Here is a 555706-nt window from a genome sequence, read left to right as displayed (position 1 = left end):
CACTGCCCACAATCCCCTCCGCTTACAATGGCGATTTTATATGTCAACAGGTCACGCTGTAATTGCACCCCTCCACCTGCGGCAGCGCTCTCGCGCTTCCTGTTGCCACTGAATGTGCATTTCAATGGCGCCTTTCCCGCCATTTCATTACATTTGGGTTTATTGTCATGTGTACAGAGGTACAGTGAGGAGCATTGTTCCACATACAGTCCAGACAGATCGTCCCATGCACAACAAACATAGAACGTGCATAAATACATAATGCAAATACAGATACACAGACATCAGGTGAAATACACCAATATAAATACATATACACACAAACATCAGGCAAAATACACAATGTAAATACATATACACAAAGATATCAGGGGAAATATACAATGTAAATACATAGACACAGACATCGGGTGAAATACACAATATAATACATATATATATAAACATCAGGTGAAATACACAATGTAAATACATAGACGCAGACATCGTGTGAAATACACAATGTAAATACATATACACAGACATCGGGTGAAATACACAATGTAAATACATATACACAGACATCGGGTGAAATACACAATGTAAATACATATACACAGACATCGGGTGAAATACACAATGTAAATACATATACACAGACATCGGGTGAAATACACAATGTAAATACATATACACAGACATCGGGTGAAATACACAATGTAAATACATATACACAGACATCGGGTGAAATACACAATGTAAATACATATACACACAAACATCAGGTGAAATACACAATGTAAATACATACACAGAGATATAACAATAAAAATAATAATCACTTATTGTCACAAGTAGGCTTCAATGAAGTTACTGTGAAAAGCCCCTAGCCGCCACATTCCAGCACCTGTTCAGAGAGGCTGGTACGGGAATTGAACCCGCGCTGCTGGCTTGCTTTGCATTACAAGCCAGCTGTTTAGCCCACTGTGCTAAACCAGCCCCAGTTATCTGGGGAAATACACAATGTAAATACGTATACACAGGCATCGGGTGAAATACACAATGTAAATACATATACACAGACATCTGATGAAATACACAATGTAAATACGTATACACAGGCATCGGGTGAAATACACAATGTAAATACATAGACACACAAACATCAGGTGAAATACACAATGTAAATACAGATACACAGGCATCGGGTGAAATACACAATGTAAATACATATACACACAGACATCAGGTGAAATACACAATGTAAATACATATACACAGAGATATCTGTTGAAATACACAATGTAAATACGTATACACATGCATCGGGTGAAATACACAATGTAAATACGTATACACAGGCATCGGGTGAAATACACAATGTAAATACATATACACAGACATCTGATGAAATACACAATGTAAATACGTATACACAGGCATCGGGTGAAATACACAATGTAAATACATAGACACACAAACATCAGGTGAAATACACAATGTAAATACAGATACACAGGCATCGGGTGAAATACACAATGTAAATACATATACACACAGACATCAGGTGAAATACACAATGTAAATACATATACACAGAGATATCTGTTGAAATACACAATGTAAATACGTATACACATGCATCGGGTGAAATACACAATGTAAATACGTATACACAGGCATCGGGTGAAGCATACGGAGTGTCGTACTTCTCAGTAGAGAAGATGTGTGAAGAGATCAGTTCAGTCCATAAGTGGGCCATTCAGGAGTTTGGTAACAGTGGGGAAGAAGCTGTTTTTGAGTCTGTTTGTGCGTGTTCTCAGACGTTTGTATCTCCTGCCCGATAGAAGAAGTTGTAACAGAGAATAACCCGGGTGGGAGGGGTCTTTCCCAAGGCATTCTTAGTGATGGTGTGGTTATGTGGTTGGCAGCTCATGTTGGGACCAGATGTGACAGCAAGGTTGTGAACAGTCTGCTTCAGCCTCAAAGAGTTGTCACTGATGAAGATGGAGGTGGCTAAGGAACAGAAACAACAATTTCAATCTTCTCAGAGATTTATCAAGTTCCGGATGTTGGATTAGCAGTCTGATAATTCAGCAACAGAAGGGAGAGGTGGTGCACCATAGAAAGCATCATATCTGGCTGCAATATAGCCTTAGATAGCAACTGCTCAGTCCAAGACCGCAAGAAACTTCAGAGAGTCGTGAACATAGCCCAGTCCATTATACAAACCTGCCTCCCATCCATTGACTCTATCTACACCTCCTGCTGCCTGGGGAAAGCGGGCAGCATAATCAAAGACCCCTCCCACCCGGCTTACTCACTCTTCCAACTTCTTCCATCGGGCAGGAGATACAAAAGTCTGAGGACACACACTAACAGATTCTGAAACAGCTTCTTCCCCGCTGTTGCCAGACTCCTAAATGATCATCTTACGGGCTGACCTGATTAATACTACACTCCTGTATGTTTCACCTGATGCCGGTGTCTATGTATTTACATTGTGTACCTTGTGTTGCACTATTATGTATTTTCTTTTAATTTTCTTTTCTTTTCATGTACTAAATGATCTGTTTGAGCTACTCGCAGAAAAATACTTTTCCCTGTACCTCGGTACACGTGACAATAAATAAATCCAAATCCAAATCCAACATGAGTTGTTCAGGTTACCCAAATCTTGAAAATACCTCATCAAGCCTTTCTATGCTCTGTTCTGTAGATGATGATTTCACGATGCCAACATCTGGCCACTTCAAATCCATCTCAATGTTGACCAAAAACATGTGTCCTTCGACTGGCCTCTTTGCCATGGCCTGATAGGCCATTCCCATGCATGCAAAGATTGTAGTGGAGGTACATTTCTCAACACAGCACAGGATTAGCATAACCCCACCTTCTCCCCTATTTGGGAATCCAACCTGGGCCATCAGAGGTAACAGCTCGCCAGCTTCATTCTAACTATACCGGGGTGACCCCCGTGCAGCTGTTCCAGGATTCTACTTCTTAGACACGGAGGAATGATTACTCTAATACCCCACAATAGTCCATTTTATACTGTCAACTCAAGGTGCCTGGGGGTGGCACAGGGGCGCAGTGGTTCGATCCCGGCCCCGGCTCACTGTCCGTGTGGAGTTTGCACATTCTCCCCGTATCTGCGTGGGTCTCACCCCCACAACCCAAAGATGTGCAGGGTAGGTGGACTGGCCACGCTAAATTGCCCCTCAACTGGAAAAAAATAATTGGGTATTCTAAATTTATTTCAAAAATGTGTCTGTAATATAACAATGTTAGTTATGGCATAATGTGTTTAAAAAAAACCTCAAGGTGCCGGGTAAGATAGGGTTTAAACTCTGGATTCTTTTTGTGTACTTGTGTTACAGTGCCTTTTTGAATCGTGTCCAACACCTTCCCCATCCCTGGATCTGTTTTGGTAAATGCCTGTTCCTGAGAAGACATTACCACATGAAACAGATAGAATATGTTACGTTATGTACTCTGGGGTAACACAGGCTGCAACTCGAAGCAGCTTTGACCAAAAGATACTCCAGACTTTGAAGTAAGTTCAATGTGATTTATTGAACCATTAGCACAGTTCTCTCTGAGTTCGACTCTCCTGCTAATCTTACTATAGTAACTCAGTCTAACTAACCAGTCTGCTCTAAGCCACGTGGTGGGTGTGATGCTTCTGATCTGCCCCTGTCCTACTCTCTAAGTGTCGCCTGTGGAAAGAGACAGAGCATGTGTGCCCTGTCCTTATATATGGGTTGTGTAATGCCCCCTTGTGGTAGTTTCACCTCTGGGGGTCCTGATTACCCATTGGTTGTGTCCTGTTGTAATGACCCATAGGCTGTATGACTGCATGTCATGACATCTCTAGTGCTCCCTCTAATGTTAACTTAGTCATAGTGTATTTACATTAACCCCTTGTGTATTTACAGTGATGCATTTCACCACAGAATATGTCGTTGAATTGTTCATCTTATTCATGCTTATCTTTTGGTCTTGTTGATCTTGATGGCATCATTGAGTAACACTTGACATCTCACCAGCCAATGGTGTACATTACAGAACATTAGCGAAAGAACAAAATCGACTCCGGTAAATCATTAAACTGCACCCACTTTATTTTTCTATTGTAATCAGTGCAGAGTGGCTGACAGTGCAATACCAGAAATGCTTGCATTTATGGACCACTTTTTGAAAAAGAAATTTAGAGTACCCAATTATTTTTTTTCCAATTAAGGGGCAATTTAGCGTGGCCAATCCACCTAACCTGCACATCTTTGCTTTGTCTTTGCAGACACGGGGAGAATGTGCAAACTCCACATGGACAGCGACCCAAGGCCCGGATTCGAACCAGGGTCCTCAGTGCCATGAGGCAGTAGTGCTAACCACTGTGTCACGTGTCGCCTATTATATATCACTTTTAATAAACCACAGAACATAAGACCATAAAAATAGGAACAGGAGGAGGCCATTCAGCCCCTCGATCCTGCTCCACCATTCAATAGGATCAAGGCTGATCCGACATTCCTCACGCCCACTTTCTTGCCCTTTCCCCATTACAACCCTTGATTCCCTCACTGATCAAGAATCTACACACCTCCGCCTTAAATACTCTGTCCCCACAGCTCTCTGTGGCAAGGTGCTCCAAAGACTCATACTCCTCTGAGAGAAGAAATTCCTCCTCATCTCAGCCTTAAATTGGCTTCCCTTTATTCTGAGACCATACCCTCTGGTCCTAGACTCTCCCATGAGGGGGAACATCCTCTCAGCATTTACCAAGTCAAAGCCCTGAAGCATCCTGCATGTTTCAATGAGATCACCTCTCATTCTTCTAAATTCCAGCGAGTATAGTCCCAACCTGTTTAACCTTTGGCCATAAGACAATCCCTCCATACTCATCCCAGAGAACCTTCTCCAAACTCAAAAGACAATAAATTACTCTTGAAGTGTGGCTTGTTTTAATGTAGGAACCACGGCAGCCAATTTGTGCACAGCAGACTCCGACAAACAGCAATGTGATAATGTATATGGGCAGAGGGACCTGGGTGTCTTTGTTCATGAATCGCAGAAAGTCAGTGTGCAGGTACAGCCTGTAATTAAAAAGGCAAATGGAATGTTAGCATTTATTGCAAAAGGACTGGAGTATAAAAGTAGAGAAGTGTTGTTGCAATTGTATAGGGTTTTGGTGAGACCACATCTGGAGTATTGTGTCCAGTTTTGCTCTCCTTATTTGAGGACGGATGTGGGACACTGGAGACAGTTCAGGGGAGGGTCACCAGATTGATTCCGGGGATGAAAGGGTTGACGTACGAGGAAAGATTAAACAGTTTGGACTTATACTCGCTGGAGTTTAGAAGGATGAGAGGGGATCTGATCGAGGTGTATAAAATACTAAAAGGGATTGATAAAGGAAACGTGGACCGAATGTTCCCCAATGTGGGGCAGTCCAGAACGAAATGTCACAGATAGAGGTTGAGAGGCGGTAGATTTAGAACTGAGATGAGGAGGAACTACTTCTCGCAGAGGGTGGTGAATTTGTGGAATTCGCTGCCCCATAGTGCGGCAGTCATAGTCTGAGTCATTAAATGGTTTCAAGCGGGAGATAGATACATTTCTGATTTTAAAAATGGATTAAAGGTATATGGGGAAAAGGCAGGGAGGTGGATTTGACACCAGGAAGAGATCAGACGTGATCTGATTGAATGGCGGAGCAGGTTCGAGGGGCTGAATGGCCGACTTTCGCTCCAATATCCAGATCATCTGTTCTTTTGCGATGTTAACTGAGGAATAAATATTGGCCACGGCACTGGGGATAACTCCCCTGATCTTCAATTAAGTGCCATGTTGGATCTTTTACAGCTACCTGAGGTGACAGATTGGGCCTTGGTATAGTGTCTCATCTGAAAGGAGGCGCATCCGATAGTGCAGTGTTTCCGAAGTATGGGGAGGTCAGCCCAGAGTTTTGTACTCGAATCCTGGAGTGGAACTTGAACCCAGTGATTCACGGGCAGGCGTGCTACCACCTGAGTCGGTGAGGTTATAAAATTGAAAAGGGAGTGGCACAGTCTCCTGACTTGGAACTATATCACCTCTGCCTCTGGCGTGGCTCGACCCAAGAGCAGCAGGAGGCAGCTCACCATTTTCTCAAAGGCAGCTGAGAAATGCTGGGCTCGCCAGCATATAAAATGGATATTTTAAAAGCATAAATAACCCTAATCAGAACTGGAAACTCCGACATTCCCCACAACCCCCTGGAATTAAAGCAGCCAGATGTTTTGTTTGGTTTTGCTGATTGTGGTTCCTGTTCCTGCTCAGACTGCTTTCCCCCAAGGCGACCCAAAATGTCTCGCTCATTGGCCACGGGAAGGTTATTCTGCGTGCGGGGGCGGGGGGAGGTGACGGGCGCCTGCCAAATGCAGCTCGTCCCCCGGAACAAGCGAGTGAGGCTGCCCCAGAGTTTGAAGAGGGGGAAGTGCAGCCAGTCCTCCCGCCCAGCCGGAGGAAGCTTTAAAGGAGGCACTGGAGCTAAAGGAAATCGAAAGAGAAAGGCACCGGCGTGGGTTTCGTTTCCTGTTTTAGGGGCGACAAGTCTCGTCCCTGCCGCATTGGCCCTCGGTGCCAAACTTTGTGCAATTTCCTTCTCCCCCCCTCCTCCTCCAGCAGCACCCTGACCAGCAGCCCCACCCTGAACACCCACCCTGAGCAGCAGCACCCTGAGCAGCAGCGCCACCCTGAGCACCCACACCCTGAGCAGCAGCACCCTGAGCAGCAGCGCCACCCTGAGCACCCACACCCTGAGCAGCAGCACCCTGAGCAGCAGCGCCACCCTGAGCACCCACACCCTGAGCAGCAGCGCCACCCTGAGCACCCACCCTGACCAGCAGTACCCTGAGCATCCACCCTCCTCCTCCAGCAGCACCCACCCTCCTCCTCCAGCAGCACCCTGAGCACCCACCCTCCTCCTCCAGCAGCACCCTGACCAGCCCTCCAGCAGCACCCACCCTGAGCAGAGGCTATCAGGAGCAGCCTGTGGCTCACTGTTAGTTCTCTGCCCGGCGCTCACTCACATTGGGAGATGTCAGATGATTATGACTCCACTTGGGCTGAGAGTGAAGAGGAGCCAGAGTCAGCAACACCCTCGAAACCCAGAGAAATGGGACTGCAATTGTGGAATGCGGTAAGAGGTGGAGGGGGAGGGAGGGGGTATTGATGAGATCTGGGATGGGGGGATTGTGTCAGATGAGGTTGCATTCAGAGACCCCCCAGCCTCCCCACCCCTTGTGCCTGGCTGCAATGATAATCCCTGCAGTTTACCGAAACCAGCAGAGTGACATTAGAGCTGGGGTCTGACTCTGTCTTCCCCCCCCCCCCCCCAATATGGCTGCAAAGTCAACACCGAACTCTTGCCTCTGATCTGTCTCCGAATTGTGAAGTTCAGCAGCTGAATCATTGCAGGGCAGTGTGTGTGTTGTAGTTGCAGTTTAACATGCCAGGCACAATGCCCTGTGTCCCCCGCCCCCCCCCCCCCTCCTCCTCCCCCCCCCTCCCCCTCCTTCTCAGCTGGAGCCCAGGTTTGGGAGCGCCTGAAGATGTTGCACTGCACATGAATCTCTCACTCATCAGATCTCAGAAATGTTTGAGACGGGTGCGGGTGAGTGTGTTACACACGTTACACCCACATCCCACCCACCGCCTGACCAATCCTCAACCCGTCCATGCCAACAATCGAGGATTGAGTGGCTCCCACTGGGTTCTGAAATGGCTGATAATTGTGCAATTTGCAGACTCTGCCACGTGTGGGGTAGGTGGCACTGGCAGGGTGGGTAGGTGCCACTGGCAGGGTGGGTAGGTGCCACTGGCAGGGTGGGTAGGTGCCACTGGCAGGGTGGGTAGGTGCCACTGGCAGGGTGGGTAGGTGCCACTGGCAGGGTGGGTAGGTGCCACTGGCAGGGCGGGTAGGTGCCACTGGCAGGGTGGGTAGGTGGCACTGGCAGGGTGGGTAGGTGCCACTGGCAGGGTGGGTAGGTGCCACTGGCAGGGTGGGTAGGTGCCACTGGCAGGGTGGGTAGGTGGCACTGGCAGGGTGGGTAGGTGGCACTGGCAGGGTGGGTAGGTGCCACTGGCAGGGTTGTGCACTCCCTCCGATGCCTCGAATTGTCTCTGTGCCTCCGACAAAGTCGCTCATGTGTTTGGTGTCTTTCCGAATAGGATCATAGAATCCCTACTGTGCAGCAGGAGCCCATTCAGCCCATCGAGTCTGTACCGGCCCTTGAAAAGAGCACCCTACTCAAGCCCACGCCTCCGCCCCATCCCTGTAACCACACCTAACCTTTTTGGACACTAAGGTGCAACTTAGCACGGCCAATCCACCTAACCTGCACATCTTTGGACTGTGGGAGGAAACCCATGCAGACACGGGAAGAACGTGCAGACTCCACCCAGTCACCCGAGGCCGGAATTAAACCCGGGTCAGTGGGGCTGTGAGGCTGAATAAACATTCTCCATTTTAGTTGGTCAGAAGTTGGGTCTCCCAGGAGTTTGCAGCTGTGTTTGACCTCTTAAAGGATGCTTGGGGAACATTCCCAAAGCAAGACTATTCCCCTGGGAGCCTCCTGTCGTGACTGAGTTCTGAGTGGAGTGGTTGCTTCAGGACTCTGGTGTCAGGCATTTGAAACACGTAACAGGTGTTTTGAGTGACCAGCGCCTTGATGCTGGGCATGTTGACTTGAACGAGTTCATTGTTGTTAGACAACCTTTCTCTGGATTTGGAGGGTCTTGTGACCCCCAAACTCCCCATTACAGTTCCTGACACACACTCACTGCCTGACGCACACTCACTGCCTGACGCACACTCACTGCCTGACGCGCACTCACTGCCTGACGCGCACTCACTGCCTGACGCGCACTCACTGCCTGACGCGCACTCACTGCCTGACGCGCACTCACTGCCTGACGCGCACTCACTGCCTGACGCGCACTCACTGCCTGACGCGCACTCACTGCCTGACGCGCACTCACTGCCTGACGCGCACTCACTGCCTGACGCGCACTCACTGCCTGACGCGCACTCACTGCCTGACGCGCACTCACTGCCTGACGCGCACTCACTGCCTGATGCGCACACACACTGCCTGACACACACACACTGCCTGACACACACACACTGCCTGACACACACACTGCCTGACACACACACACTGCCTGACACACACACACTGCCTGACACACACACTGCCTGACACACACACACTGCCTGACACACACACACTGCCTGACACACACACACTGCCTGACACACACACACTGCCTGACACACACACACTGCCTGACACACACACACACTGCCTGACACACACACACACTGCCTGACACACACACACCCTGCCTGACACACACACACCCTGCCTGACACACACACACACTGCCTGACACACACACACCGCCTGACACACACACACCGCCTGACACACACACACCGCCTGACACACACACACCGCCTGACACACACACACCGCCTGACACACACACCCCGCCTGACACACACACCCCGCCTGACACACACACCCCGCCTGACACACACACCCCGCCTGACACACACACCCCGCCTGACACACACACCCCGCCTGACACACACACCCCGCCTGACACACACACCCCGCCTGACACACACACACCGCCTGACACACACACACCGCCTGACACACACACCGCCTGACACACACACCGCCTGACACACACACACCGCCTGACACACACACACCGCCTGACACACACACACCGCCTGACACACACACACACACCGCCTGACACACACACACACACCGCCTGACACACACACCGCCTGACACACACACACACACACCGCCTGACACACACACACACACCGCCTGACACACACACACACACCGCCTGACACACACACACACACCGCCTGACACACACACACACACACACCGCCTGACACACACACACACAGTGCCTGACACACACACACACACACACTGCCTGACACACACACACACTGCCTGACACACACACACACACTGCCTGACACACACACACACACACACTGCCTGACACACACACACACACTGCCTGACACACACAGCCTGACACACACACAGTGCCTGATTCACACACACTGCCTGACACACACACACTGCCTGACACACACACACACACACACTGCCTGACACACACACACTGCCTGACACACACACACTGCCTGACACACACACACTGCCTGACACACACACACTGCCTGACACACACACACTGCCTGACACACACACACTGCCTGACACACACACACAGCCTGACACACACACAGTGCCTGATTCACACACAGTGCCTGATTCACACACAGTGCCTGTCACACACACACAGTGCCTGTCACACACACACAGTGCCTGTCACACACACACAGTGCCTGTCACACACACACAGTGCCTGTCACACACACACAGTGCCTGTCACACACACAGTGCCTGTCACACACACAGTGCCTGTCACACACACAGTGCCTGTCACACACACAGTGCCTGTCACACACACAGTGCCTGTCACACACACACAGCCTGTTACACACACACAGCATGACACACACACACAGTGCCTGTCACACACAGTGCTTGTCACACACAGTGCCTGTCACACACACAGCATGACACACGCACACAGCCTGAATCACAGTCCGAATAAATGGTTCCAGTGTTTAATTTTAATATCTCCTCACTGAGGCCCCACCTGCATATTTTCTTTGTTCCTTCTCTCAGTTTAAAAAGGTCCCTAATTCCAGATTGTTACACCGACTGTGCCGAATGTACATGAATAGCGGCTTAAATGAGTTGAAACCTTAACTTTCCGGCTGAAGTCGGGAATATCAAGTTGTGAGTTTGGTACGTTTTCTGGGCTCTAATTGTTTACACTGATTCCGCCCATTTTCATTTTGGTAAAATCCGTCGGAGGTTTGAGCAGAACCTGACATTGGCTGGGTGGACGCAATTTGTCGGTCTAAATTCTGGGTGGCACCCAGGGAGGGAATTCCAGGTTTAAAAAGTTAACAAGGATTTGAGTTTAACTTGACATATTTCATAATATTTAAATTAATGCCAGATAGGTTTTAAGAAAGTGGCAACGCTGCTCAATATAAAGCTCCCCCAAGGGCAGCACGGTGGTTAGCATTGCTGCCTGCGGCACTGAGGACCTGGGTTCGAATCCCGGCTCTGGGTCACTGTCCGTGTGGAGTTTGCACATTCTCCCCGTGTCTGCGTGAGTTTCGCCCCCACAGCCCAAAAGATGTGCAGGGTAGGTGGATTGGCCACGCTAAATTGCCCCTTAATTGGAAAACAAAAAAATAATTGGGTACTCTAAATTTTTTTTAAAATATTAAGCTCCCCGAATATTTTATGAACCAGGTTTGATTGTGGCACTCGAGTTAAACTGGGACAGATGGGTGGGGGCTGATTTGATTCAGAATTCTTCAATCTGAAGGTTTTAGACTTGGTACAAGTGTTTCTTACCAAACTTTTATTACCAATGGAATGTCTGTAATGAACCCCTGGTTTGTGCTCTTACTGATAAAAGGTTTGAGCCACTGTCGAGCAAACAGTCCTCGACCTGATGAGGTAAGTGAAGTGGGGGGGAGGAGGGAGGGGCATTCAGCACCCCCTCCCCGGTTGGAGCCCTGCGCCTGTTGCACGGGAACAGGAGGAGGCTGTTCAGCCCCTCGAGTCTGTTACCTGCTATCAGAGATTGTTCCCATTGGTGGAAGGGTGAAGAACCAGGTAACACAGCTTGAGGTGAGCGGCGAAGGAACGAAAGGCTTCGTTCGGGTGCAGATTCAACTGTGGCTTTCAAAACGTTGATAGGCGGCTGAAAAGAGGAGGTTTGTGGGGCCACAGGAAGGGAGGTGGATTGGGGCTTGTTAAATTGCTCTTGACGAGTGCAAAAAGGGACTCGAAATGCCGCCAACGTTGAAACCATTTTATGATTCTCAGACCCTAGCAGGGGGAGGCCATTCAGACCCTGAACCTGTTGTGTAGAAACAGGAGGAGCATCAATTAAAAAATAATATATAATATATATTGGGGTGTGGGATCGCTGGCAAGTCTGGCATTTATTGGCCACGCCGAGTTTCGGTGAGAAGCTGGTCATTGTGATGGTCCACCATCTTGAATTGTTGTTGGTGGTTTGATGCAATTGATTAGCTTACCGAGGCAGTTAGGAGTTGACCATGATGGTACCAGAGTCACGTATAACTGCAGACTGGGAAATAATAACAGGTTTCCTTCCCTAGAAGAGAGTCTGACTAATCCACCGGCTACACGGTCACTTTTACTAAAGACCACCTTTATTCCAGATTAATTTTGTTAAACTGGATTTCTCAACCTGCAACATGATCCAAAAACAAACTCGCATTCAAGGACCCACAGCTGACTATTTCAGATGGAGTGTCTTCACGTGTCGCACCTTTGCTGATGGCTGAAGAGGCCAGGTTCTGTCACAGGTGCGGCACATGAAGCTGCCAGTTGCTGTGAGTTGTTTTCAGCGTTGGGGCGTGTTGCCAAGTTGCTGTAGCCCACTGGTCATCATGCATGCTGGTCCACAGGAGGTTCTTGGAAGGGAAGCGGAAGTGAGGGTCAAGGTGGTGAGTGAGATGTTAATGGCGTTGTTGGAGCCATCCGCCATGCCTCTTCTGCTATTTCAGGAGTGTATGTCTGTGACCGCAATAATCCCACTAAATATATTGGCCATGAGTTTCCACTGGGCTTTCAGTGTAATTCTTTCGCCAGACCAGAGCAAAGAAAATCACAACATTTCAAACGCAAATTATGTCAAGCACAAGTCCAGCTTCTACAATCTTTTGCGCCAGTTTTTAAAAAGTGTTTCTGGATTATCGGTCCAGTAACAACTTCACTCCATCACTATGCTCATCAGCAAGCAATAGTTATTCTCATTCATACAATACAAATGATTTGCTCTGTAGACTTTCTCAATCTTTATCTATTTTTACCTCCATGCTACATCTGACCTTTGCGGAAGATAGAGACAGGACAGCAGTGGAGCATTTGTCCCCTCAAACCTGTTATGTAGGACTAGGAGGAGGCACTCGGCCCCCTGTAGTTGTTGTGCAGGAATAGGAGGATGCCATTCAGCCCCTCGAGTCTGCTTGGAATTATCTTGCAACACCTTATTGATGTCTTTTGGAAATCCAAGAGCAACACATTTACCCGTTTCCCCTTTATTCACCTTGAATATTACTTTGGGTTAACACTGCTGTCTCACAGCGCCTGGGAACCGGGTTAGCACTGCTGTCTCACAGTGCCAGGAACCCGGGTTAACACTGCTGTCTCACAGCGCCAGGGACCCGGGTTAACACTGCTGTCTCACAGCACCAGGAACCCGGGTTAACACTGCTGTCTCACAGTGCCAGGAACCCGGGTTAACAATGCTGTCTCACAGCGCCAGGGACCCGGGTTAACACTGCTGTCTCACAGCGCCAGGGACCCGGGTTAGCACTGCTGTCTCACAGCGCCAGGGACCCGGGTTAACACTGCTGTCTCACAGCGCCAGGGACCCGGGTTAACACTGCTGTCTCACAGCGCCAGGGACCCGGGTTAACACTGCTGCCTCACAGAGCCAGGGACCCGGGTTAGCACTGCTGTCTCACAGTGCCCGGGACCCGGGTTAACACTGCTGTCTCACAGTGCCCGGGACTCAGGTTAACACTGCTGTCTCACAGTGCCAGGGACCCGGGTTAACACTGCTCTGACACTGTGCCAGGGACCCGGATTAACACTGCTGTCTCACAGTACCAGGGACCCGGATGAGCACTGCTGTCTCACAGTACCAGGGATCCGGGTTAATACTGCTGCCTTACAGTGCCAGGGATCCGGGTTAACACTGCTGTCTCACAGTGCCAGGGATCCGTTTAACACTGCTGTCTCACAGTGCCAGGGACCCGGGTTAACACTGCTGTCTCACAGTGCCAGGCACCCTGATGTCTGGCTCACCGGCCTATAATTTGCTGGATTCTCCCTGCAGTTTTCTTAAACAAGGGAATAACATTGGCTATTGAAGGCCATCCTTGGTCACCTTGGATCCATATCTCTGTGCTCCCAACTATATCATATCCCTTTACTTCTATTTCATCCATTTTCATTTGAATGCTCCGCGCGATCAGGTACAAAACTTGAAGGCGAGTCCTTTTTTAAAATTATTATGACAAGTAGGTTAGGCGGATTGGGCAAGATCAATGTGTGGGGTTACGAGGTTACGGCGGAGTGTGGGCCTAGGTTAGTTGCTCTTTCGGAAGGTTGGCGCAGTCTTGATGGGCCGAATGGCCTCCTTTTGCACTGTAGGGATTCTACGGATTGTCAAAAAACTCGAATAAATGAGCCGAACACGATTTCCCTTTCACAGAAACCATGTTGACTCTGCCTGGTCACGTCACGATTTTCGAAGTAAATCTCCTTCATACTGGACTCTGGACTCTATCACTTTTCCTCTGATGGAGATGTGAGGGTAACTGACCTGTAGTTTCTTCCTTTCTGTTTCCCTCCTTTCTTGAATAAAGGTGTTACGTTCGCTATTTTCCAATCCGCTGGGATCCTTCCAGAACCTAAGGAAGTTTGGAAGATGAAAACCAATGGGGTTACTGTCTCTGCAGTCACTTCTTTTCAGACCCTAGGTAGCAGCTTTGATGTCTTGTCAGCCTTCAGGTCGAATAGGTTTTCCCCACACCTTTTCGCTGGTGACTGAGGTTGTGTGAAGTTCACCCCTCTCACATTTTGATTTTCAATTATCTTTTAGGAAGTCTTCTACATCAAGACAGGCGCGGAATACCCATTCCCCTGCCTCTGCTGTTGTTTTCCAGGCCACTCTTTGGAGGGCCAATGCTAGCTTTAGTTACCCTTTTCCCCAGAGTAGCTCTCACTCTCTGTTTTTAGATTACCAGCCAGTTTTCTCTCAGACTCTGCTTTCCGCTTCTTTATCACCTCTTTAGCCATTCCTTGCTGGTTCTTAAAATCTTCCCAATCCACTGAATGACCCCTAACCTTTGCAGATGTGTCCAGTATTTCTTTCAATAGAGTACAATCCTTGACTTCCTTATTTAGCCACGGAAGATGTATTATTCTCAAAGATCCTTTCTTTCTCCCTGGGGTAAGTCTTTGCTGAGAATGATTAAATTTCTCCTGAAAAGCCTCCTCCTGTCCTACCTGCCAACCTAATGACCCAGTTCACCTTCGTCAGTTCTGCCTCCATAGTTACCTTTATTTAGGTTTAAAAGACTGGGAATGGACTCTCATTTCTCGCTTTCAAACTGAGCATGACATTCTATCATGTGATTGCTGTCACTTAGAGGTTCCTTTAGTGCCTAGGCCCAACCATCTTCAGCTGCTTCATCAATGACCTTCCTTCCATTATAAAGTCAGAAGTGGGGATGTTTGCGGGTGACTGCACAATGTTCAGCACCATTCGCCACTCCTCAGGCACTGAAACAGTCCAAATGCAGCAAAACCTGGACAATATCCAGGCTCGGGCTGACGGGTGACAAGTTACATTCACACCACACAAGATCCAGGCAATGACCATCTCCTACAAGAGAGAATCAAACAATCGCCCCATGACATTCAGTGGCATCACCATCGCTGATTCATCCACTATCAACATCCTGGGGGTTTCCATTGATGAGGAAATAAACCAGACTATCTATCTTAATACTGTGGCTACCAGAGCAGGTCAGAGGCTGGGAATCCTGCGGAGAGTAACTCACCTCCTGACCCCCCCCCCCAAAAGCCTGTCCACCATCGCCACGGCACAAGTCAGGGTGTGATGGAATACTCTCCACTTGCCCGAATGAGTCCAGCCCCAACAACCCTCCAGAAGCTCAACGCCATCCAGAACAAAGCAACCCGTTTCATTGGCACTCCGTCCATCCATCACCGTAAATATTCACTTCCTCCACCACTGATGCAGCAGTGCGTACCATCTGCAACTGCGCCAAACACCTTCCAAACCCACACACTTCACTGGAAGGACAAGGCCGGCAGATACCGGGGAACCCCACCACCAGGAGGTTCCCCTCCAAGTCACTCACCACCCTGACTTGGAAATATATCGTCGTTCCTTCACTGTCGCTGGGTCACAATTCTGGAACTCCCGCCCGAACAGCACTGTGGATGGACCTACGCAATAGGGTCTGCTGCAGTTCATGAAGGCAGCTCACTACCAACTTCTCGAGGGCGATTAGAAATGGGAAATAAATGCTGGTCTAGCCAGTGATGCCCCCATCCCATAAATTAATTTTTTTTAAAACATGAGGTTTTTGAACAATCTGCCGCTTGAGCATTTTTTTTTTACTGGAAGCATTACTCAATGGGTAGCACAGTGGTTAGCACTGTGGCTCCACAGATCCAGGGTTCCAGGTTCGATTCCGGCTTGGGTCACTGTCTGTGCGGAGTCTGCACGTTCTCCCCGTGTCTGCGTGGGTTTCCTCCGGGTGCTCCGGTTTCCTCCCACAGAACAAAGATGTGCAGGTTAGGTGGATTTACCATGATAAATTGCCCTTAGTGTCCAAAAGGATTAGGAGAGGTTATGGGGATAAGGTGGAAGTGTGGGCTTAAGTGTGATGGTCTTTCCAAGGGTCGATACTGACTCAATGGGCCGAATGGCCTCATTCTGCACTGTAGATTCTATGTTCTATGTATCCAATTGACCAATGTTGCCCCTGTTGTGATTAATGCATACTTGCTGAATTGATGGTTCAGTTGATGAATGCACTCCTGAGTTTATACTGAGCCTGACAGAGCAGGGAGCCCTTGAGTATGTTTAGTGTGGTCAGCACTGTGTTGCTTGGGGACAGTTGGGGTGATGGCAAAATGAACCTGTTGCTATTTCAGTGAATCCTACAGGAAAATACACCCATGTGAATGTTGAGTGATGAACCACCTGGTCAAATAGTCTGCAGGTATTCACTGACAGGCTTTCACATAAGGTATGACCACCTAGGTGGGCTTCAGAGAGAGACTGACCGCTTTCACATTGAACCTGTCGTGGTCAGCATGTTCAGGAGCAGAGTGGTGAATACTAAAGAGAAGAGAATAAGAATTGAAGATAATTGACAGCAGAATCAGAGGAGCTGAGGAGAAATGTATTTTTACTCCGCAAATTATTACAATAGCCAATGCGCTACCTGAACAGGCCGTGGAAACAGATTTAATACATTAAGTCCTCACTAAAGCCATGGATGTGTTCATAAAAATTTCCACTTTAAGTGAATCTTCGGCAGTCCTTGAGGATCGCGGGTGGCTTGCTTCCACTCGGTTTGTGTTCTGAGGTGGCTGCTATGTCCAATCTCTGATCTGTAGGATATTCCTCATGGAGCCGGCGTGGGTCAGTTAGATGAGTTGTTCGGAGGTTTTTTTTGCACCCTCTCCGCCTCCTTGACTTCGCCTCGGCATGTTCCCGATGAAGTCTGTTTGGTACCTTGATGAGTGAACCCTCTCGGTGACCATGAGATGTTTGATCTCGTCAGTGGTGCCTTGAGGGCATCCCTCAAGCGTGTCAGTGAAGTTGGTTTTGACTGATTAGCACCTTTAACGTTGGGCCCTCACACCGGCTTTCAAGTGGTAAGTGCCTTACCCAGTGTGATGCTGAACATGCAGCAGGCACGCTGGGGGCCCCAAAGCTAAACTCAGCCTTGCTTAGTCAGGAAATGGGCCTTTTCGACATTCGGTGGGGACATGTTGGGGGCAGTCGCACACCCGGTGGCCCCGCCGGGATACTTTGTTTTCTGGCCCTTTTCACCCAGTTGCTGGGAGGTGTTTGGGGGAAACTTGAGTAGTTTGACGGGATAAGGTTTCCACGTAGATGTAATACCCTAAATGGGCAAAACAAGGCAGCAGATGGGCAAAGACCCGGAAGCATCTCGAGCTCTGTCGATGGAGGAAAATGGCAGAGGCGCCTGTTGCGACTCTGGCCACGCCGTGGACGGCAAAGATGCTCACAAGCCTCTTGGTGGAGGAATTTCAGAAGCAGTGTCAGGCGGCCTCTGAGGACTTTGAAAAGACGATGGAAGGGGCCCCGAGCCTCCATTCATGCAAGATGGACGAGAAGATAAAGGAGCAAGGCGTGCTGATACAAGGAGGTGGCTCCCTCGAGGCAGAGTGGCCAGATTACCTCCTTGGCAGTGGACGTGGCCCTGCTGGCTGGCAGTAATAAAGTGTTCAAGGCCAAGGTGGACAATCTGGAAGACTGCTCCAGAAGGCAATATTGGGCTGCCAGAGGGTCTGGAGAGCCGTAATCCTACGGACTATATGTCCAAGATGTTTGGGGAGATGGGGGAGGGGGTCAGGCAGAAGTCCCGATCTGGGAATCCACCACGGGTGATCATTCTCAGATTCCACAGCTACCAGGAGAAGGGATAAGCCCTGAGGTGGGCGAAGGACCATGGGGATTGTAGATGGGAGGATCACACCCGACAGGATATATCAAGACGTGGGAGCAGAAGGCGTGCGGTGTTCAACAAGGCCAAGTCCGCGTTGTACAGAAGCAGTGTTCGATTTGGGGTGCGGATACCCTCCACAACCTCGAGTGACTTACAAGGAGAAGGACTATTATTTTGAGGCGCTGGAGGACGCGGACGAGTTTGTAAAGAAGCATGGGTTGGGGGCGAACTAATTGTTAACTGTTGTGTACATTTGTATCTGTATTTATGATGAGATCTTTGTATTGTGGGTAGGGCATGTGATTATGAGGATTTGCTGGGGGGGTCTCTGGCAAGTTTGGAGTCTGTATTTTGTTGTCTGTGAGACGGATGTTTTTTTTCCTCTTTGTGTATTGAAGTTGGATGTGGGCGGGTGGCTGGCTTAACCCCGAGCAGGGGTCATGCTACGAGCTGTAAAGTTAGTGAACTGGGGCGGAGGAGGACCAGTGGGTGTATCTGCAGCTCATTATTCTAGGCTAGCTTTAAGTAAGGAGCTTTGGATTTTTCTTCTAGTTCTGTTTGGAGTTAGGCGGGCGGGGGGGGGGAGAAAGAGGTTAAGGGTCTGTGTTCTCCATTTGGCTGTTTGTTTGCTTATTGGGGTATGGTGTTGCTGGAAGCGGTGGTGATCGAGGGAAAGGATGGGGGGGGGGGGTGGTTAGATTGATGACGGTGACTACATCCTTTTCTTTGTCCTGATCTGATGGAGGGTTTGGTGGCCAGCTCGGGTGGCCCTGGTGTGGGCAATCTCTGAGCTGCTGTTGGATTACCCCACATGAGGGGGAATGGCTGACTCTGGGTCGGGAGGTGGGGGGAATGGCCCCCTGTCCAGCTGATCATTAGGAATGTAAGGGGATTAAACGGCCCAGTAAAAAGATCAAGGCTCTTTGCTCACCCGAGAAGTTTGAAGGCTGATGTGGTGTTTTTGCAGAAGTCCCATTTGCGGATCAAAGAGCAAAGAAGGTTACGGAAGGGCTGGGTGGGACATGTATACCATTCGGGTTTCGATGGTAGGACCCAGCGCGTTCTTCCCATATTCATAAAAGGTCCCCTCAAGCTGAGGTGAGAGACTGCGTCCCGGGAGACAGCACAGATCAGGGACTCGGGAGCTGTGTTATTTCCCACCCCAGTGAAGGTTAATGCTCTGTTTGAGGCCTTTTATTGAGACGTATGTAAATCACAGCCCCCAGAGGCGAGATTGCCAATGGTGTAATTTGTGGATAGGTTGTCCCTCCCGGTGGTGGGGAAGGGGAGAGGGAGAAGCTGCAGTAAATACTGGGTCTGGCGGAAGTTCTGTATTGAGTTAATGCAGTCGGGTAAAGATCAGGGTCAGGGTGGGTCCCCTGTCGAATTCTACAAAACATTTGCGGGTCCGTTGATCCCACTGTTGTTGGACATGTTCAATGATTCCTTGTCGCCAGGGGACAAGTTTTGGCCTCTTTGTTGCAGGTATCGATTTTCCTCATCTTGAAGAAGGACAAGGATCCCACAAGGTGTGGGTTGTACAGACCCCTAGTGTTGCTGAACGCTGATACTAAACTGTCGGCGAAGGTGCCAGCCATTATACAATTGTTAAATGTCGTTCTGTTCCTGAGCCAGTGGGGATTATTTCAATGGGTGCTGAAAAAGCGTCTGATAGGGTGGGGTGGGGCTACCTATTTGAATTTCTTCGAAGGTTTGGCCAAAATTTATATCATGGGTTCAGTTTTTGTACAGGCCCCCCACCCTACATGTGCACACGGATGCCCTGAGGTCAGGTTACTTCCAGTTGAACAGGGTTGTCCGTTATCCCCACTTTTGTTTGCCTTGGCAATCGAGCCTTTGGCCCATTGCGTTGAGGTCGTCCACTGGGTGGACGGGGATAGAACGGGGCGGGGGGGGAGCATGGAGTGTCTTTAGATGCGGACGATCTGCTTCTGTAAATCATAGCCCCGCTCTCCAATGTAGAGGAGATAATGAAGCTACTCCGGGAGTTCTGGCTCCTTACCGGGTATAAGCTGAATCTGGACAAAAGTGAATATTTTCCGGTGAATCCCCCAGGGTGGGGAGCAGATCTGGGGGAGTTGCTGTTCCGCCTGGCCAGGCCTAGCCTCCGTTATCTGGGAATCCGGGTGGCCCATGATTGGGCCACGCTCCACAAACTAAAACTTTGCTAGTCTGGTGAATGGGGGTTAAGTCCGACTTGCTGAAGGGATCGCCCTCCCTCTGCCCTTGGCGGGCAGGGTGCAGAATGTAAAAATGATCGTCCTCCCGAGGTTTTGGTTTTTGTTTCAGCGTCTCCCAATTTTTCTACCCAAATCTTTCTTTCCGGTCAACGGAATGGTATCTTCAACCAAAAGAGAAAATGCAGGAAAATCTCAGCAGGTCTGGCAGCATCTGTTGGGAGAGAGAAGAGCTAACGTTTCGAGTCCAGATGACCCTTTGTCAAAGCTGGTATCAAAAAAGCTGGTAGCAAAAATGGTATCTTCCTTTATTTGGGCAGGCAAGACCCCCCGGATTAGTGGGACATTTCTACAGAGAGCGAGAGAGAGAGGCAGTTGGGGAACTTGGCGCTACCTAATACGTTATTGAATTATTGGATTGTAAATGTTGAAAAGGTACGGGCGTGGCTTAAAATCCAGTTTCTATATGTGGGTGGATGGAGGTGGGCTCTTGTAGAGGTTCGGGTTTGAAGACCCTGGCCACCGTCCCGCTTCCGATTTCTCCTGCAGAATATACCTGAGTCCGGTAGTGGTAGCTGCTCTTGAGGACCTAGAGGCAGTTTAGGCAGCATTCTAAGCTGATCCCCCATGTCGATGTTGGCTCCTATTTGCAGGAATCTTCTCTTTGTGCCGGTGAGCTTGGACTCTTCATTCGGGGCATGCGGGAGGGAGTGGGGTGCTGGAGAGGTTTGGGGACATGTTTTTGGAAGGGAGGTTCACCGTATGGAGGAGTTACTGGATAGGTTCCAGCTCCCAAGAACTATATGTATTTGAGGGTTTGTAGCTTTTTGTCATTTCCCCTGGCACTGTCGCCCTGGCTCTTGGACGTGGTCTTGTCTCTGGCCGAGTTGGGTGAGGGGAGGATTTCAAATCTTTACGCCCGGATCCTGTCGACGGAGCAGGCTTCGCTGGAGGAGGTGAAGAGAGAGTGCGAGGGGGAACTGGGCCTGGTTTTCGATTGGTGGGGGTGTGTGAAGTGAGGCTCTTGACGGTTAACTCCACCTCCTCGTGTGCTAGGCTCAGCTCGATGCAGTTCAAGATGGTGACCAGGGTGCACTTGACCAGGATGTGGATGAGTAGTTTCTTCTTGGGGTTGGAGGATTGGTGCGAGCACTGTTCCCGGGGGGCCAGCGAATCATGCGCACGTGTTTTAGTCTTGCCCTAAACTTGCAAGCTTCATCTTCAGCCCCATGTCAGGGATTCTGGGTATTCGGCTAGAGAATTGCCCGCTGGTGGCCATTTTTGGTGTTTCGGACTCGCCGGTGCTACAGACGGGGGTGAAGGCCTCATTGATAGCCCGGAGGCGGGATCTGCTTGGGTGGATGTCCCCGGTATCGCCAGTGCCTCAGCCTGGTTGAGTGATTGAGACGGTCAAGTTCCCCATGAGGGGGTTGGGAGAAGGGTTCTACTCGAGGTGACAGCCTTTCATTTCCCTTTTCCGGGAATTAGTCACCGTCAGTTGTCGGGGGGCGGGGGGGGGGAGGGGGGGGGGGGGCGGTGGTGTTTGGTTTCTGTTTGTTTGTTCTTGCGGGGGGGGGGTGTGGGGGGGGTTATTTTGAAATGGTATTTGTTGCATGTTACTGTTTTTTTGACATGTTACATTAAAACTTCTCTTTAATAAAGATACTTTTTTTTTAATGGGCCTTTTCTGCCCCGCATCGAGCCACCAACGGCTTCAACTTCTTCCTTGCGAAAGGAAATCCTGTTTGCTCAGATATTCTTCTTGGAAAAGCTTGTTTCGGATGTTTTTCAAAAAAAATCCCGATTCCCTCTGATGCAATCGAACACCTCTCCTCACATTCAATTGAGAATGTCGCCAATTGTGCCATGGGATCGAATGTCACCCCCAGCCTGAAGCAGCGATGGGTAACGCCACCGGGCGGTGATACGCGACAACAGTGTGAAACGCCCGAAAGTCGGAACTGAAGACAAAAATCAAGAAATCTGGCCCACTTCAAAATTGAACAATTCAAAGTGAGGCGACCTACAGCAGGGAATTATTGTCGTGAAAAGGAGACATCTGCAGAGTTATGGGGAGGGAGCGGGGTAGCCGGAGTCATTGAACTGGCTGCTTTGAAAGAATCCAGAACGGCGGACGCTGAATGAGTGTTCGGATTGTAGCAAAAGCCCAAGAACTGGTGTCCTGTGCCCAAAGTGCACCAACCACTTCCAAACAAAGAAAAAGATTGAATCTGTTTTTATAATCGTTGGGAATGTGGCAGATGTTAAGTGGTCAACGTTCAGTGCTTTTTGTAAGCGTTCGTAAGGAACCCTACCTTTCCCCACTCAATCGGGTTGGCAGCAGAGTTCCCCGTGTCCATCGCCGTTAAAACTGGAAGTGTATCTAAGCCATTTGGTTCAATGTAACATCCAGGCAGCTCGTAGTTTCAAAATTCATTCTCAACCTTTGGATTTCGTCCTCTGCGTAACGTGTTTCCCTTGGTACATTCCTCATCGAAACATGTGAGGGCAAATTTCCTTGCAGTTTACCTCGCGAAGCAGGATGTTCTCTGAAACAGGGGGAGTGTAAGGAAACTCGCCCTGGTTTCGGTTAGGCGCTGTTGTATTTAGTTTCCTGTAATTGTTTATTGAAGTACTTGTTCGACAACTAGAATGTAAAAAGAAATGTTTAAACTTCGGTTGCATCCACTAGTCCGTTCAGCCTGCCCACAGCAGGACGTGATGGAATGGAACTTTCTGGAGAGAGCTCTGATGTAGCCGCTTCCCTTTGTGACTTGCATTTCTTTGTAAATAGGGACAAAAGATTTTGACACTAACCTTGTAGTTCTGTTCATTCCTACTTGGTGCCATGGCTCTATCTTACAGTCTCTCAATTTACTATCCCTCAGATTTATTTCCTTCAGTGGTTGTGGGGCCTAATCCTCTCCATATTTCCGAATTGGACCCAGGTGAGTTTTTCTCTTTCACTATCTGTTTTTTTGAAGCACAGACGCAAACCTCAGGACTGGATCAGAACCTTTAACGATGCTCCATACTCGGTCACCACCTGCACCTGCGGGTCCTGGGTGTGGGCATTAGTTGCATTTCGATCGCACCTCTCACCAGTTGAGGGTGTCCCCAAAGTACTTCACAGACAGTTATCTACTTCTTGAAGTGGAGATGCCGGCTTTGGACTGGGGTGGGCACAGTACGAAGTCTTACAACACCAGGTTAAAGTCCAACAGGTTTGTTTCGATGTCACTAGCTTTCGGAGCGCTGCTCCTTCTGCTCACCTGAGGAAGGAGCAGCGCTCCGAAAGCTAGTGACATCGAAACAAACCTGTTGGACTTTAACCTGGTGTCGTAGTACTTCTTGAAGTCACTGTTGCAGTTTGGGAAATGTGGCAACCAATTTACACAAAGCAATATCCCACAAACAACACTCTGATCTTTACAGATAATGTGTTCTTTTAGTGATGTTGATTGCCAGATTTACACTGACCAGGACCCCGGGGATGATTCCCCAGCTCTCCTCGAAATCAGTGGCATCATATCTTTTATATGCACCTGAGAGGGTTGGTTTAATGTGTGCTGTGAAAGACGGCACATCCGACAGTGCGGCACTCCCTCAGTACTGACCCTCTGACAGTGCGGCACTCCCTCAGTACTGACCCTCTGACAGTGCAGCACTCCCTCAGTACTGACCCTCTGACAGTGCAGCACTCCCTCAGCACTGACCCTCTGACAGTGCGGCACTCCCACAGTACTGACCCTCCCATCGGTGCGCACTCCCTCAGTACTGACCCTCCCATCGGTGCGCACTCCCTCAGTACTGACCCTCTGACAGCGCAGCACTCCCTCAGTACTGACCCTCTGACAGTGCGGCACTCCCTCAGTACTGACCCTCTGACAGTGCAGCACTCCCTCAGCACTGACCCTCTGACAGTGCGGCACTCCCTCAGCACTGACCCTCTGACAGTGCGGCACTCCCTCAGTACTGACCCTCTGACAGTGCGGCACTCCCTCAGTACTGACCCTCTGACAGTGCAGCACTCCCTCAGCACTGACCCTCTGACAGTGCAGCACTCCCTCAGTACTGACCCTCTGACAGTGCAGCACTCCCTCAGCACTGACCCTCTGACAGTGCGGCACTCCCTCAGTACTGACCCTCCCATCGGTGCGCACTCCCTCAGTACTGACCCTCTGACAGTGCGGCACTCCCTCAGTACTGACCCTCTGACAGTGCTGCACCCCCTCAGTACTGACACTCTGACTGTGCGGCACTCCCTCAGTACTGACCCTCTGACAGTGCAGCACTCCCTCAGTACTGACCCTCTGACAGTGCAGCACTCCCTCAGCACTGACCCTCTGACAGTGCAGCACTCCCTCAGTACTGACCCTCTGACAGTGCAGCACACCCTCAGTACTGACCCTCTGACAGTGCTGCACCCCCTCAGTACTGACACTCTGACTGTGCGGCACTCCCTCAGTACTGACCCTCTGACAGTGCAGCACTCCCTCAGTACTGACCCTCTGACAGTGCAGCACTCCCTCAGCACTGACCCTCTGACAGTGCGGCACTCCCTCAGTACTGACCCTCTGACAGTGCGGCACTCCCTCAGTACTGACCCTCTGACAGTGCGGCACTCCCTCAGTACTGCACTGGAGAGTTAGGCTGGATTATGTCCTCGTGCCTCTGGAGTGTGAATTGAACCCATAATGTTCTGAATACTAGCAGCTACTCAACCAAGCCTGAGAGCTAACAAGGCTGAGACACAAAGGGTAGCAGTTGGATTCAGGTACCAGAGTGCATCCAGTACAATCTAACCCACGAAGAGAGGGAGGTGGAAAGTGACTTGTGATTAAGCCTCAGCGATTTACAATCCACTTCGGTGAGGGGGCCGGGTGCAAGTTTGCTGATGAGACCAAGCTGGCTGGTGAAGTGTGGGGAAGGAAGGTCAGGTTGGGCTGAGCGAGAGAAGATGGAAATGGAGTACGATGGGGTGAAATGTGAAATCATCCATTTTGGTGTAATCTGGATAGATTCTTGGGATGAAAGGATTGTGCTGTGAGGGGAGCCTGTATTCGCTGGAGCTTCGAAGAATGAAAGGTGATCTCATTGGAACATAAAAGAGTCTCTGAGGGCTTGGCAGGAGAGACGCTGAGAGGCTGTGTTCACCGGCTGGAGTGTCTGAGATCGAGGGGACATAGTCTCCAGATAATGGGCTGACCATTGAGGGCCTGTGATGACGAGAAACCTCTTCGGTCAGTTGTGAATCTTTGAAATTCTCCACCATTTAGACGTGTGGATGGTCAGTTTTGGAGATATTCGGGACTGAGAGCGATAGATTGTCGGCTACTTAGGGAATTAAGGAAAATAAGAAAGAATTGAATTTCTGTAGCACGCTTCACAAGCTCGAGATGTCGTAAACCGGTGTACAGCCAGTGAAGTACTTTAGTAATCTATTCACAGATATCGGGTACCTGGCAGCCAAGAGCTCACAATCCGAAAAATGATAACAGCCAAATAATCTTTTTGTGATGTTAATTGGGGGATAAATGTTGAATCGTTGAATCATGGAAATGGTTTCAGCACAAAACGAGGCCATTTGACCCATCCTGTCTGTGCTAGCTCTGTCAGAACAACCCAACATACGCCCTGCTCTGCCACTTCCCCGTACAACCCACCGTACACCCTGCTCTGCCTCTTCCTCGTACAACCCACCGTACACCCTGCTCTGCCTCTTCCCCGTACAACCCAACATACGCCCTGCTCTGCCTCTTCCCCGTACAACCCAACATACACCCTGCTCTGCCTCTTCCTCGTACAACCCACCGTACACCCTGCTCTGCCTCTTCCTCGTACAACCCAACGTACACCCTGCTCTGCCTCTTCCCCGTACAACCCACCGTACACCCTGCTCTGCCTCTTCCCCGTACAACCCAACGTACACCCTGCTCTGCCTCTTCCCCGTAGCCCTTAAGGTTTTGTCCATTCATATCATTACCCAATTCCTATTTGAAGGTCACAAATGACCCTCCTCCAAGTTAAGGTGGTTTTGATCTGGAATATACTCTCGAAGAGTATATTAGGGAGTATATTCCAGATCAAAACCACCTTAACTTGGTGTCCTCTGATTCTCCGCCAATAGCGCAGCAAAGTTCGCAGTCGATGTTTGTTAAATATAAATGTGAAAACCCAGTTTAACCTCCTGTGGTTAAATTGCTATCACTGTAGTCAAGTCTGAGGCGCGTCAGAAACTTCTATTGGAAAGCATTGGACCAAAGTATCTTTGCATTACTTTACAGAAGAATCATCAGGAGACTGAGCCGAGACCTTCTGATAATAGGAGCCATTCGAAACATGTAGGTACCTCGCTAGTGTTCTGTAAGATAGTTGTGAGTGTGTGTATGTCTTTCCTAAAATCATTCACGGAAAGTGGACGTCGCTGGTTAGGCCAACATTTATTGCCCATCCCTAATTGTTCCTGGAAAGGTGGTGGTGAGCTACCTTATTGAACCACTGCAGTCCACATGGTGTAGGTAGACCCACAGTGCTGTTAGGAAGGGAGTTTCCAGGATTTTAGCCCAGCGACAGGGAAGGAACGACGATAGATTTCCAAGTCAGGCTGGTGAGTGACTTGGAGGGGTTCCCAGGTATCTGCTGCCCTTGTCCTTCACAGTAGTAGGGGTTGAGGGTTTAACATATGACCCATATGACTGTATGGAGCTAAAATCTGATAATGGAAATAATTTTGGTTTCAAAGAAACAGGAACATTTGAAAGGATGAGGAAAGTTTTAAAAAAAAAAAAATACATTTAAAGTACCCAATTGTGTTTTTTTTTCCAATTAAGGGGCAATTTAGCGTGGCCAATCCACCTATCCTGCACATCTTTGGGTTGTGTGGGTGAAACCCACGCAAACACGGGGAGAATGTGCAAACTCCACACGGACAGTGACCCAGAGCCGGGATCGAACCTGGGACCTCAGCGCCGTGAGGCAGCAGTGCTAACCCACTGCGCCTCCGTGCACCCCTGAAGGGATGGGAATGTTAGGTGCCGAAAACTTTATTTAGCCTTTGCTTACTGCCGAGTCTCAAAATACAGGGCACCTGTTGTTAGACTGGTGTTTAACACGGTAGCACAGTGGTTAGCTCTGTTGCTTCACAGTGCCAGGGACCCAGGTTCGATTCCCGGCTCGGGTCACTGTCTGCGCGGAGTCTGCACGTTCTCCCCGTGTCTGCGTGGGTTTCCTCCGGGTGCTCCAGTTTCCTCCCACAAGTCCCGAAACAGTTAGGTTAATAGGACATTCTGAATTCTCCCTCTGCGTACCCGAACAGGCACCAGAATGTGGTGACTAGGGGCTTTTCACAGTAACATCATTGCAGTGTTAATGCAAGACTACTTGTGACACTAATAAAGATTATTATTAACTCCAGGGCTTGGGTTCCCATCCTGAGCTTTGTTTAACTCCAGGTTGGGGCCTGAACCTGGCCTCTTTCATTCCAAAGCTCCTGTTAAACCACGGTAGCACAAGTGATTAGCACTGTGGCTTCACAGCGCCAGGGTCCCAGGTTCGATTCCCCGCTGGGTCACTGTCTGTGCGGAGTTTGCACGTTCTCCCCGTGTCCGCGTGGGTTTCCTCCGGGTGCTCCGGTTTCCTCCCACAGTCCAAAGACGTGCAGGTTAGGTGGATTGGCCATGCTAAATTACCCGTAGTGTCCATAAGGGTTGGGAGGGGTTATTGGGTGGAAGTGAGGGATTAATGTGGGTCGGTGCAGACTCGATGGGCCGAATGGCCTCCTTCTGCACTGTATGTTCTATGTAATCTATGTAAACCTGCTGTTTGAACAGCAAATGTGTGGTGGAAATGGTAAATTTCAAGTTTGCTTATTTCAGGAGATGTCGTATCGTATGCGAAACTGGAGAGCAGCGAAGGACCTCCAGCGGTATCGGCATGGTTACCCGGTGAGTGTGCGAGAGAGCTGCAGATAACTGTACCTGACAGTTTGTGCCATTAGTTGATTTTTCCCTCACGGTGTGATATTAAACACTTCTGAATCGGATTTGGCTTTGAGCTGTTAGTTAGGCTGACACTCCCTGGCAGTACTGAGGGAGTGCCACCCTTCAGTCGCAGCAGGCCAAGGCTCAATCTTGTTTAATTTTACTGAGAATTTGCGGCACAGAAACAGGCCATTCGGCCCAACAAGACTATGCCGGTGTATATGCTCCAGACGAGGACCCCCCCCCCCCACCACCCCACCGCGTCACGTATCTTCTCTATCTAAAAGCAAAACTGTGGAAGTTGGAAATCTGACATAAAAACAAGAAATGTGGGAACTGCACGACAGACTTGACAGGGGGGACTTCCGGTGATGGCGGGCGGGAGGCGGCCGCACAATGGAGGGCTCCCGTTCGGGAACGGCATTTTCGGGGCTTTAAGCCCGGTCCCAGGGTCCACGGAGGCGGCAAAAGCAGGAAGAAACAGTGAAGGCATAGTGAAGAAAAATGTCGGGGGTAAGCAAAAAATTGTCCGTAAAGAAAACAGCTGAAGGTCCGTCGGGGAGTGGAAAGGTCACCGCGGGGTCACCAAGGAAACTGGAGGCTGGAGCACCAGGGAAGGCCGCACTGCTTACGGCTGAAGAAATAACTACGGTGATGGCTGTGGAATTCGAAAGGCAGTTTACAAAATACATGGAGACAATGAGGAAGGAGATGAGGGAGGTTTTGAGTGTGCTGGTGGAGGAGGCGGTTTCCCCGGTGAGGACGGCGGTGGCGAGCGCAGTGGCGGAGGTGCGAGAGCAAGGGGAGGCGCTGAAGGAAGTGGAGGAGACGTTATTGCAGCACGGTGATCAACTTGCCTTGATGGGGAAAGAGATGCGGAAGGTGATGGATACTAACAAGGATCTGCGAGGAAAAATGGAAGACCTGGAAAACAGATCCAGGCGACAGAATTTGAGGATTGTGGGGCTGCCCGAAGGAGTTGAAGGACCGAGGCCGATTGAGTATTTTGCCGCGTTGCTGGCGAAACTATTGGGGGAGGGGGAGAATCCCTCCCGATATGAACTGGATCGGGCTCATCGGTCGTGGAGGCCTGTACCAAAGGCGAGTGAGCCACCAAGGGTAGTGACTCTGTGCTTCCGTAGGTACAGTATGAAGGAGAAGGTCCTGAGCTGGGCCAAGCAGAAGCGGGTGGTGCAGTGGCTGGAGCTGGTATACGTGTATACCGGGACTTTACGGTGGAGCTGGCGAGGAGGCGGGCTGCCCTCAACCGGGTGAAGAGGGCACTGTACATTAGCAAGGTGCGGTGCGGCATTGTATATCCAGCGAAGCTGAGGGTGACTTACAAGCTCAGGGACTTTTATTTTGGAACGGCGGAAGCAGCGGAGGAGTTTGCGAAGGCAGAAGGACTGTGGCAGAACTGACAAATTGAGGAATGGCCATGTGCCAATGTAACCTCATGACTGTATTTTCTTCTTTTTTTGTTTCACTGCGTGCAGGTGTAGGGGCTAAAGGAGCCAATGTTGTATATATTTGGACAAGGGACTTTCACTCGAAATGAGGGTCTTTGGGGTGTAGGTGGATATGTGGGGTTTGTGTGCCAAAAGGGGATTTCTGGGCTTTCCTAGGGCCGGGCAAGTGGGAAAGGGACCCGGGTGGGGGCCTCCACGCTGGCCGGTTTAAGCCGGCCAGTGAACGGGAGTGAGGTGGGGGGAGGGGCTGCGGCCATCGGAGCCTGACAGAACAGGGTCCGAGTGGTCTAGCCGGGGTGGAAAGTTGGGGGGAAGGAACAGAGGTTGGGGGGAGGAGTTGGAGACTGGGGGTTGGGGGGGGAGGTGGGGGTACAACTCTTGGGTATCATGTACGGTACTCTTTCAGAGGTTGGATGGCGTTGAGTGGGGGGAGTGGACTCTATAGGTCAATGGTGACCATGGGCGGGCCCGGACTCCTTTTTCTTTTTCTCCTTTGTTTTTTGTTGCCACCGTGGGAGGGTTTGTTTTCTTGGATGCATATATTGACAGGTGGGGTGTTGTTTGGGGTGGTGGGAGGATGGGATCGTCGGTATTGTTAAGGGGATTGATTTTGTATTTGTTACCGTTTACTGTTTGTGGGTGGGGTGTAAATTTTGAAGGAAAATGTGAAAATGGAGAATAAAAACATTTTAAATAAAACAAAAACAGACTTGACAGCATCCATAAGTTAATGTCTCAGGTCGTGACCCACAAACTGAAACGCTGACCCAGATTTTTACTGAGTGGAAAACAGCTTCAAAGAAACAGCCGATTATTACAAGGTAACAGACATGTCCATCAAACCGAGCTTTCTGTCCCCACTGCAGCTGTATAAACATTGCTTGCTGAAATCCAAAGTGCATTCACTATTCTCGGAGCTCAGCCAGGCTCTCATTATGAGGCCACCTGTTCAGCCGGCTTTTGTTAATCAAGTTGTCAGAGGGTGTCATTATGAATGAGTGGCTGAGCTCCAAGAATGACTTTGTGACAATCTGCTTTTTCTTTGAGTCAAGTTTCCCAAACCAACCTCATTGAATCATAGAATTTGCAGTGCTGATGGAGGCCATTCGGCCCATCGAGTCTGCACCGGCTCTTGGAAAGAGCTCCCCACTTAAGCGCATGCCTTCACCCCATCTCCATAGCCCAGTAACTCCGCCCAACCTTTTTGGACACTCAGGGCAATTTATCATGGCCAATCCACCTAACCTGCACATCTTTGGACTGTGGGAGGAAACCGGAGCACCCGGAGGAAACCCACGCAGACACCGGGAGGACGTGCAGACACCGCACAGACAGTGACCCAAGCCGGGAATTGAACCTGGTACCCTGGAGCTGTGAAGCAACTGTGTTAACCACTGTGCTACCGTGCTGCCCCTCCTCTATTGTTTTCCCCATCTTGTGTTTATCCGGCTTCCCCCTTTTCATGTATCTCTGTGATTTGCCTACACCACTCCTTGTGGTAGCGGCTTTCACATTCTCACCAGTCACTTGGTGAAGAGATTTCTCCTGCGTGCCCGACTGGGATTGTAAATGAGGCAGCTTCGATGTTAAAGCCAGCTGTTTCTCCACATTGATCAACCTTCTATTCTCAACAGGATTTAGACAATAAAGTAAGGAATCCCGACAACATCAACTACAAGTTCTACATGAATGAAAAGGCCTCTCAGCCAGACGGTAAGTCCTTGCCAGATGATTCGTTTTGTTCATTGCCATTCATCCCGTGCACCAGAACTCCACAGCTGTAATTCGTGGACACTTTTCTGTTCGCCTGGGAGGGCAGACGGGACCTCCGTTTAATATCTCACCTGGAAGACTGCACCTCGAACAATGCAGCACACCCTCAATACTACGCTGGAGGTGTCAACCCCAACTCTGTGACGTGAACCCAGGGTGCGAGGCACTGAGCCAAGCTAATAATAATAATCTTTAGTGTCACAAGTAGGCTTACATTAACACTGCAATGAAGTTACTGTGAAAATCCCCTAGTCGCCACATTCCGGCGCCTGTTCGGGTTCACAGAGGGAGAATTCAGAATGTCCAATTCACCTAACTGTTTCGGGACTTGTGGGAGGAAACCGGAGGAAACCCACGCAGACACGGGGAATACGTGCAAACTCCGCACAGACAGTGACTCAAGCCGGGAATTGAACTTGGGACCCTGGAGCTGTGAAACAACAGTGCTAACCACTGTGCTACCGCGCCACCCTTCTAAAGTTAAAGTCTCAGAGGCCATTTCAATCTCGCATCAAGTTGTTGTCCTTCTGTGGACTTTAAATGTTGAACATAGAACATACAGTGCAGAAGGCGGCCATTCGGCCCATCAAGTCTGCACCGACCCACTTAAGCCCTCACTTCCACCCTATCCCCGTTACCCAATAACCCCACCTAACCTTTTTTGGACACTAGGGGCAATTTATCATGGCCAATCCACCTAACCTGCACATCTTTGGACTGTGGGAGGAAACCGGAGCACCCGGAGGAAACCCACGCAGACACGGGGAGAACGTGCAGACTCCGCACAGACAGTGACCCAGCGGGGAATTGAACCTGGGACCCTGGCGCTGTGAAGCCACAGTGCTATCCACTTGTGCTACCGCGTTGTTCCCAGTAGATACAGGTTGTCACACTCGCCTCATTTAAGGCTTTTGCAGATGATGAGAGGAGATTTCCAACACCATTGTGATTTACATTTTGACCTGTATCCAGAGGTTTACGATGGGGAAAGGACGGCATTACCCAACCTCCTGGTACCTGCACACAGTCCGACTGAACCTGTTCTACATTTCAAACAGTTTAGCTGCTACTTTGCTTTCTTTTTAACTCCCAGGTGACCAACAGAGGATTAAATTTAATTTATTTTCCTCTTCCAGATTGGACAATAGAGGAAATGATTACAAATTGGAAAGGAAAATATGAACAATTGGAGAGGAATCATTCATACATCCAATGGTACATTTCTCTCGATCTCTGCGTATTTGACTGGTTTATAAACGGTTAAAGAAAAGGTTTCAAAGCTGGGTGCGGAATTCCGTTTTTTTTTTTTTCAACTCTGCTTTTTTTAAGAAACAGATATTTCCACGGATTCCGCTGATGGGGCAGGTGACCTGTCTCAGCTCCCACTGAGACCTCTCCGCTCCGTACTGTTACCAGATCGCACTAGGTTAACGAAGTGGTTAAGCAAGTGTATGGGTACTTTACTTTGTAAATCGGGGCATTTGAAGACAAAAAAAAAGGAAATTGTGTTAAATTTCACCAAGCTATGATTTAAGCCTCCGGCGGTGTACACCGGACTTTAGAAAGGGCATCGAGGTCCTGAGACGGCATAGAGGAGGCTTCCCAGGATTAGATTGTGTCTGAGAGGTTTCAGTCGTGGAGAGAGAATAGAGACCGGGATTGTTCTCCCTTCAGCAGAGACGCTTAAAAGGAGACATAAAACATGCGTTTAGATTCCGGGGGGGTTTATAGAATCATATCATAGAACCATAGAATTTGCAGTGCAGAAGGAGGCCATTCAGCCCATCGAGTCTGCACAGGCCTTTGGAAAGAGCGCCTTACCTAAGCCCACCTCCCCACCCTATCCCTGTAATCCCACCCAAACATTTTTGTGGACACGAAGGGCAATTTATCACGGCCAATCCACCTAACCTGCACATCTTTCGACTGTGGGAGGAAACCGGAGCACCCGGAGGAAACCCACGCACACACGAGGAGAACGTGCAGACTCCACACAGACAGTGACCCAGCGGGGAATCGAACCCGGGACCCTGGAGCTCTGAAGCAGCAGTGCTAATCACTATGTTACCGTGCCCCCCCCCCCCCCCCCCCCCCCAACCCGACAGGGAAAGTAAGGAGAAAGCGTCTTGCTGCAAGTGAGTCAGCGACCAGGTCACATCAAAACTCACGCGGAAATGAGAAATGCCTTCACCCACAGGGTTGTTTTGGTCTGTGTATCATTATGTGAAAGGTGGAATCAGATTCTATAAGAACTCTCAAAAGGAAATCGGACATCTGACCTGAAGAGAAGTAATTTGCAGGGTTAAGGGAAAAGGCTACATTTTGATATCTCTTTCCAAGAACCAGAGCAAGCGGAGGCTCATTGCGCTGAATGGTCTCTCCTTCTGTGCTGGAAGACTCTATGATCTACAGGATGACCTGGAATGAATGCCAGTCCTAATCGCTCCCTCGCCACCACCAATCTGATGGAATGGGTCATTGATCCTGCATGCCACCATTGTCATAGCCATACATTGTTGGGTATTTTTATTACTCCTTCTTGGGATGTGAGTTGGCTGGGCTAACATTCATTGCCCATCCCTAATGCCCCTAATGCCCGTGAGAAGGTGGTCGTGAACCGCCTTCTTGAACACCCAGAGTGCTGTTCGGGAGGGAATTCCAGGGCTTTGCCCCAGTGACAGTGAGGGAACAGCCGATATAATTTCGAGCCAGGATGATGAATGACTTGGAGGAGAATCTCCAAGCGCTGGTGTTTCCTTGTGTCTACTGCCCTTGTGCATTGGTGGTAGGGGAATGAATGTTTGATATGGTGAATGAAGTGGCAATCATGTGGACTCTATTGCCCTGGATGATGTCGAGCTTCTGAAGTGTTGTTGGAGCTGCACTCATCCATGCAAGTGGAGAGTATTCCATCACATTCCCTGACCTGGGCCTTGTAGATGGTGGACAGGCTTTGGGGAATGGGGAAGTGAACTACTGTCTGCAGAATTCCCAGCCTCATGGCTCATTCTTGTAGCCACAGTATTTCTATGGCTAGTCCAGCTGGTCAATGATAACCCCCAGGGTGTTGACAGTGAGGGAATTCAGAGATGCCATTGAATGCCAAAGGTAGATGGTTAAATTCACTTTTGTTGAAGATGATCATTGCCTGGCACTTGGTAACTTTGAGGTGGTATGAGCAAGTGCGACTGAAGTATAATGAATATTTTCTGAATTGAAAGCATTGTTTAAAGATTTCCTGACAATTTGGGAGCTGCCCTCGTTTCTGACCATTTGGATTGTGTTTCAGGCTCTTTCCGTTGCGAGAACCAGGAATGAATTGGTTTGCCAAGGAACTTACTAAATGCGAAATTAAGGTACGTGCCAGGGAGAGGAAATGCTCAGTGCGTTGCTCTCTGTGTGACCCAAAGCACAAAATGTTCCTGATCTTTGGAAAGACAATTCTGTGGTGTGCCCCACCCTCCACTCCTAGTCTTACTCCCGTACACCAGCTTGCTCAGTAGTGTAGCCGCTCCCCACAGAACCAGGTTCTATTGTAACCCACCACCCACTCCATCTCCCCAAGAACAGTTATCCCTTCCCCCCCCATTGTCCCTCACTATTTCCCAAACTCTTTTTTACGGACAAACTTGTTTGCCTCCTCCGGGAGTCAAGAGTCTGGCAGGTACAGCATCCCAAACCACACCTTACTCTTGAACAGCATGGTTTAGTCTCCGTTAAGTTCTGCCCAGCCCTTGGCCAGGTCCCCTCCAATGTTCCCGTACCAGCCTCCCCGAACAGGCGCCGGAATGTGGCGACTAGGGGCTTTTCACAGCAACTTCATTTGAAGCCTACTTGTGACAATAAGCGATTTTCATTTTCATTTCATGTCTTGGTACAAGTGGGATGTGAGCTGGCTGGGCTTCCCAACTTGTTCCTTGCCCACCTCCGACCCGTTGTTTGTCTTGGGACCTATCAAGCCTCGCTATCATTGCCCACGGAGGTTCACCCGACTTGGGTCTCTGTCAGAGTGGCCTGTGTGGGCCCGGTCCACCTTTGGGGGCTTGGCGAAGCCCTCCTCCCTGTCCAGCTTTCCGAGCACGATGCTACGAACACTGCTGGGCTCCTCCCCTCCGTGCCTTCCGGTAACCCGACAATCTGTAGGTTCTGCCGGCGGTTCCTGTTTTCCTAGTCATTTACCTTTACCCTCCCGTGCCGTCTGGGTCGTGACCAATCTTGCCACCTCGCCTTTGAGCGAAGCGAAACACTCGCCCTGCCCCATGGCAACCTCTGGAGTTCCGTTGGGATGAACTCCATCAGCTTCTCCACCATTGCCTGGGTGGGCGTTGACGAGGCTGCTGGGTCGGCCATGCTGGGTTCTGGGGCCCCCACGCGGGTCTCCCTGTTCAGGGGTCGAGGCTTTCCTCTCCCCGTTCTTGCCGTTTTTCCGGCCTGAATGCTGGTTTGTCTGCATCCTGGTGGATGGCAGGGGGCGAGGGGGTTAAGCTGGGGACCGTTTTGCAATTTATGTGCTCGTCTGGCGGGGTTTGAAGGTCTAATCAGAGGTTTCCAAAAATGAGAGAGACCTTTCGTGTGGCCGCTCAGTTCATGGCTGCCTCAAGAAGTCCAAACATTATCCTACTTTTATGACAGCTTATTTGCATCTTTTCCAGTCCCACCACCTGCCTGTACGTTAAACCAGCATTGTAATAACATTATTCTCAACAGAGGTATATAATACAATCTATATAAACGTTCCTAAATTCATCAGACTCTAAGCAATTGATCTGATGTTGACCGTTGACAGTCAATGAAAAGTATGTCAGGAGTTAAGACAAGGTAGCTCTTTTGCGTTTGATGAAATGGAGTTACCAGCGCAGGTCAGGTGGCCCGTTTGCCCTGGATGGTGGCTAGTTTCTTCACCTTTGTTTAGGCTGCAGACAATTTCATTAAACGCAAAAGAGCTACCTTGTCTTAATGAAATTGTGGGATATGGGCGTCACTGGCGATGTAATCAATTAATAACCATCCCTAATTGCCCGTTGAGAAGGTGACGGTGGGCTGCCTTCTTAAACGACAGGTCGTGTGGTGTAGGTACACCACAGTGCTGTTAGTGAGAGAGTTCCAGGACATTGGCCCAGTGACAGTGAAGGAATGGCCGGTATATTTCCAGGTCAGGATGGTGTGTGGCCTGAGAGGAACTGGCAGGTGGTGGTTCCCTGTGCTTCTGCTGCCCTTGGCCAAGTTTCGAACGTGCTGTCGAAGGGTCTTTGCCGCAGTGTATTGTGAAGGGTCTTTGCCGCAGTGTATTGTGAAGATGGCGTACACCGCTGGCACTGTACATCAGTGGTGGAAGGAGTGAATGTTCACGGTTATGGACGGGGTGCTGGTCAGGTGGGCTGTTTGCCCTGGATGATGTCGAGTTTCTTCACCTTTGTTGGGGCTGCAGGCAAGTGGAGAGTATTCCACCACAATGTTAAGTGTCTCTCGTCTGTTATTTCCTGAGATGATCAAATAGATTTTTGAAAAAAGAACTACATTTTTATGCACGATGCATTGATTATTTTGTCATCAACAGTTATTCAAAGAATCTGATGATGCAAAAAGGAGGTTGATTGAAGCATACAAGATGATGCTGGATTTTTATGGCATTAAACTGGTAAACCGCGAAACTGGTGCAGTAAAGCGAGCCCATCACTGGAGAAAACGTTTCAACAACCTCAACCTGTGAGTGTAATCAGAATTGTGTATTCATATAGCACCTATCAAAATCTTGGACTTGCCAAAGAGCTTTTTAAAAAAACAAATTTGGAGTACCCAATTCATTTGTTTCCAATTAAGGAGCAATTTAGCGCGGCCAATCCACCTGCCCGGCACATCTTTGGGTTGTGGGGGTGAGACCCACGCAGTCACGGGGAGAATGTGCAAACTCCACACGGACAGTGACCCGGAGCCGGGATTGATCGCGGGACCTCGGTGCCGTGAGGCAGCAGAGGCCAAAGAGCTTTATAGCAAATGAAATGTTTCCTTTTGAACAGGAGTCACTTTGTTTAAATGTAGGAAATGCACCAGCCAATTGCCACACAGTAACATCCTACAGTGCATTGCCATAAAAGATCAGCTTGCTTCAGATGATGGCACTCCTTCAGTACTGTCCCCTCCCACAGGGCGACACTCCCTCAGTACTGTCCCCTCCCACAGGGCGACACTCCCTCAGTACTGTCCCCTCCCACAGGGCCACACTCCTTCAGTACTGTCCCCTCCCACAGGGCGACACTCCCTCAGTACTGTCCCCTCCCACAGGGCGACACTCCCTCAGTACTGTCCCCTCCCACAGGGCGACACTCCCTCAGCACTGTCCCCTCCCACAGGGCGGCACTCCCTCGGTACTGTCCCCTCCCACAGGTCGACACTCCCTCAGTACTGTCCCCTCCCACAGGGCGACACTCCCTCAGTACTGTCCCCTCTCACAGGGCGACACTCCCTCAGCACTGACCCCTCCCACAGGGCGACACTCCTTCAGTACTGTCGCCTCTCACAGGGCGACACTCCCTCAGTACTGTCCCCTCCCACAGGGCGACACTCCCTCAGTACTGTCCCCTCCCACAGGGCGACACTCCCTCAGTACTGTCCCCTTCCACAGGACGACACTCCCTCAGTACTGACCCCTCCCACAGGGCGACACTCCCTCAGTACTGACCCCTCCCACAGGGCGACACTCCCTCAGTACTGACCCCTCCCACAGGGCGACACTCCCTCAGTACTGTCCCCTCTCACAGGGCGACACTCCCTCAGTACTGTCCCCTCTCACAGGGCGACACTCCCTCAGTACTGACCCCTCTCACAGGGCGACACTCCCTCAGTACTGTCCCCTCACAAAGGGCGACACTCCCTCAGTACTGTCCCCTCCCACAGGGCGACACTCCCTCAGTACTGTCCCCTTCCACAGGACGACACTCCCTCAGTACTGTCCCCTCTCACAGGGCGACACTCCCTCAGTACTGACCCCTCCCACAGGGCGACACTCCCTCAGTACTGACCCCTCCCACAGGGCCACACTCCCTCAGTACTGTCCCCTCCCACAGGGCGACACTCCTTCAGTACTGTCCCCTCCCACAGGACGGCGCTCCCTCAGTACTGTCCCCTCGCACAGGGCGACACTCCCTCAGGACTGACCCCTTCCACAGGGCGACACTCCCTCAGTACTGACCCCTCCCACAGGGCGACACTCCCTCAGTACTGACCCCTCCCACAGGGCGACACTCCCTCAGTACTGACCCCTCCCACAGGGCGACACTCCCTCAGTACTGTCCCCTCGCACAGGGCGACACTCCCTCAGTACTGTCCCCTCCCACAGGACGGCGCTCCCTCGGTACTGTCCCCTCGCACAGGGCCACACTCCCACAGTACTGACCCCTCCCACAGGGCGACACTCCCTCAGTACTGACCCCTCCCACAGGGCGACACTCCCTCAGTACTGTCCCCTCGCACAGGGCGACACTCCCTCAGCCCTGACCCCTCCCACAGGGCGACACTCCCTCAGTACAGACCCCTCCCACAGGGCGACACTCCCTCAGCACTGACCCCTCCCACAGGGCGACACTCCCTCAGTACTGACCCCTCCCACAGGGCGACACTCCCTCGGTACTGACCCCTCCCACAGGGCAGAGCTCCCTCAGTACTGACCCCTCCCACAGGGCGACACTCCCTCGGTACTGACCCCTCCCACAGGGCAGAGCTCCCTCAGTACTGTCCCCTCCCACAGGGCGACACTCCCTCAGTACTGACCCCTCCCACAGGGCGACACTCCCTCAGTACTGACCCCTCCCACAGGACGACACTCCCTCAGTACTGACCCCTCCCACAGGACGACACTCCCTCAGTACTGTCCCCTCCCACAGTGCGACACGCCCTAAGTATTGACCCCTCCCACAGGGCGACACTCCCTCAGTACTGACCCCTCCCACAGGGCGACACTCCCTCGGTACTGACCCCTCCCACAGGGCAGAGCTCCCTCAGTACTGTCCCCTCCCACAGGGCGACACTCCCTCAGTACTGACCCCTCCCACAGGGCGACACTCCCTCAGTACTGTCCCCTCCCAAAGGCGACACTCCCTCAGTACTGACTCCTCCCACAGGGCGACACTCCCTCAGTACTGACCCCTCCCACAGGACGACACTCCCTCAGTACTGTCCCCTCCCACAGTGCGACACGCCCTCAGTATTGACCCCTCCCACAGGGCGACACTCCCTCAGTACTGACCGCTCCCACAGGGCGACACTCCCTCGGTACTGACCCCTCCCACAGGGCAGAGCTCCCTCAGTACTGTCCCCTCCCACAGGGCGACACTCCCTCAGTACTGACCCCTCCCACAGGACGACACTCCCTCAGTACTGACCCCTCCCACAGGACGACACTCCCTCAGTACTGTCCCCTCCCACAGTGCGACACGCCCTCAGTATTGACCCCTCCCACAGGGCGACACTCCCTCAGTACCGACCCCTCCCACAGGGCGACACTCCCTCGGTACTGACCCCGCCCACAGGGCAGAGCTCCCTCAGTACTGTCCCCTCCCACAGGGCGACACTCCCTCAGTACTGACCCCTCCCACAGGGCGACACTCCCTCAGTACTGTCCCCTCCCACAGGGCGACACTCCCTCAGTACTGACTCCTCCCACAGGGCGACACTCCCTCAGTACTGACCCCTCCCACAGGGCGACACTCCCTCAGTACTGACCCCTCCCACAGGGGAGAGCTCCCTCAGTACTGACCCCTCCCACAGGGCGACACTCCCTCAGTACTGACCCCTTGCACAGGGCGACACTCCCTCAGTACTGACCCCTCCCACAGGGCGACACTCCCTCAGTATTGACCCCTCCCACATGGCGACACTCCCTCAGTACTGTCCCCTCGCACAGGGCGACACTCCCTCAGTACTGTCCCCTCTCACAGGGCGACACTCCCTCAGTACTGACCCCTCCCACAGGGCGACACTCTCTCAGTACTGTCCCCTCCCACAGGGCGACACTTCCTCAGTACTGACCCCTCCCACAGGGCGACACTCCCTCAGTACTGTCCCCTCCCACAGGACGACACTCCCTCAGTACTGACCCCTCACCCAGGGCGACACTCCCTCAGTACTGACCCCTCCCACAGGGCGACACTCCCTCAGTATTGACCCTTCCCACAGTGCGACACTACCTCAGTACTGACCCCTCCCACAGGGCGACACTCCCTCAGTATTGACCCCTCCCACAGTGCGACACTCCCTCAGTACTGACCCCTCCCACAGGGGAGAGCTCCCTCAGTACTGACCCCTCCCACAGGGCGACACTCCCTCAGTACTGACCCCTTGCACAGGGCGACACTCCCTCAGTACTGACCCCTCCCACAGGGCGACACTCCCTCAGTATTGACCCCTCCCACAGGGCGACACTCCCTCAGTACTGTCCCCTCGCACAGGGCGACACTCCCTCAGTACTGTCCCCTCTCACAGGGCGACACTCCCTCAGTACTGACCCCTCCCACAGGGCGACACTCTCTCAGTACTGTCCCCTCCCACAGGGCGACACTCCCTCAATACTGACCCCTCCCACAGGGCGACACTCCCTCGGTACTGACCCCTCCCACAGGGCGACACTCCCTCAGTACTGACCCCTCCCACAGGGCGACACTCCCTCAGTACTTTCCCCTCCCACAGGGCGACACTCCCTCAGTACTGTGCCCTCCCACAGGGCGACACTCCCTCAGTACTGTCCCCTCCCACAGGGCGACACTCCCTCAGTACTGACCCCTCCCACAGGGCGACACTCCCTCAGTACTGACCCCTCCCACAGGGCGACACTCCCTCAGTACTGTCCCCTCCCACACGGCGACACTCCCTCAGTACTGTCCCCTCCCACAGGGCGACACTCCCTCAGTACTGACTCCTCCCACAGGGCAACACTCCCTTAGTACTGTCCACTCCCACAGGGCGACACTCCCTCAGTACTGACCCCTCCCACAGTGCGACACTCCCTCAGTACTGACCCCTCCCACAGGGCGACACTCCCTCAGTATTGACCCCTCCCACAGGGCGACACTCCCTCAGTACTGACCCCTCGCACAGGGCGACACTCCCTCAGTACTGTCCCCTCCCACAGGACGACACTCCCTCAGTACTGACCCCTCCCCCAGGGCGACACTCCCTCAGTACTGACCCCTCCCACAGGGCGACACTCCCTCAGTATTGACCCCTCCCACAGTGCGACACTCCCTCAGTACTGACCCCTCCCACAGGGCGACACACCCTCAGTATTGACCCCTCCCACAGGGCGACACTCCCTCAGTACTGACCCCTCCCACAGTGCGACACTCCCTCAGTACTGACCCCTCCCACAGGGCGACACTCCCTCAGTACTGACCCCTCCCACAGGGCGACACTCCCTCAGTACTGTCCCCTCCCACAGGGCGACACTCCCTCAGTACTGACCCCTCCCACAGGGCGACACTCCTTCAGTACTGACCCCTCCCACAGGGCGACACTCCCTCAGTACTGTCCCCTCCCACAGGGCGACACTCCCTCAGTACTGACCCCTCCCACAGGGCGACACTCCCTCAGTACTGACCCCTCCCACAGGGCGACACTCCCTCAGTACTGTCCCCTCCCACAGGGCGACACTCCTTCAGTACTGACCCCTCCCACAGGGCGACAGTCCCTCAGTACTGACCCCTCCCACAGTGCGACACTCCCTCAGTACTGACCCCTCCCACAGGGCGACACTCCCTCAGTACTGACCCCTCCCACAGGGCGACACTCCCTCAGTACTGTCCCCTCCCACAGGGCGACACTCCCTCAGTACTGACCCCTCCCACAGGGCGACACTCCCTCAGTACTGTCCCCTCCCACACGGCGACACTCCCTCAGTACTGTCCCCTCCCACAGGGCGACACTCCCTCAGTACTGACTCCTCCCACAGGGCAACACTCCCTTAGTACTGTCCACTCCCACAGGGCGACACTCCCTCAGTACTGACCCCTCGCACAGGGCGACACTCCCTCAGTACTGTCCCCTCCCACAGGACGACACTCCCTCAGTACTGACCCCTCCCACAGGGCGACACTCCCTCAGTATTGTCCCCTCTCCCAGGGCGACACTCCCTCAGTACTGACCCCTCCCACAGGGCGACACTCCCTCAGTATTGACCCCTCCCACAGTGCGACACTCCCTCAGTACTGACCCCTCCCACAGGGCGACACACCCTCAGTACTGACCCCTCCCACAGGGCGACACTCCCTCAGTATTGTCCCCTCCCCCAGGGCGACACTCCCTCAGTACTGACCCCTCCCACAGGGCGACACTCCCTCAGTATTGACCCCTCCCACAGGGCGACACTCCCTCAGTACTGACCCCTCCCACAGTGCGACACTCCCTCAGTACTGACTCCTCCCACAGGGCGACACGCCCTCAGTACTGACCCCTCCCACAGGGTGACACTCCCTCAGTACTGACCCCTCCCACAGGGCGACACTCCCTCAGTACTGTCCCCTCCCACAGGGCGACACTCCCTCAGTACTGACCCCTCCCACAGGGCGACACTCCTTCAGTACTGACCCCTCCCACAGGGCGACACTCCCTCAGTACTGACCCCTCCCACAGGGCGACACTCCCTCAGTACTGTCCCCTCCCACAGGGCGACACTCCCTCAGTACTGACCCCTCCCACAGGGCGACACTCCCTCAGTACTGACCCCTCCCACAGGGCGACACTCCCTCAGTACTGTCCCCTCCCACAGGGCGACACTCCTTTAGTACTGACCCCTCCCACAGGGCGACACTCCCTCAGTACTGACCCCTCCCACAGGGCGACACTCCCTCAGTACTGACCCCTCCCACAGGGCGACACTCCCTCAGTACTGTCCCCTCCCACAGGACGACACTCCCTCAGTACTGACCCCTCCCACAGGGCGACACTCCCTCAGTACTGTCCCCTCGCACAGGGCGACACTCCCTCAGTACTGACTCCTCCCACAGGGCGACACTCCCTCAGTACTGACCCCTCCCACAGGGCGACACTCCCTCAGTACTGACCCCTCCCACAGGACGACACTCCCTCAGTACTGACCCCTCCCACAGGGCGACACTCCCTCAGTACTGTCCCCTCGCACAGGGCGACACTCCCTCAGTACTGACTCCTCCCACAGGGCGACACTCCCTCAGTACTGACCCCTCCCACAGGGCGACACTCCCTCAGTACTGACCCCTCCCACAGGGCGACACTCCCTCAGTACTGTCCCCTCCCACAGGACGACACTCCCTCGGTACTGACCCCTCCCACAGGGCGACACTCCCTCAGTACTGACCCCTCCCACAGGGCGACACTCCCTCAGCACTGACCCCTCCCACAGGGCGACACTCCCTCAGTACTGACCCCTCCCACAGGGTGACACTCCCTCAGTACTGACCCCTTGCACAGGGCGACACTCCCTCAGTACTGTCCCCTCGCACAGGGCGACACTCCCTCAGTACTGTCCCCTCCCACAGGGCGACACGCCCTCAGCTCTGACCCCTCCCACAGGGCGACACTCCCTCAGTACTGACCCCTCCCACAGGGCGACACTCCCTCAGCACTGACCCCTCCCACAGGGCGACACTCCCTCAGTATTGACCCCTCCCACAGGGCGACACTCCCTCAGAACTGTCCCCTCCCACAGGGCGACACTCCCTCAGTACTGACTCCTCCCACAGGGCGACACTCCCTCAGTACTGTCCCCTCCCACAGGGCAACACTCCCTCAGTACTGACCCCTCCCACAGGGCGACACTCCCTCAGTACTGTCCCCTCGCACAGGGCGACAGTCCCTCAGTACTGACCCTTCCCACAGGGCGACACTCCCTCAGTACTGTCCCCTCTCACAGGGCGACACTCCCTCAGTACTGTCCCCTCTCACAGGGCGACACTCCTTCAGTACTGACCCCTCCCACAGGGCGACACTCCCTCAGTACTGTCCCCTCCCACAGGGCGACACTCCCTCAGTACTGACCCCTCCCACAGGGCGACACTCCCTCAGTACTGACCCCTCGCACAGGGCGTCACTCCCTCAGTACTGTCCCCTCGCACAGGGCGACACTCCCTCAGTACTGTCCCCTCCCACAGGGCGACACTCCCTCAGTACTGTCCCCTCCCACAGGGCGACACTCCCTCAGTACTGTCCCCTCGCACAGGGCGACACTCCCTCAGTACTGTCCCCTCCCACAGGGCGACACTCCCTCAGTACTGTCCCCTCCCACAGGGCGACACTCCCTCAGTACTGTCCCCTCCCACAGGGCGACACTCCCTCAGTACTGTCCCCTCCCACAGGACGTCACTCCCTCAGTACTGTCCCCTCCCACAGGGCGACACTCCCTCAGTACTGACCCCTCCCACAGGGCGACACTCCCTCGGTACTGACCCCTCCCACAGGGCGACACTCCCTCAGCACTGACCCCTCCCACAGGACGTCGCTCCCTCAGTACTGTCCCCTCCCACAGGGCGACACTCCCTCGGTAATGACCCCTCCCACAGGGCAACACTCCCTCAGTACTGTCCCCTCCCACAGGGCGACACTCCCTCGGTACTGTCCCCTCCCACAGGGCGACACTCCCTCAGTACTGTCCCCTCGCACAGGGCGACACTCCCTCAGTACTGTCCCCTTGCACAGGGCAACACTCCCTCAGTACTGTCCCCTCGCACAGGGCAACACTCCCTCAGTACTGTCCCCTCGCACAGGGCAACACTCCCTCAGTACTGTCCCCTCCCACAGGGCGACACTCCCTCAGTACTGTCCCCTCGCACAGGGCAACACTCCCTCAGTACTGTCCCCTCCCACAGGGCGACACTCCCTCAGTAGTGACTCCTCCCACAGGGCGACACTCCCTCAGTACTGACCCCTCCCACAGGGCAGAGCTCCTTCAGTACTGTCCCCTCCCACAGGGCGACACTCCCTCAGTACTGACCCCTCCCACAGGGCAACACTCCCTCAGTAGTGACCCCTCCCACAGGGCGACACTCCCTCAGTACTGACACCTCCCACAGGGCGACACTCCCTCAGTACTGTCCCCTCCCACAGGGCGACACTCCCTCAGGACTGACTCCTCCCACAGGGCAACACTCCCTCGGTACTGACCCCTCCCACAGGGCGACACTCCCTCAGTACTGTCCCCTCCCACAGGACGACACTCCCTCAGTACTGTCCCCTCCCACACGGCGACACTCCCTCAGTACTGTCCCCTCCCACAGGGCGACACTCCCTCAGTACTGACCCCTCCCACAGGGCGACACTCCCTCAGTCCTGTCCCCTCCCACAGGGCGACACACCCTCAGCACTGACCCCTCCCACAGGGGAGAGCTCCCTCAGTACTGTCCCCTCCCACAGGGCGACACTCCCTCAGTACTGTCCCCTCCCACAGGATGACACTCCCTCAGTACTGACCCCTCCCACAGGGCGACACTCCCTCAGTACTGTCCCCTCCCACAGGGCGACACTCCCTCAGTACTGACCCCTCCCACAGGGCGACACTCCCTCAGTCCTGTCCCCTCCCACAGGGCGACACTCCCTCAGCACTGACCCCTCCCACAGGGCGACACACCCTCAGCACTGACCCCTCCCACAGGGCGACACTCCCTCAGTACTGACCCCTCCCACAGGGCGACACTCCCTCAGTACTGTCCCCTCCCACAGGGCAGAGCTCCCTCAGTACTGTCCCCTCGCACAGGGCGACACTCCCTCAGTACTGACCCCTCCCACAGGGCGACACTCCCTCAGTACTGTCCCCTCGCACAGGGCGACACTCCCTCAGTACTGACCCCTCCCACAGGGCGACACTCCCTCAGCACTGACCCCTCCCACAGGGCGACACTCCCTCAGTATTGACCCCTCCCACAGGACGACACTCCCTCAGTACTGACCCCTCCCACAGGGCGACACTCCCTCAGTACTGTCCCCTCCCACAGGGCAGAGCTCCCTCAGTACTGTCCCCTCGCACAGGGCGACACTCCCTCAGTACTGACCCCTCCCACAGGGCGACACTCCCTCAGTACTGTCCCCTCGCACAGGGCGACACTCCCTCAGTACTGACCCCTCCCACAGGGCGACACACCCTCAGTACTGACCCCTCCCACAGGGCAGAGCTCCCTCAGTACTGACCCCTCCCACAGGACGACACTCCCTCAGTACTGTCCCCTCCCACAGGGCAGAGCTCCCTCAGTACTGACCCCTCCCACAGGACGGAGCTCCCTCAGTACTGACCCCTCCCACAGGGCGACACTCCCTCAGTACTGACCCCTCTCACAGGGCGACACTCCCTCAGTACTGACCCCTCCCACAGGGCGACACTCCCTCAGCACTGACCCCTCCCACAGGGCGACACTCCCTCAGCACTGACCCCTCCCACAGGGCGACACTCCCTCAGTACTGACCCCTCCCACAGGGCAGAGCTCCCTCAGTACTGACCCCTCCCACAGGGCGACACTCCCTCAGTACTGACTCCTCCCACAGGGCGACACTCCCTCAGTGCTGACCCCTCCCACAGGGCGACACTCCCTCAGTACTGACCCCTCCCACAGGGCAGAGCTCCCTCAGTACTGACCCCTCCCAAAGGGCAACACTCCCTCAGTACTGACCCCTCCCACAGGGCAACACTCCCTCAGTACTGACCCCTCCCACAGGGCGACACTGCCTCAGTACTGACCCCTCCCACAGGACGGAGCACCCTCAGTACTGACCCCTCCCACAGGGCAACACTCCGTCAGTACTGACCCCTCTCACAGGGCGACACTCCCTCAGTACTGACCCCTCCCACAGGACGACACTCCCTCAGTACTGACCCCTCTCACAGGGCGACACTCCCTCAGTACTGACCCCTCCCACAGGACGACACTCCCTCAGTACTGACCCCTCCCACAGGGCGACACTCCCTCAGTATTGACCCCTCCCACAGGGCGACACTCCCTCAGTACTGTCCCCTCCCACAGGGCAACACTCCCTCAGTACTGTCCCCTCCCACAGGGCAGAGCTCCCTCAGTACTGACCCCTCCCACAGGGTGACACTCCCTCAGTACTGACCCCTCCCACAGGGCAGAGCTCCCTCAGTACTGACCCCTCCCACAGGGCGACACTCCCTCAGTACTGACCCCTCCCACAGGGCGACACTCCCTCAGTACTGACCCCTCCCACAGGGCGACACTCCCTCAGTACTGACCCCTCCCACAGGGCGACACTCCCTCAGTACTGTCCCCTCCCACAGGGCGACACTCCTTCAGTACTGTCCCCTCGCACAGGGCGACACTCCCTCAGTACTGACTCCTCCCACAGGGCGACACTCCCTCAGTACTGTCCCCTCCCACAGGGCGACACTCCCTCAGTACTGACTCCTCCCACAGGGCGACACTCCCTCAGTACTGACCCCTCCCACAGGGCGACACTCCCTCAGTACTGTCCCCTCCCACAGGACGACACTCCCTCAGTACTGTCCCCTCCCACAGGGCGACACTCCCTCAGCACTGACCCCTCCCACAGGACGACACTCCCTCGGTACTGACCCCTCCCACAGGGCGACACTCCCTCAGTACTGACCCCTTCCACAGTGCAGAGCTCCCTCAGTATTGACCCCTCCCACAGGGCGACATTCCCTCGGTACTGTCCCCTCCCACAGGGCAGAGCTCCCTCAGTACTGACCCCTCCCACAGGGCAGAGCTCCTTCAGTACTGACCCCTCCCACAGGGCAGAGCTCCTTCAGTACTGACCCCTCCCACAGGGCTGAGCTCCCTCAGTACTGACCCCTCCCACAGGGCAGAGCTCCCTCAGTACTGACCCCTCCCACAGGGCAGAGCTCCTTCAGTACTGACCCCTCCCACAGGGCTGAGCTCCCTCAGTACTGACCCCTCCCACAGGGCTGAGCTCCCTCATTACTGACCCCTCCCACAGGGCAGAGCTCCCTCAGTACTGACTCCTCCCACAGGGCAGAGCTCCTTCAGTACTGACCCGTACCACAGGACAACACTGTCCACGGTGGGTGGGTGGGGGGGGGGGGTAGGCGGGGGGCCTGGGGGGGGGGTAGGCGGAGGGCCGGGGGGGGGGGAGGGTAGGCGGGGGGCCTGGGGGGGGGGTAGGCGGGGGGCCTGGGGGGGGGGTAGGCGGAGGGCCTGGGGGGGGGGGGTAGGCGGAGGTCCTGGGGGGGGAGCGTGGCGGGGAGGCAGAGAGAGTGGCGGAGAGAGTGGCGGGGAGGCAGAGAGAGTGGCGGAGAGAATGGTGGGGTGGGGGGGGGGTGGCGGATTGGTTTTGGAAAATAGCTCTATATCTTCAACATTGAATTTTTAAAAAAGATTGTCCTCTAACGTCTGACTTTCAGGGGTTTGTCCCCTCATTTGGATCACCAGTGGGGCTGTAATGGCCTCCTGATTGGGATCTCTGCTGCAATAAGTTATTGTTCACTATCTGATTTTTGTTTTGTTCCAATTGCAGACGCATGCACAATAATCTGCGCATCACTCGGATGCTGAAATGCCTCGGAGAGATGGGCTTCGAACATTATCAGCCACCATTGGTGAAGTTTTTCCTCACCGAAAGTCTGATCCGTAACCAGTTGCCCAATGTTAAAGAGAGTGTCCTGGACTACTTCCTTTACACCATTCGAAGTAAATCTGAGAGAAGAAAGTTGATACTCTTTGCACAGATGCACTACAAACCATCTTCAGAGTTCGTCTGGGGTCCGCCCAAGGCAATGGAAAGTCGATTCAGCCATATCCTTCAAGAACTAAATAAGGAAGAGGAAACAGCGAGCGAGGAATCTTCAGATGAAGACACACCGGCTAAAGCTGAAGAGAGTAGTTTGCTACAGGAGGCAGGTGAAGAACGCAGTTCAAAACAGAGACGCCTAACAAAGCAAAGGTCCTCCGACACCAGGGTGAAGAGTACAAACGATGTGAAAGACACGAAGGAAGGATCTGAGGATCGTATGGAAGCTAAAAATCTGGATGAAGCCACAAGTTGTGAGGAACGCATTGCCGAAGAAAAAAGCGACGTTGACGAGAAGTCTCCAGTGCCAGAAAATAAGTCTAACCTAAAAGAAAATCTTGAAGAACAACCTGTGCAGGTGGAAGATGTGGTCACGGAAGGTCAAAACATGGAGGAACGAGCGCAAGGTAATGACGTACCTACGTGCCCAACCAAGCATGAGAAAGTTGAAGATGACCTGAAGATTCAAGGAGATGAGAGTGATGCTCCCCGTCAAAAAGAAAAGGAATCGAAGAAAAACGAGCTGTCTTCACGAGAAGCTGAGCCATTTACCATTGAAGAGGATGAGCCTGTAAGAGAAGGGAGAGCTGTGAATAAACCAACAGAAGAAGACAAAGAGCCAGAACCGGTGATCACTGAAGTAGATAGTCCAGCAACAGAAGGAAGCCTCACTGGGAAACCAGCAGCAAGAGAGCCCGAGAAGACAACTCAACCACAGCCACTCATCGCAGAGGAAGATAAACACGTCAAGGGAGAAAGTGAGGCTCGGAATATAACTGAGGAAGGACCGGATGAGGAAGGACCGGATGAGGACGCTAAGTCAGAATTAGTTCCCACAGAAAAGAATAAATCTCCGAAAGAAGAAGGAAAAGTCGGGTTTATGGAAATAGAACGGAGTAATGTGTCAACTGAACTCGAAATTGATGAAGGACAAAGTAAATCTGTCTCCGAAAGTAAGATTCAGAGTTCCACTGAAGATGAAAGCGAGTGCATGGAAGAAATGGAAACTCAAGAGGCGGCACTGGGACATCCAGTGAAAGATGTAAAATATCCTGGCGGGAGCGGTGTGGTAATGGAGACTGAAGCTAGTAAACCTCATGGGGAGGAAGAAGATGTAGAAATGGAAGATGGGCAATAAATACCTCCGCATTAGTAGTGTAACGGCTCGCTGGTTCACCATTTTGCTGTGTTGTTAAGCATTCGGATACTACTCTGAACAAAAGCTCCAAGTGTGCCATCAGCAGCAGGGTCCCAAAGCTTGTGGCTAAACTTCTCCAAAGGATTGGGGACTGGGAGGGTGAATCACCTCGTGGCTACCATGGACTTTTGACTGCCACGCACAACATGGTATTGAAAGGCTGATGTGTGCATGTGTATATACAATACATGACTTTTTAATTAAAGCTCCGATGGTGGATGAAGTTAAATAATAAATATTTTGTGCCACGTTCTAGCCCAGTCTGTCATGTGACCCCGTAATGGGAGTGTGTCTGAGACGAGCATTTTATTGTCTATTTGCTTCTTGCCCATCTCTCCTGAGGTCCAGTTCGGCGGGGGGGGGGCTGCAGGGCAGGAGTTGTTACAAACAAAATAGGAGCAGCAGGAGGCCATTCGGCCCTTCGCTCCTGCACCGCCATTCATTATGATCATGGCTGCGCAACCGACTCAATAGCCTAATCCTGCTCCCCCCACCCCCCCCCCCCCCCCCCTTGCCCTTCAGATCCCCTTCGCCTTAAGTGCTGTACCTAACTGCTTCCTGAAAACACACACGGTGGGATTCTCCTTCAGGCAGCGCCAAAATCAGGAAGGGCGATTGGGTGGAGACTCTGTTTTTAAGCTGAAATTGTGGCGACCCCAGGTTTACACCAAATCGCGATTCCCCGGCGCCTCGACAGCGGCGTCAGTGCGTTCCACTCTGTGCATACAGTAAACGCCATTGGCATATCATTCACGGGCCTGACCCGGTATTCTCCTGGTTCTCCATGATTCTCCGCCTCTCCGGGGGCGAATTCCTGACGGCGAGGTTCACTTGTGTTTTGGAAAATCGGGAAACTGGCGCCATGGCTGATGAGAGAGAGGAGGTAGGAGATGCAGAGACGCGACCGTGGGCCGCCAGTCCTGACACTGGCCGGGCTGGCTGAGGGAAGGGGGTGTGATGGGGTGTGGGGTTGAGGTAACCCCCCCCCCCCTACAGGACTGGGGCAGTGCCCAGATAACGCAGCCACCTTGCTGCGCACGTCACTGATCACCCACTGTGGCCCATGGTCCTGCAGAGTGTCACAGGCTGTAGGGGTGCCACCGCCCCTGCACCCCAGCCGCCACACCCCCCACCGGCCACCACCTACCAGTGGGGCTTCACATGGCCCACCCAAGGGCAATGCCCACAATAGCCCCTGCAGGGGGGCACCAGACAGGGGCCGTGGAGCATATCGCTGGCAAGGGTCTCGCCAGCTGATAGTACCCTTGGCAGCAGAGACGGGCACCAGGGCTAGAGGCCTTCAGGAAGCCGGACAACGACGGAGACAGGTGTGCGGGGGACATGCGATGGCCGGGTCCGCAATGCCAACCAGGGTCACAGTGTAGCCTGTTGGACCTGGCTGGGCATGGGGATACGCACCGTGCTAACATGTCTGACTTTCACCCCCTGCAGACAATGGACGTTGGAATACAACCAGCAATGGTGGCCTTCCTGCGAGTCGCTGCAGCCCTGGGGGATGCCCTGAGGCTGTGAGAGCTGGAGGTGCTCAGTGAGGACACTGCAGCAGCGAAGCCTGTATTGGAGAGCCGGCCGCCCAACAGGCCGAGGAGGAGGTGCCAAGGGGGCGCCGCATGAGATCTCGCAAGTATTGGCCACGCCCATCATTCAAGGACCTGCCGTACTGGCAAGCCGTCGGAAACTCCGGCTGAGCAGGGGGACAGTACGACATATCTGCCAGATGATAGCACACCTGGGACCATGGGGGAATGAGGGAGGACACCTGCTCCACGTGGCCTTTGCCCTGAACATCTGCACCACGGTATCCTTCCAGGCGCCAAGGGGGGCCTGTCTGGGATCTCTCCGACCTCGGTACACAGGAAACGTCTGGCCCTCCGACCACGTCCAGTGCCCTCTTCTGCTGCGGTGGGGGGGCCGCAGGTCCAGCGGTCCCCTCCAGTCTTCTCCCGCTCCCAGCGGTTATGAGTGGCCTTCTGGGGGGGGGGGGGGGGGGGGCGGAGACAGAAAATGCGCAAGTGTTATACAATCCAAAGCATGCGGCCTAGAGGGAGGGTAGCTGGTGGCTTCAGGGGTCAGGGCAGCCGGTTTGTGGTGCCGAGTGGGGATTTGGCCTCCCTCTGGGTAGGACGGGTTACGGGTGTGTGGGACGGGGTTGGTGCCAGGGGCCTACTCACCCTGGTCACCCTGAGGAGTGAAGTTTTTTCCTGCACTGCTGGCTAGTTCGGACAGTGATGCCCACTGCGCTGACCGCCTCTGCCACCTACGTCCAGGCCTGGCGAACGGCCTTCCCACCCCAGGGTCCATATTCGCCAGCCTCTCCTCCACGGCGTCGAGCAGGCTCTCCAGTTCGCAGTGAAGTTCGGTGCTGCGGGTCGTGCTGCCAGCTTGTTGGTTGGGGGGGTGTGTGTGGGGAGTGAAGTGTGTATATGCGGCTGCAGCTTGTCAGCCTCCTGCCAATCCCAGACCTGGCGAATCCCGCACCGTTTCTTATTGGAATCAATTGTGTTCCATACAACGCTGGTGCTAGCCCTTTAACGGTCATGGAATCAATCCAGGTGCAGTGCCAGTTTTGCTGTCGTGGAACTCCACGAATCCTGTCCCGGCGTCAACACTTAGTCTTCGGAACGGGGAATCCTGCCGACAATGTTTTTGCCTCAACTGTTTTCTGTGGTAACGAATTCCACAGGCCGACCACTCTCTGGGTGAAGAAATTTCCCCTCATTTCTGTCCTAAATGGTTTACCCTGTATCCTCAGACTGTGACCCCTGGTTCTGGACATCCCCACCATCGGGAACATCCTTCCTGCATCTACCCTGTCCAGTCCTGTTAGAATTTTATAAGTCTCTATGAGATCCCCCCTCATTCTTCTGAACTCCAGCGAGAACAACCCTAACCGATTCAATCTCTCCTCGTACGTCAGTCCCGCCATCCCTGGAATCGGTCTGGTAAACCTTCGCTGCACTCCCTCGAGAGCAAGAACATCCTTCCTCAGAGAAGGAGACCCAAACTGCACACAGTATTCCTGGTGTGGCCTCACCAAGACCCTGTATAATTGCAGCAACACATTCCTGCTCCTTACTCGAATCCTCTCGCAATGAAGGCCAGCGTACCATGTGCCTTCTTTACCGCCTGCTGCACCTGCATGCTTACCTTCAGTAAGTTCACCTGCTTGTATTGAAACACTGCCACTAATCTAATAAACTTTGCCAGACATTTCATTTGAGAATCATCAAACAATTTCACACTGAAATACGGGAGGAATGTTAGAGTAGCTGACCGGAGGCTTGGTCTGTGGCAGGTTTTATGGAACATCTAGAAGGAGGAGAAAGTTGGAGAGGTTCAAAACTACCTCAAGGTCTCGAAGACAGGATATATTCTGCTCCATTGGATCTGAAATGCCCATCCTCCAAATCCAGATTCTTGATCAGCCAATTCTCAAACATCACTCGACGATCCTTCCACCGCCTCGCATCGAGGACTGGGATCAGTGGTGTACCCCTCCCAGTCCTCCTCTCCCTCTCCCGAATCCATCAGGATGGGTGACAGGCCATGCAGCAGGACCTCAGCATGCGGGGGGAGGCCCTCACCAGGGACCGTGCTCCCTCCATCCCAAGAACCTCTGAGCGCCTCAGTCATCTCCACAAAGGTACCCCACAACTCTTGGGATTGAACCCTGACGACCTGTACCGAAAAGTCAGGATTTTCAGCCACACCCACATCACGTGACCAAACCCCCCACCCCGAGTTTTGACAATCACATAATTTGATGATTCTTCTGCTAGAGTCAGGATCCATAGCGTGCCCAAGAGAAACACTCTGTAAAATGAGAGTCTCTTAATCCAAATTCACAATGTTTCATTTATTTTTCTGTCTCAAGCTGCTCCATCAGCGACTGAAATCTAGCCAGCTCAACTGAACTGCTATCTGGATTCACCTTTCCTTCTTCGAATTTCTATTACCTCAAGTATTTCAGCTTTCTAAGCCCCTGCTTTTAACTCTTCATTTCAACTTTTCTGCAAATGAGTTTAAACCCAACCTTGGTTATTTGTTGCGAATCAGTCGGAAAACTCACAGCAACTGGAAAATCCATTCTTCTTTTCAATAAGTGTCCCGGGATTTGGACGAGCCTGCAATTTACATAACGATCCAGTTAGGGGTCAGTTTGTTTAAAGAAGATACAGTTTGGAATCCCAGTTACCTGCTGGGAGAGTAAAGCCACAAGGTTGCACCAGAGGAAGGACTGGAAAATCCTGCCCCATGTCTCCAGTTAAGTAATCTGCTGTCTGATGTTCCAAACTTTCTAATTATTAAGTCCTCAAGTTGATATGGTGTGGTAAACCATTGTGTTCTGATATTAGAGGTTGTACGGTAGTACCTGAGCTACAGGTTCACCTGTGGCCCCTGCATGCTAGCTCCGCCCAGGAGCCGGGTTATAAATATGCGTGGCCTCCAGCTCGCAGCCATTTCGTCAGCTGCTGTGGGAGGCCACACTTCAGAGACTAATAAAGCCTCAGTTTGGATTCAACTTCGTCTCCGGTCAAATTGATCGTGCCTCAATTTATTAGTATCAGATTCAGAAGATGGACCTCCAGATTAAACCAGATCGCCTGCAGCTGGATCCACACTCAAGCGACGCCAGAAAGGACTTCCAGCACTGGCTAGCTTGTTTTGAAGCATATACCAACGCGGCGCCGACCCCTGTTCCAGAGGCTCAGAAGATTCAAATCTTGTACTCCAGACGCAGCTCCAAAGTCTTCCCACTGATCCAGGATGCGCCCAATTACGCTGATGCCATGACTCGACTCAAAGAAAATTCTGAACAGGAGACGAACACGCTCTTCGCCAGACACGTGCTCGCAACGCGTACTCAACTACCTGGTGAGTCAATCGAGGACTTCTGGAGGGCCCTGATCCCACTAGTTCGGGACTGTGACTGCCAGGACGTTACAGCTAAGGAACACTCAGATCTCCTTATGCAGGACGCTTTTGTGACTGGGACTGGGTTCGATGTTATCAGGCAGCGGCTCCTAGAAGGGGCCACACGCGACCTCGCAGAGACTAAAACACTAGCGCTCTCCGTGACGGTCGCCCTGCGCAATGTCCAGTCCTACGTCCCCAACCGCACGGCCTACTCCTCCTACGCTTCATGAGCCCCGCACGCAGCCACCCCAGCGGGGGCGCTACCCACCCAATACGCCTGCGTACGCGCCAGACAGTGATCTCCGGGGGGGCCCGATGCTATTTTTGCGGCCAGCTAAAACACCCCCGACAACGCTGCCCGGCCCGCGCTGCCCTCTGTAAAGTCTGCGGGAAGAAGGGCCACTTCACTGCGGTGTACCAGGCCCGCTCAGCAGCCACGGTCGCCCCCCCCCACCCCCCCGGTCACGGACAATGGGCGCCGCAATCCTCCTCTCCTCCCCAGGCCATGGGCGCCGCCATCTTCTCCCCTGCACAACACGTGCGTTCCATGGGCGCCGCCATTTTGTAATCCCCAGGACCTCCGGGCGCCGCCACCTTGTCCACCCCGCAGCACATGTTCACCAACGGCGTTCCAGGACCTCAACTCATCGGCCGCCTCACTACCCGATGATCAACCAAAGCTCGCCTCCATGGCAATCGACCAGTCCCGACCACATAATCTGACAAACGCATCCACCAGCGTAAAAGTCAACGGCCACGTGACCTCCTGCCTACTGAACTCCATGAGCACCGAGAGCTTTGTACACCCAAATACGGGTAAGGCGCTGCTCCTTTAAGGAACACCCTTCCAATCAAAGTATCTCCCTGGCCTTCGGATCCCATCGCGTAGCGATCCGGGGGTACTGCACGGTCACGCTCACAGTCCAAGGCGTAGAGTTCCACGGCTCTCGCCTCTACGTCCTCCCTAACCTCTGCGCTGCACTTATCCTCGGCCTGGACTTCCAGTACAACCTCCAGAGCCTGACCCTTAAATTCGGCGGACCCTTACCACCCCTCACTGTGTGCAGCCTCGCGACTCTAAAGGTCGATCCTCCTTCCCTCTTTGCCAATCTAACTCCAGATTGCAAACCCGTCGCCACCAGGAGCAGACGGTACAGCACCCAGGATAAGACCTTCATCAGGTCCGAGGTCCAGTGGTTGCTTCGGGAATGCGTCATCGAGGCCAGCAACAGCCCCTGGAGAGCTCAAGTGGTAGTGGTTAAGTCTGGGGAGAAAAACCGAATGGTCATGGACTACAGCCAGACAATCAACAGGTACACACAGCTCGACGCGTACCCCCTCCCACGCATACCTGACATGGTTAACCAGATTGCACAGTACCGGGTCTTCTCAACGGTGGACCTGAAATCCGCTTCCCACCAGCTCCCCATCCGTAAATCGGACCGCCATACACCGCCTTCAAGGCAGACGGCCGTCTATATCACTTCCTTAGGGTCCCCTTCGGCGTCACCAACGGGGTTTTGGTCTTCCAAAGGGACATGGACTGAATGGTCGACCGGTACGATTTGCGAGCCATGTTTCCGTACCTAGACAATGTGACCATCTGCGGCCATGACCAGCAGGACCACGATGCTACCCTCGCTAAATTTCTCCGCACCGCCACTCTCCTCAACTGCACGTATAACAAGGAGAAGTGTGTGTTCCGCACAAACCGCCTAGCTATCCTCGGCTACGTGGTCCAGAACAGAGTTCTGGGGCCCGATCCCGACCGCATGTGCCCCCTCATGGAGCTCCCACTGCCCCAAGGCCCACAAACGTTGCCTGGGGTTCTTCTCATATTACGCGCAGTGGGTCCCAAACTATGCGGACAAGGCCCGCCCACTCATAAAGTCCACTCATTTCCCCCTGACTGCCGAGGCCCAACAGGCTTTCGCCCGGATCAGAGCTGATATTGCCAAAGCTGGAATGCACGCTGTAGACAAAACACTTCCGTTCCAAGTAGAAAGCGACGCATCGGACGTCGCCCTTGTCGCCACCCTCAACCTGGCAGGCAGGCCAGTGGCATTCTTTTCCCGCACCCTCCAAGCCTCTGAAATTCGGCACTCATCCGTCGAAAAAGAGGCCCAAGCTATCGTTGAGGCTGTGCGACATTGGAGGCATTACCTGGCCGGCAGGAGATTCACTCTCCTCACTGACCAACGGTCGGTTGCCTTCATGTTCAACAACACACAGCGGGGCAAGATCAAAAATGATAAAATCTTGCGGTGGAGAATCGAGCTCTCCACCTATAATTACGAGATTAAGTATCGCCCTGGCAAACTCAACGAGCCCCCAGACGCCCTATCCCGAGGTACATGGGCGAGCGCACAATAAACCGACTCCGGACCCTGCACGACAGCCTTTGTCACCCAGGGGTCACTCGGTTGTACCATTTCATTAAGGCACGAAGTTTGCCCTACTCCGTCAAGGATGAACAATCGCCAGGGACTGCCAGGTCTGTGCGGAGTGCAAGCCGCACTGCTACCGGCCGGACCGCGCGCACCTGGTGAAGGCCTCCCGCCCCTTTTAACGCCTCAGCCTGGATTTCAAAGGCCCCCTCCCCTCCTCCGACCGACACACATATTTCCTCAGTGTGATCGATGAATACCCCGGTTTCAAAGAACAAAGAACAAAGAAATGTACAGCACAGGAACAGGCCCTTCGGCCCTCCAAGCCCGTGCCGACCATGCTGCCCGACTAAACTACAATCTTCTACACTTCCTGGGTCCATATCACTCTATTCCCATCCTATTCATGTATTTGTCAAGATGCCCCTTAAATGTCACTATCGTCCCTGCTTCCACCACCTCCTCCGGTAGCGAGTTCCAGGCACCCACTACCCTCTGTGTAAAAAACTTGCCTCGTACATCTACTCTAAACCTTGCCCCTCGCACCTTAAATCTATGCCCTCTAGTAATTTACCCCTCTACCCTGGGGAAAGGCCTCTGACTATCCACTCTGTCTATGCCACTCATAATTTTGTAGACCTCTATCAGGTCGCCCCTCAACCTCCGTCGTTCCAGTGAGAACAAACCGAGTTTATTCAACCGCTCCTCATAGCTAATGCCCTCCATACCAGGCAACATTCTGGTAAATCTCTTCTGCACCCTCTCTAAAGCCTCCACATCCTTCTGGTAGTGTGGCGACCAGAATTGAACACTATACTCCAAGTGTGGCCTCACTAAGGTTCTATACAGCTGCAACATGACTTGCCAATTCTTATACTCAATGCCCCGGCCAATGAAGGCAAGCATGCCGTATGCTTCTTGACTACCTTCTCCACCTGTGTTGCCCCTTTCAGTGACCTGTGGACCTGTACACCTAGATCTCTCTGACTTTCAATACTCTTGAGGGTTCTACCATTCACTGTATATTCCCTACCTGCATTAGCCCTTCCAAAATGCATTACCTCACATTTGTCCGGATTAAACTCCATCTGCCATCTCTCCGCCCAAGTCTCCAAACAATCTAAATCCTGCTGTATCCTCTGACAGTCCTCATCGCTATCCGCAATTCCACCAACCTTTGTGTCGTCTGCAAACTTACTAATCAGACCAGTTACATTTTCCTCCAAATCATTTATATATACTACAAACAGCAAAGGTCCCAGCACTGATCCCTGCGGAACACCACTGGTCACAGCCCTCCAATTAGAAAAGCATCCTTCCATTGCTACTCTCTGCCTTCGATGACCTAGCCAGTTCTGTATCCACCTTGCCAGCTCACCCCTGATGCCGTGTGACTTCACCTTTGGTACTAGTCTACCATGAGGGACTTGTCAAAGGCCTTACTGAAGTCCATATAGACAACATGTAATAAACCCCCAACATTGTGACTGCACCCTTCTTATTCCTGATCTCTACCCATATAGCCTCACTGCCCTCTGAGGTGTCCTCCTGTAGTACAGCTGTGATATTCTCCCTAACCAGTAGCGCAACTCCGCCACCCCTTTTACATCCCCCTCTATCCCGCCTGAAACATCTAAATCCTGGAACATTTAGCTGCCAATCCTGCCCTTCCCTCAACCAGGTCTCTGTAATGGCAACAACATCATAGTTCCAAGTACTAATCCAAGCTCTAAGTTCATCTGCCTTACCCGTAATGCTTCTTGCATTAAAACATATGCACTTCAGGCCACCAGACCCGCTGTGTTCAGCAACTTCTCCCTGTCTGCTCTGCCTCAGGGCCACACTGTCCCTATTCCCTAGTTCTCCCTCAATGCTCTCACCTTCTGACCTATTGCTCCCGTGCCCACACCCCTGCCATACTAGTTTAAACCCTCCCGTGTGACACTAGCAAACCTCGCGGCCAGGATATTTATGCCTCTCCAGTTCAGATGCAACCCGTCCCTCTTATACAGGTCACACCTGCCCCGGAAGAGCTCCCAGTGGTCCAAATAACGGAAACCCTCCCTCCTACACCAGCTGTTTAGCCACGTGTTTAGCTGCTCTATCTTCCTATTTCTAGCCTCACTGGCACGTGGCACAGGAAGTAATCCCGAGATTACAACCCTAGAGGTCCTGTCTTTTAACTTTCTGCCTAGCTCCCTGAACTCCTGCTGCAGGACCTCATGCCCCTTCCTGCCTATGTCGTTAGTACCAATATGTACAACGACCTCTGCCTGTTTGCCCTCCCCCTTCAGGATGCCCTCTACCCGTTCGGAGACATCCTGGACCCTGGCACCAGGGAGGCAACATACCATCCTGGAGTCTCTTTCACGTCCACAGAAGGGCCTATCTGTGCCCCTGACTATAGAGTCCCCTATTACTATTGCTCTTCTGCGCTTTGACCCTCCCTTCTGAACATCAGAGCCAGCCATGGTGCCACTGCTCTGGCTGCTACTGTTTTCCCCTGATAGGCTATCCCCCCCGATAGTATCCAAAGGGGTATACCTGTTCGAGAAGGGGACAACCACAGGGGATTCCTCAACTGACTGCCTGCCCTTTCTGGTGGTCACCCATTTCTCTGCCTGCACCTTGGGTGTGACCACATTTATATAACTGCGATCTATGACGCTTTCCGCCACCTGCATGCTCCTTAGTGCATCCAACTGCCGCTCCAACCAAACCATGCGGTCTGTGAGGAGCTCCACTTGGGTGCACTTTCTGCAGATGAAGCCACCTGGGACGCTGGAAGCCTCCCGGACCTGCCACATCTCACAGCCAGAGCACTGCACCCCTCTCACTGACATTGCGTCAATTAATTAGTAAATTAAAATTAAAAAAAATTTTTTTTAATGTTTTTTAATTACTGTTAACTATCTGTTTCCTCGCACTAAATTTCTACTATAAATGTGAAAGCTAAATATAGTACTCTCCGATCTCTGGCTTAGATACCCCTCCAAATTATAATTAAGTAATTATGTTTAATTAGTTACCAATGCTTAATTATTTTAATTTAGTGTAGATTCCCAACCAGTCACTCAGGTCACAGCTTTTCTGTGATGTCACTTCAGTTTCCCCCCCCCACACACACACACAATTTGAAAAGGTAATAAAAGTAAAAATGAGTAAAAATCACTTACTTACCTTCTGAGGGTCTTAGATGTTCTCAGGTTCTCTCCCTGACAGAGACTGCTCCTCCTCCGAACGGCTCCCGAAACTAGGCCGCGATCTTTTTAAATCTCCGCTCCGACTCACAGCTCCGGCTCTTTTTAAATCTCCGCTCCGACTCGCAGCTCCCGCTCTTTTTAAATCTTTCCCTTCGCCAGCCCATGCCCTGACATGACGTCTGCCACCGTCATTAAAGCCCTTAATTCTATTGTCACTCTGTTCGGCTTCCCCATCTACATCCACAGTGACAGGGGATCCCCATTCATGAGTGATGAGCTACACCAGTTCCTGCTCAGCAGGGGTATCGCCTCCAGCAGAACGACGAGCTACAACCCCTGGGGAAACGGACAGGTAGAAAGGGAGAATGGGACGGTATGGAGGGCCGTCCAGCTGGCCCTGCGGTCCAGGAATCTCCCGGCCTCCCGCTGGCAAGAGGTCCTCCCTGATGCACTACATTCCATTCGCTCATTACTCTGCACTGCCACTAACAGTACACCGCATGAACATCTTTTTGCCTTCCCCAGGAAGTCCACATCCGAGGTATCGCTCCCAACTTGGCTCACAGCTCCGGGAACCGTGCTTCTCCGTAAACATGTGCGGCTCCACATGGCGGATCCGTTGGTGGAGAGGGTGCACCTGCTCCACGCAAACCCCCAGCATTCCTATGTGGCGTTCCCCGACGGCTGCCAGGATACTGTCTCCCTCAGGGACCTGGCACCAGCAGGTTCAACCCCCACACCACCCCCGTCGCCATCCTCCCCTCCCCTGCCGCCCCCATCACCCCCCCCCCTTGAACCGTCCGTCCTCCCCCTGCCCACCCCCGTTGATGAAGAGGATTTCGGCATGCTCCCGGAGTCAACTTCGACCACAACAGCACCAACATCGCCGTCATCGCTTTGTCAATCTCAAAGAACCATCAAGGCGCCGGACCGGCTGAACCTCTGACCAGCATGCTGGATGACCAGAGACATTTTTTTACTGCTCTGTAAATATTCAATATTGCTAATTGTATATAGTTATCCACCCCTCCCGCCGGACTCAATTTTAACAGGGGGTGAATGTGGTAATCCACTGTGTTCTGATATTAGAGGTTGTACGGTAGAACCTGCACTACAGGTTCACCTGGGCCCCTGCATTCTAGCTCCACCCAGGAAGCGGGGTATAAATATGCGTGGCCTCCAGCTCGCAGCCATTTCGCCAGCTGCTGTGGGAGGCCACACATCTGATACTAATAAAGTTCAACTTGGTATCCAGTCAAATTGATCGTGCCTCATATGGACTGAATGTTTTAAGCGTCATAGACTCCAAGCTGCTTTACTTGCATTTCTCCCATTTTCTATAGTTAAACTTCAATCTTCCCAGAACTAAAAATTACTTCTAAAATATGAAAATGAGCCATGAACTAGATGCTCATCGCAGAGTGCACCATTCAAAGAGATCTTGGCTGATTATGATCTAACTCCATACACCCATCTTTGTCCCTTGTTCCTAAACGCTTTTTCAGAACACAAACCGATCGACTTGGGATTTAAATTAACAGCCAATCTAGAACCAATTGTTATTTGCGGAAGAGACTTCCAGATTTCTGCTAACTTCAACCCTGAAGGATCTGGCTCTAATTTTCTGTTCCCTGAACAACATAAAAACTTTGATCAAATTTTCTAAATGTTCGGTTTACTGTGGACAGCCTCTCATCTCACCTTGTGAAAATCAGCCTCACATAAATCGAGAATCTGAGGTTAGGTTTCTCCCTTTCAATCAATGCACTGAACTTGATCATTATTATATAATGTTCACCCACTATTAGGCTGTTTTACGATCCCAGACCAGACCCTAACAGTGACTCGGATATGGGACAGAAAGCCCAATATTTTATTTTAATTATGTAAGACTGTGAGGAAAGGATACCTCATTCCAGGAGAGAGTTCAAGAGGGATATGGTAAATTAAAATTAAAACAAACTTTATTACTAACACAGTATTAAAATATCTTTAACATCGCACCACAAAATTACTTACAATTGCCCCTTAAACAATGCTACTCAATACCCTTAGCTGCCATCTTTATTCCCACTTAAACAACAAAACAAAACCTCATCTCATCTCTCAATCCACTTTAGTTATCAATGGCACAGAGTAATACTTGCTTTACAGAAATGTTCTTTGAGAAAGAGAGATCTTTTGACACTGCTTTGAAGATTAGATCTGACTCCTGTCAGACCCGTGCAGAAACTCTGGCTGCATTTCTTCAGAAGCTGTTTTGATTGGATTGGATTTTGTTTATTGTCACATGTACCAAGGTACAGTGAAAAGTATTTTTCTGCGAGCAGCTCAACAGATCATTAAGTACGTGAAAATAAAAGGAAATGAAAGAAAATACATAATAGGGCAACACAAGGTACACAATGTAACTAGATAACACTGGCATCGGGTGAAGCATACAGGGGTGTAGTGTTAATGAGATCAGTCCATAAGAGGGGCATTTAGGAGTCTGGTAACAGCGGGGAAGAAGCTGTTTTTGAGTCCGTTCGTGCGTGTTCTCAGACTTTTGTACCTCCTGCCTGATGGAAGAAGTTGGAAGAGTGAGTAAGCCGGATGGGAGGGGTCTTTGGTATGCTTCCCGCTTTCCCCAGGCAGCGGGAGATGTAGATGGAGTCAATGGATGGGAGGCAGGTTCGTGTGATGGACTGGGCTGTGTTCACGACTCTCTGAAGTTTCTTGCGGTCTTGGGCCGAGCAGTTGCCATATTAGGCTGTGAGCAGCCAGATAGGATGCTTTCTATGGTGCATCTGTAAAAGTTGGTAAGAGTTAATGTGGACATCCTGAATTTCCTTAGTTTCCTTCATTTCCTGAGGAAGTATTGGCGGTTAGTTTGTTCACCTTTCAAACCACACTGCTCTTCTTTCTGCAGACATATCTTTTAACTGAATTGCAAACTGCTTGATTCTGGTCACAGCTTCAGCTGGAATTCTGGTTTAGCACAGGGTTAAATCACTGGTTTTGAAAGCAGACCAAGGCAGGCCAGCAGCTCAGTTCAATTCCCGTAGCAGCCTCCCTGAACAGGCGCCGGAATGTGGCGACTAGGGGCTTTTCACAGTAACTTCATTTGAAGCCTACTTGTGACAATAAGCGATTTTCATTTCATTTCAATTCCATTGATCTGCTTTCCCTGTAAAATGCCTGATAACTTAGCTCCAACCAGCAATGATGTCAACTTACCAAACTGAAATCTAATTAACTCCACAGGGAATCCCAGTAATCAGAACAACATTCCATTAGCCCAAGCTTTTTTTTTTAACGATACTTTAATTGCACCCCAATACTTGCTTTTCAAACTAGGGTTTATTTTAAACATGGTTTAGTGAAAGGGAAATGATGGGCGGGATTTTGCGTCTCGCCAACCGGTCAAGGGGGTTTCCATGCCATCGGGAAATCCCCTAACTCCCAGTGAAATGGAGAATCCCGACAGTGGAGAATCCAGCCCCGTCTTTAACCAATTTATTGGAGTTCTATGAAGAAGTCACATGTGCTGTGGATAAAGGGGAACTGGTGGATGTGCTATACTTACTGTTCCAGAAGGCATTTGATAAGGTGCCCTATCAATGGTTATTGCAGAAAATAAAAGCTCATGGGGTTAACATTTTTCCCCTCTTTTTTTCCAATTGAGGGGCAATTTAGCGAGGCCAATCCACCTACCCTGCACATCTTTGGGTTGTGGGGATGAGACCCAATTATACAATATGCAAACTCCACTTGGACAGTGACCCGGGGCCTGGATTGAACTCGGGTCCTCGGCACCATGAGGTAGCAGTGCTAACCACTGCACCACCATGCCACCCTCTGTAGGGAGTAGCATATTGGCATGGATTGAAGTCTGGCTAGCTAACAGCAAACAGAGAGTTGGCATAGAATCATCATAGAATTATAGAATTTACAGTGCAGAAGGAGGCCATTCGGCCCATCGAGTCTGCACCGGCTCTTGGAAAGAGCACCCTACCCAAGCCCACACCTCCACCCTAGCCCCAAAACCCAGTAACTCCACCCAACACTAAGGGCAATTTTGGACACTAAGGACAATTTAGCATGGCCAATTCACCTAACCCGCACATCTTTGGACTGTGGGAGGAAACCGGAGCACCTAGAGGAAACCCACGCACACACGGGGAGTACGTGCAGACTCCGCACAGACTGTGACCTAAGCTGGGAATCGAACCTGGGAACCTGGACTTGTGAAGCAATTGTGCTAACCACTATGCTATCGTGCTGCCCTACCACTATGCTAACATGCTGGCCCGTCTTTGTCTTTGTCCTGTTGGCAGGATTGGTCGAGTGGTGTACCACGGGAATCAGTGCAGGAACCTCAACATTGACCTGGATAAAGGGGTTGAAGGGACGGTTGTGAAATTTGCTGTCAATGCAAAGAAAGGTAGGAAAGTAAATTGTGAAGTGGACATTGGAGGATACAAAGGGACATCGACAGGTTAAGAGAGTGGACAATGATCTGGCAAATGGAGTATAATGTGGAAAAATGCGAAATGCCCATTTTGGCAGGAAGAATAAAAATGTATTATCTAAATGGTGGGAGATATGCAGGGTTCTGAGGTGCAGAGGGATCTGGGTGGCCTAGTGCATGAATCACAAAAGGCTGGTATATAGGTACAACAATTAATTCGGAAGGATAATCGGATGTTGTTGTTTATTGCGAGGGGAATTGAACACAAATGTGGGGAGGTTATGCTTCAGTTGTACCGGGTACTGGTGTGACCACATCTGGAGTACGGTACTGGTCTCCTTATTTAAGGAAAGATGTAAATGTGATAGAAGCAGTTCATAATATACCAGGAATGGGTGGTCTGTCTTATGAGGAATGGTTGGACAGTTTGGTTTGTATTCGCTGGAGTTTAACAGAGTAAGAGGCAACTTGATTGAAACCTTTAGGATCCTGAGGGGTGTTTACAGGGTGGGTGTGGAGAGGATGTTTCCTCTTGTGGGAGAATCTAGAACTCGGGGTCACTGTTTAAAAATAAGGGTTCGCCCATTTGTGATAGAGATGAGGAGGATTTTTTTTCTCAGAGGGTCGCGAGTCTCCGGAACTTTCTTCCTCAAAAGGCAATGGAAGCAGAGACTTTGAATATTCCTCAGTCAGAGGTCAATGGACTTTTGATTGACAAGGGGGTGAAAGGTCATCATGGATAGACAGGAATTGGAGTTGACGTTACAATCAGATTAACTGTGATCTTATTGAATGGTGGAACAGGCTGGAGGGGCTGAATGGCCTATTCCTGCTCCTAACCTGCTCCACATGTTCCTGTGTTATATACTCTGTGTGTTTTTATAAGTAAGAAGTCTTACAACACCAGGTTAAAGTCCAACAGGTTTGTTTCGATGTCACTAGCTTTCGGAGCGCTGCTACTTCCTCAGGTGAATGAAGAGGTCTGTTCCAGAAACATATATATAGACAGATTCAAAGATGCCAGACAATGCTTGCAATACGAGCATTAGCAGGTAATTAAATCTTTACAGATCCAGAGATGGGGTAACCCCAGGTTAAAGAGGTGTGAATTGTGTCAAGCCAGGACAGTTGGTAGGATTTCGCAGGCCAGATGGTGGGGGATGAATGTAATGCGACATGAATCCCAGGTCCCGGTTGAGGCCGCACTCATGTGTGCGGAACTTGGCTATCATGTTTTTATAAGGAATGCTTATTTGTGACACACCTGTCCCTCAGCTCTAATATGATTCATAATTTCTCCTCCCTGGTTTAATAACTTCACATCTTTTAGGGTTTTTTTTCCCTGTGACGCCGAAAGCACAATTTCTGACTGTTATTCGACTCTCCTCTCCAATCGCCAGTTGAAAGGTTTTGTGATCCCTGTGTTATCCTATCTGCTGAGACCCTGTTACACCCAGCCCAATGGGTCACTTCTGTCCCATCCCAATATCGGTGCATCAATGATGGCTGAGTTCCATTCACTATTCCCCCTTTGGAGCATTCTCTCCAGCCCTCCATTAGCAACCATTGGGCTGATGATCAGCCGTGATCAGAATGAATGGCAGAGCAGGCTCAAAGGGCCGAATGGCCTCCTCCTGCTCCTATTTCTTATGTTTCTAACCCTGCTTTCAGTCACCTGTGCCCTGGAATGGGCTCACTGTGACTGGGTCAAATTCCTGCAACTCCCTCCCTGACAGCATTGTGGGTGTACCTACACCTCAGCGGTTCAAGAAGCTCACCACCACCTTGTCAAGGGGCAATGAAGGAATGGACAATAAATGCTGGTCTCCTCAGCGATGCCCACATCCCGTGAAGGAATGAATAAAAACTCCATCCCTGCTTTCAAACCACCTCTTTCTCCTCTTTATATTTGCTCCGGGGACTCTGTTGGATCCTGTCTAACTGGGACACCTTACCAAGTTCAGTGCAGGCAGTCTGCCGTTTGCTGTTGCTGCTCTCTGCGCTGAAACCCTCGCTGATCCTCTCCAGCAGCCGGGATCTGCTGCCTCCCAGCCAAGACAGCCCCCGCCCCTCGCCTCTGCCCCAGCCTCTCCTGGGGAGCTGTCAATCAGGGAGAGAGAGAGAGGGAGGGGGGGGGGGGAGAGACTGGCTGCCTCTGGAGCCTCTGGCTTGTGTGTGGAGCCAGAGTGCAACGCATTAACCAGGAGCTGAGAGAAAGGTCGACAAGGGGACCATGGCCGCGACCTCGGCACTAGTGGGGCTGCTCTTACTGTCCCCCCTCCTCTCATCCTCCCGAGCCCAGGTAAGAGAGAGCTGCTCCACTCTGAGGGGGCAGCCCCATCCTCTTGCATTGGGGAGCTAACCCTGAGCCAACCGCTGGGGGGGATATTGGAGCATCAGATAATCTTTGACATCGATAGTCGGGAGATAAGTCTTCCCCATGAAGGGCGTCTGATCATCCTGTGCAGGTGTGATAATAGCAAATTCCCTTTGAATTGAGGAGATGGGTTGATTGACCGGGACACAGAGGAAGGAGTGGGAGGCAGGAAAGGGAGTGGGAGACAGGGAAAGGAGAGGGACACAGGGGAAGGAGAGGGACACAGGGGAAGGAGTGGGATAAAGGGGAAGGAGAGGGACACAGGGGAAGGAGAGGGACACAGGGGAGGGAGAGGGACACAGGGGAAGGAGAGGGACACAGGGGAAGGAGAGGGACACAGGGGAAGGAGAGGGACACAGGGGAAGGAGAGGGACACAGGGGAGGGACACAGCTGGACAGTTGTGTCGGGTTTGAAGGTTATTCGGGATGTGTCAGTGACTTTAGGAATCTAAGGGTTACAATCCCAGTCTTTACTGAGCCGGGTCCAGTTGATGGTGAGAGGTTTGACCAGGTTGAGGGTTTATTTATGAAGCCTTTCCCAGTTATTCCCATTCAGTTATTGCTGGGGATTTTGTTTGTAACGAGTTGTATTGGAAGGCGAGGATAATTGAGCCGCTGTCTCCCTCTCCATTTCCTCCCAGCCTTCGGAGTGTTGTCAGCCTGGCTTCCCGCTCACCTCTGCCACACTCAGACCTTTGTTCCCGGCCTCCTTCCCTCTCCCTCAGGATGTGGGAATGGGAATCATTCGCAGGTTCAAGCTGGGCAAAGGAGAGTGGAATAGCCCAGGCTGTGTGCACAGGGGGGCCCCCAGCCCTGGACCAGGACCTCATTAACAGCGGGGGATAGGACCAGGCAGCGCCTGAGGGCCATTCTGCCCATCGCGAGCGTGCTGACCCGCCTGCTCCTCTCCTCACACACTCCCGCAAAACCGTCTCCCTTTCATTATTTATCCAATTTTCTTTTGGAAGGTACCGTTGGGTCTGCCCCCCTGGATCCCTCCCCGTGACACCTCTTACACCCCATTCCGTGCAAAGACTATTAATAATAATAATCGCTTATTGTCACAAGGAGGCTTCAATGAAGTTACTGTGACAATCCCCTAGTCACCACATTCCGGCGCCTGTTCGGGGAGGCCAGTAGGGGAACCCAAATGTCTGGTGAGGACCTGTGTCCCCACGGGGTTCAGACATCTGAATGTTCACAGGAGAAACCTGTGGGGGTGGGGGGGGGGGGGGGAGTGAGACCCCCTGTCTGTCTGCACCCTGCCCCCTGGCCGGAGGGACCAGTCCCTCTGTCTCTGTCGCTTCTTTTACTTTCTGATGTTGGGACCTAATTCGCTGTTTCTAAACTTTCAATAAAAACTGGAATCATTTTTGTAAAAATTAATTCCAGGAGTTTCTCCATTAATATTAAATCTGGATCGTGGTCTGAACTCTGTCCGATACCAGACCAGAGAGTCACCGATACTGAATCCAATACATCTCCGATACCCAGCCCAGGGCCCCACGATACCCTGTTCGATACATCTCCGATACCCAGCCCAGGGCCCCATGATACCCTGTTCGATACTTCCCCGATACCCAGCCCAGAGCCCCGCGATATCTGTTCGATACATCACCGATACCCAGCCCAGAGCCCCGCGATACCTGTTCGATACATCACCGATACCCAGCCCAGAGCCCCGCGATATCTGTTCGATACATCACCGATACCCAGCCCAGAGCCCCGCCATACCTGTTCGATACTTCCCCGATACCCAGCCCAGAGCCCCGCGATACCCTGTTCGATACTTCCCCGATACCCAGCCCAGAGCCCCGCGATACCTGTTCGATACTTCCCCGATGCGGAGCCCCGAGCCCCGCGATACCTGTTCGACAATTCTCCTTTTCCCAGCTCAGAACCCCGCGATACTTGTTAGATACTTCTCCGATACCCAGCCCAGAGCCCCCCACTGTTCGATACTTCTTCGACACCAGCTTAGAGCCCCGCAATACCCTGTTCGATACTTTCCCGATACCCAGCCCAGAGCCCCGCGATACCTGTTCGATACTTCGCCGACAGCGAGTGCACAAGCTCCCGATACATCGCAATAACATCCCAGGAGCCCCCTGATAGCCACCTCCCGCTTGAACCCCCGATACCCAACTCGATTTCCCCCCAAAATCGAGCCTGGGAAACCCGCGATGCGAAGGTCGATACCCCGCCTGGAATCCCGATATCCGCCCCCCTGAGTTTCCAAACCCAGCCGGGGAAACATCGATACCCAGTCCGATACCCAGCCCGATTGGTGCCCGATTCCCATCGCCGGGAGCCCCCTGGAACAGCTGGTGACTAATTCCTCCGACTTGGCGGATGACCCCCCCCCCCCCCCCCCGGGTTTGGGATCATTGGTGTCCCAGCAGTGGGATCTTTCTGTGTATTTAATGCCAAGCTTTGATCTGCTGGGACTAATCAGCGACCGGCTCCTCTCCTCGGCTTTCCCCAGGTGCCGATTATCGATGTGGCTTCAGAACCTCTCGGCCCAAATGGACCTACGGGACCCCCGGGCAAGGACGGCATCGATGTGAGTAACTTCAATGTGGAGGCACCGGGAGGTGGGATTTAACAAGACACCCGGGGGGGGGGGGGCTGCAGCCTCAGTCCAACAGCAATTCGAATTCTCAAATTAAATGGGAACAATTGAATAGTACAACCTGTGATACCCCCCCCCCCACACACACACACACACACACACACCCCCCCACACCCACACACACACACACACCCGCACCCCCCCCCACACACACACACACCCACACACACACCCCACACCCCCCCACACACACCCCACACACACCCACACACACAACCATACCCACACACACACCCACACACACACCCACACACACACATACCCACCCCCACCCCCACACCCACACCCACACACACACCCACACACACACTCACCCCCCCCACCCCCCACCCCCACACACCCACACACACACCCACACACAAACACACCCACACACAAACACACCCACACCCACCCCACACCCACAGACCCACAGAGAAGGTGTATTTCATTTCACACTCAGTCCTCCGTTGCCTCGGGCTCAAGGTCCATTAACCTGTTTGTTTTCAGGAGTTATTCAGTTTTGACTGAATGGTTGTGGGTTTGGGGTCAGGTGGCAGAAGGGGGTGAGATGCTATTCCAATGGTGCACCTACAGGAGGGGCTGTTCGCCAGAGGAGTAAACCCCACCCCATAGCCAACCCCCTCCTGACATCACATGGGTTTGAGGAACTAACTCAGATTCACCCTAAATGTTGCCCCTAAAGCAGGAGGCAGTTATTCAGCTCGGTCGCATTAAGAGTGCACGGTGACCGTGAGAGCTCACCCCTGGACCCCCTGCTTTACCATTCAGTGTGACCATGGCTGAAATCTTACCTCAACCCCACCTTCCCCGTGCCTCTCAACTCACTTTTACTACCCAAAGTCCTATCCATCCCAGTCTTGCTTGTTCTGGCGGACTGAGCACCCCCAGATCTCTGGGGTAGATTGCAAAGGTTCATAACCCTCTATGTCAAGACATCTCTCCCCATCTCCACCCAAAATGGGCAATCTCTTTTTCTGAATCTATGACCCTAGATTCCCCACCAATGGGACACAGCCTCGCAGCATCTACCCTGTCAAACAAGAATTTCAACGAGATTATCTCTCAATCCACTCACCTCCAGAGAATATAGGCTTAGACTATTCAATATTAAAACACAATTATGCAACATTGGTCCCAGTTCTTTATTTAACAAAACTCTCACCATAAAGTGAGTAGAGATCAATGCTGAAAACACAAAACATGATAATTTCTCAAAATGTATATTCATTCCAATGAAGTTTGGTATCTTTCCTATTTAAATGCTTTCATCCTAATACAGTCTTTAACCCACTGATAACCCATTCTCCAACACAAACAGGGCCCCACAGTCAAAATCCCAATCATTCGCTTCGGACCCCAGGGCTCTTCCAATTCCAAGTTGATGGTGTACAATGGAAAATAAATATCAAAACTCCCTTCAAAACTCAAAAGTATTGTAGCTAAACCTGTCAGTTATAATGAGATTCTTCTCATTAAGTAATAACTTGATCCCTTCAGAATTGAACCATTTACTTCATATTGCCTCACCTTACATTTTCACAATGCTTAACGGGTTTCTGGCTAAACAGCATAACCACAGGACAGGCTGTTTAACCTTGATGGTGGGAAATCTGTAGAAATGACAACCCAGGACAAAATTAACTGTCGGACAAATGTGGATTACCGAAAGCCAGCATGAGTATGTTTAAGGGAAATTGTGTTTCACTTAACTTGATTGATTTTCTTGATGAGATAACAGAGAGGGTCGATGAGGGTAACGTGGTTAACATGGTGTATATGGAATTTGAAAAGAAGCTTGATAAAGTGGCACACAGCGACATGTCAGCAAAGCCCATGAAATAGGTAGTGGCAGCGAGGGTATGAGGTTGGTTGAGTGACAGAAAATGGATCTTTTTCAGAATGAGAGAAGAGGTATAGTGGAGTTCCTTAGGGGTCAGTGTTCGGACCACTGCTTTTCTTGATCTATAATAATGATCTAGACTTAGGTGTGCTGGGCACAGTTTCACAATTTGCCACAAATCTTGGAAATATTGTGGACTGTAAGGAGATTGGTGAAGGATTGCAAGAGGACATAGACAGGCTGGTGGAATGGGGAGACAAGTGGTAGATGACACTTAATGCAGAGAAATGTGATACATTTTGGCAGGAGGAATGAGCAGAGACAATATAAAATAAAGGGATCATTTTAAAGGGATCTGGGTATAGGTGCACAAATTGTTGGAGACTGTAGGGCAGAATGAGAACGTGTTCGAGAAGATATACAGGTACCTGGGGCAGGATTCTCCAGTCGACAACGCCAAAATCGCATTCGGCGATCGGCCGGAGAATCAACGTTCGCACCAAAATCGGGGGCGGCGCCGCTTTCACGATGCTCCGCCCCTCCAAAGTGGCATACTCTAGGAGTACGCCGCACGCTGTATCGACGGCCTCAGGACGTTACCTGAAGCCCTCCCCCCCGATGCTCAGCCCCCGACCGGCCGAGTTCCCGGCGGCGTGGGTCTCTCATGCTGTTATTTGTCGGGAACTTGGCGTGGCGCCTGTGGACTGAGTCCAGCCGGTACCGCCACAGTCGGGAGAGGGCCAATCCACGGCAGGGGGGACTTTGGCAGGGGCAATGTTGGCGGGTGGTCCAGGGCTCGCGAGCCGGCCAAACGTGGGAGACATGGGAGGGGAAGAACACCCCCCCACCTCATTTCAATAATGCTGTGGGATCTTTTATCTCCAACCGAAAGGCCAGATTGTATAACATCTCACTTAAAAAATATTTCAAACCCTCGGAGAAAGATTATCAGATATTTTCCGTTACGTTGGTGAATTTCCAGGACCACTGTTCATGAATGAGGGTTATTCTATTAGAATGACCTGCTTCCATTTATGATTCCAGTTATTAATCTTGGGTCTTGCGTCACATGTAAAGAAGGGGGCCAGTGTTTTCAAAATAATTTGCATCCCATTTCCACAAGAGGGATCAGGGGGCAACAGGAGAAGCAAGTGAACAATTTTTTAGGCAAGACAGTAGTTATCATAGAATCCTACAGTGCAGAAGGAGGCCATTTGGCCCATCGAGTCCGCACCAACACTTGAAAAGAACACCCGACCTCGGACCATACCCATCCCTATCCCTGTAACTCCAACTAACCTTTTGGACACTAAGGGGTAATTTGGCGTGACCAATCCACCTAATCCTGCACAACTTTGGACTGTGGGAGGAAACCGGAGCACCCGGAGGAAACCCACGCAGACACGGGGAGAACGTGCAGACTCCGCACAGACAGTCACCCAACGCCAATGTTGAACCCAGGTCCCTGACGCTGTGAGGCAGCAGTGCTAACCACTGTGCCACCCTGCCGCCATTCATCAATTAGTCAAAGAATGAAATTGGAATTGAAGCAAATAGGAAGAGAGATCATTGCAAACAAGATGGGCTGCAGTGAACAGTAGGATGGCCAGGAAGATGGGTGCTTACTCGATTCACCAACACTGAAAGGGTTAAATCTGCCCATAGTTTTAAGGTAAACATGTATTGCACCAAGATCGAGCTGTAATATGTCGCAACTCCACTGGGCTCCCACAGTGCAGTCTGTGTCACAATGGCAGCAGTCCAACACACACCCCTGTCCAAAGTTACAGACATAAACTGCAAACTTGGCTCCTGCATAGGACATTACACAGGTGATAGCGGAGAGGGGTGGGATGGGGTATTATTCAGGATATTCAAAGTCCTTCTACATTGTTTTTAAATGGACAATTATTCATTGGGAAAGAAGGTGCCATCATCTGTCGATAGACCATCGCAGCTGGTCAGGTCTGCCCCTGGACCAGTGAATACTGATGAATTAATTTTGCTCTTCTGAATGCTCACCGATTTATTGAAGTGACCAGTGGCCGGGCTATTGATAGACTAACAACACAGAACCAACATTTGCATTTCAAGCTTTGGAATTGTTTTTCTGCTTTTTATTTTGCAGAGTTAGGGTAATGGAAGTTATAACGTTTCTGTTTGAATCTTACTGTGAAATTCCTGGTTGCAAAATAGACCTTTTGAAGTGGTTTTGTTTATTCTGGCAAGCATATTCAACACCCCCCCTCCCCTCCCCCACCTCCCAGGGAAATCGTACCAGAATTTGGCAAAGAGTCAGGTTCAGGCGGAAACCGGGCGTGTGAATCTCCAGCTGCACAGACCACTTTTCACTTCAGATCTTGGGCCTCTTGGCTTCGCACCGTCATTCTGGCAGCACCATAACCACTGACATCAGGGGGCCATCCTTAAAGGGCACCCAATCATCTCTCAGACTTAATGGCCCACAGCCCCCACCACGGAGGTATGGGGGGGGGGGGGCTTCTCTCCCCCCACCGTCACCCCCAAAACCAACACCAGAATTGCCTCCCCCCCAACAATTACCGCCGGCAATCCTCCCCCCGCCAACAATATTCACTGGCATTACCCCCCCCGCAACAATTACCGCCGGCAACCCCCCCGCCAACAATATTCACTGGCATTCCTCCCCCCGCAACAATTACCGCTGGCATTCCCCCCCGCCAACAATATTCACTGGCATTCCCCCCCCTGCAACAATTACCACTGGCATTCCCCCCCCGCCAACAATATTCACTGGCATTCCTCCCCCTGCAACAATTACCGCTGGCAATCCCCCCCCCGCCAACAATATTCACTGGCATTCCCCCCCCGCAACAATTACCGCTGGCATTCCCCCCCCGCCAACAATATTCACTGGCATTCCCCCCCCCCGCAACAATTACCGCTGGCATTCCCCCCCCCGCCAACAATATTCACTGTCATTCCACCCCACACCCCCAACACTTATCACTGGCATTTCCCCCCTGCCATCCACAACAATCACACCAGCATTCTTGCCCCCACCAACAATCATCGCCGGGATTCCCCCCCCCCCCACCCAAATCATTGCTGGAATTCCCCTCCCACCCCCCACCCAAATCATTGCTGGCATATCCCTCTCCAACCCAAATCCATCGCTAGAACTCCCCCCCCGCTCCAAAGTATTCGCCGGAATTCACCCCCACCAAAATCTCCGCTGGCATTGGCCTCCCCAACAAGCAGATCTGGCATCCACTCGCCCACCCCCAAATCATCGTTGGAAACCCACCACCCCAAATCGTTGCCGACATTTCCCTCGACAATCGGCTCCACGGAAATCATTGTCGGTACACCCCAGCGCTAGTCCCCCCCCCATTCCCCACTGCTATTCCCCCCCTCCCCCCATCGTCAAAATCATCTCTGGCATTCCCCCTCCATACAAGACCATCAGCTCTACCCCACCTCGACCCATTTGCTTTCATCCCATTTCATATTAACTTTTACCATTTCTTTCTTTCTTGTCTTTCTTTATATAGATTTACCACTCCCCCCACCATCTTATCCACCTTTCCTTACCCTTTCTCCCCTTTGCTCCCCCTCCCCCACATCTACATCTGTCACAATTTACCCTCTGGTGTGAGTTTCTCTGCAGTTTGGCCTTTCACACCTTTTGTTCTGTCTGGGGACTGCCATAAGCACTCTTTCCCCTTGATTTCTGTGGCTATTAGCACCCGGTTTCCCCTGGGTTTCTGTGGCTATGACTCATCTTTCATTCTCACACCACAGTCTAAATATTTCCCACTTTCTCTGTCTTTAGCTGTGACAAAGGGTCATCTGGACTCGAATCTGGATTCTTTTCGCTCCCTACAGATGCTGCCAGACCTGCTGAGATTTTCCAGCATTTTCTCTTTGGTCATTGTCTGGATCTTGTGTGGTGTGAATGTAACTTGTCACTTGTCAGCCCAAGCCTGGATATTGTCCAGGTTTTGCTGCATTTGGACATGGACTGTTTCAGTGTCTGAGGAGTCACGAATGGTGTTGAACATTGTGCAGTCATCCACAAACATCCCCACTTCTGACCTTATGTTGGAAGGGAGGTCATTGGTGAAGCAGCTGAAGATGGTTGGGCCGAGGACACTACCCTGAGGAACTCCTGCAGTGATGTCCTGGAGTTGAGATGATTGACCTCCAAACTCCACAATCATCTTTTTTGAGCCAGGTATGACTCCAACCAGTGGAAGTTTCCCCAGCCCGAATCCCATTAGCTCCAGTTTAGCTCGGGCTCATTGATGCGAGGGCAGCACGGTAGCATTGTGGATAACACAATTGCTTCACAGCTCCAGGGTCCCAGGTTCGATTCCGGCTTGGGTCACTGTCTGTGCGGTCCAGCACTGGACCGCTCCAGATCAAGGACTGGAAAGAGGCTGGCGGCGGCCAAGGTACTTAGGGGGTTTATGGATCAGATGGGGGGAGTGGACCCATGGCGGTTTGCAAGGCCGCAGGCCAGGGAATTTTCTTTCTTCTCCCAGGTACACAAAGCCTACTCCCGGATAGATTTTTTTGTTCTGGGCAGGGCGCTCATCCCGAGGGTGGAGGGGACGGAGTATTCGGCTATAGCCGTTTCGGACCATGCCCCGCACTGGGTGGAACTGGAGCTGGGAGAGGAGAGGGACCAACGCCCGTTGTGGCGGCTGGATGTGGGACTGCTGGCGGACGAGGTGGTGTGTGGGAAGGTGAGGGGGTGTATCGAAAGGTACTTGGAGGCCAACGACAACGGGGAGGTGCGGGTGGGGGTGGTATGGGAGGCGTTGAAGGCGGTGATCAGGGAAGAGCTAATTTCCATTAGGGCTCATAGGGAGAAGACAGAGGGTATGGAAAGGGAGAGGTTAGTGGGGGAGATTTTGAGAGTGGACAGGAGATACGCAGAGGCCCCGGAGGAAAGATTACTTGGGGAAAGACGACGGCTCCAGACGGAGTTCGACCTGTTGACCACAGGGAAGGCGGAGTCACAGTGGAGGAAAGCGCAGGGGCCGACCTACGAGTATGGGGAAAAGGCTAGGCGGGTGCTGGCACACCAGCTCCGTAAGAGGGTGGCAGCGAGGGAAATAGGGGGAGTCAAAGATGGAAGGGGAGCCACGGTTCGGAGTGCGACGAAAATAAACAAGGTATTCAAGGCCTTTTATGAAGAGCTGTACAGATCCCAGCCCGCAGCGGGGGAAGAGGGGATGAGACGATTCCTAGATCAGCTGAGATTCCCGAGGGTGGAGGAGCAAGAGGTGGTTGGTTTGAGGGCACCAATTGGGTTGGAGGAGCTGAGCAAGGGTTTGGGGAGCATGCAGGCGGGGAAGGCCCCGGGACCGGACGGATTCCCGGTGGAGTTCTACAGGAAGTACGCAGACCTGTTGGCCCCACTACTGGTGAGGACCTTTAATGAGGCAAGAGAGGAGGGGACCCTGCCCCCGACAATGTCGGAAGCGACAATTTCTTTGATCCTAAAGCGGGACAAGGACCCACTGCAATGTGGATCGTACAGGCCGATCTCGCTCCTCAATGTGGATGCAAAGTTGCTGGCAAAAGTGCTGGCCACGAGGATCGAGGACTGTGTCCCGGGGGTAATCCACGAGGACCAGACGGGATTTTTTTTTTTTTTAATTAAATATTTTATTGAAAATTTTTGGTCAACCAACACAGTACATTGTGCATCCTTTACACAATATTATAACAACACAAATAACAATGACCTATTTTATAAACAAAAAATGAATAAATAATAAATAACAAAAATGAAAACTAGCCCTAATTGGCAACTTATATAATTATCTGTAGCAACGACCTATACATACTATACAGTATATATTAACAACCCTGAGAGTCCTTCTGGTTCCTCCTCCCCCCCCCCCCCCGATCCTGGGCTGCTGCTGCTGCCTTCTTTTTCCCATTCCGTCTATCTTTCTGCGGGGTATTCGACGAACGGTTGCCACCGCCTGGTGAACCCTTGAGCCGACCCCCTTAGGACGAACTTAATCCGCTCTAGCTTTATAAACCCCGCCATGTCATTTATCCAGGTCTCCACCCCCGGGGGCTTGGCTTCTTTCCACATTAGCAATATCCTGCGCTGGGCTACTAGGGACGCAAAGGCCAAAACATCGGCCTCTCTCGCCTCCTGCACTCCCGGCTCTTGTGCAACCCCAAATATAGCCAACCCCCAGCTTGGTTCGACCCGGACTCCTACTACTTTTGAAAGCACCTTTGTCACCCCCATCCAAAACCCCTGTAGTGCCGGGCATGACCAAAACATATGGGTATGATTCGCTGGGCTTCTCGAGCACCTCGCACACCTATCCTCCACCCCAAAAAATTTACTGAGCCGTGCTCCAGTCATATGTGCCCTGTGTAATACCTTAAACTGAATCAGGCTTAGCCTGGCACACGAGGACGACGAGTTTACCCTGCTTAGGGCATCTGCCCACAGCCCCTCCTCGATCTCCTCCCCCAGCTCTTCTTCCCATTTCCCTTTTAGTTCATCTACCATAGTCTCCCCTTCGTCCCTCATTTCCCTATATATATCTGACACCTTACCATCCCCCACCCATGTCTTTGAGATCACTCTGTCCTGCACCTCTTGTGTCGGGAGCTGCGGGAATTCCCTCACCTGTTGCCTCGCAAAAGCCCTCAGTTGCATATACCTGAATGCATTCCCTTGGGGCAACCCATATTTCTCGGTCAGCGCTCCCAGACTCGCGAACTTCCCATCCACAAACAGATCTTTCAGTTGCGTTATTCCTGCTCTTTGCCACATTCCATATCCCCCATCCATTCCCCCCGGGGCAAACCTATGGTTGTTTCTTATCGGGGACCCCCCCAAGGCTCCAGTCTTTCCCCTATGCCGTCTCCACTGTCCCCAAATCTTCAGTGTAGCCACCACCACCGGGCTTGTGGTGTAGTTCCTCGGTGAGAACGGCAATGGGGCTGTCACCATAGCCTGTAGGCTGGTCCCCCTACAGGACGCCCTCTCTAATCTCTTCCACGCCGCTCCCTCCTCCTCTCCCATCCACTTACTCACCATTGAAATATTAGCGGCCCAATAATACTCACTTTGGCTCTGTAGTGCCAGCCCCCCCCCTATCCCTGCTACGCTGTAAGAATCCCTTCCTCACTCTCGGGGTCTTCCCGGCCCACACAAAACCCATGATGCTCTTTTCAATCCTTTTAAAAAAAGCCTTCGTGATCACCACCGGGAGGCTCTGAAACACAAAGAGGAATCTCGGGAGGACCACCATCTTAACCGCCTGCACCCTCCCTGCCATTGACAGGGATACCATATCCCATCTCTTGAAATCCTCCTCCATCTGTTCCACCAACCGCGTTAAATTTAACCTATGCAATGTGCCCCAATTCTTAGCTATCTGGATCCCCAGGTAACGAAAGTCCCTTGTTACCTTCCTCAACGGTAGGTCCTCTATTTCTCTACTCTGCTCCCCTGGATGCACCACAAACAACTCACTTTTCCCCATGTTCAATTTATACCCTGAAAAATCCCCAAACTCCCCAAGTATCCGCATTATTTCTGGCATCCCATCCGCCGGGTCCGCCACGTATAGTAGCAAATCGTCCGCATACAAAGATACCCGGTGCTCTTCTCCTCCCCTAAGTACTCCCCTCCACTTCTTGGAACCCCTCAACGCTATCGCCAGGGGCTCAATCGCCAGTGCAAACAATAATGGGGACAGAGGGCATCCCTGCCTTGTCCCTCTATGGAGCCAAAAATATGCAGATCCCCGTCCATTCGTGACCACGCTCGCCACTGGGGCCCTATACAACAGCTGCACCCATCTAACATACCCCTCTCCAAAACCAAATCTCCTCAACACCTCCCACAAATAATCCCACTCCACTCTATCAAATGCTTTCTCGGCATCCGTCGCCACTACTATCTCCGTTTCTCCCTCTGGTGGGGCCATCATCATTACCCCTAACAACCTCCGTATATTCGTGTTCAGCTGTCTCCCCTTCACAAACCCAGTTTGGTCCTCGTGGACCACCCCCGGGACACATTCCTCTATTCTCATTGCCATTACCTTGGCCAGGACCTTGGCATCTACATTTAGGAGGGAAATAGGTCTATAGGACCCGCATTGTAGCGGGTCCTTTTCCTTCTTTAAGAGAAGCGATATCGTTGCTTCAGACATAGTCGGGGGCAGTTGTCCCCTTTCCTTTGCCCCATTAAAGGTCCTCGCCAGTACCGGGGCGAGCAAGTCCACATATTTTCTATAGAATTCGACTGGGAATCCATCCGGTCCCGGGGCCTTTCCCGCCTGCATGCTCCTAATTCCTTTCACCACTTCTTCTACCTCGATCTGTGCTCCCAGTCCCACCCTTTCCTGCTCTTCCACCTTGGGAAATTCCAGCCGATCCAAGAAGCCCATCATTCTCTCCCTCCCATCCGGGGGTTGAGCTTCATATAATTTTTTATAAAATGTCTTGAACACTCCATTCACTCTCTCCGCTCCCCGCTCCATCTCTCCTTCCTCATCCCTCACTCCCCCTATTTCCCTCGCTGCTCCCCTTTTCCTCAATTGGTGTGCCAGCAACCTGCTCGCCTTCTCCCCATATTCGTACTGTACACCCTGTGCCTTCCTCCATTGTGCCTCTGCAGTGCCTGTAGTCAGCAAGTCAAATTCTACATGTAGCCTTTGCCTTTCCCTGTACAGTCCCTCCTCCGGTGCTTCCGCATATTGTCTGTCCACCCTCAAAAGTTCTTGCAGCAACCGCTCCCGTTCCTTACTCTCCTGCTTCCCTTTATGTGCCCTTATTGATATCAGCTCCCCTCTAACCACCGCCTTCAACGCCTCCCAGACCACTCCCACCTGGACCTCCCCATTATCATTGAGTTCCAAGTACTTTTCAATGCACCCCCTCACCCTTAGACACACACCCTCGTCTGCCATTAGTCCCATGTCCATTCTCCAGGGTGGGCGCCCTCCTGTTTCCTCCCCTATCTCCAAGTCCACCCAGTGTGGAGCGTGATCCGAAATGGCTATAGCCGTATACTCCGTTCCCCTCACCTTCGGGATCAATGCCCTACCCAGCACAAAAAAGTCTATTTGCGAGTAGACTTTATGGACATAGGAGAAAAACGAGAACTCCTTACTCCTAGGTCTGCTAAATCTCCACGGGTCTACACCTCCCATCTGCTCCATAAAATCTTTAAGTACCTTGGCTGCTGCCGGCCTCCTTCCAGTCCTGGACTTCGACCTATCCAGCCCTGGTTCCAACACCGTATTAAAATCTCCCCCCATTATCAGCTTTCCCATCTCTAGGTCCGGAATGCGTCCTAGCATCCGCCTCATAAAATTGGCATCATCCCAGTTCGGGGCATATACATTTACCAAAACCACCGTCTCCCCCTGTAGTTTGCCACTCACCATCACGTATCTGCCCCCGTTATCCGCCACTATAGTCTTTGCCTCGAACATTACCCGCTTCCCCACTAATATAGCCACCCCCCTGTTTTTCGCATCTAGCCTCGAATGGAACACCTGCCCCACCCATCCTTTGCGTAGCCTAACCTGGTCTATCAGTTTCAGGTGCGTTTCCTGTAACATAACCACATCTGCCTTAAGTTTCTTAAGGTGTGCGAGTACCTGTGCCCTCTTTATCGGCCCGTTCAGCCCTCTCACGTTCCACGTGATCAGCCGAGTTGGGGGGCTTCCTACCCCCCCCCCCCCCCCCCCCCCCCCCCTTGTCGATTAGCCATCACCTTTTTCCAGCTCCTCACCCGGTTCCCACGCAGCTGTATCTCCCCCAGGCGGTGGCCCCCGCCCATCCTCTCCCATACCAGCTCCCCCCTCTCCCCAGCAGCAGCAACCCAGTAATTCCCCCCTCCCACCCCCCCCCGCTAGATCCCCCGCTAGCGTAATTACTCCCCCCATGTTGCTCCCAGAAGTCAGCAAACTCTGGCTGACCTCGGCTTCCCCCCGTGATCTCGGCTCGCACCGTGCGACGCCCCCTCCTTCCTGCTTCTCTATTCCCGCCATGATTATCATAGCGCGGGAACCAAGCCCGCGCTTCTCCCTTGGCCCCGCCCCCAATGGCCAACGCCCCATCTCCTCCACCTCCCCTCCTCCCCCCATCACCACCTGTGGGAGAGAGAAAAGTTACCACATCGCAGGATTAGTACATAAAACCCCTCTTTGCCCCCCACATTCGCCCCACCACTTTGTTCGAACGTTCTTTTTAATAACCCGCTCATTCCAGTTTTTCTTCCACAATAAAAGTCCACGCTTCATCCGCCGTCTCAAAGTAGTGGTGCCTCCCTCGATATGTGACCCACAGTCTTGCCGGTTGCAGCATTCCAAATTTTATCTTCTTTTTATGAAGCACCGCCTTGGCCCGATTAAAGCTCGCCCTCCTTCTCGCCACCTCCGCACTCCAGTCTTGATAAACGCGGATCACCGCGTTCTCCCATTTACTGCTCCGAGTTTTCTTCACCCATCTAAGGACCATTTCTCTATCCTTAAACCGGAGGAATCTCACCACTATGGCTCTGGAAATTTCTCCTGCTCTCGGTCCTCGCGCCATCACTCGGTATGCTCCCTCCACCTCCAACGGACCCGCCGGGGCCTCCGCTCCCATTAACGAGTGCAGCATCGTGCTCACATATGCCCCGACGTCCGCTCCCTCCACACCTTCAGGAAGACCAAGAATCCTCAGGTTGTTCCTCCTTGCGTTGTTTTCCAGTGCCTCCAACCTTTCCACACATTGTTTCTGATGTGCCTCCTGCGTCTCCGTCTTCACCACCAGGCCCTGTATATCGTCCTCATTCTCGGCTGCCTTTGCCTTCACGACCCGAAGCTCCCGCTCCTGGGTCTTTTGTTCCTCCTTTAGCCCTTCGATCGCCTGTAGTATCGGGGCCAACAGCTCTTTCTTCATTTCCTTTTTGATCTCTTCCACACAGCATTTCAAGAACTCTTGTTGTTCAGGGCCCCATGTTAAAGTGCCACCTTCCGACGCCATCTTGGTTTTTGCTTGCCTTCCTTGCCGCTGTTCTAAAGGATCCACTGCAATCTGGCCACTCTCTCCTCCTTTTTCCATCCGTATCCAGGGGGGATTCCCTTCTGGTTTACCGCACAGTGTTTTTAGCCGTCAAAATTGCCGTTGGGGCTCCTATCAAGAGCCCAAAAGTCCATTTCACAGGGAGCTGCCGAAACGTGCGACTCAGCTGGTCATCACCGCACCCGGAAGTCTCCCAGACGGGATTTGTAAAGGGCAGGCAACTAAACGCCAATGTGCGGCGGCTCTTAAACATGATAGTGATGCCATCGGAGGAGGGAGAGGCGGAGATAGTGGCAGCTATGGACGCGGAGAAGGCCTTTGACCGAGTAGAGTGGGAGTACCTCTGGGAAGTGCTGCGTAGGTTTGGGTTCGGGGTAGGGTTTATCAATTGGGTTAAGCTCCTGTACAGAGCCCCGATGGCGAGTGTAGTGACGAACCGGCGGAGGTCGGATTACTTTCGACTGTACCGAGGGACGAGGCAGGGGTGCCCACTGTCCCCCCTGTTGTTCGCATTGGCGATCGAACCATTGGCCATGTCATTGAGGGAGTCTAATAAATGGAGGGGGGTGGTCCGAGATGGAGAAGAGCATCGGGTGTCGCTATCTGCGGATGACCTGTTGCTGTATGTGGCGGATCCAATGGAGAGGATGGTGGAGGTCATGCAGACTCTAAGGGAGTTTGGGGAGTTTTCGGGCTATAAGCTCAATGTAGGGAAGAGTGAGCTCTTTGTATTACAGGCGGGGGACCAAGAAAGAGGGATAGGGGACCTACCGCTGAGGAGGGCGGAGGGGAGCTTTCGGTATCTGGGGATCCAGATAGCCAGGAGTTGGGGGGCCCTACATAAACTGAATCTGACGAGGTTGGTGGAGCAAATGGAGAAGGATTTCAAAAGATGGGACATGTTACCGCTCTTGCTGGTGGGTAGAGTGCAGTCGGTCAAAATGGTGGTCCTTCCGAGGTTTCTGTTTGTGTTTCAGTGCCTTCCCATCGTGATCACTAAGGCCTTTTTTAAGAGAGTAGGCAGGAGTATTATGGGGTTTGTGTGGGCGAATAAGACCCCGAGAGTAAGGAGAGGGTTCCTGGAACGCAGTAGGGACCGAGGAGGGTTACCTGGGGAGCTACTACTGGGCAGCAAATATGGCGATGATCCGCAAGTGGGTTATGGAGGGAGAGGGGGCGGCATGGAAGAGGATGGAGATGGCGTCCTGTAAAGGAACGAGCCTGGGGGCGTTGGTGACGGCACCGCTGCCGCTCTCGCCGACAAAGTATACCACGAGCCCGGTGGTGGCAGCAACGCTAAGGATCTGGGGCCAGTGGAGACGGCACCAGGGTGCAATAGGAGCATCGGTGTGGTCCCCGATCAGGGGTAACCACCGGTTTGTCCCGGGGAAGATGGACGGGGGGTTCCAGAGCTGGCATCGGGCGGGGATTAGAAGAATGGGGGACCTGTTCATCGACGCGACTTTTGCGAGCCTAGGGGCACTGGAGGAGAAGTTCGAGTTACCCCCGGGAAATGCCTTTAGATATATGCAGGTGAGGGCTTTTGTGAGGCGACAGATGAGGGAATTCCCGTTGCTTCCGGCACAAGAAGTTCAAGATAGGGTGATCTCGGGTGTTTGGGTAGGGGAGGGCAAGGTGTCGGAAATACACCAGGAGTTGAAAGAAGAGGGGGAAGCGCTAGTAGAAGAATTTAAAGGTAAATGGGAGGAGGAGCTGGGGGAGGAGATTGAGGAAGGTCTGTGGGCTGATGCCCTAGGTAGGGTTAATTCCTCCTCTTTGTGTGCCAGGCTCAGCCTGATCCAATTTAAGGTGGTCCACAGAGCGCACTTGACGGGGGCGAGGTTGAGCAGGTTCTTTGGGGTGGAGGACAGATGTGGAAGGTGCTCAGGGAGCCCGGCCAACCATGTCCATATGTTTTGGTCATGCCCGGTACTGGAGGGGTTCTGGAGAGGAGTGGCGGGAGCAATATCTCAGGTGGTGCAAGTTCGGGTCAAGCCAAGCTGGGGGCTAGCACTATTCGGAGTAGTGGACGAGCCGGGAGTGCAGGAGGCGAAAGAGGCCGGCATTCTGGCCTTTGCGTCCCTAGTAGCCCGGCGAAGGATCTTGCTAATGTGGAAGGAGGCGAAGCCCCCCCAGCCTGGAGGCCTGGATAAATGATATGGCTGGGTTCATAAAGTTGGAGAGGATTAAGTTCGCCTTGAGAGGGTCTGCGCAGGGGTTCTACAGGCGGTGGCAACCGTTACTAGACTATCTCGCGGAGCGTTAGAGGAAGGTCGGTCAGCAGCAGCAACCTTGCGGGGGGGGGGGGGGGGGGCGTCCTGGGAGGGGGGGGGGGGAGGGGGGGGGAAAGGGGGGACTGCCTGGGAGGGTGGATGAGCAAGTGATAACATGAAGGGTTGGGGAAATTGGCACGTACGGGTGAGGGCCAGTGTACAAAGCTGTGTAAATATATCATTTTGCCATGTATATATCTTGCTCTGCGCAATTTCTCGTTTTTTTTTGTTACGAGGGGGGGGGGTTATCGTTTGTAAGGGAGAAAAATTGTGTTAAAAAACTTTAATAAATATATATTTTTTAAACAACAGTTGTGCCGCTGGGCGGAGGGGCTTCTGCCAAGACTGGGGGGGGGGGGGAGGAATAGCAGGGGGGTGGCCAGGAGGTGGTCTGTGCGGTCAGGGTGAATGGACACCATTGCCGCAGCCTGCCAGGCAGCCATGTGGCTACGCACGCAGCTGACTGCCCACTGTGAACTTAACGCCACGTATGGGTGCCCCCCCCAGACCACCCTCTAGGTGCCCTCTGGCCCCAGCCGACCCATCAATGGGGTGGGCGTCTTGTTGGCTGGGACGTGTGTGTGTGGGGAGCGGTGCTCATATGTCGCTGCAGCTTGTCAGCCTCTTGAGTGCCAATCCCAACATTGGCAAAACCGAAACCATATTTCATTGGAATCGATCGGGTTCCACATGGCACCGGTGCTGCCCCCTCACCGCTCGGTGAATTTGTCCAGGCGCGGCGCCAGTTTTGCTGTGGTAGAACTCCACCAATCCTGCCCTGGCATCAACACTTAGTCTGAGGGACGGAGTATCCGGCCCATGGCAGATATATTTACCTTTTCACGCCTCTGTCATGTGACAAGGAATTGAACATACAATCAGCCACTTTTTGAAAGGAACTCACTTTGACTTTGTTAAGTTAGTTCTTGAACATTCTAATTCTTCTTCAAGTGAAACTATAGGCAGAGCGAGTGGTGGGAATGGGCTGTGGGCCAAGGCAGAGCGGACACTGGGGGAGGACAATGTTAGACCAGTCAGAGGTCAGGAGGTGAAGAGGAAAAATGACTTCTCGGCGGACAACCAATAATGATCAAGAAGGTTTGAAACTTTGTGTACTGAAGTTTTTGTGCAGGGCAGATTTGAGATAGTAAAGGGTGCAGGCTCGGAAGGTGCTGTCGCAGGAGCCTTGGTTAGTTGTAGCAGTGCATCTTGGTAGATAGGGGAGGTGCAGCTTCACGAGATTGAGTCCAGGGGTGGGATTTAAAGGCCTCATCGTGCCCAACTCGCGATGTGACAAGGCTGGCCTTGAGCGAGATTTCCGAAGCTCGGTATGCTTTGCGAGATCTAACGGGATCTTGTGAGGCGTCACAATCTGGATCCCCCCACAATGGGCAGGATCCAGATTTCCATATTTAAGTGTGCAGTTAAACTCACTTATTTATGTTCACGCTGGAGTTACTCAAGGAGCTGGGTCTAATGCCCCCGCCACGAAGACCCCGAGCGGGCGCTGTTTAACACTGGTTTCCACAAACTTGGACCAGTCGTACCCGCACTTCAGGTTCTCCAAGGTGATCGGGGGCCCCTGGGTGGTAGGGCTCTGGGCAGGGTGGTTCCACCCAGGCACCATGGCATTGCCAGACTGGAACCCTGGAGGGAGCACTGCCAGAATGCCAGGCTGGCATTGCCAAGGTGCCCAGGTGGCATCTTGCCCATGCCAGGGATTGGGCCTGGGGGTGCCCTGCCCTTATGAGGTGGAGTGCAGGGGTATTTCTGGTATGCAATTTGGGTCTTCCCAAAAATAGACAAAAAATATTTGTTCAATGTCTCTGCTCTTCCCTCATTCCCCAGGATAATATCTCCTGTCGCTGCTTCTAAGGGGCCAATGTTTACTTTAGCTGCTCTCTCCCTTTTTATATACTTATAAAAGCTTCTAAAATCTGTTTTTATATGTGGCTAGTTTGCTCTTTTTCCCTTTTCTATCAACTCCTTGGTTACCGTCGTCTGATTTCTAAAACATTCCCAATCCTCAGACATGCTACTGGACTTGCACTATTGTAAGCCTATTCTGTTAACTTAATACTATCTTTAACATCCAGGGTGAGCCAGGGATGACTCTTTCTCACTGAGTTTTTGTTTTCCAATGGAATGCAGTTTGTTTTTGAAGATTTTGAATTGTTTTTTTTAAATGTTTCCCACTGTCCATTTACCCACACACCTCTTAGTCTACTTGCCCAATTAATCTTTGCCAGTTCTCCACTCACACCTATGTAATTGGGTTTAAGATTCGTGTTTGTGATTTGAATATGTCACTTGTAAACTTAACATGGACTTCAATAGTATTATGATTACTATTTCCCAGAGGAACTTTTACCAGGACGCTACTAATGAATCCTGCTTCGTTACACAATATTAAATCTCTACTCGGTTCCACAACATATCGCTCCATGAAACGTTCACAAAACCATTTTACAAGCTCATCTTCTAGACCACCCTTGCCAGTTTGGTTGTCCCAGTCTGCATGAAGATTTAATTCCCCACAATTATCACATTGCCTTTGTTACAAGCTCCAATAAATAGCCAATAATTACTGTTGGGGGCCTATAATTATTCCCACCAGTGTTTTCAGGCTTCTGCTATTCTTAATTTCCACCCATACAGATTCTACTTCATGATCTTCTGAGGCCAGATCATTTCTCACTCACACCCTTCTGTCATTTTTGTACTTCCTGGGCTGCCCCTCCTGCTTTGTCTTTCTGTCTGCCTACTGTACACCCTAGAATATCTATTTCCCACCTTGATCACCTTGCAAACCTGTCTCTGTATTCGCAACTAAGTCCAAATCAGTTATCACTATTTGTTCATCTGTCACTGGTTCATCTATCTCATTGTGGATGCTTCACACGTTCAGCTAAAGAGATTTGCATTCAATATTTTACTTTTATTTCCGCAATGTCCTTATTCACCAATGTCCACATTGTGTTAAGCTCTCTGTCCCTCCCTGACCTACTCTGTTTGTCTTTACCTACAATGTTATATTGTTCTGTTGCCGCAACCTTTCTCTTTGGAGTTCTGAAATTCCTGTCATCCAAGCTGTTATTCCTTCCCTTACCTTCCCCCCCAGCACCTATTGAGAGGACAGAGAGCCAATGCTGTGCTATAAATGGTCACTGTTTATTTTGTCTAAGAACTTTATTTGCAGAGTTTTAAAATGCCTGCTCCATGCTTCAGTTTGGGTTTTCAGGTCTTTCTACAATTTGTTTGCTTTTCCCTGAGTCCGCACCCAGGCTTAATTAATCAAGCACAGTGAGCATCAATAGTAATCAGACTCCCATAATCAAACACAATTGAACACCACACTGCCCCTCCCCTTACCCCACCCTCAATTTCCCAATGAAATATCCTGACTCTATTGCCCCCTGTGTTCGTTGACCTACATTGTCTCCTGGCCAGGCAACACCTTCATTTAAAAATTCTCATCCTCATTTTCAAATGCCTCCGTGGTCTCGTCCCTACCTATCTCTGTTATCGCTTCAAGCCCTAAAAATTTTCCATGGTCTCTGCATTTCTCTACTTCTGTCCTCTTGAGAATTCCTGATTTTAATCACGTCTTCATCATCCGGGTCGGCACAGTGGCACAATGGTTAGCACTGCTGCCTCACGGCGTCAAGGACCCGGGTTCGATCCCAGACCTGGGTCACTGTCCGTGTGGAGTTTGCACATTCTCCCAGTGTCTGCATGGGTTTCACCCCCACAACCCAAAGGTGTGCAGGGTAGATGGATTGGCCACGCTAAACTGCCCCTTAATTGGAGAAATGAAAAAAAAGTCTCCATTGTCCTCTGAGAAAAGGCGTTGCAGATTTGCCCAACCATTTGTGTGAAACTGGCCTTGGTCACGGTGATCAACCATCAACAGCGGGGTCATCATGTGGGGAGACACATTGGGAGCTCAACTGAGAATCCTAAATATTGCAAAATCTATAGATCCCTGTTGAAAAATCTGCATTCTATTTTACAAAATTATTAATAAATCCACCAGGAAAGTAAGGAGAAACATCTTTACCCAGAGAGCCATTGGAATGTGGGACTCGCTTCCACAAGAATTGGTTGAGACAGATAACTTTATGACTTTGATGCTTTCAGAAGGGAACTAGATAAGTACATGAGAGAAAAGGGTAATAGAAAGATTCACTGAGATGTGGTAGATTGAACAGGAGGAGACCGGTGTGGAGTATTGATAGTAGTACAAAGTAGTTGGGCGAATGGCCTGTTTCTGTACAGTCCATATCATCCCAGGCAACAAACATTACCCTCGGTATTCACTATCTGTACACTCAAAGAACAAAGAGAACAAAGAAAATTACAGCACAGGAACAGGCCCTTCGGCCCTCCCAGCCTGCGTCGATCCAGATCCTTTATCTAAACCTGTCACCTATTTTCCAAGGATCTACTTCCCTCTGTTCCCCGCCCGTTCATATATCTGTCTAGATGCATCTTAAATGATGCTATTGTGCCCGCCTCTACCACCTCCGCTGGCAAGGCGTTCCAGGCACCCACCACCCTCTGCGTAAAAAACTTTCCACGCACATCTCCCTTAAACTTTCCCCCTCTCACCTTGAAATCGTGACCCCTTGTAATTGACACCCCCACTCTTGGAAAAAGCTTGTTGCTATCAACCCTGTCCATACCTCTCATAATTTTGTAGACTTCAATCAGGTCCCCCCTCAACCTCCATCTTTCCAACGAAAACAATCCTAATATACTCAACCTTTCTTCATAGCTAGCACCCTCCATACCAGGCAACATTCTGGTGAACCTCCTCTGCACCCTCTCTAAAGCATCCACATCCTTCTGGTAATGTGGCGACCAGAACTGCACGCAGTATTCCAAATGTGGCCTAACCAAAGTCCTATACAACTGTAACGTGACCTGCCGACTCTTGTACTCAATACTCCGTCCGATGAAGGCAAGCATGCTGTATGCCTTCTTGACCACTCTATCGACCTGCGTTGCCACCTTCAGGGTACAATGGACCTGAACTCCCAGATCTCTCTGGACATCAATTTTCCCCAGGACTCTTCCATTGACCGTATAGTCTGCTCTTGAATTAGATCTTCCAAAATGCATCACCTCGCATTTGCCTGGATTGAACTCCATCTGCCATTTCTCTGCCCAACTCTCCAATCTATTTATATTTTGCTGTATTCTGCAACTCCACCAATCTTAGTATCATCTGCAAACTTGCTAATCAGACCACCTATACCTTCGTCCAGATCATTTATGTATATCACAAACAACAGTGGTCCGAGCACGGATCCCTGTGGAACACCACTAGTCACCTTTCTCCATTTTGAGACACTCCCTTCCACCACTACTCTCTGTCTCCTGTTGCCCTGCCAGTTCTTTATCCATCTAGCTAGTACACCCTGAACCCCATACGACTTCACTTTTTCCATCAACCTGCCATGGGAAACTTTATCAAACGCCTTACTGAAGTCCATGTATATGGCATCTACAGCCCTTCCCTCATCAAGTAACTTTGTCACTTTCTCAAAGAATTCTATTAGGTTTGTAAGACATGACCTTCCCTGCACAAAACCATGCTGCCTATCACTGATAAGTCTATTTTCTTCCAACTGTGAATAGATCCTATCCCTCAGTATCTTCTCCAACAGTTTGCCTACCACTGACGTCAAGCTCACAGGTCTATAATTACCTGGATTATCCCTGCTACCCTTCTGAAACAAAGGGACAACATTAGCAATTCTCCAGTCCTCCGGGACCTCACCCGTGCTCAAGGATGCTGCAAAGATATCTGTTAAGGCCCCAGCTATTTCTTCCCTCGCTTCCCTCAGTAACCTGGGATAGATCCCATCCTGACCTGGGGACTTGTCCGCCTTAATGCCTTTTAGAATACCCAAAACTTCCCCCTTCCTTATGCCGACTTGACCTAGAGTATTTAAACATCCAACCCTAGCCTCAACATCCGTCATGTCCCTCTTCTTGGTGAATACCGATGCAAAGTACTCATTAAGAATCTCACCCATTTCCTCTGACTCCACGCATAAATTCCCTCTTTTGTCTTTGAGTGGGCTAATCCATATCTAGTTACCCCCTTCTTATATACGAATAAAAGGCTTTGGGATTTTCCTTAACCCTGTCAGCCAAAGATATTTCATGACCCCTTTTAGCCCTCTTTATTGCGCGTTTGAGATTTGTCCTACTTTCCCGATATTCCTCCAAGGCTTCATCAGATTTAAGTCGCCTAGATCTTATGTATGATTCCTTTTTTGTCTTAGCTAGTCTCACAACTCCACCCGTCATCCATGGTTCCCTAATCTTGCCATTTCTATCCCTCATTTTCACAGGGACATGTCTGTCCTGCACTCTAATCAACCTTTCCTTAAAAGACTCCCACATTTCAAATGTGGATTTACCCTTAAAGAGCTGCTCCCAATCCACATTCCCTAGCTCCTGCCGAATTCTGTTACACTTGGCCTTTCCCCAATTTAGCTCTCTTTCTTTAGGACCACTCTCGTCTTTGTCCATGAGTATTCTAAAACTTATGGAATTGTGATCGCTATTCCCAAAGTAATCATCGACTGAAACTTCAACCACCTGGCCGGGATCATTCCCCAATACCAGGTCCAGTATGGCCCCTTCCCGAATTGGACTATTTATATACTGCTCTAAAACACTCTCCTGGATGTTCCTTACAAATTCCGCTCCATCTACGCCTCCAACACTACATGAGTCCTATTCAATGTTGGGGAAGTTAAAATCTCCCATCACGACCACCCTATTGCTCCTACATTTTTCTATAATCTGTCTACATATTTGTACCTCTACTTCACGTTCGCTTTTGGGAGGCCTGTAGTAAAGTCCCAACAATGTTACTGCACCCTTCCTATTTCTTAGCTCTACCCATATTGCCTCAGTGCTCGAATCCTCCATCGTGCCCTCCTTAATCATAGCTGCGATATCATCTCTGCCCAGTAATGCAACTCCTCCACCCATTTTGCCTCCCTCTCTATCCCTCCTGAAGCATCTATACCCAGGGATATTTAGTTGCCAGACTTGCCCTTCCCTCAACCAAGTCTCCGTAATACCAATAACATCATATTCCCAGGTACTAATCCAAGCCCTAAATTCTTCTGCCTTACCTGCTACACTTCTCGCATTGAAACAAATGTACCTCACACCACCTGTCCCTTTGCGTTCATCATCTCTTCCCTGTCTACTCTTCCCCTTAGTCACATTGAGTTTATTATCTAGTACCTTACTGGCTTTAGTTGCTGCCTCTTTACTGACCTCCAACTTCCTAATCTGGTTCCCATCCCCCTGCCACATTAGTTTAAAACCTCCCCAACAGTGTTAGCAAAAGCACCCCCTAGGACATTGGTTCCAGTCCTGCCCAGGTGTAGATCATCCGATTTGTAATGATCCCACCGCCCCCAGAACCGGTTCCAATGTCCCAAAAATCTGAATCACTCCCTCCTGCACCATCTCTCAAGCCACGTATTTATTCTGCCTATTCTTGAATTTCTACTCTGACTGTCTCATGGCACTGGTAGCAATCCTGAGATTACTACCTTTGAGGTCCTACTTTTTAACTTATCTCCTAACTCCCTAAATTCTGTTTGTAGGACCTCATCCCATTTTTTACCTATATCGTTGGTGCCTATATGCACCACGACAACTGGCTGTTCACCCTCCCTATTCAGTATGTCCTGCAGCCGATCTGAGACATCTCAGACCCGTGCACCCGGGAGGCAACATACCATTCGGATTCTCGTTTTCGACCACAGAAACGCCTGCCTACTCCGCTTACGATTGAATCCCCTATGACTATAGCCCTGCCAGTCTTTTTCCCACCCTTCTGTGCAGCAGAGCCAGCCACAGTGCCATGAGCCTGGCTACTACTGCCTTCCTCTGGTGAGTCATCTCCCCCAACAGTATCCAAAACGGTATACCTGTTTTGGAGGGAGATGACTGCTGGAGATACCTGCACTGCCTTCCTGCTCTTTCTCTGCATTTTGGTCACCCATTCCCTGTCTCCCTCACCAACCCTAATCTGCAGTGTGACCAACTCACTGAACGTGCTATCCACGACCTCCTCAGCATCGCAGATGCTCCAAAGTGAGTCCATCCGCAGCTCCAGAGCCGTCATGCGGTCTAACAGGAGCTGCAGCTGGACACACTTCCCGCACATGAAAGAGGGGCATCGGCCGCGTCCCTGAGCTCCCACATTGAGCACGAGGAGCATAACACAGGTCTGGGATCTCCTGCCATTTTTACACTTTACCTTAACTGATTACAAATATAATATCAAATAATGAATAAGTGAAAGGAATAAGGATTTTATTTATCAATCACAATACTTACCAATCCAGGAAGAGATAAATTTCTCCCAGCACCTTACCTTCCCGACAGACCCCTGGCCACTGCTCCCGCCGAAAATCTGAAGGCCGCTACTCCTGCAAGGTAAGTTTTTAAAGGGTAAACTTACCTTCCCGACAGACCCCTGGCCACTGCTCCCGCCGAAAATCTGAAGCTATAACTTGCGGATAAAAGAAAAAGAAAAGAGAGAGCTTAACTGATATTCACTCACCCCTTTAGGTTAGAGGAGGTGGAAGGGTGGGAGACACTACAAGTGTAGTGTCTCGGGTTTAGCAACCGCCCAACTTAAATAGAGGTAAAAATCAACCACTTAAGCACCTACCTGATTCCCAAGCTGCACTCCGGCTCCCTCTCTCTCTCCCGCTCCCGGAAATGACGGCCGCTGGAACCTGGGGGCAAGTTTAAACACGTACCTGAATCCCAAGCTGCACTCGCTGCGCTCCGGCTCCCTCTCTCTCTCCCGCTCCGAAAAATGAAGGCTGCTGGAACCTGGGGGCAAGTTTAAACACCTACCTGGATCCCAAGCTGCACTTGCTGCGCTCCGGCTCCCTCTCTCTCTCCCGCTCCCGGAAATGAAGGCCGCTGGAACCTGGGGGCAAGGTTAAACACCTACCTGAATCCCAAGCTGCACTCGCTGCGCTCCGGTGCCCTCGCTCTCTCCCGCTCCCGGAAATGAAGGCCGCTGGAACCTGGGAGCAAGTTTAAACACCTACCTGAATCCCAAGCTGCACTCGCTGCGCTCCGGCTCCCTCTCTCTCTCCCGCTCCCGGAAAAAAAAAAGAAAAAAATGTACTCCTATTGTAGAATGCAATTAAATATTTCAAGTATAACTGATGCTTGTTTCTTTTCTCTTTAACAGGGTGAGCCCGGCCGAGCTGGTTTGCCAGGCCCAGCGGTAAGTACAAATTTGGAGTAATGTTCCATTGAGATGTGCACAATGCCATTGTTAGTTTCTCCAGAGTTTTATGAGATTCTTATTTTGCCGTTATTTAGGGTGTGCCAGGTGAACCAGGAGATCCCGGGAGTTTCGGAGTTCCCGGCCTAGCAGGGCTTCCGGGGGTAGATGTAAGTAAAGCTTCACAAGGTTTACCTATTACAGATTCTAAATGAACGGACCTGTGTTCAATGTTCATTTCCTCTAAATTTCCTAAACAGCAAGAAGCACATTTAAAGCGTATTCCTTGTGCAGGGTCAGGAAACATGGTCGCAGCTTTGCGCATAGCAAGATTCCAGAAACAAATTATTTTTGCGTGTTGTTGGTTGAAGGGTATCATACGGGAAGAAATCCCAAGATTTTTGCCACACTGTGCCTTGGACCGGCACCACACATGCCTCGGGTTAGTGGGTCATCCAAAAGACGGCACCTCCCACACTGCAGCATTTCCTCAGTAAAGCACTGCAGTATCAGCCTGGGTTTTGTGTTCAAATTTCTGGAATAGGGTTTGAAGGCACAACCTTCTGGCAGATTTCCCTACAAGCCCAACTGGTTCATAAATGTCCATCAGGGAATGAAATCTGCCACCCTTACTCAGTCTGGGCTTAGATGTGACTTCAGACCCACAGTCCAAAGTTGTGCAGGTTAGGTGGGGTTAAGGGGGTTACGGGGATGTGGGAGGGGGGGGAAGTGGGGGGGAGTGGGCCCAGCTGGGGTGTTGTTTCAGAGGGTTGCCGCAGACACGATGGACCAACGCAGGTCCCTGGCTCTGTGAGACAGCAGTGTTAACCTGGGTCCCTGGCACAGTGAGAGAGCAGTGTTAACCCGGGACCCTGGCACTGTGAGACAGCAGTGTTAACCCTGTTCCCTGGCACTGTGAGACAGCAGTGTTAACCAGGGCCCCTGGCACAGTGAGAGAGCAGTGTTAACCCGGGACCCTGGCACTGTGAGACAGCAGTGTTAACCCTGTTCCCTGGCACTGTGAGACAGCATTGCTAACCCGGGTCCCTGGCTCTGTGAGGCTGTAGTGCTAACCCGGGTCCCTGGCTCTGTGAGACACCGGTGTTAACCCGGGTCCCTGGCTCTGTGAGACAGCAGTGTTAACCCGGGTCCCTGGCTCTGTGAGACAACCGTGTTAACCCGGGTCCCTGGCTCTGTGAGACACCGGTGTTAACCCGGGTCCCTGGCACTGTGAGACAGCAGTGTTAACCCGGGCCCCTGGCTCTGTGAGGCAGCAGTGTTAACCCGGGCCCCTGGCACTGTGAGACAGCATTGTTAACCCTGTTCCCTGGCACTGTGAGACAGCATTGCTAACCCGGGTCCCTGGCTCTGTGAGGCAGCAGTGTTAACCCGGGTCACTGGCACTCTGAGACAGCAGTGTTAACCCGGGTCCCTGGCACTATGAGACAGCAGTGTTAACCCGGGTCCCTGGCTCTGTGAGACAGCAGTGTTAACCCGGGTCCCTGGCACTGTGAGGTAGCAGTGTTAACCCGGGTCCCTGGCACTGTGAGGTAGCAGTGTTAACCCGGGTCCCTGGCACTGTGAGGCAGCAGTGTTAACCCGGGCCCCTGGCACTGTGAGGTAGCAGTGTTAACCCGGATCCCTGGCACTGTGAGGCAGCAGTGTTAACCCTGGCACTGTGAGGTAGAAGTGTTAACCCGGGTCCCTGGCACTGTGAGGCAGCAGTGTTAACCCGGGTCCCTGGCTCTGTGAGACAGCAGTGTTTACCCGGGTCCCTGGCACTGTGAGGCAGCAGTGTTAACCCGGGCCCCTGGCACTGTGAGGCAGCAGTGTTAACCCGGGTCCCTGGCACTGTGAGGCAGCAGTGTTAACCCGGGTCCCTGGCACTGTGAGGCAGCAGTGTTAACCCGGGTCCCTGGCACTATGAGACAGCAGTGTTAACCCGGGTCCCTGGCTCTGTGAGACAGCAGTGTTAACCCGGGTCCCTGGCACTGTGAGGTAGCAGTGTTAACCCGGGTCCCTGGCACTGTGAGGTAGCAGTGTTAACCCGGGTCCCCGGCACTGTGAGGCAGCAGTGTTAACCCGGGCCCCTGGCACTGTGAGGTAGCAGTGTTAACCCGGATCCCTGGCACTGTGAGGCAGCAGTGTTAACCCGGGCCCCTGGCACTGTGAGGTAGCAGTGTTAACCCGGGTCCCTGGCACTGTGAGGCAGCAGTGTTAACCCGGGTCCCTGGCTCTGTGAGACAGCAGTGTTTACCCGGGTCCCTGGCACTGTGAGGCAGCAGTGTTAACCCGGGTCCCTGGCACTGTGAGGCAGCAGTGTTAACCCGGGTCCCTGGCTCTGTGAGGCAGCAATGTTAACCCGGGCCCCTGGTGGGTCAGTGAATTACAACACATCCATGATATTACTGCAACTGGGACACGTAATGAAAGGCCAAATGACCTTGTATGCTGTAATCTCTCTGAGTTTGTATCATGTCGCTTACTCGGACATGCCTCTTGCTGTCCCCACATATTTCTTGGTGAAGGCAGGACCTTGTTAACCTGAGTGTCAAAATTTAAATGAGCAGAGACATTTTACAGCTGTTTAAGGTTGGACATTCGGGATAGCCAATAACAGTTGTACTTGTCTCAAATCCCACTGCAAGATATAAAGTGAAAAGTGAACGTGGTTAGAGAAGGGGGGCTGTCATTGTTATTCCCTCTCTATTCCATGCCAAACACCACAGGACAGCAACTTCCTTCCAATGTTGAACATCCAGCAGATTGCGCTCCAAGTCTTTTTGTAACAAAGACTATTATTATGTGGACAGGTCCTTAGTTGGATTCTCAGGTGCTCTCCCACCTTACCAAGAGGGCCAGCTGGATGGCATAGCGCTGAAGTAGCCATGTAACTCCTACTGAACTTAAGGAAGATATGGAAGAGGAGCAGGAGTCAGCCATCTGGCCCATCAAGCCTGCTCCATTAATCAATAAGATCATGGCCTCAACTCCAACTTCCTGTTCTCCATAACCCCGTGACTCCCTTATAGATCCAAACCCTGTCCAACTCTGCCTGGAATATATCCAATGACCCAGCCGCATGGCTGGAAAATTCCAAAGATTCACAGGAGATTTCTCCTCATCTCCATCTTAAATGACAGATCCCTTGTATTCAGAAACTATTCTCTCAAGTTCCAGATTTCCCCACCAGGGGGACATCCTCTCAGCGTCTCCCCTGTCACTCCCCCTCAGAATCCTATCTGTGCCACAAGATCATCGCCCATACTTCTAAACTCCAATGAATACGGATCCCACCTGCTTAATCTTTCCTCAGAGGACAATCCCCTCTTCCTAGGAATCTGCCTAATGAACGACCTCTGGTTCCCAAAGCAAACAGACATTGGCATCCTTCTGCTTGTCAACCCAGTGTTCACACCGAGGTTGCAATGGAAGCCCATGAAATTCTGATTCAGAGGCTAGCCTGCTGCCATTGAGCCAAGGCAAACTCCAAGGGAGGCCTTTAGAGGAAGACTTGCATTAATATCACGTCTTCCACAATCTCAGGTCACCTCAAAGAGCTTCACAAGCCAATGAATGGCCAAGGTGATTAAGAAGGCCTTCATCAGCCAGGGCAGTGAGTACAGGAGTTGGGGAATCATGTTGCAGTGTATAAAACCTTGGTTAGGCCGCATTTGGAGTATTGCGGGCAGTTCTGGTCAGCACATTATCAGAAGGACGTGGAAGCTTTGGGGAGAGTGCAAAGAAGGTTCACCAGGATGTTGCCTGGTCTCGAGGGTGTTGGCTATGAGGAGAGGTTGAATAAACTAGGATTGTTTTCACTGGAAAGACGGAGGCTGAGGGGGGAGCTGATAGAGGTTTACAAAATTATGAGAGGCATAGACAGGGTGAATAGTCAGAGGCTTTTTCCAAGGGTGGAAATGTCAATTACAAGGGGGCACAGGTTCAAGAAGAAAGTGGGAAAGTTTAAGGGAGATGTGCGGGGTAACAATTTCGCACAGAGAGTGGCGGGTGCCTGGAACGCGCTGCCAGAGGATGTGGTGGAAGTAGCACATTAGCAACATTTAAGAGGCCCCTGGATGGGTCCATGAATAGGGCAGAAATAAAGGGATGGGGACCGAGTGAGGGCAGAAGGGTTTGTTTTTAGTTAGGGCAGCATGATCGGCACAGGCTTGGAGGGCCGAAGGGCCTGTTCCTATGCTGTAGCTTTCTTTGTTCTTTATTCTTGTTCTTTGAAGTACTTTTTAAGTTTGGTCACTGTTACAGTGCATGGGATAATTTTGCCCAGCAAGATCTCACAAACAGCAATGTGATAATGAAATGGGAATGAAAAGCAGGCAGAAAGGTGGATCTGAGGTAGAAGATCAGCTATGGTCTTATTGAGCAGCAGGGCAGGCTCGATGGGGCCTGCTCCTGTTCCTAATTAATTTATTCTTATGTCTGAATGCACATTGTGAGTGAATCATTTAGCTGGAAGTGGCAGGTAACTGGGGGCAACATGTGCACCTTGATCTCTGACAAGAATCGCACAAAGTTACTAGGAAGATTAAAATGAAAATAATAGCAGGAAACAGCTCATTAAGTATAATGAGAAAGTCTTTTCAAAGCCTGGGATTGTACAATTAGAGAGTGATGAAGGAACTTGTTACTGTCTGTGCCCTGTTCAGTCACTGTGAATTGTTTAATGACTGATCCTGCTGACGAAGGCTCATTAATGAAATGAATGCAGACATTTTTTTGTGTTTTAAATTTAGAGTACCCAATTATTCCTATTTCCAATTAAGGGGCAATTTAGCGTGGCCAATCCACCTAAGCTGCACATCTTTGGGTTGTGGGGGTGAAATCCACGCAAACACGGGGAGAATGTGCAAACTCCACACGGACAGTGACCCAGGGCCGGGATTCGAACCCGGGTCCTCAGTGCCATAGGCAGCAATGCTAACCACTGTGCCACCCCTATGCAGCCATTTCTTACTCAGATCAGAGTGCAGATTGGTCCAAACCAACAGGTTTTCCTTGGCAGGGAATGTGTCAAAGGCAGAATATATTGGAAATAAACATGTCTGTGTGAAAAACGTGTTAATATTTTAAGCCCTGCCGTAAAATGTTTCAGGGAAGCCCTCTTAGCCCATTGGACAGAGAATAGCAGCAGAGAAGACATAGGCTGGGATTCTCCGTTGCAAGACGACACCGCCACCGTTCCCCGCGAGGACGGAGAATTCGGCGCTCAGTCAAATCTCCCATTCACAGCAGCGGGACGGACGGTGAATCCCGCTGCCGGGAACGGACGGAGAATCCCGCTTTCGGGAATGGATGGAGAATCCCGCTGCCGGGAAAGGACGGAGAATCCCGCTGCCAGGAACGGATGGAGAATCCTGCTGGTGTGAGCGGACGGAGAATCCCGCTGGTGTGAGCGGACGGAGAATCCCGCTGCCGCTGGGATTCCCGCACTTGTGAACACAGTTCTGTTGTCCGAGACAGTTCCTTCAGATACGCCGTGGGTGGTGTCACAACGGCACAGCTCCTCTGCTGTGGCGAATGAAGTTATGGACTTCATTTCAAATGCCTTCATCCATTGTGAATGAACGTCCACTAGAAAAAGGAACATAAAGCCCATGAATGGGCGAACATAATCTATGTGCACTCTCACCCATGGTTGACCCAGCCATTCCCAGGGGTGTAAGGGAGCTGCCGCTCATAACTTCTGGTATAACTAGCACACTGTTTCACAATCCTCTCATTCACTCTTACCAATTTTTACAGATGCACCATAGAAAGCATCCTATTGGGCTGCATCACAGCCTGGTATGGCAACTGCTCGGCCCAGGACCGCAAGAAACTTCAGAGAGTCGTGAACACCGCCCAGTCCATCACACAAACCTGCCTCCCATCCATTGACTCCATCTACACCCCCTGCTGCCTGGGGAAAGCGGGCAGTATAATCAAAGATCCCTCCCACCCGGCTTACTCACTCTTCCAACTTCTTCCATCGGGCAGGAGATACAAAAGTATCATGCACAAACATGCATGAACAGACTCAAAAACAACTTCTTCCCCGCTGTTACCAGACTCCTAAACGACCCTCTTATGGACTGACCTGATCTCTTCACACAACTTCTCCACTGAGTAGTACGACACTCCTGTATGCTTCACCCGATGACTGTGTCTATGAATTTACATTGTGTATTTTATGCTTGCCCTATGTATTTTCTTTTCATATATGGCGGCACGGTGGCACAGTGGTTAGCACTGCTGCCTCACAGCTCCAGCATCCTGGGTTCAATTCCGGCATCGGGTGACTGTCTGGAGCTTGCACATCCTCCCCGTGTGTGCGTGGGTTCCTCCGGGTGCTCCGGTTTCCTCCCACAGTCCAAAGGTGTGCAGGTTAGGTGGATTGGCCACGCTAAATTGCGCCTTAGTGTCCAAAACGTTAGGTGGGGTTACTGGGTTACGGGGATAGGGTGGAGGTGTGGGCTTAAGTAGGGTGCTCTTTCCAAGGGCCAGTGCAGACTTGATGGGCCGAATGGCCTCCTTCTGTACTGTAAATTCTCTGATTCTATGAATGATCTGTCTGGACTGTACGCAGAACAATACTTTTCGCTGTACCTTGGTACACGGGACAATAAACAAATCCAATCCAATCAATATCATCATCGATTCCAGGCCACCAAACATCTGTGTTATTTGCTCTACTTAAACTAATGTTATCATTCCAGGTGCCACTGATGCTTGCTGCCTCCTGTCCTAACATAACAGATTTATGGGCAGCACGGTAGCACAAGTGATTATCACTGTGGCTTCACAGCGCCAGGGTCCCAGGTTCGATTCCCCGCTGGGTCACTGTCTGTGCGGAGTTTGCACGTTCTCCCCGTGTCCGCGTGGGTTTCCTCCGGGTGCTCCGGTTTCCTCCTACAGTCCAAAGACGTGCAGGTTAGGTGGATTGGCCATGCTAAATTACCCGTAGTGTCCATAAAGGTTAGGAGGAGTTATTGGGTTACGGGGATAGGGTGGAAGTGAGGGCTTAAGTGGTCGGTGCAGACTCGATGGGCCGAATGGCCTCCTTCTGCACTGTATGTTCTATGTAATCTATGTAACTGGTAGACCTCATCCCTCTACGGACTTTGCAGTTCCTGGGCACCCTAGTCAGTTCCCTCTATCATTATTGACATTATTCTAGTACCTTTTTCAAAGTTAACTCCAATTTAGCTAACAATTTTCTCTGTATAAATGCATTTGTTTACACCGCACACCAATCAGTCTCTTAACATGTCATTCAAAGCTGACCCAAAATGGTAATTCTCCGCGATTTGTCTTAGCCTTGCTACAAAGGCTGCAGTGGTTACTCTGGGCTTCTCCCAGTGGAGTTCAATTCGTATCTTTGTAATATTACTGAGGGCTAAGGTTGATAATGCCCCTTTGCTAGCTCAATGAGCTCTGCAAACGTATTTGCGTCGGGAGCAACCAGGGCTGTTAATCTTCGAATCAAGTTGTACATCTGGGTCCCACATGGAGCTTCTGATGGAGATACCCCCCCCCACCCCCCCCACCCCCCCACCCCCAGAGACGTATGTTTTGTTATTTTTCTGTTTCAACCCGGCCAACTCGCCCGCCAACCCAAAAATTGAGGCAGAGGGGGAAAGGCCCTTAAATAGTGGCCACTTACAGGCCTAAATTGAGGAAAGGGCAGCCTTCTCTCCTGAGACCCTGCTTACCCTACTGTAAACTCACTTTTTATTGAACTATAAACTCACTTTTTATTAAATTGAGAAAAGTTAATGAAAAGCCAGGGCCCATGGGGCTGGACCAAGGATAGACGATGAGATTAATCCAGATCTCTATTGGATGCATTGTTACCTACTCTTCCATTGGGAAAGTCCAGGTCAGGGAGGTTAACCTTAAAATTAATAATAATAATAATAATCTTCAGTGTCACAAGTAGGCTTACATTAACACTGCAATGAAGTTACTGTGAAAAGCCCCTAGTCGCCACATTCCGGCACCTGTTCGGGTACACGGAGGGAGAATTCAGAATGTCCAATTCGCCTAACAAGCCTGACTTCCGGGACTTGCGGGAGGAAACCGGAGCACCCGGAGGAAACCCACGCAGACACGGGGGGGGGGGGGGCGGGGAGGAGGAGGCAGGTGGTGGGCGGGGGGGGGGGGAGGGGGTGCATGGTGGGATGTCAATCTAACGCTTCAGAAATGAGGTTGATACATTTTTTTTTAGGTTAAGGGTATGAAGGGATTATGGAACCATGGAGGGCAGATGGAGCTGAGATACAGATCAGTCATGATCTGATGGAACGGCGGCAGAAGAGGCTGGAGGGGCAGAATGGTCTTGTCCTGTTCCTGTATTCACAGGCAGCTGATGTTAACTTGAGCCCAACTGACAGCTTGTTTTATGTCAATAGGGTTTACCAGGCCCAGACGGTCCAGCTGGCTCTCCTGGAGCATCGGGTGAAAGGGTAAGTTCATTTTAAGGTGATTAAGTCGAACAGCGTGTTCAGATTTGACGACATCTCTTAATGTTCATGCACCGCGTTCTCTACAACAAATGGTTTTGCCGAGGGGGGAAAGCGGAAAAGATTTTGGTGGGTGGGGAAGATATTCAGAATGTCTTTAATTTCATTTTGGAGGTGCTCAGCCTCACTCTGACTGAAATGTTCACACAAGCAGCCCGAGAATGATGAGTTTAGTGAGAGTGTTTGAATTGCATTGCCTCCCTCCTGGGTCATTGCACAGTCTGTAATGAACTCTGTGCGAGGTCCGAGCTACATTCTCCTTCCAGAGCCATTTGTCACTGAGTTGTGGTTGAGGAGGGACAGATTAAACAAGAGGATTTGTTTAAATCTACGACACGGGGGTGGCGGGGTGGCCCAGTGGTTAGCACTGCTGCTTCACGGCGCCGAGGTCCCAGGTTCGATCCCGGCCCCGGGTCACTGTCCGTGTGGAGTTTGCACATTCTCCCCGCGGGTCTCACGCCCACAACCCAAAGATGTGCAGGGTAGGTGGATTGGCCACGCTAAATTGCCCCTTAATTGGAAAAAAAGAATTGGCTACTCTAAATTTATAGCACGATTTAACAGGGAACAAGAGTCCCGTTTTGAGTGTGGGTGTTTCTCGGTGCCTGTCGCCGCCCTGCTGAGGCCGTCCCGATCTCTCAACCCCCCCCTCGGACTGCCCACCCCAGCCTGCAGAAACCCCCAATGCTCCAACTCAGGGGGGTCCTCGAGCCCCCCCCTCTTCCCACCTCATAAGGGCAGGGCAACCCCGGGCCCGATCCCTGACACGGCCAGCCCGACACCCGGCACCTTGGTGCTTCCAGCCTGGCACCCCGGCAGTGCCCGTGCCAGCTGGGCAGTGCTGCCCAGGCCTGGACAGAGTGGTACTCTGGGAGTGCCAGGGTACCACCCTGCCCAGAGCCCGACTACCTGGGGCCTCCGATGGCCTGGGACAAACCCCCAGGTGCCATCACCCTGGTCCACATTTGTTTGAGCCAGTGCTCAATGTGCCATGGCGAGGTCCCACAGGCACGAGCGTTCGTTCCTGGGCGCTGGGAGAATCCGGCGCAGACATATTTAATTTAGCCTAAATGCTCACTTAAATATGTAAATCTGGATGCCGCCCAGTGACAACTTAACAGTGGGAAACTCGATGAGAGCTACAGTATAATCCTCATGCAATTTTCAACCCTATCTCATTGGCAGCAGGATATTTTCAGGGGTGGGGAGGTGTAGAAGTTCGAGCTGGGTGAGGAAAAGCTGCAGGAGGGCCGTGTCTGCGTGGGTTTCCTCCGGGTGCTCTGGTATCCTCCAACAGCCCAAAGATGTGCAGGTTTGGTGGACTTATGGGAATAGGCTGGGTGAGTGTGCCTAGGTAGGGTGCTGTTTCAGAGGGTCGGAGCAGACTCGATGGGTTGAATGGCCGCCTTCTACGCTGTATGAACTCGATGGGAAGGGTGTGGAAATGGCTGGGGTTGGGGGAAAGGGTGGGATAGAGTTGGGAATGAATAGGACTGGGCTGGAGGTTATGGAGAAGGGTGACAGGTGGAATCAGCTCACTGCATCTGGACGCAGATCGGAGACCAAGTCTTGAGATGGGCTGGTTATAAACCCACCATTGGTCCCAGTTGTTTTATTAAATATTGGGCCCTCACCCCTCACATCCCGGCCCATCCAAACCAACTTATGCCAACTCCTACCCCAGCCACCCTGATGGCCTCTCATTGCCCCTATGCCAACTTAGTGATAATTCATGACTCCCCATCCATTCCCAAAGCCCCTTATAGCCCACAGACCAACTTTATGCCATCTCATGCCAATCCATGCACCATCCATGCACCATGCCCTAGGAATTCTGGCCTTCCCACTTGACAACCAATTTTAAAAAAATATAAATTTAGAGTACCAATTCATTTTTTCCAATTAAGGGGCAATTTAGCGTGGCCAATCCACCTAGCCCGCACATCTTTGGGTTGTGGGGGCAAAATCCACGCAAACACGGGGAGAATGTGCAAACTCCACACGGACAGTGACCCAGAGCTGGGATCGAACCTGGGACCTCGGTGCCGTGAGGCAGTAGGGCTAACTCACTGCGCGACCGTGCTGCCATCCAATTTTTTGGGGGGGGGTCCTAACCCCATTTGGTCAAAACTGGGACCATAAAAATCCAGCCCCCTTTTCTTGAAGGCAGCGAGTAAAGTTTAGATGTTGTCCTGACACAGGGAGAACCCCTCAGCTCATCCTTAAATAGTTTTATTGGATGTTCCTACATTGGAGAAGGTTGGAAAAAATTCATAAGAATGTCTCCAGGGATGAGGAACGTCAGTGACGGAGACAGTTTGGAGAAGCTTGTCTTGCAGAAGAGAAGGTTGAGAGGAGATTTGATAGAGGTGTTCAGAATCGTGGGCGGGGAGGGGTGGGGGGGCGGATAATATAGGCAGAGAGAAACTGTTCCCATTGGTGGAAGGTCTAAGAACCGGGGAACACTAATTTAAAGCAATTGGCGGATTTATCATTGGCGACCTGAGGATTTTTGTTTACATAGGAAATCTTTAGGGCCTGGAATGGACGGCCTGTGAGTGTGGTGGAGGCAGGTTCTACTGACGCTTGGAGAATTCTCTAAAGAGAAAGAATTTGCAGGGTTGCAGGGAAGAGGTGGGGGTGTGGGATCAGGTGAGTCACTCTTGCAGAGGACTGACATGGACATGATGGGCCGAGAGGCCATGTTCTCTGAATCCATCTGAGGGTGCAGACATGTTAAGGTCAATAATCACACATCAAGGAAATATTCAATGAATGGCCTGACACTGGTAAATCCTGAGGAACAAAGAGACCTTGGTGTGTTTGTCCATAGATCTCTGAAGGCAGAAGGGCAGGTTAACAGGGTGGTGAAAAAGGCACACGGGACACTTGCCTTTATCAATCGAGGCATAGATTACAAAAGCAGGGAGGTCATGTTGGAGTTGTATAGAAGATTGGTGAGGCCACAGCGGGAGCACTGTGTGCAATTCTGGTTGCCACATTATAAGGATGTGATTACTGGAGGGGGTGCAGAGGAGATTCACCAGGATGGTGCCTGGGATGGAACTTAAATTATGAAGAGAGGTTGGACAGGCTTGGGTTGTTTTTGTTGGAGCAGAGAAGACTGAGGGGCGACCTGATCGAGGTGGGCAAGATTATGAGGGACATGAACAGGGTGGGTAGGGAACAGCTGTTCCCCTTAGTTGAAGGGTCAGTTACGAGTTCAAGGTGAGGGGCAGGAGGTTTAGAGGGATTTGAGAATTTTACTCAGAGTGTGTTTACGCTCTGGAATGCGCTGCCTGGGAGGGTGTGAGAGGCGAGTTGCCTCACATCCTTTAAAAAGTACCTGGATGAGCACTTGGCACGTCTTAACATTCAACGTTATGGGCCAAGTGCTGGCCAATGGGATTAGGTAGGCAGGTCAGGTGTCTTTCATGTGCTGGTGCAGACTCGATGGGCCGAAGGGCCTGTTCTGCACAGTATTATTTCTGTGATTCTGTATATCATGGAGGAATAATACAACAGTTTGTCTTTTACTTGAGTAAGTTTATTCTTCATCCAGCTCAGTAGATGTTGGAAACTTATAATGGTCCCTCCAACCGTAACTGTACCAGCTGTGTCCGTTTACACTCTTTGAGCCATTAATTATCACCTGTCTATAACACTACAATTGGCTCAATACTGTCATTGCCAAAGGATGCATTTGCTGAAATATCGACAAGAAAGAGCCTCAGTTTAATGTTTCATCTGAGAATCAGCAAACCTGACAGTGTGGCACTCCCTCAGTACTGACCCTCTGACAGTGCAGCATTCCCTCAGTACTGACCCTCTGACAGTGCAGCACTCCCTCAGTACTGACCCTCTGACAGTGCAGCATTCCCTCAGTACTGACCCTCTGACAGTGCAGCACTCCCTCAGTACTGACCCTCTGACAGTGCAGCATTCCCTCAGTACTGACCCTCTGACAGTGCAGCATTCCCTCAGTACTGACGCTCTGACAGTGCAGCACTCCCTCAGTACTGACCCTCTGACAGTGCAGCATTCCCTCAGTACTGACCCTCTGACAGTGTGGCACTCCCTCAGTACTGACCCTCTGACAGTGCGGCACTCCCTCAGTACTGACCCTCTGACAGTGTGGCACTCCCTCAGTACTGACCCTCTGACAGTGCAGCATTCCCTCAGTACTGACCCTCTGACAGTGTGGCACTCCCTCAGTACTGACCCTCTGACAGTGCAGCATTCCCTCAGTACTGACCCTCTGACAGTGCGGCACTCCCTCAGTACTGACCCTCTGACAGTGCAGCACTCCCTCAGTACTGATCCTCTGACAATGCGGCACTCCCTCAGTATTGATCCTCTGACAGTGCAGCACTCCCTCAGTACTGATCCTCTGACAGTGCAGCACTCCCTCCGTACTGACCCTCTGACAGTGTAGCACTCCGTCAGTACTGACCCTCTGACAGTGCAGCACTCGCTCAGTACTGACCCTCTGACAGTGCAGCACTCCCTCAGTATTGACCCACTGACAGTGCAGCGCTCCCTCAGTACTGACCCTCTGACAGTGCAGCACTCCCTCAGTACTGACCCTCTGACAGTGCAGCACTCCCTCAGTACTGACCCTCTGACAGTGCAGCACTCCCTCAGTACTGACCCTCTGACAGTGCAGCACTCCCTCAGCACTGACCCTCTGACAGTGCAGCACGCCCTCAGTACTGACCCTCGGACAGTGCGACACTCCCTCAGTACTGACCCTCTGACAGTGCAGCACTCCCTCAGTACTGACCATCTGACAGTGCAGCACTCCCTCAGTACTGACCCTCTGATAGTGCAGCACTCCCTCAGCACTGACCCTCTGACAGTGCAGCACTCCCTCAGTACCGACCCTCTGACAGTGCAGCACTCCCTCAGTACTGACCCTCTGACAGTGCAGCACTCCCACAGTACTGACCCTCTGACAGTGCAGCACTCCCTCAGTACTGACCCTCTGACAGTGTGGCACTCCCTCAGTACTGACCCTCTGACAGTGCAGCATTCCCTCAGTACTGACCCTCTGACAGTGTGGCACTCCCTCAGTACTGATCCTCTGACAGTGCAGCACTCCCTCAGTACTGATCCTCTGACAATGCGGCACTCCCTCAGTATTGATCCTCTGACAGTGCAGCACTCCCTCAGTACTGATCCTCTGACAGTGCAGCACTCCCTCCGTACTGACCCTCTGACAGTGTAGCACTCCGTCAGTACTGACCCTCTGACAGTGCAGCACTCGCTCAGTACTGACCCTCTGACAGTGCAGCACTCCCTCAGTATTGACCCACTGACAGTGCAGCGCTCCCTCAGTACTGACCCTCTGACAGTGCAGCACTCCCTCAGTACTGACCCTCTGACAGTGCAGCACTCCCTCAGTACTGACCCTCTGACAGTGCAGCACTCCCTCAGTACTGACCCTCTGACAGTGCAGCACTCCCTCAGCACTGACCCTCTGACAGTGCAGCACGCCCTCAGTACTGACCCTCGGACAGTGCGACACTCCCTCAGTACTGACCCTCTGACAGTGCAGCACTCCCTCAGTACTGACCATCTGACAGTGCAGCACTCCCTCAGTACTGACCCTCTGATAGTGCAGCACTCCCTCAGCACTGACCCTCTGACAGTGCAGCACTCCCTCAGTACCGACCCTCTGACAGTGCAGCACTCCATCAGTACTGACCCTCTGACAGTGCAGCACTCCCACAGTACTGACCCTCTGACAGTGCAGCACTCCCTCAGTACTGACCCTCTGACAGTGCAGCACTCCATCAGTACTGCACTTGGAGTGTTGGTCTGATTTGTTGGCTCAACTCCCATGAATATGACTTGAATCCTTTGACCTGCGGCCCTGTGGATTGTTGTGTTATGTATTCTGGGATAACACGGGCTGCAACTGGATGCAGCTTTAACCAAAAGATACTCCAGACCTTGAAGTTAGTTCAATCTGATTTATTGAACCAGGTGCACAGTTAGCGCAGTTCTCTATGAGTTCGACTCTCTGCTAACCTAAGTGTGGTTACTCTGTCTGACTGAACCAGACTAGCTCTTAGCCACGTGCTGGAGGTGTGATACTGTACATACACCCTGACTCACTCTGTAGATGTTCATCAGTGGAAAGAGGCGGAGTGTGAGTGCCTCGTGCCTCTTATAGTGAGATACCACCCCTGAGTGTCCTGCCTGCTCATTGGTCATGTCCTGTTCTCTGTGTTCATTAGCTGCCTGTCTGTGCATGTCTGCATATCATTATCTGCATGTCTGCATATCATGACATCTCCCTTTTTAAAAATGTTTTGTTGGCACATGGGAACATACTTACATGTGGGGGCATATATTAACATATTTACAAGCGGTGGCGTATGTGAACGTATTTACATGTGAAGACAGCTGTCTAATGTGAGAAAACAGAACAGAGCAAACAAAACAAATGTCCGGTCTCTGGGGCTTGCGTCTGATCCTGGTCGACCGCCGGAGAGGTGGCGGTGGGGACGACGGCGCCTTGACAGGCGGGACGGAAGCCTGACTGGTGGCCTCGTAGTTCGAGGTATCAGGAGGTGGCAAAACAACGGACAGAATCGGAGAAGATAGCGCTTGCGGGCAGGCAGCTTTGCATAGTGCCGTCTGTTTCGCCGCACAGCAGAACCATCAGCCACATGTACAACATACGAGCGCGGCGCAGCCTGTCGAACAACGACAGCTGGAGCAGACCAGCCACCATCCGGTATCTTGACCCTGACAGTGTCTGCCGGGGATAACACGGGCAAATCGGTGGCATGAGCACCATAGTCCTGCTTTTGCTGGTTTCGGAGCTGCTGCACCTTCTGCAGCACCGGGAGGTGATCCCGGTTGGGCAAGTGTATGGCTGGAAGTGTCGTCCGCAGGTCCCTGTTCATCAGGAGTTGAGCCGGCGACATGCCAGTGGACAGTGGGGTCGCCCTGTACGCAAGCAGCGCGAGGTAGATGTCAGAAGCAGAATCCGCGGCCTTGCAGATGAGCTGTTTCACAACGTGCACCCCTTTCTCAACCTTCCCATTGGACTGCGGATAGTGTGGGCTGAAAGTGACATGTTTGAAATGGGATGACTTGGCAAACACAGACCACTCGTGGCTGTTGAAGCACGGGCCGCTGTCACACATGACAGTGAGTGGGATACCATGCCTGGAGAACGTCTCCTTTCAGGCCTTGATGATGGTCCGAGATGTGAGGTCTGAGAGCTTCACAACTTCAGGGTAATTGGAGAAATAGTCAATAATCAACACGTAGTCACGACCATTCGCACAAAAGAGGTTGATGCCAACCTTGGACCACGGGGAGGTCTCGATTTCATGCTGCTGGAGCGTCTCCTTGCTCTGCGCTGGCTGGAAGCGTTGACAGGTCGCACAGTTGAGGACCATGTTCACGATGTCCTGGCTAATACCGGGCCAGTAGACAGCCTGCCTGGCTCTGCGTCTGCACTTCTCGATGCCCAGGTGTCCCTCATGGATTTGGCGGACACCAAGCTCTGGAGACTGAGTGGAATGACAATCCGGTCCAGCTTGAGGAGGATACCATCAATCACCGCCAGGTCGTCCTTTACATTGTAAAATTGAGGGCACTGCCCTTTCTGCCAGCCATTGGCGAGGTGGTGCATGACACGCTGCAAGAGGGGGTCTTTGGCTGTCTCCTCGTGGATACGAACCACCTTCTCATCAGACGCCAGGAGGGTGCTAGCACACAGCTGCACCTGTGGTTCAATCTGCCGGATGATTTCCAGCGGTTCTCTAGGCACTGTGATGGAGCGGGACAATGCACCAGCAATGATGAGCTCCTTGCCAGGCGTGTACACTTAAGTCAAAGTTGTACCTTCTGAGTTTGAGGAGGATGCGCTGCAACCGAGGCGTCATGTCGTTCAGGTCCTTGTGGATAATGTGGACCAGAGGCCTATGGTCCGTCTCGACAGTGAATGTCGGCAGGCCGCAGACATAGTCGTGAAACTTGAGAATGAGAAGACCCAGGCATTCCTTCTCTATTTGCGCATACCTTGTTTCGGTGGGCGTCATGGCCCTCGATGTGTAGGCTACCGGTGCCCAGGATGAAGTGTCATCGCGTTGAAGCAGCACTGTAATGATGCCATCCTGGCTCGCATCTGTCGAGATCTTCATCTCCCTGTCTGGGTCGAAAAATGCCAAGACGGGTGCAGTGGTGAGCTTGGCTTTCAGCTCCAACCATTCTGCCTGATGGGCCGCCTTCCACTCAAAGGCAGTGGACTTTTTCACCAGGTTTCGTAGGGCCGTGGTGTGTGAGGCCAGGTTTGGGATGAACTTGCCCAGAAAATTGACCATGCCCAGGAAGCGCAACACCGCCTTCTTGTCTTGAGGGACCTTCATGGCTTTGATGGCCTTGACCTTGTCTGTGTCCGGGCGCACGCCCTGCTGAGAGATCTGGTCACCTGGGAACTTGAGTGTTGACATGCCAAAGCAACATTTGGACCTGTTCAGCTTCAGGCCATTGGCGTGGACACGGCGGAATACCTGCTGGAGACGGAAAGCATGTTCTTCAGGGGTCGTGGACCATATGATGATGTCGTCCACGTACACACGAACCCCTTCAGTGCCCTCCATCATCTGCTCCATGATGCAATGGAAGATCTCCGATGCCAAGGCAATGCCAAACGACATGCGATTATAGCAGTATCTGCCAAACGGTGTGTTGAGGGTGCAGAACCTTCTGCTGGACTCATCCAGCTGGATTTGCCAAAATCCATGTGATGCATCTAACTTGGTGAAAAACCGTGTGTGTGCCATCTCACTGGTGAGTTCCTCCCACTTCGGGATGGGGTAGTGTTCACGCATTATATTCTTATTGAGATTATTGGGATCAATGCAGATGCGCAGGTTTCCCGAAGGCTTTCTAACACATACCATCGAGCTGACCCAGTCAGTCGGTTCGGTTACCTTGGAAATGATGCCCTGTTGCTGAAGATCCTTGAGCTGTGCCTTCAGGAGCTCCCTCAGCGGAGCCGGGACCCAGCGTGGTGCGTGGACCACTGGCTTGGCATCAGGTCGTAGCAGAATCTTGTATCGATATGGCAGCGTGCCCATCCCGTCGAACACATCCGAATACTGAGCGAGGATGTTGTCAATGCCGGCCTGTAGATCCACATTGGAGGATGTCGTTGTGTAAACCCGCTGCACGAGGTTCAGCTGCTCGCAGGCCTGCGCGCCAAGTAGGGATACCCTGTCTGGCTTGACAATTTCAAAACGTAGCCGTGCATGGGTGCTCCGGTTGGAGACGAGTAGATGGCAGGACCCCAGTGCCGTGGTAGCATTTCGGTTGTAGTCCAGGAGCCTGCAGGCTGCTGGCAGGGCCTTGGGGGGCTTCTTGATGCGTTTGAAATCTGCCTGTGAGAGGAGGTTGGCAGAAGCACCTGTGTCCAGCTTAAACTGGATGGAGCAGTGGTTGACCTGCATCACCGCACGCCATTCGTCCGCAGAATCCACAGCGAGGATGGATTGACTTTGTGATGAGTTGGATGTGGCATGTTCACATTTGATAATGATGCCCACACAGGAGGCGGAGTCCAGGCATTCTTCCTCTGGATCCGTTGTGCTGCCAGGATCAGAATCCTGTAATCGTTGTTGCACACTCTGAACGCGCCGTCGTCGGAATTGGGAGCGCTGGCCCCTGACTGGTGGTGCAGACCTGCCCAAGGCAGCATAGTGTCCGGGCTTCCCGCAGTTTAAACATCACCTGCCTCTTGCAGGGCAGTGTTTCTTTAAGTGGGCGTTGCCGCAGTTCGAGCACGTCATGACGTTGGCGTCCTGACGCTCCGCGCGTCATCGCACATGCGCAGTGTGGGTGTCGGCCGCTTCGGTATCCCGTTCGCATCGTGTGTGGGGCTCCGGGAAAAGCACGCGAAATGGCCGCTTTCATTAATGCTGAGGCGCTGCATCCGGGAGATGGCCTGCACACTCTCTGCCTCGTGGGAGGCAAGGTTCTCATTTTCAGCCGATTTGTACTGGGCATAGCGATTTTTGGTGCGATCATGCACTGTGCATGTTTCAATCACGACTGGCAGGGTCATATGCTTGATTTTCAGTCGCTGCTCTCTCACAGGATCAGAGTGAACTCCAAACACGATTTGGTCTCTGATCATGGAGTCAGCAATATCACCAAAGTTGCAGGACAGCAATAGCAGGCGGAGGTTAGTTAAGAAGGAGTTGAAAGATTCTTCTTTACCTTGTAGACGCTGTTTGAATATGTAGCGCTCGAAGATTTCATTGGTGTCCACTTCACAGTGACTGTCAAACTTGTCCAGGATGGTCTGAAACTTTGTCTTGTTCTGGCCTTCGGTGAAGTGAAAAGAGTTGAAGCGTTCGATGGCTTGATCACCCGCTGTTGAGAGGAGAAGCGCGATCTCCCTCACATCAGACGCACCCACGAGGTCCGAAGCCTCGATGTACAGCAGAAAGTTTTGCTTGAATGTCCGCCAGTTGGCACTGAGATTGCCGGAGGTCCTGAGCTGGTGAGCAGCCTGAATCTTCTCCATGGTGCTGGGATACATTCGCTGGTCATCACGGAACGGACTGAGGTAAACCACCTAGATTAAGCAGTCTCCTGGTGGCATGATGTGTTATGTATTCTGGGATAACACAGGCTGCAACTGGATGCAGCTTTAACCAAAAGATACTCCAGACATTGAAGTTAGTTCAATCTGATTTATTGAACCAGTAGCACAGTTAGCACAGTTCTCTATAAGTTCGACTCTCTGCTAACCTAAGTGTGGTTACTCTGCCTGACTGAACCAGACTAGCTCTTAGCCACGTGCTGGAGGTGTGATACTGTACATACACCCTGACTCACTCTGTAGATGTTCATCAGTGGAAAGAGGCGGAGTGTGAGTGCCTCGTGCCTTTTATAGTGAGATACCACCCCTGAGTGTCCTGTCTGCTCATTGGTCATGTCCTGTTCTCTGTGTTCATTAGCTGCCTGTCTGTGCCTGTCTGTATATCATGACATGGATTTTGACTGAGTCACAGATTCTATGTCCAGACACTTTGTTGTGCTATCAAGCTGTAAGTTGGTGACTATATTTTATTTCTTCCACAGGGGGACCCTGGACCACCAGGACCACCCGGAGTATCCAGACTCACAGTGAGTAAACATCACATTAGAAGCAGGTTCCAGTCTCCATTTTGCATTGCTCCAGAATGATATTTACTCAGCAGGTTGTAAATTCCAATCGTGAAGTGTTAGCAACGTGTGTTTGTATAAATTGTGACAAAGGCATTCATGTTAAATCCCTCTGGCCCAACGAGACTGAAGTTGGAATCTGAAACTTAAAATTGAACCAAAACAGTGTCAGATTCCATGTTTCTGACCATCCACCTTCCAGCAAACACTGGTCATCACCTTGTGTCTCTCTTTCAGAAACTCTGCAATGCTGCTGACCTGTCACACACACACTTTAACTGCTCATGTGTGAAGCTCTCCCTCAGTACTGACCCTCTGACAGTGCAGCGCTCCCTCAGTACTGACCCTCTGACAGTGCGGCGCTCCCTCAGTACTGACCCTCTGATAGTGCAGCACTCCCTCAGTACTGACCCTCTGACAGTGCAGCACTCCCTCAGTACTGACCCTCTGACAGTGCAGCACTCCCTCAGAACTGACCCTCTGACAGTGCAGCACTCCCTCAGAACTGACCCTCTGACAGTGCAGCACTCCCTCAGAACTGACCCTCTGACAGTGCGACGCCCCCTCAGTACTGACCCTCTGACAGTGCAGCACTCCCTCAGTACTGACCCTCTGACAGTGCGGCACTCCCTCAGTACTGATCCTCTGACAGTGCGGCACTCCCTCAGTACTGACCCTCTGACAGTGCGGCACTCCCTCAGTACTGACCCTCTGACAGTGCAGCGCTCCCTCAGTACTGACCCTCTGACAGTGCGGCGCTCCCTCAGTACTGACCCTCTGACAGTGCAGCACTCCCTCAGTACTGACCCTCTGACAGTGCAGCACTCCCTCAGTACTGACCCTCTGACAGTGCAGCACTCCCTCAGAACTGACCCTCTGACAGTGCAGCACTCCCTCAGAACTGACCCTCTGACAGTGCAGCACTCCCTCAGAACTGACCCTCTGACAGTGCGGCGCCCCCTCAGTACTGACCCTCTGACAGTGCAGCACTCCCTCAGTACTGACCCTCTGACAGTGCGGCACTCCCTCAGTACTGATCCTCTGACAGTGCGGCGCCCCCTCAGTACTGACCCTCTGACAGTGCAGCTCTCCCTCAGTACTGACCCTCTGACAGTGCGGCGCCCCCTCAGTACTGACCCTCTGACAGTGCAGCACTCCCTCAGTACTGACCCTCTGACAGTGCAGCACTCCCTCAGAACTGATTTTCTGATAGTGCAGTACTTTTTCAGAATTGATCCTCTGACAGTGCAGCGCTCCCTCAGTACTGACCCTCTGACAGTGCAGCACTCCCTCAGTACTGACCCTCTGACAGTGCAGCACTCCCTCAGAACTGACCCTCTGACAGTGCAGCTCTCCCTCAGTACTGACCCTCTGACAGTGCAGCTCTCCCTCAGTACTGACCCTCTGACAGTGCAGCACTCCCTCAGTACTGACCCTCTGACAGTGCAGCACTCCCTCAGTACTGACCCTCTGACAGTGCAGCGCTCCCTCAGTACTGACCCTCTGACAGTGCAGCACTCCCTCAGAACTGATTTTCTGATAGTGCAGTATTTTTTCAGAATTGATCCTCTGACAGTGCGGCGCCCCCTCAGTACTGACCCTCTGACAGTGCAGCTCTCCCTCAGTACTGACCCTCTGACAGTGCAGCTCTCCCTCAGTACTGACCCTCTGACAGTGCAGCACTCCCTCAGTACTGACCCTCTGACAGTGCGGCACTCCCTCAGTACTGACCCTCTGACAGTGCGGCACTCCCTCAGTACTGACCCTCTGACAGAACAGCACTCCCTCAGTACTAACCCTCTGACAGTGCAGCACTCCCTCAGTACTGACCCTCTGACAGTGCAGCTCTCCCTCAGTACTGACCCTCTGATAGTGCAGCACTCCCTCAGTACTGACCCTCTGACAGTGCGGCACTCCCTCAGTACTGACCCTCTGACAGTGCGGCACTCCCTCAGTACTGACCCTCTGACAGAACAGCACTCCCTCAGTACTAACCCTCTGACAGTGCAGCACTCCCTCAGTACTGACCCTCTGACAGTGCAGCTCTCCCTCAGTACTGACCCTCTGACAGTGCAGCACTCCCTCAGTACTGACCCACTGACAGTGCAGCACTCCCTCAGTACTGACCCTCTGACAGTGCAGCGCTCCCCCAGTACTGACCCTCTGACAGTGCAACACTCCCTCAGTACTGACCCTCTGACAGTGCAGCACTCCCTCAGTACTGACCCTCTGACAGTGCGGCACTCCCTCAGTACTGACCCACTGACAGTGCAGCACTCCCTCAGTACTGACCCTCTGACAGTGCGGCACTCCCTCAGTACTGACCCTCTGACAGAGCAGCACTCCCTCAGTACTGACCCTCTGACAGTGCGGCACTCCCTCAGTACTGACCCTCTGACAGTGCAGCTCTCCCTCAGTACTGACCCTCTGACAGTGCAGCTCTCCCTCAGTACTGACCCACTGACAGTGCAGTTTGAGCTCATGACCTTAGAGTAAGGGTGGCAGTGCCTCTGTCCAGCCATGTGGTGACAGTGCTTAACGATGGGCTGATGTTGAATCAGACAAGATCCCAGCGTGCGATTTAACGGGAAAGGTTCTCAGTGTCATATTGAGCGTGGCTTCCCGAGTGCTTCCCGATAGCCGAGCCGGCGAGACCGCGGCCCGTATTTAACGGCACTTAGTGCCAAAAATAATCTCCCGCGAGCTACACAGCAGAAGTGGCTGCCCTGCCAGCTGATCTGTCAGAACACACCCAGGAGCTTCCCGCTAAAACTGGGGAGCTATTCATAAACACTCGCTGGATGCCAAGGAGGTGAGACGGGCACCCTGTTCCCCTGACAGGGTTGGTGGACCAGCAACAAGGTGGGAGGACCAGTGACAGGGTGGGAGGACCAGCGACAGGGTGCGAGGACCAGCGACATGGTGGGAGGACCAGCGACAGGGTGGGAGGACCAGCGACATGGTGGGAGGACCAGCGACTGGGTGGGAGGATCAGCAGCAGGGTGGGAAAGGGCCCAGGCAGGAATGGGCCCAGGCGGGCCCAGGCGGGAATGGGCCCAGGGAGGACCAGCGACAGGGTGGGAGGACAAGCGACAGGGTGGGAGGACCAGCGACAGGGTGGGAAGACCAGCGACAGGGTGGGAGGACCAGCGACAGGGTGGGAGGACCAGCGACAGGGTGGGAGGACCAGCGACAGGGTGGGAAGACAAGCGACAGGGTGGGAGGACCAGCGACAGGGTGGGAAGACCAGCGACAGGGTGGGTGGACCAGTGACAGGGTGGGAGGACCAGCAACAAGGTGGGAGGACCAGCAACAAGGTGGGAGGACCAGCGACAGGGTGGGAAGACCAGCGACAGGGTGGGAGGACCAGCGACAGGGTGGGAGGACCAGCGACAGGGTGGGAGGACCAGCGACAGGGTGGGAGGACCAGCGACAGGGTGGGAGGACCAGCGACAGGTGGGAGGACCAGCGACAGGGTGGGAGGACCAGCGACAGGTGGGAGGACCAGCGACAGGGTGGGAAGACAAGCGACAGGGTGGGAGGACCAGCGACAGGTGGGAGGACCAGCGACAGGGTGGGAAGACAAGCGACAGGGTGGGAAGACCAGCGACAGGTGGGAGGACCAGCGACTGGGTGGGAGGATCAGCAGCAGGGTGGGAAAGGGCCCAGGCAGGAATGGGCCCAGGCGGGAATGGGCCCAGGCAGGAATGGGCCCATGCGGGAATGGGCCCAGGTGGGAATGGGCCCAGACAGGTGGAGGGGTTCCAGACATCAGAGTCATCACTTTCTGTAAGGAACGGGCCCTGGAGATCACGGGGTTGTCAGAAGATCGAGCCGTCACTGACAACTAGGTTGGCCTGAACCGCAGGGGTGAGGATCCACTGCCCCTTCACCCAGGTGACCTGTCTCAAGTGAGTTGTTCATGTCGGACAAAATGATCTTTCCCTCTCACTGACCACATGTCCATTGTTGCACAGGATTTCCATCTGATGGGGCCGGCCATCCGGAGTCGTGTTACCCGTGAGATTCAGGGTTAGAGTGTCAAGAGTAGTGGTGTCCAAGGCGTGGCTCAGTCAGTGTCGACCATGGCTGAGGGCCTCAACATCATATCCCAGTTGCTGAGGGACATGTTCCAGATGCCGGTGGACATTGCCGAGGCACTGCAGAGCACGCCCCTCCCCCCCCCCCCCCCCCCCACCCCGGCACAGTGGCTGCAAAGCAAACGCTCCCGATGCAGACCCCCATGCAGGCGGTGGGTGTGAGAAACATGCCGCACCCTCGCGGCCGTCTGTCTTCGATCCTCCAGCTGTTCCCGTGGGTCCTCCCCAGGCCCGTCTTCCAGCCCCTCCTGATCCGGCCCCTCCTCATCCTCCTCAAACCAGACAGCATGTCCCTCCTCCTTCGGCATGTCGCCCAGCTGCTGTGCCAGGTTGTGGAGGGCACAGCAGACCACCACAAAGCGGGAGACCCTCTGGGGGGTGTACTGCAGTAAACCACCAGAGCGGCCCAAGCATCAGACCCACATTTTCAGCAGTTCGATACCCCGCTCAATGACAGCACAGGTGGCAGCCTGGGCCTTGTTATATCGGCTCTCTGCCTCGGCTCCGATCTCTGCACTGACATCATCAGCCAAGACCTCAGGGGGTATCCCTTATCCCCAAGAGCCAACCCGTCATCCTGGGGTGGTCCTTGAAGTCGCCCGGGATCTCCGAGTGTCCCAGGATGTCGTTGTCATTCACAGTCCCTGGGAAGCGGGCATACACATGCATGGTCTGGAGGTGGTGGTCACACACAAGTTGAACATTCAGGGAGTGGAACCCCTTCCTGTTAACGAAGGGCACTCCCTGATGCCCTGGTTTGCGCAAGGCAACATGCGTGCCATCCATTACGCCCAGGTCCTGGGACATCCCGGCGATGGCGGAGAGTCCTGCTGCCTGGGCATCTTGATGGACCTGGTCCAGCTCAAAGTTAATATAGTCAGCTGCCTGGACAAACAGGGCATCTGTGATCTCACAGTTGCACCCATGGGCTGTATATTGGGGAATTCCGCACAAGTCCCTATCGAGCCCTGGAATGAACCTGTTGCATAAAGGTTCGAGGCTGTGATGACCTTCACAGTTACCGGCAGAGGGTGTCCTCCTCCTCCACGGGGTGCCAAGTCTGCAAGGACGTGGCACAGGTGCCTCACCATCTCCTTATTGGGATGGAGCCTCCTGCTGCGTCACGGTGCCGAGGTCCCGGGTTCCATCCCGGCCCCGGGCCACTGTCCATGTGGAGTTTGCACTTTCTGTCTGTGCCTGCGTGGGTCTCACCCCCACAACCCAAAACGATGTGCAGGCTAGGTGGATTGGCCACACTAAATTGTCCCTTAGTTTGAAAAAAAGAATTGGGTACTGTAAATTTATATTTTAAATGTTGCTCATTCGGATCAATGTGCCTCTCTCTCTCCCTCCCACAGCTCCCACCAGTAAACTCCTCAACAGTAGAAAATCACACCAGCCCAGAGCAGAGAAGAGAGAAAGAGCTCCCCTTCCCCTTCTCCAGCCCAGGCAGCTGGTCATCTTCCCATCCTCCCTTTCCTTACTCCAGGCTACAGAAAGAAGGAGACAGCAGCATCAGCCTCCAGGGATCTGCAGCTACAAACACAACCCACACCACCACTTGAGAATATTTAGTTTATTAAATGGTCAACAGTACAAAAGATTCAAAAATCATCTACGTAACATTCCACATCTCACACTAACAATTAAACAACAAGGAAATGTCTCCGTTCCAGATTGCTACCAATACAAAGCTACATCAGCTCATTGTCACAAAAATCCAAACACACGGTATCGCCCCTCGTAGGTTCCTCACTAGACACGGAGGATAAGCCTGAGAATGTGTTATCATGTCCAGAACTTTGTCGCAGAAATTATCTGTCCATCAATGTGTTGCTTGTTCCACGTATCAGAGCCATTCTCCATCCAGGAGCTGTATCTGTGCAGGTCCCTCCCACACGGCCCAATCTCACCGCAACCAAATCCCGGCATCCACATATTCCACTGGCGCTCAAGGTGTAGTTGAACAGCCTTGACTTCCAGCATGTTTAACCCATGGTGACGTGCTCCCTTCCCTGGGAGACTTGACAGCGATCCTAGCCAGGTCCAGGAACAGGTCCACGAGGAGTGTGAACTCGAACGTGGGGCAGGCGAGGTTGGGAACATTTTCAAAGAGTTGAAAATCATTGGATCATCACGATGATGCTGATTGGTGTGTTTCTTCTTTGATTGACAGGAACCGGGGTCGATTGGAGAGGCGGTAAGAAACTCAATCTGTAACTGAAAATCTGATTGGGAGGAAATTTCAGCTGGTGGATATCATGCAAATTACGGGGAACTGGTTAAGTCTTTTCACCTTAGTGCCAGACTTGTAGAATAACTAGGCCTGTGTTACACAGGAATACATTACACTAACAGCAAGAAGCTGAGTTAAATTGGCAAGCAATGGGGAGTTCATAGAATCACAGAATGTCCACAGTGCAGAAGGAGGCAGACTGGCTACCCAGTCTGGGTTTAGTCTTCCCAGTGTGGAGGAGACTACATTGGGAGCAGCCAATACAACAAACCGAATTGGAGGAGGTGCAGGTGAAATGCTGCTTCACTTGAAAGGAGTGTCTGGGTCCTTGGGCAGTGAGGAGGTAAAGGGGCAGGTGTGGATGGAGTGGTCCTTGTGGAGTGCCGATGGGGGCGGGGGTGGGGGGTTGTAAGGGTAAGATGTGTTTAGTGGTGGCATCATGCTGGACTTGGTGGAAATGGTGAAGGATGACCGTTTCAATGCGGAGACTGGTGGGGTGAAAAGTGAGGACAAGGCGGATCCTTCCTTGTCCTGGTTCTGGGAGGGAGAGGAGGGGGGGAGGGCAGAGGTGCGGGAATGGGTCGGACACGGGCTGAGAGCCCTGGCGACCACTATGGGAGGGAACCTCGGTTGGGGAAGAAGGCGGACATGTTGAGTGCACTGTTTTCGCAGGTGGCATCATCGGAACAGATGGGGTGGAGACGGGGAAACTGAGAGAGAATGGGATGGAGTCCTCACAGGGAGCGGGGTGTGAGGAGCAGCTGTCGTCGAGGTTAGCTGTGGGATTGTAATGATTATCGGTGGTCAGTCTATCACTCGAAATAGAGACTTCTTTTCCTTCCTCGCTCATATGTTTATCCAGCTTCCAGCTGGGGCTGGTTTAGCACAGTGGGCTAAACAGCTGACTTGTAATGCAGGACAAGACCAGCAGCGCGGATTCAATCCCTGTACCGGCCTCCCCGAACAGTTGCCGGACTGTGGTGACTAGGGGCTTTTGACAGTAACTTCACTGACGCCTACTTGTGACAATAAGCGATTTTCATTTCATTTTCATTTCATGTTCCATGACACACTGGGCTAAATAGCTGGCTTGTAATGCAGAACAAGGCAGCAGTGTGGGTTCAATTCCCATACCGGCCTCCCCGAACAGGCGCCGGAATATGGCGGCTAGGGGCTTTTCATAATAACTTCATTGAAGCCGACTTGTGACAATAAGCGGTTATTATTATTATGAAGCCAGGACTTTATCACATGACATGGCCATTGTGTCATGTGATCCACGTTGGAGAACATTATCAGAGTATTTTTATAAATTTGTTTAACCAACAAACATAATGGAAAAACGTTATCATTAGCAGATTGTGGATGTCTGTTTCACGATGATTACATTATTCAAATCAGTTCTGCCCAATTAGATATAATTCTCAGCAGTTTTTAAAAAATGAAGTTGACTAGTCGGGCTGGTTTCCACTGGGGGCGTGTTGAGGTTAAGGGTTGGGGGGGTGGCGGGCAGGGGGAGGGGGTGGACACAGGTGGTGGAGGCTGGTGAAGGGTTCGAATGGAGTTGGGAGTTTTACCATCTGGTGAACATCCTTCGCAGTGAGTGAGACACTCCAACAGAAGCAAAATGGTGCAGATAAAAGAACAAAGAACAAAGAAAAGTACAGCACAGGAACAGGCCCTTCGGCCCTCCAAGCCCGTGCCGACCATGCTGCCCGTCTAAACTAAAATCTTCTACACTTCCTGGGTCCCTATCCCTTTATTCCCATCCTATTCATCCCTGCTTCCACCACCTCCCCGGCAGCGAGTTCCAGGCACCCACTACCCTCTGTGTAAAAAACTTGCCTCGTACATCTCCTCTAAACCTTGCCCCTCGCACCTTAAACCTATGCCCCCTAGTAATTGACCCCTCTACCCTGGGGAAAAGTCTCTGACTATCCACTCTGTCTATGCCCCTCATAATCTTGTAGACTTCTATCGGGTCGCCCCTCAACCTCCTTCGTTCCAGTGAGAACAAACCAAGTTTATTCAACCTCTCCTCATAGCTAATGCCCCCCACGGTAGCATTGTAGATAGCACAATTGCTTCACAGCTCCAGGGTCCCAGGTTCGATTCCGGCTTGGGTCACTGTCTGTGTAGAGTGTGCACTTTCTCCCTGTGTCTGCGTGGGTTTCCTCCGGGTGCTCCGGTTTCCTCCCACAGTCCAAAGATGTGCAGATTAGGTGGATTGGCCATGCTAAATTGCCCTTAGTGTCCAAAATTGCCCTTAGTGTTGGGTGGGGTTACTGGGTTATGGGGTGGAGGTGTTGACCTTGGGTAGGGTGCTCTTTCCAAGAGCCGGTGCAGACTTGATGGGCCGAATGGCCTCCTTCTGCACTGTAGATTCTATGATATTCTATGATACCAGGCAACATCCTGGTAAATCTCTTCGGCACCCTCTCTAAAGCCTCTACATCCTTCTGGTAGTGTGGCGACTAGAATTGAACACTATACTCCAAGTGTGGCCTAACTAAGGTTCTATACAGCTGCAACATGACTTGCCAATTCTTATACTCAATGCCCCAGCCAATGAAGGCAAGAATGCCGTATGCCTTCTTGGCTACCTTCTCCACCTGTGTTGCCCCTTTCAGTGACCTGTGGACCTGTACACCTAGATCTCTCTGACTTTCAATACTCTTGAGGGTTCTACCATTCACTGTATATTCCCTACCTGCATTAGGCCTTCCAAAATACATTACCTCACATTTGTCCGGATTAAACTCCATCTGCCATCTCTCCGCCCAAGTCTCCAAACAATCTAAATCATGCTGTATCCTCTGACAGTCCTCATCGCTATCCGCAATTCCACCAACCTTTGTGTCATCTGCAAACTTACTAATCAGACCAGTTACATTTTCCTCCAAATCATTTATATATGCTACGAACAGCAAAGGTCCCAGCATTGGTCCCTGCGGAACACCTCTAGCCACAGCTCTCCAATCAGAAAAGCACCCTTCCATTGCTACTCTCTGCCTTCTATGACCTAGCCAGTCTGTATCCACCTTGCCAGCTCACCTCTGATCCCGTGTGACTTCACCTTTTATGCCAGTCTGCCATGAGGGACCTTGGCCTTACTGAAGTCCATATAGACAACATCCACTGCCCTACCTGCATCAATCATCTTTGTGACCTCCTCGAAAAACTCTATCAAGTTAGTGAGACACGACCTCCCCTTCACAAAACCGTGCTGCCTCTCGCTAATACGACTACTTGCTTCCAAATGGGAGTAGATCCTGTCTCGGAGAATTCTCTCCAGTAATTTCCCTGCCACTGAAGTAAGGCTCACTGGCCTGTAGTTCCCTGGATTATCCTTGCTACCCTTCTTAAACAGAGGAACAACATTGGCTATTCTCCAGTCCTCCGGGACATCACCTGAAGACAGTGAGGATCCAAAGATGCTGAAAACTTGGTAGAAAACCAGAAAATGCTGGAAATACTCAGCAAGTCAGGCAACCACTGTGAAGATAAATAAATGTAATGGTCAGAATCTGTGCTGCTGCTAGGAGCAGGAAGCCAGACGGGTACTTAACTCAGCAGGGGGCCCAAACCAGGCTCCTGACTGCAGGATGAATTTTTGTATCGGGGTGCATGTTTGCATTTGAAGGCAGCGTCGTAGTGGTGATGTTACTGGACTAGTTATCCAGAGACCCAGGGTGACACTCTGGGGACCTGGGTTCAAATCCCACCACAGCAGATGGTGAAATTTGAATTCCATAAGAATCTGTAGTTAAAAGTTACATGAAACCATTGTTGATTGTTGCAACAAGAATGTGGGTCCAGTAATGTCCCTTGGGGAAGGAAATCTGCCATACTTACCCTGGTCTGGCCTACATGTGACTGCAGACCCACTGTTACTTCTGTGTGAACTCATAGAATTTCATAGAATTTACAGTGCAGGAGGAGGCCATTCGGCCCATCGAGTCTACACTGGCTCTTGGAAAGAGCACCCTACCCAAGCCCACACCTCCACCCTTTCCCCATAACCCAGTAACCCAGTAACTCCACCCAACACTAAGGGCAATTTTGGACACTAAGGGCAATTTATCATGGCCGATCCACCTAAACTGCACATCTTTGGGCTGTGGGAGGAAACCGGAGCACCCGGAGGAAACCCAAGCACACACGGGGAGAACGTGCAGGCTCCGCTCAGACAGTGACCCAAGCCGGGAATCGAACCTGGGACCCTGGAGCTGTGAAGCAATTGTGCTAACCACTGTGCTACCGTGCTGCCCGACTGCAATGTGGTTGCGTCTTCAAAATGCCCTCTGAAATGGCCAGTCAGTTCAAGGGCAATTAGGGAGGGGCACCAAATGCTGGCTCAGTCAGCAATGCCCATGTTGAATAAACACCTGCAAGTCACGCATGCTGGTCAGAGTTAAGGGGGAACTCTCCCAATTTGTGATGAAGTGCAGTGGCGGGCGGCTCCGGTGGTCACTGGGCAGAATGGTGAATTCCTGTCCCAAATTCAGTGCTTGGAAGCTCACTGATTATGCACAAGTGAGTTGCTGCTTCCAGCACGTATTTGTCTACCGGCCTCAGCTGCTGGGCTTCACGCCCCGGAGCCATGTTTAAAGACCAGTCCACACACTCCTGTTAATCTCTCCAGCCACCTGTCTTCGGCAGACTGTACAGAATTTCCGGAGCCCAGAGGAGAAAGGCTCAGAGCCTCAAGGAGAAGGTGGCACCGGCTTTCAGCGAAAGGCCCCTTGAGGCCGTTATTCAGGGAGCGTGGGGCCCATCCGCAAGTCCTCTTCCACAAAGAAGCACATCAGCCACACCTCTCCGGCCTGGGAGGCCATTGCCCAGGAGGTCAACACAGCTGTCACCCACCCAGGAAGCACCATCCAGTGTCGGAAGAGGATGAATGATCTCATTCACTATTCCGGGGAACGTCCTCTCTCAGCTCGCTCCAGTACCAAACTCTCATCAGGCTATCCTGCATTCAAACGGCTACCCTCTTCACACATCTCACACATTCAGTTACGGGCGACACACATCAACACTCACTCTCTCAACAAGATTTTCACAACACCACCTTGTTACTCCAACTCCAACCTCTGTCCCTTCCGGGGACAAGGAACATGCATTTCACCCAACATCTGCTCCATCGCCTCTGGTGTCCCCGTACAGGCCAATCGTATGCACAGCAAGTGAGAGCGAGCCCAGACCCGGGGAGGGCAGCAGAGACGCCCTCAATGAGTTCGAGAAGACAGCTGCAGAGCTCACTGCTGAGGACCAGGATCAGTCCTGTGGTGTTGCAGAGATTGGTGTCTTACAGACCCCAGCTCCATCACCTCAGCCTATCCTCAATTCACACTGAGTGCCACGTGCTCTGAATTAGCGTCAGCTCCTCCACTAAACTCTCCTTTTGCCTTTTGCAGGTACCAGCAGACCGTGGGCAGCTGACCAGACCAGAAGTATGTCTGGGGATGAAGGAGCTCAGGACAAACAGTCGCAGCGCTGACCCACACCTCCACCGGCTCAGAGACACACACCTCGGTGGGGAATGGTTCTAGGTTAGACTCGGGGTTACATTCTGGAGAAAAGCTCACAGGCACATCCCCACCAGCAGTCAGAGGCAGTGATAGTCCAGCTCCCCGGCACTCGCAGGGCTGCTGGAGACTAGCCACCCACTCAGTCCCAGTCAGACGATGAGCCTCTGGAAGCAGCTGTCAGTTCAATCAATGGTGGAGCTGTAATGGCCGACAGCGAGCGGAGCAATGGGCTGAGCTTCGATAGTCACTCACAGGAGTGACCGCACAATGTAGGAGACCGTCCGTGATCTGTCTGAAGTCATGGCTGTAACATGCGAGCACCTAAGGCTACTTTGGGAAAGTTGACAATCACCATAGAGACCTTGATCGAGCAGGCCTTGCCGGATTTGTGCTCGGCCTTGCACTCCGTGGCCATACACCATGGTGGGCACCACCAGCACGTTGGCCATGTAGGAATGAGGCACCTTGACCTCCCTCCAGATACTCCATCTCCTGAAAGAGTCATGCTGCGGCCTACAGGCAGGATGAGCTTTGGCAAGGCACCCCGGGGGCCTCCACTCTGGGCACGCCAAGGTTGTACAGTCACTCACAGTTCCCCCTGGCTGTGCCCGCAGCCACTGCAGCAGCGCACGGCACCGAGGGCGTTTCTGCCCCTGAGCAGGAGGCTCTTTTTGAAGCTGCCCCCCCCTCCAGGGATTGGGCTACTAGAGGACGTTTGCCAAGGTTATCACAGGCAGCAGCATGTTAGCTGTCCGCAGGCTGCCTCCGCCCATGCTGCAGAGTTCGGGGCTACACCAGAGTGCGGTGGTGGTGGTGAGGAAAGTTTAAAAGGTTTTGGGGTCACCTCAGAGTCACAGGTGCTCTGGCATTCTGAATAAATTGCACTTTTTGACAATCATTCCATTAAAGTATGTTTGTTTGGATCTTTGAAATCCTCTCATTCTGAGGTTCAGCCTTCCTCATGCTCACTGTCCCCTTTTAAGGGAATAATTCTGGTGACGCCAACCTCAGTGACACTTGGTACTGGAGCCTTTTGTGTTGTCAGAGTGCATGATGGGTATGTTCACAACCCTTAGTCCTTAAGGGTTAGCAATGGCTCAGGAGGGCCCATCAGAAACGTGACTCCCTGTGCATCTGGGTTTCCGGACTGATAGTGTCCCAAACCAGGACATGCTCTTCAGACTGAGAGCCCTATTTTAGTCCGCACTTCCTTCGTGGAAGTGGTTACCTCCTTGCATTGTGCGGGGAACGTCCAGCCTCATTGACATGGCTGTTCTTCCTGGCTGGGCTTAACGTTGACAGAGTGATCACATTACCAGGACACCGATGACCGTAGCTCAGATCTGACCCGAGTGAGTTGTGAGCTCTTCAGGCCCAAATATGAATGAAGGCCCGTCCTCCCAGCGATGGTTCAGCTACTCAGAAGTCAAGAGATGGCTGACGAGCTCAAGGAGATGCCTCCTGATGATCGGACTTCAGGTTTTACTCCTCAGTGGGTTGCCTTCAACCTCTCCCCTCCTCCTCCATGGCACTTATGCTGTTCCTCAGCATCCCCCGGTGCTTCCTGCACCTCCTCGTCTTCATCTTCCGAGGAGGGCTCCCCCCCCCCCCCCCCCCCCCCCCCCCCCCCCCCCCAGTCACCCTGTGCACAACCACATTGTGAGGGGCGCAGCGAACTGTGATCATGCAGCGAACCCCCTCAGCAGAGAGCCAGCTGAATGGCCCAGGCACCTGAACCATAGCTTCAGATATCCCATGGTGTGGTCCCTCATGGTGAGGGAGTGTGTGGTGCTGGGAGCCGCGTTGTACCTTTCCTGAGCTGGAGTCTGAGGGCGATGCACAAGAGTCATCAGCCAGTGTTTAAATGGCCTTTATTCCCAGAAACCCTGCAGACATTCTGTCCCCTCGAAGATTCCCAGGCGCCTGGGGAGCGGCTCAGGATGTATGAGTCATGGAAACTCCCAGGGATCCATGCGCACATGTGCAGTATGTGCTTATGATAATCAGGCACCCACTGCACATTGACGGAATGGAAGCTCTTACATTTAATGCACTTCAAGGGCTGCTGTCAGTGAGTTGGTAAAACCACAAGGGTGCAACCTATTGTTCCCACGGAACCCAGAGCAAAATTCACATAACCAAACATGATTTCCCTTTTATTAAACCATGTTGACTCTACCTGGCTGCATTTCGATTTTCGGAGTGCTCTGCTAAAACCTCCTGAATAATAGATTCCAGCAATTTAATCTATGGCAGAACTCCAGCTAATTTCCTGCATTCTGTCCCTCCCCCTTTATGAATTGGGGAGTCACATTCACTATTTTTCAATCTGATGGCACCTTTCCAGAAACTGGGAAACTTTGGAAAATTAAAACCTACTGCATCTATTATCTCAGCAGTCACCTTTGGATTGGATTGGATTTGTTTATTGTCACATGTACCGAGGTACAGTGAAAAGTATTGTTCTGCGTGCAGCTCAAACAGATCATTTTGTACATGGAAAGAAAATACATAATAGGGCAAACATAAAATACACCTGCGCATAGGTCCATCCCTGGAGGAAAGACACAGGAAACAGAGGATGAGAATGATTTGAACTGCAGAGTAAAACAAGCTGAATTACTGTTACATTGAATCAGAGCGAAAATAAATCAGCTCTGGATTGCTGTCCAATCAGGGTGGAGTTTCAGTCTCTGTGTTAAAACTCTGCTAAGATCACCAGTAAAGAAAGAGTCAGTGGGCGGGATTCTCTGGTCCGCCAGCCGTGTGTTTCCCAGCCGCGCGGCGTGCGCTGACGGCAGGATTCTCTCTTCCCGTCGATTGTCAATGGGATTTCTCATTGTATCCCCCCTTCCCCCCCACCCCACCCCCCACCGCCGTGAGCTCCGCTGGGCTGCGCTGTTGGCTGCAAAAGTGAATCGCAACGACCAGAGAATTGCGGCCAAAGTTTTCATTACACTGCCATCTGATTTTTGAGAGATATTGGCCGGAATTCTCTGTCCGTTCACACCGGCGGTATCTTCCAGTTCTGCTGCAGCGAATGGAGTTTTGGTTGAGCTCGGGATGGAGAATCCTGGCCTTGTATTTACTGAACTAAAATTTCAACCGAAAGTAATCACCAAAATCCCAAACAGCACAGGCTGAATTTTACAGGGCACCATATTACACACACGCATGCACAAACACACACACACACAAACACGCACACACACACATGCATGCACAAACTCACACACACATATGCACAAACACACGCACACACATGCACAAATATACACACATGCACGCATGCACAAACACGCAGGCACAAACGCACACACCCACACAAACACACACATGCATGCACAAACGCACACACACATGCACAAACACATGCATGCACAAACACGCACACACAAACATACGCGCATGTACAAACATGCACACGCAAACACACATGCATGCACAAACACATACACACATGCATAAACACACACACATACATAAATGCACACACATGTACAAACATGCACACATATGCACAAACACACACCAGATGCACACACACACATGCACAAATGTGAACATACATGCATAAATGCACACACATGCGCAAACATATGCACATGCACACACATGCACAAACACACGCATGCACAAATGCACACATGCACAAACATACACACATGCACATGCATGCACAAACACACAAAAACACACATGCATGCACAAACACACACATATGCACAATCACACACACACATGCACAAACACACACATGCACAATCACACACACATGCACAAACACACACACATGCACAAGCGTGCTCACACAAACATGCACAAATGTGCACATACATGCACAAACACACACATGCATGCACAAACACACACACACATGCACTAACACACTCATACACATTCACAAATGCACCCATGCACAAACACACACATGCATGCCCAAACACATACACACACACATGCACATGCAAGCACACACACACTCACACAAACACACACTCACACAAACACACACAAGCACAAGCACAATCATACACACACAAACACACACTCCCACACAAACAGATGCACACGCACAAACACATGCACAAACAAACACACACAAACAACGACTAAAAAAATCAAGTGGGTGATCACCCACAGGAAACCTGGCTGCCCGACGGCCATCTTACCCTGGACAGGGTGCTAACTGACTCAGAACCATCAACTGGGGAGGAAGCCTTGTTTCAGAGAGCTGCTGGCCAATTGGATTGTAACTCCAGCAGGCTGGAGCGATGGCCACTGCTGGGACTACAGGCAGCCCTGACAAAGTGGAGGTTGTGGAGGTCGGACTCACGTTAAGTTTATCGCCAGGGCTAGGGGGGGGGGAGGCCCCAGTGAGAGGTCGGGGGGGGTTGGTGGGGTGGGGGGGGGGAGTGCGGTGTGTGAGAAACATGGGGAAGGGTTCAAGGGTGGGTATTACTTTGGGAGGGTGTTCCTGAATGGCATGGGGTCCTCAAAAGCAGGTCCCAGTCCTTGCCCAACATCAACCCGTGTGGCAAAGGCTGCCGGACCACCCGTGTGGCTGGGTAGTGGAGACAGGAGGAGGCCTCAATAGGCCCGAAGATGCCTGACGCTTCCACCCACCCCCACCCCCACCCTGTACAATGGGAAAAGGTTGGGGGTGGGCAGACATGTGCTGCGTTTCTCTAGCGCCCTCGACTTTCAAACCCACCAGTGGGGCAGCATAAAATCCAGCCCCGCTTTACAATCAGCAGCTGCATCTGTATGACCACTGGAACAGGAGGAGGCCATTCATCCTCGTTCATTCTACCTATCCCTGTTTACTGCCCTTGCGCCATATCCCTGAAATTTGCAATTGTCCAGCATCCACTTCCTTCTGTGGGGGGGGCAGGGTGGAGGGGGCGTGGGGGGGCAGGGGGGAGGGGGCGGGGGGCAGGGGGAGGGGGTGGTGGGGGCAGGGGGGAGGGGGCGTGGGGGGGCAGGGGGAGGGGGTGTGGGGGGGGCAGGGGGGAGAGGGCGTGGGGGGGCAGGAGGGAGGGGGTGTGGGGGGGCAGGGGGGAGGGGGCAGGGGGGCAGGGGGAGGGGGCATGGGGGGGCAGGGGGTGGGGGTGTGGGGGGGCAGGGGGGAGTGGGTGTGGGGGGGCAGGGGGGAGGGGGCGTGGGGGGGGCAGGAGGGAGGGGGCCGGGGGGGGCAGGGGGAGGGGGCAGGGGGCGGGGGGGCAGGGGAGGGGGCGGGGGGTCAGGGGGGAGGGGGCGTGGGGGGGGGGGGAGTTCCAAATTTCCGTTCTGCTTTATCTGCAAAAGTGTCTCCCGAGTAGAGACTATTCAACTTGACCTTGAACATCCCAGCTCCACCTCTACAAGGTGTAATTCTGACTGGAATTCAGAGTTACATGTAGCTGCTGCAATGAGTGATTAACGTTGTGTTCGGCAGCCGTGAGCCTCGGTCAAAAACATCCACATTCACCAAATACGATGGTGTTTTTGCAGAAACAGGATGCTGAGGTGAAAGGTCAGTGACTCGCTCTGTGCCCAATCCACTGCTGCTGTGCAGTTGCTGACTGACCAATGACCTCACATTGCCAAATCGCTGGCAAGGGCCCCTCCCCACAATCACTGGCAAGGCCCCACCCCCCACCTCTTCGCTGGCAATGCCCCCCCCCCCCCGACTGAACCGCTGGCAAGTATCCCTCCCCTAGAAGGAGCAGGGGAGGGGGCAGCAGTCAGACAGAGCAGCTGCTCTTTCTAGAAAGCTCTTCAGAACAATGAGACGGACTCTTGTTTCAAAAACTTCGTCAGAAAGAACATCTCCTCAAAACAGGAAGTACTTCAGAGGTAATGGACCCCTGCAGAGCTATAAACACAAACAACCAGCCCTTCTTTGAACTTGCCTGGACCTGTCAATCAAGAGGCTTGTAAAAAGTAATGGACCATGAAATTGAATACAAACAATGCAGTTCAAAACTTTTAGGCTTTTCAGCTTACCCAGAGGCTTGAAAAGGTTAAAGGGGAATTAAATTGACTGTGATAAAAACACTTCAAAGGTTTTCAATACATTAAAAGGAAGACTTTTTCATCTTTTGACAGATAGAGTAGTAGAACCATACAGCACAGAAAAGGCCATTCGGCCCATCGCCAGTCAAAAAACATTCTAATCCAATTTTCCAACGCTTGGTCCATAGCCTTGTCTGCCCTGGGATCGCAAATGCACATCTAAATACTTCTTAAATGTTATGAAGGACTCTGCCTCCACCACCCCTTTAGGCAGCGAGTTCCAGACCCCCACCATTCTCTGGGTAGAAAGGCTTTTCCTCATTGATATTGACATGCTGGGTGAGGCAGCAAAGGTTTCAAACAAATCAGATGAAAGATTTTACACTGAACCGTGACATGTTGAAAGGCAGTTTGATGACTTCCAAGGCTACTGATGGGAAGATTTGCTAAACGGCCCCCATCCCGGAAAAGACCCCAACCTGAGCCCCTCCAACGAGCCCGATTCAGCGAGCTACCATGATTCCTGCCTGGGGCTAGCGGCCCTGGAGAATCATTAAAATAATGCAGCCAACAAACCCCTGTTTTTATTCAGCATGGCCGTCAGGATTGGGAATGGATTAGAAAGAGGCAGCAGGCCGAGACTGGACTCGGTGAAGGGATGGATGTGGATTGAGTGTTTTGGACGGGAGAGCCGGTGAGAATAACACTGGGTGATTTGGGTCAGCAGGTTGAGCTGAGCTGATTTTGAAGGTGAATCATGAAAAGATATCCCAGAGAAAAATGAGTTTTGGCAAACTCTGGAAAATAATTGCATTGAGTGTTATCATTGACACACCTGAATGTGCCGCCCTCACAATGAGCCGTTTCCATGAACTCTCCACAGGGACCTCAAGGAGATGTTGGACTTTCTGGTTCCCAGGGCCCTCAAGGACAGCGGGTAAGTAACGATATCACAGCACGTATTGTGACAGTTCTACACACTGTCATATTCACCAAAATATTCTTTGTCTTGTTTGAAGGTCGGGTGCAGCCAGAACTTGTGACTAATATTTAATTCAACGGAATTACGTTTTAACTGCCAGCATTGCCACAGATATTTTTCTTATCATTCTCAAGATGAGGGTGTCTCTGGTAAGGCCAATGTTCCTCATCCTTAGTTGCCCTTGAGAAGGTGAGTCACCTTCTTGAGCCGCTGTAGTCCCCGAGGTGTAGGTGCACCCACAGTGCTGTTAGGGAGGGAGCTCCGCGATTTTGCCTCAGCGACAGCGAAGGAACAGCCAAAATCTTTCCAAGTCAGGGTGGTGAGTGACAGGAGGGGAACCTGTAGGTGGTAACATTCCCAAGTACCTGCTTCCCAAATCCTTCATTGTAGTGAACCCCCTTACTAACAAGCTAACGCCCTGGACTGCAGAGGGCCAGCTAGTGAGGACACTGCCAGGTCCCAACACAACACAATGCTAAGACCGGCATCCTTTTAGTCCATGTTAATGTTGTCTGTATTCCTCAGGGTGAAGATGGCTTGCCCGGACTTCCAGGACCACCTGGTCCTCCCGGATCCCAGGTATGTATGATATCAATTCAGCAGGTCAAATGTCCTGTTCAAATCCAGCTGCAGTCATGAAGAAGTTGGAACAGGACCACCGTCTCATTTTGCGAGGGCAGATTTATTAACGGTGGGGGGGGGGGGGGGGGGCTAAGATAGAATTTAGTGATCTGATGCTGCATCAACCAAGATACTTTGTCCTCATCAATCCTCAGTTCTGCCTCCTGCTTGGCAACTGTCGAGCCTTCAAATCATAGTCAGGGAAGGAGACTGCTCAGCCCATTGTACCTTGTGCTGGTTCTTTGGTGGAACTAATGATCACTCTGTCTCCCCTGCCCTTTCCACGTAGCCCGGCAAAAGTTTCCTTCCCAAGGTTTTGCCCAAGCCCATTTTGAAAGTTGCTGTTGTATCTGATATCACCCTCTCGGCATTGAGTGAGGCGAGGGTCGGTTTTAACTGTGATGCCACCCAGGGTGTGATAGCTCCCTGAGATACCCAGGGGGGAGGATCAGAACTCAGGAAGAGCCATTATCTTCAGGGAGAAGGGGAAAAATTGGGGGACCGTCTCCGAGGGGGGAAATTGGACTTTGTCAGTAGTTGTCCCAACTGAAGCCAAGGGAACAGACGATTGGAGAAGTTGTAAAAGGTGTTGTTACTTCCCCACCTCCGAAATACGGGAAACGATCAGTATTCAGCAATTAATCTTACTTTATGCAATTACGTCGTAATTTACCCCTAAAAGTATTTATCCGCTATCTTTCAGGGTCTCCCAGGGCTTTTCACAGGCGAAGGAAGTGGTGACTTTTCGGTAAGTGTCCCAGCTCCTCTTCCTGTTCAATGGGTGTGTGTGGTCATCATGAGTAAGTGTATTATACTGGTTAAATAGCGGAAGATGTTAAAAAGCTGCTGAGGAAATAGTCTTTAGTAGTCTTTAGCATTGAAAAGAAGGGAAGTGTGTGTTTAATTGTACACATTCTCAGGATCGCCAGAAAGGATTCACAACCAGTGAAGTATTTTTGAATTAAGGTCAATCAATTTGCCCACATCGAACTCCCACATAAGCTGTGGCATAATTGAGCAGATATTCTGGGCCTCTGACTGTGATTGAGGGACAAAGATTGACCAGGTTACTGGGGGAAATCTCCTGCCCTTCTCCAAATGGTGCAGTGGGCCTCTGGATTACTAGCCTGGTGATATCACCGCTCACCACCATTGCTCTTGATTTAAGCTCTCCTCTTAAAGACAGAGAGAGTCAGCCTGGGTTGTGTACTCAACTTCTGTCTCGAGTCAGACTCGGGTCCACAATCTTCAGCCTCAAAAGGTGTCCCACTGGGACATGGTGTAGCAGATTGCACGGAGCAAAAGTTGACACTAGGCAGGTAGACACATCTGTATCCCTCGAGGCCATTAAAGATCGCCACATAACTGGAGACTCCCTCACTAAACATCCAGAATTATTTTGCATCCATCTTGGAGGTGTTTATGGCGTGTGATGCAATATCAGCCACATACACATTGCAGAGTGAAGTGCTGGCATTGGGCCAGAATGGTTCTGAATAGGCCGAAAATCACTAAATCACTGGGAAGGTCAGAGAAGCCAGGAGGGCTAACGCAGCTACGTCAAGGCAATGGAAGCCATTCTGAATGAATCAATGAGCACTGGGATGATGCCAGTGAATTAGAAACTGATTAATGTGGTGTCAAAATGAGAGGAGGCGGAAGGCTGTAGCGGGGGGGCAGAGGGGGTGTGTAGCGGTGGGGTGGGAAGGTGGTGTAGCAGCGGGGTGGGAGGGGGGTGTAGCAGCGGGGTGGGGGATAGCTACTCAAGCAAAATACTGCAGAAATTGAAATCTGAAATAAAGCTGTAAACGAAGGAATGACTCAGCAGGTCTGGCTGTGGTGATACACCACTGTACTTCCCTAGCATTGTACATAGTTATATAATAGTTGTGTGTAACGTGGCCCTGTAATCCTGGGTATTGTACTGTGCATTGTACTGTAGCTCTGTAGAGGTTCGGTCACCTGTATGTAACCTGACCTGGCCACGGAGAGCTCCGCCTTGGCCACTTCCCCGGGAGTAGGTATAAGACCCCGCTTCTGAGACCTGACCCATTTTGTCTGGGGTCGTCGGTGTCGGGTAAGCTTCCTATGTAGTGTATTAAAGCCTTGGTTAAAGTCTCACATGCCTTTGTGGTTCTTGACGCTTAGTGCATCGGCAACATCTGCAGAGAGAGAGAAACAGAGTTCATGTTTCAGGGTGATGGATTTTGATGCAAGGTCCAGAGCTGAAACATTGGACCTGGAATTCCCCTCCCAGGTCAGGAGACCAGAGTAGGGACATCTCCAGACTTCGCAAACCTGACCCGGGAGAAAGCAGCCCCAAAGATTGGATTTTCGTTCTGGGGTGGCTGTCTCAATGGAATAGTCACAGGCAGGGAGGCAGCCTGTCCATAGTGAAAAGGTGATAAACGTGAGGGGGGGATACTTAAAGCTTTCTTTGTGGGGTAGGGGTGGGAGGTGTATCTCTAATTGTGAGCATGCAGACGGCCTCAAGGTGGTGGGGGCTGAGGTCCAGGTGGAGCCTGCGGAGATCCACAGTGCTGGGTTCAGGGGCTACGGCAGGAATGTTACTATAATCACTGTGTGCTCCAGGGTTATTGGGGGAGGCTGAAGAGTGATCAGAAGGGGATCTGCCTGCACATTATGGGGTTCCAGGATGGTTGGAGGGACATGAACAGTGACAGGGGGATGGTCAAAGCTGGGCTGGGAGTCAAAGTTCAGCACCACCATCCTGAGAACACAAATCTAATCGAATTTCAACATTTGAAACACATTCGAGGATACGGCAAGAAGTGCTGGTGAAAAGGATTTGCGTGTGTTTTGGGGTAGTCATTGTCGGTTCTGACTTGACGGGCAAAAAGGCAGTTTCTGTGCTGTATGACTCTATGACTTTATGTCGATGAAGACTTAGCTGAGAAAACTCATGCAGGTTCCACTGAAAAGTTTCGAGTTGGAACTAGTAAGTCATGGCGCGCTTTTACACGAGACTACACTGGGCATTAGAGGTTGCTCTTTGTACATTTAACCATCAGAAGAATGTGAGATGGAAAGAGACAGCCAGCCATTAAGCACAGCTGCTGGATATCTGCAGAAAGCTCGATTAAACCCTATTACAGCATCCAATCCTTCCTCAAGTTCAAGGCAGGGGTAATGTTGAATCTGAATGAACTGTGCTCAACCCTCTTCCATCCTCTATGTTATTGCGATGCAAATTGTCAGGGTGGTTTCCCACGATCTGTGAGGGGGTGCCTCAGCTACAGGGAGAGACACAAAGCACAGCCCAGGGGCATGACGGTGGCCTTCTGGCAGATTGGGAGGGTGAGGTACATTCCTCACATGGCCATTGCTGCAAAGGCCAACGCTTAATGCCCATCCCTAATTATCCTTTAACTATGATGTGGAGATGCCGGCGTTGGACTGGGGTGAGCACAGTAAGAAGTCTCACACCAGGTTAAAGTCCAACATGTTTGTTTCAAACACTAGCTTTCGGAGCACTGCTCCTTCCTCAGGATACCAATGGTTTGCTCAACGATGGACCTTGTCACAGAATGCACTGTGTGGGATCTCTCGTCCGAGGCACTTTGAGGACAGCGCAGGGTGTAATCAGCCATCTCTTCAGCGGGTACGTCTTGTCACCCAGCAGCCAACCCTGCGACCTGAGGAAGGCGCACTGCTCCGAAAGCTAGTGTTTGAAACAATCATGTTGGACTTTAACCTGGTGTTGTAAGACCTTTAACTGACTGGCTCACTGGGCCATTTATTTATTTTTTTAAATTTAGACTACCCAATTCATTTTTTCCGATTAAGGGGCAATTTAGCGTGGCCAATCCACCCACCCTGCACATCTTTGGGTTGTGGGAGCGAAACCCACGCAAACACGGGGAGAATGTGCAAACTCCACACGGACAATGACCCAGAGCCGGGATCGAACCTGTGACCTCAGCGCCGTGAGGCAGCAGGGCTAACCCACTGCACCACCGTGCTGCCTTGCTGGGCCATTTATAATAATAATAATCTTTATTATTGTCACAGGTAGGCTTACATTAACACTGCAATGAAGTTACTGTGAAAAGCCGCTAGTTGCCACATTCCAGCTCCTGTTCAGGCACACTGAGGGAGAATTCAGAATGTCCAAATGACCTAAAACATAGAACATACAGTGCAGAAGGAGGCCATTCGGCCTATTGAGTCTGCACTGACCCACTTAAGCTCTCACTTCCAGCCTATCCCCGTAACGCAATAACCCCTCCTAACCTTTTTGGTCACTAAGGGCAATTTATCATGGCCAATCCAGCTAACCTGCATGTGTTTGGACTGTGGGAGGAAACCGGAGCATCCGGAGGAAACCCACGCACACACGGGGAGAACGTGCAGACTCCGCACAGACAGTGACCCAGTGGGGAATCGAACCTGGGACCCTGGAGCTGTGAAGCCGCAGTGCTAACCACTGTGCTGCCATGCCAAGAGTAAACCAAAGGACATTAGTGACCCAGACAGGTTTGTAACTACAATCCATAATGGTTTTGTGGTTATCATTAGACTTTTAATTCCAGATTTATATAGAATTCAAATTTTAGCATCTGCCATGGTGAGATTTGAACCCAGGAACCCAGAGCATGACCGTGGGTCTCTGGATTATTAGTCCAATGTCAATACCACTACGCCACGGCCTTCCCTGTCTGTCCACAGGAAGATGGAAGATTGCAGAATTGAGGCTGTGGCCAATGGCAGTGTCCAAATGGGAAGGGTGGGGAGCTGGCACCATCTACCACAACTTAGAGAGGACCCTCAGACTGAGGTACATGACCCAGGGGAGCCACAGGAAGACCCCGAGGCTGAGGCCAGACCCATCATGTCTGCCTCAGTCTGGGGTCTACCGATGAAGCCTCCCATTGGGAGCTGAGTGATGTCGGTGCTGCACAGGCCTGTGATTGTCAAGATTGGCAGCTCATATCTGCCACATTCAGCGAGAGGCTCTAATACCACATGGACTGGAAGGCCATCCTCCGCCAGTGCCCCTTAAGGTCACCACCACACTCATCCCAGGGACCCACGGGGACCTTAGCGGCATCTCAGACCACCACACAGAAATGTATAAAGGAGGTGACGACTGCCCTCTGCAGTAATTCTTACATCCTGAGTAGGTGCTTCAGAAAGATGGAGGGTCGCAGGGTTGGCTGCAGGGTGACAAGACGTACCCGCTGAAGAGATGGCTGATTACACCCTGCGCTGTCCTCAAAGTGCCTCGGACGAGAGATCCCACACGGTGCATTCTGTGACAAGGTCCATCGTTGAGAAAAACCATTGGTATCCATTGTTGGGACTATTCAAGTGGGGCCCGACCGACATCATCTTGGTCTGTTGCGCCCTTCACAACGTGTCGATTGAAAGGGGATCACTTGCCACAGGGAGAAATGGAGGATGCCGATAACTCCTCGGACGATGAAGACCTGGAACGTCAGGAAGCTGAGGAGGGTGATGATGCTCAGCTTCCATATAAGGATGCCCTTACAACAGTACGACATGGAAGACGTTCCTGTGACACACTGATAGCCACAGGGTTCCAGCAGGAACGGTGCATTTCTCCAGTCCCTTCGCACTGTGCCAGTGATCGGAAAAGCCTCGACAAGCAGAGATCAAAAGTAAGGTCAGCATTCAGCGTTGGATATGTAACCCTCAAGGAGCATAAAGCCCTCCTTCTTGGAAGAGTGAGCACCGAAAGCTGCAATGTGTAAGGTAGACGGCAGCACACCAATGCGCACTAATGCACCCCAACACACACTAATGCACACCAACATGCATCAACGCACACCAACACACACCAAACGCACTAACACACACCAATGTACACGAGCGCACACCAATGCACACCAACGTGCATCAACACACACCAACATGCACTAATGCACACCAATGTACACCAATGCGCACCAACACACGCCAACACACACCAACGTAAACCCTGCTTTAACTGCACAATATGAAGTAACTGCCCCTGAAGGAGACTCTTTGAGTGGCCACAGAGATGGGAGTAGAGTTCGCAATGGTTCCAGGTCATGTGCTTTCACACTCACAATGAACACGCTTATATGACACAAGGGGTGAGTGATTAACATCAGTGTGCTAAAGTACACATAACATGAGGCACATACGGGGAGGTAATCACAGAGCAGAAGCTTGCGTCACCCTCACTAAGCAGGCAGGTGCAGCAGGCGGTAAAGAAGGCTAATGGTATGTTGGCCTTCATTGCGAGAGGTTTCGAGTATCGAAGCAGTGATGCATTGCTGTAATTGTACAGGGCCTTGGTGAGGCCACACTTGGAGTATTTTGTGCAGTTTTGGTCTCCTTCTCGGAGGGAGGATGTTCTTGCTCTCGAGGGAGAGCAGCGAAGGTTTACCAGACTGATTCCAGGGATGGCGGGACTGTCATATGAGGAGAGGTTGACTAGGTTGGGATTGTTCTCGCTGGAGTTCAGAAGAATGAGGGGGGATCTCATAGAGACTTATAAAATTCTAACAGGACTAGACAGGGTAGATGCAGGGAAGATGTTACCAATGATGGGTGTGTCCAGAACCAGGGGTCACAGTCTGAGGATTCAGGGTAAACCATTTCGGACAGAGATAAGGAGATATTTCTTCACACAAAGAGTGGTGAGCCTGTGGAATTCATTACCACAGGAAGTAGTTGATGCTAAAACTTTGAATATATTCAAGAGGCGGCTGGATATAGCACTTGGGGCGACTTGGGGCGAATGGGATCAAAGGCTATGGGGAGAAAGCAGGATTAGACTATTGAGTTGGATGATCAGCCATGATGGTGATGAATGGTGGAGCAGGCTCGAAGGGCCAAAAGGCCTCCTCCTGCTCCTATCTTCCATGTATCTATGTATCTATGTATGAAGGCCCATAGATTCATATATCAGGAACATTCGCAAGATGAGACCATCATGAACTCAAAATGTATTTACAAAGGTGCCTGATATATACAGTGAGTGAACACGTGTACCGCCATTGTGCTCGGAACATTTCTTACTTTTTCTTAGCCTGCCATTGTGGCTGGGGACATCCCTGACATCTGCAGCACAGGTGGAGGCAGCTTGCTGACTGCTTTGGTGCCTCTGATGATCTTGGTGGGTTTCCTCAGCTTGGGGTCTCCTGCTGCGGGACAGGTGCACACTCCTTCACCTGGAGCTGGAGCTGATGGGGTCACAGGCAGAGGGCATTGGGCACAGCTGGACAGTCTTGGAGTCTCCAGGGTAGATTGCACTGTGTAGTTCTGCTGATGGCCCTCCTCCCTGTGGGTGACTGAGGGCCTCTCACTGACTCATTGAGAAGGGGCACGTGGAGGAAGGCCGAGGTGCCCCTTGCTCCTCACGCCTAGCCACTGATGGGGTGCAGGACAGAGCACAAATTCACCAGAACCTGCTCAATGTGCTTGTCACAGCCAAGACATAAGACAGAACATGAACGGACTCCTCAATCCTTTGCTCTGGTCTTTGACTGCCACTCACGACTCTGCCTGATGTTCCACCGCCTGTGATTGTATCTCCAGCATGTGTGAGTCGGCCCTTTCCATTGGGCTCAGACTCAGCAGAACCCCATTCTCCAGCAATCCTCCATGTGTCAGAGACCTGGGCTGTCACCGCCTCTGACTGTCCGTGAGGTAGTCTCCAGAATGCGTGTCCAGGCCTAATCTAGATGTTGCACCCAGCGAGGAGCGTGTCTCTGTGCTGGTGGAGGATGCGGATAAACACAGTGACGAGTCTTCATCAAATGGATCCTCGCCTGTTCTGGACCTGTCACTGGGCATGCTGGTTCCTGTCAGAGAGAGGAGATAGAGCAGTTAGTGAGCAGGCTGCACACAACATTGCACGTCACTCGTTGTGAACGTCGGGAGGTGACCAACTCATGGAGGATTAACCCGGATCGGATTGCTGGGGGAGGACGATCTCGCCTTCACCACAGGAACCACCTCTATCCTCCCCCGCCAACTCAGCTGCCTCTTCCTCGACAGGAGTGAGCTCCAGGATGTCAGCCGTCCCTCCTGCAGTCTGGAATCTCTCCCTCCTGTTGGGGGTCTCCATAGAGACAAGTGGATGGAAGCACACATGTGTCCGTGTGTGCTGGGGCCTGCCCGGTAAAGGATGAAGGTAGTGTTTGTGCTGGATGATAGATGAGATGATGGTGATGTTAAAGTGTGAATGAGACAGTGCTGGTGTCTCCTCTGCTAATAGCATGGGAGATCTCTGTGGAGGGTAACCATTTGAATGCCTGCTTGCATTATGAGAGTGTGATTTTGAAGTGAGCAGTAAGTGGACCTACCTTGGTTGATCAGATTGGATCATTCATCTTCTTCCTGCAGTGCAGGGCATTTCTTTCTTGGGTTCCAGTGGCACAAACCTCTGCTGCACCCCCCTCCCAGGCCGGCGAGGTCACGTCGGTGGACCTCCTTGTTCCGTTCGTTGGGAAGGCGGCATCGCAACGTTTGTGGACAGCATTCAGGAGAACATAGATGAGATTCTGTGCAGACAACTGGACATGAGAACCCACCCTATCCCCCAACGGGAATCACCTCGCTTATCCCACCCACCACCACACCGGAGTCCAGACCGGAATATTCCATCCTGAGAGTTGATTGATTGGACCATTACTGACTCTAATTTACAATAGAAACTCATTGCAAAGTGGTCAGGTTTGTAAATGATACGAAGTGAGGAAGACCGGTGAAGACCAGTGGAGGAAGTTTAGAGATTCAAGAAGGAGTTAGAGAAAATTCTGTAGGTGGGAAGAACAATGACGGTGGCATTTACTACAGACAACTGTTAAGTGGTCCGAGGAATAGGTCCCCCATGATTCGTGCTGAGAAAGCTACAGGTGAAACTAAAGCATCTTGGATTAGACAATATGAGGCAAATGTTTCAAGGTTGTCCAAATCCGTCTTCTGTTGGACAGTTGAGTGTGAAGAGGATCATTCTGTGAGCCTGGGCTGATTCAAACCCACTCTCCAGAGGCAGGAGGCGACTGTGTATCCATCGTTTCTGAAAATATTCAGAATCAGTAATTTAGTAGAAAATAAGGACACACACTATTGGTGACAGATATCTCTCGGCAAAGATATGAATTGACAGGTGACATTGACAGTTCATAGTGATTGATCAATCAATGATATTTATTTTCACTGATTTGGTTTCATCCTCTGATATTGATTGATCTTGGTTACCGATCGCTAATTCATTTTGACTGATAGTTGACATTAATTGATCGCTGATTTGATTGACCTCTGATATTGATTGACGTTGAATTGTGATTAATATTGATTGATAACTAATATATTTTTTCACAAACATTTTATTAAGGCATTTATGTTTTTATAACATCAAAAGATACAAATACAAATGTAAACATAATTCAGTGCGTAACACCCCCCTCCATCTCTCACGATTTATCACTAATATTGATGAGAGCTGATATGAATATTGATTGTTCTCCGATATTCTTCTCTAATGTCTTCTTTTGGCTTGTTTCTCCCTAGTGCCCAGCTATCTGCCCCCCTGGTCCTGCAGGTCCCCCGGGAATACCTGGATTCAAGGTATGATCGTGTAATCAATGTATTGATCCAGAACCACACTGCTGTCAGTGTGTGTAAGTGTGTGTGTGATGGCATGTGTGAGGGTGTGTGTGAGGGTGTGTAAGTGTGTGTGTGTCAGGATAGGTGTGTGAGGGTGCCTGTGTGTGAGAACATAGAACATAGATCAGCACAGAACAGGCCCTTCGGCCCACGATGTTGTGCCAAACTTTTGTCCTAAATTAAGAACAAATCAATCTCCACCCCAGCATTTAACCGTAATCCATGTACCTATCCAATAGCCACTTGAAGGTCCCTAATGTTTCCAACTCAACTACTTCCACAGGCAGTGCATTCCATGCCCCCACTACTCTCTGGGTAAAGAACCTACCTCTGACATCCCCCCTATATCTTCCACCATTCAACTTAAATTTATGTCCCCTTGTAATGGTTTGTTCCACCCAGGGAAAAAGTCTCATTGTCTACTCTATCTATTCCCCTGATCATCTTATAAACCTCTATCATGTCGCCCCTCATCCTTCTCCGTTCTAATGAGAAAAGGCCTAGCACCCTCAACCTTTCCTCGTAAGACCTACTCTCCATTCCAGGCAACATCCTGGTAAATCTCCTTTGCACCTTTTCCAAAGCTTCCACATCCTTCCTAAAATGAGGCGACCAGAACTGTACACAGTACTCCAAATGTAGCCTTACCAAGATTTTGTACAGCTGCATCATCACCTCACGGCTCTTAAATTCAATCCCTCTGTAATGAACGTGTGGTAGTACCAGGTATTGCGGTACCTAAGAGGTGGATGACCATTGGTTAGACCCAGAGAGGCGGAGTATAAGAACCGGTGCCGTCCCAGCAGCCTTCACTTTCTGTATCGAAGCTGCTGGGGAAGAGTTCTAGCAGATTAAAGCCGTCAGTTCTGGAATCACTTCGTCTTGAGAGTAATTGATTGCGCATCAGAACGCGAGCACACCATAGGCCTTCTTCACAGCTTTATCCACTTGAGTGGCAACTTTCAGAGATCTATGAACATAGACCCCAAGATCTCTCTGCTCCTCCACATTGCCAAGAACTCTACCGTTAACCCTGTATTCCGCATTCATATTTGTCCTTCCAAAATGGACAACCTCACACTTTTCAGGGTTAAACTCCATCTGCCACTTCTCTGCCCAGATCTGCATCCTATCTATGTCTCTTTGCAGCCGACAACAGCCCTCCTTACTATCCACAACTCCACCAATCTTCGTATCGTCTGCAAACTTACTGACCCACCCTTCAACTCCCTCATCCAAGTCATTAATGAAAATCACAAACAGCAGAGGACCCAGAACTGATCCCTGCAGTACGCCACTGGTAACTGGGATCCAGGCTGAATATTTGCCATCCACCACCACTCTCTGACTTCTATCGGTTAGCCAGTTCGTTATCCAACTGGCCAAATTTCCCACTATCCCATACCTCCTTACTTTCTGCATAAGCCTACCATAGGGAACCTTATCAAATGCCTTACTAAAATCCATGTACACTACATCCACTGCTTTACCTTCATCCATGTGCTTGGTCACCTCCTCAAAGAATTCAATAAGACTTGTGAGGCAAGACCTACCCCTCACAAATCCGTGCTGACTATCCCTAATCAAGCAGTGTCTTTCCAGATGCTCAGAAATCCTATCCCTCAGTATAATTTCCATTACTTTGCCTACCACTGAAGTAAGACTAACTGGCCTGTAATTCCCAGGGTTATCCCTATTGCTTTATTGAACAGGGGCACGACATTCGCCACTCTCCAATCCCCTGGTACCACCCCTGTTGACAGTGAGGACGAAAAGATCATTGCCAACGGCTCTGCAATTTCATCTCTTGCTTCCCATAGAATCCTTGGATATATCCCGTCAGGCCCGGGGGACTTGTCTGTCCTCAAGTTTTTCAAAATGCCCAACACATCTTCCTTCCGAATAAGTATTGCCTCGAGCTTACCAATCTGTTTCACACTGTCCTCTACAACAATATGGGCCCTCTCATTCGTAAATACTGCAGAAAAGGACTCGTTCAAGACCTCTCCTATCTCTTCAGACTCAATACACAATCTCCCGCTACTGTCCTTGATCGGACCTACCCTCGCTCTAGTCATTCTCATATTTCTCACATATGTGTAAAAAGCCTTGGGGTTTTCCTTGATCCTACCCGCCAAAGATTTTTCATGCCCTCTCTTAGCTCTCCTAATCCCTTTTTTCACTTCCCTCCTGGCTATCTTGTATCTCTCCAGCGCCCTGTCTGAACCTTGTTTCCTCAGCCTTACATAAGTATCCTTCTTCCTCTTAACAAGACATTCAACCTCTCTTGTCAACCATGGTTCCCTCACTCGACCATCTCTTCTCTGCCTGACAGGGACATACATATCAAGGACACGTAGTATCTGTTCCTTGAACAAGTTCCACATTTCAATTGTGTCCTTGTGAGGATGTGTGTGTGGGTGTATGTGGGTGTGTGAGGGGTATCTGTGTCTAAGATCTGTGTGTGGGTGTGTGAGAGCGTGCGATGGTGTGTGTGTGTGAGGATGGGTGTGTGTGAGGGTGTGTGTGTGAGTGTATGCGAGGGTGTGTGTGTGAGGATGGGTGTGTGAGGGTGTGTGTGAGGGTGTGTGTGTGTATGGGTGAGTGAGGGGGCGTGTGTGATGGTGTGTATGTGAGGGTGGGTATGTGAGGGTGGGTATGTGAGGGTGAGTGTGAGGGTGTGTGTGAGAGTCTGTGAGGGGGGGTGTGGGAGGGTGTGTATATGAGGGTGTGTGTGAAGGTGTGTGTGAGGGTGTTTGTGATGATGTATGTGATGGTGTGCATGTGAGGGTGTGTGTGAGGGTGTGTGTATGGGTGTGTGAGGGGGCACTTGTAAGGGTGTGCGTGAGGGTGCATGTGTGAGGGAGCGTGGGTGAGGGTGCGTATGTGAGGGTGTGAATTTGAGGGTGTGTGAGGGTGTGCATGTGAGGGTGTGTGTGAGGGTGTTTGTGAGGATGTGTGTGAGGGTGTGTATGTGAGGGTGTGTGTGAGGATGTTTTTGAGGGTGTGTTTGAGGGCGTGTGTGATGGTGCGTATGTGAGGGTATACATGTGAGGGTGTGTATCTGAGGGTGTGTATGTGAGGGTGTGTGTGAAGGTGTGTGAGAGGATGTTTGTCAGGGTGTGTGTGATGGTGTGTGAGAAGGTGTATATGAAGGTGTTTGTGAGGGCGTGTAAGTGAGGGTGTGTGTGTGTGTGTGAGGGTGTGTGCATGTGTGAGGATGTTTGTGTGAGGGCGTGTGTGAGGGTGCGTATGTAAGGGTGTGTGTGAGGGTGTGTGTGCAGGTGTGTGTGAGGATGTTTGTCAGGGTATGTGTGAGGGTGTGTGTGAAAGTGTGTGTGAGGGTGTGTATGTGAGTGTGTGTGAGGGTGTGTGTGCGTGTGTGAGTGTGTGTGTGGGAGTGTGTGTGGGAGTGTGTGTGAGGTTGTGTGTGTGAGGGTGTGTGTGTGAGGGTGTGTGTATGTGAGGGTGCGTGTGTTTGTGTGTGTGTGAGGGTGTGTGTGAGGGGGTGTGTTTGTTTGAGGGTGTGAGGATGAGTGTGTGAGGGTGTGTGTGAGGGTGTGTGTGAGGGTGTGTGTGTGTGTTTGCGTGTGAGGGTGTTTGAGGTTGTGTGCGTGTGTGAGGGTATGTGTGTGTGTTTGAGGATATGTGTGTATGTGTGAGGGTGTGTGAGGGGGTGTGTTGTGTGTTTGTGTGTGTGAGGGTGTATGTGTGTGAGGGTGTGTGTGAGGGTGTGTGTGTGAGGGTGCCTGTGTAAGCGTGTGTGCGAGGGTGTGTGTGTGTGAGGGTGTGTTTTGTGAATGTGAGGGCGTGTGTGTATTTGAGGGCGCGTGTATATGTGAGGACGTGTGTGAGGGTGTGTGTGTGAGTGAGGGTGTGTGTGAGTGCGTGTAAGGGTGTGTGTGAGTGTGTGTGAGGGTGTGTGTGATGATGGGTGTGTGTATGTGAGGGTGTGTGTGAGGGTGTGTATGTGAGAGTGTGTGTGTGAGAATGTGGGGGTGTGAGGGTGTGTGTATGTTAGGGTTATATTTGGGGCGTGAGGGTGTCTGTGAGGGTGTGTGTGAGGGTGTGTGTGTGTGAAGGTGTGTGTGTTTGTGTGTGTGAGGGTGTGTGTGTGTGAGGGTGTGTGTGTGAGGGTGTGAGGGTGTGTGTGTTTGTGTGTGTTTGTGTGTGTGAGGGTGTGTGTGTAACGGTGTGAGTGTATGTGAGGGTTATATGTGTGTGTGAGGGTGTCTGTGAGGGTGTGTGTGTGTCTTTGTGTGTGAGTGTGTGTGTGAGTGTATGTGTGTGGGAGTGTGTGTGAGGTTGTGTGTGTGAGGGTGCGTGTGTTTGAGGGTGGGTGTGAGGGTGTGTGTTTGTGTGTGTTTGAGGGTATGTGTTTGAGGGTGTGCGTGAGGGTGTGTGTGTTTGAGGGTGTGCGTGTGTGAGGGTGTGTGAGGTTGTGTGCGTGTGTGAGGGTATGTGTGAGGGTGTGTGTTGTGCATGTTTGTGTGTGTGAGGGTGTGTGTGTAAGGGTGTGAGTGTATGTGAGGTTATATGTGAGTTTGAGAGTATCTGTGAGGGTGTGTGTGTGTCTTTGTGTGTGAGGGTGTGTGTGTGTGTGAGTGTGTGTGCGTGTGGGAGTGTGTGACAGGTTGTGTGTGTGACGGTGTGTGTGTGAGGGTGTGTGTGTGTGAGGGTGCGTGTGTTTGTGTGTGTTCTAGGATGTGTGTGAGGGTGTGTGTGTTTGAGGGTGTGCGTGTGTGAGGTTGTGTGCGTGTGTGAGGGTGTGTGTGAGGGTGTGTGTTGTGCATGTTTGTGTGTGTGAGGGTGTGTGTGAGTGACGCGGTGGGTGAGGGTGTGTGTGTGTGTGAGGGTGCCTTTGTAAGTGTGTGTGCGGGGATGTGTGAGGGTGTGTGTGAGGATGTGTGTGTGTGTGAGGGTGTGTGTTTGTGAATGTGATGGTGTGTGTGTATTTGAGGGCGTGTGTTTTTGAGTGTGTATGTGAGGGTGTGTGTGTATGAGTGCGTGTGAATATGTGAGGATGTGTGTGAGGATGTGTGTGTGAGGGAGGTGTCTGTGATGGCGTGTAAGAGTGTGTGAGAGGGTGTGTGTGAGGGTGGGTGTGTGTATGTGATGGTGTGTGTGTGTGTAAGTGAGGGTGTGTGTGTGTGAGGGTGTGTGTGTGTGTGAGGGTGTGAGGGTGTGTGTGAGGGTGTGAAGGTGTGTGTGAGGGTGTGAAGGTGTGTGTGAGGTGTATGAGGGTGTGTGTGAATGTGTGTGAGGGTGTGTGTTTGTGTGTGTGTGAGGGTGTGTGTGAGGGTGTGTGAGGGTGTGTGTGAGGGTGTATGTGAGGGTGTGAGGGTATGTGTGAGTGTGTGTGAGGGTGTATGTGTATGTGAGGGTGTGTATGAATGTGTGAGGGTGTGTGCGAGGGCGTGTGTGAGTGTGTGTGTGAATGTGTGTGAGGGTGTGTGTTTGTGTGTGTGTGAGGGTGTGTGTGAGGGTGTGTGAGGGTGTGTGAGGGTGTGTGTGAGGGTGTATGTGAGGGTGTGAAGGTGTTTGTGAGGGTGTGTGTGTATGTAAGGGTGTGTATGAATGTGTGAGGGTGAGTGAGGGTGTGTGTGAGGGTGTGTGTGAGTGTGTGTGAGGGTGTGTGTGTGAGTGTGAGTGAGGGTGTGGTTGTGTATGTGAGGATGTGTATGAATGTGTGTGAGGGTGTTTGTGAGGGTGTGTCTGAGGGGGGTGTGAGGGTGTTTGTGAGGGTCTGTGTGTATGTGAGAGTGTGTGAGGGTGTGTGTGTATGTGAGGGTGTGTGTATATGTGAGGGTGTATGTGAGGGTGTGTGTGAGGGTGTGTGAGGGTGTGTGTGAGTGTGTGTGTGAGGGTGTGTGTGTGTGAGGGTGTGAGCGTGTGGGTGAGCGTGTGTGAGCATGTGGGGGTGTGTGTGAGGGGGTGTATGAGTGTGTGTGTGAAGGTGTGAGGGTGTGTGTGAGGGTGTGTGTGAGGGTGTGAGGATGTGTGTGAGTGTGAGTGAGGGTGTGTGTGAGTGTGTGTGAGAGTGTGTGTGAGGGTGTGTGAGAGTGTGTGTGAGGGTGGGTGTGAGGGTGTGTGAGTGTTTGTGAGGGTATGTGTGAGTGTGTGTGAGGGTGTCCGTGAAGGTGTGAGGGCGTGTGTGAGGGTGTGTGTGAAAGTGTGAGGGTGTGTGTGAGTGTGTGAGGGTGTGTGTGAGTATGTGTGAGGGTGTGTGTGAAGGTGGTGGGTGTGTGTGAGGGTGTGTGTGAAGGTGTGAGGGTGTGTATGAGTGTGTGTGAGGATGTGCGTGAGGGTGTGTGAGGGTGTGTGTGAAGGTGTGAGGGTGTGTGTGAGGGTTTGAGTGTGTGTGTGAGTGTGTGTGAGGGTGTGTGTGAGTGTGTGTGAGTGTGTGTGTGAGTGTGTGTGAGGGTGTGTGTGAGGGTGAGAGGTTGTGTGTGAGTGTGTGTCAGGGTGTGTGTGAAGGTGTGAGGGTGTGTGTGAGGGTGTGTGTGAGTGTGTGTGAGGGTGTGTGTGAGGGTTTGAGGGTGTGTGTGAGTGTGTGTGAAGTTGTGTGTGAGGGTTTGAGGGTGTGTGTGAGGTGTGTGAGTGTATGTGAGGAAGTGTATGAGTGTGTGTGAGGATGTGTTTGAGGGTGTGAGGGTGTGTGTGAGGGTGTGTGTGAGTGTGTGTGAGGATGTGTGAGGGTGTGTGTGAGTGTATGTGAGGGTGTATGTGAGGGTGTGTGTGTGAGGGTGTGAGGATGAGTGTGTGAGGGTGTGTGTGAGGGTGTGTGTATGTGTGTGTGTGTGTTTGCGTGTGAGGGTGTTTGAGGTTGTGTGCGTGTGTGAGGGTATGTGTGTGTGTTTGAGGATATGTGTGTATGTGTGAGGGTGTGTGAGGGGTTGTGTTGTGTGTTTGTGTGTGTGAGGGTGTATGTGTGTGAGGGTGTGTGTGAGGGTGTGTGTGTGAGGGTGCCTGTGTAAGCGTGTGTGCGAGGGTGTGTGTGTGTGAGGGTGTGTGTTTGTGAATGTGAGGGCGTGTGTGTATTTGAGGGCGCGTGTATATGTGAGGATGTGTGTGAGGGTGTGTGTGTGAGTGAGGGTGTGTGTGAGTGCGTGTAAGGATGTGTGTGAGTGTGTGTGAGGGTGTGTGTGATGATGGGTGTGTGTATGTGAGGGTGTGTGTGTATGTGAGGGTGTGTGTGAGGGTGTGTATGTGAGAGTGTGTGTGTGAGAATGTGGGGGTGTGAGGGTGTGTGTATGTTAGGGTTATATTTGGGGCGTGAGGGTGTCTGTGCGGGTGTGTGTGAGGGTGTGTGTGAGGGTGTGTGTGTGTGTGAAGGTGTGTGTGTTTGTGTGTGTGAGGGTGTGTGTGTGTGAGGGTGTGTGTGTGAGGGTGTGAGGGTGTGTGTGTTTGTGTGTGTTTGTGTGTGTGAGGGTGTGTGTGTAACGGTGTGAGTGTATGTGAGGGTTATATGTGTGTGTGAGGGTGTCTGTGAGGGTGTGTGTGTGTCTTTGTGTGTGAGTGTGTGTGTGAGTGTGTGTGTGGGAGTGTGTGTGAGGGTGTGTGTGTGAGGGTGTGTGTGTGAGGGTGCGTGTGTTTGAGGGTGGGTGTGAGGGTATGTGTTTGTGTCTGTTTGAGGGTATGTGTTTGAGGGTGTGCGTGTGTGAGGGTGTGTGAGGTTGTGTGTGTGTGTGAGGGTATGTGTGAGGGTGTGTGTTGTGCATGTTTGTGTGTGTGAGGGTGTGTGTGTAAGGGTGTAAGTGTATGTGAGGTTATATGTGAGTTTGAGAGTATCTGTGAGGGTGTGTGTGTGTCTTTGTGTGTGAGGGTGTGTGTGTGTGTGAGTGTGTGTGCGTGTGGGAGTGTGTGACAGGTTGTGTGTGAGACGGTGTGTGTGTGAGGGTGTGTGTGTGTGAGGGTGCGTGTGTTTGTGTGTGTTCTAGGGTGTGTGTGAGGGTGTGTGTGTTTGAGGGTGTGTGTGTGTGAGGATGCGTGTGTTTGTGTGTGTTCTAGGGTGTGTGTGAGGGGGTGTGTGTTTGACGGTGTGCGTGTGTGAGGGTGTGTGAGGATGTGTGCGTGTGTGAGGGTGTGTGTGAGGGTGCGTGTTGTGCATGTTTGTGTGTGTGAGGGTGTGTGTGTGTGACGCGGTGAGTGAGGGTGTGTGTGTGTGTGAGGGTGCCTTTGTAAGTGTGTGTGCAGGGATGTGTGAGGGTGTGTGTGAGGATGTGTGTGCTTGTGAATGTGATGGTGTGTGTGTATTTGAGGGCGTGTGTTTTTGAGTGTGTATGTGAGGGTGTGTGTGTATATGAGTGCGTGTGAATATGTGAGGATGTGTGTGAGGGTGTGTGTGTGAGGGAGGTGTCTGTGATGGCGTGTAAGAGTGTGTGAGAGGGTGGGTGTGTGTATGTGATGGTGTGTGTGTGTAAGTGAGGGTGTGTGTGTGAGGGTGTGTGTGTGCGTGAGGGTGTGAGGGTGTGTGTGAGGGTGTGAAGGTGTGTGTGAGGGTGTGAAGGTGTGTGTGAGTGTACGTCAGGGTGTGAGGGTGTGTGTAAGGTGTATGTGAGGGTGTGTGTGAATGTGTGTGAGGGTGTGTGTGACGGTGTGACGGTGTTTGTGAGTGTGTGTGAGGGTGTGTGTGTATGTGAGGGTGTGTATGAATGTGTGAGGGTGTGTGCGCGGGTGTGTGTGAGGGTGTATGTGAGGATGTGTATGAGTGTATGTGAGGATGTGTATGAGTGTGTGTGAGGATGTGTATGAGGGTGTGAGGGTGTGTGCGAGGGTGTGTGTGAGTGTGTGTGAGGATGTGTGAGGGTGTGTGTGAGTGTGTGTGAGGGTGTGTGTGTGAGGGTGTGTGTGTGAGGGTGTGTGAGAGGGTGTGTGTGAGGGTGTGTGTGAGTGTGTGTGTGAGGGTGTGTGAGAAGGTGTGAGGGTGTGTGTGAGTGTGTGAGGGTGTGTGTGAGGGTGTGTGTGAGTGTGTGTGAGGGTGTGTGTGAAGGTGTGAAGGTATGTGTGAGTGTGTGTGAGGGTGTGTGTGAGGGTATGTGTGAAGGTGTGAGGGTGTGTGAGGGTGTGTGTGTGTGTGAGGGTGTGTGAGGGTGTGTGTGAGTGAGTGTGTGTGAGGGTGTGTGTGAGGGTGTGTGAGGGTGTGTGTGAGGGTGTGAAGGTGTTTGTGAATGTGTGTAAGGGTGTGTGTATGTGAGGGTGTGTATGAATGTGTGAGGGTGTGTGAGGGTGTGTGTGAGGGTGTGTGTGAGTGGGGGTGTGTGTGTGAGGGTGTGTGTGTTTGTGTGTGAGTGTGTGTGAGGGTGTGTGAGGGTGTGTGAGGGTGTGTGGGTGTGTTTGAGGGTGTGAGGGTGGGTGTGAGTGTGTGTGAGGGTGTGTGTGAGGTTGTGGTTGTGTATGTGAGGATGTGTATGAATGTGTGTGAGGGTGTTTGTGAAGGTGTGTGTGAGGGGGGTGTGAGGGTGTGTGTGAGGGTCTGTGTGTATGTGAGAGTGTGTGAGGGTGTGTGTGTATGTGAGGGTGTGTGTATATGTGAGGGTGTATGTGAGGGTGTGTGTGAGGGTGTGTGTGAGTGTGTGTGATGGTGTGTGTGTGAGGGTGTGTGTGTGAGGGTGTGAGGGTGTGGGTGAACGTGTGTGAGCATGTGGGGGCGTGTGTGAGGGGGTGTATGAGTGTGTGTGTGAAGGTGTGAGGGTGTGTGTGAGGGTGTGTGAGAGTGTGTGAGGATGTGTGTGAGTGTGAGTGAGGGTGTGTGGGAGTGTGTGTGAGGGTGTGTGAGAGTGTGTGTGAGGGTGGTGTGTGAGTGTTTGTGAGGGTATGTGTGAGTGTGTGTGAGGGTGTGTGTGAAGGTGGTGGGTGTGTGTGAGGGTGTGTACAAAGGTGTGAGGGTGTGTGTGAGGGTGTGTGTGAAGGTGTGAGGGTGTGTGTGAGTGTGTGAGGGTGTGTGTGAGTGTGTGTGAGGGTGTGTATGAAGGTGGTGGGTGGGTGTGAGGGTGTGTGTGAAGGTGTGAGGGTGTGTATGAGTGTGTGTGAGGATGTGCGTGAGTGTGTGTCAGGGTGTGTGTGAAGGTGTGAGGGTGTGTGTGAGGGTTTGAGTGTGTGTGTGTGTGTGTGAGGGTGTGAGTGAGTGTGTGTGAGGGTGTGTGTGAGGGTGTGTGAGGGTGTGTGTGAGGGTGAGAGGATGTGTGTGTGAGGGTGTGTGTGAAGGTGTGAGGATGTGTGTGAGGGTGTGTGTGAGTGTGTGTGAGGGTGTGTGTGAGGGTTTGAGGGTGTGTGTGAGTGTGTGTGAAGTTGTGTGTGAGGGTTTGAGCGTGTGTGTGAGTGTGTGTGAGGGTGTGTGTGAGGGTGTGTGTGGGTTTGTGTGAGAAGGTGTGAGGGTGTGTGTGAGGGTGTGTGTGAGGGTGTGTGTGAGGGTGTGTGTGAGTGTGTGTGAGGATGTGTGAGGGTGTGTGTGAGGGTGTGTGTGAGGGTGTGTGTGTGAGGGTGTGTGTGAGGGTGTGTGTGGGGTTGTGTGAGAAGGTGTGAGGGTGTGTGTGAGTGCGTGTGTGAGGGTGTGTGTGAGGTGTGTGAAGGTGTGAAGGTATGTGTGAGTGTGTGTGAGTGTGTGTGAGGGTGTGTGTGAGGGTGTGTGAGGGTGTGTGTGAGGATGTGTGTGAGTGTGAGTGAGTGTGTGTGAGGGTGTGCGTGAGTGTGTGTGAGGGTGTGTGTCAGGGTGTGTGAGGGTGTGTGTGAGTGTGTAATGGTGTGTGTGAGGGTGTGTGTGAGGGTGTGTGTGAGGGTGTGTGAAGGTGTGAGGGCGTATGTGAGGGTGTGTGTGAAGGTTTGAGGGAGTGAGGATGTGTGTGAGGATGTGTGTGAGTGTGTGTGAGGTTGTGTGTGAGTGTGTGTGAGGGTGTGTGTGAAGGTGTGAGGGTGTGTGTGAGGATGTGTGTGTGTGTATGAGGGGGTGTGTGAGAGTGTGTGAGGGTGCGTGTGAGGGTGTGAGGGTGTGTGAGGGTGTGTGTGAGTTTGTGTGAGGATGTGTGAGGGTGTGTGTGAGTGCGTGTGTGTGAGGGTATGTGAGGGTGTGTGTGAGGGTGTGTGTGTGAGGGTGTGTGTGAGGGTGAGTGTGAAGGTGTGAGGGTGTGTGAGGGTGTGTGTGAGTGTGTGTGAGTGTGTGTGAGGGTGTGAGTGAGTGTGTGTGAGGGTGTGTGTGAGTGGGTGTGAGGGTGTGTGTGAAGGTGTGAGGGTGTGTGTGAGTGTGTGTGAGGGTGTGCGGGAAGGTGTGCGTGAGGGTGTGTGAGGGTGTGTGTGAGTGTGTGTGTGAAGGTGTGATGGTGTGTGTGAGGGTGTGTGTGAAGGTGTGTGTGAGGGTGTGTGTGAAGGTGTGAGGGTGTGTGTGAGGGTGTGTGTGAGTGTGTGTGTGAAGGTGTGAGGGTGTGTGTGAGTGTGTGTGAGGGTGTGTGTGAAGGTTTGAGGGTGTGTGAGGGTGTGTGTGAGGGTGTGTGTGAGTGTGTGTGAGGGTGTGTGTGAAGGTGTGAAGGTGTGAGGGTGTGTGTGAATGTGTGTGAGGGTGTGAGGGTGTGTGTGAGTGTGTGTGAGGGTGTGTGTGAAGGTGTGAGGGTGTGTGTGAGGGGGTGTGAGGGTGTGAGTGTGTGTGTGAGTGTGGGTGAGGGTGTGTGTGAGGGTGGTGGGTGTGTGTGAGGGTGTGTACGAAGGTGTGAGGGTGTGTGTGAGGGCGTGTGTGAAGGTGTGAGGGTGGGTATGAGTGTGTGTGAGGATGTGCGTGAGGGTGTGTGTGAAGGTGTGAGGGTGTGTGTGCGGGTTTGAGTGTGTGTGTGAGGGTGTGTGTGAGTGTGTGTGTGAGTGTGTGTGAGGGTGTGTGTGAGGGTGAGAGGGTGTGTGTGAGTGTGTGAGGGTGTGTGTGAAGGTGTGGAGGGTGTGTGTGAGGGTGTGTGTGAGTGTGTGTGAGGGTGTGTGTGAGGGTTTGAGGGTGTGTGTGAGGGTGTGTGTGAGGGTCTGTGTGTGAGTGTGTGTGTGAGTGTGTGTGAGGGTGTGTGTGAGGGTGAGAGGGTGTGTGTGAGTGTGTGAGGGTGTGTGTGAAGGTGTGAGGGTGTGTGTGAGTGTGTGTGAGGGTGTGTATGAGGGTTTGAGGGTGTGCGTGAGTGTGTGTGAAGTTGTGTGTGAGTGTATGTGAGGGTGTGTGTGAGGGTGTGTGTGAGGATGTGTATGAGGGTGTGAGGGTGTGTGTGAGGGTGTGTGTGAGTGTATGTGAGGATGTGTGAGGGTGTGTGTGAGTGTGTGTGAGGGTGTGTGTAAGGGTGTGTGTGTGAGGGTGTTTGTGAGGGTGTGTGTGAGGGTGTGTGTGAGTGTGTGTGAGGGTGTGTGAGAAGGTGTGAGGGTGTTTGTGAGTGCGTGTGAGGGTGTGTGTGAGGGTTTGTGTGAGGGTGTGTGTGAGGGTGTGTGAGGGTGTGTGTGACGGTGTGAAGGTATGTGTGAGTGTGTGTGAGTGTGTGTGAGGGTGTGTGCGAGGGTGTGTGTGAAGGTGTGAGGGTGTGTGTGTGTATGAGGCTGTGTGTGAGTGTGAGTGAGTGTGTGTGAGGGTGTGTGTGAGTGTGTGTGAGGGTGTGTGTGATGGTGTGTGAGGGAGTGTGTGAGGATGTATGTGAGAGTGTGAGGGTATGTGTGAGTGCGTGTGAGGGTGTGTGTGAGGGTGTGAAGGTGTTTGTGAATGTGTGTGAGGGTGTGTATGAATGTGTGAGGGTGTGTGAGGGTGTGTGTGAAGGTGTGAGGGTGTGTGTGAGGGTGTGTGTGAGTGTGTGTGAGGGTGTGTATGAAGGTGGTGGGTGTGTGTGAGGGTGTGTGTGAAGGTGTGAGGGTGTGTATGAGTGTGTGTGAGGATGTGCGTGAGTGTGTGTCAGGGTGTGTGTGAAGGTGTGAGGGTGTGTGTGAGGGTTTGAGTGTGTGTGTGTGTGTGTGAGGGTGTGTGTGAGTGTGTGTGAGGGTGTGTGTGAGGGTGTGTGAGGGTGTGTGTGAGGGTGAGAGGATGTGTGTGTGAGGGTGTGTGTGAAGGTGTGAGGATGTGTGTGAGGGTGTGTGTGAGTGTGTGTGAGGGTGTGTGTGAGGGTTTGAGGGTGTGTGTGAGTGTGTGTGAAGTTGTGTGTGAGGGTTTGAGCGTGTGTGTGAGTGTGTGTGAGGGTGTGTGTGAGGGTGAGTGTGGGGTTGTGTGAGAAGGTGTGAGGGTGTGTGTGAGGGTGTGTGTGAGGGTGTGTGTGAGTGTGTGTGAGGATGTGTGAGGGTGTGTGTGAGGGTGTGTGTGAGGGTGTGTGTGTGAGGGTGTGTGTGAGGGTGTGTGTGGGGTTGTGTGAGAAGGTGTGAGGGTGTGTGTGAGTGCGTGTGTGAGGGTGTGTGTGAGGTGTGTGAAGGTGTGAAGGTATGTGTGAGTGTGTGTGAGTGTGTGTGAGGGTGTGTGTGAGGGTGTGTGAGGGTGTGTGTGAGGGTGTGTGTGAGTGTGAGTGAGTGTGTGTGAGGGTGTGCGTGAGTGTGTGTGAGGGTGTGTGTCAGGGTGTGTGAGGGTGTGTGTGAGTGTGTAATGGTGTGTGTCAGGGTGTGTGTGAGGGTGTGTGTGAGGGTGTGTGAAGGTGTGAGGGTGTATGTGAGGGTGTGTGTGAAGGTTTGAGGGAGTGAGGATGTGTGTGAGGATGTGTGTGAGTGTGTGTGAGGTTGTGTGTGAGTGTGTGTGAGGGTGTGTGTGAAGGTGTGAGGGTGTGTGTGAGGATGTGTGTGTGTGTATGAGGGGGTGTGTGAGTGTGTGTGAGGGTGCGTGTGAGGGTGTGAGGGTGTGTGAGGGTGTGTGTGAGTGTGTGTGAGGATGTGTGAGGGTGTGTGTGAGTGCGTGTGTGTGAGGGTATGTGAGGGTGTGTGTGAGGGTGTGTGTGTGAGGGTGTGTGTGAGGGTGAGTGTGAAGGTGTGAGGGTGTGTGAGGGTGTGTGTGAGTGTGTGTGAGTGTGTGTGAGGGTGTGAGTGAGTGTGTGTGAGGGTGTGTGTGAGTGGGTGTGAGGGTGTGTGTGAAGGTGTGAGGGTGTGTGTGAGTGTGTGTGAGGGTGTGCGGGAAGGTGTGCGTGAGGGTGTGTGAGGGTGTGTGTGAGTGTGTGTGTGAAGGTGTGATGGTGTGTGTGAGGGTGTGTGTGAAGGTGTGTGTGAGGGTGTGTGTGAAGGTGTGAGGGTGTGTGTGAGGGTGTGTGTGAGTGTGTGTGTGAAGGTGTGAGGGTGTGTGTGAGTGTGTGTGAGGGTGTGTGTGAAGGTTTGAGGGTGTGTGAGGGTGTGTGTGAGGGTGTGTGTGAGTGTGTGTGAGGGTGTGTGTGAAGGTGTGAAGGTGTGAGGGTGTGTGTGAATGTGTGTGAGGGTGTGAGGGTGTGTGTGAGTGTGTGTGAGGGTGTGTGTGAAGGTGTGAGGGTGTGTGTGAGGGGGTGTGAGGGTGTGAGTGTGTGTGTGAGTGTGGGTGAGGGTGTGTGTGAGGGTGGTGGGTGTGTGTGAGGGTGTGTACGAAGGTGTGAGGGTGTGTGTGAGGGCGTGTGTGAAGGTGTGAGGGTGGGTATGAGTGTGTGTGAGGATGTGCGTGAGGGTGTGTGTGAAGGTGTGAGGGTGTGTGTGCGGGTTTGAGTGTGTGTGTGAGGGTGTGTGTGAGTGTGTGTGTGAGTGTGTGTGAGGGTGTGTGTGAGGGTGAGAGGGTGTGTGTGAGTGTGTGAGGGTGTGTGTGAAGGTGTGAGGGTGTGTGTGAGGGTGTGTGTGAGTGTGTGTGAGGGTGTGTGTGAGGGTTTGAGGGTGTGTGTGAGGGTGTGTGTGAGGGTCTGTGTGTGAGTGTGTGTGTGAGTGTGTGTGAGGGTGTGTGTGAGGGTGAGAGGGTGTGTGTGAGTGTGTGAGGGTGTGTGTGAAGGTGTGAGGGTGTGTGTGAGTGTGTGTGAGGGTGTGTATGAGGGTTTGAGGGTGTGCGTGAGTGTGTGTGAAGTTGTGTGTGAGTGTATGTGAGGGTGTGTGTGAGGGTGTGTGTGAGGATGTGTATGAGGGTGTGAGGGTGTGTGTGAGGGTGTGTGTGAGTGTATGTGAGGATGTGTGAGGGTGTGTGTGAGTGTGTGTGAGGGTGTGTGTAAGGGTGTGTGTGTGAGGGTGTGTGTGAGGGTGTGTGTGAGGGTGTGTGTGAGTGTGTGTGAGGGTGTGTGAGAAGGTGTGAGGGTGTTTGTGAGTGCGTGTGAGGGTGTGTGTGAGGGTTTGTGTGAGGGTGTGTGTGAGGGTGTGTGAGGGTGTGTGTGACGGTGTGAAGGTATGTGTGAGTGTGTGTGAGTGTGTGTGAGGGTGTGTGCGAGGGTGTGTGTGAAGGTGTGAGGGTGTGTGTGTGTATGAGGCTGTGTGTGAGTGTGAGTGAGTGTGTGTGAGGGTGTGTGTGAGTGTGTGTGAGGGTGTGTGTGATGGTGTGTGAGGGAGTGTGTGAGGATGTATGTGAGAGTGTGAGGGTATGTGTGAGTGCGTGTGAGGGTGTGTGTGAGGGTGTGAAGGTGTTTGTGAATGTGTGTGAGGGTGTGTATGAATGTGTGAGGGTGTGTGAGGGTGTGTGTGAGGGTGTGTGTGAGTGTGTGTGAGGGTGTGTGTGTGAGGGTGTGTGTGTGAGTGTGTGAGTGTGAGGGTGTGTGAGGGTGTGTGTGTGAAGGTGTGTGTGTGTGTTAGGGTGTGTGGGTGTGTTTGAGCGTGTGAGGGTGGGTTTAAGTGTGTGTGAGGATGTGAGGGTGTGTGTGAGGTTGTGGTTGTGATTGTGAGGATGTGTATGAATGTGTGTGAGGGTGTTTGTGAGGGTGTGTGTGAGGGGGGTGTGAGGGTGTGTGTCAGGGTGTGTGTGTATGTGAGAGTGTGTGAGGGTGTGTGTGTATGTGAGGGTGTGTGTATATGTGAGGGTGTATGTGAGGGTGTGTGTGAGGGTGTGTGTGAGTGTGTGTGATGGTGTGTGTGTGTGTGTGAGGGTGTGTGTGAGGGTGTGTGTGAGGTTGTGAGGATGTGTGTGAGTGTGAGTGATGGTGTGTGTGAGGGTGTGTGTGAGGGTGTGTGTGAGGGTGTGTGAGAGTGTGTGTGAGGGTGGGTGTGTGTGTTTGTGAGGGTATGTGTGAGTGTATGTGAGGGTGTGTGTGAAGGTGGTGGGTGTGTGTGAGGGTGTGTACGAAGGTGTGAGGGTGTGTGTGAGGGTGTGTGTGAAGGTGTGAGGGTGTGTGTGAGGGTGTGTGAGGGTGTGTGTGAGGGTGAGAGGGTGTGTGTGTGAGGGTGTGTGTGAGGGTTTGAGGGTGTGTGTGAGTGTGTGTGAGGGTTTGAGAGTGTGTGTGAGGTGTGTGAGGATGTGTGTGAGGATGTGTGTGAGGGTGTGTGTGAGTGTGTGTGAGGATGTGTGAGGGTGTGTGTGAGTGTGTGTGAGGGTGTGTGTGAGGGTGTGTGTGTGAGGGTGTGTGTGAGGGTGTGTGTGGGGTTGTGTGAGAAGGTGTGAGGGTGTGTGTGAGTGCGTGTGAGGGTGTGTGTGAGGGTGTGTGTGAGTGTGTGTGAGGGTGTGTGTGAAGGTGTGAAGGTATGTGTGAGTGTGTGTGAGTGTGTGTGAAGGTGTGTGTGAGGGTGTGAGGGTGTGTGTGTGTGTGTGAGGGTGTGTGTGAGGGTGTGTGTGAGTGTGAGTGAGTGTGTGTGAGGGTGTGCGTGAGTGTGTGTGAGGGTGTGTGTGAGGGTGTGTGAGGGTGTGTGTGTGTGTAATGGTGTGTGTGAGGGTGTGTGTGAGTGTGTGTGAGGGTATATGAAGGTGTGCGGGAGTGTGTGTGGGTGTGTGGGTGTGAAGGTGTGAGGGTGTGTGTGAGTGTGTGTGAGGGTGTGTGTGAACGTTTGAGGGTGTGAGGGTGTGTGTGAGGGTGTGTGTGAGGTTGTGTGTGAGTGTGTGTGAGGTTGTGTGTGAGTGTGTGTGAAGGTGTGAGGGTGTGTGTGAGTGTGTGTGAGGGTGTGTGTGTGTGTGTGTGTGAGGGTGTGTGTGAGTGTGTGTGAGGGTGTGTGTGAGTGTGTGTGAGGGAGTGTGTGAGGGTGTGAGGGTGTGTGAGTCTGTGTGAGGATGTGTGAGGGTGTGTGTGAGTGTGTGTGAGGGCGTGTGTGTGAGGGTATGTGAGGGTGTGTGTGAGGGTGTGTGTGTGAGGGTGTGTGTGAGGGTGTTTGAGGGTGTTTGTGAAGGTGTGAGGGTGTGTGAGGGTATGTGAGGGTGTGTGTGAGGGTGTGTGTGTGAGGGTGTGTGTGAGGGTGTGTGTGAGGGTGTGTATGAAGGTGTGAGGGTGTGTGAGGGTGTGTGTGAGTGTGTGTGAGGGTGTGTGAGGGTGTGAGTGAGTGTGAGTGAGTGTGTGAGTGAGTGGGTGTGAGGGTGTGTGTGAAGGTGTGAGGGTATGTGTGAGTGTGTGTGTGTGTGAGGGTGTGTGTGAAGGTGTGTGTGAGGGTGAGTGTGAGGGTGTGTGTGAGTGTGTGTGTGAAGGTGTGAGGGTTTGTGTGAGTGTGTGAGGGTGTGTGTGAGGGTGTGTGTGAGGGTATGTGTGAGGGTGTGTGTGAAGGTGTGAGGGTGTGTGTGAGGGTGTGTGTGAGTGTGTGTGAAGGTGTGAGGGTGTGTGTGAAGGTTTGAGGGTGTGTGAGGGTGTGTGTGAGGGTGTGTGTGAGTGTGTGTGAGGGTGTGTGTGAAGGTGTGAGCATGTGTGTGAAGGTGTGAGGTGGTGTGTGAGGGTGTGTGTGAAGGTGTGAGCGTGTGTGTGAAGGTGTGAGGGGGGTGTGAATGTGTGTGAGGGTGTGTGTGAAGGTGTGAGGGTGTGTGTGAAGGTGTGAGTGTGTGTGAGGGTGTGTGTGAGTGTGTGTGAGGGTGTGTGTGAAGGTGTGAGGGTGTGTGTGAAGGTGTGAGGGGGTGTGAGGGGGTGTGTGAGGGGGTGTGTGAAGGTGTGAGGGTGTGTGTGAAGGTGTGAGGTGGTGTGTGAATGTGTGTGAGGGTGTGTGTGAGGGTATGCGTGAAGGTGTGAAGGTATGTGTGAGTGTGTGAGGGTGTGTGTGAGGGTGTGTGTGTGTGTGTGAGGGTGTGTGTGAGGGTATGCGTGAAGGTGTGAAGGTATGTGTGAGTGTGTGAGGGTGTGTGTGAGGGTGTGTGTGTGTGTGTGAGGGTGTGTGTGAGGGTGTGTTTGAGTGAGTGTGTGTGAGGTTGTGCGTGAGTGTGTGTGAGGGTGTGTGAGGGTGTGTGTGTGTGAGGGTGTATGAAGGTGTGAGGGTGTGTGTGTGGGTGTGTGTGTGTGACGGTGTGAGGGTGTGTGTGAGTGTGTGTGAGGGTGTGTGTGAAGGTTTGAGGGTTTGAGGGTATGTGTGAGGGTGTGTGTGAGGTTGTGTGTGAGTGTGTGTGAGGTTGTGTGTGTGTGTGTGAGGGTGTGGGTGAAGGTGTGAGGGTGTGTGTGAGTGTGTGTGAGGGTGTGTGAGGGCGTGTGTGTGAGGGTATGTGTGAGTGTGTGTGAGGGTGTGTGTGAGTGTGTGTGAGGGTGTGTGTGAGGGTGTGAGGATGTGTGAGGGTGTGTGTGAGTGTGTGTGAGGGTGTGTGTGTGAGGGTATGTGAGGGTGTGTGAAGGTGTGAGGGTGTGTGTGAGTGTGTGTGAGGGTGTGTGTGAGGGTGTGTGTGAGTGAGTGTGTGTGAGGGTTTGAGTGAGTGTGTGTGAGGGTGTGTGTGAGTGGGTGTGAGGTTGTGTGTGAAGGTGTGAGGGTGTGTGTGAGTGTATGAGAGTGTGTGAAGGTGTGTGTGAAGGTGTGTGTGAGGGTGTGCGTGAGGGTGTGTGTGTGTGATGGTGTGAGGGTGTGTGTGAGTGTGTGTGAGTGTGTGTTAAGGGTGTGTGTGAGGGTGTGTGTGAGGGTGTGTGTGAGGGTGTGTGTGAAGGTGTGAGGGTGTGTGTGAGGGTGTGTGTGAGTGTGTGTGTGAAAGTGTGAGGGTGTGTGTGAGGGTGTGTGTGAAGGTTTGAGGGTGTGTGAGGGTGTGTGTGAGGGTGTGTGTGAGTGAGTGTGAGGGTGTTTGTGAAGGTGTGAGGGTGTGTGTGAAGGTGTGAGGGGGTGTGAGGGGGTGTGTGAGGGTGTGTGTGAGGGTGTGTGTGAGTGAGTGTGAGGGTGTTTGTGAAGGTGTGAGGGTGTGTGTGAGTGTGTGTGAGGGTGTGTGAGGGCGTGTGTGTGAGGGTATGTGTGAGTGTGTGTGAGGGTGTGTGTGAGTGTGTGTGAGGGTGTGTGTGAGGGTGTGAGGATGTGTGAGGGTGTGTGTGAGTGTGTGTGAGGGTGTGTGTGTGAGGGTATGTGAGGGTGTGTGAAGGTGTGAGGGTGTGTGTGAGTGTGTGTGAGGGTGTGTGTGAGGGTGTGTGTGAGTGAGTGTGTGTGAGGGTTTGAGTGAGTGTGTGTGAGGGTGTGTGTGAGTGGGTGTGAGGGTGTGTGTGAAGGTGTGAGGGTGTGTGTGAGTGTATGAGAGTGTGTGAAGGTGTGTGTGAAGGTGTGTGTGAGGGTGTGCGTGAGGGTGTGTGTGTGTGATGTTGTGAGGGTGTGTGTGAGTGTGTGTGAGTGTGTGTTAAGGGTGTGTGTGAGGGTGTGTGTGAGGGTGTGTGTGAGGGTGTGTGTGAAGGTGTGAGGGTGTGTGTGAGGGTGTGTGTGAGTGTGTGTGTGAAAGTGTGAGGGTGTGTGTGAAGGTTTGAGGGTGTGTGAGGGTGTGTGTGAGGGTGTGTGTGAGTGAGTGTGAGGGTGTTTGTGAAGGTGTGAGGGTGTGTGTGAAGGTGTGAGGGGGTGTGAGGGGGTGTGTGAGGGTGTGTGTGAGGGTGTGTGTGAGTGAGTGTGAGGGTGTTTGTGAAGGTGTGAGGGTGTGTGTGAAGGTGTGTGTGAGTGTGTAATGGTATGTGTGAGGGTGTGTGTGTGTGAGGGTGTATGAAGGTGTGAGGGTGTGTGTGTGGGTGTGTGTGTGTGACGGTGTGAGGGTGTGTGTGAGTGTGTGTGAGGGTGTGTGTGAAGGTTTGAGGGTGTGAGGGTATGTGTGAGGGTGTGTGTGAGGTTGTGTGTGAGTGTGTGTGAGGTTGTGTGTGTGTGTGAGGGTGTGTGTGAAGGTGTGAGGGTGTGTGTGAGTGTGTGTGAGGGTGTGTGAGGGCGTGTGTGTGAGGGTATGTGTGAGTGTGTGTGAGGGTGTGTGTGAGTGTGTGTGAGGGTGTGTGTGAGGGTGTGAGGATGTGTGAGGGTGTGTGTGAGTGTGTGTGAGGGTGTGTGTGTGAGGGTATGTGAGGGTGTGTGTGAGTGTGTGTGTGTGAGGGTCTGTGTGAGGGTGTGTGAAGGTGTGAGGGTGTGTGTGAGTGTGTGTGAGGGTGTGTGTGAGGGTGTGTGTGAGTGAGTGTGTGTGAGGGTTTGAGTGAGTGTGTGTGAGGGTGTGTGTGAGTGGGTGTGAGGGTGTGTGTGAAGGTGTGAGGGTGTGTGTGAGTGTATGAGAGTGTGTGAAGGTGTGTGTGAAGGTGTGTGTGAGGGTGTGCGTGAGGGTGTGTGTGTGTGAAGGTGTGAGGGTGTGTGTGAGTGTGTGTTAAGGGTGTGTGTGAGGGTGTGTGTGAGGGTGTGTGTGAGGGTGTGTGTGAAGGTGTGAGGGTGTGTGTGAAAGTGTGAGGGTGTGTGTGAGGGTGTGTGTGAAGGTTTGAGGGTGTGTGAGGGTGTGTGTGAGTGAGTGTGAGGGTGTTTGTGAAGGTGTGAGGGTGTGTGTGAAGGTGTGAGGGGGTGTGAGGGGGTGTGTGAGGGTGTGTGTGAAGGTGTGAGGGTGTGTGTGAAGGTGTGAGGGTGTGTGTGAATGTGTGTGAGGGTGTGTGAGGGTGTGTGTGAAGGTGTGAGGGTGTGTGTGAAGGTGTGAGGGTGTGTGTGAAGGTGTGAGTGTGTGTGAGGGTGTGTGTGAGTGTGTGTGAGGGTGTGTGTGAAGGTGTGAGGGTGTGTGTGAAGGTGTGAGGGTGTGTGTGAATGTGTGTGAGGGTGTGTGTGAGTGTGTGTGAGGGTGTGTGAGTGTGTGTGAGGGTGTGTGTGAAGGTGTGAGGGTGTGTGTGAATGTGTGTGAGGGTGTGTGTGAATATGTGTGAGGGTGTGAGGGTGTGTGTGAGTGTGTGTGAGGGTGTGTGTGAAGGTGTGAGGGTGTGTGTGAAGGTTTGAGTGGGTGTGTGAATGTGTGTGAGGGTGTGTGTGAATGTGTGTGAGGGTGTGAGGGTGTGTGTGAGTGTGTGTGAGGGTGTGTGTGAAGGTGTGAGGGTGTGTGTGAAGGTGTGAGGGTGTGTGTGAATGTGTGTGAGGGTGCGTGTGAATGTGTGTGAGGGTGTGAGGGTGTGTGTGAGTGTGTGTGAGGGTGTGTGTGAAGGTGTGAGGGTGTGTGTGAAGATATGAGGGTGTGTGTGAATGTGTGTGAGGGTGTGTGTGAGTGTGTGTGAGGGTGTGTGGGTGTGTGTGAGGGTGTGTGTGAATGTGTATGAGTGTGTGTGAGGGTGTGTGTGAAGGTTTGAGGGTGTGTGAGGGTGTGAGTGTGTGTGTGTGTGAGGGTGTGTGAAGGTGTGAGGGGGTGTGTGAATGTGTGTGAGGGTGTGTGTGAGTGTGTGTGAGGGTGTGTGGGTGTGTGTGAGGGTGTGTGGGTTACACTGTGGGGATTCTGTGTCAGTTTACATGTCCTGTTCCTGTTCTTATTGTTAATTTTCCTGTGGTGGGTTCGAGCTGTCAGCCAGTCACAGGTCAGTGCAACACTCTGCTGTCAGTTAGATTCAGCTAAATGGAGAGTCAATCCAGAGTCAGGTGTGCGGTTTGGGAAGTCTCAATGTGGGATGAAGGGAAAGTTGGGATGAGGAATCACATCCTGTGAACGAATCAGTTTAGGGGGAAACTTAGTGTCCTGATTCTGACTGAGTGAGGGTTCCGGGCAGGAAAAGGCAGTGACAGTGGCTGAAGCTCTCCGGATGTTCCAGCTGGCAAAATCTTCCGGTCCTGCCGACGATGACCCCCCCCCCCCCACCTGCCCCCACACCGGGGGGTGCAAACAATGCAAAACTCAGGGCAGCACGGTGGCGCAGTGGTTAGCACTGCAGTCTCATGAGGTCCCAGGTTCGATCCCGGCCCTGGGTCACTGTCCGTGTGGAGTTTGCACATTCTCCCCGTGTCTGCGTGGGTTTCGCCCCCACAGCCCAAAGATGTGCAAGGTAGGTGGATTGGCCACGCTAAATTGCCCCTTAATTGGAAAAAATGAATTGGGTTCTCTGAATTATTTTTTTTTAAACCAATGCGAAACCCCATTGCCAGCGGCCACCCAGTGTGCGCGGACAGCTCCGAACTGCGGGGCACAAATATATGATAATCATAAATAAATCCAATAGGGAACTTCTTGAGCCATAGATTGTTCAGAATGCAGAACCTGAGGTAGTTATGGCCCCTACCTCCTGGTTCGATAACTGGGTGAAGGTACCTCTGTTCCTAAGGGGTGACACCCCAGCGGGAGTTGCCAAGTTTGGGTTGTGACAGATGGGGAGCAATGACCACAGGTGGATGGGTCTATTTCCAGTTGTGGTGAATGTATTCACCTAATGCATGCATGATACTATAACCTATGACCTATGACCTGGAAGTGGTAATACGAGCTGCTTCCAGGTACTGTACTGTAACCCCGGTGGGCTCTGCCTCTGGCTCCGCCCTCACCGGGGCCATATATAGACCAGCCGCCTGTGGGCGGCATTCATCTGTACAACCGACTCTGGCTAGGCAAGTTCATGACTAAGTTCCACACACATGAATGCGGCCTCAACCGGGACCTGGGATTCATGTCACATTACATTCATCCCCCACCATCTGGCCTGCGAAATTCTACCAACTGTCCTGGCTTGACACAATTCACACCTCTTTAACCTGGGGTTACCCCATCTCTGGATCTGTAAAGATTTAATCACCTGCTAATGCTCGCATTCCAAGCATTGTCTGGCATCTTTGAATATGTCTATATATATGTTTCTGGAACATACCTCTTCATTCACCTGAGGAAGGAGCCGCGCTCCGAAAGCTAGTGACATCGAAACAAACCTGTTGGACTTTAACCTGGTGTAAGACTTCTTACTGTGCCCACCCCAGTCCAACGCCGGCATCTCCACATCATGACTAATAAAGCCTAATGTTCACTCGCTCTCTCTGCCTCTCGGTGAATTGAAGGTATATCACCAGTGTTTATGGTGCCCAAGCGAGCGCTGATTATTGTTTTGGTCTTTTGTTCCAGGGTCACACGGGGCACAAGGGTGAACGGGGAGAACCCGGAAAAAGAGGCTCCAAGGTAATTCACCAATGGTTTCCATCAGAGAGAGTTGCAGATCAGAGCTCGAGGCAGGCACAATCTGAAGATTGTGTTGGATGTTTAACGTGCATTATTTACTAGGTGCAATGTCTGTTCACTGTGAACTTACCCATCCTAATGAATAATTGTTTGTTTGGAATTCCAGGGTGATTCCGGACCCCCAGGTGTGTCAGGTATACCTGGAGCAATCGGATTACAGGTAAGGGGAGCTCGGGATGAAAGAGTGGGCAGATGGATGGGTGGGGAGCATTTTGTTATCGCATTTACAACCAAACTCAAAACTGCACAAAGATATTGGATAGCCACTAGAAATAAGAATCTGATTTGCAGCCTCTACTCGATATTTGGCAGTTTAATTTTCCTGGTCCAGGTAGGCATGAGAATTCCTGACCTTGGACATGTAAATCCTGAATCCTGATGATTGCCAAGTGGGGAAAATAATGCCACGTCGCTGCCTTCAATAGGATTGCAACGGGATCTTGATCAATTAGGCCAGTGGGCCGACGAATGGCAGATGGAGTTTAATTTAGATAAATGTGAGGTGATGCATTTTGGCAGATCGAATCAGGCCAGGACCTACTCAGTTAATGGTATGGCGTTGGGGAGAGTTATAGAACAAAGAGATCTAGGAGTACAGGTTCATAGCTCCTTGAAGGTGGAGTTGCAGGTGGACAGGGTGGTGAAGAAGGCATTCGGCATGCTTGGTTTCATTGGTCAGAACATTGAATACAGGAGTTGGGACGTTTTGTTGAAGTTGTACAAGACATTGGTACGGCCACACTTGGAATACTGTGTGCAGTTCTGGTCACCCTATTATAGAAAGGATATTATTAAACTGGAAAGAGTGCAGAAAAGATTTACTAGGATGTTGCCGGGACTTGATGGTTTGAGTTATAAGGAGCGGCTGGATAGACTGGGACTTTTTTCCCTGGAGCGTAGGAGGCATGGGGTGATCTTATAGAGGTCTATAAAATAATGAGGGGCATAGATAAGGTAGATAGTCAACATCTTTTCCCAAAGGTAGGGGAGTCTAAAACTAGAGGGCATAGGTTTAAGGTGAGAGGGGAGAGATTCAGAAGGGCCCAGAGGGGCAATTTCTTCACTCAGAGGGTAGTGAGTGTCTGGAATGGGCTGCCAGAGGTAGTAGTAGAGGCGGGTACAATTGTGTCTTTTAAAAAGCATTTAGATAGTTACATGGGTAAGATGGGTATAGAGGGTTATGGGCCAAGTGCGGGCAACTGGGACTAGCTTAATGGTAAAAACTGGGCGGCATGGACTGGTTGGGCCGAAGGGCCTGTTTCCATGCTGTAAACTTCTATGATTCTATGATTCTATGATTCTTTAGTGGGCTTGCTCCCTGGAAATCTCCAGAGGTGCACGGGCCCCGTGGTCAGATACTTTTTGAGGTTACTCCACAAGCAGGCAATGAGGGAAGCTCGGTGCAAAGGATTGAGGGCTGGACTGAGATGGGAGGATTGGCCTCCGATGGAACGCTGAGTTGATTGAGTCTATATTCTCTGTCAGGTACACCCCACACTTCCCTCATTCGAAGAAAGAGAGGTGATCCTATTGGAACATGGGATTATGAAGTGATTTGACAGGGACAGAGAGCTGTGAGTGTTTGGAATTGTCATATCACAGAGATATGAAGGCAGAGTTCCACGGGTATGACAATTTAAAATCTAGGAGATTCCAAACTGGGAGCTAATAAACCTCAGTGAGCTGCACGTATTAACCCCCTCATGCCCAGAATAGGAAGCCAGCAACAGCATCTTGGGCATGGAGACTTGTATGGAGTCACTCAGCCAAATATCGACTCAACAGTTTTGAGGGTTGACTAGTTATCGCGGGCAGAGGGGTATCATTGGGTGATGGTTTACGGTATGATGCTGATTACAGCTGAGGCTGACTGAAACGTTTCCTGTCCAGGGCTTTGCCTTCTCCTGGCTCAACCTCCCGTGCCAGTCACGTTGCTGTTTCTTGATTGCCCCCAAAGTAGTGAAAGCTGACCTGCGTCACATCACAACCTTCAGTTCCTCTGCCAGACAAAGAAATACCTTGCATTCATATAGCGCCTTTCATGACCTTGGGATGGCCAAAAGAGCTTTTCAGCCAATTATGTTCTTGTTCAGTTGCTGTTCTAAGGCGGTCAATTTATACACAGCATGTTTCTACAACCAGCAAAGTGACCTGTTTCAGTGACATTGGCTGAGATTATTAAAAACATATTCTTTCACGGGCTGGGGGTGTTGCTGGCTGGGCTGGCATTTGTGCTGGCATCTACTCACCCGTTCAGCGTAGGACAATCCTATCATCCCCTGAGCCAATCAAATAAACCATCTTCTGTACTTCAATGCATCCTTCCTTTAAATATAGAAACCAAAAGGGCACACACTACTCCAGGTGTGGTCGCACCAAAATCCTGCACAATTGGACTAAGATTTCCTCACTCCTACACTATATTTTTTGGCAATAAAGGCCAACATGCCATTTTCTTTCCTATTTGCTTTCTTTTCTAGCATGTTAACTTCCTGGGTTGCATCTATTCAAATGCCCAGGTCTCTCTGGGCACCGACTTGAAAACGTGTAATTCCTTTCAAAAAATATCCTGATTTCCTAATCTTATTACCAAAGTGAATAACGCCACACTTTCCAAAATTATACTGCATCTGCCACCTTGCTGCCCACGCACTTTCTGTACCTCTTCAGCCTCTTTGTATCTATCTCATAGATTACAATCCCATAACTTAGGTAACTTTGTATCGTTCTATAACTTAAATGCTTTACTCTCTGTTGCTTTAACATAGATTGTAAAAAGCTGAGATTTCAGCGCTGACCCCTATGGCACTCCACTAGTCACAGCCTGTCTAATTGAAAATTCTCCGTTTCTCCCTACTTCTTGCTTCCTGTCCACTCAGCCATTCTAATATATTGCTCCCTACTCCATGAGCCCTTATCTTACTCTTTAACATTTTATGTGGCACCTGATTGAATTCTCTTTGGAAACCTATATATACAACATCTACCGGCTCTCCGTTATCTACCCTACTAGTTACATTCTCAAAAAGCTGAAATAAATGTGATTTGGTGGCAGAGGGCAGAAGACAGACTCTCTTTTAATGTGTCCTCCACAAGATAGCAGAACTTTTAACAGTGCAGTGATCCCTCGCTATTACACAGGGAGTGTCAGCATTTATTTTTCTATTCAAGTTGCTGGAGTGGGATTGAACTCCCAACTTCATGAGAGTGCTGTCCACTGAGCCACGGTTGTCCCAGCAGCGTCAGCTTGCTTCAGCCAAGGCCGCATTTTACACCAGCAGGAAGGGCCACCCACACCCATCAGACATGAGGCCTCCCTCGCAGAACAGGAAGCCCCTCTTCGAAGCCAGTGCTCCGCACTCTCCAGGGTTGAACGGAGTCTGGCTCAAACCAAACCCAGAGTCTGTGGTCACTCTGCCTGGACCCCTGCCTGATGGTAGCTCAGTATTTAGAGACCCGATTCTGGTCTCCGGCCACTGGAGTTCAAACCCTTTACATCCTGATTCAGAGACAGGAGCCGCTGTCGCTACTTAGTACAAATTGCAGTGGGACAAATAGAGTGATAAATAAGAATGCTACAGAAAGAAATGACATAATCCTGAGAACTGTTCACGTTGTTAAGGAGGATCAGTGTGAGGCACAGAATTCTGATGATGTGACAATGCTTGAATCTATCTGGTTGGATTTTGTGGAGTGGGTTTTATATCCGACTATTCCATTCACTCTGCAGGGTCCGCGAGGTTTGAGGGGTCTGCCTGGTAAACCTGGTCTCTCCGGGAACAGAGTAAGTGAACGACGGGATTTAACATTTTTGTTCTACATTGAAGCCTCACCTTGGGAAAGTTGTTAACTTCATCAGCATTGCACCAGTCATTGAGCAACTTGCATTTACATGGAGGCGATATTTTAGTCTTCTAATATCCCAACACGCTTCAAAAGAGCGTCAATCAGACTAAGCCTTGACACTGAGCTAAAGGAGGGGATATTCATACAGGTGAGCAAACACTTGGTGAAAGAGGTCGGTTTTAAGGAATGTGTTAAAGGAAGAGAGAGAGACGAGGAGGGTTGTGGGGTGGGGAGTGCAAAGAACAAAGAACAAAGAAATGCACTGCACAAGAACAGGCCCTTCGGCCCTCCAAGCCCGTGCCGACCATGCTGCCCGACTAAACCTCAATCTTCTACACTTCCTGGGTCCGTAACCCTCTATTCCCATCCTATTCATGTATTTGTCAAGATGCCCCTTAAATGTCACTATCGTCCCTGCTTCCACCACCTCCTCCGGTAGCGAGTTCCAGGCACCCACTACCCTCTGTGTAAAAAACTTGCCTCGTACATCTACTCTAAACCTTGCCCCTCTCACCTTAAACCTATGCCCCCTAGTAATTGACCCCTCTACCCTGGGGAAAAGCCTCTGACTATCCACTCTGTCTATGCCCCTCATAATTTTGTAGACCTCTATCAGGTCGCAGTTCAAGAGTTTGTAACCAAGGCAGCTGAGAGCACTCTTGGAGCAGCAACATGAGGCTGTTTTGGTAGCTCTGATTGTAAACGTGTCATGGTAGACAAGGAACTCTGAGGTCACTCAGCGTTTCCTGATCTGGAGGTCATAGATGGTGAGCAAATATCAAAAACCAGTGCCATTATTGTCGTTTCCCATGACTGTTCTAATCTACACCATTTTGTTAAAGGTTGGCCGTAACCTTTATTTCAGTTAATTGTCCTGTTCTTCTGCAGGGTTCCACGGGATTCCATGGACCAGTTGGTCCTCCCGGACGCCCAGGCAAAGTTGTAAGTATTAAATCACTGCTGGATATCGGAACTGAATTTTCTAGCTTCCCTTTAGTTGAAGAACTATTGAATCAATTTTGAGAGATTGGACTGTAGCACAGTGGAGCTTCTCATTATGTTGTTTTAGAGTTCCTGAATTCATAGAGTGCATATGGGCTAATTACTTAGAACAATTTGTTATGGGACTAATCAGGTTGCAGGCTATGCTAGACATGGTAACAGGTAAAGAGACAAGTTCTTTAATGACTTCTTCATAAAGGATCTTCTAGGATCCCTACAGTGTAGAAAGAGGCCATTCAGCCCATCAGGTCTGCACTGACCCCCCCCAAAAGAGCACCCTAAATAGGCCCACTGCCCAGCCCTATCCCCGTAACCTGCACATCTTTGGACTGTGTGAGGAAACCGGAGGAAACCCAAACAGACACGGGGAGAATGCGCAAACTCCGCACAGTCACCCAAGGCCGGAATCAAACTCTGGTCCCTGGCGCTGTGGGGCACCATTGTGCCACCATGCCGTCCCATCGAGCATAACGTGGCAGAGTTCCTCATTCAGTTTGATTGTGAGAAATGTGGGCCTAAAACTAGTGTTTTAAACTTAAATAAAGACAATTAGAGTATGAAGGCAGAGTTAGCTACCGGGAAGATAGATGAAATGGTGCAACTGTAGAGAAGCAATGGCAGATATTTAAGGAGACAATTCATAAGACTCAACAAAGATATATTCCACTGGGAAAGAATGGCTCAACCCACAGGATGCAAGATTTGTGAGTAACTCAGAAAGTTAAGGGTGGTATCAAATTGAAAGAAAAGGCTTACAATCCTGCAAGTTGAGTGTATGCCAGAAGATTGGATATTTTTTAGAAACCAGCAAGGAATGAATAAAAAAGGGGGACAAATTAGAGTATGAGGGGGAAAAACTAGCAAGAAAGCTAAAAACAGACAGTAAAAGCCTCTTCAAGTATATAAAAATGAAAAGAGTAGCTAACGCATTGAGGATGAGACTGGGGAATTAATAATGGGATACAAGGAAAAGGCAGAAACTTTGGGCAAGTATTTTGTATCTGTTTTCACAGTGGAAGACACAAAAATGATCCCAAGAATAATGGAAAATCAAGAGCAAAATTGAGGGTGGAGCTTAGAATAATTACCATCATTAGAGGAAAAAGGCAGACAAGGCCCTGGACCTGATGGCCTGAATCTCAGGGTCTTAAAAGAAGTGACTACAGAGTTAGTGGATCTATTGGTGGCTATATTCCAAAATTTCCTAGATGCTGGAAGATCCCAGTGGATTAGAAAACTGCAAATTCAAGAAAGGGAGAAAGAAGGCCAGTTCACCTAACATCTGTCATTGGGAACATGCATTTGGAAAATGGGCAACATGGTGGCACAGTGGTTAGCACTGTTGTCTCAGCACCAGGGACCCAGGTTCCTTTCCGGCCTCGGGTCACTGTCTGTGTCGAGTTTGCACTTTCTCCCCGTATCTGCGTGGGTTTCCTCCGGGTGCTCCGGTTTCCTCCCACAGTCCAAAGACGAGCAGGTTCGGTGGATTGGCCGTGATAAAATTGCCCTTAGTGTCCAGGGATGTGCAGGTTTGGTGGGGTTAAGGGGATAGTGTGGGGAGTGGGATTAGGTGAGGTGTTCTTTCAGAGGGTCAGTGCAGACTCAATGGGCCGAACAGACTCCTTCGGCACTGTACAGATTCTGTGGTTCTATAATAAAATCAGGCAGAGTCAACTTGGTTTTGTGAAAGAGAAATAACATTTGACAAATTTATCAGAGTTCTTTGAGTTGTTAACAAGTAGGGTGGATAAACATGAACCAGTCGATGGAATGTATTTGGATTTCCAAAAGACATTTGATAAGGTGCCACATGAAAGGCTACTGCACAAAATAAATGTTTGTAGTATTGGGGGTGATATATTAGTACGGATAGAAGATTGACTAACTAACAGGGAATGGAGTGCTGGGATAAATAGATCATTTTCAGGATGGTAAACTGTAACAAGTGGAGTGCCACAGTGATCATTGTTGGCACCTCAACTATTTAAAATCTATATTAATGACTTGAATGAAGGAACCAGCTATATTGTAGCCAAATTTGCTGACAGTACGAAAGTATCTAGGAAAGCAAGTCACGAGGAAAATCCTGGTCATGCGGGCTGCAAAGAGGTACAGATATAGCTTAAGCGAAGTGGGCCAAAATTTGGCAAATGCAGTATAATTTGAAAAAATGTGAGTCTGTCAACTTTGACAGGAAGAATAGAAAAGCAGAATGTTCTTTAAGTGAGGAGCAACTGCAGAGTTGTGCAGTGCAGAGGGATCTGGGTGTCCTTGCATAAAAGGTAGCATGCAGGTACAGCAAGTAATCAGGACGACAAATAGAATGTTGCCCTTTATTACTAAAGTAGCGGTAAATGCCACCACTGCCCACCTGTTAGACTAGTTTCTGTATGCAGTGAACAATTCACAAAGAGGATCAATACCCACCTGATACTTCATTGGCCTGGACTATTGCTAGACAAGGCCTGTGGAACTCAACCTTGTCCAACATTTAGTGCAAATGACATTCTTACGCTGAATGTTAAATGGGTTGGTGACTGCACCTCAATAGCAGTTTGAGCCCTCTAACTCCTGGAGATATGAATTGCAGCCAATATCCCCCAAAAATCCATGAATTCAACCTCTGGTAATAGAGTTATCCCTTCATTCTGTCCATTCAATCTGTTCCTTTTTTATTTGCACCTTTTTATTTCCGATTCTTACTGAGATGCGTGTTGGTTTGCAGTTCTGATGGGAGCTTTATTCTCAATATTAACTTGTCCTCTCTCCTTCAACACCACAATCACCACATTTCCAGTTTTATTTTAGATTCAGAGCTATTTTATTCATTAATCTCTTTGTAAACGGAACATTGCTGTCCAAATAAATCACTATTCAACTCCACTGTATACTTATAAATACCTTCAATTACCTTCGACTTTAACCCCAAAATGGGTGAGTTGGGGTTTGTGATGGGTGAAGGTTTTAAAACCCCCAATTCTCGATTTCCCATCTGAAACTGTGCTGGGTAAAGCTGGCCAGGTCAGTATCGGAGACAGAATCACAGCCGTAAATATTCAAAGAGGAGACATTGGCATTTGAAGGAATTGTTGAGTGTGTCAAAGCAGAAAGCACAATGGAGTGTTTGCAGTGAGAGTGCTGGGATTGGTCGTTTTATTCTCAGATGTTTATTGAAATGTTTGGTATTGATTACAGGGAGATAAAGGTCCAAAAGGACATTTTGGATTCCAAGGAACAAAAGGAGACCCGGTAGGTGACGGTCAGATATTTTCAGATAATTTCTGTCATGATCCTTTTTTAGACGTTGTTTTGTAATTCTTTGAATTCCATACATATCCATTGTGTTTATTAGCAACGTACAAACAACGTACATACTTTCCGAGATCAGTGTCTTGCTTTTGGCCTCATAGCCTCAGAATATCAATCAACAACAAGTTATATTTGCATTGCATCTTTTAACATCAGGAAACACCCCAAAGTGCCTTAAAGAAACACTATAAAACAGATTATTACACAAGGGAGTGATCCACCAGCCACATTGCGCCCGAACAGAGGCGCAAGGCGGCTAGTAGATGCCGGGAGATATCTCTTCCGGGATCTATCCGATTCGCCACACCTCGCGAGATCTAACGGGATTTTGCGAGATGTCGCAATCTGAATGCCTCCCGTTGTGGGCTGGATCAGAAGTTTCCAAATCTGCTTATTAGAGTGAGACAGTTACTCTACCTTGGCCCTGGGATCCAACCCTTCGCCTCGGAGACCTTGGGGGCGATTCTCCGAGTCCCGCGCCGCGTTTGGCGCAGCGCCGGCCGCGGGCCGCTGACTTTCCGGCCCGGATGGGCCGAGCGGCCGCTCCGACATGACAGAGCCCCAACGGCGCCGTTCGCCCCTGCCCGCTGCCGGCGGGAACTGTGCGAAAACGCTCGGGGGGCGGCCTGTGGGGGGAGGGGGGGCTACCTCACCGGGGGTGGCCTCCAATGGTGTCTGGCCTGCGATCGGGGCCCACCGATCGGCGGGCCGGCCTCCCCGTCGGCGGGCCTCCTTTCCTCCGCCGGCAATGTTATATCCCTGCGCCAATTTTATGCGGGGCAGGCTGGCGGAGGACAGCCACTGCGCATATGCTAGTTGGCGCCTGCCTAACTGCGCATACGCGGGACCCAAGGCGCCGCGTCTTGTACGGAGGCCCCAGAATGGGGTCTGGGAACGGGCACCGACGCTGGAGTAAAACACTCCGGTTTTTACTCCGGCGTCAGCACTTAGACTCCCGTTGGGAGAATCCCGCCCCTTAGGTGAGCGTCATTCAATGCTGGTCCCCACAAACAGGGACTGGAGAGAATGAAACTCGGGGGGGATCTCCCAGGGGATTGGAGGCCCCCAGGTGGTTGCCCTATGGGCAGGGTGGCACCCTGGCATGGCTGGTGCCACCTGGGTACCTTGGCACTGCCAGTCTGGCACCCTGGCACTGCCAGCCTTCCACCATTTCCAAGTGGTTGTGTTTCCATATAACTTCTACCCGCCCCTTCTAGATGGCAGTGGCCGTGGGTTTGGAAGGTGTTGTCTAAGGAACCTTGGTGAGTTACTGCAGTGCATCTTGTAGATGGTGCACACGGCTGCTACTGTGTGTCAGTGGTGGAGGAATTGAATGTTTGTGGAAGGGGGAGCAATCAAGCGGACTGCTTTGCCCTGGATTGTGTCGAGCTTCTTGAGCGTTATTGGAGCTGCACTCATCCAGGCAAGTGGAGAGTATTCCATCACACTCCTGACTTGTGCCTTGTAGATGGCGGACAGGCTTTGGGGGGTCAGGAGATGAGTTACTCTCCGCAGGATTCCGAACCTTTGACCTGCTCCTGCAGTCACAGTATTTTTATGCCTAGTCCAGTTCAGTTTCTGGCCAATGATAACCTCCAAGATGTTGATAGTGGGGGATTCTGTGATGTGAATGCCATTGAATGTCAAGGGGCGGTGGTTAAATCCTCTCTTGTTGGAGATGGTCATTGCCTGGAACTTGTGTGGAGCGAATGTAACTTGCCGCTTGTCAGCTACTTGCTTTGCCCATGGATTGCCAATTATGGAGTAATTCTGATTGGGGATGCACAAGAGGCCAGAATTAGAGGAACACCGATATATCGGAGACCTGTCGGGCTGGAGGAGATTACAAAGATAGGGAGGGTCGAGGTTATGGTGGGATTTGGAAGCAAGGCAACATGAGATTCCTGAGAAAGGCAGCTCCATGTAAAGGTTCTTCGCAAAAGAGACTTGCTAGATATTTATTTTAGTTGGAGCCGCAAGGGTACTCGCTGGTTAGTCAGTGAACCCTGTTTTGAAGGTACTGGAATATCCTCAGAATTCCACAATGATTCACTGCGTTCAGGTGAGTTTTCCGAGGGGCTGTGACTCTCCACCTTCCCACTTTGTCTTATTAATTACTTCTAACTGTAATCCTGACCCTCACCCGGACCCTGTGCCAGGGTTTGATATCAACACTCTGCTCTTGTTATAGGGGAAGATAGGCCCCAGAGGCCTGCCTGGTGTTTCGGGACACAAGGGCGAGTTGGTAAGTCTCTCACTGCGGTACATTTGCTGAGCGCTGCCACTGATTGAGTTTCTTTTTCTGACACAGTCACCGGAGGTTACGGACAGGTTATTGATCGATTGATTGATTGTCACATGTCCCGAAGTACAGTGAAAAGTATTTTTCTGCAGCAAAGGGAACGTACACAGTACGTACACTGCAGAGAAAAAAAATAATCGACAGAGTTCCACATTTAAACGCCAACTGATTTTCTGCTCTGAACTTGGAGGGGTAGGTGGCATTGAGTAAGGACTGGTGGGGGGCCGTTCAGGTGGAGGTTTGGAGCCAGAGTTGGGGGGAGCTAAGGTTGGGAGGAAGGAAGGAAGGAAGCCTGCGATTGAGCCGGAGGCTGGATACCATCTGACTCTCATTAAGCTTTTAAAAAAATAAATTTAGAGTGCCCAATTATTTTTTTTCCAATTAAGCGGCAATTTAGCGTGGCCAATCCACCTAGCCTGCACATCTTTGGGTTGTGGGGGGCGACACCCACGCCGACACGGGGAGAATGTGCAAACTCCACACGGACAGTGACCCAGGGCCGGGATTCGAACCCGAGTCCTCAGCGCCGTAGGCAGCACGGCTAACCACTGTGCCATGTGCCGTCCAGACTCCCGTTAACCTTTATTGGAAGCCTGCCTCTTTTTGAAGGAAAAGCTGGATTAAAATCCTCTCCTCGGACACCATTATTTTCCCTTTGCTCAATAAAGAAATATATTTTTAGTAAATGAATATATTTTGTTTATCTGTACCAGCAGAAAAAGTACAAAACACCCACCCAGAGAAAAGACCTCGAGTAAATATTCCTCAAAAGTTGTAAACTTAATAGGTGAGGGAAGGCTTGTTTGGACAATGGGGTGAGAGAGTAACAGACTGGGCCTGGGAGTCAGTGTAAGTCAATGGAAATAACAGGAGAATGGGATAGAATACAGAGATGACAAAGTAATTCACGGCATTAGAGAAATTGGCCCAAAGGTGTATCACTTCCACCCAAGCCTCCTCCCACCCCGACCTCACCTCACCTCTATTCCTCAATCAAGTGTTTGTTTTTCTCTTTAAACTTCAATATATAATAATAATATTCCCCCCAGCCACAAGCTGTGTGAGTGAGCTCCACATTCTGACCACTCTCTGGGTGAAGAAGTTTCTCCTGAATTTCCTGATGGGGTTATTAGTAACTATGGCCCCCTCCTTCTTCTTCCAGTCTCTCACAAGTGGGAAAATGAAGATTGGAATGAACTGATCCCGGGATTTAAACAGTGACCCTGTATTCGGTGCGGTATGGCATTGAGGGAGAATGGCACTGGTGGTTTTAGTGATTTAAAATGTTATCATACATGGAAAGAACAAGAATTTGTTCAGCACAAGCCCCAAGCTTCCCATTGCTACCGAATCTCATTCCGCTTTTTGCTGTAATAAATTAAAAGAAACATTTAAATATAGTCACTGCTAACTATTTTGTTTTGCTTCCTATTGCAACCTGGTCCCCCTTCTTAAGTGACTGGGCAGTGTCATGTGAGAGTACCTTAAGAAATGGGTGTTTATAAATGGGTGTGTATATAAATATCTGTAGTGAGAGTACCTTTAAGAAATGGGCGTTTATTACTGCAGTGATGTCAGAGAGTGGGTGGAACTGGGCTGTCTGTCAGCTTTTTAGGCTGTTTGCTGCAGGGTGTGTTTTAATTTTGTTTTCAGGGTTGGAGCTGAAGCCAGACAGAGCAGGTGTACTGTTGATCTCTCTGCCATGAAAAGACTATCTCTTGGTCATTTAGTGAATTCAGAATTATAAATGTTTTGGGCACAACATCGAGGGCCGAAGGGCCTGTACTGCACTGTAATGTTCTATGTTCTATGTTCAGTAGTGAATGTAAACCTAATGTGCTTCTGTTAAAAGGTGTTTCTTTTGTCTTCTGGATGTTGTTTGGGAAGTTATTAAGGATTACTTAGTGTTGTATTCTAAACATTGTTTTGCTTTTAAAAAACACTTTTCCATTTCTGATGTACCACACCTGTAGAGTGGGCCGTGTGCTCCCCATACCACAATCTAGTAAAGTTGTGGGTCAGGTGAACTCCATGATACACTTGGAGGTTCTCTAAACCCTGGCCCATAACAGCAGTCTGGTGGTAATGTTAGATCAGCCATCTAGTGCCTTTACAATATCATAACAAAAGGGCGCACGGTGACATATATAACATTAACCCCCTGGATATTCAGGTACTAAAGCCATCTATACGTTCATCGACCTTGGAGTCATCAAGGGCTCACTGATTGCAAATCTTGAATTGAGATGGTTCTGGATTTTTAAAACATTTGCTGACATATTTCAGGGAATTCCAGGCCGGGATGGACGAGACGGAAATCCAGGAATCAACGGGGGAAAGGTGAGTGGACAGATTTCAGGTTCAAAAATCAGCATTCTCATCGTTAAATGTCACTTAGACACAACGCAGAAATTTAAAATACGACAAGAATCAACAAAGTTAGTTCGCTGAGTTATGTTTCTTCCCCTTGGTGATGGTGTTTGTTGTGTTTCAGGGTGAGCCCGGGCGACATGGAGCCCCTGGAGAGAAGGGTCCAGTCGGGCAGCCTGTAAGTATTCTCCTCCTCCAAACAAAAACCGCAATCAATGGTGGAGTGCACACGTTTTGTTTTTTTATTCATGGGATGTGGGGAAGGTCGGGAGGCACAGGGGTCGTGCCCACACTGCCGGATCCAAAGCTGCGGGTTCAGATCCAACATCGCGACTTGTTGGCCATGGAGAGAGTGTTTGTGACACGGTTCAATGGGCTGATAGTCAGCTCGGAAATCCTACCGCCGCTCCCCCCACTATTCCCCAAAGGGTAAAAAAGTATGGGTGTGAAGATATGCTTCAACAAAAATGGGTGGTCACAGCCTTTTCCGAGACAATGTCCAAGGTTGTGGGGGTGAGGGTGGAGCTGTGCCGGAGAGTGGCAATCTTCGGGGTATCGGAACAGCCAGAACTACACGTGGGGAAGAGGGCCGACGCCCTTTCTTTCGCTTCCCGATTCGCAAGCCGGTGAATCCTGCTCGGATGGCGATCAGCAGCACCACCCCCAGCTGCAGACTGGCTGGCAGACGTATCAGAATTTCTCCTCCTGGAGAAGATCAAATACACCATCCGAGGGTCGGCAGACGGCTTCCTTGAAGCGCGGGGGCAGTTCCCCGGCCTGTTCCAAGATCTGTTCGAAGTCAACAGCGATTAGGAAAAGACGGGAGAAAACAGACAGGGACGCACAACTCTAAGGGGAAGTGGGGTAGAAGCAAGGAAGAACCTCCGGGGAACTACAGGGAGATGCATAGCGGGGGAGGGGGCAAGAAGGCCACCCCACCCCCCCCCCCTCCCTTTCCGAACCCACAAGGCCGGCAACAGAAAACACAAGGGGAGGGGGGAGAATAGGAGCGAGGGGACAGAACACCCAGAACGAAAGTGGGGGGGGGGGCAAGGAGGGGTCAGGGAGGGGAGAAGGGGGGGGGGGAATATCGAGAACGATTGTATATACATAAGAACTGCACAAACTGTAAATATTGGATGCAAAGTTTTACTTTGTATAATTGAAAAATATTCCTCCCAAAAATGGGATGCGGACTTCGCTGGCTAAGCTAGCATTTACAGCTCACCCCCAGCTAGCCTTCAGGAGGTGCTGCTGAACCATCGTTTTGAGCCACTGAGTCGATGTGGGGTAGGTACATCCATAGTGCTGTTAGGGAGGGAGTTCCAGGATTTTACTCCAGTGGCAATGAAGGAACGATGATAGTGTTCCAAATCAGAACGGTGTGTGGCTTGGGGGGAATTTGCAGGTCGTGGCATTTCTATGCTTTTGTTGCCCTTGTCCTTCTAAGTGGTAGAGTTTGCGGGTTTGGAAGGTGCTGTCTAAGGAGCCTTGGTGAGTTCCTTAAGATCAACTTGTAGATGGCACACACTGCAGAAAGACAAGTTGAAAGAGCAACTGGAGCACAAGGTTAACCACGGAAAGGATGTAAATACAGCTAGAGCATGTGTTTAACAGAGGTTTAAGACTAGGCCCCTCAACGCATCATCATCCCCCCCCGCCATGCCCAACCTGGAACACACCATTGACTTGTGGTGACTGATTACTCAAGGTGAACGCAGAGCCTTGTATTAAATGGAGCAGACCCGCTCATTAATTAGCTGGATGCCAGAGAGGTGTATATTGTTGTGGAAGGTTTGATATGTGACTGGAAAGTTAATCATTTGAATTTGTTCAAACTGAGTAAATTTAACATTTCTTTGGTGTGAGGTCCTTATAGGGAGATGATCTTTATGATCTCCAGAGTCTCTTGGTGTGCAGTTAATTGAAGGGAGAGAGAGAGAAATAGTCTCCTCCACAATCCAATCTAATATTGGGCAGTGCCAATTCATCCCCGCAGGAGATGGTGGAATTCCGCTCCCTTTCCCGCACCTCCACCCACCCGCCCACCCACCCCCCCACCTCTCCTGCCCAAGCCCCCCCACCTCCCCCCCGACCTCTCCCCCCCAGCCCCCCAGCCCCCCCACCTCCCCCCCAGCCCCCCCACCTCTCCCCCCCCTCTCGCCCCCCATCTCTCCCCCCCATCTCTCCCCCCCATCTCGCCCCCCCAGCCCCCCCACCTCTCCCCCCCAGCCCCCCCACCTCTCTCCCCCCCCAGCCCCCCACCTCTCTCCCCCCCCAGCCCCCCCCACCTCTCTCCCCCCCCAGCCTCCCCACCTCTCTCCCCCCCCCCAGCCTCCCCCCCACCTCTCCCCCCCCAGCCTCCCCCCCCACCTCTCCCCCCCCCAGCCTCCCCCGCACCTCTCTCCCCCCAGCCCCCCCACCTCTCCCCCCCCCCAGCCCCCCCCACCTCTCCCCCCCCAGCCCCCCCCACCTCTCCCCCCCCAGCCCCCCCCACCTCTCCCCCCCCAGCCCCCCCCACCTCTCCCCCCCCACCTCTCCCCCCCCAGCCCCCCCTCACCTCTCCCCCCCCAGCCCCCCCCACCTCTCCCCCCCCAGCCCCCCCCCACCTCTCCCCCCCCAGCCCCCCCCCACCTCTCCCCCCCCCAGCCCCCCCCACCTCTCCCCCCCCAGCCCCCCCACCTCTCCCCCCCCAGCCCCCCCACCTCTCCCCCCCCCAGCCCCCCCACCTCTCCCCCCCCAGCCCCCCCACCTCTCCCCCCCCAGCCCCCCCACCTCTCCCCCCCCAGCCCCCCCCACCTCTCCCCCCCAGCCCCCCCACCTCTCCCCCCCCCAGCCCCCCCAGCCCCCCCACCTCTCCCCCCCCAGCCCCCCCACCTCTCCCCCCCCAGCCCCCCACCTCTTCCCCCCCCAGCCCCCCCACCTCTCCCCCCCCAGCCCCCCCACCTCTCCCCCCCACCCCCCCCCACCTCTCCCACCTCTCCCCCCCAGCCCCCCACCTCTCCCCCCCCAGCCCCCCCACCTCTCCCCCCCCAGGCCCCCCACCTCTCCCCCCCCAGCCCCCCCAGCCCCCCCACCTCCCCCCCCAGCCCCCCCACCTCCCCCCCCCAGCCCCCCCACCTCCCCCCCCCCAGCCCCCCCACCTCTCCCCCCCAGCCCCCCCCAGCCCCCCCACCTCTCCCCCCCAGCCCCCCCACCTCTCCCCCCCAGCCCCCCCACCTCTCCCCCCCCCAGCCCCCCCCCCCACCTCTCCCCCCAGGCCCCCCCCCACCTCTCCCCCCCCAGGCCCCCCCCCACCTCTCCCCCCCCAGGCCCCCCCCACCTCTCCCCCCCAGCCCCCCCCACCTCTCCCCCCCCAGCCCCCCCCACCTCTCCCCCCCCAGCCCCCCCCCCACCTCTCCCCCCCCAGCCCCCCCCCCACCTCTCCCCCCCCAGCCCCCCCCCACCTCTCCCCCCCCAGCCCCCCCACCTCTCCCCCCCAGCCCCTCCACCTCTCCCCCCCAGCCCCCTCCAGCCCCCCCTCCTCCCCCCAGTCCCCCCCCCCCAGTCCCCCCTCCACTCCCCCCTCCACTCCCCCCAGTCCCCCCTCCACTCCCCCCCAGTCCCCCCACCTCCCCCCCAGCCCCCTCCACCTCCCCACCAGCCCCCCCACCCCTCCACCTCCCCCTCCCCCCCCACCCCCCCCCCCACCAGCCCCCCACCCCTCCCCCTCCCCCTCCCCCACCACCCCCCCCCACCAGCCCCCCCCACCTCCCCCCCCCACCTCCCCCCCACACCTCCCCCCCACCTCCCCCCCCACCACCTCCTCCCCCCCCACCACCTCCTCCCCCCCCACCACCTCCTCCCCCCCCACCACCTCCTCCCCCCCCCCACCACCTCCTCCCCCCCCCCACCACCTCCTCCCCCCCCACCACCTCCTCCCCCCCCACCACCTCCTCCCCCCCCACCACCTCCTCCTCCCCCCCCACCACCTCCTCCCCCCCCCCACCACCTCCACCCCCCCCCCACCTCCCCCCCCCCACCCCCCCCCCCCCACCTCCCCCCCCACCCCACCCCCCCCCCACCCCACCCCCCCCCACCACCCCACCCCACCCCCTCACCTCCCCCCCCACCGCTCCCCCCCCCACCTCCCCCCACCTCCCCCCACACCTCTCCCTCCCCCCCACACACCCCCTCCCCCCCCACACCTCCCCCCCCTCCCCCCCACACCTCCCCCCCTCCCCCCCACACCCCCCCCCCCACACCTCCCCCCACACCTCCCCCCCCCCACACCTCCCCCCCCCCCACACCTCCCCCCCCCACACCTCCCCCCCCACACCTCCCCCCACCTCCCCCCCCCCACACCTCCCCCCCACACCTCCCCCCCACACCTCCCCCCCCCACACCTCCCCCCCCACACCTCCCCCCCCCACACCTCCCCCCCCACACCTCCCCCCCCCACACCTCCCCCCCCCCCCACACCTCCCCCCCCCCCACACCTCCCCCCCACACCTCCTCCCCCACACCTCCCCCCCACACCTCCCCCCCCCACACCTCCCCCCCCACACCTCCCCCCCCACACCTCCCCCCCCCACACCTCCCCCCCCCACACCTCCCCCCCACACCTCCTCCTCCCCCCACACCTCCCCCCCCACACCTCCTCCTCCCCCCACACCTCCTCCTCCCCCCACACCTCCTCCTCCCCCCACACTCCCCCCCACCTCCCCACCTCCCCCCACCTCCCCCCCACCTCCCCCCCCACCTCCCCCCCCCACCCTCCCCCCCCACACCTCCCCCCCCACACCTCCCCCCACCTCCCCCCCACACCTCCCCCCCCCACCTCCCCCCCACCTCCCCCCCCACACCTCCCCCCCCACCTCCCCACCTCCCCCCCACCTCCCCCCCACCCTCCCCACCTCCCCCCCACCTCCCCCCCACCTCCCCCCCCACCTCCCCCCCACCTCCCCCCCCACCTCCCCCACACCTCCCCCCACACCTCCCCCCCACACCTCCCCCCCACACCTCCCCCTCTCTCCCTCCCCCACCAGCCCCCCACCAGCCCCCCACCTGCCCCCCACCTGCCCCCCACCTGCCCCCCACCAGCCCCCCACCAGCCCCCCACCTGCCCCCCACCAGCCCCCATCCCAGATCTCAGTCAAATATCATGTGGTCAGCACACTGCTGATGCAGCAGAGTTCCTTTCTATTTAATATTGCCTCAGCAAAAAATATGACAAAGTATATCCAGGACAGAAATAGGCCGAGGTTGGTGTTTCCTCTCCAAATGAGTCTCCTCCGCACTTGACCTCAGACCCGTTCAACATCTCACGCCACAAATGAATCATTTATATCTATCACCAAACAAGTATTACCAACAAGTTTTAGATCAATAGCTGATCATCAACACTCTGGGACAATTAGGAATTGATCTATTAGTGAGATTGAGGAATTGATTAGGTTGTGAATTGGACAAGGATCAATGCTTCAGGAAAGGAGTGTCCGTTATGTGTCCCTGATGAGAAGGTGATTGGTGATGATTGTAAAGGCCAGGGGTTAAAGTACCTAGTATGTGGCAGTTTCAAGGGATTGTGTTGTCCAATGGGTAACTGTAGTTCCTAACCAACTCTCAGTAAAATTATACAGGGAGAGGCAGACTGTTGGCGAGCTGTCCCACAGTTACTGAAACAGACTCCTTAATGACACCATAACTTAAACTAGTCAAACCAACTGAGCTTTTAATGTTGGGCATTACAGATGTGAAGGTGAACAAGTACAGAACTAGAAATTGTAACTATTCCTTCATCATCTTCTGAACAAAGATATGGCTTCACCTCCCGTCAAATTCCCTGCGGGAGACACCAACCACACGGGAACCAGCAAGACAAACTCAGCGACCTGTGAACTCAGCCCCATAAACGTAATTGAAGGGTAAAAGGAATTTGTGAAACTTCTTCAAGATTTTTTGGTGCCTATTGGAAGCTCTAGTTTGATCGCATGTTCCTGGGTCCTAGTGTAGCGTGCGTTAGGTGAGCGCAGGTCTGCCTTTGCAGTGATCTCAACCACGATGAAATGGCCTCACCTGGAAATGTATCGGCCGTTCCTTCACTGTCGTGTCAAATCCTAGAACTTCCTCCCTAACAGCACTGTGGGTGTACCTACACCACATGGACTGCAGCGGCTCAAGAAGGCGGCTCACCCCCACCTTCTCAAGGGCAATTAGGGATGGGCAATAAATGCTGAGCCTAGCCATAGATGATCAAATTGGGCAGCAGGGTGGCGCAGTGGGTTAGCACTGCTGCCTCACGGCGCCGAGGTCCCAGGTTCGATCCCGGCTCTGGGTCACTGTCCGTGTGGAGTTTGCACATTCTCCCCGTGTCTGCGTGGGTCTCGCCCCCACAACCCAAAGATGTGCAGGCTAGGTGGATTGGCCACGCCAAATTGCCCCTTAATTGGAAAAAATGAATTGGGTACTCTAAATTTTTTTTTTAAATAGATGATCAAATTGCAGATTTTCAAAAGTGGAGCTGTCTCATCTCAAATGTATTTCTTTAAAAGTGGGACTGTTGTGTTAGGCGAGTCACTGTGCTGCACACCCCAAGGAAAATGCATCAATATCTTGGACTAAAATGTGTAACTAGAAAACCGGCAGGTGAGGAATTTTTCAAAATGCAATCAAGCAAAACAAATCAGGTTGTTCAACTTCGAGGTGAAGTATCCAAAGGCATTGAACACAAAGTCAGGACTGTTTCACCCAGACAGTCTCTGCATTCTGTATTCATTGAATTTATTAGTAGGCTGCCTGGGAATATGTTCAATTTAATGAACTGCTTTCCTCCCGTGTTTGATTTTAGGGATTGTCTGGAAAGCCAGGACCAGGAGGAGTCAATGGTGCACAGGTAAACAATCTCTGGGAGCACAGTCACTGGTCTGATACAGCACAGCTACCCATCCCCGTGTAGTGTTGTCATCAGACCACACGCACAATGTGGAGGTAACCAAGCAATATGCAGAGTACTAAATGCCTGGGTTAACGCTCAACTTGAGGGAGTGAACTGAGACTTTGGATTTTCCAAATGTACTCTAGTCATCTAGATATAAAGGCCACCATTCAGGCCATCAGAGGCTGGTTTAGCACAGCAGCTGGCTTGCAATGTAGAACAATGCCAGCAGCGCGGGTTCAAATCCCGTACCGGCCTCCCCGAACAGGCGCCGGAATGTGGCAACTAGGGGCTTTTCACAGTAACTTCATTGAAGCCTACTCGTGACCCCCCCAACCCTCAAATTTCTTTGGATTTCTCCTTTTTTTAGCTTTTCAACATTCGGTGGAGGAAGGTGGTGGCATGGCGATAATGTCGCCGAATTAGGAATCCAAAGGCCAAGGCTCTGGTGACATGGGTTCAAATCCTAGCATGGCCGCTGGCGAAATCTAAGTTCAATTAATCTGGAATTTCAAGCAAGTCTCAGTGATGATGACCATGAAACCATTGTCGATTGTTGTAAAAGCCCATCTGGTTCACTAATGTCCTTTAGGACAGGAAATCTGCCGTCCTTACCCGGTCTGGCCTACATGTGACTTCAGACCCACAGCAATGTGGTTGACCTTTAACTGACCTCTGAAATGGCCGAGAGCGCCAATCAGTTCAAAGCAATTAAGGATGGGAAACACATGTAGGCGTTGCCAGTAATTCCCAGATCCCATGAAAGGATCAATTTTTTAAAAATGTCCAAAGAGGATGACTTCATATTTTCCTACATTGAAATCCATTTGTCACAGTTTTGCCCGTTCACTTTATCTATCAATGCTCCTGTAATTTGATGGTGCCATCTTCGCCGCGTATAATGCTGCCTTTCCTTGTGTAGGCGGCAAATTTGAATTAGTGGCTTTCCATCCCATCATCTGGGCGGCATGGTGGCACTATGGTTAGCACTATTGCTCCACGGCTCCAGGGTCCCGGGTTCAAGTCCCGGCTTGGGTCACTGTCTGTGCGGAGTCTGCACGTTCTCCCTGTGTCTGCGTGGGTTTCCTCCGGGTGCTCCAGTTTCCTCCCACAAGTCCCGAAAGACGTGCTGTTAAGTAATTTGGACATTCTGAATTCCCCCTCTGTGTACCCGAACAGGCGCCGGAATGTGGCGACTAGGGGCTTTTCACAGTAACTTCATTGCAGTGTTAATGTTAGCCTACTTGTGACAATAAAGATTATTGTTATAAGTTGTTAATAAATCGGTGAATATTTGAGGCCCCAATTCGGATCGTTGCAAGACACAAAATACACATCCCATCATTATCCCTATTCCGGCTGAGCAACAATAGACAATTTCCTCACCATGTCAATAATTTGCCTTAAATTCTTTGGGCTTTAGATCGGAGTCTCTGCAGAAGGACTTTACCAAATGTCTTCTGCGCAAATAAATAATCTCCACAGAAATTCCCCTGCCTTCTACTTGTCAAACATTTATGAACTCAGCAACCTCGTGCTGAGATAATTGTAGCTTTTGAAACTCTGCCAAACATTCATAATGACAACATACTAACCCGAGTGTTGCTGAAAAAAGGGACTCTTTTTTTCCAAAGGTTTTTACCTTGCACTCATCAGCATATTTCACAAGAATGCACATGCAAAGGAGACAACAAATTTATACCTTATGAGAAGCGAGTGCTGATTGGTTAGCCAGTGAACTCTGATTGATAGAGACGTTGCCATGGAGATTGCACTAGTTGACGATGACTGACAGTTAACTGCCAAGCAATGTTTGAAATTTAAACCAGGCAGCTTGACTCTGATTAATCAAGATGTTGTCCTGGGGAATGAACCAGCAAATGGCTGTCACTTAGTTTGTTTAGCTAAAATAAAAATGTACACACATTGTGCCTGCTACAGCTAAACAAAATAAGCAACAGTCATTTGCTGGTTCATTCCTCAGGGCAATGCCTTGACCAGTCAGAATCAAGCCAAAAAAATCTATGTTTTCAGCAACTTAATAGCCCTTGAGAAATGTCAACAAAGAACTCTATTGAAACTACATGACCAGGTGCTACTCTTTTTTCCCTAACCTGCAGCAGATGGCCTGTCAATCAAAACAATCCAGCAGGGGTTTTTCACTCTCAGTGACAGAGCGGGATTTCTGCATTCTTCCCTCGTGTACCTCCTTTAGAATTACATCCTGTATTTTATACTGTCTCTCCTTGCTCTTCCTACCAGAATGTATTCATGCTTCTTTGCATTGAAATTAATCTGCCGTGTGGCCACCCATTCCACCAGCCAGGCTATGTCCTCTTGACGTTTATCACTATTCTCCTCACAGTTCACAATACTTCCAAATTTCAGATCATTTGTGCCCTGCATACCTGAGTCAACATCAATATAGATCAAGAAAAGCAATAGTCCTAATACCAACCAAAGGGAACCCAAACTTACATAATGCCTTAATGTGGTGAAGTATCCCAAGGCACTTCTGAAAATCAACCATTCATCGCTACTCTCTGCTTCCTGTCACTCAACCAATGAAGCATCTGTGCTGGTACTGCCATGGGCGTCAACCTTGCTGACAAGCCTATTGTGTGGCATTTTGTCAAATGCCTTTTAGAAATCCATTGTCTACCGCATTTCCCTCATCAATCCTCACTGGTACCTCAAAAAAGTCAGGCAAGTTTTTTAAACATAATTTACCCTCAACAACTCCATTCCAGCTTCCCTAAGTTACTCTAAGTTTGTCCTAGTCGCTGTTAATTTTGTCCTGAATTATCGTTTCTAAGCATTATCCCACCACCCAGGTTAAAGTGACTGGCCTGTAGTTGCTGGCCTGATCCTTCCAACCTATTTTGAACAAGAGTATAACATTCCCAATTCTCAGTCCTCCGTCATCAACCCTGTATCTAAGGAGGATTGGGAGACTGTAGCCAGGGCCTCCACAATTTCCACCCTTGCTTCCCTCAGGATACTCACATCCATCTGATCTTTGAGTCACACCTGAAGTACCTAGTAACTGTTCCTTGGGCATTCCTGGGGCTCGTTCACTGATGGTTGGTATTCCAATTCTGTTTTCCGCTGTAACAGTCAGACATGCCGAGGGTGTTCCCGTCCTCACTCTGCCTGTCGTTAGTCCTCCTGTTGCATGGATGCCTGTGTCCAGTATCCAGATTATTTTGAAATCTGGCAATCATTGAGTTCTTCATTCTTTGAGTCTCACTTGCTCGATAAAGAATGATCATTTCCCCAAGAATTGTCCTGACGGATAAGGCATCCAATCTAACAGCGTCTCCCTCTCAAAGTGCTGGGAAGGTGGCATTGAAAGGACGGCATGGTGGCACGATGGTTAGCACGATGGTTAGCACCACGGATCTGGGTTAGATACCAACCTCGGGTGATTGTGTGGGGTTTACACATTCTCCCCACGTCCGCCTGGGTTTCCTCCAGGTGTCCAAAGATGTGCAGGTGAGATGGATTGGCCAGGCTAAATTGCCACTTATGGTGGGGTTACAGGACTCGGGCTGCGGATTGGGCCTAGGTAGGGTGCTCTTTCGAAGGGTCAGTGCACGCCCGATGGGCCGAATTGCCTCTTTCTGCACTTATTATTCTGTAAAGCCGCCCGCCTCAACTGCAACTTTCTCCCCTGTATTGCTTAATGCATAAACTTTGAAGGGGTGGGTCCCACGTCATCATGCTGGCAGAGTGGAGGAACCCGCCCAGCTGGCAGCTTCATTTCCCATAAAGATCAGGGCACCATTTTTAAAGGCCACTCTGATGCACAAAAGATAAAGTGGAATCCAACTCCCTCCTCCCACATCCCTAACACAGCTTCAGACTCTTCCTGGTGATGGGGGCATGTTAATGCCCACCGACTGCATATAATTAATACAATTAACATTGTGTACTCTCCAAATGGAACCTCTTGCCTACTCTTCTCAATGTTGTTCGTTCCAACATGAACCACAACGAGTGTATCCTGCCCTTCCCTCTCCAATATCTTTTCACACCAGCTTGTGATGTTCCTCACCTTGGTACCAGGCAGGTAACATAACATGTGGGACTCTCAATCCTGCTCACTAGTCTGTAAGCCTAATTGTTCAATCTTCTATAGCTGCCTACATACCATTCCCTCTCCTCTTCTTCCTCCCTCTTTGAACAACCTCCTTCACCTTGGTTCCATGGTCCACACTCTGGCTGTATTTATCTTTATCCCCACAAATAGCAAGTACACTGTCGCTGTGAATAGCAGTTTCTACAGGTCCTCACTCTCTGAGATTCCCCTTATACCGCTGACGATTGATCACCTCGGCCGCCTTCTGAGCCTAACCTCTCTACGAGGTGCGGCCGCATTTCGTAGCAAAACTGTTCAGATACTACGCCCGCTCGCTGGTCTGCAGGAGTCTCTCCAACGTGCAATCCAGGTCAATGAGACGGAGAGATTTGAGATGGAGATATCTCCGGACAGTCTCGTACTCCCACACCCTGCAGTTCAGATCCAAACTGTTCTGCCTTGTCTCAATCACTTTGATCAGGTTGTTTCAGTCATTCCCCACATTAACTTGCACTAAGCACTAAAACATGGGAAATAATTTGAAATACTTTACATGAACCACAACAAATGGAGGCAAATATAAGCACCTCCTTTTCCCTCTGTACAGAATTCGCACTCTTGCCAAGATCCCAACTTTTGCGCTCTGTTAACAATGCGGTACATCACCCACTGTCTGAAGGAGAAATCCGGCTGCATGTTTTGGGTGGAATCCTTTGAGCCTTGCATTGTATGCTCATGCTATTTACTTGCCTTGCAGGGAGGTCAAGGACCAATGGGAGGTGCAGGACCCCGAGGACCACCTGGGAGTGCGGTAAGACTCGCCAAACTCACCAATCCCTTGCTAAGGATTGGCCCCCTCACTCAGAAATCAGACAATGCAATTTTGCTCATGATCTCTCGCAAAACACAGGGCTGGCAAACAACATCCCAATATTCTTTAACGGACTTGGATATTCTGGGTGCACCTACACTGAGTCACTACCTGGTTTACCTGTACTGATTCACAGTTGGGCTTACCTGTACTGATTCACAGCTGGGTTTACCTGTACAGATCCACAGCTGGGTTTACCTGTACTGAATCACAGCTGGGTTTACTTGTACTGATTCACAGCTGGGTTTACCTGTACAGATCCACAGCTGGGTTTACCTGTACTGAATCACAGCTGGGTTTACCTGTACAGATCCACAGCTGGATTTACTTGTACTGATTCACAGCTGGGTTTACTTGTACTGATTCACAGCTGGGTTTACCTGTACAGATCCACAGCTGGGCTTACCTGTACTGATTCACAGCTGGGTTTACAAGTACAGATTCACAGCTGGGTTTACCTGTACTGATTCACAGCTGGGTTTACCTGTACTAATTCACAGCTGTTTTTACCTGTATTGGTTCACAGCTGTTTTTACCTGTATTGATTGACTGCTGGTTTACGTGTACAGGTCCACAGCTGTTTTTACCTATACAGTTTCACAGCTGTTTTACCTGTAATGATTCACTGCCGGTTTACCTGTACTGATTCACAACTGGGTTTACCTGTAGAGATTCACCTGTATTGATTCACTGCTGGTTTACCTGTATTGACTCACTGCTGGTTTACCTGTATTGATTCACAGTTGGGTTTACCTGTACAGATTCACAGCTGGGTTTACCTGTACTGATTCACTGCTTGTTTACCTGTACAGATTCACAGCTGGGTTTACCTGTACTGATTCACTGCTGGTTTACCAGTACAGATTCACAGCTGGGTTTACCTGTATTGATTCACTGCTGGCTTACCTGTGCAGATTCACAGCTGGTTTACCTGTACTGATTCACTGCTGGTTTACTTGTGCAGATTCACAGCTGGGTTTACTTGTACAGATTCACTGCTGGTTTACCTGTGCAGATTCACAGCTGGGTTTACCTGTAGAGATCCACAGCTGGGTTTACCTGTACAGATTCACTAATGGGTTTACCTGTATTGATTCACTGCTGGTTTACCTGTATTGATTTACCGCTGGTTTACCTGTATTGATTCACTAATGGGTTTGCCTGTGCTGATTCACAGCTGGGTTTACCTGTATTGATTCACTAATGGGTCTACCTGTACAGATTCACAGCTGGGTTTACCTGTATTGATTCACTAATGGATTTACCTGTGCTGATTCACAGCTGGTTTACCTGTATTGATTCACTGCTGGTTTACCTGTGCTGATTCACAGCATTTTTACCTGTGCTGATTCACAGTTGGTGTACCTGTACTGATTCACAGCTGGGTTTACCTGACTGATTCACAGTTGGGTTTACCTGTACAGATTCACTAATGGGTCTACCTGTACAGATTCACAGCTGGGTTTACCTGTATTGATTCACTAATGGGTTTACCTCTACTGATTCACAGCTGGGTTTACCTGTATTGATTCACTAATGGGTTTACCTCTACTGATTCACAGCTGGGTTTACCTGTAGAGATTTACAGCTGGTTTACCTTTATTGATTTACCGCTGGTTTATCTGTACTATTCCACAGCTGGGTTTACCTGTATTGATTTACCGCTGGTTTACCTGTACAGATTCACTAATGGGTTTACCTGTACAGATCCACAGCTGGGTTTACCTGTACAGATCCACAGCTGGGTTTACCTGTACAGATCCACAGCTGGGTTTACCTGTACTGAATCACAGCTGGGTTTACCTGTACAGATCCACAGCTGGGTTTACCTGTCCAGATCCACAGCTGGGTTTACCTGTACTGATTCACTAATGGGTTTACCTGTACTGATTCACAGCTGGGTTTACATGTACTGATTCACAGCTGGGTTTACCTGTATTGATTCACTAATGGGTTTTCCTGTACTGATTCACAGCTGGGTTTACCTGTATTGATTCACTAATGGGTTTACCTGTACTGATTCACAGTTGGGTTTACCTGTACAGATTCACTAATGGGTTTACCTGTACAGATTCACAGCTGGGTTTACCTGTACAGATCCACAGCTGGGTTTACCTGTACAGATCCACAGCTGGGTTTACCTGTATAGATCCACAGCTGGGTTTACCTGTGCTGATTCACAGCTGGGTTTACCTGTACAGATCCACAGCTGGGTTTACCTGTACAGATCCACAGCTGGGTTTACCTGTACTGAATCACAGCTGGATTTACCTGTACAGGTCCACAGCTGGGTTTACCTGTACAGATCCACAGCTGGGTTTACCTGTACAGATCCACAGCTGGGTTTACCTGTCCAGATCCACAGCTGGGTTTACCTGTACAGATCCACAGCTGGGTTTACCTGTCCAGATCCACAGCTGGGTTTACCTGTCCAGATCCACAGCTGGGTTTACCTGTCCAGATCCACGGCTGGGTTTACCTGTACTAATTCACAGCTGGGTTTACCTGTCCAGATCCACGGCTGGGTTTACCTGTACTAATTCACAGCTGGGTTTACCTGTACTGATTCACTAATGGGTTTATCTGTTTTGATTCCCATCCTGTTTTCCCTGTATTGTTTCTTTGTCTGTATGGTCTAATTGTCTGATATTCATTTCACAGGGACCTATGGGAGACTCTGGAGTGATGGGAGAACGTGGACCTAGAGGAGTTGATGTAAGTGAATGTAAAATACGTTCTCTCAGTGCTGAAACAGCCCCTATCCATCTTACTGTCGATGGGGCTAGAATACAAGAACAGGGATGTACTTTGAGGTTGTACAAGGCTCTGGTCAGACCCCATTTGGAGTATTGTGAGCAGATTTGGGTCCTGTATCTAAGGAAGGATGTGCTGGCCTTGGAAAGGGTCCAGAGGAGGTTCGCAAGAATGATCCCTGGACTGAAGAGCTTGAAATATAAGGAGCGGTTGAGGACTTTGGGTTTGTACTCGATGAAGTTTGGAAGGATGAGGGGGGATCCTTATTGAAAATTACAGAATACTGAGAGGCCAAGATTGAGAAGTTGTTTCCACTAGTAGGAGAAATTAGAACCCGAGGGCACAGCCTCAGACTGAAGGGACGATCCTTTAAAACTGAGTTGAGTAGAAATTTCTTCAACCAAAGGGTGGTGAATCTGTGGAACTCTTTCCTGCATAAGGCTGTGGCGGACAAGTCGTTAAGATAGAGGTAGATAGATTCTTGATTAATAAGGGGATATGGGGAGAAGGCAAGAGAAACACGGAAAGGAACGGGTCCTGACCGGGTCCCTGGCCGTGCACTCAGAGCCTGCTCAGACCAACTGGCGGGTGTGTTCGCGGACACCTTCAACCTGTCCCTACTCTGTTCCGAGGTTCCCACCTGCTTCAAGAAGACCACCATTATACCGGTGCCAAAGAAGAACCAGGCAACGCGCCTCAATGACCACCGTCCGGTGGCCTTGACATCGATCATTATGAAGTACTTCGAGAAGTTGGCCACGGGACACATCAATTCCATACTCCCAGAATGCCTTGATCCACTGCAATGCGTATACCGCGACAACCGGTCCACAGCAGGCGCCATCTCCCTAACCCTACAGTCACCCGTGAGGCAGTTCAACAACAAGGAGTCCTACGTCAGATTTCTATTCATTTACTACAGCTCCGCCTTCAACACCATAATCCCAGCCAAGCTCATATCAAAGCTCCAAAACCTAGGACTTGGCTCCTCCCTCTGGATTCTTGACTTCCTGACCCATAGACTCCAATCAGTAAGGTTAAACAACAACACCTCCTCCACGATAGTCCTCAATACCGGGGCCCCGCAAGGCTGCGTACTTAGCCCCTACTATACTCCTTAGACACACACGACTGTGTGGCAAAATTCGACTCAAACTCAATCTACGAGTTTGCTGATGACACGACTGTAGTGGATCTTGAACAACGATGAATCAGAGTGCAGGAGGGAGATAGAGAACCTAGTGGCATGGTGTAACGACAATAATCTCTCCCTCAACATCAGCAAAACTAAGGAACTGATCATTCACCACACTACAGCAAAGTATCATTCACACCCATGTCTGCATTAATGGTTAACCGCTTCAAATTCCTAGGGGTGCAAACCACCAACAACCCACGTCGATGCTACCACCAAAAAAGCACACCATCGCCTATACTTCCTCAGAGAACTAAGGAAATTCACCATGTCCACATTGACTCTTACCAACTTTTACAGATGCACCATAGAAAGCATCCTATCAGGCTGCATCACAGCCTGGTATGGCAACTGCCCGGCCCAGGACCGCAAGAAACTTCAGAGAGTCGTGAACACCGCCCAGTCCATCACACGAACCTGCCTCCCATCCATTGACTCCATCTACACCCCCCGCTGCCTGGGGAAAGCGGGCAATATAATCAAAGATCCCTCCCACCCGGCTTACTCACTCTTCCAACTTCTTCCATCGGGCAGGAGATACAGAAGTCTGAGAACACACACGAACAGACTCAAAAACAGCTTCTTCCCCACTGTCACCAGACTCCTAAACAACCCTCTTAAGGACTGAACTGATCTCTCGTACCTGTTATCATCTTATATACCTGAATTGGAGCTCCTGTCATTCTTCTAAACTCTGGAGAGTATGGGCCTAAACTGCTCAATCTCTCTTCATAAGACAAACCCCTTGGCCAGGATTTTCTGAGCCTCTGCACCGAAATTGCGCTCGGCGCGGGGGCGAAAATGGGAATTCAGACCCGCGATCGGTTCTGACGCCGGGACATGAACCTCTGGCGAACGGAGAATCGCCGCCAGCTGCGCGTGCGCGGTCGACATGGCGCCGGTCGGGGGCCGTTGAAAAAGGCCCCTGCGGCAATTCTCCGTGGTCGACCGGCCGAATTCCCGCCGAGTTCCGCCGGCGTGGATCCAACATGGTTCCACGAGGCGGGAGCTCGGCATCGCAGCTGCGGTGGCCGTCCTGGTGGGGGGCGGGGGGATCAGTCACCGGGGGGGGGGGGGGGGGGCCTCCAAGATGGCCAGGCCCACGACTGGGGACCACCGATCGGCGGGCAGCGCGATCCAGGGCGGGCCTACTTTCTTCCGTGCCGGCCTGCTGTGTCCTCCTCCATGTTGCGCGTGCCCAGCGCGGAGGCGGCTGCCGCGCGCATGCGCGGACCCATGGCCGGCAGTTCAGGTCCGCGTATCGGTGCCGGAGCTGCGTGGACCACTCCGCGCCATGCTGGCCCCCTCTGGCCCACAGAATCACTGGGCCAAGAGGCCCGTTGATGCCGGCGTGAAACACTCCAGTGTTAACGCCGCAGTCAACACTTAGCCGCGTTTTGGGAGAATCCCGGCCCTCATCTCTGGAATCAACCTAGTGAACCTTCTCTGAACTGCCTCCAATTCCACTACATCATTCCTCAAATAAGGGCACCAAAACTGTGCACAATACTTCAGGTGCGGCCTCACTGATGCCTTGTATAGTTACAACAACACTTCCTTACTTTTATATTGAATTCCCTTAGCTATAAATACCAACATTCTGCTTTCTTTATTATCTACTGCACCTGCAATGCTAGTTTCCTGTGACTCATGCACAAGGACACCCAGATCCCTCTGCAACGGAGCACCATGTGTGTAAGTGTAAGTGTGTGTGGGTGTGTCAGTGTGAGTGTGTGTGTGGCAGTGTGAATGTGTGTGTCGGTGTGAGTGTGTGTCAGTGTGAGTGTGTGTGTGTCGGTGTGTGTGTCAGTGTGTGTGTGTGTCGGTGTGAGTGTGTATCAGTGTGAGTGTGTCGGTGTGAGTGTGTGTCAGTGTGAGTGTGTGTGTGTGTCGGTGTGAGTGTGTGTCAGTGTGAGTGTGTGTGTGTCGATGTGAGTGTGTGTGAGTGTGTGTGTGTCGGTGTGCGTGTGTGTCATTGTGAGTGTGTCAGTGTGAGTGTGTGTCAGCGTGTGTGTCGGTGTGAGTGTGTGTCAGTGTGTGTGTGTGTGTCGGTGTGAGTGTGTGTGTCAGTGTGAGTGTGTGTCAGTGTGAGTGTGTGTGTCAGTGTCAGTGTGTCGGTGTGAGTGTGTGTCAGCGTGAGTGTGTCAGTGTGAGTGTGTGTCAGTGTGAGTGTGTGTCAGTGTGAGTGTGTTGGTGTGAGTGTGTGTCTGTGAGTGTGCGTGTGGGTGTGAGTGTGTGTGTCTGTGTGAGTGTGGGTCTGTGTGAGTGTGTGTCAGTGTGAGTGTGTGTGTCTGTGTGAGTGTGGGTCTGTGTGAGTGTGTGTCAGTGTGAGTGTGTGTCAGCGTGAGTGTGTGTGTCTGTGTTAGTGTGTGTCAGTGTGAGTGTGTCAGTGTGAGTGTGTGTGAGTGTGTGTCAGTGTGAGTGTGTTGGTGTGAGTGTGTGTCTGTGAGTGTGCGTGTGGGTGTCAGTGTGAGTGTGTGTCAGCATGAGTGTGTGTGTGTGAGTGTGTGTCAGTGTGAGTTTGTGTCAGTGTGAGTGTGTGTGTGTCAGTGTGAGTGTGTCGGTGTGAGTGTGTGTCAGTGTGAGTGTGTGTGTCGGTGTTAGTGTGTGTCAGTGTGAGTGTGTCGGTGTGAGTGTGTGTCAGTGTGAGTGTGTGTGTCTGTGTTAATGTGTGTCAGTGTGAGTGTGTGTGTCAGTGTGAGTGTGTGTGTCTGTGTTAGTGTGTGTCAGTGTGAGTGTGTGTGTCAGTGTTAGTGTGTGTCAGTGTGAGTGTGTCGGTGTGAGTGTGTGTCTGTGAGTGTGCGTGTGTGTGTCAGTGTGAGTGTGTGTCAGCATGAGTGTGTGTGTGAGTGTGTGTCAGTGTGAGTGTGTGTCAGTGTGAGTGTGTGTGCCGGTGTGAGTGTGTTGGTGTGAGTGTGTGTCAGTGTGAGTGTGTGTCGGTGTGAGTGTGTGTCCGCGTGAGTGTGTGTCAGTGTGAGTGTGTGTGTCAGTGTGAGTGTGTGTCAATGTGAGTGTGTCCGTGTGAGTGTGTGTCCGTGTGAGTGTGTGTCAGTGTGAATGTGTGTCAGTGTGAATGTGTGTCCGTGTGAGTTTGTGTCAGTGTGAGTGTGTGTGTGTGTGGGTGTGAGTATGTGTCAGTGTGAGTGTGTTGGTGTGAGTGTGTGTCTGTGAGTGTGCGTGTGGGTGTCAGTGTGAGTGTGTGTCAGCATGAGTGTGTGTGTGTGAGTGTGTGTCAGTGTGAGTTTGTGTCAGTGTGAGTGTGTGTGTGTCAGTGTGAGTGTGTCGGTGTGAGTGTGTGTCAGTGTGAGTGTGTGTGTCGGTGTTAGTGTGTGTCAGTGTGAGTGTGTCGGTGTGAGTGTGTGTCAGTGTGAGTGTGTGTGTCTGTGTTAATGTGTGTCAGTGTGAGTGTGTGTGTCAGTGTGAGTGTGTGTGTCTGTGTTAGTGTGTCAGTGTGAGTGTGTGTGTCAGTGTTAGTGTGTGTCAGTGTGAGTGTGTCGGTGTGAGTGTGTGTCTGTGAGTGTGCGTGTGTGTGTCAGTGTGAGTGTGTGTCAGCATGAGTGTGTGTGTCCGTGTGTGTCAGTGTGAGTGTGTGTCAGTGTGAGTGTGTGTGCCGGTGTGAGTGTGTTGGTGTGAGTGTGTGTCAGTGTGAGTGTGTGTTGGTGTGAGTGTGTGTCCGCGTGAGTGTGTGTCAGTGTGAGTGTGTGTGTCAGTGTGAGTGTGTGTCAATGTGAGTGTGTCCGTGTGAGTGTGTGTCAGTGTGAATGTGTGTCAGTGTGAATGTGTGTCCGTGTGAGTGTGTGTCAGTGTGAGTGTGTGTGTGTGGGTGTGAGTATGTGTCAGTGTGAGTGTGTGTCAGTGTGAGTGTGTCGATGTGAGTGTGTGTCAGTGTGAGTGTGTGTGCCTGTGTTAGTGTGTGCCAGTGTGAGTGTGTGTGTCAGTGTTAGTGTGTGTCAGTGTGAGTGTGTCGGTGTGAGTGTGTGTCTGTGAGTGTGCGTGTGTGTGTCAGTGTGAGTGTGTGTCAGCATGAGTGTGTGTCAGTGTGAGTGTGTGTCAGTGTGAGTGTGAGTGTGTCGGTGTGAGTGTGTCGGTGTGAGTGTGTTGGTGTGAGTGTGTGTCAGTGTGAGTGTGTGTCCGTGTGAGTGTGTGTCGGTGTGAGTGTGTGTCAGTGTGAGTGTGTGTCAATGTGAGTGTGTGTCAGTGTGAGTGTGTGTCAGTGTCAGTGTGAGTATGCGTGTGTCGGTGTGAGTGTGTGTTGGTGTGAGTGTGTGTGTGTCAATGTGAGTGTGTGTCCGTGTGAGAGTGTGTCAGTGTGAGTGTGTGTGTCGGTGTGAGTGTGTGTCAGTGTGAGTGTGTCGGTGTGAGTGTGTGTGCCTGTGTTAGTGTGTACCAGTGTGCGTGTGTGTGTCAGTGTGAGTGTGTGTCAGCATGAGTGTGTGTCAGTGTGAGTGTGTGTCAGTGTGAGTGTGAGTGTGTTGGTGTGAGTGTGTCGGTGTGAGTGTGTGTCTGGGTGAGTGTGTGTCAGTGTGAGTGTGTGTCAGTGTGAGTGTGTGTCAATGTGAGTGTGTGTCGGTGTGAGTGTGTGTCGGTGTGAGTGTGTGTCAATGTGAGTGTGTATCCGTGTGAGTGTGTGTGTCAGTGTGAGTGTGTGTCAGTGTCAGTGTGAGTATGCGTGTGTCGGTGTGAGTGTGTGTTGGTGTGAGTGTGTGTGTCAATGTGAGTGTGTGTCCGTGTGAGAGTGTGTCAGTGTGAGTGTGTGTGTGTCGGTGTGAGTGTGTGTCAGTGTGATTGTGTGTGTGTCGGTGTGAGTGTGTGTCAGTGTGAGTGTGTGTGTTGGTGTTATTGTGTGTCAGTGTGAATGTGTCAGTGTGAATGTGTGTCAGCATGAGTGTGTGTGTGTGTGTCAGTGTGAGTGTGTGTAAGTGTGAGTGTGTGTCAGTGTGAGTGTGTGTGTGTCAGTGTGAGTGTGTCGGTGTGAGTGTGTGTCAGTGTGAGTGTGTCGGGCTGAGCATGAGTGTGTGTCAGTGTGAGTGTGTCCATGTGAGTGTGTGTCAGTGTGAGTGTCCACCCGTGTGAGTGTGTGTCAGTGTGAGTGTGTGTGTGTTGTGTGAGTGTGTGTCGGTGTGAGTGGGTGTCAGTGTGAGTGTGTGTCGGTGTGAGTGTGTGTGTCAGTATCAGTGTGTGTCAATGTGAGTGTGTGTCAGTGAGTGTGTGTGCCGGTGTGAGTGTGTTGGTGTGAGTGTGTGTCAGTGTGAGTGTGTGTCGGTGTGAGTGTGTGTCCGCGTGAGTGTGTGTCAGTGTGAGTGTGTGTGTCAGTGTGAGTGTGTGTCAATGTGAGTGTGTCCGTGTGAGTGTGTGTCCGTGTGAGTGTGTGTCAGTGTGAATGTGTGTCAGTGTGAATGTGTGTCCGTGTGAGTTTGTGTCAGTGTGAGTGTGTGTGTGTGTGGGTGTGAGTATGTGTCAGTGTGAGTGTGTTGGTGTGAGTGTGTGTCTGTGAGTGTGCGTGTGGGTGTCAGTGTGAGTGTGTGTCAGCATGAGTGTGTGTGTGTGAGTGTGTGTCAGTGTGAGTTTGTGTCAGTGTGAGTGTGTGTGTGTCAGTGTGAGTGTGTCGGTGTGAGTGTGTGTCAGTGTGAGTGTGTGTGTCGGTGTTAGTGTGTGTCAGTGTGAGTGTGTCGGTGTGAGTGTGTGTCAGTGTGAGTGTGTGTGTCTGTGTTAATGTGTGTCAGTGTGAGTGTGTGTGTCAGTGTGAGTGTGTGTGTCTGTGTTAGTGTGTCAGTGTGAGTGTGTGTGTCAGTGTTAGTGTGTGTCAGTGTGAGTGTGTCGGTGTGAGTGTGTGTCTGTGAGTGTGCGTGTGTGTGTCAGTGTGAGTGTGTGTCAGCATGAGTGTGTGTGTCCGTGTGTGTCAGTGTGAGTGTGTGTCAGTGTGAGTGTGTGTGCCGGTGTGAGTGTGTTGGTGTGAGTGTGTGTCAGTGTGAGTGTGTGTTGGTGTGAGTGTGTGTCCGCGTGAGTGTGTGTCAGTGTGAGTGTGTGTGTCAGTGTGAGTGTGTGTCAATGTGAGTGTGTCCGTGTGAGTGTGTGTCAGTGTGAATGTGTGTCAGTGTGAATGTGTGTCCGTGTGAGTGTGTGTCAGTGTGAGTGTGTGTGTGTGGGTGTGAGTATGTGTCAGTGTGAGTGTGTGTCAGTGTGAGTGTGTCGATGTGAGTGTGTGTCAGTGTGAGTGTGTGTGCCTGTGTTAGTGTGTGCCAGTGTGAGTGTGTGTGTCAGTGTTAGTGTGTGTCAGTGTGAGTGTGTCGGTGTGAGTGTGTGTCTGTGAGTGTGCGTGTGTGTGTCAGTGTGAGTGTGTGTCAGCATGAGTGTGTGTCAGTGTGAGTGTGTGTCAGTGTGAGTGTGAGTGTGTCGGTGTGAGTGTGTTGGTGTGAGTGTGTGTCAGTGTGAGTGTGTGTCCGTGTGAGTGTGTGTCGGTGTGAGTGTGTGTCAGTGTGAGTGTGTGTCAATGTGAGTGTGTGTCAGTGTGAGTGTGTGTCAGTGTCAGTGTGAGTATGCGTGTGTCGGTGTGAGTGTGTGTTGGTGTGAGTGTGTGTGTGTCAATGTGAGTGTGTGTCCGTGTGAGAGTGTGTCAGTGTGAGTGTGTGTGTCGGTGTGAGTGTGTGTCAGTGTGAGTGTGTCGGTGTGAGTGTGTGTGCCTGTGTTAGTGTGTACCAGTGTGCGTGTGTGTGTCAGTGTGAGTGTGTGTCAGCATGAGTGTGTGTCAGTGTGAGTGTGTGTCAGTGTGAGTGTGAGTGTGTCGGTGTGAGTGTGTCGGTGTGAGTGTGTGTCTGGGTGAGTGTGTGTCAGTGTGAGTGTGTGTCAGTGTGAGTGTGTGTCAATGTGAGTGTGTGTCGGTGTGAGTGTGTGTCGGTGTGAGTGTGTGTCAATGTGAGTGTGTATCCGTGTGAGTGTGTGTGTCAGTGTGAGTGTGTGTCAGTGTCAGTGTGAGTATGCGTGTGTCGGTGTGAGTGTGTGTTGGTGTGAGTGTGTGTGTCAATGTGAGTGTGTGTCCGTGTGAGAGTGTGTCAGTGTGAGTGTGTGTGTGTCGGTGTGAGTGTGTGTCAGTGTGATTGTGTGTGTGTCGGTGTGAGTGTGTGTCAGTGTGAGTGTGTGTGTTGGTGTTATTGTGTGTCAGTGTGAATGTGTCAGTGTGAATGTGTGTCAGCATGAGTGTGTGTGTGTGTGTCAGTGTGAGTGTGTGTAAGTGTGAGTGTGTGTCAGTGTGAGTGTGTGTGTGTCAGTGTGAGTGTGTCGGTGTGAGTGTGTGTCAGTGTGAGTGTGTCGGGCTGAGCATGAGTGTGTGTCAGTGTGAGTGTGTCCATGTGAGTGTGTGTCAGTGTGAGTGTCCACCCGTGTGAGTGTGTGTCAGTGTGAGTGTGTGTGTGTTGTGTGAGTGTGTGTCGGTGTGAGTGGGTGTCAGTGTGAGTGTGTGTCGGTGTGAGTGTGTGTGTCAGTATCAGTGTGTGTCAATGTGAGTGTGTGTCGGTGTGAGTGTGTGTCAGTGTGTGTGTGTCGGTGTGAGTGTGTGTGGCAGTGTGAGTGTGTGTGTCGGTGTGAATGTGTGTGTCGGTGTGGGTGTGTGTCAGTGTGAGTGTGTGTGTGTCGGTGTGTGAGAGTGTGTGTGTCAGTGTGAGTGTGTGTGACAGTGTTAGTGTGTGTCAGTGTGAGTGTGTGTCAGTGTGAGTGTGTGTGTGTCGGTGTGAGTGTGTCAGTGTGAGTGTGTGTCAGTATGAGTGTGTTGGTGTGAGTGTGTGTCAGTGTGAGTGTGTCCATGTGAGTGTGTGTCAGTGTGAGTGTGTGTCGGTGTGAGTGTGTTTCAGTGTGAGAGTGTGTGTGTCGGTGTGAGTGGGTGTCAGTGTGAGTGTGTGTGTGAGTGTGTGTCGGTGTGAGTGTGTGTCAGTGTGAGTGTGTGTGTGTCGGTGTGAGTGTGTGTCGGTGTGAGTGTGTGTCAGTGTGAGTGTGCGTGTGTCGGTGTGTGTGTGTCGGTGTGAGTGCGTGTGTGTCAATGTGAGTGTGTGTCCGTGTGCGTGTGTGTCAGTGTGAGTGTGTGTGTGTCCATGTGAGTGTGTGTCGGTGTGAGTGTGTGTCACTGTGAGTGTGTGTGTGTCGGTGTTAGTGTGTGTCAGTGTGAGTGTGTGTGCCGGTGTTAGTGTGTGGCAGTGTGAGTGTGTGTGTCAGTGTGAGTGTGTGTCAATGTGAGTGTGTCTCCGTGTGGGCGTGTGTCGGTGTAAGTGTGTGTGTCAGTGTGAGTATGTGTCAGTGTGAGGGTGTGTGTGTCGGTGTGAGTGTTTGTCAGTGTGAGTGTGTGTCATTGTGAGTGTGTGTCAGTTTGAGTGTGTGTCGGTGTGAGTGTGTGTGTGTCAGTGTGTGTCAATGTGAGTGTGTGTCCGTGTGAGTGTGTGTCAGTGTGAGTGTCTGTGTATCGGTGTCAGTGTGTGTCAGTGTGAGTGTGTGTGTCGGTGTGAGTGTGTGTTGGTGTGAGTGTGTTTCGGTGTGAGTGTGTGTCAGTGTGAGTGTGTGTCAGTGTGAGTGTGTGTTGGTGTGAGTGTGTGTGTGTCAGTGTGAGTGTGTGTCAGTGCGTGTGTCGGTGTGAGTGTGCGTGTGTCGGTGTGAGTGTGTGTCGGTGTGAGTGTGTGTGTGTCAATGTGAGTGTGTGTCCGTGTGAGTGTGTGTCAGTGTGAGTGTGTGTGTCGGTGTGAGTGTGTGTCAGTGTGAGTGTGTGTGTGTCGGTGTGGGTGGGTGTCGGCGTGAGTTTGTGTCAGTGTGAGTGTGTGTCGGTGTGAGTGTGTGTCCGTGTGAGTGTGTGTGTCGGTGTGAGTGTGTGTCAGTGTGAGTGTGTGTGTGTCGGTGTGAGTTTGTGTCAGTGTGAGTGTGTGTCGGTGTGAGTGTGTGTCGGTGTGAGTGTGTGTCGGTGTGAGTGTGTGTCCGTGTGAGTGTGTGTGTCGGTGTGAGTGTGTGTCAGTGTGAGTGTGTGTGTGTCGGTGTGAGTGTGTGTCGGTGTGAGTGTGTGTCGGTGTGAGTGTGTGTCGGTGTGAGTGTGTGTCGGTGTGAGTGTGTGTCAGTGTGAGTGTGTGTCGGTGTGAGTGTGTGTCGGTGTGAGTGTGTCAGTGTGAGTGTGTGTCAGTGTGAGTGTGTGTGTGTCCATGTGAGTGTGTGTCGGTGTGAGTGTGTGTCGGTGTGAGTGTGTGTCGGTGTGAGTGTGTGTCAGTGCCTGTACAGATTTATTTTTCATTCACAGAATGTGGACATTACTGACAAACGCAGCATTTAAGCCAATCCCTATTTGTCCTCGAGATACAATTGAGTGTCTTGCTCGGCCATTTTAGAGATACGTTAAGAGTCAACTACATTGCTGTGGGCCTGGAATCACATGTAGGTCAGACCAGGTAAGGACGGCAGATTTCCTTCCCTAAAGGACATTAGTGAACCAGATGGGTTTTTACAACAATCAGGTAGTTTTATGGTCACCGTTATTGATAATCGTTTTATTCCGAGTTTATTTAATCTAAAATGCCCAGCTGTCATGTTGGAGTTTGCCTTCAATTCTCTGAATTATTAGTCCATTGTGTTACTTGTCCACTATCAATGCTACCATATCCCTGAACTTTACAGTCAATCAAACACCTTTGCGGTGTAGCCACTCTTGCAATTTAGACAATGTGGCACCCTGTTTAACAGGTCAGCTGCAAGGCAGCACCCCCAACAATGCAGCACTCTCTCAGTATCACATTGGGAGTGTCAGCCTGGATTCTGTGTTCAGGTCTTTGGAGCAGGACTTGAACTCACAACCTCCTGGCTCAGAGACAAGAGTACCGTGCACTAAGCCATGACTGACAGATACTAATTAACAAATTCCCCAAGGTTGGAACCATTTCACACAACAGACACGAGGAATCAGCACCACCCTGCTGACCTGCAAATGTTCCGTATAATCAGGTCACTGCTGCTTACTGTCCCGGCACTGAGCCTGACTGGGATTGAAATGTTTTTGTGTTTGATGAGGAATGTCCATCTCTCTTCCCCTGTCTAACCCTCTCTCTCCATCGCTCCCCCTCTCATCATCAATCTTTTCCTCCCACTTTTTCTTTCTATTGCTTCCTTCCATTTCACACATCTCCTCTTCCATAACCTCTTCCTAATCTTCCCTCCCTCTTTTCCTCCCTCCTTTCCTTTTTTTCTCTTTTCTTCTATTTTCTCTGTCACATCTTTCTCACGTTCCCTCGTTCTCACAATGCACCCTCCAAAACCATCCTGTTCACCTCCTTTTCCTTTCTCTAGTCCTGCTTTCTTTTTCACATCTCTCCTTTATTTGCTCTTCTTTTCCCTCTCTCTCACGCTCTCTCAATCTCTCCCCTCCTCTATCCACGTTTCTCCCCGTTCTCCTCTCTTGCACTCTCATCCTATTCACTCTTTCTCCCTTCCCTCCCTCCCTCCTTCGCCCTCTCTTACTTGTGCCACCATCTCTTCCTTTCTATCTTTCCACCTTTTCCCATTCTCCTGTGCTCCTTCTTCTAACTCCATCCCCCTTTGCTTTCCCTCTCGTCCTCCTCTCTTGTCCACATCCCTCTATCCCGTTCTCCCTTTCTCAACCCTCTGGGCTGCCTCTTCCACTGTCTCTTATCCACTCACACTATCCTTCTTTGCCTCTTCCCCTCTCCTCAGTGTCTTCTCTCCTCCGAACCCTCTCGACTCTCTTTCCCATTCTCTCGCCATCATTCATTCGCTTCGCTTTCTTTTCTCTCTCTTTCCCTCTCCCTATTTCCCAATTCTTTCCCATCCTCGTTTCTCCCCTTCCCATCCTCTCTCTCATTCCTTGTTTCACTTCCGTTAAATATTACAGAGGGAGGCCAATCAGCCGATCCGGCCTGTGTCCGCTCTTTAAAACTGCTGTCCAATTAGTCCCATTCCCTCACTCGTTCCCGGTATCCCGGCAATTCTTTTCGGTTTCATGCATTTGTCCAACTCTCCTTTAAAAGTCACTTTGAATCTGCCTCCATCACCCTTTCAGGCAGGGCATTCCCGATCGTAACCCATACCAGCCCCCCCCCCCCCCCGAACAGGCGCCGGAATGTGGCGACTAGGGGCTTTTCACAGTAACTTCATTGAAGCCTACTCGTGACAATAAGCGATTTTCATTCATTTCATTTCATTTCTGGGGCTGGTTTAGCACAGGGCTAAATAGCTGGCTTTGAAAGCAGACCAAGGCAGGCCAGCAGCACGGTTCAATTCCCGTACCAGCCTCCCCGAACAGGCGGCGAAATGTGGTGACTAGGGGCTTTTCATTTGAAGCCTACTTCTGACAATAAGCGATTTTCATTTCATTTCATTTCTATCTTTCCTTTAATCTCTTTCTTTCTCTCCACACCCTGTACAGTGAGATCGAGCCAGGATTGCGATCCCAGGGCATGCGTTTGTAGTGAATAAGCTGCACGCAGAAACTGGGGCCCTCACCTGAAAGATGTTCGACGACATTTTGCAGGAAGGGTTTTAAGTTCATGCAGGAGGCTAGACCAGCTAACCTTTCAGTCCGAGTTGCTCCCTCGCTTGTGCTCTCAAAGGCTCTTTGTTTGCCTTGTGTACACAAGACTTGGTGGTTCTCTGGAAAATCCGGGGACTGACAGTTGGACAGCTCCGGAGTGTGGGGCCTGGTTTCTTGCCCGAACACAAGGATCACAGTCAGCAATGAATGACACAGGCTCCATTCAGTGCCTGAGATCCTGCTGGATTCGACTGGGAAAGCAGCCTGGGAGGTGGAGCAGATGAAGGCTCCTTGTAGAATATGCAGCACTGGGACTAACACCAGAAACCCAGTCACTATTCATACAAACCAGACAGCTGACCTTTATGACAGGCCCATCCTGAGGGACAAACCCGATTTGCATTTCGATGGCACCTTTAGTGTAGTCAAATGTCTGAGGTATTTCACGCGAGAGTTTTCAAACAAAATTTCACACCAAGGCGCAGAGGGAGATCTTAATTCAGTCAAGGAGGTCAGCTTTAAAGAGGGTCTCAATGGAGGGGAAAGCCGGAGAGGGTTAGGGAGGGAATTCCAGGCCTCGGGACCCAGACTGCTGCAGGCCAATGAGGGAGCGATTTTTTTTAAAAAGGGAGGGACAACAGGCCGGGACTGAAGGAAAGCTGAGATCCCAGAGGGTGTACTTATGCTTCTTTTTTCCGGATCTTTGCAGGGGGAGATGGGGCCGGCAGGGGAACGTGGAATCCGGGGGCGTGGAGGCTTCCAGGTAAGGAGCAATCTTCTTGCATTTACACAGGAGTAATCAAACCACCACCAGTCAATGGACTGTTTCTGAATTATAGTCAATTCTGTAATGCGGGAAACATGGCAGCCAATCTACGCACAGCAAGATCCCACACACAATAATGTGATAAATGTTCAGTTTTTCTGCTTTTAGTGATATTATCTGAGTGTACGTATTGGTCGGGGACACCGGGGCAAACTCTCCTGCTTTTCTGTGGAATAGTGCATCGTGGGATCTTTTATGTCCACTTGACAGGGCAGATGTGGCATTGGTTCATCTGAAAGGCAGTGCTTCGGGCAGTGTGGCACTCCCACAGGACTGCTCTGGGAGTGGATGCCTGGATTATGTACCAAAATCCTGGATCTCTTATCCTGAGGATCGCCCCCTCATCCCAGAATAGGGCTTGAGCCAGGCTCCTGACTTGTGTGAGTGAGCTGCCTGGAGGTCAGGCTAACAGCTCCTGTGACAGTCCTCACCTGGGCCTCTGACAAGATATCTGTCTCCACACAGGGCCCTGGGACTGGGTATTCTCAGCAACCAGTTCAATGGTAATGGCCCTCCCATCTGAGCCGGGCCTCATCTTATCTGATACCAGCTACCATTGGGTAATAATTCATAATGGGAATGTTGGTGATTTGTTTTTACTTCATTGCAGTGTTAATGTAAGCCTACTTGTGACAATAAGGATTATTATTATAAGAAACGGATGATGCAAATATAGTCGTCCAAGAAGAACGTTGAGATATTGGATGGGATAATCATAAAGAGAGAGGAAGTACTCAAAGGATTGAAATCCTTGAAAGTTGATAAGTCGCCTGGGCCAGATGGATTATTTCCGAGGTTACTGAAGGAGGTCAGGGAGGAGATAGCAGATGCTCTGAGGATAATTTTCCAATCCTCACTAGATACAGGGGAGGTACCGGAGGACTGGGGAAATGCAAATGTGGTTCCATTGTTTAAAAAAGGATCAAAAGAAATGGGAAACAATTATAGGCCAGCTAGTCTTTCATCAATGGTGGGCAAATTAGTAGAATCAATACTGAAAGATAGGATTAACTGACACATAGAAAGCCACGCACTAGTCAGAGTTAGTCAGCATGGATTTGTTAACGGAAGGTCTTGCCTCACAAATTTGAGTGAATTCTTTGAGGAAGTGACAAGAAGGGTTGATGAAGGTAGTGCAGTGGATGCTGTGTACTTGGATTTTAGCATGACGTTTGACAAGGTCCCACATGGCAAATTGGTCAAAAATGTAAAAGGTCATGGGATACAGGGCAATGTGGCAAACTGGATAAAAAGTTGGCTTAGTAACAGAAAACAAAGGGTAATGGTTGATGGCTGCCCTTGTAAATGGAAAGTTGTTTCATGTGGTCTTCCACAGGTCTTGTGTTGGGACCCTTACTGTTTGTGTTATATATTAGCGATTTGGATGTGAATGGAGGGGGGGAAGGACACACACGATTGGGAAATTTGCAGACGACACAAAAATTGGCTGAGTGGTAGACAGTGTAGAGGATTTCACGGTTTTCACCCAGTGACAGTGAAGGAATGGTGATTATATTTCCAAGTCAGGGTGGTGAGTGACTTGGAGGAAAACCTCCAGGTGGTGGGGTTCCCAGGTACCTGCTGCCCTTGTCCTTCTCGATGGACTGGGCACGGGTTTAGAAGGTGCTGTCTGAGGAACCTTGGTGAGTTGCTGCAGTGCATCTTGTAGACGGTACACACGGCTGCCACTGTTCGTCGGTGGTGGAGGGAGTGAACGTTTGTGGCTGGGGTGCCAATCAGGTTTTGTCCTGGATAGTGTCGAGCTTCTCGAGTGTTGTTAGAGCTGCACTCATCCGGCAAGTGGAGAGTATTCCATCACACTCCTGACTTGTGCCTTGGAGATGGAGAACAGTCTTTGGGGAGTCTGGAGGTGAGTTACTCACTGCAGGATTCCCAGCCTCTGACCCGCTCCTGCAGCCACAGTATTTATATCACAGAATCACAGATAATACAGTGCATAGGAGGCCCTTCGGCCCATCGACTCTGACCTACCCACCTAACCCTATTTGGCAGCACTTGGCCTTGAATGTAATGACGTGCCAAGTGCCAGGTACTTTCTAAAGGATGTGAGGCAACCCGCCTCCACCACCCTCCCAGACAGTGGGTTCCAGACCCCCACCACCCTCCCAGGCAGTGGGTTCCAGACCCTCACCACCCTCCCAGGCAGTGGGTTCCAGACCCTCACCACCCTCCCAGGCAGTGGGTTCCAGACCCTCACCACCCTCCCGGGCAGTGGGTTCCAGACCCCCACCACCCTCCCAGGCAGTGGGTTCCAGACCCCCACCACCCTCCCAGGCAGCGCGTTCCAGACCCCCACCACCCTCCCAGGCAGTGGGTTCCAGACCCTCACCACCCTCCCAGGCAGTGGGTTCCAGACCCCCACCACCCTCCCAGGCAGCGCGTTCCAGACCCCCACCACCCTCCCAGGCAGTGGGTTCCAGACCCCCACCACCCTCCCAGACAGCGGGTTCCAGACCCCCACCACCCTCCCAGGCAGTGGGTTCCAGACCCTCGCCACCCTCCCAGGCAGTGGGTTCCAGACCCTCACCACCCTCCCAGGCAGCGAGTTCCATACCCTCACCACCCTCCCAGGCAGTGGGTTCCAGACCCCCACCACCCTCCCAGGCAGTGGGTTCCAGACCCTCACCACCCTCCCAGGCAGTGGGTTCCAGACCCCCACCACCCTCCCAGGCAGTGGGTTCCAGACCCTCGCCACCCTCCCAGGCAGTGGGTTCCAGACCCCCACCACCCTCCCAGGCAGTGGGTTCCAGACCCTCACCACCCTCCCAGGCAGTGGGTTCCAGACCCTCGCCACCCTCTGGGTGATCCCCCTAAACCTCCCGCCCCTCACCTTGAACTTGTGTCCCCTCGTAACTGACCCTTCAACTCAGGGAACAGCTGTTCCCTACCCGCCCTCTCCATGCCCCTCATCATCTTGTCCACCTCGATCAGGTCGTCCCTCAGTCTTCTCTGCTCCAACGAAAACAACCCAAGCCTATCCAACCTCTCTTCATAACTGAAATGTTCCATCCCAGGCACCGTCCTGGTGAATCTCCTCTGCACCCCCTCCAGTGCAATCACATCCTTCCTATAATGTGGCGACCAGAATTGCACACAGTGCTCCAGCTGTGGCCTCACCAAAGTTCTGTGCAATCGAATATGACCTCCCTGCTTTTGTAATCTATGCCTCGATTGATAAAGGCAAGTGTCCCATATGCCCTTTTCACCACCCGATTAACCTGTCCTTCTGTCTTCCGAGATCTATGGACAAACACCCCAAGGTCCCTTTGTTCCTCGGAACTTCCCAGTGTGGTGCCATTAATTTCCTTGTCACATTGCTCCTTCCAAAGTGTATCACCTCTCACTTTTCAGGGTGAAATTCCATCTGCCACTTTTCTGCCCATTTGACCATCCCGTCTACATCTTCCTGTAACTCAAGACACTCAACCTCACTGTTAACCACCCAGCCAATCTTTGTGTCATCCGCAAACTTACTGATCCTACCCCCCACATAGTCACCTATGTTGTTTATATAAATTCTGAATAATAGGGGGCCCAGCACAGATCCCTGTGGTACGCCACTGCTCACTGGCTTCCCCTCACTAAAGCAGCCGTCTGGCATCACCCTCTGTCTCCTACAACTGAGCCAATTTTGAATCCACCTTATCAAATCCCCCTGTGTCCCACGTGCATTTGCCTTCTTGATAAGTCTCCCGTGTGGGACCTTGTCAAAGACTGTTGATATCCAGGTAAACTGCATCAACTGTACTACCCTAATCTACACACCTGGCCACCTCCTCAAAAAATGCAGTCAAATTTGTTAGGCATGAGCTCCCTCTGACAAAGCCACGCTGACCATTCCTGATCAAACCTTACCTCTCCAAGTTGAGACACATTCTCCTTCAGAATTTTCTCCAATATTTTCCCAACCACTGACGTGAGACTCTCTGGTCTGTAGTTCCCTGGCTTGTCTCTACAACCTTTCTTAAATAGTGGGACCACATTAGCTGTTCTCCAGTCCCTCTAGCACCTCCCCTGTGGCCAGAGAGGGATTAAAAATTTGGGTCAGAGCCCCTGCAATCTCCTCGCTCACATCCCACAGCTTCCTGGGACACAATTCATCCGGACCTGGAGATTTGCCTGGTCATTGTGTGGTCATGAATGTAACTTGCCACTTGTCATCCCAAGCCCGGGCATTGTCCAGATCTTGCTGCATTTGGACATGGACTGCTTCAGGAGTCGTGAATGGTGTTGAACATTTTGCAATCATCAGTGAACAAGACCACCTCTGACCTTTTGATGGAAGGAAGATCATTGATGAAGATTGGGCCGAGGACACCACCCTGAGGAACCTCTGGAGTGATGTCCTATAGCTGAGATGATTAACCTCCAACTACCACAACCACCCTCCTTTGTGCCAAACTCCAGGTTTTCCCCTTGATTTCCATTGGCTCCAGTTTAGCTCGGGCTTCTTGATGCCGTACTCATCAAAGTGACCCTGGCAGAACCCAAACTGAGCATCAGTGAGCAGGTATTGCTGGGTAAGTGCCACTTGATAGCACTGTTGATGACTCGTGCCATCACTTTGCTGATGACCGAGAATAGGCTGCTGGGGTGTTGTTCGGGGTGGATTTGTCCAGTTTTTGGTGGACAGGACATACTTGGGCAATTTTCCACATTGAGTAGTCAAATCTAGAGGTAATAAAGGCACAGGTGATGGTTTCAGCAGTAGATAAGCTGAGACGGGGTAAAGCCGGGCGATGTTACGGGAGTGGCAATCGAAACAGTCATGATGGTGAAGAGATGTATTCAGAAGCTCCTACAGGGTAAAACACAACACAAAGTTTTGTGAGGGCCACGAAGAATCCAGCACGAGTTTTAAGGATACAAAGTAATAACATTTATTTACAATAACATATATATATAACAGCAGCAGCAACTTCCCTTGCTGCACACTCCTTCCTGCTGGTTCCTAAACTGGCCAGCTTTATTTATACTAGGAGTTTACTAGTGGTTTCTCCGCCCGCCCCCGCCCCCCCTCCTCATTGGGGAAGCTCATACTCCCACAGGATTGTGGGATTGTCATTAGTCCCCAGCCAATGGTAAGTAGGCAGGTTATAACACAACGTTTGTGAATGGACTGTTTTAGTTTCAAACTGTTACCCAGAGAGAGATGGTGTCGGTAACCAGAGAACAAACTACAATGGCTTCAGTCTTCCCAACATTTAATTGCAGGAATTTTCTGGTCACCCAGCACTCTATGTCAGAGGAGCAGTCTGATGATTTAGCCAGACTGGAGAATTTGGGAGAGGTAGCGATGAGATCGAGCTGGGTATTGGCAGCATTCATATGAAAAGCAATCCTGTTCTTTCGGATGGTGTTGCCAATGTAATAATAATAATAATAAGTAGATGAGAAAGAGGAAGTAACAGAAGATTGATCCTTGGAGGGGACGCCAGGGGTAACGGTGCAGAAAGAGGAACCATTGCAAGTGATTCTCTGGCTACAAGTAGGTGGATGAGATTGGAACCAGCTGAGAGCAGACCCACCCAGCTGGATGATGGTGCTGAGGCTTTGGGTGAGGAAGACTGGAGCAAGCATTTAAAAAGGATATGGACATGTAGAGGAGGGTGAGGAGGGAAGGTTACCTTTTGTCACCCTCACCTGGATGTCATTTGGGACTTTAATGAGAGCTGTTTTGATACTGCGGCAGGGGCAGAGACCTGACGAGAGATATTCAAACACAGGGTTCCAGGAAAGATGAGCATGGATATTGGAGGTGACAACATATTCTCGGACTTTGGAGAGGAAAAGGAGTTTGGATGTGGGATGGAGGTTTGCAAGAATGGTGGGGTCAAGGGTTGGTCTTTTGAGCAGAGGGCTGCTGACAACAGGTTTAAAGGAGAGAAGGACATCGTCTGAAAAGAGAGGATTGTTTGCAATATTGGCTATAGCGGGGGTTAGGATCAGCAATTTAGTGAGAATAGAGTTGAGGTTACAGGAAGTGGGTCTGATGGACAAGATGAACTCAGGCAGCGCATATGGGGAGATAGGAGAGAGGGCAAGGGAGCGAATCTTTAGGGGAGGTTTGGCCAAGTGGGCGACATGGTAGCACAGTGGTTAGCACTGTTGGTTCACAGCGCCAGGGTCCCGGGTTCGATTCCCGGCTTGGGTCACTGTCTGTGCGGAGTCTGCACGTTCTCCCCGTGTCTGCGTGGGTTTCCTCCGGGTGCTCCGGTTTCCTCCCACAAGTCCCGAAAGACGTGCTGTTAGGTGAATTGGACATTCTGAATTCTCCCTCCGTGTACCTGAACAGGCGCCGGAATGTGGCGGCTAGGGACTTTTCACAGTAACTTCATTGCAGTGTTAATGTAAGCCTACTTGTGACACTAATAAAGATTATTATTATTAGTGAAAGGAGGGCCTCAGCAGAGAAAACTGATTGGATTGTCTCAATCAAATGACAAGACGTCCGTGAGCTCCTCACAGTCGTTGTTGGAGGTGAGAGTGAAGGGGACTTGGGGGAGAGGTTTATGGTGACGGTTTGCTGTCGAGTAAGGAAGCCAGGCATTATCTTTGCGTTACAGAATGATCCTGGGCAGCTTCAGCAGATGTGAGCAGGAACCAATGTGGTTCAGGCATGGAGATGAGGGCCATAGCAAGGGGAATGGCCTGGGTGAGAAAGAGTATTGGCTTGATTGGCTTGATTGGGGAATTAGGCATTACACCTGGAGGTGGTGAGGGTATGCACATGCAGGAATGTTGTGGGGAACAAGCGGTCAAGGGCTAGATAGTTGGGATTTTGGAAGTGCAGATGTGATTGAATTGTGGGATAGGTTTTCCCGGGGATTGGGGCTGGGCCATGCCCAAAGCTGCATTGCTGTGGTGTACAGACAGGGGGCGCTCCTCATCACGTCTGTTCCTGTGGTGTTGGTTCTTTCCCATGATTCCCTCCTAGAAACCCCGTCAATCCCAGAGAGCTCACAGTTTATTGAAAAGGTGTTTGAATGCTCACAGTAATCACACGGTTGTCATTCAAATGTTATTGCAACTCATTATTTGTTGAGATTTAAGGATTTCAACAGAGATTTAAACAGTTTTCAAGAGCTTTGAAAAATCATCTTTCCCACAGCCTTGAAACCTTGTCTCGCACTCATTCCTAATATTTTCTTCCATTTCTTCTGCTCCTCTTAGTTCCCTGGATCTTTTCCCTCTTTCCTGTACTTCTCTCTCAATTTCAATTCGCCTCACTTCACCCCTTCATTTTACCCTCTTCACCTCCTCCCTCTTCCCCATATCCAACTCTGCCATCCATCAACATCCTTTCACCGCACCTCTCTCCTTCCTTCCATCTCTGTCTCTCCAATCATTTCCTTTGCCATCCTTCCCCCTGCTCCTTCCAATCTCCTCTCACTATTCCTCCTGTCACCTCACTCGTACCCTCCTTATCATTGGCTGCTTCCTCTCCTCCTCCACGCCACTCTCCTTCAAATTATTCTCTCCTTCCTCTTCCTTTCCTCGTGGTAAGGATCCTCCAGGGAACTACAGGCCGGTGAGCCTTACGTCAGTGGTCGGGAAATTACTGGAGAGAATTCTTTGAGACAGGATCTACTCCCATTTGGAAGCAATTGGTCGTATTAGTGGGAGGCAGCATGGTTTTGTGAAGGGGAGGTCGTGTCTCACTAACTTGATAGAGTTTTTCGAAGAGGTCACAAAGATGATCGATGGAGGTAGGGCAGTGGATGTTGTCTATATGGACTTCAGTAAGGCCTTTGACAAGGTCCCTCATGGCAGACTGGTACAAAATGTGAAGTCACATGGGATCAGAGGTGAGCTGGCAAGGTGGATACAGAACTGGCTAGGTCATAGAAGGCAGACAGTAGCAATGGAAGGGTGCTTTTCTGATTGGAGGGCTGTGACCAGTGGTGTTCTGCAGGCATCAGTGCTGGGACCTTTGCTGTTCGTAGTATATATAAATGATTTGGAGGAAAATGTAACTGGTCTGATTAGTAAGTTTGCGGACGACACAAAGGTTGGTGGAATTGCGGATAGCGATGAGGACTGTCAGAGGATACAGCAGGATTTAGATTGTTTGGAGACTTGGGTGGAGAGATGGCAGATGGAGTTTAATCCGGACAAATGTGAGGTAATGCATTTTGGAAGGTCTAATGCAGGTAGGGAATATACAGTGAATGGTAGAACCCTCAAGAGTATTGAAAGTCAAAGAGATCTAGGAGTACAGGTCCACAGGTCACTGAAAGGGGCAACACAGGTGGAGAAGGTAGTCAAGAAGGCATATGGCATGCTTGCCTTCATTGGTCAGGGCATTGAGTATAAAAATTGGCAAGTCATGTTGCAGCTGTATAGAACCTTAGTTCGACCACACTTGGAGTATAGTGTTCAATTCTGGTCGCCACACTACCAGAGGATGTGGAGGCTTTAGAGAGGGTGCAGAAGAGATTTACCAGGATGTTGCCTGGTATGGAGGGCATTAGCTATGAGAAGAGGAACGAAGGAGGTTGAGGGGCGACCTGATAGAGGTCTACAAAATTATGAGCGGCATAGACAGAGTGGATAGTCAGAAACTTTTTCCCAGGGTAGAGGGGTCAATTACTAGGGGGCATAGGTTTAAGGTGCGAGGGGCAAGGTTTAGAATAGATGTACGAGGCAAGTTTTTTACACAGAGGGTAGTGGGTGCCTGGAACTCGCTGCCGGAGGAGGTGGTGGAAGCAGGGACGATAGTGACGTTTAAGGGGCATCTTGACAAATACATGAATAGGATGGGAATAGAGGGATACGGACCCCGGAGGTTTAGAAGATTTTAGTTTAGACGGGCAGCATGGTCGGCGCAGGCTTGGAGGGCCTGTTCCTGTGCTGCACGTTTCTTTGTTCTTTGCTCCTGTTTGTCCCTTGTTTATTCTCTTTATATTCTTCTGTTTTGGCTTTTGTACCTGAACAAACATTTGCCTATGCCTTTAAGGTGGACTTCACCTTTAATTAAAAACAAAGGAATCCAGCAGTATCTGCTGACATTGGTGATGACTCATCTTGATGGACTTGGCTGTTAGCCAATGAGCTGTTTACTTTGCCGGACTCTATGATGATAGTCTATGCTGATTTGTGCTGACTGTGCTGGAGCTTTCTGCCAGGCACAGGAAGATTTCATCTGGTTTGATCAAGAAGCTGGAGGATTAAAGCCTGATCTTTCTCTCTTACCTGATGGACTCTATCTAAAAGTTCAAAGTAAAGACCTTTCTCTCTATACAGTCAGATTGAACTACAGGGAAGTTCAGTCTAGCAACAGCTGCAGTTGTTTAAAGAACCCTCTTTGAAATCTCATGAGGGGAATTCTGTTTTTCCTCTGTAAAGATAGGGGTGATTCTGGTGGAGTTGGAAACAAATAAGAATTACACAGGCCTGAGGCGGATCTTCTGAGTGAAGGCCCAGGTTAATAAAAATGAAAGTGACTTCCCAGAGGGAATCCTACAGCTGAAGGGTACTGACTGAACGATCCTGCCAGGATAATCTCCAATCATACATTGGTGGCTTTGATCGTTATGTATCCTGGAGAAGAACCTGCTACAATGACCTCAGCATCCGATGCAAGGACACTCATCTTCCATTTCATATTAATCCTTTATAATTTTACCTCCCCCTCCCTCTGTGTGTGTCTGTCTTATGTTTGTATGGATAGAGGGTGGGACGCTAAGCTGACTGTTATTCTATTTTAATTATTGCATGTCTTATCTCTATTTTGGTTATAATGTTTGTACCTGGACAAAAATTTGTCTATGCCTTTAAGGTAGATGTCACCTTTAATTAAAAACAAAGGATTCCAGCAGGATGTGCTGACATTGGTGACGACTCATCTTGATGGACTTGGCTGTCAGCCAATGAGCTGTTTACTTTGCCGGGCTCTTTGATGATAGTCTATGCTGATTTGTTTCACTTACAGATCTGGTGCCTGTAAGTCATTGGAGCCGTCATGGGCCGAAGATCTGATAAAATATATACAAATTATTGGTTAATTCACTTGTGTGGTACTTCGGGGCCAGTGGGGCTGGAATTGACCGTGCACTCACCTGGGGTGTTGGAGCATCGTCCTTCTCTTTCTCCCCTATATCTGTTTCTACTCTTCCCTTATCATTTCCCCTCCTTTTCTCTGACCCACTTTCTTTCTTGTCTTCTTTCTTCCTTCATCATCATTCCCCATCGTCCCTTCTTCTTATCCCTGTTACACCTCATGCTCTGTTGTCCACCCTGCTCTATCTTTCCCTCTACCTCTCATCTACTGCTTTTCCTACTTACTCGTCCACCCTGTTCTCTCTCACCTTCCTCCTAATCATCCCTTTCTCTCCTTCTTCCTTCCTCCCCTAATTCTTCTTCTACTTCTCTCTTCCTTCACCTCTTTCCTGTCGCCTTCCGTCCCGTCTCCACATTAAGATAACTCTGCTGTGTCATTTTTTGCCTCCAGGGTCGGAAAGGCGAGAGCGGTGAGCCAGGTGTCCCAGGGCCTACGGGAATCCGTGGGGATTTTGGGGAAAGGGTGAGTGTTGTTGTTATCATGTTAACGAAGAAATTAAATTAGCCGTTGAGATGGTTGTCTATGTCAAATGATCCCGATATCCATTCACTCTGTAAATTATGGCTCTGTCAATGATTGGCTACATTGAGCCTATTAGGATTGCTATATTTTGTTCATCTTCACCTTTGACTACTCAACACCATTTAAGTACATAGACTATCACAACACAAAAGGAGGATTTCGGCCTATTATGTCTGTGTCAGCTCTATGAAAGAGCTAATCTATTGGTCCCTCCTCCTGGTTCTGCCCTACATGTCACTCCAGAACCACAGCAATGTGGTTGAAGATTAGCACCCCCCCCCCGGCCACCAAACCAAAATGGCCGAGTAAGTCTCCTGAAAGGCAATTAGGATGGGAAACAAATTCTGCCCTTGACAGTGATATTTACCCCCCCCCCCCCAAAGAATGAATTTTAAAAAACGTTATCGAAAGGCTCTGTGGATTGCAATCCCAAGCCCAGGGATACTGAGGCTCATTGGAAACCGCTGAGGTCGCACGCCACCACGGACCAGGGTTTATATGACTCAGCTCTTCACTGCTTCCAATCCTGAGCTACTCATGGGAACGTTACAAATTTCCTGTCTGAAGATTACAAACCCTGGGCGAAATTCTCCGGTATCGGCGCGATGTTCGCCGACTGGCGCCCAAAACGGCGCAAATCAGTCGGGCATCGTGCCGCCCCAAAGGTGCGGAATGCTCCGCATCTTGGGGGACCGAGCCCCAACCTTAAGGGGCTAGGCCCGCGCTGGACGAATTTCCGCCCTGCCAGCTGGCGCGGAAATGACATCTCCGGACGACGCATGCGCGGTAGCGTCAGCGGCCGCTGACGGCATCCCCGCGCATGCACAGTGGATGGCGTCTCTTCCGCCTCCGCCATGGTGGAGACCGTGGCGAAGGCGGAAGGAAAAGAGTGCCCCCACGGCACAGGCCCGCCCGCGGATCGGTGGGCCCCGATCGCGGGCCAGGCCACCGTGGGGGCACCCCCTGGGGCCAGATCGCCCCGCGCCCCCCCCCCAGGATCCCGGAGCCCGCCCGTGCTGCCTTGTCCCGCCGGTAAGGTAGGTGGTTTAATCTACGCCGGCGGGACAGGCATTCTAGCAGCGGGACTTCGGCCCATCCGGGCCAGAGAATCACGGGGGGAGGGACCCGCCAACCGGCGCGATTCCCGCCCCCGCCGAATCTCCGGTGACGGAGAATTCGGCAACCGGCAGGGGCGGGATTCACGCCAGCCCCCGGCGATTCTCCGACCCGGCGGGGGTTGGGAGAATCTCGCCCCCTATGTTTGACTGTTGCCAGATTCCAAGTGATGAAGGAAGTTCTGGATTGAAGCTGCAACATTTTGTTTCCCAGCCTTTATTCATGGAGCCAGCTTGTATCTAACAGGCGTGTGCCCGCTCTCTCCTGCAGTGAAACTTCAGGGATTGGGGATCCCACCATCCTCCCTTGTATTCCATTCAATACAGTCCCTCAGTGAGGCCAGAGGTTAAAATATACCTGTCCCCTTAAAGTGAAAGTGGCGGCACGGTGGTGCAGTGGTTAGCACTGCTGCCTCACAGCGCCAGTGTCCCAGGTTCGATTCCCAGCTTGGGTGACTGTGCAGAGTCTGTACGTTCGCCCCGTGTCTGCGTGGGTTTCCTCCGGGGGCGCCGGTGTCCGCAGTCGAAAGATGTGCAGGTTTGGTGAATTGGCCGTGATAAACTGCTCCTGTGTTGCAGCGGGATCACTTTATCTGTTTCCTGATTATAAAAAACAGCTGTAAACATCTGCAATGGGAGAATCGCGTTCTCGCAGTCTCACAATATTTTGCGCCCGCGATGTGGCAATTGTTTTTGATCTAATGAAGTCTGACGCATTCCTGGCGTGCGAGAGATGCCTTGAGGTGCGTCTCCAAGAGCATTTTATGGGGCGGAGGTGCTTGACGAGGCAAAGGTGAGATCAGGATGTCAAGAACCCGGGAAGGTGCGGACAAGATTTACTGGAATACCGGGATTGAGGAACTTCATACTGAGAGACGACAGAAACTGGGGTAGCTCTCCTTCGAAAAAATTTAATCAGGGTGTTCAAAATTATAAATGGTGTTGTAAAACTTCTTACTGTGCTCACCCCAGTCCAACGCCGGCATCTCCACATCAAAATTATAAAGGTATTAGATCGAGGAAATAAGGAGAAACTGTCTCCACCGGCAGGAGGGTCATCCATCGGCCAAGACAATTTGAAGTCAGGCAAAAGAGTCGGAAATGAGGAGAATTTCTGTTACAGGGAGTGGGACTAATTGGATAGTCTTTCAAAGAGCCAACACAGGCCAAGGTGGGTTGAGTGGGCTCTGTCTATGTTGTAAGATTCTATGAAGGGAGTGTCTTTCTGAACACTGGGCCTGAAGATAGAGGGTTAGTTGACTATTTGGGCAGTGTTGTCCCGCGTGTCTTGGTCACCATCAATCGCACACTGACAGTCAGTTTTCTCACCCTCGCTGGTGATTGGAAGATTGGGCAATGCTTTCGCTGCTTTTCTGTTCAGTTGAAGAATCTTCGCAGCCGCTTAATTATTTGTTTTCTTCCTTCCTTAGGGTCCCGTTGGAGCTTCTGGACCCAAAGGGAATCAGGTGAGAAAAGTATTGCATCCTTTGCAATCCCTACTTGGAGGCATTTTCTTTCAACCATTGAGTCAAAAGTATTTTTGTCAACTCTGATTGGATGTATTCCTGGAGAATTCAACACATGGAGCTCAATCCCCCCCCCCCCCCCCCCCCCCCCCGCCCACCCAGGAGGCGGGGGTAGAATTAGATTGACTGGATGGGATTCCTCCGGGAACTCACCCGCCCAAACCCAGAGGCAATTTGACACTTGGGCAGATAGGGCCTGAGGTGGGAATCCGCCCTGTCACCTATTAAGGCCCTTGAGGGTCCACTTAATGGTCTTTTCCCATCCAGCCTCAATTTTTAGGCAGGTTGGCTGTGGGAGCAGGGAGGGTGTGGAAAGTGACAAAAATATTTTCTCCATCTTGGGTGGGAAGGGAGGGCCCACTCAGGGTTGGGGGGCCCTCCCCTCCTGGGTGGTGAAGCTCCGGGATGTTGGAGGCCCGGGGCTCCCTCTGTACCTACCCGCAACACTGCAATCGACCCTCTCCTGGCCACACACCCCTCCCACTATTGGCCCCGGACCCCTGGGACTTGCCTGTCCAATGGACCTGGGACTTGGTTCCAGGCAAAGGGCTGCAGTACCGCTTCTGGCCACTGAAACGCTGTGCCCGGCCGGGTTGCAGAGCTGCCAGCCAATCAGATTGGCCGACAGCTCTCGCAGGCGGAACTTCCTTCTAAGGGCAGATAGAAATCCTGCCCAGTGCTAATCAATGCTGGGGGGAATGTTACATGGCGCTGGCAGTAGCACACTAGGTGCCGAGTCTCAGGGTGGTAAGCGCCAATCGCTCGCCACCCTTTAAATCCTACCCATGATTTCCAAACCCCCCCATACTCACACCCAGCGTGACCACCCCACCAGCATCCAGCCTACCAAGGACATTTCAGTCAAACTGTCTTTTATTTCTCAACTCCCAACAGTTTTATATTTAATAAGCTAAAGTGTTGAACGAAGAATTATTTTTCATTTGATTATTTTGCTGGGCTGTTCTCAACAGTATCCTCATTTCCTGGAAATTCCAGAACAATCCTCAAGGATTGGCAACCTCAGATTCAGGACTTCAATCTCCGACTGCTCTCAGGGATATTTGGGTCAATTTTAAATCTCGGCTTGGTAGATATTTTTCAATTCAGCGATATGGAGGTGATGCGACCATCCATTCACACGAGACGATTAGTAGAAGTGAACAGTGGTTTTAATAAGCTACATCTGTGCCTGCCTGCGACTGCTCTGTACTGAGTACCGCCTACAGGCTGCAGGTTTATATACCACCCCCGAGGGGGCGGAACCACAGGCGGAGCCCACAGGGGCATCAACATAGTACAGTACAATACAATGGTGAATTGCAGTAGCAATACGTTCACAGGAAGCAAAGGTGAGTTTATGGAGTTAGGTTGTCGAGCAGCCATGGTTTCAGTGAAGGGTGATGGACAGGCTTGAGGAGCTAAATGGTCTCCTCCTCTTCCTCTGTGGATTAATATGCAGCCTCCTGTTCACATCAGCTCTGTTCGAGCAGTGACAGGTGCTGCAGATTGGTAAACTTTCCTGTTGGAAGTCATGGATTTAGGAACCGTTGTCCAATTCCACTGTTAGACCAATTTCTTGTGGTCTTTGCTCGTACTTAGCCAACAGTAACAAACTCTGTTACTGATGATCCTCACGATTATTAATAGAATTAGGTTTTTGATTCACACTTTTCGGGGAGTCCCAGATATTGAACTTGCATCTGGGACCACAAAATATGTTTAGATTAGTTTAGGCTGTGTGGGTTAATGCAGCTGGTGGATTGTTGCATTGTGGACTGTTCTTTATCATTAGTTATTTTGGTATAGTTGGTAAATCCAGTATTTATTGCTCATTCCCTCATGCCCCTTCATGTCACTTCAGAAGATGAAGCCTAACCATGTTGTGTTTGGAGCTGGTGTAACGTGTTGGCATAGACCAGGGTCTCGATTCTCCGCCGGCGGGATGCTCCGTTTTGCCGGCAGCCCAGGGGTTTCCCGACGGCGTGGGGCTGCCCCCACAATGGGAAACCCCATTGACCAGCCGGCGAAACGGAGCATCCCGCCGGCGGGGTGAACCAGGAATCTGGCGGGGCGGAGCGGAGCGGAGCGGGGCGGGGTGGGGTGGGGCGGAGAATCCCGCCAGCGGGGTGAAACAGAAATGTGGCGGGGTGGAGCGGGGCGGGGCAGGGCGGAGAATCCCGCCGGTGGGGTGAAACAGAAATGTGGCACGCCGGGGCGGGGCGGGGCGGAGAATCCCGCCGGCGGGGTGAAACAGAAATGTGGCGCGGCGGGGCGGAGTGGAGTGGAGCGGGGCGGGGTGGGGCGGGGCGGAGAATCCCGCCGGCGGGGTGAAACAGAAATGTGGCGCGGCGGGGCGGAGTGGAGTGGAGCGGGGCGGGGTGGGCGGGGCGGAGAATCCCGCCGGCGGGGTGAAACAGAAATGTGGCGGGGCGGAGCGGGGCGGGGCAGGGCGGAGAATCCCGCCGGCGGGGTGAAACAGAAATGTGGCGGGGCGGGGCGGGGCGGAGAATCCCGCCGGCGGGGTGAAACAGAAATGTGGCGCGGCGGGGCGGAGTGGAGTGGAGCGGGGCGGGGTGGGCGGGGCGGAGAATCCCGCCGGCGGGGTGAAACAGAAATGTGGCACGCCGGGGCGGGGCGGGGCGGAGAATACCGCCGCCGGGGTGAAACAGAAATGTGGCGGGGCGGGGCGGAGAATCCTGCCGGCGGGGTGAAACAGAAATGTGGCGCGGCGGGGCGGAGAATCCCGCCGGCGGGGTGAAACAGAAATGTGGCGGGGCGGAGCGGGGCGGGGCAGGGCGGAGAATCCCGCCGGCGGGGTGAAACAGAAATGTGGCGGGGCGGGGCGGGGCGGAGAATCCCGCCGGCGGGGTGAAACAGAAATGTGGCGGGGCGGGGCGGGGCGGAGAATCCCGCCGGCGGGGTGAAACAGAAATGTGGCGGGGCGGAGCATCCCGCCGGCTGGGCGGAGAATGCAGCCCCAGATTTAGGGCACCAGCTCCCCTTCCCTGAAATAGATGTGTTTTTTTTCAATCCAGCAGCATTTGTAATTATTTATTTTCTGCTGCTGGCCTGCTAATCTCCAGGTTTATTGAGGTTGATGTAACTCACTGACTTGACCTGATTCCAGCATCACATATTGGCCATTCATTGTACAAACTGCACAATTCGCGTTGACATAATTCGGGCAGCACGGTGACACAGTGGTTAGCACTGCTGCCTCACAGCGCCAGGGACCGGGCTCAATTCCGGCCTTGGGTGACTGTCTGTGCGGAGTCTGCACATCCTCCCCGTGTGTGCGTGGGTTTCCTCCGGGTGCTCCGGTTTCCTCCCACAGTCCACAGATGCGCAGATTGTTGGTTGGCCGTGCTACATTGCCCCTTACTGTCCAAAGAAGGTGAAAGTTGACCCTAATGAATTTGGCAATGCTGGCAGGACCAAGACTGAATGCAAAGCCAGTGGGAACGTGATCCGGTCTGGAGGAGGATTCGACAAGGTGGGTGGGAAGGTGCAGAGGATTCAGCAACCGCAAGGTGAGGGAGTTTAACAGTGAGGTAGACGGGACAAGCAAAAATCTGCGTAACGGTTAAAGAGGTAAGCGTGCCTGCTCTAAGTAATGAAACATCACTGTCTGGGAGCATGTGACCGTCAGAAGTAGAGATGAAAACAGAAGTGGAGATCGTGCATGAAAATTATCTCCCTAATGTGGCAAAGGTCAACATCCGATTTGTAGGAAAATCTCCACCTGAGTGAGGGAATTTCCAAGATAGCATCCCGGTCTGCCTCTGAGCCCAGGAATTGCCTTCGGACCCATTAGCTTAACATTAGAGCCAAGGTTCAAGAAGGTTGTACAACACACAAGCTGCAGGAGTTCAAGAAGGTGACTCACCATCACCCTGTCAAGAGCAACGAAGGATGGCCAATAAATACCCAGTCCCGTGAACAAATACATAAAAAAGAAACGGCCACGTATTGTGAATGAAACACACTTTCTGTTGTTCAAGTATATGTTAACTCCGATTGTATTTACTCTTTTGTAGGGACTCGCAGGGTCTGATGGGCTCCCGGGAGAAAAAGGTGACATGGTGAGTTGGAATCTACTGCGAGTCCGGTATCACCCAGCCACTGATGTAGCAATCACTGTTACCCACAGCTATTGATCACAACTAACTGCGCAAGGCATATTCGTCAATCAAACTATGAATAACAATCGTCAGTCATGTCAATCACACCAAAATCTTGTAGATTGACCTACCTGTCCCCTCTTAATGAAAGGTTCACGTGAGGAAGGAGCTGTGCTCCGAAAGCTAGTGATTCGAAACAAACCTGTTGGACTTTAACCTGGTGTTGTAAGACTTCGTACTGTGCCCACCCCAGTCCAACGGCAGCATCTCCACATCAATGAAAGATTGATTATTATATGAGCTGTTGCTTGAAACACACGGCTGAGGAAATGGGGAACCTCTCACGTTGATTGCAATATAATGATGAGCTACTTGTAGTAAGGAGCTGCTGAGTGTAATATGATCGTAATATGCTGCTTGTGTTATGATAATACGATGTTGATTGTGATATGGTAATGAGCTACTGGTTGTAATAGTAAAGGTCACTTTAGAGGGCAGTTAAGAGTTGATCACGTTGCTGGGGGTCTGGACTCATATGTAAGTCAGACCAGGTAAGGGCGGAAGATTTCCTTCCTTAAAGGGCATGAGTGAACCAGGAGGGTTTTTGTGATTGTTTCACCATTACTAAGGCTGACTATACATTCCAGATTTATTAATTGAGTTTAAAATTCTACCAGCTATCTGATAATTAGGTGTTAGAAATAATGAGGAATAGTTGTGAAATGACAATGAGCTATTGCTATAAAAAGCCAATTCGCTGCTGTTGGAATATGGTAATGAGGTGCTGAGGGCAGTGGCTGGGACGTTGGTGTAAACAATACGAAACAGACCCTGTTCAAAACGGAGAGTGTGAGTGAAGTGCGGACCTGCCTTAAAGTTACACAGATCTGAAGACCCTAATTTCGGAAGAGGTTTTGTGCAGAGGATTCCCAATGGCGGCTTTTCAGAAATCTACGTGGGAACGAGATCACAGTTTGTCCTTATTTCTGTGCCCTCATTTCGAAAAGCACCAGCCCAGGAATCCCACTGTTCCCTGGAGGTGGGGAGGTCAGTTTGTGTTGCTGGGTGCTTTACTATTACCTCCTGGCACCTCCAAGCGAATGGGCCAGTGTACTGAGAGGCTGGGCTTGAGGAGATGGGCAGCGGCTGTGTTGTGTTGCATGCGGACATCCCACTGCCAGCAGAGGTGACCATTCAGGTGGTCCAGTTACCGACTCCACGACATTGTCAAGCAATTGGGATGTCTGGGACAATCTGTGTAGGGACAGCGGGAGGAAACTGAGAGAGCCAGCATGCTCAGCCGCATGGCCAGCAATTGCTGATATGATTCTGGGCATCTCCTGGGCACGTGGGTCGTTATTATGTGAACGTAACTATCAGGCGCGTAAGCAGGGGACTAGCCAGCATGTGGAATCTGATCATCCTCACCCACAGACAATGAAGAACTAAAAGAACAGAGGAATTAAGAGCTGGGGTAGACCTTTTGGCCCTTCAAGCCTGCTCCACCAATAATGGAGCATTCATAGCTCTCTGGGGTAGAGAATTCCAAAGATTCACAACCCTTCGAATGAAAACATTTCTCGACAACTCAATCCTAAATGATCAACACCTTAGTCTGCGACTCGTGTTCCCGTGTTCTCTAGCCAGGGAACACATTTTCGCAGCTCCTACCCTGTCACGTCCCTTAGCAATTTTATATGGTTCACTGAGGTCACTTCTCATTCGTCTGATTTTCCGGAAAGTAGGTGGAGTCAATGTTTCCCCCAGGACAATTGCCCAATCCCAGGAACCAGTCTAGTGAACCTGCTTTGCACTCCTACCATGCAAATCAGCATTTGGCAGGAGCAAGCTCATACTGAGAGCTTCTAGCACAGAGTGGGACTCTCTCTGGCTCATGGATGGTACTTGATGTTCTTTTTTGTGCCTGCCTCATGCCTCTCTGAAGATTTTGGGATTTGGTTGCCTGAACGTTTGGTTGGTATTGCATTGTGGTACGTGTTACCCTTTCTGCCTTGGGTAGTCAATGTTATCTGTGCTACTGAACTCACAGAGAAGATTGCAACTTTGGGCACCAGCATAGTGATGTAAGGCTTGCCCTGAATAAATCTTTAATCACCTTTGTTTTGTCTCCATTAGGGCCAGCCAGGACCGCAGGGGCAGAAGGGAGAGGTAGGTGTTCCCAGAGAAACATAATTGATTGAGGGCTTTGTGAAGCATCAGTTCGTTATTCACCTTTCTCCTTCTGAGGGTCACGACGTTAGCCACATGTGTCTCGACAGATTTAGAACTGTATCCCAAGAAATCTTGGACAGGATTCTCCGTTGCCCGACGGCGATACCGTAATCTGCGATCGGGCGGTTAATCGACTTCAACGCCCAAATCGGGGCAGGCACCAGTTTGACACGGGTCAATCATGCTCTGCCCCCTTTGAAATGATGTCATCGCGTTGCGCGCTGCGTGCCGATACACCGGCATTGCCGGCCCGTTGGCAGGCCCTCCCGCGATGCTCCACCCCCAATGAGCCGAGTTCCTGACTGCGTGGGACACGAGTGGTCTCAGCGGACGTGACCCCGGCGTGGCGGCTGCGGACTGTGTCCAGTGCCACCACACTCGGCTGGGATCCGTGCCACTGGCCAGGGGGGCCTCCGTGGGGGCTGGGTGGGGGACTGGTGGGGCGTAGCCAGGGGGTGGCCTGTTGAGTCGCGGATGGCGGGTCGGATCCGCGCACAGTCGTTGCCATGTTGTCTGGCGCGACCGCTGCATGATCATTTCATCGTAAAACGCCCGGGAACTCTCAGTTCGAGCCGGCACTTAGCCGCTGAAACGGAGAATCCAGCTCCTTATATTTGGAATGAAGTATTAGGTGATTGAGCTCCTTGCACAATAAAACCAACCCACCAGTTGCACTGAGCTGCTCTTGAGTGGCAGTGGAAGGACCAAGTTGCCTCTGTTCTCCCCAACCCCAGTGTCATTGACATTTTTCTCAGCTTGGAATGGTAACAACCACGGCAACCAGTGGCTTTGTGCAAGAACCTGTGACATGGCGGCGTTCTGTGAGGGAGGAGGGAGAGAGAGAGACAGGAAAAGGAAAGAATGAATCCATTGCCTTTGCTTCACTGAAGTCTTTATTATTATATCTCCTGTAAAATAATTCCGTTTTTGGCTGCAAGTTATTTTCACTGCCTCAATTTCTGAATTAACACGAGGTTGGGGAATGTTAGTTGATCTGCTATGAATTCTCTTTTACCTTTCTGATGTTTTCAGGCAGGAGGTCGCGGTGAGGTGGGACCCAAAGGTAACCCAGGTCCAGCTGGTGGTCCCGGAACAGATGGCGTTCCTGGTCCTTCTGGGTCGATGGGTGTGGCCGGAGAGCGGGGAGTCCCTGGGGTTACTGGAAAAACAGGTCCTCCTGTGAGTAACTTGTTCAAAGATACTGTGGACGGGGGAGGGACTGTTTTACTTAAACCTTCTGTTTTGGACAACAAACCTGAGCCATTTCATGCAGGAGGTTTTCCAATAACTCTCAGGACCATGCTTGCCTGGCATGAAGCAGATTCAGAACAACAGATCCCTTAGGCATGGACATTATTAATCCCCCCATAAAATCGTACAGCATCAAAGGAGGCCATTCAACCCATCGTGACATTGTGACTGGCTCTTTGAAAGAGACATTCAATTAGTCCTGCTCTCCCTAATTTTTCCCAGAGTCTTGCACATTTCTCCTTTTCACTTTTCCTCTAAATTTCTCATCCATTGTTTCCAAATTCTACTCTTGTGTTCCAACCCTCTGAAATCTCTGTGTTCCTCCAATTCCAGCCTCTTGTACATCTTTGACTTTAATCACTTTGTCATTGACAGCCGTGCCTTCAGCTGCTGAGACTCTTGAGTCCCCTCCAATTCTCTAACTCTGCCCCCTCGCGTCGCTTTTTAAACACTTGCCTCTTGTCACCTTTTCTAGTTTCTCCACATGTGGTTAGGTGCCAAATTTCTTTTTTGATAGTGCTCCAAGTGTTTATCCACCTCCTTTTTTTTTCTTGGGCAATTTAGCATGGCCAATGCAGCTACTCTGCACATCTTTTTGGGTTGTGGTGGTGAGACCCACGCAGACATAGGGAGAATGTGCAAACTCCTCAAGGACAGCGACCCGGAGCCGGGATCGAACCCAGGACCTCGGTGCCATGAGGCAGCGGTGCTAGCCACTGCACTACCGTGGCGCCCCATCCAATTCACTTTTAAAAGCTAGTATTGAAAGGACATCCAGCACTCGTTCAATCAGTCAATTCCAGATCACATCTCCCTATGTAAAGATTTCCCCTCTGGTTTATTTCCTAGTTATTGTAGAGGACCACATCGAGGAACAGTATATACGCAATATCGAATGACTTGCTCTAATAAATTCTGAGATTGTCTCATGTGTCAGACGCTTCCACCCCAGGAGATGCCAATATCGCAGACTACATCCCAACTGAATTTAGGTGGTCTCGTAAAATTAAGACGATTTTGCATGCTCTTTCCAGGTTAATAGGCAGCTAACGCTAACAAGTTCTCTCAAAACTAGACCATTATCTTTACACACAGATCCTTTGGTGCTTCTTCAATTGTATTAACCTGACAATGTACTCTGCACGTTTTGCTTCACAGGAGAATCCTCATGGCCTGATCTAAAGCTGTACAATACACAGATGTATCTTTTCATTCATTCATGCTGACTAAGCCAGTATTCATTGTCCATCCCTAATTGCCCCTTACAATATAGAAGGACATTAATATGTGTGTCTGTATTGTCAAACTACTTACTTATTATTTCTGACCAGATGTTAATATCGCATCACATCCACTCTACGTTGCTTGTTTATCCGGTTCCACCTTAGCCCTGTGTACTATCAATTCCACGTACATATTATTTACATCCACTGATTGAATTAGACACATTTTTCTCACTAATCCACAGGGAAAACTGGCGAGTGAGCAGCGAATCCGGGATCTCTGCCAAAACCTGATCAACGGTGAGTTTAATCTTTCACAATGAACGTTCATCATTCTTTATTCCGTTCCAATACATTAATTAATGTTTCACCAAAAGCTGCATCAACTCAAGACTTCTAAAAGGGTGTAAATAAAATGGGGTAACCCATTACCTGAGGTGTGAGAGAAACCTCTTTACATAGAGAGTGGTTGGAATGTGGAACTCTAATGGCCTGTTTCCATCCTGTAAATTCAATGTCATATGTAAGAGTTATCCTCTTAAGCTGTTTATTAATCATCTTATCCTTAGCCGGATAATTGCATAGGAACACTTACTAGAATACAATGGGCGAGGGGGGTTGGGGGGGCGGGACGGTGAAATTGATCTCCATCAGTGACCAGGAAATGAATTTCTCTGCCAATTTGGGTGGAATTCTCCGATTTTGAGACTGAGTGGTGGGGGCGGTTCCAGTTGTGCTTTTCGCGCTGGCCAGCATGGCAGGATCCCACGCCAGACACTGCACTTCGAACCTCATTAATTAGGCACTGGCGAGTTTCCCTCTGAGTCACCTGGTGGCCTGACAGCTGACTCGTCTGCCTGCCATCAGCTGGTGGGTTCACAGGTCCTGGCACCATATTTAAAACCATCCAGCTCAATCATATCCCTCTCTCCAGCCCACCTGTCTTCACCAGACTGTGCAGAATGTCAGCAACTCAGAGGAAAAAGACTAGCAACCTCAAGAAGAAGTCTGTTCCTCGAATCAAATCAACCGCCCTCCTCCTGAGCCCATCATCTGCAAGGTGCCCATTCCCCACTTGGACCCCTGTCCACCACATCTGGACCCTTAAAACATCCCCTTCCAGTAAACTATGCTATTAGCTAGGGGAACAGACAGGTGTTTCTGTGGCCATAGACATGACTCCAGGATGGTGTGTTGCCTCCCTGGTGCCAGGGTCAAGGATGTGCAGCTGCAAGACATTCCTCTGAGGGAGGGTAAGCAGCCAGAGGTCGTGGTCAACATTGGTATCAATGCCTTAGACAGGAAGATGGTTGAGGCCCTACAACCAGATTTATGGAGCCAGGTAGAAAAATAGCAAACAAATCTGTGGCTGGAACGATGGTACAGGAGGGAGGGGGGTTACAATCCTGGTACGCTGAGTCAGGCTCTGGGGAATGACACCTGTGTAAACCGGAGGAGTTGTTCCTGAACAGAGCTGGGACTGGGTTCCTTCTGGGGCGTTTTGCTAATGCTGTTGGGAGGGTTTTGAACTAACTCGACAGGGGTGTGGGAACCAAGAGGAATTATTAAAGAGGAATACCAGGATGCACAAAATACTGGGAGGGTCAGAAAGCACGAGTACAGAGAATAATAAGTTAAGAGGTGAAGTTGGAATAAGGGAGATAGCAGTGACGTACCGATCAGAGTTACAGTGCAGGTATGCGAAAACACAAAGTACCATAAATAAGATTGGGCAGTTGCAGATTGCAGTGTGGAAATATGATGTTGTGGCGATAACAGAGACCTGACTTCAGGAAGGACAGGGCTGGGTGTTAAATATTCCCAGGTGTAAGGTGTTCAGAAAAGATAGGAAAGGAAGAAAAGGAGGAGGGTGGGTTAGGGATGGTGCTACAGTGCAGGGGAAAGAGGATGTCCCAGAGGGTTCAAGGACACAATCAATTTGGCTGGAGCTAAGGAATAAAATGGGTACGATTATATTGTCCGATGTCGTCTAGAGACCACCAATCAGTGAGAAGGATGTAGAAGAACAAATGTGCAGGGAAGTTACAGAGAGTTGGGAACATTATAGAGTAGTTAGAATGGGGGACTTTAGTTACCCAGATGTAGACAGGGACAGTGGTAGTGCAAAGGGCGGGAGGGGCAAAAGTTCCTTGATTGTGTCAGGAAAATTTTCAACAGCGGTATGTGTCCTGGGACATCATTACAGAGGGTAATGTCCCAGGCGCAACCATCTTCAGCTGCTTCAATGATCTCCCTTCCATCATAAAGTCAGATGTTGGGTGTTCACTGATGATTGCACAATGTTCAGCACCATTCGCAACTCCTCAGGTACTGAAGCAGTCCATGTGCAAATGCAGGAGGACCTAGACAATATGCAGGCTCAGGCTGACATGTGGCAAGTAACATGCAAGGGCCAGGCAGTGACCATCTCCAATAAGAGAGCGATTCAACGACATTGCCATCACCGAATCCCCCACTATCAACATCCTGGGGGTTGCCATTGACCAGACTCTGATCTGGACTAGCCACATTAATACTGTGGCTACAAGAACAGGTCAAAGGCTAGGAATCCTGCGGCGAGTAACTCACTTCCTGATTTCCCAAATCCTGTCCACCACCTACAAGGCACAAGTTAGGGGTACGATGGAATACTCTCCACTTGCCTGGATGAGTGCAGCTCCAACAACACTCAAGAAGCTCAACACCATCCAGGACAAAGCAGCCCCGCTTGATTGGCACTCTTTCCACAAACATTCACTCTCTCCACTACCGACGCACACAGTGGCATCCGTGTGTGCCATCTACAAAATGCACGGCAGCAACTCGCCAAGGCTCCTTCGGCATCACCTTCGAAATCCATGACCTCTACCATCTAGAAGGACAAGGGCAGCAGATACCTGGGAACCCCACCACCTGGAGGTGCCCCTCCGAGTCACTTACCATCCTAACTCGGAAGTATATCGCCATTCCTTCACTGTCACTGCGTCAAAGTTCGAGAACTCCCTCTCTAACAGCACAGTGGGTGTACCTACACTACATACACTGCAGCAGTTCAAGAAAGCAACTCACCACCACCTTCTCAAAGGCAATTAGGAATGGGCAATAAATGCCGGCCCAGCCAGCAACGCCCCCATCCCGTAAAAGTGAATTTAAAAAAGAATATATCCAATCCAACTCGAAAGGACTTGATTTCTTGGAAATGAGGTGGGCCAAGCAGATCAAATGTCAGTGGGGGGCCATTTAGGAGACGGAGACCATTGTATCGGAGAGGTTAAGATGATGATAGAAAAGGAAAATAGGCAATCTAGAGAGAGGATAATTAACTGGGGAAGAGTTGACTTCAATGGGGCAGGAACAGAGTTGGACTGACTAGACTGGAATGAAAGGTTGGTGGGAAAATCTGTAACTGAACAATGGGCTACCTTCAAAACAGAAATGCTCTGGACACAGTCCAGCTATATTCCCTTAAAAGGGAAAGCTCGGGCGAACAAATCAGAGCTCACAGGATGAAAAAGGAGATGGAAGGAGGATTGGGGCCGATTAGGACCAAAAAGGGAATTTACACATGGAGATAGGGAGCATGGCTGAGGTATTAAATCAATACTTTGCATTTGTCTTTACCAAGGAGGTAGATGCTACCCAGGACATAGTCACAAAGGAGGGAATTCTGCCCCTAGAAGAGTTCAAACTTGATGAGGAGGACTAGCCTGTCGGTGCTGAAGGTTCACAAGTCACAGGGACTGGATGAGATGCATCCGAGGATATTAAAGAGAGTGAGAATGGAAATTCCTGGGACCCTGGCCATAATCTTCCAGTCTTCTCTAGACTCAGGGGAGGTACCAGAGGACTGGACAATTACAAATGTTAAGCCCTTGTTCAAAAAAGGTTGTGAGGATAACTCCAGCAATTAAAGACCAGTCAGTTTAACAACAGTGGTGGGAAAGCGTCCGGGAGCAATGATACAGGATAGAATTCGTAGTCAGATGGAAAAATGTGGGTTGTTTAGGAAGAGCCAGCATGGATTTGTAACGGGGAAATCGTGTCTAACTAACTTGCTGGAGGTTTTTGAGAAGGTAACAGAAAGGGTAGATGAGGGTAATGTTATTGATGTGGTGCACATGGGGGGCGATTCTCCAAAATGGTGACTAAGTTTTTGCACCGTCGTGAACGCCGTCGCGTTTCACGATGGCGCGAAACGGGCATGGGGATGAGCGATTCTGTCCCCCACAGGGGGCCAGCACGGTGCTGGAGCGGTTCACGCTGCTCCAGCCTCCCTCCCTGGCGCCAAATGGGAGCCGCGCCAACCCACGCATGTGCAGTTTGGCCGCGCTAACCCGCGCATGCGCGGGGAACTTCTTCAACGCTCCGGCCCCAACGGAACATGGCGCGGGGGTTCTGGGGCCGGAAGCGGAACATAGTAGGCCCGGGGGGGGGGGGGGGGGGGGGGGGAGAGGCCGGCCCGCTGATCGGTGAGCTCCGATCGTGGGCCAGATCCCATCGGAGGCCCCCCCCCCCCTCCCCCGGTGAAGGAGCTCTTCCCCCCGCCCCACAGGCCGCCCCCCGATCCTTCACGTAGAGTTCCCGCCGGCAGCGACCAGGGGCGAACGGCGCCGGCGGGACGCTGCCATTTCCGCACGGCCGCTCGGCCCATCCGGGCCGGAGAATCGGCGGCCCGGCCGCGGACAGTGACCCGCGACCGGCACCGCGGCAAACACGCCGGCGCAAATGGCGCTGATTCTCCGCACCTCGGAGAATTGCGCGCCGGCGTCGGGGCGGCGTGGCGTGGTTGCAGCGATTCTCCGTCCGGGCGCGGGGCTCGGAGAATCGTGCCCATGGTCTTTCAGAAAGCATTCGGTACAGTGCCACACAATAGACTTGTGAGAAATGTGATAGTTCACAGAATAAAAGGGAAGGTAGCAACGTGGACCCAAAATTGGCTGAATAATAGGAAGCAGAGAGTTATGGTGATTGGTATTTTTCAGGCTGGAGGAAGGTTTGTAGGGGCGTTCCCCAGGGGTCAGTATTGGGACCCTTGCTTTTCCTGCAATATATTAATGATCTAGACCTTGTTGTGCAGGGGACACTTTCAAAGGTTGTGGATGATACAAAACTTGGAAGTGTTGTAAACTGAAGAAGACTGTGGAGAACTTCAAAAGACACAGACAAGTTGGTGGAGTGGGCAGACAGGGGGCAGATGAATTTCAATGTGTAGAAGTGGGAGGTGATGCATTTTGGTAGCAATAACATGGACAAACAATACAAAATAAGGGGTAGTATTCTTAAGGAGGTGCAGGAGCAGAGGGAGCTGGGCGTATATGTGTAGCAGGAAAAGAAGAGAGAACAGTTAATATTCTCGGCAGTATCCTGGGCTTTATTAAGAGGGCATAGAGTATAAGAGCAAGGAGGTTATGCTGAACTCATACAAAACCTCAGCTGAACTACTCTGTACATTTTGGACACCACCCCATAGGGGGGATGTGACCACACTGGAGAGAGTGCAGAAGCGGTTTACAGGAATGGTTCCAGGGATGTGTAACTTCAGTTATGAGGATAGATCGGAGAGGTTGCGACTGTTCTCCTTGGCGAGAGGAAAGTTGAGAGGAGATTTGAAGGAGTGTGCAAAACCTTAAGGGAGCTGGACAGATTCGATAGAGAGGAACGTTTCCGGCTCGTAAAAGTATCGAGAACGAGTGGACCTAGATTTAAAGTGATTTGCAAAAGAAGCAAATGTAATGCTCCCCCCGCCACCTCCCCCCCCCCCCCCCCCCCCCCCAGCCCCCTGACTGTGGCGGCACTGAACACCGTCCGCAGCTGACACGCGAGGTCCCCGAACGTTGTAAGGACATGTGTCCCACGCCGTCGGGGTCTTGCCGCATTGGGGGCGGAGCATCGGGGGAGGGCCTCAGTGAGTGGTTTGGGTTTGGAATTCATGACCTGGGAGTGTGGCGGAGGCAGCATCAATCGAGCCATTGAAGAGAGCATTAAATGATTATTGAATAGAAACAATGTGCTGGGCTGCGAGGAAATGGCAGGGAAATGGCGCTGAGTTATCATGGCCGTATGGAGAGCTGGTGCAGACATGATGGGCCGAAAGGCCTCCTTCGTCGCCATAACAACTCTGTGATTCTATGATTCATTTGAGGGGGAAACGCATAGAGAGTCACAATGGTAGGTATAGATGGGGAAAGATGGGAGGAAGCTCGAAAGGAGCATAAACGCCAGCATAGGCAGCTCCTCCCGCCGGAGCTCCACAGTGTAGCGAGAGATTGGGACGGCAATTTGAAAATGGCATCTCAATCTCTGGAGCCCCCGAAGTGACTAGCTGTCTCTCTTTATTTTGCAGATTGCTAAACGGTGATCCCGTCCTCAATGGACGGGGATTTACCTCGCAACGTCTCACGAGATCGTATTGGATAATGCGAGGTGTTGCCAGCCGGGTAGATCCCAGGAGTGGGGTTCTCCCGGCTTCTATTGGCCACATTACGCAGTGGCAAGCTGGTTTTCAGGAGCATCGTGGCCATGAAATCGCGCCCAATGTCACTCAGTGAATTTGAAAAACTATTCTCCAATATTTGGGGATTTCAAAGTTAAACCAATGAGAAACCTCGGGTATATAGTTTGCTTCTAATTTAGAACTAAAAATGTATTTAAAACTATTTGCTAAACTTATTTTACAAAAACATTAAATTTGATTGGCAAATTTACATAATTCTGAGTTTTTATCACTGAACTAAATTCTTGTGTTGCAGTGATATCCAACATGAGAGTGAAATGACACAATAATTAATAATCTTTATTATTGTCACAAGTAGGCCTACATGAACACTGCAATGAAGTTACTGTGAAAATCCCCTGGTCGCCACATTCCGGCGCCTGTTCGGGTACACGGAGGGAGAATTCAGAATGTCCAATTCACCTAACAACCCATTGCTTGTGGTTCCAAGAGAAACGTGCTTTGCTGACCTTTCGTGACACTTCAGTTGTTCTTAACTCTTAAAAGCCCAAGACCTGAAAACTATGTCCATATCGAGGATGATGCTGCAATACTTCTCCCATATTCCAAGGCAGAAGTGAGGAGAAAGGGTATCCAGCCTCCAGCCTTACAGCTCCAACAATCTTCAATGTCACTCTTGGTGCTCCTGAAACCGTGGTCCTCTTCTGAAAATTTTCTTTCTGTTTCTCCTATAATTGAAATATACACATATCTTTTACTCATTGAATACGTAACACCCTGAGATCAAGGATTGACCCATCACCTCCTAATATAAAGTATTAATCGCCAGAACATCAAAACTGGGTTCCCTTGCCTCTCTTGGTCCTTATTCCTCCTACAATCTTTAAACCGTACGTTTGGGGCCATCTAAGCAATCTTGGGTGATTCCATCTTCTCTGCTACTCTTCTCCACCTTGGTGCTGTCCACCTTTGGCCTTTCAGCCAGAATTTCTAAAGTAACCAAAACACCAGATTAGAATGGACTCAGGAATATAAAGAGCTGTGGGGCAGGACAGGTCCCGGGGACATATAACGGTGCAGTACTAAAGGAGTGCCCATCTTTCCTCTCACATGGTGCTATTTGAAGAAGGGCAGGGCTGTCCGCCTGGTACCTTGCCCAATATTTATTCCCCAGTCAACAACATCTGATTCCTTTTTGATGGCATGTTGTGTGATGCTGAATTGGAAAATGTAGCAGAACAGGGACTAAGCTGCATTGGCTGTGAAGCATTTAAGACATTCTGAGGATGTGAAAGGTGCTGTATAAATGCAAGTTTTCCATCTTGCATTGTAACAGAGGTGAAGGGTCCAAATACTATAAAATGCCTGTAGTGTACCAATGCCTGTAGTGTACCAATGCCTGTAGTGTACCAATGCCTGTAGTGTACCAATGCCTGAGATCACACGGTAATAGAATCTCCAACAAAAATAAACATATCATAGCAAGCTGAATTTTCTTGTTTTTACTTCTTCTTCTAGATCAAATTGCATTGTTGGCAAATAATCTGAGGAGGCCAATGGCCCCTGGGATGATAGGACGACGTGGCCTCCCTGGGCCTCCAGGCCCATCAGGGTCAAAGGGTGGAGTTGGCCACCCGGGCATGCGAGGCCCGCCAGGATTGCATGGACCCTCAGGAGATCTTGGCGACACAGGCCCACGAGGTAAGAGTGGGTTTGAAGGGTTTAACGTGACATCGGATTTGACCCATGAGTTCAGACCTAACCACTTGAGAGTACTCTGAACCTTTATGTGGAAGAGTTAAAACACGTTTTTTTTCTTAAAATTGACATGGCTATTGTGCTGTAGTTACTGTGTTTTACTATGGATTTGTTTTGGGGATGCAATGTATATAACCCAGCCCTTGTCATCTGTCGAAGGACCTGGTGAGCTGCCTTTTTAAACCACAGCAGTTCTTGTAGTGACAGTGCTCCAGAATACATATAGATACATAGAACATACAGTGCAGAAGGAGGCCATTCGGCCCATCGGGCCTGCACCGACCCACTTAAGCCCTCACTTAAACCCTATGCCTATAACCCAATAACCCCTCCTAACCTTTTTGGACACTAAGTGGAATTTAGCATGGCCAATCCACTTAACCTGCACATCTTTGGACTGTGGGAGGAAACCAGAGCACCCGGAAGAAACCCACGCAGACACGGGGAGAACGTGCAGACTCCGCACAGACAGCGACCCAGCGGGGAATCGAACCTGGGACCCTAGAGCTGTGAAGCCACAGTGCTATCCACTTGTGCTACCGTGCTGCCCGTCAAGAGTTCTCAATACCGGGGCCCTGCAAGGCTGCGTACTTAGCCCCCTACTATACTCCCTATACACAAATAGTCAGAGTCATAGCTAGTGGCCAGGGTATTAATTTCCAGGATTTGAAGGAACAGTGGTTTCTGTCTGATTCCGGATGGTCTGCGGTTTAGGTGGTGACGGTGATCTCAAGACAGCGCTGCTCTTGAAAAACAATAAGAGCATAAGAAATAGGATGGGGGTAGACCATTCAGCCTGCCCCATCATTCAATACCATCACCGGTAATCTTCGGAATCTACTCCCCTTGATTCCCTGACAAACCAAAATCTGTCTATCCCAGCCTTAAATACATTCAATGATGGAGAATCCACAGCCCTCCGGGGTAGGGAATTCTAAAGACTCGCAATCTGATGAGTGAAGAAATTTCTCCTCATCTCAGTCCTGAATGATTATCCCGAGACAGGATTGGATTGGATTTGTTTATTGTCACCTGTACCGAGGTGCAGTGAAAAGTATTGTTCTGCGTACAGTTCAGACAGATCGTTCCATACATGAAAAAAAACCAGATGGGAAACATAAGTACACAATGTACATACATAGACACAGGCATCGGGTGAAGCATACAGGAGTGTCGTACTACTCAGTGGAGAAGATGTGTGATGGGGTCAGATCAATCCATAAGAGGGTCATTTAGGAGTCTGGTGACAGTGGGGAAGAAGCTGTTTTTGAGTCTGTTCGTGCGTGTTCTCAGACTTCTGTATCTCCTGCCCGATGGAAGAAGTTGGAAGGGTGAGTAAGCCGGGTTGGAGGGGTTTTGATTATGCTGCCCGCTTTCCCAAGGCAGCGGGAGTTGTAGACAGAATCAATGGATGGGAGGCAGGTTTGTGTGATGGACTGGGCTGTGTTCACGACTCTCTGAAGTTTCTTATGGTCTTGGGCCGAGCAGTTGCCATACCAGGCTGTGATGCAGCCCGATAGGATGCTTTCTATGGTACATGTGTAAAAATTGGTAAGAGTCAATGTGGACATGCCAAATTTCCTTAGTTCTCTGAGGAAGTATAGGTTGTGCTTACTTAGTCGTAGCGTCAACATGGGTGGACCAGGACAGATTGTGACGTGCACCCCTAGGAATTTGAGCTGTCAACCATCTCCACCTCGGCCCCGTTGATGCAGACAGAGGTGTGTACAGTACTTTGCTCCCTGAAGTCAATGACCAGCTCTAGTTTTTCTGACGTTGAGGAAGAGATTATTGTCATTACACCACTCCACTAGGTTCTCTATCTCCCTCCTGTATTCTGACTAATTGTTATTCGAGATCCAACATCCTACAGTCGTGTCATCAGCAACCTTGTAGATGGTGTTGGAGCCAAATTTTGCCACATACTCGTGTGTGTATAGGGAGTAAAGTAGGGTGCTAAGTATGCAGCCTTGCGGGGCCCCGGTATTGAGGGCTATTGTGGAGGAGGTGTTGTTGTTTATCCGTACTGATTGTGGTCTATGAGTCAGAAAGCTGAGGATCCAGTTGCAGAGGGAGGAGCCAGGTCCTAGATTTTGGAGCTTTGATATGAGCACGGCTGGGATTATGGTGCTAAAGACGGAGCTGTAGTCTATGGCTAGGAGTTTGACGTAGGAGCTTTTATTGTCGAGATGCTCCAGAGATGAGTGTAGGGCCAGGGAGATGGCTTCTGCTGTGGACCGGTTGCGGCACTACGCAAATGGCAGTGGATCTAGGCATTCTGGGTGTATGGGATTGATGTGCCTCATGATCAACCTCTCGAAGCACTTCATTACGATTGCTGTCAGGGCCACTGGACGGTGGTCATTGAGGCACGTTGCCTGGTTCTTCTTTGGCACTGGTATGATGGTGGTCTTCTTGAAGCAGGTGGGGACCTCAGACTAGATTCTCCAGCCAGTGGAAACAACCTCTCTGTGCTTACACTGTCAATCATACAGGTTTGTTGGTGACAAAGGTTGTAGGGCGTGGAGGTGCTGTGGAGGAAATCATTTTTAAAAATAAATTTAGAATACCCAATTCATTTTTTCCAATTAAGGGGCAGTTTTAGTGTGGCCAATCCACCTACCCGGCACATCTTTTTGGGTTGCGTGGGCGAAACCCACGCAAACACAGAGAGAATGTGCAAACTCCACACGGACAGTGACCCAGAGCCGGGATTCGAACCTGGGACCTTGGCGCAGTGAGGCAGCAGTGCTAACCACTGCGCCACCGTGCTGCCCCTGTGGAGGAAGTCCGATGAGTTACTGCAGTGCACCCGCTAGCACAGGAGGAGGGCGGATATTGAGTTCAATTAAATCAGCTGCTTTCCACCATCCAGAGGCTCGGAGCTTAAATTCTGAGGTTGCTCACCAGTGAGGAATTAAGATCCATTGTTCAACTCAGCCTGTTGAGTTTGGAAGTGGTAGAGAACTACCCGTGATTGGTTATGTTGATGGCCAAATGGATCAGAGATATATAATGATTTTTCCCAATGTTTACTGTGCGCACCTCAGGCCAGCAAGTTGTTAAGGAAACGCCAAAGGAAATCAGGAAAGGTTTGGCCGCGTTGAATGTCTTGACGACAGACGCATTCTTAATGAATCCAACTTTAAGCATCCGTGCAGCCTGTCTCTAAGTTGGTTTGTTTGAGCTGATGCTGATGAAGGTTTTGATTTACCATATAAAGGATGGTTATTTGGGCCAATGTTCGCTGGGCAGCTCTTTGTTGGAGCTGCTCAATTGATCCCTCTCCTCTGCCCTTTCCTTGATTAATTTTCTCTTCAAGAATTTATCCAATTTGCTGCTGAAAGTTGCTGTTGAACCTGTTCCAACTGCCCTTGCAGATCATAACACAGCCTTGTTTTTATTTCCTATGGTTACTTCCTGTTCAAAGTGATCGTGGCTACTACTTTCACTTTCTTTTATGGAGTTTATAAACAGTGTTACGACACCCTGGTCAAGAGCATGACCAATTCCAGCCCCACTTGTACCGGAGTCACAACACGAGTGAATTAACCAATAATTCTTCTAAAAATTCCCAAAGTCTTTGGCCCTTAGCTGCCCAATATTTACAGTCACGGTTTGTAAATGTAAACACAATTACTGTTTATTCATAACAAGAACTATCATGAAATATGCAGTCAATACAGCTGGTTAACGACCAGCTAATACCTAATTCCCCCCCCCCCACTCCTCCTTTAACTGTCCCACCCTCCACCCACATACACAAGACAGACATGGGTTGGTGCAGATTCGATGGGCCGAATGCCTCCTTCTGCACTGTAAATTCTATGATTCTATGAAACACAAAGGGGTGTAAAGGGGTATAAATAAAAGGATGAAGGTCAAAAGATAAGAGTCTTTGCTTCAGATGGTGGTTCTTTAGCACACTTTCCTCACGCTGGTTGATCAAAGTCTCTGGTTTACAGCTGGTCTTCTTTGCTGAATTTATTCATTCAGGTTCCCCACAGGTTAGAAAACGCATTACTCACAGGCAGCAGGCTCTTTGTACAGACACTTTATTTCAAACCAGCTGGTGGTTTGACTTCAGGCCTCTGAAATCTCAAGACAACGGCACCCAGACTTGCTGGAGAGAGAGTCATCCCTCACAGTGGCCTTCTGAAGAGAATTAGTTAGAACGCTTTGGAGCGAGTTAGGTATAACCCTCCAGCAGGCTGCAGGAATCAAAACTGAAATGAAACTGGAACCTTAGGATTCTGAAAAACCTTCCAAGTGGAATAATATCCAATCACCACCTGTTACCAGGCAGATCACAGCTTTTTGGGCCAATTCAGCCAAATTAATCTCTGCCATTGGTGCCGGACAGCCCACTGCTCCAGTTTGAACCAGCACAGACTAACACAGTAGTTTCTCCTGCTGTTAAAATCCTCGGCTTAAATTAAAGGTAGAGAACACTGCGTCTTAAAGACACGTCCATAAATAATCATTGATCAAAAATGTAACGGCAAAGAAAGGGGAAATCAGGTTACAAGAGAAAAAAAATATCTGTTTTTGAGAGAATGGCGAGAGCATTGGTTTGCATGTTGCAAAGTTATCTAGAGCCAGGTGAGACGTTCTCCAGTGACAGATCCACCAGGTTCCATAAGTGAGCCAGGTTGACCATCAGTGAGCCCAAAGAGGCTCTGTATATAATTTATAAAGATCATTGTAGATGTCAGCCTTGGGTCAGCGGCAGTGAACATTCAGCGCTGGTCTGCAATGGTGTTTATGCTCCCAACCCCCACTTCATCGCCCCCGATCATATCCTACTTCCTTCTCCCTCATGTACTTGTCCACTTTCCCCTTAAGTACATTTATGTGATTTGCTTCAACCTCTCTATGTGGTAGCATGGAGCAGCATTTTCTTCTAAATTTTTTATTGGATTTAATAGTAACTGTCTATCTATGGCCTCCAGTTTTAGTCTCCCCCAAAAAGTGGAAATAATTCTCGATGTTTATCTTATTAAACCCCTTCATATTTTAAAGATCTCTATCAGGTCACCCCCTCAGCCTGCTGGGTCAAGTAGAAAACATGTGCAGGATGGAATATTCTGCTGGAGTTGCACCTTCTGGTCATTAACCTTACATGAGTTTTGAGAGCAGACAGAGAACTCCACAATTTGCCGAACATTGGCCATTTCCACTGTAGTGTGAAATGAGCAAAATATTATTATTTCACAATCAAGGACCCCTCCCACCCGGCTTACTCACTCTTCCAACTTCTTCCATCAGGCAGGAGATACAAAAGTCTGAGAACACACACAAAAACAGATTCAAAAACAGCTACTTCCCCGCTGTTACCAGACTCCTAAATGACCCGCTTATGGACTGATCTGATGTCATACTCCTGTATGCTTTACCCGATGCTGGTGTCTGGGTATTTACATTGTGTACCTTGTGTTGCCTTATGTATTTTCTTTTCTTTTCATGTACTAAATCATCTGTTTGAGCTGCACGCAGAAAAATACTTTTCATTGTACCTTGTACATGTGTCAATAAACAAATCCAATCCAATCCAACAGACTCCTAGCAAATTGGTGAAAATGCTAGGGCTGAAAACTATTATTTAGTTCAGATTATCTGCATTGTATGTTGAAAAGGAAGTTGGCTACAGTGTGGGTCGTACAGGCCAATCTGTCTCCTCAACGTGGACGCAAAGCTGTTAGCGAAGGTGTTGGCTACCAGAATTGAGGACTGTGGCCCGGGGGTGATTCATGAGATCCAGATGGGTTTTGTTAAGGGAAGGCAGCTGAATACCAATGTGCGGAGGCTCCTTAATGTAATCATGAGGCCTGCAGTGGAGGGGGAAGCGGAGATAGTGGCGGCGATGGACGCGGAGAAGGCCTTCGATAGGGTGGAGTGGGGGTACCTTTGGGAAGTGTTGAGGAGGTTTGGGTTCGGGGAGGGGTTCATTAGTTGGGTTAGGCTACTTTACGAAACCCCGGTGGCGAGTGTGGCCACGAATCGGAGGAGGTCGGAATACTTTCGGCTGTACCGGGGGATGAGGCAGGGGTGCCCTCTATCCCCCTTGCTATTTGCATTGGCAATTGAGCCTTTGGCTATGGCTCTAAGGGAGTCCAGGACCTGGAGGGGGCTGGTCCGTGGGGGGGTGGGGGGACACCGGGTTTTGTTGTATGCCGATGCCCTGTTACTGTATGTGGCGGACCCAATGGGGGGGATGCCGGACGTGATGCGGATCTTTAGGGGCTGTTTAGCACAGGGCTAAATCGCTGGCTTTGAAAGCAGACCAAGGCAGGCCAGCAGCATGGTTCAATTCCCGTAACAGCCTCCCCGAACAGGCGCCGGAATGTGGTGACTAAGGGCTTTTCACAGTAACTTCATTGAAGCCTACTTGTGACAATAAGCGATTTTCATTTCATTTTCATTTTTCATTTCTTCAGGGAGTTTGGGGACTTTTCCCGGTATAAGCTCAACGTGGGGAAGAGTGAGTTATTCGTGGTACACTCAGGGGACCCGGGAAGGGGAATAGACGAGCTTCCATTTAAGAGGGTGGAAAGGAGTTTTCGGTACTTGGGGATCCAGGTGGCCAGTAGCTGGGGGGCCCTACACAAGCTCAACTTGACGCGACTGGTAGAGCAGATGGAGGAGGAGTTTAAAAGGTGGGATATGCTGCCACTCTCCCTGGCGGGTAGGGTGCAGTCGGTGAAAATGATGGTGCTCCCAAAGTTCCTTTTTGTATTCCAGTGCCTCCCTATCCTGATCCCTAAGGCCTTTTTTAAGCGTGTCAGCAGGAGTATCAGGGGATTTGTGTGGGCGAAAAAGACCCCGAGGGTGAGAAGGGTATTTCTGGAGTGGAGTAGGGACAGAGGAGGGTTAGCGTTACTTAATCTGTGTGGGTAATATTGGGCTGCCAATGTGGCGATGATACGCAAGTGGGTAATGGAGGGGGAGGGGGTGGAGTGGAAGAGGCTGGAGATGGCGTCCTGTGTGGGCACGAGTCTGGGAGCGCTGGTGACAGCACTGCTGCCGCTCCCGCCGACTAGGTACACCACGAGTCCGGTGGTGGCAGCAACTTTGAAAATTTTGGGGCAGTGGAGACGCCACAGGGGTGAGGTAGAGGCTTCGGTTTGGTCCCCGATCTGGGAGAACCATTGGTTTGTTCCAGGGAGAATGGATGGAGGGTTCCTGAGCTGGCACAGGGCAGGAATTAGAAGGATGGGGGACCTGTTTTTAGATGGGACGTTTGCGAGCCTTGGGGAGCTGGAGGAAAAATTTGGGCTTCCCCCCCGGAAATGCCTTCAGGTACATGCAGGTAAGGGCGTTTGTATGACGGCAGGTGAGGGAGTTCCCGCTGCTTCCAGCACGCAGGATCCAGGATAGGGTGCTCTCGGAGGTGTGGGTTGGAGAGGGCAGGGTCTCGGCGATCTACCAGGAGATGCAGGAGGAGGAGGAGACCTCGGTGGAGGAGCTAAAGGGTAAATGGGAGGAGGAGCTTGGGGAGGAGATAGATGAGGGTGCGTGGGCGGACGCCCTGGGTAGGGTTAATTCTTCCTCCTCTTGCACCAGGCTTAGCCTGATACAATTTAAGGTTCTTCACAGAGCGCATATGACAGGGGCGAGGCTGAGCAGGTTCTTTGGGGTGGAAGACAGGCGTGTGAGGTGCTCGGGGAGCCCAGCAAATCACGTCCATATGTTCTGGGCGTGCCTGGCGCTGGATGGGTTCTGGAGGGGTGTTGCGAGGGCGGTGACTAAGGTGGTGAACACCTGGGTTAAGCCGAGCTGGGGGGTTAGCACTATTTAGGGTATCGGATGAGCCGGGAGTGCAGGAGGCGAAAGAGGCCGGTATTCTGGCCTTTGCGTCCCTGGTAGCCCGGCGGAGGATTCAGCTACAGTGGAAAGATGCGAGGCCCCCGAGCGTGGAAGCCTGGATCAGCGACGTGGCAGGATTCATTAAATTGGAGAGGGTAAAGTTTGCCTTGAGAGGGTCTGTGCAAGGGCTCTTCAGGCGGTGGCAACCGTTCCTAGACTTTCTAGCGGAGCGTTAGGAGGTGGTCAGCAGCAGCAGCAACCCGGGGGGGGCGGGTGTACTTTGTGTTTTCTACTGTGTTTATTATTGCTTAACTGGGGGTTTGTATATTGGGGGAATTCGTGATGTAGTTGTAAGATGTTTATTTATGTGTTCTTTGTTTTTCTTTTTTCTGGAAGGGGGGGGGGGGGGGGTTTGTTGAAAATATGTAAAAATCTGAATGAAAATATTTCTTAAAAAAAAGAAAAGGAAGTTGGCAGAGATTGAATAAACGTAAATTACTGAAGACTAATTGACAGAAGGTTTTGTAGGTTAATATGAAAATTAAGAGCATATTACTGAAAGCTGCTGACATTGTCTCCAGCATTTCCATGCTGTGTTGGATAATGCTGTACTCACTTTCCCTTTGCTCAACTCAAGGTGATCCTGGTGTTAAAGGAGACAAAGGCATTGTTGGCAAAACAATTGATGGTTTAGTCGGACCTCAAGGGCCTCAAGGTATGATCCTAAATACTAGGGATACTAATTTTACAAACTTCTAATCTCACTGAGGCACTTTGCCCTCCTTGAAACACAGGTTTGGAGTTTTACATCTGGAGCCTCTGTGTTTTGTGTTCATTTACTGTTTGAAATTTTGCATCAAAGAATGTTACACATTAATCGTTCTGCTCCAGAGTAATTTTTAAAATGTGTCCCTGTGATATGAAATGTGCAATTTATTATATTTTAAGTTTAGATAAATGTTACTGCCCTTGTATTGTCCCCCAGCCCTACAAACCTCAAATATCTCTGTGATCCTCCCAAACTGGCCTCTTATCCCAATTTCCTTCTCTGCACCATTGGCTGTTTGTGCCTTCAGCTGTGTGGGTCCTAAGCTCTTATCTGTAATAATGATCCTTTAACATTTGTCAAACATTAATGTCCCACTGTCAACAAACTCATTTAGCAGCTGCCTGGAAAGCTCTAAGGGGATCAGATTAAATAATTTCTCATAAGGCAACATCAAAGTATCCAAACTGCGGCACTACTTAATAGTGCGGACAGAGAAACACAGAATATATTTGCGAATCTTAGACGAAAAGCTGATTTTGAGCTTCTTTGCAAGATGGAGCCATTTGCATCAGTCTTTTCTGTAGACAGAGTTGGTTCTCAGTTACATTTGGGTGAGAATTAGCTGGTTATTTTTGGAGTGGGGAAAAGAGAGGCAAGACTGAAAGCTGTTTAGGTCTATGGACTGTATCAGTGGGAACAGATCCAATCACCACCTGTTTCTGGGCAGAGTACTGCCTTTTAGGCCAATTCATTGGCCACCAGCCAAAGCAGTCAAACCGAGTCATCACTGATCGCTCCTGCTACTGAAATCCTCTGCTTGCACTCAAGGCCACGGCTTTCTTCTGCTTGAACTAAAATAGCAGGCTGCCTTAAGGACACATGACCATAAATCATCCATGGATCAAAAATGTAATGACAAAAATTAAGAAGGGAAATAAGGGAATAAACAGAAACAACCAGGAAGGACCCTTACATACTTACCCCTCACCCCTGCCGCAAAAATAAAGAACTTTCATTATGAGGTATGCAAGACATAAATCACAAACCTATCTATATTCTGAATATCATAACCAATGCATTCACTATCTCCGCTGCCAGCTCCCTTAATACCCTCGGGTACAGGCCATCTGGTCCCGGAGACTTTTCTGCCCTTAATCCCATCGGTTTATTCAATACTGTCTCTCTAGTGATGGCTATTGCACCACGTTCCTCTGCATTATCTATAGTTTTTGGAAATTTTAAATTATCTTCTACTGTGAAGACAGAGACAAAATATTAGTTCAATGCCTCTCCCATCTCTGTGTTCCCCATTATTACCTCACCAGTATCATCCTCTAAACAGTCAATATTTACTTTAGCAATTCTCTTCCTCTTTGTACACTTATAGAAGTTTTGATATCAGTGTTTATGTTTTCTGCTAGTTTCCTTTCCTAGTTCTTCTTAGCTCTGTTGATTGTATTTTTAGTAGCCTTTTGCTGAACCTTAAAGTTCTCCCAATCCTCCATCTTACCACTAGCTTTTTCAGTATGGTATGTCCTAACTTTTTGCCTTTATGCCTTCCTTGATTAGCCATGAAACCCTTTTCTCCCTTTTACAATTCTGCTTCCTCTCAGGAATTTACTTTGATTGAGTGGTATTTATTATCTCCCTGAACACCCACCATTGTTCCTCAACTGTCTTACCCTTAATTATCTGTCCCCAGTCTAATTGGGCCAACTCTTTCCTCAGGTCTGTATAATTACCTCTGCCCAATGCCAAAAATCTAGTATGGCACTCTGTCTTCTCTCGCTTTAAAAAAAAAAATTTAGAGTACCCAATTCATTTTTTTTCCCCAATTAAGGGACAATTTAGCATGTTCAATCCACCTACTTTGCACATATTTGGGTTGTGGGGGCGAAACCCACGCAAACACGGGGAGAATGTGCAAACTCCACACGGACAGTGACCCAGAGCCGGGATCGAACCTGGGACCTCGGCACCGTGAGACTGCAGTGCTACCACTGCGCCACCGTGCTGCCCCTTGTCTTCTCTCGCTTAATCTGAATTTGAAATTCTAGCATGCTGTGATCACTCCTTCCAAGAGGATCCTTAACAACAAGACTATTTATCAAACCTTCTTCGTAACATAATACTAAATCTAAAATCGCCTGCTCCCTGGTTAGCTCCATAGCAAAAAATCCCTCATACACTCTATGAAATCTCCCTCAAGGCTACCCTTGTCAATTTGACTAATCCAGTCAATATGCATATTAAAATCACCCATGATTATCGTTGTGACCTTTTCACAAGCCCTCATTTCTTCTTGGTTTATACTGTGCTCCACTTTGGAAGTATAGGTCTGGGGCCTGTAAATTACTCCTACAAAGGGTTTTTTCTCTTGTTTTTTATTTCTACCCAGATCGATTCAACATTTTGGGCCTTAGTGCCAATATCATTTCTTAATACAGCCTTGATGGAATCTTTAACCAATAAAGCAACTCCACCTCCTGTTCCATCCTTTTGGAATACTGAGTATCCTTGGATACCCACTTCCGGTCCTCCTGCAACCATATTTCAGTAATCCCCACCAAATCATACCCATTTGTCTCTATTTGTGCCGTCAGCTCATTGACCTTATTCCGAATACTCCGTGCATTTAGGGACAAGGTTTTTAAATATGCCCTCCTGATTTGTCTGTCCCTTGTAGGATTTACTTATGCACTATGCTTTTCAGACGTACTGACCTCCTTTATTAATCTCTGATAACACTCAGCCTCATCCCCAACTTTCACTCTCACAGCCTCCTTACACTCCTCTCTGTAGCCTGTTCATTCTATTAACCTCTACCTTCTCTTCACATGCCAACCTGCTGCTTTGGTGCCTAATAACCATTACACTTCTGGTAGCTTTACCCTTCCCTTCCCCCCCATTTGCTAGATTAAAGTCCTTGTTCTGCTGATAAAAATCCAATTTTTCCACTTAGTGTCATTTTCATAAATCCATGCTGCACATATTACATAATTATTCCATTTTATACATACCAAAATTTACTCTAGTTCTAGTCTAACTAAGGTACCAGGTGAACATCTTTTTTGCTTTCATATTCTACATCCCTAATTACAAAGCCAGGAACTTTGCTTGTCTTTTTCTCACGGTTTTGCAGGATATTGTCAGATTATTTGGCAAGGATCCACTCTCAAATAAGTCATAATTTGCTCCAGCTAAATCTTGAAAAGACTGAAGACATTGGGTAAATTTTATGGGGGGGGATGGGATGGATTATCTACCCCCCCCCCCCCCCCCCCCCCCGGCATCAGACCGAAAAGTCCATCAGCACCTAGATGACAAAGGCTGGCTGCCCTGAAGTGTTAATACTCTGGGAGTGGCCTCAATTACTTGATAGTAAGAGTTCTGCCCCTCAGGGACAGGAAGCATCACCCAAGAGAACCACTGACTGATTAGCTGGCAGCTCTGTAGTATCAGTAGTGCCAGGCCACCATGTTGGCCACCCCTGGGACTACAAGGAGTCCCGAGAGGAAATTAAGGTGTCGCCCAGGGCAGCATGGTGGCGCAGTGGGTTAGCCCTGTTGCCTCACGGCGCCGAGGTGCCAGGTTCGATCCTGGCTCTGGGTCACTATGCGTGTGGAGTTTGCACATTTTCCCCGTGTTTGTGTGGGTTTTGCCCCCACAACCCTAAGATGTGCAGGCTAGGTGGATTGGCCTGGCTAAATTGCCCCTTAATTGGAAAAAATGAATTGGGTACTCTAAATTTATATTTAAAAAATATTTTAAAATTAAGGTGTCGCCTGGAATTCAGGCAAGTCTGAGGATTTGGGGCAAGCACATTTGTGGACACTAGCAAGGGTGGGGGAGTGAGTGGTCATTTTAGAAAGGCCACAGGAGGCACAAAGAGGGGATAACATCTTGTGCCCTCAATGGGCAAGGGAACACCCCCTCACCCACAAAAGGAAGTATCCCCCATCCCACCTGCTATTAGCCTGAGCTGTCAAAGTTGACTGGCTGGCCATCTTCCCCGGCCCAACGTAATATAATTTTGATATGTGCCAAAATTAGGATTTACCAAAGGGCCAGAATGTGTATCAATAGCAAAGGAAATTTGACTCCCTTAAGTGGTTAATTGGCCGCTTAGGGCCTTAACATGATTAACCGGTGGCAGCATGGGGAGAAGGCAAGACTCTTTCATGCCTTTTCTGCACCCCCATAATATGATGTCAGGTTGAGGGAGTTCGGAAAGGCAGTGAGTTAGCCACCCACTTTATTTAGGTGCTCCCCTGCCTTCGATTATGCCTGTGGAGGTGTAAAATTCACCCCATTGTCTTTGGCACCTGTCACAAACTCCATTTCCTTGGTACTGATTCCAATCCCCCTCCCTGGCCATTATTCCGGCCTGAACCACACTGCGTTTCCAGTTACCAATAATCTCTTCACTGATAGCCTGCTCGCTTTCACCTCACATAGCCTGCTTCAACCTATCTGCTGACTTATATCATGATCATCTCCAGATATGGTTATTCCAATGCTTTCCTGGCCTCCTTCAAATCCCCATAAACTTCAGTGTAAACTAGGGAGGTGGTGGCATAATGGTATTGTCAATGGACTAGTAATCCAGAGACCCAGGTGAGATTTGAGGACCTGGTTCAAATCCCACTATGGCAAATGGTGAAATTTTATCTCAATAAAAATCTGGGGCGTCATTCTCCGACCTCCCAGCGGGTCGGAGAATGGCCGTTGGCCGCCATGAATCCCACCCCCGCCGGTTGCCGAAGTCTCCGGTACCGGATATTCGGTGGGGGCGGGAATCGGGCCGCGCCGGCTGGCGGGCCCCCCTGCTCGATTCTCCGTCGGATGGGCCAAAGTCCCGCCGGCGTAGAGTACCTATTTACCGCCGGGACAAGGCGGTGCGGGCAGGCTCCGGGGTCCTGGGGGGGGGGGGGGGTGCGGGGCGATCTGACCCCAGGGGTGCCCCCACGGTGGCCTGGCCCGCGATCGGGGCCCACTGATCCGCGGGCGGGCCTGTGCCATGGGGGCACTCTTTCCCTTCCGCCTCCGCAACTGTCTCCACCATGGCGGAGGCGGAAGAGACTCTCCCCACTGCGCATGAAACTGTCAGTGGCCGCTGACGCTCCCGCGCATGCGCCGCCCTGACATGTCATTTCTGCGCCAGCTGGCGGGGCAACAAAGGCCGTTTCCACCAGCTGGCGGGGCGGAAATCCCTCCGGCGTCGGCCTAGCCCCTCAATGTTGGGGCTCGGCCCCCAAAGATGCGGAGCATTCCGCACCTTTGGGGCGGCGCGATGCCCATCTGATTGGCGCCGTTTTGGGCGCCAGTCGGCGGACATCGCGCCGTTTCGGGAGAATTTCGCCCCTGAATTGAAAGTCTAATAATGACCATGAAATCATTGTTGATATCTTTAGGAAAGGAAATCTGCCATCCTTACCTGGTCTGGCCTACATGTGATTCCAAACGTTGACTCTCAAATATCCTCTGAAATGGAGGGAAGTGAGGGGCTCGCACTAAGGACCGGGGTTTGATCCCAGCCCCGGGTCACTGTCCGTGTGGAGTTTGCACATTCTCCCCGTGTCTGTGTGGGCCTCACCCCCACAATGCAAAGATGTGTAGCGTTGGTGGATTGGCCATGCTAAATTGCCCTTAATTGGGAAAAACAATAATTGGGTACTTTAAATTTTATTTTTTAAAGAAATGGAGGGAAAATAGGGATGGGCAATAAGCCAGTAATGGCCACATTGCATTAATGATTTTTTTTCTTTAAACACTGCTGCCTCTAATCCCACTCAAAGTCCTGCTCACTTTTCACTTCCACACCCTGACTGGCTTACATTTGATCCCTGTCACCAAAACACCTCAAATTTAAAATTTGCATCCTTGGCTTTATACCCTTTTAGTGGCCTTGCCTCTTTACTGTTTTCTAGTCTTATTAACCATCCCTCCTCAACATAACATTGTTCCTTTGACTCTTGCATCAATGATGGCCATGCCTACAAATATCTAAATCTCACATTCTGGATACCGTCCACAAATCCCTTCTCCCTAACGCATTACCCACCGTTTAAGATTGTCCTCCTTCATGAAGCCGTTTGTCACCTGTGCTAAAATTGTCTTTGTCTCAGATGTCCCATTTTTGGTTGATTTTGACTTTGTGAAGTGCCTTGGGGTATTTCCTAAATGTATGCTGTTATTACCTATTTGCGTCACTATCTTCTTAGCTTGTAAATCTGAATACAATAGTCCCTCTATTCTATTGTCTGGCACAAGGTTTTAATTGCCAGTCTCTTTCTCTGTCACTTTCCGTATGTCTCCTGTCTGTAGGGCCTCCAGGAGCCATGGGACTTGGTAAGAATGGACGAGATGGAGCACAAGGAGACCCAGGCCCTCCAGGAGAGCTAGGACGAGCTGGAAGAAATGGCGCTATGGGCACACCAGGAATCTGCGACACCTCTGCGTGCCAGGGAGCTGTTGCAGCAGTAAAGTCAGGGAGTCCCAAAAAGTCGTGAAGGGTGTGATCACAGAAACAAATAAGAAAATAACTTGAAGCACAGCCCAGTTCCTCCCGAGATTGAGTGAATAAAAAGAGACAACAAAAACAAGGACAGCTGATTAATGTTTTGGATCCTGGTACCAAAGTATCTTAAATATATGTTCAAGTGAATGTGCTAAAAACAGACACTATGCTTTTAATCTTGTTTCTTCATCATTTTTCAATTCTGTTGAGATGTATAAAGATTATCTGCACTTAGTCTTGTCTGATTAGAATGTTCCATTTTTTAAAAACACATTTCTTTAGTTTTTCTACTCCATTCCTTCTCATTGCCTCTTAAGCAATACTATCAATTATTAATACTTACCTCAATAAGAAGCACCCTATTGTAATTATTGATTTTACAGTATCTGAACTGTGAGGGGCAACACTGTACATATGATATAAATTTAAGTCATAATGTTTTGTATAGTACCCTAAATTCAGAAACATCAACAACTCACAATTTCAGACCAATGGTTACAAGCAAAGGAAAATAACACTATGTGGTGTATTTTTCCCCCCTCTGAATGTGTTTCTCCTAATTTAACACGTTTTGTGTGGAAATTGCAAGTTTTTGTGAATTCTCAGTAACAATTTGTGGCTTGTTGTTACCATGTTCCGTCCCATTTTGTAACATTTTCCATAAATTAATAAATCCCTGTCAAACTCCTGCATCCACTACAAACTGTAACCAGTCAGTATCCTTGACTTAAAAGTATTTATTTGTGGGTGCCTGTTGTCTGTAAAATAAAGCTGTTGCCACCATCTGTTGTAAGATAATGAATAAAGCCACTTTTCAGAAAAAAAGGAACCCTTAACTCAGTCCTGGCAATTGCCAATCTGAATTTAAATTCCAGCCCAGACAAGAAGCCAGTGCTCTGTAAACACAAGCATCAGCGGTGTCGTATGCGAAGGGCAAGATGAATGTTTTTTAAAATGTAGCGAGTTATGATCTGGAATGTGTAGTACTGTGGGGCAAAAGGCAGGGGAACGGGATTAATTAGATAACTTTTTCAAAGAGCCAGTACAGGCAGTGGGCCAAATGGCCTTCTTCCGTGCTGTGATTTTAAAACTGGAAAAAGCCATATAAACATTTTCCATTTCTGTGAAGGAATACTAGCACGAAACATAGTTGGTGTCTGGAGACTGGCTAAGAAAAAAGCCACCGACATCGAGTATTGTTTCGTACAGCTACTGCATGTCTTATTGTTGGCTCCTGCATACACTTTCAGAAAGGTGGATTTTTTGCATATACATCCACGAGACTGATCTTTGACAGCAAGGTGGCAGGTAGTGGGGAAACCTATCTCCCCCCAAAAACTCCGTCACTGTGACGTCTAAACCAGGCTTGAGTTTTCAATGTACTCTCTGTGGGTGCCATCAAACAGATTACTTGGTTGGCTAAACTGGTACAACGCTTCCTGAATTAGAGGGTTATAGCTTCAAGATTCACTTTTGGTCTTGATTTTAGCTCTGGGCAGAAAAGTGAATTGGAAACTAATACAAATGCAAAATGCTGCAAATGCTGGGAACATGAAATAAAAACATAAAATGCTAGGAATACACAGCAGGTGTGGTATTTGTGGAATTAACGTTTCAGGTCTAGGACCTTTCACTGGAAACCAACCAACTACTGCAGATATCAAACCTGGGCTATTTTAATTCTCAGTCCTCAACAACATACCGCTGGTCCACTCTCTGCTGAGAATTGGGGGGATTGGGGGGCGGAATTCCAGGACAGAGGAGGTCTAAATGTGGGAATTAGAGAAGCCACCCTGCCCCATCTGAAAACTTACTTCCCAGAGTCACCTCACATCCCATCCATGATTTTGATCGGATTTAGACTGGCTGAAAAGTTGCAGTGACTTTCCCACTCAGACCAGAGTTAAAATTGTAATTGGGGCCCCGATCACATGAGCAGGTGATAAACTATCATCACCAGATCTGGGTATTTAAAGACCCTGCTGGATTTGGGCATCTGGCATATCTGTCCATTCAGAAGCCTAACTAAAAGTTATGCTCAGAGATCCAAGTAGCTTGAGAGCAGGTGTGGGCGATTTCAGCTGCCCACTCACCTACTTGTTGCCACATAGGTATGTTTAAATTCACCCCCATAAGACTTCAATGCCAGTCTGCCACAAAGTAGACAACTGAGGCAGAAATTACAATGAAGATGATAGGGTACTGGTTATATTAGCACATCATCCGCCTTAAAACATTAATTCCTTTCACCGACACATGGTGGCAGCAATGTGCATACATGGTGCACTACAGGAATTCACCAAGTCTCCTTCGACAGTACCGTCCAAACTTGCGACCTCTACCACCTAGGACAAGGGCAGCAGATGCATGGGAACACCATTGCCAGCATTTTCTGCTCCAAGCCACGCACCTTCCTGACTTGCAACTAAATCGTCATTCCTTCACTATCGCTGGATCAAAATCCCGGAACTCCCTTCCAAACTGCACTGTGGGTGTACCTACACCACATGGACTGCAGCTGCGCCAGAAGGCAGCTCACCGCCACCTTCTCAAGGACCACCACCGTCTCAAGGGCAAAACCTAGCCAGCGACTCCCACATCCCATAAAATAATAAATCAAATATATGTAATTCAGAGAATGAAAATTCAAATCACATCAAGTCTGTTTTGAGTATTTGAATTATTTTTTAAATCTAGTAACCGTAAATGTGACTTTGAAGTTGTCAAATTATCATCAGATCCAAGTGGTTCACGTTAAGGAAGGAAACCTGGCATTACTAGGTCTGGGCCTATGTATATGGCCCTCGTTTCTCACTAACATAGATGACTTTTAACTATCCTCTGAAGTGGATTGCACAATTGTATCAGCACCTTTCACAGGCAACCAGAGGTGGGCATTAAATGCCTGCCTAAATAGTGTACACTTTCCAAGAACTAATTACAAAAATGGTACTACATACAAATCAGATTACAATAGTACAGTAGATCTAAACCAGATTAGAATAGGGATTATGCTGCATATACAAGCAAACTGCAGTGAAGTGCATAGGAGACAGGAAAAACATTCGTACAAATACAATCTAATTTATATATCAACATTGTTTTTGTCATTGAAAAATACAAATGACGGCAGCATGGTGGCAGTGGTTAGCATTGCTGCTTACGGCGCTGAGGACCCGGGTTCGAATCCCGGCCCTGGGTCACTGTGTGGAGTTTGCACATTCTCCCCTGGGGTTTGCCCCCACAACCCAAAAGATGTGCAGGAAATGAAATGAAATGAAAATCGCTTATTGTCACAAGTAGACTTCAAATGAAGTTACTGTGAAAAGCCCCTAGTCGTCACATTCCGGCGCCAGTTCGGGGAGGCTGGTATGGGAATTGAACCGTGCTGCTGGCCTGCTTTCAAAGCCAGCGATTTAGCCCTATGCTAAACCAGCCCCACGATAGGTGGATTGGCCACGCTAAATTGCCCCTTAATTGGACAAAAAATAAATAAAAATAAAATAATTGGCTACTCTAAATTTATATTTTAAAAAAAGAAAAATACAAATGTTCTAATCGTTTGTGATGAAAATAATTTAGGAAAGTAAGAATTTCGTATTTTTAAAAATCTAATATTTCAACAAAACAAGTTTGAATTAGGAATAGACTACACCAACCAAGCTATAGCTACAGGAGACAGCAAAATTAAGTTTATTCCAGGAGACAAACTCCGCAATAGTATTCTGTTATGTACACAGATTAGCACAGTTCTGCTTTGTGCTTGAGCTGAGTTAAGTATTATGTGTAAAATGAGTTACTATTGCTTTATGCCCAGGGGAAACTGGACAGACTGATTTGAGTACTTTTTATTCCGCCCTCACATCTAAGTTGTCTAATTGAGTCACGCCATGGTGCAATCCCTTTCCAGGTGGGCAGAAAGGTCTTGGCTATCCACATCTAGTCAGTATGCTGTCTGTAATAGATCATCATGGTCAACCTAAATTGGAATACCTCACCTCATTACATCAGATGGTTGGCTGAGGAGCAACTGCCTTTATTTGTTGGAGGAAGAGGATACAGGAAAATCTACATAATTATCTGTTGGCTAATTGCTTTCAGGATTATCATAGAATCATAGAACATTGAAGGTGGCCATTCTGTTCATCAGGCCTTTGCTTGTTCTTTGAAAGAGCTACTCAATTTGTCCCAATCCTCTTCTCTTTGTCATAGTGCTGCACCATCACCTTCAGGTATTTAAGATCTTCAAGATTTCCTTCCCTAAAAGGCAATAGTTACGTTTTTATGACAATCCAGTCGTTTGAGGTAATCGTTACTGATAATAAGTCTATTCCAGATTTAATTAACCAAATTTAAATTTCTCAATTGCCGTGATTGGATCTGAGCTCAGGCCTATTATGTTGTTAGTTGAGGCCCCTAGATTTAGTCCACAAACACGATGGCCGGAACTTTCCGACCGTTCACGCTGGCAGGATCTTCTGGTCCTGCTGACGATGCATCCCTGCCACAGGTTTCACGGCAGCGAAGGGTGCATTCAACAGGAACTCCATTAACAATGGCAGGACCAGAAGATCCTACTGCCGGCAATGGCAGGCTGCCTCCCGCTGCCACGAAACACAGTGGGTTGCACAGTAAATCCCATCCTATGTTACCGGACCTGACATTAGTACCGACCAGGCTTTCTTTCTTTCATATGGATTGAATGGTGTACATTCTCAGCTGAAGTATGGCTTTGACAGAATCAAATTTAACACAATGTATAAAACATGTCTTTCTGATCTATTTTTCTGGACTAGTTCTAAAGTCTCCACCCAGTAAAATCTGTATTTGTGAAAGTTTGTTATTTACAGAGGTTAACAGGCTCATTTCCTGCTCATTAAGGTGCGAACTGTGGCCTGCTGTGATTGATTCAAAACTATCTGCTATAGCTGAAGAAGAGTAGGCAACATAGAATGCTGAAAAAATATAACATTTTACACAAGTACCCTAATTAAAGTTTGTATAGACCGTGGGATAACATCATTTTACATAATTATTACACAGAGAATGTCTGATGTATTTTGAGATCACTTTAGAATGTAGCAACATACATTTCAGGGAGGAAGTAAATACAATACATTTAATGCAGCTTTTTACAAGTTACACCCTTTCTATGAAGATTAAAACTAATAATGATTGTTATTTTTCACCTATCCGATAATTATAGTGTGTCTTAAATCTACTTTAATAATACAATAAGAATTAGAACAATTTATTTTTTGACACCAATAAACATTGCTCAACAAGTGTGTGAAATCTTTAAAACCTTGTTTCACATTTGCCTATATTACATTAGTTAAATGACAAACTCAATAAATAACAAAAGATTTGATGAATACCTTTATTCGCTCAAAAAGATAAAATACAATAATTTGATTTAAAACTTAATGTAAATGATAGAGCTTCTGTATATCTGAATTTAATATACTGTGAAACATCCCATTAATACATTTGCTTTGTTATTTACACACTATTTAAGTTGACAGAAAACCCTTCAAGGGTTTACTGTTTATATTTATTTTGAACATATTAACTAAAAGCTATGCAGTATAACCTAAATAAATATTAAATATACTTAAATGATATAGCAGTGTACATTGTATGGTTTAGTTTAGGAAACAAGTTTATTTTAAATGATTTGGTCATCCTTTATTTTACAGATCAATAGTACCTCCAACAATTAACTGGTCATTGAAATAAAACTGCAAACAGATTTCACTTAATGAATAAAACTTCTTTATAGAGTAAGGAATCATTTGTGTTGTGGTTAAAGTTTATAAATATCTTGTACTTTAAATATATTGCATAAATTTTAAAGCCTATATAGAAGTTAACTATCAGTTCCCACCAAAAGTACAGATCCTTTTGATTTTTTTGCCGTTTAAAATGGCAAAACTTAACAACCCTCTTAGCATGCTTTATTAAAGTGCTTCAGTCTTGTGAAAAAGTGTTTTATATTTTTCCCCCAAACTACTGTTTCATATATTGATATGAAATCTTTTGGTATAGTAAAACATGCACATTTCTGCACTTCTGCTATTAGTCTTACTAGTTTTCACCAAGTAACTTTATAGTTCCGTATATCTGATTGTTTATTGCTCAACTGATACGGTCTCTAACTGTGCCTTCGCTTTAATAGCAGCATTTAGGTGTGGAGTTTTCAGTGTTAGTTACTATTGGCAACAGTTTCCAGCTAACAAGCCAAAAATCTCTTTACACAAAGTTCAGGCACCATACCATTGCTGAGATTATCCAACTCCTCTGCTCCAATTGCATTCAATTTAAATGCCAAAGATAGATAGGGAAAATATGATCTGTGATTTTTACAAACGTATATTAAAACATTTATATATTATGTGTAATGTGCATTAAAACATTTTGAATGGTTTTAGATGGTGGCTTAGTTGGGGTGATAATGGTGTTGGACCTTCAACTAAGCCAACCTTAAAACGTTGTTGATGATTGACATTCACATTTGGGATTTCTCTTGTGGGCATCCTTGTCAGATTCCACCAGAAAAGCTGGAAATCTGAGCATGGGAGACATACCTTTCCACCACAAGCATACATTGTCTTGTCTTTTCCCTCCAACAGAAAAATTGAAGGAGGTAAAATAAAGTATAAATAAAAGATTACAGACGACAAAATAAGACAGATTTTCTTTCAGGGATTTGGGGAAGCACAAACCGATATATGGCATAAATCATAGTGGATTCAACTTTTCTGCCACATCTTTGATTTTACAGTGCAAGTTTATAGTTCTGAACATTGTTAGAGATAAATACCACCTAGCCATTAAGCTGGGATAACCATGGGTTTATAGTTCTGTGCTTGGCTACACTTTTCCATTCCTTGACCCTGGGTTTTGGTACGGTGAATCGGGCAGTTATATCTAACCTGTGCCTCTTGGAGCTGCAAATTCACTCACACTGGAGTTCATTTCCCTTCCATCACACCATGATTGTGTAGACTGGTAGTTACTGAGTGATCTACTGGTGCTTCTACTCTTGGTTGTTTCAGTCGTCTGCCAGTTTTTCCACAGAAAACACTCTCAAATTCCTTGAAGATAAAGAATATTCAACTATTTGCCATTTACTCTATCAACATTACTTGTAATATATATATATATGTAACTTGCGACTAAAATGAATTAAGTCTTATTTAATACTCATGATCCTAAAGTCCTAATTCCTTGTAAATCATACACATCTTTAATGAGTCTGGCTGATCTACCTCATTTGTGGAAATCCCAGGATACCACAATTAGCCCTGTAGCCAGACATTATGAGGCACTAAGACAAGGGGCGGGATTTTCCACTCCCACGCCGAAGTGGCCGCGCCGTCGTGAACGCCGTCGAGATTCACGACGGCGCGGAACGGCCCCGGTCGATTCAGGCCCTGACAATGGGCTAGTATCGGGGCCGCGTCATCTACACACGCCAGGCCTTGTCGCCCGCGTAAAAGCGGCGCCGCACAGATGACGCGGCCGGCGCCGCATAACGGACGTCATCCGCGCATGCGTGGTTGCCGTCCTCTCTAAGTCCGCCCCGAAAGCAGATGGGGGACGGATCTTGCGGGGACGTGGAAGGAAGGAGGTCCTCCTTCAGAGAGGACGGCCCGACGATCGGTGGGCACCGATCGCGGGCCACCCCACATTCCAGGTGAAGCCCGGTGCAGGATCCCCCCTCGCCCCCCCCCCGCAAGCATTCACGCACCGCCCACGACTGCAGCGACCAGGTGTGGATGGCGCCGGGGGAACCCGCCGTTTTGGCCTGGCCGCTCGGCCCATCCGGGCCTGAGAATAGCGGGGGTGCTGGAGAATCGCCATTTTCGGTATCTCTGGCGATTCTCCGGCCCGTGAAACTCGACCGGGCCGTTCCCGCCGCTTGGGAGAATCGCGGGAGGGCGTCGGACCGGCGTCCCCGGAAATTTTGGCGGCCCAGGCGATTCTCCCAACCGGCGTGGGAGTGGAGAATCGCGCCCAAGGTGTGCACCTTTCACAAAGAAAAGAAGCATTTCAACCTTTGCTTGAAGGTTTTCTTCTTTGCGTGGCACAGGTTGTGAAGTAATCAAATTTATACTTGCTCCTCTTTTCTACGTTGTTGAGGCTAGGGCTGGATTCTTAATCTTTTGAACCTTGCTGATAATGAGCATCTGGACCCGTAGCTGGGATATTGTGGACAATGATATTGCTACTATACCCTTCTTAGAAATTCAGGTAAGAACCAGTCTGGTACAGGCTTCATACATACCTCTCTCACGTGGTTGAGCAGCTTGTATTATGCATGATGCTGTGTGAAAATAAAGTGCATTGAAATGGATACATGAAGCTGTGGGGATATAGATCAGGAAAATAGCTACCACTGGTTTTGAATGAAAGTTCTCTTAGAAGGTCACATGTCCTAGTGATTTTTCCTAATAAATTTATTTTCTATCGCCGAGACTTTCCGGCCCCACTGTGCCGGGTTTTCCTGTGGCGGATGTGGCAATCCATTGAAATCCCTGTTGACTTATACGGGGCTGGAAGATCCCACAAGTGGGAGGGGCCAGAAAATCCCACCCTATGGTTTGTGGACCGTAACCTAATAAAACATTAATTTTCTCTTCAATGACAAAGTGACCACTGGATAACAAGTTTTACATTCAAGTATATAAATTATTTTACAAAATAGTAGACAAAGGATGATTTCAACAAGTAAAGTAATATTTTTTAAATGAAAAATTATGGACTTTATATCGGAATTACACAGCCTGCCGATTGACTCTTCAACACTGATTCCCTAACTAGGGGAAATAATCATTCCTAATTAATTCTATCCATAAGTTTTAATTTGGAGAACCTTTATTCAATATTCTCTTAAGCTGCTCTTTTCCAGTGGACATAATGGCAGTATCTCAAACTCCCTCTCACATCATATATGATGGTAAACTACATTTATTTATTTTTAAAAAAAATTTAAAATACCCAATTCATTTTTTCCAATTAAGGGTCATTTTAGCATGGCCAATCCACCTAGTCTGCACATCTTTGGGTTGTGGGGGTGAAACCCACGCAAACACAGGGAGAATGTGCAAACTCCACACAGACAGTGACCCAGAGCCGGGATCGAACCTGGGACCTCGACGACGTGAGGCTGCAGGGCTAACCCACTGCATCACCGTGCTGCTCATAAACTACAATTATGATCCTTGATGATAGTTTGCATGTCAAAAATAACTTCCCTACATCTAGGAATTAAAGATGCAAATACAATAGGACGGTGGCTGGCAGGGTTATAGGAATCTCCTTTCTTCAGGATTATAAGACCACAAGAATAGGAGCAGAATTAGGCCACTCGGCCCATTGAGTCTGCTCCACCATTCAATCATGGCTGATATTTTCTCAGCCCCATTCTCCTGCCTTCTCCCCATAACCCCTGATCCCCTTATTAATCAAGAACCTCTGTCATAAAGACACTCAGTGAATTGACCTCCACAGCCTTCTGCGGCGAAGAGTTCCATAGATTCACCACCCTCCGGCTGAAGAAATTCCTCCTCATCTCTGTTTTAAAGGTTCGTCCCTTTAGTCTGAGATGGTGTCCTCTGGTTCTAGTTTTTCCTACAAGTGGAAACATCCTCTCCACGTCCACTCTATCCAGGCCTCGCAATAACCTGTAAGTTTCAATAAGATCCCCTCTCATCCTTCTAAACTCCAACGAGTACAGACCCAGAGTCCTCAAACGTTCCTCATACGACAAGTTCTTCATTCCAAGGATCATTCTTATGAACCTCCTCTGGACCCTTTCCAAGGCCAGCACATCCTTCCTTAGCTACATAGAACATACAGTGCAGAAGGGAGCCATTCGGCCCATCGAGTCTGCACCGACCCACTTAAGCCCTCACTTCCATCCTGTCCCCGTAACCGACCCACTTAGGCCCTCACTTCCACCCTATCCCAATAACCCCATCTCACCTTTTTGGTCACTAATGGCAATTTATCATGGCCAATCAACCGAACCTGCACGTCTTTGGACTGTGGGAGGAAACTGGCGCACCCGGAGGAAACCCACGCAGACACAGGAAGAGCGTGCAGACTCCGTACAGACAGTGACCCAGCAAGGAATCAAACCTGGGACCCTGGCGCTGTGAAGCCACAGTGCTATCCACTTGTGCTACAGTGCTGCCTCCCTTGGCCCCACAACCCAAAGATGTGCAGGGTAGGTGGATTGGCCATGCTAAATTGCTCCTTAATTGGAAAATAAGAATTGGGTACTCTAAATTTATTTTAAAAAGATTAGAGTCAGAAGAGAAAAGTGTGCCAAACAAAGTTAGCAGACGAGCTAGAAACTATTCAGTATTCCTCATTGAATGAGGTTTAAAATATTGATTTTGTTGATGAGCTGATGGTGCCGAATGAATATAAATGAGGATGGGCTGGACTGAAGATTTCTGTGAGGACTGCAGGAGCACTACTGCTTCTCATGGGTCCACAGATAGCTCTCTTACATTTTGGTGAAGTCTCTTCAGGATTGCTGGTTAGGGCTTTCAACGCCAGGAGAACCAGGACCTGCACCATGTACCTCTGCCATTTTGTTAAAATTGCAATCATACAACAGGTGTATGTGCTCGATTTATTTAATTGTCCAGCCTACCATTTGTTCTGGTCCCATTTAAAGGCGTGCCTGAAAGTTGATTCACGAATGGGGGCACAAGGTCCACACTAGATTATCAACTGCTTTTTATTTATTTTTCAGGCAGGAGAACGTCTCCCCCAACATTTCTAATACTTGTCTATATTAACTTGATGCAAGTAAACTTGTTCTTGCCTCCTTAAACCCTTTCAGCATGTTACATGATGTGTCATAGTGCACTGACTATTCTAGTTCTATAAGTGCAAAGTGTAAACTACACAAAGCATTTCTTTCAGGCACAACGGGGTGGACTCTCGGATTTGAAGACTAAGTGCTGAAGCCGGCGTGGGAACAGTGGCGATTTATGCCAGAAAAAACGGTGCAAAAGCTGCACCGATCCTCTGTCCGGTGGGGGGCTAGCAGGCACGCAGCGTAAAGCCCCCGGCTCCCCCCGGACTATGGCGGTGCTGGACTCAGTCTGGCGTTGCCACGCGAGGTTCCCGGAAAAAAACATAAGTGTTCCATGCCGTTGGGAACTTGGCCCATCGGGGGAGGGCCTCAGGTGATGTCCTGAGGCCATCCCGCCGGCATTCGTTTTTGAGGGGGCGGAGCATCGCACAAGTGCGCCGCCCCCCGATTTCGGCGCAATATGGGATTCTCTGGCCGATCGCGGATTCAGAGTCGCGACCGGAGAACCCGCCCAACAGGTTTTGAATACTCCCCAGCATAAGAGTAAATTGCTTTCCTACACCCACAAAAAGGAGGACAAATCCAAACCGGCTAATTACTGACCTAACAGCCATTTCTCAGTCACCAGCAAAGTGATGGAATGAGTCACTGACAGTGCTATCAAAATTACACTTAGTCAATAACAACCTGTTCACTTATGCCCAGTTTGGGCACGACCAGGCTCATTTAGCTCCAGACCTCATTAAAGACTGGGTCCAAACATGGACAGAAGAGCTGAATTCCGAAGTGAGGTGAGAGTGACTGCCCTTAATATCAAGGCAGCATTAACCGATTGTGGCATTAAGGAGCCCGAGCAAAACTAGAGTCAATGGGAATCAGGGAAAGACTTTCCACTGGTTGGAGCCATACTTAGCACAAAGGACAATGCTTCTTGTTGTTAGCGGTCAATCATCTCAGTCACAGGGTATCACAGTAGGCGTCTCCATCTACAACTGCTTCATCATGATCTTCCCTCCAACATAAGGTCAGAAGTGGGGATGCTCACTGTCAATTGTATGGTGTTCAGTATCATTCGCAGTTCCACAGATACTGAAGCAGTCCACGAGATTTTTTTTAATTCGCTCATGGGATGTGGGCATCACTGGCTGGGCAAGCGATTTATTGCCCATTACTAATTGTCCTTGAATGGAGTAGTTTGCTGGGCCATTTCAGAGGGTGTTTTTAAGAGTCAACCACATAGCCACATTGATATGGTTCTGGAGCCAAATGTAGGCCAGGCCAGGTAAAGATGACAGATTTCCTTCCCTAAAGAACATTTACCGTCAAACCGATGGGTTTTTAATGACAATCGGCAATGATTTGAAATGAAATGAAAATCGTTTGTCACAATTAAGCTTCAAATGAAGTTACTGTGAAAAGCCCCTAGTCGCTACATTCCGGCGCCTGTTCGGGGAGACTGGTGCGGGAATTGAACCGTGCTGCTGGCCTGCCTGGTCTGCTTTAAAAGCCAGTTATTTAGCCCTGTGCTAAACCTGCCTCTGATTTCATGGTCATCATTAGACGTTTAATTCCAGATTTTTAATTGAATTCAAATTTCAACATCTGCCATAGTGGGATTTGACCCAGAGTCCCCAGAGCTTTAGGCTAGGTTTCTAGTTAAGCGTTGTCAGTTTCTAGCTGACCACTTCAAAGTTACTCAACCTTGAAGGTAGGTGATTGGAAACACTTCTGTTGAAGTGTTCCAGGAGCAGTCAATCAAAGCTTGATGTTTAGAAACATTGGTTAGCCCACTTCAGAGTTACTCAACCGTGAAGGAGATGAATGGAACAATGCTGACAGCCGGGGTGTGTGGAAACTGTCAATCCCAGTTTAGTAAAATCAATATCAAAGAAAAATGAATGAAGGCTTGCAGATCAAAGATCTGAGGGGGTTTAAACTCAGCTGACAGATTTTCTCTTTGCAGGAATTGACAGGCTGTTTCCTGTGTCTGGGCCAGGCAGGTATATTGCCCAGGTGAGTGTTAACGCAGTGATTTTTTTTCACTGCCTCTATCTGGATGCTCTCTAGCTTCCAGACAGGGGTCTCTCTTCTGAGGGGAGGAGGGGGGCCTTCCTGGCAAGGGTCTCTGTTATAACCTGCCTGTTTACCACTGGCTGGGGACTAATGACAATCCCACAATCCTTTGGGAGTATGAGCTTCCCCAATGAGGGGGGTGGAGAAATCATTAGCAGATTCCCTGCATAAATAAAGCTGCCAGTTTGGAATCGGCTAGAGGAGAGTGAGCAGCAAGGGAGTTGCTGCTGTATATATACGTTATTGTAAATAAATGTTATTTCTTTCTATCCTTCAACTCGTGCTGGATTCTTTGTGGCCCTCACAAAACTGGTGACGAGGGTTAAAGTGAATAGCTGTCTACACTGCTGAAACCACCTCCCTGGATTTTTGTTGGATACAGGTTGGAAATTGTTTTCTATTACACCATGCCTCTGTATGGACGTTTGGATGTTTTTGACGCTGCGCTGGAAAGCTGGAACCAGTGTGCACAATGGATGCATTACTATTTCCGGGCAAACAACATCACCGAAAACGAGCGTCAGGTGGTCATATTGCTCACTGCCTGCGGCCTGCATACTTTGGGGTGATTAGGAGCCTTACGTACCCAGCTGCGCCGGACACCAAAACGTTTGATGAACTTGTGAACGTAGTGGGGCAACATTTTAACCCAACCCCGTCCACGATAGTCCAGCGTTACCGGTTTAATACCGCTGAGAGGACACCAGGAGAATCCCTTGCCGAGTTTCCATCCAGGCTACGCAGGATTGCGGAGCACTGTGACTATGGTGAGACCTTGTCAGAAATGTTACGCAACCGTTTGGTTTGCGGTATTAACAATGCGGCCCCAGAGAAAGTTGTTAGCTGAGCCAACATTGACTTTTCAACAGGCCATTCAAATAGTATTGTCCCGAGAGAGCGCAGAACGGGGAGTGCAGGAGCTACAGGGAATGGAGGTGCATGCCTTGGGGCGCAACCCCTTCCGTCCGAAAATGTCCCCCCGCACTCCTGCGGTACCTTGGGCGAGGCGAAGTCTGGATCGACGCCAGTGGCTGTTGGACATTCCTCCCCGAAGGGAGCCTTCTCCAGAACCAATGGATGAGGAGGCATGTCCGTGTCAGACTTGTGGGCCCTGACCCCGTCGCGGACACCGGTCCTGGGGGCGCCAGAGGCGCCGTTGTTCTGACAGAAACTGGGGCCAGCCCAGGGGCCGTACCTTCCATTTGGATGAACCTGCTGCGACTACTCCCGAGGACGTGGAGACGGAGGACAACTGCCTGCAGCTGCATTGTGTGGCAGCTCCCCGTGTGGCCCCCATTAAGGTGACCGTACGGGTCAATGGTCATCCGCTTGAGATGGAGTTGGACACTGGCGCAGCGGTCTCCATGATCGCCCAGAGGACATTCAACCGCATCAAGCAGGGTATGCAGACCTTACATTAACCGACACACAGGCCAGGTTGGCCACCTATACGGGGGAACCATTGGACATTGCAGGAACTACAATGACCCCTGTTGTTTATGGACGCCAGGAGGGGCGTTTCCCACTTATCGTGGTGCGCGGCCACGGGCCCAGCCTGTTGGGTCGGGACTGGTTGCGCCATTTGCGGTTGCAATGGCAGCACATCCTCCAAACAGTTTCTGGAGGGTTGACAGAGGTGCTAGGACGGTACCCAGATGTATTCCAGCCCAGTTTGGGGAAAATAAAAGGGGCCGTAGCCCATATCCAAGTCGAACCAGGAGCCACGCCGCGCTATTTCCGGGTGCGCCCAGTGCCTTACGCCTTGCTCGAGAAGGTAAAAAGGGGAACTCACTCGTTTGGAGACTTTGGGAACTATCAGGCCCATCCGTTTTGCTGACTGGGCAGCACCAACTGTACCTGCAATGAAGCCAGATGCCACAGTCCGCTTGTGCGGCGACTATAAACAGTGAATACGGCTTCCCGGCTTGACCGATATCCAATGCCTCGCAAAGAGGATCTCTACGTGAAGTTTGCAGGCGGACTCTCGTTCACGAAATTAGATATGAGTCATGCCTACCTACAGTTGGAGCTGGACCCTGCCTCCCGGCCATATGTAATGATTAATACACACCAGGGCCTGTATGAATATACAAGGTTGCCCTTTGGGATATTCTCTGCCTACGCTATTTTTCAACGCGTCGTGGAGGGCATTTTGAGAGGTTAACCGCTTGTCGCTGTCTATTTAGACGACGTTTTGATTACGGGGACGTCGGAGCAGGAACATTTGGAAAATTTGAAGGCTGTTCTTAGATGCTTTTCGGAGGCTGGAGTCGCACAAAGTGCGTCTTTCAAGCGAAGGAAGTAGTCTACCTGGGTTATTGGGTGGACCGCAAAGTTTTGCACCCTGTCGCAGAGAAGGTGCGCGCAATTCAACAGGCCCCCGCCCCGACTGACACTTTGCATCTTCGTTCTTTTCTCGGCCTCGTAAACTATTACGGGAAGTTCCTCCCTAATCTGGCAACTACGCTGGCTCCGTTGCACCTTCTGCTAAAGAAGAATCACACCTAGGTTTGGGGTCAGCCGCAAGAATCCGCTTTCCGGCGGGTAAAACAACAATTGTCGTCGTCTGGGTTACTAACCCACTATGATCCTGGAAAGCCTTTGCTCATCACATGTGATGCATCCCCGTATGGTATTGGGGCCGTCCTGTCCCACAAGATGGAGAACGGGACCGAGCGGCCGATAGCTTTCGCCTCCCGCACATTGACTGCAGCGGAAAAGAGGTACGCGCAGATCGAGAAGGAGGGCCTGGCAGTTGTCTTTGCGGTGAAACGCTTCCACCAGTACGTGTATGGCCGCCACTTCACTATCGTGACTAATCATAAGGCTCTGCTGGGACTTTTCTGAGAGGATAAGCCAATACCGTCCATTGCTTCTGCACGGATCCAGCACTGGGCTTTGTTGCTCGCTGCCTACTAGTATTCTCTGGAGCACAAACCAGGAACCCAGATAACGAATGCCGACGCATTGAGCCGATTGCCTTTATCGACCGGCCCATGTCGACCCCCACGACCGGTGAGGTGGTTGCAACCCTAAATTTTATGGACACCTTGCCTGTCACGGCATCACAGATCCGTGAGTGGACCCAGACGGAGCCAGTTCTGTCAAAGGTTCGGTAGTCCTGTATGGGAAGCAGCATGGACAGCTCCCAGGCGAGTTGCGGGCATTTTCCTCCAAGCTGTCAGAATTTAGCGTGGAAGATGGTATCCTCTTGTGGGGGACGCGTGTGATTGTCCCGGAAAAAGGAAATGAAAATGGCTTATTGTCACAAGTAGGCTTCAATGAAGTTACTGTGAAAAGCCCCTAGTCGCCACATTCCGGCGCCTGTTCGGGGAGGCTGGTACGGGAATTGAACCGTGAGGGTGGCCTGCCTTGGTCTGCTTTAAAAGCCAGCTCTTTAGCCCAGTGTGCTAAACAAGCCCCTGGTGAAGGAGGGTGTCAGACTCGTTTAAACAAGGACATGAGCTAATACTGAGAGACTTGCACAATGGGCATCCGGGTGTGACCAAAATGAAAATGTTGGCCCAGAGTTATGTCTGGTGGCCAGGCCTCGACACCGGCATTGAGAAGGTGGCCCAAAACGGCTCCATTTGCCAGGAGCATCAGAAGCTTCCGCCGGCTGAGCCCCCTCATCACTGGGAATGGCCAGGGCGACCTTGGGCGCGCTTGCATGCGGATTTCGACGGCACTTTTTCAGAATCCATGTTCCTCCTATTAATCGATGCCCAGTCTAAATGGTTAGAGGTGCATAAGATGGTAGGCGTAACGTCCTGTGCAACAATCGAGACGATGCGTTTGTCTTTCAGTATGCATGGCCTCCTCGAGGTGCTGGTCACGGACAACGATACTCCGTTCACAAGTGAGGAGTTTGCGAGGTTTATGAAGATGAACGGCATACGTCATATCGGCACCGCCTCATACCACCCGGCTAAAAATGGGTTGGCGGAGCGCACAGTGCAGACATTCAAACGAGGCCTAAAGAAGCAGTCTTCCGGGTCGATGGACACGAGACTGGCTCGTTTTTTGTTTTCATATAGGATCACCCGCATGCGGTGACTGGGGTAGCTCCCGCGGAACTCCTAATGGGCTGGAGACTTCACACCCACCTTAGCATGGTTTTCCCGGACATTTGCGCAAAAGTACGGCAGGGACAGGGTTTTCTCGCCATCAGCCGATTCGGCAGTTTGCGCCCGGTGACTCAGTGTTCGTTCGGAATTTTGCTGGTGGTGCCCAGTGGGTCCCTGGCGTATTCTTTCGCCAACCAAGCCCTATCTCTTACCAGGTGTAAGCCCAGGGTCGTCTCCAGCGCAAGCATGTAGACCACGTTCGGTCCAGAAGACCATCCCTTCCAAAGATTCCCCGCCCCCGGAGCTCATTGCAGAACCATGTGGAGATGGGGACGCCAAGATGACGGAGGTAGCGGACTCCGACTCCGAGATGGAGACACAGGACGCCTCAGAGGGGGAATCCTCGGGCCATGGATGTACAACCGTTACGCCGTTCATCACGGAAGCGCCGTTCTCCATCTTGTTACACGCCGCCTGATCCAGCGCCTCGCGCAAATGGTGCCCAGCCTGCGGCAAAACGAGTCCGACGCCCTCCTTCGCCAGGGTCTTCGATGGATTCCTTGGACTTTGGGGGGGGAGGGATGTTATAACCTGCCTGCTTACCACTGGCTGGGGACTAATGGCAATCCCACAATCCTTTGGGAGTATGAGCTTCCCCAATGAGGGGGGGGGGGGGGGTGGGGGGGGGGGGCGGAGAAATCATTAGCAGATTCCCTGCATAAATAAAGCTGGCCAGTTTGGAACCGGCTCGAGGAGAGTGACCACCAAGGGAGATGCTGCTGCTGTTGTGTATATATACGTTATTGTAAATAAATGTTATTTCTTCCTATCCTTCAACTCGTGCTGGATTCTTCGTGGCCCTCACAAAGGTCTCTCATCTTGGAGGGGGGCTTCCTGATAGGGGTCTCTCTTCTGGAGGGGGGGGGATTACTGTTAGGGATCTCTCTTCTGGATGGGGTCTCCTTAATTTGAGGGTCTCTGTTGGGGGTCACTACATTTATGGCGTTTCTGAATGGGATTCGCTTCTTTAGGTGTTCTATCTGGGGTTTCTTTATTTCGGGGGTCCCTGTGAGGGAGGTGGGGCGGGTCGAGTAATCCCGTACTGGGGAAAGGAGAGGAGGGGACCCAGAAGATCTGGGTGGGGGTTGCTAAATTTTGCTGAGGGGGGTGAATTGTTATGCAGTGGAAGGAATGGACCTTGCTATCAAGCCGCCCGCTCAAAATGCAAACCGAAAGCGGGATTCACTTGGGAATCCCTCGCAATCCTCGTCGTGCATAAATCTGCATGGTTAAGGATTGGGATTTGCTTCCTGGTCAGTTGCAATTCAGCTCTGGCGGGAGAACATAGGGCTGGATTCTCTGATTTGAGGCTATGTCCGGAGGAAGCGTCAAGTTTTACATGAAAAAGTCGGTGCCGCCCCCACACCGATGCTCCGCCTGGTGGGAGGTTGTTAGCTGCGCCATGTAAAAGCCAGTTCTCAACAGTAACTCTGCTACCAGCGGCGCTAGCAGAGAATTCGGCCATTTTATTCTAAAGGCTTAACCTTTAGAAACACCCTGGAAGGTGTATTACTATCTTTTATCATGGGTTTACAACTTTCTGATGTAACTGCCAATACTCTGGGGTCTACCCTCTTCACATAAAAAGAGCCGGGAATTCGAAAGAGCGCGCAAGGAACCAGGAGTTCGAAAAGAGCGAGCGAGATGCCAGGAATCTCAAGATCGCGAGAGGAGCCAGGAGTCTAAAGAATGCGTGAGGAGCTGGGGAATCTAAGAGTGCGAGAGGAGCCGGGATTCTAAAAAAGCACGGAGAGGAGTATTTTGAAGGGGCGCGTAGAGGAGCCGTGGGGCTTGAAAGAGCGCGAGAGGAGCCTGGAGTTTGAAAAGAGCGCGAGAGGAGCCTGGAGTTTGAAAGTGCGCGAGAGGTAGCCGTGGGATTGAAAAGAGCAAGAGAGGAGCTGTGAAGCGCGAGAGGAGCCTGGAGTTTGAAAAGTTGTTGCGAGGAGCCGGGGTGTTTTAAAAGAGCAAGAGAGGAGCGTGAGCTTGAAAGAATGAGACAAGCCAGGAGACTAAAGAGCGTGAGACAAGCTGGGAGTTGAAAAGAGCACGAGAGGGTGGCACGCGGCACAGTGGTTAGTACTGCAGCCTATGGCGCTGAGGACCTGGGTTTGAATCCCGGCTCTGGGTCACTGTCCGTGTGGAGTTTGCACATTCTCCCACGTGTCTGCGTGGGTTTCACCTCCACAACCCAAAGATGTGTGCCAGGTTGGGTGGATGACCACGCTAAATTGCCCCTTAATTGGAAAAAAAAACCATTTGGGTACTCTAAATTTATTTTTAAAAGGAATAGAGCACGAGAGGAGCCGTGAGTCTGAAATAGGTCGAGAAAGAGGGCAGGAGTTTGAAAGACCACGAGAGGAGTCGGTTGTATGAAAAGAGCACGAGAGGAGCCGGGAGTTTGAAAAGTGCGCGATAGCAGCCGGGAGTCCGCGAGAAAACGTGGGAGACTAAATGAGTGCGAGAGGTGCTGAGAGACTAAATGAGTGTGAGAGGAGCTGGAATCTAAAAGTGCAAGAAGAGCGTTTGAAAAGTGCACGAGAGGAGCTGGGAATTGAAAAGAGTGCAAGAGAAGCCGGGCGTTTGAGAAGAGCATGAGTGAGAGGAGCCGTGAGCTTGAAAAGAGCGTGAGAGGAGCCGGGAAGACTAATGAGTATGAGACAAGCGGGAGTTTGAAAGAGCACGAGAGGAGCCGGGAGGTTTGACAAGAGCAAGAGCAGAGGCTAGGAGTCTAAAAGAGTGTTTGAAAAGAGCAGGAGAGGAGCCGGGAGTTTGAAAAGAGCTAGAGCGGAGCTATGAGTCTAAAAGAGTGTTTGAAAAGAGCGTGAGAGGAGCTGAGAGACTAAGAGTGCAAGAGGTGCCGGGAATCTAAAAAAGCGCAAGAGGAGCATTTGAAAAGGGCGCGAGCGGAGCCGTTTATTGACAGCAGCTTTCCGTGCTTGGAGGAGGAGTTTGAGCTGCCCGGGAGGAATGGGTTCCGCTACCTGCAGGTGAGGGACTTTGCGCGGAGGCAGGTTCGACCTTTTCGCACCTACTGCCCCAGGGAATACAGGACAAGGGTAGTGTTGAAAACAGGAGTGGGGGAAGGGAAGGACTCAGAAATTTACAAAGAACTCATGGAATGGGAGAGAACCAGGATTGGTGAGATGAAGTGAAAATGGGATGAAGAATTGGGCAAGGAATTAGAGGCGGGATTGTGGGAGGATGTGCCGGCTTAGTCTGATACAATTCAAGGTGTTTAACAGGGGCGCATATGATTGTGAAATGAAATGAAAATGAAAATCGCTTATTGTCACAAGTAGACTTCAAATGAAGTTACTGTGAAAAGCCCCTAGTCGCCACATTCCAACGCCTGTTCGGGGAGGCTGGTACAGGAATTGAACCGTGCTGCTGGCCTGTCTTGGTCTGCTTTAAAAGCCAGCTCTTTAGCCCTGTGCTAACCAGCCCCACGGGGAGAATATGGCCCATATGAGCAGGTTCTTTGAAGGGCTGGAAGCTAGGTATGGGCGGTGTGCGGGAGGGCCCACAATCCATGTCCACATGGTTTGGCATGTCCGAAGCTTAGAGGATTCTGGCAAGGATTTGCCGATGTCATGTCTACGGTATTGAAGGTACAGGTGGTTCTGAGTCCAGAGGTGGCTATCTTTGGTGTGTCAGAAGACCCGGGCGGGATGCAGGGGGCGAGAGAGGCTGATGTTTTGGCGTTTGCCTCCCTGGTAGCCCGGAGATGGATCTTATTGGCGTGGAGGGACTCAAAACTCCCAAAATCGGGAGTATAGAGGTTAGTGACATGGCCGGGTTTCTCAGGCTTGAAAAGATCAAGTTCGCCTGAGAGGATCGATGCTAGGGTTTGCCTGGAGGCAGCCGTTTATCGACTTCTTTGGGAAAAATTAAGCTGTCAGCAGATATAAGGGGGGGGGGGGGGGGGGGGGGGGGGGTGATAAAGAGAAAGAGGGAGGCATTGAGGGATGGTTGAGGTGGGAAATAGTTAGTGGGAAAGGGGGGACTGGGGAACTGTGTATGTAAGCCACGTTGCCTGGGTTTGGTTGTTGGTTGGGTGGGTGTTATTTGTTCTGTTGTTTTTTTACTCTTGAAATTTTTTTTTTTTTTTTAATTTAGTGTACCCAATTCATTGTTTTCCAATTAAGGGACAATCCCTGCACATCTTTGGGTGGTGGGGGTGAAACCCACGCAAACACGGGGAGAATATGCAAATTCCACATGGACAGTGACCCAGAGCCGGGATCGGAACCTGGGACCTCGGCGCCGTGAGGCAACAGGGCTATTGAAAATTGGTGTTAAAATTATATATGCCTTGATAAAATATTTTCAAAAAATAAAATAAAAATGGCAGATGGAATTTAGCAGAGAAGTGTGAGGCCATGCATTTAGGGAGGTCAAAAAGTTATAGGGAGTACACAATAAATGGGAATATACGAAGAGGAAATGAGAGATCTTCGCATACAAGTACACAGGTACCTAAAGGCAGCAGTTGAAGTAGATAAGGTTGTAAAGCAGATGGAATGTTCTCCTTCATTGGCAGAGGTATAGAATATAAAGTACGGATATAATGTTGGAATGGTATAAAACACTGGTGAGGCCAAAACTGGAGTTTTTTGTGCAGTTCTGGTCGCCACATTACAGGAAGGCGTTATTCCTCTGGAGAGATTGCAGACGAGGTTTACTATAATGTTGCCAGGGCTAGAAAAGTGCAGTTACCGAAGAGATTGGATAGGTTGGGATTAGTTTCTTTGGAACAAAGAGGATGAGGATGACTTAATTGGGGTGTACAAAATTTTGAGTGGAAATGATAGAGTGAACAGGATAAAATTGTTTCCCTTGGTGGAGAGTTCTAGAACCAGGGGACATAAATTCAAGATAAGTAAGAAGGGACATGAACATAGAACATTACAGCGCAGTACAGGCCCTTCGGCCCACGATGTTGCGCCGACCTCTGAAACCACTCTAAAGCCCATCTACACTATTTCCTTATCGTCCATATGTCTATCCAATGACCATTTGAATGCCCTTAGTGTTGGCAAGTCCACTACTGTTGCAGGCAGGGCATTCCACGTCCTTACTACTCTCTGAGTAAAGAGCCTACCTCTGACATCTGTCTTATATCTATCTCCCCTCAATTTAAAGCTATGTCCCCTCATGCTAGACATCACCATCCGAGGAAGAAGGCTCTCACTGTCCACCCTATCCAATCCTCTGATCATCTTGTATGCCTCAATTAAGTCACCTCTTAACCTTCTTCTCTCTAGCGAAAACAGCCTCAAGTCACTCAGCCTTTCCTCATAAGATCTTCCCTCCATACCAGGCAACATACTGGTAAATCTCTGCGCCCTTTCCAATGCTTCCACATCCTTCCTATAATGCGGCGACCAGAATTGCACGCAATACTCCAAATGCTGGCCGCACCAGAGTTTTGTACAGCTGCAACATGACCTCATGGCTCTGAAACTCAATCCCTTTACCAATAAAAGCTAACACACCGTACGCCTTCTTAACAACCCTCTCAACCTGGGTGGCAACTTTCAGGGATCTATGTACATGGACACCGGAGGAAGAACCTTTTTAACGCAGAGGGTAGTGGGAGTCTGGAATTCACTGTCTGGGTTGGTGGGTGAAGGAAGAGACCCTAAACTCTTTTAAAAAGTACCTGGATCTGCACTTTAAGTGCTGTAAGCTCCAGGGCTATGGATCAGGTGAAGGTGGGATTAGACAGGGCACCTGGGTGTCCTTCTGTGCTTGTAACTGTTCTATAGTTCGATATGGGTACATATTTGTCAGGTTATATGCTACAAATGACTTTAATACAGAAGAATATGGATTTTTACTCTATTTTTTGAAAATATGTTTATTAAGAATTTTTAACAGAATTTTTCAACCATATAAACAACCCCCCCCCCCCGTTACAAAAAAGAAGAAAAAACTCGCATAGCAAGACATAAACATGGCAAATCAATATGATACACAACTTTGTACATTGGATTCCTCCTGTACACATCAGTTTTCCGGATCGTCTATGTATTTTCTTGCTCAGATGCTCCCCCGAAGAACCCCCCTTCGCTATCCCTCCCTCTCCCCCCCCCCCCCCCCCCCGGAAAGAGATATCCCCCCCCCTCCCTCTGGGTTGCTGCTGCTGTCGACCGAACTCCATCTAACGCTCCGCGAGATGGTCTAGGAACGGTTGCCACCGCCTGGAGAACCCCTGCACAGATCCTCTCAAGGCAAACTTTATCCTTTCCAACTTAAGAAACCCTGCCATATCATTTATCCAGGCTTCCACACAGGGGGGCTTCGCATCATTCCACACTAACAAGATCCTTCGCCGGGCTACCAGGGACGCAAAGGCCAGAATGCCGGCCTCTTTCGCCTCCTGCACTCCCGGCTCGTCCGCTACTCCAAATAGTGCTAGCCCCCAACTTGGCTTGACCTGGACTTTCACTACCTTAGATACTGTTCTCGCCACTCCCCTCCAGAACCCATCCAGTGCCGGGCATGACCAAAACATATGGACATGGTTCGCCGGGCTTCCTGAGCACCTCCCACATCTGTCCTCCACCCAAAGAACCTGCTCAGCCTCGCCCCCGTCATATACGCTCTGTGAACAACCTTAAATTGTATCAGGCTAAGCCTGGCACACGAGGAAGAGGAATTAACCCTACTTAGGGCACCAGCCCATAGACCCTCCTCAATCTCCTCCCCTAGCTCCTCTTCCCATTTACCCTTCAGCTCCTCTACCAGACCCTCCCCCTCTTCTTTCATCTCCTGGTATATTGCCAACACCTTGCCCTCTCCGACCCATACGCCCGAAATCACCCTGTCTTGAATCCCCTGTGCCGGGAGCAGCGGGAATTCCCTCACCTGCCGCCTCACAAACGCCCTCACTTGCATGTACTTGAAGGCATTTCCTGGGGGTAGTCCAAATTTCTCCTCCAGCGCCCCTAAGCTCGCAAACGTCCCATCGATGAACAGGTCCCCCATTCTTCTAATCCCTGCCCAATGACAGCTCTGAAACCCCCCGTCCATCCTTCCTGGGACAAACCGGTGGTTATCTCTGATCGGGGACCACACCGAGGCTCCCATCGCAGCCCTGTGTCGTCTCCACTGCCCCCAGATCTTTAGCGTTGCCAACACCACCGGACTCGTGGTGTACCTTGTCGGCAAGAGCGGCAGCGGTGCCGTCACCAGCGCCCCCAGGCTCGTTCCTTTGCAGGACGCCATCTCCAGTCTCTTCCATGCCGCCCCCTCTCCCTCCATCACCCAATTACGGATCATCGCCATATTGGCTGCCCAATAGTAGCCACTCAGATTCGGCAATGCCAGCCCTCCTCTATCTCTGCTACGCTCCAGGAACCCTTTCCTTACCCTCGGGGTCTTACTCGCCCACACAAATCCTAATGCTCCTGCTAACCCTCTTAAAGAAAGCCTTGGTAATCACAATTCGGAGGCATTGGAATACAAAAAGAAATCGCGGGAGGACCACCATTTTAATCGACTGTACCCTACCCGCTAGCGAGAGTGGCAACATGTCCCACCTTTTAAAGTCCTCCTCCATCTGTTCCACCAGCCGCATCAAATTAAGTTTGTGCAGTGCCCCCCAGCTCCTAGATCCCCAAGTATCAAAAGCTCCTTTCCACTCTCCTCAGAGGTATGTCGTCTATCCCTCTTCCCTGATCCCCCGGATGCACCACAAAGAGCGCGCTCTTTCCCACATTGAGCTTATAGCCCGAGAAGTTTCCAAACTCCCTTAGGATCTGCATGACCTCACCCATCCCCTCCACTGGATCCGCCACATACAGCAACAGGTCGTCTGCGTACAGCGATACTCGATGCTCCTCTCCCCCTCGGACCACCCCCCTCCATTTCCCCGACACCCTTAACGCCATGGCCAGGGGTTCAATTGCCAATGCAAACAGCAGGGGGGACAGGGGGCACCCCTGCCTCGTCCCTCGGTACAGCCGGAAATACTCCGACCTCCGCCGGTTCGTGACCACACTCGCCACCGGGGCTTTATACAGGAGCTTAACCCAACTAATAAACCCTCCCCCTCCCCCGAACCTCTTCAACACTTTCCAGAAATACTCCCACTCTACCCGGTCAAAGGCCTTCTCCGCGTCCATGGCTGCCACTAACTCCGCCTCTCCCTCCACCGATGGCATCATAATCACATTCAGCAGCCTCCGCACATTGGTATTTAGCTGCCTGCCCTTTACAAACCCCGTCTGGTCCTCGTGAATCACCCCCGGGACACAGTCCTCAATCCTCGTAGCTAACACTTTTGCCAGCAACTTGGCATCTACGTTGAGGAGCGAGATCGGCCTATACGACCCACATTGCAGCGGGTCCTTATCCCGCTTCAGGATCAAAGAGGTCGTCGCCTCCGACATTGTCGGGGGCAGGGTCCCCCCCTCCCTTGCCTCATTGAAAGTCCTTACCAGCAATGGGGCTAACAGGTCTACATACTTTCTATAGAACTCCACCGGGAACCCATCCGGTCCCGGAGCCTTCCCTGCCTGCATGCTCCCCTGTCCTGTAACCAGCTCCTCTACCCCAATTGGCGCCCCCAAACCAGCCACCTCCTGCTCCTCCACCCTCGGGAACCTCAGTTGGTCCAAGAATCGTCGCATCCCCTCTTTTCCCCCTGGGGGCTGGGACCTATACAGCTCCTCGTAGAAGGCCTTGAATGCCTCATTCACTTTCACCGCACCGTAGTTCCCCTTCCATCCTTGACTCCACCTATTTCCCTCTCTGTCATCCTCTTACGGAGCTGATGTGCCAGCATCCGGCTCGCCTTCTCCCCATATTCGTACATCGCCCCCTGTGCCTTTCTCCACTGTGTCTCTGCCTTCCCTGTGGTCAACAGGTCGAACTCCGTCTGGAGACTTCGCCTCTCCCTGAGTAGTCCCTCATCAGGGGCCTCTGCATATCACCCCCCCCATTATCAAGCTTCCTACCTCCAAGTCCGGGATGCGCCCCAACATACGTTTCATGAATCCAGCGTCGTCCCAGTTCGGGGCGTATACATTCACCAATACCACCCCCATCCCCTGCAACCTACCACTCACCATCACGTATCGGCCTCCGTTATCCACCACTATGTTCTCGGACTCAAACGACACCCGCTTCCCCACCAGTATTGCCACCCCTCTATTCTTCGCATCCAGCCCCGAATGTAACACCTGTCATACCCATCCCTTTCTTAACCTGACCTGATCTGCCACCTTCAGATGTGTCTCCTGAAGCATGACCACGTCTGCCTTCAGTCCCTTTAAGTGCGCGAACACTCGGGCCCTCTTAATCGGCCCATTTAGGCCTCTCACATTCCACGTGATCATCCAGATTGGGGGGCTACCCACCCCACCCCCCTGCTGACTAGCCATCTCCTATTTTAGGCCAGTCCCGTGCCCGGGTCTCCCGCACCCTCCAGTCCCCCAGACGGGGAACCCCCGCCCCGACCACCTCTTCCATTTTCAGTTCCCCCTCGGCCATTGCAGCAGCAACCCAATTGTCCCCCCCTCCCTCCCCGCTAGATCCAAATCTAGGTCTTTTGCTCCACCCATAATACTTCCGTAAGTCAGCTGACTCCTGCTGACCCTGGCCCCCCGTGTGGAAATCCCTCCTCATCCTTGCGCTCCTCCCTCCCCCCCCATCCCTAGCGCGGGAAAAAGCCTGCGCTTTCCCAAGCCAGCCCCGCCCCCTGTGGCACAGCTCCTGTTGCGGCCTTATCCTAATTCCCCCATCCCCGAGTCTCACCTCCCTCCAGTACCGACGCCCACATTTCCCACTGTCCCCCCATCAAAAACTCTGCCCCCATCCCCATTCATCGTCCCATCCGTGAAACATTCTTTACCCATATTTACAACCCCGTATACAATCATAGAATTTACAGTGCAGAAGGAGGCCATTCGGCCCATTGAGTCTGCACCGGCTCTTGGAAAGAGCACCCTACCCAAGGTCAACACCTCCACCCTATCCCCATAACCCAGTAACCCCACCCAACACTAAGGGCAATTTTGGACACTAAGGGCAATTTATCATGGCCAATCCACCTAACCTGCACATCTTTGGACTGTGGGAGGAAACCGGAGCACCCGGAGGAAACCCACGCACACACGGGGAGGATGTGCAGACACCGCACATACAGTGACCCAAGCCGGAATCGAACCTGGGACCAACATCTCCCCCACTACCACAGCCCCTCAGTTCGAGTCCAATTTTTCCGTTTGGATAAAGGTCCAAGCCTCATCTGGCGTTTCGAAATAGTGGTGTCGGTCCTGGAACGTGACCCACAGTCACGCTGGCTGCAGCATTCCAAATCTCACCCTTTTTTTATGCAGCACCACCTTGGCCCGATTGAAGCCAGCTCTCCTTTTTGCCACCTCCGCACTCCAGTCCTGATAAACTCGGATCACCGCATTCTCCCATCTACTGCTCCGCTCTTTCTTGGCCCATCTCAGGACACTCTCTCTGTCCGCGAAACGATGGAACCTCGCCACAATCGCCCTTGGCGGCTCACCAGCCTTGGGTCTCCTCGCCAGGACCCGGTGAGCCCCTTCTAGCTTCAGGGGGCTCGGAGAGGCCTCCGCACCCATCAGCGAATGGAGCATCGTGCTCACATACGCCCCAGCATCAGCCCCCTCCACTCCTTCGGGGAGACCTAGAATCCGGAGGTTCTTCCTCCGCGACCTGTTCTCCAGGACTTCGAATCTCTGCCCACCGCTTGTGCAGCGCCTCGTGCGCCTCCATCTTCACCGCCAGACCCAAGATCTTGTCCTCGTTCTCATTGGTTTTTTCCTTCACCTCTCGGAGCTCTACCGCCTGGGCCTTCTGGGTCGCCTTCAGCCCCTCGATCGCCAACAGCATTGGCGCCAGCACCTCCTTTTTAAGCTCCTCCATGCAGCGACTGAGAAACTCCTGCTGGTCCGGCCCCCATGCTGCTCGATCTCCGCCTTCCGCCATCTTGTTTTCTCCCCCTCGTTTCTGCCGCTGCTCCAAAGCTTCTTTTTTTGTCCCTCCACTTCTAGTCCCCTCCATACACTATGGAAGGGGGACCTTACTTCACCTTCCCACACGGGATTAGATCAAAAAAGTTCCGTTGGGGCTCCTCCGGAGAGCCCAAAAGTCCGTTCTAGCGGGAGCTGCCGAAATGTGCGGCATAGCTCCGCATCGCCGCAACCGGAAGTCACTCTTCTTCACTGTTGATGGAAGCATGCCTTCAATGGGTTTTGAAATGTTTCTATGGAAACCGTGTATGTCTGAATGACAAGCAACTTCAAAATTTACTTCGTCACTCACTTCCTCCAGAACACATTTTGGCATTATTGTTTTGTTCAACAGCAAATGAATCCACCTGCACCACGGGAATTTTTATCCCTTTACTCAAGTCAATTTCTAGTTCAGCCAAGGGATGAGCCAGAGCCTTCTGCACATGTTGGTGTTCCTCTCACTGACGCTTGAAAACTGCAACTCCATTTCCATTTTTTTGTAATTTCCTCCAAATATTTGTTTATTCTTTTATTTTCCAATGTTATTAATATTTTCATTCATTTTGGCAAATCCTCCAATGTTTCAGTTACCTTTCTTTCAGAGTGATCTGCAGAACCCTGAAGCAAGCTTAACAACTTCACATGGGAATTCCGTTAATTTTGGAATCTTTATTCCATGGCTGCTTATTGCTCCTTAGACTCGCAATCTGTTTCTTCAAATTTTCCTCATCTGCTTTTCAAAGTCTAGATCTGTTCTTCCATACCATGTTTTGCCTTTCTTGCACTCCAGGTTGCTTGGAGTTCAAGAATTTCTTTGCTGTTTTCACAATGAAGTTCCAAAAGTTTAGCGGTTTTGGTTTTTGACCCTGCATTCAACCAACTGTTCTGATTCAACAACAATTTATTTGCCTGTTCCAAGGTTTATTTTTACAATACTTAGAGACTTTTGACACATGAAATTCATCAAGTTTTAGATGGAGATATATCTTTGTTGAATTTTGTTTCTACAAGGTTATCGTTGAGATGTTTCAAGTCTTCATTGAAGTGTTCTACTTCCTTTGACTAACACTGAAGTGTTCTCACCAGTTCTCATTTTTATTAGCAAACTCATCTTCTGGGCGTGAAAGTGCGTTCTCTATACTGGTCAGTTTTTCCTTATTAGATCTTAATTCCTCACACAGTCTTTGACATTCCTGCATTTCTGATACCAATCTTTCTTGGTCTTGGTCTAGTGGCTTTGCATTTCATTCTGTACAGCTTTACAAGCTCGGTACCGCTCAACGGAGGAACAGCCCATGATGTTCCTCCTGAAAAATCTCTGTTTCTCTCATCTCAACTGGCTCTCTTAAAGCCCTCAGATATGGTAAGAATTTCAAAGCTGTCAAATCATTAGTCAGTATAAAATCTAACTCTTCCATGGGTAAGCTAGGAACAATTCTCGCTGTAACTATTCTGTTTACTAAGACATTTACAACAAGGGGACGGTTATCATAAATACCATGAATGCCCTCTATTAACACTTTCTCTTTCATCAAACAATCTCAAATGCAAATTGCATCCTCCGCTACCATCAATGAGTCTGAGGATTCTAAATTCCACCAGAACGCCCAATTTAGAACAAAGAAATGTACAGCACAGGAACAGGCCCTTCGGCCCTCCAAGCCCGTGCCGACCATGCTGCCCGACTAAACTACAATCTTCTACACTCCTGGGTCCGTATCCTTCTATTCCCATCCTATTCATGTATTTGTCAAGATGCCCCTTAAATGTCACTATCGTCCCTGCTTCCACCACCTCCTCCGGTAGCGAGTTCCAGGCACCCACTACCCTCTGCGTAAAAAACTTGCCTCGTACATCTACTCTAAACCATGCCCCTCTCACCTTAAACCTATGCCCCCTAGTAATTGACCACTCTACCCTGGGGAAAAGCCTCTGACTATCCACTCTGTCTATGCCCCTCAATTTTGTATTAGGTTATGATCCTGGATCGGGCACTCAAGTTCTTGGTACAATCCAGTTGAGAACCAATAATGATCCTATGGTGGAGATGCAGACACAAGCCAGAATTTACAGGAGGGGCTGTCAGCAACTTTAATGCGCCTGCAGGTGCATCTGGAGGAGTCCAACCGTCTTCAAGCACAGTAGATGGTGCTGACAATGTGTGGCACCCAGGCCAACACTGAATGGGTGGCGTCTGCGGTGAAAGCCTTGGGTGAGAAAAATCACAGCCATGAGGTCCAAAGCTTGGGGCAATCTGCGTGGTCAATTATTTTTTAAATTAATTCACGGGATCTGGCCATCGCTGGTTAGGCCAGCATTTATTGCCCATCCCTAGTTGCCCTTCAGAAGGTGGTGAGTTGCCTTCTTGAACCGCTGCAGTCCTTCAGGTGTAGGTATGCCCACAGTGCAGGGGAATTTGGCAGGGGAATGGGAACCGGATTTGTAGTCCAGCAACTAAGGTAGCCGATATTCAGGCCACATCATAGTACCGATCCATGCCTTAAGTTCACCCACCTTATTCCTGATGCTTCTTGCGTTGAAGTATACACACTTCAACCCATCTCGGTGCCTGCAAGTACTCTCCTTTGTCAATGTTCCCTTCCCCACTGCCTCATTACACGCTTTGGCGTCCTGAATATTGGCTACCTTAGTTGCTGGACTACAAATCCAGTTCCCATTCCCCTGCCAAATTAGTTTAAACCCTCCCGAAGAGTACTTGAAAATCTCCCTCCCAGGATATTGGTGCCCCTCTGGTTCAGATGCAACCCGTCCTGCTTGTACAGGTCCCACCTTCCCCAGAATGCGCTCCAATTATCCAAATACCTGAAGCCCTCCCTCCTACACCATTCCTGCAGCCACGTGTTCAGCTGTAACCATGGCCAGGTACATAGCAGGGGGAGAAAAGACATGTTAGCAGGGTGAGTATTCCCTTGCCCATCCAAATCTAACAGACCCTGAATTTCACTTCAGCTCCACCCTCCACGTTCTCACTAAACCCACCCCCACCGCTCAGCCGATATGCTCTCTTCCAAACTGCACCCCTGTCCCAACAGTGAGTGACACCGGGGAATCACTATCCTCACCACCCATCCCTGTCAACAGGGGTACCAGTGGCTGCCGCAACCCATGTCAGTGATAGGCTCTGAGGCCCATGCCCTGCTTCCATGGTTGGGTTTACTGCGGGTGTCCTCATGTGCTATCCCACCAGTAGGGTGGCACCTGGTTGTGTGGTGGGGAGGGTCACCATGTGCCACCAATCATCTCCATGCTAAGAGGCTGGTTTGTAGGCAGGTCCTACTGATAGGAGTGAAGCAGGGAAATGTGTGTTTTCTGGGAACATAGCTGCAGTGTGATGTGGGCCCTGGGTGTGACACATAGGTTGTGACAACCTGTCCGGGAGCAAGATGGATGGCAACAGGGGCTCAGTGGGCAGGCAGGACTTGGAGACAGCTGATGGTCCTACGGATTGGGCGAGCTGATGTTGAAGCCTCGACCCTGATAGGAACAGAGTGCCAGGGAGGGTGCTAACGGCCACGGTGCATGTATACATTATTTGGGGGGAGATCTGCTATTCCCCTGCAGTGGGGCAGCGCTTCTGAGGAGTGCACTGAGGAATGGCAGCATCTGGTGTGCCACTGATTGAGCTTGGCCACACCCATCAGTGGCACACCAGATGCTGCCATGAGCATACAAGGTAGAAAGGCAGAAAAAGGGAAGTTACAAATGATGAGTTACTTTTAAAAAATTATCAAGAAGGTAATAATAATAATCTTTATTGTCACAAGTAGACTTACATTAACACTGCAATGAAGTTACTGTGAAAAGCCCTTAGTTGCCACATTCCGACGCCTGTTCGGGTACACGGAGGGAGAATTCAGAATGTCCAATTCACCTAACAAGCACATCTTTTGGGACTTGTGGTAGGAACCGGAGCACCCGGAGGAAACCCGTGCAGACAGGGGGAGAACGTGCAGACTCCGCACTGACAATGACCCAAGCCGGGAATCGAACCTGGATCCTGGCGCTGTGAAGCAACAGTGCTAGGTATTGCAGAATAGAGTAACTCAATGTCCAATGAAGATTCCAACAGGTGGCTTTGTCTGGCAGAATTCCTGGTCTTGGTCCTTGGAACACGGTTGCAGGTTGAGCCCGATGCAGCAAATGTATTCTTGTATTCTGGGAATTAAGTCACTTCGCATGCAAAAAAGTGTTCTTTCTGGAGATCAGACTTTGAAATAGATGGAGGTCGGGGGCAGGCAGCTGGCCTGGACTCTGGTTTTCACTTCTGAGGTTTAGCTGCAACTGAAGGCAAAATTCAAAAGCTGTATGATTAGAGCAATTCAAACAGCTCAAGTGTTGGTCATGTGACAGGGTGGCTTCGGGTTGAGCCATTCAGTTAATGATACACATTCAGGACCCTCATTAAAATCCACTGTATTTTGAGCAGATAACTGTGGAACTATTAGCACAACGTTGGAGATGAGGAGTCACAAATAGCTCTGCCTTTGTCTGGAGCTAGTTGGGCAGATGTCTCATCTATTAGTCCTTTGTGTTGGCTTGATTGGAATGTTCACACAATGCAAAGGACCGCTACATTTCAGGAGGATGATGTGTTTTTTTTAAACAGAACTTAAACAATAGAATATGGAGGAGAAACGCCTTTTAAAGTTCATGCCTTCTCACATGACACAGGGTTTCAATCTTGTCTCCAGAGTCTCCTTCTGTAGGATTCCCAAGACTGTGCTCCAGCATCAACTATTTTTAATTAATTCATTCAAGGGCTTTGCTGGCTAGATCAGCATTTATTGCCATCCCTTGATGCCCTTGAGAAAGTGGTGATGGGGTAGCTGCCTTCTTGAACTGCTGAAATCCATGTGATGTAGATACACCCACAGTGCTGTTCGGGCGGGAGTGCCAGGATTTTGATCCAGTGAAGGAACGGCGATATATTTCCAAGTTAGGATGGTGAGTGGCTTGGAGTGGAACTTCCAGGCTGTGTTCCCATTTATTTGCTGCCTTTGTCCTTCTAGGGTTTGCATGGTGCTGCAAAGGGACATGATGAGTTCCTGCAGTGCATCTTGTGGATGGTACACACTGCTGCTACTGCGGTGGAGGGTGTGAATGTTTGTGGAAGGGGTGCCAATCAGTTGGGCTACTTTGCTCTGGATGGTGTCAAGCACAATTTCAGTTCTTTGGCCATGCCGAGCAGAACATTACTGCTCCAATGCCAATGTAGCGTCTTTCTCCTCAAAGGCCTGCAGCATGGAATCACCAATATTCCGCTACCTTCTTCAATCGCTAGGGCTTCTCCTGAGTCCTCACTACTTAAAGGTCTGCCAATCTTAACCTTTTTTCTGCCTGGAGCCTCTTTTTCTGTTCCTTTCTTTCTTCTTAACTGGGACCTCTCCCTGTCTGCTGCTGCGGACATCCTTTGGGACCTCTACCTGTCCCTCTCTCTAACCTGTACTTAGTCTCGATTATAGCACCCCATTCCTGGGACACATGACCATGTTATTATACCATTTGATTTTTCTTCATGCAGCATCCTGAGAACCCCAAATGTTAGGTTACTAACAAATGAGTTAGGAGCAAGAGTAGGCCACTCGCTCCTTTGAGTCTGCTACCACTCAATAAGATCATGGCTGATCTGACTGTAACCTGCTGCCTATCCCCGATAACTTTTCACTCCCTTGATAATCAAGAATCTATCTCCCTTGAAAATATTCAGACTCTGGTTCCACTGCGTTTGGAGGAAGTGTAAAGGTCCTACCAGTTGATTCCCTTATTTCCCATTTCTTTTACTTTGTTATCATTTCGGTCCATGGATCTTTAATGGAGACATCCCTTTAATTTGAGCACAGGAAGTGAGGAACTTAAAAGTTGCAAAATAGTACACTGTGTTCTGAAGATTTAGATTTTGAAAAGAACTCACGACTTTATTGCGCCCGAGAGATTGGCAGGATTTGGTTTGATTGGTTGACGGCTGGCCAATGGATTCACCAAGGACTGGATTCTGCCTGGCAACAGACAGCAGTTTGATCCTGCCAGGTAGGGTGTTTTCAGAGAACCCAGAGGAAAGCTCCTGGACCGAGGAGAGGCTGTGTATTGCTCTCTCTCTCTCCCCCAATTGTTTCCTGCTTGGCATTTGAGTCTGTAGAGAAGTCTCGAGACCCTGATGAATCTACAATGAAAATGATTACAAACTGAAAGCAGAAACCTCATCCAACTGGAGGCCTAGACTGGAAGAATCTAACTCGAAGACGTCCATCTGAAACAGAGACTTTTATCCTTTTACTTTTATTATTTTTACACCCCCCCCCCTTTATGTTTGGCTGTCTTGTGAATGTGTAGAGGGCGGGGTGAGTTAAGGGGGGGGAGGGGGTTAGAAATTAGATAGTAGTTAACCAGTTGTATTTGTCGCCTATTTAATTATTGTTTTTTCTAAAAGTTAGTTGTGTTTAAATTTACCACCCTGTTGACGAGTTATTGGGCAGCCAAAGACCAAAGACATTTTTTAAATTAAAAGTTAACTTCAATTATGTTGCGACTCTGGGTCAAGTGGGGCACTAGACCAAGATGTTGTGACAGAAGGAGTTCCAAAGACTTCAGTACCCTCAGAAAAAATGTCATCTCATCTGTCTTAAATGGCCCTTATTTTTGAACAGTGACCTCTACTTCGAGATTTTCCCTCAAGAGGAAACATCGGGCTGGATTCTCCGATTTCCAGACTAAGTGCTGACCCCGGCGCGGGAACAGTGGCGTTTTAGGCCAGAAACAATGATGCAAGAGCAGCATCAATCCTCCATCCGGTGGGGGGGGCTAGCAGCCATACAGCGTAAGGCCCTGGCTTTACCTGCGGATATGGCAGGAAAATGGCCAGGTCCGTGGCCGCTCATGCACACGGCGGCAGCCACGCCGTGCAACATGGCGAAGGCCGCATGCGGACCCAGCCTGCCAAATAATGTCTGCCGATGCCCTCCCTCGCCACTCCCCACCAAAGCCCCCTCCCCGACCAGCGTCACGGTTCGCCCCCGACTGTGGTGGTGCTGGACACAGTCCGCAGCCGCCAGGTAGAATCCAAGAAAAAAAACATAAGTGTTCCGCGCTGTCGGGAACTCAGCCCATCGAGGGCAGAGCATTGGGGGAGGGTCTCAGGTGACATCCTGAGGCCGTCCCGACGGCATCTCGTTTTTGAGGGGGCGGAGCATCGCAAAAGCGGCGTCACCCCCGATATCGGCGCAAACGGAGATTCTCCGGCCCATCGCCGAACGCGATTTTGGCGTCGCAGATCGGAGAATCCCGCCCATCCTCTCCACATCCACTCTGTCAAATGCCCTCAGGATCACATATGTTTCAATCAAGTCGTCTCTTACTCTTCTAAACTCCAGCAGGTTCAATCTTTCCTCAAGAGAACTCGCACGTTCCTGGTATTAGTTTACTGAACTTTATCTGAACTGTTTCTAATACATTTACATCTTCCTTATATAGATGTACACAGTACTCCAGATGTGGTCTCACCAATGTTCTTTACAATAATAGCCTCATCACTCATATTCTATTCCGCTCGCAATAAACAATAACATTCTATTAGCTTTTCTAATTATTTAACTTGTATACTAGTTTTATATAAAATTCATGCACTTGGACTCTGATCTCAGATCCCTCTCACCTCAGAGCTTTACAATCTCTCACCATTTAGATAATTTGCTTAATTTTTATTCTTCCAAAATGAACAATTTCATGTTTTCCTAAGTATGCTCCATTTGACAAATCTTTGCCCACTCGGTTAACCTATTTATATTCTCATGCAGCCTCCTAATGTCCTCTTCAAAATTTGCTTTCCTACCTATCTTTGCAGCAGGAAATTTAGCAATCATACCTTCAGTCCCTTCATCAGTCATTTATATACGGCGCAATCGAACGGAAACGTTTCTAAGTATCATCTGTGGCGAGTTTTGCAAGGAGTTTCCCGTCGGCTCTGTAGGTGAGTACCCCAACACTATCTAACCACACTTAGTCATTTTTTGGGGTCCTGGGGAGTTAGCCCACACTTAGAATCACTGGGGAGTTGAACTCACTGGCCAGACCTGCTCCTCAGAGATCAGGCTGCCATTTTGAATGAGATTGGGACACCCTTCGCACCCCCCCCCCCCCCCACGGGCAATGCCACACCACCACATTTATGGGCTTAACTGCACATCCCCCCCCAGTGGTGACACCTTGCTATGGGGTCGCTGAGTGCCCCACCTTTTTAGGCCTTCCCACGCCTCCTTTTCGGCCTCCCCCATTACAGGACTCCTCCTTCAACCTTCCAGAGGCCCCTTCATACCCTCCTCCACACTCCTTTCTTGGGCATGGCTCCCTCAGGCCATGAACCTTTCCAGTGCCACCTGGGCACCTTGGCAGTGCCAGGGTGGGAGTGCCAAGGTGCCCATGTTCTAAGGAGAGGGCCGGGAGCAACCCTGCACTGTCCCCGACCACACAGGGACCTCCGATGTCCTGGGAGACCCCCCCATACATGGACCTCCAATGTCCTGGGAGACCCCCCCCTGCTGTTCTGCCTGGTCCACATTTGTGTGGACTAGTTCTGAACAGCACCCGGCTAGGGACACCCCAGGGAGACCATTCGGTCCCGGGTGAGTACGTCATAGCAGGTTTAAAACCTACTTAGGTGTGTATGGCTTGATCATACCCACTGTAGGGGGACGTAGAACTCGTAAGGCGTACTGGCTGCCGGGAAGCCCGCGGGAGGCTTCTGCTGGCATCGTTGCGCTCCCTTTCGGGCACAACAAAGCCAGAAGCCTCCCGGAAAGTCCGCCAGGAAAATGGTAGATCCCACCCATAAATTTTGAAAAGTTCAGACCCCTGCATTGGTCACTGTTGCACACCACTCGTTATATCCCGCCAAGCAGAAAAAGACCCATTCATGGCTACCCTCTATTTCCTGTTAGTTAGCCAATCTTCTATCCATGTGTGTACGTTACATGAGCTTTTATTTTCCACAATAACCTTTGACCTGGGTTCCCTATGCACACCTGCTCCTGTCCTCATATGTGCAGAAACTCCCAAAGGATGATGGGAGTTGTAGATCCCAGCCTTCCGACAAGCTAAGTCCAGATTTCATGGCACCATCTTTGGCCACAAGCTGAAGTGACACTTTAGTCTGTGTTTTACAAAGTTCAATTTGGGTTTCCAACCAGTGAATTTGAAATCATTATTTGATATAAAGATGTTTTCATGACAATTCTAGTAAACATAGTCACAGTCTGACTGATATGCGACTCTGTCTAACAGCAACATAGAATCACTATAGTGCAGGAGGCCATTTGGCCCATCGAGTCTACACCGACCCTCCAAAAGAGCACCATATCTAGGTCCACTCCCCCACCCTATTCCCGTAGCCCGACCAAACCATTTTTTTGGACACTTAACAGGCAATTTAGCATGGCCAAACTACCTAACCTGCACATCTTTGGACTGGGAGTAAACCCACAGACACGTGGGGAGAACGTGCAAACTCCACACGACAGTTACCAAAGTCTGTCACCCCACTGTGCCGCCCGTTTTTCTTCCTTGCTCAATTAAAACTGGACGTCAAATAGCAATCTAATGAGTAACACCCATACTCATGCCCAGCTCTGCAACTTTAACACAACGCAGTATTGTGCTAAACATTAAACAACATCAATTCATCATGTGGTACATGTATTGGACAATGTTGAACTAGAAGAGTGAGGACAGCAGATGCATGGGAACACCATCTCGCGCAAGTTCCTCTTTAAGTCACCCATCAACCTGATAAGGAATCATATCACCATTCCGTCATCATAGTTGGGTCAAACATCTGGTACTCCCTCCTGAACAGCATTGTGGTTGTAACTAAGTAAAAGTGCTAGAGAAATTCCATCAATAATGACTCTGCCGCTTGCTTCAGATTCAATGGGAAGACTGTTGAACGAATGCTAGTGTCTTTCTTGAAGCCAGCTCCACAAGTATTCTGGCACAACTCCTGCAAAATCTACTTTGATGGATTGAAATGTCCATATGGCCAAAAAGCGTCTTCTCACCAGATCCTGTTTCCTCATCTCTGAAATTTTCCAGGGGTCGACAAAGAAAATGGAGACAAACTCCTCTTGAGGCACAACAACATTGCCATTAATGATTGGAAGGAGCTTGCTGCCAATTGTTTGAAATGGTGACATCTGCACCATGTTTGAGTCACAATGTATAAATGATGAGGTAGAGTAGTGGCAAAAAAAGGAAAGAAAAGAAAGCCAATCCTACTACTACCGATTATTACTCATTTACAAGATGTGGGAGTCACTGGCTTTGCCAGCATTTATTGCCCATCCCTAGTTGCCCTTGAGAAGATGATGGTGAGCTACCTTCTTGAAATGCTGCAGTACCTAAGGTGTGTATACACCCAGTGGTGTTAGGGAAGGAACTCCCGGATTTTGACCCAGTGACAGTGAAAGGAAACCTCCATGTGGTGGTGTTCCCAGGTAACTGATGCCTTTGTCCTTCTGGATGATAACGGATGTGGGTTTTGAAGGTGCTGTTGAAGGAGCCTAGGTGAGTTCCTGCAATGCATCTTGAAGATGGTACACATTGGTACACTATTCGTCAGCGGTAGAGCGACTGAATGTTTGTTGAAGGGGTACCAATCAAGTGGGCTGCTTTGTCCTGGATGGTGTCAAGCTTTTTGAGTGTTGTTGGAGCTGCACTCATCCAGACAAGTGGAGAGCATTCGAATACACTCCTGACTTGGGCATTGTAGATTGTGGACAGGTTTTGGGGAGTCAGAAGTAGAGTTACTCGCCACAGGATTCCTAGCCTCTGATCTGCTTCTGCAGCCACAGCATTTGTATGGCTAGTCCAGTTCAGTTTCTGGCCAATGGTAACCCCCAAGATATTGATAGTGGGGGATTCAGCAATGGTAATGCCATTGAATGTCAAGGGACCTCCAGTCCCATGTTCCCAAAGATCTGTTGGCTGAGCATCGGCTCTTCACCATCTTTTCAAGGACAATTAGGCAATAAATGCCAGCGATGCCACGTCCCAAGACGGAATAAATAAATAATCATGCAATATAGATGAGCACAATGTGTTCTGGGTAATAGAATTCCCCAGTACCAAGGCAATGATAACATGCATGAAGCACCTCTCTCTCATTCTGTAAACCTCTCTAACCACAGTGCCTGGATATCGCCAGAATCCAGTGCTCAGGTAACATTTTCAACTCTGCAACTGAATACAAGCTTCTGAAAACCAGTGGCATTCCATCAGTGAGGAAATCAAATAGGCAATTGTACAAACAAAATTGAGAATGATAACATTTTAATGGGTTTATTATCTTTTAATTAACTACATATTCATGTGAGTTGCAATAATGAACACCTTTTGAAAACATTGAGAAATATAAAAGTAACAATGTGATTATGAAACATCGGATGGGACTTTCTAGCTCCGACACCGCTGGGTATAGTCGCGGATGGGACAGTAAATTTGGAGCGGCATCACAAGTCAAATTTCCAAATTTTCCAGTCCTGCCCTAAAATGTCTGCCGGTGGTGGGCTGGAAAGTCCCAGCCATCAACCTTTCTTCAAGTAGTTGCTTTTCTGTGGGATCTTCGCTGATCTATATTTCAATAAATCAGTATTCAATAATTCAGTTGTATATTTGAATTAACAAGAGGAATGTGCCATTTAATTTATTTTGCTAAGGACAAATGTGATGAATCAACTGAATATTTAATGCATGAAGCACTAAGCACAATACTTTCTTATCGTACAGAATAATACGAAAAGTTGACTTTTGAGATCTTCAATTTAATAGACTTAGAACCATAGAACGGTTACAGCACAGGAGGCCATTCGGCCCACGTTGTCCATGCCGCCCGAGGACACCCTTTCTAATCCCACCTTCCTGCACCCATCGCCCTATAGTTTACAGCACTTAAGGTGCAGGTCCAGGTGCTTTTTCGAAGGGTTTAGGGTCTCCGTATCCAGCACAAATTCAAGCAGCGAATTCTAGACTCCCACTACCATCTGCATTAAAAAAGTTCTTCCTCATATCCCCTCTACACCTTCTGCCACATACATTGAAATTATGTTCCCTTGTTCTAGAATTCTCCATCAAGGGAAACAATTTTATCCTGTCCACTCTATCATTTCCACTCATAATTTTGTACACCTCAATTAAGTCACCCTCACCTTCTTTGCTCCAAAGAAAATAACCCCAACCTATCCAAACGCGTCTTGTAACTGCACTTTCCCAGCCCTGGCAACATTATAGTAAACCTCGTCTGCACTCGCTCCAGAGCAATAACGTCCTTTCTATAATGTGACCAGAACTGCACAAGAAACTCCAGTTTTGGCCTCACCAGTGTTTTATACATTCCATTGTATTATATTCTGTATCTCTGCCAATGAAGCAGAACATTCCATCTGCTTTCTTAACAACCTTATCTACTTGAACTGCTGCCTTTAGGGACCTGTGTACTTGTACGCCAAGATCTCTCACAGATACATAGAAGATACTGCACAGAAAACTCCAGTTTTGGCCTCACCAGTGTTTCATATCATTCCAACATTATATCCTTACATTTATATTCTGTATCTCTGTCGGGGAAACATGGTTAGTACTATTGCCTCACAGCGCTGAAGTCCCAGGTTCGATCCTGGCTCTGGGTCACTGTCCATATGGAGTTTGCACATTCTCCCCATGTTTGCGTGGGTTGTGCCCCACAACCCAAAGATTTGCAGGTTCGGGGATTGGAAAAAAATGAATTGGGCACTCTAAATTTATTTTTTTTAAATGATTTTATACCTCTGCCAATGAAGGAGCGCATTCCATCTGCTTTCGTTACAACCTTGTCTACTTGCACTTCTGCCTTTAGGAACCTGTGTACTTGTATGCCGAGATCCCTCATTTCATCTACCCCTCTTACTATAATCCCATTTATTGTGTACTCCATATAACTGTTTGACCTTCCTCAATGCATGACCTCACACTTCATGGTGTTAAATTCCATCTGCCACTTTATCGACCATCTATTTGAGATTATAGCTATCCTCTACACTGTCTACCACTCAGCCAATTTTTGTGTCGTCTGCAAATTTCCCAATCGTGTGTGTCCTTCCCCCCCTCCATTCACATCCAAATCACTAATATATAACACAAACAGTAAGGGTCCCAACACGAGACCTGTGGAAGACCACATGAAACAACTTTCCATTTACAAGGGCAGCCATCAACCATTACCCTTTGTTTTCTGTTACTAAGCCAACTTTTTATCCAGTTTGCCACATTGCCCTGTATCCCATGACCTTTTACTTTTTTGACCAATTTGCCATGTGATACCTTGTCAAACGTCATGCTAAAATCCAAGTACACAGCATCCACTGCACTACCTTCATCAACCCTTCTTGTCACTTCCTCAAAGAATTCACTCAAATTTGTGAGGCAAGACCTTCCGTTAACAAATCCATGCTGACTAACTCTGACTAGTGCGTGGCTTTCTATGTGTCAGTTAATCCTATCTTTCAGTATTGATTCTACTAATTTGCCCACCATTGATGAAAGACTAACTGGCCTATAATTGTTTCCCATTTCTTTTGATCCTTTTTTAAACAATGGAACCACATTTGCATTTCCCCAGTCCTCCGGTGCCTCCCCTGTATCTAGTGAGGATTGGAAAATTATCCTCAGAGCATCTGCTATCTCCTCCCTGACCTCCTTCAGTAGCCTCGGAAATAATCCATGTGGCCCTGGCGACTTATCAACTTTCAAGGATTTCAATCCTTTGAGTACTTCCTCTCTCTTTATGATTATCCCATCCAATATCTCAATGTTCTTCTTGGACGACTATATTTGCATCATCCGTTTCTTGTCACAAGTAGGCTTACATTAATACTGCAATGAAGTTACTGCGGACTTTTGTAAACACGGAAACACAATATTCATTTAAAACCTTTCTCGCAGCCTCTGCATCTACACGCAAGTTTCCTACTTCATCTCTGATAGGTCCCATTTTTTCCTCAACTAACCGTTTACCATTAATATATTGGTAAAACATCTTTGCCTTTTTATTTTTAAAAAAATAATTTTTATTTAAGGTTTTCATAAAATATCAATAACAAAATGAGAAAGAAAAAAGAACCCAACAGGGTTAAGTACAAAACACAATCTAAAAAAGCAACCCCCCAAACCCCTCCCCCCCCTGTACATAAATAATAAATTAACATTAACACCCCGACTTAACACAACAGGTGTATACACCCCATGAGACCCTCCAGTGTAAATAACATAAACAAAAATAAAGTAACCCCCCCCCCCCCACCCCCGAGCTGCTGCTGCCATTGACCAATGTCTATCGTTCTGCCAGAAAGTCTAAGAACGGTTGCCACCGCCTAAAGAACCCTTGCACCGAACCTCTCAAGGCGAATTTCACCCTCTCCAATTTAATGAACCCTGCCATATCGCTGATCCAGGATTCCATGCTTGGGGGCCTTGCATCTTTCCACTGAAGGAGAATCCTTCACCGGGCTACCAGGGACGCAAAGGCCAGAATTCCGGCCTCTTTCGCCTCCTGCACTCCCGGCTCCTCTGCCACCCCAAATATTGCGAGCCCCCAGCCCGGTCTGACCCTGGATCCTACCACCCTTGCCACCGTCCTCGCTACGCCCTTCCAAAATTCCTCCAGCGCTGGGCATGCCCAGAACATATGGGTGTGATTTGCTGGGCTCCCTGAGCACCTAACACACCTGTCCTCGCCCCCAAAGAACCGGCTCATCCTTGTCCCGGTCATGTGTGCCCTGTGCAGTACCTTAAACTGTATGAGGCTGAGCCTCGCGCACGAAGAGGAAGAATTCACCCTCCCTAGGGCATCTGCCCACGTCCCCTCTTCGATCTCCTCTCCCAACTCCTCCTCCCACTTACCTTTCAACTCCACCACCGAGGCCTCCTCCTCCTGCATCACCTGGTAAGTTTCCGAGATCTTCCCCACTCCCACCCACCCCTCCGAGAGCACCCTGTCCTGTACTGTGTGTGGCAGTAGCTGCGGGAATTCCACCACCTGCCGTCTGGCAAACGCCCTTACCTGTAAGTACCAGAAGGTGTTCCCCAGGGTGAGCCCGTACTTCTCCTCCAGCTCACCCAAGCTCGCGAACTTCCCGTCCACAAACAGGTCCCCCAACTTTTGTATCCCTGCCCTGTGCCACCCCGAAAACCCTCCACCTGTTCTTCCTGGGGCGAACCGGTGGTTCCCCCGTAATGGGGTCCACGCCGAGGCCCCAACTTCCCCCCTATGCCGCCTCCACTGCCCCCAAATTTTGAGGGCCGCCACCACCACCAGGCTCGTGGTATACCTCCTTGGAGGGAGCGGCAGCGGCGCCGTTGCCAGCGCCCCCAGACTCGTACCCACACAGGACGCCGTCTCCAGCCTCTTCCATGCAGCCCCCTCCATCACCCACTTGCGCACCATCGTCGCATTGGCGGCCCAGTAGTACCCACAGAGGTTGGGCAGCGCCAGCCCCCCCCTATCTCTATTCCGTTCCAGGAACACCCTCTGAGTCCCTCGCGCCCACACAAACCCCATTATACTCCTGTTAACCCGCCTGAAAAAAGCCTTCGGGATAAACACGGGGAGGCACTGGAACAGGAACAAAAACCTTGGGAGCACCGTCATTTTGATTGACTGCACCCTACCCGCCAAGGACAGCGGCAACGCGTCACACCTCTTGAACTCCGCCTCCATTTGCTCCACCAGCCTTGTAAAGTTAAGCCTATGCAGGGCCCCCCAGCTCCTGGCCACCTGGACCCCCAAATATCTGAAGCTCCTCTCCGCCCTTTTTAGTGGGAGCTCGCCAATCCCCCTCTCCTGGTCCCCTAGCTTAACTATGAACAGCTCGCTCTTCCCCATATTGAGCTTGTACCCCGAAAAGTCCCTGAATTCCCTAAGGATCCTCATTACCTCTGGCATTCCTCCCACCGGGTCCGCCACATACAGCAGCAGGTCGTCCGCATAAAGCGACACCCTATGCACCTCCCCACCCCGCACCAACCCCCTCCAGATCCTCAACTCTCTCAGTGCCATAGCCAGGGGTTCAATCGCCAGTGCGAAGAGCAGGGGGGACAGGGAACACCCCTGTCTCGTCCCTCGGTGCAACCGAAAGTACTCGGACCTCCTCCTATTTGTGGCCACACTCGCCATCGGGACCTCATACAACAGCCTAACCCACCTGACAAACCCCTCCCCAAACCCGAACCTCTTCAGCACCTCCCACAGGTATCCCCACTCTACCCTATCGAAGGCTTTCTCAGCTTCCATGGCCACCATTATCTCCGCCTCCCCCTCCCTCGCCAACATCATGATAACGTTCAAAATCCTCCGCACATTCGCGTTCAACTGTCTCCCTTCACAAACCCCGTCTGGTCTTCATGGATGATCTGCGGCACACAATCCTCAATCCTCGTGGCTAAGACCTTCGCCAGCACCTTGGCATCTACATTTAGCAAGGAAATCGGTCTGTAAGACCCACATTGCAGGGGATCCTTGTCCCACTTCAGGATCAAGGAGATCAGTGCCCGGGACATTGTCGGGGGTAAAGCCCCCCCCCTCCCTTGCCTCATTAAAGGTCCTAACTAACAGCGGGCCCAACAGGTCCATATATTTTTTGTAGAATTCGACCGGGAAACCGTCCGGCCCCGGTGCCTTCCCCGCCTGCATGCTTCCTATCCCTTTGATCAGCTCCTCCAGCCCAATCGGGACCCCCAGTCCCGCCACCAGTCCCTCTTCCACCTTTGGAAACCTCAATTGGTCCAGGAAACGGCCCATCCCTCCCTCCTCCCGTGGGGGCTCGGATCGGTATAATTCCTCATAGAAGTCCCTGAAGACACCATTGATGCCAACCCCACTCCGCACCACGCTCCCTCCCCTGTCCTTAGCTCCCCCGATCTCCCTAGCTGCGTCCCACTTCCGAAGCTGATGCCCCCACGGCACAGGCCCGCCCGCGGATCGGTGGGCCCCGATCGCGGGCCAGGCCACCGGGGGGGCACCCCCCGGTGGCCAGATCGCCCCGCGCCCCCCCCCAGGACCCCGGAGCCCGCCCGCGCCGCCTTGTCCCGGCGGTAAGGTAGGTGGTTTAATCTACGCCGGCGGGACACGCATTTTAGCGGCGGGACATCGGCCCATCCAGGCCGGAGAATCGCACGGGGGAGCCCGCCAACCGGCGCGGCCCGATTCCCGCCCCCGCCGAATATCCGGTGCCGGAGAATTCGGCAACCGGCGGGGTTCACGCCAGCCCCCGGCGATTCTCTGACCCGGCGGGGGGTCGGAGAATCTCGCCCCAGCTCTCCCCTCACCACTGTCTTCAGTGCCTTCCATACCATCCCCACTCGGACCTCCCCGTTGTCGTTGGTCTCCAAGTACCTCTCTATACTTCCTCGGACCCGCTCGCTCACCTCCTCGTCTGCCAACAGCCCCACCTCTAAGCGCCACAGCGGACGCTGGTCCCTCTCCTCCCCATCTCCAAGTCCACCCAATGCGGGGCGTGGTCCGAAATGGCTATTGCCGAATACTCGGTATCCTCTACTCTCGCTATCAGCGCCCTACTCAAAATGAAAAAGTCGATTCGAGAATAAGCCTTATGGACATGTGAGAAGAATGAAAATTCCCTAGCCCCCGGCCTTGCAAATCTCCAAGGGTCCACCCCTCCCATTTGGTCCATAAATCCCCTCAACACTCTAGCCGCCGCCGGCTTCCTACCCGTCCTAGACCTGGAGCGATCCAGTGCCGGATCCAACACCGTGTTAAAGTCTCCCCCCATTATCAGGCCCCCCACTTCCAAGTCTGGGATCCGACCCAACATACGCCGCATAAAACCCGCATCGTCCCAGTTCGGAGCATACACATTGACCAGTACCACCCTCTCTCCCTGCAACTTACCACTTACCATTATGTACCTTCCGCCATTATCTGCCACAATGCTCGACGCCTCAAATGACACCTTCTTTCCCACCAAAATCGCCACCCCTCGATTTTTGGCATCTAGCCCCGAGTGAAACACCTGCTTTGCGTTTTCTTTAACTTTACTTGCTAATCCTTTTTCATGGCCTCGCTTTGATTTCCTTAGTTACTTTGTCCCTGCACTTCCTATACTCATCTAGGCTATTTGCAGTGCTTAGTTCTTTGTGCTGATTGTATGCTTTCTTTTTCTGTTTGATCTTCCCCTGTATTCCTCTGGACAACCAGATGATCTAGATTTGGCAGTACCACTCTTATTCTTGCAGGGGAAAAGTCTACTTTGTACATTTAGGATCTCACTTTTTAGTGCTTCCCACTGGTTCTCCACAGATATATCCTCTAGCAGTGCTGGCCAGTCCACCTCAGGCAAGTCCCTTCTCATTTCTGCAAAATATGCCTTCCCCAAATTCAAAACCTTTACTCCTGCTTTATCTCTGTCCTTTTCCATGGTAATGCTGAATCTAACTGAATTGCGATCACTATCCCCGATATGGTCACCAACTGTCACTTCACCCACTTAACCTTCTTTGTTCCCCAAGACTAGGTCTAGAATTGCATCTCCTTTCGTTGGATTGGTCACTAATTGGTTGAAAGAATTTTCCTGGACACACTGTATGGATTTTTTCTCCCTCAGTTCCCCTTATATTGTTTGAATCCCGTTGATATTGGAATAGTTAAAGTCTCCGACTATTATTGCCCTCTTGTTCTTACAGGTAGAAATTTGCCTATATATTTGATCTTCTATCTCCCTTTCACTATTTGGGAGTCTATAGTATATTTCTAGTCGAGTACCTGTCCCTTTTTAATTCTAAGCTCAACCCATAAAGCCTTGTTTGTTGACCCGTTTAGTATATCATCCCTTCTTACAACTGGAACTGTTTCTTTAACCATTAGTGTTGCTCCACCTCCTTTTTTATCTCCCACTCCAACGTGTCTGAAGACTCTATAACCATGGATATTGAGCTGCCAATTTTGCCCCTCCTTAGCCGGGTTTCTGTTATAGCAATGACATCCTGCTGCCATGTGTCTACCTCTGCCTTTAATTCATCTACTGTTTGTAATACTCTCTGCATTGAGCATAAACCCCACCATTTTCCCTTGTTGGATACCTTTTAAACTCTGGTTCTTCTGTAATTCCAAGTCTATCAGTACGTGTTCTACATCACTAGCTAATGTTCCACCTCAATTTTCCTGATCTGAATTTGAGCTATCTGATCGGACTCCTGGGCTCCCATTCTCCTGCCACACTAGTTTAAATACTCCCAAACAGAACTAGTGAAAGCCCCCGCAAGGACATTGGTCTCAGGTCTGCCTGGGTGCAACCCATCCGGTTTGTACCAGTCCCACCTTCCACTAAATTGCCCCGTAATTAGAAAAAATGAAATGGGCACTCTAAATTTAAAAAAAAAAAATATTGGTCGAGGAAACCATTCCTTATCATTCCAGGAAATCCTCTTCCACCGCATTGCTACCAGTTTGATTAGCCCAATCAATATGCAGATTGAAGTCTCCCATAATAACTGCTGCACCCCAACTGCATGCATCTCTAATTTCCTGTTTGATGCCATCCCAAACCTCACAACTACTGTTTAATGGTTTGTACACAACTCCCACTAACATTTTTTGACCTTTCATGTTCCACAGCTCCACCCATACAGATTCCACATCGTTCAGCCTATTGTCCTTTCTTACTAACGCACTAATCTCCTCTTTATCCAGCAACGCTAGCCCACCTCCTTTTCCTCTATCTTTCCTGGCTGAATATCCCTGGCTGTTGAGTTCCCATCCTTGATCACCCTGGAGCCAGAACTCCGTGATCCCAATTACATCATGTCGTTAATGATTATCAGCGCAGTTAATTCATCAACCTTATTACAAATGCTCCTCGCATTGAGACACTGAGCTATCAGGCCTGTTTTTTTGGTATTAATAGCCCTTTTAGAATTATGATGTAATGTGGCCCTTTTTGTCTTTGGTTTCTCTGCCTTCTACTTTTCCCTTTACTGCCTTTTGTTTCTGTCCCCAACTTACTTCCCTCTGACTTTCTGCATCGGTTCCCATCCCCCTGCCACATTATGTTCTGTGTAATTGCAATTTCACAGATCATTGTAATTGGAACAGTTTATTTTGTAAATCTTCTAACAAACCAGCTATCAAAATGACTTCCCAATGTGTAGAGTAAACTAAGTACAGCACAATCCCAAGTTTTCCTGTCAAAGAAGATAGGACTAACTTGTCCTTTAAAGAAAAGCTTGAGATTGCATCTTATCTTATGAAAAACAAAATCAAGGGGAGGGCTAGCCCTCCCAAACCTACAATTCTACCACTGGGCGGCGACAGCCGAGCGAATAAGGGGATGGATCAAGGAGCCAGAAGCCGAATGGGTGCGCGCAGAAGAGGCCTCCTGTAAGGGGACCTCCCTCCGGGCCCTCGCCATGGCGGCACTCCCATCCCCACCCAAAAAACACTCCAGCAGCCCGGTGGTGATAGCCACACTCCAGTCCTGGAACCAACTACGGCAGCAATTTGGCTTGACCAAAATGTCGGACAAAGCTCCCATCTGCAACAACCATAGGTTAACACCAGTACTGACTGACGCCACCTTCAAAAGGTGGAGACAGGACGGGGGGACACTGACAGTCAGGGACCTATACACCGACGGCAGGGTCGCAACACTGGACGAACTGACAGAGAAATTCCAGCTAGCCAGGGGGAACGAGCTAAGATACCTGCAACTCAAAAACTTCCTACGGAAGGAGACAAGGACTTACCCGCAACCGCCACGCCAGACATTACTGGAAGAGTTACTGGATGCAAGCATATTAGAGAAAGGAAATTGTAGCGACATGTATGACCGACTGGTAGAAGGGGCCGACACCGTACTGGACGCAACAAGAATGAAATGGGAGGAGGACCTGGGGATCGAAATAGGGTGGGGACTCTGGAGCGAAGGACTGCATAGGGTCAACTCCACCTCCATGTGTGCAAGGCTCAGCCTGACGCAACTAAAAGTGGTACATAGAGCCCACTTAACAAGAACTCGTATAAGTAGGTTCTTCCTGGAGGTGGAGGATAGATGTGAACGGTGCCAAGGAGGCCTGGCCAACCACGCCCACATGTTCTGGTCTTGCCCCAGACTTGTGGAGTATTGGACTGCCTTCTTCGAGGCAATGTCCAAAGTGGTGGGGGTGAGGGTGGAGCCATGCCTGAAAGTGGCAGTCTTCGATGTTTCAGACCAGCCAGATCTATTTCTGGGGAGGAGGGCAGACGCCCTTGCCTTTGCCTCCCTGATCGCCCGCCGTAGAATCCTTTTCGGCTGGCGGTCAGCAGCATCACCCAAAGCTGCAGACTGGCTGTCCGACCTCTCGGAATCTCTCCAAATGGAGAAAATCAAATTCGCCATCCGAGGGTCAGACGACGGCTCCACAGAATGTGGGAGCCATTCACCCAATTGTTCCGGAACTTGTCTGTGGCCAACAAACAAGCAGAAGAATAGCCAGGTAGCCAAGAACCAGGAGAAAGCAGCCAAAACATGAGAGGGAGAGATCGACCGGGAAGGGGGGTGGAGAAACAGCTCAATCTAAGAAGAAGGAAAGGCGAACCACAGGGGGGGGGGGGGGGGGGGGGGGGGGGGGGAGTGAAAAGAAACAGGGAACAATAGAGGAGAGCCGGGGGGGGGGGGGGGGCAGGGAAACGTTAACTAACTTGACATCCACAGGAACAGAGGAAAAGGAGAATACAGGCGGAGGATGGGAGGGCCCACGAGAAGACAACGGCGGTGAAATCCGTCCGGGAGGAGCAAGGAGCAACACCGGCACCAGACCCATTCGAGGATTGACCTCCGGAATTGTCTCTCCGGCACAAACAGATGCCTACTTATATATATATCATATCCTGTGTACATAACAGCAAATATACTCTGTTCAAAAATCCAATAAAAAACATTTATTAAAAAAAAGATTGCACCTTAGTAGATTTCAACTCTTAAGATTTAGTAGGAATCCAATATTCTAAACACTCCATCTGGCTGCTGGATTAAGCACAACCTGACCAACACCCTTGACACCTCAGCAATTAGACAGCCTGTGGCACAGCACTGAGCCATACAAACCAGGGAATTCCAGAATTGAACCACGCTTGGTACTGAAAATGTATTATGAAGGCGAGGACAGGATCATTTGTGACGCAATGCTTGCTACCAAAGCTCAAAACGTGAACAATAGTCATATGGATGATTGTGGTTCTGTTACTGCCCTACTGTGAGGCACTGTCTTCAGAAGATGGACGAATACTTGGAAAAATGTAACCTACCTTTTTTAGTGTATCACCGTGTTTTTCCTGAATATATTTGAGAAAGGCAGTGGTCCACTGTAAAGTTGTAGCTTTATCAGTCTCAGAATTGCAGAATGGAACAAGATAATTCAACTCATCACAGCAAATACGGATTCTACGCCTGCAAATATATGAACATTTCAGTAAATCTTTACTTTAATTACAAAAAAATACAAGTATCATGTATTTGATGCATCTCATCTGTCCTCTATTCATTCAATATACTGCTTTTTGCGAGAACTAATTATTTACTATGAGAATCATATTTCAAAGCTATCATTTGCTGAGTTTAGAAGAATAAGAAGCAACCTCATTGAGACATATCAGATTCTCAGGGGGCTTGACAGGGTAGTGCTGAGAGGTTGTTTCCCCTTGTGGGAGGGTCCCGAACGAAAGGGCATAATCTCAGAGTAAGGGGTCGCCCATTTAAGGCAGAGATGAGGAGGAATTTCTTCTCAGAGGGTACTGAGTCTGTGGAATTCTTTACCATAGAGGGATGGAGAAGCTGGGTTGCTAAGTATGTTCAAGGCTGAGATAGACAGGTTTTACCAGTAAGAAAATCAAATTTAATACTGATATGGCGGGAAAGTGGAGTTTAGGATCATCATATCAGATCCATTATGATCTCATTGAATGGCGGAGCAGATCTGATGGGCCAAACAGCCTACTCCTGCATCTCATGATCAAAATACTGAGCATTCCAATCAATCAACAATACTTAGGATACTAAAATTTTAACTGAATCAAAACCAACTCACTTCAATGCAATCACGTTTTCTCAATGATCTATTCATACTCTTTGTAAGTTTATAAGATGTAGGAGCAGAATTAGGCCATTCGGCCCATCGAGTCTGCTCTGCCATCCTATCATGGCTAATATGTTCCTCATCTGCGACCTACTATGGTACAGACCAAGAGCTGGATTGCAAAATCAGCCAGAGCATCTCCTCCCTAAAACCCATGACCTAGAAGCAGGAGAAGGCAATTTAGCCTCCCAGCCTAACACCCTCAATGTGATCATGGCTGTTCCCATCATGGCCTCAACTTCACTGTCCTGCCCATTCTCCATAACCCTTCAACCCATTACCATTTAAAAATCTGTCTAACTCCTCCTCAAATTTCCTCACTGTCCCAGCATCCACCGCACTCTGGGGTAGCGAATTCCAGATTCACAAACATTTGGGAGCAGTAGTTTTTCCTCAAATCTCTTTTAAATTTGCTACGTCTATTCTAAGATTATGACCTCTCATTTTAGAATGCCCCACAAGAGGAAGCATCAGCTCCATGTCTACTCTGTACATACCTTTTAGCATCTTGTATACCTCAATTAAATCTCCGTTCATTCTTCTAAACTCTAGAGAGTATAGGCCTAAACTGTTCAATGTCGCCTCATACAACAAACCCTACATCTCTGGAATCAATCTAGTGAACCTCCTCTGGACTGCCTCCAATTCCACTACATCTTTCCTCAAATAAGGGGACCAAAACTGTGCACAATACTCCAGGTGCAGTCTTACCAATGCCTTGTAAAGTACCCTTAATAGATCACTGAAGGCTTCTGGTGGCGGCCATGGAGGAGTAGATCGCGCATTCGGCAGCTCCCGTCTGGAACCGACTCTCAGACCTTTTTCAGGAGTTTCCATAGACTTTTTGGGGCAGACTGGTGAAGCAAACACTGCCAACTTGTATGAAACGGACCAGAAGTGTAACGGCCAAAGGAGCGGCACTGGAGCAACGGGAGAAGCGAGGGAAAGAAAACAAAATGGCGGCAGCCAGGGACAAAGGGGAGCTGCAGGAGTTCATCAAGCGCTGCTTCGAGGAGCAGCGCGAGAAGATGCGCAATGAGATGTTGGCGCCTATGCTTTCTGCAATTGAAGGACTCGGGATCATCCAGATGGTCCACGAAGCTAAGATCCAGGAGGTACAGAAAAGAGTCAGTCAGAATGAGGATGAGCTCGTGGGCCTGGCGGTGAGAGTGGAGCAGAACGAGGCGCGACACAAGAGGTGGGCGGGAAGACTCAAAGACCTGGAGAACAGGTCGAGGAGAAAGAATCTGCGAATCCTGGGTCTCCCTGAGGGAGTGGAGGGGGCTGATGCTGGGGCATACGCGAGCACGATGCTCGAGACGATGATGGGCACGAAGGCCCCTTCGAGGCCGCTGGAGTTGGACGGGGCACATCGGGTGCTGGCGAAGAAGCCCCAGGCAAATGAGCCGCCAAGGGCGATGGTGGTGAGGTTCCACCGGTTCACGGACAGAGAGTGGGTCCTGAGATGGGCCAAGAAGGAGCGGAGCAGTAAGTGGGACAATGCAGAGATCCGAATATACCCGGACTGGAGCACGGAGGTTGCAAAGCGGAGAGCGGGTTTCAACCGGGCCAAAGCGGCGTTGTACCGGAAAGAAGTGAAATTCGGAATGCTGCAGCCAGCGCGACTGTGGGTCACATACAAGGGCCAACGCTATTACTTTGAAACGCCTGAGGAGGCGTGGACCTTTGTACAAGCCGAAAAGTTGGACTCTAACTGAGGGTTTGTGAGGGTGGGGGGGATGTTTTGGGGTTTGATGTGTGATGGTTGTTGTATATAGGGGGTCAATTACACGCAGGAAATGTTACATGGGCTGGGGGAGAGAGACAGGGCCGCGACAGGAGCTGCGCCAGAGGGGGCGGAGCGGGCTTTGGAAAGCACAGGGTTTTTTTCCGCGCGCGGGAAGAAAGGCGGGAAGGGGAACGAAGAAATGCATATGGATTGGGAGACCCCCACGCGGGGAGGTCAATGGGACGGCGGGGGAAGCTGGGGTCAGCTGACTTACGGGAGTGACATGGGGGAGCAAAAAAGCTAGACAGGGGTCTAGCGGGGGTGAGGGGAGGGGGGAAAAAGGGTTGCTGCTGCACTGGCCGAAAGGGAATGGGACACAGAAGAGGTGGTCGGGGGTCCCCCCTCTGGGGGACTAGAGGGTGAGGGAGGCGTGGACACGGGACTGGCCCAGAAAAGGAGATGGCTAGTCGGCGGGGCGTGGGGGGGGTGAGAGCCCCTCCAATCCGGCTGATAACGTGGAATGTGAGGGGCCTGAATGGGCCGGTGAAGAGTGCTCGAGTGTTCGCGCACTTAAAGGGACTGAAGGCGGACGTGGCCATGCTCCAAGAGACACATCTGAAGGTGGCGGACCAGGTCAGGTTAAGAAAGGGATGGGTAGGACAGGTATTCCATTCGGGACTGGACGCGAAGAATAGAGGGGTGGCAATATTGGTGGGAAAGCGGGTGTCATTTGAGGCCAAGACTATTGTAGCGGACAATGGAGGACGATATGTCATGGTGAGCGGTAGGCTGCAAGGGACGTGGGTGGTGTTGGTAAACGTATACGCCCCGAACTGGGATGATGCAGGATTCATGAAGCGCATGTTGGGGCGCATTGCGGACCTGGAGATAGGAGGCCTGATAATGGGAGGGGACTTCAATACAGTGTTGGATCCAGCACTGGACCGCTCCAAATCAAGGACTGGAAAGAGGCCGGCGGCGGCCAAGGTACTTAGGGGGTTTATGGATCAGATGGGGGGAGTGGACCCATGGCGGTTTGCAAGGCCGCAGGCCAGGGAATTTTCTTTCTTCTCCCATGTACACAAAGCCTACTCCCGGATAGATTTCTTTGTTCTGGGTAGGGCGCTCATCCCGAGGGTGGAGGGGACGGAGTATTCGGCTATAGCCGTTTCGGACCATGCCCCGCACTGGGTGGAACTGGAGCTGGGAGAGGAGAGGGGCCAACGCCCGTTGTGGCGGCTGGATGTGCGAGTGCTGGCGGACGAGGTGGTGTGTGGGAAGGTGAGGGGGTGTATCGAAAGGTACTTGGAGGCCAACGACAACGGGGAGGTGCGGGTGGGGGTGGTATGGGAGGCGTTGAAGGCGGTGATCAGGGGAGAGCTCATTTCCATTAGGGCTCATAGGGAGAAGACAGAGGGTATGGAAAGGGAGAGGTGAGTGGGGGAGATTTTGAGAGTGGACAAGAGATACGCAGAGGCCCTGGAGGAAAGATTACTTGGGGAAAGACGACGGCTCCAGACGGAGTTTGACCTGTTGACCACAGGGAAGGCGGAGGCACAGTGGAGGAAAGCGCAGGGGGCGACCTACGAGTATGGGGAAAAGGCTAGTCGGATGCTGGCACACCAGCTCCGTAAGAGGGTGGCAGAGGGAAATAGGGGGAGTCAAAGATGGAAGGGGAGCCACGGTTCGGAGTGCGACGAAAATAAACGAGGTATTCAAGGCCTTTTATGAAGAGCTGTACAGGTCCCAGCCCCCAGCGGGGGAAGAGGGGATGAGACGATTCCTAGATCAGCTGAGATTCCCGAGGGTGGAGGAGCAAGAGGTGGCTGGTTTGGGGGCACCAATTGGGTTGGAGGAGCTGAGCAAGGGTTTGGGGAGCATGCAGGCGGGGAAGGCCCCGGGACCGGACGGATTCCCGGTGGAGTTCTACAGGAAGTATGCAGACCTGTTGGCCCCTCTACTGGTGAGGACCTTTAATGAGGCAAGAGAGGAGGGGACCCTGCCCCCGACAATGTCGCAAGCGACAATTTCTTTGATCCTAAAGCGGGACAAGGACCCACTGCAATGTGGATCGTACAGGCCGATCTCGGTCCTCAATGTGAATGCAAAGTTGCTGGCAAAAGTGCTGGCCACGAGGATCGAGGACTGTGTCCCGGGGGTAATCCACGAGGCCCAGACGGGATTTGTAAAGGGCAGGCAACTAAACACCAATGTGCGGCGGCTCTTAAACGTGATAATGATGCTTTCGGAGGAGGGAGAGGCGGAGATAGTGGCAGCTATGGACGCGGAGAAGGCCTTTGACCGGGTAGAGTGGGAGTACCTCTGGGAGGTGCTGCGTAGGTTTGGGTTCGGGGTAGGGTTTATCAATTGGGTTAAGCTCCTTTACAGAGCCCCGATGGCGAGTGTAGTGACGAACCGGCGGAGGTCGGAGTACTTTCGATCGTACCGAGGGACAAGGCAGGGGTGCCCCCTGTTGTTCGCATTGGCGATCGAACCATTGGCCATGTCATTGAGGGAGTCTAATAAATGGAGGGGGGTGGTCCGAGGGGGAGAAGAGCATCGGGTGTCGCTATATGCGGATGACCTGTTGCTGTACATGGCGGATCCAATGGAGGGGATGGTGGAGGTCATGCAGACTCTAAGGGAGTTTGGGGAGTTTTCGGGCTATAAGCTCAATGTAGGGAAGAGTGAGCTCTTTGTATTACAGGCGGGGGACCAAGAAAGAGGGATAGGGGACCTACCGCTGAGGAGAGCGGAGGGGAGCTTTCGGTATCTGGGGATCCAGATAGCCAGGAGTTGGGGGACCCTACATAAACTGAATCTGACGAGGTTGGTGGAGCAAATGGAGGAGGATTTCAAAAGATGGGACATGTTACCGCTCTCGCTGGCGGGTAGAGTGCAGTCGGTCAAAATGGTGGTCCTTCCGAGGTTTCTGTTTGTGTTTCAGTGCTTTCCCATCGTGATCACGAAGGCCTTTTTTAAGAGAGTAGGCAGGAGTATTATGGGGTTTGTGTGGGCGAATAAGACCCTGAGAGTAAGGAGAGGGTTCCTGGAACGGAGTAGGGACCGAGTAGGGTTGGCGCTGCCAAACCTGGGGAGCTACTACTGGGCAGCAAACGTGGCGATGATCCGCAAGTGAGTTATGGAGGGAGAGGGGGCGGCATGGAAGAGGATGGAGATGGCGTCCTGTAAAGGAACAAGCCTGGGGCGTTGGTGACGGCACCGCTGCCGCTCTCGCTGACAAAGTATACCACCAGCCTGATGGTGGCGGCAACGCTAAGGATCTGGGGCCAGTGGAGACGGCACCGGGGTGCAATGGGGCATCGGTGTGGTCCCCGATCAGGGGTAACCACCGGTTTGTCCCGGGGAAGATGGACGGGGGGTTCCAGAGCTGGCATCGGGCGGGGATTGGAAGAATGGGGGACCTGGTCATCAACGGGACGTTTTGCGAGCCTAGGGGCACTGGAGGAGAAGTTTGAGTTACCCCCGGGAAATGCCTTTAGATATATGCAGGTGAGGGCTTTTGTGAGGCGACAGGTGAGGGAATTCCCATTGCTCCCGGCACAAGAAGTTCAAGATAGGGTGATCTCGGGTGTATGGGTCGGGGAGGGCAAGGTGTCGGAAATACACCAGGAGTTGAAAGAAGCGGGAGAAGCGCTGGTAGAAGAGTTGAAGGGTAAATGGGAGGAGGAGCTGGGGGAGGAGATCGAGGAAGGTCTGTGGGCTGATGCCCTAGGTAGGGTTAATTCCTCCTCCTCATGTGCCAGGCTCAGCCTGATACAATTTAAGGTGGTCCGCACTTGACGGGGGTGAGGTTGAGTAGGTTTTTTGGGGTAGAGGTCAGATGTGGAAGGTGCTCAGGGAGCCCGGCGAACCATGTCCTTATGTTTTGGTCATGCCCGGCACTGGAGGGGTTCTGGAGAGGAGTGGCGGGAGCAATATCTCAGGTGGTGAAAGTCCGGGTCAAGCCAAGCTGGGGGCTAGCAATATTTGGAGTAGTGGACGAACCGGGAGTGCAGGAGGCGAAAGAGGCCGGCATTCTGGCCTTTGCATCCCTAGTAGCCCGGCGAAGGATCTTGCTAATGTGGAAGGAGGCGAAGCCCCCCAGCCTGGAGGCCCGGATAAATGATATGGCTGGGTTCATAAAGTTGGAGAGGATTAAGTTCGCCTTGAGAGGGTCTGCGCAGGGGTTCTACAGGATTGGTTAGTGCTGCTGCCTCATGGCGCCGAGGTCCCAGGTTCGATCCTGGCTCTGGGTCACTGTCCGTGTGGAGTTTGCACATTCTCGTGTTTGCGTGGGTTTCGCCCCCACAACCCAAAGATGTGCAGATTAGGTGGACTGGCCATGCTAAATTGCCTCTTAATTGGAAAAAACGAATTGGGCACTCTAAAATTATTATTTTTAAAAAAAAATACAATGGGTGGAATTCTGGCACAAATACTTTTTGTGAATCTCCTTAAGCAAGGAAAGAATAAGTCATGTTGGACCCTTCAGTGTCTATTTATACCCGAAACGTTTACGCACTGCCAGCTCCAATTTCTAGTTTAATTTCAATTTTTTTCATTAATAAGCCTCCTTAAGGGCAGCAGGTGGTGCAGTGGTTAGCACTGCTGCTTCACGGCACCGAGGACCCGGGTTCGATCCCAGCCCGGTCACTATCCATGTGGAATTTCCCGAGCACATGCGTAAGTGGAGCAAATATGTGAGGATAAGTGGAATGATCACGCTGAATTGCCCCTTAATTGGAAAAAAAACAATTGGATACTCTAAATTTATAAAAAAACAATAAAAATCAGCCTCCTTAGCCTAGTTTAAATAACAGTTGTAATTTTTTGCATGAAATTTCAAAGTTGCACTGAGCACCAATTAACTTAAATGTTGTGACACTGAGTGACATGTAACAATACAAACAATTAATTCTTCCTTCAGCTTGTCAAATTTTCTGGTTGGAATAAATGTACAAAGCAAAAGGCAGGATTAAGCTAAAGGTTTGCAGGATTCAGACTAAAGTAGACAACCGGGCAGACAAATGGCAAATTAATTTTCGTACTGAGAAAAATCACAGATTTTGGCAAGCAAAAAAAGTATAATGGGTGCTATGATATACATTCAGGGTTATAGTCGTACATAGTGGGGGCGGCACGGTGGCCCTGTGGTTAGCACTGCTGCCTCACGGCGCCAAGGACCCGGGTTCGATTCTCACCCCGGGTCACTGTCTGTGTAGAGTTTGCACATTCTCCCCGTGTCTGTGTGGGTTTCACCCCCACAACCCAAAGATGTGCAGGGAAGGCGGATTGGCCACACTAAACTGCCCCTTAAAAAAAAGCATATAGAGGTTATACTGGGAATCTACAATGCACTGGACAGTTCACAATGGTAGGCATCTAAATACAATAAACAGTATGAAGTAAAAGCATTCACATCCTAATGGCAGTTTAAAAGCAGTTTGAAGTTGGTAAACAGGCTGATTTAAATCCTTTTGCCTTTTCCCTCCAGGTTTTTCATTACTTATATGGAGACTGAGACATGAAACAAAGATTAAATGCAAATGCTTGTTGATTCAGAACATCATTTGGTCAATAAAATGTAGTCTGGATTTTAAATTAAACATCTATCAAAACTGCTATTCCTCCTAGCCCATTCGAGACTCACCGGCGGTCTCTCTCCATTCGGTTGTGTCTTTCTCTTCGCTGGCAGTTCAGTTCCTGTTGGTTCCCATGTGTAGGGCCAGGAGGAGTTGGATGTGTTGGTTGCCATTGTCCACCTGGAGCAACATTTGCATTTTGACTCTCTGTCATGTTAGTAAGATCACTAAGAACTTTGTGCTCTGTTTCTATGCTGGCTTGCCGTGAGCGACTGCGACAGCGTTTGTTTGCTACCTGCTTGCGTAAAGTTTCATCTGTGAGGGGAAAAAAACAATATGGATCATTTTTTTCCTTTCGTACAAATATCAGTAAACTGGTGATGATTTAAAATTGATGGAAATTACACATTTCTGATGTTGAATCCCAAAGTAAAACTACATTGTTCTTATACAAATATATTGTCCAGGGAAAAAAATTGTAGGGTTTTCTATTATTCTCCTTTGTGAGAATGGGTCAAATTAAAAAGTTCACACTGACTGCATGACTACCAGTTGTTCATTTTTGGTGAATACAAAGTCACCACATAGAAATACATTCTTTAGGGTGGCACGGTGGCGCAGTGGTTAGCACTGCTGTCTCACTGTGCTGAGGACCCGGGTTCGATCCCGGCCCCGGGTAACTATCTGTGTGGAGTTTGCACATTCTCCCCGTATCTGTGTGAGTTTCACCCCACATAACCCAAAGATGTGCAGGTTAGGTGGATTGGCCATGCTAAATTGCCCCTTAATTGTAAAAGAAATAATTGGGTACTCTAAAATTAAAAAAAGAAATACATTCTTTAACCTAGATGTTCTGAGCACGACTGCCTGGTTTGTCAGTGCAAATCGTGTAATTTTGATCAGAAAAGTGGTTTCACACCTTGGAGATGGTTCTAGGGTTAAGTACGTAGAAGGTGGTTGAATGGGCACAGTGATATTGCATCATTCTATTTCATCATTCCTTAGTTATTAATTGAACCATAAACTGTACAATTATTAGAGAACAAAAAGTGCCAGACTGGAACCACTGGGAATAGGCCTCTTATCAGGGTTCTGTAGGATGAAATGGATGACTAGAGGAGAACTACTGGACTAAACTCAGGCAATTCAATTTACTTACCTGCATCTGTGGTCGGGATAAAATACCTTACTTTGGTAACTATTTAGTAAATGTTAAAACTCTTACTCTTAAAGATAGCCAAGACAGTAGATAAATACCTGGCTAACTGTATTGGACTACTGGGGGCTTGTTTAGCTCAGTGTGCTAGACAGCTGGTTTGTGATAGTTTGTCAATTTCCATACCAACTGAGGTTATTCATGAAGGCCCTGCCTTCTCAACCTTGCCCTTCGTCTGAGGTGTGGTGATCCTCAGGTTAAACCACCATCAGTCAGCTCTCTCCCCCAAAGGGGAAAGCAGCCTATGGTCATTTGGGACTATAGCAACTTTACCTTTACTTTGAAAGTGCAGCATGTCTTGTTTTCCAAGTTATTGTTTAAAGAAAGCATGGCAGACTGATCAAGTCAGTGCATCTAGACTGACATCATCCATTAAGTTACACCATCCAGGTATGTAGATTTCTGCAGACCTACCTGACAAAAGTGTTCACAGGATCTGTGTCATAAGAGAACGAGATATTGAGTTCTCCCATCTAAAACAAGCATACTTGCAGCTACCATGCAGCTTTAAATTGGCACCTCCAGTGACAAATGTAGCCACGTAAAATGGCTGCTTCCCTATTAATTTGGCCAAAACCCGATTTAAAATGGCTAACCGAAAAGGCTGATGGGAAAAGCAGGCAACAGGACACAAACGGACAGCTGCAGGCAGAATATCATATTCGGCTCTGGGGAAGTCGGCCCAGATCGATACTCAGGACTATTAACAGCCCATCAACCCAGACATCTGCAGTTATACTCAGGACTATTAGCAGCCCATCAACCCAGACATCTGCAGTTTAATCGGCTATCCCCGGGAACAATTGCAACATATTAGCAATTGAATACCGGGCCAGACCTGTCGGCGCCTGCAGTGACCGAAACAAAGGCAGGTGAACGACCACCCCCCGATCGGGGAATCGCCACGCAATTGGACGTATCAAACCCAGTGATTGGGAACAAGTCCAATCACTTGGGACTCAGGGTCAAGGGCCGCCCCGAGAGGCGGGAAGCCCCTGGGCCCTATAAAGTGAGGGGCCAAGTTCAGATCTCTCTCTCTCTCCTTTCTTCACCTGCTCGAGACCTTCGCAAGAACATCAACCAGCAACTGTAAGTTTGAATCCAGCGATTGCTATCCGATAAAGACTCCTAGCCATCGACCTGTATCAGCCTTTTGAATCCCGCGGGCCAGATCCGATTCGATAAGCCATTCGTTTCCCTGACCTGGTGGGCTCTTCCTAAAGTTAAGTATTGGCCAGTAGTGATAGGTTTCTATACCCTTGCAGAAATGCATACCGCGATCCTGGATGCGATTGGGTACAACCGGGGCGACCCCGTAGACGGTCTAAATAAATGCAGACAGAAAAAGTCTGAACACCCCACAGCGTTCGCAGGACGCTTGTGGATTCACTTTGAAGCCGTTTTCGGCAACGTAGACCGTGCCAATTTGTCCGCAGATAATATGGCCAAATGGACCCGCACCCTTATCTCCCATGCCACGGAAGCAGGACAGAATGCCTGTAGTAATTATGACCCCTCGGAGGAGGCTCATAATGAGAAGTGGGTGGTCAAAAGATTGTCCCGCATTTGGGAACAAGCGGCTCACGGTAAACCCGCAGCTAGAACCCCTGAGGAAAACCAAGCCACCGCAGACGTGCAGGCAGTAAGAACCACTCTCCACAACCCCACCTGGGTAAACGAGGGAAAGAGCAGCCCCCCTGCAAAACCGCAAGAATGCTACAATTGCGGACAGTTGGGACATTTTGCCAAAGAATGCAAGGCCCCTAAAAAGCCACAGAGAGCCCATCAGACCGGCACTCTCAATAAGAAAAAGGCAGAGCCCATACATAGCGTTAGCGCCCAGTCCGATCAGACAGACTTGACCGGAACGGACTGACGGTGTACAGGCTCCCCCAGCTGGGTCTGCGATACCCTTTGGGATAGGTCAGGACGACCCGTAGTCGCAGCAAAGGTTAGGGGACAGCCGATCGAGCTTCTCTGGGACACAGGAGGGTCCCGCACAACCTTAAATTCCTCCACCCTTGGTAAGGACACGTGGCCCACCACAGCCACTATCACCCTCAGCGGCTTCACAGGCCACTCACAACAGGGACATATCACAACCCCTGTACCCATCCAGATCGGAACCATTAATACAAAGCACCCCGTAGTGTTAGTCGACCTGCCCCCAACAGCAGAGCACATTTTAGGGATCGACTTCATGAATTCTCATCACCTCTCTTTCGATCCAGTCAACCAGTGTGTCTGGAAGATGGCGAAATCCGCTAGAGCGCCCGCAACGCTCAATATAGGGAATTATTTGAACAAAATTAGCGCAGTAGGCGAGTTTTGGTTCAACCCCACCACACTCAGCACAGACCGCCAGGTTAGGGCAGTCCTGCAAAAGAACAGGGCAGCATTCGCAACCCACAAACACGACTGTGGACGGATTACCGGTTCCGTACAAATAACCGGACCGGACCCAAGACCCCCAAAACAGTACGGATTTCCCCTAGAAGCAGAGGGAGAAATCCTAAAGGTCATAGAAAGCTTATTAGAGCAGGGCGTCCTAAGATCGGTAGCCTCAACTAATAATGCCCCGATTTGGCCAGTAAGGAAACCCGACGGATCATGGCGCTTGACCATTGATTATCGGGAACTCAATAAAGTCACCCCCGCAGCAGCCCCCACCGTTGCAACAAGTCCCGAGACCATGCTCAAACAGGGACTCCATGCCCGATATTTCACGGTTTTGGACGTCAGTATGGGTTCTGGTCCATTCCATTGGCAAAGGCGTGCCAGTATAAATTTGCCTTCACTTTCAGAGCGCAGCAGTACACGTGGACATGCCTGCCACAAGGCTTCCACAACTCCCCCTCCATTTTCCACCGACAGCTGGCAAATGGACTAGCAAATTTTCTCGCCCCGAATGTCTGGTACAGTATGTAGACGACCTACTACTGCAGACAGACACAAAGGAAGAGCACATTGAGCTTCTGTCCGAACTCCTGGAATTACTACATTCCATTGGCTGTAAAGTAAACCTCAAAAAGGCCCAGATATTGGAAGAAAAAGTGGTATATTTGGGTACAATTATCACAGACGGCAAACACGAGATCGAGCACAAAAGAATTGACTCGATCGCTAAATTGCCCCTTCCCCAACACGTTTCAGCCCTCCGGTCGTTTTTAGGACTGGTTGGCTACTGCCGAAACCACATTGACGGTTTCGCCAGCAAGGCAGCGCCCCTCTCAGACCTCCTAAAGAAAGGAACTCCCTGGGAATGGCTTCTGCAGCATACGGATGCTGTGGAATCATTAAAACAGGCGCTCATAGCCGCCCCCGCACTACATGTTCCCGACCCGCTTTCCCCTTACGCCATAGAGGTAGCGACCACAGACCGCACCCTTTCAGCCGTGCTCCTACAGGAACGGCACGACCAGCTAAGACCCGTAGCTTATGCCTCCCGGATTTTAGATGCTGTGGAGCAGGGATTCTCAGCCTGTGAGAGGCACCTGCTCGCAGTTTTCTGGGCAGTCCAGTACTTCTCATACATTACCGGACTGAACCCCATCACCATTTTGACCGAGCACACCCCCACCCAACTTTTACTAGACGGACGACTTAAAGACGGTACCGTCAGCCAAATCCGCGCTGCTAGGTGGACCCTTCTCTTACAAGGACGGGACATCACAGTCAACGGACCAAGACTCACACATACTTAGCGGACAATCTACAGTACCCCGGAACCCCCCATAAGTGTGAAATCATCTCGCCCCACCATAATACAGGCCCCATTATAGCTAAAACGCCCCCCAGAAAACTAGCCACTCTATCTCAGAACCCCCCTCACCCGGACACGCGTGACCCCATTAGGATTTATGTGGATGGATCTTCCACGATCCTGGATGGGCAACGCATAATAGGTTGTGGGATTTATGTGGAGGACGCACATTGCCCCCTTGCAGGAATGGCTATAAATATGTTCTGGTGGTCATAGACACTTTTACAAAGTGGGTGGAAGCATTTCCAGCCTGCACCAACACCGCGAAAACCACAGCCAAAATCCTAACCCACCACATTTTTACAAGATGGGGACTCCCCCGCAGTATTGAGTCGGACCAAGGTTCTCACTTTACGGGACGGGTCATGCAGAACGTCCTCACGATATTTGGCATAACCCAAAAATTTTACATTGCGTACCACCCTCAGTCGAGTGGTATAGTGGAGCGCATGAATCGGACCCTAAAAACCACCCTGAGAAAAATGGTCCAGCAGAACAACACCACCTGGGATTCGGTCCTCCCCTTTGCGCTGATGTTTTTGCGTAACACTGTTTCCACCTCCGCAGGTTTTACCCCACACACCCTCATGACCGGACGCCCCATGAAAGGGACAGAGTACTTGTTGGGTTTAGACCTGACCAGCCCTGAAGTTACGGCCCTCACCCATGAGAAAGCCGTTGAACAATTACTCGCAAATGTAAAAACGGCTCAGTTAGCAGCCACTGTTAAACTGGGCACTAAAGGAAAACAGAGCAAAGCCTGTTTTGATAAGGCAGTGCATGCGACGGAGTATAATATAGGACAACAAGTGATGTTGTCTGTGTATAACCCCAGCACATTTCTGTCTCCGAAATACTCGGGTCCGTATTCCATTACGGATAAAGTAAGCCCATCGGTATATAAAATCAAATACCAAAATGGTAAGACTGCATGGTTTCACATAAACCAGCTCAAGGTTTATGGAGCACTGTCAAACCACGCCCACCACGTCATGCTTGACGCAGCAGACCAAACCCTGCCCACAGCCAACATAACCACACCCACCCCTTCCACATCCAGCCCAGACACGGACTCGCCCCCGACTCCACCCACAAACTTTACGCTCCGCCCCGGAACGCCCACAGACTGCAGGAGCACAGACAGCGACTGTGACGACAGCCACAGCACGCCTCCCTACTATCCTGGTCCCACACCCAGCAACTCCGACTCCAGTGACCCCTTCCTCATCACTTACTTAAATAAACCACACCACCGACTACCGAACCACACGGACGACCCCGACTTTGTTCCCACCCAACTCGACTCAACTCATTGGCACCGCGACAACTCCTGCAGACTCGTCCGCAACGACGAGAGCGACCCCAACTCACACCACGCAGCCCTTTCCGCCCTAATTCACTCCAGAGTTTGGCACCCGGGAGAAGGTGACGACCTTGGGTCTGACTCCCAAGCCGCCAACCCCTTTACGACCCTGTTCGCAACAGAGAACTGAGGTGTCCACATGATGATTTAAAGGAGACACTTGGTGAAAGGTGTTGTCCTTCCTGATGGAACCTGCAGGATGTTTTCCGTTGTTTGTATGTTTGTTTAATGTTGTTCGTCCAACAGGAGAATGTTCTCACCGCCACACACCCATTCACCTGAACTTTTTCCCACTGACACCCACCGCGGCCACACGCCTATTCTGCTGAAACCTCTGAGGACTTGCCTCAGACACCCACCACCGCCACACACCCATTCGGCTGACACCTCTGAGGACTTGCCTCAGCCACCCACCGACACCAGACGCTTGTTCAGAGGAACTAGCTTTTCAGCTGATACTTGTTCGGGTATCAGACGCCCGATCGTAACTGCTCTTCTGATTTGACGGGAGATTCAGAACAGTAACCCCACCATGATGACTACATTTTTGTCCGTTCTTGTTGGTTGCTCAGGCAGTGGAGAAACGGCGTGAGACCCGCCCTGCCTGGGGACCCCCCACGTTGGTCAAAAACGCTGGGGTAGGGGACATACGGTATTGGTAGCCGTCCTACCCGGGGACTCCATCCAAATCTTACCCGTCGCGGCCCATACGCACCTCATTCGACCTTTTCCTTTCAAAAACAGTTTTATTTATTTAGGCAACCTTTGGGTTGCTGCCAAATGCTATTTACATCCTAGAACATTTGGATGGTAAACTTAGCACTGGTCCACCATTGGGAAGTGTGCCGTGTCGTAACATTTGTTTTGGAAAGAAAAAATTGGGGGAGAAGTCACATATTGTGATCAATTATAAGGGTTTAATTGGCCCCAAGAAGGACAGACACACTAACACACCGGATATTAAACCAAGGTAGTTACAGATACTATGCTTGTTTTACAGAACTTCAGAAGCTCCAGGACCGGAGAAAAACAGAGAACACAGAGAAAGAAAAGAAAGAGGACAGCCATGAGGACTCCTTTCATCATGCTCAACACTCTTTTCTGAACATTTGGTTGGGCGGGAACGCGGACCCCCTTACTCCAAACCCCCCCTGCCGTTAATGTTTCACTGCTCCGCAGTACCGAGGGCCCAGTCACCAGCCACGCTGCATTATCCTGGTGTGCCAAGTTCATAACTTGGTACTCCCTAACGTACGTCATTGAGGCACTGTTAGCATTGGCCATACTCTGCTGTGCAGTACAGACCATGCGCCTCCGCAAGTGGAAAAGGAGAGCGTACCGCGCTCGAACCCCGGTATATCGGATCCGATCCCCGATATTCGGTTATGACCAGACCCCAGACCCCCACGACCTATGAATGATGAAACATGCACTTGCGTTTTCCTGTAAATAAAAAGATGTACAAAACTTTTCATGAAAAAAAAAAATATATGATCCTGAGCTTGACTGCCAAGCCAGGAAAGAGTATATTAAATGTTGTGATTGTTGTTGTATGTTTTAGGAAGATAGGATAATGCAATGTTTAGTGAGTATAGAGTATTGAGGTAAAATTAGAGGTTCCCAGTTTTATTTTTTTTTAGATACATGCCCCTGCCTGACATAGCGCCCTCAAGAATTGTTTAGGTTAATTTTTGTGCATAGCTAGGGTCAGAGTAGTGGCCATGTAGGAGGTGCCCCCCCACCCCCCTCCCCGCCCAGGGAATGGAAGAAACAAATTTATGTGATCCTTCACGCTTCACGTTAGGATCACAAGGCGGGAATGTAGCCACGTAAAATGGCTGCTTCCCTATTAATTTGGCCAAAACCCGATTTAAAATGGCTAACCGAAAAGGCTGATGGGAAAAGCAGGCAACAGGACACAAACGGACAGCTGCAGGCAGAATATCATATTTGGCTCTGGGGAAGTCGGCCCAGATCGATACTCAGGACTATTAACAGCCCATCAACCCAGACATCTGCAGTTATACTCAGGACTATTAGCAGCCCATCAACCCAGACATCTGCAGTTTAATCGGCTATCCCCGGGAACAATTGCAACACATTAGCAATTGAATACCGGGCCAGACCTGTCGGCGCCTGCAGTGGCCGAAACAAAGGCAGGTGAACGACCACCCCCCGATCGGGGAATCGCCTCACAATTGGACGTATCGAACCCAGTGATTGGGAACAAGTCCAATCACTTGGGACTCAGGGTCAAGGGCCGCCCCGAGAGGCGGGAAGCCCCTGGGCCCTATAAAGTGAGGGGCCAAGTTCAGATCTCTCTCTCTCTCCCTTCTTCGCCTGCTCGAGACCTTCGCAAGAACATCAACCAGCAACTGTAAGTTTGAATCCAGCGATCGCTATCCGATAAAGACTCCTAGCCATCGACCTGTATCAGCCTTTTGAATCCCACAGGCCAGATCCGATTCGATAAGCCATTTGTTTCCCTGACCTGGTGGGCTCTTCCTAAAGTTAAGTATTGGCCAGTAGTGATAGGTTTCTATATAGATAGTAGGATTATTGTATAAACATTACTTGTTGTATATAATAAATGACCGTTGATTTCAATCTTACTAAGCGGTGTGCTGTCTTATTAATCATAACTTGAGCTTGAACCACGTGGCAGTATCAGAAAGATACCTGGCGACTCGTGAGCAAAGGTGACGTAATTAGAACTAAATAAACTAAGGCTAATAAGAGCAACACAGCAATGGTTTTAAGTGGCCTTCAACTTGACCTGTATTCCTTGCAAGCATGCTGCAACATGTGTTGAAAGACAGAGGGTAACTTGTCTCAACTACCGTGTGCAGCACCACCTCCACTTCAACAGCCATCAAAAAAGGTTAGAGTTGGTGTAAGACATCTTTTAAATCATTCAAATGTAATTTGCACCCATGTAGGAAACAAAGAATAAATACATTTTGGCTAATAATTTCCATGAATGCTTCAATACAACCTTACAAGGAACAATTTTTTGCAAATTGTAAAATTAGCACTTTGTTGTTGTAGATAAAGTTGAAATATTATTGCCAAGAACACTTCCCTTGGTCAAATAGATAATTTAGATTTATTGTCACATGTACCGAGGTACAGTAAAATGTACTGTTCTGAGTACAGTCCAGGCAGATCATTCCATACATGAAAAACATAGAACATACAAAAAATTCACAATGTAAGTACATAGACATCGGGTGAAGCATATGAAGTGTAGTACTACTCAGTAGAGAAGTGCGTGGAGAGATCAGTTCAGTCCATAAGAGGATCATTCAGGAGTCTGGTAACAGCGGGAAAGAAGCTATTTTTGAATCTGTTAGTGCGTGTTCTCAGACTTTTGTATCTCCTGCCCGATGGAAGAGGTTGGAAGAGAGAATAACCCGGGTGGGATGAGTCTTTGATTATGCTGCCCGTTTTCCCAAAGCAGCGGGAGGTGTAGACAGAGTCAATGGACGGGTTTGCGTGATGGACTGAGCGGTATTCACAACTCGTTTTACTTTCTTACGGTGTTGGGCCGAGCAATAATGTTCCCAGTAAAATTCTCATGCATATCATTCATGCTTGATTATATTTATAATGGCTAAATGTCAATGAAATAGTATCTTTACCTTCTACCTTAATCCAGACTTGCTCAGGTAAAGGTTTGTTTCTGTTGCAGTTACTCAGTGCTTGTCTGGCAGATTGAAGTTCCTGCTGGAAACATAAAGAGAATGCTCTTGGCAGGGCCAGTTCCTGAGGGCTGGCAGAGTCCAGCACATGTGTCTGGTTTCCTGTACCCTATTAGAGCCAATTAGAGGAACCAGTTAGGTGTCTCCACATTAAAGTACTAGCCAGTAATACATTATTAACAAAACTGTGCTTGAGCATATGTAGGTTGTAAGCTATAACACATGAAGATTAGAACATTAAGACCATAAGAAATAGTAACAGGAGTAGGCCATTTGGCCCCTCAAGCCTGCTCTGCCATTCAATAGGGTCATGGCTGATGCGACATTCCTCACATCCAGTTCATAGAAGAATCCCTACAGTGCAGGAGCCCATTCGGCCTATCGAGTCTGCACCAACCCTCCAAAAGAGTACTCTACCTAGGCCCACACCCCTGCACTACCCCGTAACCCCGCGCATTGATCATGGCCAATCACTTAACCTGTACATCTTTGGATACTAAGGGACAATTTAGCATGGCCAATCCACCTAACATGCACAGATTTGGATAGTGGGAGGAAACCAGCGCACCCGGGGGAAACCCACGCAGACACGGGGAGAACAAAAAAACTTCGCACAGACAGCCACCCAAGGCCAAAATCAAACTCGGGTACCTGGCGCTGTGAGGCAGCAGTGCTAACCATTGTGCCACCGTGCCACCCTTTCCCCATAACTCTTGATACATAGAAGATATGAGCAGGAGGAGGCCTTTTAGCCCTTCAAGCCTGCTCTGCCATTTATCACGATCATGGCTGATCATCCAACTCATAGCCTAATCCTGCTTTCTCCCCATAAACTTTGATCCCATTCGCCCCAAGTGCTATATCTAGCCGCCTCATGAATATATTCAATGTTTTAGCATCAACTACTTCATGTAGTAATGAATTCCACAGGCTCATCACTCTTTGGGTGAAGAAATGTCTCATCTCTGTCTGAAATAGTTTACCCTGAATCCTCAGACTGTGACCCCTGGTTCTGGACACACCCACCATCGGTAACATCTTCCCTGCATCTACCCTGTCTAGTCCTGTTAGAATTTTACAAATCTCTATGAGATCCCCCCCCTCATTCTTCTGAACTCCAGCGAGAATAATCCTAACCTAGTATATATCTCTCCTCATATGACAGTCCCGCCATCCCTGGAATCAGTCTGGTAAACCTTCGCTGCACTCCCTCGAGAGCAAGATCCCGTACCAGCCTCCCTTAACAGGCGCTGGAATGTGGTGACTAAGGGCTTTTCACAGTTACTTCATTTGAAGCCTACTTGTGACAATAAGCAATTTTCATTTCATTAACATCCTTCCTCAGAAAAGGAGATCAGAATTGCACACAATATTCTATGTGTGGCCTCACCAAGGCCCTGCATAATTGTAACAACACATCCCTGCTCCTGTACTCAAAACTCTCACAATGAAGGCCAACATACCATTAGCCTTTACCGCCTGCTGCACCTGCATGCTTACCTTCAGCGACTGGTGCACAAGGACACACTGGTGCACACTCCCCTCTCCCAATTTACAACTGTTCAGGTAGTAATCTGTCTTCGTGTTTTTGCTTCCAAAGTGAATAACCTCCCTTACTGAGCAAGAATCTATCTACCTTAGCCCACAATATACAGGGTAAATGCTGAGAGGATGTTTCCCCCCATCAGAGAGTCCAGGACTAGAGGATAAAGGGATGCCAATTTAAGACTGATATGAGGAGGATTTTTTTCTTCAGAGGGTTGTGAATCTTTGGAACTCCTTGCCACAGAAATCTGTGGGGCAGAGTGCTTATTTTTTTAAATGTAAATTTAGAATGCCCAATTCATTTTTTTTCCCAGTTAAGGGGCAATTTAGCATGGCCAATCCACCTACCCTGCACATCTTTGAGCTGTGGGGGTGAGACCCACGCAGACACAGGGAAAATGTGCAAACTCCACACCGACAGTGACGCAGGGCCGGGATCGAAGCTGGGTCCTCAGTGCCATGAGACAACTGTGCCACCGTGCTTATTTCCCTTAGCAGTTATTCCCCTTAGTTGAAGGGTCAATAACAAGGGTGCAAAATTTTAAGGTGAAAGGCAGGAGGTTTAGAGGGGATATGAGGAAAGAAATGTTCACCCAGAAGGGGAAATCTGGAATGCACTGCCTAGGAGGGCAGTTGAGGTCAGAAACCGCACAATCTTTAAAATGTCATAACATTCAAGGCTATAGGCCAAGTGCTGGAAAGTGGGATTCATGTAGATTCTTTTTTTTTGTTGGTGCAGGCCTGAGGGGCCGAAAGACCTTTTCTGTACTGTATGATTCTAGAATCTTAACTAGGCGAGCCATATAAATATTATGGCAAAAAAAGCAATTAGAGGCTCAAAATTCTGAGGCGGGGAACTCACTTCCTGACTCCCCAAAGCCCGTCCACTATCGACAAGGCACAACTCAGGAATGTGATGGAATACTCTCTACTTGCCTGGATGAATGAAACTCCAGTAACACTCAAGAAGCTCAATACTATCCAACACAAGCAACTTCCTTGATCAGCACCCTAACAATCACCTAAAATGTACATTCCCTCTGTCACCAGCACACAGTGACAACAATATGTACCATGCAGTAACTCACGAAAGTTCATTCAACATCTTTCAAACCAGCAATCTCGACCACCTAGAAGGACAAGGGCAGCAGGCGCTTGAGAACGTCAATCCTTCCAAGTTCTTCTCCAAGTCACACACCATCCTGATTTTGCTTTTACTTCACTGTCACTGGATCAGAACGCTGGAACTTCCTTCCTAACAGCATTTAGCTCTACCTATGTGTATGGATTGCAGTGGTTCAAGAAGGCAGCTCACCACCATCATCTCGAGGGCCATTAGATATGGGCAATAGGGACAGCACTGCTGCCTCACGGCGCCGAGATCCCAGGTTCAATCCTGGCCCTGGGTTACTGTCCGTGTGGAGTTTGCACATTCTCCCAATGTTTGCGTGGGTTTCACCCCCACAACCCAAAGATGTGCAGGTTAGGTGGATTGGCCACGAACTATTGCCCCTTAATTGGAAAAAATGAATTGGGTACTCAAAATCTCTAAAAAAAAAAGATATGGGCAATAAATGTTGGTTTTGTCAGGATTGCTCACATTGAATGAAAGAAATAAAAAACATTTATGGACATAATAGTGTGGGGATCGTCATAGTTTTCACTGGAGTTTCCAATTGTGTAAACAATTTAAGAATTTTGATATAGTATTATGCTTATATTAAAGGAGCGTAACAGACATCTACAGACGTTGAAAGATGCCCTCGTACGAACGGGATATGGCACTCGACTCATCGAGCGACAGTTCCAACGCGCCACAGCGAAAAACCGCACCGACCTCCTCAGAAGACAAACATGGGACACAACCGACAGAATACCCTTCGTCGTCCAGTACTTCCCCGGAGCGGAGAAACTACGTCATCTTCTTTACAGCCTTCAACACGTCATTGATGACGATGAACATCTTGCCAAGGTCATCCCCACACCCCCACTACTTGCCTTCAAACCACGCAACCTCAAACAAACCATTGTTTGTAGCAAACTACCCAGTCTTCAGAACAGTGACTACACCACACAACCCTGCCATGGCAATCTCTGCAAGACGTGCCAGATCATCGACATGGATACCACTATTACACGTGAGAACACCACCCACCAGGTACGCGGTACATACTCGTGCGACTCGGCCAATGTTGTCTACCTCATACGCTGCAGGAAAGGATGTCCCGAAGCGTGGTACATTGGCGATACCATGCAGACGCTGCGACAACGAATGAACGGCCATCGCGCAACAATCACCAGGCAGGAATGTTCCCTTCCAGTCGGGGAACACTTCAGCAGTCAAGGGCATTCAGCCTCTGATCTCCGGGTAAGCGTTCTCCAAGGCGGCCTTCAGGACGCGCGACAACGCAGAATCGCCGAGCAGAAACTTATAGCGAAGTTCCGCACACATGAGTGCGGCCTCAACCGGGACCTGGGATTCATGTCGCATTACATTCATCCCCCACCATCTGGCCTGCGAAATCCTACCAACTGTCCTGGCTTGATACAATTCACACCTCTTTAACCTGGGGTTACCCCATCTCTGGATCTGTAAAGATTTAATCACCTGCTAATGGTCGCATTCCTAGCATTGTTTGGCATCTTTGAATTTGTCTATATATGTGTTTCTGGAACATACCTCTTCATTCACCTGAGGAAGGAGCAGCGCTCTGAAAGCTAGTGACATCGAAACAAACCTGTTGGACTTTAACCTGGTGTTGTAAGACTTCGTACTGTGCTCACCCCAGTCCAACGCCGGCATCTCCACATCATGGCTTATATTAAAGAGAAAGGTAAACAGAAATATATCATATATATATTAGTTCTCCTTGTTCTTGGATTTTGAAAAAGGTTGAAATTCACTTTCCAAGATCAGTCTTGTAACACTGTAAACATTCATTAAGGATGATGTGCAGATGCCAGCGTTGGACTGGGGTGAGCACAGTAAGAAGTTTTACAACACCAGGTTAAAGTCCAACAGGTTTGGTTCGATGTCACTAGCTTTCGGAGCACTGCTCCTTCCTCAGGTGAATGAAGAGGTATGTTCCAGAAACATATATATAGACAGATTCAAAGATGCCAGACAATGCTTGGAATGCGAGCATTAGCAGGTGATTAAATCTTTACAGATCCAGAGATGGAGTAACTCCAGGTTAAAGAGGTGTGAATTCATTAAGGAAACAACTGGCTGGGATTTTGTCAAATACGTGTCATTCCTGACATTGTAACTGAGCACCACCTGCCTTTTCCCACGGGATTATAATGCAAAACATATTTGATTATAATCTAAAACATTTTGGGGGCAGCACAGTGGTTAGCAGTTGCTTCACAGCTCCAGTGTCCCAGGTTCGATTCCCGGCTTGGGTCACTGTCTATGCAGAGTCTGCACGTTCTCCCCGTGTCTGCGTGGGTTTCCTCCAGGTGCTCCGGTTTCCTCCCACAAGTCTCAAAAGACATGCTGTTAGGTAATTTGGACCATCTGAATTCTCCCTCAATGTACCCCAACAGATGCTGGAGTGTGGCGACCAGGGGATTTTCACAGTAACTTCATTGCAGTGTTTGTTTTTAATTTAGAGTACCCAATTCATCTTTGGGTTGTGGGGGCGAAACCCATGCAAATAAGGGAAGAATGTGCAAACTCCACACGGACAGTGACCCAGGGCTGGGATCAAACCTGGGACCTCGGTGCCGTGAGGCAGCAGTGCTAACCATTGCGCCTCCATGCTTCCCCTAACTTCATTGCAGTGTTAATGTAAGCCTACTTGTGACAATAATAAAGATTATTAAAAGAGATACCAATGCTGCAATAAGATGTTTTGTATTGCCCACTCAAGGAGAACCAACAAAAATAATTGCTGATACCCCGAAAGCAGTATTAGAATGGAAAATACCATATTTAATGTTTTATGTGAATGGACCGGACTTTTACTGGTGCAGAATTTTAGCTTACCTACATAATTAGGCAACCCTCTTACCTGAGTTTGACTGGAGCTCGTACTGCCAGTTGTTGTACATGTATTCGGTGTGTACAAAGGGTATGCAAACTGTAGAGCAGAAGGAGCCCCAGCCTTGCCCTTGACTAAAGTAGTACATTTGCTTTGCTGTGGATGGAGAGGTATCCCCATCAGCTCTGAAGGATGCCGGATCAAAGCAACCAAACTACAGATCAAGGAAGAGAAAACAGATCATAAATACATCTGCATACTTTCAATGTAAGCAGAAATAAAAGTGATCGCATACCTACTGTTCAAGAGAATAGCAATTTCTCACAATTGTAAACCTGTAAATATTTTAAACTGTATTAACAAACCAAAAGGACAATGTCTTTTATTGAACAGTGCGAAACATGCTGATATTCATTAGGTGTGTGTTTATTTGTGTCATGTTTGTGACAGGTAAAAGCTAGACGTAAACTGTAGCATTCCACCAACTTGATTAAAACTACAGATGAGAATGTATAAATATTGTCCATCAGTCTTGGAACACAAACTAATCTTGTTTCTGTGCCTGCGACTCTTAAAAAGGGTATTTTCCTTAATATCCTAAAGAAAGGATACTAACGCTAAGGGCAGAATTCCTATAAAATGGGTAACTTTTATGATAAATACAATGTTCTTTTTTTTTTGCAAATATTTAAAACATCGATATTTAACTAAATTAAGATGCTCTGTACTGTTGATTATAAACTTAATGTACAACAAAATTGCAAAAAGTGGTCGCCAGCAGTTCTTAAAAAAACAATACCTTGCTTTAGGTCGGTCAGGCACTGCGTACTTGGTAGTTAATTTTTTTATTGAATTAATTGTTTATATTTCCTCAAGTTTCAAAAGATAGTGAATACATTGGGTTTTCTGGAACAACACATTAATTTTATATATGTGAGGATATTGTATTGATTGTACATTTATTGGAGTGGACCTAATTTACTTAATTTGACCAATTGTGCATGTGATATTACACCCTGATCCTGGCAAGCCTCGTTCAATAAGTGTTGAAAAATTTAAGCACTTTCATTTCTAAAAAGGTTTTATTTGTAAATGTTAGAATAGGGTATGATCTTCTACAAATGCAGAAAATACCCAATAAAATTATGGCAGACTGAAATTTATTGTGCCCTTGCTCAACATGGTACTATACCAGTCAGAGAGCTATATAGTTGAAACCAATTTTATGGAGACTTACTGTTTCCAATAAGTCACAATTAATTCAAATTCATCAGACCTAAACCTGTAATGAGACCAAATGAAGCGGAGCTTGTTATGGACAGGTTTCACGGTATAATTCTTAGCTATTTTGTGAATTCCCTGTAGATTGAAAATCTCTGTTGACTAGTTGAGAAACACACTTGTTAAATGTAACTCCAGAATCCGGTAGGTCCTGTCGGTCCTGGTTTTCATTTTGGACTGCATTAAATCTGTCTTCAAGACGAACTCTGGGTCCAGTTTTGCATCTCGACTCTTGTCCCGTGATTGAGTTATCCCCTGAATTCTTCTCTTTGTCCGAATTACCCACTGCGTCCCTATTTTTCAGCGTCAGTCCATTAGGTCGGGTGGTTTCCACAGAAGAATTTTGAGAGAATTTCTCCACGCTTTGCAAACTATTACTTCTGTTAACAGGCAATGGGGGGTCATTCAAAAGCATCATTTTTAACTCTTGGAAATCGATGTGTCCTAAACATTGACTGTTACCCACATAGTGAGAATCTGAGGTTGGGTTTGTTGTACTGGTAACTGGGTACAGGTTCTGGTTGGCAGAACTAGCTGTTGAGAACGGAACTTGGTTAACTGAGCCGGCTGTTGGAAATGAAGCCTGGTTGGCAGGATTGGTAGACTGGTACAAGGTAGGATTCAAACGGGCCTCCAGTTCGCCTTCCCCTGGCTGTGACTCCATGTGTGAGTACAGGATGTGCTGTAGTTGGGTGTATTCAACCTCACTCATGTCCACGAGGCTAAGATCAGAGTTAGTAAAGTTAAGTCCCGGCTCTGTAAAAGGACACTCGGAGGTACAAGTGGCTGGGGTGGGCTCCACGGATCTGGAATCATGAGATGGGGAAAGGGGCGGCTCTGGTGTGGCCTCAGAAGAAAGCATCATGAAGGTAGAAGTAAAAAAAATAGTAATCCCCTCACGCTACAATAATTTATGGTAGCAGAAAAAAGGCAAAAAGTCCTAAACTTTGGCAACGCCACCTTTACCCATCTAAGCCATGAGATATTCTCACAATTTGAACCAAAATTTCACTTGAGAGGGAAAAATAACTTTAAAAACTCACATGCTATCCACTTTCCTTGCAGTTTTAAACTTGTGTTCGGAAACACAAGCTTTAAAATCACTTTAAAAAACACAATCTTAAGGGTAGGTGCCCCTCGTTCAAAAACTATGGTGAACTCACACACAATCGTCGTGCAACACTGCCAGTGGTGACCAAAGTGAGATCTCAATCTCTACTCAATGATTAAGTCAATTTATAAAGGCAATTTCTTCAGAGGGAGGGAAGAGTGAGTGGCTGGGTGAGTGAGGGATCCAAACCCTCCACGAGCCCAATGAGCCCGACAGCACAGCACGAGTTCACACCTACATAACCGCGAGCTGACCACCCTGCCCGGCTCCACATCAATACAACATTTACAAACTGATCACAAGCGGAGAACACAACCACACAGCCGGGCAAACAGCCCTACAGGGGGGGTGTTTAAAACACGCCCTGCTTTTTGCCCCTCTTTTTTTCCACGCGCTCAAAGCCTCCTCCTCCTCCGCCTCCCCCCCTCCCGCAAGCCGCGAGCTGCCGATCGGCGGCACCGCGCGCGCACCGCTTCCCCCCCCCCACCCCCGCCCCTCCTCAGGCCGTTTGAAAAGGCGCCCAACGGCTGCCCGGCGGCTCGCGCGCTCAGCACCAGGCCCCTCCCCCTGCCACCAACCCAGCTCAGCCCCGCCCCCTGCCACCAACCCAGCTCAGCCCCGCCCCCTGTCACCAACTCAGCTCAGCCCCACACCCTGACACCAACACAGCTCAGCCCCGCCCCCTGTCACCAACCCAGCTCAGCCCCGCCCCCTGTCACCAACCCAGCTCAGCCCCGCCCCTGCCACCAACCCAGTTCAGCCCCGCCCCCTCCCACCAACCCAGCTCAGCCCCGCCCCCTGCCACCAACCCAGCTCAGCCCCGCCCCCTGCCACCAACCCTGCTCAGCCCCGCCCCCTGCCACCAACCCAGCTCAGCCCCGCCCCCAAACCAGCTCCGCCCCCCCGCCACCAACACAGCTCAGCCCCGCCCCCTGCCACCAACCAAGCTCAGCCCCGCCCCCTGCCACCAACCCTGCTCAGCCCCGCCCCCTGCCACCAACTCATCTCAGCCACGCCCCCTGCCACGAACCCAGCTCAGCCCCGGCCCCTGCCACTAACCCAGCTCAGCCCCGCCCCCTCCCACCAACCCAGCTCAGCCCCGCCCCCTGCCACCAACTCAGCTCAGCCCCGCTCCCTGCCACCAAACCAGCTCAGCCCCGCCCCCTGCCACAACCAAGCTCAGCCCCGCCCCCTGCCACAACCCAGCTCAGCCCCGCCCCCTGCCACCAACCCTGCTCAGCCCCGCCCCCTGCCACCAACCCAGCTCAGCCCCGCCCCCAAACCAGCTCCGCCCCCTGCCACCAACACAGCTCAGCCCCGCCCCCTGCCACCAACCCAGCTCAGCCCCGCCCCCTGCCACCAACCCTGCTCAGCCCCGCCCCCTGCCACCAACTCATCTCAGCCCCGCCCCCTCCCACCAACCCAGCTCAGCCCCGCCCCCTGCCACCAACTCATCTCAGCCCCGCCCCCTCCCACCAACCCAGCTCAGCCCCGCCCCCTGCCACCAACTCATCACAGCCACGCCCCCTGCCACGAACCCAGCTCAGCCCCGGCCCCTGCCACTAACCCAGCTCAGCCCCGCCCCCTCCCACCAACCCAGCTCAGCCCCGCCCCCTGCCACCAACTCAGCTCAGCCCCGCTCCCTGCCACCAAACCATCTCAGCCCCGCCCCCTGCCACAACCAAGCTCAGCCCCGCCCCCTGCCACAACCCAGCTCAGCCCCGCCCCCTGCCACCAACCCTGCTCAGCCCCGCCCCCTGCCACCAACCCAGCTCAGCCCCGCCCCCAAACCAGCTCCGCCCCCCTGCCACCAACACAGCTCAGCCCCGCCCCCTGCCACCAACCCAGCTCAGCCCCGCCCCCTGCCACCAACCCTGCTCAGCCCCGCCCCCTGCCACCAACTCATCTCAGCCCCGCCCCCTGCCACCAACCCAGCTCAGCCCCGCCCCCTGCCACCAACCCAGCTCAGCCCCGCCCCCTCCCACCAACCCAGCTCAGCCCCGCCCCCTGCCACCAACCCAGCTCAGCCCCGCCCCCTGCCACTAACCCAGCTCAGCCCCGCCCCCTCCCACCAACCCAGCTCAGCCCCGCCCCCTGCCACCAACTCAGCTCAGCCCCGCCCCCTGCCACTAACCCAGCTCAGCCCCGCCCCCTGCCACCAACCCAGCTCAGCCCCGCCCCCAGCCACAACCCAGCTCAGCCCCGCCCCCTGCCACCAACCCAGCTCAGCCCCGCCCCCTGCCACCAACCCTGCTCAGCCCCGTCGCCTGCCACCAACCCAGCTCAGCCCCGCCCCCTGCCACCAACCCTGCTCAGCCCCGCCCCCTGCCACCAACCCAACTCAGCCCCGCCCCCAAACCAGCTCCGCCCCCCTGCCACCAACACAGCTCAGCCCCGCCCCCTGCCACCAACCCAGCTCAGCCCCGCCCCCTGCCACTAACCCAGCTCAGCCCCGCCCCCTGCCACCAACCCAGCTCAGCCCCACACCCTGCCACCAACCCAGCTCAGCCACGCCCCCTGCCACCAACCCAGCTCAGCCCCGCCCCCTGCCACCAACCCAGCTCAGCCCCGCCCCCTGCCACCAACCCAGCTCAGCCCCGCCCCCTGCCACTAACCCAGCTCAGCCCCGCCCCCTGCCACTAACCCAGCTCAGCCCCGCCCCCTGCCACCAACCCAGTTCAGCCCCGCCCCCTGCCACCAAACCAGCTCAGCCCCGCCCCCTGCCACAACCAAGCTCAGCCCCGCCCCCTGCCACAACCCAGCTCAGCCCCGCCCCCTGCCACCAACCCAGCTCAGCCCCGCCCCCTGCCACCAACCCAGCTCAGCCCCGCCCCTTCTGGCCCCGCCCCTGCCCTTCCCTTCCCCGGCTCTGCCACCAAACTGAGCCCCGCCCCATTCCCCTCCCACCCCGGCTCTGGCAGCGGCCCCGCCTCTTTGCCATGTGGCCCCGCCCCTTTGCCATGTGGCCCCGCCCCTTCGCGCATGTGTTGAAACGTGCCTGGCGCTCGAGCGCCGGAGATGTTGTCCTGAGGCGTTCGGTGTTGACTAAAGTTCAAAAGGCCCCGGCCCTGCTTCTGATCAATACCTCAGGTAAAAATATTCCCCTTTCGGGCAACGAGACTGGAAAAGAGGGACAGGGTCGAACCGACTGTGTCGGGGATTTAGACAAGTCGGTATAAATATAAATAATGTCCGCTTGACCTCGGCCACGGCCAATACTATCCCAACTGGCATTCCGCTTGCACCCAGCGAAACGGCCGGGAACAGGAGGGAGGGGGGGAGCCCATTCAGCCCATCGTGGCCGCTCAGCCCATCGTGGCCGCTCAGCCAGCTATCCCCACAGCCAGTACCTTGTCCAGCTTGTCCAACCTTTGCACATTTCCGAAAGATAGGGTTTGTCCAGATAATAAACTGGATATCAGAAACAGTTGAGGTTGGCCACGCTAAATTGCCCCTTAATTGGGAGAAACAAAAGGAATTGGGTGCTCTATATTTACATTAAAAAAATGAAATGAAGCTGTCGCCTTGAACCACAATTTGTGCATCGTTTTCTGATGTAAGATGGTGGGATTACAGGGAACTCAATGGCAGTTAGGATTCTGGTGCTTTCTGCAGGTCGTCTGGTATCTCAACCAAGGAGGTCTTCTTCCATGTTTGGAATGTTTCTGGTGAGTGTCAATCAGAGCTGAGCTTTGCCCTTGTGCCAAAGCGATAACCACACTCTGGAAAGTGTTACGGACAGGAGCGGGGTTGATTTAAACAGTTTCGATTTCTCCGCTCACTGCCACTCCCATGAACAGAAAGGTGTTTTTTTGGACTTTTGACCACCCCCCTTTAGAAGTTGTGGTGTATTTTCCCCAACCCTTAAATTTGGACTGTCCAATCCCCTTATGAATAACTTGCACAGCAAATTCCAGATGGCACAGTGGTTAGCACTGCTGCCTCTCCATGCCAGGGACCTGGGTTCACCTCTGGCCTTGGGTGACTCTGTGGAGTTTGCACATTCTTCCCGTGTTGCGTGGGTTTCCTCCAGTCTCTTCCCACAATCCAAAGATATGCAGGTTCGGTGGATTGGCCATGCTAAATTGTCCCTTAGTGTCCAAAGGGGTTTGGTGAGGTTGCTGGGTTGCAGGGGTAGGGTAGGAGCATGGGCCTAGGTAAGGTGCTTTTTCAAAGTGTAGCTGCAGAGTCAATGGGCCAAATGACCTCCTGCACTGTACGGATCCTGTGATAAAAGAAAAAGGGTTGGTTTATTTTTACATGCACACACCCGCACGCAGGAGAGGGGTTTGTTCAGAACAATAGGGGACATCCGTCCCTTTGCACCCAATGCTAAGAGGGTTAAGGGAAAGGAAGAAGATTCAGGGCCCATTTACAATAAAATAAATGTTAGCATTTTATGTATGTCCAGAGTCCAGAATCAAACGTCTAATGGGATATTCTTTCAGAGGGGAGATTGACTATTGCAGGGTGATCTGTCTTTCCAGAAACAAGACTTCCACCAGGGGAGAAGTTGAAGTTGAGTTAATGTTGAAGACACAAGTTACAATGTTCCAGTTGTTCACAGTTTTGATGAGCTCCCGAATACATTCTACTCTCACCTGATTGATGGTAAGATGGCAGACAGCACAGGCTGCTTGACTGGAGCTACTGCTTCTCTTCAGAGGCCAAAGGGTGACTGTCTGAGTTCAAGTCCACAGGGAAACGTTACAAGTTCAAGCAGCTTGTGTAAAGGTCAAGTGACATACACTTCCCCTAAATGTTGGATGTATTTTCCCAGGGCTGGAATCTTGAGACTTTTAATCGGAGTCTGGATTCCTTTTGTATTTGGAGACACTGGTTTCAGGTTGTTACGTGAGGCCCCTGGTTTAAAGCCGCTATGTGTTGTCACAAGTAATGATGAGGCCATTAGCACCAGATTAGAGAGTAGGAGTTGCAAACAGCTGCCTTTGTGCATAGTTGGCAAACAGCCTGTCACCTAGACCATTGCTTTTACCTAGACCATTGTGTTGGCTTGGCTGGAATGTTTATGCGATGCAAGGAGTGTTACATTCCACGAGGTGTGAGGTGTTAGCATTTGTTCACTTTCCAGCTTCTCAGAAACTTCCAGAAGCTAAAGTGATCAGCTGGAGCTATTTTATCAGCCCAGCAATTATCCATTTTGAAAAACCGAGAATAATTTCATAAATTAACCAGTCTGATGGAGATATGTATTTATTTTCAGTCCTGTCTTACCAGGACACTAATGATGGCTATTGAATATTGATCAAGAGCATGGGTTAACTTGTTTCTCCTTCCAAGCGGTCTTGTGATTACTGACAGGTTTTCTAGTGCCAACAGTCTCAATTGGATGTGGATGCACTTCATTTCCCCCAGGATGTTCAGAGTTTCTAATAAAAGAGACCACTTGAGATCCGATGAGGTTATCATTTCAACTCCTATCATATACCTTCAAGGTGTAGAAGAAAGTCATGGACAAGAGACTGCGAAAATAGTAGAAATCCATGAATGTCAGTCCAGACTCCATCCTGGAAGAAGTACCACCGATGCCATTTCTGTTTTGGAGAAAAATCGTGAAGGCCAATGTACCATGAAGATTGTATTCATAGATCTAGAGAAGGCTTACGACTGGATGCCTAGGGAAGATATCCGGAGATGTGCTAGAATTTGCGATGTCTTTTGAGAAGTACGTACAACTATTACAGAACATGTACAAGGAGTGTCCGGCAAGAGTAAGAAGCAGTGTGGGGTCAGTGAGACTTTGAAGCCAAAGCTGGGTTGCAGTAAGGATCGGCACATGAGGTTCCTGATTGTCATGGATGTTCTAACTGAGCAAGTGCCATGGTCAATGATGTCTACCAATGACATTGAGCTATGTGGTGGGGATGATGGGAACATGAACGACAATCTGGAGAACTGGAGAAAAGCACAAAAAGATGGTTGACTCGGGTTGGAGTAATTGGGAGAAGTGCAGTGAAGTGTTATGCTGAAACTGAAAGGCAGAATCCACAACACAGTTGTGAGACCGTCCAGGTTTAAAAAAAAAATTTAGAGTGCCCAATTCATTTTTTCCAATTAAGGGTCAATTTAGCATGGCCAATCCACCTAAGCACATATTTTGGGTTGTGGGGGTGAAACCCACGCAGACACGGGGAGAATGTGCAAACTCCACAAGGACAGTGACCCAGACCCGGGATCGAACCTGGGACCTCAGCGCCGTGAGGCATCAGGGCTAACCCACTGCGCCACCGTGCTGCCCTGTGAGACCGTCCTTGTTATGTGGTGCAGAAACTTGGGCATTACAAAGAGGAGAGGAATAACTGGACACTAATGGAATGTGGATGCTGAGATGGATATGTGGAGGTAATGAGAAAGGACAAGTTCAGGCACTGGTTTATCAAGGAGTCGGTGAAGATTGTGAGAGCATTGAAGTAAGTACCTGAAAAGAGATTGAAATGGCATGGTCATCTGTTGCAAAGAGAGAGGAAATGTAGTGAGACGAGTGATGGAGATAGGACTACCAGGAAGGAGGGAACAAGGGATGGAAAGATGTGGTGGCAAGAAACATAAACACAGCAAGATTCGAAGAGGAATGGGGGCTGACTGGAGGAGATAGAGAAAGGCGACCAAACAACATTGTGCTGACCTCAAATAAAATGGGAGAAGCCGAAAGGAGTTCTACAATGTCTGAGGGTTAAGTTGTTAAAATGTAACGGGTGTCTCGCAGATCAATAATAAAGAATGTGTCTACTAGAGCTTAGATGGTACAAGTATATTAATGCTTTATAATGTGGAATCAACTTTAAAGGAATATATCGGCTTGAATGTCGATTCAAAGGGCTCTTTAACACAAAAAATTGAGAGAGTGGGAGAGCCCAAATTAATGGGAGGAAGAGCCATCAGCTTTAACAAAGGTGGTACATTTTGAGAGAAAACTAGTTAGTTGTGAACACGGTAAAATAAAATTTAGGCAACAGCATGAAATATGCAGTGAATCAATAATAATCTTTATTATTGTCACAAGTAGGCTTACATAAACACTGCAATTAAGTTGCTGTGAAAAGTCAGCACACTCCAGCGCCTGTTCGGGTACACGGAGGGAGAATTCAGAATGTCAAATTCATGTAACAAGCATGTCTTTCAGGACTTGTGGGAGGAAACCGGAGCACCTGGAGGAAATCCACACACACTGGGAGAATGTGCAGACTCCGCACAGACGGTGAGCCAGCCGGGAATCGAACCGGAATGCCTGGCATTGTGAAGCAACTGCTAACGTGCCACCCCGTTGGGGCTGGTTTAGCACAGGGCTAAATCGCTGGCTTTGAAAGCAGACCAAGGCAGGCCAGCAGCACGCTTCAATTCCCGTACCAGCCTCCCCGAACAGGCACCGGAATGTGGCGACTGGAGGCTTTTCACAGTAACTTCATTTGAAGCCTACTTGTGACAATAAGCGATTTTCATTTTCATTTCATTTCATTGAACACATATTAGAAATGAAAAATCAAAGGGCAGCACGGTGACACATGGTTAGCATTGCTGCCTCACGGCGCTGAGGTTCTGACTGGGTCATTGTCTGTGTGGAGTTTGCACATTCTCCCTGTGTTTGTGTGGGTTTCACCCCCACAATCCAAAGATGTGCAGGGTAGGTGGATTGGCCACACTAAATTGCCCCTCAATTGGAAAAAATGAATTGGGTACTCTAAATTTAAAAAAAAATGAAAAATCAGAACAAAACACAAAAGGTACAATAACAGCATCTGTATAAACGAGAAACAGAATTTGTGATGTGCGCAATGTTTAGGAATCTCATGAAAATGAGGAACAAAGGGGATGTTTTTGTTTCTACTTAGGGGCAGCACGGTAGCATTGTGGATAGCACAATTGCTTCATAGCTCCAGGGTCCCAGGTTCGATTCCGGCTTGGGTCACTCTCTGTGCGGAGTCTGCACATCCTCCCCGTGTGCGCGTGGGTTTCCTCCGGGTGCTCCGGTTTCCTCCCACAGTCCAAAGATGTGCAGGTTAGGTGGATTGGCCAGGATAAATTGCCCTTAGTGTCCAAAATTGCCCTTCGTGTTGGGTGGGGTTACTGGGTTATGGGGATAGGGTGGAGGTGTTGACCTTGGGTGGGGTGCTCTGTCCAAGAGCTGGTGCAGAGTCGATGGGCCAAATGGCCTCCTTCTGCACTGTAAATTCTATGATCTATGATCTACTTGCTGCTGCAGAAGTCTCAAAGCAGATAATTGAATTTCTGGGGTCTTTGTAAGCCAAAGATAGACCTGAAGATTAGTGAATAATTTTTTTAAGAGGATAATTCTGGAAGGATGCCCAGAGACCAGCAGAGCAAGCTTGTTTCATTCTTTAGAATAAGCCCTCTGATGGGGTGACTTGTCCTTGAGATCGTTATCTTAGTTCTAAATTACTGACCTCTTCTCCTGAGACTAAGGGAGCAATTTATTGACCGTGATGCGCTTGAGTGAGAACGTGATGTGGCCGATAGATTGCAAAAGAGGCCAAAATCGAGAGCCGCACCTGGTGCTGATTGTTTTGCAATCTAAATGGCCCGCTCCTGTTGGCGAAATCAGGATCCCACTGTGCGTGACGAGAAATCAATAATCACCATTTAAGGTCAATCGTTGACATAGTGTGACGTCTCCCCATTTGGCATTGGAGCAGTGTTCTCCCATCGATGGGGTGACGGCACAAAGTGCCCAATAATGCATGCTTCTAGGACCCTGGCTGATGTGGAACGTCATTACGCACAGATAGATAAAGAAGGGTTGGTCGGGATATATGTGGTGAAAAGATTTAATAAGTACGTCTACAGCGACACTCTTTTTACTGACCATAAGCCCCTGCTGGGCCTCTTCAAGGAGGACAAGGGAATTCCCACCATAACCTCAGCCCGGATCCAATGCTGTGCCTTGTTACTAGTGGCTTACGAGTACACATTTGAGCATCGCCCAGGTATACAAATAGATAGCAAATGCTGATGCCCTCAGTCGACTCCCACTGCCTTTGAACCCCCTCTCCACCAGTAACAGACGAGGTCATGGCAATGCTGACCATCATAGAAATTTGCCCGTGATGACCATGCAGATTTGTACATGCACCCAGATGGATTCCATGTTGGCAAAGCTATGTAACATCATCCTCCACGGTGAGTTACAGGAAAGCCCCCAAGCAGCGCTACAGCCCTACACCACAAAGCAGCAGGAGCTTCTTGTGGAAGATGGTATTCTCCTATGAGGGGGTCGCCTGATCATTTTGTGGCTGGACCAAGAGATGATCCCACAGGACCTGAATAGTGGACACCTGGGGACCTCAAATGTGAAGATGCTAGTGAGGAGCTATTGCGGTGGTCTGGAATTGACGGTGACATTGAGAGAGTCGTACACCGATGCCCGGCATGCCAGGAACACCAGAAGCTCCCTCCATCGGCCTCTTTCCATCCCTGGGAATGGCCAGGATGCCCCTGGGCGGGATTGCACGTCGACTTCGCCGGTCCGTTCATGGGGTCCACATTTCTGGGCCTCGTAGAAGCTCACTCCCAAGTAACTGGACGTGCACCACATCCCCACCACCAGCTTGAGAACGACCATGGAGAAATCATGGCATCATTTAGCATTCACGGGATACCGGAGGTATTGGTCATGGAAACAGGACCCCGTTCACTAGTGAGGAATTCCAGTCATTTATTTGTACCAACAGGGTAAGGCGCATCCGGACTGCTCCATACTACCTGCCTCGAATGGGTTGGCAGAGCCGGTGGTTCAACATACAAAGAAGGCATGTGGAAACAGAACACGGCTCCTTTGAAACCAGGCTGGCAAGGTTCCTGTTCCATTATCAGACCATGCCTCACATGACAATGGGGGTAGCACCAGTGGAGCTATTAATGGGCCTACGCTTCTGAACCCACCTGAGCCTGCCATTTCCAAATCTAAGAATGTAGAGACGAGGGTGGCACGGTAGCACAGTGGTTAGCTCTGTAGCCTCACGGTGCCGAGGCCCAGGTTCGATCCTGGCCCCGAGTTACTGTCTGTGTTAAGTTTGCACATTCTCCCCGTGTCTGCATGGGTCGTGCCCCCAAATGTACCACGACCAGCGGCTTTAAACCAGGAGTCGCTGTGTATGTCTGGAATTTTGGCGAGGGCGTCCACTTGAGTCCCTGGTGTCGTGTTAGAGATAACTGGGCCCATTTCGTACAAGGTTAGGGTACCCAAGAAAAGAACATATGGAAACATGTGTGCCACCTCAAGGGCAGGGAACCCGCCTCCGAGGAAACCACGCCAGGCACATCAGTGGCTCCACTGCCCCTGGTACCGCCATACAGTCAAGAGGCACAACCCACCATGGGCCAGCATCCAGACCGACATGTCGGCAACAATCGCGGCCTTGGACGTGGATACGGAAGCAGCAGCACTTATGGATGACGCCGCAACCGGAGCTGAGCTTCTGGAAGTGACTTTCCAGCCCCACCGCTGACAAAGGTGCAAGCGCGTGTGAAGTGACAAAGAAGGCCCGCCTTGTCTGTGTGGAGTTTGCGTATTCTCCTCCTGTTTGCGTGGGTCTCACCCCCACAACCCAAAGATGTGCAGGCTAGGTGGATTGGCCAGGCTAAATCGCCCCTTATTTAGAAAAGAAAATAATTGGGTACTCCCAAAAAAAAAAAAAAAAAAAAAATTATTCAAAAGGAGGAATAAAGGAGCTGACCACTGGAGGGGAACTTTAAGACTTGGTGGGGGTGGCGGGTGTAATAACCCTCACGAGGCCCACAGGAGTACCCTAACTGATCTCCCGTGGGACATATGGAATAAGAGCTTCCCCGTTAGTGGGCAGAGGCCCGCCCAGCTGGGGCTCGTTACTAGACTATGTAAATGCCGGCCCGGACAGGCATCCTGGGAATCCCAACGGGGATTTATTGTGTGTATACACCACATAGCGGCTGTTTTCTTTGGCTACAATAAACATGTTTATTCATTTACAAGGCCTTCCTGGGTCTTCATAGGAATGTAATACACATTCTTCCCAAAAATTTCATCATAGTAATCCCAGGAACCAATCTAGTAAACCGTTGTTGCATCCCTCTTGAGGCAAATATATTCCTCCTTAGGTAAGGAGACACAAAATATAAGTAGTACTCAAGATGTTTCCCCACCAAAGCTCCATACAATTCCAGCAAGACTTCCTTACCATTATGTTCCAACACTTTGCCAAATACCATTTGCCAGCATAATTGTCGTTGTACCTGAGAACCTCTATGTCTGTGTGTGAGGCACAAGAGGACCAGAAAAATCAACTCCAGTATTTCTGTTCTATATGGATGACTTGGTCCCAATATTATTTTAAATATTTGCCTTTGATTGTTTCTATTTGGTCCAAAATGTAACCAGAGACCAGGGAAGGTTCTTTATCAGAAGTTAATGTTGGCATTCATTTCAAGTTTGTTTCACTGTTCATTATAAATTAAATGATTTAAACTATTCCCAATAATGGTTAATGTACACTTCTGAGTTAGAATCTTACTGTGGTGCTGTCACATTCGCTTGTCTTTTCTCTTCATAGATGCAGACTAATCTGTTCATTTCCAGCAATTTTTGTTTTTTGTTTCAGATTTCCAGAATTTGCAGTTTTCTATCTATTTGTCAAATAGATCTTTCATGTCACTTTTCACAGAAAATGTTTCAGATGTTTTCTTATCAGGAGCAAAAAGAAGTTCCACAAGCTGTATGATTGGCAAGGAACTGTGAACAAAAGTGAAGCTCTCCAATGCTTTCTGCAGATGATTTTCAAAGAGGTAAATGTCCTAATGTGCGAAGATATAAATATTTTCTTTTCTATATTACTCACTTGGGAGTTATCATAAAGAAAAAAAATCACATATACAGATGTCAGACCATATACAGATCATATTTTCACCTTTATTACCTTTTGTTACCAGAAATCTATCAATCCAGGCAGAAGGGTGATGCAGTGGTCAGCACGGCTGCCTCACAGCGCCAAGGATCCGGGTTCAATCCTGGCCCCAAGGCACTGTCCATGTGGAGTTTGCACATTCCCCCGTGTCTGCGTGGATCTCACTCCACAATCCAAAAGATGGACAGGGTAGGTGGCTTGGCCACACCAGAACAACCAAAGAACAATACAGCACGGGAACAGGCCCTTCAGCCCACAAAGCCTGCGCTGATCACGTGTCCTCTCTAGACCGACTGCCTGTATCCGCTATACCCCGTCATGTGACTATCCAGAGAAATCTTAAAGGACGCTAACGTATCTGCCTCAAATCACCTCACGTGGCAGTGCATTCCAGGCCACTACCACCATCTGTGTAAACTTGCACCCACATCTCCACTGAACCTTTCCCCCCCTCCCCTTTAACTTGTGCCTCCTTGTATATGTCATTTCCGCCCTAGGAAAAAGCCTCCCAACTGCTCACCCAATCTATACCCCTAATAATTTTATAAACTTCAATCAGGTCGCACCTCAGCCCCCGTCTCTCTGGGGAGAACAATCCTAGTTTATTCAATCTTTCCTCATTCCCTCCATACCAGGCAACATCCTGGTAAACCTTTTCTGTACTCTCTGCAAAGCCTCCACGTCCTTCTGGTAGTGCATTTGGCCAGAATTAGACACCGTATTCCAAATGTGGCTAACCAACGTTCTATATAACTAAAATAATTTTCGAGCTCTTATACTCGATACCCCATATGCTTTCTTTACCACCATTTTCACCTGTGCTGCCATTTTTAAGGATCTGTGGACCTGCACGCCCAGATCTCTCTGTGTGTCTCTGCTCCTGATGGCTCTGCCATTTATTTTATAGCTCCCATCTGAATTGGATCTACCAAAATGCATCACCTCGCATTTGCCCGGGTTATATTCCATCTGTAATTTCTCTGCCCAATTTTGCAGCCTACCTATATCCTGTTGTATTCTCTGACAATCTTCATCACTATCCACAACTCCTGCAATCTTAATATAATCCGCACTTGCTAATCAGACACGCTATATTTTCTTCCAAGTCATTTATATAATTTACAAAGAGCAGAGGTCCCAGTACTGATTCCTGCGGAACACCACTAGTTACAGACCTCCATTCAGAAAAACACCCTTCAATTGCTACCCTCTGTCTTCTATGGCCAAGCCAGTTCTGGATCCATCCAGCTAATTCACTCCTGACCCCATGTGACCTCATCTTTTGCACCAGTCTGCCATGAGGGACCTTATCAAATGCTTTACTAAAGTCCATGAATACAACATCCACAGCCTTTCCCTCGTCACTTATTTTTGTCACCTCAAAAAATTCAAATAAATTAATGAGACATGACCTCTCTCGTACAAAATCATGCTGTCTGTCACTAATAAGACCGTTCACTTCCAAATGTGCATAGATCCTATCTCTGAGAATCTTTTCCAACAATTTCACTATCACTGATGTCAAGCTCACTGACCTATAATTACCAAGATTATCCTTGCAACTCTTTTTAAATAACGGTACAACATTGGCTATCCTCCAATCCTCTGGGATCTCACCTGTGGCCAATGAGGACACAAAGATTTCTGTCAGAGGTCCAGCGATTTCATCTCTTGTTTCCCTCAGTAATCTGGCATAGATGCAATCTAGCCCTGGGGATTTGTCTACCTTAATGCTTTTTAACACGCCTAACACTTCCTCCCTCATAATAACGACCTGTTCTAAAGTGTTTACAACATCCCTCTGAGACACCACCAATCAACGTATCCCTCTCCTTTGTGAATACCGATGCAAAAAAACTCATTAAGGACCTCACCTACTTCCTCTGGTTCTACACATTTTCCTCCTTTGTCCTTGAGTGGACCAACTCTTTCTCGAGCTAATCTCTTATTCCTAATATACATATAAAATGCTTTGGGATTCTCCTTAATCCTATCGGCCAAAGACATTTTGTGACCCTTTTTGCCCTCCTAGATCCCTGCTTGAGCTCTTTTCTACTTTCCTTGTATTCTTCAAGTGCTTTATCTGTTTTTAGTTGCCTGTATCTCACAAATGCATCCTTTTGGCTAAATTGCCACTTAATTGGAATTAAATAATTTGAAAAAAATAAATCTATCAATCTCAGATTTAAAATCATAATTGACCCAGCATCAACTGTTGTTAAAGAGAGTTTAAAATTTCTACCACCCTTTCGGCTTATAAAAAAAAAAGGTTTCCTCACTTCACTCCTGAAAGGCCTGGCTCTAATTTCCGGTTGTGTCCTTCTTCTTAGATTCCTCAACCAACAAGAATTGTTTCTATTTACCATATCCTTAATATCTTGGATTAAATCATCCCATTATCTACATTTCAGGAATACAACTAAAGTCTCAGGCAAGCAACCACTCACTCAGAAGCAATGTCTGTAGAAATATTTGATTACTTTACACTCCTACTCCACCAAACGGTCTCCCGTGCCCGGACCACACCCTGGACGGGGTATTTATATCCCAGCAGTTCTCGGAAAAGGGGGGTTAGCCCTGCCCCCTCATCTGGGTAGATCGTATTCAGGTGAGGCCACAGGGTATCTGATGTTGCAGATCCCTGGGCCTCCTGAAGGGTTATAACAACAACTGTATTTTATGTAATCACTATTTTGTTAATCGTTGTTTAACCCTTTGAGTCCAGGTATCATTGCAGTAAATCTATGCTGGTCTCTCTCTCCAAGGAATGTATATCCTTTCTAAGGTGCGATGCCCAGAAATAAATACAGAATTCCAAGTGTGGTCTAACCAAAGCTTTGTTTAGCTGTAGCATGATTTTGAACCTTTATATACTACTCTAGATATAAAGGCCAGAATTCCATTACTGTTTTGATTATTGTGTGCACCTGTCTATGATATCTTATATGCTCTATATAGATGGATGCCTAATTTTCTTTTGGCTGCCACTGTTTCCAGCTTTTTACCATTTAGGAAATACTCTGCTCTATCCTTTTTACAGGTTCAAAGTGGATGACCACATACTTGCCTATTTTAAAAATTAAATTTAGAGTACCCAATTCTTTTTTTTTTTCAATTAAGGAGCAATTTAGCGTGGCCAATTCACCTACCCTGCACATTTTTTTGGATTGTGGGGGTGAGACCCACACACACATGGGGAGAATGTGCAAACTCCATACGGACAGTGAACACACACTTGCCTGTACTGAAATCTATTTGCCACAGCTTTGGCCATCCATTTAATTTATCAATATCACTTTGTAATTTTATGCTTCCACATGTACTATTTACAGTGCTGTCCATCTTTGTATCTTTGGCAAATTTGGATGTGTGGCTTTTTATCATGTCACCTAATCATTAATAAGTACAGTGAACAGGTGGCGCAGTGGTTAGCACTGCTGCCTCACACCGCCGAGGACCCAGGTTTGATCCCGGGTCACTGTCCGTGTGGAGTTTGCACATTACCCCCGTGCCTGTGTGTGTCTCACTCCCACAACCCAAAATGACGTGCAAGGTCGGTAGATTGGCCACGTTAAATTGCCCCTTAATTGGAAAACTTTTTAAAAAATGCATTGAACAGTTCAGGCTCCAGCACAAACCCCAATACCTTTTTAATAATCTTTATTGCTACAAGTAGGCTTACATTAACACCGCAATGAAGTTACGTGAAAAGCCCCTAGTCACCACACACCGGCGCCATTTCAGGTACACTGAGGGAGAATTCAGAATGTCCAAATTATCTAACACAAAGTTGGGTCTCTTGCAGCTCAACTAATTTCCTAACCAGGTCACCAGTTTGCCGTCAATTCTGTGAGCTTCATCTTTAGCTAACAGAATCATGAGGAATTTTAATCAAATGCCTTGATAAAGTTTTACTGAGACATTCGGTGATGTTACCTTGCAGTTCTATTGTTACCAGATTGTGTCTTTATAAGGGTTCAACAGGTACCTTCACAGGCCCTTGTTCCCAACGGAATATTGAAAATATTTACCAGGGCATCTGCCACAACTTCAGCCATTTCCTTCAGAAGCAAAGATAAATTAGATCTTTAGCTTCTCCCACCCAAGTCTCTTTAACATAGCCTGAAGCATTTCCATCTGTTTACAACACATTTGCGTTTTACTTTTGCCTGTTGCACAAAAGGTAGGTAAAAGTACCTTTATCTCTTCAATTTTTCTACCATCCTTTGTTGTGCTCTATAATTCTGCCTGAGACACTCTGCACACGCCTGACTTGTTCTGTAACTGATTCTTGCCATGAGCAGGAAAAAAATGCTTTTACATTATTGTGGCTGTTTTAAACCATCCTGTCTCAATTACGGGGAGAAGGGTGGAGAATGGAACTAGTTGCGTTGTTCATTCTGAGTGTTGGTGCAGACACAACGGACAAATTACCTCCTTCTACGCCTCCTATGCCGTACTGATTCTGTGGATTTATTTGAACTTGCTTTGTGCCATTAATTCAATATCCAAAAGATCAAAAGTCACTGGAGTCAGGGAAAGTCCCAGAGGATTGGAAAATCGCAGTTGTAACCCCCCTGTTCAAGAAGGGAACAAGGAAAAAGATGGAAAATTATAGGCCAATTAGCCTAACCTCGGTTGTTGGCAAGATTCTAGAATCCATTGTTAAGGATGAGATTTCTAAATTCTTGGAAGTGCAGGGTCGGATTAGGACAAGTCAGCATGGATTTAGTAAGGGGAGGTCGTGCCTGACAAACCTGTTAGCGTTCTTTGAAGAGATAACAAATAGGTTAGACCAAGGAGAGCCAATGGATGTTATCTATCTTGACTTCCAAAAGGCCTTTGCTAAAGGTGCCTCACGGGAGACTGCTGAGTAAAATAAGGGCCCATGGTATTCGAGGCAAGGTACTAACATGGATTGACGATTGGCTGTCAGGCAGAAGGCAGAGAGTTGGGATAAAAGGTTCTTTTTCGGAATGGCAACCGGTGATGAGTGGTGTCCCGTAGGGTTCAGTGTTGGGGCCATAGCTGTTCTCTTTGTATATTAACGATCTAGATGACGGGACTGGGGGCATTCTGGCTAAGTTTGCCGATGATACAAAGATAGGTGGAGGGGCAGGTAGTATGGAGGAGGTGGGGAGGCTGCAGAAAGATTTAGACAGTTTAGGAGAGTGGTCCAAGAAATGGCTGATGAAATTCAACGTGGGCAAGTGCGAGGTCTTGCACTTTGGAAAAAAGAATAGAGGCATGGACTATTTTCTAAACGGTGACAAAATTCATAATGCTGAAGGGCAAAGGGACTTGGGAGTCCGAGTCCAGGAGTCTCTAAAGGTAAACTTGCAGGTTGAGTCCGTAATTAAGAAAGCAAATGCAATGTTGTCATTTATCTCAAGAGGCTTGGAATATAAAAGCAGGGATGTACTTCTGAAGCTTTATAAAGCATTAGTTAGGCCCCATTTAGAATACTGTGAGCAATTTTGGGCCCCACACCTCAGGAAGGACATACTGGCACTGGAGCAGGTCCAGCGGAGATTCACACGGATGATCCCAGGAATGGTAGGCCTAACATACGATGAACGTCTGAGGATACTGGGATTATATTCATTGGAGTTTAGGAGGTTGAGGGGAGATCTAATAGAAACTTACAAGATAATGAATGGCTTAGATAGGGTGGACGTAGGGAAGTTGTTTCCATTAGCAGGGGAGACTAGGACCCGGGGGCACAGCCTTAGAATAAAAGGGAGTCACTTTAGAACAGAGATGAGGAGAAATTTCTTCAGCCAGAGAGTGGTGGGTCTGTGGAATTCATTGCCACAGAGGGCGGTGGAGGCCAGGACGTTGAGTGTCTTTAAGACCGAAGTTGATAAATTCTTGATTTCTCGAGGAATTAAGGGCTATGGAGAGAGAGCGGGTAAATGGAGTTGATATCAGCCATGATTGAATGGTGGAGTGGACTCGATGGGCCGAATGGCCTTACTTCCGCTCCTATGTCTTATGGTCTTATGATTTGTTTTATTAACCTTGAGCAAAGTTATCCAAGCCATCAAGTTATCTTCCTCTTGGCAATATAAAAGACTTCATGGCCGGGATTCTCCCTTCTGGGGACTAAGTCCCCACGCCGGCTGGAAAACCGGTGCCAACGACTCCGGCGTCAACGGCCCCCCAAGGTGAGGAATTCTCACCTGTCTACGGGGCTAGGTGGACGCCGGAGGGGTTGGCGCCGCTCCAGCCGGCGGCGAAGGGACAGCGTGAATTTGCGCAGGCGCGGAACCGCCGGCGTGATCTCGCTCATGCGCGGAACCACCGGCGTGATCTCGCGCATGCGCAGAACCACCGCCGTATTTTGGAACATGCGCGGGGTATTTCTCTTCTCCGCACCAGCCATGGCGGAGCCCTACCGGGGCCCGATGCGGAAGGAAGAAGTGCCCGCACATTACAACCCCGCCCGCAGATTGGGGTGCGGGGGGGGGGCCCGATCGCGGGCCAGGCCACCGTGAGGGACCCACTGGGGTCGGATCCCCCCGCCCCGAGGACCATCCCCGCCGACTTACCTGCCAGGTCCTGCCGTGTGGGACCATACGTAACCCACTCCAGCGGGACTGACCAAAAATGGACGGCCGCTCAGCCCATCGGGGCCCAGAGAATAGTTGGGGGGGGCGGCCGCTGCCAATGGCCTCCGACCGGTGTGGCGGGAATCCCGCCCCGCCCGAAAAACGGCGCCGGAGAATAAAGATAAAGATGGACCATCTTTCAGATTTTTTTTGGAGGTGTCTCAATTACAGAAAGTAGCTACCCTCAATATTAAGGCAGCATTAAACCAAGTATGGCACCAAGGAATCCTAGTAGAATGGAAAATTGTGGATTTAAAGGGATAATCTTTGAGTTAGTCACATGTGACAACAAGTTGCATTCATAAATTGCCTTTAATGTAGTAGCATATTCCTCCACAGGAACTTTAAACAACTTGACAATGAGTAACAGAAGGAGACATTAGGAAGGTGACCAAAAGTATGGTCAAGGAAGTAGTTTTAAGTAGGAGTGTCTTAAAAGAGGAGATGTAGAGGTGCTGAGACGGAAAGAATTCCAGAGTTTAGGACCTTGGCAACTGAAGGCACAGCATAGCTATGGTTAAAATGGGGCATGAGAGCAATTGGAGGAGTGAAAAGGCTATAAAAGGTTACAGAGATAGTGAGGGGCGAGGCCATGGATGGAATTTGGATTCCTTTATTCTTTCATGAGGTTTGGGTATCACTGGCAATGCCAGCATTTGTTGCTCATCCCTAATTGCCCTTGAACTGGGTGATCTGCTGGGCCATTTTAGAAGGCAGTTGAGAGTCAACCACATTGTGTGGGTCAATGTAGGTCAGACCAGATCAGGACATCAGATTTCCTTCCTTAAAGGACATAAGTGTATTAGGTTTTTACAATAAACTGTGATAGTTGTCATGGTTACTGACACCAGCTTTATATTCCCAATTTATTAATTAACTTTAAACTCAACCAGCTGCCATGGTGAGATTTGAGTCTGTGCCCCCAGATCATTAACCTTGGGCTTTGGATTACCAGTGACATTAGCACTACGCCACCATCTCTCCTAATCTGTATATGACACATCAGTATTATATCATGAGTCACAATCGGACAAATACAGTCCTCCCTTTAACCTCTTTGTACTAGCTGTGGAGGACTAGCTGTCAAAGGCCTGACTTGCATCAGCACTGACAACACCAGACTGACACCAAGGAAAGTTATTGGAGGCCAATCATTTCAGTCCTTCAGCATCATTATAAGCATTATTTATTTTGGAAAATACCAGCCCAAACATTTTAATCTGGATATCATTGGTCTTCATTTCATTGCAACATCAAGAGAGGGCTGTTTGCAGACTTTCTCTCAGCTCTATTCACACTCTTCCAATAATGAAGCAGTCCGTACCATCCTACAACAGGACTTGGACAACATCCAGACTAGACTGACAAGGTACAGTTGATGTTTGCGCCAGAGAAGTTCCAAGTACTTATCAGCTTGGGCAGGATAAAGCACAGCTCCTCTGCCCCCATAAGTCCACCATGATTAACATGTTGGAGTGACCATTGACTGAAAACTTAACTGGACTAGCCATATCAACAGGATGACAAGGCAAAGGCTCAGTGATTTACACTGGATGGCTTCCTGACTCTGCAAAGCCTCTTTTGTATTCACAAGGCTCAAGTCAAAGTGTGACAGAATATCCCCCCATTCATAAGAAACACAAGAAACCCAATGCTATTCAGCATTGGGTAATTTGATTGATCAGCACTGCTGTCCCTTGACTTAGTATTCAGCCCTTCACCACAGGACACTTTGGCTGTACATGTGTGATTTACAGCAGTGTTGTTCAAACGTTTTTTCAGGGAACCCATTTTTACCAACCGGCCAATCTTTGGGACCCAACCCGGCTGACTTTCGTGACCCACGCCGGCCGAACTTCGCGACCCACCATTTTCTCTTACCTTGTTTGCTGCTGACAAAAATGGAGGAAATGGTTTTGGGTCCCTTTGGCCCTCGTACACGCTCCTCCAATGGAACCTGTTGGATAGAATATAGAACATACAGTGCAGAAGAAGGCCATTTGGCCCATCGAGTCCACACCGATCCACTTAAGCCCTCACTTCCACCCTATCCTCATAACCCAATAACCCCTCCTAACCTTTTTGGTCACTAAGGGCAATTTATCATGGCCAATCCACCTAACCTGCACGTCTTTGAACTGTGGGAGGAAACCAGAGCACCCGGAGGAAACACTGGGACACTTTGGACACTGGGAGAACGCGCAGACTCCGCACAGACAGTGACCCAGCGGGGAATCGAACCTGGGATCCTGGCGCTGTGAAGCCACAGTGCTATCCACTTGTGCTGCCATGCTGCTCTCCCAGATGAAGATGAAGCCTTCCGGTGTCAGAAAGTATGGAGTCGCCATCTGTCCAAAGTTCTGCATTTTTGTCCTGTAAAGGTTTATCAAATAAGACCCCCCTGAACTTGTAAAAAAAAAGAATGAAAAAAATAAAAATTAAATGAATAAAATAAATGAATAACCCCCCCCCGAACTTGTAAAACAAAAAGCTGTGACCGTTTATAAAAACAAAAAGTGGCCGCACTGCGCATGCGTGCTTGATCATCTGCAGGCATGCGCATTGTTTTGCGCATGTGCGCCGATGATCTGGCACGCATGCGCAGTGCGACCGCATTTCTTTTTTACATGTTCACGGCCATTTTGAAGGCCGCTTGCAGCCGGCGTTATTTACAGTCGGCTGTTGCGCGCAGATTTGCGCGATCGGGAACGCCGCGACGGACGGCTCCGCGACCCTCATGACACCCGCCCGTGGGTCGCACCCACAAATTTGACAATGCCTGATTTGCAGGAATACATTGCAGAAACTCACCACGTTTACTTCAACAACACAAAAGCGAAACCTATGGGTGCTGGAAATCCTTTTTAAAAAATTAATTTAGAGTACCCAATTCCTTTTTAAGGGGCAATTTAGCATGGCCAATCCACCTAACTTGCACATATTTTGGGTTGTGGTGGCGAAGCCCACGCAAACACTGGGAGAATGTGCAAACTCCGCACGGACAGTGACCCAGAGCCGGAATTGCACCTGGGACCTCGGCGCCGCGAGGCAGCAATGCTAACCACTGCGCCGCTGTGCTGCCTGGGTGCTGGAAGTCCTGAAATACAAACCAAAAGTGCTGGTTCGTTAGTGCCAAACGCCAATCTTGCTATCCAGACAGATGAATATGAATAATCGCTTATTGTCACGAGTAGGCTTCAATGAAGTTACTGTGAAAAGCCCCTAGTCGCCACATTCCGGCGCCTGTTCGGGGAGGCTGGTACGGGAATCGGAACCGTGCTGCTGGCCTGCCTTGGTCTGCTTTAAAAGCCAGCGATTTAGCCCAGTGAGCTAAACCAGCCCCTATTATCCAAACTGCATCTAAGAACCAATCAGGCTTATTTCAGATCAGATAGTTTCAGTATGTTCATTGTATCTTCTTCACGTGGGGCTGGTCACTGAGCAAACGTGCAAAACAAAGCCGTATGGGACTTCCGGTGGCAACCATGGAGGAGTAGGTTGCACATTCGATAGCTCCCGCCTGGAACGGACTTTTGGACCTTTTTTCCCGACTTTTCTCGGACTTTAGGGGATAGATCAGTGCAGTGGACAATATTAAGAAGGATTTCCTCTCCGATGTATGGCTAATTGGACTAGAAGTGGCCGTGTGAAAAGACTCAGCCCGGATAGAGTGAAGCAGTCGGAGCTGGTATCGAGGCGCAGCGTGGCGGAGGGTCAGGACCAGGGAACGGTGGCTCAGTGGTCTAAGGAGCAACAGATGAAGTTCTTTAAGGACTGTTTCACTGAGCTGAAAAAAGAAACGTTGGACCCGATCAAGGCTGCGGTCGATCAAATGGTATTGAATCAGGCGTGTTGCTAACAAGACTGGTGTGCCCTTTTGGCATCCTCCACCTCTCCGTCTTTTGCTGCCAACTTCCTTCTCAATTCTAAGTTCTCTCTACCTCGCTTACATCGACCTTACTCATTCGATGTATGCCTTCTACCTCTTTCCGGAGTGTCCTAACGACCTCCTCTGTGCCTCGCAACTGTGCCAAGCAGGACACGATTGCCATCGGCTTGCGAGCTTTTCCTAAGCTCTTTTTGTGACTCTCGCTCAGGGTCTCCCACCAAGTATGTCCTATACTCCCGGGGCCTGATTCCACGTTGTCACAGAATTCACTCCAAAGGGGCCATCCTTTCCCTTTTGAGGTACTTCCTGATTTCTTCCTCCCAAATGGGATATTGTCCCACTCTACTGCTGCTGGTCGCTGCGACCGCAAATTCTTCTGGGTTCATGAGATTCATTGCCTGCATTGCCATCTTTCCTATCCGAATGCTGCTCTTCAAATTTGGGACAGGGGTATTAAGGCGGTGCTGTAAATACGGGTACGGCTTTCGCTACTTTCCGAAATACAAACCCCCGACAGTTTTGTCGCAACAAAAAATCTTATCAGTTTTATCTTATCGCCCTGTTAGTTACGCATGCATACACACACTTCCGAATTATGAGTATTGATCAGAACTGCTTGAACGCTTGTGGTTTTCTGTTCCCAATTGGATCTCTAATTCAAATTCTGGGTTCTGCCAGAGTGGTTATGCCACTTCTAGATCGGATCCCACCAGAGTCGCCAAATAATGTTGCTAACTTTCCGTTGGTTCAGTTGCTCTGTTTTATTACCTTTGCTCTCGAGTCACCAGGTATCTGTATGATACTGCCACGAGGTTCAAGTCCAAGTAATGATCAATGACCCAATACACCGATTAGTAAGATTCAAATCAAAGCACATTTCTTATACACAGTAATCACTACTCATGCACAAATTCTACGTCGAAGCTACTTCTACAACTAACAGGCCTATACTTCGGACTGGCCCACCAGATCAGGGGAACAAATGGCCGTTCGTTCGGGTTCTGAGTCTGCGGGATTCGAAGTTGGTACGGATTGGTAGCTAGGAGCGCCTGTCTCGTAGCGAGCGTTGAATTAAGACTTACGTCTGTCGGTGGTCACTGCACCGGTCACGGTCAATGTTGGTTTGTGTTGCTGGGTGACCCGGGCAGGACGAAGAGGTGAAGAGAGACCGATTTGAACTTGGGGCTTAACTCTTATAGTCCCCAGGGGCTTCCCGCCTTTCGGGGCGGACCCTGTACCTGGTCCCAAGTGATTGGACTTTGTCCCAATCGCTTGGTTCGATTTTTCCAATACTGGAGCGGTTCCCTGATCGATGGGCGGTCTTGAGGTACTCGTTCACCTCCTTTGTGTTGGCTCCTGCTGGCGCCGGGGAGTCTGGCTTTGCTTTGTGTGTCCCAAATGTTACTTATTGTTCCCGGGAATTGCTCATCAGTATGTAGATGGCTTGCTACATTGTTATGCTGGTATCGATGTTGTCTGGCCTTTTGCAGAGTTAAATTCACAGCAAACCTGCACCTGCTGGTTTCTGTCTATGTTGGCTGACTTTCCCATCAGCCTTTGCCGTTCGCCATTTTAAATCGGGAGTTGGCCAATTTAGGTGGCTACAGGCGGCCCAAGGGAAAGGGATACAAGAAATTGAGCAGAAGTTATCTAGCCAGGAGGACTATATAACCCTGCTAGAGCACAAGGTGGAGGTGTAAAATGAGCGCCACAAGAGAACGCAGGAGAAGCTGGAGGACCTGGAGAACAGGTCCAGGAGGCAGAACTTGAGGATTGTTGGCCTCTCTGAAGGAATTGAGGTGTCGAATGCAGGAGCATATGTGGCTGGCATGTTGGAGACGCTGATGGGGCCCAGAGCGGTTTCTCACCCCTGGAAGTGGATGGAGCACATAGAGCCCGCGCAAGGAAACCTAAGGCGACTGACCCGCCGAGGGCGATGGTGGTGCATTTCCACCATTTTTCGGACAAAGAACTCATCTTGCGGTGAGCCAAGAAAGAGCGGAGCAGCAGATGGGAGAACAGCCAGGTGCGCATCTATAAGGACCTGGGAGCGGAGCTGGCCAAGAGACTTGCTGAGTTCAATCGGGTGAAGGCGATCCTCTTCAAGAAGGGGATGAAATTTGGGTTGCTGTATTCAGAGCGGTTGGGGGTTATGCACGAAAACCTGCATTTTTACTTTGCATCACCGGACGATATATGGACATTTATCAAAGAAAAGAAGTTAGAAGCGTCTTAAAGGACACTTAAGTATCGAAGAAGTTATGTGGCGGTTGTTCGTAATCTTTGTAATTTTCGTATCGGTTCAAATAAAGATTGTATGTAGTTTTGGGTTAAGTGCTGGGCTGAGGTGGTGGTTTGTGGTGCTTTGTTTTGCACGGATTTGATGCGGAGGGGGGAGGGGGCCCTGAAGTTGGTGATATTCTGTGGGAGGTTGGGCCTTGTTTCAAGCGATTGTTTCTTCATTGGTTTATGCTAATTTATTTTTACTTGAGGTTGTTTACTTACTGGGGAATGCGATGTTGTTAAATGGTTTATTCATGTCGGGAGAGGGGTTTGAACAATAGGGAGTCAGACTGTTTGGCACCAGGGGTGGGGGTTGTCGGGGTCAGCATGGTTCAGCTGACTCTCGGAAGCGAGGTGGGGGGTGAGCATGTGCTAAGTTGGTGCTTGACCTGGGAGATTAGGTTTTGGGTGCTGTTGTGGGGGGGAGGCTGCTTCGCTGACGGGAGGAACTATTATCGGGGAACAAATGGGGGGGTCGGGAACGGTTGCTGCTTATGGGGGTGCTCGGGGAGGCGGGGGGCGCGAGCTCGGGGCTGGCCAAAGAAAGGTTATGGCTAGTTGGGGGGGGGGGGGCGCGCTGGTGTTGGTGGTGGCAGCCCCCCCGTCCAGGCTGATTACGTGGAATGTGAGAAGTTTGAATGGGCCGGTCAAAAGGGCTCGCGTTTTCACGCATTTAAAGGGGCTGAAGGCAGACGTAGCAATGCTTCAGGAGACACATCTAAAGATTATTGACCAGACGAGATTGAGAAAGGGGTGGGTTGGTCAGGTGTTCCACTCGGGGCTGGACTCAAAGATGGGGGGGTAGCGATATTGATCAGTAAGCGGGTGGCGTTTGAGGCTGGAAGAATTGTGGCTGATAAGGAGGGTAGATATATAATGGTGAGTGGGAAGTTGGAGGGTGTACGGGTGGTGCTTGTGAACGTATATGCGCCGAACTGGGACGATGTGGGATTTATGAGGCGGGTGTTAGACAGGATCCTGGACTTGGAGTCTCACAGCCTGATTTGGGGGGGGGGGGGGGGGTCAAAATCCAGGACTGGAAGGAGGCCTGCCGTGGCAAAGGAGTTGAGGGGTTTTATGGAGCAGATGGGGGGGGTGTAGACCCGTGGTGATTCAGGCGGCCGAGGGCGAAGGAGTTTTCGTTTTTTTGTCATGTCCATAAAGTTTACTCCCGTATTGATTTTTTTGGTTCTAAGCAGGCCGCTAATTCCGAAGGTGGCGGGGACGGAATATTCGGCAATTGCAGTCTCCGATCATGCCCCGCATTGGGTGGATTTGCGGTTGAGTGAGGCGAGAGGGCAGCGCCCGTTGTGGAGATTAGATGTGGGGTTGTTTAGCGGACGAAGCTGTCTGTGGGCGGGTGAATAAGTCCACCAGAATTACCTGGAAACAAATGATACATGGGAGGTATCAGCAGCGACGGTTTGGGAGGCTCTGAAGGCAGTTGTAAGTGGGGAACTAATTTTGATTCGGTCCCATAGAGAAAAGGTGGAACGAGCAGAGAGGGCGAGATTAGTGGAGGAGATACTTTGAGTAGATAGGAGATATGCGGAGGCCCCGGACGCTGGGCTCCTGGGAAGCGCCGGAAGCTACAGGCAGAGTTTGAGCTGTTGACCACGGGGAGAGCGGTGAAGCAGTTGAGGAGGGCAAGGGGGCGGTCTATGAATATGGGGAAAAGGCGAGCAGGATGCTGGCGCACCAGCTTAGGAAGAGAGAGGCGGCCAGGGAGATTGGGGGAGTAAGGAATAAGGAGGGTAACATGGTCTTGGTCTTGGACCCAGGGGGGTGAACAACGTTTTTAAAGAATTTTATAGCAAATTATATGAGTTGGAACCCCCGGCTGGAGCAGAAGGGATAAGGCAATTCCTAGATCAGTTGAGGTTTCTGAGGGTGGAGGAGGACCTGGTGGAGGGGCTGGAGGCCCCGATTGAGGCAAAGGAAATTGTTAAAGGACTGGAGGGCATGCAGTCGGGCAAGGTTCCGGGGCCGGATGGTTACCTGGTAGAATTTTACAAGAAGTTCTCAGAGGTGTTGTGCCCGCTGCTGATGAGGATCTTTAACGAGGCTAAAGAGAGGGGGATCCTCCCCGCAACGATGTCGCAGGCCTCGATTTCACTCATTCTTAAACAAGAGAAGGACCCGGAGCAATGTGGGTCATACAGGCCGATTCCGCTTTTGAACATAGATGCCAAGCTGCTGGCTAAGATTTTGGCCACCAGGATAGAAGACTGTGTCCCGGGGGTGATAGGGGAGGACCAAACTGTGTTTGTTAAGGGCAGACAGCTCAATGCTAACGTCCGGAGGCTTTTAAATGTAATTATGATGCCCTCAGAAGGAGAGGAGGCAGAGGTGGTGGTTGCGATGGACGCGGAGAAGGCTTTTGATCAGGTGGAGTGGGAGTATCTATGGGAGACGCTGGGAAGGTTTGGGTTTGGTGAGGGCTTTATTGACTGGATGCGATTGCTCTACCAGGCGGCGGTAGCAAGCGTGCGCACGAACCGGCTGAGGTCGGGGTACTTTAAGCTACACCGAGGGATGAGGCAGGGGTGCCCCCTCTCCCCGTTGCTGTTCGCTCTGGCTATAGAGCTGTTGGCCATGGCGCTGAGAGCATCAAGGAATTGGCAGGGGCTGGTTCGGGGAGGGGTGGTGCACCGGGTTTTGCTGTACGTGGACGATCTGCTCTTGTACATCCCGGACCCTTGGAGGGGATGGGGGAGGTTTTGCAGATCTTGGGGGAATTTGGCAGGTTTTCGGGGTATAAATTGAACATGGGAAAAAGTGAATTGTTCGTGATCCAGGCAAGCGGGCAGGAGAGGAGACTCGAGGAGCTGCCGCTCAGTATGGTAGAGAGGAGCCTTCGCTACCTAGGAACACAGGTGGCTCGGAAATGGGAGACATTACACAGGCTCAACCTAACCCGGCTGGTAGAGCAAATGGAAGGGGACTTTAAAAGATGGGATATGCTTCCGCTTTCGCTGGCGGGGAGGGTACTGACTGTGAAAATGATGGTCCTTCCCAGATTTTTGTTTGTCTTCCAGTGCCTCCCCATCTTCATCCCTAAGGCCTTTTTTAAGCGGGTGAATAAGATTATTTTGGGCTTTGTATGGGCGAATAAAACCCCGCGAGTGAAGAAAATGTTGTTGGAGCGTAGTCGGAGGGAGGGTGGGTTGGCGCTGCCGAACTTCTGCAACTACTATTGGGCGGCAAATATAGCGATGATTAGGAAGTGGGTGGTGGGGGAGGGGTCGACATGGGAGCGGATGGAGGCAGCGTCATACAAAGGCACCAGTTTGGGAGCATTGGTAACGGCACCTCTGCCGTTGAGGATCTGGGGGCAAAGGAGGAGGTACAAGAAGATGGAGGGTGCGTCGGTCTGGACCCGATTTGCAATAACCACAGGTTCGCACCGGGTAGGATAGACACCGGGTTCCAGAGATGGCAGAGAGCAGGAATTAGACGGATGAGGGATCTATTCATAAACGGGAGTTTTCCCAGTCTGAAGGCGCTGGAGGACAAGTTCAAGCTGCCGCCGGGGAACGGTTTCAGATACTTGCAAGTGCGGGACTTTCTGAGGAAACGGGTGTTGGCTTTCCCGCTGATGCCGCCACGGGGGATACAGGACAGAGTAGTCTCTGGTATCTGGATGGGGGAGGGGAAGGTGTCAGTTGTCTATCAGGAGTTGTTGGAGGCGGAGGAAACTCCGGTGGAGGAACTGAAGGGCAAGTGGGAGGAGGAGTTGGGTGGGTAGTTAGAGGCGGGTCTGTGGGCGGACGCCCTAAGCAGGGTTAATTCCTCCTCATGATGTGCCAGGCACAGTCTAATACAGTTTAAATTGGTACACCGGGCACACATGGCGGCGAGGGTGTGCAAGTTTTTCGGGGTAGAAGATAGATGTGCGATGTGTGCGGGAAGCCCAGCAAACCATGTCCACATGTTTTGGGCATGCCCGAAGCTTGGAGGGTTCTGGCAGGGGTTTGCCAAGGCAGTGTCCAAGGTGCTAGGTACGTGGGTGGTGCCGAGTCCAGAGATGGCGCTCTTTGGAGTGTCAGAAGACCCGGGAGTTCAGGGAGTGAAAGAGGCCGACGTTCTGGCCTTTACCTCCCTGGTAGCCCAGAGACGGATCCTGATAATGTGGAGGGACTCGAAGCCCCCGAGTGTGGGAACTTGGGTCAGTGACATGGCTGGGTTTCTCAAGCTGGAGAAAATAAAGTTTGCCTTGAGAGGGTCAATGCTGGGGTTCTCTCGGAGGTGGCAGCCGTTCGTCGAATTTCTCGGGGAAAATTAAAATGTCAGCAGAAGCAGCATTCTGAAGGGGGGTGGGGGGCAGTGGGTAGGTGCAATATGGTTAAGGGATGTACAGAAGGGGTTAGGTGGGAAATGTCTATTTTACCATGTTGTTGTTCATGTTATTATTTCGTTTGTTATTGTTATAAAAATGTTGCAAATACTTCAATAAAAATATTTCAACAAAAAACAAAGCGATATGTTTTGTTATTATAAGTGGAATAAGTTTAACTTTCCTTCATTCTGTTACACGTATCTGCGTGGGTTTCCTCCGGGTGCTCCGGTTTCCTCCCACAAGTCCCGAAAGACGTGCTTGTTAGGTGAATTCGACATTCTGAATTCTCCCTCAGTGTACCCGAACAGATGCCGGAGAGTGACGACTAGGGGATTTTCACAGTAGCTTCATAGCAGTTAATGTAAGCCTACTTGTGACACTAATAAAGATTATTATTACAACTCTTTCCCCTGCCACTTGCTGTCTCTGTTGCATTGCTGGGGTATTCCATGGGTACTGACCACCTTCCATTCCACCTTGCTCAAGTGTTTATTCTTGGATGAAATTGGATAATTAGCATCTGCAAACTGTTCGTTTGGTAAACTGAGATGAGGAGGAACTACTTCTCGCAGAGGGTTGTGAATTTGTGCAACTCACTGTCCCATCGTGTGGAGGAGTCTGAATCATTAAATGGTTTCAAGAAGGAGATAGATACATTTCTGATTTTTAAAAATGGTTTAAGGGATATGGGGGAGGGGGGATGGCACATTGGTTAACACTGCTGCCTCATGGCGTTGAGGACCGAGGTTTGATCCCGGTGCTGCGTCACTGTCCATGTGGAGTTTGCACATTGTCCCCGTGGGTCTCACCCCCACAATCTAAAATGATGTGCAGCGTATGTGGATTGGCCACACTAAATTGCCCCTTAATTGGAAAAAAAGAATTGGGTACTCTAAATGTATAACAAAAAAATAAAGGGATATGGGGTACAGGCAGGGAGGTGGATCTGAGACCAGGAAGAGATCAGCCATGATCTGTTTGAATGGCAGAACAGGCTCGAAGGGCTGAATTGCCTACTTCTCTCTATTCCTATGGATGCCAAATCACTGAGTGTTTTTAAGACAGAGACAGATAGGTTCTTGATTAATAAGGGGATCAGGGTTTATGGGGAGAAGGCAGGAGAATGGGGATGAGAAAAGTATCAGCCATGATTAAATGGCGGAGCTGATGTCAATGGGCCAAGTGGCCTAATTCTGCTTCTTTGTCTTATGTCCCTATATTTCTAAATGCTGGGCTGATCAGGCAGCATCTGTGGAGAGAGAAACTAGGTTAATAATAGGCTGTAATGTCCAAGCTCCCCAGCATCAGATTTGGGGGATACTCCATGGATGCGCTGGGGAATCCCTTTTGGAATTTTACAGGCAAGGATTTGCATGACAATTGTGCAAAAGTGCTAACTTCCTCTGGGCAATTGTGCTGTGCTGAGAACCAGCTTAAAATGCGACTTAAATCACAAACTTCAGGTGATTTTGCCAGGGTTGCACCAATAGTTACTTCACAAAAATTAGAAGAATTAAAACCTCTCCTAACTTCTAGGTAATGTTGTAAATACCAGACCAATTCTCCCACTCTCTCAGATCCACGGACAAAGCTTGATGCCCCCTAACATCCAACCCCTGTTTCCCGCCGACCATCCAAATCCCATCTCTGCACCTTTAACACTTACTTTCTCCCTGACTTTTCAGCTTCACTGGGCCCTTTAAAAGTAGCTGGTTTATGGCAACTAGTGGAATTTTAAAAAGGGGGAGTGGCCTTGAATCTGTCAGAGCTGGACTGCACTCAGGCCTGCAAGCACTTTTTGATGCAGGTCCCAAGCAGCTTAGGCCATCTGAGGTTCCCGCGCAGTTTTCAAGAGTAGATAAGCGTGCATTAAATCTTCTAATTCCTTCGGGCCATCTCTTTCCACATCTAGTCATAAATTATAGCCCAATGCTTCGGGCCGATGACCTTTCATCAGAACTGGAAAAGTTAGAAATGTATTAGGTTTTAAGCAGGTGAAATGGAGGAGGATGGAAAGGAACAAAAGAGGATGTCTGAAAGAGCAGAACATGAGAAATGTTAACTACAAAAGAGTTGGTTGTGCAGGGCCAAAGTGGGTAGTAATTGAACAAGTAAAGATTTAAAGATATGTCGAGACTGGGTGTGACTGCCAGAATAATGAACAACTCATTCAAAAGCAAAAACAAGAGAAAAATAAGATTAAGACCTTTTGTAGACAACAAACGAGTCCGAACCTAGTTAGTAAAAAGAAAACTTGGTTTATTGCAAAGCAATTATATCTACAATACACATCAGATCCCAGCTGGGTCTGCTCTGTCGGTTCCAAACCTGGCCGACTTTATACAGATCTTAAATCATGAATGACCTACAGCTCCCCGCTCCCATAGTGGGGGAGCTTGTATTTGGTGAGGTTCATGGGGAAACTGATTGCTCCAACTCGTGTGGGTTATAACATTTCTCCCCCCCCGCCCCCCCCACAAAAAAAGTCCGAAGACTGTTCTGACAACTACAGAGTAGGAGGGCACTGGACTCTTTTTGCACTTGGCTGTGCTTCCTGCACTCGCGGTGCTGGATCTGGTGGCGTACATTTGGACGGTGAGAGCCGCTTCCGATCAGAACGTTGTGGTGGATGCACTATCTGAGGCTGCTGCATTGCTCGTTGGAGAGCTCCGATGCCTAGGTTTCCATGTCAGAATCTGTATCTACGACATCTCTCTTTTTGGGGTCTTGACCTGCTTGGGGTAATGCTCTAGCTTCTCAGGGCATCAGATTAGGTTTGACTGTAACTTTCCTCTCCCGAGTAACTTTGCTTAAAACTGGTTGTCTGGACCGTACGCGATCGAAGTGCTTGTTCATGAAGTGACCTTGTGACTGAACTTGATACAATACCAGCCCATCTGGCGGATGATTGTCCCACAGTCCGCTGGTCACCATCTGTAAAGTTTCTAACATAGACTCCATCACCTGGTACAAATAGTCTGGCGGTTTATGTCGAACGGGACAACACCCTTACAGTTCTTGGCTATGGCATACTTTCCCGCCTACATCAGGGAAAACCAGACTAAGACGGGTTTGAAGCCTCCGGCTCATTAGCAATTCAGCCAGCGCTACCCCAGTCCCAGCATGTGGAGTGGTCCTGTAGCAGAACAAGAACCTAACCAGTCTTGTGTCCATCGACCCCAAAGTCTGCTTTTTTTTAGTTCTTGTTTGAACATTTGTACTGCTCTTTCTACCAGCCTGTTTGAAGCCGGGTGGTATAGGGCTGTACTGATGTGCCATACCCCGTTAGCCTTCAGGAACATAGAACATAGAACAAAGGCCGAGAACTCCTCACTTTTCGGTAACTAATACCTCTGGGATACTGTGTCTTCTGAAGGACAAGTGCAATATTTCAATGACTGCTCTAGAGGTGGTCGCTGACATTTTATGGACTTCCAACCACTTAGAGTGGGCATCTATCAGGAGTAAGAATACCCAACAAACCGGCGTGTAACCGTACTGACGGTCTCCCCGGCCATTCCCATGGATGAAGGGCACGGCTGGTGGAAGCTTCTGGTGTTCCTGACATACGCTGCACTGCTGGGCTACTCTCTCTATCTCAGCGTCTAGGCCAGACCACCAAACGTAGCTATGTGCTAGTATTTTCATTTTGGGCACCCCTGGTTGTTAAACAGAAAGTACAGTTTTAAATTGTTGAGTCCAGAAGGTTGCAAAGTGCACAATTGAAAGAGGAAATGCTGTTCCTTGAGCTTGTGTTGAGCTTCACTTGAATGCTGCAAAAGGCCCAGGACACAGAGGCCAGCATGAAAGCAATGTGCAGAATTGAAATAACAGGCCACTGGAAGCGTGAGATCATGCTAATGGAGGTGTTTTGTAAAGTGGTTGCCCAATCTCTGGTCTCCCTAATATAGAGCAGACCACACTGAGCAGCAAATATGGTACACTATATTAAAATAAGTACTCGTAATCACTGTTTCACCTGAAAGAAATGTTTGGGGCATTGAGTGGAGATTGTGGGTGACAGTACCTTTTTCTCCTGATGCCTAACCTACTGAGAAAGATAAGAGCAATCAATTGAGAATGCCATCACTTCCAGGTCGCATAGTTGTCAGACATAGGCATCTCATGCAATTTGTTCATAGCCGTTAAGACACTTCAAAAAGAAAATTTACGGGGCGGCACTTGGCGCAGTGGTTATCACTGGGACTGCGGCGTTGAGGACCCGGGTTCGAATCCTGGCCATGGGTCACTGTCCGTATGGAGTTTTCACATTCTCCCTGTGTCTGCGTGGGTTTCACCCCAACAACCCAAAGATGTGCAGGTTAGGTGGATTGGCCACGCTAAATTGCCCCTGAATTGGGGGAAAAAAATTAATTGGCTACTCTAAATTTATAAAACAGAAAAGAAAATTTACGGCCAACCTTTCAAGGCAATTAGGAACAGACAGTAAATGTGATCTTGCTCGCACCATGCAAATTGTTATCCAATTACTTCCCATTTGATCTCCATCTGGTCATTTCATAAAACTGAACCTTTTCAGATGTGACAGCAGTATACTATTAATCCTAAACCAGCAAGAGTCCCATATTTTAAATTGTTTAATAGAGTGGCCCAAACCACGAAGTAGCTTCCCCACCTAGGTCTGTCAACTTTGGCTCTTTGCTGATATTAATCTTGCATCAAGCGAATTGCTTGTTAGGGACATCATATATATTGTGGATGTCCCCAGTTCTGCACCAATTCCTGTTCTAAGTGGATAATTGAAATCTCTCATCGCCATTACTTTTCCTATTGGCCACCGTTGATTTAATTTTTTTTACAACTACAGCTCCAAGATTAGCAGTTCAAGAACATGAGGTTATTTCTGATGTATTGAACATGCATGTACGTAAATTCCCGCCAGGTAATCATCTGATCCAGCTAGCCAAGCACAAACAAGAACAGAGAATGCTGTAAAAACTCAGCAGGTCTGACAGTATCCATAGGGAGAGAAAACAGAGTTAAAGTTTGAAGCCCGTATGACTTTTCTTAAGAACTAAAGAGAGGGAGAAATGTGTTAGCTTATATACTGTATAAGAGGAAGTGGAACAGAGTAGAAAGTCGGAGATTAATCGCAGCTAGGAGAGATTACAGTAAAGATGTAGCAAAGCCTAAGAACAAGTGACAGATTGCCCGGTGGGGAAGGGGCAGGAAGGTTTGGGATATATTTTTAAAAAGATTAAGATGGAGGAGAAAGGTCACAGTCTGCAGTTGTTGAACTCAATGTTGAGTCCTGAGGACTGTAACATGCCTAATTGGATAGCAATGTAGTTATCAGTAAACAATATTTGTAGATTATTTTCTACCACAAAATAACTTTTTAGAACACAGGGAGTTGAAGCGACATATTTAATACATAATATTTTGGTCCATTAAAGAATTCATAAATTATAATAAAGTGTTGAAATTTTGATAGATTTCAGCCCTGCCTCCATTACACCAACTCTGGGGGACTGTGCTGGAGAATCAACAGCAACGCAAGCCAACCCTTTTTTTGAATCTGCCATCAGATTACCTACCTTCTCTGGTTTACTTCTCTCATTCATGCTAATTTATATTTATATTTAAACATTTTCAGCCCTCTTCCTTGTCCTCATATCATACTCACCCTTCATTATAGACTCCTCACTTATACCCAATACTACTTTCTCAATCCCCACCTTTCATGAGCTCTCTCCATGTTGATGATTGATATGATGGTCTCGGACATAATTCCTTTTCTCTTCTGCCACTCACTTTCCCATCTCTCCTGAATCCTATTTGTTTTACCGATTGTCCGGGGCGGGGGCGGGGGGGCGGGGGTGGGCGGGGCGGGGGGGGCGGGACTCCTCATCAGCTTCCTCATCTCCACCTGGCATTATACTCCTGTTAATTATTCAGCTATAGCTTCCATCTTTGATGCCCTTGTTCCCAGAAAATACCTCACTGTTTTTCACTTTTATTACTTCTCTGATTGCAACCCCATCTTGGCACTCTCAAATCAGAGGGCCACAAAGTATTTATATTTAGAATGCCCATTTTCTTTTCCCAATTCACCTAACCTGCATGTTTTTTTGGGTTGTGGGGGTAAGACCCATGCAGACACTGGAAGAATGTGCAAACTCCGCAAGAACAGTGACTCGGGGCCAGGATCAAACTCGGTGCCGTGAGGCAGCAGTGTTAACCACTGCGCCACCGTGCCGCCCAGAGGGGGCCACAAAGTCAAGTGCACCTGACTCCGAACTGGCCTAGCCAATCAATTATTTTGGTTTGATGATGCCTCAATCTTCACCAATACTACTCTAATCCACAGATATGGAGGACAAGGACAAAACTTGCTTTCTTTTCTTCTCTGTCTAATTAATGAACATTGTCCTTCCCCCCTCCATCCTCACCTTTAATTCCAAGTAAAAGAAGGATAAAAATCATGTTTTGTTGCTCCTGCTACATCTACTTCCTCTTCTCTATGGAACTTTTTTCCTTTCTCCAGTATACAAACCTTTCCCGTTTCCAACTGCACAACTCTGATCCTGTCACTTTTCAGTTATCTTCCCACTTTTCTGACCTATGCATCCTCCACCAAATGCCCAACCTCTAATCCGTCACTCATAATTCATCATGTCATTGCCTTTCAATTCTATGCCCACGTCTATGCACTCCCTGTTCAAATCATTCCAAACTTTACCGCATTAAAATTACCTTAACTAGAGTAATAAATTACATTGTGTTACGAACCATGCTGATGTTAAATTCCAGGGTATCGTCAAACACTGGTATCTTGGAACACTGGTCCCTGGTGGTGTTTGTGCATTTTTGGTATAATGTGAGAAACAGTGAATAACCCAGTGAGGAACAGTCCAGTCGTTGTGTGAACAACTAAATAATAGTTATTAACTTGGAAGAAATACAAAAATGCACACAACAAGAAGGACTATAATGCACAATGACACTTTAAGTATACTGATGACTATACATATAATGTTACATGAAACTATCCCTTGGTCCCCAAACCTACATTACCTGATCTCTGAGACATTTCTTTTCAAAAAAAACATCCAATATTAAGTAAATCTATGAGCAAATCCATCAAACAATTACCACACCCAGGTTAAGGTGGCCACGTCTGGGAAATAGTCTTCTGGTTCAGAGAAGCCAAAAACTGACTACATCTTCCGGGAGACTATATCTGCAACTCTTGCAGTTCTGATGTTAGCTATCTCTCCTTAGTTAGTGTTCTATAGTTATACTATATCTTTCCTTTGATCACCCTGTGGAGTCGGCTTTTGGCAGGAACGTGCAAATTTCCTTATCTCTCTATTTGAAATTACCACCTCTAGCCCACTGTTTTCTTTCGTCACATATGTAAAATACTTGTTTTCCATGGATAGGTGAATTTGCATCTCATCATTTCTCCAGACATCTTCCTCTAATCAGCTCTGTATTTTACATTATTTTTCAGTTTTAATTTTCCCCAATTCCTAACAAATGTCTATGACAAATATTATTCCTCCTCTCCTGGTCTTCAACTTCTATAAATGTTTGGATAGTTGGCCACACCATTCACTAATCACAAAATTGTTACAGCACAAAACAAGGCCATTTGGCCCATCGTGTCTGCACCAGCGCTTTGAATGAGCAGCTCACACGCCCTGCCTTCTCCCTGCACATTCTTCCTTTTCAGGTAGCAGTCTAGATTCCATTTGAATGCTTCACTTGAACCTTCCTCAACCAAACTCTCAGATAGTACATTCAAAACCCAAATCACTTGCTGTGTAAGAAATGTTTCTCCTCATATCACTACAGCTCCTTTTACTAATTTAAATGTGCTCTCGTGTTCTCGATCCTTTCATGAGTAGGAACAGTTTCCCTCTATCTAACCTGTTCAGACTGCTCATGATTTTGAATACCCCTATCAAATGTCCTCTCAATCACCATTTCTCCAAAGAAAGCAGTCCTAACTTTTCCAATCCATCTTAAGAACTGAAGTTCATCATCTCTGGAACCATTCTTGTGAATCTTTTCTGCACTTTTTGTAAAGCCTTCACACCCTCCCTAAAGTGCGGCAGCCAGAGCTGAACACAATACTCCAGCTGAGGCAAAACGTAACAAATTCAACTTAACTTCCTTACTTTTGCACTTTAGTCTCTATAATAAAGCCCCAGGATACTGTACACTTTATTAATTCCTCTTTCAACCTGCCCTGCCACCTTCAATGATTTATGCACATATGCACCCAGGTCCCTCTGCTCCTGCATCATCTTTAGAATTATATTGTCTATCCATGTAATTCCTACCAAAATTCAAATTTCTCTGCATTGAACTATATCTGCCATTTTTCTGCGCATTTCTTGAACCTGTCTCTTTAAAATTCTACGCTACCCTCACAGTTGACAATTCTTCCCAGTTTTGTATCATTTGCAAACTTTGAAATTGTGCCATGTGCACCAAGGTCGAGGTTACTAATATATTTCAGGAAAAGCAAGGGTCTCAACACTGACCCTTGGGGAACACCACTACAAACCTTGCTCCAGCACAGAAAACATCCATTAGTCATTCTTCTCTGTTTCCTGTTGCTCAGCCAATTTTAATCTTTATAATTGACACATGTAGGCTTACATTATCACTGTAATGAAGTGACTGTGAAAATCCCCTAGCCACCACACTCTGGCGCCTACACCGAGGGAGAATTCAGAATGTCCAAATTACTTTCAGGAATCTCTTACGGGACTTGTGGGAGGAAACCGGAGCACTCGGAGAAAACCCACGCAGACACTGGGAGAACGTGCAGACCATGTTGCTACTGCCGTTTTATTCCAAGAACTATTACTTTGCTCACAAGTCTGTTGTGTGGCACTGTATCAAGTGCCTTTTGGAATTTCATGTACATCACTTCCAACAGCATTGCCCTCATCAACCATCTTGTTACCGCCTCAAGAAAACTCCCAAATTAGGTAAACATGATTTTGCCTCTCCTAATTCATGCTGGCTCTCCTTAATTAACCCAAATTTACCAATGCGACTATTAATTTTGTCCTGAATTATTGAGCCCAATTCTGTTGGTCTGTTAGCCCGGGCACGTAATGGCTGCAAACTCACTTGAGAGGCCAAAAGTGGGATTTGCACCAACGTGATTTCCCATCGCGATGTTCCCAGACACTCCTGAATGACGTAATCAGATTCACGCCCAGAATGGGCGAGAACCTGATTTGAATTAATTTGATTCCATTTCAATAGCATTGGCAGAGTCATAGTTACTTCTTCAGACCTCGTTGAATTTTCCCACCCACTATCATGATGTCACGCAGGTAGGAGATGAGCACCACTGTCTCCACCTGGAACCAGGGTGTACAAGGAGACAGTAATGAAAATAAAATGTCACCACGCTCCCAGGGGACCACAGGCTGCTGCTCTTCCTTTTGAGAGTGAGCTGACTGGTGGTGATTTAACCTCGGGGTCACCACACCTTAGGCGAGAGCATGGTTGAGAAGGTGTATGCCCTTACACAACAATTTGCAGCATTTTCCGGCAGTAATCATGACTTTGAAAGCTCAAAATATATGCTCAACATTCAATCTTGTAGCAGTTCTCAAGTGAAAGTAATTGCGAATAACAACCTCAATGGCACATACAAGTTGTTCTAGCATTTGTCCGATGTGGTATGAATGCTGTGATTAAAAGAGTGTAAAATCAATTTTAGTTGTGCATTGACTTTGTAGAAGTCAACATAAACAGTTGACTGTTGCATACCCTTAAAATTTAAACCCATATATTTGTATAAATGTAAGTTGCCAGTATCAACCACTCGAATCATGTGGAACGAGCCTGCTAAAACCAGTTTGGTTGGAGGATGTATTTTAGTCTACAATTATTTTGACCTTGAATACAAACTTCAGACAAAAACCTTTAAATTAGATTTTGGCTTCCAAGAGTCAGTTTTAAGGCATATTCCTTCAAAAGAGAAAGATCATAGAATTTACAGTGCAGAAGGAGGCCATTCAGCCCATCAAGTCTGCTCCGGCTCTTTGAAAGAGCACCCTACCCAAGCCCACACCTCCACCCTATCCCAGTAACCCCACCAACACTAAGGGCAATTTTGGACACTGAGGGCAATTTAGCATAGCCAATCCACCTAACCTGCACATCTTTGGACTGTGGGAGGAAACCGGAGCACCCGGATGAAACCCCCACACACACACGGGGAGAACGTGCAGACTCCGCACAGACAGTGACCCAAGTCGGGAATTGAACGTGGGACCCTGGAGCTGTGAAGCAATTGTGCTAACCACTATGCTACCGTGTTGCCCTAAGATAAGGCAAACAAATTCCAGAGCTCCCTGGATGACAAATGAGGTAAAAATTAAGATGAAGAAAAGTCCGCTTACGACAAGTGTAAGGTAGAAAATACAATTGAGAACCAGGACGAAAACTGAAGGTTCAAAGAGGAAGTGGAAAAACAAATAAGAGAAGCAAAGAGAAAGTATGAAAAGAGGCTGGCAGCTAATATAAAAGGAAATACCAAAGTCGTTGATACGCATATATATAATAAAAGAGGGGTAAAAGCAGGAGGACCAATATGGGACTAAAAAGGGATTTACACATGTCGGCATGGCTGAGATATTAAATAAATACTTCATATTCATCTTTACCAAGGAAGAAAATACTACTCAAGCCATGGTGTAAGGAGGAAATTCAGTCACTAGAAGTTTTAAAATTGATAAGGAGGAGGCAATGAGTAGTCTGTCTGTACTTAAAGTTGATAAGACACCAGGACCGGATGAGATGCAGCCAAGGATATTGGGGGAAGCGAGAGTAGAAATTGCAGAGGCACTGGCCATAATCTTTCAGTCTTCCTTAGACTCGGGGATGGTGCTGGAGGACTGGAAAATTACAAACATTACACCCTTGTTCAAAGAAGGTAATGATAAGCCTAACAGTACTGACCAGTCACTTTATCTTTAGTGGCGGGGAAACTTCTATAAACTATAGTTAATTGGCACATGGATAAATGTGGGTTAATTGAGAGCCAGCATGGATTACTTAAGAGAAAATCATGGGTGAGAATTTCCGAACAACCTGCCACATGTTTAGCAGCGGCGGAGGACGCCCACAATTGGTTGGCAGCGGGATCATCCGTTCCTGCCATTGTTAACTGGGTTTCCCGTTGAATGCACCCTTCGCCATCAGGAAACCCATAAATTATCCGAGGTTTAATTAATAGGGGCATAAGTACAAGAGCAAGGTTACGTTGGGCTTGGATAAAACACTAGTTAGACCCCAGTTGGAGTATTGTTAGAGTTTTGAGCACCACATTTTGGGACATTTACGAGGCATTAGAGAGTGCAGAAGAGATTTATACAAATGATTCCAGGGATGAGAATGTTGGGACTCTCCCTTGGAGAAAAGAAGGCTGAGGAGATTTGATAGAAGTACTCAAAAGGGGTCTGGACAGGGTATATTGGTGGATTGATCATGAACCAGAGGGCACAGATTTAAGGTAATTGATAAAAGAAGCAATGATGTGAGAAAAAACGTTTTCACACAGCAAATGTGCCCGAGTGTGTGTGAAGGCAGATTCAATTGAGGCATTCAAAGGGAACGTAGGTGATTATTTGCAAGAAAGCGATGTGCAGGGTTACGTGTAAATGGAGAATGGCACACAAAATGTTCATTTGGTGAGCCAGTGCAGGCACAATGGGCCAAATGGCTTCCTGCAATGTAACTGCTGTTTTTTTTAGCATTTGTCTTCAAAATGCAGCTTTTAGCATGTAATGTTTTCCTCAAACAAACGGGGACAGTTTCATGTGAAAGGTGGTTTTCTTCCAATGCCAGATTTTTTTTTACAGCAGGCGGTGTGTCCTGGGCATTGCATTAATTATCTTTATTTAAGACTTTCCACTGTGTTTGGAAACAAGTCAAGATCTGGGAGGGGGGTACATTGTAGATTTATACTAAGTTATGGTAGGCACCAAAATCCCAATTACCACATCGGGTATCAAAGAAGAAAAGATTTTAGAGCAGGACCCCATGGGTCGCACAGTATTACAGCTCCAGGGTCATTCCCGGCTTGGGTCACTGTCTGTGCGGAGTCTGCACGTTCTCCCCGTGTCTGCGTGGTTTCCTCCGGGTGCTCCGGTTTCCTCCCACAAGTCCCGAAAGTTAGGTGAATTGGACATTCTGGATTCTCCCTCCGTGTACCCGAACAGGCGCCGGAGTGTGGCGACTAGGGGATTTTCACAGTAACTTCATTGCAGTGTTAATGTAAGCCTACTTGTGACAACAATAACGATTATTATTAATGATAACTTGTACCCAGGACTGTTGTGCCAGCTCTTGGGAGAGCTAGTGTTAGTTTTAAGTTAGCCGGTTAGCGAGGCGCCCTTTTAATTTGGACTGGAAGCGGAGGGCGAGTCTGACCTTGGCGGCGCTGGGTGACTTGGGACCTTTGGCTGCTCTGTGCCGCCCCCGGCCCGCTGTGTACAGCCCCGGCTGGCAGGGTCACGTGGGCGCGGGGCGGGGCTGCGGGGTCACGTGCGCTGTGGGTAATGGCGCCCGGGCTGTGCTCGCACTGAGAGGAAGCCGCCAGCCGCGCGTCGCCGACCCAGCCGGGAGCAAGCCGGGGCTGCCCCTCAGCCCGGAGCGCCGCCGAACACACACCCCACCACCGGGAGCCGCTTGAAACCCAGTGAGTAGCGCTGCACGTCCGGTGGCGCGGGCGGGCGGGCCGGGCCGGCCTGCGATTTAGGCCCGCGGGCGCGGTGTAGGCCTCGGCTCAGCGTTAGTGCGGCTTCAGGCGCTTTGTTTCCCCAGCTGCGGTGCCTGGTGGCCGGCCCTCGATTAGCTAAGCCCACTCTCCTAATATTGGCAACTGGGCGCCTTTAGGCCGCAGGCTGTTCAGGGCTAAAATTGGTGGCTTGGTTAAACTCCCCTCCCCCAACCTCGGTGGAAGGGCAGCTCCTCTTTATGGGCCTTCGATTTTACCTATTTTGGGTTAATCTGTAGGGTTTAATGCGGTAACGAATTGGATTAAAGGTTTGTGGATGTGACCAAGGAGTTTTAGGTTGCGCTGGGCATTAGTGGGTGTCAAGTTTAATGTAGATTTGGCTTATCTTACATATCAGTAGGAAGCTGTCAAAGAGTACGTGCTTCCCGGAGTTTGCCATAAGCAGGCAGGGAATCTTTACAGAGTTTTGCATAAACAATTGACGAAGGTCGAATTTTGAAAATTGACGATTGAATTTGACATAACGAGTTTGAACCAGCTGATATTCAGAAGTGGATAAAATATCATCAAATTAAATATTAGAAAGACAGCCAGTGTCTTCATTATATGCCTCAAACTCCGGTCAGATCTAACACCTCCAAGCCCCTCTGTTGCTGCAACAGACTTTTAACCTATTATTTAACCTGGGCAACCTATTTGAACCTGGCTAAACATCTGACCCTGCATTTTCTCCTTCTCTGAGCCACTTATTTCCACCTTCGTTTCATCGGCCATCTCTTCCCTGCTTCAGATGACCTACTGAAATCCTCATCCTTGACGTTATCTCTAGACATCAAGAACAGATATTTCAATGCAGTCCTCACCTGCCCTCCTACCTTGTTCTCTCTTAAAACTTGAGCGCATCCAAACCTCTTCTGTCTGAACGGGACTTGGTGTGATTTTGAGCACAGCAGAATATTGGATGACCTCAAGTTGAGGGTAGAATGTGGAAGGCTAACCAGGAGTGCATTGAAATGGTCAAGTCTGGAGGTAACAAAGATGTGGATGAGTGTTTTAGCAGAAGTTAAGCTGAAGCAGGTGCAGAGTTGCTTAATGTTAGAGGTGAAAATAGGTTTTCTTAGTGATGGCAAAGATATGTGAGGATATCTTGGGAGCAAATATGACACCAACATCGCAAACCTCTTTCAGTCTGTTGCCAGCGAGTGTGATGGAGTCAGTAGCTGAGGAACAAAGTTTGTGAGGGAGACTGTAACAAGGGCATTGGCTGTCCCAGTATTTAGTTGGAGAAAATTTCTGCTCATCCAGTACTATGTTCAACAAACAATCTGACAATTTAGAGACAGACAGGGTTGGGAGAGTTGGTGAGACAGCCAAAACGCCCAAAACTATGTTTTTAACTTTAAAATTCTGCAGAGGGGTCGTATGTGGAGGTGTAGCTGTGCAGTTGCTCATGTGCCATATTTCAGAAAACTGCTATGTTGTATCCTGATTTAATATGGAACAAAATTGTGATTGTTTAATGTGGCTGACAGTGATTTACAATAATATTGTTAACATTATGCTGCTTCAGCTGTTACCCAGGGCTGTGAGCCCCAATGTTATTGTATGTGAGATTGTATTTGCATATTATGTGGAGAAAATGCACAGGGTTGTCGGGTGATGTAATAGTTTGGTTATGACAATAGGATTCTGCTTGCCCTCTGTGATTCTTCACCTGACAGGATATTTCTGTTCTTTGGTGTACCAACATGATGCTGCTGAGCAGGAAGCAAGGAAGCTCAGCTCGCAGCCAGTCTTACACTAGTATCACAGATTGATGGGGTAGACTGGGGCATGTCGGCCACCTAATATGGCTATACTATACATGCATGCGTCTTTAAAACTGAAAATTTGAACCAGTGCTATTTCTCCTTGTTATTTTCTTATTGTATGTGAAATGAGATTTGGCTTGCTGTCCACAGCAAGCTCTCAAGCTGCACAAAGAATTTCATGCTACATGTTTGACCACCCACTCGCGTTACAAATGATTTCCTGCTTCAGAATCCAAGATTTTTTTGTCATCTTATTAAATTCCTCTCTTTTCCACTTGAGAGGAAATCTGCCAAAAAGTAATGAGTACAACCGTTTCAACATTATTCACAATGCTTTCATATAATGAAAGCAAAAAAGAGGCCAACCACATTGGTTGTATATCATGCTCATCTCATCCGTCAGAACAATCTATGTTCAGTCTTTAGTTGATGGCCGACGCTTGTGCAGTTCTGTACATGTCCTGTATTGGTTTTCCTCAGGAGCTCTGCTTGGTCATAACATCTGCGAAGGGAGCATACAACGGGCACGAGCAAACAGGTAAGGGGGAACCTGCAGAAGTCTCAATTATTAACATCTCCAATTCATAGGCACCAAGTTCTAAGCTCATTTTAATTATTTTTAAATCTTCAGGACTGGTAGCAATGGTGTGTTCGTTCCAGGCGTTTAATGAAGTTCCTACCTATTATTATCCTTAACGGTGGTGAAGAAATAGCATTTGTGTTCTGGAAATATTTTCAACATTTTTAGTTCCTGCCCCCATCCCTGAATAGACAACCTTTTTGAATTGGTTGGTGAAAAGATCAGTCACTGCTGAAGATTTGAAGTATGTTAATCAGTTTATATCTGATATAGATTTTTGTGTTCCCAGATTTTGGAATGTTTAAATTTGTTCTAGACGTACAGAACATGGTATATTTAAAAAATATTCCGTGTCCAACAATTCCAGTATTAGGCTGTATTGTTATTTTGTTACTGACATATTCTATTGTTACTAAGGAGAACCCAAAAGTAGATCTTAAATAGGTCATCCTACATCAGGAGTCAATGGATGATATTCCACCGATGGGTGCAATTTCATAAATGTTCATTGATTCACTGATGTGTTTAGGGTCATAGCCCTCTTTGCAGATCAGTAAAACACTTGCATTGGTTCTTATTGTAATTTTGGATTGGCCAAATGTAATCTGGATCAGAGCTCGGGTTTCGTCATGTTGGGTAAAAATGGCCAATGGAAAGAAGAGCAGCATCGAAAACCAGCACAACAGTGGAAATGAGAAAATGAGTCGGCATCATAATATGTTGTATTTTCCTAATGCCTACACGTGCAAGTTACAATATCATTAAGAGGGTGGAGAGGGAAAGTGACGTAACGGCTAAAGGGGGTACAAATGTAACCTGAATATATTTTAAAAAATGTTCCAATTTCCCTTCCCTGAAATTAATCTCTCAAATTCAAACCTGAGACGTCATGGGACTGTGGTTAGGTACCCCCTCAATAATTGTTACACGATGTGCATGTCAACCAAGTATTTGTTTAATAATAATCTTTATGGTGGATATTAGCAATGCCTCAACTAGTCAAATAAGTTGACAAATATCTAAGTAGGGAAATATGAAATTGCAGAATTTCAATAGGCTGCAAGGTATAAACATAGCATTGTTACCATCACTTTGATGAAGTTACTCACGTAGATTGATATAGATTATATAGCACAACCAAGAGCCTATTAAGCAGTAGATTTATAACGAGTAACTGTTCATGTGGAAATGGAAATGTTTATGGAATTCAGGAAATCATAAATGAGATGCAGTGGAAAGGATTTTGCTCTTGTGTGACCAGGGAACTGACTACTTCATAGTCTTACCAGTCTACATTTAAAATTTACATCTGCTATCTCTTCCCATTTGGTTTGAACGTAATGGTGCTTTGTGGAATATGCTTCCTGTTCAAGCAGCTATCCTTCAATCACCCATGCCTCTATTCTTTACATATAGATATATTTGCGAGATGGATTGGGATGGGGGCAACAGAGAGACTAATTTTATTAACCTGACGTCCATTCATAGATATTGCCAGTTTGATACAAATAGTGGTAGGATTTGGAATTCTTAGCTTCCCTAACAAGCGTAAGGGGAAAGGTTATAGTCTAAAGTAGGTTATGGTGCATGTTTGTGAGTACACAAAGTGCGGCAAATAAAATCGCTGAGTTCCAGGCACAGATGTCCACGTGGAAATAGTTTCTGGCGATATCGTAGACTTAGCTCCAAGAAGGGCAGAACTGGGTGTTAAACGTTCCTTATTGAGTGCCCAACATGAAACAGCATTTGATAAGGTGCTGCACAAAAGGTTAATACACAAGGTAAGATCACATGGGATTGGGAAATATTTATTAGTCTGGATAGAAGACTGATTAACTGACAAGGCAGAGAGTCGGGTTAAATGGGTCTTTTTCTGGTTGGCAAGATGTAACTAGTGGAAAGCCATGGGGTTCAGTCCTCAACTATTTACAATGTATATTATGACTTGACTGTAGGGATAGACTATTTTTTAATCAAATTGGCAGATGACGCTAAAATAGGTGGGATAGTAAGTTGCAATGAGGAAAGAAGAAATTTATAAGTGGATATAGATTAGACGAAGGCCAACATTTGGCAGGAGTTTAATATGGATGAGAGTGAGGTTATCCATAGAAAGGCAACTTAAATGGGGCGAAATGGTGGCCCAGTAGTTAGCACTGCTGCCTCATGGCGTCAAGGACGCGGGTTCGATCTTGGGTCACTGTCCGGGTGGAGTTTGTACATCGTCTGCGTGGGTCTCAACCCCACAGCCCAAAGTGTGCAGTGTAGGCGGACTGGCCATGCTAAATTGCCCATTAATTGGGGAAAAAAGAATTGGGTACTCCAAATGTATTTAAAAAAGGGGGGAGAAACTTCAGAGTGCTTCGGTGCAGAGGGAGCTGGGTGTCCTCGTGCATGAATGGCAGAAAAATAGTCGGCAGGTGCAGCAGGTGATATGGAAGGCAAATGGAATTTAAGCTTTTATAGCTAAAGGAATAGAGTATAAAAGTAGGGAAGTGTTGCTGCAACTGTACAAGGCATTTGTCATACCATATCTGGAGTATTGTGCATGGTTTTGGTCCTGTTATTGGAGGAGGGATGTAGTTGCATTAGAGGAGTTCAGACGAGGTTCATTAGATTGATATCCAGGGATGAGTGGCTATTGAGCAGTTTAGGCCTATACACTCGAGTTTAGAAGAATGAGAGGAGATCTAATTGAGGCATATAAGATGATAAAAAGTATCGACAAAATTAGATCTAGCGCAGATGCTTCCTCTTGTGGGGCATTTTTGAGGAAAAAAGGTAGCAGATTTAAAACAAAGGTGAGAAGAAATTGCTTCTCGAAGAACCGTGAATCGGTGGAATTCACTACCCCAGAGTTCGGTGGATGCTGGGAAATGGAGTAAATTTGAGGAGCTGGATTTAATTAGTGAAGGGATATGGAGAACGGGCAGAAAAGTGGAGTTGAGGCAGAGAGGAGATCAGCCACGATCGTACTGAATGGCGAAGCTGACTCGAGGGGCTGAATTGCCTACTCCTGCATTCTTATGTTATATTCGTGGCTACAAGTTGATCAGAAAAGAGGGAGGGATGCCAGTATTGATTAAGGAAAACATTGCAGTATTGGGAGTGAGAGTTTGTCCCACAAACGTTGAGGACACTCTATTTGGCTAAAGAAGAAAAGGTGCAGATACATTGCCCAGTGTAGCATATAGGCCACCAAATAATGGGAAAGATGTACAGGAAAAAAATTACAAGGGAATTAGAGGTGCAAGATTCATAGAGCAGTTATAATGGAGGATTTTATTTAACCGAATATAGACTTGGATCATCGGAGTGTAAAGGGCAGAAATGGGCAAAATTTACAGGAACTTTTTATAGGATGTTTCCAGCCCAACGAGAGAGAAGGCACTGCTAGATCTGATTCTTGTGAGTGAGGTGGGTCAAGTGGATCAAGTGGCAGTATGAGATAATTGAGGGGGCAGTGATCATTGTGTCATAAGGTTTAGGTTGGCTGTGGAAAAGGACATGGAACATCCATTAACAATGCATTAGAGGCAGCACGGTGGCCCAGTGGGTCAGCACTGCGGCCTCACGGCACTGAGGTCTCAGGTTCGATCCCGGCTCTGGGTCACTGTCCGTGTGGAGTTTGCACATTCTCCCCGTGTTTGCGTGGGTTTCGCCCCCACAACCCAAAAATGTGCAAGCTAGGTGGATTGGCCACGTTAAATTGCCCCTTAATTGGAAAAAATAAATTCGGTACTCTAAATTTTAAAAAAAAAACAATGCATTAAAAATAGTTCAGGGAAGGTTCACTAGACTGATACCTGGGATTGGGGTGGGGAATGATATTTTAAGGAAAGGTTGCACAGATTGGTCCTTTATCCATTGGAGATTGAGAGGTGATCTTATTGAAACCTATCGGCTCCCGAAGGTTGGGTTCTGAAAGGATATTTCCCCTTGTAGGAGAGTCTAGAACTAGGGCTCAGTTTAAAAAATGTTGGGTCTCCCGTTTAAGACTGCAATGATAAGAATTATTTCTAAGAGTCATGAATCTTTGGAACTCTCTTTCCTCGAGAGTGGTGGAGACCATAGGATATAGGAGCAGAATTAGGATATTTGGCCCATCGAGTCTACTTCGCCATTCAATCATGGCTGATATGTTCCTCAACCCATTCCCTTAATCAAGAACACCAGATTTGTGCTTGAGGTGCTGTTACCAGGGCTACAGAGCAAGAGCTGGAAGGTGAAATTGAACAGTCCTTTCTTAGAACATAGGAGCTAATTGTAGGTAATTTAGCCTCGAGCCTGCTCCGCCATTCAATATGATCATGGTTGACCTTAGCACGGCCTCATCTCCGTTGTCCTGCCTGTTCTCTGTAACCCTTCAAGCCATCACTAATTAAAAATCTAATTCCTTCTTACATTTACTCACTGTCCCAGCAGCCAACGCACTCTGGGGTAGCAAATTCCACCGATTCACAACCCTTTGGGAGAAGAAGTTTCTTTTCATCACTGTTTTAAATTTGCTACCCCTTATCCTGAGACTATGACCTCTCATTCCAGAATGCCCCCAAGAGGAAGCATCCTATCCACGTCTACTTTATCTATAGCTTTTATCATTTTGTATAGCTCAATATGATCTCTCCTCATTCTTCTAAATTCATAGAGAGTATAGACCTAAACTGCTCAATCTCTCCATAAAACAAACCCCTCATCAATCCAGTGGACCTCCTCTGCACTGCCTCCAGTGCCACTACATCTTTCCTCAAAAAAGGGGACCAAAACTGTGCACAGTAGTCCAGGTGCGATCTCGCCTTGTACAGTTGCACAAGTTACCTTTATACTCTATTCCTTTAGCTATAAATGCCAACATTCTATTCGCTTTCTTTATTACCTGCTGTACCTGCATGCTAGGTTTCTGCGACTCGCGCACGAGGACACCTAGATCTCTCTGCACCGAATCACCCCAAAGTGTCTCCCTATTTAGATAAGTTGCCGTCCCATTTTTCTGACCAAAATGGATGACCTCACACGTATCCACATTAAACTCCATCTGCCACATTTTGGCCCACTCACCTATTCTATCTATATCCATTTATAAGGTTCTTATTTCCTCAATGTAACTTACTGTTCCATCTATTTTAGTGTCATCTGCAGATGATAGAACCTTCTGTCCCTTTATCCAAGTCGTTAATGTAGATTGTTAATAGTTGGTGCCCAAGGAACGAACCCTGTGGCACCCCCCAATTACATCTTGCCACCCAGAAAAAGATACATTTATCCCACATTTCTGTCTTCTGTCCGTCAGCCAGTCCTCTATCCAAGCTAATAAATTATTCCCAATCCCATGTGATCTAACCTTGTGTATTAACCTGTGTGGCACCGTATCAAACTTTCTGGAAGACCAGATATATTACATCTACAGGATCCCATTATCCATTTGGCTTGTTACATCTTTGAAAAATTCTAGCAAATTAGTTAAGCATGATTGACCCTTCATAAAACCATGCTGACTCTGATGGATTGCGTTTTGACTTTCCAAATATCCTGACATTACTTGCTTACTAATGGATTCTAACAATTTCCCAACAACAGATGTTAAACTAGCTGGTCTGTAATTTCCTACATTCTGCCTCCCTTTTTAATAAGGATGTTTGTTACATTAGCATTTTTCCAATCCACTGGAACCTTTCCTATGTCCAGGGAAATTTGGAATATTATAACCAATAGATACACTATCTCCGCTGCCACTTTCTTTAGCAACCTAGGATGTCTGCCGTCAGGCCCTGGGGACCTGTCTGCCTTCAATCCCAATAGTTTGTTGAATACTGTTTCCCTATTGATAATTGTTCTAAGTTCGACCCTTTCTATTTTTGAATTACCCGTTTCTATATGGATGGTGCTAGTCTTCTCCACTGGGAAAACTTAGGCAAAATATAGATTTAGCACCTCTGCCATTTCTGTGTTCTCCACTATTTCTTAATATAAATTTAGAGTAGCCAATTTTTTTTTTTCCAATGAAGGGAAAATTTAGCATGGCCAACCTGCTCTGTACATCTTTGGGTTGTGGGGGTGAGACCCACGCAGACACTGGAGTATGTGCAAACTCCACACAGACAGTGACCTGGGGCCGGGATCGAATCCGGGTCCTCAGTGCCACCGTGCCGCCCTTTGTGTTCTCCACTATTAACCCTCCGACATTCACTTGAGTGACTTCCCTTTTATGTACTTATAGAAGCTTTTGCTATCCTTTTTGATATTTTGCACTAGCTTTCTTTCGTAATTTATCTTGGCTCTTTTTATCACTTTTTTTAAGCAATTCTTTGTTTCGAATTTTCCGAATCTTGCAGCCTGCCACTGGCCTCTGCAACATGGTGTATCTTAGTTTTTGTCTTTATATTGTCCTTGATGTCCTTGCTTAGCCATAGATGTTTCTTCACTCCATGATAGCACAGTGGTTAGCACTGTTGCTTCACAGCGTCAGGGGCCTGGGTTCAATTCTCGGCTTGGGTCACTCTGTGCAGAGTCTGCACGTTCTCCCCGTGTCTGCGTGGGTTTCCTCCGGGTGCTCTGGTTTCGTCCCGAAAGACTTGCTTGTTAGGTGAATTGGACATTCTAAATTCTGTCTCCGTGTACCCGAACAAGCGCCGGAATGTGGCGACGAGGGGATTTTCACCGTAACTTCACTGCAGTGTTAATGTAAGCCTACTTGTGACAATAATAAAGATTACTATTATTATTGTCTTTCTCTCTGGAATATATTTTAGTTGTGAGGAATTGAATATCTCCTTATATAACTGCCACTGCTCATTCACTGTCCCCCCTTTTAGCTTTCCTGGCGACTCTACCCGGGTCAAATTGTTCTCATTCCTATGTAATTACCTTTATTAATTCCAGAGCGCTAGAGTGGGACTCCACTGTCTCGCCCCCAAACTGAATTTTATTCCCTAGAGTATAAAAAATTATTTTGTTTCTTATAAATTTAGAGCATCCAATTATTATTTTTTCCAATTAAGGGAAATTTAGCATTGCCAATCCACCTACCTTGCAGATCTTTGGGTTGAGGGGACAGACCCACGCAGACACGGGGAGAATGTGCAAACTCCACACGGACAGTGGCCCAGGGCCAGGAGCGAACGTGGGACATCGGCGCCGTGTGTCGGCATTGCTAACCACTGTAAAACCATGCTGCCCCTCCTTCGAGTATGAGATGATCAATGAATCCCTCTTTATTACACAATACCAAATCCAGAGTAACCTGCTCCCTGATTGGTTCGACAACATATTGCCCAAGAAGCAATCCCTAATGACGGTAATTTAATATTTTTAAGTAAGAAGTAGATCCATTCTTGACTAACAGGGCTGTCTGACTAACAAGGGAGTTGGGGGTAGGTGGAATATGGAGTTGAGACCACATTAATTCAGTCATGAACTCCAACCAGCACAGTGGTGCAGTGGTTAGCACTGCTGCCTCACGGCGCCGAGGTCCCAGGTTCGATCTTGGCTCTAGGTTACTGTCCATGGGCAGCACGGTAGCACAGTTGCTTCACAGCTCCAGGGTCCCAGATTTGATTCCCGGCTTGGGTCACTGTCTGTGCGGAGTCTGCGCGTTCTCCCTGTGTCAGCGTAGGTTTCCTCCCGGTGCTCCGGTTTCCTCCCACTGTCCAAAGATGTGCAGGTTAGGTGGATTGGCCATGGTAAATTGCCCTTAGTGTCCAAAATTGCCCTTAGTGTTGGGTGGGGTTGCTGGGTTATGGGGTTAGGGTGGAGGTGTGGGCTTAAGTGGCGTGCTCTTTCCAAAGGCAGACTCGATGGGCCAAATGACCTCCTGCAGTGTAAATTCTATGATTCTATGTGGAGTTTGCACTTTCTCCCCGTGTTTCGCTCCCACTACCCAAAAGGATGGGCAGGATAGGTGGATTGGCCATGCTAAATTGTCCCTTTTTTGGAAAAAAAAGTGGGCACTCTAAATTTATTTTAAAAATTAAAATTCAGCCATGAACTTATTGAATGGCAGAGCAGACACGAGAGGCCAAAAGGTCTACTCTTAATTGGAATGATTGTATTTAATCTAGAGTTAGAATAATTAACTGAGGGAATGTCAACTTCAGTGGGAGGGGAGAATAGATTTGACCCAGATGAAAGACCAGGTAAGGATGGCAAATTTCCTTCCCTTAAGGGCAACAGTGAACCAGATGTGTTTCTACCACAATCAATGATAGTTTCATGGTCACCATTACTGAGACCAGCTTTCACTCCAGATTTATTAATGGAATTTATATTTCAGCTGTCTCCAGAGTATTATCCTACGAGCCCAGTGACATTACCACTGTGCCACCATTTAATGCATTTTGGAAGGTCTAATGCAGGTAGGTAATATACAGTGAATGGTAGAACCCTCAAGAGTATTGGAAGTCAGAGAGATCTAGGAGTACAGGTCCACAGGTCACTGAAAGGGGCAACACAAGTGGAGAAGGTAGTCAAGAAGACATACGGCATGCTTGCCTTCATTGGCCGGGGCATTGAGTATAAGAATTGGCAAGTCATGTTGCAGCTGTATAAACCCTTAGTTAGGCCACACTTGGAGTATAGTGTTCAATTCTGGTTGCCATACTACCAGAAGGATGTGGAGGCTTTAGAGAGGGTGCAGAAGAGATTTACCAGAATGTTGCCTGGTATGGAGGGCATTAGCTATGAGGAGCGGTTGAATAAACTCGGTTTGTTCTCACTGGAACGACGGAGGTTGAGGGGCGACCTGATAGAGGTCTACAAAATTATGAGGGGCATAGACAGAGCGGATAGTCAGAGGCTTTTCCCCAGGGTAGAGGGGTCAATTACTAGGGGGCATAGGTTTAGAGTGGATGTACGAGGCAAGTTTTTTTACACCGAGGGTAGTGGGTGCCTGGAACTCGCTACCGGAGGAGGTGGTGGAAGCAGGGGCGATAGTGACATTTAAGGGGCATCTTGACAAATACATGAATAGAGGGATACGGACCCAGGAAGTGTAGAAGATTGTAGTTTAGTCGGGCAGCATGGTCGGCACAGGCTTGGAGGGCCGAAGGGCCTGTTCCTGTGCTGTACATTTCTTTGTTCTTTGTTCTATTGCCCTGAATAATGGAGGAGGAGGTAGTTCAGACAAGAAGAGTTAAACATATTAATAGAGGAGGTATTGGATACACTGTCTGTATTTAAAGTTGATAAGATGCCAGGACTAGATGAGATACATGCAAGGATACTAAGGGATGCTAGATTGCAGATAATGATCATGATTTTTCAATCTTCCTTCGGCTCACGGGTAATGCTAGTGGTCTGGCGAATTGCATATGTTACACCCTTGTTCATAAAGGTGCAAAGATAAGCCAAGCACCAAGACACCAATCTGTTTAACCTCTGTGATATGGAAGCTTCTAGAAATGATAATTTGAGGCAAAATTGAAAGTCATTTGGGCAAACCTGGGTTAATTAAGGGAAAAAAGACAAAATTGTACTCACCTCTACTCGTTCCAGACACTCACCACACTCTGTGTGAACTCTCTGTGGACCCTTTTGTATCTCTCCCCTCTCACTTAAACCTATGTCCTCTAGTTTTAGACTCCCCTACCTTTGGGAAAAGATGTTGACTTGTTAACGAAAATTGTGGTTAAGTAACTTCCTTGTTTTTAAATAAATTTAGAGTACTCAATTCATGTTTTCCAATTAAGGGCAATTTAGCGAGGTCAATCCACTTACCCTGCACATCTTTGGGTTGTGGAAGCAAAACCCACGCATATACGGGGAGACTGTGCAAACTCTACACGGACAGTGATCCAGAGCCGGGATCGAACCTGGGACCTCGGTGCCGTGAGGCGGCAGTGCTAACCACTGTGCCACCGTGCTGCCCTTGCTTGAGTTTTGATAAGGTAACAGAGGCTTGGTGTAAGTGGATTTCAGAAAGCATTGATAAAATGCCTTGCAACAGACTTGTGAGCAAAACCCAAGCTCATGGAGTAAAGGGAACAGTTTCAACATGGATATAAAATTGGCTGAGTGACAGGAAACAGGAGTTTTATAGATTGGAAGAAGATTTACAGTAGAATTGCCCAGGGATTGGTGTTAAGACTCCTTTTCTTCCTGACGTATATTAATGACCTAGAATTTTGTGTGTTGTGGTATAATTTCAACATTTGTGGATGATACAAAACTTGGAAGAATTGTGAGGTGGATGGCATAGAACTTCAAAAGGACATAGATAAGTTGATGGCATGGGCGGGCAAGTTGCAGATGCAAAGAAGTGTGAAGTGATTCATCTTTGTAAGAAGAACATGGAGAGAACATATAAAGGGTGCAACAATGAAATGGGTGGAGGATCAGATGGACCTGGGTGTATATGTGCTTAAATCATTGAAGACGGCAGGGCGGGGTGAGTGCTGTTAATAAAACATGCGGTATCCTAGGCTTTATTAATAGGGGCATATAGTACAAAACAAGGAAGTTATATTAAACCTGCATTAGCACTGGCTTGGCCTCAACTGGAGTATCAGGTACAGTCTGTACACCACACTTTAAGTAAATGTGAAGGCATTAGAGAGAGTGCAGAAGAGATTCACGAGGATGTTTACAGGGATGAGGAACTTCTGTTAAGTTGAGAGGAGATTTGACAGTGCTCTCAAAAATCATGAGGGGTCTGGATAGAGCAGATCGGGAGAGACGTCCCATTAGTGGAAGGATTGAGAACCAGTGGGCACAGATTTAAGGTAATTGGCAAAAGAAGCAATGGAGACATGAAAATGGTTTTCACTCAGTGAGTGGTTAGGATGTGGAATGCACTGCCTGAGAGTGTGGGGAAGATAAGCTCAAGAGGCATTTGAGAGAATTGGATTATTATCTGAAAAGGCAGAATGTGCAGGACCATGTGGGGAGACGGAGTGATTCTAGGGAAATTGCTCATTCATAGAGCCAGCACAGACATGACAACTTTCTGTCATTCCATTATAGGCCAGAGGTTGACACAGATCCAACCATATTTGTATATCTCATTAACACCTTGTAGTACATTATCCAATCAAGTCTTGTTATGTATCTTTTAATTTTCTCATGGTGGGAGTTCAGTAAGGAGGGTTGACAAATACCCAAACCTATGCAGGATGATGAAAATATAAATTCTCCTCAAGCCTGTAACGCTTGCATCAGATGGGGGTGTTGTACTCCTGAAATCGCTTGACCTGGAAGCTAACCATACTTGCTAGCTATTAAAACTTCTGATCAAGTGGAGTTACTGTCTTTAATCAGCGTTGCACAATAATAGAGCATTAATATGCTTGACATAACTTTCTGCATTGACTGGTATTGGAATTTCATCACCATTTTATTGTTCCATTATACTGTTGTCTCCCATACAAATTCAACACGAGAATTAATATATGGAGTGCTTCTTGTTAATATGTAGATAGGAAGCCTAGCCTTTGGTGAATTTTGACTTTTAGTGAAGTATACCTATGTTGGCCCATTTGGTATGAGTTAGAAAACCCCACACAGCAATTGGAAAATGCCAGCGTTGAAATTTTCTCAATTTAATGGACATTGATAGATGTTAGTTAGGAAATTGTCTGAATTTGGAAACTCCATTTTGAGCGTAAGAAATAGGAACAGACAGAGGCCAGTTGGCTCTTGCGGTTCTCCGTTGTTCAGCATGGTCATAGCATATCTTCCAATCTACCCCACTTTCTGGCTCTATCCCCATTTCCTTTATTCGCCTGGTGTCCCAATATCCATTAATCTTCAACTTGAATATACACAACAACGGAAGACCCACTGTGCACTTGTGTAGAGAATGCCAACGATTTACAACCCACTGAGCGAAAAGGTTATTTTCCCCTTGTCAGTCCTACAACACCTTATCCTGAGGCTGTAACCTCTAGTTCTAGATTCTGCTGCCGGGGAAAATAAAAGTGAGCAATGTTCAACAGCAACTTGCTTTTATAAAGTACCTTCAATTATAACAAATGTCCCTGGTACTTGACAAAAATAATTAGAACTGGTTAAAAAGCTAAACAAATGGAAGGGTGCGTTTCTGAATGGAGGGTTGTGACTATTGGTGTTCTGCAGGGATCAGAGCTAGGACCTTGCTGTTTGTAGTATGTATAAATGATTTGGAGGAAAATTAACCGACCTGATTAGTAAGTTTGCGGACGACTCAAAGGTTGGTGGAATTGCAGATAGCGATGAGGACTGTCCGAAATGAAATGAAAATCGCTTATTGTCACAAGTAGGCTTCAAATGAAGTTACTGTGAAAAGCCAGGAAAGAGAAGAGATCAGTTGGAGACTTGGGCGGAGAGATGGCAGATGGAGTTTAATCCGGACAAATGTGAGGTAATGCATTTTGAAAGGTGGGAAATATATAGTAAATGTAAAACTTGGGAGTATTGACAGGCAGAGATGTCTGGGTGTACAGCTCCACAGCTCACCAACATTGGCAACGTAGGTGGAGAAGGTAGTCAAGAAGGCATACGGCATGCTTGCCTGCATCGGCTGGGGCATTGAGTATAAAAATTGGTAAGTCATGCTGCATCTGTATAGAATTTTGCTAGAACTAGAAATTAGAGCCTCAGGATAAGGTGTTGTAGGACTGACGAGGGGGAAATAATCTTTTCACTCAGTGGGTTGCGAATCTTAGGAATTCTCGACACGTGCACAGTAGGTCATCCGTTGTTGAGAATATTCAAGATGAAGATTAATGGGCATTGGGACCCCAGGCGAATAAAGGCCACACTTGGAATATTGTGTTCAATTCTGGTCGCCACACTCCCAGAAGAATGTGGAGACTTTGGAGAAGGCGCAAAAGAGATTTACCAGGATGTTGCCTGGTATGGAGGGCTGTGAGGAGAGGCTGGATAAACTCGGTTTGTTCTCACTGGAATGATGGTGATTGAGGGGTGACCTGATAGAAGTCTACAACATTATGAGGGGCATGGACAGAGTGGTTAGTCGGAAGCTTTTTCCCAGGGTGGAAGAGTCAATTACTAGGGTACACAGGTTTACGGTGCGAGGGGCAAAGTTTAGAGGAGATGTACGAGGCAAGTTTTTTTTACACCGAGGGTAATCGGTGCCTGGAACTCGCTGCCGGAGGAGGTGGTGGAAGCAGGTACGATTGTGACGTTTAAGGGGCATCTTGACAAATACATGAATAGGATGGGAATAGAGGGATGCAGAGTCTGGAAGTGTAGAAGGGTTTAGAAGGGCCGCATGGCCGGTGTAGGTTTGGAGGGCCGAAGGGCCTGTTCCTGTGCTGTTTTTATTCTTAGAATGGTTAATCAATGGAGGGGGTGAGAGTTCAGAAGAGTTGTTTGTGAATTCATCTAAATGACTTAAAGGCTTTGTTGGGACTCGGGAATATACACAGAAGGTGAAGAGTCAGAACCGAAGCATACAAGAACATAGAACATTACAGCGCAGTACAGGCCCTTTGGCCACGATGTCGCGCCGACCTCTGAAACCACTCTAAAGCCTATCTACACTATTCCCTTATCATCCATATGTTGATCCAATGACCATTTGAATGCCCTTAGTGTTGGCGAGTCCACTACTGTTGCAGGCAGGGCGATCCACGCCCTTACTACTCGCTGAGTAAAGAACCTACCTCTGACATCTGTCCTATACCTATCTCCCCTCAATTTAAAGCTATGTCCCCTCGTGCTAGACATCACCATCCGAGGAAAAAGGCTCTCACTGTCCACCCTATCCAACCCTCTGATCATCTTGTATGCCTCAATTAAGTCACCTCTTAACCTTCTTCTCTCTAACGAAAACAGCCTCAAGTCCCTCAGCCTTTCCTCATAAGATATTCCCTCCATACCAGGCAACATTCTGGTAAATCTCCTCTGCGCCCTCTCCAATGCTTCCACATCCTTGCTATAATGCGGTGACCAGAATTGCACGCACTACTCCAAATGCGGCCACACCAGAGTTTTGTACAGCTGCAACATGACCTCATGGCTCCAAAACTCAATCCCTCTACCAATAAAAGCTAACACACCATACACCTTCTGAACAACCCTCTCAACCTGGGTGGCAACTTTCAGGGATCTATGTACATGGACACCGAGATCTCTCTGCTCATCCACACTGCCAAGAATCTTACCATTAGCCCAGCACTCTGTCTTCCTGTTATTCCTTCCAAAATGAATCACCTCACACTTTTCTGTATTAAACTCCATTTGCCACCTCTCAGCCCAGCGCTGCAGCTTATCTATGTCCCTCTGTAACTTGTAACATCCTTCCGCACTGTCCACAACTCCACCGACTTTAGTGTCATCTGCAAATTTACTCACCCATCCTTCTACGCCCTCCTCCAGGTCATTTATAAAAATGACAAACAGCAGTGGCCCCAAAACAGATCCTTGTGGTACACCACTAGTAAATGGACTCCAGTCTGAACATTTCCCATCAACCACCACCCTTTGTCTTCTTCCAGCTAGCCAATTTCTGATCCAAACTGCTAAATCACCCTGAATCCCATGCCTCCGTATTTTCTGCAGTAGCCTACCGTGGGGAACCTTATCAAACGCTTTACTGAAATCCATATACACCACATCAACTACTTTACCCTCATTCACCTGTTTGGTCACCTTCTCAAAGAACTCAACAAGTAGGTAAAAAAACCCAGCAGGTGATTGCAGAGAAAGGATGGGGTGAAGCTATGGGTGGATTTAAATGTGATTTTAAATGTAATGTACTGCGAGCCATTATATGTCTGTAAGGGTGATGAATGACTGGGAATGTACAATTGTAAGCGATTACATTTTGCATAAGTTAAATGTTTGTGGGAAATATCAGTTCAGCATGGAGGATGATGAAGAAATTAAGTTTTGAAGCAAAAGCATAGAAAAGATTTTGGTAGTGTGGTTGAGGCAGGTAGTGTTGGTGAGGTGGACATACATGGTTTTGCTGATGGAACCTTTGGAATTGCAAGCTCAGTTTTGGGATGAACAAGACACTAAGGCTCCATTAGCTTAGGCTAAGTGAATAGTTGAGGAGGCCGTTAGGCCACACGTCCAGGTAGTGGAGTTTCTGGCTGGGGTTGGAAACTGGGTTTGTGTTAAATTGAGCAAGGCTTTGACTCATCCATGACTTGGAAGTCTGAAAGCGGCAGGGGTTTGAAGGAAGTGACATTGAAGTAGAACTCTGTCATCGGTGTACAGACGAACCCTGAACACCATTAATGTGGATGACGTCATTAATAGATAGCATGTGGATGAGCAGGGAAGGTTCAGTATAGATCCTTGGAGGACTCAGAAAAGGCAGGTCGAGGAACCCACAATTCGAGGAATGGTAGTTGGAGAAAATCAATTTCTGCCCACTGCAAACTAAAAAGAATTCCCACTCATCAGGGAAAGGAAGTTTTACCAGGAACACGAGTTTTGTAAGCTTTGGTTTGATTTTGAATACACTGGATATAGGGATATGTATTGCTGACAAATTTATACTTTCAAAACCTTAAAGATTCAATCCTAGGATCTTGAAAAATTGAAGTATTTAAAAAGGTCATTTTTTCCAGACTGAATTAATTATTCCAGTGAATGTTATATATTCTAATGTTAAAATGTCTTTTATAGATCACTCTTTTATAGGTAGTACCATCAGCAGCATGTCAATTACTAGTGTTGGTGGAAATCTCTCATTAGGATTATATTTCCGATCAGCCAGAGAGTTGTGGTACCTGTCTTTAAAGAGCTGAAAATCCACCCCTCATGCTTGATTCCAAATTGTATCAAATTAGTGATGCTAACCTATGCTTGAAGGTAAGTACTTTTTTTACAGCAACAACTCACGGCTTAAATATTGTGACGCTCTTGCGAGAATAATACTGGCTTGAAAACTGCAAGACTTGTTACCATCAAAATTCTGAGAATCTAAGACTTGCAATATCTGTTGAAAATACATCAGCCAGTTGATATTTAGGAACTGGGCCCAGTAACCCATCAAGCCTGTCTACATTCAGTTTGATCATGGCCAATCTATATCGGGATTCCATTTACCGTGGATGCCAGTGTACTTTGCAGCCTCAGAAAACGGGTCGACACAGTGACCTGTGATACCCACTGTGGTTCTGTAACTCTTTCCTTACAAACCAATCAATTTCAGTTTTAAATTTCCAGTTGACACCCAACATCAACGGCTTTTTGTGGGAGAGAGTTCCAGATTTCCTCTAATTTGTTTGGAAAAAGTAGTTTCTGGCGTAATTCGCCCATGAAGTGCCAAGCTCTAATTTAACGATATATGCCCATTACTCCGGACTCGGAGAGGAAAGTTTCCATTCCTATCCTACCAATCCATAGAATTCCTACAGTGCAGAAGGAGGCTGTTCGGCCAATTGGATCTGCACCAACCCTCTGAAAGAACATCCGACCTAGTCTCACTCCCTCACTCTGTCCCTGTAACCCACCTAAGCTGCACATTGTTCAACACTGAGAAGCAATTTAGCGTGGCCAATCCACCTAACCTGCACATCTTTGGACTCCGAGTTAACCGGAGCACCGAGAGGAAACCCACGCAGACACGGGGACAAGCTGCAGACTCCACAGACATGTAATAGAATCTGGGTCCCTGGCAGCAGTACTAACAATTGTGCCGCTGTGCCATGCCACAGTGCCTTTATCAAATCTTTTATCACATGTAACATGTCAATTCAATTCTTTCCTTGGAACTGAAGTTGGGTTTATACATCAACCATATCTTCAAGATGCACTTGTGGCACAAAGTGAGACAAAGATTTACCAGGTGGTTAACTGAGGTTGAGTGTCTTGGGTTACAGGAAGATATAGACGGGATGGGCAAATGGGCGGATAAGTGACAGATGGAATTTAACCCTGAAAAGTGTGAGGTGATACACTTTGGAAGGAGTTATTTAACAAGTAAGTATTCAATGAAAGGTCTGACACTGGGAAATTCCGAAGAACAAAGGGACCGTGGCCCGTTAGTCCATGGATGTCTGAAGGGAGAAGGGCAGGTTAAAAGGGTGGTGAAAAAGGCATACAGGATGCTTGCTTTTATCTATCGTGGCCTAGATTACAAAAGCAGGGAGGTCATGATGGAGCTGTATGGAACTTTGGTGAGGCCACAGCTGGAGTTCTGTGTGCAATTCTGGTCGTCACATTATAGGAAGGATGTAATTGCATTGGAGGGGGGTGCAGAGATGATACATCAGAATGTTGCCTGGGATGGAACAAAAGAGAGGTCAGATAGGCTTGGGTTTTCTCTGGAGCATAGAAAACGAGGGGTGACATGATCGAGGTGTACAGGATTATGAGGGGCATGGACAGGGTTGATAGAGCAGCTGTTCTCAGTTGAAGAGTCAGTTACGAGGAGACACAAGTTCAAAGTGAGGGGTGGGAGATTTAGGGGGGGATTTGAGGAAAACCTTTTTACTCAGAGTGGAATGCACTGCCTGGGAGGCTGGTAGAAGCGGGTTGCCTCACATCCTTTAAAAGTACCTAGCGGAGTAACTGACACGTCATAACATTCAAGGCTATGGGCCAAGTGCTGGCAAGTGGGATTAGGTGGGTAGGTCAGGGCCTTTCATGCGTCGGTGCAGACTCGATGGGCTGAAGGGCCTCTTCTGCACTGTAGTATTCTGTTATTTTGTGATTTCAGGTTGATGACCTTTCATCTGATGAATGGTGACGAGAAACGTTTACTCTGTTTCTCGCTCTCCAATGATATGGGTTTGGAGTTGTCCAAATTCCAGAAAGCGTGCAAGGTCTCCAGTTCATAATCCTAATTTAAGTTTTATTTGAATAAAAAGCCAAATATGATCAATTTTGAAAGCAAACAAACTCAATTTATCATCACAGAATTGTTACAGCACAGAAGGAGGCCATTTGGCTCATCTTGTCTGCACCAACTCTCCAAAATAGCCACCTGTCTTTTGAAAGTAATGCTGACCACCACAAGATTGCTAACTTCAAATTTGTTGAGACTGCTCAGAAAGTCACAAACCCGAACCCCGGGAGTTCTCTCTCTTTTGGTACCTGCCCACCTTCCTTCTCTCACAGCTGTCAGCCTTATACTCCTCTCTCTGACATCGGAAACATTCGGAGTTGAATATGCATTCAACTCCAGTGCTGCCGATTGTCAGAATGTCTGGTGACAATTCTGCCAAACCTCAAAGTTACCCCTCTTTTGAGATATCAGTACAGGTTCATAGAATTTACAGTGCAGAAGGAGGCCATTCACTCATCGAGTGCACTGGCCCTTGGAAAGAGCACCCTACCCAAGCCCAGGCTTCCACCCTATTCCCGTAAGCCAACCTAACCTTTTGGACACTAAGGGACAATTTAACGTGGCCAATCCACCTAACCTGCATATCTTTGGATTGTGGGAGGAAACAGGAGTACCCGGAGGAAACCTATGCAGACTCGGGGAGAAAGTGCAAACTCCACACACCGTCCCCAAGTTTGGAATCGAACCTGGGACCCTGGAGCTGTGCGGCAACAGTGCTGACCACTGTGCCACCCTCAAATCACTGCATTTCCAATCCTTCCATGTCCCATTCTAAGTTTGTAGCCCCTTCAAACCTTTGGTATTTCAGTTCTGGCCTTCTGTGTGTGTCTCTCTCTTCTCCCCATCTTATCCTATTGGTAGCAGTGTCTGCGGCTGCTTTGGTCCATTCGACAACTCATCCTGAAGCTACATAACCCCATTATCTTCAAAACGCATCTTTATGCTTCATGGCTACTTCTAATTCTCCTTCTGTGCCTCAATATATTTTTTCTTTCCGTAGGCAAAGTACCTCTGAACAATTGCCTGTGAAATACACAATATAAATGCAAGTTATTGTGTTTGTGTGCTTGTTTTATTAAAAATAAATGTGGTTTGCACAATGAAATGGTGGAATTTCCTTGGAGCACTCATGGCTGTTTTAGCGAATTTCCCCAATACTGTTCAACCCTCAATTAGTAACGGTATAGATTGTTTGAATCAAAGGTTGTGAGGCATCTTCTGTATCTAATCGGCTCACAAGTCTTGCCCTGTCAATGAGATGTGATTAAAATGGTGTGAACTAGTATACGGTGGCACAGTAGCCAGCACTGCTGCCTCTCAATGCCAAGGACCTGGGTTCGATTCCAGCTTTGGGTGACTGTCTGTGTGGAATTTGCTCGTTCTGCCCATGTCTGCGTTGGTTTCCTTTGGGTGCTGCAGTTTCCTCCCACAGTCCAAAGATGTGCAGGTTCGATGGATTGGTCATGATCAATGCATGGAGATGGGGGTGTGAGAATGGGCCTAGGTGGAGTGCTCTTTTGGAGGGTCGGTACAGACTCGATGGGCCGAATAGTCTCCTTCTGCAAGGTATAGAATTTGATGAGCAAGTAGTTACTTCACAAATGTGATGCACAGTTTATTTGAACCGAGAACAAAGTCCCTGCTTTCTAACTATCTGTAAGAAGCGATGACCTCCATTTTATCTCCAGCTCTTTCAGAAATGTACACAACATACAGAATCAATTTACAAATTTTAGGTAAATCAACAGACCAGAAATGTGAAGAGTATGGAAACCAAAAGAGAAAATGCTAGAAAATCTCAGCAGGTCAGGCTGCATCTGTAGGGCGAGAAAAGAGCTAACGTTTCGAGTCCAGATGACCCTTTGACCCTTTTATCCAGTGTATGGAAACTCTTGCATATCTTTTTTAGTATTTCTCCCTCATTTATAATATTATTACCTTTGTGCTTTTAGTATGTTGCAATAGGTAGTGCAGACCAAATAAAAGTGATGCCGGAAATATGAAATAAAAACAGAAAATGCAGCTAAACCCAGCAGGTCTGGCAGCATCTGTAGAGAGAAACAATTATCCTTCTACAAAACGGTTCAGGCCAGTTGGATGCACAGTCGAGTCATTCACATTTAAATTTGTGTCCTGTAATTTCTTGGGCATGTTTTGATCCTGCAGCGTAGAGGGGAAGCACGAGTGTTGTTGAAGAGAAGCAACAACATCTTTTTAAATGGTAATCATCAAGGCTGTAAAGATGCAAATGGTCAACACTGGCTGGAATTCTTTATGGTCGATTTTGCTAGACCACTGAATCTTGCCTCTCACTGAGAATTGGGAAAAAAAGATCGGTGCTTTTCTATCGTGATAGAAATACAGGTTCCAGTGATGTTAGCAATACGGAAACGTATTACGCAACAGCTGAGACTGTTTATGCACACATACCACAAACTGGTTTTATCTTGACTGAAGTATGGGTATGTTGTAACTTCAGACGAGTTGCCTGGGACTTTGTGTTGGCTTGTTTTTTTTTTTAAAAAGTCTTTTAACACTTGAGTGACCATAAGACTATAAATAGTGGGAGTAGGGGTAGGCCATTTGGCCCCTTAGAGCAGCTCTACTATTCAATAAAATGAGACGATCTGACCATAAAAAGAGAAGTGAATGAATCGGACACTCAACGGAAAATGAACTTAAATTCTGGGATTTTAGTTGTGACCGATTTAATCGTACATTGCCTCCAATGTCCAGCTCAAAAGGCAGCAGTTAATCTAAACCGACTGGGTTCCCAAATGATTCAAAATTAGTAAATAATGCTATATTAACAAAAAACTTGCTGAAATTGTCCCAAATATTCCATGTTCAGAGGCCATGAGATCAAGCTGCACTGCAACATTTATGCACTTTATACTGGCACTTCAATATACCATTGTTGAAGATGCTGTCTCTTGTATGAAATGTTAAATCAGGGCTCATGTCCTAGTCCACCTTAAACCATGTCACTAAAAATATTAATTAATCGTGCCATTTCTATTTTTTTCCTATTCATTCATGGGATGTGGGCATTGCTGGCTAGGCCACCATTTATTGCCCCTCTCTAATTGACCTTGAACTGTAGGGTTTGCTGGGAAAGCAGTAGGGCAGCACAGTGGTTGGCACTGCTGCCTCAGTGCCAGGGATCCGGGTTCGATTCTGACCTCTGGTTACTGTACATTCTCCCCGTGTGTGCATGGGTTCCTCTGGGTGCTCCGGTTTCCTCCCAGAGTCCAAAGATATGCAGGGTAGGTGGATTGGCCATGATAAATTGCCCCTAGTGTCCAAAGGTTAGGTGGGGTTACAGGGATAGGACACGTGATTGGGTCCAGGTAGTTTTTTTGTTGTTTCAGAGGGTCGGTCCAGACTCGATGGGCCGAATGGCCTCTTTCTGCACTATAGGGATTCTATGATTCTATTATTTTTTAAAAATAAATTTAGAGTACCCAATTAATTTTTTCCAATTAAGGGGCAATTTAGCGTGGCCAATTCACCTATCCTGCACATCTTTTGGGTTGTGGGGGCGAAACCCACACAAACACGGGGAGAATGTGCAAACTCCACACGGACAGTGACCCAGAACCGGAATCGAACCTGGGACCTCGGTGCCGTGAGGCAGCAGTGTTAACCCACTGTGCCACCGTGCTGTCCTATGATTCTGTTCCATGGTAGGAAAAATAAAGAAGCTGAATATTTAAATTAAGAAAAACTGCAGAAAACGAGCTCAGGGATTTGGGGTTCCTCCTGCATAGATCACAAAAAACTAGCATGCAAGTTCAACAGGTAATAGGGAAGGCAAATGGAATCTTGGCCTTTATTGCAATGGGAATGGAGTATAAAAATCTGAAGTCTTGCTAAAACTATACGAGGTGCCTGTTAGACCTCACTTGGAATACTGTGAACAGTTTTAGTCCCCTTATCTAAGGAAATATGTACTGGCATTGAAGGCAGTCCATACTGACAGTGGAGGCAGCCCAGAGAGGGTTCACTAAGTTGATCCCGGGTATGGAGGGATTTTCTTATGAGGAGAGGTTGAGTAGGCTGGGCCTGTACTCATTGGAGTTTAGAAGAATGGGAGGAAACCTTATTGAGACATATAGGATTCTCAAGGGGCTTGGCAGGATAGATGCTGAGTGGTTGATTCTCCGCGTGAGAGAGTTGAGGACCAAAGGGCATAGTCTCAGAGTAAGAGGTCGCCCGTTTAAGACCGATGAGGAGGAAATTCTGCTCTCGGAAGGTCGTGAATCTGTGAAGTTCTTTACCTCAAGAGGGCTGTAGAGGATGGGTCGTTAAGTTATGTTAAGGCTGAGAGAGATGGATTTTACCAGTAAGGGAATCGAAGGTTATGGGGATACGGTGGGAAAGTGGAATTGAAGATTATCATTTCAGATCAATTATGATCCCATTGAATGGCAGAGCGTACTCGATGGGCTAAATGGCCTGCTTCGGCTCCTACGTCTTATGGCCTTTGTAAGTGCTTAATTAAGGAAAAATGCTTGTCTAATAAGTTACATGAAAAATCCCCACTTAAGTTAATTGCAGTTCTGACATGCCATCACCTCTCAACCATAAGAGGCTACCATCTAATGCTGCTTTATCTGTGAAGCAAAAGGTTAGAAGTTCTTGATTTTTGTGATTTGCTTCCAGTGTTGGGTGAACTGTGGAGAAATTGGAAGATCGCAGTCTAAAGTGTCTAGTTCCTTGTTTTAGTAAAGTGGGCGACTACCTCTCAAACAGGATTGCATCATTCATAAACTTATTCTCTAATACTAGCAGGCACAACTGGAATTGCAGTTGTGTTTATACAAGTTTTATTTCTCTTGCATTCCCTCCTATTGGTTTACCTGCATTGGATTTTTAAAAATTCCCAACAGCTACTGAAGAAACAACACTCTCCAGGGAAATAACTCAAACCTCTAACAAATTCCTTCAGGGGAGATGGTTTTAAATTAAGGGGCAGTTTAGTGTGGCCAGTCCACCTACCCTGCACATCTTTTGTGTTGTGGTGGTGAGACTCATGCAGACACGGGTTCAGTGGAGATGTTCATCACTCCAATCTGCCCTCCCCTCGCAGCAGTGATACCTCAGACTCATGAACAATTTCATGAGAGAGAGAACATAAGAAATTACAGCATAGAAAGAAGTCACTCAACCTACAGCTGTTGTTAGACTTTGAGCTGAAGCTGCTTAATCATTCTGCTTCCATGACAATTCTGTGTGCCTTGTTTCTGCTACCACCCTTCCTCTTTTAAATCATGCCCCTGCTTCAATGGTTACTTGTGCTAAAAGAATTAAGGTCCAATAACTCAGGAGAAAAGCTAATTCCATCTTTCATTCTTGCGGTTAGGCTTGAATCTTTGTTCTTTGCTGATTTACCAATTCGTGTCAACAGATTTTCACTATTCCACAATCGTTCATAAGTTGAAACAGATTCCCATTATTTTAAATTTTGCGAAATAAACCCAAACTTTTGAACCTTGATTCACAAATAGATTCTCATATTCCTGGACCAATACAAAAGCAGGATATTGTGGATGGTGGAAATCTGAAATAAACCCAGATAATACTGGAAATCCTGCCTTTCCCTCCTCTTGAGTCACTGTTGAATGCAAAAGAGCGTTTGTCATATTTACTTTCTTTTTGATTATAGAATCATTACGATTTCCATACATTTGTCAAATGTCTTTTTTATTTTTGATCTAATGTTTGTCGTTCAATCCTTGCTTTTGATATGCCCCAGTATTTTTGGCCTGACTGTAGCTTACCTTGATCTAATTCAGTTCTTTTAATATTTCTCTGTTGTTTAGATGGAAAATGGCTGATCATCTAATTTGGGTTTCAGCTCTCAGAAATTGACTAATTTCCAATTGAATACCCTTTAATGGGGCCCTTCTATGCTTAACTTCATTGAAAATCTGTGGGATTATGGTCACCACTTCCCAAATTTCCCTTCCTGTGGATAACTACTTAATCCTGCATTTTTATCCACTAAAATCAAAAGGATCTTTCTTCCAAGATGTGCTTGTACGATTACATTTAGAATTATCTTTTTATCAGCTGTAAGGACTGGGATAAAATATGAATTCAAAGGACAACGAGTAATGGACCAGAAGAAATTAACTGGGAAATATTAGTGAACAATGTCTCAGTTGATAGCTTGTATTATTTTAATATAAATTGAGAGTACCCAATTCATTTTTTTCCAATTAAGGGGCAGTTTAGCGTGGCCAATCCACCTACCCTGCACATTTCTGGGTTGTGGGGGCAAAACCTACGCAAACACGGGGAGAATGTGAAAACTCCACACAGACAGTGGCCCAGAGCTGGGATCGAACCTCGGCGCGTGAGGCAGCAGTGCTAACCACTGCGTCCCCATGCTGCCCTGTTGATTGCTTATATAAAGATAATTCAAACGTGTAACCAATAAAAACGTATGGTGAGCTAATTTTCTTCAATAGATAAATGTCAAAGTGACGAAGGATGAGTATAGAGTTGGAAGTCTACGGAGTATCCTGGGGATGAGTTGTGCCTGAAGATTTTCACACTACCAAAATATACTCATTATTTGAACTGTGAAAGAGTAGTCAAAGGAAATTAAACTTTTCAAAGTGAAAAGAGTAACAATGAAATTCAATATTAAGACGTTTGAAAAGTACTAGATATTTCTCGAAATATTTTTGACGATTTCCTGTACAATAGTGAGCATCCTAGATTTTGAATTCAATTTGTCAAAGGCATTTGTAAAGTTTAGGGGTTTGCACTAACTTAAAATGATAGCATGACTTTGTAAGGAAAATATATTTGAGAACCGCTTTCGAAGAATGATGCATGCAAGTTAACTTATGTTGACTTTGAACATTTTTTCACATGCCACATGGAATTTTTTTCTTCTCTCATTCTCACGATGTGAGTGCTGCTGTTAACATTGGCACTTATTGTTTGTCCCTAATTGTCCTGAGAGAGTGGTGGTGGGCCATCGCCTTGTACTGCTGGGTAGCAGTTTGAATGGATTGCTTGGGCTATTGAGAGTTAAAGATGTTTGTGAAGGACCAGAATCTCTCACTGGCAGTAGTGGGTAAGGATGGCTGATTTTCTTCCCTATTAGACGTTAGTGAGCCAGTTGGTTTTTATGGCAATCTTTTAAAAAAAATTTTTTTTAGATTACCCAATTAATTTTTCAATTAAGGAGCAATTTAGTGTGGCCAATCCACCTACCCTGCACATCTTTGGGTTGTGAGGGCGAAACCCACACAAACACGGGGAGAATGTGCAAACTCCACACGGACAGTGACCCAGAGCTGGGATCGAATCTGGGACCTCAGCGCCATGAGACTGCAGTGCTACCCACTGCGCCACCCTGCTGCCCCTGGTTTTTATGGCTATCTGATAAGTCCGTAGTCAATTTTACCTCAACCAAATTTGTACTTCTAATTTTTTTTTAAACTTCAAATGTTCAAATGCCATTGTTGGCCCCAGTTTCTGAAATATTTTATCCAGGCCTCAGGATTACTAACCTTGTAATTTAACCACGGCACTATTGTATCTGTGTGAGGCAGATGAAAATAAAGTTGTCAATTATTCAGTACTAGTGAGGGTTGATAGGAACTTGGTAGGGAGGGGATGTGTTGCATGGGATCCCGATACTGAATATTTGAACTCCTTTCTAATCCATATAAATTACCAGAATAACACTAGTTTATTGCCAGGAAAGAAAAAGGAATAGAAACCAGATGCAGCTAAATATTAACAAAATGATTTAAACTGCTAATGCAATTGAGCAGGAAAATGGCAAAACTAACTGGAAAATATTAATTGAATGCAAAAAGAAAACTATTATTTGTCACAGGATGTACAGTGAATGGAATTAAATTCCATTTTGAATATGAGCCTGGAAGTTATGGACTAATGAGCTAACTGCCCTCCATAACTTGCCTCCTTTCGTACCTGCAATTGACCACAATGTTGTTTACTATTTGCAATTCAATGAGATTTCATGGGAAGGAAATTTGTGGCATATTGGCCCTCTTGAAGAATATTTAGGTAATAGTGTGATTCAGTGTCCAGGTAACATGCCCATTTTAATTGAAAGAGCAAGTTAAATGCAAGACTATATAACTTTCCGTGTTACTGTGCTGCTTGGGAATATTATATTGAATTTTAGGGTTTGCGTCACAAAACGATGAAATCAATTTTACATTTAAGGATTGATAACCAAATTTAAAAGGGCTCTCGTAAGTTAGATTGCAAACTGTTAATCAGCTAGCCTCATGCTGCTTTCAGTATTTTTGTTTCCGGTTGATTTTCCATCAAAGTGATACTATACGTTGTGGCATACATCTTGGGAGGCTGCGTTGCTGTAATTAGTTTAATCTGTTGCACAATATGATACTGTTTTCACTGCTACTGTATGTTGACTGGTGTCCTAGAGCAATGTTATTAAATACAAATCATTGACAAACCACATGCATGGCTATGGTGACGCTGTTTGAGCCATGTGCACTAATGTTGGTAGAAAACTTGCCTGGAATACACGCATGTTTTCATTTGAGCATTTACTTGATGGAACATGCAGTGCAAACATTTGCAGAAATTTTCTTATCACCCAAGTTTGTAATTCTGCCTTCAATTTATCAGACCGACACATGTTAGTGCAGCATTGATGTTTTCTGTCAGCAATTGCAAGTGGTCTGTTGACTTCATCAGATTTATTGCTGAGATTACTGATTCGTACAGCGATGTGAACTAGGTTCAGCCCCACACTCTATCCAGAATGCGGTTGGATGCTGCCCTTTGAGACATGCTTTGTTGGAGCAATTGTCCCGGGGTGGTTATTTGAATTGGTCGAATTGACCATGTGGGACTTCTCTCTCTTTGCAATGCAAGTGTTTCTTTGATGTTGAAGTCGCCTTTTCACCTGTATTACAAGCCATATTAGAATAATAATAATAGCTTATTGTCACAAGTAAGCTTCAATGAAGTTACTGTGAAAAGCCCCTAGAGGATAAGCAGTAACCAAGGCGATTGAGGACACACTTTTGTGCATTTGTTAATTTATAATCACAAATATAATTAACAGCACCTAGATTCCCAATTTTCTCCAAATGGTTAATAAATGAACATTCTTACCAGATTTCTCAGGAGTGCTTGTTTAAAAGTGTACTATAATATAAGTAAAATTGCATTATTTAGAGGTGTGGGGAACAATAAAGTACCATTTCTTGATTGCGATGTTCCTCGTACTGTATACATTTTATAATCTTCAGATTAGCTGTTATCAGTGTTTATTCATAGGTAGTCTACTCAATTCAAAACTGTTTACTCCAAATTAGCTGTCCACGAAGTCTAACCGCAAATGTGCCAATTTGCTTAAATAAATTGCTTAACTGAATTATCCAGTCATTTGAATTTTTAAACACAGGACTGAGCTATAAATAAAGTATCCCAACAATTTATATTTGCATAGCACCGTTGATATAATAGGACACACTGGGCGCATCACATGAGTATTATAAAATAATATTTGATAGTTATTAAAAAAAAAGGAGATATTGGGTCAGAAACGCTTGTCAAAGATGTTCAGTGGTGTGGTTTAAAGGAAGGTAGAGAGGCCGTGAGGTGTTATAGAACATTACAGCGCAGTACAGGCCCTTCGGCCCTCAATGTTGCGCCGACCTGTGAAACTACTCTGAAGCCCATCTACACTATTCCCTTATCGTCCATATGTCTATCCAATGACCATTTAAATGCACTTAATGTTGGCGAGTCCACTACTGTTGCAGGCAGGGCATTCCACGCCCTTACTACTCTCTGAGTAAACAACCTACCTCTGACATCTGTCCTATATCTATCTTGTGGGGGGGTATTCCAGAGCTTGGGCCTCAGACAATCCAAGGTGTGGCCACCAGTGCTGGAGTGATTTAAATCGGGTATGCGCAAGATGTCAGAATTAGAGAAGCGCAGAGAGATGTGCTGCAGAAGATTTCAAGATAGGGAGAGGGGAAGCTATGGAGTGATTTGAAAACCAGATCAGAATTTTAAAATCACATTGTTGCTTAACCGGGAGCCAGTGTAGGTGAGTGAGCACAGTTATAATATGGGAACAGGACTTGCTGCAAGTTATGACCCACGCAGCAGTGTTTTGGATAACCTCAAGATCCTAGCGTGTAGAATCTTGGAGACCAACCAGGAGTGCATTGGAATAGTAGAGTCTACAGGTAATGAAGGCACAAATAGAAGTTTCAGCAGCAGTTGAGCTAAGACAAAGTCAAGTCAGGCAATGTTATAGAGGTGGAAACAAGTGGTCTTCGTGATGCCACAAAAGAGCCCAGAAGCTCATCTTGGGGTTGAATGTGACGCCAAGGTTGTGAACAGACTGGCTTTTGGAGGGAGTGAAGTCGGTAATTGTGGTTAGGTGGATTGACCATGCTAAATTCACCCTTAGTGTCCATGGATAATAATAATCACTTATTGTCACAAGTAGGTTTTAATGAAGTCACTGTGAAAAGCCCCTAGTCGCCACATTCTGGCGCCTGTTCGGGGAGGCCGGTACGGGAATTGAACCTGCGCTGCTGCCTTGTTCTGCATTACACGCCAGCTATTTAGCCCAATGTGCTAAACCAGACCCTGTGCTAAAACAGACCCTGTGCTAAACCAGCCTCATGCAGGTTCGGTTATGGGGATAGGGTGGGGTGCGTACTCTGAGGCCAGTGCAAACTCAATGGGCTGAATGGCCTACTTCTGCACTGTAGGGATTCTGAGTTTCAACTGTCAATAGCGTAGAGCTGGACTCGCTAGCTTCTCTATGTTTGATGCGACAGGTTTGTGCACTGAAGTATCAATTTTAATGTAAATAAGGGTGCGCACGAAAGTTCAATTGGACTGGTCCTGAATTCAAATCACTTGTTCTTTTGATGCTCTAAGATGACACCATATTAATAGCATAAATATGAATGAAAAATGCCCCAATGGTTAATAGTAAAATGGAGAACTTAACATTTCTGGAAATATTAAGTAAACATCCTTGATGAAATTTCCTTTTTTTTAAAAATGCTGCTTGGATTTGCTGCAATGTAATTTGCAGTGGTCATTTAAAAAGGCCTTTTAGGGACAGATAATAAATATTGATAAAGATCCTCTGAATGAAAAAATAATTCTGATACAGAGCTTCCAAATGTTCAAAGAGATGGTGTCACATAATTTGAAGACAAGTTATGTTGGCATGCTGCACGGCTATATCAGTATTGGAATTCTCTACCCACAGTGGGCTGTTGATACGCCGTGTTAAATATATTTAAGACTGACATTTTTGGATACTGACGAAGTTAAGGAAGGTTGATTTGAAGTAGATCATCAGCATAGAACATACAGTGCAGAAGGAAGCCATTTGGCCCATCGAGTCTGCACTGACCCACTTAAGCTCTCACTTCCACCCTATCCCTGTAACCCAATAACCCCTCCTAACCTTTTTGGACACTAGGGAAAATTTAGCATGGCCAATCCACCTAACCTGCACGTCTTTGGACTGTGGAGGAAACCGGAGCACCCGGAGGAATCCCACGCAGACACGGGGAGAACATACAGACTCCACACAGACAGTGACCTAGCAGGGAATCTAACCTGGGACCCTGGCGCTGTGAAACCACAGTGCTAACCACTTGTGCTGCCCATTTATTGAACAGCAGACTTGAGGGGCTGAATAGTTTACTTCGGTTCTTATTTCATATGTTTAGTATGTAGAAACCAACAACAGTCAAAACATAGAATTTTATAATTAATTCCTAGAACAAGAGCATCATTGCAAGGCTGGCATTTATTGCCCATTCCTAATTACCCAGGAGAAGGTGGTGGTGAACAGCAATTTTTCTGTAGCAGTTTTATACAACTGAGTAGCTTGCTGGGCACATAAAAGTCAACCACATTGCTCTGGGTCTAAGGTCACCGGCCGGAGCAGATAAGGATGCCAAATTTCTTCCCTAATGGGCATTAATGAACCAAATGGATTTTCACGGCAATCTGATAGATCACCATTACTAAGAATAGCTTTTTATTCCAGATTTATTATTTAATTGAACTTAAATTTGTCCAGCTGCCATGGTGGAAGTTAAAACATGCCACTTAAGTATGAGTCCAGGCCTCTTGTTATAATAATAATCTTTGAGTGTCACAAGTAGGCTTACATTAAAAATACCGGACAACCTTAGCAGGACTGACAGCATCTGTGGAGAGAGAAAGGGAGCTAATGTTTCAAGTCTGGTCGACGCTTTGCCAATTCAACTTCAGACCATGAACTCTGTCTTCTATTTTAAATTTCTTTCTCCCAAGTACCAATCTGTATCTTGCTTTTAATGCTGATCTTTATTCTGCTATTAAAACCTACTCCGGACCAATGCTTTGAGTTTAAAACTCTTATCACCACTCCCTTTGTCTTGTGTTCCATGACATCTTTGTTATTTAATCTCCCCTGCCCTCTAACTTAATCCAGACCTTTTTTAGTCCACCTGCACCAACCCCTTTTTATTTTAATCGCATGAAACCCATCACATTGCTCCTCCTCTGTTCCGCGAAGAGTCATATTAGACTCAAAACGTTAACTCTGCTTTTTCCATAGACGTTGCCAGACCTGCTGAGGTTTTCCACTTTCTATTTTTACCTCTGTATTAATCCAGTAGTTGCAGTCCCTCTAAAATTGACCAGGACGCAGTAACTGCCCTCTTCTCCAAAGAGTTCTCATCCATCCGAGGAGACAGATGGGACTTGGTTTAACAACCCATGTGAAAAAACAGCATCTCCATTAACTCTTGGAGTGCCAGCCTTGATTTTTGTGTTCCCTGTCATGAAGTGGAGCTTGAATCCACAATCCTCTGACCCACTACTGAGAGCACCACCCATTGTTCTGATGATTAGCAGGTCACAGAATATTCATGTTGTTCTAAAACCATTTTAGATCTTTGACCTGTTGGTGACATCCAGATATCCTTTTAAAGTGCCACGGTTTTCTTCTGAATAACAGCACAGTAAAGGATAATTATTTCACTAAAACTTATTTTTTATTCATGGGATGTAGGCATCACTGGCGTTTATTACCCATCCCTAATTACCCTTGAAGAATTTAACTTCTTGAGTGTGACCAAGTGGCGAGCTGGGCCAGCCCAGAAGGCACTTGAGAATCAACCATCAATTACACATTATCTCTGTGTCTGCGTGGGTCTCACCCCCCACAACCCAAAAATATGTGCAGGGTAGATGGATTGGCCATGCTAAATTGCCCCTTAATTGGAAAAATAGAATTATTTTAAAAATAAATTTAGAGTACCCAATTAATTTTTCCAATTAAGGGGCAATTTAGCTTGGTCAATCCACCTGCCCTGCACATCTTTGGTTGTGGAGGCGAAACCCACGCTAACACGGGGAGAATGTGCAAACTCCACACAGCCAGTGACTTAGAGCCGGGATCGAACCTGGGACCTCGATGGCGTGAGGCAGCAGTGCTAACCACTGTGCTATAAATTCAATGATAATCTATGATTAATCTAGGACAAAGGTTCGGCACAACATCGTGGGCCGAAGGGCCTGTTCTGTGCTGTATTTTCTATGTTCTATGTTCTACCCTGGAAAAATAGAATTGGGTGCTCTAAATTTATATTTAAAAAAATCAACTATCAAATTAATGATGAGCATTCTGCCCACTAATGTCTGCAGCTCTACCAGGAGGATATCTGGTCCAGTTTTTGAAGTTATTGCCACAGACAGTATAATTAGAGATAATGCAAAAATGGACATTACTTTTTCAGTGGATTTCTCTGTAGTTACATTTGTGATTTCCTTGGTTGGTATATGAAACAATTAAATCAACAGAAAGCTGGAAACCAACTGGATTGGTCCTATGTTGAGAATTGGTTGGAAACTTTTTGATGTCCTCAGCTTCATAAACTTGGAAAACTGCATTAAGTGACAGCTGTGGGGCAGCATGGTGGCACAAGTGGTTAGCACAGTGGCCTCATGGCGCCGTGGTCCCAGGTTCGATCCCGGCTCTGGGTCACTGTCCGTGTGGAGTTTGCACATTATCCCTGTGTTTGCGTGGGTTTTCACCCCCACAACCCAAAGATGTGCAGGAGAGGTGGATTGGCCACGCTAAATTGCCCCTTAATTGGAAAAAAATTAATTGGGTACACTAAATTTATAAAGAAAAAAAAAGTGACCGATGTGGCACAATGGGAAGCGCACTTGCCTCTCAGTCAGAACAGGACCACAATATTTGGGCTGAAATGAGTTCAATGCTGTGGGCGTGTTGCACTGTCACGTGCCATCTTTCAAATGAGACCAAGGTCCCGACTGTCCCTCGGGTATCATCACATTGCTATTTGTGGGAGCCTGTGTGCAAATGGGCTGTTGTGTCCTCGCATTATAACAGTGACAACATTATAAAAGTACTCTCATTTGTTTACCGCTTCGGGGCTTCCAAAAGTGGAAGGCTTGATATAAATGCACATTATTTTTTATACATGTCTGTATGATGCTTGGACTGATCGGCCACTTTTATTTCCAGGTTGCCAGTTGACAAAAATTAGGAGCTGGTAATTAATTACTTTCTCAATCTAAAGGCCTGCCTTCTCAACCTTGCCCCTCAACTGAGGTGTGGTGATCCTCGGGTTAAATCACCACCAATCAGCAGAAAGCAGCCTATGGTCATCTGGGACTATGGCGATTTTACCTTTACTTGAGTAATGTAACAACTGTGGCGTTTCGTTTTCAGAGAAGTAAAGAAGGGTAACGCAACTATAGAATATTTTGATAAAATTAGAAAACCTGGGACACAGTTTACACTGAAATCGTACGCCACAGCGTTGTTCTGTACATGTGCTTCCTAGTCTGCATGATGTAGTGCTTGTGTTACAGTACCTTATTTTCTTATTCTTTGCAGCAACCAGAAGATAATGTGGATTTTTTTATGGACATTCCAGAACCTGTAGGTCCATTTCTGTCACCGGATCATTTAAACCCTCCCGAAGAAAGCTGTTTCATCAGTAATACAGATTCGTATCAAGCTATTGACGCTGTATTGAACATGTTGAGCGATAAGGATCCATTGCTGCCATCATCCAGTGAACCATTCAGATTGGAGCTGCAGGCAGAAGGTAGTGAGCAGTGCCAGATAGACACAACTGAAGGTATTCTAAATTTGTGTTAATATATTGAAGAAATCTTGGAATGATCCAACCTGATACATTTGGCTCGTAATTAATTTGGCTATTAAATACTGAGATTTGTGGAGTATAGCAAAGCATGCATTGTGTTTTGAAATTAGGCTTTACTTAGATTTGATTATTTAACAATAAATCTCACTCTGCAAGTGGTCTGTGAACAAAAGTCTCAGTGCACCATTGTTTCTCTGCTCAAGTAATTTTTACATTGCAACTCCCCAAATTTAGCTTGAGGCTGCCTCCCATTTGGTTTAATAAATACCTAATTTGGAGCCTGGGGTATGTAGTTTACTAGGATATTTTATAGCCATAGACACTGACCGCTCTGAAAGAGGCCATTTGGTCTGTTGTGCCTCTTTGAAAGAGCAGCCATGTAATCCCACGCCTCGCCTTTTGTAATTCCTCATTAAGTACCTGTCTAACTTTCCTTAAATATGTATGGAATCAGCCTTCATCATCCTTTTAAATGGAGTGTTCCAGATCCAAAAAACCTTAAGTGATTTACAGTATTTCAGACAACTCACAGATAATTTCATGTTTAACAACCCAGGTGTACCAATTGGGAGCATCTCCCAATTTCCACCTCATCTGGAGTTTGTTCTCTAACTTCGTGTATATTTCCATTCCTGGGAGTATTTGCATGTTCCACTGAGATCATTTCTCATTCTTCTAAACACCAAGAGTATAAACCCAATCTGCTCAAACTCATCATAATACAGTCCTGTCATCCTTGGAATTAATCTTGTGAACCCTCAAAGCAAGTATATACTTCCTTGGATAAGGATATTAAAACTGCACACATGACTTCAAGTGTGATTTCTCCAAAGCCCTGTACAATTGTAGCAAGATTTCCGCACGTTTATATTCTAACCCCTTGCAATAAAGACCAACGTGTCATTTGCATTCCTAATTGCTTGCTGTACTTGCATGCTTCCTAATTGCTTGCTCTACCTGCACCCTTCCTAATTGCTTGCTCTACCTGCATCCTGCCTAACTTTCTGCTTGTATGAGGACACTGAAATCTTTGAGTATTAACGTTTTAAAGATTTGCACCATTAAAAAAAAAAAAGTGAGTAACATCACAATAGAATATACAACATAGAAAATAAGAGTAGGATTAGGCCACTTGGTCTTTTAGCCTGCTCTGCCATTCATTATGATCATGACCGATGATCCAAGTTAATAACCTTTTTCCCGCTTTCCCCCCATATCCCTTGAGCACTTTCGCCCCAAGAGCTATATCGAACTTCTTGAAAACATAATGTTTTAGCCTCAACTACTTTCTGTGGGAGTGAATTCCACAGGCTCACCACTCTGGGTGAAGAGATTTCTGCTCATCTCTATCCTAAATGTTCTACCCCATATCTTTAGATTGTGGCCCCTGGTTCTGGACTCCCCCGCTATCAGGAACATCCTTCCTGCATCTATCCTGTCTAGCCCTGTTAGAATTTTATAGATATGAATGAGATCCACCCTCATTCAACTAAACTCCAGCGAATGTAATCCTAACTGACTCGATCCCTCCTCGTACGTCATACCCGCCACCCAGGAAATTAGTCTAGTAAACCTTCCCTCCACTTTATCGCAAGAACATCCTTCCTCAGATATGGAGACCAAGGTTAGATAGTCTGGTCTCACAGTTATCCACATACTGCATGCCATGCATTTGCCCACTCAATGTGTCCAAATCACACTGAAGCATTTTAACATCCTTCTCACAGCTCACCCTCCCACCCAGCTTTGTGTCATCTGCAAATTTGGCGATATTATATTTTGTTCCCTCATCTAAATCGTTATTACATATTATGAATAGCTGGGATCCATATTCACTGGCTTCCCCTCGTCAACCACAGTAGTTACAGCCTCGAAGAATTCCAGTCGATTTGTCATCGATGTTAAATGCTAAAAATGTTTAATTCCAATACCTCTGTGTAGATGCAAACTTATTTATAGAATCCCTACAATGCAAAAGAGGCCATTCTGCCCATCGAGTCAGCACAGACCATCCGATAGAGCGCCCTATCCCCATAAACCATATAGCTTGCACATCTTTGGACTGTGGGAGGAACCCGGAAGAAAGCCACGCAGATAGGAAAACGTGCAAACCCCACACTCGCAGTCACCCAAGGATGGAATCGAATCTGGGTCACTGGCGTTGAGGCAGCATTGCTAGCCACTTTGCCACCCTGCTGCCAATTGTTTTCACTCATCCTTCTTCTCTTGTCCTAAGACCCCCGTTGCCCATTTTTGAACTCTGGGCGCCCTGCCTGAGCTGGCTGCCTGTGGCCTGTGCATGGACTTGGTAAATGTGGGAAAAATAATAAAACTTGATGTCAGTGCCTTCTGACCGAGCAGGACTTGGGCTTTGGAAAGCAAAAAACAAGCAAGGGCTGCTTTCGCTTTCCATCCACCCCAAATCCACTGGAGAAAATTGCAGGCAATGGGGAAAATCTGCTAATCTTAAATTGTTCTGCTGCACTACAGTTGAGGAAAGTAAAATGCCCGAGGGCGTTTGCTTTTACATTTAAATTAATTGATTTTTTTTTATTGCATTAAAATGATCAAAATAAGATAAATCTGGAACTTACTCCGGTAACTTTGACAGGAATATCGGCGCATCAATATTCGAGGAGTTTAGTTGTGCAACTAAAGATTGTATATACACTTATTTATGTGACGGCATAACTTTTAAAACCTGAGTTCATAAATCATTAAGTTTACATGGGGATCCCTCTATGTGTGCTTTAATGCAATTAAATTTATACTGCACTTTAATAGTTTGCATACTCTGAATCATCACATTCCCTTTGGAAAACTTGAGTTTGAAAAGCAGAGTTACAAATGTCCAAGACGACTGAAATTTATTGTGATGCGCCACACATTGTTAAAGACTATGTGAGAACGACTGTTTTTGATCTACCTGCAGTGGTAAAGGACAATACTTGAATTTTACGGGAAGCAATCAGAAAAACACTTTGCAATCATTGAGCATATCTCTGCCTTTTTTTTTTAGCATCATTGTCTAGCCTTGCCAACCACATGTATATTTGTGTGTGATATACATACAATTTATCATTAAGTGTAGAAATTTCTCCTCATCTCGGTCCAGAATGTTCAGCCCTTAACTTGATTCTAGATTCTTCAGTCGGGAAAGGACCACTGTGTCCACCCTAAAAATATTGCATGTTTCAATTAGGTCTCTTACTGTTGTTCTAAAATCCAGAGAATATCGACCTAATTTACTGAGCACCCCACTATTGAACAACCCTCCCATCGTGGGGACCAGGTGCTTTCCCTGCTCAACGTGACACACCAGGCTTATCAGAAGGAAGCCAGCAATTCATGACCCAGCTAGAGTTTAATTCACTTTGAAAAACAAACTAATACTTTTCAATGAAGAAGTAGATATATTCTCTCAGCAACCTGATTTTCTTTCTGAATGTCAAAAAACAATACAGCACAGGAACAGGCCCTTCTGCCCTCCAAGCCTGTACTAGTCATGATGCCACCTTAGCTAAAACCCTCAGTACTTCCTAGTGCCGTATCCCTCTATACCTATCCTGTCCATGTGTTTGTCGAGATGCCTTTTGAACACCATTAATGTATCTATTTCCAGAACTTCCCCTGGCAGTGGGTTCCAGGCACTCACCACCCTCTGTGTAAATATAAAAAAAACCTGCCTCGCACATCTCCTCTAAACTTTGCCCCATGGACCGTAAACCTATTCCCCCCTAATGACTGACCCATCCACCCTGGGAAAGAGTGCCTGCCCATCCACTCTATCCATGTCTCTCATCTTGTAGACCTCTCATCTTGTAGACCACTATCAGGTCACTCCTCAACCTCCGTCGTTCTAATGGAAACAGTCCGAGTCTATTCAGCCTCTCGCATAGCTAACACCCTCCAGACCAGGCAACATCCTGGTAATCATCGGCTGCACCCTCTCCAAAGCCTCCATATCCTTCTGGTAGTATGGCGACCAGAATTGTGCACAATATTCCAAGTGCGGCCGTACCAAGGTTCTATACAGCTGTAGCATACTTGCTAGTTTTTATACTCCATGCCCCATCCAATGAAGGCAAGCATTCCATATGCTTTCTTGACTATCTTGTCCACTTGTGTTGCCACTTTCAAAGATCTGTTGGCCTGTAGGCCCAGATCTCTCTTGACTTTCTATATTCTTAAGAGTTTTGCTATTTACTGTATATTTCCCCTCTATGTTAGACCTACCAAAATGCATTACCTCACATTTGTCCGGATTAAACTCCATTTGCCATTTCTCTGCCCAAGTCTCCAACCTATCTATGTCCTGGGTATCCTCTGACAATCCTCAACACTATCTGCCACTCCACCAATCTTGTGTCAATAAAAGTAATCACAGGACTCATTAAATAATGGTAACTGTGGGGTAAAAATTCAAGACGTAAATTTGTTTGTTTTGAATTTGTTTGAAATTAAGCTTTTAAAATTCACGCTCCATTAAACATTTAAAGACAAGAAATGTGCAGAATTTACATCTACACTAAATACATAATGGAACTTTATTTGGAGGCATATTCCAAAATATCAGCAGAAAGATTATTAATTAGGTTATTAGAATATTCAGGCTGCTTTTGGATATTAAATATTTGTACATTTTTTCTGTTTTTTAATTTTGGTCTGTTAACCACTGGACTAATGTATACACATTTTAACCTCTTTTAATGTGTGACTCTTGATTTTTCTTATTCATTCATGGGATGTGGGCGTCACTGGCTGCGCCAGCATTTATTTCCCATCCCTAATTGTCCTTCAACTGAGTGGCTTTGCTGGGCCATTTCAGAGGGCATTTAAGAGTCAAACACATTTGCTGTGATCTGAAGTCACGTGTATGCCAGACCAGGTAAGGACGGCAGATTTCCTTCCCTAAAGGATATTTGTGAACGAGATGGATATTTATGACAATTGATGATGGTTTCATGGCCTTCTTTGGACTTTTAATTCCAGATTTTTGTTGAACTCAAATTTCACCATCTGCTGTCAAATTTTACCATCTGATTCACAAACATATTATTGCAGTTTGAAAGTCTATTGGAGATCTATAAAGATCAGTTTCACTTGGAACCTGATGAGTATATGTCCCAATTCTTTGGGTTTTCCAGTGACGTGATGAGTGGATTAATTTTTGCAAACAACTGTTTGCTCAAAATTAAAAATGAGTTGAGGGAAGGCAAAGTTGAAATAACCAACAAATAATCACTCAAATTCAGTTTTTGTTTTAAATGTCGTTTTTTTAGATGTGGCAGTGCTGAGATAAAATACTTCATGTTTTAGTTGGCTGTTGCACCTCCGCCTCCTTCTGAGGTCCCCGGCATCACAGATATCAATTAAGTTCATTACGCCCCATTTTGGTTCCACCAGGTGACTCCGCACCTGACCTCATTGCAGCCTTAGTCTGAGCATTAGCAAATGGAGCTGAATTCTGGAGGTGAGAGTGACTTCCCTGAACATCAAAACAGCATTTGACCGAGTATGGCATAACGGAGATCTCGCAAAACTGAAATCATTGGGATTCGGGGATAATGTTGGCGTCATTTCTAGCACAAAGGATGATGGTTATGGTTGTTGGAGGTCCCAGTACATTGCTGCACGAGTTCCCTAGGGCAGTGTCCTAGACCCAACCATCTTGAACTGCTTTGTCCATGACCTTCCCTCCATCTTGAGGGCAGAAGTGGGTTGTTTACTGATTAAACAATGTTCAGCACCATTCGCAACTCATACTGAAGCAGCCCATGTCCATTTGCAGCATGGTGAGGACAACATTCAGGCTTGGCATGATGAGTGGCAAATAACATACGTGCCAGGCAATGACCATTTCCAACAGGCTGAATCTGACCATCTCCTCTTGACATTCAATGTTATTACCAACACTGAATGCCTCACTATTAACATCCAGGAATTTGCCACTGACCATAAACTGAACTGGACCAGCCATATAAATGCGTTGACTATAAGCAGATCAGAGACTGGAAATTCTGTGGCAAATGGCTCCCCTCTGTCTCCCCAAAGCTCGTCAACCATCTACAAGACACGTCAGCAGTGTGATGGAATGCTGTCCACATGCCTGGATAAATGCAGCTCCAACAACACTGAGGAAGCTTGACACCATCCGGGACAAAGCAGCCCATTTGATTGGCAGAACTGGTCAAAGGTTACTGAGCATAGTTGGAATGTGGAGTGGAATCCACAGTCAAATCAGCCATCATATTGAATGGCGGAGCAGTCTCGAGGGGCTAAATGGCCTGCTTCTGCTCCTGCTCCTGATTTATTTGTTTGTATGTTTAACATTGACTCCCTCAACCACCGACGCACAGAGACGACAGCGTGCACTGTTCATAAGATGTACTGCAGCAGCGCACCAAGGCTCCTTTGGCAGCACCTTCTGAACCTGCAAACTCTACCACCTAGAAGGCCAAGGCAACGATTGTATGGAAAGACCACCACCAGCAAGTTCCCCTCCAAGCCACACAACGTCTTGACTTGGAACTAAATCTCCATTCCTTCACTGTTGTGTCAAAATCCTGGAACTGCCTCCCTAGCAGCACTGTAGGTATACCTACAACACATGGATTACAGCGATTCAAGATGGCAGCTCATCACCACTTTCTCAAGGACATTAAGGATGTGAACTAAATGTTGGCTTAGCCAGGGACACCTGTATCTGGTGAACAAATAAATAAATCACAACATCCGAACATAAAGAATTTATGTCAAGTGGCTGAGTAGCTAGATATATTTATCCAGGTGTCTTTGAAAGTGACATAATTATGAATTTGTCATTTCTTACTGTTCATTTTTGAAGTATAACATTTGTATAAATTAGATCAATTTTATGTTCAAATTAATTTTTACTATTAGGGGTTTTAGTTAATAAAAGCAAGACTTATTTCTGAATTATTACTAATTTCAGCCCTAAGGTTGGGTGATGTAGGTGCTGTCATCACGACGGTGGAAGATGAAGAACATGAAGGAGTATCTGGGCTTCAAGATTCTTCACAGAATAGCAGCAACTCTGAGCCTAATCCAGTTCCACCCAACAGGAAGTCCCCCCGTCTCCACACGCCAGGTTAGTGGATGCAAACATGACAGCAGAATGGTTTTAAGGACTGGATCTATGCTTCTTATCCAGGCAGGAATTCAGTTAGGAACATATGATTTTGAAGCTATGTTATTCATGTGGGAATTTAGCTCAGCTCTAATACTGCATTCCTATTGTCTCATGGAGCCAAGGTCACTCCGATCACAGATTTCTATTTTCCCAATTTTCATTTTGCATGTAAGGAATTTTGTGTTCGCCCAGAAAATAATGGCTCCAATAATCTACTGGGCATTAGTGTATGGTTAAGTAATATAAAGCACAAGTCACAGATTGGATTCCTAAATTGTGTTCATCAGATGTAATAGGAGCAGGCTATATGGTCCCTCATGCCTACTCTGCCTTTCGGTAACGTCATGACTGAATTTCGACATAAATATTTAAATGGTTTTATCCCGAGACTATGGCTCCCTATTCTAGATTTTCCAGCCAGTCCCAAGTTTCAATGAGATCATCTCTCATTCATTCTTCTAAATTGAAGGGACCAAAGGCCCATTCTACTCTGTCTCCTCAGGATTAATTTATCATCACAGGAATCCATCTGATGAATCTTCATTGCATCCCCCTCAAATGCAAGTAAATTGTTCCTTAGATAAGTAGACTAATATTGTACACACAATTCTAACTGTGGTCTCACTAAACCTCTTCAGCAAGACTTCCTTACTCTTTTTAAAAAATAAGCTTAGAGTACCCAATTCATTTTTTCCAATTAAGGGGCAATTTAGCATGGCCAATCCACCTAATCTGCACATCTTTGGCTTGTGGGGACGAAACCCACGCAAACAGGGGAGAATGTGCAAACTCCACACGGACAGTGATCCAGAGCCATGATCGAACCTGGAACATCGGCGCCATGAGACAGCAATGCTAACCACTGTGCCACCATGCTGCCCCAAGCCTCCTTACTCTAAGTTCAAACTCCCTGCAAGAGAGGGCAACATATTATTTGGCTTCCTGTTCTTGTGTTTAAAGATGAATGTATTGTGATTTATGTATAAGAGCACCCAAATATCTCTGATTACTAAAATTGACTGGCTTGTCACCTTTTAAAAGAAAATCTGTTTTCCTGTCTTCCCACTAAGGTGGATAATTTCATACTTTCCGACATTAAACTCCCATCTGCTAACATTTTGTTCAATTGCTGAACTTAACTGGCAGCATGGTGGCACTGTGGTTAGCACTGCTGCTCAGGGCACCGAAGACCTGGATTCGATCCCAGCCCGGGTCACTGTCCATGTGGAGTTTGCACATTCTCCCATGTCTGCGAGGCTCTCACCCCCACAACCCAAAAGGATGTGCAGGGCAGGTGAATTGACCATGCTAAATTGCCCCTTAATTGGGACAAAAAGAATTGGGCACCCTAAATTTAAAAAATTTAAAGAAAACAAAAAATAAAATGCCTTTATCCCTTACTTTGTGCCTTGTTCGCAGTTTAATTTTCCAATAACTTTGTGTCCAAAACCATTTCTTAACCCCTACAAGTTCCATTCCCCTATCGTCCTCTGTAATCGCTGCTACATTGGCTCCCTGTTGAGCAACCTGGTTTTTAAATCTCTCCATGGCCATGCCCCTCCCTATCACTGTCATCTCCAGCTGCCCCACTATCCTCCAACGTTCTGGCCGCTTGCTTATTCCCAATTATAATTGCTCCACTGTTGATGTCATGTCTTCAGTTGCTTGGGCCCGAAGTTCTTGAATTCCCCCTCTATCTCACGTTTTTGCTATAAAGGGCTCCTTAACATCTACTTCTTTAACCAACCGTTTTTTTCATCTGATCGAATATCTGGCGTGGCTTAATGTCAGCTTTATTTTATAATGATCCTTTGAAACACCTTGGGATGTTTTATTATGCTCAAGGTCCTATAAAAGTTGTCAACAGAGTTGGAAAGATTATACTTGATTCCCTCATCTAAATTACTGATACAGATTGTATGTAGTTGAGGTGTAAGTACTGATCTTTAGCATTCCACTGTCTTTCTGAAAATGACCATTTGACATATTGTATTTTATGGTCTTTCATTAATCCTCATCCCATGCTAATATGTTGCTCCCAATCCTATAAACTCTAATCTTGTATGATCTTTTATGTGACACCTTATCTAATGCCTTGAGGAAATCCAAATACTCTATATCCATTGGTTCCCCATGTCTATACACCATGCTCGTTGGACCCCCCGAAAAGCTGTTAAGTTTGTCAAAAGTTGTTTCCTTTCCATAAAACAATCTTTATTCTCCCTCACCATACTGTGATTTTCCAAGTACTTTGCTAAATGTTCCTATTAATAGATGCTAGCATTTCCCAGTACAGATGGCATGCTAACTGTCCTGTAGTTCCTGTTAACTCTCTAATTTTTGCATTGGATTACATTGCTACTTCCAACCCACCAAGATCATTATAGAATCGAAGAATTCTGGAAGATCAAAACCAATGCATCCATTATCTCTACAGTTAACCCTTTTTAAAACACTGGGTGGTAGTTCATTGGCTTCAGGGAAAATGTCAGCTTTTAGTACCGTTAATTTCTCCAGTACTTTGCTTTATTCATTTAAATTACTGTTGGGCTCCCCCTTCCATTGGACCCTTGGTCCTCCACTATTTTTGTATATTCTTTTTACAGTCTACACAGGAGAAAACTATTTCTTTTTAACTTCTCACCCATTTCTTCCCCTTAATTTCTCCTGTCTCAGAGGGGCCCACATTCAGTTTAATCACTTTTTTTTCATGTACTTGTAATTAAAATCTGTTTATTTCTTCCTAGGTTATACTTGTTTGCTATTTTCTCCCTTTTCTCAATTTCTTGGTCAACATTGCTGATTTTCAAAACTCTCCCGATTTGTTTGACTATAGTGAACCTGTTCTTTTAATTTAATGCTAGCTTTAACTTCTTGCAGAGTTTTAATCATCAAATAAATATGCATTCATTGAGAATTATAAGTATTTATTTAATTTTTTATAATTGATTATTTATGATCATATTAATCTAATTTTCCAGCCTACTGTAACCAATTCCGCCCTCATGCCCATGTGGCTTTGTTTAAAATTAAGACTTTAATTTTGACTTAACCATATCGCACTCAAACTCTGTTGAGTTAGCTAATTTTAGTTGAGTGCAAGTTTATGATGATGCTTCTGGGCTAGTGATTTTTAAAAAAACAGCCAGTACTATTGTTCCTAATTACTAATGCGATCCCCTTGCTGGAAAATGTGGAACATTTCCGTGAAGGAAGAATGTCCTTTGGCTTGGATGCCTTCCTCACTACTGATTAAATCTTCATAACTTGAAACCCTCAGACCTGGAATAATTGTTACTGCTCCCTGAATCGGGTCAAAAGCATCAATTCCATTTTGAAGTTACAGTGTCCACGTTGGTTCATGGTTTAGAAAATCTGATTTGACTAATTCATCATGAGCTTTAAAAGCAATCAGTCAGCATGAAACAAAAGTATCCACCATGTCGTCCAAAATTATTATCTAAACAATGAGTGGATATTTAAGAGTGATGTTGCTGTTTAAAAAAAATTGCACTTAAAAGGAGTAGTGGCTATTTGGCAGTAATGGAGTCAGCTATTTAATCTTAATATCCATCCTATAGTGTGGAGCTCCAAAATGTTTTTTCCCAAGTTTTAGATTAATTCATTATCAGATCCATTGTACAATGTTTTTTGTAATGGCCTTGTGCACATGAGGTGCTGCATTTAGAGTTGTGAAGCTAAATTTATTTGGTCTTGTTTCCTCCCACAAGTCCCGAAAGACGTGCTTGTTAGGTGAATTGGATATTCTAAATTCTCCCTCTGTGTACCCGAACAGGCGCGGGATGTGGTGACGAGGGGATTTTCACAGTAGCTTCATTGCCGTGTGACTAATAATAATAATTGTTTGTTGTCACAAATAGGTTTCAATGAAGTTACTGTGAAAAGCCCTTAGTCGCCACATTCCGACGCCTGTAGGGGGGAGGCTGGTACGGGAATTGAACCCGCGCTGCTGCTTTGTTCTGCATTACAAGCCAGGTATTTAGCCCAGTGTGCTAAACCAGCCCCAGGTTGTAAGCCTACTTGTGACCATCAATATGATTATTATTATGTGGCCTAGTCTTTTCCTCATTCAAAGCATTTAAATTTAATGGTGCATCACAGCCTGAAATTAAATTCCACCATTCCACCTTCTTAACAGAATTCCCATGCATTCGGCCTTCCTTGGTGCTCAGACTTATTTACTATTTCTTCTATTGTTACAGTAGCACAGTGGTTAGCACTGTAGCTTCTCAGCGGCAGGGTCCCAGGTTCGATTCCCGGCTTGGGTCACTGTCTGTGCGGAGTCTGCATGTTCTCCCCGTGACTATGTGGGTTTTGTCCGGGTCCTCCAGTTTCCTCCCACAAGTCCCGAAAGACGAGATGTTGGGTGAATTGGATATCCTAAATTCTCCTTCTGTGTACCCGAACAGGCATCGTAAATTGGCGACTAGGGGCTTGTCGCAGTAACTTCATTGCAGTGTAAGCCTACTTGTGACAAGAAAGATTATTATTGCTATTATTAAGTTTGCAAATTTGGGCATCTTCCCAATAACCATATATACAACTCATCAATGTACACGGTGAACAGAAATAATCGCAGAGCAGAACCTTTCCAACCCGTTTTTAATCTGTCCAATTCCATACCTTTTAATCTTTTCTAGTCGTTGGCTGTGTGATACCTAGTTAAAGACCTTCCCTAAGTCCATTTCCGTCTTATCCATTAGATTTTCTCCACTTTCTCAAAGAATGCTATCAGATTTGTGGACCGCAATCTATCTTTCTGAAATCCGTTTGTTGCTTCTAATTGTTCCTCTTATATACATTTAAGAATGTTAGTTTTAAAGACTCCAAGACTTTTCCTACTGGACTGTAATTACCCAAGTTAACTCATAAATAGTTATTAGTCATCTGGCACTGGTCTGCGATCAGTGGAACCCAGAAAAATCATTTCTAGGTCCTCCACTATTTCCTCCATTTACATCCAGGTCCTTGGATGTATTCTGGCACACTGTCTTCCTATGGCTTAACTAACTTATTTGATGGTGTTGTTTTATTTGTCATCTAGCTTTTAACTAATTTGACATTAGATCCTTGCTAATATCCTGTGTTGAAAACACTGATGCAAAGTACTTAAATATTCCTGCCATTTTATGTTGATCTTCTATTAACATGCTAACCTTTCCCTTGGATTCCATTACACATTTAACTAATAATGTATTTGTACAACACCGTACTGTTGTAAGATTGCCTCACTATTTTGTAAGATTTTGATATTTTATCCTCATTTACCCTCTTTTCCTTATCTTTTTCTTGACCTCCTATTTTATTTGTGGCATTTTTATTCAGTCACAACTGAATAGCTTGCCAGAGCATATAAGAGTCAACCAGATTACTGATGCTAGTTTTATAATAGCAGCGTTCAAGTTCGCGAGGAGCCTAGACAAAGTAATTAGAGAGAAACTATTCCCATTAGTGTAAGAGTAAATTAGATGACAATTCAAGCTGATTGTAAAAAAACAAAAACAAATGATGGGTTCCCTATATATCATTTTACGTTAATGACATAGATGACCATGTGGGGGGTAGAATCAGTAAGTTTGTAGATGACATAAAGATTGGATGGGTGGCTAACAGTGAGGTTGAGTGTCTTGGGTTACAGGAAGATACAGATGGGTTGGTCAAATCGGCAGAAAAGTGGCAGATGGAATTTAACCCTGTAGAGTGTGAGGTGATAGACTCTGGAAGGAGTATTAATGTGACAAGGAAGTATTCACTGAATGGCATGACACTGGAAAGTAATGATCTTTATTAGTGTCACAAGTAGGCTTACATCAACACTGCAATTAAGTTACTGTGAAAATCCCCTAGTCGCCACACTACGGCGACTATTCGGGTATACTGAATTCAGAATGTCCAATTCACCTAGCAGCATGTCTTTCGGGACTGGTGGGAGGAAACTGGAGCGCCCGAAGGAAACCCATGCGACATGGGGAGAATGTGCAGACTACACACACAAGTGACCCAAGACGTGTATCGAACCCGGGTCCCAGGCGCTGTGAAGCAACAGTGCTAATCACTGAGTTCCGAGGAACAAAGGGACCGTGGCGTGTTTGTCCATAGATCTCTGATGGCAGATGGGCAGGTTAATAGGTTTGAAAAAGGCATATGGAACACTTGCCTTTATCAATAGAGGCATAGATTACAAAAGCAAGGAGGTCATGTTGGAGTTGTATAGAACTTTGCAGCTTGAATACTGTGTGCAGTTCTGGGTGTCACATTATAGGAAGGATGTGATTGCACTGCAGAGACGATTCAACAGAATGTTGCCTGGGATGGAACATTTAAGTTATGAAGAGAGGTTGGACAGGTTTGGGTTGTTTTTGCTGGAGCAGAGAAGACTGAGGGGCAAACTGATCGAGATGTACATGATTAAGGGGCAGGAAAAAGGTGGTTAGGGAGCAACTGTTCCCTTTAGTTGAAGTGTCAGTTACGAGGGGACACCAGCTCAGAGGAGGTTTAGAGGGGATTTGTAAAAAGAGTTTTACCCAATGGGTGGTGATGGTCTATAATGCGTTTCTTGGGAAGGTGGTAAAAAGTACTTGGATGAACACTTGGCCAAGTGCTGGCAAATGGGATTAGTAGGTAGGTCAGGTGTTTTTCATAAGACCATCAGACAGAGGAGCAGAATTAGGCCATTAGGCACATGGTGTCGGTGCAGACTCAATGGGCCGAAGGGCCTCTTCTGCACTATTATTCTGTGATGTGAGTGAAAACCTTTTTTATACAGTAAGTGGTTAGGACCTGGAGTGCACTACACGCAGTACGACTAGAGGCGGCCGTGGCTTTCAAAAGGGAATCGCTTGTCACCTGAAGAGTGAAACTAGCTAAGTAGCTCTTGTAGGGAGCTGGCGTGGACATGACAGGCCAAACAGCTTCCACTTACTAGTCTGTTCTATGATTCTATTCCACATTTATTTAATTGGAATTCATGTCTGGACCCTTAGTCCAGGTCTCTGGATTATTAGACCAGTTAATGACCCATTATGCCGCTGTCTAAATCTTGAAGTCATTTTTTTCAATTATATTTGTTCCGCATCTTTCCAGTTTCCTCTTAATTAACAAAATCCATGCTGATTTATAGTTCTGTATATCCATTCCCTTTCCACTCCACGTCACCTCAACTGAACTAACATTTCCCCTTTCTATTTGCTGCCGAAATCCTATTTTATAGTCATTCCCTACAAAATGTTTACCCACACTTAATTCAGTTAACTGATCATTATTCTTGCTTGACTAGATCTAAAACATCTATTTTCTTAAGTATTCTAATGTACTGCTTCAGGAAGGTATCCTGTTCACATTATAAATTTTCTCCCTTTCTCAATCAGCGAGTGAGAAATTCAAGCAATAAATTTATTACTCCTACCTGTTTTCATAAAAATCTGTCTGGTTTTCCTCTCACATTTCTATTTTGGAGTCTGCAGTTGAATTTCTCAATCCTATTTTCCTTTGGTCTGTAATCCTATTGACTTCAAATTTTGTATTTTGTCAGTCCTTCACAGCATAAATTTTCTCTTTCAACATTGACACTTCTTGCTTATCTATTCTATCCCACCTAAAAATATTATAACCTGATGTGTTTATTTTGCACTTCTGGCCAAATTGTAGCTAAGTTTCTGCTAATGCTATTAAATCTATCTTAAATCTATAATTGCTTCTAATTGCCCCACTTTATTTCCCACAGCGATCACTTCAGTACATGCACTTTAGTTTTTTGCATTGTTCCCAAGATTATTTTGCTTTGTTTCTGTCTTTTCTCTGATGCTGATATGTTTAGCTTTGTCCTTTCATGCTCATCTGTCTGGAAGACATTACTTTTGCAAAGCTTTTTTTGTGTATTATTCCTCACACCACACACCAAGACCAAGATGGCGCCAGAGCGAGGTGACTTCTTGCAAGCTGTGCCCAGCATACCCTCTAATTCTTACTCTTGTTCTATGCTTCTCAAACTTCATTCTAACTCTTTTAAACTCTCTAGTAATGTTCTAATTCAATTACCTACCTTGTATTAAGTTGATCTTTACTCTACACCTTACTATAACTGTAACATTATACCAATGTATGGTGTGCATTGTTTGTAGAGCATGCAAGAAACAATACTTTTCACTGTAAACTAATACATGTGACAATAATAAATTAAATCAAATCAAATCAAAAATCACTTTGCTGGTGTATTTGTTTCAAACTTTGTCACATAGCTTTTCATTTCTCTGGCGTGACTAATAAAATAAAAATCCTGTTCCTGACAGCACCTTTTCGCTGTATGATAAATGTTCTAATCTTCGTGTTGTCTATTTTGGCTCATGTCTGAACAATGCAATGGAAATAAACCTTGAAGTCCTATTCCTAAGAACTCCTTTTGCAAGACTTTGCTTTCTTGTTGATCATGATCATATGAGCCAAGATGTTTGGCTGCTATCCCTCCTTAATCTTCTCCAGTCTATTCAGAATGCTATATACCCATCCTCATCACATGGGAAGCAACTAGATACCTAGGGCACTCAGCTGGTACTGGAATAAATAAAATGCCCCACCCCCCAATTAGCAAATCTAATTAAATTTCGAAACATCTTGTCCCATTACCCCGGATTCGACTAATGTGTTTTGGTGTCATTTAATCATGTTCCCACTCAAGAGTCCTTATTCTTATACAGTGAACCAGTGGTTCAGGCTTTCTGGGGAGATAAATTTGCTTTGGGCGTTTCTGCTTTAACCTGTTCCTTTTTGCCTTCGCTGATGTAAATAATTACCACTCCTTAGTCTATCACTTCCACCACTGTCTTTCAGCAAGAAAGTTATTACTCCAAAAATCTTTCTCCCTGCCACGATGCGGTAGATTGTCTCCCAATTCCACCTTGAGTTCTGAGATCTTGTGCTTGAATAATCTCAGTTAGAGACACTCATTGTAACAGTTGTTTTCATGGACTAATAATACAGAGGTGGGACTTATCTTCCTGAAAATGATGAAGAAACTGTTGAGTTGTTGGGGGAAAAACCTTAACTGGTTCATTAATATCCTTGAGAGAAAGAAACCTGATGGCCTTACCAGTCCAACCTATCTATGACTCCCATCTCACACATCAATGTTGACTCTTCCCTCTGAAAGAGATTATCAAGCCGCTCAGTCATCCAGACAACAAGGGATCGGGAAAGAAATGTTTTTTGCAGTCATGCTTGCAATTCAGAGTGAATTTTTAAAGGAAAACTTCCTCCAGTTGTATCTTTTTACAACGCATTTGCGTTCTCTGCTCCACTCTCTTGACCTTCAGCAATCACAGATTCATCCTTGAAGGTAATCCAACGAAATTCCAGCATTCATCAACTCTTAATCAACACTATTCAACCCTCGGCTTCTATAGATTCTCCCGAAAGGCGTGCTTGTTAGGTGAATTGGACATTCTGAATTCTCCCTCCGTTTGCCAGAACAGGCCCAGAGTGTGGCGACTAGGGGATTTTCACAGTAACTTCATTGCAGTGTTAATGTAAGCCTACTTGTGATACTGAAAAAGATTATTATTATGTTACTTGTCCTGATAGAATCAAATGATGCATTTCTTTTTTGAAGGATGGTTTGAATATATGCTTTGGATGGTAAAGTCAAATTTGGTTAACTACAATGTGATTGCCTCCTGTATTATTTGCATCTTTACAGTAGCTGTGGTGGAGAGTAAGGTGGATGAAAACAAAGATCAGTCTGCAAGAATCATTCACCCAAGCAGTAAAGAATTTAAAAAGACATGGGGATTCCGACAAACAACTATCGCAAAACGCGAGAATGCAATGGATGCAGAGAACTCTGACACTGCACTGAGTGAGAACTCTGACCAGTTAACCCCCTTATTGCGAAGGAGCAGACGACAGACTCAACGATCTGTCAGAGTTCAGGAATTTATTTCAGCAGCTCAGAAGCGCTATCGTCGAATGACCGACCTTGATGATGGTGGTGAATGTGGATTCAATGCAACTTCTGAGGCAGGGACAGGGTCTGATGGCAGTGTGGAAGTAGATGAAAAAGGTGCTGGATCTCTAGACATGGCCACAGGCCCAGGTTCTGCTCATATATTTGAAGCAAGAAATCAAGTGGCTAACTCTGATGAAGACAGCAGCACCAACAGTGACAGTGATGAACTTACACTGAAGGAGCTACAGAATCAGTTGAGAAAACGGCGTGGTCAAGAACAGCCTGATTCACCACAGAGTGTACACAAAGTGCAAGAAACATGCACTGAAGAAAATCAATCCAGAAAAGAATCAAAGTCCCTGGTTACTGTAAAAATGAAGAAGAAAATAGTCACTCCAGTAAAGAAAGGTACTAAAAGTGGTACAGCTCTGAAGGAAAAAGAATCCAAATCACAAAAGTCAGAGACAGACGATGATGAAAGTTCAGTCAACCAGTCAGACAATGAATACAATGACCCAGATAAATTGTATTGTATATGTAGGCAACCACATAACAACAGGTAGGTGCCCGGATTCGGGAAGCTGCATATATAAGCATGACAACAAAATATAAGGCAAAAATGAACATTGAAGTAGCAGACTAGTTTATACCTAATTTATTAATACATTGCTGCTTCAAAAGTGCTATCATTTGATGCAATGAGTTTATCGATATTATGCAACTTATGAAGCCCAAGATACACAGGAGGATGATGGAGAAGATATTCCCAATTGCAGAAGTGATGTAAATGACCAGATGATCTGTATGTGGTGATTGTCGAGGATAAATGGTGGGCAGGGCACTGGGATAACTTCGAATAGTGTTACAGGATTTCTTAATATAACCCTGAGGGGATAGACAGGGCCTCATTTTAACATCTCTGCTGAAACATTGTGCATCAGATAGTACTTATGCATTAACCTAGATTGAGTTAATTCAAGTAGAGTTTAAACCCATATTCCTCGGTTAAGTTGGAAGTTAAAGGGGCTTTAAAATTGACCATGGGACTATGCTTTTTAGGTAAATTTTCAAAACAAAGATTTTCACAGGCCTCTAATGTTCCTTCAAATTGAGGCTCATTTCCTCAATTTTCCATATGCGCTGACATTGGACACTATTGTGAAAGGTATTATGCTGTCACTGAAGAGAAAGACTTTATGTGGTATCTTTCGTGACTTCAGGACATTCAAACTCCATTCACAGCTAATAAAGTACTTCTGAAATGTAGTCACTGTTGTGATGTAGGAAAATGAGCCAAGCAGGATGTTTTAAGATGTGGCAGTTTTTTTTTAATAGGCTGCTGTGGAGTGATTGAACATGGCCAATGTTAAACTTTCTTGCCCAACTGCACTGTTAACATAGACCCCACAAGCCACATACTATCCTGATTCATAGAATTTACAGTGCAGAAGGAGGCCATTTGGCCCATCGAGTCTGCACCGGCTCTTGGAAAGAGCACCCTACACAAGGTCCACACCTCCACCCTATCCCCAAAACTCAGTAACCCCACCCAACATTAAGGGCAATTTTGGACACTTAAGTGCAATTTAGCATGGTCAATCCACCTAACTTGCACATCTTTGGACTGTGGGAGGAAACCGGAGCAACCGGAGGAAACCCACGCACACACTGGGAGATGTGCAGACTCCGCACAGACAGTGACCCAAGCCGGCAATCGAACCTCGGATCCTGGAGCTGTGAAGCAATTTTGCTATCCACAATGCTACCGTGCTGCCCAATCGTGGAACTATATCACTGTCATTGGGTTAAATTCTTGGAACGTCCTTCCCAACAGCATTGTGGATATACCTGCACCACATGGACTGTAAAGAAGGCGGCTCTCCACCACCTTCTCGAGGGCAGGTAGAAATCAACAATAAATGCTGGCCTAGCCAGTGATGCCCACATCCTGTGAAAGAATAAAAGGAATGGTGAGGCTGGAACTCACTTGAAGCTATTTTCTCCCTAACTGTTGTTTCTACCTGGATACCTGGGAGTAGGTCAGAAATGGATACATTGGATAGAATTGGGAGAGGCGTTCGGGACCCATAAGCACCAGGATATTAGCCAAGAGCTCTGAATTCAGATGCTTTTTTGTTGAAATAGCAATAAAATTAAAGCTCAACTTGAGGCTGAGCTTCAGTTTAGGCATAATTCTTCAGACAAGCTGATAGCTTCTGAGTTTGTGAGTAGAGTTTATATTCATTGGAAGAAATTGAATGCAACCAAGAAATTATTTTAAATGTCTAGGAGATTAGTTAAAATGGACCGTTGCTCCAGCAAGCTATACGTCTCAAGTGGCAGTCTGCCTGTTTTTCTCGCTTTCATATATAGACTCTGAATAACATTCAGTATAAAGTTTTTGAAATCTATTCTAGAATTTCTTTAAATGACTTCAACACAATTCATCAGGCAGATTAAAAACTGTACAGACGCAATTTTCCTTATTCGTGAAACATAGTGGGGAATATTAAACTCTGCATATCTTCTGGAAACCGTAGCTTTGTACACTCTTGGAGGAATTGCACTACTGCTCAGAATAAGATCAGAAATGAGCAGAAAAAATTTGTATTTAACGTGCAATTTCTGTAAGCATCACATTTTAGCAAAAAACAGGAACCTAGCTAGTTAAGATTAAGAATAATGTTTGAAGTAAAAGTGGGAATTTTAAAATGACTGCGGCCTCTTTGGATCGGATGATGCCAATGTCTAGGAGATTAGTTAAAATGGACCTGTGTCTTTGCAGGAGACTGCAGAGGTTTGAGCTGTCACTAGCTCCAAGTGCTGGTTTCACTGACTAGTAACTTCCAGAGTGTAAAGGTCCTTTTAATTTTCAGTTTTGCAGGATTAAAGTGTGACTGTGTTGGTTCAGAAAAGCCAGCTTTTCAGTATTATAGACTTTGTAATGTTGCCACATGCAGCCTATTCAGGATTTTTTGGTAGTACATTGTGTCTGGCAAAAGTGATCAGCTGAAATTTGTCTGAACATGTCTGATTTGAACTGAAAAAATACTCAAGTGTTGGTTTTAAAATAAAAGATCAAACTACTGCATGATTAATTTTCAGTAAGAAAGCTGCAAAAGACTTTCACATGAGCTGAATATAAAAACCATCCATCTAAATCCACTTAGTCTAATTAAGACCTCTGTTTTACTTTCATATGGAAAATTATTACTTAGGTCCACCAAACTGGCGGTTAGTTTTGTGAAGAGATTTAACTTTGAAAAGAAACTGGTGCAAACTTTTTCACTAGACTTTTCACATGTAAAGTTTTTCTCCCCTGAAATGTGCATTGTTGCGTCATACTTTCAAAGCACGTCAGTTTTTGTTTGATTTTATATTAGTACTGCTTCTCATAATTTCCCACATTGTACATTGGAATTTCCCATATTTTACATTGGAAGTCTTTTTATTATGAATACAAGTAATACTCTACATTTGAAAAAAGCATTTTGTTTAATTCGAGGATATTTTATCCACGCCAAGACTGATTTTTGATTTGTACAGTAACGTGGGTGTGCAATGTGCTGATTGTGAGTTTTCCGCCAGATTTATGATCTGCTGCGATCGCTGTGAAGAATGGTTCCATGGCGACTGTGTGGGAATTACAATGGCAAGAGGACGCTTACTGGAACGCAATGGGGAAGACTACATCTGTCCTGATTGTAGTCCTTCTCCAAGCAAAGGCTCAGGCACCACAGAAATGAGGCCTGGTCACCAGGAAAGCAAATCTGTGCTGGCAAGCAGCAACGATCCCAATGCAACAGGAGAAAAGCGCGATGGAAACGCACTCGGTGATCAGGGAATAAAAGGCAGGATTGAGAAAGCAGTCCATCCAAGTGGCAAGAAGAAAATTAAAATATTTAAGCCGGTATGCTGTTTAGAAACCGTTTACATGCTTTTAAGTGGTTTGAAATCTATTCAGGCATATTATTTCATAACCAGAATCTTTTCACCTTTATTGAAGTGCACATCTTGCTTTCCTGTGGTAGTAAGTTATAATCTCTGTAAAAACCTGTAACATGTAAAATAAATTTGAACTCGCAGCTGATAGTTGAGCGAATGATATGAGATTTCATATTTTAAAACTTTTAACTGTAATAAATGTCTAAAAACACTCTTGACCAAATTTTCCTTTTGTATGCAAATTGCTAAACTACAGAGGAACATTTCTCTTTTATACTTATCACACATTGCACTCTCCACGAAATTATCGTCCTTATCACAGTCCACAGTTGCTCCCAGCTTTCCACGGGTTCTCATATTCCTGTTTCGCTGGGTAGTACTTCTAGTGACCATCTCTAGACACTCAGTTTTTGGAGAGTTACCAGCAGTAAATCCGTTCAAATGATTCCCGTTTCCCCCGGAATCAGTAGAATGATGCATCTGCAACTAGAGATTGTCTTCCTCCCACAGCTGACTACGGTAACTCGCAAAGTCAAGTAGCCTTATCTGTCTGCTCAGCACACAGAATTTCTGCTGTCTGTTAGATGTTCATTGGTTTGTGGAGAAGTCTGTAACCAGATCTCAAAAATAGCTTACCGTGCCCTTTTCCCCATGGCAATGTGAAACTCATTGGCCTTGAACCTAGGTAGGAGTGCGAATCTGCTATTCTTGACCCCAATTCCCTTTCATTTGAGAAGTAAATGGACTGTTTACATCACAACTGTTTACAACCCCATGCCCCATGCTCCTCTCAAGGACTTTGGGAGACCCAGATTCAACTCATGGTAAACCAAGAGTCTGCTGCCATTTTCTAAACATAAATACCTTATTCTCAGTAAAACAATCTAGCCTTCCTTTGATTTCTAACAATCAAACCACCCAGGCGTACAGTTAAGCATACTTCAGAATAGGTAACATGGCCTTAAATTTATCTTAAATTTAAAGCTATAGCCCCAAAATATAATATTTTAAACCTTAATTGTAACAGTTGACGAGGAGTAGGTAGTGTGATGTGAACCGTAACTGATTCAGAGTTTGATACTAAACTTTTAAAAGTTAAATTTAGAGTACCCAATTCTTTTTTTTTTCCAATTAAGGGGCAATTTAGCGTGGCCAATTCACCTATCCTGCACCTCTTTTTGGGTTGTGGGAGTGAGACCCATGCGGGCACGGGGAGAATTTGCAAACACTACATGGGCAGTGATCCGGGATCGAACCTGGATCCACAGCGCCGTGAGGCATCAGCGCTACCCACTGCACCACCGTGCCGCCCCGATACTAAACTTAAATTACTGATTAACACAATTGTGTAAAATAGCTTTGTTCACAAATGCACTGCTCCTTGTATTGCTTTTAGCTTCTCTGGAATCAAAAGACTTTATATTTGACCGTTTTCACCCCCTTGCTTTCATTTCACCCAGAGGACTGATTACTGCCAGGAAATAGCTCCACAAATGTTTGGCTGCCTGCCAATGCCACGCCCAAGTATCCATTCTTCCTTTATTCTGCCCTCATCCAATATGACTGCTTTCTAGCAGAAGTCTTTGAACAGAGCTCATTCGGAACAAGAACTTGCACTGATTTTCTTCCTTCCCTCTTATATTGACATCTAATGCCAATGATATTTCAAGACTTGACTCGCTCTGATCTTTTAATTTTAAAGAAAATCACAAACATTGCTTTTTCTGTAGAAATAAACTGGAGGCTGGCACAAAAATCCAGTGATTTTTCAATTTAAAGAATCCAGTTAATAGTGGACAAAACCTAAGTCAGTCTCTATTATATTAAGATATTTATGAGCATTATATAACTGGCACTTTTGACTTTGAATCTTGATTAAGTAATTGGAGTATGTGTCTATTCTTTGTGAGCATGGAAGTGATGAATTCATTTTATTATAAAATATATCTCGTTATCAAGCCGTACACTCAAATGGGCTGTATTTTAACAGTGCCCCGCCATTCTCGAGACCAAAACAGCAAGTGGGTGTCACCTCTCTTTGCCTTTTGCTGGTTCCAACCCAATTCCAGTTAAAATTTAACGAGCTGCTGGCATGCACGGGGGCCACGCAAGATCATGTGGCGGGGAAGGTACTCTGTCGTGAAACCCATCCTGCCATCAACTGCTAATGCATCATTAAAACATAGAAAATAGAAGCAGGAGTTGGTCATTTCCCTCCTGCTGCACCATTCAGTCTGATCATGGCTGGTCCTCTATCTCAGTGCCATACCCCTGTGCCCTCCCCATACCCTTTGACATTTTTAAAGTCTAGGATCTATTTCTGTCTTAAATATATTTAGTGGCTTGGCCTCCATAGCCTTCTGTGGTAGAGGTTCACCATCCTCTGAAGGAATTTATAATAATCTTTATTGTCACAAATAGGCTTACATTTACACTGCAATGAAGTTACTGTGAAAAGCCCCTAGTCTCCACATTCCGGCGCCTGTTCGGTAACACGGAGAATTCAGAATGTCCAAATTACCTAACAGCACGTCTTTCGGGACTTGTGTGAGGAAACCCATGCAGACACTGAGAACGTGCAGACTCCACATAGACAGTGATTCAAGCCGGGAATCGAATCTTTGACCCTGGAGCTGTGAAGCAACAGTGCTACCCACTGCTACCGTGCCACCACATTTTCTCCTCATCTCTGTCCTAAATGACCTACCCCATATCCTGAGATTGTGACTCCTTGTTCCAGCCCCCCCCCCCCCACCGCCATAAGAAATAACATTGCGGCATCCAGTCTGTCCAGCGCTGTCAAAATTAGTTTCCTTCTAAACTTCAGTGAATGCAGGTGTAGTTAATCCAAACACTCCTCATACAATAATCCTACCATCCCAGGAATCATTCTGGTGAACCTTCACTGCACTCCCTCTATGGCAAGTATATCCTTTCTTGTGCAAGGAGACCAAAACTGCACACCATACTTAAGGTGTGGTCTCACCAAGGCCCTGTACAGCGGCAATAAGACATCCTTATTCCTGTACTCTTGTCCTCTTTCAATGAAGGCCAACATACCTTTTACCTTCCTAACTGCTTGCTTACTTTCAGTGACTGGTGTACTCGGGACACGCAAGTCCCTTTGTATATCAACATTCTCCCATCTATCACTTATTAAATAATGCTCCACCATTCTGGTTTTACTACAAAAGTGGATGACTTTGCACTTATTCACGTGATACTGCATCTGCCATGTATTTGTCTGCTCAACGTTCTAAATCGCCTTAAGCTTCTCAACATCCTCCTCACCACTCACATTCCCATCAAGTTTTTGTCGCCTGCAAACTTGGAAATATTAACGTTGACTCCCTTATCCAAATCATTGATATATATTGTGAAAAGCTAGGGCCCAAGTAGTGATCCCTTTGGGACCCCACTAGTCACCATCTGCCACTCCAAAAAAATAACATTTATTATACTGTTTCTTGTTTGCTAACAATTCTCAATCCATGCCAATATATTATCCCAATTCCATGTGCTTTAATTTTGCACATTAACCTCTTATTTGGGACTTTATCAAAAACTTTCTGCAACTCTAAAATACACCACATGCACTGGTTCACTCATCTATTTCACTACTTGAGGGCGGCAGGTGGCGCAGTGGTTAGCACTAGGACCATGGTGCTGAGGACCCGTGTTCGAATCCCGACCCGGGGGTCACTGTCCGTGTGGAGTTTGCACATTCTCCCCGTGTCTGTGTAGATTTCACCCCCACAACACACAGATGTGCAGGTTAGGTGGATTGGCCACGCTAAATTGCCCCTTAATGGGGGGAAAAAACATAATTGGGTACTCTAAATTTTTTTATTTTTTTAAAATTCACTACTTGCGTCCTCAAAAATGTATTGCAGGTTTCTCGATCATGAATTCCATTTCATAAATCCATGTTGCCTTTGTCTTATCAGTTCATATTTTTTAAGTGCCCTATTATCCGATTCTTTATATTAGATGTTAGCATTTCCCAGCTGCTGATAAGCTAACCGGTGTGTAATTTCCTGTTTTCTCCCTCCCTCCTTTTTTAAATAGCGGGGTTACGTTTTCCACCCTCCAATTTGCCGGGATTGTTCCAGAATCTACTGAATTTTGAATAACCGATGCATCCACTAATTCCATGGCCAGCTCTATTAGTACCCTGGGTTGTAGATTTGGGGATTTATCAGCTTTCAATCCCACTAAATTCTTTAACGCTATTTTTCTGATAATACTAATTTCCTTCAGTTCTTGCTTCTCACTAAACCTTTGATTCCTTAGCATTTCTGGGAAGTTGTTTGTGTATTCCTCCATGAAGACAGAACTAAACCAGTTTTAATTGCTTTGCCATTTCCTTGTTTCCCATTATAAATTCCCCATTTCGGATTGTAAGATCTGTATTTGTCTTCATTAATCTTTTTCTTTTTAATCTACTTATTGAATCTATTACAGTCTGCTTTTATGTTACTTGCAAGTTTACTCTCACACTCTATTTCCCCCTCTTAATCTCTTTATCCTCTTTTGTTGGATGCTGAGCTTCTCCCAATCCGCCGATGTGCCACTTTTTCCAGCAACTTTATATGACTCCTCTTTGGATCTCATACTATCCTGAATTTCTTTTGTTTGCCATGGTTGAGCTGCTGTTCCTGTTGTATTTTGCAGCGGAAAGGAATGTGTAATTGTTCAATACATACATTTATTTCTTAAATATTAACCATTGCCTATCCATTGCCTTTTAATTATTTTTCCCAATCTCTCAGCCAACTGAAGCCTCTGTCATGTTTGGGCACTGTTCCCTCAAGTACCTCACAGAACAAGATTATTAATTAACCCTTCCTCATTGCAGGTAATAACAGAACCTCCTGGACAACCTGGGAGGCTCCTCATGGCTCCTCATGGCCATTACTTGCCTGACCCACTCCATTGCCACTAACATAAGATTTACTAAGAGAATGATGTACAGGCACGTCTCGCGCATTGGTGGTTACAGGAAAGTTAGGGACATTTCCTTTATTGTGGAAGAAACGGTGTTGTGTTTTTGCATTCTCTCTTTATTGAATGTTCATGTTTGTGCCCAGTATTGTACTCGCCACTCTGGGACATGGCTGAACTTGCAGGCTCAACCAACCCCTCCCTCCCTTTTATGCATTGTAAATAACATTGTCCAAGAACATTGCACTGAGTGCTGAATTTGGGTGCATTTGAGTGCTATAGTGAGAGTTTAGTGACAGGGATATTAAAGGTTTATTTTTATTTTTATCTAAAGTCTAGTCTTTCATTTAGTTAATTAACTTAAAAGTTGATGTTTGGTTGAGAAGGTGGTGAATTTTCAATCGGCTTTAAACGAAGGTTCTACTTGCAGCTGGAGCTTGTTAATTAGTTAATTGGATTAGGTCAGTTTTTCAGAGGCTAGAGTCACAGTATAAATGTGAGCCAGCTACAGTGCAGACTTTGTTTGCACTGAGTGCTGAATTTGAGTGCTATAGTGAGAGTTTGGTGACTGAGGGATATTAAAGGTTTATTTTTATTTTTATCTAAAGTCTAGTCTTTCATTTAGTTAATTAACTTAAAAGTTGCTGTTTGGTTGAGGAGAAGGTGAATGTTCAATCAGCTTTTAACAAAGGTTCTACTTGTAGCTACTTGCAGCTGGAGCTTATTAATTAGTTAATTGGATTAGGCCAATTTTTCAGAGGCTAGAGTCACAGTATAAATGTGAGCCAGCTACAGTGCAGACTTTGTTTGCTCTGATTGCTGAATTTGGGTGCATTTGAGTGCTATAGTGAGAGTTTGGTGACTGAGGGAGTTAGGTGAGGAGGGAGCAAGGTCCTCCTTTCATTTCATTTCCTACATTTCCTCAAAGAGCGTGAAGGGAGCCGGGAGTTTACAGAGACTGCAGCTGACTGGGAGCAGAATCGGAGGGTGGAGTTCCAGTTGCTCCACAGTGCATCTATATTCTGTAAGGTAAGAGGGGATGGAGGCTAGGGCAGTTGCATGCTCCTCCTGTAGGATGTGGGTGGTGAGGGATACCACCGGTGTCCCCGCTGACTATACCTGCGGGAAGTGCACCCGACTCCAACTCCTCAAGCGACCGTGTTAGGGAACTGGAGCTGGATGAACTTCGGATATTCGGGGAGGCAGAGGGGGTCTTAGAGAAGAGTTACAGGGAAGTAGCCACACCCAAGGTACAGGACAAGAGTAGTTGGGTTACAGTCAGGGGAAAGAAAACGAACGGGCAGACAGTGCAGGGATCCCTCGTGGTCGTTCCGCTTCAAAACAAGTATACCGTTTTGGATGCTGTTGGGAAGGATGGCCTACCGGGGGAAGGCTCTAGCGGCCAGGTCTCTGGCACTGAGTTTGGCTCAGTGGCTCAGAAGGGAAGGTGGGAGAATAGAAAAGCAATAGTTGTAGGAGACTCAATGGTTAGGGGAATAGATAGGAGATTCTGTGGTCGCGAGCGAGACTCTCGGAAGGCATGTTGCTTCCCGGGTGCCAGGGCCAGGGATGCCTCGGATCGTGTCTTCAGGATCCTTAAGGGGGAGGGGGAGCAGTCAGAAGTCATGGTGCACATTGGTACCAACGAGTTAGGTAGGAAAAGGGGTGTGGATGTAATAAACGTGTTCAGGGAGTTTGGCTGGAAGTTAAAAGCCAGGACAGACAGACAGTTGTCCTCTCTGGTTTGTTGCCGGTGCCACGTGATAGCGAGGCTAGGAATAGGGAGAGAGTGCAGTTGAACACGTGGCTGCAGGAATGGTGTAGGAGGGAGGGCTTCAGGCATTTGGATAATTGGAGCGCATTCTGGGGAAGGTGGGACCTGTACAAGCAGGACGGGTTGCATCAGAACCAGAGGGCACCAATATCCTGGGAGGGGGGGTTTTCTAGTACTCTTCGGGATGGGTTAAACTAATTTGTCAGGAGAATGGGAACCGGACTTGTAGTCCAGCAACTAAGGTCACCGATGTTCAGGACGTCAAAGCGTGTAGTGAGGCAGTAGGGAAGGTAACACTGACAAAGGAGAGTACTTGCAGGCATGGAGATGGTTGAAGTGTCTGTACTTCAACGCAAGAAGCATCAGGAATAAGGTGGGTGAACTTAAGGCATGGATCGGTACTTGGGACTGCAATGTGGTGGCCATCACGGAAACCTGGATAGAAGAGCGGCAGAAATGGTTGTTGGAGGTTCCTGGTTATTGGGGGTTGCATTGTTAATTAGAGATAGTATAACAGCAGCAGAAAGGCAGTTCGAGGAGGATCTGCCTACTGAGGTAGTTTGGGTTGAAGTCAGAAATAGGAAAGGAGCAGTCACCCTGTTAGGAGTTTTCTATAGGCCCCCCAATAGCAGCAGAGATGGGAGGAACAGAATGGGAAACAGATTTTGGAAAGGTGCAGAAGTCACAGGGTAGTAGTCATTGGTGACTTCAACTTCCCAAATATTGAGTGGAAACTCTTTAGATCAAATAGTTTGGATGGGGTGGTGTTTGTGCAGTGTCCAGGAAGCTTTTCTAACACAGTATGTAGATTGACCAGAGGGGAGGCCATATTGGATTTGGTACTTGGTAATGAACCAGGGCAAGTGATAGATTTGTTAGTGGGGGAGCATTTTGGAGATAGTGACCACAATTCTGTGACTTTCACTTTAGTAATGGAAAGGGATAGGTGCGTGCAACAGGGCAAGGTTTACAATTGGGGAAGGATGAATACGATGCTGTCAGACAAGAACTGAAGCGCAGAAATTGGGAACATAGGCTGTCAGGGAAGGACACAATTGAAATGTGGAACTTGTTCAAGGAACAGATACTACGTGTCCTTGATATGTATGTCCCCGTCAGGCAGGGAAAAGATGGTCGAGTGAGGGAACCATGGTTGACGAGAGGTTGAATGTCTTGTACGGCTGAGGAAACAAGGTTCAGACAGGGCACTGGAGGGATACAAGATGGCCAGGAGGGAACTGAAGAATGGGATTAGGAGAGCTAAGAGAGGGCATGAACAATCTTTGGCGGGTAGGATCAAGGAAACCCCCAAGGCCTTTTACACATATGTGAGAAATATGAGAATGACTAGAGCGAGGGTGGGTCCAATCAAGGACAGTAGCGGGAGATTGTGTATTGAGCCTGAAGAGATAGGAGAGGTCTTGAACGAGTACTTTTCTTCAGTATTTACGAATGAGAGGGACCATATTGTTGAATGCGGAACACATCTTTGTGAAACAGACTGGTAAGCTCGAGGAGATACTTGTTCGGAAGGAAGATGTGTTGGGCATTTTGAAAAACTTGAGGATAGACAAGTTCCCCGGGCCTGACTGGATAGATCCAAGGATTCTATGGGAAACGAGATGAAATTGCAGAGCCGTTGGCAATGATCTTTACGTCCTCACTGTCAACAGCGGTGGTACCAGGGGATTGGAGAGTGGCAAATGTAGTGTCCCTGTTGAAAAAAGGGAATAGGGATAACCCTGGGAATTACAGGCCAGTTAGTCTTACTTTGATGGTAGGCAAAGTAATGGAAAGGGTACTGAGGGATAGGATTTCTGAGCATCTGGAAATACACTGCTTGATTAGGGATAGTCAGCACGGATTTGTGAGGGGTAGGTCCTGCCTCACAAGCCTTATTGAATTCTTTGAGGAGGTGACCAAGCTCGTGGATGAAGGTAAAGCAGTGGATGTAGTGTACATGGATTTTAGTAAGGCATTGATAAGGTTCCCCATGGTAGGCTTATGCAGAAAGTAAGGAGGCATGGGACAGTGGGAAATTTGGCCAGTTGGATAACGAACTGGCTAACCGATAGAGGTCAGAGAGTGGTGGTGGATGGCAAATATTCAGCCTGGAGCCCAGTTTCCAGTGGCGTACTGCATTGGTCAGTTCTGGGTCCTCTGCTGTTTGTGATTTTCATTAATGACTTGGATGACGGAGTTGAAGGGTGGGTCAGTAAATTTGCAGGTGATACGAAGAATGGTGGAGTTGTGGATAGTGAGGAGGGCTGTTGTCGGCTGCAAAGAGACATAGATAGGATGCAGAGCTGGGCTGAGAAGTCGCAGATGGAGTTTAACCCTGAAAAGTGTGAGGTCCATTTTGGAAGGACAAATATGAATGTGGAACACAGGGTTAACGGTAGGGTTCTTGGCAATGTGGAGGAGCAGAGAGATCTTGGGGTCTATGTTCATAGATCTCTGAAAGTTGCCACTCAGGTGGATAGAGCTGTGAAGAAGGCCTATGGTGTGCTAGCGTTCATTAGCAGAGGGATTGAATTTAAGAGCCGTGAGGTGATGATGCAGCTGTACAAAACCTTGGTAAGGCCACATTTGGGTACTGTGTGCAGTTCTGGTCGCCTCATTTTAAGAAGGATGTGGAAGCTTTGGAAAAGTTGCAAAGGAGATTTACCAGGATGTTGCCTGGAATGGAGAGTAGATCTTACGAGGAAAGGTTGAGGGTGCTAGGCCTTTTCTCATTAGAACGGAGAAGGATGAGGGGCGACTTGATAGAGGTTTATAAGATGATCAGGGGAATAGATAGAGTAGACAGTCAGAGACTTTTTCCAAGGTGGAACAAACCATTACAAGGGGACACAAATTTACGGTGAATGGTGGGAGACATAGGGGGATGTCAGAGGTAGGTTCTTTACCCAGAGAGTAGTGGGGGCATGGAATGCGCTGCCTGTGGCAGTAATTGATCGGAAACATTAGGGACCTTCAAGCAGCTATTGGATAGGTACATGGATTACGGTAGAATGATGGGGTGTAGATTAATTTGTCCTTAATCTAAGACAAAAGTTCGGCACAACATCGTGGGCCGAAGGGCCTGTTCTGTGCTGTATTTTTCTATGTTCTATAACTCTCTGCAGGGATAATTGAAATGTTGGTGAACTCAAAACCCTGTAAGGACTCTGCCAACCTTCACCCGTGACGGACCCACACATGGAAAGCACTGACACTGCCTTTAGGGCCCCTTATTTTCTTACCTTGACTAACTGTTAATCGGTTGCCACAAAACTCAAACACCACTGACTTTACCTTGAAGGTGGGATGCAATTTTTAAGAAAGTTTAACATTGAATATTCATTACAAGTGGGAATCCACCAGATACCGCAAACACACCACTTGACTTAAACTCTGCATATCAACTTGTTATTGGGAGATTGAAATTTTTACTCCCACCTAATTCAGTCACCCAGCACATTATGTTTCCTGCTCTTGCAGGCTGCATAAAATCCCCCTTTAATGGGTGAGCTGCTTTTCGAATTCTTCCTGAGGACACAATCTATATAGAACTACATAACTATGTGTTGAATAATGCAGTAGTGCACACATATACTATTGATAACTATCGGTGGCTTCTTTTTATTAGGCAATGGAAATTCCTCCAGTGCCAAAGTGTATTGGGCCTGGCTGTGCCAACCTGGCCTCCACCGACTCTGTGTACTGCAGCAGTGCCTGCATACTCAAACATGCTGCAGCCACTATGAAATCACTCAGCCAAGCGAAGGATCAGAAACAAAAGACAAAAGGAAAATCAAAGACTGAGAAGGTGGCTTCATCCAAGTCCCTTACAGAGGTAAAGAGAAATTATTGATGTGAAGAAATTATTCTTCTATAATATATGGAATAAAAGTATTGGCCGTAAGGAGCATTTGGTGGGAAATAATTAATTGATTAGGATTGAATTATATTGCGGAAAATATTGTTTGAGGGAATAGGTGAGTAGGATCCCACCCATTTGTGTTGCAGAGTGGATTTCGCAGCAAAAAATTAACTACTTACGTACAGCCGTTTGGATTTTGTGGTTCAAGGTCTTGTGTTTACTTCACCTTTCAAGTATGGAGTAAAAGACCAGTGCAAAATGATGATCATGCTTGCCAATGTAATGTTGGCCCTGCCCCCTGAGAAACCCAGCACCGATCTGAGTTTTAGTATGCAATCTGTGCTGATAAAACAGCTACTGGTCTTCCGTCCTTTTGCACTCCTGTAACAACGCCATTCATTTTGTGATCTACAAACTGAATATTTTCTTCACCTATTTCGAAAATAGCTGCAGTAAATACGGAGATTAATAATTTACTTTACTGTTTGAAATATCCTTACTATGTTTGACTTTGCCATATGCGGTAACATCAGATTTTAGAAATCATGTAGAAAGATGGAATTGCAATTCGGACAATATTTGTGCATATAGAATCATAAAATTGTAGACTAATACAGCAAGAAGGAGACCCTTTGGCCTGCTCTTTCAGTGAACAATTAAATTCCTGTAGCTCTGCAACGTTCGCCCCTTCCAAGTACTTAATCCAATTTCCTTTTGAAGGCTACTATTGAATCATTATCCAACCCCTATCAAGCAGTGGTTTAAAAATTATAATCAGTTGTGTAGAAAATATTTTGTCATGTTGCCTGTGGCTTTACTTTCAGTCACCTTATATTTGTGCCCACTGAATAGTGATATTATAGCCAGTAGGAACCATTTCACTTTATTTACTCATCTAAACGTTCCACGAGTTTTAAACTCAACTTATCAAATTTCCTCTTGGCCACCGTGACACTGGAGAACAATGCCAGCTTCTCCATTCTTAACTACATAACCTTCATCCTTGGGAGTTGTTCTAGTAAATCTTCTGCACCCACTCAAAAACCTTATGTCCTTCCTTGAGTGTGGTGCCCAGAATTGGTCCACAGTGCTCCAGCTGAGACCATATAGGTTTAACATACAAAACGTATTTTCACAAATGCACCAACAAGATATATTAATACAGATTTATTTTCAAAAAGTATAGTATTTGAACAGTGTTGCTGTAACCCAGTAATATCTGAGCCCAAACAAATAAGCTAAGGTATTTCTGTTAAATTATAAATAAGACTTAGGAGCGTTTATGCAGTTAAATGTTGGTAGCCATATTTTGGAATTGTTTAAATGCACAACATACACCAGGAAAAAAATCAATGACTCAATTGTTTTTAGAATTTGGTAATAAAAGTACTAAGATTCAAATAAGGTGAAAACGTTGAGATAATACACCTAAGCGTATGAGAAGAACTTGCTATTATGCTTCATTAGATTTTTAAAGTTCTAAACGTTTTTGACATAACTTGGAGTTTATTGCATCTTTTTCTGTGAACTCTGTGATTTGTATTTAACACTTTCTGGGGGAATTCAATTTCCATAACCTTTTGTTGCTAGCTTTTGGTTGGCTCTTAAATGTTGCCCGTTGTATCTTTACTTAATTTGCTCTGTTTCTATAACCTTTGCTCTAGAGTCGCCAGGTATTGTTATGATACCGCCACGAGGTTCAAGTTCAAGTACTGATCAATAACTCAACACACCAATTAGTAAGATTCAAATCAAAACACATTTATTATACACAGTAAATCAATACTCATGCATAAACTCTACTTTCTAGACTATTCTCTATCACTAAAAGGCCTATACTTAGCTTCGGAATTGACCCACCAGGTCAGGGGAACAAATGGCCTTTCGTTCGATATTAGTCTGCAGGATTCAAAAGCTGGTATGGACTGGTAGCTAGGAGCGCCTATCTCGTAGCGTGCGTTGACTGGAGACTTACTTGGTTGATGCGGCAGCTTGGGCAGTTCACTCTCAAGGGTTGATTCGCTGCTGAGTGACCCTGCCAAGAAGGACGATTTGAACTTGGGGACTCTACTTTATAGTCCCCAGAGGCTTCTCGCCGTTCGGGGCGGATCCCGTACCTGGTTCCAAGTGATTGGACTACATTCCAATCACTTGGATCGATTTCTCCTATACTGGAGTTGTTCCCTGATCGCTGGGCGGTCCCTGAGTGTCTGTTGGCCTTCCTTTGTTTTGGCTCCTGCTGGCGCTGAGGAGTCTGTCTTGGCCTTATTCACCTTAAATGTTTCCATTGTACCCGGGGATCGCTCATTAGTATGCAGATGGCTGTGAGTTTCTGTGCTGTCTGGGCTTTTACAAGTTCTAATACACAGGATTTCTGCACTTGCTAGTTTTTGCCTGTGTTGGCTGAATTTCCCTGCAGCCTTTGCAGATCTCCATTTTAAGTCGGGTGGTGGCCAGCCCAGGTGGCTACACCCCCTCCTTGTGATCCCTAACACAAAGCGTGAAGGATCACATAACTGCGTTGTCTTCTCTTCCTGACCCAGGGAGCACTCTTCCATGGCCTCTACACTGACCATAACTATGTGTGAAAATTTTTTTAACGAACAATTCTAAGTGGCGCTATGTCACACAGGGACATGCATTACAACAAAAAAAACCGGTACCTCTAACTATCTCTCATAAACTACACTCACTCAAACATTCAATCATACTCACTTCCTAACAATACAAAAAATAATAGCAGCATTCACATTTTTCCTCTGGCTTGGCAGTCAAGCACAGAGGTGTACAATATTCCCGTTGTAAACGAAACACATTTCTTTATTTTTAAAAGGTGCAACACAAATGTTCTTTATTGTAGATCAAGGGGTTCGTGGTCCTGGTGATAACCGAAAATAGGGGATCTTATCCTGTATACCGGGGTGCGAGAGCGGTAGGCTCTCCTTCGCCATTTCCTCATGCGGATAGTCTGCACGATGCTACAGAGTATCGCCAATACTGGAAGGGATTTAAATACGTATGATAGTGAATACCAGGTTATGAACGTATCCCACCATGATGGTGTGTCGGTGACTATCTCGGGGTTAACTATTTTAGGGTGTAGTGTATGGTGGGGTGGGAATCATTCACGGCCTGTGTGGTAGGGGTCAGGGGGTTCGCATTCGCGCACGATCCTGCTAAGATCCAGGTGACCATGAAGGTTGTCTTCGTCTTTCTGTCTTTTTCTTCCTCTGGAGTTCCTGAGGTTCCGGGGTTCTATGGACACAAGTGTAATATCTGTTACTATCTTGTGTAATATCTTGGATGTTAGCATGTCTGTCTTTTAGTGCCAATTTCCCTTTATAATGTGTCACCATGTGTGACTCCTTTTTTTTTAAACCGAAAATTTGGACTAGACACACTTTAAAAAAAAAAACTGAAACAGTGCGAGCCGTCTCGCAGGCTGTGTGATTTACCATCCAAATGCTTGAGGATGTAAATAGCATAGGGATGGCAACCTAAGGGTTGCCTGAAAACAAAACAAAACTTTTTGAACCAAGAGTGCTGAAATTAGGTGCATATGGGCCGCGACGGGTAAGATTTGGATGGAATCCCTGGGTAGGACGGTGATCAATGCCGTATGTGCTCTACCCGAGTGTAGCTGACCAGAGGGGGGGTCGGGGGGGGGGGTCCTTGGGCAGGGCGGAGACCAATGCCGTTTCTCCACTGCCTGAGCAACCGGCAAGAACGGGCAAAAATGTAGTCATCGTGGGGGGTTGCTGTAATGGTTCTACCGTCGAACCAGAAGAGCGGTTATGAACGGGGGCTGGCAAGCTCTCAGCGGTTTCTGTCGGTAAGCGTGTGGCCGTGGAACTTCCGAGTGTACGAACAACACTTAACAATAACACTAACAAACAACATTGAACAACATTCTGCAGGTTCCATCAGAAAGGACACCGTTTCTCCCAAGCGGTTCCTTTTAAAACATCATCTGGACACCTCAGTTATCAGTTGCGAACAGGGTCGCAAAGAGGTTCTCGTTTTGGGAGTCAGACTCAAAGTCATCCTCTTCTCCCGGATGCCATACTCTGGAATGGATGAGGGTAAAGCTGCATGGTGAGACTTAGGGTCCATCTCGTCGTTTCGGACGAGCCTGTATGAATTATCGCGGTGCCAAAAAGCTGTGTCTAATTCTGTGGGGACGGAGTCGTCATCGTAGGGCGGTGGTCTTTGGTGTGGTTTGTTGAGGAATGTGATCAGGAAGGGATCACTCGAATCGTGTTCAGATTCGCTGGATGTGGGGCCTGTTGCATGGGGATAGTAGGGAGACGTGCTGTGGCTATTGTCTGTGTCACAGTCGCTGTCTGTGGGCGTTCTGGAGCGGAGTCTAGAGTTCGGGGGTGGAGTCGAGGTTGAGTCCGTGGATGTGGTGGGCGTGTTGGGGGACGGTAGGGATACATTGGGTATGGACTGGGTGTGACCTGCTGCGTCGAGCATGACGTGGTGTGCGTGGTTGGACTGTGGGCTATATGCCTTAAGCTGGTTAATATGGAACCACGCTGTCTTTCCGTTGGGGTACTTAATTTTATACACTGAGAGGCTTACTTTGTCCGCAATGGAGTACGGACCCGAATACTTCAGTGACAGGAATGTGCTGGGGTTGTAAATGGAGAGCATGACCTGCTGTCCTACTTCAAACTCAGTCGCATGCACTGTCTTGTCGAAACAGGCCTTGCTCTGTTTCTTTCTAGTGCCTAATCTTGCTGCTAGCTGAGCCGTTTTTACATTTTCGACTGCGTTCTCGTGTGTGAGGGCCGTCACTTCGGGGCTGATCAAGTCAAGTCCTAATAAAAATCTGTGCCTTTCATGGGGCGTCCGGTCATGAGAGTGTGTGGGGTGTATTCTGTGGATGTCGAAACAGTATTTCTCAAAAACATCAGCGCAAAAGGGAGGACTGAATCTCAAGTGGTGTTGTTTTGTTGGATCATTTTTCTGAGGGTTGCTTTTAGGGTCTGATTCATGCGCTCCACGAAACCACTTGACTGGGGGTGGTATGCGATGTGGAATCTTTGGATAGTGCCAAATACCGTGAGGACGTTCTTCATGACACGTCCCGTAAAATGGGAATCTTGCTCGGATTCAATGCTGCGGGGGAGTCCCCATCTCGTAAAGATGTGGTGGGTTAAGATCTTGGCTGTGGTCTTTGCCGTGTTAGTTCTGGATGGGAATGCCTCTACCCATTTCGTCAAAGTGTCTGACGACTAATACGCACTTGTAACCATTCCTGCAAGATTATCATAGAATTTACAGTGCAGGGGGAGGCCATTCGGCCCATCGAGTCTGCACCGGCTCTTGGAAAGAGCACCCTACCCAAGGTCAACACCACCACCCTATCCCCATAACCCAGTAACCCCACCCAACACGAAGGGCAATTTTGGACACTAAGGGCAATTTATCATGGCCAATCCACCTAACCTGCACATCTTTGGACTGTGGGAGGAAACCGGAGCACCCGGAGGAAACCCACGCACACACTGGGAGGATGTGCAGACTCCGCACAGACAGTGACCCAAGCCAGAATCGAACCTGGGACCCTGGAGCTGTGAAGCAATTCTGCTATCCACAATGCTACCGTGCTGCCCACAATTTAAAAAAAATAATAATTCAAATTTCTGCCGTTGCAGGATTTGAACCTGGGTCCCCAGAGAATGACTCTGGGTCTCTGTATTACTAGTCCAGCGACAATACCACTATCCCACTACCTCCCCTGAGTTTTTTTTATAACCGCTTATTGTCACAAGTAGGCTTCAATGAAGTTACTGTGAAAAGCCCCTAGTTGCCACATTCCAGCGCCTGTTCCGGGAGGCTGGTACGGGAATTGAACCTGCGCTGCTGGCATTGTTCTGCATTACAAGCCAGCTGTTTGGCCCACTGTGCTAAACCAGCCTCGAGGGGGCAATGGTCCTATAAAATTAATCTGGAGGTTAGTCCAGGGGCCATTAACGGGGTGGGTGTGGCTAAGTTGAGCTTTCTTTGCGTATCTGTCTGGATTGTTTTGGGCACAGATAAGGCAATTCTCAATGTAGTGCGTTATGTCTTTTAAACTTGGCCACCAACAGAGCTGCCTGAGGTGGGCTGTAGTGGGATCAATTCCCTGATGCCCATGACTGTCATGGAACAAACAAATAAGCTGATTTCTGTCCTGTTCAGGAACCACATAAAGTGTGTCTTTTAGGACCACACCGTCATGTGTGGCTAGTGCGTTTTTAAATCTATTGTAAGGTGCCGTAAATTTTCCTTTCGAAAGCTCCCTGAGATTGCTATCTTGCTTCTGGGCCTGCACTAAATCCTCGATATTAGTCTGTGAGACCTGAACTGCATTCACTGGGGCGCTTTCGGGGGGGGGGGGGGGGGGGTAGGGGGTAGTCCAAAAATATCCATGCCTGGAACCTGCTTTAGCCAGTGCGTCGGCTTTTACATTTCCAGGTAGGGAGGAACGGTGGTGACTGCGAACTTTAACAATTCCAAATGTCCTGTCCCCTGCTTTCTCTAAAATGTGGCGGAGCAATGGGGCAGAAGGGAGGGTTTTTCAGTCTGCGGAAACAAATCCTCTTGCTTTCCACAGGGATAGGAATTCTGTAAGGCTGTTGCAGACATAGAGGCTGACCGAGTATATGTCTGCTGGGCTAGGGAAGGAATCTGGGTGATCCACTATGTACGCAATGGCTGCTAGTTCTGCCGCCTGCGTACCTAAGTGTCCTGGTAGTTTTAAGGAGATTTCTTCTCGGACGCGTCCCTGCGCGTCCTCGACATAAATGCCGCATCCTGTAATGCGCTTCCCGTCTAATACAGTGGAAGAACCATCCACATATATCCTTAAGGGTTCACACGTGTCTGTGTGCTGGGGGCTCTGGGGTAAACTACCTATCTTTTTGGGGGGTGTTTTCGCAATAAAGGGGCCTGTGTTGTGGTGCGGTGAGATGATTTCACATTCTTGGGAAGTGCCTGGGTACTGAAGGTTGTCGGCTAGGAAAGTGTAGGTCTTGGTCCTTTTTACAGTGATGTCCCTTAAGTCGTCCGTCTAGTAAAGGTTGGGTGGGGGTGTGTTCCGGGAGGATTGTGATGGGGTTTAGTCCGGTTATGTAGGAAAATTACTGAACCGTGATGGGATTTAGTCCGGTCATGTAGGAAAAATACTGAACCGCCCAGAAAACTGCGAGCAAGTGCCTTTCACAGGCCGAAAATCCCTGCTCCACAGGATCTAAAAGTTTGGAGGCATAAGCCACAGGTCTTAACTGTTCGTGCCGTTCCTGGAGGAGCACGGCCAAAAGGGTACGATCTGTGCTAGCTATCTCTATAGCATAGGGGGAAAGCGGGTCTGGAACCTGTAGTGCGGTAGCTGCAATGAGGGCTCTTTTCAAAGCAGCCACAGCATCCGTATGCTGCGGAAGCCATTCCCAAGGGGCTCCTTTCTTTAGGAGTTCCGAGAGGGGTGCTGCCTTGGTGGCGAAACCGTCAATGTGGTTTCGGCAGTAGCCAACTAGTCCGAAAAACGACCGGAGGGCTGAAACATTCTGGGGAAGGAGCAAATTGACAATTGATTCAATCCTTTTATGCTCAAATCTCGCATTTACCATGCGTGATAATCGTACCCAAATACATCACTTTGTTTTCCAAAATTTGGGCCTTTTTGGGTTTACTTTGCATCCAATTTGCTGTAGGAGTTCGGACAGACGCTCGATGTGCTCTGTCTTGGTGTCTGTCTGCAGTAATAGGTTGTCCACATACTGGACCAGACATTCGGGGCGAGAAAATTTTGATAAACCATTTGCCAGCTGTCGGTGCAAAATGGAGGCTGTCGGTGGAAAATGGAGGGGCAGTTGTGGAATCCTTGTGGAAGGCATGTCCACGTGTACTGCTGACCTTTTAAAAGTGAAGGCAAATTTGTATTGGCATGCTTTTGTCAGTGGAATGGACCAGAATCCGTTACTGACGTCCAAAACCGTAAAATATCGTGAGTTGAGTCCCTGTTTGAGCATGGTCTCGGGACTTGTGGCTACTGTGGGGGCTGCTGCGGGGGTGACTTTGTTGAGTTCCCGGTAATCGATGGTCAGTCGCCATGATCCATCGGGCTTTCTCACTGGCCAAATCGGGGCATTATTAGTAGAGGCTACTGATCTAAGTATGCCCTGCTCTAATAAGCTGTCGATAACTTTTGAGATTTCTCCCTCTGCCTCTTGGGGAAATCCGTATTGCTTTTGGGGTCTAGGGTCAGGTCCTGTGATTTGAACGGAACCAGTCATCCGGCGACAGTCGTGTTTGTGGGTCACGAATGCTGTCCTGTGCTTCTGCAGAACTGCCCTAACCTGCTTGTCTGTGCTAATCGTGGTCGGGTCAAACCAGAAATCGCCAACTGCACTAATCTTGTTTGCATACTCACCTACTGTGAGCTTTGCGGTTGCTCTTGCGGATTTTGCCATTTTCCAGACACATTGGTTTACTGGATCAAATGAAAGGTGATGGGAGTTCATAAAATCAATGCCCAAAATGTGTTCTGCTGTGTGGGGTAGATCGATTAAAACTATAGGGTGTTTTGTCGTAATATTGCCAATTTGAATGGGTACAGGGGCTGTGATGTGTCCCTGCTGTGAGTGGCCTGTGAAGCCGCTGAGGGTGATTGTGGCTGTCGTGGGCCACGTGTCTTTTTGGAACATGGTGGAGGAATTAATTGTGGTGCGGGACCCTCTTGTGTCCCAGAGAAATTCAATGGGCTGTCCCCGTACTTTTGCTGCAACTCCTGGTCGGCCGGACCTATCCCAAAGTGTATCGCAGACACAGGTGGGGAAGCCCGAACACCGTCAGTCAGTTCCGTTCATGTCTGTCTGGTCTGAACGGGTGCTCTCACTATGTATGGGCTCTGTCCTATTATTCAGAGTGCCTGCCTGCTGGGCTCTCTGTGGCTTTCGTGGGGCAGTGCACTCTCGTGCAAAGTGACCTAATTGTCCACAGTTGTAACACACCTGTGGTTTCTGTGGGGGGCTGTTCCTGCCTTCATTTACCCATGCGGGGTTCTGGTGCGTCTTAACTGTGTGGATATCTGCCTCTGCCTGCTGTTCTTCGGGTTTCTTAATGACGGGTTTGTTTTGGACAGATTGTCCCGCTACTGGGAGCAATCTTTTTAAAACCCACTTTTCATTGTGCGCTTCCTCTGAGGGGTCATAGTTGGCGCAGGCCATTTGTCCAGCCTCTGTGGCATGGGAGATAAGGGTGCGGGTCCATTTGGCCATACCGTCTTGGGACAAATGGATGCGTTCTAAATTGCCGAAAAAGGCTGTGAAATGAATCCACAGTTGTCCAGCAAACGCTGTGGGGTGTTCTGTCTTTTTCTGCCTGCACTTATTCAGGCCTTCTACTGGGCCACCTCTGTTGTAACTGATCGCATCGAGGATCGCCATGTGCATCTCTGCAAGGGTGCCTCCTACATTCTGTGGGTCGGGAAGGGCTGCTACGACCGAAGGGTCTAAGCTCAAAACTGTGAGCTTCACTTGCTCTCACTCATCCAGGCCGTACATGGTCGCCTGCTGCTTTACTCTAGCAAAGAAGTGGTGGGGGTCTGAGGTGGGGAGGAACGGTGTGATTTTCTCGCACGCGTCCCGTAATTGGGTCACGGTTAAAGGGGTCGTGTAAAGGAATTCCGCATCTCCATCCGATGTGACTGTGCGGTGGGTGGTTACTGGATTCATGGGAACCTGATCTAACTGCTCTGTGGAGGGTTGGGGTGCTTTTCTTTTTTGGGGCTTTCCTTGCGCACATGTTCCCTGAACATACCTATGCGCGGTTTCATTTAATTCTTGCCAATCAGGGCTGTCTTCCTCATCTAATTTGGATACAAAGGTGCTCTGGAACCCATTTTGTACCGAAAGCAAAGACTGCAGCTCCGTGATCTGCTTCCTGCATTTCGCATGATCTAATGAACTTTGTCTGTGCTCCGTGGTAGCAGCATGGAGTGCTCTTAACGCTGCTTTTAAATCGCTGTACTGCCTTTGCAATGCCTCTAGCTGTTTCTCTGTCTCTTCTCTTACTAGGACTGCACGTTGCGTGTCTTGATAGGCCTTCTCATACTGGGTTTGGAAGCTGCTCAGATGCGCTAGACAAGACTGGTGTGCCCACTTGGCATCATCCACCTCTCCGTCCTTTGCTGCCAACTTCCCTCTCAACTCTATATTCTCGATCTCGCTAACATCGACCTTGCTCATTCGCTGTGTCTCCTCTATCTCTTTGTGGAGCGTCCGAGCGACCTCCTCTGTGCCTCGCAATTGTGCCAAACTGGACACAATTGCCATCGGCTTGCGAGCTATCCCTAAGCTTTTCTTATGGATCTCTGACAGGTTCTCCCACCAAGTATGTCCTCTACTCCCGGGTCCTGTTTCCTCATTATCACAGAATTCACTCCAAAGGGGCCATCCTTTCCCTTTGAGATATTTCCTGATCTCCTCTTCCCAAACGGGACACTGACCTACTCTACTGCTGGTCGCTGCGACCACGGATTCTTCAGGGTTCATGAGGCGTTGCATTGCCTGCATTGCCATCTTTCCTCTCTAAGTACTCTCTTAAAAGTTGGAACGAGGGGTACTAAGGCGGTGCTGTAATTACGGGTACGGTTTTCGCTATTTTCCGGAATACAAACTTCCGACAGTTTTTCGCAACAAAAATCTATCAGTTTTACCTTATAGCCGTGTTAGTTACGCATGCATTAACACACTTCCGAATTATGAGGATTGATCAGAACTGCTTGAACACTTGTGGTTCTTCTGTTCCCAATTGGATTCTAATTCAAATTTTGGGTTCTCCCGGAGTGGTTAGGCCACTTCTAAATCGGATCCCGTCAGGATGTCGCCAGTAATATGTTGCTAACTTTGGTTGGCTCTTAACTGTTGCGCCCGTTGTATCTTTACTTAATTTGCTCTGTTTCTATACCCTTTGCTCTTGAGTCGCCAGGTATCTTTATGATACCGGCACGAGGTTCAAGTTCAAGTCCTGATCAATAACTCAACACACCAATTAGTAAGATTCAAATCAAAACACATTTATTATACACAGTAAATCACTACTCACGCATAAACTCTACTTTCTAGACTATTCTCTATCACTAAAAGGCCTATACTTAGCTTCGGAATTGGCCCACCAGGTCAGGGGAACAACTGGCCTTTCGTTCGATCTGAGTCTGCAGGATTCAAAAGCTGGTATGGACTGGTAGCTAGGAGCGCCTATCTCGTAGCGTGCATTGACTGGAGACTTACTTGGTTGATGCGGTAGCTTGGGCAGTTCACACTCGAGGGTTGATTTGCTGCTGAGTGACCCTGCCAAGTAGGACGATTTTAACTTGGGGTCTCTACTTTATAGTCCCCAGAGGCTTCCTGCCATTTGGGGCGGACCCCGTACCTGGTTCCAAGTGATTGGACTATGTTCCGATCACTATGTTCGATTTCTCCAATACTGGAGTTGTTCCTTGATCGCTGGGCGGTCCTCGAGTGTCCGTTGGCCTTCCTTTGCCTTGGCTCCTGCTGGCCTTATTCACCTTAAATGTTTCCATTGTACCCGGGGATCGCTCATTAGTATGCAGATGGCTGAGAGTTTCAGTGCTGTCTGGGCTTTTGCAAGTTCTAATACACAGGATTTCTGTACTTGCTAGTTTCTGCCTGCGTTGGATGAATTTCCCTGCAGTCTTTGCGGACCTCCATTTTAAGTCGGAAGGTGGCCAACCCAGGTGGCTACACTTTCCTTTTTATACATCTTCAATTCTTCTGACAGTTTTTTCCCCCAGGGTGGAAGAGTCAATTACATGGGGACATAGGTTTATGGTAAGAGGAGATATGCGAGGGAAGCTTTTTACACAGAGGGTAGTGGGTGCCTGGAACTCGCTGCCAGAGGAGGTGGCGGAAGCAGCTACGATAGTGGCACCGTGACAAATACATTAATAGGATGGGAATCGAGGGATACGAACCCATGAATTGTAGAAGATTTTAGGTTCGATGGACAGCATGGTCGGCGCAGGCTTGGCGGGCCGAAGGGCAACTTCCTGTGCTGTACTTTTCTTCTTTGTTCTCACAATTTTATTCTTGAAACAGAAAATAGTATTCCTCATAGTACCTGTACTGGACATTGCTTTCATGTGCACTTAATAACTCCTTCAGAGACTTATTTTCACTTAAATATTGTAGGTCAAGCAACTGGGTACAAAGGGGGACGAATGAATGTTTAAAACAAAGGTTTGCTTTAAAATGTCCTTTGCACAGGGAGCTGACCTGTCAATCCTAGCTGAAACCTATTTCTATATAAATGCTTTGTTCCATGCTGCAATCTAAATAAGTTATACACATGGATGGGCAAGCACTGGCCTTAACTTTTAAAAACACATTTTCCATTAACTTACCATTTGGCTTGAAAATCCACCTTCGTCTTCATAATACATAAGCACTATGTGCATATGTATTGAAATGACAGATTCTGCGGAGAAGACAATCAATTCTACAATCAACTATTTTGGGGTATGCAAATGTTGAATGCGCAAGTTATTTAGATTGTCTACCATGTAGGGGTCCACTGGGAAAATAACGTGATTAAGTTAATAAATTAAACTGGAAATGCTGGAAGTACATACCAGGTCAGTCAGCATCCATAGAGAGAGCTGATGAGTTATATTTCCGATGTAGCCCCTCTGATGGGCTTTTCCAGGGAGAATCAGAGTACATGGACAAATTGACTTTCAAACTGCTTAACAGCTATTGCATTAAATAAAATATTTTCAGTGACACAAAGCTGTACAAAGGACAAAACAATATTAAAAATGAAGAATGGGGAGAGCCATAGAAGAGGTCCACATACATTAAAATAATCAAGAATAGAGAAAGGAAAAAAGGAAGCCACAAGTGAAACAATTCTGAAAATAAATTTCAAGCAAAACCTCTTCTGTGGCCCTGTCAGTTGTAAGATGAGAAAATAGATGAACGCCACAGGCTTGAGCTTTTACCTGCTCTATGCAGAAACTTGTGTAAAATAGGTTGGCAGTATTAAACCTGGACACCAATATTGCTTTAAACTTACTTGGCAAACATGATTAAACATTATGTTGGTCTTTAAAATGTAATGAGCCGACCTTTTCTACAATACCTTGGCGGAGCCTATATAAAGAGTGCAGATGTGCAGCCCAGATATGCACGATATCCACAGTCTTGATGCTTTACTTGTGTCTCTGGGGCATTTCCAGAGATTGGGCCACAAACTCCTGCTCAGTGGCTATGATCTCAAAACACTTGGAGGAATGAAATGGGAAGAGATGTAATGATGGTATTTAAGAATGTTAAGAATGGTATTAAAGAATATTTACAAAAAAATGAGGTTGGAGGTTCCAGGGATTGCCTTCAGGGCTGAGCTGGATTACCCACTGAAGCGAGCCTTGAACAACTCACTTGCAACAAGTAATCTTTGAGGGGACCTCTGATTGTCCAGGGACAGTCGTCTATATCATTATTTATTCGTTCATGGGACGTGGGCATTGCAGGCTCTGCAGCATTTATCGCCCACCCCTATTTGCTGTTGACTCTGAACTACCCATGTAGGCCAGACCAGGTAAGGATGGCAGATTTCCTGTGAACCAGATTTGTTTTTACGACAATCGACGATGGTTGTTTCATGGTCATAATTAGACTCTTAATTCCAGATTTTTTTTTTTTTTACTGAATTCAAATTTCACCATCTGCAGTGGCGGGATTTGAATCTGGGTCCCCAGAGCTGGGTCTCTGGTTTACTAGTCCAGTGACAATACCACTATGCCATCGCCTCCCCTTGAGCAAGCCATGCTTAATGCTTGTCACTTCCATTGGAGCCAAGTGGAGAAATGATGCTTAAAACGTATTGAAACTCATTGGAAAACTTTGTCTTGCCACTTTCCTTTTTTGCGGTGCCATTTTAGTCCACCACCTGTTATGTAAAAGGTCATATTGGTGCAGCCTAATTCATCCTGTATCTTCCTTGAAATAGATTTTTAATGCCCCTAAGCAGCAGTAACGTAGTCAGGAGTATCGACATAGACCTGAGACCTGGATAAGATACTGTTTGTTGCATGGCTTCTTCCTGCCTACCCAATACTTTTAACGTCCACTGTCTAAAGCAGGAACATTGCATTAACATTAATTCACCTACTGTAAATATTGTAGACTGTAATGATAATTTGTCAAAATTATGGGATTGGTCTTAGATATATCATAGAATCCCGACAGAAGGAGGCCATTCAGCCCATCAAGTCTGCATTGACCCTTAGGAGCACCCCACCCACCGTATCCCTGTAACCTCATCTAACCTTTTTGGACACTAAGCGGCAAATTAGCATGGCCAATCCACCTAATCTGCACATATTTAGACTGGGACAAAACTAGAGCACCCAGAGGAAACCCACGCAGACACGGGGAGAATGCGCAAACTCCACACAGTCACCCAATGTCTGAATTGAACCGGGGTCCCTGGCACTGTGAGGCAGCAGTGCTAACCACTTGCCAACCCACTGTGCTGTGGCATGGTGTAGCTTCAGAACGTAGACCAAATGTTCCCCCTTGTAGGGCAATCTAGAACGAGGGGTCACAGATATAGGTTGGGAGGTGGTAGATTTTAAACTGAGATGAGGAGGAACTACTCGCAGAGGGTGGTGAATTTGTGGAACTCGCTGCACCATAGTGTGGTAGAGTCTGAATAATTAAATGATTTCAAGAAGGAGATATGTGATTTGACACATTGATGAAGGTCGGGCAGTGGATGTGGTGTATATGGATTTCAGTAAGGCATTTGATAAGGTTCCCCATGGTAGGCTCATTCAGAAAGTTAGGGGCATGGTATACAGGGAAATTTGGCTGTCTGGATACAGAATTGGCTGGCCGAAAGAAGATAGCGAGTGGTAGTGGATGGAAAATATTCCGCCTGGAGGTCGGTGACCAGTGGTGTCCCACAGGGATCTGTTCTGGGACCTCTGCTCTTTGTGGTTTTTATCAATGACTTGGATGAAGAATTGGAAGGGGTGGTTAGTAAGTTTGCCGATGACACGACGATTGGTGGAGTTGTCGATAGTGTCGAGGGCTGTTGCAGGTTACAACAGGACATTGACAGGATGCAGAGCTGGGCTGAGAAGTGGCAGATGGCGTTCAACCAAGATAAATGGGAAGTGATTCATTTTGGAAGGTCGAATTTGAATGCTGAATACAGGGTTAAAGGCAAGGTTCTTGGAAGTGTGGAGGAACAGAGAGATCTTGGGGTCCACGTACATGGATCCCTCAAAGTTGCCACCCAGGTTGATAGGGTTGTTAAGATGGGGTATGGTGTGTTGGCTTTCATTAACAGGGGGATTGAGTTTAAGAGCTGCGAGGTTTTGCTGCAGCTTTATAAAACTCTGGTTAGACCACACTTGGAATATTGTGTTCAGTTCTGGTCTCCTCACCATAGGAAAGATGTGGATGCTTTGGCGAGGGTGCAGAGGAGATTTAACAGGATACTGCCTGGAGTAGAGGGCATGTCTTATGAAGAAAGGTTGAGGGAGCTAGGGCTTGTCTCACTGGAGCAAAGAAGGAAGAAAGGTGACTTGATAGAGGTGTACACGGTGATGAGAGCCATGGATTGAGTGGATAGCCAGAGACTTTTCCCCAGGGCGGTAATGGCTGTCACAAGGGGACATAATTTTAAGGTGATTGTCGTAAGGTATAGGGGAGATGTCAGAGGTAGGTTCTTTACACAGAAAGTGGTGGGTGCGTGGAATGCACTGCAAGCGGAGGTGATGGAGTCAGAGTCATTAGGGTCATTTAAGCGACTCTTGAACAAGCACATGGACAGCAGTAAATTGAAGAGGTGTAGGTTGATTTGATCTTAGATTAGGATAAATGGTCGGCACAACATCATGGGCCGAAGGGCCTGTACTGTTCTATGTTCTCTATATATTTCTGATTTTTAAAAAATGGGTTAAAGGGATATGGGGAACAGGCAGGGAAGTGGATTTGGGCAGGAAAAAAATCAGCCATGATCTGATTGAATGACAGAGCGGGCTCGAAGGGCCTATTTCTGCTCCTAAATATTATGTTCTACTTTCTACATTATATTTAATTGAAGTATAGGAAATCTGTTAAAGATTGATACCGCCATGTTCTTGATTATATTTATTTTGCACGGGCAGCACAGTGGTGCAATGGTTAGCACAGCTGCCTCACGGCGACGAGGTCCCAGGTTCAATCCCGGCCCTGGGTCACTGTCCATGTGGAATTTGCACATTCTCCCAGTGTCTGCGTGGGTCTCACCCCACAATCCAAATAGATGTGCAGGGTAGAAGAATTGGCCACTCTAAATTGCCCCTTCATTGGAAAAAATTTATTTTTCCAATGGATACTCTAAATTTATATTTTTTTAAAAATATTTATTTTGCGCAGGTTGAATATTTTAAATGAATACATAAAAGTCATGTTGAATGAATAATTGTGTGAGTAGAGTTTGATCTTACTATTATGTTCTCGTGTTTAAAATATTGTTTCAGGTGAATTTGAAACCTCTAGCAACGGGTCCTCACAAAATTGAAGAAATAAATGCGAGAGAAATTTCAACCAGAAAATTGGTAGTATTGGTCCATAAGAGCCCTATGCCACCACAAAAGGAAACTGTATCGAGCGATGTTGCAGGGACTTGGACGATTGATCATAATTACAACGCTGTAAAACCAGAAAAGACTCTGATACCCACTTCAGTTTTTTACAAATCGTGTATGTATCATAGCAATTTTCAACATTCAGTTTATTTGCCCTTATCTTTATTTTCCCCTGCAAAAAACGGTCTAGCTGGAACAAAAGCAAAACACCACGGATGCTAGAAATCTGAAATAATAGAAAATGCTGGAAATACTCCTCAAGTGAAGCAACATCTGTGCAGAGAAAAGCAGTTTAACATTTTAAATCCTTAACCTTTTTGTCAGAACCGATCAGCTCGGATGAAAAGTCATAGACCTGAAACATTGATTGTGTTCCTCTCTTGACGGGTGCTACCTGACCTCCGTATTTCCAACATTTTCTTTTCTTTCAGCCTAGCAAAGCATTGTTTCTATATTCTTGAAGAATTGGTAAATTTGAGTGACCCATATGCATTCCTTAGTTATTATTGACTCATGCCTTCATTTAATATTTCATCCATTACTTTTTTTCCCAGCAAAATATTTTCTTCACTTCAGTAATTTCTGCAGTAGATTACCCTATTACCCAATCAAAAGACCAATTCGGAAATCTGCTTCCAGATCCCTGTCAAAGCAGGAGTTGTATGAAAACAGTGTGGTTTATGTCCTCTGATTTTTCCCTTACTTGTCTTCGGAGGAAGCACCAAGATTATGGTTGGTATCTTCTCAGAGAGATCTTAGAGATTGAGATAGAAATTTGTACGTGTAGCTTCACGTGGAAGCTTTCATTCTATTTCTTATGATATTTTGCCCAACCAACACACTGCATCATTGCATGCTTATCTATTGAGGTTTCAGAACCTTTATTAGTTACCCTTTTGGACAAAGCCAGACAGGTTTGAATTGAGAGTTCTAGTGCATTGTAATGCACTTAAGTTTAAAAACTTTGGTGAATGATTGAGTCTTTCAGTAGCTTCTCTTTTGTAGTAACATGTTAATTACACTACAATAATAATTGTTGAACACAATGAACTGAAACTGAATAGAGCACAGCTTCTCATAGTGCGCAGCTTTGCAGAATGATGGAAGGAAACACATTTTTAGTAACTGGTTTAAAAATTATAAGATAAAGCTACCACCCAACAGGTCAGTAAAATATTCATCTGAAGAGCTTTATAGATCCACTAAATACCAGTCTTGATCTGGCTACTAGAAGCAAATACACCTGGCTGAAGAGCATCCCAGCTGGCCAAGGCACTGAATCACCATGTTGTCCTGATGTGGAACATAATGGCCTTTTCTGGACCAATGGCATAATTTTTCATAGCATGGTAACTATGGGGGAAACCGAATACGTAAACAATCAAACTGCTGTTGTAATTACAACCCGCTTTTGCCCACCAGTATTGGTGCTCCAATGTATCCATGGAGCATGAGGTCGGGAGGTGGGGATGTGTAAAATTGCAGAATGAGGAGGCTACGGATGCATTTTCTACCAAGTGTGGACATAGCCATTTATGATGGGATACAAATGTAAGGTTCTCAACAAGCGTGTATATGCTTAATCTCCATGTGCATCTCTAAATGCCTCTAATAACATTAGTACTTTGGATTTAGTACTTGAAGGTCAATGGGATGATGTAATGTGGCTTTAGGAGGGATACATACTTAAACCTGTACAAGTCAAAAGGATTTTTAAATTTGTGTCTCTGCTGCTCTGCAGGCCTGATAACCAAAATTCAGCACTCTCAGGACTGAGACCATTTTGGATTTTCACGGATTATAGACATCCAACCTGTACGCTGCACAAAATTAATAAAGACCCTTTAATTCAATAAATTCCCTGAAATAAAACATACCCTGACAGTGATACAAACCCTGAACAGTGGTTAGCATTGTTGCTTCACAGCGCCAGTGACCTGGGTTTGATTCCGGCTTGGGTCACTATCTGCGGAGTTTGCACGTTCTCTTTGTGGCTGCGTGGATTTCCTCCAGGTGCTCTGGTTTTCCCCCCACAAGTCCTGAAGGACGTGCTGTTGGTGAATTGGACATTCTGAATTCTCCCTCAGTGTACCCGTGCAGGCGCTGGAGTGGAGACTAGGGGATTTTAATGTAAGTCTACTTGTGACAATAATAAAGATTATTATTATTACCTAAAATGCATCCTGGAGCAGGACCAGCGAGTCATTTCAAAGATGTTTGATTTTCAGATTGCTGAATTTTGGGTATTGTATCTGTAGCTCGTGAAAAACTGTATTAGTGATGGACATTAGTGCTGCTAAGTAGAGGCTATTCACCACTCAAGGAGCCAGCAATACTGTTCTTGCTTATCATCTGTTCATGCTGATCTTCACATTGCTGCAGAAGAGTAGACACAGCGTAAGCGGTTCATCAGAAACTCAAGGCCGATTTGCATTACAAAATTTATTTCTATTGCTTCCTTCTCCCTTGATCGTTAAGTACAGGTAAGGTGGTATTCTTGTTTCAGTTCAACCAGTTAAGGGGAGTTAAAAGTTGGAAATACAAGTATCTTTATCCACTCTATATTTATTGTAGTCAATAGACTTTTTCAGTGCAGATAGAGGCCCTTCGGCCCATCATGTCCACGGTGACCATCAAGCACTTAACTATTCTAATCCCATTTTCCAGCGCTTGGTCCGTACCCTTGTATGCAGTGGCATTTCAAGTGTTCGTCTAAATAGTACATAGAACATACAGTGCAGAAGGAGGCCATTCAGCCCATCGAGTGCACCGACCCACTTAAGCCCTCACTTCCACCCTATCCCTGTATCCCAATAACCCCATCTAACCTTTTTTTTTGGACACTAAGGGCAATTTAGCATGGCCAATCCACCTAACCTGCACGTCTTTGGACTGTGGGAGGAAACCGGAGCACCCGGAGGAAACCCACGCACACACGGGGAGAAGTTGCAGACTCCGCACAGACAGTGACCCAAGCCGGGAATCGAACCTGGGACCCTGGAGCTGTGAAGCCTCAGTGCTATCCACTTATACTACCGTGCTGCCCATAATAGTACTTAAAAGTTGTTAGGGTTTCCCCACCCCTCTATCACCTTTTCAGGCAGTGAGTTCCAGATTCCCACCACCCTCTGGGTGAAAAGGTTTTTCCTCGCATCTCCTCTAAACCTCCTGGTTTTGACCCTTGCACTAAAGATTTTGACCCCTGCACTAAGGGGAAAAGTATCTTTCTGTCCACCCTATCTATGCACCTCATAATTTTATACATCTCAATCAGGTTCCTCAACCTTTTTTGCCCCAGGGAAAACAACCCCAGCCTATCCAGTCTCTCTTGATAGCTGAAACGATCCAGCCCAGGCAACGTCCTGGTGAATTTCCTCTGCACCCTCTCCAGTGCAATCACTTCCTTTCTATAGTGTGGTGGCCAGAACTGCACCCAGTACTCTCAACTGGGGCCCAACCAGTTTTATACCGCTCCAGCATAACCTCCCTGCTCTTGTATTCAATGTCTCTGTTAAAGGCAAGAATCCCATAGGCTGCCTTAACTACCCTATCTACCTGCCCTGCTGTCTTCTGAGATCTGTGAACCTGTACACCAAGGTCCCTTTGATCCTCTGTACTTCCTAGGTTCCGATCATTCATTGTATATTCCCTTGCCTTGTTAGTCCTCCCAAAATGCATTACCTCACAGTTTTATGGTTACATTCCATTTGCCATTCTTTTGTCCATCTAACCAGCCCGTCTATATCGTCCTGTAACCGAAGGCCTTATTATTTGCCACGCCACCAATTTTTGGTGCCACCTGTGAACTTATTGTATCTCCTTCAGATACAATAATGTAGATCATTATTCTACATCCAGATCATTAATGTATATTACAAACAACAAGGAACCCAATATTGATCCTCGTGGAGCACCACTGGACACAGGCTTCCAGTCACGAAAACAACTTTCAATCATCACCTCTGTCTCCTCCCACTGAGCCAGTTTTGGATTTGGTTTGCCTAATTGCCCTGATCCTATAGGCTCTTAGTCTTTGCATCAGCCTCCTTCTCAAAAGCTTTACTAAAGTCCATGTAGACTACATCAACCGCACTACCCTCACCTCAAAAAAATTCAATCAAGTTTGTACGGCATGATCTCCCTTTGACAAAACTATGCTGACTTCTTGATTAATCCTTGCCTCTCCCAAGTGGAGATTAATTCTGTGTCACAGACTTTTTTCCAGTAATTTCCCTATCACTGAAGTTAGACTCACTGGCTTGTACTTCCCTTCTTGAATAATAGCACCACATTAGCTGTCCTCCAGTCCTCTGGCACCCCTCCTGAGGCCAGAGAAGATTTGGAAATTATTGTCAGAGCCGCTGCAACCTCCTTCCTTGCCTCTCACAGGAACCTGGGTCTCATCTGGCCCTGGGGATGTATCCATATTTAGGCCAGTATTGTGAAAATGTTGGATATCTGGCACAGGGAACAAGGGGGAAGTAAATAGGTGCTGCGTAGCTCATGGTAACCACTAAATGATATATGTAAAATTTATGATGTACTCTCTGTAAATCTACAATGTGAGAGTACTCCAGTATTACAACTGGGAACCTTTTTATAGAGTTCCTGATTGCCATTTGACAATTCAAAAATATTCCCTGACTTAAGTTCTCCCCAGGATTGCGCGGGCAGTTTGTTTAAATACACAACCTCTAATTTTTTTTATGCGGCCACGCGCATGTAGTTGTTTAAAGGGGTTGGCTTGTGTGCGGACTGCATGGGGACTTGCGGGTTTCTTTGCAGCCAGGGATGAACCATTATTTCAGAATTTTAAGTTCAGGATTTTCTTATTGTTGACTTGCATTGATTTTAATATTGTTGGCAATGTTATTCCTATTCTGCAACTTGGTCAACACTCGGAGACTGATAAGCATATTTTCTAATACAAATATTAAAATGTCATTAAAACTGGATTGAAAGCCAACGCAATGAAATGACATGAAGTCAGTATCTCAAGTGCTTGATTACTGCTATAAAATCTGGTACTTGAGTGAGCTTCTTTACCAGTTTTGCATAACACCATTAGTGAAGGTTCTGGCTTTGGGGGTGATGGGGTGGGGTGCATGGAAGCAGCTGCAAGAGAGTGAGAAAAGTTGTCACAGATCTGCACATCATTCAGCCAATTGAAGAGCAACATTAGCATCTATTGAGAAGAAGTGAATGTCTAGATGATCCAGAACCTGAAGACGTCAACAGGAGGATATGGGGTAAGCAAGTTGTCACGGGCTGGAACTAAAAATATTCAAACATTTTAGTTTTGGACTTTCAAAAAGGTACATTTACCTCTTATATTATCATCGTCATTTGATCTGTTGAATTTGCTGTTACACATAAGTAGCGATTCCAAGAGATGGTGGGGGTGGAATAATGTAGCAGTTTTTCTTTTTAAAAATAAATTTAGAGTGCCCAATTCATTTTTTCCAATGAAGGGGCAATTTAACGTGACCAATCCACCTACCCTGCACATCTTTGGGTTGTGGGGTGAAACCCTCGCAAACACGGGGAAAATGTGCAAACTCCACACGGGCAATGACCCAGAGCCAGGATCAAACCTGGGACCTTGGCACCGTGAGGCAGCAGTGCTAACCACTGCGCCACCATGCTGCCATTCTGTTCGCAGTTTTTAAACAAAATAATGTTTCCTGTAAATTATGACGAGAAAGCTCCAGAAGTGTATCAGAGCAGCAAAAGGCACAAAATTCATATTGACTTTATAATGTACATATTACAAAGAAACAAAAGAAAATTCATTTTCATTTGGGACGTTGAGCTGCATTTAAAAACATGTCCATTGTAGAGAAATCCAGTTTTGGCTTTATAAGAAGGTTGGACAATTTGAGAGATAGCTATCGCAAATTCTCTTTGCAGTGTATTACTGGTATAATTCATTGGTACATAACTTCATTACATAATTTATTGCGTAATACAATAGCGTTTTAATTTTTGAATAGGTATTTGTATGTTAATTAGAACACAAGCTTGCATGTGCGCTAACAGGAAGGAAAAGCAGTTACATTCTCCCAAAAGAAGAACAATGCAGTATTGCAGGATTTCTCAATTCCGCTTTCTCCTTATTCAGAGCACTTGGCAACTTTCAGATACATTTGTGTTTTTCCAACCATTCACATGCAATCAAAATGTTCATGGACAGTTTTTGATTTGATTTAGTATATCATAGTGACATAATTAACTATTAAAAGCTACAACTATTCTATCTTGCTTTCATTCCTTTTGAAACTGGTACGTATGGGGCAGCACGGTAGCATTGTGGATAGCACAATTGCTTCACAGCTCCAGGATCCCAGGTTCGATTCCGGCTTGGGTCACTGTCTGTGCGGAGTCCGCACGTCCTCCCCGTGTGTGTGTGGGTTTCCTCCGGGTGCTCCGGTTTCCTCCCACAGTCCAAAGATGTGCGGGTTAGGTGGATTGGCCGTGATAAATCGCCCTTGGTGGCCAAAATTGCCCTTAGTGTTGGGTGGGGTTGCTGGGTTGTTGCGATAGGGTGGAGGTGTTGACCTTGGGTGGGATGCTCTTTCCAGGAGCCAGTGCAGACTCGATGGGCTGAATGGCCTCCTTCTGCACTGTAAATTCTATGATATATTTGGGAATTTAATAAAATGGACAACAGCTTTTGAACCCATTTATTTGAGATTAAAAGTTTGTTTCTAAGGGAGTAGCTAAACATAATCAAATTGAAGCAATTGTAGTTGCAATTTTCTACATCATTAAAACATGAAAAGACTTCAAGTTGGGCCGAATGGGCCTGTTTTCAATGCTGTAGACCTCTATCTTAACCATTTTCCACACTTAATTTCTTGTATTATGGCTGCCCTCCTCCACCCTGGCAAGCAGAAGCGAAGAAAGATATGTTCCAGGCTTTTGTTAATGTTGGACTTGAGCTAGTGGCTTTTTAAGAATTCTGATTTTTTTTTTTCTTCCGTCCTGCTGACATTTGAAACATGCACCTGTCTGAAACGTGTTTGTTGGTGCAAAAGCACCAAAATTAGAATTCTTAGAACGCTTTCTCTTAATTTTTACTGAACATTAATGGAAAATATTAGCCAATTATGAAATTTTGTCGTCCACCAAGAAAGTAATTTGCAATAGATTATGTTGGCTTCCCATTATGCAGGAGTAGAATATAGGCATAAAATTAGAAATCTTCTGCGTGGGTCTCACCCCCACAACCCAAAGGTGTGTAGAGTAGGTGGATTGGCCTCGCTAAATTGCCCCTTAATTGGAAAAAAAAAGAATTGGGTACTCTAAATTTCTATCAACATTAAAAAAAAAAAAAAAAAAAATTAGAACCTGGAACGTTTACACTTTGGACGATCATTCAGTCCTGTGCGCCTATGCAAGCCTTTTGCTAGATCAAACTGAAGCTAATCTCACTGTATCACTCGTTCCTTCTCGTCCTGTATTTTCCTTTGATATCTGTGCTTCCCAGTTATGGCCTCAGTTTTAATCATCACATCATTGGCCATAGTGTCTATAACTGCTAAGCTTTAAGGTATGGAATTCCCTCATTAAACTTCTCCAAATTTCTATTTTTTCCTTTAAGACTCTTCTTAATATCCATCTTTTTAACTAAGTTTTTGGTGGTTTGCCCTGATATCTCCTTGTGTGTCTGTCTCAAATTCTGTTTGTTGATCCTGTGAAGTGCCTTGGGATGTTTTACTTTGTTAAAGGTGCTATGTAAATGCAAGTTATTTCAAATATTTATCATCTATTCCCAACTATATCTGCCTCAACCACTTTGATAAATCATTCTATATTTCATCAACTCGGCGTGAAGTCTTTCTCTCAATCTCACTTAACTTTCTTTGTGGCATGAATCACATTTCATCGATTTTCTTCTAGTTTAAACTAATCTTTCCCATTACTATCAAACTCCTTTTTAAAGGAAACTAGATCCGATCTCCTCTTAACCATAACAATCAGTAAATGTAATTCTCGCATCTATTCTGATGGCTTCTCAACACTTGTATCATTCTGGTGATTCTATGCAACATAATCTTTAACGTTCGATAATGGCGCAACCAAAAACTGAACACCGTACTCTTTCCTTTTGTCTAACCATTGAGTTAGTACAGATTGACGATGATTCCCAAGCCCTATCTATGAACCATTTTTAAAAATGCTTTATCTATCTGCACCCAAATGTGTCTAAGATCCTCCTCACTCTTCTGCATCATTCCATTGTGTTTATATTCGCATTCCTTAGATTTAGATTTATTGTCACGTGTACAGAGGTTCAGTGAAAAGTGTTGCTCTGCATACAGTCCATACAGATTGTTCCATACGTGAAAACACATAGGACATATGATAAATACACAATGTAAATACATAGACACCGTGTGAAACATACGAATATAGTGCTACAGCAGTAGAGAAGACGCATAGAGATCAGTTGAGTCCGTAAAAGGGTCATTCAGGAGTCTTGGCAATAGCAGGAAGAAGCTGTTTTTGAATCTGTTAGTGCGTGTTCTCAGACTTTTGTATCCTGCCCGATGGAAGAGATTGGAAGAGTGAATAACCCGGCTGGGAGGGGTCTTTGATTATGCTGCCCACTTTCCCAAGGCAGCGGGAAGTTTAGACAGATTGTTTGTCATCTTAAAATATGTAGTATTGGTAGTGGAAGTAAGATAGTGTAGTGGTTATTTTATTGGACTAGCAATCCAGAGGTCTGAAGTAGTAATGTTGAGTACTCCAGCAGATTGAGAACTTCAATTCATTTTATGAAATTTAAAAAAATCTGTGATTAATAAAATTCACTAGGTTGTCATAACAAAACTGTTGCAAAGATGCCATTTAAGAATGTAAACCTTCCGCCCTTTACTGGCTTGGCCTTTGCTCAACTCCAGCCCCACAACAACAGGAATGTCTCTTAACTGGTCTCTGAAGTGGCCTAACAAATGACTCGGGTCTTATTGTTTTAAATGCACGGTTCTGAAAATTAATTGTATCTGCCACAATTTGGCCTATTCTGTCTGATGTTTTATAATTCTCTATACTATTTGCAAAGCTCGATTTACTTGTCTGCAATCTAGCACAGTGGTTAGCACTGTTCTATGTTGCTTCACAGCGCCAGGGTCTCGGGTTCAATTCCCGGCTTGGGTCACTGTGTGGAGTCTTCACGTTCTCCCCGTGTCTGCGTGGGTTTCCTCCGGGTGCCCCGGTTTCCTCCCACAAGTCCCGAAAGACGTGCTGTTAGGTGAATTGCACATTCTGAATTCGCCTTCCGTGTACAGGCGCCGGAGTGTGGCGACTAGGGGATTTTCACAGTAACTTCATTGCAGTGTTAATGTAAGGCTACTTGTGACAATAAAGATTATTATTATAAAATTACTATGATCAATTTGGAAGAGGTGGTGGAAATCGAATTTTGAATATTGAGAGAGCATGTTCACAAAAAGTAATTCAGACCTGTTCAATAAGATCTCATACAAATTTATACTCTCATTTCAGAAAGTTGATCAAGGTGAAAAGGTTTATCTTGTACAGGTAGAACAATTGCATTGAAATTGCAAATAGTATCTCGCCCCCAAAGCATTGATTACTCTGTAGATTGAGAATTAGCGTATGCAGTTAAAAGGTGTTCAAGCTACAACGATTTACATTTTCATAGTACCTTTCACAGAACCAAGACCCGTATTGAAACAGCATCGGCTAAAGATGATGAGCTAAATCACGTTAGTCAGAGGACTAATTAAAAGCTTGCTCGCAGAGGTGGATTTTAAGGACGATCCCAGGAGAGTTGGAATAACTTGGGGAAGAAATTCTGTCGCATAAGGCTTACCACAGTCCGATCATGAGGAATTACAACAGACCAGAGTTGGGAGGAATGATAATTTATTTGGGATAAGCCGCGAATGTGGTGACAGTGATTGGGGGGGGGGGGGGGGGGGGTGATGTGATCATGAAGGGATTATAACTCAAGGCTGTGAATTTTAAATTCGAGGTATTGTGGGAGTGCACCCAACTGGACCAGAAGGTGAGCAGTTGCTTTGCTTCCAAGCTTCTGCCAAATTTTCTTAACATGTGCTTGACATCTTCCTCAGCTAGTGTATTGGAAATTGGACTTCATTTGTGGGAATGTGCCATGAAATCATGGACTACAACATCATTGCCAGTGCACTCAGACTGGGCAGCTAGTTCTGTTGCAGAACTTAACATAAAACAAAACTAATTTATATCTTCAAAATGGGTCCTTGATCCATTTATGCTTTTTATTGTGTATCCTTAATTTTGAGACAATATGAAAAGCTTTGATATTCAAAATGCCCTCATCGCTATTACATATCATTCCACATTTATTTATTAATTTTTAAAAAAATGTTTTTAAAATATTTTTTAAATTAAAGTTTTGCAAAGTTTTTCATAATAAATAGTAATAATCCTAACACAGCAAAATAGAGTGAACATTAACATAGTGCAAAAAGAGAATATACAATAGCAATTGACTAGACGTGACCCCATGCGCCTCAGTCTTCCCACACCCTCCCAACGGAGCACTCACCCCCACTCCCCTATGGGTCGCTGCTGCTGCTGGCGTTTTAATTTTCCCTGAGAAGCCATCGGACGGTATTATGCCCCCGCTCAACAGCAGCAGCTCTGTACACTTGGCTAAATTATTTGCACACGTAAGTAGGCATCTGTTCATGGTGTTGTCGTCCCTTGCTTCTCCCAGACGGAGTTCGCTGCCGTTGTCGTCTCGTCCCGCTTCTGCACACTTCCACTTCTGCGGCCCTCCAGTGTTCTCTGTTCCTGTGGACGTTAAGTTTGTTAACGTTTCCCTGCCTCCCCCCTCCCCCTCCCTGGCTCTCTATTGTTCCGTCTCTTCCCTCTAGCCCCCCCCACCCCCCGTGGCTTGCCTTTCCTTTCTCTTAGATTTAGCTCCCCCCTCTCCCGGTCTATCTCCCTCTCATGCTTTGGCTACTCTCCCCTGTTTCTTGGCTACCTGGCTATTCTTTTGCTTGTTTGTTGGCCACAGACAGGTCTTGGGACAACTGGATGAATGGCTCCCACGTTCTGTGGAAGCCGTCGTCTGACCCTCGGATGGCGAATTTGATTTTCTCCATTTGGAGAGATTCCGAGAGGTCGGACAGCCAGTCTGCAGCTTTGGGTGGTGCTGCTGACCGCCAGCCGAACAGGATTCTACGGCGGGTGATCAGGGAGGCAAAGGCAAGGGCGTCCACCCTCCTCCCCAGGAATAGATCTGGCTGGTCTGAAACCCTGAAGACCGCCACTTTCGGGCATGGCTCCACCCTCACCCCCACCACCTTGGACATTGCCTCGAAGAAGGCTGTCCAGTACTCCACAAGTCTGGGGCAGGACCAGAACATGTGGGCGTGGTTGGCTGGGCCTCCTTGGCACTGCTCACATCTGTCCTCCACCTCCGGGAAGAATCTACTCATACGGGTTCTTGTTAAGTGGGCTCTGTGTACCACTTTTAGTTGCGCCAGGCTGAGCCTTGCGCATGTGGAGGTGGAGTTGACCCTATGCAGTGCTTCGCTCCAGAGTCCCCACCCTATTTCGATCCCCAGGTCCTCCTCCCAGTTCATTCTTGTTGCGTCCAATACGGTGTCGGCCCCTTCTACCAGTCGGTCATACGTGTCACTACAGTTTCCTTTATCTAGTATGCTTGCGTCCAGTAACTTCCACTAGTGTCTGTCGTGGTGGTTGTGGGTATGTCCCTGTCTTCTTTCGTAGGAAGTTTTTTAGTTGCAGGTACCTTAGCTCGTTCCCCCTGGCTAGCTGGAATTTCTCTGTCAGTTCGCTCAGTGTTGCGATCCTGCCGTCTGTGTATAGGTCCCTGACTGTCAGTGTCCTTCTGTCCTGTCCCCACCTTTTGAAGGTGGCGTCAGTCAGTGCTGGCGTGAACCTATGGTTGTTGCAGATGGGAGCTTTACCCAACATTCTGGTCAGGCCAAATTGTTGCCGTAGTTGGTTCCAGGACTGGAGGGTGGCTATTACCACCGGGCTGCTGGAGTGTTTTTTTGGTGGGGATGGGGATGGGAGCGCCACTGTGGCGAGGGCCCGGAGGGAGGTCCCCATGCAGGAGGCCTCTTCCGCGCGCACCCACTCGGCTTCTGGCTCCTTGATCCATCCCCTTATTCGCTCGGCCGTCGCCGCTCGGTGGTAAAGTTGTAGGTTTGGGAAGGCAAGCCCCCCCCCCCCCCCCCGATGTTGTTTTTTGTAAGACCTTCTTTGGGACCCTAGCATTCTTCCCCCTCCATACGAACACCATGATTAGTTTGTCTAGTGCTTTGAAAAAGGCCTTGGGGATGTAGATCGGGATGGATCTGAATAAGAAAAGGTACCTGGGCAGCACGTTCATTTTGATCGTCTGGACTCCCCGCGAGGGAGAGTGGCCACATTTATTTATTAAACATTATTTTTGAAGACTGCAAGCTCAAACCTAACACACTTGTTTTACCTTAATATGCAAAACATTTCCTTTGATTTCCATGAAGATCAAGTGGCATCTTTTGTGATAACTTTTGTTCTTAAAAGTAGGATTAATGCCCATGTAGTGTCTGTAGTTATAAACTCAGCTTAAAAGTCTGCTTTAAATTGGAATTAAAGCAGGTTTATTGAAAGGTTTCTCTTTGACCTCTAGGTTATTTTGTAAAAATAAATTGAGAGTACCCAATTCTTCTTTTTTCCTAATTAAGGAGGCAATTTAGCATGGCCAATTCACCTGCCCTGCACATCTTTTCAGGTTATGGGTGTGAGACCCACGCAGACACGAGGCGACTGTGCAAACTCTACACAGACAGTGACCCGGGCTGGGATTGAACACGGGCCCTCGGTGCTGTGAGGCAGCAGTGCTAACCACCGCGCCACCATAGATTCCTTTTAACATGGAGCATACATTGAACTGACTGCTGGACAGTTATTTATGTTGCATTTAATATTTTTAATTACTGAAAATAGGTAAATATGCCGGCAACATGAGTGAAAGAAACTTGATCTCTTGTTTGTATCTACATTGGGAATTTAATTTGCTTTCCAAACTTCCCAAGGGACTTTCAACAGTCTCTTGAAAACCTGAGGAAGTGAATAGGTAATGGGAAGCCATCCTGAGGTTATGTTAATAGATTAAGGTATAATATTATAAATTTCATGGCGTCAGTAAAGGAACTTTTGAAAGGTTAGTGCATAATTTGCCTCGCATGTTACTGAATGGCTTGTCCTTCTATAGTGACAGACATGAGATTCTGTTTTCAACATGATAGCACTTACATAATCATAGTTATGAAATGGATTTATTCTAACTTCAGGACCTTTTTTGGAATGGATGCCACTGACTTTTTTTAAATGCTCCAAATTTTCAGCTCTTCTAATAATGTATAATAAATATACAAGATGGACTGATAATTTTACAAATAAAGCACTGGGTGTTTAATATTATTGATTTGTCCTGAGAGCTAGATTGAGATTGGCCAAAGTATTTCCATTTGGATTCTTGAGACCAGCAGTGGGTTTCAGTTCAATCCCTCAGTTAGAAATGAACTCAAATCCAGATCCCAGATTGAAAAACTGCTAGCTTGCACCGTTACTTAATCTCTGAAGTGTTATATTCTGCCTGATTATTTTTTCCACTGGATGTAGGCCTCACTGCCTAGGTTAGCCTTATTGACCATTCAGAATTGCTCTTGAGAGGTTGGTGGGAAGCCGCTGCCTTGAACCATGTGTTGTAGCTACACAAGATGCTTTTAGGAAGAGAGTTCTGGGATTTTGACCCAGTGACAGTGAAGCAATGGCGTATAGTTCCAAGTCAGTATGATGAGTGACTTGGAGGGAACTTGCAGGTGGTGGTGTTCCTATGTATCTGCTACCTTGCCCTTCTAATCTAGATGGTGGAGGTTGATGGTATGAAAGGTGCTGTTGAAGGATCCTTGGTGAGTTGCTGCAGTGTTCAATGTCCTAAATGATTGCAATTCTGCAATAATTAACTTTTTGGCATTAACTGTACACTGGCAACGTAAGTGATAATCTAACCTGTCATAATTTAACTCGCCTAATTTTTCTGGTTTCAGTTTTGCAACCATATGTTCTGTACACTCTCACCTCTGATTCAGAGGCTTTGGGTTTAACCCCACAGCAGAGAACTGAGCACATAATCTAGGTGGAAACCTCCATGCAGTACTGAGAGTGCTGCAGTTCAAGATTCTGTCTTTTGGATGCAATGTTGAAATGAGGCCTCCTCCGCCTTCTCCATGGAAGTAAAGGATCCCATAACCTGTCATGAAGAAGAGCAGGGGAATTCTGGTATCCTGACCCAACAACCTGTCAACTAACTTCAGTAAAACTGCTCACACTTTCACTGCACATTGCATATTGGCTGCTGTGTATCCTTGTATTATGCGAGCAATTGCGTCTTTAGAAGTGAAATGCTTTACCATGTCCTGAAGTTGTGAAAGGCATTGTATAAATTATGTACTTTTACTGATTTTGCTTCCATATCAAAATTTGTGCAACGTTGAAAAACGTTACTTCCTGAACAGCTGGACGTTCAACTTGCAAGTTAGGTGGATTGGCCATACTAAGTTGCCGCTTAGTGTCCAGCGATGTGCAAGTTAGGTGGCGTTACGGGGATCAGGTGGAGGAGTGGGCCTAGGTTGAATGCTCTTTCACAGGGTTGTGCAGACACAATGGGCTGAATGGCCTCCACTGTCAGGCTTCCATGGGATATTTAGATTTAAGGAGATTTTTAAAAAGTGATTGCCTGGTTTGCATACAGTCAATATCGTGATTTGCTATCCTAATTTTTTGCTCTAGTTATGTGTTAAAAAGGATCTGTCACTAAGATAAAATGTTACTGGAGCACAGCTATAAACATAAACAAGCTTCACCTTTCACATGAGCATAAACATGGCATTTAATGCTCATGTTCTATCTCAACCGTTTATTTTAAAATAGTAGGCAGGACATATAGTTCAGTTCACTTGTTAATTCTTCAACATAGGACCATGAAAATTAATATCCATGGAATTGGTCATGTCAGTGAATCTCTTTTTGTTGGCTAGTATTTGGATATAATTTTCTGGCCTTTTAAAGTGATGCAAATAAGACATTTTGGGTGCATTAAATATGTAATATATAAAAATCTAACAAATATTCCTATATTTTTGCACTAACTTAATTTCTTCTAAACTTCTAATTCAATTGCTCGTCTGAAGTTGGTTTTGAATCTAATGCAAGAATTATTGAGGGATAGTACTTTATATTTTATCCATTGGTCGGATGTCACATGCTACAAATTACCCTGGATAAGTCTTGCTGAAGTCCCTCCATGGAAACCAGTCCCAGGAATGCTGTTTCACACTGCAAAAGCAGGAAGGATGTTTCTGTGCATTTGAGAGATATCTGGCAATGGTCAATTTAAGAACCATGATGTCATGAACATATGCAGGAAAGTGAAACAAAGGAACCAAAGGGTATAAGTGAAGGCAGGTACAGTTCAACAAAAAAAGCCACAGGATTGTTTGAAAATAAAGGTGTCCATATTTGGTTTGTTCATAAATACGAAGAGGAATAGCTACATGCATCACTCTGCTGCTTTCTTTTAACAGTTACTATTAGATTCTGAAATATACCAGAGACCTGAGTGTTTCCTAACTTTTAACAGAATTAGATTGCTGACTGAATTGGAAGTGATACCAGTTTCATGTAATATGCAAGCAATGGTGTAATTGTTTATCTTGTCTGGAAGCATCCTAAATGATTACCAATTGGTATAATCCAAATTAGTGTAGGGACTGTATTTAATGTAGACTGTTGAGCTCCTTCCGTTCCACATAATAATAGTTGCGTGAAATATCCAGTAAAAATAAAAGATTAAAAATAATGAAGTATTTGGCAAGCTATCTCAAAGTGCTTCACCCAGTAAGTTAGTATCAAAGTGGCTGTTCAGGCCACTAATTTTGCAGCAGAAACAGCAGTGAGATAAATCGTCAGCTAAATCTGATTTTCTTTCTTGCTGATGGGTGAAGGAGACACTGAGTGAATTCTGCACCACCTCAAAACATACAATGGAATCTTTCAACATCACCTCAGCAGTTGGAACAGGCAGACAGAGCTACAGTTTAACATTTTATTCCCACGGTGGCATCTTCATTACTGCAGCAATCTTTCTGCCAAGATATGTCTTCAATTTATAGAATGGTTGAGAAATTCTAAAAGATTAAAAACAAATTTGTTGCCTGGAGGACAGTTGCTGTTCATACAGTAGACGATTGTGTGTTTGGAAGGTCCCATGAACAATCCTGAATGACAGATTGATCTGCTTTTTGTTAACGGGCAGACATTGGCAATACCAGGAAATCTGTCTTCAGCTCCTCAGCAGATGATGGCATTCGTCCACTTGAACGGACAAACAGAGCCTGGTTACGGCTTCTCATCTGAAAGATACCCTCTCCCACAAGAGAGTGATCCCCTTGGCAGTGTACTAACATAAACTGCCTAGATGATGTGTTTACGTGTCCCAAGTATGGACTCGAGAATAATCTTAGGACATCTAATGGACACTACATTTGGGAGTATAATCAAATGACAATCTGAAACGGCCAAAATGTGAAATTAGCATTATGCAGTGAAATTAATGGCAAAAATGTCACCGTAAACAAATCTTCCTTTTGTACTTCTGTGCCAATTTTTGGTATTGCAATCCCTACCCTGAGGAAATTGCTCAAGTGTCCCAGGTAAGGCATACGCAATTGAAGCTCTGCCAATGTCAATAGTTTTCTATTACATAACCCATTTTGACAAGCTTCTAAATGCACAAATGTAAATATTGTTTCATATTTAATTTAAATATATTTAACAAGATGGATTAGTGTTTGTAAATAAATGTAACCATAGCTGGGGAGAACAGAGTCTAGAGAGAAGGTTTTGGAGATGCAGTCCAGAGGTTCAGATATTGTTATTAATTGCAGACCTTCATTTGAAGAATTCTTGGATCAAATTACAATTAAACTCCGAAAGCATCTTTTTGGATGCATGTTTTGCAATCCTAGAGTACTAACGATGAAAAAAATGTAAAATTTAAAGATAATTGAAGTCTACTTATTTGTGATAGTGAGTTTAACCTAAAATCTCCAGACAGTTGTTGTGATGAATGCATGAGCAGGCGATACAGATAAAATATGTTCCTGCACAGCCACCACTGTGGTGGCTGTGGAAATCTGATATTGTGCATTTTCAGGTGGTAGAAATTTAAATGCTGGAACCCATTGTAACACAAGGTGATACTGTTATCTGTACAGTAGTTGTGGGATACACTTCAAATATAATTGACAATGTTCTGCTGACTACAACACTCCAATTTAACTTTCTATTATCTTGTAGAGTTAATTCACTTTTTTGAAGCACAAGATGCTTTTTTTTATTTAAAAAAAAGCATTGCAAGATCATAGTCATCAAGCAAGAAGCTTGTTCTGTTTTTCATGTCCACTGGGCATGGCAGAACTGCACATAATGAATTGCTTGGAAGTACAGGCATAACTTTTAAGTAGCCCAAATGAATGGCCAAATTGCACACCGGTCTCTTAAAACACAATGAGATTGATGACAGGTTAATTCTTATAATGTTGGTTGGGGAATAGCTGTTGGCCTGGACATTGTCGTAACATGGTGTCTTTTACATTCAGCTAAATGAGTAGTCCGGGCCTTTGTTCAGTGTCTCAATTGAAAGACTACACCTCTGACAGTAGTGCTCCCATGGTACTGAATTGAATAGTCAGCCTAGATTGCGTGTTAAAGTCTCTAGAGCTTAAACATTTTGTTTTGTGCAAATGCTGCCATGGATTCGACTGACGCAGGTGACAAAAAGTATGAGTTTGTCACCACATGTTCAATGCAACAAATCATTGGAATGTTATTGGGCAACCAAAATGAATTTAACAGTTGGTTAGGGACATAATAAAATTGATGCATTAATGGAGGAGGTAAAGGATGGATGAATTGAGCATCAACTGAAATATTTGCAACAAACCGTGACTTTCCAAATTTTTACTCTCGTTAAACTCAAGTTGGTCGTGATTTTAAAAACAAATTGTGTACTTTATGCACAAGCAATAGTGTTATAGATCACATTCTCTGCTCATTCCAGTTTAAGTAGAAATAGAGTACTTTAAACTCTGGGTAATCAATTGCATTTCAGTAGATTTCAACTTAAAAGCAGTAGGTGCTGCTGTACAAATTTCCAAGAAATTAGTGTTGTGCTCTTCCATGTATTGAATTCAAACAGTTTTTAAGTCTGGTACTTTGCATATTTTGAAAGTTACTTTGGGTGAATTTATGAAGCTGAACTAGGAAATACCACGCCATTATGAATTTGTTCTTGGCTGTGTGCATTAGTTTATTGCATGATCTGATACAGATAAATTATCCAGCATAACCATTGCACTTATTGCACTGTTGTCAATTTGAAATGTATTATGAACATTGTAGGAATTAATGTGCTGGGAAAAAATGAGCGCTCTATCACACAAGTGTACAACAGTAAACTCCTGGCAGTTCTCATGAATCCGACACTGTTTGAGAACCTATTTCCAGTAATCTTGGCAAAATGTAATGCAAATGCACAGATTAGATTTTTTTTAGAATGATAGGTGTAAATGGTAAAATTAGAAGCCAACATTGAGACGGCTCCTTTTTCTTCTGCCAGTGTCAGCACTGAACAAGTCCTTGAAGGCTGAATTGTAGGGACCATGTGGTAACTTTAAACAAATTCGTTTGAGTGAATGTAAATTCTAGTTATGTTGGACAAAGCAAGTCAAATTTGTAAACGCAGTGAATGCCTGTATTCCTAAGCTATATTATTGAGACTTGCCTACTGAATCAGCACATCCTGAGTTTTTGTTTCCAAACTTCAGTATTCAATTCAATAATGTGTTTGCAGATCTTTGTTCTCTAGTCAAACTGAAGCATGTTGTTACAACAGCACTTCCGATAGTTTTGCATCCAAACAATTGTCAGTACTGCGCAATTCTCACTCTGAAAATATTTTATTTCAATAGTTCCAAAGGATGAGGGAGCTGACCCCAAGAAAACTGCTTCTGAGTCTCCAGATGAACAGCCTCCTACAACTTTGCAATCTACTTCCTCAAAGCCATCAGCATCGGCAGCTAAGCCCCCTGCCGGTTCAAAGGAACACCGTGTTGCACCTAAACGGCCTATTCCTGCATCTCAACAACTTTCTTCGTCCAAACAACAAACTTCATCTAAACCCCAAACTTCATCAAAACATCCAATTTCAACTAAACAGCAGACATCAACCATAAAAGGCAGCACACTGTCAGAGTACCGAATACCATCCAAGCATTCTGCTTCTGCAGCCAAACATACTGTACATTCATGTGAGCAGCCTCCAGCTAAAAAATCTGCAGATAAACAGGCAGTTCAGCCTCCTGCCCCGGTTGCAAAAAACACCAGCCAGCTATCAAATCCTCAGATCCGACATAACATCCGCCGGTCGCTTAAGGAAATCCTTTGTAAAAGGTGAGAAATGGTTGATATAGGATTTTGTTTTGTACAAAGCTTCTGATGGGATGAACCAGATTTAATATGTAGAATTTGGGGACTATGAGGATGTTTAATGAAGCTGTGTCTATCTATAAATGGTGTGATCTTCAGTATCTAAAGTTAATTTTGGAAGAATTTGCAATTCAACGAGTTTTGTTATGCATGTCAAGTCTGTCAGATGTCTGTCATTTGCAAGTTCCTGTTTCCCAGTGTTTTTGTGACAAGTTCAGTTTGAAAGATTTAGGCCTCCAGATCAACCGCAGAATCCCGATGACAGAGCACAGTACCGTACGATTTGGGTTTATTGTGAAGTGTACTGAGGTACAGTGAAAGTATTGTTCTGCATACAGTCCAGACAGATCGTTCTATCTGAAAAAACATAGGACATACATAAACACACAATTCAAATACATAGACATAGAGACATTGGGTGAAGCATACAGAGTGTAATACTGCTCCGTAGAGAAGTAGCGTGGCAAATTTAGTTCAGTCCATAAGAGGGTCATTTAAGAGTCTGCTAACAGCGGGGAAGAAGCTTTTTGAATCTGTTAGTGAGTGTTCTCAGACTTTTGTATCTCCTGCCCGATGGAAGAAGTTCGAAGAGAGAATAACCCGGGTGGGAGGGGTCTTTGATTACGCTGCCCGTTTTCCCCAGGCAGCGGGAGGTGTAGACAGTCAATGGATGGGAGGCGTGTTCGCATGATGGACCGGGCTATGTTCACGACTTGATATCACAACACAGAAGGAAACCTCATCTTGTCTGTTTTGGCTCTTTGAAAGAGCTATTCAATTAATCTCACTATCCGTTTTTTTCATCACCCAGTAAATGTTTCCACTTCAAGTATATATCCAATTTCATTTTGAAAGTTATTGAAGCTACTTCCACTATCCTTTTAGGAAGTATATTCAAGATCATCATAACTCATTGCATAATTTTGTTGTTGCTGCTAGTTTTCTGCCAATTATGTTAAACCCATGTCCTCTGGTTATCCTGCCACTCAACAGTTTTTCCTAATTTATTCTATCAAAATAATTTGTGCTTTTGAACACCTCCACCAAATTTCTCTTTGATCCCTGCTTTAAGGAGAACCCCAGTTTTTGTCATCTCTCCATGCAACTGAAGTTTTCCATCCCTCTCTGTTAAATCTCCTCTATGCTATCCAATGGCTTGACATCCTTCCTAAATTGCGTTGTCCAGAATAGGCTGCAGTACTGCAGCTGTTGCCTAACCGGTATTCTGTAATGGTTAAGCATGTCCTTGTTTTTGTACACTTGTGCCTCTATTTACGTAACCAAGGATCTTATGTAACCATTTTAACAGCCGTTCTCAATCTGTCCTGTCACCTTCAGAGATTCAAATGTGCACTTAAAAACTCTCCCTGTGTCTGCATTCCTTTTCTTGTTTGTATTGCGCCTCATTCTTCCTACTGTTAGGATCCCAGATGAGAACACAGGTGTTTTCAATTTGGAAAATTGAAGAAACGTCACTGCACCCCACAAGTAATAACATTGACCAATAGATATCTTTTATGTTAAAACAAACTTTAATTTTAACACAGAATTAACCACATTAGCAACAAAGAAATGACTTTACAGTTATAACAGTTCTTAAGAAAACTAACTTATTCCTAAACCTGCCACTATATTCCAATTAAGCAAACCAATATATTTCAAATACCACTCATGAATAAAGTTAACAACCAGGTTTCTACCTGCTTTTCCCTGTGCAGAATCTTTGGAAAGAGAACCTTTCAGGACAAACGTAAACATCTCTGTTCGGATTAGACCAACTAGGGGCTGGTTTAGCTCACTGGGCTAAATCGCTGGCTTTTAAAGCAGACCAAGGCAGGCCAGCAGCATGGTTCAATTCCTGTACCAGCCTCCCCGAACAGGCGCCGAAATGTGGCGACTAGGGGCTTTTCACAGTAGCTTCATTGAAGCCTACTCGTGATAATAAGCGATTTTCATTTAATTTTCAACTGACTTTTCAAAGAGATCTGGTACCTCCCATTAACTACATCATCTGTACCCAAAGCATAAGGCATTCTTTTGTCTCCTCTTACAAGATGTCTTTTGACTTGTTTGACCTGGGCCAGACACAATACCCTACAAATTATCTATGCACCAGGGGTCCTTCAAACATAAAACAATATTCCATTAGCTAGCTATCTATAAACCAGTAAATGGTTCTCAAAGGTTTTGGCAGAACACTTCACCTGTAAATCAATGATTATGCCACTTTTATGACACCTTAATCACAGCTCTAGTAGCCAGACTGTATGCATCTTAACCCAGGTTTAATAACATTACTGCAAAACATGTATGACAATTTACACTACACTATTAAAATGTATCACTTTACTGATAAATTTCATCGGCCATGCTTCTATCCACTTCACCAGCCTATGTCCGCTTGAAGTCTGTTACAATGCCCTTCATTTTCTACTGCATTTCTAAGTTTTGTGATGTCTACATACTAATCAAATGTGCACATGATTAAAGATCATGATGTAACTACATATGAGGAAGTCCATTGTTCTATCTTGGTTCATCCTTCCAAATGGCCAATTTCCAAGTTGTAATTTCTGAACCCTTGGCGTGTTACTAGTCAACATTAGTCAGAAGGCTGGAAATGTAATAACTAGTTTCGGTGCTTCGAGATAGTAAAGGTGAAAATAGCCCTATCTTTGTGATGTCTTCAGAAGATAGTACATGTGAGTAAACATCTGGATGACATTGGGACAATGCCAGGAAAATAGCCATTTAAATGAGATGTTGAAGTGTTGTGGATGCCAACACGTCACACTCCAGCATGAACCAAGAGAAGGGAAATAATTGGAAGATGATTTTTAATTTTTTATTTAGTCAAATGGACCAAGAAGGTGCTAGGGTGTTGATGAAATATTGCAGTTTAATTTTGTTTAGAAGCTGTCCACAGTTTACTGGAGCATCACATGTAGTTTACCCATCTTTTTATTTATTATTTCCAGTATGTTAAGCCTTAGTCACTTCCAAGCATCTCAAGTGTCGTATATAATCCTTGTCTTGAGATGGAGAGTGGTATGTACTTGCTATTGGGGCAATAGCCAAATGTATTTGTGCTTCTCTGACAGAGTGAATGACTGTGACGATATTGATGTAACTGAAGATACAATAGGAAAAATAGCAGTGAGCATTGAAAAGGAGCTTTTCACCCTCTTCCAAGATACTCACAGCAAGTACAAGAGCAGATACCGGAGTATTATGTTTAATTTGAAGAACCCCAGGAACCAGGTACCTTTATGCTTCTATTTTGTAAAACTCAAGACTCCCTAATTTTAAACTGTAGCCTGTGCTATACTCAGTAACGCAATGCCACTGTTGTTGCTCTCTGAATCTGTGTTACTATCACATTATCGACCCTAGCCATGTTTTTTCAACTAATTTGTTTTTCTTTCAAGTTATGTATGATAAAGTGGAGCCAATTTGTTCTTTAGGGGCTCTTCCGACGTGTTGTGCGAGAAGAGATTGTTCCGTTTTACCTGGTACGTATGAGTCCTGAAGAAATAGAATCAAAGGAACTGGCTGTTTGGGAAGAGAGAGAGAGCAGATCTGTGAGTATCGTACCTGAGCTAAAGTTCAAACAATTCCCTGTCCGGGGATATTTTTAATTTTATACATATCAGAATGGTCGAGGAGAGATCATTGCTGCTGAGGTAAGTACAATAAATAGTGTGTGGTTGTCTGTCTTGCCCTATTTTGAATTCATTGTTAGTGTAATTTCATTTAGGTGATCCCAGCACAGATGTGCTTGCATCCATCCACTTTAGTGGAACAGGCATGTTAGGTTGGCTCCTGCAATGCTCCCATATATGTGTGTTATACATAATCAACATCAATTCACCAGAATGATATTGGGCATAAGGAATTAAATTCTGAGGACAGGTAGTTAGAACATGGGATATTGTTTAGATAGAAGGGAGTTGGTTAAAATGATAAGATTCGACGAAATAGACAACGAGGAGCAAACATCTCCAGGGGGAAAATCCAGAAAAAAGAGATGTGGGGGAAAACATTCTTAAAATTAGGTCATTTTGAAATAAAATTCGGAAATGTGTTTCACTGCAAGGATAATGGAAATGGAAAATTTTCTTAAATTTATAAATTCTATTGCATGCCATCTCTAATAAATGCAAGGCAGAAAGACCCTTTGGAAACGGTTCTAATTAAAAAAGCAAATCTGGGATATAAGAGTGAAAAAGATAAAGGAGAATTTATTTTAATGTGTGTGATATACATTTTTTTTAGTTTAACAACTGGGCTGGAATATATAAAAGTCAATAAAATGTTGAGACTATAAAGCACTAGTTGTACTTAAGCAGTGAAAATAGGTGAAACAAAACACAGCGTTAAATGGCTGGATTACGAAGACATTTATTTTAGATTAGTCAATTCTCGTTTGCATGTGTGCCAGCAGAAACCAAATGCAGCCCTCATGAAGCTGATATAGAGGCTAGAATGATTCTGATATAGATGTAACTCCCCATTTTAAAGACACGTGGGATGCTTAATGTTCTATATTCATTTTTTTATATCATGCAAAACTGAAAACATTTTAGGAAACAAACATACAGCTAGTTGGAACACTGGAATTTCTCTGCAGCACAAGCTGAGGTGGATGATGAAGTAAAATTGAGGTGTCGCCACTCGTGGAAGAGTGTAATCACAGCGTGTCCAGTTTACGTAGTCAGTTAACATTGTGAATGTGGATAGGAATTTAGAATTGGAAAATCTGATAACCGGAAGTAAGGTTTTGCCAATAGCTTTAGCACAGATGCGAGATTTTTAATGCATATGGAAAAATGTGTACTAGTTTTGAAGAGCTACTGGAAAAGAGGATCATGATCCACGTTTTCAAAATAACGAAGCAAATTAGTGATGTGATGGAGGGTTTACATCAAAACCAGTAAAAAGAATAGGACTAAAAGCTAAAAAAAGGACCCTGAATGAAAGCATCACAACTGTACTCTGGGCACAGCTCAAGGGATGGACAAATGGGGTGAAAGTGGGAGGTTGGAGGGAATCTGGAGTGTGAAACATGTCCTGGTTTTAATGTAGACAGAGAAAATGGCTGCTCAATTTGACACAGTTCTGCACAGATGGTGAACTGCCCATATCTGATCTGACCGGATTCACAGCAGAATGGTAGAATCAGAATGAGAACAATTTAAAAATTGGCAAAGATGATACAAAAATGTATTTCCGGTTTCGTTTAAATAAAACCAAACATTATCATCTTGATAAGTAAATATCCTAACCAGTGTTAACCTTTGCACTGAGCCAAGCCCTTAGACAGTGTTGTGTGAGGTGTGATGTTTTGATTTTTTTTCACAGGCCCAGGAACAAAGTGAAAGATTGCAGCATGAAACCAAAAGATCAGCCTCGCGGGCAGCCAACAAACATGAAGTAGATATGGAGGAGGCGCCACCCATGTCAGATGCTGATGTACGTATAAAACTTGAAATGAATCCTAAAAAACCCTCATCTTTTCCCAATCTTCAAAGGATGCAATGCCTACTTCATAATTCCTAATCAGTGGAACCTATATACAGGGTAAAGCAGCTCCTCTGGTATTCCAAGTGTTTTTCAACCATCCAAACTAACAGCTGTCAGCACCTGTGTAAAAATGCACAGTTTCAATCCTGCATTTCAGAATTTAAGCATTCTTTGTGCTAGTCTTCCCTCTTCTTGTTTGTAACTTATTGTTTTCTACTTGTTTGTTGTTTGACACTGATGTGACTGGCACAGCTGTTCACTATTCCCTGGGGTTAGCCATCCGCATTTGAAGAAAATATATCAAACACCTTTCCTTGTGCCCACCAACAGTGGAAGAGGATTCTGTTCGAACGCATTGCCAACTAGCCTGTGACCTTTAGACATTTTTCAGTGGAGGAGTGCTTTTGAGTACTGGTGTGTCTCAATTTTGGGTTTGAAATTGATGCCCAAACCAACAACCCCAAAAAGGCATGGAACCAACTCCAATTTTATACTTTGTTACATGCTGTAGCCCTGCTTTGCTGATGTAGACATGGCAACTCTGAGGCAAACCATCTATTTTAAATCAAAATCTATCGCACTCTCTCTCTCTCTCTCTCTCTCTCTCTCTCTCTCTCTCTCTCACACTCTCTATTTAACACACCAGAACCCCAGCTTTGTTCTATTCTGTTTTGTTCGGATATCTGACCACTACCGTTGCAAACCATCTGAGGAATCAGTCACATGATAACCAATAACCAGAAAGTGGACAAACAGCTAGTGTTTTTCCTAACTCTATGTACCTTGTGTTCATCACCAGATCGCTGCTCTGCAGGTGCATATTCTCTGGCTGTCAACTGCCGTCTGTCTGAGTGGGGTACACACACGATATGCTAAGTGTCAACTCTTTTTATTGGTTAAATCTTAACATCTCAAGGCTAATGGACGCAGTCTTGAATAGTGACAGCATGGAGGAAGGGCACAGAATTTGGCTCAGCCTCGAGCAGAAATGGGAAATCGGGACTCAGCTGTGAGTAGCAGCTACAGTAAAGCTTTTGAATGTAGCTCCAGCTGTAACTGAGGGAGGGAATTGATGAGCAACCAATATGTTCTGTCTAAAATCTGAATTATGCAGCGAGACGGAATGATCAGGCTTCATGTAACATTGATAAGGACTTCGGCCTGGCACCTTCTCAGTGTAAGGTGCCAGTTGTCAAGTTACAGGCTGGTGCTGATGGGTGGTGTTGGCCAGGATCAGACTTTAATACAACTATTACTTTTGCTAACCACCTGAGGGATTAATCACATGATTAGCAATAACCAGAAACTGGACAGTCAGCCAGTGTTTTTCCTAACTAAAGGTAAGACTTTGTTTGAAAATCGTGCAAAAACATGTGAAGCTGTTGTGCATCTATCTGATGGAGAATGCAAGCTGTACTCAACCGTTGTATGCCTGAGCTTATAACCGGGTTCTTGCCAGTTCTACGTAATATCCTGGCAATTTTAGAGTGAGCACTTCCATCAACACGCATTAGAGGACACATGAGCTAAAGATTCACAGATTTGATAAACTATGAATCTCTCTCTGAAGCTTAGTATACAACAACAACTTGCACTTTTATAACAACTTTAACATAGTAAAATAGCTCAAGGCATTTCAGAGAAATATAATCCGACACAGTGGTCTAATGGAGGAGACACGAGGAGGAGAGAGAGGGAGGGAGCGTTGAGAGAGAATTCCAGGAGTTAAATTCTAATCTGGTTTATGATTGTTCAATTCTATAGAATCCATACAATGCAGAAGGGGAGGCCATTTGACCCATTGAGTCTGCACAGACCCTCCAAAAGAGCATTCTATACCCAGTTCTACACCCCCACCCACCCAATCCATGTGGCCTAACCTGCACATCCCTGGACACTGAGGGGCAATTTTGCATGGCCAATCCACCTAACCTGCACATCTTTGGACTAAGAGAGGAAACCCATGCAGACACGGGGAGAACGTGCAAACACCACACAGTTACCAAAGGCAGAAATTGAACCCGGATTCCTGTGAGGCAGCCGTGATATCCACTGTGCAACCGTGCTGCCAAATGCCCAGAACTTAAATTTACCAAATTCAGTTACACCTAACCCCTCCCAGGAAGGTTGACCACTGTGTCTTTATACATTTGTGCTTTCCCTTTTTCCCTGCATAATTGCTATAATTATTTTCAATAAATTTGCTTTGTGCATGATTTATATAGAATATAAAATCCCTACAGTGCAGAAGGTGACCATTCGATCCATTGTGTCTGCACTGACCCTCCGAGCACTTTACCCAGGCCCACACCCCTGTCCTATCCCTGTAACCCCATGCTTCAATCAATCCACCTAACCTGGAAAACCGGAGCACCCGGGGGAAATGCACACAAACACAGTGAGAATGTGCAAACTTCACGCACATAGTTCACCACTTCCCAAATTTACCATTTCCGGCCTATTTGCCTCAAAAATATAATAGTTTATATTTAATTCTTGATCTTTAATTCAAAGTGTCAATCAAAATTGATTAAAAGAATTGATCTATAAAATAAAATTCCGAAGTGATGTGCTGCATATTACACAGGATGCCCATATAAGTAGTTATCTTCCAATTTGTATTTAAGTTTTGAATATAATTCTTTCTAAAGCAACTTGTGCTTTGACAGCAAATGAGAGATCTTTTTGAAAAGTTGGAGCAGTAAAATTTGGGCCTTGAAAAGAATGATCATTGGAAATTATGTGTCATAATATCCTAACATTCTGGGCGGCACAGTGGTTAGCACTGCTGCCTCACTGCGCTGAGGGCTCAACTTCGATCCCTCCTGGGTCACTGTCCATGTGGAGTTTGCACATTCTCCCCATGTCTGCGTGGGTCTCACTCCCCACAACCCAAAAAGATGTGCAGGGTAGGTGGATTGTCCACATTAAATTTCCCCTTAATTGGAAAAAAATAATTGGGTACTCTAAATTTATAATAAAAACAAGTATCCTAACAACTATCCTAGTGACCTTCAAGCAGCTGTTGGATAGGTACATGGATTACGGGAAAATGATATAGTGTAGATTTATTTGTTCTTAAGGGCAGCACGGTAGCATTGTGGATAGCACAATTGCTTCACAGATCCATGGTCCCAGGTTCGATTTCGGCTTGGGTCATTGTCTGTGCGGAGTCTGCACGTCCTCCCCGTGTCTGCGTGGGTTTCCTCCGGGTGCTCCGGTTTCCTCCCACAGTCCAAAGATGTGCGGGTTAGGTGAATTGGCCAATGATAAATTGCCCTTAATGTCCAAATTGCCCTTGGTGTTGGGTGGAGGTGTTGAGTTTGGGTAGGGTGCTCTTTCCAAGAGCTGGTGCAGACTCAGTGGGGCCGAATGGCCTCCTTCTGCACTGTAGATTCAATGATAATCTATGATTAATCTAGGACAAAGGTTCGGCACAACATCGTGGGCCGAAGGGCCTGTTCTGTGCTGTATTTTCTATGTTCTATGTTCTATGTTAACACTGTTTAATTCATGAACAATGAATTGGAACCATTGTGGCTAATATTGAGGCACAAGTAAGAACGGGTATTGAAGAAAGAAAGACCAGACGCAATCACTTTGGTCGAATTAATAGACAGGTAAACTATTATTGGGTACACTGTCGAATATTACTCCGATCCCACCACATCAAACTAAGGTGAAAGCTCTAGAATTGTTAAGATGGAGTTTTGAAGGGGCGGCACGTGGTGCAGTGGTTAGCACTGGACCTACAGCGCTGAGGACCCGGGTTCGAATCCCGGCCCTGAGTCACTGTCTGTGTGGAGTTTGCACATTCTCCCTGTGTCTACATGGGTTTCGCCCCCACAACCCAAAGATGTGCTGGTTAGATGGATTGGCCACACTAAATTGTCCTTTATTGGAAAAAAAAATAATTGGGTATAAGTTTATTAAAAAAAGTAGGAGTTTTGTGACTGAGGGAGGGATAAGTTCTATCTGAAGTCTAGCCTTTCAATAATTTAGCAATTAATTAGAAGTTGCTGTCTGAGTTGGAAGAAGGTGCGTTTTAGGCCAGCTTTAAAACAGGATTCATTCAGGCTCTCCATGCAGCTAGTTAATTAGATAGCTGGCTTAAACCGATTTTCAGTGGCAAGATTCAGGCCATCTTGCATTGCTGACTTTGGGCTGCAGTTGGAGTTTTGTGACTGAGGCACTTCGGTGAGGAGTGCGTGAGGTGCTCCTTTCATTTTCTACCTGCCCTCAAAGGCAAGCTGTGGCCTTGCAGCGGGGCCACCAACAGCAGCTTTCAGAGGTAACGTCACAGTTCAGAAGTGACGTGGGACCAACAGGTGCAGCTGATTGGTGAGTAAGTCCTGGTGGGTATTTTTCAAACTATTAAATTGTAAGTCGTTTTAGCAAGGGTAGCGACTTAGTAGATTTTTTTCTATATATAAAAGTCTTCTCAAGTTTTAAATTTAAAGGGTTTAGTCATGGTAGGAGAGTTCAAAGCCGTCCGGCTCTGTGGGGAGCCGGGCCTATTTCCAGTCCCCAGGACCAGCATGTGTGCAGGTCGTGTGTCCAGCTGCAGCTCCTGCAAGCCCAGGTTTCACAACTGGAACGGCAGCTGGGGGCACTGGAGCATTCACGAGTCTGAAAGCATCGTGGATAGCACATTTAACGAGGTGGTTGATCAAGCAGTCCGAGAGGTACAGGCTGGTAGTTCAGGAGTCCCCTGGGGTCCCACTCACAAATCGGTATTCTGTTTTGGAGGCTGATGGTTCCTCCAGGGAGTGCAGACAGAGTCAAGCTTCTGGCACAACAAGCAGCCTGCCTGTACAGCTGGTGGAGGCAAAAGAGAGGAAGATTAATAGGGGAATCTATAGTCAGGGGAACAGATAGGTGTTACTATGCCCGTCAACGTGATTCCAGGATGGTGTTGCCTCCCTGGTGCCAGGGTCCGCGATGTCACTGTATGACTGTAGGACATCATGAAGGAGGAGAGTGATAAGACCGAGGTTGTGGTACATGTTGGTACCAATGACATAGGTAGAAAGAGGGTTGAGGTCTTGAATCAAGAATTCAGGGAGCTAAGCAGTAGTCTAAAAAGCAGGGCCTCACGGGTTGTAATCTATGGATTGCTTCCAGTGCCATGTGCTAGCGAGCAGAGAAATAGGATACACAGATGGCATTGCTTAAGAGTTAGTGCAGGAGGGAGGGTTTTAGATTCCTTGATCACTGGGACCATTTCTGGGGATGGTGGAACCTGTAAAGTGGGACAGTCTACATTGAACCAGAACGGGGCTAACATCTTTGCCAGCGGGTTTGCTGGTGCTGTTGGGAGGAGTTTAATCTAATTCAGCAGAGGGCAGGGACACAGACTGGTGGCAAAATTGTGACACAGCGTAATACAGTAAAGCAATCAAGTCTGAGGGGATACATTAAGTTTCAAGGGTGAAAGGCAAGGCTGGAGGCCTCTTTTTAATGCCCGGAGTATTACAGGTAAAACCAGTGAGTTAAGGGTGAGGATTGACACGGGGAGTTGTGATATAGTAACCATCACGGAGGCATGGTTGAGGGATGGGCAGGATTGGCAGCTCATCATTCCGGGATATAGAAACTTCAGGTGAGACAGTGAAGAGGGTAAAAGAGGAGGAGGCATTGCATTATTAGTTAAGGAGTCAGTTTCTGCAGCAAGGAGAGATGATATAATAATAATCTTTATTGTCATAAGTAGGCTTACATTAACACTGCAACGAAGTTACTGTGAAAAGTCCCGAGTCGCCACATTCCGGCGCCTGTTCGGATACACTGAGGAAGAATTCAGAATGTCCCAGTTACCTAATAGCATGTCTTTCGGGACTTGTGGGCGGAAACTGGAGCACCCGGAGGAAACCCACGCAGACACAGGGAGAACATGCAGACTCCGCACAGACAGTGACCCAAGTCGGGAATCGAGCCTGGGACCCTGGTGCTGTGAAGCCATAGTGCTAACCACTATGCTGTATCTTGGAGGGGGCAGCAAATGAAGCTTTGTTATGTAGAGCTTAGGGCTTAGGAATAAAAAAGGGACAACGGCATTGCTAGGTGTTCATTATAGACCCCCATATCAGCAGGAAGTCGAGAAGCACATATGTGCACAATTCATGGAGATGTGTGAAAAAAAGAACAATAGGGTAATTGTATTCGGTGATTTCAATTTTCCCAACATTAATTGGGATAGTTATAGAGTGAAGGGCTTGGATGGAGTGGGGTTATTAAAATGTAATCGAGAGGAGAACTTTCTGATCAATATTTATAATAGGTCAATATGTAGAATATTTGACGAGAGGTCACAGATATAGGTTGAGAGGAGGTAGATTTAAAACTACATTCATAGAGACTGATCCATTTGTGGAATCACTGCCCCCAAGTCTGATGGTGTCTGAGTCATTAAATGGTTTCAGTTCCCATGTCCTATGTTCCAAGACGGTCCAACAAGGGGATGGCAAAATGCTCGACCTCATTCTGAGGAATGAAGCCGGACAAGTGGTTGAGGTGTTGGTGGAGAAGGATTTTAGTGATAGCAATCACAACATCACAATTTAAGCTTGTTCTGAATAAAGAAACAGACAAGCTGCAAAAAAGATATTGGATTGGGGTGAGCATATTTTAGTAAAATAAGGCAGGATCTGGCCATGGTAAAGAGTTACTTGTGGAGAAATCTACAGAAGAGCATTGGGGGGGGGGGGGTTCAAACAGAAATTGGGTAGGGTTCAGGCCCAATACGTTCCCTCTAGGATGATGAGAAGGAGGAGGGCTGAGGCTTTTAGCAAGTACAAGGAGAGCAAATCAGTGGAGGCATTAGTGTGCAGGGTGGAGCTGACAAAAGCAATTAGGAGAGCAAAGAGGGAATATGAGAAAGCTCTGGCTGGTGAGTGTAGGGAAAATCTTAGATATTCTACAAGTATATCAATGGGAAGAGGATAACTAGGGAAAGAGTAGGGACTGAGGGGGCAATCTGTTGGTGGAGCCAGAGTATATTGGTAGGGTGTTAAACGAATGCTTCACATCCGTCTTCACCCATTAGGATGTAGGTATGGAACTCGGGGCGAGAAACTGAGCAAATTGACATAGGGAGTGACAAGTTATTTGAGGTGTTGGCGGACTAACAGTGGACAAATCTCCAGTACAGGTGAAGTGTGTCCCAGGCTGCTGTGAGATGCAAGAGAGGAGATTGCAGGAGCTCTGACCCAAAGTTTTAATTCCTGTCTGGCCACAGGAGAGGTGCCAGAGGACTGGAGAACAGCTAATGAGGTTCCACTATTGGTAAAAAGGGTTGCAGAGAGAAGCCAGGGAACTACAGACCAGTGAGCCTCGGGTGAGTAGTAGGGGAACTATTGGAGAAAATTCTGAAGGAGAGAATCTATTTCTACCTGGAGAGGCAAGGTTTGATCAGGGATAGTCAGCGTGGGCAAGGTTTGATCAGGGATAGTCAGCGTGGGCAAGGTTTGATCAGGGATAGTCAGCATGGGCAAGGTTTTGATCAGGGATAGTCAGCACGGGCAAGGTTTGATCAGGGATAGTCAGCACGGGCAAGGTTTGATCAGGGATAGTCAGCATGGCTTTGTCAGAGAGAGGTCATGTGTAAATAATTTGATTGAATTTTTTGAGCATGTGACCAGGTATGTAGATGAGGGTAGTGCAGTTGATGTAGTTTATATGGATTCAGCAAAGCCTTTGTTACAACATCCTGGGCTGTGCACAGTCAATTCCGGCCCCAGAGTCCCAACACAAGTGAACTAAACAATAATTTGGATATTTTCCTCAACTGCTCCAATGATTTACAGGCACTAGATTTGTAAGTAAAACTTAATAATGTTATTTATAACAGGAAAAGAGATAAACATGTAATGGCGGTAATAGAACAATGGTCTGCTAATCTACTTATTTCTCTAACACCGTTCCACCCACACACACAAAACAGATGCATAGTGGTGTAGGGAAGTATCAAATTGGGAATGAGAGATGAGTATTAGAATTTCCTCTGGGGAGTTACTTTCACTTGACTGACCTCCACCATATTGGATCTCAGGCTCACTGAGACAATCTTAGAATTCTCTGCCTGCGAATTTAAAAGTGGGTTTTCTGTCCACTCCGCCTCTGGAGAAAAGGGGTATTTTCTTCCAGACCTCTAGAGATGTTAGAAGTGAGCTATCAACATTGTGCCTTTCTCAGCCCTTCAAACTGGGATTAGGTTTTCGTAGACTAGCTACTGAGACTGTAGCCTTTTAATCTGAGGTTGAATTTTCTGATAGTGTTTTAGCTCACCAGCCTTGGCTGCTAGAGAGAGTTTTCAAACCTGCCTTCCAGTTCTAAGCAGAATTGAATTAAAATGGAGTGTGCGCTGCTTTGTCCCAGAAACCTTTTGAGCTCGCTACCAATCAGAATCGAGAACTGGATAAGTCTAGAAGAGTTGATTGGCTGCAAGCCAATTTTATCAAAATAACATCACTGGACTATACCAAATAGCACACTGGACCAAGGGGGGTGCTTGGGCCAGTTCAAATAGCACATTAGACCAGGCGTGTTTCAGTTTAAAACTGAAGGTTTAAAACAAGGTCCCACATGGGAGACTTACAAAGAAGGCACAGGCACGTGGGATACAGGTTAATTTGATACGGTGGATTCAAAATTGGCTTAGCTGTAGGAGACAGAGGGTGATAAAAGATGGCTGCTTTAGTGACTGGAAGCCAGTGTCCAGTAGCGTATCACAAGGATGTGTGCTGGGTCCCCTATTATCCATCATTTATATAAATAACATGGGTTACTATGTGGGGGTACGATCAGTAAGATTGGCCGGATAGTTAACAGGGGTCGAGTGTCTTGGGTTGCAGGAAGATATAGGCAGGATGGTCAAATGGCAGATCAGTGGCATATGACATTGAACCCTGAAAAGTGAGAGCTGATACACTTTATAGGAGTAATTTGACAGGGAAGTATTCAATGAACGACATGACACTGGGAAGTTCTGAGGAACGAAAGGACCTTGACGTTTTTGTCCATAGATCTCTGAAGGCGTGAAGGTAGGTAAATAGGCTGGTGAGAAAGGCACATGGGACACTTGCCTTTATCAATCGGGGCATAGATTACAAAAGCAGGGAATTCATATTGGAGGTGTACAGAGCTTTGGTGAAGCCACAGCTGGAGTACTGTGTGTAATTCTGGTCGCCACATTATTGAAAGGATGTGATTGCACTGGAGGGGGTGCAGAGGAGATTCACCAGGATGTTGCCTGGGATGGAACATTTAAGTTAGGAAGCGGGGTTGGATAGGCTAGGGGTGTTTTTGTTGGAGCAGAGAAGAGTGAGGGGTGACCTGATCAAGGTGTACAAGATTATGAGGGGCACGGATAGGGTGGATAGGGAACAGCTGTTTCCTTTAGTTAAAGGTCAGCTACGAGGAAACACAAGTTCAAGGTGAGGGGCAGGAAGTTTAAGGGGGGTGTGAACTATTTTACCCAGAGGGTGGTGACGGTCTGGAATGCGCTGCCTGAGAGGGTGGTAGAGGTGGGTTGCCTCATATCATGAAAAAGTACCTGGATGAGCACTTGGCACATCATAACATTCAAGGCTTTGGGCTGAATGCTGGCAAATGGGATAATGTAGTTGGTCAGGTGTTTTTCATGCGTCAGTGTGGACCTGATGGGCAGAAGGGCCTCTTCAGTGTATTTTCTATGACTGACAGTTGGAGACTTTAAATTAGCAGAAAATAGCTGGGTAATGATATCTCTGCTGGTGAGGCAGGGATCGAATGTCTGGAGTTAATCGAAGTCTGTTTTGTGTCTTCGCTTGACTTCTCAAGGATTAGAGAGGTTATAAAAACACAACATTTAAATTACCAAATTACAAGAGGACAACTTTGTGCTTTGGAAGACTGAGTTGGCTGGGATGATTTGGAGAGTGGAGGGCCTCTGGAGTTCCTTCAAGGAGGCAATTTTGAATGCACTGGATCCGTTTAAACGTGCTACAGCCTGCTTAAACGGCACTAGTAAGCAGCGCATAAAGAAGGAAAGAACACATTTAAGGCCGAGAGGGAAATGGCACAAAACTGATACTGTTTCAATGCCCAAAAGCATCAGAATGTCGAAGTCAAATTTTGAATTGAGGATAGCAGTTACTATTTTTAAAGATATAGTAAGAAAAGCAAAGTATGGAGTTGGATCAGACATAACAATTAATACTACACAGCTGCAAATGTGCTTCGTAAGAGTTTTTTTGCTTTAGTTCTTACTGATCGGGTAACTTCCATAATCTCTAAAGTGAACCCAAAGGTGTTGCCAAGATCAATTGTGACATGATTCATATCATTAACCAGTTGAAATTTGGGGTGATCAATCTTGGTCTGAAAAGAAATGGTCAAAAATGATCCTTGTGCAAGCTGACACAAATCTTCCAGAAACAACTTAATACTGGGGAGGTGGAAGGGAACTAGAGGAAGGCCGATGTTACTCACCCCTTTGAATAAGGTAGCAAAAATGACTCCGGAAACTACAGATCCGTGTGCTTGATTTTCATAGCGGGCTAAATTATGAAAACCTTTATTAAAGATCAGATCATGCTAAATCAGGATATAAATAATATGAAATGTTAACCAAAATTATAATAATAATAGCTTATTGTCACAAGTAGGCTTCAATGAAGTTACTGTGAATAGTCCCGAGTCGCCACATTCCGCCGCCTGTTCGGGGAGGCCGGTACGGGCATTGTTCTGCATTACAAGCCAGCTATTTAGCCCCTAGCCCCTGGTTTAAAATGGTTTTTAAAAAATATATTATTGAAAACCTGTTCATTTGAACAAAATACCATAATAAAATATCGAACAGATGCTTCAAGTTTCAATATAAAAATGATACCATCAACAAACCAGAACATATTCAATCCTAACCCCCTAACAATAAAAATGAAAAAGCTTCATAACAGCTGGCAGTGACTAACTTTTTTTAAAAAGGAAATTAATAGCTGTCATCTTAGGTAGAGCCCCTCTACTGATCGCCTAATGGTGTACTTGACCTTCTCCAAATGTTGGAACTCAATGAGGTCACCCAACCAGCCGAGGCACTGGGCGGACTAGACCTCCAACCAAGCCGAATCTGCCTCTGTGTTATTAACAAGGTGAAGGCGAGGACATCGGTTTTCATCCCCCTATGCAGAACTGGTGAGTCCAATACCCCCAAAATGGCCACCAACGGACAAGGCTCTAGTTCGACATTAAGAATTTCTGACGTGTTGAAGAAGGAGACCCAAAAGCTCACCAACTTGGGACAAGACAGAAACATACGAGTATGGTTAGTCGGCCCCCGAGAACACTGCTCACACCTGTCGTCCACCCCCGGAAAACAAAACAATCATTCTCGCGCTGGCCAGATGAGCCCTGTGCACCACTTTGAACTGGATCAAACCATTCTGAGCACAGGACGTAGAGTTGACCCTGCAAAGAGCCTCACTCCACATCACCTCACCCAGGATCGGACCCATTTCACCCTCCCATTTCTCCTTAACCCCATTCAACGGAGCCAACTCCGCTAATGAGATCTGGCCATAAATACCCGAATAATTCCCTCACCCAACCCGACCATAGATAAAATCCCTTTCAACAGGGAGGATGGTGGTGCCAAGGGAAATGATGCCAAGGCCTTGAGCAGAAAATTGCAAATCTGGAAATACCTATAAAAAAAAATTGATTCCAGGGAACTGATATTTTTCCGACAACTGCCCGAAGCAAGTAGAGCTTCCCTTCACAAACAAGTCCCCAAACTTCTACAGACCCTTCCCCTCCCATGACCTAAACGTTGTGTCTAAGCCTGCTGGCACAAAGAGACAATTACTATAGACGGGGCCAACAGTGGCATGGAGCTAAATTTTAAATGCTGACTGAACTGCTTCCAGATTTTCAGAGTGAATACCATCGGATTCAAAGAAAATTTCACAGGAGGGAAAGGGAGCGAGGCAGTTACTAACTCTTGCAAACTAGAGTCCCTACAAGAACTCTCCTCCATTAGTCCCCATACAAAACTGATGACCAAGCCACCACAGCACTTTCTCAATATTGGCTGCCCAATAATAAAATTAACTGGGCAAAGCCAAACCACCCGACACTATCCCTCTGGAGAAACACCCTATGGATCCTTGGGGTTTTACCCGCAAAAATAAAAGGACACTAATTTGCTAACGAACAAAAAAAGATTTAGGGAAAAAAATGGGGAGACACTGAAAAAGAAATAAAAACCCCAAAGGACATTCATTATAATAGTCTGAACCCTGCCCACCAAGACGAGGGAGCTTATCCTACTTCTGCAAGTCAGATTTGACCCCATTCACCAGACTAGAGTAATATCATTTATGAAGCATAGGCCACCCGGATTGTGGACAGGTGAAAAGGCAACACCCCCAGATAAGCTCCTCTTCCCGGGGCATTGACTGGAAAGTATTGTTCTTGTCTGCAACTTCTACCCAGTGAAGGAGCCAGATCTTCTAAGTAGATTCATTATCTCATCCATAGTGGAGACTGGGTCCATAATGTAAAGATGCAGATTATCTGGGTACAAGGATACCTTATGCTCCCTCCAATCCCGATTTATCACCTTCCATATCTCCTTCCACTTACTAGAAGACCTTAACGCCATGGCCAATGGTTCAATTGCTAAAGCAAATAGAAGTGAAGATGATGGAAATCCCTGCCTTGTACCCCTATTTAGCGTAAAATAACTCTGGCTTAAGGCATTATTGCAAACGCTAGCAGTGGGGGCCCTGTACAATAACTGAGTTCAGTATATGAATTTTTGCCCTAAACCAAACCTTCCACTCCATCCTATCAATGCTTTTTCGGTGTCCATAAATACAATCACCTCTGGTTCAGGCACAGGAGAGGGAGGAAACACGATATTTAACAGCCAGTGTATGTTGGCCGACAATTGCCGACCCTCTGTGACCACTGAGAGGTAGGACTCCAACCACAGTGCCAAAGCCGCTGCGAGCAATTTGACATCTGCATTCAGCAGCAAAATAGGTCGAGACAACCCATTATTCGTAGAGTCCTTGACCTCTGGGAAATGGAGGCCTGCACAAGTGTTATGGACAACGGACCCCGCGGCATGGAGTCACTGAACATATACAACAACAACGGGACCAACTGACCTGCAAATTGCTTGTAAAACTCGATGGGGAATCTATCGGTCCGGAGCTTTACCCGTCTGCATTAGCCCGATGCATTTCATAATTTCCTCATGGCCCAACGGGGACTCCAACTGCCCACCTTTCCCTCCCCACCAATAGGAAGGATAAGCCACCTTAAAAACTCCATCATTATTATTATGGCTGAACTTTCCTCACGGGGGACTCCTACCTATTGAGATCCCAATAGAATGCTTCAAAAGCCATGTTGACTTTAGGCGGGACGGAAACCAAACAGCCATCCAAGCCTCTTATCTGCACAATCTCCCAGGAAGCAGGCTCAGCTGATGAGCTAAAGGATGGCTGGCCTCCCCATGTTTATAAACTGCCCCATTCTACCGTTGCAGCCGTCTTACTGCCTTGCCTGTTCAAATTATGTGTGTAGCTTTTTCCTATAGGCAAGCTATCCCAGGGTAGGGGTAAGCGAGTACTGATGGTCTACTTCGAGGATGGAATCCACCAGCCTCTGCCACTCTACCCTCGCAGTGCTTGCAGAGTGTGCTTTGTCGGAAATTATCCCCCTCCCCCACCACAATGTAGATGGTGAGATAGACTCACTTTTATTAAATTTAATATATTCCCCAATGGCAGAGGTAATGTGTTCACAAAATCTTTTGTCCACCAACAAGCTGTATCCAATCTCCATGGCTGGTGTTTGGAGGGACCTGCCTCTAGGATCAGATTCACAAAATGTGGTTCATGATCTCAAATCACAACCATCGAATACCCTGCTCTCTTCACCCAGGGGAGGAAAGATCTTTCCAAAGTCAATACGAGAGTAAACCTGATGGACATGGGGGGAAAAAAACAAATCTTTATCCCTCGGGTGCAAAAATCGGCATGGACCTGCCCCTCCCGCCTCTTCCATAAAGGTCAACAGCATCCCTCGTCACACCTTATGGATCCAGCGATTTGGGCCGAGATTGATCCATCCTCGGATCTAGAATGCAGTTTAAGTTGCCCCCAAAATTAGCAGATGCGACTCCAAATCTGGGAGAGAGGCCAGCAACTTGGTAATAAATCCCATATATCATCCCAATTTTGCGCACAAACATTGACTTGGACTACCGAGGTGTCCACCACGACTCCACTAACAATCACATGCCTACCATTAGGATCTGCCAAGATCTTCAGAGCTGAAAATTGAACCCTTTTATTGATCAAAATTGCCCTTCCCCAGGGCCCTACTTTTGAAGCCCAAGTGAAATACTTGACTCACCCACCTCTTCTGCAACCTAGTCTGGTCTGATACCCACAAATGAGTCTCCTGCAGAAACACCACATCAAACTTTCCAGGTGGGCAAATACCCTCAACCTTTTCACTGGGCTGCTAACCCCCACCCCCCCTCCTTTACATTCCATGTGACCAGCTGAATTGGAGGCTTTCCACCCCTTCCTCGATCCAGAGTCGGCCTTTTCCACCAAGAGAGGTCTTCCAACTACTGCTTAAGAGAGTACAGGCACTCGGCCCATCCAATATGGCTACCAAATCCACCAGCAAGACAAAACAAAGAAAAATCTGTAGTCGCCATTGGCAAATTCTTTATCCCCACCTCCCCGTCGCCAAACAAAACCACACTCAAAAGTACATACACATAACAGTGAGGCAAACATAAACCCCAAATCCTCCCTCTAACCCCAACCTGGAAAAAAAAACTAAGCTGCAGCTACCACCACTTCTCCGCTCAGTAAGCTAACGCTTCAGCTAGCAGGGTGGCCCCAGCCCAGAGTGAAGAAAATCGACAAAAGTAGAACAAAACCCCTTACAACAACATACCCTACAGGGAGCCATATATTTCCCATTACACAAAATACAAAACCCCCCCCATAACATTGAGCCCCCCTACCCAAATGCAACCTCTGAAAAACTGTCATCCCACCTAAGAACAAATATGAAATATAAAAGGAACCCACACAGCTTGCCACAATCACATGCAAATACCTCGTATAAACCTGAATTAACTCGTACCCAGCCCATGTTTTTTAACCAAAGTTTCCACATCCTCCGGCACATCAAAAATATAGTCTTTTGACTCAAAAGTCACTGAGCAACGCTGGGTACGCCATCCCAAATTGAACTATTGCTATTGCCTTGTTAAACGCCACCCAATTGCGAACTCCGCACCAACGTCTTGATATGTCCTGTTGGTGTGGCCTTCCCATTTACAGTCTCGATGTTCCTTGGCCCATGTCGCACCCGCTCCTTTTCCTGATGGATGTGGAACTTTACAATCACCTCTCGTGGCGGTTCATTGGGACATGGTTTCTGCCGGATTGCCTGGTGCGTTCGATCCAGCTGGGGAGGGGACGTGAATCCACCCTTCTTCACCATCTTAGAAAAGTATTCTGTGGGAGTCGAGCCTTCCATTCCCTCTGGCAACCCCACGATTCTGATATTCTGCTTCCTACAACAATTTCCAGATTGTCCACTTTGGCCTTCAGTGCTTTATTCACCCCGGCCATTCGCAACATCTCAGCTTCCAGAGAGGCAATCTGGTCGCTATGCCTCCAGAGTGCAGAGAGCCACTTCCACTCCCTTTATCGCAACACTATGCACTTTTACCAACTTGTTGGTTTTCTCCCAACGCAGACCAAATGGGAGGCTGGGCCACTTCTATCATCTAGACTGCTTCTCTAATTCAGCCACCAAGATGCCGGTAAGTATCTCGGCCGTGGAGTAGACGGGGTCGCAGAGAAACATCAGCCATTTTCAACTAAGAGCCCCGAGCAGCCTCCAATTCTGTCAACAAATTTCTTTCTTCAACTGTCTTTGCCCTGGTTCTTCTGGGCATTTCCCTTACGTGGGCACTTTATGCCATCGATCAGGTGGCATTTTAAGCAAACGTACACCTAGAAACTGGGCATAAAGGGCTAAAAATGCAGGAGCCACCTTGTGTACATCTACCCTCTACATACCACCACCAGAAGTCCAACCAAAATGGTTTAATGAGAGGCAGTTCATGATTAATTAATTTGTGAGGGTACAAGGATCTAGACGGGTGTGCAGCAGTGGATGTGGTGTACTTGAATTTGATCTAGCTCCTCTAGAAAGGCTAGCACTGAAAAGAAAGCAGTGGGAATGGTGTGAGATGGCTATATAATTGGCTGTTTAGAACCCAGAGGTAATGATCCAGGGGTGTCGTCATACTGGCCAGAGCTGTAGGTGAGGACAGTGTGTTCGTGTCTGGTGGCTTACATTCAGAAACCCTTTTTTAAAAATGTTTTTATTGGCGTTTTCAAAATTATATACAATGCCATTTGTTTTCATTTATTGTAGTCACTTGGGTTTCTCTATTTATAGTCCCTCGTCATGTGACTCAGCATACAATCCTCCCCACCACCCTCCAGCTCCCCTCTCCCTGACCCCCCCTTCCTCCCTTCACTGCTGCCCCCCACTCTTTCTTACTGGGTTTTGTTACCTCACCTTCCCCCCCCCCCCCCCCAACCCCACCCCGGGTCCTCCCTCGCTTTCTTCTTTCTGTCTTATCCTGGCTATTTCTCCCTGGCTACTAGCTATTTATTTATTCATGTTATGGCCACAAACAGGCCTCTGAACAGTCGGGTGAATGGCTCCCATGTTTTGTGGAAGCCCTCTTCCGACCCACGGGTGGCGAATTTGATTTTCTCTATTTGGAGAAATTCCGATAGGTCTGCAGCTTTAGGTGGTGCTGCTGATCGCCAACCGCGCAGGATTCTACGGCGGGCTATCAGGAAGGCAGGGGCGTCGCCCTCCTCCCCAGGAAGCGATCTGGCTGGTCTGATACCCCGAAGACTGCCACTTTCGGGCATGGCTCCACCCTCATCCCCACCACTTTGGACATTGCCTCGAAGAAGGCGGTCTGTACCCAGCAAGTCTGGGGCAAGACCAGAATATGTGGGCGTGGTTGGCCGGGCCTCCTTGGCACCATTCACATCTATCCTCCACTTCCGGGAAGGATATGGGCAATAAATGCCAGAGTTAGATCATAGAGTCTCTACAGGGCAACATCCGACCCATCGTGTCCACACCGACCCTCCAAAAGGGCACCCTACGTAGGCCGACTCCCCTTGCTCATTTGGGTTCTGGTCAAGTGGGCTCTGTACCACCTTTAGTTGCGTTCGGCAGACAACCTTTCTGACTGGCTTATTTCGCAGATGAATACTGCGTGCGAGTTGCCATCAACGTAAGAAATTGGGGAAAGATGTTGGTTCCATGTAAGGGATGAGATTAATGTAATTGAACATACTGTTATACTTATGGTTTCAGCAGCTCTTTGATGGGATAATGCTGCCAGGGACAGTGCTTTAATTCTGACAGCATTAAAATGCTAGTAGTAACTGTTCTAATAAAACACTTTGTTTTAAATTCAGTCTTTTTTGGAGGTTAAGGAACTTCAGAGCAAGAGCAAACCTTCAGCCCCTTGAGCCTCTTCTGCCATTTCATTTGAGATCATGGCTGATCTGTATCTCAACTCCATTGACATACATTAGTTCTGTAACCCTTAATACCATTGCCAAACAAAAATCTATGTCTGAATTTTGTGATTTTTCAATTGTGTCCCAGCCTCAAAAGCTTTTTTGGGACGTTTTACTGCTCTTTGTGTGAGAATTGTTACTTGGCATCGCCCCTGATTGTGTGGTTCTTAATTGAAAAAATAAATAAATTTAGTGTACCCAATTCATTTTTTTCCAATTAAGGGGCAATTTAGCGTGTTCAATCCACCTACCGTGCACATTTTTGGGTTGTGGGGGCGAAACCCACGCAACACGGGGAGATTTAGGACTGAGCTTAGGAGGAACTTCTTCACCCAAAGGGTTGTGAATCTATGGAATTCCTTGCCCAGTGAAGCAGTTGAGGCTCCTTCATTAAATGTTTTTAAAATAAAAATTGATAGTTTTTTTTGAAGAATAAAGGGATTAAGGATTATCGTGTTCGGGCCGCCATGATCTCATTGAATGGCGGAGCAGGCTCGAGGGGCCAGGTGGTCTACTCCTGCTCCTAGTTCTTATGTTCTTAATGTGTAAACTCCACACGAATTTTTACGGTAATGTCCCTAATTCCTAGACTCCACCCACCAGAGGAAATGATTTACCTCCCTCCACCAGAGACAGCTCAATTACATCACCCTTAACTTTCTATACACGTGAAATGCAAGTCTAATATATGCAACATGTCTTCATAGTTTAAACCTTTTAAACCCTGGTGCAATTCTGGTGAATCTAGGTACAACAGAATGATTTAGATTTCTCCCTAGTTCATTTGTTTTCCACGACATCCAACTGACCATCATACTGTAAAGAAAATCTAGGTAATTTGACTATTCAAAATTTTCAGCACAACAGCCTTTTGAATTATGCAGTCTCTTCCTCCACCCTCCCTGCTCACCCACTCTGACCCAGTCCCATGAATATGCACATTGTGTATGTTACATTTCAAACCTTTTCCCAGCACACTCTTTATGCTCACCAGAAAAGACAGCTGCCAAGAAGCAGTACACTCTAATCTCTTCCAGGTAGGCAGGAAAAAATACACTTGTCAGAAACTAAATCTCATGCTAAACCGTAAACTGTTTATTGTGAGAGAGATAAATAGAGAAAGCTATAATAACAAATTAAAATATAATTGTACTTGTTCCTTCGGATATCTTCACTCGAGTATCAATAGTTCTGGAATATTATCTTCTGCACTAACTGGAATATGGTATATTTGAATAAGCTGACAATGAACAGCTATTGGAAGGCCTTCATGCCAGAAGCAACCTTTCATGTCAGGCTTTCTTGAATGGAAGTGCATTTTAATTAACAGCTATATCTTCTCTTCGTGATAAAATATTTACATTGAAAAACTTATTAAACAAATTTTGACCCGATACATTAAGATAAACCATATCATTGAAGCTAAACATCTGTGCTCCAGAATCTTCTTTTTTTAACTGGCAGCTGGTTAGGTGGATTGGCCATGCTAAATTGCCCCCAAACATAATCTTTATTAGTGTCACAAGTAGGCTTACATTAACACTGCAATTAAGTTACTGTGAAAATCCCCTAGTCGCCACACTATGGCGCCTGTTTGGGTACACTGATGGAGAATTCAGAATGTCCAATTCACCTAACAAGCACATCTTTCGGGACTTGTGGGAGGAAACTGGAGCACCCGGAGGAAACCCGCGCAGACACGGGGAGAACGTGCAGACTCCGCACAGACCGTGACCCAAGCTGAGAATCGAACCCGGGTCCCTGGTGCTGTGAAGCGCTGTGCTACCGTGCCGCCCCTGTGTAGGTTATGATGTTGGGCAGGGGAGTCAGCCTACGTAGGGTGCCCTTTTGGAGGGTCGGTGTGGACTCGATGGGCCGGATGTTGCACTGTAGAGACACAATGATCTAACTGGCATTTATTGCCCATCTCAATTTGTTCTGAGAAGATGTAAGTGACCTGCTGAAATTTGTGTGGTGATGATGCTCATGCAATGCTGTGCGGTAGTTTTCCAACATTTTGATTCATTTATGTAAGAATTGCTGGCTATATGTTTTAAGTTGGGATTGAGTGTGAGAAGATGTGACTATGTTCCCATATGCCTGCTGTCTTTTAACTTGTAAGTGGTGGAGGTCACAGGTTTGGGAGATATTACTGAAGAAGTCTAAATGAGTTGCTTCAATGCATCCTATAGATGGCACACACTGCAGCCGCAGTGTGCTTCTGGAGGGGTGGATGCTTAAGATAGTGCACCCACACCTAAAAAGCAATTAAACTTTCTTACTGGACTACATAGTTGCTTTGCCTACAGTTAAAATCCTGAGTCTCAGTGCAACTTAGATGTTAGAAATTTGATAATTATCCACTTTTTCTCCACCAAAGCAGCATGAAAGAAAAGAAATGGGAACAACACGAATGTAATAAATATGTACAAATTTGCAAGTGGAAAACGAGGGAGAGTCTGGTACGAATGGGACATAAACTGTTATAAGTAGGTAATCTGACTCCGGAACCAGTTTACCCTCCATTCATATGACTCAGCAAGTAATAATAATCTTAATTAGTGTCACAAGTAGGCTTACATTAACACTGCAATGAAATTACTGTGAAAATCCCCTCGTCGCCCCACTACGGCACCTGTTCAGGTACACAGAATCAGAATGTCCAATTCACCTAATAGCACGTCTTTCGGGACTTTGGGAGGAAACCGGAGCACCCTGAGGAAACCCACGCAGATACGGGAAGAATATGCAGACTCTGCACAGACCGTGACCCAAGCTGGGAATCGAACCCAGGTCCCTGGTGCTGTGAAGCAACAGTGCTAACCACTGTGCTGCCATGCATCCCAGTATATCCTCATAAGCAGAGAGATCTAAACAATGTCCCACATGGAAGTGAGAAATGATCTGAAGTAACATCGTGACTGAGTTGGGTCTTAATTTGTACATTGCATGGTCCAGTGCTAACATTTCATTATTGGAGCATATTGGTTGAGATCCCAGTAATGCTTGGTTGCCTGGACAGGAGGTTATTGGCTGATCTTTGAAAAATGACTGGGCATGATGGGGAATTATACACCCTTCTGAATTCACAAGACACGAGATAAAAGAAGTATCAATTCTAGTGGATTTCCCCACTTGCACCGCCACGACCGTTCATTGTCACTGAATCCTCATGATCCTTTCAAATGAAGTTTGTACGGCGACTGAAGGACTTGGAGCATTATTCAGTACTCCTTGTTCTCAAGTGGATAGAGGAGACCGCTGGTCATATAGCTGACAACTGAAATAAATGTAGGAGGGACTATTGATAATATTATTTCAGTGATTTTTAAAAAGATTTACCATTTTATCCAATCGGTGTTCCTCCCTTCTGCTGTCTTAACAATTCTGAACCAGCAGCAATGAATAGATTCTAAATAAAGTTGAGATGGCAGTATGACTTCAACAAAACATGTAAGATCTTGAGAAGTATACTTTGGAGGATGCCTGATGCTCCAATGTAGCCATTTATGGTGGGAGGAAAATGGATATAGCATTGCATTGAATGCTTAACCAGACATTTAACCCTTCTATGAGGAGAAGCCATTAGCCGGTAACAAAAGGAAATCAAAGGTAAATTCCCAATTTTGCTTAACTCTTCTGGACCCATGGACCATGACACAATCGAAAGTGGGTAGTACTGCCCCCTGTGGGAAATACCATTTCAAGTGTTGTATTCAACCATTGATGTTTCACATGTACATGTCTTAACTGTGACCAAGCTACAATGTTGATGATCAGAAAATGGATGCTGAGGTGACCAGGATAAGGTGTTCCTCTGCTGTTAGCTTTCTCCGTGAACTCTGCAACCATGGGTAGAAAGGATATCCCTGCTTTAAGCCATTCGCCCGATGTTCCTTTTTGAAAATACATGGGCATAGTGAGTGTGGTGTGATCTCCCCAAAAAAGCAACTGATATGCATGTTGACGTATGTGCAGTCAGATACCACCTAGACATTGATTGCCCTCTGGCTGTTCTGCAGTGTTATTCAATGGAAGATGAGACGGAGAGGCCTACTGTCAAAATCTAAGCCCAAAAAGCACATGTAGCCTTTTTAGCTGCCATTTGCCATGTAAATAGCAGCTGGAGGCATGGCTTGGTGCCGTGGTTGATTTCAATCCCCTGCTGGCCACGCAACTTCCCCTTCAACCCAAATGTTCCACATCGCCTCATAAAAAGCATACCACATAGAAGAGTAGTTGACACCTAGATGGATTTACTGCAGACCTGATGGGACACAAAGACTTCAAACAACTTGCAGGTAAGTTTTTTAAAAAGTATAATTTAAACAGTTTATTTTAAGGTACATATTTTAAATTTAAGGTTTGAAATACTTTTGTGGACTGGGCCTCGAACCAATGGTTATGTCTCATGTCTTCCGCTGTTATGAGGACAGCTACTGCAAGATGCTAGGCTGAATAGTTATCATGTATAGCTTCTGACCTCGGCTGATATCCAGCTCCATCTGCTCATCCAATTACAGGTATTGTATCAGGACTACTTCACACAATAAGCACACCTCAATTTAGTCCTGCCATCACTGTCCCATTGGAGACTAACATAATTCAGCTGCTCACTGGCATGCTGCAGTTTTCCAGTACTACCAAATGTGCATTTGGAGATCATTCTTTGATTCCTTCTTATAAGTAATCTTCATCCATGCCCAAAATCTTCCAGCATGCAATCCAGCAGTGACAAAAACACTTCACTGGGAAAAAAATGTTACAGCTATTCTGGCTTCCCTCGGTGTCTCCAGTTTTGTATACTTTCAATCCCAGCTACCTTCATCTACAGATGGTTAAGAGGTGGCTGGCTAATTTTCAGCAAATGCTTTGGCAATTAGGCTGGAAGCTTCTGTTTTTTTACCAGGGGCTTTATTCCCCTCAGGAAAGTAGAGGAAAGGCGTAATGCATGCCATCGTACAGAATGCAACGGTGCTTATCGGTATTTCACTATCATCCGAGCCTTCCACTACTTACCTACACGTCCAGTTGAAAATAAAGTAACACTTGCAAGAAGGGTTGTGAAGTTCTGTTTGCACATGGTGTGTGGCAAATGTATTCAACACAGCGATGTTGCAATTTTGAAAAGTGCCAATTACTGTACATTGTTGCAAGCCATAACTACATCTGTTAACCTTGGTTACTCTAATATCATTCAATAATAATAATGAGGGGTTGATGGAAATGCCATTCATTTCCAGTTATATTTTGCCCTATAGGCCATAAAGTTGATGCTTTAATGCATTGCAGACAGCACTTCCAATGGAGCCTTCAGATTTCTAGGTTCCCTGCTTGAAAACCCTCAGACTACAGCTACACTCTTAGACATAAAATAACTACTTTTGCAGCTATTGCCGCCAAATTGTACTTGTTAGGCAGGCAAACCATCCACTTGGGACCCACTAATATTGGGTGAACACAAAATGCAATGAAGATGCTCAGGAAAATTGATCTGGATGTCAATTGCGATTGATTAATGGCTGCTGATCCAAACTGGAAATTCCTGGAAAAAGATACTGTATCCAGTCCATGGAGTTGATAACAAAGGTCCCTGAATGCCTCCAAGTAACTTGCAAAACTTACTTTATGCAAGGGAGCATCGCCATTCTTGTTTTTTCTAGCTGATGCCTTTGTTCCATAGCGTAATTGATGAAGATTTTTTATCTTTGTTATCACTAATATGTGTGCACTGCAGATTGCCTGGTGTTTCAAGTTTCTCCTAGTATAAGATAGAAGGAAAGAAAGCTTCATGTCATGGTAACCTCCACTTCTACAGTAAGAGCCATTCTTGAACCAGATGTGTAGATCATTGAGCAACAGGTGACACAAGTTTGGGGAAGCCTGTCATGTGAAGTGTAGGTTACAAAGACGGGGAACTCTTCATATGCTCAGTTACCGCTTCTGTCAGATACGAACAAAATACCTCAGATCAATGCCGCTTCATAACCTACAGTACTTACGGAAACCCCCCCCCCCCCTTAGAATTCCTGTATTTGCCATCTTAGTGTTACACCAAAGTAAAGCAAAAAAAGTTCAAAAATAAAATTGTAAAAATTAATGGAGGCCTTCCCATTTTGGATTAAAATGAAGGAAGAAAGAAATACCAACTTACACTTTGTTTTTAAAACCACCTAGAACAAGCAGTGTGGCAACCTGATTTATGTACACAGCTTTTATGGGAAAAGTTTAGGTTCTAGGCCGGCTCACATCCAAACTTGTAAAACATGGCCAAGTCTGTTAATGGGCCATTTGAACACCGTGAGGTTGTTACATGCTGCGAGTCAAGCTCAACAGAATTAAATCAAGTTTTTCAGCACGAGTCAAAAAGGACAACCTCTGCCAGTCTTTTATGAATTCTCCAACACAATCCAGAAAACCACTTGACTGAGCTAAGAAGTTAGCTGGTTACTTTGCCAAATACAATGCACGGCCTGTAAAATTACCTTGTATGTTATAGGACTAAAAAAATTAAATGATGTTTTGAGAGCCAAGAAGAAGTATTATCCTTTCAAAGATTTAAATTCACTGAACAAGGGACTTACAATGTAGACTGCATAATGTGTACTCCATATGTGTACACAGGCAGATAACCTTCATCTGTAAGTAGCAACTGAAACTAATGCTCAGTTAAATACTGCCAAGCTCTAAATTCTGAATATACTCTCGATGCATTTCAGATATTGTGATCTGAAACAAAATGGAGCAGCAACCCGAGAGGTTAAAGTTCATATTCCATTATTTTGAACTGGAATTCCATTTTTCTGATGAGAGAACTGACGATAATAACAATGACTGCTCAATTGTCTTAGAAAAATTCAACTGGTTCTCTCATCTTAGAGAGGGGAATATGCCACTTCTTTCTCACCTAGTCTATACATTACTCCAGTTCACACAATATGGTTGACTCTAATGCCCTCCGAAGTGACCAAGCAAACCACTCACTGATGCAGATCATCAATGCTCAAAATTCTGTCGCCAACATTAATTTAGGGCACATGGGGATCGGTTGTAATTCTATTCTAGTCTTGCTCAGCTCATCTACGTGCTGAGACCATTTTTTAATTCACAAAGGCAATTGAGAAATAAGTTAAACCAATGGATTTTAAATTCACGCCTGATATTAAAATCCTTATATTAGCATATTCCAGTTACTTTACAAATATTATGTATCACTTTTAATCTGTGATTATTTAATAAATTCCTGAAGCCACCTGCAAGTAATCCTGAATCCAAGGTTGATAAGTATCTCATTGTGGACCTGTGCTGAAAGCTTGTCACACAATGTTCTGTTTTTAAAAAAAAAAAAAATTTCCAAGTGCCCAATTCATTTTTTCCAATTACGGGGCAATTTTGCGTGGCCAATCCACCTACACTGCACATCTTTGGGTTGTGGGGGCGAAACCCCCGCAAACACGGGAAGAATGTGCAAACTCCACATGGACCGTGACCCAGAGCCGGGATCGAACCTGGGACCTCGGCGCTGTGTGGCAGCAGGGCTAACCCACTGCGCCACCGTGCTGCCCTCACGCCATGCTGTTGAACTGTAATCAAATAAATTTGTTAGTCCAGAATGTGAACAACATCAAAAAATCAGACCAGAGCAGGTTTAATTGTTTTTTAAACTAGATTTTAGAAGAATCAAATTGATTTAATTAATTGTGTTGGACAGCATTGTTTTAATTGTAATTACGATTTGCACCAAACTACCCCCAAATAAAATCAGAACGCAGGATTAATACGCCTAATTAATAATCACTTTTGAAAGAAATTACCAGTCAGCAGAAGCAGAGAAAGATGTTCGCCTGTCATGATTCAAAGGAAAGAACAGGAGAAGGTTATCTTTAACTTGAGCATAGGGCAGCATGGTGGCACAGTGGGTTAGCATTGCTGCTTCAGGGCGGCGAGGTCCTAGGTTCAATCCCGGCTGTGGGTCACTGTCTATGTTGAGTTTGCACATTCTCCCCGTGATTGCGTGATTTTCGCCCCCACAACCCAAAGATGTGCAGGCTAGGTGCATTGGCCACGCTAAATTGCCCCTTAAATGGAAAAAATGAATTTGGTACTTTAAATTTTTTTTAAAACTTTAACTTGAGTGTAGTCATTGAAGGATACCTGGAAGTAACCAAGTATGCGTTACAGATCATGAGAAGGCATTTGAGTCAGAAAATAATGCTGTGCTTAAACAAGCTAGAAATTGACAAATGATAGGATAATTTAGAATCAACATTGAATCAGTAAGCAGTGATGAGCCTTAATTGTGGATTGTTGGACAATTTCCCAATCAAAAGTGGAGTGAACCAGGGATTTGTGCCCAAACCTGTTCAATCTGTACATTGAAGCTATCTTCAGAGACATAGATGATCTACCAGGGTGCAACATTGGTTGAACAGCAACAACTTGAAATATGCAGATGACACTGCATTGATGACAGCTTTAGAAAGGAAATTGCAAGCAAAGAGTGAGGAACATGGATTAAGAATGAATGTGGAGAAGACCAAAACAATGATAATCAAACACCTAATCTCAGAAATGAAAATTGAAGTAAATGGAGAAGTTCTGAAACATGTGAAAGTTTTCCCATACTATCACAAATGATGGGAGTTGCAAAGGAGAATTGACACAGCCACGACCAGCTTTGTCGGACGTCTGTGTTAACATCAAAGAAACAAACTGAATCTTAGGAAAAGAATGCTGAGGTGCTGCATCTTATCTTCTATGTTAAATGCTTTGTGGACATGGACAACAAAGAAAGACTATGGATAAGATGAATGAAGGAGATAGGGGCATATAGGAGGATATTCCACATATAAACACAAAGATTAATTAAGTGCTGGAAGTGACTGGAGCAAAAACAAAATTAGTGCAGAACTTCAAAGATACAGTATTTTGGGCACAGATTTTGACAATATATAGGGAATTATTGAAGGGGAGAGGGAAGCAGAAGAGAAAATGGATGACCTGTATAATGGACTGATGCAGGTAACCTATGTACAATGTGTAAGGACAGTATGGGAGAGACCGGTGAAGATATCAGGCAATCAACCTGGGAAGAAGATGACACCAACTCCAAATGATTTCTAATATTCCTTGTGTATCATGGCACCATTCAGGGTTGTTGTTGACTTCTAGTGTAGTTTGTCATCACTTGTTGGCCCCTTGTTCAAGAAGGGAAGTAGAGACCAGTGAGCCTTACTTCTGTTGTGGGCAAAATCTTGGAACGGTTTATAAGAGATAGGGTGTATAATCATCTGGAAAGGAATAATTTGATTAGAGATAGTCAACACGGTTTTGTGAAGGGTAGGTTGTGCCTCACAAACCTTATTGAGTTCTTTGAGAAGGTGACCAAACAGGTGGATGAGGGTAAAGCAGTTGATGTGGTGTATATGGATTTCAGTTAAGCGTTTGATAAGGTTCCCCACGATAGGCTACTGCAGAAAATACGGAGGCATGGGATTCAGGGTGATTTAGCAGTTTGGATCAGAAATTGGCTCGCTGGAAGAAGACAAAGGGTGGGTGGTTGATGGGAAATGTTCAGACTGGAGTCCAGTTACTAGTGGTGTACCACAAGGATCTGTTTTGGGGCCACTGCTGTTTGTCATTTTTATAAATGAACCGGAGGAGGGCGTAGAAGGATGGGTGAGTAAATTTGCAGATGGCACTAAAGTCGGTGGAGTTGTGGACAGTGCGGACGGATGTTACAAGTTGCAGAGGGACATAGATAAGCTGCAGCGCTGGACTGAGAGGTGGCAAACGGAGTTTAATACAGAAAAGTGTGAGGTGATTCATTTTGGAAGGAATAACAGGAAGACCGAGTACTGGGCTAATGGTAAGATTCTTGGCACTGTGGATGAGCAGAGAGATCTCGGTGTCCATGTACATAGATCCCTGAAAGTTGCCACCCAGGTTAAGAGGGTTGTTAAGAAGGCGTATGGTGTGTTAGCTTTTATTGGTAGAGGGATTGAGTTTCGGAGCCATGAGGTCATATTGCAGCTGTACAAAACTGGTGCGGCCGCATTTGGAGTATTGCGTGCAATTCTGGTCGCCGCATTATAGGAAGGATGTGGAAGCATTGGAAAGGGTGCAGAGGAGATTTACCATAATGTTACCTAGTATGGAGGGAAGATCTTATGAGGAACGGCTGAGGGACTTGAGGTTGTTTTCGTTAGAAGAAGGTTAAGAGGTGACTTAATTGAGGCATACAAGATGATCAGAGGATTGGATAGGGTGGACAGTGAGATCCTTTTTCCTCGGATGGTGATGTCTTGCACGAGGGGACATAGCTTTAAATTGAGGGGAGATAGATATAGGACAGATGTCAGAGGTAGGTTCTTTATTCAGAGAGTAGTAAGGGTGTGGAATGCCCTGCCTGCAACAGTAGTGGACTCGCCAACACTAAGGGCATTCAAATGGTCATTGGATAGGCATATGGATGATAAGAGAATAGTGTAGATGGGCTTTAGAGTGGTTTCACAGGTCGGCGCAACATCGAGGGCCGAAGGGCCTGTACTGCGCTGTAATGTTCTATGTTAAATGGACACTTTTGAGGTTGACATGTACAAGATGGAATCTCGAATATAACTAATTTAAATTATCTACAGGTGCTGCAGTTCTTTGGGCAAGTCATCTAGCATCCTAAAAAAGCTGATATTCACCATCTGAGTACTAATGCATAATGTTGAAACAACAACAAAAATATTTTGTACAGAAAAACCTTTCCATTGTATTTTCTGACTGCCATGAAAATGATTTAATAATTCTGAACAAAAGTACAGCTGTTGTAGAAACATAAGCTCTGAATAGACAATGGAACTAGCCAGTGAAATAAAACATTTGCATGATGTATTTTGAAACATGTTTGGTAATACCAAAAGATCGCTACAGCATCAACAGAAAGAATTAGTGCAGAACTGCCAGGTTGTGCCATCGCGTTTGACTCAACTTCTCTTCCATCACCACAGTGAAATGAGTATTGACCAAAACATACTATATACATCTTTTGACTTGGGGTTTTGGAAATTTCTAAATCCTTGTGTGTTACGCATAAATGTTTCCTGTAGCTTTATCTTACCAGTTCCTCGCTGTTAATGTTTTATGCCTAGACTATTCCTTGGTGGTCTGTAACTGAACTTCCCTAGGTCTTTCTGAAGTTAATCCAATCCTCTCATCATTGTTTTCCTTTACTTTTACAACGATCTTTAGTGAAAGGGAGGAACTGAAGGAAATCGGTATTAGGAGGGTAGCTAATGTATCTCCATTATTTTAAAAGGGTGGTAGGGAGAAAACGGAGTTATAGACCAGTCAGCCTGAGGATATCGGGTAGACCATTTAATCATAGAATCCCAACATTACAGAAAGAGGCCATTCACATATCGAGTCTGCACAGGCCCTTGGAAAGAGCACCTTACTTAAGCCCATGCCTCCACCGTAACCCCACCTAAACCTTTGGACACTAAGGGGCAATTTAGCTTAGCCAGTCCACCTATCTGCACTTTGGACTGTGGGAGGAAACCGGAGCACCCAGAGGAAATCCACGCAGACTGAGATGAGGAGAAACATCTTTACCCAGAGAGTGATGAGTCTGTGGAATTCACTACAACGGAAAGTAGTTGATGTAAAAACCTATGTTTTCAAGCAAGTGTTAAATATAGCTCTTAGGGCGAAGGGAATCAAAGGTTATTGGGGGAACAGGCTATTGAATTGGATGATCAGCCATAATAATGAATGTCCTACTGCTATGTTGCTTCATTTTTTTTCCCTTTCAGTTGCTTCTATGATCTCTTGCTGCTATAAAATTGATTAGTGGATAGAAAAAAATACTGCTGGTTTTGGTTTGTGATGGGGTTCGAGATGTGAAGTCTTGAATCAAATTGCTTTCAGAATGTGTTAAAAATGATTTTTATTCCAGGTTAAATATAATTTGTTTATCATGTAACCTAGGAAGGCTTCAAGTTCAACTGATGGCATATACTGCTTCATTCACTTCAAACAGAGCTAAAGGGTGTAATGCAAGGCAGAATTCGACTTATTAATGATTCTTTTAAAAATAGGTCGCTCATTTCTGTCGTCATTCTTCAGGATATGGGGGTCACTTTCAAAGTCAGCATTTATTGCCCAACCTACAATTTAATGGACAATAGTGTCATTGGAACTCAACAGAACCAAATGTCACTCAAAACAGACCCTGAGTAACACAATTAACTGGTGATTGCAGAATACAGTAGACAAAATGGATTAGAAATATTGAAAATGATAAAACTAATGCACCCTAATTTACTACATTCCCTAAATACAGTATTTTGCTGCACAAAAGGAAGCCATCGTACCAATGCTAGCTCTTTGGTATGAGTAGAGTGATCCGTTCTATCAATTTGTTTCCTTCATGTATTTATCCAATTACGTTTAGAAAGTTACTATTCAATCTGTTTCTGCCACCATTTCAAACAGTGAATTCAAGATCATAACTCGCCGTGTAAAGAAAAAAATGTGGTGTAGACTGTTGAAATGATCTACATTCTACTCCAGTAAATATGCTTTAGGTTGTGCTTGTTTGCAATTTGGATTTATATGCGAGATACTATAGTAGTTGCAAGTGCATCATTCTATTTTTACTATTGTTCAGTGTCTTTCAATGAAGTTGAAGTTTGTGTGTTTCTTAGGAACAGGAAGATATGCGCCCTGCGCAGAAGACTAGCCACCCCCTACCTGACATCTTCAGCAGCATGCTTAAGGACACGACTGATGAACACCGAGCTCACCTGTTTGATCTGAACTGCAGAATTTGTACAGGTAAACCGCATGCTTTAGGATTCATCATGAACATTTACATCACAGCGGTACTGTGCAGTCGTGGCGTGCAAGCAAAATCAGAATTGTGCAGCATCTATCGCCTTTACACTAATGGAATGCATAGGATTAAGCAGCACAGTAGAAGGCCATCGGGCCCATCCTATCTGCTGAATCTTTGAAATAGCTGCCAATTACTCCTGCTCTTTCATGCACACCTGCAGGATTTTCCTTTTCAAGTATATCCAATTTCCTTTTGGAAGTTACTGTTGAATCTGTTTCCACCACTGCTTTAAGGCAGTGCATTCCACATCATCGGAACTCGGTATCTGGATGTTGGTTGGTCATGCAGAGACCAATGCAACCATATTCAGTGCTTAGTGTTTCGACAATCCAACAGTTTGTAGTTTAATTGGATTGTAAGCTAATATCTTGCAAACTAATTGCTTATGGAGTCATATGAGCAGTGATATAAATAGACAGCCTGAGATATAATAAGAAGTTTGAATAAATGTAAGATTGTACCTTCTGAGGCCGTACACATCTGGCAAGGCCTCGTAGCAGACAAATAATGTACAGCCGATCCGCCACTGAAAGTCCTTGGAAAGTTGCAGCCAATGTTTACAATATTGCTTTATAATTAGTTGACACTCAGTATTGGAAGTGCTTGTGTGGTTAGTAGGGTCCAAGCAGATCCAACTACCTCGTTTCACAAAGCAAAAGATAGCCAAGACACTTGCATGTTACGTTGGAGAATTTTTAATGATTTTGAGTACCACTTCTTTGCTGCTCTGAAGCCCAGGATCTGGTCAAGCAAATGGTGCCCAAATGAATATGGAACAACAATTAATGAGCAAATCTTACCTGTGCCTAATTCCAATTTATATTAAATTTTGTCTCTGTGCAACATCATTGAAGATCAATGAGCTTGCTTACGAACTTAAGTGTAGTGAATATAGTGACAGTAAAATAGGCATAAATTCAGACTATTTATTTCAGGAGTAATGCCAGTTAGCTCTAACACAAGTGAAGTCTTTTTGAATTTAACCGCAAACCTTTAATTCATTTATTGATTTGCACACTCCCTTTTAGGAAAAGTTCAAGTCTCGGAGGATGAACCAATACCTAAGAAGCCGAAAGTGGTAACCAAAAAATTAGAACCAAAAATGAAATCAAGGCCTGATGTGAGACGTCAGCATGAACAAAACAAAGCAACAGTGACTGTTTCAGCACGGGGAGAGAATCGTGGTTCAACCCAAGAAATGACCTCTCTTCCCAATCCTTCAGTAGTCTCTATGGCTACCAATGCAGTTACTTCAGAATCTGTCACCAACTCCTTCAAATCACCAGCAAATAATCCAACTGGAGTTGCCAGGACAGATAGAGCATCCATCACTGTAGGTTCTTCATTTAGCGCCTCCATTGTCCATAAGCCTATATTGTCATTATCGTCAGCTGGTACCATACTTTCTGAGACAGTGATGAGGAGAACTTTTGGTGCTGAAAAGGAGGAGGAGGAGGCGCCAAAATCCATTTTGACATCTGCCGTGCCCAAATCTATACTGACAAAACCATCAACTGCACCTGAGCAAAACTACACCGTATCAACAGTAAGGTGTGTAAGATTCATAAGGAGGGAACTACTTAAGCAACTCAAATCCACCAGTCACAACATTCAGGCTAGATTTACATACAAAACAATTCCCCAAAACGGGGGGGAAGTAGCTCTCAAACAGGAAGTGTGGTTGTGTGTGGTGCACAACAGTTCATCCAGCCATTTGTAAACACTGCTGTAGCTCGAGAGCATTTTGGCAACTTGTATTATTGAAACAAGCCTAGACAGTCAGTAGAACACGTGATACTTATTACCACTGGAATTCAAAAAAAAGACCAGATAACCTTTGCCCTGGAGAAGGGCTGTAATTGAACTCGACACAACAGCCTGAAACAAAAACAGAAAATATTGGACAATCTCAGCAGGTCTGACTATCTGTGGAGAGAGAAGGGAGCTAACGTTTTGAGTCTTGATGACCTTTTGTCAAAGCAAGAGAACTGGAAATGGGGTCAGATTTATACTGTAGGGGTGGTGGGGCAGCATGGAGTGGTGGGGCTGGATAGGGGGCCAGCCTGAAATCTTAATTGGTTTCACTTAATCTATCCAAACTAATTTATTCTGTTGAACATAAGAACTAGGAGCAGGAGTAGGCCATCTGGCCCCTCGAGCCTGCTCCGCCATTCAATGAGATCATGGCTGATCTTTTGTGGACTCAGCTCCACTTTCCGGCCCAAACACCATAACCCTTAATCCCTTTATTCTTCAAAAAACTATCTATCTTTATCTTAAAAACATTTCATGAAGGAGCCTCTACTGCTTCACTGAACTCATTTTAAGAACAATTTCTCATGTCTACTTTTTTGCCTCCATCCTAAAATCCATGTCTGTCTGAAACTCAACATGTAAGATTTGGATTAACTCCTCTGAACAGTTGTTAAAACACTTCCGCACTTGAATTTTATTGCCAACACTTTTCAGATGGCAAGATGTTTGAAAATAGGAACAGGGATAGGCTATTTAAGCCCGCGGCACTATTTCACGTGATCATGGCTGATCTGTAACCAAACTCCGTGCGAATTGCTCCACATACCTTAATGTCTTTGGATAACAAAGTCAATCACTCACAACTGATTGAGCAAAGTCTCCTCTTTGTGTGTACAAATGTGTCCTAATTTCAATCCTGAAAGAGCCGGCTCCAATTTTTGTTTATGCTCCTAGTCCTGGGTTGACCAATGAGCAGAAATAGTTTCTGTCTATCTGTTCTTTAGTGTCTTGAACTTCAATAAAATCACCCTTTAACCTCGTGAATTTCACGAATATAGCCATAGTCTGTGTAATCCCATCTCCTAATTTAATCTTTGGCAGTTCGGGTGTCATGCTGGTAAATCTATACTGCATACCCTCCAAAGCTAACATATCCTTCCTAAGATGTGGTGCCCAGAACTGTACTCCAGGCCAAACTGCTCAACAAAGTCAAACACGAATTTTTCCATACAGAGAAAACTTGATTGATAGGAATGTGCTTGCTATAAATGCAATGAACTGTAATGATTGCTCAGTGGGAGAAGGGAAGTTCATGTTCCCAAATAGTGTGAGAAAGCGTTCCCCTCTCAACAGTATGTACCAATTAGGAAGAAATCCGCTAATCTCCTTTGCATGTTGTACACTCCACATTGAAGCAAATATTTCAGTTGTCTGATGACCATTCCAAAGTTAAGCCTGGCAACAATACAATGTACCTGTTTCTGCTGGCTAACCACCAATTCGGACAAATCAACCGTTCCAACAACAACTTCACTGAAGTATGATGCCAGGCCAAAGAAAGTGAAGTGGGATAATCAAAAGTTGGGGAAAGAAGTTGATTTTAAGGAGGGTTTTAAAGAAGGATAGAGAGGCTGAGCATTTTAGGGAAGGAGTTCCAGAGACTTGGTGCCTAGACAGCTGAAGACATGGGTGCTGTGGGGTGAGGGATGGGTGGTTGCAGAGGAAACCAGGGTAATGGAGAGCTTGGGAGAATTAGGCTGGAAGAGATTTGAGATGAGATGAGGCAAGACCATGGATGGATTTAAATTTTAAATTTATGACTAAGGGGCTAGGATTTGCAGAGTTCTGGGTGGAACTTTGTGTGCAGGAACTCTAGTTTCCCTGCCGAAGTTTATCCTGTGATAATTACAATGCTTTTTTTCAGTGAACAATCAGCAAGTGTTGGAAATCTGGAATCTCATCCAAAAGGCAGTGGTTACTGGAACAATTGGAGTCATTCAGATCCACCAGTAGATTGTGTTGGGAACCATGATCTAATTGAATGGTTCCAGGGGGTTTCTTACTCCTATCTTTCTACATAGGAAAACCATTCAATTAAAAAAAGGTAGAAAAAGTAACCCAGGACACGACAAGCCAGTAGGTTTGACCTCCATTCCATGCAAACCTATTGAAACCCTTGCTGAAGACGATATGGAAAATCTGGATAAAAATAGCCATAAAAGATAGTCACTATGGATTCATGAAGGACATATCTTGCCAATCTAGAAAAGCCCAGTAGTGGGGAGCTGAGAGAACTTGTTCCTTCCAGACATAATACTCTCGCCACACTCAAGCAGCGGGTTGTGGTCGGCCTAAGAGAATATTGGCAATGGGATCGCACCTGGGCCTGTTTTGGGACCACTTGTTTAACACCTTTATAAATAATCTGGGGTTAGGAGCCACAGCACACTGGCTAAATTTGCAGATGCAATGAAGATGGCAGACTAAAACTGCACAGGATACATTACAGGAGGATTTGAGAATTGTACAGATGGCCAGTGAAATTTAACATGGAGAAATGCAAACAACATGTCCAGGAGGAAGAACTATTACTGAAATGGAAAGGCAATGCTGTGCATTAGAGTTATTGGAGTCCTGATTGACAATTGAAGCTGTTGTAACAATGCATTGAGTAAAGAAAATAGATTGTTGAGAAATATTAAACAGCCAATATTGAGGCAATCTGGTGAAGCAAACCTGCTATTTTATCAATAATTGCACTGCATATGCAATATTGTAAACAGTTATGGTGGCTACAGCACACTGATATTAAAGTTATTTTTAAAATACAGAAAACAAACCAGGATGACTGGAGGAATTGGGAGTTGGAGAGACAACATTGGAAATTGGGCATGTACTCGCTGGATAAAATCAGTTTGAGAAGTGATATGATTGCTATTTTTAAGATTCGAAATGGATGGAATGACTTAGATTGTTGCAAACTATTTCACCTCATCCACTACAGTGGGCCAAAAGGACATGGCCTGCACTTGAAAGTTGGGTAAATTCAAAACTTAGCTGCAGAAACAGTGGAGTTAATTTTGACCTCGCAAGACAAGAATCCTAGGAGATTGGGTGAAACGTCAGGTTTGCACCTTGCCTGCTATTGCTCCCCATTTCAGTGGGGAGGAAATCAGGCAGAATGCAAAACCATTGTTACACCTGATGCTGTCAGTTTCAGATCGGCTGCTTAGGTTAAAATTGTGCCCAGTATCTCAGTGAGTGAGTAGTCAATCTATAGGATAGATTCCCCCAGGCAAACAGTGGAAGCAGTCAGCATTGATTCAGATAAATACGAAATATATTTGTTTCAGCAAGTAACATTTTGGGATCCACTGCATGACTAATCTGAGACGTAATGTGTTGATGTACCGTGCTTGGGGAGGAATGGGGGGGGCGGGAGAGTTGGTTTTTGGGTCCCATGGTTCCCAAAGACCCCCTCCACTTGGATTTTCCTCACCTCTGTTGTAGATGAATTGAGAAATTGATTGCTATGTTTAGCCAACAACTCCATTATCATTATGTCACGTGGCTGTCAGGATGATAGAAGGTGAACTAGATGGACCTTGGTCTTGTTTTTTATTCAGCGATTCCTATGCTAATCAACATTTGGAAAGAAAAGGCAGGTTAGTGATTCACTGACCCATCAATTCCCTATTGACTCATCATTTTTAAAGTCAAACAAAAGCCATTAAGAGGCCTCACGTGGACCTCAGATAAATATTGTTAAGTTTGAACATCTAACCTGAATGTTACAAAAATACTTCATATGTAACCGAATGTGAAATTATTCAGGGATGTGGACTCTGGGTAAATGTTCCACCAAACAGGCACTTTGTGAGATAGTGTTGTTGCTGTATCAGGTTTGCCTGACTCACACTTTCTATTACAGGGTTTCAGAGGCAAAGACTCCAGCAGAATTAGATACTTCATTGTTCCTCTCTAACCTGGATGCAATTTGGAAAGGGTTTATCAATATGCATGGTGTAGCAAAGTTTGTCACTAAAGCTTATCCAGTCTCTGGATCTATTGATTATCTCCTAGAGGTAAGAAACATTTTTCTTTTTCACTCACGCCATCTGAATTTTTCAGGTGGCATTGACTCATTGGTGTAAAATTTCACAAGCAGCACTTTTACTGAATTGACCCACCTTTGGATTAAGCCTAGATGATGATCTAGACATGGAACAATGAACCCTATCACGACCAAATTCCATCGTATGCTAAGCTTTTCTGAGTACTCTGAGCTGAGATACCTGCTCGAGCAGAATATTCGATGTTACGAGGCTGGGGCCAGAAAGAAATCTGCAAAAGTTCCCACTCCTGACTGCTACCTAGCCATTTGCTGGAAATGATGTCTGGAAGTTAAATGAGTATGCTGACTTTGAGAGAACTCCTGCATCAATTTTGTAATAATAATCTTTTATTGTCACAAGTATGATGTTAGTGTGAAAAGTCCCTGGTCGCCACATTCCAACGCCTGTTCGGGTAAGCTGGTACGGGAATTGAACCCGCGCTGCTGGCCTTGTTCTGCATCACAAACCAACTGTCTAGCCCACTGAGCTAAACCAGCCCTACAGCGAGAGCGTTAATCAGTCTGCAAACTGCTAGTTTTAAGATTTTATTTAATTCCTAACAGGTATAATTCGCACTGAGGACTGGGAAGATGGGAGCTGGGATGGGAATTGGATCCTGTTTAAAAATGTAGGACCAATAATGATGGGGCACACACATTAAACACAAATGAACTCTTCCACTTTTCTGGGAGCTGAGGAGCCAGATGACACTTTAAGGGTATTTACCACAATGCGCAGGAACAGCCATGAATTATGTTTATACTTAATGTGTAACTAAATGTGGAAACTGCACGCTGAGTTTCAATTTGTATATATCTCAAGTGATATATATTTAGTTCATCTGACTAGTGTTTGGGATAGCATACAAGACAAGGTCCAGGAAATGATTAAAGTGCAGTTCCTGTGTGTCTTTCAACACCAACCTGTGTTTTTAAAAAACTCGTCATTTTCTTGCTGGCAAGGTGTCGTAGCAAATGAGACGTAACTGTTCAAGCTTGGATATTTCTTTGGAAGTGTAGTGATTTAAAATAATATTTAACCGTGATCAGGTTATTTATTAAAATATTTTCTACATGTTAGTTTTGAAGTACTGAATGTGGAGTTTGGAAGCCTGATAGGATCTTTAGAAATTAAGACTTTAAATATGTTTCTTGTATTGCATGTTTAAAACCAAATTATTGCAAAATGGCCCTAAGTAAGAGGCAAGAAAAAACATGGCTAATCATTTAAGAAGTAATTGTCAAGTTATTAACCGTATTCCTGAATCACTTCATTTTACATATTGCCTCAATGTATTATTCTCAATTCTGATTTAAAATAATGCCTTTGCACATTTTGTTGTCATCAAGAAACCAAAACAAAATGTTGTCTTTAATCACATCTGCATTAGCCATTGTCATCAATTTTGCGAGAATTTTCTCCGTTTTATTAGTCACTAAAAAGCAGGAATTTGTACAGCCGATAAATATTGACTAATTTACATAATTCCAGTCGGCTTAGATTTAATGTTGGTATGAGGTGAACGGAGGAAGGAAATGGTTTCACACATGCTGCACAAGGACTAAGGTGGTCATTTTGTTCTCGGTTTTAGTTAAGGTGTTCACCTGCCTTCCTGTTTGAGTTTTCTACCTGCGACTCTGTGCCAACCTCAACTTGTCTTAGCATTTTTAGCAAATTAAAATTTTATTTTTGTCTGCTATAAACTACCCTGATTATAGTGCAGAGGTTTTTTTGCAATTTAAAAAATATAACCATTTGTGTGTATACTTAGGATTTGCCAGATACAATTCATATTGGTGGCAGGATTTCACCCCACACAGTCTGGGATTACGTAGGAAAACTGAAGTCATCTCTCTCCAAGGTATTGTGCTGTGATTTTGTCAGTGTCATAGTTATCTATTAAAACAATCGTTATGTAAAATTCATTACATTTTGCTTTCACTTCAGGATTAGTAATTGGGGATTTGCATGTATTTATAATTAGTTCTTTAATTTAATCTGTCATGCAGCAAAATGTAGCCTTAAATATAATATTTTACCTTTTTGTTGCAAGTACGTTAGTCAGACTTTTCAGCTGATGTTAAAATTATCCATTCAACAATTTCTGGACAGATGTTTCTGACAAACCCAGTGAGCCAAAAGCATCTCTTCCACTGTTTCTGTTTACAGAAAACTGGTGCACTGATTTGAGGTTGTGACAGTACTGGTACCTTTGTAATAAGAGATTGCCAACAGCAGATTTGCTAAATAAGTGCTTTAAAATGACCCAGTTACAGTGACAGTAAAACTAAATTTGTCCTGACAGAATAGCTACGTTTAACAGCATATTGCACCTTCGGGTCAGATTTTAAATCCCACTTTACAGCAGCATTTCTTCGCTCTGATTCCCTTGTAAATACCTGATCTCAGCTTTGTAGCTAGGGTGCATTTTGTAGCCCTATTCGTGCAAGTGTTTGTCAACAGTTTTCGGAATGAAACAGCTTTTTTACTAGAATTGAAGAACATAAAGAATGCTCTTCGGAATAATATATTCCAAATGAATGCCCAAAATTCTAAACACGTTTAAGAAAAAATAACCAGAACTAATGTCTCTGACAAGTTCCTGTGTGTATGTTTATCTGCATACATCTGCAGCAAATGTTCTCCCACCAGCAATTAACGAATACGGGATTCCGAAGGATAATGATTTCAAATACATGCATGTATGCAGTGTTTAACTGCATGAGAATACTGTTGTGAAACCAAAACAGTAGGTTTACTTGTGGAACTGATGTCAAAAAAATGGAGTAGAAATATGCTTGAGTCCCTTAGGGGCTTTCTCAAGTAATGATTAATAAGTGTGTAGGTTCTTAACTCAGATAGTAGTAAGGGCGTGGAATGCCCTACCTGCAACAGTAGTGGACTCGCCAACACTAAGGGCATTCAAATGGTCATTGGATAGACATATGGACGATAAGGGAATAGTGTAGATGGGCTTTAGAGTGGTTTCACAGGTCGGCGCAACATTGAGGGCCGAAGGGCCTGTACTGCGCTGTTATGTTCTATGAATATACTGAGGTAGATAACAAAGCTACTAAGTGATTTCATGAGATTATTGAAATATGGGTCTGAAAAGTTGTAACGTATGAAAGCAGTCTTGGCTGTTGGTTAATTTTTGACATTGGTTGACATATATTTACATTTATATGACACCTTTAATATGAAACATTCCAAGATGCTTCACGGGAGTAGCTTGTTATCAGTGTGTACTGTAAACTGTATCAACTCTTCCAAATTTCTATTTCCATTCAGTCTGTGACTGAAGTAATTTAATGAGATTCAAACTTTTGCAAACTGGATGAAATAATGCCAAACCGATTCAGTCATCCTGGCTACCAAGCTCCTGGGGCTGCTGTGCAAGGTCCAAATGGAGCTGACCACCCCAAAATCTATCAAAACCAACCCATGCATATCATTTAAATATGTGACCTCTGCCACTTAGGACTGGTGCATAGAATACAATGGCATAGAAGGCCACTGAAATTCATGAGCCTGCAACCATTAAACGGCTGTAGCTCACATTTAAACGGATGTACCCATTCAGAGGTAAGTGACCGTATATGGGGACAAATATTGTTACGCCCTTTTGGAAGGCTTGGAGTTGCTTTAAAATATTTGTGAGCCCAAAGGCTGTATGGAGAGCCAAAGACTCTCCGTAGTTGAAGTAATGAAGAAAATGGTGTTGAGTGGGCCACTGCATTGTGAAAAATGGGGCAGAGCTGTTTGTGCAGCAACAGATCAATCATTTTAGTCAAACAGGTCACTGGAGCGCAAGACTCCCTGACTGAAAATTGTATGCGTCCATTTTCTTTTTCTTTTTCATCCAAATCTGGGAGTGCCCGTAGGATTTTACTGGTTGAATACTGCTTGCTACTGGTGAAATAAGCAACTGATGAACAAGACTGTTAGAGAAAATGTATTGGGGGTAAGCTTGGAATAACTTCAAGAATTAATTCAACGCTCAAAATTTAGATCTGTGTCTTCAAGTCTCGACCACGAAAACGCTCCACCGCACATCCTATATGGGGAAACAGTGCTTAAAAAAAAACCAACTCGGGCCAATTTGTGTATAATTGAGAGGATTTGACTCGTCATGGCATGCTCATTCCCCTATGCAGCCTGATAACTAAGAATGTTTTTGGCAAGCACATCCCCAATTTTTTTGTGTGTGTGTGTGCACGAATGTGTCCAGCAATGCTGTCCCAACAAACCTATTTTGGCGAGGAACTTGAGCTGAGGTGAAGATCACCCATGCTTTTGTTGAATGATGGAGCAGACTCAAATAGCTGGATGACATCCTGATCCTCTGCCTCCACCTCCCTCCCCTGTATTAAAATGTTGAGATTGGGTGGGGAAGGGCTGTCCTTGTGATGATGTAGCTACTGTTAGAACTATAATTACAGTCTAGCATTTGTTTTAAGTGTTTTTCGTTTTTGTTTCTTACCATGGCAAATACAGGAAGTCTGTCTCATTCGTTTTCACCCAGCCACGGAGGAAGAGGAAGTCACCTACATCTCGCTCTATTCCTACTTCAACAGCCGGGGACGTTTCGGCGTGGTGGCAAATAACGCCAGACACATCAAGGACCTCTATCTAATTCCACTTGCTGCTAATGACCCGATTCCCTCCAAATTATTACCTTTTGAGGGCCCAGGTAAGAGCAGATTATTTAGAAACATGAGTAGCAAAATGCAAGTTAAACAACAACTAAAACAGCCATAGATAACCTGGCAACACTGCTGTAATGCATACACACTGTACGAACACACCGCTCCATGGTATACTCATGTCCATGTATGGTGGCAACACTATTTTTTGGAACAGAATTGGATCTCTAATTTCATCCCCTGTTTTCAAGTTTTTTTGCACCAATTGTGAGGGCTCACCATCCCTCTTCCCATTGTGTGTGAGAGCCCACTATATTTGACACCCCTCACCTACCACCACTTGTGGGAATCCATGCTGAATACCATTAAACTGACTACAAGTGGGTGTAATATCAACTTAGTTTTGGGGGGTGGGAGAGAGAGAGGCCACATGCAGAAGTAATGTGGCTTCAACTCTACACCTCTTCCTCCTCGATTCCTCCCACCTTAGCCAACAGTATAGTGAGGGGCGGGATTCTCCGACCTCACGCCGGGTTTGAGAATCGCCAGGGGTCGGCGTGAATCCTGTCCCCGCCTTCCTCCAAATTCTCCGGGCCCTCCAAAAATTGGCCCGGCTTGAGTCGCGCCGCCCGCCTCGGAGAATGGTGGGGCCCGGCGCGACTCAATGGGCCCCGGGGCTTCCCGAATTCTCCGGCCCAAGATGGGCTGAAGTCCCGCCCGTCTTTTGCCAGTCCCGCCGGCGTAAATTGCAGTAGGTCCTTACCGGCGGGACCTGGTGGCGTGGGCGGCCTCTGGGGGGTGTGGGGGGGGGGGAGGGGATCTGGCCCCGGGAGGTGCTTCCACGGTGGCCTGGCCCACGATCGGGGCCCACTGATCCGCAGGCGGGCCAGTGCTGTGGCGGCACTCTATTCTTCCGCACCGGAGGCTGTACCGATCCGCCATTCCCGGTGCGGAAACGAAGCCCTCTGCGCATGCGCGGGGCTGACGACATCACACGCTGGCGCTCCTGCGCCAACTCACACCGGCCGGCGGAGGCCCTTTGACGCCGGGAGGCGTGGCGCCAAGCCCCTTTCCCGCCAGCCAGCGGGGCGCATACCACTCCGGGGCGGGCCTAACCCCTGAAGGTGCAGAGGATTCCGCACCTTTGGGGCGGCCCGACGCCGGATTGTTTCACGTGACTCCGTCCCGCCGGAGTTGCTCGCCCCGCAGATTACGGAAGAATCCCGCCCGAGATGTCTGAAGTAACAACCAGAGGTGCACATGCACCTCTCAGTGCTTTGTGGCATTTACACACTAATACTTAACCACATTAAGTATGTAAGTAGCATCTTCTCAGTGGCACACAGTAACGTGTGGAATCTCTAAATCTTCTGTTTGCACCATGACATGGTCATAATCAACATTGTAGCAGTATAGTCACCGTTTGGTATCATGTGACTTTCTACACCCACTAATTAAAATAAGTTCTGAAAACTGAATAAATGATCTTTACAAACTGTAACGTGATTTTAGAAAATTGGTTCGCTATGCAGGGTGATACTTTCAGAAGCAGTTCACTATAGGAGCTGCCCCAGTCAGTCCAATGCTGAAAGTGGCAATCAGCCTCCAGATGTCTTTGCACGTTAAAGGGGAACCAGTGTCATTTGAACTTCTTAAGAACTTAAATAGATTGAGCAGTCTTAGCTTCAAGGTTTTGATTTTTGGCTGATATTGAAACAACCGGAGCAGCTTCGTGGTTTAAAGGTGAGTCCATTCAATTTGAAATGTCTGTCAAGTATGGTAGCCAACACTCCTGAAAGAGGTGTAATTTAACATGAACTTGCCTTGTTTATACTTCTATTATCTTTGACAAAATTATTTTAGATATTTATGGCATAATATGATGGTATTCCATCATATTGTAGCTTTTCCAGGACAGGACTTGTGACCTGTCACTGTTAGACACTACTTTCAGACCTGTCTACACCCAAGACTTTTATTTAATGATAAATTGACTTCCTCTCCTGCATTGCAACATCCCTAGAATTGGACGAGGACATGACAATATCATTGGTTTTAATAGCACTATGCATTAAGACAATAAGAGGTTTGGAGAATTTAACAAGTATTGGGTCCCCTTAAAGCAACCGCATGACTGTTTGACTACATATTTGCCCTTCGCATAGTTTTTAAATGAAAATGCTTGAAGTATTTTATTCCTATTCCATGCATACATGCTACGTTATCTCACAAGTATGACCTTGAAACAATGGCTTGAAACAAGCAGAGGTATGAAATCTGGTGTTAGTTGGAGGTATAAACTTTGCAGGCAATTCTGCATCAGAGAATAATTATTCAGCTTCTCTGTGTGCATTTCGGGTTTGACTTTTATTTAGTATCTTCCCTTCTGGAGCTGATTTCTACAGTGGGTAGTTTCTGATTTCCTCACACCTGTATATTTTGTGTATAAATGTATTTTTTTTTTTGTTTTCAGTATTGTAACTTTATTTTCATTGTTACTATTATTAATAAAGTTATTTCCAGAACATTGTATTTGGGATTCTTGTGAGTTCGAAGTGTTCAGCATTGGATGAGGTTCAGTTCCAGGCACCATATCAGCATTCAATGGGTTTACACCCTTGACAGTGTTTAAAGTTCAGCGCCTTCTAATGGGAGAGAGATTCAGCAACTGACACTGTGATAGGGTTTGATGCAGTTCAGACACTGCATACTTTCTTTTTGCAGCATTCAATGTGGGGAGACTACTGCGTACTTTACCTTTGCAGTGCTGGATGTCGAATTAAGTCCCTGCTCTATTTTTCAATGGTCATGGTGAATGTGGATTGATGCAATGTTTGCAGGTAACAGCTTGCCACCGTTGTTTAACATCTGGGAGGTGTATCCCTGCCTGGTATTCCTTCAAGCTGTATTATCTGTTTACAAAAGCAAATTCCTGAGAGCTGCCATTGATCCTATTGAATGGAGGAGCAGCCTCAAGGCGGGCAACTCCTCTTCCTGCTTCTTATGGTACCACTCTCTAATAGGTTTCAATTTGTTCTAATGTATAAATTACATTAAATTAACTGGGTATCATTTTGGTTTAATTGTTGGATCTTGCATTCTACCCCGTTTTATTTCCCCATTCTAATGTTCTCTGCATGTATTCCATGATCAATGGGAATGCGATCAGTTTTTTCCTTTCTCTTGTATTATTCGCAGATCCTGCATTCTGCTCTTATCTATCTCTGAATCTGATTCAGAACTGATAACACTTGTCCATTCACAGCAGTTGACTGGGGTAGTTTCAACTCAAACGCTGACCTGAAGGTTGAGGCTCTGCGATTATTTTTTTATATATATATATCAATTTAGCGTGGCCACTTCACCTACCCTTGTGGGGGTGAGACCCATGCAGGCACGGGGAGAATGTGCAAAACTCCATATGGACAGTGACCCGGGGCCGGGATCGAACCCGGGTCCTCAGCGCCATGAAGCAGCAGTGCTAACCACTGCACCACCGTGCTGTCCTTGTGCTGTGCAATTACAGCTACCACACTGCCATTAACAATGTTGTGCGGTTCGTCGCTATTTTTTTAGATGCCTTTGTGATCAATTCTGTTAACCCATACACTGTTGAGTGAAAGTAGACTTGGTATGATAGCTACGAACCGTGCTTTATCCCTTCCCTTAAATTAAAAACACAAGAATAGTTAGGAAAATTACCTATAAGCCACCATATCTGCTCCTTTTTGATCCATATGTCCCACCCACCCTACCTACCTTCTCACTATAAATGATCTTTGGAAGCTACACACGCTGTCAGCTATAACAGTATTTGTTGATAATTTATTAAAGTTTAAAGCATTACCTTAACAGGCCAGCAATGGTTTGTTTGACACAATTGGTAGTGATTCTGTTTAATTTGTTCTAGGGTTGTGAGTTACACCAACAATGCAGTATTGCACAGCGGGCATTTAGACACAGCCAATGTAGTATAGGATTGGAGTTACATGGAACAAAAATCCCTTTCTCTCAGGTTATTGGGTTTTTATAACCTACCACAGCTAACACACATGCAAATTAGGAGCAGGAGTAAGCCATTTGACCCCTTAAACTTGCTCCGCCATTCAATAAGATCATGGCTGATTTGATTGTGGTTTCAATGCCACTAACCTGCCAGCTTGCGATCCTCTTTGACTCCATTGTTAGTGAAGAATTTGTCTACCTTTGCCATAAAAATATTCAATCGCCCTGCCTCTCTACCACTTTCTGGAGATGAACATTCCACAGACTCATGCCCTCTGGGGGGGAAAATGTTTTGCCTCATCTCCAACTTGATGGGAGACCCTTTATTCTTAAACTGTGTCCCCGAGTTCTGGTCATTATATTGGATGCCAGCCAAATTCAGTTTCATAGCCTACAATGCTGGAATTCAACTCCTCACTCAGGATTGCTAGTCTAAAACAAAAATCACATGATTGTGAACAGTCATTATCTGTTTGTGACTATTAGAAACAATCACACGATTAGGGTGTTCTTACCAGTGTCGCTTTTAGCTCATGAGAATTCACAGTAAAATGCAGAATTGAATTTATATGGTAACCTTGGGTAGAGATCATGAGCTTTGCCTTAATTTATATCCTGCTTTGAAATTGAAGTTTGTCCTACAATCATGAGCAGAGAGTGACTTTGAACACACAGGCACTTATGTTGGTAAATGCAACAACCAGTTAACTCACAGCATGATCCTACAACTGGGAGAAAACAGGGTAAATAACCATTTAATTTGTTGGTTTCGGGGGAATGTTAGCTGGAACACCAGGAGAAATTGTTGCTCTTCAAATAGCACCAAGGGATCTTTTTATGTCCATCTGAACCAGTGGAACAGATAGACACTGATCTAATAATAATCTTTATTGTCACATGTAGTACATTAACGCTGCAATGAAGTTACTGTGAAAAGCCCCTAGTCGCCATATTCCGGCACCTATTCGGGTACATGGAGGGAGAATTCAGAATGTCCAATCCACCTACAGCACATCTTTCGGGACTTGTGGGAGGAAACCGGAGCACCCAGAGGAAACCCACGCAGACACACGGAGAACGTGCAGACTCGCACAGTCAGTGACCCAAGTCGGGAATCGAACCTGGGACCCTGGCGCTGTGAAGCAACAATGCTAACCACTTTGCTACCGTGCTGTCCTTCTCAGTTTAACATTGCATCCAAAAACCAGTGCTACACTCTGACTGCACAGGAATGTCAACTAGCATTGTTCAGGTCCTGCAGTAGCATTTGGGGCTGCAAACATAATGGGCAAGAATGTTAAGATTAGCTGACCAGTCGATGGGAACAATGGCTCTGATCTCCTTCCGTATCAAATAGGCTGTTGATTTTTTTTTCCAGTAATTTCTTTACATTCTAATATGTGTCCTCATATTTTTAATTTATGGTTTTTATAGCTGCATTTTCTGAGGCTTGTTTCAACTTACAAAAGCATAAGTTTTTAATTTTGTTAAACAGTGTCTAACTGTTCCAATCTGTACATCTCACTGCGCTTACAAATAAGCAATGAGGCAGCAAAACAATTCTGGGTAGGTTTGGTAAGTAATTTCAGAATAAGACTGACTAAATTTTGGTTCATTTGAACCAACTCTACATACCTGGGCTGAAAATAGTATTTGCCATTCTGGAGGGTTTGTGCTGAAAGATTAACACTCCAGTGCAGGGCGGTTTCAAATAACCACACTTGTGGGGTTAGTAATCAGCATGGGTTCTATCGAGTTTCAAACCCAGTTACTGATGATCAATGCGAAAGATTCAAAAACGAAGAACGTGAATCCTGAGTGACAGGGTTGTACATAAGAAAGTCAGGCAGAACTTTTCTGGAACATTTTTTCATTGAAGAGCGGGAGGGGGGGGGGGGGGGGGGGGGGTGTTGTGGAAGAGTTTTCCAAGGAATGTCATTGAAACAAAATCTGAACATGGTTTCCAGAGATATAGAGGGTGAGCAGTTATTGGAAAGGACATAGAATCCTTACAATGCAGAAGGAGGCCATTTGGCCCATCAAGTCTCTCTGACCCTCCGAAGGAGCACCCTACCCAGGCCCACTCCCCCACCCTATCCCCATAATCCCACCTAATTTTTGAACACTTACGGGGTAATTTATCATGGCCAATCCACCTCACCTGCACATCTTTAGACTGTGGGAGGAAACCCACGGAGACATTGGGAGGACATACAAACTCCACATAAGTCACCAAGGCCGTAACCAACCCGGGTGCCGGGTGCTGTGAGGCAGCTGTGCTAGCCACTGTGCCGTCCTTGATAGTAAGCCTCTTTATTTCTGTATCCTTTTGTTCTTGGTTTATCAAACTAAATTTAAGCAGCTGAACATAGTATAATTAAACAGTCAGCATCTATAACCTACCATATGCTGCCAACGCCAAGCCCATTGCTTCATTATCTCAAGGCTTGACTTCCCAGAACAGTCTCCCTGCCTCAACACTCCACAAGGGTAAATCCATCCAGAATGGCTGTGACCTGCAGCCCCTCACTCACCACCTCCCCACTCTCAAAGATTCACTAGATTGATTCCTCAGATAAGAGGGTTCTCCTTTGTGGATAGATTGAATAGAATGGGCCTCTGCTCTCTGGAGTTTAGAAGAATTAATGATGATCTCATTGAAATGTATAGAATTCTTAGAAAATTTAATAGGACAGATACTGGGAGGTTACTTCCCCTAACGGCGGAATTAGGGGACAGAATCTCAGGATGAGCGAACAGCCATTTTGGACCAAGATGAATAATATCTTCACCCAGAGAGTATGGACACTCAGTGGTTAAGTGTTCAAACTGACAGATTCTTGGACTCTAAGGTAATCTGGGATATGGGGATCTAGGAAGAGTTGAGGTAGAGGATCAGGTAAAAGTAAATAAGTAAAGTCGCCATTGTCTCAGATAGCCGTAGGCTGCTTTCCCCTTTGAGGGGGAGAGAGCTGACTGGTGGTGGTTTAACCTGAGGATTACCACACCTCAGGCAAGGGAGAAGGTTGAGAATATCCTCAGCCAGTACAGGTCAGGTAGTATCAGTATGGAAGGACTGTATGATCTTTCCTGCACCTGTTTCTTATATTCTAAGCTTTCTGTACCTCATCAGTCCTTCTCTTTACCCTCCACGCTACCAGGTTTCTCTATGTTCCCTTGCTCACTGCACTTAACATTTTGCCTCCTGTTCACTGGAGCTCTCCGCCTGCTTCCTTCCACCTTCCCTCTGTCAAAAACTAAAGAATACACCTCTTCAACCCTCAACTTCTCCTGCTTCTTCCTTCTCCCTGAATGTAAATCACTTGTGAATGTACCTTACACTTGAGAGCGATGTTAATTGCCAGCAGGAGTTGTGTATCTGACTTGGACAGGGTTATTTTTAAAATTGGACTCCGTGGTTATGATCCGCAATGCACTGGCTGAATGGAGTGGAACGAGGATCCCATAGTAGCTTTCACAGGAAATTGGATAAAGAAAAGACAAAGAACTCAGGCTTCAGAGAAAGAGAGGAATAAGGCTAATTGGTTTTCGCTTTCATAGTTGCAATGGGCCGAATGACTTCCTTGCATGGTTCTGAAATTGGCTGAGCTATTGGTCGAGTTCCTCGGCTTGAGGGTGAGTTATGGGAACTCTACTGCGATACAGCCATCTTCACTGTGTGTGTAATCCGACGGTGCAAGTGCTCTGCTTCACCCTAAAGTGTCCTGAGACAAACCAACTTCACTGCTTCATCAATGACCTCCCTTCCATGATAAGGTGAGAAGTGGGGATGTTCGTTGATGACTGCGCAATGTTCAGCACCATTCACGATTCCTCATAATGAATCAGTCAGTGTCCAAATGCAGCAAGACCTGGACAATATTAAAGCTTGGGCTGACAAGTGGCAAGTTGCATTCACACCACACAAGTGCCAGGCAATGACCGTCTCCTGCAAGAGAGGATCTAACCACTACTCCTTGACGTTCAATGGCATTACCATCGCTGAATCTCCCACAATCAACGTCCTAGGGGGTTACCATTGATTACAAACTGGACTAGCCATGTTAATACTATGGCTACCAGGGCAGGTCAAAGGCTAGGAATCCTACGGCAAGTAACTCATCTCCTGACCCCCCAAAGCCTGTCCACCATCTACAAGGCACAAGTCAGGAGTGTAATGGAATACGCGCACTTGCCTGAATGAGTGCAGCTCCAACAACGCTCAAGAAGCTCAACACCATCTAGGACAAAGCAGCCTGCTTAATTGCTCCTCCTTCCACAAACATTTAAACCCTCCACCACTGACGAATAGTGGCAGCCGTGTGTACCATCTACAGGATGCACTGCAGTAACTCACCAAGGTTCATTAAACAGGACCTTCCAAACCCATGATCTTTACCATCTAGAAGTCAAGAGCAGCAGATACCTGGGCACCCCACCACCTGGAGGTTCCCTTCCAAGTCACTCACCACCCTGACTTGGAAATATATATCGCTGTTCCTTCGCTGAGCAAAATCCTGGAACTCCATCCTTAACAGCGCAGTGGGTGTACCTACACCTCAAGAACTGCAGAGGTACAAAAAGGCAGCTCACCACCACCTTCTGAAGGGCAACTAGGGATGGGCAATAAATGCTGGCCTGACCACGTCCTGTAAATGAATTTTTTTTACAAAGTCCTGACAAACGAGGCCTATAGCCACACAAAAGGCAGAAATTCACTCAGGGCTCTGTGTCAGCTCGTCCAAAGTGGACAGAGTGACAGGAGTTGAAGCTGGCTGGTCTATGGTCAGTATTATACTCTATATCCCCAGGGTGAAATCCTGTCCAAGCCTGGGTGCACTGGGACCTGCCAGAGGCTAGCTTGCCCTTGTCGGTAAGGAAGTCCAGGGTTACGGATGGACGGCTATTGAAGTAGGTTACATAGAGGGAGCATTAGTGAGCAGAGATCACTTCCTATCAGCAGGGAGTTTTGTGTCCTGTCATCCTGAGCAGCTGGATTCACCGCCGAATGAGCAGCGGATTTGGAGCAGTTCATAGAATGTTTAAGTTCAGGATAGCGGGTTATTTTAAATATGCTTGTTAAAGGAAGAGCCAGTCTCCGATGTCTCCCTCCTCGCTGCAGCAGCCCAAACACACGCCGTGAAATCCGCCTCGGTGATCTCCAAGCTTTGGGGGGGCAAGTGTGAAGATGTCGCCCACATGCCATCTCTTAACGCCGGCTGCAACTTTCTGTTTGAAGTATTGACGATGCTCCAACCCCTCTCCCCCTCACACCCCCAGTTACTCTGTTAGGGTATGTTTGCCCTGAATGAAAGGATAAATCGCGGAGTGAGTCCAACACTGCCTGGCAACAGGCTGCGCAACATCCATGTTAACACAGAAGGCTATTCGGCCCAGGGACCTGTACTATCTCACTCCCTGCTCTTTAATGAATAATAACCTGCAAATCACCCACCTTCAAATTGCTTCTTAAAAATAATTTAATCTAACATTCAGGCAATGCATTCCAGATCAGAACTCCACTCCCCCCACTAACTTCACAAAAGATAACAGTTTGATCAATTATCCACCTTCCCTCGGCTGCTTTATTTCCATTGAGCTAATGTCCTGTCATCAAATACAATCCTGTTTGTTTTGTGTGCTGAGCCGGTTGTGAAGCTCTGACTGGAGCTGGGCTCTCTCTGCTACCAGCTTCAGTCGTGCGAACGATTGAATGTTGGAGGAAATGAGCCCCCTGTGCAGCGGGGACGCTGGAGGACCGGGCTCCGTATCAGCCCCACCGTTCTGTGTCTGGAATGCCCACTGCCTGGATAGCTGGAGCATTCCATCCGGCAACTCCGCTTTCAGGCATTCACGTTGCGTTGCACGGTCCCCACTTTGTGAAAGTGCAGCCCGCGGTCACAGTGTTAAACTGAAGCAGCTCTTGGCAACGTGGGAGGAGGAGTGGGACTGTGTGGGGAAGGTTTTTTGGGTGGGTTGTGTGTGTGTGGGGAGGGGGGTTGGGTCTGTGGGGAGAGGGGAGGCCTTGGGGTGGGTGTGTATGTGGGAGTTTTTTTTTTGGGTGGGTCTGTGTATGGGGGAGGTTTTGTTTGGGAGGGTCTGTGTAGGGGGCTTTTTTTTGGGAGGGTCTGTGTATGGGGGAGGATTTTTTTTGAGGTGGGTCTCGGGGAGGATTTTTTTTTGGGGAGGGTCTCTGTATGGGGAAGGTTTTTTTTTTGAGGTGGGTCTCTGTATGGGGAATGTTTTTTTTTAGGTGGGTCTGTGTATGGGGGAGGTTTATTTGGGGAGGGTCTGTATGGGGGAGGGTTTTGTTGGGAGGGTCAGTGTATGGGGGAGGGTTTGTTGGGAGGGTCTGTGTATGGGGGGGGGAGGTTTTTTTTTGGAGTGGGTCTGTATGGAGGAGGTTTTTTTTTAGGTGGGTCTGTATGGGGGGAGGGTTTTGTTATCAGGGTCTGTGTATGGGGAGGGATTTTTGGGTGGGTCTGTGTGTGGGGAATTATACACTTGTCAATACTACATTGTGCCCCCTCTCCTGTCGGAGCTGCTTCGTGTTAATATTCTGTTCCACAGAAATATGAGAACACCCATCGCTCCCTGGCCGAATGGCTATTGTTAACGTATTGACCGCTATTGCACCCTGGAAGACATCCCCTTGAGCATGACTCTGGAGTGCAGTGATCAGGAAGCGGGGGCCCTGTTTAACTCTCCCCTCACCACACCTTGCTGGAGACTTGCCTTCCCTGAGAGCTGCGGACAGCCCCGAGCTGCTACATTACCCGCCCACCAAACTTATCGCCGCTTTAGTCACCGGGTTATTAGTTATCTGGTGGGACTTGATGAAGACTCAACTCTTCCATCCCGGTTGTGATGGTCTTGCAGACTGTGTGGGCTGGGCTTTGTGATAGAAGGCGCTCTCCACGTCTGCCTCGCCGAGAATGTGGTGGTGTTTATGTGTCAGTCAATGCAGGGCTCCCACTGCCTGGCCGACCTCAATCCTGACCTCAGACTTGTCCAAAATGATGCTCAGGAGTAGAGGACAGGAGCTAATGTATTCATTGAAATAAACACCAGCACGGATGTTGCGAGACTCCAGGCAGTGTGCAGTATTCACTTATTTGTGGGAGCTTGCTGTGCCCTGCTGGCTTTGCTGTTTCCCTCAGTGACTGTTGCAAAAATAATTTGTTAAGCGTTTGCAGGGGCGGGGGGAGACGGGAGACGCGATGTAAATATCCTCTTAAAAACATAAAAACAATCCAGTGTTTGGTCTGTCTGGGTAATGAATTGCTGAAACTAGTTCCTATTTGATGTGCGTTGTGACTGGATCTCTGGGAAGCTTGAAGGTTCCAGGAACCTGCGGAATGCAATGACCGTGAAGACCCTGAGACTGGCTTCCAGGCCACCAGATTCCCAACTGAAGTGTGCACGGACTGGGATCTCCCTGCTACATAGTCGGCAGGCAAGTGCTGCTGTGAAGGAAGAAATCCTCTCCAGTTATTCAGCGTCCCAACTGCAGATGTCAGAACTCGAAGTGACCGAGGGAAACTCACCATCCCAGTTAGGTTTAAGGATCATTCCCAACATGTTTCAATCTGCTGCGAGGGTAACTAATTCTGAACAAGTACACCCAATTAAAAATCATTGTTTTCTCAGCGACAGACTGCCTGTTCCAGGCTGGCACTTCCAGCAATCAGCAAACTCGACAGATTTGATGCGAGTTCTCCGGGAGGATCAGCAACTCCGCCTGACAGGGAAAAGGTCACTTCACCTCCACTGCACTCACTCTGCCTGACCACCCTCCCGACAGCCCCTCTCCTCACCCCTCCATCCATCCCCAACTCCTCCATCCATCCCTCACCCCCAGCTCCCATCCATCGATTCCCAGCTCCTCCATCCATCCCCAGATCCCCTCCATCCATCCACAGCTTCCCTCCATCCATCCCTCACCCCCAGATCCCCTCCATCCATCCACAGCTTCCCTCCATCCATCCCTCACCCCCAGATCGCCCTCCATCCATCCCTCGTCCCCAGCTCCTCCATCCATCCCTCATCCCCAGCTCCATCCATCGATTTCCAACTCTCCTCCATCCACCCCCAGATCCCCTCCATCCATCCCCAACTCCTCCATCCATCCCTCATCCCCAGATCCCCTCCATCCATCGATTCCCAGCTCCTCCATCCATCCCCAGCTCCTCCATCCATCCCCAGATCCCCTCCATCCATCCACAGCTTCCCTCCATCCATCCCTCATCCCCAGATCCCCTCCATCCATCGATTCCCAGCTCCTCCATCCATCCCCAGATCCCCTCCATCCATCCACAGCATCCCTCCATTCATCCCTCACCCCCAGCTCCCCTCCATCCATCTCCAGCACCCCTCCATTCATCACCAGCTCCCCTCCATCCATCCCTCGTCCCCAGCTCCCTCCATCCATCCCCAGCTCCCTCCATCCATCCCTAGCTCCCCTCCATCCATCCTTCGTCCCCAGCTCCCTCCATCCATCCCTAGCTCCCCTCCATCCATCTCCAGCTCCTCCATCCATCCTTCGTCCCCAGCTCCCTCCATCCATCCCTAGCTCTCCTCCATCCATCCCCAGCTCCTCCATCCATCCCTCATCCCCATCTCCCCTCCATCCATCCCTCATCCCCAGCTCCCCTCCATCCATCCCTCTTCCCCAGCTCCTCCATCCATCCTTCGTCCCCAGCTCCCTCCATCCATCCCCAGCTCCCCTCCATCCATCCCTCATTCCCTGCTCCCCCTCCATCCATCCCTCATCCCTAGATCTCCCTTCAGTCTCCACCCAATGCCACAACTCCCAATACCCGCCTCACTCCTCACCCCCACCTCATTCCTCACCCCACCTCACTCCTCACCTCAACCCTCGCTCCTCACCCCCATTCCTCAGCCTCCACCCTTACAAATCACCCCCACCTCAGCCCTAATTTCTCACCTTCATCCTCACCCCACCTCAACGCTCATTCCTCCCCCACCTCACTCTCACCTCAACCCTCATCCCCACTTCAACCCTCACGCCTTGCCCCACCTCAAACCTCACTCCTGCCCCTCATCCCCACCTCAACTCTCACTCCTCCCCCATCTCAACCCTCCCTCTACAATGCTCACTCTTCACCCTGCCTAAACCTTCATTTCTCAACACTCACTCATTACCCTACCTCTACCCTGACTCCTCACCTCAATCTTCACCCCACCTCTACCCTCACTCCTCCGTCACCTCAACCCTCACTCCTGAATGCTCACTCTTCACCCCACTTCAATTCAAAACCTCATTCTTCACCCCCGCCTCAACCCTTACTCCTCCCTCACCGAATGCTCACTCTTCACCCCACCTCAACTCAAAACCTCATTCTTCACCCTCGCCTCAACCCTTACTCCTCCCTCACCTCAGGTCTTAATGCTCACTCTTCACCCCACCACAACCCTCATTCCTCACCCCAACACTCACTCTTCACCACACCTCACTCCTCAACCTTCACTCTTCACCCCACATCAATCCTCACCTCAATGCTCACTTCACCCCCCCCAACCCTCACTCCGTCACCTCAAACCTCCCTCACCTCAACCTCAGACCTTACCCATCCCCTTCACTCAGCACCCTGTAGCTCCCCTCTACCCAACCACTACCTCCCTTCACCCCGCCACTCCCCTCTTCACCCTGCCACTCCCTCCCCTCTTCACGCTGCCACTCCCTCCCCTCTTCACCATGCCACCCCCTCACCTCTTCACCCCGCCACTCCCCTCTTCACGCTGCCACTCCCTCCCCTCTTCACCCTTCCACTCCCTCCCCTCTTCACCATGCCACTCCCTCCCCTCTTCACCCTGCCGCTCCCTCCCCTCTTCACCACGCCACTCCCTCCCCTCTTCACCCCGCCACTCCCTCCCTTCACCCTGCCGCTCCCTCCCCTTTTCACGCTGCCACTCCCTCCCCTCTTCACGCTGCCACTCCCCTCTTCACCCTGCCAATCCCTCCCCTCTTCACGCTGCCACTCCCTCTCCTTCACCCTGCCACTCCCTCCCCTCTTCACCCTGCCACTCCCTCCCCTCTTCACCCCGCCACTCCCTCCCCTCTTCACCCCGCCACTCCCTCCCTCCCTTCACCCTGCCGCTCCCTCCCCTCTTCACCCTGCCACTCCCTCCCCTCTTCACCCTGCCAATCCCTCCCCTCTTCACGCTGCCACTCCCTCTCCTTCACCCTGCCACTCCCTCCCCTCTTCACCCCGCCACTCCCTCCCCTCTTCACCCCGCCACTCCCTCCCCTCTTCACCCTGCCACTCCCTCCCCTCTTCACCCCGCCACTCCCTCCCCTCTTCACCCCGCCACTCCCTCCCTCCCTTCACCCTGCCGCTCCCTCCCCTCTTCACGCTGCCACTCCCGCCCCTCTTCACCCTGCGCCCCCTCCCCTCTTCACCCTGCCACTCCCTCCCCTCTTCACCCCGCCACTCCCTCCCCTCTTCACCATGCCACTCCCTCCCCTCTTCACCCTGCCACTCCCTCCCCTCTTCACCACGCCACTCCCTCCCCTCTTCACCCCGCCACTCCCTCCCTCCCTTCACCCTGCCGCTCCCTCCCCTCTTCACGCTGCCGCTCCCTCTCCTCTTCACGCTGCCACTCCCTCTCCTCTTCACGCTGCCACTCCCTCCCCTCTTCACTCTGCCACTCCCGCCCCTCTTCACCCTGCGGCCCCCTCCCCTCTTCACCCTGCCACTCCCTCCTCTCTTCCCCCTGCCACTCCCTCCCTTCACCCTGCCGCTCCCTCCCCTTTTCACGCTGCCACTCCCTCCCCTCTTCACGCTGCCACTCCCCTCTTCACCCTGCCAATCCCTCCCCTCTTCACGCTGCCACTCCCTCTCCTTCACCCTGCCACTCCCTCCCCTCTTCACCCTGCCACTCCCTCCCCTCTTCACCCCGCCACTCCCTCCCCTCTTCACCCCGCCACTCCCTCCCTCCCTTCACCCTGCCGCTCCCTCCCCTCTTCACCCTGCCACTCCCTCCCCTCTTCACCCTGCCAATCCCTCCCCTCTTCACGCTGCCACTCCCTCTCCTTCACCCTGCCACTCCCTCCCCTCTTCACCCCGCCACTCCCTCCCCTCTTCACCCTGCCACTCCCTCCCCTCTTCACCCCGCCACTCCCTCCCCTCTTCACCCCGCCACTCCCTCCCTCCCTTCACCCTGCCGCTCCCTCCCCTCTTCACGCTGCCACTCCCGCCCCTCTTCACCCTGCGCCCCCTCCCCTCTTCACCCTGCCACTCCCTCCCCTCTTCACCCCGCCACTCCCTCCCCTCTTCACCATGCCACTCCCTCCCCTCTTCACCCTGCCACTCCCTCCCCTCTTCACCACGCCACTCCCTCCCCTCTTCACCCCGCCACTCCCTCCCTCCCTTCACCCTGCCGCTCCCTCCCCTCTTCACGCTGCCGCTCCCTCTCCTCTTCACGCTGCCACTCCCTCTCCTCTTCACGCTGCCACTCCCTCCCCTCTTCACTCTGCCACTCCCGCCCCTCTTCACCCTGCGGCCCCCTCCCCTCTTCACCCTGCCACTCCCTCCTCTCTTCCCCCTGCCACTCCCTCCCCTCTTCACCCCACCACTCCCTCCCCTCTTCACCCCGCCACTCCCCTCTTCACTCCGCCATTCCCTCCCCTCTTTCCCACGCCGCCCCTCCCCTCTTCACTCCCCTCTTCACACCGCCACTCCCTCCCCTATTTACCCCGCCACTCTCACCCCCTCCTCACTCGTCACAGCCCAACCCTCCACTTCACACCCTCCCCCTCACTCATTCAGCCACTACCCTCGCTGTTTCACTCCCATCCTTTGCCTGTCTGCCCTGCATCTCAACCCTCGCATCCCTCACCCTACATCCTTCCACCTCACCTTCCCCCTCAATCCACAGATCCATCTCGCTTCATGCCCTCCCCCTCATCCTCTACCCGAGTCCCCCCTCAGTCCCTCCCCCATTCCCTGCCCCTCACCATTGCCCATCTGCCCTTAACCCCTTTATCTCTTCTCTTTGTCATCCCCTCTTCTCTTTCCCCTTTTCTCTCTGCCCCTTTCCTCCCCCCTCCTTTCATCCCCTTCAGAGTGGTCTGTTACTCTGCTGAAATTACTTTAATGTGGAGATGCCAGCATTGGACTGGGGTGGGCACAGTAAGAAGTCTTACAACACCAGGTTAAAGTCCAACAGGTTTGTTTGGCATCACTAGCTTTCGGAGCACAGCTCCTTCCTCAGGTGAAATTACTTTAAGAGGATCCCTCAGTCCTATTGGATGTTGTGATCCGCCTTGTATGCAATTGCAGGTTAACCAACGGTGTATTTTCAGTCAATAGTGTCAACTTCTCGCATTGGTTCATCTGCTGTAATCCAGAGGGAGAATTCTGCTCCCAGTCTGGCAATGTGAATTATTTGTTCAGCACTGGATCCGGGTTCAGAATCTTTACTCTGGATCCAGCTGCTCTGGGCTCTGGGGCATCACTTTGTCAAGTTGCTGTGTTCTGCTCTCTCTGTGCGGGATGTGTTTGGATTGAGTGGATTGGGGAAACATTAATCGCCACTGCATTAATTGGTTGAAATTTTAAAAATCAAGCATTTTATTGACCAGAAAGTTCAGAATGATCTCCTGACAGTTATTGGTTGATGAGCAGAGTTGTTGTGAATTAAATGATTGATTTTGCCCAGTGGGTATTGACCTGCCCTCTCTCTCTCTCTCTCTCTCTCTCAGGTTTGGAGAAGAAGCGGCCCAGTCTCATCCTGGGCTTGGTTATCAGACAGAAGAGCAAGCAGCGGGGCCTGGACCCTGAGGCTGAGGCTGAGAAAGGAGAGTCTCCAGCAGCCCCGGAGAAGAGGAGCCGGGAGACGGTGCCAGAGGAGCTGGAGGTGCCGCCTGTCCTGGGCAGCAGGGAGGCCAGGGCTGGGAGAGGCTCGGTGCTGTATGGAGAGGGGCCCCTGGCTGCCACTCCTCCCGGATCCCCCCCTCCTGAGCCCGGGGGAGAAGCTGTGCCAGCCCCTGCCAAAGCCAGCAGCTCTGCCAAGCAGCCAGCTGGCAGCAAGGCCGCCCCTGCAGCCCCTGCCAAGGTGGCCAACCCGCTCCAGCACATCCTCCAGACCCTGTTCGGGGGCAAGAAGAGTTTTGAAAAAGCCAAGGACTCACCGGACTCGCCGGTCTCCACCCCGGAGCCAGACGGCGCCTGTGCCACCCCCCTGCTGGACCCCATCGTGCAGCAGTTTGGGCAACTGAAGGAGGAGAAGGTGGGCCCGGAGGTGGAGGATGATGACAACCGTCCGTACGACCCGGAGGAGGAGTACCAGCCCGAGGCGGACAGGGGCTATGACCTGGAGGATGCCTACGACCCGGCGGATGAGACCATCCTGGAGGAGGCGATGATGCCTGTGGGTAGCGAGGTGGTGGCAGGAGGGGAGCCCAGGACCAGGGGCACGGGGGTGGCCAATGAATTGTACCTAACCTCCCTCTCTGCCTCCTCCTCACTCCAAGAGCAACAGAAAATGCTGGAGACCTTAAACCAACAAATTGAGGAGCAGACCCGAGAGGTGGAGGAACAGGAAGAGGCCCTGAGGCAGCAGAGGGCAGCGGTGGGCGTGTCCATGGCCTGTTTCTCCGTCTCTGACGCTTTGATGTCTCCTCCACCCAAATCTTCTTCATTTAAACCCGAGCTGTTCGAGGTACCAGAGGCTGGCACAGGGCAGCTGCCAGGGCTGGAGGGCACGGCCCCCTCCGCACTCTCCCAGATGATTGACCAGAGCAGAGACCCTCGGCAGGCAGCAGTCAGGAGGCTGACCCCCACCCAGACACAACCCCTCCGCAGCCCGGCCCCTGCGGATAGTGCAGCCCTCCCAGCCGACCAGCCGCTCCCCCTGCTCTACAGCCCAACCCTCAATGCTCCCTATCACAGCCCCAGGCTGCCGGAAGTTGGTGCCATAGAGGTGCCAGTCCCAACCCAGCTCCCCGGAGAGGGGAGCAGCCCTCACCCCGCTACGCCGTGGGGGGCCGAGGAGGGCAGAGCCCCAGGGGACACACTGCACCCCCCTGTGTCCCAGGAAGCTGGTGTCCCGGGCCAGCCCTCAGCCCCTCTGGGGGAACACACCCACTTCCAAGCTGCCCAGCCTCCCCCCAAAGGCTTGTTACCCACCCCAATCCTGCCCTCCCTACTGGGGCCCCCTTACCCCGGGGAGCGCCCTGCTTTCCCCACCCCTCCCCGGGGCCCTCACCCCTTTGCAAATCCCCAGGAAAGCTTCCATCCCGGGAACATGCAGCCAGCAATGGGACCATTCCCAACTTTCCAACATCCCAGCAGCGGCCCGCATTTTCCCAGGCAGGAATTTAGCCGGGAGCCGGCCCCCCCTTTCCAGACCCCCAACCCCATTCCCGTATTCCCCAGAGGAGCGCCCGGTCCCCGGTACCGCTTCCCGGGACAGACCCACCCCCCATTCAGCCCCCATCCCCCCCATCCCGTGGGAGACCATTCCCCATCCCACCAGGAACCGCCCCCCGCCCCCAAACCCCCCCAGGCTGAGCGCCCGGGACCCCCCCGCCACCCCAGCCCGGATTCCCGGGAGCGGGACCGATCCCGCAGTCACCCCGGCCGGGAGCGGGACGGGTACCGCGGGGAGCGCCCCCAATCCCGCTTCCCGGCCGAGCGCTTCCGCAGAGGCGGCGAGGAGCGGCGCCGGGAAGTGGGGAAAGGCTGGGAGCGGGAGCGGGGCTGGAACCGGGACTGGCAACGGAGCCGGGAGCGGGACAGGAGCAGAAACCGGGAGCAGGACAGGGACAGGTACAGGAGGAGGGAGCGGGATCGGGGCCGGGAGAGGGACAGGAGCAGAGAGAAGGAGCGGGACAGAGGGAGGGAGAGGGGGAAGGAGAGAGAGCGCAAGGAGGAGAGCAAGGAGCAGGAAAAGGACAAGAAGAGCGAGGGACTGGAGAGCAAAAAGACTGCCCCAGAAACAGCCAACAGCAAACCGGGATCGTGAGGGGTCCTGTTGGGAAAGACTGGACTCAGTGTGGGATTGCAGCAGGGGCTTCCTCCACATCTGGACTCAGTGTGGGATTGCAGCCGCAACAGGGGCTTCCTCCACATCTGGACTCAGTGTGGGATTGCAGCCGCAACAGGGGCTTCCTCCACATCTGGACTCAGTGTGGGATTGCAGCCGCAGCAGGGGCTTCCTCCAGATCACTTTCCTATTGGAATTTCCGCTTCAGTCTTCCCGGTCCCGGGGTGATGGCCCTTTTAGACAATGTGATGTTGTAAATGAGTTTGACGTGGAGGGAGATTCAGTGAGAAGCTGCCACCCACCCACAGATCTGCCCCCCCCCCCCCCCCCGGCTCTGCCCATCTCTGCGCCAGGGTGCTTAAAATGGGAAACCCGTCCAACCTCCCGCCTGCCTCGCTAACTCCCGAGTGAAGGCACTGATTCAAACCACAGCGTATGTGGGGAAAGACAGAGTTCCTGCCCCCAGTCACCCATACACAAGTCCTGCCACAGCCTCCAGGCATTCTCTCCATTATACTCGCTGCTTTCCAATTGTAAACCGAGGGGGGATGGGGAGTACCCCGAGAAGGGTGTGTGTGTGTGTGGGGGGGTATCCTGGGAAGGGGGGGTGTTGAAGCCAATTATTCAGGATCGAAATAAAACGTTCACGCCGCTGTTTAATGTGTATTGTGGGTGGTGACAGAGTGAGGGGGAATTCGCCAGTGACTCTCTTCTCCCCCCACCCCCACAGACCCAGCCCGGGGGGGGGGGGGGGGGGGAGAGAGGGGGCAGGAGGAATCTAGGGGAGATGAGAGTTTGTCCTTGGGTTTGTATTATCGTTTATTTTTTTTAATTTACTGATCAATTTTTTTGTAATGTTGACAATGACCTCTCACTAGCCACGGGGTCATTGTAGATGTGTCAGCTCCCCAGTCCTCCAGCCTCCCATCCCGGTGTCCCTGTCCCATCAAATTCCCCTGGGGTGGGGGGGGGGGGGGGGGGGGGGGGGGGGGAGGATTCTGTCCACACTAAAATGCAACTAAAGAGCGACGCTCAGGTAGAGACAACAGGTGCGTTTGTGGCAATGATGCAGATGTGCGGCCGTTACTTTTATTAAATCCAGTTCTGCAAAAGTCAGCGGAAATGAAATCTCCGATTTATCATCGATACACGCCCCCCACTTTGATATTAACAAAATCTCTCTGCAGCCAGCTTTTCCAATCTGGTGTAACTCGGTGTGATTCACTGGCTCAGCCCCCGGGTTACACTGACCTGATTTTTTTTAAGAATGTGTTATTGAAACCGCAGACTTTATCACTGGATAGAAACCGGGTTTGATTTGTTTACAGGGGGGGAAACGAAAAAATGTACAGTAGAATAAAATAAAACAAGATAAAAACACATCTGGCGTTTGATTTCACTTGGAGACGAATGTAATGTTTCTGTTAAATGTTAGAACCTCCAGGAACAGCCATTGGCCCCAGAAACCAGACCGCTTGAGATCATCAATCCAGCAACCCCCTTCTCTCCACTGATATGGACCGGTGCAGTGTCTTCAGTCTTAATTCTCCAGTCAAAGGAGAGTTTAGGCATCAACTAGGGTTCAGACGGGTGAGGGAAGATGGCCAATCGCCTGGAGTAAGAGGGTAGCCGGAGATGTTGAGGGTCAAAATTCCAGAGGACAGGTTTGGTTGAAAGTTGGCCTGGCTGAAAATATATGGAGAGCGCTGGGTTAAATGAGAAAAGGAAGCAGAAAAAGTAACCCAGGGTGAGGAGATGAATAGGCTTGTGAGAGAGAAGAGCAATGGTGAATGAGCTAGTTTGGGATAGTGTTTATTTATTTGTTCACAGGGTGGACCACCATTTATTGCCCATCCCTAATTGCCCTCCAGGGGGCAGTTCAGAGTCAACCACATTGCTGTGGGTCTGGAGTCACATGTCGGCCAGACCGGGTAAGAACGGCAGATTTCCTTCCCTAAAGGACATTAATAATAATCACTTATTGTCACAAGTAGGTTTCAATGAAGTTACTGTGAAAAGCCCCTAGTTGCCACATTCCGGCGCCTGTGCAGGGAGGCTGGTACGGGAATTGAACCCGTGCTGCTGCCTTGCCCTGTATTACAAGCCAGCTATTTAGCCCAGTGTGCTAAACCAGCCCCGATTTAGTGAACCAGATGGGTTTTATTGACAATGGTTTCATGGTCATCATTAGACTTCTAATTCCAGATTTTTATTGGATTCAAATTTCACCATCTGCAGTGGGGCAGGCTGGAAGGCCTGAATGGGTCATTGTTAATTTATATCTTGGTATCGACCTGCAACTTAACTGCTGGTCAAGGTAAGACACAGGCTTATTATGGAGGTGAATACGTGTCTTGACAGTGGATAGAATGGTTAAACTCCGCTAACACCCTAGTGGACCTGGCCTACATCAGCAGAGACGAGGTGGAAATTTCATTCTGATAGTAGAGACAAAGCTTCAGGATGAGTCAAGAATAATAATAATAACCGTTTATTGTCACAAGTATGAAGTTACTGTGAAAAGCCCCTAGTTGCCACATTCCACCACCGCCTGTTCGGGTAAGCTGGGACAGGAATTGAACCCGCGCTGCTGGCCTTGTTCTGCATCACAAACCAGCTGTCTAGCCCATTGAGCTAAACCAGCCCTTGATACAATACAGACTATTGTCAGAGTTCAACTGGAGGAATTTCAGCACATCCATAGTTTCCTATCTTACAGTCTGGTCAGGAAGCACAACTGGCAATAGAGATGGAGTTAGACAACTGGGTTCCATCATCGAATATCTGCTCCCGGCACTACAGGACCAGCAGCATTGAGACCACCCATTTCAATGCACATTCCCGTTTAGTATTCACATGCAATCCCCTACTTGGCTGAATGACGTCCATCTGACTTTGCTTCTTTCTCCCAGTTTGGACTTGATCACAAACAACTTGCTGGTCAGTTTGTCGATTACATTTCATTACCACTTTTTAAAAATCGCAAAGCAAGGAATTTCAATGGGTTTCTTCAAAACAACCGGCCAAACCATTTTAAATTTAAGCTGAAATTTAAACCCTCAAAGTTTCTCCTTTCAGGTGCTAGCCCAGCTTCCACAATCTTTCCAATATCTTATAAAGATTAAGTCTACTCATATTTGATGATCAGCCATTATCATAGTGAATGGCAGAGCAGAATGGCCTCTTTCTGCATCTATTTTCTATTTATGTTTCTATGTAAACCTCTCCACCAGCACAGACACTGCAGAAATTTACAACTGAACTTTTAGCAGAGAACTGAATTCAGTCTTTGCCCAGTACACATTGTCCTTCGCCCATTAACCCTGCAAGAAATACCATTGGAGATTGGTTCCAGTTACAAATTTCGACCAGGATTTGTTTAAACTGCAAAATTGAAGAAAATGAAATTGATGGTCCTTTAGCAACCTACTAATTAGGACAAACATTGTAATCTCACCAGTAAATGACGCAGTTACAGAAACATATTACAACACTTTAGTGAAATGAGGCCTCGTGAACCACAAAATTGCTTACTTTTACATGTGATGAGCTGAATACCAATCTCACATTGAGATTTACCTATTTTCTATAGCTCATTCTACAAGTCAAATGACAGGATTTATAATTTTCACACCTTGGCTGAGATTACTGACAGGATTTAGGCTACCTCCCTCAAACTGTCCGAAGCTAAAACTTGTATATCGACATTCCAGATAGGGGGAGGAAGATAGATACTTGATCTCTACCTGAGATATTAATCAAATGGACCATTCTGACTGAGAAATAGCACTCTCTGGATGCAAGAACAGTGACAACTACATTGGGCCCCTTGCTCACACCAAATGAACATTTCAACGTAAACCGTGTGATTTTTCTCTGTCCCAAACACCAATTTGAAATGTGAGGATCTGTCATAGAATCCCTGCAGTGCAGAAGGAGGCCATCCAGCCCACTGCATCTGCACTGACCCTCCAAAAGAACACTTTACCTAGGACCACTCCCCGCTCAATCCCCCATAACCACACCTAATCTGCACATCTTTGGACACTAACGGACAATTTATCACGGCCAATCCACCTAACCTGCATACCTTTGGATTGTGGGAGGAAACTGGAGCATCCGGAGGAAACTCACGCAGACACAGGGAGAACGTACAAACTCCACACAGTCACCGTTAATAATTTTAATAATTTTTATTGTCACAAGTAGGCTTACATTAACACTGCAATGAAGTTACTGTGAAAAGCCCCTAGTCGCCACATTCCGGCACCTGTTTGGGTACACAGAGGGAGAATTCAGAATGCCCAAATTACCTAACAGCACGTCTTTCGGGACTTGTAGGAGGAAACTGGAGCACCCGGAGGAAACCCAAGCAAACATGGGGACAACCTGCAGACTCCGCACAGACAGTGACCCAAGCCGGGAATTCGAACCTGGGACCCTGGAGCTGTGAAGCAACTGTGCTAACCATTGTGCTACCGTGCTGCACAAGGCCGGAATCGAACCCGGGACCCTGGTGCTGTGAGCCACTGTGCTGCCCTATGTCCAAAGTAACAGGTCAGATAGTTTGGGAGTTTGTGAAACGATTCTGACAATATAAATTAACCCAAAACCGGTTCCAGGTGAAATGGATAATAGGTAAAATGAAAACCTGTGAACTCTAATAAAATGGCCAGATGTGTCAACTGTGACTGTTAGCAGCACTTTTGCCTCTGAAGCAGAAGGTTGTGTATTCCAGCCCCACTCCAGGCCAAAAATGAAGGTTGAAGCTCCAGTGCTGCACTGTCAGGTGTGCTGCACTGTCAGGTGTGCTGCACTGTCAAATGAGACACTAAACTGCCCTCTCCAGTAAACGCAAAAGATCTGAAAGCACTCCTTTGAAGAAGAGCAACTCAGTTATCCCTGGTGTCTTGATCAATATTTATCCCTTAGTCATGATCACAAAAACAGATTATCTTGTCACTACCACCTTGATTTTTGTGGAAGCTTGCTGTGCACTAATTGGCTGCCACCCCTCCTGCTTTGCAATAGTGATTACTCTTCACTGTAAAGCAGTTCAGGCTGGTTCTGAGACTTTCCTTTTATAACTCGAATGGTCTTTACCTGAAATGAAATTAACGTTCTTCGAGAGGGCAAAAAGAACAGTGGGAGAAGATTGAAACTAACATGAAATAAAGAAGCTGCATTTTTATAGTGCCTTTGACAACCTCCGAACATTTCAAACCACTTTACAACCAATCAAGTACTGAATTTATTTTTTAAATAATATTTTATTAAGGTATTTGAAATGTTTTTGTAACAGTAACATAAACAGTGACATCAACATGGTAAAATAAACATTTCCCCCCCAGCCCAATCTTCACACACCTCAACCATACAACAACAATCACACCCCCCCCCCCCCCCCCCCCGGAATACTGCATCTGCTGACATTTTAATTTTCCCTGAGAAAGTCGACGAACGGCTGCCACCTCCGGGTGAACCCGACCATTGACCCTCTTAAGGCGAACTTTATTTTCTCGAGACTGAGAAACCCAGCCATGTCACTAACCCAGGTCTCCACACTCGGGGGCTTCGACTCCCTCCACATAAACAAGATCCGTCTCCGGGCTACCATGGAGGCAAAGGCCAGAACATCGGCCTCTTTCGCCCCCTGAACTCCCGGATCTCCCGACACTCCAAAGATCGCTACCTCCGGACTCAGCACCACCCGTGTTTTTAGCACCGTGGACATTGCCTTAGCAAAACCCTGCCAAAACCCTCTAAGCTTCGAGCATGGCAAAAACATTTGGACATCCTGGGCTTCCCGCGCACCTCGCACACCTATCCTCTACTCCGAAGAACTTACTCATCCTAGCCGCTATCATGTGTGCCCGGTGGACTACCTTAAATTGTATCAGGCTAAGCCTGGCACATGATGAGGATGTATTAACCCAGCTTAGGGCATCCGCCCATAGACCCGCCTCTCTCCTCCCAGCTCGTCCTCCCACTTGCCCTTCAGCTCCTCCACCGGGGTTTCCTCCGTCTCCGAAAGCTCCTGGTAAATATCCAATACCTTCCCCTCTCCCACCCAGGTACTGGAAACTACTCTATCCTGTATCCCCCGTGGTGGCAGCAGCGGAAAGGCCGGCACCTGTTTTCTCAGGAAGTCTCGCACCTGCAAATACCCAAAACCATTCCCTGCTGGCAATTTAAAATTATCCTCCAAAGCTTTCAAGCTTGGAAGGCTTCCATCTATAAATAGATCCCCCATCTTTCTAATTCCTGCCCTCTGCCAACTCCAGAACCCGACACCTAGCCTACCCGGTGCAAACCTATGGTTATTATAAATCGGGGCCCAAATCGATGCGCCCTCCACTCTCTTATGTCACCTCCATTGCTGCCACCACCACCGGACTTGTGGCGTATCGGGCTGGTGAGAACGGAAGAGGTGCCGTTATGAGTGCTCCCAAACTGATGTCTTTACATGACACCGCCTCCATCCACTCCCATGCCGACCCCTCCCCCACTGCCCACTTCCTGATCATGGCTATATTAGCCGCCCAGTGGTAATTGCAGAAGTTTTTTTTTAAATTTAGAGTATCCAATTATTTTTTTATCCAATTAAGGGGCAATTTAATGTGGCCAATTCATCTACCCTGCACATCTTTGGGTTGTGGGGGTGAAACCCACGTAGACACTGGGAGAATGTGCAAACTCCACACAGCCAGTGACCCAGAGCTGGGATTGAACCTGGGACCTCGGCGCTGTGAGGCAGCAGTGCTAACCACTGTGCCACCGTGCCGCCCACGTAATTGCAGAAGTTCGGCAGCGCCAACCCACCCTCCCCCCGACTGCACTCCAGCAACACTTTCTTCACTCGCGGGGTTTTACTCGCCCACACAAAGCCCAAAATAATCTTATTCCCCCGCTTGAAAAAGGCCCGCGGGATGAAGATGGGGAGGCACAGAAAGACAAACAGAAATCTGGGGAGGACCGTCACTTTCACGGTCTGTACCCTCCCCGCCAGTGATAGCGGGAGCATGTCCCATCTCTTAAAGTCCCCTTCCATTTGTTCTACCAACCGGGATAGGTTTAACTTGTGCAGCACCTCCCATTCCCGGGCCACCTGGATTCCCAGATACCGAAAACTCTTCCCTACCATTCTAAGCAGCTGCTCTCCCAGTCTCGCTCCTGTCCTCTTGCCTGGAACGCAAACATCTTAATTCGATGGCTAATGTCTCTACGGCCAGAGCAAACAGTAGCGGGGAGAGGGGGCGGGCACCCTTGCCTCGTCCCTCGGTGTAATTTAAAATACCCCAACCTCAGCCTGTTCGTACGCACAGTCGCTACTGGTGTCTGATAGAGCAACCGCACCCAGTCAATTAAGCCCTCACCAAACCCAAACCTTCCCATCGCCTCCCACAGGTAATCCCACTCCACCCGATCAAAAGCCTTCTCCGCATCAATCGCTACCACCAACTCTGCCTCCTCTCCTTCTGAGGGCATCATAATAACATTGAGAAGCCTTCAAACATTGGCCTTGAGTTGCCTGCCCGAAACAAATCCCGCCTGGTCTTCCCCTATCACCCCCAGGACACAGTCCTCTATCCTTGTGGCCAGTATCTTAGCCAGCAGTTTGGCGTCCACATTCAGTAGAGAAATCGACCTGTATGACCCGCATTGCTCCGGATCCTTCTCCCGTTTCAAGATCAATGAAATCGAGGCCTGCGACATTGTTGCGGGGAGGACTCCCTTCTCTCTTGCTTCGTTAAATGTCCTCACCAGCAGTGGGCTCAATATCTCCGAAAACCTCCTATAGAATTCCACCGGGTAGCCGTCAGGCCCCGGGGCCTTGCCCGACTGCATGTCCTCCAGCCCCTTGATTATTTCCTCAATCTCAATTGGGGTCCCCAGCCCTTCCACCAGGTCTTCCTCCAACCTCGGGAACCTCAACTGATCCAGAAACTGCCTCATCCCCTCCACCCCAGCCGGGGGTTCCGACTCATGTAATGTACTACAGAAGTCCTTAAACACCTCGTTCACCCCCACTGGGTCCAGGACAGTATTACCGCCTCTACTCTTTACTTTACCTATCTCCCTGGCTGTCTCTCTTTTCCTGAGCTGGTGCGCCAGAATTCTGCTTGCCTGTTCCCCGTACTCATTGATCGCCCCCCTTGCCTTCCTCAACTGTTCCACTGCTTTCCCTGTGATCAACAGCCCAAAAACCGCCTGTAACCTCCGCCGCTCCCTCAGTAGCCCCACGTCCGGGGCCTCCGTGTATCTCCTGTCCACCTGGAGTACCTTCTCAACTAACCTGTCCCTCTCAGCCTGTTCCACCTTTTCTCTGTGGGCCCGTATCGAGATTATATCCCCTCTGACTACTGCCTTCAAAGCTTCCCAGAACGTCGCTGCAGAGACCTCCCCCGTATCATTTGTATCCGGGTAGTTCTGGATGGACTTCTTAACCTGCCCACAGACCGCCTCGTCCACGAGCAACCCCACATCCAGTCTCCACAGCGGGTATTTCCCACTCTCCACACTAACCCGTAGATCCACCCAGTGCGGGGCATGGTCCGACACTGCAATTGCCGAGTACTCAGTATCCACCACCTTTGGTATTAGTGCTCTGCTCAGAACAAAAAAGTCGATGCGAGAGTATACCTTGTGGACATGTGAAAAAAAGGAAAATTCCTTCGTCCTCGGCCGTGCAAACCTCCATGGGTCTACTCCCCCATCTGTTCCATAAAACCCTTCAATTCCTTTGCAGCAGCCGGCCTCCTCTCTGTCCTGGATTTTGGCCGGTCCAATTTCAGATCAATGACTGTGTTGAAGCCCCCTCCCATGATCAGGTTATCTGACTCCAAGTCTGTGATCTTACCTAAAACCTGCCTCATAAATTCCACATCGTCCCAATTCGGGCATATATGTTCACAAGCACCACTCGCACCCACTCCAGCTTGCCGCTCACCATTATGTACCTACACCCCTTGTCTGCCACGATTCTCCCTGCCTCGAATGCCACTCGTTTGCTGATCCAAGATCGCTACACCCCTGGTCTTTGAGTCCAGCCCTGAGTGGAATACTTGGCTGACCCACCCCTTTCTCAATCTCGTCTGGTTTGTAACCGTTAGAAGTGTCTCTTGTAGCATTGCCATGTCCGCCTTCAGTTCCCACAAATGCGCGAACACGCGAGCCCTCTTGACCGGCCCATTCAGTCCTCTCAAGTTCCATGTGACCAGCCTGGATGGGGGGCTTCCAACTCTCTCTCTCTATGCCCCCCCCCCCAAGCCAACTAGCCATCACCCTTTTTAGGCCAGCCTCGAGCTCGCACCCTCCACTTCCTCTTGTTCCCACTAGGGCAGTCGCCGTTCCTGACCTCCCATTTGTCCCCAAGTCAAGCTCCAGCTTAACACCTGCTCACCCCCCACTGCGCTTCTGAGAGTCAGCTGGCCCATGCTGACTTGATAGCGCCTGCCCCTGGCACCAAGCAGTCTGTCTCCCTATTGTTCTCTCCCCTCTCCCCCCACGTGAATAAACATTTTAAAAGCATCACATTCCCCAGTCAACAAACATCAGAAAAAACTGTGAAGAAACTTGAGAAAAATAGTCAACCAAAAAGCAGAACCAAATTCAAAGCCCATCCCCCCCTTCTAACCAGCTCCCTGCAAGTCAAAGCAACCTTTAACCATCCACAAAGCCCATTATTACACATAGCGCTACTTAAATTTATACAATCCAGCACCACAAATCGCCGCCACAGGACTTCTCCAAGGTTTCAGTGTCTTTTAATTCGCCTCCAGCTTCCTTTCTTTAATATAGGTCCATACTTCATCTGGCGTTTCAAAATAGAAGTCCCGTTCCTCATGTGTGACCCACAGACGGGCTGGGTACATCATCCCGAACTTCACCCCCTTCTTAAAGAGGGTCGTTTCTGCCTGATTGAACCCAGCTCGCCTCTTGGCCAAATCCGCTCCCAGGTCATGATAGATGCGCAACTCACAGTTCTCCCACTTGCTGCTCCGTTCTTTCTTGGCTTACATCAAAACGTGACTCTTGTCCATGAAACGGTGAAAACGTAGCACCATGGCCCTCGGGCGGCTCATTCACCCGGGGCTTCCTCGCGAGGGCTCTGTGCGCTCTGCCCAATTCCAGGGGCCGAGAGAACGCCCCAGCCCTCATCAACTTCTCCCACATGTCCATCACATAGGCCCTCGCATCCGATCCCCCACTGCCTTCAGGGAGGCCGACAATTCTGAGATTCTGCCTCCTGGACCTATTCTCCAGGTCCTCCAGCTTCTCCTGCATTCTTTTCTGGCGGTCGTTCATCATCCCCACCTTGTTTTCCAGCACGGTTATATACTCCTCGTGCCCGGACAACTTTTGTCCCACCTCCTGGATCGCTCTCCCGTGGGTTTCCTGATTCTAAACCACTTGATCAATCGAAGCCTTAATCGGGTCCAACGTGTCCTTCTTCAGCTTGGCGAAGCAATCCTTGAAAAACCTCACCAGCTGCTCCGCCGACCACTGTGCCGTCTCCCTGCGGCCCTGCTTCTCCACCATGCTGTCCAGTGTTACCAGCTCTGCTTGCGTCTCCCTTATAGGACTTTGTCATCTCACACGGCCACTTCTGGTCCAATTCTCCATACACCGGGGCGGGGGGGGGGGGGGATTTTGTCTCACTCTTCACCGATTTATCCCACAAAATCCGGGAAAAAACTGGGGGAAAAGGTCCAAAAGTCTGTTACAGGCTTCAAATGTGCGAGACCTACGACTCCATGGCCGCCACCGGAAGTCCCCAATCAAATGTTGAAGGCCGTGTGGACCCTCCTGTTGAATTGGAATATTTGGGCACAGCTTTTAGCATAAATAACTTCATTCTGTCAGAATATTCTTTAGCCCATTAGGCCTGTGCCAGCTTTTTGAAAGAATTATCCAATTAACATCACTCCTCATTTCCTCCACAACCCTGTAATGTTACTGTTACAAATATTCTCCAGATTCCCCTTTGAAAGTTACTATTGGATTTGCCTCCACCACCCCGCCAAGCTGTGTAATCCAAATCAGCGGTTCTCAAGCAACGTCCTACAGCCTCTAGGTATCCCAGAGAAGGTTGAAGGATGCTGCTGCCATCCGCAATTTTAATACATTTTCGCTGTTTAATGTTCGGGCCTTCCTTGTTTATTTTCTTATGTCCTCTTTTATTTTGCTGTCATAATTTTTGACACATGGATGATTAATGGACATGTGTCTTTAAGTCAAGCAGCAGAGAAAATGAACAAAGAACAAAGAACAAAGAAAAGTACAGCACAGGAACAGGCCCTTCGGCCCTCCAAGCCCGTGCCGACCATGCTGCCCGTCTAAACTAAAATCTTCTACACTTCCTGGGTCCGTATCCCTCTGTTCCCATCCTATTCATGTATTTGTCAAGATGCCCCTTAAATGACACTATCGTCCCTGCTTCCACCACCTCCTTCGGTAGCGAGTTCCAGGCACCCACTACCCTCTGTGTAAATAACTTGCCTCGTACATCTCCTCTAAACCTTGTCCCTCGCACTTTAAACCTATGTCCCCTAGTAATTGACCCCTCTACCCTGGGGAAAAGCCTCTGACTATCCACTCTGTCTATGCCCCTCATAATTTTGTAGACCTCTATCAGGTCGCCCCTCAAACTCCGTCGTTCCAGTGAGAACAAACCGAGTTTATTCAACTGCTCCTCATTGCTAAAAAGAATTCAGAAGTTACAGGAGAGCACACTCTGCTACTCTCTGCTGGTTTGAACAGGAGATTCAGACTTGTCGGCACCAGAGAGAGAGATGGGGTGGGACTCGGTTTGATTGATTGGCTGGGGACAATGAACTGACCCAAAAGACTGTACTCTGCCCAGTAACAGGTGGTGATTGGATCCTGTCCCAATGGAATGATTTTCAGAATCCCAAGGAGTTTTAGTTTGACCCATAGACACAGAAAGGCAAGAACTTGATTTTCCCCCCTCTCCAGAGAGGCTGGGAGTGCTCTGTTCCTGAAGCTGCAGAGAACCTGGATGAATGAATCTGCAGGAAGACCATTATAGCTGTTACCACACCCTGGGCTAGTGCACGGTCAATTCCAGCCCCACTGATCCCGGAGTCACAACACAAGTGAATTAATCAATATTTCTTCTAAAAATCCCTGAAGTCTTTGGCCCTTGGCTGCCCAATAATTACAGTCACCATAGAACATAGAACTGTACAGCACAGTACAGGCCCTTCAGCACACGACGTTGTGCCGAGGTTTCATATTTTATTTCAGATACTGAAGATTCGATTTGGGGCAAAACTCAAAAGGTTGGAGTAGTCAGAACACAAAATGCGAACGTGGATATAGTCTATTTGTTTCACATTGACACAGCCATTAAAAAGCTGCTAAAAATGATTCCTGCTCCAACTTCAAAGTTCAAAACCATAAACGTTCAGTTAAGGCTGTTCTGATGTCTGCCATTGGTCGCTTATCTGGATTGATCACCTGCAGCCACTAAAACATGATTAGTTCATTCAGTCTTGAATTTCCCTCTCATATAGGAGATACGGTCAACTATTACTCTCCAATCTGTAGCGTACATCAGTACCACACAACTAACACCTCCCCAAGTTGCCATTGTTGGAATCCAGTTCTTTATCAACTGGACGTATCTGGGTCCGATTGATTTTGCCAACATCCCGGTGATCGCTCGCTGAACCACTCCCCACCTTCCCTAATGTTACTGAAACATCCAAACCCCGGAACCTCCAACAATCATTCCTGCCCCTGTTCTGGGCGAATGGTAAGATTGTTGGCAGTGTGGATGAGCAGAGAGGTCTCGGTGTCCATGTACATAGATCCCTGAAATTTGCCACCCAGGTTGAGAGGGTCGTTAAGAAGACATACGGTAGAACATAGAACATTACAGCGCAGTACAGGCCCTTCGGCCCTCGATGTTGTGCCGACCTGTGAAACCACTCTAAAGCCCATCTACACTATTCCCTTATCGTCCATATGTCTATCCAATGACCATTTGAATGCCCTTAGTGTTGGCGAGTCCACTACTGTTGCAGGCAGGGCATTCCACACCCTTACTACTCTCTGAATAAAGAACCTACCTCTGACATCTGTCCTATATCTATCTCCCCTCAATTTAAAGCTATGTCCCCTCATGTGAGACATCACCATCCGAGGAAAAAGGCTCTCACTGTCCACCCTATCCAATCCTCTGATCATCTTGTATGCCTCAATTAAGTCACCTCTTAACCTTCTTCTAACGAAAACAGCCTCAAGTCCCTCAGCCGTTCCTCATAAGATCTTCCCTCCATACTAGGTAACCTTATGGTAAATCTCCTCTGCACCCTTTCCAATGCTTCCACATCCTTCCTATAATGCGGCGACCAGAATTGCACGCAATACTCCAAATGCGGCCGCACCAGTTTTGTACAGCTGCAACATGACCTCATGGCTCCGAAACTCAATCCCTCTACTAATAAAAGCTAACACACCATACGCCTTCTTAACAACCCTCTCAACCTGGGTGGCAACTTTCAGGGATCTATGTACATGGACACCGAGATCTCTCTGCTCATCCACACTGCCAAGAATCTTACCATTAGCCCAGTACTCAGTCTTCCTGTTATTCCTTCCAAAATGAATCACCTCACACTTTTCTGTATTAAACTCAGTTTGCCACCTCTCAGCCCAGCGCTGCAGCTTATCTATGTCCCTCTGCAACTTGTAACATCCTTCCGCACTGTCCACAACTCCACCGACTTTAGTGCCATCTGCAAATTTACTCACCCATCCTTCTACGCCCTCCTCCGGTTCATTTATAAAAATGACAAACAGCAGTGGCCACGAAACAGATCCTTGTGGTACACCACTAGTAACTGGACTCCAGTCTGAACATTTCCCATCAACCACCCACCCTTTGTCTTCTTCCAGCTAGCCAATTTCTGATCCAAACTGCTAAATCACCCTGAATCCCATGCCTCCGTATTATATGCAGTAGCTACCGTGGGGAACCTTATCAAATGCTTTACTGAAATCCATATACACCACATCAACTGCTTTACCCTCATCCAACTGTTTGGTCACCTTCTCAAAGAACTCAATAAGGTTTGTGAGGCACGACCTACCCTTCACAAAACCGTGTTGACTATCTCTAATCAAATTATTCCTTTCCAGATGATTATACACCCTATCTCTTATAAACCTTTCCAAGATTTTGTCCACAACAGAAGTAAGGCTCACTGGTCTATAGTTACCAGGGTTGTCCCTACTCCCCTTCTTGAACAAGGGGACAACATTTGCTATCCCCCAGTCTTCTGGCACTATTCCTGTAGACAAAGATGACTTAAAGATGAAAGCAAAAGGCTCAGCAATCTCCTCCCTAGCTTCCCAGAGAATCCCAGGATAAATCCCATCCGGCCCAGGGGACTTACCTATTTTCACACTTTCCAGAATTGCTAACACCTCCTCCTTATGAACCTCAAGCCCTTCTAGTCTAGTAGCCTGAATCTCATTATTCTCCTCGACAACATTGTCTTTTTCCTGTGTGAATACTGACGAAAAATATTCATTTAGCACCTCTCCTATCTCCTCGGACTCCAAGCACAACTTCCCACTACTGTCCTTGACTGGCCCTACTCTTACCCACGTCATTCATTTATTCCTGACACATCTATAGAAAGCTTTAGGGTTATCCTTGATCTTACCTGCCAAAGACTTCTCATGTCCCCTCCTGGCTCTTCTTAGCTCTCTCTTTAGGTCCTTCCTAGCTAACTTGTAACTCTCGAGCGCCCTAACTGAACCTTCATGTCTCATCTTTACATAAGCCTCCTTCTTCCTCTTGAC

At 48.0% G+C, this 555706-nt stretch overlaps 4 protein-coding genes and 1 pseudogene across 14 annotated transcripts; 3 read left to right on the top strand and 2 right to left on the bottom strand.

Annotated features, from left to right (window-relative positions):
* The first annotated feature begins 6364 nt into the window (after nt 1–6364).
* On the top strand, nt 6365–51044 carry LOC140428649 (uncharacterized). 2 transcript variants are annotated; one of them, XM_072515327.1, is made up of 9 exons: nt 6365–7162; nt 23523–23582; nt 26922–26978; nt 28512–28580; nt 31720–31798; nt 32995–33073; nt 35148–35214; nt 37416–37564; nt 49319–51044. In XM_072515327.1, exons 1-9 carry the CDS (start codon nt 7061–7063, stop codon nt 50727–50729), a joined length of 2073 nt encoding a protein of 690 aa, XP_072371428.1. In that variant the 5' UTR covers nt 6365–7060; the 3' UTR covers nt 50730–51044. The 2 variants fall into 2 exon arrangements, with proteins under 2 accessions (XP_072371428.1, XP_072371429.1); XM_072515328.1 differs by lacking the exon at nt 23523–23582 and having other exon boundaries at nt 6366–7162.
* A 16852-nt stretch (nt 51045–67896) lies between these two features.
* col9a3 (collagen, type IX, alpha 3) lies at nt 67897–254591 on the top strand. The gene is made up of 32 exons (XM_072515326.1): nt 67897–68072; nt 70633–70710; nt 95204–95239; nt 95338–95409; nt 103651–103704; nt 114874–114918; nt 121234–121257; nt 133708–133761; nt 134332–134385; nt 135131–135175; nt 143959–144015; nt 167339–167392; nt 167559–167612; nt 171183–171236; nt 172187–172240; nt 175496–175549; nt 177801–177854; nt 180198–180251; nt 180406–180459; nt 187111–187155; nt 192036–192089; nt 194811–194864; nt 208311–208364; nt 218902–218973; nt 221579–221614; nt 225712–225756; nt 227932–227964; nt 229060–229206; nt 230747–230801; nt 238474–238656; nt 247157–247234; nt 253616–254591. The coding sequence occupies exons 1-32, from the start codon at nt 68004–68006 to the stop codon at nt 253798–253800; spliced, it is 2061 nt and encodes a 686-aa protein (XP_072371427.1). The 5' UTR covers nt 67897–68003; the 3' UTR covers nt 253801–254591.
* A 4794-nt stretch (nt 254592–259385) lies between these two features.
* Nucleotides 259386–330613, bottom strand: LOC140428645 (transcription factor-like 5 protein). Of its 3 annotated transcripts, none has more exons than XM_072515323.1 (6): nt 329291–330613; nt 327921–328104; nt 322300–322468; nt 312385–312631; nt 304176–304317; nt 259386–260905 (listed from the first exon to the last, which is right to left on the bottom strand). In XM_072515323.1, exons 1-6 carry the CDS (start codon nt 330034–330036, stop codon nt 260783–260785), a joined length of 1611 nt encoding a protein of 536 aa, XP_072371424.1. In that variant the 5' UTR covers nt 330037–330613; the 3' UTR covers nt 259386–260782. The 3 variants fall into 3 exon arrangements, with proteins under 3 accessions (XP_072371424.1, XP_072371426.1, XP_072371425.1); XM_072515325.1 differs by lacking the exon at nt 259386–260905 and adding an exon at nt 285731–286141; XM_072515324.1 differs by lacking the exon at nt 259386–260905 and adding an exon at nt 293194–293476 and having other exon boundaries at nt 329291–330612.
* Nucleotides 330614–333264: 2651 nt separating this feature from the next.
* LOC140428638 (death-inducer obliterator 1-like) lies at nt 333265–542248 on the top strand. 8 transcript variants are annotated; one of them, XM_072515307.1, is made up of 19 exons: nt 333265–333372; nt 334770–334893; nt 341958–342078; nt 407168–407374; nt 414357–414512; nt 424267–425074; nt 428104–428425; nt 438810–439016; nt 455587–455809; nt 474765–475245; nt 478383–478542; nt 478746–478862; nt 480643–480753; nt 511145–511274; nt 512364–512886; nt 517022–517175; nt 518977–519066; nt 521703–521898; nt 538584–542248. In XM_072515307.1, the coding sequence occupies exons 3-19, from the start codon at nt 342051–342053 to the stop codon at nt 540845–540847; spliced, it is 6177 nt and encodes a 2058-aa protein (XP_072371408.1). In that variant the 5' UTR covers nt 333265–333372; nt 334770–334893; nt 341958–342050; the 3' UTR covers nt 540848–542248. The 8 variants fall into 8 exon arrangements, with proteins under 8 accessions (XP_072371408.1, XP_072371406.1, XP_072371407.1 ...); XM_072515305.1 differs by having other exon boundaries at nt 407128–407374; XM_072515306.1 differs by having other exon boundaries at nt 341895–342078.
* Nucleotides 542249–553376: 11128 nt separating this feature from the next.
* LOC140428644 (cytochrome b-c1 complex subunit 10 pseudogene) lies at nt 553377–553557 on the bottom strand (annotated as a pseudogene).
* Nucleotides 553558–555706: the final 2149 nt, after the last annotated feature.

Source organism: Scyliorhinus torazame, chromosome 8 (assembly GCF_047496885.1).
Source record: "Scyliorhinus torazame isolate Kashiwa2021f chromosome 8, sScyTor2.1, whole genome shotgun sequence".
Lineage (NCBI taxonomy): Eukaryota > Metazoa > Chordata > Chondrichthyes > Carcharhiniformes > Scyliorhinidae > Scyliorhinus > Scyliorhinus torazame.
This window is presented reverse-complemented; position numbering and strand designations above follow the sequence as displayed.

Coding starts and splice junctions, on each gene's coding strand:
- LOC140428649 (XM_072515327.1), top strand. CDS start 7,061: ATGTCAGATGATTATGACTCCACTTGGGCTGAGAGTGAAGAGGAGCCA. Junction 23,583..26,921: donor TATTTCCGAATTGGACCCAG/GTGAGTTTTTCT, acceptor ATTACTTTACAG/AAGAATCATCAGGAGACTGA. Junction 33,074..35,147: donor AATCATTCATACATCCAATG/GTACATTTCTCT, acceptor ATTGTGTTTCAG/GCTCTTTCCGTTGCGAGAAC.
- col9a3 (XM_072515326.1), top strand. CDS start 68,004: ATGGCCGCGACCTCGGCACTAGTGGGGCTGCTCTTACTGTCCCCCCTC. Junction 133,762..134,331: donor AGGGCCCTCAAGGACAGCGG/GTAAGTAACGAT, acceptor TGTATTCCTCAG/GGTGAAGATGGCTTGCCCGG. Junction 192,090..194,810: donor GAGGACCACCTGGGAGTGCG/GTAAGACTCGCC, acceptor TTCATTTCACAG/GGACCTATGGGAGACTCTGG.
- LOC140428645 (XM_072515323.1), bottom strand. CDS start 330,036: ATGATGCTTTCTTCTGAGGCCACACCAGAGCCGCCCCTTTCCCCATCT. Junction 328,105..329,290: donor TCTGGAGTTACATTTAACAA/GTGTGTTTCTCA, acceptor CTTGATCTGTAG/TTTGGTTGCTTTGATCCGGC. Junction 322,469..327,920: donor CGAGCTCCAGTCAAACTCAG/GTAAGAGGGTTG, acceptor TGGCTCTAATAG/GGTACAGGAAACCAGACACA.
- LOC140428638 (XM_072515305.1), top strand. Junction 407,375..414,356: donor CCAGATAGACACAACTGAAG/GTATTCTAAATT, acceptor TACTAATTTCAG/CCCTAAGGTTGGGTGATGTA. Junction 439,017..455,586: donor CATCCAAGTCCCTTACAGAG/GTAAAGAGAAAT, acceptor ATATTGTTTCAG/GTGAATTTGAAACCTCTAGC.